At 45.8% G+C, this 576716-nt stretch overlaps 3 protein-coding genes and 2 long non-coding RNA genes across 16 annotated transcripts in view; 2 read left to right on the top strand and 3 right to left on the bottom strand.

Moving 5' to 3' along the window:
• Nucleotides 1-65084: 65084 nt before the first annotated feature.
• Stk24 (serine/threonine kinase 24) lies at nucleotides 65085-164649 on the top strand. Of its 4 annotated transcripts, XM_046454773.2 has the most exons (11): nucleotides 100264-100323; nucleotides 111783-112013; nucleotides 141290-141346; nucleotides 146560-146668; nucleotides 146920-147077; nucleotides 152637-152822; nucleotides 154688-154833; nucleotides 156508-156631; nucleotides 157587-157655; nucleotides 160221-160357; nucleotides 163643-163812. In XM_046454773.2, exons 1-11 carry the CDS (start codon nucleotides 100279-100281, stop codon nucleotides 163677-163679), a joined length of 1299 nt encoding a protein of 432 aa, XP_046310729.1. In that variant the 5' UTR covers nucleotides 100264-100278; the 3' UTR covers nucleotides 163680-163812. The 4 variants fall into 4 exon arrangements, with proteins under 4 accessions (XP_058438758.1, XP_058438757.1, XP_046310729.1 ...); XM_058582775.1 differs by lacking the exons at nucleotides 100264-100323; nucleotides 160221-160357 and adding an exon at nucleotides 65085-65331 and having other exon boundaries at nucleotides 163643-164649; XM_058582774.1 differs by lacking the exons at nucleotides 100264-100323; nucleotides 160221-160357 and adding an exon at nucleotides 67519-67534 and having other exon boundaries at nucleotides 163643-164649.
• Nucleotides 164650-167147: 2498 nt separating this feature from the next.
• Farp1 (FERM, ARH/RhoGEF and pleckstrin domain protein 1) lies at nucleotides 167148-426989 on the bottom strand. 8 transcript variants are annotated; one of them, XM_046454766.2, is made up of 28 exons: nucleotides 426828-426989; nucleotides 374371-374507; nucleotides 373745-373938; nucleotides 265864-265968; nucleotides 245970-246012; nucleotides 244034-244112; nucleotides 237925-238022; nucleotides 234509-234623; nucleotides 233479-233626; nucleotides 230990-231085; nucleotides 221827-221990; nucleotides 221084-221152; nucleotides 219549-219624; nucleotides 218312-218555; nucleotides 205040-205227; nucleotides 203890-203979; nucleotides 202733-202866; nucleotides 186391-186472; nucleotides 182117-182354; nucleotides 179156-179286; nucleotides 176606-176674; nucleotides 176308-176397; nucleotides 175624-175706; nucleotides 175432-175544; nucleotides 174779-174945; nucleotides 170547-170654; nucleotides 169908-170059; nucleotides 167148-168562 (listed from the first exon to the last, which is right to left on the bottom strand). In XM_046454766.2, exons 3-28 carry the CDS (start codon nucleotides 373913-373915, stop codon nucleotides 168481-168483), a joined length of 3135 nt encoding a protein of 1044 aa, XP_046310722.1. In that variant the 5' UTR covers nucleotides 373916-373938; nucleotides 374371-374507; nucleotides 426828-426989; the 3' UTR covers nucleotides 167148-168480. The 8 variants fall into 8 exon arrangements, with proteins under 8 accessions (XP_046310722.1, XP_046310727.1, XP_046310725.1 ...); XM_046454771.2 differs by lacking the exon at nucleotides 426828-426989 and adding an exon at nucleotides 376838-376953 and having other exon boundaries at nucleotides 205040-205197; nucleotides 218342-218555; XM_046454769.2 differs by lacking the exon at nucleotides 426828-426989 and adding an exon at nucleotides 376838-376953 and having other exon boundaries at nucleotides 218342-218555.
• Nucleotides 367058-370319, bottom strand: LOC124099621 (uncharacterized). The gene is made up of 3 exons (XR_006854018.2): nucleotides 370011-370319; nucleotides 368626-369133; nucleotides 367058-368248 (listed from the first exon to the last, which is right to left on the bottom strand). It is a non-coding gene; the product is annotated as an uncharacterized LOC124099621 (long non-coding RNA).
• A 75498-nt stretch (nucleotides 426990-502487) lies between the features above and the next one.
• Nucleotides 502488-546673, bottom strand: Ipo5 (importin 5). Its single transcript, XM_046454896.2, has 26 exons — nucleotides 546517-546673; nucleotides 540954-541034; nucleotides 538164-538356; nucleotides 535304-535406; nucleotides 533921-534017; nucleotides 533629-533733; nucleotides 528518-528640; nucleotides 528307-528427; nucleotides 525016-525103; nucleotides 522786-522892; nucleotides 519337-519461; nucleotides 519156-519245; nucleotides 518888-519061; nucleotides 516011-516229; nucleotides 514332-514415; nucleotides 512520-512652; nucleotides 512309-512430; nucleotides 511304-511400; nucleotides 510078-510250; nucleotides 508245-508356; nucleotides 508104-508159; nucleotides 507136-507258; nucleotides 505848-506067; nucleotides 505052-505280; nucleotides 503251-503392; nucleotides 502488-502635 (listed from the first exon to the last, which is right to left on the bottom strand). Exons 1-26 carry the CDS (start codon nucleotides 546604-546606, stop codon nucleotides 502549-502551), a joined length of 3294 nt encoding a protein of 1097 aa, XP_046310852.1. The 5' UTR covers nucleotides 546607-546673; the 3' UTR covers nucleotides 502488-502548.
• Nucleotides 546674-576664: 29991 nt separating this feature from the next.
• The window catches only part of LOC131424565 (uncharacterized), a 10499-nt gene continuing 10447 nt past the window's right edge, over nucleotides 576665-576716 (top strand). For both annotated transcript variants that reach the window (XR_009227846.1, XR_009227845.1), the window contains exon 1: nucleotides 576665-576716. This exon is cut by the window's right edge and continues 149 nt beyond it. This is a non-coding gene — a long non-coding RNA (uncharacterized LOC131424565).

Raw genomic sequence — 576716 nt, forward strand, 5'->3', positions numbered from 1 at the left:
CCTGGACTTGAGAGAAACCGAGAGTCTGTGTTTGTTCCCAACAGAGAAGTGACCAGCACAGTCCGCAGTCAGACAGAGGAGCTGTGGCCCAAGAAAGAAGTGCGCGCTCGCCGCCTCCTGGGGGCCCTGGCCTGGGGAGGGACTTGGTCTGGAGCACCTTCTCTGCCCATCTTCAGAATTCTCTTCAGAAAGGACAGAGACAGTCCCCTTCACACCTTCACAGTCACGGGTCCAGAGAAGACCCCGAGAGACAGGCCTGCAGGAGGAGCCAGGCCCACAATGCCCTGCTCGTCATTTCCAGGTCCCAGCGCAGGCTGTGGAACTGAGGCTTCCATCCAGGTCCCCGTTGTGCTTCTTGGGAGTTTGGGTGATAATGGGCACGTCGTTAACACCCCGAGCCTGTTTTCTCATCAGAAATATGGCAATATGGTAACGTCAGCCTCAGAGAGCTGTTACCAAAATGTAAGGTAAGGGGACCAACCTCCTTGTTTGTCCAGGACTGAGGGGATTCCCAGACAGCCCTGGGCAAACTGGGGTGAGTTGGTGGCTTTAATTTAGTGAGAGTACATATAAAGGGTTTGTGCTTGGCACACAGTAAGTGCTCTGTACATTCTAGTGATTCTTTCATTTCTTCAACAGCAAACATTTAGTAAATGTGGTTTACATGCTGAGGGTACCAAAGAGTTAAAGTCCTGCCTTCATGGGTTTAAAGACACTGATTGAGCACCCAGACCAAGTCCTCGGGGTCCTGTGATTGGGTGACTGGTAGGGGCTGTGTCTAAACAGGACAAAGGTCCGATAGGGAGGGAGCCCTCAAACTTATTTCAGCTGTCCCCCAGCAGAAGTCACCAAACAAAGCAGCCACCTGGGTGTCTTCCTGTTTCTAAAATGTAGGAGCCTGAGAAGCTGGGTAGCCCCAGGGTCTAGTCAGATGACCACAGGTGTTTTGCCAAACGTCCCAGCTGCCCTGAACTTCTGACTGAAGCCATGGCAAATGTTTGTCTCGAAGTTCCCCAGTTTGGCCACAAGATGGCAGAAGAGCACACTTGTTGAGAAATATGACACAAGGCTTTTGTAAATGTCAGAAATATCATATTTGGGAATTTTTGTGCATACACAAAAATATGCATACATCAGAAGGCCTCATCAGATACTGATTATTTATATTTCTATAAGTTTCTATGTTAGAACTGACCATAGTGGACTTGGCCTGCCTGGACTCGGGCAAAGATTCCAGGTGGTAGCTCCAGGCTCAGGAGGCAGTCACCAGCCTCTACAGAGTTGGGAGGATTCAGGGAAGAGATTCACAATTACAGAGCACTTCCCAAGGGTTCGAGTCTACATTGTTTTACTTATATCCTCATTTGTTCATTTCTTTGTTCAACAAACATCAATCAAGCATTGCTATTTTGCAGATACTGTTGTAGGCCAAACTAATAAATATAGAATATAATGCCAGGTGTTGATAAAAGCCATGAAGCAAAAATAAACAAAGTAACGGAACAGAGAGTAATGAAGGCTGCTATTTTAGTCAAATATGATAAGTGTTCCACTTTGATATCCTGAAGAGGTTTCTTCTGCCACCTCTTCAAGGACTCCAATCTGGAGGCCTGGTATACAGCAGAATTTCAGAGAAATTCTTTTTATACTCTCCTTGGATTTCCTTCACCTCTCTACTTTATCACCTCCTGTGTTCTGTATCCCATATCATCCTTCTTGATTATATGAAAATAATTTCCCTCTAGACACTTGTAAGATCATTTCTTGGATTATAGTACAGGTTCAGTATCCCTGACTCGAAATGCTTGGGACCAGAAGGGTTTCAGATTTTGTGGGGTTTGGGGAATATTTGCATATACATATTGAGGTACCTTGGGGATGGGACACAAGTCTAAATCTGTAATTCACTTATGTTTCATATATGACTTGTGCCCTGAAGGTAATTTTATATAGCACTTTTAGTGCACCTATGTTTAGACTGCAGCCTGTTCTGAGAGGTCAGGCGTGGAATGTTCTACTTGTGGCATAATTTCCTACTTATGTCAGTGCTCAAAATGTTTCAGATTTTGAAGCATTTCAGATTTGGGGTTTTGGGATTAGTGATGTCCAACCTATGATTAGGAATTTCATGATGATGTGTCTGGTGTGGGTTCATTTGTGCCCATTTCTCTGGATGCTCAGAGGGCCTTCCAAATGGAGAACTCATGTCCTCTGATTGTTGGACACTTTCATGAATATTTTATTTTTAATTTTCTCCTTTCCATTTCCTCTGCTCTCTCTAGAACTCTTATTATTTAGATGTTAATCCTCTTTGACCTGCTTTCACATTTTCTTATTCTGTGTCTCCACCCTCCTCCTCCCTCTTCCTCTGTTCAATTTTGTTTTGAGATGACTGCAACTGTGTTTCAGACTTTCTTGTGTATTTGTTATTTCTACCATCCTGCCTTAATCTAAATTGCTTTTTTTATAATCTGAATTGTTCTGTATTATAATACCCAGCTTGTGGTTCATGATGACAGTATCTTTTCTTAAAACTTTTAGACTCTTGATACAGATAATTTTAAATTGTCTTTCCTTGTGTAGTCTGTTTCTTCCAAGTTTGCTTTTTCTTTCTTTTCTGATTTGTTTGCTTCTTAGTAGGTAGGTTTTTCAGATAGCAGATTTTACCACAACTTATGATCCTTGGCTATCAGCTCATGTTTAAGAGTAGAGATCAGAGGGCCCTTGGCCATGGTCTTCACTGTGGGGAACCTGGATGAGCCACTTCCACTGTGGGGAACCTGATTACTGCAGAAAACTAAAAAAAAAGCATTATTAGATTCCTGTCCCTTTGGCCAATGGGACACCTGAGCTCACGGCACCAGCCTCATGGAGAATCTGGTGGGATTTGAGGCATGGCCTCCCAGGCCCCAACCAGCCTCTCTTGTAACAGGCAGAGGATGACGGTTCTCGGCATGGCTCCTTAAAGAGTCGTTCCAAGTGGGGAAGCCAACAGCTCATTAACCTCAGCTGGTCAGCGATGATAAGCTACCTGAAGAACACATTTCTCCACAGGAACACTCATAACTGTATTTGTTATCAGAGTTGGGGAGACATCAAGTCTTATCCAGGGTGACCTCTGTGGTCCCCTCGTTCCTCCTTATCACTGCCTGTCCCTCTGCTCACCCCAGTTCTATGCTCCTGGGGAAACCAGACACTACTCTCTTCTGAAGAATCCTGCTGAAATAGACAAGTGGGAGTGGCTGGGACCCCGATATTGCTCCTGTTCATTTCTTCTCTCTCTTCAGCACCCTACCTTGGAGGTGAAGCACCCTGGGTCTTGCTGGTCATCTAGGAGGTTGCAGCCAACACCTGGTTCCCTGCCAACACCTGGCTGGACACTTCACATGGCCCTTCAGGTCCCACCCTGAGTCTAGCCTGCCCCCTGCACAGGAGGCTGCTCCCCCTGAGCAGCATCGATGAGCCCTTTGCTCTGTGCCTTTGGTTGGCAGGGTCTTTTCAAGATCTGTTTTCTGCTGGGGCCTCAGCTACTTTCCTCAGGCTTCTGTGACAAATAAACACAAATTGGGTGGCCTGAAGCAGCAGAAGTGTGTTCCCTAAAGTCCTGAGGCTGGAGGTCAAGATTGAGGTGCCTGCAGGGCTGTGCTGAGGGGTCCGGGAGACCATTCGGGCCATCACTCCTGGAAGCTTCTGTGTCGCCAGCAGTCCTTGACCTGTGGACGCATCATTGAGCTTTCTGCCTCCGACGTCGAGTGGCCCTCCTTCCCTGTGTGCACGCCTGCCTCTGTGTCTCTCCTCTTTCTATAAGGACAGCAGCCCCAACATGACCTCATCTTAACTTGATTACACCTGTAAAAACCCTACTTCAGTCACATCCACAGAACCAGGGGTTAGGACTTCAACGGAGGTTTTGGGGGGTTGGGGGTGGCAGTACAATTCTACCCACCTCAGGGCCTGACGGACATAGTGCCTGCTCTCCCTCCAGGCCCTCCTGCCCCCAAGTTCCCCTCCAGCCCCTCCTCCTCCCTCACCATCATCAGGCTCTCTCCAACCTTATTTCACAATTACTCCACACAGTGTCCCCCTGAAAACTCTTCTTTCGGTCCTGGTCCCATTGCCACCTCTCCAGCTCGGTCTCCTGACTGTCTGAGTCCCAGACCCGATCCAGCTGTATGTGGCAGTCTGCTCACAGCTTTGTTAGTTCAGACACCAGCGGGTACGTGACTTCCGCTCACCCAAACAGAGTGAAGGGAAACTCAGGGTTGCTGTCTCCTATCCTCACACTCACAGGGGTCAGATTAGGGAAGCAGTGCTGGCATGAGCTTCCCTAACCACAAAGGGGATTGGTCTCAGAAAGAGACAAGAATCATGTGGATGAAGAAAGACACAAAGAGAATGAGGGGCGGAAGAACTGGGTCACAGATGCCACTGCGGAACCGCCGGGCCAACCCGCTTTGAAGGCGGTCTTCCTTTGGACTTTGAGTGATGTCAACCCCCAGAATGTCCCCATTGCCTCGGTCCACTTAGGCTGGGGCTTCTGTGGCAGGGAGCACCAACAGAAGAGGGCTTTTTCCTGTCTGTAAATGATTGAGCCGATGGAAATAGCCTGGTCCTTTCTCTTGCCTCTGGACAAGGTCACTGTGCACAGCAACTTCTGAACAGCTCAGGATTCCTCTTGCATTTCAGATTTAGGATTAAAAAATATTATCATGGAAATCATGCAGACACTGTTATGACTTAAAATGCAGGGCTTTTAAATCCAAATGAAATATTGAGAATTGAAAAACATACCTTAGAAGAAAGCAAATAGCCAGATTCCAGCATAAGTCTGAAAAGTGCAGTGCCGCCGTCCATCAATTTTAATCTATGAACCAAACATTTCCAAGGACAGAGGACTCAGAATTATCATAGTAGTTCTGATATAGAACAAAACCATCCATTACTCTCCCTTTCTGAATAAGCAGGGCTTTCATTCTCATTCCAGTGTAAAAATGATGAAATAGTAGCTTCCATGAGAAATGTAAAAGGGTTTTCAATTAAAAGATAAATGTGAGGGAGAGGACTTTATTTATAGTTGATAACAACCACATTGGTCAAATTAATGAATCCACATTCAATAGGGGTGCAATAAATCATAGTGCTATATTTTAAGAATTATTCTGAGTTTCTGCACAGTCCAGATTTGAACATATTAAAATGGTTAGAAGTGGGATTTTTAAGAGTGAATGAGGTAAAAGATCACTGTTATAGTTTGGATATGAGATGTCCCCAAAAAAGCTCATGCGACAATGCAGGAATGTTCAAAAGTGAAATTATTAGATTATGAGAGTTTGTAACATAATTAGTGCATTGATCCATTTGCTAGAATAATTATTGGAGTGGACTAACTGGGAAGTAACTGTAGGCAGGTGGAACCTGACAGGAGGAACTAGGTCTCTAGGGGTGTGCCCCTGGAGATCATATTTTGCCCCTGGTTCTCTCTCCCTCTCCCGGCCTCCTCTCTGTCTCTCTCTGCTTCCTGGCCACCATTAATGAGCATTTCCTCTACCACTCCCTTCCCCCATGATGTTCTGCCTCACCTCCAGCCCAAAGCAATGGGGTTGGCCGACCATGGGCTGAGTCTCTCAAACTGTGATCCCAAAGTAAATTTTTCCTCCCCTAAATCATTCTCGTAGGGTATTTTGATCACAGTGACTAACAGCTGACTGAAATAATCCTATTACCAAAGAGAGGTAACTACAATAACAGTAGCTACTGTGTTCTGAACTGGCCTCACCTGACCCACTGCATGGACTCATTCACTCTTTCCAACATTCCTGACTGGCTCTGTTGCCCCATTGTGCAGATGGGGCTCAAGCTCAGTTAAATGACAGACCATATTTGGGCCGTTATGATTTCCATCCTAAGTCCTCAAAGGGTTTTCTCACCACATATTTAAAACAAAATCCAAGATTTGATTTTAAGAAGGGCTATAACTCAAGCATAGATTGACAAGGACCTGGATTACAAGCTTGACCCTGAAAATGGAAAAGAGCAACATTGGACAATGAAGTTGTAGATTCTCCCTAAATCAACTTATAAAGTTTACACACTGCACTCAAGAACACTAGGCATTTTTGTTTTTAATTGATTTATTTTTGTATTGAACTAGACAATTCTAAATTTACATTGACAAATAAACATGTAAGAATACCAGGAAAACTCTAAAAAAGATCATCAGGGATGAGCTACTCTATAAGATAATGTCAAGGACTGTGAGGAGTCTGGGTTGAATCCTTCTTGCAAGCTTCCTGACACTGGTAGAAGAGTCCCACATAACCTCCAAGTTTCACGAAGGGGGAAGAATCCAGTTTAGGAAACCCCAATTTTTCTTTCTTTTTCTTTTTTTTTTTTTTTGTGGTGCTGGAGATTGAACCCAGGGCCTCTGCATGTGAGGTAAGCACTCTACCAAATGAGCTATACCCCCCAGCCCCTCAATCTTTCTTAATGGCATATGTACATCTGCCCTTTGCTTCAGGGAGACACTATCTCTATGTTTTAAGGCTGTTTGCTACACAAATATCCTTGGAAAGATAATTACAAGAGGTGCAGAATGTGGGAGACCCAAAGACGACTGTCTGCCAAGAGATGACGCAGCACGTCGTAGGACCTCGTCACTGAGGCAGAGAACGTGGGTGGGTGTGTGAAAAGACAAATAGAATGGAACATGATGATCAAAACAGACCCAAATTACATGGGCATTTAGCATTTGAAAAAGCTGTCATCGGATCAGTGGGAGAAAACACGGAATTCTCAGCAAACAGTGATAGGAAAGTGGGGTAGTTACGTGGAGGACTGAATAAGTTCCAAATGAAGACAAGATTTAAATACTTTAATACAAAGATTTAATAAGCAAAGATTTCTAATTGTATTGGAGCAATATGGAATTATACACATGAAAATACTAATTAATTGTATGTACAGTACCACTGGGAAATGGTGGTGGTGGTGGGGATTTAGCTTTATGTAAAATGTTGTGATTTTTGGAAGACTGATAGGTGTAGAAGGAATGACAGTTACAAACTTTCCAATTTTGAGCCATCACAGTAATGACTGGTTAAGGCTGAAATGATCCATAGGTGCTAAAGCCCCTGGTGCAAGTTTGACAAGTGTCATGGTTCACTGTGTGTCCACTTGGCAAGACTACATATTTGGTGAAATACCAGAATGTCAGTGTGAAAGTGTCTTTCACACGAGGTCCAAACTTCAATCAGAAGATTTTTAAAGTAGATTTGCCTTTACGATGGCAGAGAGGTGCTCATCCAACCAGAGGCCTTAAGAAGGGGAAGTCCACGGCCCCCAAAAGAGAAAGAGAATTCCTCCCGGCTGACGTCAGCCCTGAACTGCCATCGGCTGGTCCCTGGCCTCCAGCCTCCAACCTGCCCTGCACACTTTGGGCTCTACTGTCTCTACAACCACATGACCCGATTCCTTAAAACCTCTCTCTCCTCCCACCCTCTGACTAATACAACAGGTGCAATCTGTCTTTCAAATTCTCTCCCCACAATTAGTTTACTAATTGCAGCAGGAGAACAATAGAGAGAATGGCAGGGCACTACCTTAACTGAGCAATCAGTAACAGTGGGACACACTGACGTCACCGGCTTCCCAATGCCAAGTACTAAGAATCCAGCATCATTTCAGCAGAAATCCTGCCCAAAATGAGGAACCATTCTAATCAAGAGGAAAGCTGATTGTAATCACAAGGAAACAATCGATGCTAAAATGGGAGAACGTTCTATAAAGAAATGTCCTGTACTCTTAAATAATGCCAGTGTCATTCAAGAAAAACAATAAAAAGACACTATTAAAGAAAAAAAAAAGGGTGAGGAACAGGTCCTGATTAAAGCAAAATAAAGAAACATGACAACTAAGCACAAGCCATTCCTGGACCAGGTCCTGGATTAAAAAAAAAAAAAATGCCATAAAGGTCATTACTTGACACTTGGTTGGAAAATAGAATGGCATTGTTCTTATTACATCTCCTGACTTTCACAACTTCTGCTGTAGTTATGTTAAAGAATATCTTCATTCTTATTTTATACACACACAAAGGAGAGAGAGGAGGAATGAAAGAAGGTTCCTTCCCTTCCTCTCCAGTGGCAAATGACAAAAGTAAAGATTGGTGCCCTCTTTAGCTCCTGAGCTTAAGGAGCTGACCAGTGGCAGTGGTGCAAGGGCACTGAGCCATCGCACACTGAGACCCATGCATCGATTAACAACATGTTCTTTGTTTTCAGTACACGTTCATCTATCTGGAATATTCACTCATATTTGAACTCAGTTATTCAGGTATAAATTCAGGTATAACAATAGATCCAAACAGGATTCCTGTTTATGTGACTGCGTTACTACCCTGATTAGAGTGAGTGGTAAAACCTAGATGCATGAGATAAGGGTGTCCAAAAAGACAGTGAAGTGGTTGTTGGGATATTTGAAGGTGAGCAAAGCTAATGCACAGGCCTCACCAAATCCAGGGCCAAGCTGAACCTCCTGGTAGCCTACATGCTGCAGATGTCGTTCAAGAAGGGCTCCCTGGTCTCTCCACTTGTTATGATTTGGATGACGTATCCCCCATAACTCATGGATTCCCCCATAGCTCATGTGTAAGACAATGCAAGAAGGTTTAGAGGAGAAATGATTGGACCATGAGAACCTTAATCCAATCACATAGTTGATTTTTTCCCTGATGGGATTAACTGGCTGGTGGCTGAAGGTGGGTAGGGTGTGGCTGCAGGCGCTGCGCATTGGGGGGCATGGCTTTGGGGTACAAATTTTGTATCTGATGTATCTTTCTCTGCTTCCCAATCATCATGTGAGCGGCTTCCCTCTGCCACACTCTCCTGCCATGATGTTCTGCCTCACCTCAAGCCCTGAGGAATGGAGCCAGCTGTCCATGGACTGAGACTCTGAAACTGGGAGCCCCCAAATAAACTTTTCCTTCTCTACAATCATTCTGGTCAGGTCTTTTAGTTGCAGCCGTGAAAAAGCTAAGACACCACGGGAGAGTTCGGGAAGATGAGGTACAGCAGGATTTAGACCACAGGCCAGGTGACTCCTGGGTCACTGGGTACTGCCTGGGCTCACTTAAGCATCCTTGGGGATAGAAGGCTCCAACACACACTTGATATTTGTTTGTTTCTCTATGGGACCATGGCAGAACCTGCCCTGCGTGCACATCCCCGGGGAGTGGGCTATCAGGAGAGGACTGAGGCAGTCAGTGAGTGGACTGTGGGTGGACTGTGGCAATGTGGCCGTAGATTGGGGTGAGGCCAGGAGTTACCTGCCTGAAGACATCTGGCGATGGCCTGAGGTGAGGGGCAGAGGGTTTGAAGTCATGACTGATTTGAGATCTTTTTGCTATATATGGTAGTGTTGCTAGAAACCCACCATCTAGAAGAAGCCTGAGGCTTCTAGGGACTGTTTTAGAAATAGCAGGATACCCACTCCACACGGCGCCCGGCAGCATCAGGAAGGGTAGGGGCTGGATTTCCAGAAAGGACTAGATTGGGGAAAGACTACTTTGTGGGGAGAGGAGAAAACTTGTGAGTGTAACACAGACCCTCCTGAGGGTTTTTGTTCTCTTCTGGGAACGCCGCCAGCCCCTGTCCCTGGAGAGCGGGCTCCTGTAGCCGCGGTCCTGCCCTGACTCACCACCTGACAGTTGGTTTGCTTGGTTTTCCTAGTGTGGTGAGTCGGGACCTGAGGTGAAATGGAGGGGGGAATTAGGCTTCGTGGGGAGAAGAAGGCAGGGTGACAGTGGCTCTCACACATTCTTCCCCCTCTTGGCTTCTGTGGCGAGGACGAGGACCCTGGACTGCAGCGGGCAGAGGCAATGATACAAAGTCATTTGAAAGGAGGGAACTGACCCATGTGACATCCACACCAAGCGTGATGTCTGACAGGTCCCCACGGCATCCTCCTAAACCAGCCCTGACTCTGAAGTCAGGTGAGGCTTCTGTCTGGGCAAATCAAAATTCCCCTGGTTGAAGAATTGCTTTTTCTTTCCTTCTCAAACACATGTGAACTTTTTTAGTAGTTAAATAAGCCACTTGCCAGTCTTACAATTCAAGAATTTTTCTCCAAGGAGCTGGGAGCCCATCTTAGAAATGGAACCATCCAGAAAGAACATCAGTCCAATGTCCTGGGAAGAGACAGGACCCATATGGCCACCCTGCCTGAGGAGCAGACGCGTTCGTCTTTGCAGGTGCTCATCACATCCTGTGGTGCTCATCACACCCTGGTTTAAATACTTAAGCAGTAATTAAATTACTGTCTTTCCTCCTACCTTAGTGGCACGGTTTCTGGGTTGGGAATGGATTTTGCTTTTAATTACTAACAAAGGCTGTAAAGACTCTGTGCTCCATGGCTTCTGTGCTCCATGGCTTCTCTGCCAGATTACTGGTCGCAGAGTTTTCATTGCAGACTTTGCACAGTGGGAAGAGCCTGCTTCTCTGAGAAGAAGAGCCTTTTTCTCAGAGAAGCTTTGAGCCTAAATCCACAGGCACAGAACTTTGGAAGAGCTGTTGCTGGCCAAATGCTGGATGGATGGCCTCTCCAACCTGCAAGGGCTGGTGGACAAAGTCCTATGGCTTGTGCCCCTCCAGGTGGCATCAGATCCCTGGGCCCAAGCTCCCACTGCTTGGAACACAGATTACCTGCCCCCAAAGGACCTCCTCCCATCCTGCCCGGAATTTTCCCTGAATGACAGAACTGTCTGAAGGGGAGCTGTTACCTTCCAAGGCTCACTGATTTGAGATCAGAGTACGTGGGAAAGCACTGGAGGCTGACTGTCAGCGTGTTTTTGCCACGCCCACTCTGACGACACACCTTGAGAAGGGGGCTTTGGGGGAGAAGCTGAGGACTAGAGAAAGCTGGAGAGGGGAACGGTTATGCCAGGGCCGGGCACCAACGTGGAGCCCCCTCAGGGAATGGGTATCCTGGAACCCTGTGGGCAACGCATTATGAAGCAAGGTCACCAACAGAAGGGACAGAGACGACCATTCAAGGTGAAAGCAGGCTGTGCTTGCTTGGCTGACACTGGCCTGTCACTCATCTCCAGAGACTATACGATTTGACACAGGTGCCAGTGTCTTCGGCAGCACCTTTGGGTTTGGGGATAAGGAGCCTCCTCCCCACTCGCTCTTCAGCTTGGTGTCTGTGGTCCCCAGTCTATGTTCTCCTTTCTTAGGGTCACCTGGGGCAACAAGGTGAAGGCAATAATGTGTGGCAAAACCACATATAAAAATTAGAACCCTCACCTACAGTGTGCAGCAGCCGGCTCAGGAGGCCACCTCTGTCCCTGAGGGAGACTTGTAGGAAGTCAGTCCTCCACCTCCAGCGGGAAGCTCAACAGTGGCCTCTAACAGTGGGCCCCAAACGGCCAGGACTAGACTGGCAACTGACAGATTCCCTAGTCATTCTCCTCTCCTCCCACTTCAGACTCACCAGGGAAATAAGCCAATGGTGGACACAGGGCTGTTCCATCAGATGGTGACCACGGACACATGGGCTTATCTGAGAACGTTCCCCGAAAAACACCCGAGTGAACACTCAACCAACTCACTGAACTTCACTTTATGGATCTTTCTTTTATGAGCAAGAAAAAAAATGCTTTCAGAAACTCCTCAGGGGAGAAGTGCTGAGCTTTCCCAAAGTCCCCCGTCTCTCCCATGGTGTTCCAAGCCCCTTGTAGTATAATTAGGACAGTGAAGCCCATCGTCAGCCCTGGGAGCCTTTCCCGGCCTCTCTCATTTTCACTGCCAGCTTTTGCCTGCGAGTCTCTCACTTCCTGTTCCACTTCTGTGCTTACTCATCTTACCCTTCCTGTCTATTACTGAACCTTATTTTAGCCCATACGGTTTCCAGTGCAATTAAAACCGCATCAGGCAGAAACCCATGAAAGACAGAGCTAAGGGGTGCCTGGTAATGGAGGATGCTGGGCATTCAGATCCTGGGTTCTTTCCATTAATAAAGAGAACCGGCCTCCCTTGGCCGGCACACCAGGGACTGCCAGAGCACTTGGTGGCCTAAGGAAATGAAGATGCTCAACAAGGACGATCGATTCACCAGTTGAAGAGCAGTTCATTGAAATCACTTTTCTATTATGATGAGTCAGGGTACAGTTGTTGTTGTTTCCTATATTATAAAAAATGAAGCCTCTTAGGCTAGGTCAGATTCTTTTCTCATTTAAATCCTTGTGTCCTCATTTACTCTGGAAATGTCAGAGGAACCTGGATGATTAATGGCAGAGCTGGGGAGAGGCGCAGGGCTCTGCCGGGACTTCGTGGTGTTCTGCAGGGAAGATAGTTAGCCCTGCCCGACCTCGGCTTTGCCATCTTGCTGCCTCTTAATCATCCTGCAGAAGAATACAGCGCAATTTCAAAATGAATGAAGAGGATGCTTCCAGGGTTGGGACAGAAGCAGCGGTTACAACACAGTAGCTGCCTCTGGAGCAGCCGGAGAGAGACCTGGGTGCCAAGTGCCTACATCGGGCAAAAGCACTGACGTCAGACTTCTTTACCCAGTTTCTCAAGCTCAATTTCTTGCTTCAGTAAGCATGATAAAAGACGTTTATTTTTAGTTTTCCTATGGCAAAAATCTATGTCCAGCACACTGATATTTTCATACGACTTCGCCAGGGTTGTGTCCCAGGATTCTGGGCTCCTCTGAGGCCCCCATCCGGTGCAGGATGACCTGGAGTCCTCCAACTCTTTCTGGGGCTTTAGTGATTCCCCTGAGCTCAGGACCCAACCCTCCTTTGTGCCTAGAAGTGAAAAACTTCAAGAAACCAAGTCCTGGGCTGGGGATGTGGCTCAAGCGGTAGCGCGCTCGCCTGGCATGCGTGCGGCCCGGGATCGATCCTCAGCACCACGTACCAACAAAGATGTTGTGTCCGCCGAAAACTAAAAAATAAATATTAAAAAATTCTCTCTCACTCTTTCTCTCTGTGTCTCTCACTCTCTCTTTAAAAAAAAAAAGAAAAGAAACCAAGTCCTTCTGCTGATTCTGCTCCTGGTGCCAGCATCCATTCATGAGCCCCACAGTCATGGGGCTGGCTCTGGACCTTGTCTGTGTTACCTGGACTTTCTTGGCATTGGGGCCTTGTGTTTCTCCCTGGATTTTGGTGTTCCCTGCCAGTGTGTAAGACTGCCCTGACTCTAGACCATTCCTGTCCAGCGGAGTTATGGTTTGGAGGTGAGGCGTCCCCCAAAAGCTCACGTGTGAGACAGTGCAAGAAGGTTCCGAGGAGGAATGATTGGGCTGTGAGAGCCTTAACCCAGTTAGAGAGTTGATCCCTGATAGGGACTAACTGAGTGGTAACTGGAGCGGTGGGTGTGGCTGGAGGAGGTGGGAATTGGGGCGTGGCTTTGGGCTTAGATCTGTATCTGGAGAGTGGAGCCTCCTGGCTTCTTGATCACCATGATGAGAGCTGCTTCCCTCTGCCACGCACTCCGCCATGATGTTCAGCTTCATCTCAAGCCCCAAGAAATGGAGCCAGCCTTCTATGGACTAAGACCTCTGAAACCGTGAGCCCTCCAATAAACTCTTCCTCCTCTATAGTAGTGCTGGTCCGGTCCTTTAGTCACAGCAGCCAGAAAGCTGACTAAAACACTATCACCTGACCCAACAAGTTGGAATCCGAGACCTAGTCCCGCACCTGCCAAACCTTACTGCTTCCTACCTGACCCCACGCTCCTCTGTCCCTCCACTGTGACCAAAGAGGAGGAGTTCCTGGGCCAGGCCAGGCCTCAGGCACTTCATGGAATGCTCAAGAGGCAACCCCACAAGGCTCAGGTGAGGGGACAGATGCCTCTCCAGTCCCCATGTTACAGAGCATGGCCCTGTCAGCTCCCAATCAGCAGCCTCTAAGAGCTGGTCAGAAACACCCCTGCCAGGCCTCCTGTGGCTGGCCTGAGCCAGGAGCCGCCTGCACTTTGAGGAGTCTACAGGTGATTCTGGTGCTCACAAGGGAAAGGGGCAGGCTTCCCCAGCACGTGGTGCCCTTCTCATACTGCCCCGCGGTGCAGACTGTCACCCTAGAAGACACGGCCCTCAGCTGGGCCCTCAGGCCGACAGGTCCTCAGGACAGCCCTGGGACTTGGGGATTGTGTCCGGAGGTCATCTGGACACCAGTGGGCAATACAGTCAAGGATTTCCTGGAACAGGGCCTTTCAGAAGTCAAAGGGCTCGGCTCCAGCCGTTGTCCATCACTAAACCAGCCTCCTCAGGTAGCAGCGAAGCCTCGTCCTCTTCTGCTCTGGCAAACAGACCGCACTGCAGAGACCCCAGAGGATCCCTTGGTGTGGACTGAGTCAAGGTGATCGGGAAACACAGGCCTGGAGGTAAGGGTCTGGATTTCCAATCTGTATGCATCCCATGATCTGAAAAGGAACACACTGCCTTGTCTTAAAAACCAGAGAAAATAAAGACCCATGTATAATGAGCCCCAGGACACCTGGAGCCCGCAGGTTAGGAGAAATCTCACCTCACGTGATAACTTAGTGTTTCACATCTCTGAGGCAGGTGCCAGGCTCATGCCTGCACTTGGATTTTCTTGGTTGATCCTCAGGAAGTTCTTGTGTGTAAAACATCTGTTGATGGGAATGAGCCGGGGCAGATGGAAAGGCTGGGCCTGGACTCAGAGCAGCTGGGTTGGGGTTGGCTCTGCACTAGGCACGAACTAACTGCAACAACGATGAACAATTCCGGACTCCTGGGTTTTTTCTGGTGGCAAAATGAGAAAATGACTAATATAGATGCTTAATAAGTAAGTCTTTGTTATGGATAGTTGCCCCCAAAACTTTGTTATGGATAGTTTGCCCACAGAAAGCTCGGAGAGGTCAGAGAGGTTGGTCGGAGGTTCTTCGGGCCTCCGCAGGCTAGAATCACCACAGGCCTGTTCAGGGCCCAGGGTGCTGGAACCCCAGCTCAGCAGCCAGGGCTGAGGACCAGAGGGTAAAATGAGTTGCAGGTGACCCCACAGCCAGCAGGTGGCAGGGCTGGGACTTGCCAGATCTGCTGACAGGGAAACCCTAGCTCCGGCTCAAAGAGCCAGTTTAGGAGCTCAAAGGACAGGTGACACCTCTGAATCACAAGGCACAGGTAGCACAGGAGGCTGACCTCTCCTGGGCCTCCTTGTGACAATACTGACTTGTCACAGTGAGTACAGCATTTTCCTAGTTGATCCACTTTCGGTATCTCTGTCTCAGCATGTGCTGATGTCAAAAAGGGTGACCCGGTGGGAACAGAACAATTGCCTGACGTCACAGGAAAGAATCCAAAGGTTACTTTTGACTCAAGGGCTTCCTCTACCACTTTTAAAAGAAAAATGCTACCCCCTGACATTGGATAGGGTTACACACTTCACAAAGCATGTTCACACTTATTTCCCAGCTCTGCCACTTCCTATCTGAATGTTACTGGGTAAGTTACTCAACCTCTCTGTTTCTCACTTTTCTGAACAGCTAGGATAATAATGGAATCTATCTCAAAGGGTCTCTGTGATGACTGTATGATGTGTGAAGCACTAAGACCAGGGACTGGCACATAGGAAGTGCTTAATAATGTCAGTAACTTAAATTCAGACTTGACAATATCCCAAGGCTCAACATTTTACCCAAAGTTAACAGCTAGTAACCCTGAGCTAGCATTGAACCCAGTTCCCTAGGGTCTAGGTAGACCCCTCTTTCTACACCTCCACTGCAAAGGTTGGTCTTCAGCATGTCTCACCTGGGCTATTAGGTGGCTGCTGCCTGTGACCACATCTCCAGGTTCTTGACATTCACCTTTCCTCCTTTTTATTTATATAGTTTTAATTTTTTATATTTTGTTGTAATGTTCACTCATTTTGTTGTTTTGGGTTTTTTTTTTTTTTTGGTACCAGGGATTGAACCCAAGGGCACTTAACCACTGACCCACATCACCAGCCCTTTTTTAACTTTTTATTTTGAGACAGGATCTTGCTAAAGTTGCTGAGGCTGGCTTTGAACTTGTGATCCTCCTGCCTCAGCCTCCAGAGCTGCTGGGATTACAGATGTGTGCCCCTGCACCAGCTCACTCATTCTATTTTTGATCGAAACAATAATCTACCTTATTTTTATTTGTAAAGGTGAAACAGCAATAGGAAAACGGGGTAAGACAGAACCTCCAGTAATCCCACTGAATCTGGTGAAGTATGACGGACTTTCCTGAAAATCTTTGCCGCAGAATGAGGTCCTCAACATACAATTGTTTGCATGATGGTTCTACAGTCCAGAAGCATCACCTGGAAAACTCATTTAAAGTTCAGATTCCTGGCTCTAGCCCCAAACATTCTGATTCAGCAGAGTGGACCATAGGACTGGAGACCTAGATATTTTTGATAACATCATACTTGACTGGAATTCCCATACAGGGCTGTACTCTTGGCATTTGTGCATGGTGACCCTATTTCACTGGGACTTTTGCCATAAGCACCTTTCCTAGTTGCTACACCGGCTCCATAACTATAATTTGTCCTCCACTCTGCTTCCAAATCTTAATATTCACTTGTCACAGCAAGGTGGTATTTTCCCAGACAAACCAGCTGGTATTCTTTCTCTGGTTTCATTGATCTCAGATAAAGGGTGTGGGATCTAGAGAAAAAAGCACAGCATTCCATCAAGGGGATGTACAGTCATGTCCTCTGTGGGAACCTTGAAATTGAATCCATCTTCTTCAGGCAAGTCCTACTTTGACTAAGCCAAGTGGGTGGTGGGGAAAATCCAGAGTAGAAAATTGAACCCAGTATCTGAGCAGGCTCAAAACACCAGGCAAAGTCAAATAAATCCTGGAGTAGATTGAAAAGTCAGGTGTTCCAGAAACCTCTGGAACCATCTGGAAGAGGAAGGCCCAAACACCAGGGGAGGGGAGGCTGAGGCGAGTGCTAAGTACACCAAAGCTAAGGAGGCCCTGCTTTGCAAGACCCTGAGAGAGTGAGCGAGTGGAGAGAGGGAGTCACCAGCCTCCTTGAAGCCCGTGCCCTGGGACCTGGTCCCACCGTGCAACCACACCAGCCCTGACGATCTCTCGGGACGTGCTGCTTTAGAATCTCACTTAGCCTGTTTTTCCCTGGAAAAGGCCTTTATATCAAGGATCTGCTCAGGCTCATCTGTGTGGTCCCACTCCTGTGACTCACAAGACCCTCTCTTTTCCCCCAACCAGTTACTTATTGTCTTCCATAATTAATAAGATGGTCACGTCCTCAGTTGGACTGATGGGAGGACAAAACCCTCTGTGGAAGCAGACACAAAACACCAGGGAGTCCCAAGTCTTCCAACTTTTCTCCACCACGTTGTTGACCCCTGAGGACGGGATCAGGGCCTTGGCTTTAGGAGCAGGACTGGGCTGCCAATCTGCCCACACAGACCCATGTGTGGGTCTGTGGCTGAAAAAATTTTAAACAATCAGCTTCTGAAGGACTCACCCAGAAGCAACATGCCCCCCTCCCCCATCTCGTTGTCATGGAAGTTGCCAGAAGCCTCCAGCTCTGTCTCCAGAATCCTTAGCATTACGGTTCTGATAATTCTGATGACCAAATCATCCTTTCACATGGTCAGGTCTCAATAACACGTTCACTTATCAATTTACCATAAAAGCAGTCAAGTCTTCATTGTGGTAGGTCAACAGGAAAACATGACCTCAAAACAGACAAACAAACAAAAAACATCAAGAGCAGAACCTCAGAGGGAATACTAAGTTAAAAAGCCAGATATTGTAAGAAATATTTTCGCCACGCCCCGGTCAGCTAGCACGTTCCCGTTCTCCACTATTGAGAGACGGATGGTATCTTGTCCTGTCCCTGAACCCTTTTCCTCTCTATTCCCATGTCTTTGACCAATTCCTTTCTCTCCATCTGTCCCTTTATAATGAATGCGCCAAGCCAGCTCTCGGAACGAAATCCATGGAAACATTACTCTACCATCGCTGTCTGGGTCCACTCTGTGCCAACTTTAGTAGCACTTCCTCATCCTGAGGGTCGTTGCTGGCAGCTGCTCTCATTAGGCCTTTCTGCCAATTCCCTCTCCCCAGGACTTGGCTCCTTGTCCAGATTGTGGTCTGCACCTGAGTTCACGTAATCGGGGAGAGGAGATCTGGACACGTGGGGGCTCTGCAAACACCTCTCACCATGGCAAGCCTGAGAAACTGGTTTCGCGGGAAGCCTGCTTCGGTGAGAAGAGGCTTTATAGAGAGATGATTGGCACGAAGGGGCCCTGCGAGGGTAGGAATGCGTGTCAGGCACCGAATTGGGATAAAGTCCAACCCCCTGTGTCCACATGTGGAGCAGACTCCCGCGAGGTCAGTCTCCATCCAGGCCAAGCTCGCGGGCAGTTGCTATCTCTGGGCAGAGCTGCAGAACTGGCAATGCCCTAGCTTAGTTTCTGTGCCCTTTGTAAACAACAGAGGGCTAGAGTGGCAGTCCCCTCCCCACTTTGCTTCTCTTGTCTCCAAAGCATGGTTTCTCAGCCTGGGCACTGTTGACACTTGGGTCTGGATGGTTCTTCACTGGGGGGCTGCTGTGTGACCTGCAGGTTGTTTAACAGGACCCCAGGCCTCTGCTCACTAGATGCCATTAGCCAATACCTCCCCTGCCTACGACAGGCAAAAATGTCTCCCGACAGTGACGACTAGGCCTTGGAGAGCGAGGCAGGCAAAGCCACCCATGGCATAGAACCACAGATCTAGAAGAGAAGAGGTGGGGACAGGAAAGCGGTGACACAGGACCTGGGATTTCGAGTGGGTGCAGAGAGTGAGGACAGAGTGCGAGAAGTGTGGGCGCCAGTAGGTCTATCCTGAAACAGGGCTCAGACCACCCCCTGCCACAGCATCCCCAAAACTTGTTTGTGCAGCAAATTCTTAAATGTGCTTTCTGTAGGATTTTCTGCCCGTTGGTAGATTCAGCCAATTCCAGGGACCCCCTGAAGGTTGGCTCGCTCTGACTCACACTAAACAGGATTTGGAAGTTTTTTAAGAAGAATAAGACTTTACTCTTTTAAAGTTCTCAATGCCAAGATTCGTCACCAGCATTTTAATAAGTATTGCTGTTGTTGACGTCGTCACTGCATAAATGACATTAAGGATAACTAGGAAAAAAAAAAAAAACTTCTACTGTTAGGTCAAACTTCCCAAATCAAGTAATTTTCAATTTTATTTCACTTCCTCCCAGTCTTCACTGCACAAATACATATTTTTCTCAAACCAAAAAAAAAAAAAAAACTCTTAAATAGACCCAAATTCTCAACACCGCCTTCCAACACACATTTTTTTAATATTTATTTTTTGTAGTTGTAGTTGGACACATAACTTTATTTTATTTATTTATTTGTGGTGCTGAGGATCAAACCCAGGACCTTGCACACGAGAGGCAAGCGCTCTACCGCTGAGCTCCAGCCCCAACACCCCCAACACACACTTAAGGGATAAAGCACATACATTCTCTTGATGTGCGGTGGTGTGTGGAGAGGAAACGTGAACGCCCACGTTGGCGACAGATCTTTGGATGTGGCAAGGTAGCAGAGAGTGTCTGGGGTGACAGTTTCTGACTCCAGTGTTCGGAACTGTCCACATCACTCCACTTATCAAGGGACTTTAACAAGAAGTGACCTTAGGTATCACCCAGAGTTCTCACTTTACAGATAACTCCACCGTGGCCCAGATAAGTTGACTTTTCTCTGAAGATAACAGAAAGTACAGATGACAGGGCTGGGGAGAAATCCCAGCCTCCCGAGCCCTGGAAGCTGATGGCTTTTACAACACCCCTTTACCATGGGTCCATAAACCATACCGAGGAAGAACCCGCCAGAACGAGAAACAGCAGTGTTTCAGAGGAAGTGCTGTGGTTTGAATGTTCCCCTCAAGTTCAAGTGTGGGAAATCTACGCCCCAGACTCATGTGTTGATGGCACTTAGAGGCAGGGCCTTTTGGAAGCACTTGGGGTTAGAAGAGGTCATGAGTGTGGGGTTCCCACGATGGCATTAGTGGCTTTATAGGAAGAAGGGAGTCCTGACACACATGCTTTCTCACTCTTGTCAGGCGATACCCTCCACTATATTATGACACAGCAAGAAGGCTCTCCCCAAGCTCTGGCACCCTGACATTGGACTTCCCAGCCTCTAGAACTGTGAGAAATAATTTTTTTCCCATTGTAAATGACCCATAGATCCAGAAAAGGAACTAAGACAGAAAGCTTATGTAAGAGCTGATTTTTGCAAAGGATTTTTTTTTAATATTTATTTTTTAGTTGCACACAATATCATCTTTATTTTATTTATTTATTTTATGTGGTACTGAGGATCAGACCCAGGGCCTCACACTTGCTAGGCAAGCGCTCCACCGCTGAGCCACAATCTCAGCGCCGTTGCAAAGGATTTTAATTCCGTTTCCTGTACTGTAAGGATAGAGCTCTGGGTCTGTGACTTTTAATAGAAATTGCCCCAGACCCAAAGAAAGAAAATGTGGATTTAATCTGATCTCTACCATTTATGAGTACTAAACCTCCAGATGAATGGCTTAACTTCTTTGATCCTTCATTTCTTCATTTGGGAAAAACCAAACAAAAAAAAAAAAACAAAAATCCAGGAGTCAATCACTCATGACTAAGTATGTATTCAGAATGTAAAAAGTGTTCCATCCTCTGAACTACTAATTCCCTACTTCTGGAATTTTATCACTTCAAAAGTATGCTGTGTAGAAATCACACTATGCAAACCACATCGTCACCTGTGTGGATGACCACCCTGGTGGAGCCCACCGCGCTGCCGTGCTAGTGATTCATGTAATTGTCTCTAACCTCCAGAACAGATCAGAACGTGGGCATTATGGCGTTGGCTTTATGAAGGAGAAAATGGAACACAGAGAGCAGAAAAGCCTTGTCCCAGACCACGCAGGTGGGTAGCGGTGGGGGCAGATTTATTTTTTGTGAGGGCAAACTTTTGGAAACAATCTAAACCTAATGATAGGCTTTGATTTGAACATTCTGGAGTATTTTCAGTCACTAAAATTTTGCGTCTCTACTGTTTTTAATGATTATAATAAGATGCTTAACAGGCCTTCTATCTAGAGCTGAGGGAAAGGAGCTCTGTGGCCAAGACCCCAACAAGGAAAGCAGCGATGAGCTTGGGGGAGGAAGGTGGCCGCAGGGTGGGGATGGGCCACCCCTGTGTTCAGAGATGTCAGGCCAGTGGGTCAAAGGGCTGAACAAGTGGGAAGCCAATGAACATGGACGTGTGGCGGAGTGTACATTAGGGTAGAGGTTTGTTGCTCTAGTGAGGAAACTGCTAGTTAGTAAGATGGAAGTTTAGTATTTCTGGGGAAAAATATCAGGCAGGCTGTTTGAGAACCCCAGTATCAGCAGGGCCCCAGTTTCCTTCTGCCCTGGGGCTGTGTATTCTCAACACAGCTCCCAGCCCCGAGTGTGCACGATTGTTCAAGCTCCCACATTCAGGTCAAGGAGAAGGTGGAAGGGGAAGAACAGGAAATGCCCTTTCCCTGTAGCAGTTCTGCTCACACCCTATTGGCCCAAATTTGGCCACAAAGCGTTCTGGGAAAGGTAGTTTTTAGCAGAGTCACCATAGGCACCACCCATAATCCCAGTCACCTCAAGCAAGGGCAGAATGGATGTTCACGGACACCCAGCACCGAAGGCTAAGGGAAGAGTCATTATCCTGGTACTGTTGCTAGGGATTGTGAGGGCAGTGTCAATCATGGAAACACAACAAAACATCCCCAACCCGTCTCATGTGGCTCTAGTTTTCCATAGAGCACTCATTGCATCTGCTTCAGTATTCCTTCCACTTCTACCTGCTTGAGAGATATGGAGAGTAAAGTCCGACATTGTTTCCCCAGTGTTTTGTTGGATGGGATACTGTGCTGAGACCACCAGTCTTAAGAGGATAAGTTGTTTTCATTATATTAGGCCTAAGAACCAGGATGTGAGGGCTGCGGGTGTGGCTCAGGGGTAGAGCGCTTGTCTAGCACTGGAATCGAATCTCAGCACCGCATATAAATAAATAAGTAAAATAAAGAAAGGTCCATCAACAACTAAAAAAAAATAAGAACCAGGGCATGAGGCTGCACACAAAATTAAATCACAACGTTGGATCTTAAGTGCACAGGAAGAAAATTTGAGGGGGGAAAAAACACTGTTACGTGAGTGCCTTGCTTTTGGTGTTAGGATTACAGACTTTTTCCTTTAAAATTATTTTTCTAAAATATCCAAAGTTTCTTCAATGAATGTCTAAGAATTTTATATTCAGAATTTTTATTTTTAAGCTTATTTGAGAACCACTGCCTACCTGTAATTATTACATAAAACCAATAAATATAATTAGGAAAGAATATTACTAGAAACACAGTGGACATAGGCATTATCTAGACTCGAACATTCTCAGCATAAGCAAAAATATTTTACATAACTTTTTGAAGATACAGATAATGAAAATATGGCATAAAAGAATCTGTAACAAACTGAGTGTGGTGATGCATGCCTGTAATCCCAGCAGCTGGGGAGACTGAGGCAGGAGGATTGCAGGGGGATCCCCAACCCTGGCAACTAAGCAAGGCCCTAAGCATCTTAGTGAGACCCTGTCTCAAAATAAAACATAAAAATGGGCTGGGGGGCCGGGATTGTGGCTCAGTGGCAGAGCGCTTGCCTAGCATGTGTGAGGTACTGGGTTCGATCTCTGGCACCACATAAAAATAAAAACAAATATAATAAAGGCATTGTGTCCATTACAACTTCAAAAAAGGGGGGGGGGATGTGGCTCAGGGTTAAGCACTCCTGGGTTCAATCCTTGGTACCAAAACAAAACAAACAAACTAAAAATAAATAAATAAATAAATAAATAAGAATCTGTAGCACGGTGCTAAAACAACTGTTAGTAGTAGTAATGCAACTGTTAGTATTGCATTAACTACTTATATGAATAAAACTGGGGTAAATGGAAACAAATTGATTAAATTTCTTTTCTAAAAAGCTTTAAAAAAAAAAAAAGCCAAATGAGAGCAGAAGGAAATCTCAATAAACAGAAATTTGTGAGTTAGAAAACAACCAACTAGAAGTTGGTTGTTTGAAAATTAAAACTGAGCCAAGCCAATAGAATAAATATGCCAACTCAGAAATCACCATAAAACAGAGGAAAGAAATATAACTGGGCACTAGTGGGCACAACCCCGCAGGCATGTGGAAATCCAGATCAAATGAGGATCAAACCCAGGGCCTCACACTTCTTCATTTGGGATCAGATTAAGCAGTTAAGCATCTTATTATAATCATTAAAAACAGTAGAGACGCAAAATTTTAGTGACTGAAAATACTCCAGAATGTTCAAATCAAAGCCTATCATTAGGTTTAGATTGTTTCCAAAAGTTTGCCCTCACAAAAACAGAACAAACACTCCTTAGCAAAGCTAGCCTGCCAAAATAAATGAATTACCGCTGAAGAAGAAAAAGAGGGCGTGGTTCAAGAGCTCTCCTTGAAAATAAGCCAGACCCAGACTTCCCAGGGGAATTTACCTCCCCTTTACTGTAAAGATCAGATAATCCCAATATTACTTAAACTATATCAGAACACAGAGAAAGAAGGGAAATTCCATGCCCATTTTATGACACAGGTGTCACGCTGGTTCCCGTGCCTGGGAAAAACTGCACCAAGAAGGAAACGCTAGGCCAGTTTCAGTCATGAGTGTCCACGCAAAAATCTTAAATAAAGCATTAGCCAACAAATCAACAGCACATTACAAATAATGCACCGTGGTTGAATTTTGATGCCATTTGTATTTTATTCCACCATTTAACAATCACAGTTACTAAATAAGAGGATATGGATTTTTAAAACCAGAATAAAACATACACAGAAAAGTGCACAAATCATTAAGCGTGCAGTTGGTAAATTTTCAGTGGCACACACCAGGTTTGGGCTTTCATATCAGGAAACTGAGCATCTCAGACACCCAGAGCCCTCTCGTGCCCACTCAGGACATCTACCACCTTGATTCCTAACCCCATAGATCAGCTTTGCTTATTTTTGAATGTTATATAAATGGTCTCATGTGCTATGTGTCTTTTGCATCCAGCTACTTGCACATGATGGTAAATTTGTGAGATCCATTAGGTCATTGTACATAGTTACAAGCTTGTTCTTTTTCTTTTTCTTTTTTTTTTTTTTTTCTGTTACTGAGGATTGAACCCAGAAGTGCTTCACCACTGAGCTACATCCTCAGTCTTTTCGTTTTTTTAAATTTTGAGACAGGGTCTCACTAAGCTGCTGAGACTGGCCTCAAAATTGAGGAGTTCCTGCTTCAGCCTCCTGAGTCACTGGCATTACAGGTGTGCGCCACCTCCCATGACTGGCTTGTTCATTCTTGGTGTGTTTGGTTCTGGGTACAGCGATGCGAATGTGAATTTCTTTATTCATTCCACTGCTGGTAGAGATGAGTAGCTTCCAGTGCAGGACTATTCCAGTAGCACTGCTATGAATATTCTTGTGCATGTCTTCTGTCAAACATAAGTATGTATTTATCGTAAGTATCTACCTAAGACTATACCTGGGGTGGGGGGTCATGGGCTATGAATTTGGCAGATAGAACCAGTTTTTTCAAAGCAATTGTACTCACAACAGTGGGGTATGAGCTTTCTGGTTTCTCCATATCCTGCCTAATACTCGGTGGACATACATGTCTTTTTCCATTTCAGCCATCATGTTGAGCATGCTGTAGCGTCTCATTGAGAGCTTTGATTTGCATTTTCAAGATGCCTTATATAAGGTTGAGCATCTTTTCATATGTATATTGGTCCTTCTCAAAATCATACTTGAATTTCTCAGGCCTCTTGACTTTTATGTCTCACTTCACAGGAGAAAACAGACTCACTTGTTGAAATGAGTGTGGATACCCTTTGTACCCTCGAGGAAACGTGACACAGAGCTCCTAAGCACGTCATTCAGTTTGAGAGGTGTATGTCTAAAGAAAAGACTCCATCAATGAGAAAGTTAATTTTAAAATAACTCAGGTTCTTATATTGCAATTCTCAGACACTGCCAAAAGAAATACACGGACTATGGTAACACATCTTTAAATCTCTTTTTCTCTCTTATCTGGGCATCACTGACCCCCTCCAAAAAAGGGCATTAAAAAAGAGCCTAAAATAACTCACACAAAATTTTGAGAATGAAAAAATAAAATTATTTCTTAATAAAAAAATTAAGAAAACGACACACTGGGACAAAATATTTTCAAATCACATATCTAGTGAAAGACTTGTATTTAGGATATATGAAGAACTCTCTAAATTGAACAGCCAGAAAAAAACAAAACAAAACAAAAAACTTTTTTTAAAAGACTGGAACAGACACTTCACCAAAGAGGACATAGGAAATAATCATGTGAAAATATGTCCATATCATAACCATCAGGGAAGTCAAGTGAGAACAATGAGATACTCTCATACACCTATGAAAAGGGCTGGAATGAAAAGTCCCTCAACACCAGTTGCTGGCCAGGTGGGAAGCAAGTTGAAGTCTCATGCTTTGCTACTAGGAATGAAAAACAATTCAGCCGTTCTGGGCAGCAGCTTGCTGCAGCTTATGGAGTGAAACATACAACCCAGAAATCCCACTGCAGGGTGTTTACTGTATGTTCATATAAAAACCCAAACATGAATATTTATACAGATCTCTTCATAACTGCCACAAACAGGAAGCTGCCCCTGGTGTCCTGCAGCAGGTGAGTGGACAAACCAATGGTACCACCATGCTATGGACGACTCAGGAATAAAAAGTAGGAGCTCTCCATGTAGCAGTACCTTGGAAGATCTCAAAGACAGTGCTAAGTGAGTCAAACCAGTCCTAAAGGTTCTGTGCTTTATGAATCTATTGGTCAGATGCTCCTTTGCAGAACCCTACAATGAATGCAAACTTATCAGTGGCCTCTGGGTGGAGCCTGGAAGGCAAGGCGCATCGTGACCATGAAATAGAACCGGGGAGCATTTTTGGGTGATGGGACCGGTGATGTCTGCTGATTGTGGTGGTCACCTGATCTACACATGTGCTAAAACTGCTGCAACCGTATACCAAAAAAAGTCCATTTTGCTGCCAATCTTAAAACGTACCTTTCACATTGCACAAAGAATCAAAGTCAAAAGTCAAATGACAAAATTAGGAAAATTATTTATATGATTCACATCACAAAACACTACTTTCCTTGAAACACAAAAAGCTCTGAAGTGTGAATAACAAGGCCGAAAACAGCATCACTCCCCACAGAGCAAAGGGTGGGAACAGCTGATGGTACAGGAAAATACAGGTGACCTTTGAAATATGAATGCATAGTTCCCATTGCACATAAACAAAATGCATATTAGAATTATAGTAAGTGCTGGGTGTGGAGGTGCATGCCTAGATCCCAGCCACTCGGGGTGCTGAGACAGGAAGATGGCAAGTTTGAGGCCAGCTTCAGCAACTTAATGAAAATCTGTCTTAAAATAAACTAAGGCTGGGGTGTAACTCTAGAGCACTTACCCAGCACGTGCAAAACTCTGAGTTCAGTCCCCAGAACTGCAAACAGCAACAAACTAGAGATTTCAGTATCTGTAGGATTTGTGAAAATTCCAAAGTTTGGCATGAAAACTGTTGGCCAGGTACTTTCAGCCACTGCAAGAGGGAATTAGACAAGTTGGCAAATATTTCCTTTGACTCAAGCATATTTCTTCTAGGTAAGCAAAATGAAGTAGAGTCAAGGTTGTTCCTTGCAGCATTTTTTTCTATAATAGCTAATGAATGGAAACGAGCCAAATTCCATCAGTAGAGGACCAACTACATTCACCATGGCATTTAGCTACTGTCAACCTACTGTAGAGTTATAACAAAGAATGAGGGAAATGTCTATGCCCTGATAATGGACAAGTTCTAACATACAATCATTTGCCACATGACTGATGCTTCAGGCAACAATGGGCCCAATACACATAGGATCTTGTTCCCTGTCTTCATCTTAGTTTGTGGAAGGACTCTCTGTGCTGTTCAATACAGCAATGTAATCGCCCAGTGAAGCACTTCTCAAGGTCACCCTGTCATCACGTGACTTATGACTGTATATTATCTTAAAAAAAAAAAAAGATGTAGACCAGGATATGTAGTGTGTAAAATTCTGTTTAAAAGGTGAGGATAATAAGAACACAAATGGGTACTTGCCCCACATAGAGAAACTCTACACACACACACACACACACACATATACACACACTATATATATATGGTGGGTATTTGTGGGAACAATGGGAATGACAAAATGGGAATAAAATATTCTATGTATATTTAATGGTTGAGCCATTCATATCAAGTCCTGTTTAACAAATTTAATTGACAATTGTGTTTTCAAACAAGAAGATACATTTTTAGTTGTGGTTCAGCTCTGTGAAATATGGGAACAGGCAGAAGATGCCACAGGCGAGCTGAGAGAGGAAACATTTCCCTGCACCAAAGACCTAACCATGCAGAAGGACGCAGAGCTGGAAGCCTTGGGTTTAGGTTCTCGTTGTGTTGACTAGGGGGTTGGGGGCAAGATTGTTAGGTCTTAGAGTCTATTTCCTCATCTGTAAAATGGCAATAAGAATAAAAGCTACCTCACAGGGTTTCGTGAGGGTTAAATAAAAGAAAAGCCCCTGAGTACCTTACAACAGGGGGCGGGGGTGTGCCAATGGTACTGTGCCAAGAAAGGGACAGAGACCTAGGAAAGCCCTCAGCTCCCGCCTCCTTTCAACTGAATCCCTTTCTTTGGATTCTTTACCAGGAAGCCCCAGAGTGGGGCATGGAGAGACGGGGCTTGCCTGGGAGGATAGGGAGACAGGCAGGGCCTGAGGGACAGTCAGAATCCCGCTGGCCATCCAGGGAGCAAAGGATGGGAAACCCAGTCTCCTAGGATTCTGCTCCCAGCAAACCGCTCACAGTTGCTAATCTAATTGGGAACAGACGACCTCGCCTTGGGCCATTTCGGGCCTGGAACTTACTCTCAGAACATATTTGGGGGGTTTTGAGAATGCATGCAGGTAGGGCGCTGATGGAATTTGCATTCTGGAAAGATCACGGTGAACATGGTGTAGAAAGTGGATTGGAGAAGGAAAGATGGCCTGGGGAGACCTCAGGAGGGTGCTGCAGGAATCCAGGGGACAAAGGACAGTTGGCCAAGGCCAAAGGGAAGGGGAGGAGAAATGTGGGTAGAGCAGAGTGACAGGTGGGAGCCTCCAGAGGGTTTGGCATCTGATGGACCAAGGCCAAGGAGGAGGAGGTGGCAAGAAGGATTTCCAGGTTTCTGTGGAGCCACCCGTGGGTGCAGCCAGTCTCGTCCACGAGACAGAGGAAATAGAAACCCAGGGAAAGACGTGCTGAGCTCAAGTCCGACGTGGGTGTCTGAGTGCCTGGGGACTTCAGGGAAGGGAGGAGTGGGCAGCTGGAAGTTAGAGTTCAATCCCCACTACCAAAAAAAAAAAAATATCACCTTATTAATCCCCTCAAGTGCCATGTGGGGTCAGGAAAGTAGGCATGATTATTCTCATCTGATAGTTGTTCCAGAATCCCAGCCCTTAATTAACTATTCATCCATTAATTCTTTTTTTATGTGTGTGTGTGTATCAAGGATTGAACCCAAGGGTACTTATCCACTGAGCCATATCCCCAGCTCTTTTTATTTTGATACAGGCTGTCATTAGGTTACCTATAGCCTTGCTAAGTTGCTGAGGCTGGCTTCAAACCTGCCATCTTCTTGTCTCAGCCTCCCCAATCACTGGGACTTCAGGCCACCACCAGGGGCCATTAATTCATTTTTAATGAATCCCACTGGAATACGTTTTTCCATTCAAATATTTATGGAAATGAAATAAATAGACAAGTGCATGTATTTATTTTTCTGTTTAATTTTTTAAAATTTACCCTCAAGGAGTTAAAATAGAGAAATAGGCAGATGAGGATGTACTCACTCAGGGCTAATAAATACTTCAATCTGTGATGTATAACATCTCAATTTCTCTCTCTCTCTCTCAAAATCATTAATCCAACCAAGTCATCTTGAGTTAAAGGGGAGAGCTGCCATTCAAAGGTGGAAAGATCCCAAATTTTAGTGTTCCCTGAGGTCAATACCCAAGTTCCCTCTTCCCATCATGTGTCACTGAGGGGATGTGGTGCACAGGCTGACACGGGTAGCTAGTCCATTCTCTTACTGCATGAGTCAAGTTACTGCTCATGCCCAGAAACAGACTACATGCTAAAAGAGATGATTAATCCACCAATGCTTTTCTCTTGGCTGTCAAATTATTTTTTTCAGAATGGTTTTACCATTTACTCTTTCAAGCTGATGATACACTGCATGTAAAATTATTATCCATCATCAGTCCAGTTAATTCCAACACCCTTTCCTTCACAATGGGCAGCAACTCAGCTATTTACATGATAAAAAAATATTAATGGCTTGCTTTATTTAACCGCTGTCGTTCATCATTCAGAGTTATGTGCCAGAGCCTTTGATTTCTGAAAATTATGCTCTTGAATCCCACGCTACTCATGAGGAAGCCTCCTCATCACATGTACTGGGTTGAATAGTGTCCACCCTAAGTTCATGTCCTTCCTGGAACCTCAGAATGGGATCTTACTTGGAAATAAGGATTTTGAAAATATAATTAGCTAAGATGAGGTCATATAGCCATTAGGGTGCCTATTATCAAGAAAATGGAAAATAACAAGTATTGGCAAGGATGGAGAGAAATTGGAACACTTATGCATTGCCATGGGAATGTAAAATGTTGTAGCTGCTGTGGAAAACAGCTTGATAATCCCTTAAAAATTAAACAGTACCACTAGCAATTCTATTCCTAGGTGTGTACCCAAAATAATCGAAAGCAGGGACGCAGATTCTTATTCATCCATGTGTGTAGCAGTGTTAGTCATAGTAACCAAGTAATCGGTAATCAACCTGAGTGTCCATTGTGGAGGGATGGAGGGACAACAGCATTTGTGCACATACAGCACAATGTCATTCAGCCTTCAAAAGAAGAAAGCCCAGAGATGAGGAAAAGAAGTATTATGTGAAGAGGGACAGCTGGCTCTGGTCCTGCGCTTTTCCATGTCACCACGTGGCCAACACTTTTGAACATTGCAAGGGATCTTCCAAGGCTTCAGGGTCAACTTTATTGTTTCATTAAGGGGGGAGCAGAAGCTGGGAACTTGTTTGGAAATATGGCTTCTGACAGATTCTGGGTGATTCCCTTGCTCTTTGTGAATTTCAAAAAAATATTGACCAATTAGAGTATAATGTGCTGTCTTCACACACCTAACCTGTTGATAGAAAGGCCTGTTAAACAACCATACACTTCCATCACAGCCAAGGAACAAGCTAATTATATCTAGTGAAGTTCATGGCATTTAGGAAACAAACAAACAAAATCCTCCAGACTGGGGGTGTATGTAACTAGATTCAATCACCAGCAACACACACACACACACACACACACACACGCTTAAAACAAACCAAACAAAACCCTATATCAGCAACAAAAATGTCTTTCAGGAAGTCTAGAGTAGAAGAAACAAACACCAAATTGGGGCAATGTCCATTTTTTTTCTATAAATGGACAAAAAGACATAAACTTTCCATTAAATTTTTTAAAGCTTTTAGTCACAGTAAAATTTTTGTTTTAGGACAGGGATGACACAACCACATACATATCTATACATAAAATATTAGATGCTAATTGTGTATTTTGTACAACTGGATTTAATGTATATTTAGCCTGTATATTTATGCCTAGCTATAAATACAGAAGCATATACATAGCCCAAAATAGCAGGGAGAGTGAGTTTAAAGTCTAGGAATCCTGCTAGAAGCTACTTTCCAGGAAAAGCAGAGCATCCAATGAATTCTAAACACGCCTGGCTGGAAGTTCATCTCCGGGATGCTGCACAATTGGAAATGATTGCCTGTAGTGAAACCCTGGCAACCCTGGGAGACCTGACCGTGCCAACCCTGAGGGAACGCAGTGCGGGGCAAGGTTCTTAGGGCTACTGTGAGGGCAACTGGCCAGTTCAAGTTTCACCCAAACAGGAAGTGAGCTGACATTCAAGAGTAGGTCACAGAACCCACAGGCCAGACAGCCTGGGGCCTCTCAGCACAGGAACCCGGAACTAGCAACCCCTCAGGCCCAGGGCGTGGCCTCGGCTTCTCTAGGTGCCTGATTTCCCATCTGTTCTGAGGGAGGTTCTTCCTGACTCCAGGGATTTAGGTGTGACAGGCTCCCAGCAGGTGCTCCCGGGGGAAGTGAGTGAGCTCAGGGACCTCAGAGTTTGTTCTGCCTCAAGCAAAGGATGCTGTACTTTCCTGTACTTGCCATCAGCCAGTTGAGGGTTTTAGCTGTGAGTGGGTTGGGGCTGGAGAAAATGGGGACTTAGTTCTTTGAAACAGGTGCCTCCAACACCCAAAGGCTGTCTTCACAGAGTGGCTGATGGGCGCCACTAGCTGCAGGTTTGCAGAAGCTGGCCACCGAGTTCCCACAGTGCCCATAGAATGAATCCAAGGACACCTGGCCAGGACAGCAACCAGGCTGCTGGGGCCTCTCCTCACTTCCTTCTCTGTGCCTCCTTCATCCTCTGACTCTCTAAACTAGCTGGACAGATGTGGTGGCTCCAGCCCCGATTCCTCCCACTTCCATGTAAGTTCTTAGAAGAAATAGACGATGTCCTGGGTCCATATTCCCAGTAGAGGGAAACTATTGGCTTGGTTTCAACCAGATGTCTTCACTCCAGCCCAATATCCTGCGGTGGCGTGGAGCTGAGGGTAGACCAGAGGCCCACCATTAGGTACGGGGTCTTCACCCACATGAGTGTGCAGAGTGTGTGTGTGTGTGTGTGTGTGTGTGAGTGTGTGTGTGTGTGTGTGTACTGAAGCTGAAAATTGGTTAAAGTAGCAAATTCTTAGTAAGAGTCAAGATGGGCCCAATCTACTCCAAGTTGGATCCCTACACTCTGGGTTTAATCAAATAGATGTCAAGAATGTCCAGAGGAAAGAAATAGATCTGATTCCTGGGCCAGAGACTCTTAAAGCTTAGTTGGCTTCAACTGGGCACAATGGCCAGAAATCACACGCCTATAATCCCAGTGACTCGGGAGACTGAGGCAAGAGGATCACAAGTTTGAGGCCAGCTTCAGCAACTTAGCAAGACCCTGTCTCAAATAAATAAATAAAGGGCTGGGGGTGCAATTCAATGGTAAAGAACCCCTGGTTTACCAAAACAAAACAAAACAAACAAAACAGTTGGCTTCAGAGAGATGAAGACTTAACCAAAGCAAAATTCCTCATAAGTAATTATAAACGATGCTCTTTATTGAGGAAGGCCTTGCTGCCTGGGTCTAAGACTCCAGGCCCTGGGTCACAGCTCTTCTAGAATCATCTAGCAGGTTAGCAAGTCTCTAACCATAACACATCCCCCCAAGGAGATTTTTAAAAAGACTCTGAACCCAAGCAGACTATACCCGAGTCCCACAGACTCTGAAGTCCGTCCCCAGAGCCACTGCTAGTAAACTGGTGCTTTTAAGGGTGAAAGCTGGACTGGTGACCAGTTGTCCAAGAGCAGAGGTGCCTCAAGCAGACCTGTCCACAGAATGTGCCATTTGTCCTGAAGGCACTGCTTCCTGGGGCTGGACCTGTGTGCTGGGTCACCGTCTGTGTGGCATCAAGTGTCCTCCGTGGATGGGAAGTGAGACCAGAACAGGATTCTCAGAGAAAGGTCAGGGGCCAGTCCCTGGGCCACAAAGGCCTCCCTAATAGGCCTAAAACTGACCTTAGAACTCAAGCCCTCGGCTGGAGTGTCGCTCAGTGATGGGCACTTGCACAAAGCCCTGGGTTCCATCCCCAGAACTGCAAAAACAAAACCACACAACTCCTGTCTGCTCTTCACTGTTTTTTTTTTTTTTTTTTTTTTTGTACAAGGGATTGAATCCAGGGGCGCTTAACCACTGAGCCACATCCCCAGCCCTTTTTATTTTTTTTTTTAAGACAGGGTCTCTCTAAGTTGCTTAGGGGTTCACTAAATTGCTGAGGCTGGCTTTGAATTCACGATCCTCCTGCCTCAGCTGCTGGGATTACAGGCATGCACCACCATGCTCAGCAGATTAAAGTCCAGTTCCCAGTTTTCACTGCACAGACAACCCTGGGGTCACTTACATAGAATCTATATGTCAGGACAGTTGTTTCTTCCAACACCTCCCCTCTCTGTTCCAGAAGACCTGTGCACAACCCCTTGGCCCCCACCACCCTGTGCCTCAGGGAGCTGGCAGCTCCTTACCCTAAAACGAAGTGACTGGAAAGATACTTTCCCCTGAGTTTTGTTCTTTCTAAAGCAGGAGGTCACCAGAGACCAGGTTGCCTCCTTTGAAGGCACTCAGGGGAGAGAGGAGTATCTTTGAGGCAAATTAAAAGGGCAACAGGAGGGATCCCTTCTGGCCCCTGGGCTTCCCTCTGCTTTGCTGAGCAGGGTTCAAGATTCCCTGTGGGCTGACTCCAGGAGGCTGGGGAGGTGGGCTCTCTGCAGGGCTCCCAGCCTCAAGGAGGAAGAGCTGCACCGGATTGAAAGAGAGCAGGATGCGGTTCGAAAACAAGATAATGGAGAGAGCACAGAACACAAGACGGCAGGCTCACCTGTTCTAGGCAACACTGCTGACTTCCCTTGAGCAGCCCAGGAACAGAGGAGACCTCCGAGGACCCAAATGCAATTCTCTCCAGCCACGCAGGCTGGAGGGGTGAAAGATTCAGTTTGATATAAAGAAAACAAAGAAATTGTGTTTTTTTTTTTTTTTGCACACTTTGCATTTGTGAGGCCAGATACATACCCACTGCAGGTACCAAGCCTGCCTTGTGGCACCAGCACGGTTACTGGGGTTTGACGTGATTGGAACTGACACAGAGGGTGCCCAGGCTAGGTGCCAGGCAGAAGTCTGAGTGGCTTCCTTGTTTCTTGGTGACGTGCCTGCACTTGTGCTTACTTGGAGTGTTGGGGAAGGGTCGTTTAGCAGTGCATCCCTGGTCCTGTCTTGAGCAAGAAGACTTCCCGTGGCTGCTTTTCCCCTCCTGCTACACTCCATAAGTTACTGTCAGTAGAGCGCCATCATTTTCTTTTCTGTTTGCAGTGCTGGGAGTCAAGTCCAGGGCCTCACACGTGCAAAGCCTGTGCTCTACTACTGAGCTGCAGCCCAGCTCCCATCGTCATTTTCAGTGTAGTTTATCATGAGTTTCAAGTCGGCGACCTCCAGTGGGTAACACCATGTGTTTTTACACTCAATCGCCCCACTTTGACCACTGGGGACTGCTTAAATTTGGTCCCACTGTTCTCCTGATACCTCTTCATCAGTCTTTGAGCAACTACCTTACTTGATATGTTCTAAGTCATTTTTTTAAAAAAAATATTTATTTTTAGTTGTAGTTAGACACAATACCTTTATTTTATTTATTTATTTTTATGTGATGCTGAGGATCGAACCAGGGCCTTGCATGTGCTAGGCGAGTGCTCTACCACTGAGCCACAGCCCCAGCCCTCTAAGTCATTTTTTATTTCCCCCTCCCCAGCCCTGGACTCAGCCATTTCTCCAAAAATCTCTGGTTCCTCTTAGCAGAGAATTGATGTTTAGAAACCAAAAGTCCAGCTCTGTGTGTGCTCATTCTCCCTGATGTGTCATTGCTTCTAGTTCCTCTCATTAGATAGAGCTAGGAAATGTGTGTGTGTACCAGTGTGGGTACATGTGTGTAGATGAGTGTGTGCATATCCACACACATGTATACATGCAGGTCTATCTTTAGCCATATAAACCCGTGAATTTGTATTGATACCTCCAATTTCAACAGCACAGTGTGTATTCTAGTCTTCCCTCTGTTTATAATTTTCTTGTCCAAGGCAAGGAAACTAGCTCTCATTTTTCTAAATATATCCTAGTCTTTGGCTCAAGACATCACACATAATTTCAGAGTTGCTAACTTGTACCGCTGTGAAGGATAAGTTTACTAACCAGATTTGAATTTTTTTATATAGCATTTTTATAAGGTAAAATTGATACACAATGAAATGGACATATCTAAAGTATCCAATTCAGTGAGCATTGGCATGTTTTCATTGGAACCTTATGCTTGTATGTAAGGGTGGGATTCATTGTTACGTATTTGTACATGCAAGTATATAGCGATGTAGTTGAGCCAATATCATTCCCCAGTATTTCTCCTTTCCCTTCCCTCCTCCCTTTCCTTGGTCCCTTTCCTCTACTCTAATGATCTTCCTTTAATTTTCATGAGACATGGTCCCTCTCCCCACATTTCTTTTCCGTTCTCCTCTCTAAAGTCCACATATGAGAAAAAAACACGTAATCCCTGACCTTCTGGGTTTGCCTTATTTTGCTTAATAAATGGTCTTAAGTTCCAGCATTTTCCTGCAAATGACATAATTTTATTATCAAATCAGACCCAACCCCCACGCCCACCTCAGCCTGGGTGAACAACTAAAGGTCTGAGAAGTGGCTGGACCCAGAAGTGGCTGGACAGGGGGACTCAGAGGAGAGGGAGGAGCCTGAAGTCTCAGCAGAGGGAAGTGCTCTGCTGCTCCCTCCCCCTCCCCACCCAGTATTTCAGAGAAGAAAAATAGGCTCAATATGATTTGAGCAACCACGCTTCCCACACTAGCTTAGAACAGCTTATCCAGAAAGCCCTCCAGTGCTGCCCCTGTGACCCGCAGAAGAAATCCTCTTTCTCACTTTGCAGGGACACCACTCCCTATGTAGCAAATCTGGATTCCACAGATTCAGATGGTGACTGTGGATTAATAGGACAATAATGGGATCAAGAATGTCATGATGATTAAGGACAGGGCCATTTGCAAACAAAAAGAAACAGGTATTGATACATCCAAGGAGTGACCCCAATGGAGGTGCCTCAGCTTTCTTCTAGAGAGTACTGTTGGCTCCCCATCATAAGAGCTGAGAACAGAGGTGAGTGCTTTGTGTGAGAGCTAGATTTCCTTTTGAGAGTTTAGACGAGATTTAAAAAAAAAAAAATTGTCTGGAGTCCTTGTCCTTGTCCTACCATCTGAGCAATGGTGAGGATTTCCGTTTATCAGGATGAAATACTGTCTCCATTGAAGAATGCTGTAAGTTTTACAGGTAAAGGCTGAGTTGCTTTTGTGGTTGATGTTCTAAGTGAAGTTCTGACCTTCCTAGTCCTTCCAGAAAACTACAGATAATAAGTATTAGGTTGTATACTTTGGTAACAGATGAGCCAGGGCCAGTTGGATTTCCTGGTTCATGAATCTCACCATGATTGATGGCCAAGCTATTCAGGGTGGGGACTGAGAGGCACCTACAGAAGTGCCTCTGTGATCCTTCCCAGAGATTTAGGGCAACATCAATATAAACCTGGGCAAAGAGCTGGAATAAGACTGGCTGTGGGGGCTGGGATTGTGGCTCAGCGGTAGAGCGCTCGCCTAGAACAGGCAGGACCCGGGTTCGATCCTCAGCACCACATAAAAATAAAGGTATTGTGTTGTGTCCATCTGCACCTAAAAAAATAAAAATAAATAAATACATAAAAAGACTGACTGTGTCCTGCATTAGGGTGTGACCTGCTTGCTCTTACAGAGGAGAGTCCCAAAATGCCAACCAAGGGAGCACTGGATTAGTTTTGCAAGGACAGACAGTAGTTAAATATGGGAGCTGAACCTCTTCCACCACTGAAGACAAAATCACAGCAGGTTTATTTTCATGCAACTTGACAAGCCACTTTGAAATGCATTGGAAACACAAAGATCTAGAACAGCCAAAGCAACCTTGAGAAAGAATAAAGTTGGACAGCTAATACTATTTGACTGCAAGACTTATTATAATGCTACAGTCATCAAGACCATGTGGCAGTGGTATAGACACACAGGTCAGTGGGACAGAACACCGTGTCCAAAAATAGACTGCACAGTATGAATGAATGATTTTCAACAAAGATACACAGATAATTAAGAGGAGGAAGACAGAGTTCTCAGTAAATGTGCTGGAAAATTTGTATTTGCACATTAAAATGAAATTAACTTTGATATCTCAAACCATATTCAAAAAGTAATTCAAAATATATAGAATGTAAAACTTGAAACATTTAAAAGAGAATCTTCATGAACTTGGGTAAAGCAAAAATTTCTTGAGTGTGACTTCAAAGGCATGGCCCATAAGAGAAAAAAGTTATATACTGGATTTCACCAAATTTAGACATCCATCGCTACTCTTCTCAAGTCACTACTGAGAGACTGAAACACTAGCATGACAGGGCACAGTGGCCGTGCCTTTAATCCCAGCGACTTGGGAGACTGAAGCAGGAGGATGGCAAGCCAGCCTCAGCCACTTAGTGAGGCTCTAGGTAATTTAGAAAGGCCCTGTCTCAAAAAAAAAAAAAAATACTATCATGAAAAAATATTTAAATCAATTTTAAAATGGAAAAAAGATTTGAATAGACACTTCATCAAAGAAGATATATGAATGATAAGTAGGCACATGAAAAGGTGCTCAATATTTTTAGTCATCAGAGAAATGTAAAATTAAATCACAATGAGATACGACTGCACACCCATTAGAGTTAGTAAAACTAAAATGACTGACCGTATTAAATGGTTGGTGAGAATGTGGAGCAGCTGGAGTTCTCCTACCCTGCTGGTGGGAATGTAAAATCATAACCATTTTGGATAACCAAGTTTTACTTTCCTAAAATGTTAAACACGTATACCACCTAAACCAGCTATTCTATCCCTAGAGGTTTAGCCAAAAGAGATGAAGGCATGTGTCCATTCACAGAATTATACCACAGTATTTAGAATAGCTTCGTTTATAATAGCCCCAAATCAGAAACAACCCTAAAGTCCATCAATGGTGAATGGATAACCAAACTGTCATATATCCATACAAGGAAATTCTGCAGCAATAAAAAGGAGTGAACCAGTGAAGCGCACGACAACGTAGAGGAACCTCAAAATGATTATGATGGACAAAGGAAGTCAGAAGAGGACGTACTGCAGGACACCAGAGGGAGTCAGCCACAGGAATCCAGGACACTGCAGGGACAACTTTACTACTTCTCTTGCTGCAGCATTCGGTCTTCCTGCCTGCGCGGTGTGTCTTCCGTTGCTGCATCCCTGAGACGTCAAGGCCACGTTCTCCTGACTTGGTTTGACAGCGTCCTCTCCCAGGAGCCAGGTTCTGCTTTAGTTTGGAATCTAAAACATAAATCTATAGTGACAGAATCAGATCAGTGGTTGCCAGGGGCTGGGATTATGAAGGGACAGGAGGAAACTGTGGTAGATGCCTTCATTCCCTTGACTGTAGTGTTCTTTCAGGAGTGAACATGTATGTCAACACTTACCAAATTTCATACTTTAAATGTGTGTGGTTAATGGATGTTGATTATTCCTTATCAGAGGCACTGGGGAAATAGGAGAGTGAATGAATGCATTAAATGAGATAAATATTTTAAAATGTCAAATATAAACACTGGGTTTTTGTTACATGTGGCATGTGGTAGCTCCCCCCCACCCCCCACCCCTCCACATAAAATTGCTGGAGCACTGACTGAGTGCATGAATCCTGAACCATTTCCTGAAGACACACAGAAGGTTCCTCCAAACCCACTGGCCACAGGTTTTGGCCACTGACCCACATCTAACCTTGTCTTGTGCGTGCTTCTCTTTGAAGACACCTTGCTTAGTATCTCCTGTTGATTGGTTCACGTGGAACCCCAAGGAAGCGCCCCGACGGTGATTTCTCCACAGGCACATCACAGCTGTTCTGGAGTTGGGGACATTACACAGCACCCACAGGGACCATTTTAAATAGCAGGATTACCAAGAAGAAACAACGTAATGGGAAACTGTGGCACTAAATAGACCATGAGAAGGGACACTTGTTCCTAGGGAGACAGCTGAGACAGCTTTGCTCCATCTCCCTGGGGAACTCAGGCATCCACTGACTCAAATCTCCAATGCCTGCTGCTCTGTGCACGTCTGCAAATGACCAGAGCGAGGGGAGTACTGCTTTTGGAGTCACAAATGGATTTACATGAGTAGGTGACTTTGCAGATACTGAATTCATGAAGAAGGAGGCTGGACAGTGCAGGAGACATTGTAAACAGCGTCTGCGTGTTGCGATGAAGAAACCCGACCTTCTCTCCCTATTCGGATTCACTAAGGTGACTGCAAAGTGATTCCACCACCCACCCCCACCTTTTTTTTTTTTTGGTGGTGGTGGTGGTACTGGGGATGGCATTACCATGGAGTTACATCCTCAGCCCTTTTTATTTTTTGAGATGGGGTCTAAGTTGCTGAGGCTGACCTTGAATTTGAGATCCTTCTGCCTCAGTCTCCTGAACAGCTGGGATTACAGGCATGTGCCACCAGGCCTGGCAGCAAAGGGATCTTTTAAAAAGCCATTTACCAGGGGGACAAGAACTAGGGGAGGCTGATTAACAGGTAGTAAACACAGGCAAAAAGAACACACGCTAGTGTCTACAGCACAGCAGGAGAAGAGTTCACAAAAACCTCTAGTCTACGTGATGAAGAAAGGAAAGAAGCTCAAAGTCACCACATGTGAATGATAAGGACAGGGAAACACCAACGCCCTCGACTTGATGATTGTGTATCGAAACACCTCACTGTACCCGTGACATGCACGATCATTCATATGAATTAAAAATAAAATTTTAGGATGAATCAATTAAATATAAAGAGGCACCTCCCTGGCTCCCACTGGGTAAGCCGCCCCAACTCCACAAAAAAGTTCCTATACCCAGAGGACAAAGGGAAGGTAAAGAGGAGGAAGAACCTATCTGACAAGCAGATGATTGAGTGGCAGTTGTCTTAGAAGTGTCGGAGCTGACCCTTCTGTGACTGTGGGGACCCCTAGGAAGAGGCCAGATATGGGCGACCCTGGCAGGGCTCAGGCATCCCAGTACTGGTGTCCCTCCTGAATATGGGTGGACAGTGGGGTAAATTGTTTAAGAAGCACTTAGGTCCCAGATTCCTGCCCCTTCCTTAGCAGAAGACAGAGGCTTCCTCCCTGGGGAGGGAGGCAGGGGTCCTCTGGACTTAGGACATCACAGCTGCGGGTAGGGGAATGGACTGGACATTTCACACTGAACCTTGAACCTGCACGTCTCTCCCACCTGAGGCTCCCAGACCCTGTCAGTCAAGCGTGTATCCCAAAAGCCAAAGACTGGGAAACTACCGGGGGGAGTTTTTAGAGGCAGGTGCGGGTGACAGTGCTGTGGAGAGGGGTCAGCACAGGGGCAGTGGTGGTGGTCACCACCTCAGCAGGGCAAGGAGGGCACCCTCATGGGGTGCAGTGTGGAGTGGGAGCCTTGGGCAGGCGCAGGGTGTTGGCCCAAGTGTGAAGAGAGCGTCAGGGCAGAGCAAGGTCTCATCGGCTAGGGCGGATTGCTGATGGTCTTCGCCAGCTCAGCATGTCATAAAATACCACAGGCTTATGACTCAAACAGCAGGCATTTATTTCACACAGTTCTGGGGCTGGTAAGTCCAAGGTCAAGATACAGACAGATTCAGTTCACGTGAGAACTCTCCTCCTGGCTCGCAGTCACTGCCTGCTCCCTGTGTCCTCACATGAAGAGGGAGAAAGAGAAGACAGGGAGAGGATGCTAGCTCTTTCTGGAGTCTCCTCTTGAAAAGTCACTAATCCTGCCATGGGGTCCCACCCTCATGACCTCATCTAACTCTAATCACCTCTCAAGGCCTCACCTCCAAATACCTTCACGCTAGGGGCAGGGCTTCAACATATGACACATGTCTTCAGTGCATAACAGTTACACTCCATAAATCTCCAGGGAGACGGACCAAAGAGAGAGCATACAGAGGAACACGGGAGCCAGGTTCCTCACCAAAGGAGAAAGGAGTTACAGAAACAGAGAAATGAGAACGGACCCTGTGTAGCTGGCCGGCGATTGGAGATACTGGTGTGGACTCCTAGTTTTCAACAGATGCAGTTCGATATAAAAAGAAAGAAATATAGTTGTAGGTGGGTGGACTTGAACACTTACACCACACACACACACACACACACACACACACATTCCCAGGCGCTGTTGTGGAGAGATCCTGGGATCACAACATCTAACAGCCGTGAGCTCAGCTGATACCCACATTCTTGTTTCAGGGTACCATCTATCTTCCATTAATGGAACACGGGTCTTCAGAGAACTGGCTGATTCTAGAGCTGGGCAGAGAAAATACTAGATGAGCCAGGGCATCTCGTATGAGGAACATGCCAAGAACAACAGGAAGAGGTCAAAAGAACACAGCAACCAGCTTGAATGGACCTCCTCTAGCAAATCTGGTTCATTCTGAGACCAAAATAAACGGTGATAGTAAAGGGTTGTAAGTTTAAATGAGATGGGTCCATGGGTCCATACTGATACAAATAGGTGAATAAATGGAAATATTTATTTTTTATTTTATTCTTATTTTTTTTTAAATATTTATTTTTTTGTAGTTGTACACAATAACTTTTTTTTTAATTTATTTTTATGTGGTGCTGAGGATCGAACCCAGGGCCTTGCACACACGAGGCGAGCGCTCTACCGCTGATCCATAACCCCAGCCTCTTTCTTTTTAAGAATTATTATTATTTTTTTAAAAAAATAATTATTTTTTAGGTGTAGATGGACACAACACAATGCCTTTATTTTTCTGTGGTGCTGAGGATCGAACCCAGTACATCGCACATGCTAGGCGAGTGCTCTACCATTGAGCCACAGCCCCAGCTCAATAAATGGAAATGTTGATAAGGAATTTATATTTATACAGTCCCACAAAATATTTATTAATTAAAAGAGGGAAAGAAACTTAACTAAGTGATCAAAACAATTGTCACTCTTTGAAGGTGTCGGGAGGATACTTCACAGATACTTGTCTCTCATTTTGGTTTCTTCGTGGTTAGGTTCAGGTCTCCATAAGGTCTTCCATCTGGGCAGGAACACCACAGTTTAGCTTGGAAGGTCGAGGAGAGCTTGAGGAACCTGTTCCAGGGATTTGGAACAGGTGCTACTTCACTCAGTGCTTCTGTTATAAAGGGCATTATTGGAACAGCTGACCATGAATAGGGTCTGAGGATTACACCACAGTAGAATGTCAGTGTTAATGTTCCAATGTAGGAGAATGCTATTGTTCTAGAAAATGTATGTCGAGATAATTTTAGGATGATAGGACACCATGTTGGCCACTTATTCTCAATATTCTTTGTATTGTTCTCACAGTTGTCATGTTTGAGATTGTTTGGGAATAAAAAGGAAACAACAAAGTGAATCTAAAGTGAGCAAGAAATAATTCTTCAGGGCAAAAAATATGATAACAGTATTCAGCAGCAAGCTTAGAAGATGGAAAGGTCCCAAGAAAGTAAAACAAAAAGCGGACTAAGAAAGGATTGGCTCAGAAAGCACAAAATTCAGATATTAGAAATTCCAGGAGAGGGGGCTGGGGTTGTGGCTCAGTGGTAGAGCACTCGCCTAGCATGTGTGGGGCCCTGGGTTTGATCCTTAGCACCACATAAAAATAAATAAAATGAAGATATTGTGTCCAACTACAACTAAAAAATAAATGTATAAAAAAGAAAGAAGTTCCAGGAGAGGACAGGAGCAAACAAGAACAATTATTTAAGTTAGAATCAAAGGCAGCTTGCCAGACGTAAGGGACACACTGTGTGGCCAACATCACATCACGGGTGGAAAAGGAAGATCTACGTCAAGGTTTACGATCAAGACATCTCAGAGAATGCAGAACAAAGATTCTAAACATTTCCAAAAGGGAAAGAACAGGAAACACAGCATTCTGGAATCAGAAGGGCACCAGATCTCTGACCTCAACAAGGGAAGCCTTGAAAATTCTGAGAGAAAATGTGCTCCATCTCAGATTTCTGTCTCTGATCAAATTTATGAACAAAGTAAGAGACATTAAGGTTATGTTCAGATATTCCCAGTCTTGAAACCTCCGCAGGAAGTAACCAAAGGAATTGCTCCATCAAAATGAGAGGACAAACCAAGAAGTCATGAGACATGAGATCTAGAAAACCAGGAATTCTGCAGGGAGCTGTGCAGGGAATCCTGGGAAGGTGGTGAGCAGGGAGTCCAGGGAGCAGCCAGGGCAGCAGGAGCTCTCCTCAGCCGGGCTGGAGAATCCAGGTCACGTCTGCAGAAGGGTAACCTGGCCAAAGGGATGTTAACTCTTTTCTGAAGATTGAAGAGGTGGATGACTTGTGGAACACAGAACACTAAGCCAAAACAGAACAGGGCTCAGTGGCCACACCTGTAATCACAGTGACTCAGGAGGCTGAGGCAAGAGGATCATCAAGTTCAAGGCCAGCCTCAGCAATTTAGCAAGACCCTGTCTCAAAATAAAGAACAAAAAGAACTGAGGATGTAACTCAGTGGTGAAGCCCCGCTGGGTTCAATCCCCATTAAAATAACAACAACAACAACAAAAAAAAAAAAACCTAGCAAATAACAACAAAACCAAGATGTCAGTTTCCAACTATACAAAAAGGTGTATAAGGAAAAAATGAAAACATAATATACTAAATGGATCAACTGCAAATACATTTATGTAATCATAATACTAGAAATATCCATCTATTCATTTATAACTATTCATCAGGCACCTGTGATACACCACACACTGGAGAGACAGAAGTGAACAGAACTGCCCCTAATTCCCCTTAAATCTTATATTCTCACAGGCAAAGTAAATGAGGCAAGTACACACACGTACGATGATAATGCGAGACGATACAGAGCTCTTAGAAAGAAAGGAGGCGGGAAGAGGCTTTGAGAGTGCAGGAATGGGGGAGCTGCAATTTTAGATACAGTGACCAGGGAATCCTCGCTAAGACGAGGTTCCAGCCAAACGGTACCAGAAGGAAGGGGCATCACAGGAGGTGTTAGGTGGGGCTCCAGATCTGCAGCAGCAGCGTGCCTGTGCCTTGCATGTTGAGGGACGGCAAGGAGGCCATGTGGGTGGAGTAGCAGAGCCAGAGAAAAAGCTGGTAGGCACAGAGGTCTGGGAGTGATGGAGCCTGGGTCCTGCGGGGCCTTGCTGAGCCTTGGGCGCTTACGTTCCTGGTGTACTAGGGAGCCACGGCAGGTTTTGGAGCGGAGGAGAGGCATGATCTGATGTATTCTAACTGGCTCTGTTGAGAATAGACTCTGAGGAACAGTACAGAAGCAGGAAGATGAACTGGGAGGCCGTGGCGGTGGTTCAGGAAGGAGACCATGGTGTCTGGGACCACGGGGAATCATGGACGTGGTCATAGTTTACCAGATATGAGTTATTTTGAAGGCAGAGCAAAAAGGCTTTACGGACAGATCAAAACCAGGATGAGAGAGCAAGAGTGAAGTCAAAGCTGCCTCAGGAGCCAGGCGTGGTGGTGCATGCCAGTGGTCCCAGTTACTTAGGGCGTTGAGGTGGGAGCATCTCTAGAGCCCATGAGTTTGAAACCAGCCTGGGCAACATAGCAAGACCCCTTCTCAGAACGAAAAGAAAAGGAAAGAAAGAAAAGTAAGTCCTGGACTTTTGACTTGAGCACCAGGGGAAATGGCCTTGCCACTTACAGAGATGGGAAAGCAGGTTTCCCAAGGAAGATTGAGAGCTCAGTTTTGGAAAAATGCAGTTTAAGGTGCATATTAGTATTAAAGATGTTCAGTAAGCACTTGGACCAGGAGAACTCAGCTGCAGATATAAATCAGAGCATCGTCAACACTGAATATTGATCGTACCCAAAACTGCCTTGCAATTGTAGTGAGGGCGGCGTGTCCACAGGGGGTGTGAGCTAGAGTGGGGTCTTCTGCAGGGAGAGCCAGGGGCGGCACTGACGACTCATTCAGGGAGCAGTAAGAGCTAGCTGCCTATGCACCGCAAGGAAACATCGTGTAACATCTTTAAAACCTCCTCCTTGTCTTTTCTGGGAGTATTTTTGAAAATTTATTTGTATTTTTTAACAGCTTTATTGAGACATAATTGTTTGAGACACTCCAAACAATTCATCCATTTAAGGTTTGCAATTCAGTATTTTTTAGTAGGTGCACAGTTGTGCAGCCATCACGCTCATCAAATCTAGAGCATCTGCTTTATGTCAAAAAGAAACTCTGTCCCCCTTAGCCAACAACCCCTGACCTCTCCATCTCGTTCTCTGAGCCCTAGGCAACTATACACTGCTTCCTGTCTCTGTGGACTTGCCCTTTGAAAATTGCATATAAATGAAATCATACAGCGCATGGTCCCTAGAAACTGGCTTCTTTCTCTTAGTTCTGGCATTTAAATTTTTTTTTCTTTTTTTTTTTTTTTTTTTTTTTTTACTTTTGTACTGGGGACCCAGGGGCACTTAACTGCTGAACCACATCCCCAGTCATTTTTATTTTTTATTTTGAGATAGGGTCTCACTAAATTGTTGAGGGCCTTGCCAAGTTGCTGAGGCTATCCTTGAACTTGTGATCCTTCTGCCTCAGCCTCCCCAGCCACTGGGATTACAGGTGAGACTACCTTGCAGTTTTCAAGTTCACTGTCATCTCTTCTAAAGCTGTCCTTAGGAAATCCTGCCTTTGCCATGGCCCTCCGTGGCAGGAAGTGCTCTCCAGTAACAGCACCAGTGGTAGCCATTCAGTGCTTTACATGGGTCAGAACTTTCTGGAGGAACCTTGCCCAGTCTTCCAGTAGGTGTCTGAGACCCTGCTACCTGAGAACCAGATTGCCTTATAATCTCAGCCAATAGTCCCCAAACACTTAATTCAGGTCTATCAGCAGTCCTTGTGACCCCAACCACAGAGGATAAAATACAGGACACATCCCCCGCTAGTGCTGGGGATTGAACCCAGGATCTTGCACATGCTAGGCTGTACCATTGAGCTACAACCCCAGTGCAATACAGAACACTTTTGATGAGACTCTCCATTGCATTTTATATTTTGTATTGGATTATGTAGCCTTAGGAAATAGTTCTATTCCCAAATTCCCAAATTCCTGTTTTGCATTTGAACAAATGAAAAGGATATGTATTTTTTAAAAATTTGCATTTAACAGACTCAACAATAGTGCTTTTGTTTTCGTAGGTCTGAAGGTTACCCATGGCAACATAAACTTTTTCCACATTTGATATGGGAATTGGAATAGAATGCTGAACCTGTTTTTACATACCTGAGTTTATCAGATGATATTTTAAAGAAGAGATCATCATATCCAGGAGTTCTATTTCCCATACTTACAACATTCAGATTTCAGTCTTTTCTACCCAAAGGGACTTTTTTTCCTTGATTTTATTTATTTATATGCGGTGCTAAGAATTGAATCCAGGGCCTCACAGATGTCAGGCAAGCACTCCCCTGCTGAGCTGCAACCCCAACCCCTATCCAAAGGGATTTCTCTTGAACTTTCAGAGCACAAAGAAAACCACTTCTTTAATATTTGAGGGATTTCGCATGTATTAATTATATGAAGAAACTAAATGAACTGACAAATAGTCCTTGTGCAAAGCGAATGTAACATTTGTACAAAAAAAACCCCATAAATTACACAGTCCTTGATTTAAGGTACTATCTAATAATTAGCACCGGGCATAGTGGCGCAGGCCTGTAATCCCAGCAGCTGCGGGGAGGGCAGGGAGGGGGAGCCGAGCAGGAGAATCATGAGTTCTAAGCCAGCCTCAGTGAGGTGAGGCGCTAAGCAACGCAGTGAGACCCTGTCTCTAAATAAAATGCAAAATAGGGCTGGGGGTGTGGCTCAGTGGTCAAGTGCCCCTGAGTTCCATCCCCAGTACCACCCCAAAAATTTAAAGCTGGGGTTGGGGTATAGCTCAGTAGTAGAAACCCAGCTTACAGGTGCGAGGCCCTGGGTTCAACCCTCAGCACCAAAAAATAACGAAATAGAAATTAAAACTGCCAAATATGTTTTGTCTTAAAAAAGGCACAGTGAATATGAAAATTCAATGAAGGACGAGAGTATTTTGAACCAGTAGCAAATAAATGAAAATAAAAAGACTGGAGTCAGTGCAGTTTGGTCTGGGAAAACGAGAGGCTCCTGGGGGCCTTCAGTGTGGGAGAGATGATTGTCCGGCTTCACGAGGAATCTACTGGAAGGGACAAGAGGAGCCGGGAAGCCAGGCAGAAAAACTGCAGCATCTTAGAGATGCTTCACAAGTTTTTATGCGCATCCATGTCCCCTGAGGGTCTTGTTAGATGTGGATTCTGGTTCAGTAGGTTCGGGGTTCAGCTGGAGCCACTGTAGCTTCAACAAGTCCCCAGATGAAAACGATGCTCTTGGTTGTGGGTCACAGTTAAGTAGCAAGGGTTTGGCATAGGGTTAGGGACAACGGAGATCCAGGGGAGGACTGGACTTGAGGGCTATCTAAAGATTGGGGTAATAGGGCCAACTGGCCAGGAGAAGGGGAAGAAAGGGCCCAGGTGGGCCCCGGGTTTTTTGAACAAGTGGTTTGTGTGGTTTGAATTAGACCATGTAGAAGACAAAGGAGAAGAAGCAGGCTTAATGGGGAGAACTTGGCCTTGGGAAACACGCAAGTGGAGAGGTCAGGGAGACAGTTGGATTTTCAAGTCTTGAGCTCAAGAGAGAGAGACCTAGAAAACTGTGAGTGCTTGGGATAGCTGAATGGCATATAAAGGGCGCAGGTGGGGAGAGGCATGAGAAGGTGCAGGGCCTCCGGTACTTCACAATTGTTTAATATAGATTGAGCCCAGTGGCCAGACCAAGAGGTCACAAGAAACTAGGAGAATGCTGTGATCCAGGTGCTGCTCTGCTTGAAGGTGTGCCCTCTAAACTGCAGGTGTTCCACTGGGACCGCGTGAGGAGGTGGGGACTTTAAGAGATGGTTAGGCCCTGAGGCTCCACCTTATGAATAGGATTACATTCCCTTATAAAAGCACTTGCCCTTCACCCTCTACCATGTAAGGAGGCAGCAAGAAGGCCCTCGCTGATGGTGCCCTGACCTTGGACTTCCCAGACTCCAGAACTCCAGCAATCAACTCCTGTGCTTTCTCGGTTACCCAGTCTGTGGTCTTTTGTTATTGTACCACAGTGTGGACGAAGAAAGAGGCCAACAGAAGAGAGTGCTTCAAGGTGGCACAGGCATCAAGTCCGATGCTAAAATAAAAAGGACTGAAAACTGTCCATGAGATATGGGCGCCTAGGTCACTGGTAAATTGAGTGCAGTTTCTGCCGAGTGGCGGGTGGGTGGTGTGAGAAGTCTGAGGGAGGAAATAAGATCAGGAAACGAAGCAAGCTTCCAAGAAGTCTGACTGTCATGGGCTGTGGACATGGCTGAGTGGCAGAGGGCTTGCTTAGCCCAGCATGAGGCTCTGGGTTTGATGAGTGGCAAAAATAGATAATAAATAAATTAAAATTAAAATGAAGTCTGTCTGGAGGGAAAGAGCTAGTTGGGATGGCAGCTGGAGGGATGTGTGAGGTGGAGGGAAGGCCATTATTGTTTTGTTTAAAGTAGAACAAGCCAGTTTGCAGCTGATGGAAAGACTGAGCCAATAGGAGAGGCCCAGAAATGATAGGGGACCAGAGTTGGCCATGGGTACAGAAAAGTGAGGAAGGACAGAGGAAGTGGACTTAGACACAAAAAGGGGAGCACCTCCTGTCATATGTAATAAGAGAAGACTGGGACCTATGTCAACAGCTTCGTAGACGGGTGGTGAGAGCCGAGAGAGTTCTCCTGCTGGTTTCTATTCTGGGCAAAGTAGGAGAGAAGGCCATCACTTAGAGCAAAGGGGTGGAAGTGGGGTGCTGGGCCACGATCCAAGTGGAAGAAGGGCCACCTAGAGTACCAGAGAGTGTAAGAAGCATCGAGAGTCCACTGAAGAATGGGGACCTTGACCTCAGCCACTTGGTCCCAAACAGGGAGGTTTACCGCAGGTGCTCAGCTGCCCTGGGGCAAGAGGCAGAAGATGGACATTTGGACCATGTGGGGTTGGAGAGTTCTCAGATGAGCACACAAGAAAAAGTACAAAGAGAAAGAGATCTTAGTTGAAGATATAGAAAAGAATGTTCTAGAGGCCACGGGGCCAGGAGAACAGTGTGTGTTTGCCAAAGTTGTTTTTCACGGAGGAGAGACAATATCCCAGGGTCCCCTCACCCTCCTCTGTTCCTGGCCTACCATCATCACCCACGACGTATTTATACAACTGTGAAGGTGCTTTTGGAAGTGGTGGTGATATTTATTTTGTGTGGTTATTAATTTTTCAGTTATTTTATGTGTCCCTCTTCATTATTATCCAAGTGAGAAAACTGAGTTCTTTGTTCAGAAGTTCAAGTTACCACAGAGTAAGGTTACATATAGCTAATTTGGAGGCTCAAGAAATGATTCCACTTAAGAAAAGTAATCATCAGATGAGACATGGTGTGTAATTTATTATAATCATAATAATTTTTAAAGATTCCTTATTGAGAAAATAACATTTTTCTAAATATAGCTGCACTTAAGTTTTGGGTTTTTTTTTTTTTTTTATGGCTAAGTACTGTTGCCAGTCTATAAGGATTACTTTTGGTTTTGCTATCTAAAAACTTGAAGTTTCTATAGAAATAGATTTCAACATGCAGGTCACATTTGGAATGACTAGTGACAAAATCAGAAACATGTTTCAGAACAAGGAGTTGGGAAGTTGAGAAAATGAAATTGCTTCTTGAAGAATGAGTTCCTCATCTGGGAAGCAAAGAAATTAGAAAATATGACTTCAGTTGCTATTAATCTCTAACTGAACTATCCAAATCATAGATACTAGTTGTAACTGGCTATTTAAACTTTAAATGTAACTTAATTTAAATTGAATCAAGTTAAAAATTCAGTTCCTCTGTCCAGGTAGCCATATGCCTAGTGTCCGGTAGTCATATGTGGTCAGGGCCTCTTCTGTTGGATACAGAAATAGAACATTTTCATCATTGCAGAAAGCTCCCCTGGACAGCTCTGGCCTGTAATTCCAGTCTTCCTACAATTGCAAGAGTGAGGAGATATTAAAATCTTCCAGAAGGGCCATGTAGTAATTTTCCACTGAATCATCTTCAGGTAATGGGGAGACAATACATTCTAGATCCCTCCCTCTCCTTCCATCCTTCCCTTCTTTCTTCTTTTCCCACATTCTCTTCCTTCCTTTTCCTTCTCTCTTTCCCTCTCTCTGTGCTGGAGATTGGGTCCAGGACCTCATGCATGCTCGGCAAGTGCTCTGCCACTAAGCTACTTCCCCAGTCCCCACACTTTCTTGAGCATAAAGCCTGACTCAGCTACTGGGTATATCAAGATGATTGAGCCTGTCTGCCGCAGTCTGGCTGGGCACAAATGCCGCAGTCTGGCTGGGCACACAATCACGAGCCACCACACAGCTTGTAGATTCAAACAGCAACTCTTTATTCCCGAACTCACACCAGCCGTCTACAATCACGTTCTGGGGAAATCCACGTTCTCTTCCCAAATCCACCTCCACTGGGCTTCTATCTCCAAAATATACTGTCTGAATCCCGTGAGAACTCAAGGGGAACTCAGGCAGCAGGATACGCCCTATTCCCAGCAGGAATAATCTTAAACCTTAAACCTGGAACCTAAACTGGGAACGCCCTAAACACGATTATCTTAAAACCGGGAACACCCTAATCTGCCTTGGTCCTTGAGCAAGGTCACCTACATTCAATGTCACTGCAACATGTCAGCAACATGGGGTACGCTGGCAAGGAAATTGTCATACCTACTTGGCTAATGGCTCCCAGCACCTGTCTATTTGATGATCCCCTAAAATACACAGATGATCACTGTTTTCAGAATGCCTGAGACCGGGTAACTTATAAAGAAGAGAGGTTTATTTATGCTTCACTGTTCTGGAGGCTAGGAGATCCATGAGCAGAGCGCCAGCAAGAGCCTCCTGCTGCTTCATGGAAGACAGTAGGTGGGCAAATGAGCCATGCAGAAGAGACAGAACGGGAGAGGTGGGCTTGCTTCCTAACAGCCACTCTCGAGGTCACTAACCCATACTGTAGGAGCCTAGAAGTCACCCGCCCAGGGAATGCACTAATCCTTCTTAACAACCAAGTTATTATCTAAAGACTCCACCAATTCTCTGTGCTGTTGCATTGGGGACCAAGCCTCAAAGTGGTTTTGGTGGGGAGAAACCATTTCACACCATAGCAACCACAATAGTGTATTTGGTAAGAAACAGGCCCCTGGAGGTGTTATGGAAGCTATAGGAGGAGTTCCTAGCCAGGTCACGGGAAGGTAGACCTTCCCAGAAGACCTTTAGTAAAGTTCAGAGGTAAAGGATGTGAGTTAAAAGGATTTCCTAGAATGAATAGTATGGTTTGCCTTAATTGCGACCCTCTTAAAGTATAGCAATTGCCAAAATAAAAAAACAAATTGAGCAAAATTAATAACAAATAGTTTTTTTTACATTAGTAGGGTTACATGAGGTGCCCAGAGCAGTCATACCCATAGAGTGGTTGCCAGGAGCAGGGAAAAGGGGAAATGTAGAGTTAGTTTCAATGGTGCAGGGTTTCAGCTTGGGAATGTGAAAATCTCCACAGCTGTATGGACATTTACACAACAATATGAATGCCCTTACTCCTACTGAACTATACACTTAAAATGGCTTAAAGGGGCAATTTTTATGTCTATTTTACCATAATAAAAAATTTAAGTCTAAAAAAATTGAATAGGGTTGCAAACCTCTCTGGTCCTGTGCATAATTCACAAAGGCACTATCAAAATATGAAACTGCCTTTTGCATACATTCTACCTAACTCTCTCTCTCTCTCTTTTATTGGGGAAGGGGAGGTGGGCTTCTGGGGATTGAACCCAGGGGCACTTTAACACTGATCTCTATCACCAACCCGTTCTATTTTTTTCAATTTTGGGAGACTTAGGTCATGCTAAGTTGCTGAGGCTGACCTTGAACTTGTGATTCTCTTGCCACAGCCTCCCAAATGGCTGGGATTACAGGTGTGCAACCTCATCCTGGGCCTCGTCCTATCTTTTAGTTACTTCCTCCTTTGTATTATCCCAATAGTGAGTTGATTCTGCTAGTGTAGCCCCCCTGTCCTGCCAAAAAACTATACTTCTCAAGATGACACCCATTTCAATAGATGTTGCTTTTCCAATCTACTAGTTTCTCACCCCAAAAACTTTAGAGTCACCCTTTACCCTTTGCTTTTCTTATACTCCATATCTCTTCCATCAACAAATCCTATTGTCCTTACTTTCAACATAGATCCAAATTTCTCTCCCTTTGCATGACTCTTATAACACCTGGGTAGTCTGGTGCACCTTCATTTCCAGCCTAGAGAAGAGCAAGGGCCTTCTAACAGGTCTGACTCTACAGCCGCCCTGCTCCATCAATTCTCCACCCAGTAGCCAGTGTGATACACTTCATCTTCAGTCTGCTCATCTCTTGCGTTGGTTCTAACCTCTCCAGTAGCTTACCACCTCTCAAAGATGAAGTCCAAAGCTGTCATCATGGACCCCTAGGTCCATGCTCCTAGGTGCTCTGCTCTGAGCTCCCTCATCTCCTCCCACTCTCTCTTGCCCATGAGCACTCTTCCAGACACACTGGCTTCTTGCTACTTCTGGAATGTTCTAGGCATACTCCCTCTTCTGGGATTGCTCCAGTCTAGAAAGCCACATGGATTGTTCCTTCCCTTCATTCAAGTGTTGGCTCTAATGTCTCCCGACACGGAGGTTTCCTCGGTCTCTCCCATCCCAAGTGGCTCACCCTGCCCAGGCCCCCTCCAGCAGCACTCTGGTGTTTTCCTTCATTGCTTTGGTTACCACTTGGTGTTATTTATCTGCTTGCTCCCTAGAATATAAACTCCATGAGAGCGTGAACTTTTTTTATTGCCACGTCCCGGTTCCTTGATCAGAATGTGACCCACAATAGGCACCCAGTTCCTGATTGTTAATGAATGACACTCCATTTTATTACACCTTATCTGTAATTATGGGACGTCCATAGACTGTGAGGTCCTAGAGACATAATTACATATTATTCTTCTCAAACCTGACCTCACTGACTGGAAGGTAAACCCACTATAAAAGAAGTTTCTGGAATATATCTCCCTCATATCATAAATGATAGGATCATAGATGAAAATTAAGTCTTACAAGGTCTCCTGGTCTACAGTTGCACTTTCAGTGAAGACCTGACTTAACAATTATTCTATACTGAAATGCCATCAAGGAAGAAGAATCCATTATTTTCTCCGTTAAACAACTTTGGGATCCAGGAAATTCTCACAAGCCAAATTTAAATCCCATTTCCTTTTATTTTGGCATCAGAAGAATTTTAATAACTATAAACTGGTCAGCATTTCTTTAGTTGTAGTTGGTACAATATCTTTATTTATTTATTCATTTTTATGTGGTGCTGAGGATCGAACCCAGTACCTCACATATGCAAGGCAAGTCTACCACTGAGCTACAGTCCCAGCCCCTTCTTTTTCTTTTCAAAGTACTGGGGATCAAACCGAGGGACTCCTGCACACGAAGCAAATGCTCTTCCACTGAGCTCTAACTCCAGATCCTTGCATGTCTTTTCTGTTGTGATTTTTTTTTAGCTTAAATACACACATATTTTAATAAGTAGCTTACGGACATATAATACACAAAGACAAGTACACGAATCCTCAGTGGCTTGGTGAATAACTCAAAGTGAATGCACTCATGTGTCCATGCAGCAAGTCAGGAAATAGCCCCTGTCATTTCTCACATCCAATCATTATTCTCTTTATCTTTCCCATATGTAACTGCTCTCTGGAGATATAACACTGTATTTTCTGTTTTTAAACTCTATATTAGTGGAGTTATACCATACTCCTCTACCTATAGTAGTCATGTGTGCCTTTTTGTATCCAATATTATGTTTTGAGTTTCTGTGTATATGTACACACACACACACACATACCATTTTTCTGTTGATTAGTCTCTCTTCAGTTGAAACTAATCAGCTCTTTTTAAAAAAATATATATATATATATATATATATATATATATATATATATATATATATATAAATATAATACCTTTATTTTATTTATTTCTATGTGGTGCTGAGGATTTGAACCCAGTGCCTCACACATGCTAGGCAAGTGCTCTGCCACTGAGCTACATCCCCAGCCCTCTAATCAGCTCTTAAAAAATTTTTTTGCAAAATTTAAATCATTGTGTTTTTACTTCCAGAATTTTCTTTTCTTTTTTATAGTTTCCAGTTGTCTCAAAAGTTTCCATCTTATCACTCAATTTCTTAAATATATTAGTCACATTTATTTTAATATTTATTCTGATTGTTTTATTTCTCCTACAGATATTTTTATTGTATATTTCTTCTCTTGATTTTCTGTTAAGTGTTGGCTTCTGTGTGCCTGGTTTTATTTTGTAAGTTCTACTTTACTATGCCTGGTTATTTTTTATTGAGTGTTAGATAGTTTTCATGAAACAGTGTAGAGAAGGTTTGGGGGTCTACATGATGGTGTCTTCCTCTGAGGATTCATGTTTACTCTGGCATTGAGCCCACTGAGGTGGGGCAGGAGCAGATGATCTTAACCTAATTTTTGAGGTGTTCTGTAACTAGACTTCATTCCCTGTCGGAGTTTGTCTGTTTCTGATGGGTCTCTACTTTTAGGAGGCAGAGCTTTGTGATCCGGTTTTGAAGCCCAGATGGTTTGCCAAAACTTCTCTTCTACAGAGGGCACTGAAGTCCAGCCTTTGCCCCCTGGCCCTGTCCTAGTGCCAGCCTCCATCTTGTTCTCCTGCCACTCAGTTGTCCCTTCCAAATTAGCAATTGCCTCAAAAAGCAGCCCCAAGTACCAGGCTTACCTCACTTGTCTGCTCTCTGTCCCTGAATTATGGCTCCACAGAGTGCCTTGCTAGTTTTCTGTTAACTTTGAACACCTACCCTCCCCTTTATTAATTATTCTGTTTAGCTCTTCTAGTCTTTTTTTTTCTTTTCTTTTTTAGGACTTTGCATTGAACCCTTTTAACCTCTGAGTTACATCCTCAGTCCATTTTATTTTTAATTTGGAGACAGTGTCTCACTAAGTTGCTTAGGGCCTCCCTAAGCTGCTGAGGCTGGCCTTGAACTTGTGATCCTCCTGCCAAGTAGGAGGATCCTGCAAGATCCTCAGGAGTCAAGTAGTCTCCTGAGTCACTGGGATTACAGACATGCACCACCACTCCCTGCTCTAGTCATTCTTAATAGCAGGATTGTTCTGAGTCATCGGGTTAGCTATTGTCAAAAGAAGAATTCTACAGATTTCTAATTAAAAATAGGATTGTAATATACATATTTTCCTATAACTTTCTTTTCTAACACGCATATGTGACACATACACATCTTGAACAAGCATGTCAATATTAATTGGCACAATAACTTTAATGATTTTTTTTTTTTTAATATTTATTTATTTATTTTTAGTTTTCGGTGGACACAACATCTTTGTTTGTATGTGGTGCTGAGGATCGAACCCGGGCCGCACGCATGCCAGGCGAGCGCGCTACCGCTTGAGCCACATCCCAGCCCGGCACAATAACTTTAAACTGTTACATGAAACTTATACCATTCTATGAGTATACCATAATTTTTAGCCAAGCACTTTAATTGGATATTTAAACTGCTTCTATTTCTTTCTCCCATAACAGCAACAGGATCTCATTTTCATACATACAGTCCTAATTACTTGTAATTATTCCCTAAATATAATGTTGTGAAATAAAAGTAGGACTATTTGAAGGCTTTTGTTGTATTACTAAGGATACTTCATAAGGAAATATCTAAATAATAGAATTTGAATTTTTAAACTTGCCCATGTCCAAGATTAAAAGAAAAAACTTTCCCATGTCTGATGTATAAATAAACAAGCATTTACTAAATGACTCTTCTGTGGGCTCATGCTGGGTGCACTCTTGGGATCACAAGGAAACAAACTAAATGTGGACTCTGACCTTGTAGATTCATGATTCCTGACAGTTTCTGACTCCCTTATTGCCATAAAGGTCCTTGGTAATGTTCCTGGAGTCCTGAATCCTCTGTATAAGGTTTACCTTCTCCTGTGTTCTGTAGTTATACTTGTATTTTGGACCCTACCTTTATCTTTAACTAATTATGCCTTATAGACTTATTTACAGCCCTTGGGGCAAGATGGTACCTTGACCTCTTTCTGTTGACTCTACATAGTTGAGTAGTATGGCTGCAGTTTCTTTTTTTCCTCCTCATGCTTCCCCCAAACTCATTCAATTTGAACTCTATTCGATGATTCTGACCACTCCTCCACTTTACCAAGACCACTTACCTAGAGCAGCAGCCACACAGTGGCCTGAGGATGTGGATCTGGCCTGCCACCTGTGCAGGTAAACCAAGTCCCGTGGAACACAGGTGTGCTCATTGGTGTATGTGTTATCTACGTCAGATTTGGTGACACAATGGCTGAGCTGAAGCCTAAAATATTTAGTATCTGGCCCTTTGTGGAAAATGTTTGCCAACTGGCTGTCCTTGTAACTCGAGAAGATCCTGAACTTAGTGATGATTTCCCCACTAACAGATAAAACAGTTGTACAGAGTAAACCCCTGGCTTCCCCACTCCAGAGGGCACAGGGCTCTTGTCTGCTCAGTATCACTTCATTTAGGGTACAGGCTTCCTGAACTCTGTCCCTGGATCCAGATGAAATGATTCTGCCCCCTTCCACTGCCCCTGGTCAAGCTGAGCCCTCCCATGGCTTGTTTGATCATGAAAGATGGAGCCCTTTTAATTCATGCTCTCAGCCCATTCAGGTGATGGTTGATAAAACCATCCTGCTCCCATATGGAAAGAGCTCCTCTGACAGCAAGTGCCAAAGCAGAGGCCAACGAACCCAACAGCAAGACCCACAGAAGCTAGTGTCACTTCTTGTGATTTTAATCTTAAAACCCAGCTGTGGCAAGTTTAAGAATACTGCATTTCCCAGTTATACAAGACAACAAATCACTTTTTCTGCTGAAGCTAGTTTTGACAGGGTTTCTGTCACCTAAAACTGAAAGAGTCCAAAGAAGCGTAAGGACTAGAAAAAGGAATGGAGGTAGCAGAAGAAAGGTGACCTGGGTGTCTGGCATAGGTAAGGTGGAGTGGAAGACACTAGCAATCCCTGTGTCCAGGGTTGACCCTCTTGTGATTCAGGACCTAGATCATGGATAGGCTTTGGGCTTGGTAGGTGCAAAGGAGGGGATTTTATAGCTGTGCTTCCACATCTACACCAAGAAGCATAGTATTTGTTTTTTGTTTTTGCTCTGATGGGGAATTGAACCCAGAGCTTTATGAATGCTAGGTCAGCACTCTGTCAAGAGCCACACCTGAGCCCAAGAAGCACAGTGTTTGCAAGGCATGCCGGTCCAAACAAATGAGGATGCCCCTTGCCAGAGGAGGGTGTTCTCTGCCAGAGGCAATTGGCCTGGGGCTCTGGACTCAACCTGCCTGGGACTAAGGGTATGGACATCTGCCATCCTGGTGTACCACAGCCCAACATGTAGGAAGCTCTTGGTCTACAAAGGCCAGGCTGGATGTGCTGGTTACTTCAGTGGCTTTTAGTAAGTTGCAAGAAGAAACAGGCAAGCTCCAGCCGACTTGGCCCATCAGAAAGCCATGCAGTCTTGGATGAAAGCCATGCAGTCTTGCTAAGGGAGGACCTTCCAGTCAGCACCAACAATCCCAACTTGGAAGAGGCATGTTTCTTGCAGAATGCACAAGCTAAAGGGAGTGAGCAGGTCGGAGAGGCAGGTGAACATCTGGGAAGTAAGCCTGGGCCCAAGCTGGCCCAGGGACGTGTAACTCCTGTGGCCTCATGTGACTCTGCACCTAGAAGGGCCCTGTGCTTGGCTTGCTACTCTGCTCTTGTGCTCTTGAAATAATACTTTTCTAAGGGAGGAGTGCTGCATTTTCATTCTCTATTGGGTCTGGAAAATTATGTAGCTGGTCCTGCCTGGTACACTGAAGTCAGAAAATTGAGTGACCCTGATCCTCCAATCTCTTCAAACCCTTCTTAGGCTCCTCCCTTCTCCTGCGGAGTGGTCATGATTTCCCCCATTGCCAGTCAGGAGGTATGCGCCTGGGCCAAGGGCAGATTAACCCTGACTAACCACTCAATCGGTTCATTGAGACCCAGAACTGTAGGAAAGAATAAGACCAAGAGGCCAAAAAGGGGCAGAGGGGTGAGCCTTCCATACGATTGATGGAAGGACCCTGACTCAGCAGGCTAATGGCTTTGGTTTCTACCCAGTTTTCAAGGCAGTTGTGTTACAAGGGCAATCACATGACTGTTTAATCCTTAATATTCTGGTCCTCAAACTCTGCCCCAAGGTGCTCAGAGAACACAAAGGCTCTGCATGATGTATTTTGCATTTTCTAGAAAACACAATGATACCAGGACACCACACTGACAGGTATTTCAGTTTCACATTAGATCATGTTTTATTCTTTGCAATGATGTCATATTATTTGCAAAGCAGTTGCTAGATTTTTGGCAGCTGCTGGGATAAAAAACACAAAAATCAATATGGAACAAGAAACGAAGGTGGCAATGTCCCTTCCGATTTTAAGGTTATGAAGTTGTACAGTGCTCAACAGGGATACTTGTCTCTTTAGTTCTTGTGATGATGGGATCAGTGGGCTGCCTATGTGGCTTGGCTGTTTGGGAGCCATGTCATTTATGATGATTTAGGAATGAAATTGAAATATTATTTAAAGTTTACTGCATTAAGTTGGGCATGGTGGCACACAACTGTAATTCCAGCTCCTCGGAGGCTGAATCAGGAGAATCACAAGTTTGAGGTCAATGTGGGCAACTTAGCGAGACCCTGTTTCAAAATAAAGTTTAAAAGAAGGGCTGGGGAATGCAGCTCAGAGGTGTAATGTTCCTGGTTTCAACCCCAGTACTGTAGTCAATCAATCAATCAATCAATCAGTCAATCTGAGGTCTCTGTGCCAAGATAATCCCAAGGACCCTAAATCCTCCCCAACAGGAGGCAGGTGGCTAAAGGCCCTCAAGCCTCATGATTCTCTCCAGGCAACTGTGCAGGACCACAAGAAAGGGGAATCTCCCAAAGAATAGAGCCTAGTGCTGCCTCAGTTGGGGTGAGGGTGCTGACTCAGGGATTCCCCACCTTTCTTCCCAGGGGCTTCCAATTCTGGGCTGATGGTCACCCCCGTTCATTCCCCTTTCTCCTCTTTTCAAATGAGCTGTATCTTGTTTGATTATCCTACTTTTCTCCCTCCATGATAGATTAAACTCATGAAAAGGGGTTCCCTTTATCATTACCATTTAGATATAGATGGCTGGCTTGTGAACAGCCTTATCCAGACTTGACCAAAGGAAATGCTTCTTATTTGGAGTCCCTGACTAGGAAATGCGTGACCTCAGTAGAAAGCATTGGGGCTTGTCCTGCTCTGAGGAGAGTGGGCACATGAATGGGTTGGCTTTATTGTGCTGGGGACACAAGAAGTTATGCATATGGAAAGACAGAATGTGTACCCCATGTGCCGGGGAGCCACGGAGTGGAATGTATCATGCCAGGAGTCTTCCCATCATTCCCTGTTGCTGGATTAGACTCTTCCATCCCTGGGTCTTCTTGCCCTCTGGTCACAAGAATAGACTTACACAAATTTGAGTTCCTCTACTATGGACACCAGGTGAGATAAAGTCACTCTCTTCTCTCTGGGATCACAAGGACTCTGTAGAGCAGCTCCTGACACCACACCTAAAGAACCTAGATAGAGATGATTCCTTGTAGAAGCTGGAAGATGTGGGGGCAGAGATCGTTATCCTTGAACCCATCTTCCTGGATCTGTCCAGGCCCGATTCAGCCAAGCTTGGGGTTCTGTGACTGAGATTCCCTTTTGTGATTTTGGAAGTCTGAGCTAGGTTTCTGTCACTTGATATTTGAAGAGTTCTGACTCATAGTGTCACTAACATAGCTTCTTTAGGAAACCAAATAAAAATGTGCTGGAAAGTCAAGGTTCTAGACTATGTGCCTGATCTTTTTGCAGGTGAAGCCCTGAAGGTCAGGTAAAGTTAGGTCAGTATTCTCAGAACATTCCAAGCTTACTTAAGTCATGTGCATTGTGGAACTGGTGTCTGTAATTTGTGGGCACATTTTACCTTTGTATGGTTATTACAATGTCCTTTAGGCACATAATTCCCTGGATCTACTTGAAGTGAAAATTAAAATTATTTTCTACAATTTGTCTTCCTTGTCAGAAAACAGAGCCAAGAGTTTGAAGAAGTGGTACTGCAGTCCGGTGATTGTAGGATAGATGATGTCACCCTTATAGGGATGATTTCATTTATGCCCTTTCTGGATATATCTATCTGAAAGTAAAAACAGCCTCAAGAGGGAGGGAAATCCACGCATGTAGCCCTGGATGAATCTCTGTGCACTAAAACCCTTAGGAGGTGATTGGCAGGGTCAAGAGGCCACTGTTTAGAGAGCAAAAAGCGCTGTTAATTGGTTCTTTGCCAAGCAAAATCACACAGAATTTTCTAGTGCGCCGGCTCTAGTGAGCTCTTCTAAACAGCCTGAACTTCCTCTGTGTGGGCTCCCAAGACTGCTCCAGGGAATGTGCAAGCTGGAGCCTCCAGGCCTGTGGAAGCTCCGACCCTACTCTACGGGTAAACTGCACATCCAGGGGCCAAGGAGGCAGTCGGGGAAAGACTTCATCATACAAGTTTTTCCCAGAAGTGAGTGTTTATAGGCCCGTAAAACCTTCTAAACTCTTTTCTGGTAGATTTTGTCATGTGTTCCACATGATTTCTTCTAATTAGAAATATTTTTATCAAGCAAACAAACACCTGTAAGTACTCTGCTTCTGCAGTCAGTTGTCTAGTGATTGAAGGTGAGTGCTGTGGTTTCTATGCAAGATAACGCTTAGGGACTACGCCCAAGGAAACATGAAGCAATAATACCTGTTGGCAGGCAGATGAAATCAAGTCTGGGGAGGCCCACAGCCTCAGGAGTGGGCAACACAAGCTCTCATGCCTGGAGCCAAGCCCTAGTGAAGGGGCTGACCAGAACTCATTGAGTGAACAGGCACTTTATGGGCTATTGTGTGCCCCCCACCTCATTCATATATTGAAATCCCAACCTCTACTCCCTAGACCGTGACTGTATTTACAGACAAGGTATTTTTTGTTTTTTAGTTGTACATGGACATAATACCTTTATTTTATTTATTTTTATGTGATGTTGAGGATGGAACCCAGTGCCTCACACATGCTAGGTAAGCGTTCCACCTCTGAGCTACAACTCCAGCCCCTGGAGACAAGGTCTTTAAAGAAGCAGTAAGGTAAAATGAGAGTTTTAGGCTGGGCCCAAATCTAATCTGATTAGTCTCCTTATGAAAAGCAGAGATTAGGACAGATGCACACAGAGAAATGGCCATCTGCAAGCCTCAGACAAACCAACCCTGCTGACACCTTGACCTTGAACTTCCAGCCTCTAAGGACTATAAGAAAATGTATTTCTGTTGCTCAGTCTGTGATGTTTATTACCGCAGCTCTAGCAGACTAAGGCAGGGAGCAACCGGAAACTGACTTAGAGTGCCGTCCCCATGACAACCTTCCTCTGAGCTCCATGCCCACAAAGGGAAGCTTGGCTGGTACCATTCCTCATGTAGCTGACACCTTCTCCAAGGTTTCACGTGCATTTCCTTGCCGCCATGACATACAGCGACGACGACGTGTGCTTTGTACTGATGCTAATAATTTGTCTTCATCATCTAAACACGTGTAGAAATTTGTCAAGCCTTCTGTTACTTATCCAAGCTACTCATATTCTAGTTCTTTCTTTAAAGTTCACAATCTAAGTCCTTTTCTTTAATCTGTGAATTTAAATTGCTAATGCGCTACTTGTCTAGCTGTACTTTATGAAGTGGCATTTGGGGGTGTTTATCTTTTCCACTCAGAAAGAAAAGTGAAGGGATTGATTGTCGAATTCTTGCTTTCTGCTGCACTCTTTGAGCTTAGCAGGGACTAGGAACTGGCTTAGGGGTCATCAATACTCAGGGGCTTTATATTTGTAAGGGCTCTGTCTAGGGATATGGAAATGTCCTTTGTGGTTCAGAATGTATGTCAGAGCACAATTCATTGCCTGATTCACATCCTTAAGTGAACACAAAAGACAAAGAGGGCCAGGGGATGAAAATAATTCAATGGATTAGTATCTCCATGGAGACAGAAAATGCATAATCTCTATGGAGACCCTCTAACGCTCTCCTTCTAGAATTATGGTAGTATATGAGCTGTTGTAATTATATATTGGGGGCAGAGAGAAAGTGATAAGAGGAAGAGGGTGAGAGGATGATCTTTCCCTCCCTATGCCAGTAACAGCTATGGTCACTCAAAGTTTAATGGCTTAGTACTGAACATTTCCAAAGTTAGGATTTGGGGAGACCAGGTCTCTAGGATGGGATAAGGAGGCACCTGAAGATGGTGTTTAGAAGCCCAACACTGAACTGTATGTCTGACATGGAGAAGGCATTCAAAAAGGCATGAATGAATTAATGCCTGCATAGGACCCAGCAGAACCAGGAGCCTTCAGGGGTGGGGGTGGGGGTGGGGGGGGTGGGGTGGTGGTGCTGCTTATCCTTACTTCCCAGGAGAATGGTGCTCAGCGATGTGAATACAGTCAAAGAGGAAGTGAAGTTCAGGCCTGGTGAGGAGATAAACAGGGTACAGGGAAATAGACCAGCCAATGAACGTAAGTCACTGTGTCCAAATAAACTGTATCCTGTTGTAACCTCCATGTTCTTGGCCTTCACCTTGGGATACAAAATGGGATGCTGATTATTTTTTATACATAATTATGGCCTACCACCCATCCCATCTTCTGTGACTTATCTGGTGGAAATAAGCCTGTGTAATGTGATTTCTGAGAGTTTCCTCTCGTCATGCCGTAGGGTAGCACCCCAACGCTTTTGTCTCATTTCTCTTCATTTTGCTGTCATTTTATAGTCCGGGTTCTGTCGACCCCTAGAAGAGCACCTCTTAGCATGGTAATTGCTACTGGCTTGTTAGTGGTGACTGAAGAAATCAGCTTGAATTCCAGGAATACCCACTGCTAAACTATGCATATCCAGGCTTTTTCTATTTACACAGTTATCTCTATGTATGTACATATATATATATTTCCATATACATGTAGTAGCTTGAGATCAGATTATATAATTTGTTTTGTACCCTGCATTTTCCTAACAATATTGACAATATTTCTCCAAGACTAAACATGTAGCCTACTGAAATATGTCATTTTTAATAACTTCATGGCATTTACTGTGTGAATATACTGTTATTACTTCATCTGTTAGACTTTTCAGCTGCTCCCAGTTCTCCCGCTAAACAGGAACTCACTGTATCTTTTAGTGTCCATTCTTACGCATTCCCGGTGATTTCCTTAGGCTATGTGACATCGGTAGAATTTGGGGTTGAAGACAACTGGCATTTTAAGGATACATGTTTTGGGTCATTTTGCTATTCATCTTTTTATGTACCCCCTTTTTTTTGGTACACAAAATCTAAAACTGTAACCCCCTGGGTATTGGACTCCTGTTTTCAACTTTCTATCAGTCACCTACGCTGAAGGGTGACAGCGCTTCTCATGCCATCAGTGGCAACCATGAATATACTCTAAGGTGTCTGGGGACTTTGAGGCAAACCGCCATTTCCAAAGCAAAACCGGGTGTCAAGTCTTAGCATCCCATTTCTGTCGGATGGACTGCACCGGAGGGAACAGAAGTTCTTGGAATACAGTGACACCTCAGAGAATAAACACTCCTCACCTCCGTGGAGGACTTCTAGAATTGCTTCCAATCGTCTGAGCTCCTGGGGACTCATCTGGTATGCCTAACCTCGCACAGCCACGGCGCAGAGTGGGTACTCAGGGCCAAGAGCGGTGCCAGGTCGCTGCAGAGTGCGAGGCAGCGGTGGTCAGTGACCCGCAGACCTCTTCCTACCTACCTGCCGTAAAAATAAAATACCTGTGGAGGCAGCGTCGCCCCACTCCTTCCTCACTCTTTCCCTCAGTCGTTGGAGAGGAGGTGGCTAAAGGCAGAACTGGTGCTCCGAGGGGGCCAGGGGCTTTCGGAGGCAGTGGGCTGGGGAAGTCTGGACAGTTTCCTTCCATTGTCTTCCCTTCCTCCCTGACTTCTTCTGGCGGGGGGACGGGCCCGCCTGGGTGCGGGGCCCGCGCGGTGGGGTCCAGCCCCCTCACTTAGCCAAGTTCCGGCTCCCGCCAGGCCGAGCGGGGCCGTTTGCAGCCGCGAAAACCCGGGGCACTCGCCGTTCCCCGGCCTCTCCCCTTTCGGTTTCCTCCTAGGGCGGGTTGGAAACTTCGCCAGACACCCAAGAAGCTCCGCCCTGTCCTTTGGAGCAGGCCAGAGGCGGGGGTCCCGCTGGGCACTGCCCCCGCCCTGCCTCGGGAGGTGGCCCGGGGCCGTCTCCCCTGGGGCCGCGGGAGGGGGGTGCCTGGACCGCGCGGAGCCGCCGGCGGAGCAGGAGTGGGGTGCGCACGCACCCCCGCGGCCCAGGCTCGCCGCCAAGCCGTTCCGACTCGGGTCCTCCCCGCACGCCGAGCGCCCTCCCCGGCGGAGGCCCCCTCCCCGCCGCCCGGGGGCAGCGCGAGCGCCCGCGGGAGCCGCCGGAACCCGGCCCGCGCGCCAGGCGGCGGCGCGGCGGCTGCGGCCTAGGGCGCCCGGCGGCCGCCGGCCTCCCTCCCCCTCCCCCTCCCGGAAGCGCGGGGCGGGGTCCCCGGCCGGGCCGCGGGGGCGGGCGCGGGGGCCGGGCCGGGGCGGGGCGCGGCGGCGCTCGGCGCTCGCGGGCTCGGCGGGCTGTGCGCGCCCACTCCGGCTCCAGGCGGCCAGCGCGAGCGGGCCCAGGCCGCCCTGCTGCAGCCGAGCACCGCGGCGGCGCAGCGGTAGCAGCAGCAGCAGCAGCTCGCGCGAGGCCCCGCGCCCCCCGCAGCCCCTCCCGGCTCCGTGCATGGAGACGCGGCCCGCCGTCCGCCGCTGAGACCCGGCCGGCCGGGACCCGCCGGGGCTGCGGTGGCTTCGGGCTCCCGCGCGGCCCGCGGGCCTGTCGCCCGCGCGGATCGCCGCGGTCCGGCCGTCCCGTGCCAGGAAGTGGCCGTCCGGAGCGCCATGGCCCACTCCCCGGTGCAGTCGGGCCTGCCGGGCATGCAGGTAGGCAGGGGCGCCGCCGGGGCGGAGGGATGCGGGCCGGCGGAAGCGGGCAACTTGGCGGTGTAAACACGGCCCCCCCCCCGCTCTCCCTTCCGGGGTCGCGCCGGGGCCCGCTGGCCACGTCGGGCCCGAGTCCCCCGGTTTTCGCCGGCGCGGGCGGCCGGGTCTCGGGTGTGCGTAAGAGTGGAGGGGCCTGGGGACCACGGCCTGGGTCGCGATGTGCGTTGCCGGCGCCTCGCGCTCGGCGCTCGCCTCGGTCCCCAACTCGGAGCTGCAGGCCGGCGTCGGCCCCATCCCCGGGGAGAAGGGATGTGAATAAATGCCCTTGGAGGCCCCGCTCGGTCCCTGGGCAGGCCAGGGCCCGGGCCCCCGGAGTCTGTCTCCTAGGAGACCCCCAGGACCCCCAGAGCCACCGGGCGGAAGACTGAGCGGAGGGCGGGGACCTGGGAGCGCGCCCCAGTGACTAGTCCCGGGCCGCGCGGCCCCGCGGAGCAGGCGGCAGGGCGGGGTGCAGGAAGGTGCAGCCGAGTCCCCTGGCTGCCCTGGGTTGGAGCCTTTGGTTCTTGGGCGGGCCGAGGGGAAAGTGCGAGCCTGCAAACCGGGAAGGGGGAATTCTTGGGACCGCGAGCTGGAGCGTCCCGGGGCCTGGCCCAGCCAGCCAGTGCCGGACGCTGGGCTTTCACTTTGAGACCTTGCTGGCACGGAGAGGAGCTCCTTGCAGCAGACCTCTCTGTGGATACTTTGTGGCATCTTGGCCTGCCAGTGACTTTTTGGGGGAATCAGAGGAGTTGAATTTCAAGTGTACAAGAATGCATTAAAGTTTTTTCGCTTTAGGGGACTGTTTTCAACCCTTTGGGAGTGGGGAAACAGCATCCTTGGCTAACTTGTAATGTTTGTAAACTCACAAATGGTAACAAAGTGGGATTAAAGTCGCATGGTACAGTTAGGGCATGCCATTAAAGTTTTACTTTTCCTAGCACTGGAGCTAAATCAGTGAACAGAAGAGCTTTAAGAAAACAACCAAAAATATCCTCCTGGATTATTTGTTCTAATATGGATAGCAACAAGCTCCTTCCTCTGACTCCAGGGCCCAGAAGCAGGATGCCTAGACCTTGGCTCTGAGGAGCAGGAATCTGAGACCCTCGTCCAGAGAGATCATATTCATATTCTCTCTCTCTCTCTAATCATAAAAAGAAAACAATTTCATTGTTCTGGTTTGAAACCTAGAAAAATAGGAGATCAAAGTTACTACTTTTAATGGCAGTTAGGATTTTAATCCAAGTTTGCTCTTTTTTAAAGGAATCATGAATGGGAAGATACTCGAAGAGTGTTCCTAAATCTTATCTAAAAGAGTTTTACATTTTATGTGTTGATTGCTAGGTAAAAATCAGATGTAGTTCTTGTTATTTCCTAAAGCTCCTGCTTGTTTGAATTTAGAGGCCTGAAGGCCTGGTGAGCTGGGTGAAAAATAATTTCTTGTCTATAGAGCAAGAAAGGTCTCTTGGAATGACTTTAAAAGTTTTATCAATATTTCCTTTAGACTGATTTTTATAATGTGTTAATCAGGTTGTAATCTAAGCACAAATGCCCTCACTTACTTAGGTGCTCAACCTTCGTGGAAAGTGAATCAGTTTGAAAAGGTACAAAGCAAGCGCCCTGCAAAGTGGCACAGGCTGTAATCCCAGAGGCTCAGGAGGCTGAGGCAGGAGGATTATGATTTCAAAGCCAGCCTCAGCAAAAGTGAGGCAGTAAGAAACTCAGCGAGACCCTATCTCTAAATAAAATAAAAATAGGGCTGGGGATGTGGCTTAGTGGTTGAGTGCCCCTGCTGAGTTCAATTCCCCTCCCCCCCCTTTACCAAAAAGGTAAAAAGCCCCTGTGGCTAGTGCTCTGAAGTTAGTATTCCATGGACACCAGGTAGTTCTGGTCTAGGGCTTTTTTTTTTTTTTTTTCTTTTTTTCTTTTTTAGGAGTGGGCCAAAATACCTCATCTTGAGAAAAGAAGATATATTTTCTTTAATAACTTCACCTCTCAAAAAGAGTGCATTTCCTAGGTGATGTTACAGGCAGGAGTTTTTATTTTCTGAGTTTAAAGATGAAATTTTTCTCCATAGGAAAGACCAGTTTTTCAGCTGTTGGAGTGTTAGAGGTGTGAAAGTGGCTTCTGACAGTCATCCCTGTGCTTACGTACACTCACAAACTGTGTAAGTTTTTGGTGTACCATTTGGGGAATAACATTCCTTCTTCTCCCATCCCTCCAGAAAACAAACACACTTAGGAATTAGCAGCTGCTGCTGCTGCCAGGGCCTCCCCTGGAAGCTGTGGATGAGGATTGCACTAAAGGCACACCTGGCCTTGACCCTTGGCAGAGATAAAACTGGAGAGAAGTACTCCTCCCTTCTGGGATGGATCTCCGATCCCTCCTCCGTCTTCACGTCCTGACCTCGGCTTGTTAAGGAGTTGGCTTAAATGTTTTGGAAAGACTACAGAGTGAATTTAGGTGGCCTGGGCAGGAATGCTTATAAAATAGCCAGAATGAGGAACATTTTAGTCTGAAGACCATTTTTCGTGTCTTGCAAATCGTACTTAGCCATCTTACGATTCTTGTTGGTACCACTGAGACATAGGTATTATTTTAACCATTTTATAACCATGGAAACCAATGCAAATGAATGGACCAAGGTAAGATACGGTATTTTGTGGCAGATTTGTGATTGGAAACCAGGTCTTTCTTGCCTTGAAGACCATACTCCCACCCACCATTGCCATTATTGTTACTTTTGCAAACATTACAGTCATTATATTCCAGATTATATTTGGCGAAGAAATTAGAAATAAAGATTTTTTTTTTTTTTTAATTTCTACAGGCAGGAGCCATTGTTGAATGCTCTTGTGAGAGGTTCTAGGTTGACTGCTGTAGCAAGTGGGTTACCATCTTTAGTAAATGTTAATGAAGGTTGCTGAGGTCTTTCCTGTTTTTCCTCCCACACCCCGGTTTTATGTTAGCATGGGGGAAAATAGAAATCATGAACTGAATGTAGTAACTATGAATAAATATAAAGAAATTTGCTTGATTGGTGGCAGTAAGTACGCCCTGTCCTTCATTGAACATTTGTTGTTTTACTCAATTCAAATTAAAAGCAAGCTTCAGTTGGAGGTGGGAGCAGCCATCAGCTTTGAATTTGCATAAATTGTGATTTAAAAAGAATTTGTGATTTAAACAGAATTTTCCAGCCACCTTTCAGCTTTTCTGGACTGTGATGCCGGTTAGAAGTAGCATTTACATCCAAGCCAGAAACTGAACTTTCAGGAGATAGTTCTGTTCTTTACTGTTAGCTATGTACTTTTGTGATACATTTTATTTAAAAAGAGGAGCTGCTTGCAATACTGAATTGATTTCACAGCCCACTGGTTCCTGACCCATGGTTTGAAAAAACACTAATTAGATCAGGTATTTGTGTACCAGAGTGTGAGTTAATTCAGCGTGTTTTGAGGTTATCATAAATTTCCGATACTGCCATATTTGTAAGTACAGACAATTTAGAGGAATAGCTGAACAACAAGATTCTGCTTGTTGACATCATCCTGTCCCTGGCCTTCCCCCTCTCCTTTTCCTGGCTCCTTGGAGAAACAGACCTTTTCTGAGAGGCCCCTTGCACGGGGATGGTGAGAAGAGAGTGTTGAGTTTGGAAGTCTGGGAGAGGACAGCTGCGTTTAATTGTGGCCTGAGTGCTGCTGCACTTTTTCCCTTGCAGGTCACATTTCCATGGTTTCTTTTCCTTAGCAGATGCCTGCCCACGTTCCCTGGGGGATTGTCAGGTGTCTCTGAGTGTGGACATTCAGTGATGGCAAGAGATTTAGGTTCTGAGAGCAACGTGAGGTGAGGCTGAACTGTAGGATGAGGTCCAGTGTCTCACAGCTCCACTCTAGACAGGGGAGCCTGCAGGGATGGATGGCACCAGGAGCTGTGGACCTGTGTATACGTCCCTGTCCTTAAGAGGTCAGCAGCCTGGTGCCAGGCAAGTGCCCTAAGACAGTTGCAGTGACTGAGGGCCACAGCACAAGCCACTGGCTTGGGAGGCAGTTTTGGAGAGTTGGATTGAATCTCAGAGTAGAAGTAGGGGGGTCCAGGGAGGGCCTGCAGGTCTGCTGGGGCAAGGCCTGGGTCTTGGGTGGCAGGAGGTCTGGCCCAGTTTGGAGCGTATGACCATAATGGTCTTTGGGCCACCTGCTTTCTCAGGTGTAGGTGGTGGACAAGGCCAACCCAGGTGGGTTCTGGGGCAGGCTGAGTGTTATCTTAGCAGGTGTCAGTACTTGAGATGGAGGCCCAGGGTAGCCAAGGGTGGGGAATCGGGTGTTCCTGGGCAGCCAAGATGGACTTGTTAGCAGGGTTCATGCAGACATTGGCGATTTGAACTCAGTGAATAGTTCATAGTCTTTTGTTGTTCTTACCCCCTTGCTTTATGGCCTTTTCCTGCTGCCCCAGAGTAATGAGGAAAATGAAGGCCAATTTTCCTGTCAAACTTAGTTGCCCTCTAAGTTTTTAAAATACTGTGCCAATGCTTCATGTTCCCTCTTTATCAGTAAAATGTAACAATGTTAAGAATTTGTTTTGCTTGAAAGTGTTTTTTGTTTGTAGGATGGAGGTGGGAGATTCAAAAAGGAAAGTTACAGTAACTTTTGGAGTAGTCCTGGGCATTTGGGTTCTAATCCAGGATCAGGGAACATTCTTGCTAGTAGGTCACCAAGAATGGAGTGCCCTTCAAGAAGGATTTGGTCATGTGAGGTTTTTATAGGTCACCAAGGGTGCAGTGTCCCCATGGAGGCTCTTATGGCCAGCGTGGGGGCCGTCCTGTCATCCGGTGGTTTTGGTGCTCTTCTGTGTCTAGCAGTGAGGCTGAGCTGCTTGTTTCCTGGTGCAGGCCGATAATGTTTTCGAGGTGGCCCTTGGTGAAGGATGCTGGGCCAGGGGTCAGCCTAGGACCCAGCCTGCCAGTTGCAGCCTGTTCTACACGGCACACCCTCTAAGCCAGGGTGGAGGCCTATGGTCTCTGGCCACTTAGCCCTTTATTTGGGCAATTTCCCTGTGATTCAGCCTTGCTGCTTGAAAAGTCCGAACCTGCGGAAGCAGGCCACACCCTACCCTCCCTCTGCTCTGTTTTTTGTTTTTTTTTTTGTGCTTTAGCCTTTCGCCATCCTCACTAATGGGATCTTGTGGGCAGTGAGTGCAGGAAATAGAAGCTGCACTCTTATCCCTGCCGCCTGGAGCGAGCCATGTCCTCCAGCCCGTCACTTGTAGCCATTTGTCATCACTCAGGTTTTCGCAGTGGGATCCTGTGCCAGATGCTTTAGGAAAAAGAAAAAAATGTGGCTATTAGAACACCTGGCTCTTGGGGTGAACAGGAGTTCCCCCATCCTAGATTGCTCCCTGGTTTCCAAGGCTTAGACTGGGGAAAGATAGAACAAGATGTACCTTTGCTTTCTACATTGTATCAAACTCCCCGTGCTTCTGATGACTGAGGCACCGATGTCCACAGAGAATGACCCTGTTGACCTCAGAGACCGTCCCTTGTGTTTTTTTAAAAAATATTTATTTTTTAGTTGTAGGTGGACACGATACCCTTATTTATTTATTTTTATGTGGTGCTGAGGATCGAACCCAGGGCCTCAGGCCTCGCACGTGCTGGGCGAGCGCTCTACCGCTGAGCCCCAACCCCAGCCCCTTCCCTTGTGTGTTTTCTGAGGGTTTTTGTTCAGAAAACGAAACTTTTTGTTGCGTGCCCTGTTCATACCTGACTAAATGGTGGGAACGTTTTAAGTTTATGTGAATGCTTACTGAGCTTGTGGCTGGGGTCTATCTTCCTATTAGAAGTCTCTTCCTGTTTTTAAAGAGAATTTTAGGCCCTAAGATTTGAAAGGGCTGTTGTCGGGCCACATCCTTTGTTTAATTTTGTTTAGTTTAATTGAAAAATATGGATTGATTGTGTAAGTTTTGCTGGGAGAGACGGCTGCCGTCCTTGTCTCCATGCCTCTCCCGGAGGCAGCCCTGGTCTCCCCCAGCTGAATTTTCCTTGTTGCTCCTTAGTTCATGAAGACTTTGAAGAGCTGCTGCTCGTGTTGGCTTCAGGCTCTGGGTGCAGCCAGGGCTGCGTGGTGGAGGCTCGGCCTGTTGTCCCCTCACTCCCAGGCACCCCTGCCCTCCCCATGGAGTCACAGGGCAGCTCTGGAGGTGCGCACAGCCCAGCTGGCTAGTGACCGTGACTGCTCTCGGACCTCCCTCGGAAGTTGTTGTGGGTTGTTTTTATTTTATTTTTTGGTGAATGTACCTGGAACCCCAAACACTCCCCAGGTGTTGCAGCTTGTCCTGGGAGTTTAGGTGGTGGGGACAGTGTGTTCCTCCTCCCTGGGGGAGCTCTGGAGCCTCCGCTCTGCGCCTCTCTGGACTGGCCCCTCTGATCTTTCTTTGCCTTCATCCCTGGATTCTTTGGCTGCTCTCTTAGGCCGATGTCCTGTGTTCTGTATCTCCTGCCATCACCTTTTGGAATCTTGCAGGACACTGATGTTTTAAGAGGTCTTTATTCTGGCACTTTTGGCATGGCACAGAGTCATTGGTGGATAAGAGTGCAGAATTTTGAAGGCCTTGGTCCCCCGTGGTCTAGCCGTTAGGACTCTGCACCTAAGCCCAGTAAGATGGGAATTGTCCGTTGTGTCTTGAAGGGCTGTCTTGGTGGACTCTTTGACGGGTACAGTGCGTTTGTTTTTTTGGTCCTGGGGATTGAACCCAGGGCTGCTTAACCCAGGAGCCACATCCCTAGCCCCTTTTATATTTTGTTCAGAGACAGGATCTTGCTGAGTTGCTAAGTTCCTTGCTAAGTTGCTGAAGCTCTTTTGAACTTGCCATCCTTCCATCTCAGCCTCCTGAACCGCTGGAACTAAGGTCTTTTATTGATTTTTTTTTTTTTTTTTTTCTTGGTGCTCCTGTTCCTCCATTTTCTGGGTGGATCCTCATTCTTATCCTTTTAAATCTATTTTCATTGTCTATTTCACTCCACTTTCTGAGTTGAGTTCTGTCTCAACTTTTCCAAATCTTGTAGTGACTGTTTCATTCCTGCTTTGGGGTGTGTGTGTGTGTGTCCCCTAGGGGTCAGACCCAAGAGTCTCGTGCATGGCTGACAGGTGCTGTACTCTGAGCTACGTTGTACCCAGCCCTCCTGCTCTTGATCTTTTAAATTCTTGGTTCTCTGAATGTCCCTTTATTGTAGTGTCTTTTTCCTTTTTAATGTGAAATACCTGTTTTTATCTCCGGAGTATGACTCTCTTCCCCCTTCTTGGGCTTGGTCTTCTTTTTCATGGTGGAGGCCACCCTTGAATGCCCACTCGTATTTGTGAGTGGAGCCTGCCAAGCCCTCACGTGGGACTTGTAATCATGGGCTGTCAGGTCTTCTTCCTGACAGGCGGTTGGGAATGGCTCAGGCACTTTCTCCTCTTCCGTCATCCTCCCTTGGGACCCGCTTTTTTCTTAAGGGCCCACTTGGGCTGCTGCTGCTCCTCTCTCTCGCTGGCAGTCCTGTGCCCACTGAGTGCTGAATGGAGGAGGACTGGTGTGGGTACAGTGTCTGGAGTCTGCTGTTGCCTGGGCCAGAGCCTGTGGTTTCCTTCCTGTCCATATGTCTTGAGTATTTCCTTGACGGGAAGCGGGTGGTGAGGAGCAGGCAGGCCGTCTGTCTATCTGTCTGTCTGCCAGCCACTTCATTAACTGACTTTCTCACACTGATTCTCTGAATTCAGGTACCTCTGCGGAGGCATCTGGTGCTGCCAGTTACTGAGTTTCAGGGACTGAGCCCCGCAATTAAATTGGTTCTCTGCTTTCTGCACCTGAAGTTTAGATTTATCGTCTACTATGGGTTAAACACGGCCCCCAACGTTCTTGTGTTGGAACTTAATCCTGAAATTGGACTCTTTATGCTATCTGGACATGGGGCCTTTGGGAAGTAATCAGGGCTAGATGAGGTTATTGGGGTGCGGCCCCCAGGATGGGGTAGTGGTTTTTGAGAAGAGGAAGAGAGCTGAGCTGCCCTGCCCCTGCTCTGGCCACGTGATGACCACCCAGCAGGAAGGCCCTTGCAGATGTGGCCCTGCAACCTTGGACCTTTCAGCCCCAGAACTGTGAGAGACACCTCTTTGTAAATTGTCCAGGGATGATGTTCTGTGTAGCAGCACAAGGTGGACTCAGACGTCTCCCTCTAACCCATCTTTTTAACTACCACTTGCTTCCTAGCATCTCGTCACTGTTCTAGCATCTGGGTGTTTTTAGACTTTTTTTTTTTTTTTTAAAGAGAAAAACCCTTTATTATATTTTTCGTGGGTTCAGGATTGACCCCTGGTCTGTTCTTCTTCATCTCCAGGCCACTCTGCTGCAGTTTATTGGTGAATGGATAGAGGGCTCGGTGGGTGGAGTGAATTCCAGGGTCCAGAGACTGTTCTGTGCCTGAAGGTGGGAGGGACTCCTGAGCCTTGATCTCTTCATCATGTGATTCTGCCTATTTTGTCTCTGTAAATAAATGGTGATATAAATAAACGCTTATTTTCCATCTGCTAGTCAGTGACCTCCACCTCCCTAACAGGCTTCTCTTGATTTTCTCATTTTCTGACCCATGGTTCTGTGGGCACAGAGTCATTTCAAGAAGTCCTATCAGGTCTTGGGGACATGTTTGCTTCAGTTGAACAAATTTTGGGGTCCAGCCCATGGATCAGAATTGAGCATGTGCTTCTCGTGAGGGCTGGGGCAGTAGCAGTGTGGCTGCATGTTCCGTGACGGTCAGTGAAAGACTTGGGTACAGAAGTGCCGCAGATGTGGATAGCTGCCAGGGCAGGTTCAGGGCTGCAGAATCCCAAATGACAGGAGTTGCCTCTGCCTCCCTGGGCCCAGCACAGCACGACATTCTAAATACTGAGGCCTCCATGGGTGGAGGATTGAAGGGCGCATGTGTACACCAAGAGAGCTGCTCTTTGGGGGGCTGGCTAGCACCATTCCCTGCTTAAGAGCAAAGTACTTTCTTGGGTAGAAATTCACAGCAGTAAACCTGACTACAAATGAAAAATAGTCCAGAACTGGGGACTGACCCTTGGCCAGCAGTTATTTTAGACACAGTTTTCAGAGAACTTTGAAAACATGTTCCGTGTGGGGAATTCCAAGTTGTTAAACTCCTGATGAAGAAAGGAAAGTGTTGTCTGAACATTGTCTCTGTGTTTGAGGCAGGCTCACTGTATCAAACAAGCCTTCAGAAGTGATCCAATAGGGAAAAGACGCGAGAGGGTACAGAATTACCTGAGCAGCTCTTGCCAGTAGGGGGCGTTCATTTTTCCCTCCTCTTCCCTCTGGTTCCTGCACTGGCTGGGTGGAAAAAGTGAGCGGGCCTTTGGCCTGGCTGTATTTATGTCATTCTGGAAAATGCAAATCTTTTAAGATTTGTTGTCTTCTTCGGAGGGAAACCTCACAGGGAGGGGACTCACTGCATAGTAAGGGCCCGGCTCCTTCTCCTGGTGGACTCCACAGGGCTCCTGCTGGGACGGGCTCTGGCAGCAGTTTTACGGTTGGATGGAGTGTGGCCGATTCTGGATCCTGAAGTGGCCAGTTCTCACCTGGAAAGCAGCACAGCTTGGGGGAGAGCCCTGGCTTGCAGGAGCAGCCTGTGTTCTCTTCCTCCTTCAGGTGGCTCCTGCCACGCCCTCAGGTGTGGTCTGTTGCAGGGCTGGTGTTGGGGTGCTCTTGCTGCCACTGTCTTCACTGCGAGGTGGTGGTGGGGCTGTTCCTCACTGTGGCAGGCGCCTGGCAGCTGTGGAGGTGGTGCTTGTTGTGAGTCATGTGCCCAGTGCTGCTGAGGGTGGCCTGCCAAGGGTGGCCTGGCCTCCTTGTGGATGGTGGGCTGCCTGCATACAAGGTAGCTAGCTGGTCGTTGCCTGTCTGTGGCTGGACCTGAGCCTGCAGTCTTGGGTGAATCCACCTGTGGAGTTTCAGGCCTTTAGTTGGGTCTCTCCCCTCAGGGCTCTGCAGTTTCTCTTGATGGGGAGCTTTGCTCCACTATGACTTTTATTGGCTTCCTGGAATTTAGGATGGTGGGTGTGGATCCTTAGTCCTTTATCACCATTATCTCTGCCCAGCCCTTAAGCTCTCCTGAGGGTGGGACGGGAGTCTTTCACTTGCTTCTATTTATTGCCTTGAAGATGGCAGCAACTGAAAAAGTTACCCTGCCACCTAACCCAGGGAAGCTGCCTGGAGCTGCTGCATTTCTAGCAAGTTTCCAGTTGTGTTGCTGCCTCCAGGACCACACTTTGAGGATTCCTCCCTAGAGAATTAAGATCCGTAGATCTCCCTGGTTCCCGCTGTCATCACACTACAGTCCTGTCCATTTGAAAAGCAGCTTCTCCAGTGACTTTGGAACCACTGGTCCAGCTTGTGGAGTGGAAGAGAGAGGCCTTAGGGCTGTGAGACTTGGAGCCTTCGCTATTTTAGCGTCTATTTCTAAACTCATACACAGCGGTCCAAGGGAGAGGTGTGCTCCTTGTCCTTTACACCTGGGATTGCACCTCTCAGCTTGGGTTCCATGTTTGTTTTGGGAAACCCCAGAGTGGAGCAGAGGCCCTGACCTGATGGTCTTCACAGAAGTGCCTCCCTCAGGTGGGGTCTTCATTTTGCTGCTTCCTGATCAAGAACCTTTGTGGCTTCATGGTGCTTTCTGGTGCTTCCTGATCCAATATAAATGCCAGCCTGCAAGTCAAAGCCCTGGTTAATACCAGCTTTCTCTTCCCTGCTCTTCGGCCACCTCTGGCTGGGTTAGTTCCCCTCATGCCTCCTCACAAGCAGAGTGGTGTGTCCCTGAGACCTTCCCTGCTCAGCTCTGGGGGTGAGTCCACATCCGTCCCACTGGGCTCCTTTGCCCTGTAGCCCCTGTGAGCTCTGAGGGATTTTGTTTCGCTGCCTTTTGGGGAAGCACTTTTATTCCACAGTGCTAGGTCACAGTCCCCCTGCCCATCCCCGGGGGGGGGACTGTGGGATGACTGAGTGATGAGTGAGACCCTCGGTGGCTTTTCCACTTAGGGAGTTTTGGGCTCGCTGGTCAGAGTCAATACTCTTTTCTCATAGCTGTTGTGTGTAGCACTTCACCAAGGATTTCAGACCTGGGGGAAAACCCAGACCAGGGGACTTTTTATAATGTTTGGGCTATAAATAATTGATTTAATTTGTAATTGAGAAAATGATGTACATGTCCATGTCTGCACTGGCCCTCTTGAATCAGTTGGAATCATCTTTGCTCTTACCAGCTTCTATTTGAAGTCTTTTTTTTTTTTGGGGGGGGGGGTGGGAGAAGACTTGATTTTTTTTTTAAAGTGTATTGTAATGTTTCTGAGGTTTGTAACAGTTTTTCATAACATGAGGAATTAGAAAAGTATTTTGTGTGCTTTTTCACATACAAGAGTAAATAGCATTGAGACTGGGGCTGTAGCTCAGTGGCAGTGTGCTTGTTTAGCATGTGTGAGGCACTGGATTTGATCCTCAGCACCACATATAAATAAATAAAGGTATTCTGTCTATCTACAACTAACTACCCCTCCCCCAACAGAAAACCACAATTAAAAAAAAAGCACCCTACAGAGTTAGGGATTGACTGTTTACAAAGGCCTTTAAGAAGATCTGGTTCTTTGTTAATGAAGAGTCTCAAATCTTGCTAAAACAGTTTTGTGTCATTCAGAATGCTTTGCTCTGTGCTGTCTTTGAGAAAAGATGAAGCGCTTATATGGAGTGAAGCTGCTGCTTTCCTGGCCTGGCTGCACAGGCCGCTGCCGGTTTCCCTCTGAATTAACAGGAGGCATGAGTGTGCAGGCCTCGCCACTGGGGCCACAGCAGGTGTGTGGTGTGCACAGTTCATTCTCTTGGAGGCCTGAAGCAGAGTCAGATGTTAAAACAGTCATCTAGTTTAAAGCAATTTTGAGTAGAAGAACAGTTTTCCAGAGATGTGCCTGGTTCCTCTCCTTTGGATACATTACTGTTAAGTGGAACAATTTTTTTTTTTTTTTTTTTTTTGAGAGCAGGCTGAGAAGCCCCTGGCACCTCCTCAGATACATACATTTATATATGTGTGTGTATGTTTTGTACTGGGGATTGAATCTGGGGCACTTTACCACTGAGCCACATCCCCAGCCCTTTGTATTTTAAGACAGGGTCTCACTAAGTTGTTTAGAGCTTTGCTAAATCACTGAGGCTGTCTTCAAACAGGAACCTTCCTGCCTTAGCCTCCCAAGTCTCTGGTATCACAGGTGTGTGCCACTGCACCTGGCATGTGTGTGTTTAAAAGTGTGCCTGTAGAATGTGTTGTTTTCCGTTATAATCTGACTTTGTCAGCTGGTAGCCTAAAAGGAACTTGTGCAATTGTAGTACTCTGTGCCAGAAATTATTTTTCCTCTTTGTGTTTCTAAGAGAAATAAAATTTACACTTAGCATCCTGAAAAATACTTGGAATGAGAAGTTACTTATGAAAAAATATTTTAAGCCTTTTCAAAATGGTAAAATCTTCTGGTATTTTTATATATGGTCTATTGCATAGATTATTTCTTAGTATGTTAGCCATAGCTGTCAAATAAGGCCTTTTTGAAACTCTGTGAAGATGATTATTCTCCTCTTTGGTCTTTGGGGGAGTGGTGGTCTCCGCTTGTCTGCTGGAGGACTTGTGATAGCGAGGCCTTTGAAACCAGCCGAAGGGCCTGCCTTGCTTATCTGCTGGGGGCAGCCCGGCCCGTTTCCTACCCTGGCCACGCTGTCTGGGCACAGTCTATTAAAAAATAATGTGAAGTGGGGTTTGGAGACTGGAACAGAAGTGGGAAACTCCCTCTTCCCCTGGAAAAATACCCTCATTCCATCCTCCAGAAATGTATTTTTAAACCCAAAGCATAAAAGCCTCTGTAATCCCACTATTTGGATATAGTTCTCTAGTTTGCTTATTTCCTGTCATCTGTGTACACATCGATCTTTATGTAATTGCAGTTGTAATGTAGGTGCTGTTTTTAAATTTTTTTCCATTTAGAATCATATCATAAATACTGCCCTAAATTTTCATGCAGTTTTTTTCTCATGGTGGTGGTCATGAGGGGATCCAACCCAGGTCCTTGTGCACACTAGGCAAGTGCTGTATCCTTGAGCCGCATCCTCAGCCCTCTGTACAATTTTTAAAATTATTTTAATGTCCTAAAGGACATTTTGGGCCTTCTTTTTGTTTTTCTTTTGAGTATCGATTGACTTCAGGGTCTTCCACAAGTGAGGCAAGCGCTCTACCCCCAGCTCTTTTCATTTTTTATTTTGAGGCAGGTTGTTGCTGAGTTTCTCAGGCTGGCTTTGAACTTGAGATCCTCCTGTCTCAGTCTACCAAGTAGCTGGGATTACATACATGCCTTCTTATTTAAAAAGTATGTGTGTGTGTGTGTGTGTGAGAGAGAGAGAGAGAGAGAGAGAGAGAGAGAGAAAGTGAAAAAGTGTGAGTGTGAGTGAGGGAGTGTGTTAGACTGAACTCAGGACAATAAAATCACTCTCCTCCCTCGGCTACCTCTAGGCTCTAGATGACTTTGAAGCAAATGTAAGGCACTGAGGAAGACAGCCAGCATTCTGCCCAACTGAATTGTATTTTTAATTGTCCTTTAGATGAATACTTCGTGATAAATATTCTGGTTTTAAAATTGCTTTTATATCTTATGTGTGTTTCTTTTAGTTTTAAAATTTTTTTTTTAGTTGTTGATGGACCTTTATTTTATTTATTTTTATGTGGTGCTGAGGATAAAACCCAGTGCCTCACACATGCTGGGCAAGCACTTTACCACTGAGCTACAACCCTAGACCTTTTTAGTCGAGATAAGGAAATTTGCAGGACTATGAGTGCAGACATAGTGACTGAAGAATTACTGCTCTGAATTAATAGTCACCGCAAAAATAGGACCATTTTGCTTTTTAATGTGTCGTAGCACATGCTTTATTATTATCATTATTTTTATTTAGAGAGGAAAATTTATATTGGCTCGTGATTTCAGTGGTCTCAGTCCATGGGCAGTTGACTCCATGGCTCTGAGGAGCATCAGACTTGCGGCAGAACATCATGGTGGAAGGCGTGGTGGAGGAAAGTAGCTCAGGACATGGTAGCAGGAAGTAGAGAGAGCTCTGCTCACAACGAACAAAATGTAAACCACAAAGGCATACCTCCAGTGACATCTCCTCCAGCCACACCCTTTCTGACTCAAGTTATCATCCTGTGAATCCATATCAGCGGATGAATCCACTGATTAGTGTACAATTCCCACAATGTAATTTTACTCTGAACATTCTTGCATTGTCTCACACATGAGCTTTTGGAATACCTCATCCCTAAAGTGTAACCTCCCTGGCCTCCAAAAGCTTATGCCCATCTCACAATGTAAAATACATTTAGTCCATTTTCATGAGTCTCCATAGACTTGACAGTTCCAGCATTACCCAAAAGTCCAAATCCAAAGTCTTCTGAGATTCAAAGCAAACTCTCAGCATGAACCCCTAGAACAAACAAAAGCAAATTAACTATATCCAAAAATAATGGCATAAACATTCATTCTGAAATAAAAATATAGGGGCATAGGAAAAAGGGATGGAACCAAAGCAAGACCTTCATCCGGTTGCGCTAACAAGTCCTATAGCTCCACAGCCAGCATCTGGCTCACAGAGGACTATGGTGGTCTTTCCAAAGGGCTGGGTAGCTCCACCCCTATGGCCCCCATGATTCTCTGTTGGCTTACTTCTGCTTCATTCCTGCAGCTTCCCTTAGCTGACATCCCATGTCACTGGTGTCTCTTAATCTCAGGTGTCTCTACTGCAGCTTTGGCTTCCTTCTTACTTCTTCATGCATCCCCCCGCCCCGGCAGCCCACAGGACTCTGATACACTCCTGATACACTTTGCCTGGCCTCCCAGGCCTTCTTTTGAAATCTTGGTCAAGCTTCTGTGACCCCCTGATTCCAGCATCTTGATTCCTGCAGAACTAGCACCATGTGGTTGATGCCAGGTCTGAGACCATCTATGAGCAGTAGCCAGATCTCTTGGGACCAAGGCTGCAGCTGCCTCTGATTGACTGGGCAACTGAGCTTGAAGAAAAAACCTTCCTAAGCCCCAATCCCCTTTCCAAGCAAGCAGAGTGCCCCAGTCTCTTCTCAAATTTTTATTTTTATAACCTTGAACCTGAGATGGGTGTGGTTTTGCCAATTCCTGAGATACCCTCAAGTCATCTTTTCTATTTTTTCCGGGTAAAATACTCAGCATTTCTTTAGTGGCTATAATCTCTTAACCATACCTTCTTAGCCCCAGTAATGTACTTTTCTGGACAAATTTCAAGTTTTTCAAATCTTTCTGCTCCTGGTTATCACAGTACACTTGGCTAAAGCCACCAGCATCATCTGTGCCACTGATTGAGTGCTGTGCTGCCTTGAAATTTCCTCTGCCAGATTAATTAGTCTATCACTGTTAAATTCAGCCTCACAGAAAATCTCAGGATATGGGCAAAATGTAGAGAAGTTCCCCCCCACCAAAACAACATGAATGGCATCTAGTCCAATTTCTAATAGTCCTCTTCCTCTGAAACTTCTGAGCCCAATCTTTATTGTCCACAGTCCTATAGGCATTCTGGTCTTCCTAGCTTTTACCAGAATTGCTCATTAAGCTCTGCTTACAACATTCTAAAACTTTTCCAGCCTGCATCTCCAAACTTTTCAAAATTGTCCACCTGCAAACCAGCTCTGAAGTCTTCTGAACCCCATGGTCAGGTTAGTCACAATGACCCCACTTCTTGGCACCAATTTCTGTTTTAGTCATCTTTTGATCACTGTGACCAAAAGAGCTGATGAGAACAATGTAGAAGGGGAAAAGTTTATTTTGGCCTATGGTTTCAGTGCTCTCAGCTTGACCAAGGTGAGACAGAATATCATGGCATGGCAGCAGAAAGCAGCTTAGGACATAGTGACAGGAAGCTATAGAGTGTGCATTTTGCTATATTACATACCTTGTATTAATTTTTTCTTCCTGAGCAGGGTTCATAAAGGGAGCAAGGGGCAGTAGTGTTGAGTAATGTTGAGGACCAGACCCTGGTTGTGCACAAGAGCACTGCTGGTGCAGCCATGTAGCTGGGTGCCTGTTAACAGGAGATTGGAGCACCCCCCTCACCTTCTCAGGCTTTGCTGCCAGCTGGGTTCAGGGCTGTTTAGATCTTACCTCTACAGAACTTTTCATAACTTCGTAAGTGTCAATTTTCAGAGGTATACTACCAATGAATAGAAATACTTGAGAAAGCTAAGACATTAATATGAGAATTTAATGTTACTGAAATTTGCTAGATTCCATTTGCTTTTTATGCTTTTTCAGTTTTTCCTTTTGTGTATAGTTGATTTATGAGAAGCTTGAATTGGAAGCACAGAAGAAAAGGAAGTGTTGTCAGACTTCATTATGAGGGTCTTTGCTATCTAAGCTGAAAAGCTAAGTGTAGGCCTTGGCTGTTTACCTAATAGTATTTTCAAAGATTAAAAAAAGTTAGAAAGGGATATATTAATATTTTGATTGTATTTTTTCCCATGGTCACTATGTCATAGTTTGTACAAAGAGGCAAATTTTCACATGTCAGAAATAGTTTAAAAGATGGGCAGTTTCCAAATGCATTCCAGATTTTACTTCTAAGTTTATTGGTCTGAATGTTTTCCTATAGAAAGAGGTTTAAGTGGCAGTTTTGTGTGGACCAGCCTTTTACCCAAAGCTCCAGTGAATATAGTCCCCACTGAAGCATCTTCTTCCTTCCGAGCCCCCTGGTACCTTGTGGGCCTGCATTAACTGTTTCTTTTCACTGTGTCCCCTGTGGTAGGTTTAATAGCTTTCAGTGGGAACTTGATTCCATCTTTTGAAATTGATTAACTAGGTGCTGGAAAATTCACTAGTTTGATTAATATTAGCAGTTTCTTTAATCATTGGAGAAAAAGCTGGCATAGATGTAAATAGATATCTAATAGGTGGAATATCAGGCATCCTGTAGGAAGTGGCGGCAGGGTGTAACAAGAGTTACATGTACCCTGTGTCCCACTCAGTGCTGACCTTGGGACTCAAGGAGCATATCAGAGGTATCAGAGGGCTCGGGTATGGTTCATGTCACTGGGATAAGTGCACTATAGAAGGGTAAGGCACAGAATCGGCACAGAATCAGCACAGAGACAGAAGTGATTGAATATCCAGAAGTAGCAGTTTGGGGATGAATAAAAGACATGGTGTCTGAGTTGTGTTGTAGGAGAATTTCTTTCACAGGCGGAGGGAATCCAGGCAGATTAGAATGTTCAAACGTATAAAGGCCTGAAATAGCATGGAATGTTTGGACAAGGACAAGGAATTCAGTTTAGCTGGACTTCAAGGGAAACAGAAGGAGAGTGAGAGACGTGAGGCCGACGAGGCCGTGGGGCCAGATCACTGGCTGCGCAGCGTGGTTCTGACCACAGCCTGCTTGGTCCTGTGAGATTCCTGGGAATGTTTTGTTTTTTTATTTTTGTATTTGAATATACGTCTTCTTTTTTTTTTTTTTGAGAGAGAGAGAGAATTTTAAAATATTTTTTTTAGTTTTCAGCGGACACAACATCTTTGTTTGTATGCGGTGCTGAGGATCGAACCCGGGCCGCACGCATGCCAGGCAAGCGCGCTATCACTTGAGCCACATCCCCAGCCCAATACCTCCTATTTTAAAATCATTTTTAACTGATAAGTAATAATTGTCCTTTGCTGGGAAAGTTCAAAGTAGCAGAACGAGGCCAGCGTGGGTTCGGACGGTGGGCTGCTGCGCTGGGGCGGCTGCCTTTTGCCCTTGTGGAGCTGTGGGCTCATTCTGCTTTGAGCTGCGGTGGCTTCAGTGGCTGGGTGGGAAGGACAGGAGCGTGTGCAGAAGGGCAGGCTTTGGTGATGATGGCGCTGGAGGATGTGTGGTGAGTGGAGTGGGGCCCCCGCCGGCAGTGAGCGCCTGTGTGGGGAGAGCTGTTCCGACAGGCGAGTGGAGGCGGAGGGAGTGACAGCAGTACGAAGCTGGGTCTGGTGCTGGGGAAGAGTCCAGGGTAGCGACCGGAGCTGAGGTGTACTGCCCACTTAGTTGAGTTGTCAGTGGCTGTTACAACCTGGGAGTGGGCGTGCCCCCGAGACCAGGGTGACTGAGGGCAGAGCTGGCTTTTGGCACTCTCCTACTAGCTTTTTCTGCTGGGCACGGTGAGCTCTGAGTCCTGCTGTCCAGGAGTGTCCGTGTGGCAGTGGTACTGGCCCAGGGTGACGGGTGGGGTGAGAGGCACTGTGGGGCTCATCTGTCATCTGTTGTCAGGAGCAGCTTACAGTTTCTTGGATGACAGGTTTCCTTTAGAAAGACTTATTGGATGGATAACGTCAGAGCACCACATTCCTATTGTATATACTGCATTTTGACCTAAGTCTCTTTAATGTGCAGGTAGGATGTGACGCCTGAAGGGAGTCAGAGCCTAACGTTGCTGTGAGTTGTATAGCAGAATTCAACAGCGATGTTGTTTAAACGTCTCCAGTTACACTTGTAAAGGGTGGCCGCCTTGAGGTTGTTACACCAGTGGGCTTTCCCTTTAACCCAGGTGGTGATTTTGGGGTTTTCTGGGGTGCTGCTTCTACCCTGCCTGGTGTGGCCCTGGCAGACAGTGGGACCCAGCTGGTGATGAATGCTTACTGCTGGGGTAAATGCTCATGGTATTTTGGTTTTGTTTTTCCAGATTATGGACAGGAGAATGCTAACCCCCAGTAGTTTCGGCAAAAGGCAGAGGCACGGTCATTTGCTCACCTCCTGCAGGGCCAGGGTGGGCTTGGCTTCTAGCTGCAGCCTCTGGGTCCCACAGGACCCCTGCTGGTGGCTTACTGTTCTGGCCAATGTTCCCAGCTGGTGATACAGGTGGCCACCAGAGACCCTGGCTTTCCTCCAGTGGTCACTGTAGCACAGGTCCTTAGAAAGGGTCTGCTTGGCCTGACTTAAGTGATGTCCCTTACCCTGGACCAAGCCCGTGGCCAGAGGGATGGGGTTCTGAACAGTCTGTGTCCCCTGTGCCCCCTGGAAGCCAGACCAGGTGACCGATGACTCCCCAAGGTGGGAGAGAAGTCTTGGCAGTTCCCAGTGGAACATGCACACGGGAGGGACTTTCTCAGCCAGGTGCAGCCTCAGCGTATGCTGATAAAGGACTTGCCTAGGGAAAGGCAAGTGTCTGTAGGAACAGGAGGCTAGGACGCAGGGAGTTTTCATATTTGGAGGTGACTGCTTAGAAGTTTTCTGTCGACAGTTAATTTTCAGTTTGGTTTTCCAACAGGAAGTAGTGTGGGCTTATGAGAGCAGCAGTGTGTTGTGGTGCTGGCTGTGAATGAGAGCGAGATGACGGACAGGCCGGGTTTTACTAAGTGTACTTGGCCCCAGTCAGGAAGAAGAGAGGAAGAGCAGTTTTAGGGCGAAGGCATTGGGTGATTGTGTTATAAAAACAGCAATATTTGTACAATTCGAGCATTCTAAGATGTAAGTTAAATGGCAAAGGGATTTTAGAGTTTCTTCTAGGTGATTTGCTCTTGGCTAGTTGCTCTGTGAGAGGAACAGTGGTTTAGATAACTTGCACAGCTAGGGGTGACAATGTACAGAACCTGGCAGGTTAAATCAGAACTCACGTATTTCTTACTTTAGGCTCGATGACCCATTGTAGAGTTCTGCTGTGTAAAGATCAGGGGGCACTAAATGTCTTGGGGAAGATGTGCTTTTTGGAGGTTAACTGGAATGATGATGCATTCATTATTTTCCCCAATAAAGTTTTTTAGAGCAGTTTAGGTTCAACACAAGTTAAATGGAAAGTGTGGAGATTCCTCATATCCCCCTTGTTCCTGTACATGCATGACCCCACCCCACCCCTCACCCTTCCCCCAGAGTGGTCCATTGTTAGTTGGCACATCATTATCACCCACACTCCACAGTTGGCATTAGGGCCACTCTCAATGTGGTATGTCCTGTGGCTGTGAGTAAATGTTCAGTGACCTATGTCCACCATTAGAGTGTTCTGTGGTATTTCACTGTCTGAAAATTCAGGGAATCATTAAAGCATGCCATTTTGGTTTTACTGGAGTGTTTTTCTGTATATACTATTTACTCCTACTTGGCTTTTCAGTTTCTGACTAGACCAAGCAGCATCTCCTGGTGTGGGGGATCTTGTGCCCCTCGCTCAGTCTGCCGTAAAGAGAGCTGTGTGCTCCAGGAATTCCAGGAGGCCCTTGGGAAGGATTGAACAGGGCAGTTGTGTGTGGCTCCCTGGACCCTCGTGCCCTCTGTCATCTGAGGCGAAGTGAAGAACAGGAGCCGCTGCCTGCTCTCTTGTTTGGTTCTGACTCTCACTTTCCTCTGTGGTCCTTTCCCACCTGGGTCAGGTGGGTGAAGTTCTTGCTGCAGAGCTGGGATGGGGCAGGTGCCCCTTGGCCCCTGCAGATGGTTTGCCTCTGTGTCTGTCCCACCTTACCCTGCGTCCCTGACCGACCCCGCCAACCTGACCCAAGCTGCTTTCCTGTCTCTGACCTGGGTTTTGATGCCAGAGTCTAAGTCTAAGTGGGGCATTGCAAGGGGGAAAAATAGCCCCCCACTGCCCCAACAAGAACAGAAAGGTTCTTTTAAAAAAAATTGAGCTATTCAGTTTAATTTACTTAAAACATTGCAGAAGTAATACATGACTGATGGCAAAGAAGACACCAAGCAGGAGTGGATGATTTATCCCCCATTTATCCTCCATAACCAACGAGGAGGTGAGGATTCTGTGGCCTTAATTACAAAGGATCACACACTCTCTTGCATTTGGGACTGAAGGGAAGCCTGGGAAGCCCATTTCCCCCTTTCCCATTGCAGCAGTTCCATCAGCAATGTCACTAACCCCCAGCCAGAACCCTCTGCAGTCTAGTTCCTGCCAGGCTTAAGTGCCTTCCATCCTCCCAATGAGACTACTCCTTCTTTGACCCACAAAGATTGATTGAACGTCTGCTGTGTTTAGTGCAGCACTCTGGAGCCCTGGGAAGATGCCTGGGCTACACTTGCTCTTCTTTTTTGGGGGGCAGGAGGGCAGGGAACTCGACCACTGAGCCACATCCCCAGCCGTATATTTTATTTACAGACAGGGTCTCACTGAGTTGCTTAGCACCTGGCTTTTGCTGAAGCTGGCTTTGAACTCTTGATTCCCCTGCCTCAGCCTCCCAGCCAGCCGCCACTGTGCCTGGCTACTCTCGCTGTTTTTTTTTTTTTTTAATGAATTTTTTTAAATATTTATTTTTTAGTTGTAATTGGACACAACACCTTTATTTCATTTATTCATTTTTATATGGTGCTGAGGATCAAACCCCGGGCCTCACACGTGCTAGGCGAGCGCTCTACCGCTCAGCCCCAGCCCCAGCCCCAGCCCTCTCTTGATGTCTTAATGAACCCGCAGCGCCAGCCAGCAGTCCCTGAGTGCAGGATGAGGCTCACAGGCGAGGAAGGGGCCTCCTGCAGAAGGTGATTGGAGCAGGCCTAGGAGAGGTTTGGGGAGAGGGCACTGCAGGCAAGGTGCTCTGTCGTTCAGGGTGACTGGCACAGACGAGAAGGACCAGGGGTTTCCCCTGTCCTCCACCTACCTAAGATCATGGGAAAGAAAAGGCATTAGAAGGAGTTAGTTTGAAGTAGAAGTATTGGAAAGGGAAAGGGGAAAATTTGATGGAGTTTTTGCTTGTGTGGTGTCTCCCTAATGAGTTGGATAATTCAGATCACCCACCCCTAACGTGGTCTGGATCACCCCAAAAGGCTTGATGCCCTCTGAGATCATTTTTGATTTGCTTGTAGGACAGAAAACAAAGAGATGGGCAACCTAGGTAGGTTTTGATTTTTATAAGCTGTTCACTGTATTTTTAAAGTTGGACTTAGTCTTCATCTTAATCCAGAAGTTAATTAATTCAGAAATTGATGCAGAAGGCTGTCTTTTTGATTACTTTTAAAGTATTGGGTTGAATGCACTTGACCAAACGATTTGTTTAAATGGTTTAATTTTATTTTAGTTCCAGAGTTGGGGCTCTGGAAATCAACAGGAGAATTTATGTAAAAAATATCATTCAGATGAACACTTTTACCTTTGTGCAAAGAGTTACAGGGCTTCCCCATCTGGGAAAAGGCTGTGTCCCTGAACTCTCACTGGGGGACCAGTATGTTAGGAAGCACATGGGGGCCTCAGTGATGGTTACTGGTGGCTTGTATTTTGAGAAGAAAGACAACCGCAGGACATAGGCTTCTCCTATTTAAAAAAGGCAGAGAGCAGAAACAAGGATTTTGCCTTCTGTGAAGAATCTCAGCTGTGGATGACTAGTGGTGCTCACGATGGTTGGTGAGGGGATGGAGCTCCTTGTTTAAGTTCCTCTGGAGGAACCTGTAGCCCTACAACTCCCACCCCTGTGAATAAGCGTAGTAATGAGTTCCCAGCCTGTTTCAGGTGACTGCCCGAGGAAGCCAGATTGCCCTAGAAGTCGGGATCATTAAATTCAAGAGATGTTAGGTGTCCCCACCTGCAGCAAGAGGTCAGGTGGGGAAGGAGGTGAGTGGCAGCTGTGGTCTGGATATTTGGGTCCCCTCTAGTCCCTGTGTTGAAATCTAATTCCCAGTGTGATCATATCAAGAGGGGCCTTTGGGTGTGCTGGGCCATGAGGCAGAGACTCCTGATGGGATCAGTGCTCTGTGTAAAGGTCCCAGCGAGTTTGTTGGCCCTGTGCACCTGTGAAGACAGCTGGAAGGCGTCACCGTGAGGGACGGGCCCTGACCACACACCACATCTGCCAGTGTCTTTGCTCCGGATTCCCAGCCTCAGCGCTGCAGGCAGGCAGCTCATGTGGCTCGTGGCTGAGGAGTCCTGTATTAGGACCTGAACAGGCTGAGCCGGCAGCAGTGGGCTGGGGAAGAAGTCGTGGAAGGAGGGCGGAACAAAATGTTCCCACCATGAACCCGTGTGCTCATAGCGCTGTCTAGAGCCCCAGGGGGGTTTGTGTTTCGGCTGCTGGAGGGCCCTGAGTAGTGACCGTTGACACTGATGAGTGGGGCTTCTGTTACCTAAGGGCTTACCTGAGAGAGCCGTGTGCTTGTTGAGGCTCATGTTTTGTAAAGTAGCTAATTCAGTTTTTACGAGGGAGATTGCTAGGTGTATGCCTGGTGACGTGTGATTTCACAGTAAACTCTTAAGGTTGGTCAGCTGCTTTTGTCACTTGCATGATTTATTGTCCCATATATAGCCATTAGTGGACATTTTCAGTGTCCACTAGTCACCTGTAATTCTCAGAGGAAAAACGCCACTAAAGTCTTCAGGTCAAGCTATAAAGGGAACATTTATTATCACCAGGTTTTGAAAAGCATATTTCACTTCCAGGAAAACTGTATTATGTCTCTCTCTCTCTCTCTCTTTTCCCTCCCTCCCTCCCTCCCTTCCTCCCTCCCTTCCTTTTCAAAATGAGTGAACTAGGTAGGGCTAGAGAGGCAAGTAACCCGGAGGAGGTGGATTCAAGCCTGCATGCGGGCGCAGACTTCGGCCGCACTTTCTCTTTTTGTAGTGCCAGGTTCTAAGCGGGATTTGCCTATTGGAGGGGAGAGTTGGGGCCTCTTCCAGTTGAGTTCTCAAGGAAGAGGGAGAGATTGGCGATCTATTTCCATGTGCTTCATCACCGTGAGGGTTAGCAGCAGATTGCTCTGTAGGGATTACAGCTGCAGCAAGTATTTGAGTGGGTGGGTGACTGGGGTGGGATGTTAGGGCATAGAAACGTACCTCGGAGTTGTGCCCCTTTTCCCTTGGTTGGGTTGGTGAGGGATTGCTAATAAGATCAAGGTCACTTGACTGAATGCTGTACAAGGTTGATGGTGAATGCACCGGGGGACTTGAAGAGAAGCCGTGATTCACAGTTACAGATTTTACCTCCTAATCTTAACCACTCCTCCCTGTGTCATGCTATTGTGTGAGTCACAGACAAGGGGTGTCTTAGTGCACAGACTAGAAAAACCGTTCACAGCAAAAAACTTGTTTACTTTTTACTTATTATTTTTTTATGGTGCTAGGGATTGAATCCAGGGCCTTGCATATGCCAGGCAACTGCCCTAGCAAAAACACCAGTTTTGGTGAAAAGTTCTGATAATAAAATTCCACCTTAAAACTAGGAGATATGAAAAGAAAGGGAACTGAGGTACTAAGGCCTCAGAGGAGAGTGTGATGAAGTCTGAAAGGGCTCCAGTGACAAGCAGGAAGGTTTAATATCTTCTTTCTGTGTGTAGTTAAGAAAATAAACCTTCTTGGCTCTTCTGAGCCTTTGGCTGGTTCTTGACCCCTTTTTGGGAGAGAGAAATGGGAGTTTGACTTTCTGCAATGGAGGAGACCCTGCCTGCCCCTGGGAGTGGAGATACAGCCTGGCATCATGAAGGTTGGCCTGTCTGTCTTTGGGTGGGCCAGGCAGGAGGTCTGCTGGTAGTGCTGCGCTGGTCACAGATGCCCGGGCTGGCAGGTGGATTGAGGAAGGCCCGTGCACAGTAGTCTTGTTAAAATGGGGTCACCTTGTGACAATACCGTTATAGTTTAAACTTTGTAACTGGCTTGACTTTATTTAAGAAGGAAAATCTAAAACATAAAAAAAGGCTTTTAAAAATGAATCACTCAAGGGTTGTTTGGTTTGTTTATAACTTAGTGGCAGCAAGGAAAGTAGGTCTTGGGAGTTAAGAGGGGAGGGTCTCTTCCCTTGTGGGACAGGCCATTTGAGGTCTCTGGCCTGAGTACCCAGACTTCTGGAGCAGGTTCTCATGCCATGTGCCAGCAGCCCTTCTCCAGCTGTCTTCTGAACTGTGGGGACAAGGCGGGGCCCCACAGCCTTCTCCTCTTCACTATAGACTTCCTGCATGCTGTTTCAAATGGATGATTTCATGCACCAGAAGTCATTTCTGTTCTCTTAGGCTGCCTCGCTGAGACCTAGAGACAAGGTTTCACAAACAGTATTTGATTACGTTTACATCTTAAGACATTCCCACGATCTCCCAATTTCTTGAAACTTGCCTGCTTCTCAGCTTCAGAAAAAACAATAACTTTTAAAATAACTTTTTTTTTCTTGAAAATTTCAGGTGGTTTGCCCCTTCTTTTAGTATTTTCATTTTCTCAGTTTTTCTTATGGAGACAGTTGTTTTAAAGTAACACAGTAATTGAAGTGTTTGGTATAATATAATTCAGGATGTTTAATGCTACTTTTAGCTTATTTATTGTCATCCAGATTGATTTAGGGAGTAGATTAGGGTCATCTGTTAACTGGCCTTGAGCAGCCAAAATAGTTTGATCCAAGAATAAATTAAAAATCTTCTTGGAGTCAAGTGTAGCCTTTTTTCAGTCTTTCTCTGTGTCTGTAGTCTTTAAAAATGAAGGGTTAGAACTGGACAAGAGAAACAGATGAGCAGAAAACATGGATAACCACTGGTGGCGTTTTAGTACATGCCCTTCCACATTTTTTCTGTGACAGTATTTAAGGAGTGATCCACCTCTCCCCCTCAGCCCAAATCCAATCAGTTCCTGAAACTAGTCCTACACTGTTGTCTACTTTAGGTAGTTTGCAGTGACTAGTCCTGATCACCACCTTACCTGAGTGTCAGCCCTCTGCTCCACAGGGGGGCTTTGGGCTGTTCATCTCCCTTTGCAGGTACCGTGATGGCAGCTGAGGTTCTCTTGCTTCCAGATGTAGAGACCCATGTGCAAGGCATGTGCTCTGTCCCGGAGGCGCACACCCAAACTTCTTTTTGGCTCTCCTGTTTTTTAAGTGACCCTGTTCTTGATGTCATTGATCTGGGCAGCCTCTCTTCTCTGCTGTTTTTAATGTGATGTTTATTTTGGTAATGATTTTTATTTTCTTCATCAACTGTGTTAACGCTTTTTTTGATATTTTTTTAAAAAGACAGTCCAGGGCTGGGGATGTGGCTCAGGTGGTAGCACGCTCGCCTGGCATGTGTGCGGCCCGGGTTCGATCCTCAGCACCACATACAAAGATGTTGTGTCCGCCGAAAACTAAAAAATTAATATTAAAAAAAAAATTCTCTCTCTCAAAAAAAAAAAAAAAAGAAAAAAAGAAATATTAAAAAAAAAAGACAATCCAGATATTCTTGAATTTCTTTGAGAGTTGAAAGTGGTTGAAAATTCCCCTCTCTTTGGGAGTTCTGAAATCTTTTTCGGTTGCTTATTTGATTTCTTAGTCTCTGCCCTAATCTGCCTGCCTTGCTGGGGACGCTTTCAGCTTCGAGAGGCTGGACTAGGTGTCCTCTCAGGGCTGGTGTAGGGAGCTGGGGGTGGGAGCCCGCCACAAGGCAGTAGCCTGCCTCAGATCCACTCTGTCCTCGACTCCGGCAGGCTGTGCTTTCTGCCGCGGGGCCGCGCCTCCACTTGCCCTTGCTGGCGTTGATTAGGTGGCCTGGTGAGGCCCTTGCTGTTTTGGTGATGGGTTAAGGGCTCAGTCGCCTCTGACTCTGGGCCACACTGCAGAGCTCCCTCTCTCCAGGAAGCTTCTCCTGGTGAGGGAGGCGCTGAGCCTCCAGGGAGGGTCCCTGTCACCCAGGAATCCTGCCTGCAACCACAGCCTCCATATCCCTAGAAAGGAGTCTTTAGACTCCTCGCATGGGTTCTGGAGTCCTGGAGTCGCGGGTTTATTCTTTCCCTTGCTTTGGCTGGTGTAGACCTCCCTGGGCTGGACCGTGTTGGTTATCTTGGTCTGGGTTAGAGCTCTTTTCTAATTCTGATAGCCAGCCCCTTCCTCCCCCTTTCATTCTCTTATTAATTTCTGTGTAGATTAGAGGAGAGTCACCTAAATGTGCCCTTCAATCGATGCCTTTTGCTGGAAATCTTTCCCTAGTTATTTTAAACTTGAGTCCCACCAGCATCGCTGACCCACATCAGCCTGGTGTGTTCACACTGCTGGGCTGTGTAGCGTGGGCTATTTGTGTTAGCCCTAGTGCCAAGAAGGACCCAGAAGTGAAATCCGGGTTCTTTGTATAGCACGTCGTTTATCTGAGCGCCCCGGGTGGTGCCTCAGTCCACCAGAGCCTAGAAGTGGGTTGGGTGGATTATTTCAGGATATGCCAGCCAGGCTGCAGCAATGACGGCAGTGTCCCTAGACGGTGCTTTCTGTTGGCAGCAGGTCAGGAGTGTCACTGCCCATGCGTCGTGTGCCGCCTGAGCTCTCGTCTCGGTCTACCTGACTGGCCTCGCCCCACCTTGCCGCACTCGGTCGCACAGGTCCCCCCAGTGCCTGCGGGAGAACTGCAGGAGCACTGATAAGAGGAGGACTTCAGGGAGAAGCCGCGGGGGCTTGAGGCCCTTTGCCATATATTGAACAGTGATAAAATAAATTTTAATTACTTTATTGAGTCAGAGGGTTGTAAAAAAAAAAAACCACTAAAGTAGATATCTGGTAAACAGAAAGATGCTTTAGTTACCTTCGAATTTATTTGACAGAAAAAGGCCTTTTTTTTTTTTTTGTACTGGGGATTGAACTCAGGAGTACTCGACCACTGAGCCACATCCTCAGCCCGACTTTGTATTTTATTAGAGACAGGGTCTCACTGAATTGCTTGGTACCTCGAGGCTGGCTTTGAACTTGCGATTCACCTGTCTAGCCTCTGGAAAAGGTCATGTTTTCATGAAACGAAGACTTGACTCTTTGACAGTTGTGACAAATAGAATTAAGGAGTGCTGCACCTAAGGTCCAGGCATGACCCGGCATCTTGGGCTGTTGGAAACTGAAGGAGTGTCAGCCAACGTGGACATGTCTCAGGTGGCATGGGAAGGCAGCGGAGAAAAGCGTCACGCTGGAGCCACTCAGCTGCTTCACCACCACCCATCAAGGAAGGCAGCATTGAACTTCCACATTTTTTTGTACAACTTCTGAGTAGTGCTTTGAATTAAATCCAAGAGCAGAAGTTCAGGGGACTCCCCTACCCCTGCTTTGGTAAACAGCTGCATGATAAGCTGTGGATTTTCCCCTTGGATTTTACCTGAAAGTGACCTTTGTGATTTAAAAGAGCAGGTTTGACACTTTTATACTGATGTCACCAGAGAATGTTTCTTGGGAGCTCAGGTAGATGAACTTTCCTTCTTCATTGGTACTGGAGCTCGAGCCCAGGAGCCTGCCTTCCATTTCTCCTGTTTGTTTTGGGCATCAGTTTGTGTATCCATTTATGTAGCGATCTCTTCCACTCTGGTTCCAATACCAATCCCTCCTCCATCATTTCTGCAATAGTATTGTGAACCTTGTCTATAGGGAAAATCAAGTTCACAGCCATTTTCAAAATGCTTGACTAGTGTTTCCACAAATGTTTGAATTGGGTCTAGAATGCTAAGTTTACTTTCAGAAGAATCCACAGAGACAAAGATAATGTCGCCTAATGTCAGTGAGTCAGTTTGTCATCAGAGCCTCGAGTTGATGGTCCTCCGAGGAAATTGCCAACTTCATTTCTCTCTCTTTTTTTTTAATTGGTTGCTCAAAACACCACAATGATCTTGACATATCATATATCATACATTTGATTCACATGGGGTATGAATTCTTATTATTCCCACATGTACATATTGCAGGATCACATTGGTCATACTTCCACGTTTACACATGCTGCCATACTGGTGTCTGTTGTATTCTCCTGCCCTTCCTATCCCAATGTCCTTTCTCCAAGACCTGATGGTTGGCTGGTGTTGGCACCTTGAGCTCGTGGAACCTTGAGGACTGGGCTTCCGGAGGTTGCAGAGACCAGGATCACCCTGATTGTGGTTAGGCCTAGACCTTCAGCAGGGGTGGGCGTGGGCCTGGGCCTGCCACCTCGGCTGTACTCTCCCGCCTGCCCGCTCGCCCGCACATCTGTGTTGTGATTTGAGCTGTGCTTTTGGACTCCAGCCTCTCTGTTTCCCCAGCCGGCCCAGTAGAGCTAGGGTTTTGCCTGAGCTGGAGCAGGTGTTCATTGAGGTCCCCTGGTGTGCTGTGCAGCGCACCCTGAGACACCTGCGTCTGTGCTTTGTCTTTCTGGGGGGTTGAGGTTTCTAAAATCTGACCTTGGAAGCGCAGTTGAGTTACTATGCCTGAATAATTGTGAGAGTTGAGTTGGGGTGCTTCCTGTGGCAGTCCAGCCAGGGAGAACGGATTTGTTGCATTATTCATTTGGGTCGCCCTTCAGTGCTCAGTCCTTTTTTGGGAAGGAAACATCTCTCCAGGGCCCTTAGGCAGAGGGGGATTTTATTGGAGGTGGCATTCTTGGCTGTCTGAGGAAGGGCCTGCCCTTCGCTGTGGGTCCTCACCGATGGTAGCTGCAGCTGGGCCTTTTCCCTCACACACCGACTGACTGTAGGGGTCTTGGCTGCAGTGACCACAGGCTCTGAGACTTTGTTATCTATGCCATGATCTCCACAAATACTCTAGTTCTTGGGGACTGTGTGCTGGGATTTTTGAGGTCTTTTTTTTTCTTTTGGTACCCAGGATTGAACTCAGAGGCACTCGACTACTAACCACTAAACCACATCCCCAGCCCTATTTTATATTTTTTAAATTTAGAGACAAACCTCACTAAAAGCGCCTTGCTTTTGCTGAGGTTGGCTTTGAACTTGTGATCCTCCTACCTCAGCTTCCTGAGCTGCTGGGATTACAGGCAGGCGCCACAGTGCACCGGTGATTTTTGAGTTTGCCTCTAAGCTGAGTTATGACTGTCCATGGTGACAGTGCTCCAATGAGTGGTAGAAGGCTGGGGAACACATGAAAATAGATGAAGACCCCGCCTGCCAGGGCGGAGTCTGCCTCGCTTTTTGCCTTCCAAGAAGAGGAATTTTACACAGTAAGGTAAAGGTCAGGAGCTCACAGACCTGGGCACTGCCAGGCTCTGCCTCCTGGTGTTTAAGCTGCCTGTTTCTCCTCTGAGCCACATGGGGTCTAGGGCTTGCGTCAGACCAGCCTTTTGTATGCTGGTTCTCCGAAGAATGTTGACGAGTGCATGGGAGTGTCTAACTGTGACAGCGCATGGGAGTGTGTCACTGTGACCTGTGGACTTGGGCTCAGAGTCTGTGCTGTGTTGTGGCTGTGGTTCCGGTGTGTTCCGTAGGGTTTGTGTGTTGGAAGTTTGGTCCCCTCTGTGGCAATATTAAAGAGCGATGGAACCTTCATAAGGCGGGGTTCCGTGGGCACTGGGAGTCTCAACTTTGGAAGAGATTCGGGTAGTTCACTGGGTCCCTGGTTAGTTCTCAGGGAGGGTTGTTAGAAAAGAGCAAGACCCACCTCTCCCTGATACCTCTGGCCTCTTGTCTTGCTTGTGATCTCTTACACACCACTTCCATGTGTACCAGGGAGCGTGGTCAACAGTGTCTTCACTAGAATTTAGCTGATCTTAGCACCATGCTCTCAAACCCCCAGAACCGTGAGCTAATAAGTAAGCCTCTTTTCTTTGTATGCTACCCATCCTCAGGTATTTTGTTATAACAATGGAAAAAGGGCTCAAACAATTTGTGAGGTTGCTTCTGCTTTAGTTGCCAGCTATAAAATGCAGGGCCAGGAGGAATTTAGCACCAGCCTATGTTGTTTGTGTGTATGAGTATGTGCGCGTGCAGGTGCGTGTACATACAAAGGGTGAACATATATTTTATCAGTCCTTTTGCCCTTTACCTAACAGACCAGGGAGATGGCTGGACAGTGCTTAGTCAACAGTATTTATTCAGGTTTGCACACCTTCCAAAAGAGCGCTTATTTAAGGCCTTAGAGGACTTTAAGGTGACTGACAGACCATTCAACACCAGGGCTGGTGGAATGTGGTGCCAGGAAAATAATAAGTCATAAGAGCTGATTACTGTGCCCAGAGAACAATGCAGCCTTGAGTATGGGCTCTGCCTTCATGCTGGGGTGAGACATAAGAATTTATGAATTTATAATGGCTTGTGGTTAAAGTCCAAGAGGATCCGAGAGGACAGCGAGTGAAGAGATGGAATAAGAAGCCCTGATACCCTGGTTCCACATCATTTTCCCTCCACTGGACAGTGCAGGGGAGGGTGTGTGTTAAAGGACCAGATCTTCTAAGCAGGAACTTCATCAATCTTGCTTTGAAATGCAGGAGCTTATTTTATCAACTCTTCAACAATAATGAAGTAATTGAATTTTTAAAAATGTCTTGCTTGCTGTGTTCCACTCTGCCTACAGTTCATGTGGTGGGTCTTGCTTGATCCTCAGTGTAACACTGGTGCCTGCAGTTTAGATCCTAAATAAGGCACACTTCTCATGGCAAAGGGGAAGGGGCCATGGCTGAGGCCTAGGCTGTTGGCAGACCGGCCTGACTTGCCTCTGTCACACCCTTGTTTCATGACCTCGCAATCACTAGCCTTGGCAAACACTAGCCTTGCGTTGGGATTTCCTTATCTTTGAAGAGGTAGGGACTACATGGTTTAATTCTCTAGGGGCAATATCTGGTATATTACTAAATTGTCTATTTCTAAGCAAAAACAAACAAACAAACAAAAAACCCCACCAAAAAAACCCCCAAATCTCTCCAGAAAGAATTTTAAAATGAGATGGTAATTTTCCTGAATCCCTCCTCCTCCTTTCTGGACCTGATACTGACATCATGGTCTTTCCTTTCTACTTATGCCCCCAAGAGTTTTCATAATAGTGCCAATAAGAAGACATAAGGGTAATATTTTTTCTTTTTAAAGTTGGACCAGAGGCAAGCATGTCTCGACACAAATTGGTCTGGATGCATTTTGTGCGCTGGGTCCTGTTTTTGATCAGTTTGAAGCTCTGCAGATGTTTGCTTGGTGGCCTATGCTGGTGACTGGTTGGGGGTTGGCTAGTGGCAGAGCAGACAGGAAGGGAGGCTTAGGTAAATCATGGTGCTGTGCAGCAAGACGGGGCCCCGCCTTAGGAAGTTTCCATCGTTCCTTAATACTGCCACACAGATTCTTTTATACAGCTCTACATGTAGTTTTGTTTTTTGGAGTGCTGGGGGTTCCTCACACATTCTAGGCAGGTGCTCTACCACTGACACAGAGTCTTACTAGGTTGCTGAGGCTGGCCTCAAAACTTGGGATCCTCCTGCTTTAGCTTCCTGAGTTCCTGGGATGACAGGTGTGCCAGCACTCCTGGCTGAGATACATTTTATATGTCATAGAAGTTCCTTATTTAGGCACACAGTTGCACCACTCAGTGAAGTTCTAAAAATCTCCCCAGTAAGATCTCTCGCGATGCTCATTTACAGTTACTGTGTTCCACCACCCTGTCAAGATAACTGCTGGTCTACTTGGTGTCTCTGTAACTCTGCTCTTTCTGACTATTGCTTATAAATTGAATCATATAGTATATGGCCTGGCTCCTTTCACATAGAGCAGTGTTCTTGAGGTGACACAGCAGGTGTCCGTCATTCCTTCCCTTTGTTGTGAGTAGATTCTGCTGGATGGTGCACCACACTGTCCACTTGTCATTTCCCCTGTTGGTTGCTGTAATAATGCGGCTGTGAATATTGTGCCTACACATATCTTGTGTGGATGTACGTTTTCAGTTCTCTTAGAAGTGAAATTGCTGGGTGTCATGGTAGTTTCATGTTTAACCTTTTGAGAAGCAACTTTCTGAAGTTGTGACATCATCTTACATCTCTGAGCAATGCTATGATGGACCTGTTTTTCTGGGATTTTTATGTAGTACAGGAAACGTCACCTTGGAGCTGATGTTGAGCTCCTAACAAGGACAGAGGACCCTCTGCAGTTTTCCCTGCTGTGTTCTGTGAGGCTTACCTGGGGAGGGGGTGTTCCACGGACGGAGCTGTGCGGAGGTTGCCTGGCCTTCTCATAGAATGGCAAAGTCAGGCTCAAACTGGAGATGGGAACTGTGGGCCAGTGTGGCTTCACAGCCAGTGAAGTCTGCGCTGGGGGATGAGCTGGCTGAGCGTCAGCAGGAGAGCAGTGACACTGCCAGTTAATGCAAACAGCACAGCACCTGGTCAGCTCTGATGAAGCTGCTCCTATCACCCCATTTACCAAAGAGGAAACCTAGCTGCCCTGTCTACAGAAATCAGTGTCCTTGACCCATAGCCTGTTTCTTCGGAGGTAGGTCTGCAGGGGTCATGGTGAAGCAGAGTGGACAGACCTTAACCTTGGCTTAAGGGCTAAAGAGCTGATTGTCCTCACTCTTGCTGTGTCCCTGAGGAGGGGGCTGACTTCAAGCCATCTTCTCATCTGCACAGGTAGCTGCCTCTGAGGCTTGGGAGGGGTGGTGATGAGGATAGCCGTGTGCAGAGAACTCTCTGGAGGCTGCTGCGAGTGCCCACGGGGCCTTGTTTCTTTCCCCCTTTCCTGGTGAGCACTGGAGGACAGGCCAGGGGAGCATGGTGGTGCCATGGGAAGAGAGGGTGTGTTCCCCAGTGCTGTTGGAGTGATGCATGAGAAATGCTTGCGAGGTCGCCGGGGCCCTGGCACTGACACTGGGTTCCTTCAGTGGAATCACCAGCTTGGTGGGCAGAGGACCAAGTGCTTCGTAGCAGCCATCTGACAGTCTAGTGCTGGGCTTGGCAAACTACCTCTGCCCTGAGCCAGCTGCGTCGGCTCGTGAGCTAGGAGTGGTTCTTACCTTTTAAAAAGATGGTTAAAAAGAGAGAAGAGTGTGCAACAGAGGTATTTGGCCCCAGGTCCCCTGAGGTGTGTGCGTGTGCAGTGTGCACGCTGCACTTCCAGCATATCACCTGCAGAACTCTTGGTCCTCCAGGGTTTGTGTGGGGCAGTGGGCTTGGCTCGGAGTCCGAGGATGTCTGTAGATCTAGGATTTGGCCAACATGGAGTACTTCTTGATGGCTCCTGCTCTCTCCTCCTTTTGCTGCTCCACCCGAGGCTGTAGGAGAATGTTCAATGGAACACTTTTTTTGTGTGTGTGTGTGTGTGTGTGGGGGGGGGTGATGGTCAGGTTACGTGTATTCCTGTTGTCACAAATCATCCTTGTCTCTGACCTTAGCATTGCTATGCCAGCCCTTTCCCCTTAATGCCTCTAAGAGAGAGGATTTTCAGGTAAAGGAAAGGCTTTTAGTGGTTGAAATCTGCATGTACTCAAACCATTTGGACTGATGTCCAGAAGAGTCGCTTTCCTGATACCTCTGTTACACGAGCTTTTATAAGATGCACATGGGAAGGCAGGTTTGCCTTGAGGAGTTAGGTGGCCTTGGTTCCAGGTGGCAGTGTTCTAGTGTGACAGCCAGGGTGAGCTTGGCCAGGCGTTGCCCTCACCAGGAGGAGCCTCGGAAGTGGGAGCCGGGCTGCTGGCGCCTGTGTGCCTGGCAGGGTCAGAGTGTTTTCCGTGGCTTTGTTCTTAGCAGGTTGGTTTTAATAGCAGAGGTGCAGGGGTTTATTTCCCAGTGAGCCCCCTAGTTTATTTGGAAGGGGTCACGGTTTTCGGGCTTACCTAACAGAACTGCCCTCATTTTGTGTCCAGACCTACTTGGCATGGCTACCCTGGGCCTCCTGCCTTTCGGGGAGGCCTTCTGTTGAAGGAAAGGGGACTGGACACCACTGGGAGGGCCTGGGAAGGGGCCGAGGTTCCTCTCTGGGGGGCTTCGGGGTGGTGGAGTCCTAGGCTGCGACTTGCTCCGAGCTTTGTGAGTAGGGGCAAGTCGAGCTGAGGATCTGCAGTTCTGCACTTCCACTCGCCCCTGTGCCCGGCCTCAGCTGCTCCACTCCCCCTGGCCACCCTGAAGTGTGACGATGGCGTCCTCACTGCAGGTTCATGTGGTCAAGCTGGGTACAGACGAGATGCCCTGTGGAGCGCCCGGGAGCGTTTGGCACAGGCAGGCTGTCATGGTCCTCCCTGCAGAGGAAGGGACCCCCAGCAAATGTGTGCTGCCGCTCTCACAGAGCTCGGACCACAGGCCGCTAAGGTAACTGAGCAGGTGGCGGGAATGGGTCACGCATTGGGGCAGCACAGTACCTCTCCCCCCCCCCCCCCCCCCCGTGAGGAGGGGATCCCTAAGTTGAGGATCGGGTGTTAGGAGACGTCCTGGGGGTTTGGATATGGGGCCGACACATGGAGAGTCATAGTGCCCCAGTTATTTCCTCCTCCCTTCCCTTCCCCCTTCCCTTCCCTTCCCTCCCCTCCCCCTCCCCTCCCCTCCCCTCCCCTTCCCTTCCCTCCCCGTCAACACCACAGAGCAGGTTTTCTTGTGGATCATGTGATCATTAGGGTTGGAGTGAGTGTGTACTCGGGGAATGTGTTTACTAGGGGGGGGGGGAGGCGGCACCTGTGATACCTTCAGAGAGCCCAGGGAGGCCGACCAACCGCTGCCACCAAGGAAAGGACATTCCCTGTGGGTGGACCTGTGGTGCTTATTTGCAGTGACCACTGAAGTTCTCTGTGACCCGGAGGGAAGTTTCTGTATGAACCTGCAGTTTAGGCCTCAAATTTAAAAATTGGTATTTCATCACAGACAAGTGATAAATGAAGAAAAGGCCCTGTCCTGAGAGAGCACTCAGAAATGACAGTGGCTTTCCTTCTGCTTCGTGCTGCCCGGCCACATTAGCAATGAAAGTTTTTTTTTTTTTTTTTGAGAGAGAGTATTTAAAGACTGGAAAATTTTGTCAATTCTTGAGCTTCTTGGAGCCATTTACTAAAGATATTTATTTGGTAAAAGAGGTTTGTTCTTTGGAGACGCTAATTAACCACTAGTTCACCCTCCTCCTCTTGGGGGCCAGAGGTGAGGCTGGGTAGTATGGGGCGGGTGTGGGTGAAGGAGAGGGAAATGCCGAAGGGGAGCTGCAGGCCCCTAACCATGGGCCTCTTCCCAGGGCAGCCCGAGCCACGATGGAAGTTTCCAGCTGTCACTGCTGGCATGGGAGCCTGGGCAGCGGTGGAGCTGTCTCCTGGACTCCACCATGGGGCGGCCTTGAGGCTGCTGCGTGCTGGGTCTCCCGGGAGCTTTGGCTAATACGGATGCTGGGATCTCCTCCCCAGAGGTTGTGATGGCACCGGTTCCAGGCTGGCATGCTGGTGTGTTTAAAGGCCCCCTTGTGCAGCCCTGGTGGAGAACCCCTGCCCAGCAGGGCCCCGGGGACAGGATTTTTGCCTGGAAAACGTCCTGTAAAGGGACATTTGGCTTTTATTTATGGTTCTTTTTGCTTTATCTTATAAACCTTATGTTGGCCATATACGTACATATTCCTAAATGTTCAGATATTTTATAAAAAAGGACAGATTCTTTTTCAGATTGGGGAGACTGTTTGTAAGACCCCTGATAGTGATCTTCAAAGTTAGGACGAGCGACCTTTATGGGTGAATAGGCTTGACTTGGACAAATTACCCAGTGCTACTTTGAGTACAGAATGCCTCTTGAAGTTTAATGGCCTGATTAATCTGATGAGATGGATTTTCAGGGTATTTATTTGCTTGCAATTAGCTTGAAGATCTCTTATGGGAAGGATAATTTGTATTAAAAAATGGGAAATTGGCACAGTTCCGCCATACCTAAGACTACAGCAGTTTTGATCTCTCAGGGGTGTCTTGCACTGTGGTGTGCGTGCCGCATTCTCATTCGGTGTGTGCTTTGGCCAGTGTTAGTGATTTGTAAAAATGTCCCGGCATGGAGTGCTGCTGTGAGGATGAGCTCACTCGTTCCTCCAGTGGCTTGCTGGAAGTCCACCCCGGTCCTGAGGGGCTGGGTTGCACTGGCCACGTTGCCTCTGCCACAGGTTTGCTGGAGGCCCTACTTTTCCCTTCTTACCAAGGCCGGTTTGCCCCCCTGTTAAACCTGTGCAGTGGATGCAGAACTGTCAGGTGTCCTTGTTCCTTCTTAGGACATCTTGACACTAGCTCAAGGTCGTGCAGCTGCATGTCCCAGCAGGAGGCAGTCCAGGCTCTTGCTCACTTCTGTGCGCTATTTTTCTATTTTTCTTGCTGTCAGGACTTGGAGACTGATCCGCAGGCTCAAGCTTGGAGTCCCCTGGCGGTGGTTCCAGAACGGCTTTGTGCCGGGACAAGTCACGTGACTGTGGTAAACTGAAAAATTAAAAAAAAAAAAATTGCCCTGTCCTGAGAGAGCACTCAGAAATGACAGTGGCTTTCCTTCTGCTTTTCTGCCCTGGCCACGTCCCTGCTGTTACTGCTGCTGCAGGGATCGCGATGGACAAGGGCCAGCTGTTAAAACTCACCAGCTTAGGCAGAGTTTCTTGGTTTTTATGGATAAAACAGGAGAAAAGCCTAGCTTCACTCCCCCGAGTGGGCTGGTGTGGGCTGGTGTGGTCTGACTGCAGTTGGTAGCCGGGCCAGACATGGTCAGAAGAAAACGCGGTAGCTCTTCAGGTTTAACGCCACCAGATACTTAAGACATCACACAACCACTGTCATGAGTTCTCTCAAGAGATTCTGGGGTATAATAAGCGCTGTGGAAATCTGGACTCCAGAGGACAGAGCCCTGTATGTGCCTAGGACCCTTGGAGGGGCAGAGGACACACCGCTTGTTGGGGATGCAAATCAAGTCAGGATGGCGCCTGCACTTTGTCAGGAGGAGTGGTTTGTGAGGCAACGCCAACGAGCCATTAAGATGGTGAGGATTCCTTATTGGCTGACTGCTGTATCTGGATGATGTTAATTGAGTCAAGCTGTGTGTAATCAGTTAGGTATATATACCTCTGCTGTCCGGCAGAGAGGTGGCTCCTGCTACCTTGGGTGCCCGCTACTTTTGAGTTCTCACTCAGTTCCCACTGAGTTCACTCACAATAAAGCAGTTCCCGCTTCAACCTTCAAGTTGCTTGTCACCTCCCGGTTATTTGCCCAGCCGGACTGCGGCAACCGCTCACTCGGTTACTCCTGAAGCCAGCAGGTTCCTGCCGCCTGGTTTGACACGGCTGGACTGTTTTTGCTTTCCCATGAGGTTGGGCCCCTTGAGAGGACCAGGCTTCACTCGTGGTAGGTGACAGGGAACACTAGTCTTCTGGCTTCTGCGGAGAGTGCAGGCCAGGTGTGGGGCGGAGAGGTCCTCCCAGGAGGCCCTTCTTGTTGGTTGCAATTTCGTCAGCTGGCAAGGTAGACCTACAGACGCCCCTTGAGTTATGCTGGGGCCATGTCCCAGGAAACCCGTGGAAATTGAGAATGCATGTAAGCCACCTGCCCGCCGTGCACCGCAGTGGAGCAGCAGGGTCCCCATACTGTGTCAGTCCTCCCCGCTCGTGTTCATGGGGCTGACTGGATGCCGGGCTCCCGGTGTCTCCCAGCATCATTAGAAGAGCCTCCCACCTGTCACTAGCCTGGGGAGAGATTCAGATTTGAAATTCCAAGTGTGGTTTTTGGTTTCTACCGAGTTTGTATGACTTTTTTTTTTTTTTTTTTAAGAGAGAGAATGAATTTTTTAATATTTATTTTTTAGTTTTCGGCAGACACAACATCTTTATTTGCATGTGGTGCTAAGGATCGAACCTGGGCCACATGCATGCCAGGCGAGCGCGCTACCACTTGAGCCACATCCCCAGCCCTTGTATTACTTTTGAATCACCCCAAAGTAGAAAAACCCCTGTTTAATCACAGCTGCTGTTGGGACTTGACTTTGCCTTGCACCCTTGCCTGCTTTTTGCCATAGAGTCTGATCTGGAAAAGCCAGGATGGTAGGAGAGGGAGCAAGGCTGTGTCCGCGGCCACCACTGTGCACGAAGCCCTGCTGTGGGAACACAGGGATTCTGCTGGCACCAAGTGGGCTCTGTCCTTCCTTTCTCAGAGGACTTTTCGGTGGCATGCCTTTGAACCTCCTTCGCTCTCAGGGTGGGTGGACCTGACCTGCTGTGTGGCTGGAGAGTGCCTGCGGGCAGCGCCCTTTCTTAGTGAGAGTCCTCTTCATCCAGAGTCCAGATCTGCCTCGGGCCTATGTCTGCCTCTTCCTCAGGAAAGGTTTCCTGCTAGGTTTGCTTGTGGTGCCTATGCCCTTCCTCAAGGGTCAGGGAGGTACGTAGACTTCAGTTTAGGTGGGGAAGGGTCTGCTCAGAGGACTCGGTTGCCTGTGTTTGCTTGTCCTGTGGAGTGTCTGACTTTCCCAGCACAGTCTCTGTGCAGCCCATGCAGCCTCCACACAACTTCGCCACCGAGTGTGAACTTCATCATCCCATCTCCTCTTGCTTCTGGGTTAGCCACATCCCTAGCCCTTTTTATGTTCTATTTGGAGATAGGGTCTTGCTAAGGTGCTGAGGCTGCCCTTGAACTTGGGATCCTCCTGCCCCAGCCTCCTGAGTTGCTGTATCACAGGCATGCACCACCATGTCCTGTGCCTCTGGGCTTTCTGGATGGAGTTGGGGAGGGAGAGAGACAGTAGACTTTGGTTGGAGATGCTAAAGGTGGTAAACTGGGAAGCACTGAAATGATGAGAGGAGAGCATGATAATACAAATGGGGCTGAATGGGTTTTCAAATAGGTCAGGATTTTCATCTCTCTGTCGATCTGTCTGTCTGCCTGCCTGCCTGCCTCTCTTTTCTTTGCAAGTTTTGTTTTCTCCCAGGCTTTTTTCTATGAGCAGATGCTTTGCCCTTTGTCAGTCTATATGTGGTTTTGTGTGTGTACCTGACTTTTCTCTGAAAGCTTAACATGCCACAGGCATTTCCCCCTGCGATTCAAATACTGCACAGCCAGCGTAATAGTAGGGAATTTGCTGAGTACTTACTTGTTCTCCAGGCTTTGGGCCAAGAACTTTCCATGAACTATCTCATTGAATCCTCATGATCAGGCTAAGAGGATGTCCTTCTGTCTGCCCTGTGATGTGGATGAGAAAGCTGAGCAGAAAAGACACTGAGTATCTTGCCCTTGGTCACAGAGCAGGCAGAAGGGTGGAGGAGGGGTTTAAACCCAACCAGGTGGTTTCCGCCTCCTGGGTGGGGCTCTCACTTGCGTCCATGTCTTTATAAAGGTTGTTTAAAGGCTGGAATCCAATATTCCATTGTACATGTACATTAGATGTTGCTTAATTGGGTCGCTTTACTTTAATCCTGTTTTGCATTTTAAGAAACTCGGGGTTGTGTGCCTCTGCTGGTGTGGGTGACTGGAAACGTGGGATGAGGACGGGTGGTTTCCTAGGTTGACTGATCTACATCTGGACACATGCAGAGTAGCGACAGCAGTACCAGGCTTGGGGTCCGCTGCCGAGGGGCTTGTTTTCATTCCATGTTTGCCAAGGCAACGAGTCACTGTCACTGACCCCTCTAGGACTACTTGCCCCATCCTGTCACTGCTGTGTGTGTAATCAGAGTCACTAAAGAAGAGGCGGTCCCTTAAATCTAGGAGAAGCAGCTCTGTAGAAGTTGCTGGGTACTTTTCATCGATGTCCTTGAGGATTGATTGCCATTTTGTCTAGATGGAGGCGTCCTTAATAGTGACCAGGCCTTGTTTGAGAGCTCATGGCCACTCTCTCCAGTGTTGGGTGGTTCTATACTCAGGCCTAGGGCCTTGATCTGGTGCTGGTGACCCGCCCTCACCCTGATGTGGAGAGGTGACAGTAGTCTTGCTGGTTTTCCATCGCTATGGGTGACCAGGCGATCCAGGCTTGTTTCTCGCTGGCCACCTGGAATAGCGTTGTACCGTCCTACAGTGAAGAGCTTGTAGATTGCTGACTCTCGGGCCCTTGGGCCTGGCCCTTCAGGTGCTCATGATCCTTGGCCAGGTGTGTGTTTCCATAGGTGACCTGAGGAAAGGTGAGGGGCCTTCTCAGAGCCCAGCCCTGTGCCTGGGCCTTTTGAGCTGGGTGTGCCTCTTCTCTGTACTTTGGTCAGTTATTAAAGGTCCTGACCTCAACATAGTTTAGTAAGTGCCTTGGTTTTCCTAAATCTTTTAATTAAAGATTGACAAGAGTAAATTTGAATATGAGGAAGGTAGAGAATTTAGCTGACTGAAATAAAGAGACAGATGGCCTGGTTTTGTCATGAGGAGGAGGGTGGGGAAAGAGGTAAGAACACAAAGCTGCAGGCAGGAGAGGCGGGTCCTTTCCAGGGTTCCCTCCTGGCCTGGCAACCCCCCCCCACCCCCAGGCAGGAAGTGGGGCTGGCTCTTTAAAGGGCAGCGAGGGTCTTGTGACTAGAGAAAGGACGAGTGTCGCCATCAGTTTTCTCTTGCCGGATGGGATGCCACGCACTGTGTCGGTAGTGGACATTTCTCCAGTCCTGGATCTGGGGAGTCCAAGAGCTTGGCCTTGGCCTCTGTGAGGGTCCCGCGCACCCCCTCACGGCCACAGGAGGCAGAAGAGGCCTGATGGGGGCCCACTGCCTGGATACCAGTCTTCATCGTTCACGAGGGCGGAACCCCGAGACAGAGTACTTCAGGGTCCCCTCCTCGTGATCTCCGCGGAGCTCTGGCGAAGACACCCCGACCGCAGAAGGGCCCGCGGCTGCCAGCAGCTGCCCTGGCGTGCCAGCCCCTGGCAGGCGGGCAGGTGGGCCTTGGTCCTCGCGGCCTCTGGTCGGTGAGGACAGCATTCTTTTTTGTTATGGTCTCTTTCTCCCAGACTTGTCCTTAGAGGAGGCGAGGAAGGCCTACAGCTGTGGGCGGTGCATGGGGGCCACAGGGCTTGTCCACATCCCTCCTTCACCTCCTGCAGTCCCTCCTGGCTTCTCTTGAGGGGTGCCCCCTGGTGCAGCAGTGGGGTGCTGCGTACCCCGTCTTGTTCTAGGAGAGGTGAGTTCTGGAGGGGGTTGAGGGGTAGGAGGTGGGGGGCACCTTATCTGAAGCCGTGACCAGTGCTCAGGGCAGCGTTAACCCTCCTGAAAAGGAAGTTCCCAAGGTGGCTGGCAGGATGGCATTTTTTCTGCCAAGGCGATCTCCATTGCAGCAGAATCTCAAGGAAGGTTCCTTTTTGAACAGGCCTTCCTCCTGGTGCGAGTGTGTGTGAGGGATTAGTGTTTCTTGGCATTCCAAGACGGGTTCTTATCCTTTGGCTGGGTCTTACTCTCTGGGGTTCTTATCCTGTGGCTGGGGTCGCCTGTGGAGCAGCATGGCTGGGTGTCTCTCTCCATTGGACAGGAACAGGCCTCTCTGCATGTTGCCAGGGGTGTTCTGAGAGGGCCTCTTCGGACTTCACCTTGGAAACAGGGTCATAGGAAATCATGAGGCCAGCCCAGGTCCTGGGATGGGAAAATACTCTGTCCCACAGGGAGCAACAAAGTAGCATAGGGTGACTGACCACAGGGGACGGTTACCTTCTCTCAGGCATGCAAGGCTTGCTCTCCCCTGCCATTTCCTCCTCCCTCTCACACAGCAGCAGGCTCAGGGCTGGGGTGGGGCAGCTAGTGAAAAGCCATCATCCCAGCTGTCATGAGCGAGAGGGAGGAGGGTCTGCAAACAGGGCAGGAGCCGGAGGCCTGTGCAGGAAATGGTCATGGTTCCCACGGCTCCGAAGTGGAGGCAGGACTGGCAGTGCTGGCTGCACCTGGCTTCTGGCGTCCCTCTGTCTCTGGTTGAGGAACAGACCAACCCAAACCTGGTGACTTCTTGTTTCTCCTGATTCTGTGGGTCGCTGGGCAGTCCTGGCCTTTCCTGGGTGCTCTGCAGTCAGCTGGTGGCCCTGCCTGTTGAGGCTGGATGGCCTAGGGGGACTTTCTGCAGGAGCTGGGGCCTCAGTGGAGTCCAGGAAGTGGCTGATTGGTCTCCCCACTGGCTGGGAGGTGTTCCAGTCACCTCACAGGCAGGGTGGGATTCCTTGGGAATTGGAAGGGCTTGGGGAATTCCTCCACTTCCCCTGCCCCTCTCCTTTTCTTGGTTTGAGGGTGAGGCAGCAGGAGAGGAGCTGACCTAAAACATACTGTGGCAGTCACCTGCCTGCCCGCCTTGCTTCTCCCCAGTTCTGAGTGTTGGTTCTGCGTGTGGTGGTCCCAGACCACCACCAGCAGCAGCAGCAGTGTCACCTGGGAACTCTAAGTTCCAGATTGACTTAATGGGAAATTCAGCCTGTGGCTCAACCACCTTCTCAGTGAGTCTGACGCGCCGAAGTGTGAGGACCTGCTCTTCGGAATGAGGGTGGTGGCTGGCTGCCTTCTGACTTAGGGCCTCAGGCCTTTGCCACCTCTCTGTTGTCAGAAGAAATGCTGTCCCCCAGCCTCCCTTCAGGCCCCTGTCTCTCTGAGTTAGAGTCTTCTTTGTGATGTCTGACCTAGGTCCTGTTTGTGTCTGTGTATGTCTGCACAAAATCCACATTTAAAAAGTAACTTTACCACTCAGGGTCATCGAGCATCAGTGTCCTGCTGCTCCTGGTTCCCAGGCTCCTGGTTGTAGAGGTAAAACATGGCCCCAGACACCCCCAGCGCAGTCTAGCAGTGGAGGAATACAGGGTGACGTCCAGTTGAGCAGGGGAGGTGACAGATTCCGACAGTAAGTGCTGGGCTTGAGATGTCTGGGTACGAAGAGATGATACCTTGCAAGCCATGGGTCCTAAGGGCTCAGGCTCCGAAGGCCGGGCAGGAGCTGGTGCAGAGAAACCTGTCCTGGGCACAGGAAGTTAGTGCCGGGTTTCCCTGAAGGTGGCTGTTCCTTGGAATCTTTTAGAGTGCTCTCCAGGTGGATTTTGTGCATCCCCACCCCACAGCCTTGTGAATAATAGGTGTCCCAGACGGTTTTGATCAGACGGATTTGGAAACCCTGACCCTCACCCTGACCCTCACCCTGACCCTCCCGGCTTGCTCCAGGAACAGGAGCAGAGCACAAGCAGGAGGCCTGGGGTGGAGCTGGCTCTGTCCTGAGTTAGGCTGGCCTAGACGGGTCTGTATGTAAAGATCTTCTGGAACCCGGAGGTAGGGTGGGGGTAGGAGGGTCGGAAGGAGAGCTGAGAGCAGGGTTCCAGATGCCAAGGGACTGGAAAGTTACAAGGAGGAGGAGTAGTTGACGGGCTCAAGTGCAGGGCACTGCGTCACTGGTGACCAGAGGCAGCCGAGCCAGGCTGCGGTGGGGTGGATGCCTGTCAGGACCTTCCGAGGAGGAGCTGCGTGAAGGTGGAGGCTGCCGGGTGCTCTTGTTGGGAAATGGGAGAAGCCTGAGCTTGCTGCCCTGGGCGGGGAGCCAGGAGAGGGGGGTGGATGGAAGAGGGCTGTTGAAGTAGAGTCCTGGAGCAGAGAAGGATGGATTCCGAAGCCCAGCTTTTAGGATTGGCCTTGAAGAAAAGGAGGGCCACCCCACCTCGTCCCGGAGGGAAGGAGGGAAGGGGGACGGTGTGAAGGTGGACAAGGTAGCTGCTGGGAATGGCCAGCAGCCACTCGCCTCTGTTCCGTTAATTTGAAGAGGAGATGCCCCATCCTAACCACTGGGGCTGTGCAGGAGGGCGGAGGCCGGACTCAAGGCACCATGCAGGGGAGGAGGGTGCCAGGTGCCCACCCGGGATTCTCTGGCCACTTTTGGGGATGTTCCCAGTTCCCCAAAGTGACTTTGAGGGGTGTTCACCTGGAGTACCTGACAGGTTTGAAAGTAACGGGATATTTTAGGGCTGCCCACTAGCTTCAGAAATAATCCCCACTCTGGTGAATTGATGGTCCTGGGCTCTGGCTGCTGTCACAGACTCTGGCAGATGCAGGGCACTTGGGCTGTTTCCGAAGCCTGGAATACAAGTTCAGGCTCCCCGCGTGGTCAGTTCTCCACCACTGAGAACAGCAGGTGCTCAGGAAGCACACTAGGGCTCCGTGTGAGCCAGCTGTGGCCACGTGTGCAGCGCTTTGGTGGAAGCCCCAGGGGCGGGAGCCTCAGCTGCCCCATGACTGTGTGTAGCTTTCCATGAGCCGAGGTGTCTGCGCTGGCCTCTGGTCCTTGTGGTGCTGGTGTTTGTTAGGCTATGGCTCCATAGGACGTCCCCTTCCAATTTTAAGTGTCACTGTCTCTCTTTCATGTGTCCTTCCTTCCTGGCCAGTGGTTTTGAGCTTTCTCACTGTGGGTGCACAGTCTCTGGGCCAGGCTTTGCCCCTCTGTGAGAAGGAGGCCGCCTGAGACTTGGTGCCTGCATTATCACTGTGCCTTGTTTTGTTTCCTGGGAGGGGACACCTTGTGGCCCAGTGAGGCTCCCACATTAGGCCACAGGCTGACTTGTTCCCATGGCTCCCTTGGGCAGTGCTTGCTGGGACCTCTGAGTGTTTCTTCCCCCAGCAGGTGAGGGGTGGGTGCCTGACAAGACTCACTCCACTCTCTGGTTGTCACCGCTGTGTCCTGTGCCTGGGACCTGCTTTGGCCCTGCTGGGCTTCTCACTCTACCCTCTTCTCTTATTCTCTTTACTTCCTTTTCAGTCCTCTCCCTTTCCTCTCTGACCCTTTCCCATCCTATTCCAGTGTCTTTGAAGGCTCCATGGACCTTCGAGGGTTGTCTCCGCGTCCCCTTTCTCCTGCATGCAGGGTTGTTCTAAGGGAGAATGTGTCCCTAGGGCTGCTGGCTTGAGCCCTTTGATGCCCAGGGAGGTTTCTGGCTGGTGCTTGTCACTGGGGTGGGGCTGGGGTGTTCCTTGTTCTGAGGTGTGCAGTGGCTCTGTGCACCTGGCTCTGCTTGCTAAATGTTAGTATCCCCCACCCCCCTGAGTTTTGTGACAAATAGCCCCTCACATCACTTCTACACATGCCCTGGGGGTGACAGGTTACTGCCCCCATAGAGAACTCAGCTGTTCACACATCTCTGTGCAGGGGGACTGCTAGGGTGGGTGCCTGACCATTCATGATGGTGAAGAACTTTTAGGAACTGTTTCAGGGACACAGCACTTATGTGACAGAACAGTGCAGGCTGCTTATTGTTTTCTGGGATTCGGTTGGATTGTTGCTGTAGGTGGAGGCAGCAGTTATCAGTGAGGGTGGACACTGGGCTTTGCACCAGTCCCTCATAGGTAGACTGTCTGTCCCTCCATCCCAATCCCTTGCCTGATGTAGTAGATACCTGTGTTTTAATAAATACCCACTTGGATTTAGGTAATTTTGGGGATAGGGTGGAATTTTTGTTTAGACAAGAGTGTGCTGTTGGGATTGAACCCAGGACCTTATGCCTGCTAGGCAAGTGCTCCATCACTGAGCTACATCCCCAGGCCAAGACAATAAACTATATGTCCATTCTAGCACGTTCACAGAATCATTTAGGCTTTTAATTCCACTTTTAATTTTAATTCCACTTTTCTTCTTTAATTGGGTTTTGTTTAATTGTTTAATTAATTTTGTTTAATTGTTGGACGTTTACCACGTTTATCAGTCTAATCTACATATGTAGGTGAGACCCAGGAATCTTAGGTCCTGACCCTGAAGAACTGTGTTCCCAACCAATCTGACCCTTGACACAGAAAGCGGGACTATGGACTGAAGTATCATAAATAAAGAAATGATCATGGCACTGTGAAGTATAAAGGTTTTCCTTCTTTTTCTTTTCTCCTGCAGAACCTAAAAGCAGACCCAGAAGAGCTTTTTACGAAACTGGAGAAAATTGGAAAAGGCTCTTTTGGTGAGGTGTTCAAAGGCATTGACAATCGGACTCAGAAAGTGGTTGCCATAAAAATCATTGATCTGGAAGAAGCTGAAGATGAGATAGAGGACATTCAACAAGAAATCACAGTGCTGAGTCAGTGTGACAGTCCCTATGTAACCAAATATTATGGATCCTACTTGAAGGTAAGGCTTAAAAATAGCGCCATTTTCCATCTTGCAGCACTTGGCTGAGCGGGGACAGGAAGGACTCTTGCAGCACAGCAGGCTTGCTCAGGAAGGAGGGTGATGTGACCTTTGCAATCAGAGCAAGCTGACCTCGATGGTCTATCATTTTAAATGTCGCCTATAGAAATTTATTTTTGGCGAAGTGTTTGATGTTGACATTCTCTTAGAAACAACAGAGTATTTCTGGGTGGGGCTTTGGCATCAAAACTGTCTCTCAGTATCACAGTAACTGTTAATCACCTAATTTTAGGATGATTTATGAGCAATAATAAAACACTCATGCCAGCTTAAGAATATTAATCTCTTAATGTTTTCCATCATAACTGCAATTTAATTTAATGCTGTTTTTAAAGACTGTTGCTGAGAATTGTTAATTTTGATAGCTAGTTTATCTACGCTTCTCAGAATACGAAACTAAGTTACAACAACAGAGCACTACAAACTATCCTTGGCCTTTATGCTATTCCTAGAATCGTATTAAAATGGTTTTCTGATCTTGATGGAACCGGTTCACTCTATTAGATGTTGCAGGGTCATCTTCTCCCCTGAGAAGTTCTAAGACTGTTCTTGTGTTTTGGGTTCCTAGACGTGTTCATTTCATGAGCTACAAATGTGTAGTATCTTTTAAACTGAGTTTTGGAAATCAAAACATTGTAGGTAGAAATGACTATTTCCCAAGGAAAGCAGCACCACACCATTGTGAGTTTATCTATCTCCTTAATAAACCTGCTTTGATGTAAAAAGGGATAATATAGGTTTTGATTTTGTGGAAATGTGAATAAGAAGGTATTAGTTGAAGGTTGGAAATTCTGAGAACCTTTGATTTACCAAAATGAATATTTAAAGGAAATCAAAATTGAGTGGTAATACTATTTTCCATTCTGTAAATGGTAACAATATGGCATGGCTAGCTCAAATGTAGCATTTTGAATTGGGAGTGAGTTTTGGAGTTGAATGTCACCAGGCTTGAATCTTGCCATCATTTACTTTGGTGTGTGGCCTTGAGTGAAGAAAAAAAAAATTGTTTTTAAAGCTTCCTTGCTTCCTGATTTGTAAAATGGAAAATACCCATTGTTGCAGGGCCAGGGATGTGGTTCATTGGTAGAATGCTTAAAATCCTGGGTTTAGTCCCAGCACTGCAAAACCCCAAAACAAACAAAAACCCATTGTTGTAAAAATTAAATGGAAAATAAGAATGTGGAAGTACCTTCAGTCAGCTTTCCATGGCTGTGACCAAAATACCTGACAAGAGCCACTTGAGAGGAGGACAGTTTATTCTGGCTCCCATTTTCAGAGATTTAGTCCATGGCCAGCAGACTCCTGGTCTGGGCCCAAGGTGAGCAGAAAGTGATGGGAGGGTGTAGCAGAGGAGAAAGGAGAAGGGGCCACAGGTGGATGTACCCTTTCAGAGCACGCCCCCGTTGGCCCGTCTCCTTCTGCTTACAGTCGCCACCTGTCAGTCACCAAACTAGGATGGACTGATTGGGTCACAGCTCACAATCCGACCATTTCACCTCTGAATATTCCTGCATTAACACAGGAGCTTTTGGGGGACACCTTCTATCCAAACCATAACAAGTAGGTACCTAATCTTAATTTCCTTCCTTAATTGGTTGGATTTGTTGAGACCTCCTCTCTTAAATTGCCTTGTAGTGAAGGTAAATTACCTTCAGAGAAAGTATCCAGTGAGGTCAAACCAAGAAAACCCGACCAGTGAGAGCTGAGGAAGGAGGCCAGTGCCCAGAGTGAGTGTTGCATGCTGGTGCCCCAGCGTGGCACTCACCAGGCAGCCGGGAGGCACCGCAAACCTTCTTATGACCAGGAGGAGAGCACGTGCGGCTTCCACAGGGGAGTGCCAAGGTCGAATGGATATTAGATTTCTAAGAAGAACAAGCTCAGCTTGGAATCTGTGCTGTGCTGCTTCGTGTGCTGTCAGCTTCCTGCAGCAGTGGTGGTCAGCAGATTCCCAGTTGGCGTTGATGGTTTGCCGCTGTTGTATGGTAGATCTCAGAGTGTCAGTGATTTAGCTGAGCTGCTGTGTAACTGGAAATTAGGGCTCAGTGGCTACGCATGTCTTCAGCCTCAGCTCTGCAGCAGGATTTTACTAATTGTGGGGGTAGATGGCTTTACAGTGGCTCTGACTACACATACCTAGAGTCCTGTTCAGTCTGTCTGGTTCTTGCCTGAATCACTGATTCTGGACCATCATAAAGCAACCTGACCTTGGTTCAGGGTTGCCCAGTGAATTTTATTTAGTTGACATAAAGCCAACTGCTGTCATAAACTCCTTAAATTTATAATAACTCAGGTATGAATTTATCTCTTGCTCACAGGTGGCCTGGTCTGGGGGCTCTTTACCTCCAAACACCGATCCAAGACCTCCAGTTCCTTTGTCTTGCACATTAGCTGTGCTTGGCCATCTTAAGTCAGTGGAGGCTCACGGGTAGGAGAAGCTATGTGCTCAGGCCTGGCCCAGAGCATTCTGTTTCTGTCCATGTTGCCCTGGCCAGAACACCCCTGACCACATCTAACGTGGGAGGCTGGGAATGTCATTGATTGCATGTTTAGTGGGTGGAGAAATGGGCTCAGTGCACATGGCTGGTCTTTCCCAAAGACATGAACTTTAAAGGAAATGGAATAACTCATGGGATGGTTTTTCCACTGACTGTCTTCAGGTCAGACAAAAAGTTTGTGTAATATTTTTATCTTGTATTTTATAAATTTTACCAGGCTGATTGTCCTTTAGGAAATAGTACCACAAATAACATCTCCACCATTGTGGAAGGTTGCCTTCCATTTCGTAAATCATGTTAAAGACCATTGTCATTTTATTTAAAACATGAACTGCTGTTCATAAACAGCATTAACTGTCACAGTCAGCCAGGACAGGAACCCAGATTTGTAATCCTATCTGCCCATTCTTACATGATAGAATTCCATGGACTCCCTGGCCCACAAGAGGACCCTGTGACAGCCAGACTACCCTCGCATTACCTTGGTAGCTTAGGACGTTAGTGTGGTCCTGACTGGCAGGTAAGAGGCGGATGACGGTGACTTGTTAGACCAGGTTGGCGTTGCTTGTGCTGCATGTGGTCCCCATTGCCCTTTGAAAGCTGTACTGTTCAGAGCTCAAGTTCTTCATTCTTTACGAGGTGACTGGAGAGGGGGTCTTAGGATCTCACCCCATGTTAAGGGACTTTTACATAGCAGGACTGGACAAAGGAGAGAATGAATACCAGCAGCTGGTGTCCTCATTGCTGGGTCAGCATTCAAAGGTTTCATGGTTATTATTTGGCTTCATTCATCTAGACCAGCAAAAAAGATGAAAAAGAGTAAGTGGTCAGAATGTCCTGAATATTACTGCAGACCAGGAGGTAGGTTCATTTTGATGTGTAGCCATGATCAAATCTTAGATCACTTTGTGGCATGTTGTTGCCCAAGATTAAAAACAAAACAAGGGCCGGGTGTGGTGGTGCACACCTGTAGTGGCTCAGGAAGCTGAGGCAGGAGGATCAAGATTCGAAAGCCAGCCTCAGCAAAAGCAAGGCACTAACCAACTCAGTGAAGCCCTGCCTCTAAATAAAGTACAAAATAGGGCTGGGGATGTGGCTCAGAGGTCGAGTGTCCCTGGGTTCAATTCCCGGTGAACCAAACCAAACAAAAACCAAGTAAGACAGCCAGGGAGAGAGGGACAGTGATGTCATATTGAGAATTCTTGTTTACGTTGGTGGGTGTACATCGAGGACTGCAGAAGTCTTGAAGATTATCACGCGCCCTGCACTTCATTCATTGTAGCCTAAGTGTTTAATGTTTGGAAAGTCAAACAGTCGGAATGTTAACCAGAAGTCTCCATCTCTCAACTGTTGTACCACAGAAACACCGTCCACAAGATCCAAATGAAAATGTTTGTTGGTGCGTGGGGTGTGCAGGACAAGAGAGGGAGTGTTGAGGGTATGTTTTTAGTGAGGACTTAAGATGGGGACAGTACTGAGAGGTGGGCGCAATGTGGGATTCTACCTCTCTTCTGCCCACCGTGGACTCTCTAGGCATTTTGGTGGGGGGATCGCCAGCCTACCAGACCCTCCATCAGGTTCACGGATGGTCACAGCCAGGGTTTTCGTCTTGGAGCATCCCCTACCATGGGCCACTGACTTGCTAAGGGACCAAATGCAGGTAGATACACTGATCTTTGGGATTGCTATAGAGTTTGGGTCATGTTTGTAAAGTGCCTTGCATGTAATTAATTTTTAGTAAATGATAATTTCTTCTTCTTATAATTTTTGGTACTGGAATTGAACTCAGGGACACTCGACCACTGGGCCACATCCTCAGCCCTATTTTATATTTATTTAGAGGCAGGGTCTCACTGAGTTGCTTGGTGCCTTGCCATTGCTGAGGCTGGCTTTGAACTTGCGATCCTCCTGCCTCAGCTTCGGAGCTGCTAGGATTATAGGTGTGCTGGGATTATAGGCGTGCACCACTGCTCCTGGCTATGTTTTTTTAATTAATATGAGAAAAGTTATCCAAATAACTCAGCTCATTAGTCTGAAACTGATTGTCAGCATGCTGAACATGGGGCTTTCTTATGCTCTTTTATAATGTTACTTAGGTCGCAGACATCAAGCCAGATTGAAGCAAATCAGGTGTGAGGCCCAATAAAAAAGAATATAAATGGCTTTTCAAATCTTTATTTGCCATAGTTTTTATTTTTTAATTTTTTTTATATTTATGAACTTTGGAGTAGTTGTCTAATAGTGGATTCAGATCCCTGGTTTATGTGTAATTTTCATCAGTTCAGAGATTGTCAGGATCGTTTTACCCAAAAAATTCACTAGAAGGCTATTAAGGGAAAGTCCCTCAATGAATTTTAGAAAATAAAATCATTCTGCTAAAGTGTTGGTGACATGGGCACATTATAGAAAATAGCACACTTTTAGAGTAATTTTCAAAGCTGTAGTTTTTAGACTTCTAGTTTCCTTTGGGGAAGGGAGGGGGGAGAAAAACAGTAGTGCCTGATGAAATGAAAAAACAATCATTTTGCTCTCAGGGAACGAAATAAAAGGAGGCCGGGTGGATGAATGGAAATGGGAAAAGACACCAGGTGAAGGGCTGGCGTCTCCGCGGGGGAGGCTGCCTCTCCATGATTCCCAGCAGCCTCCCCTGACTTTCAGGCCATTCTAAGTGGACAGTAGGGTATAATCAGCCTACTGTACTTATCTCCAGGGGACACCCCTCCTGTGGTTTTCTGCCCTGAAGGTTGTGTTACAATTCCATGATCTTTTTGAATCTCAGCGGGACCTTCAGCCTGGCCACTGTGCCAACAGGCATAGTCCTTTAGGACAAGTTAAACCGGATCTTCACTTACACTTTTCTCCCAGCTGTTTCTTGAAAACCATGCTCCTGAAACCTTTGATTTCAGGCATATTTAGGAATACCAATGGGTTATTTGCTTCCGAGAATGTGTCTGTCTTCAGGTACATGCCCTGGAAGTGCAAAATCTCCTACACCTCAGAAATTCTTACCAAACCACGATACCTTTTAAATTTGTGTCTATTTTCCTTCCAAAGATAGAATTCCAGCAGTATTTTCAGTTAACTGGAGAAAATAAGATACTACTTTAATATTTTAGTACTTAAGGGAGAGGATTTGTAGCTTTTTTGAACCAGAGTCAACAAACCATCTTTAAAGGGCCAGGGAATAAAGTCTGGACCCTCCCACATGGAGAGGTCCTTATCTTGTTGGAGGACATTCTGTGCCTATTCTGGTCTACATTTGGGAAAATGAGGACCATCTAAATGTGCCCTGTAGCTCTTTGTCCCCCCCTGCCCCCCCACACACACCGGCCACCCAGGTGCCCCACACCCTGAAGACCCTTGTGGCAGTGTCTGCAGAGGTTCTTGGTGTCCAGTGCTGTTGGCATCTAGTGGGTGGAGGCCAGGGGTGTTTCTGCACATCCTGTAGTGCACAGATTACCCAGCACAATGTCAGCATCACCCTGCTAAGTCCAAGTCACCCTGCTCTGTGATCTTGGTTCACAGAATGGGTGTGCCAGTGATGGTGTTCCTCCAGCTGACATTTGGGAGACTTGGACAGGTAATCTCAGAGACCTTGGTCTGCCCACCTGATTTTCCTTGCCAGACCACATGTGGGCTTTGAGCAACATGGCTGATATGTCCCAGAAACTCAGGACAGAGTGTGCACTGCTCGCATGCTAGGCTGCAACACTGCAGTCTCATGCAGCACTTGGCTGATGGTGTCCAAGAGAGGCTTCACTGGGTTTCTTCTGTTCTGATGGAAGGCTGGGTAAAAGGTAGACCATGTGATGGACTGAAGGGGTCAGTATTTACATGGCAGTCGGTACCCAGGACTCACTGAGACCTCCCCTGGCCAGGGGTTCATCTTGAGCAGCTTGTAGTGGACAGCAGTGGTCTGGTGGGTGCCACCCACTCCTCACAGACAGGCGGGCTCATGACAGGTTGCTTTTCTCCCTGGGACACTTTACTCCAACTGAAAATTCACCTTCACTGGAGGTTCTCATTTGCTCGCTGGTGTTTGGATTTTTTCTAGCAAATGGATGTGGTGACCGTGGTCAGGAGTGGTTATTGAGTCTTCATCTTGATGTTGTGTGTTAGAAAAGTTTTAATGGGCGAGAATTCAGGTGAGCTGCTGATCCCGTTCTTAATATCTACTCACTTACTTTATGGGAGTGCTTCACTGCTGGAGTTGGGGTTGTCAAGGCGTGTGAATGAGCGTGGTGTGACCCTGGTAGTCCCCGACTCTGGACCAGCTCTGGAGTCACTCAGCAGGCTGTTTTGTTCTGTTAAATGGATTGTGGGCCTTGTCTTGCGTTTCTTTCCCTCTTTCCGTCTATGGACCTTTGAGGGAGGATAGTGGGGTTTTTCAGATTTTACGCTTTGTGGCGCTGCAGCCATTGATCTAGACAAGACCTTTCTCTGTCTCAACATCTGCGTGTCTTTAGTGGATAGGACATTGTTTTGTGTACTGTGTCCGGGTTTATTTTCCCCTCCTGCAGAATTATTTTTAGTGTTTACACACAGCAAGTCCCACCTTTTTGGATATATGTTCTTCCTATTTTAGCATACATACAGCTCCTTCTAGGCTACATTGTTATACTAGGGCACAGAACAAGAATTCCTGAACCATCAACCCCTGGAAATAAGTGGTCTTTCCTTACACTTTTGGATTTCCAAAATGCCGTAAGTGGAACGTGGCAGCCCACAGTATTTTGTGGTGTTTTTTTTTTTTTTTTTTTAAGTTAGCGTAATGCCTGTGGGAACCGTCCATGTTTATGTGGGTGTTAGTTTTTTTTTTTTTAATTTTTGAATGGCGCACAATTGGATGGATACGCATATTCATCTTTTAAGGACATTTGAGTTGTTTCCAAACATGTTTGCTGTAAACATTCACAGTCTGTTTTGTATGAGCATGAATCTTTTGTTTCTCCAGGATGGTAGATACCTAGAAGTAGGATTACTGAGTCATAGGGTCAGCGTCCCTGTACTACCATGTGTGATTGCTCAGGAGAGACTGTCCCATCAGCAGGCACATTTTTTCGTGTGTGTGTGTGTTTCCCTCACTCCTTCCCCCCCCTTTTTTTCCATCTTGTTTTAATTCATATACCACGCAGTTTGCCCACCTGTGCAACTCCCTGGTTTCTAGTGTGTGCACAGGATGGGCGGGCACCACCACAGCTGATTTGGAACCTGCGTTAAAGCAGAGCATCGTGGGGGAGCATGTGGAGGAGCAGAGTGGCTCACCCCACTTGCCCCCGTGGAGAAGATGCAGAGAGGGAGGAGGGGCCAGGGTTCACTATTCCTTCCTAGGGCGGGACCCTGGTGACATGTCTTCCTCCCATTAGTCCCTACCTCTTGAAGGTTCCAGGGGTGCCATCAGCTGGGAACCAAGCCTCTAACACCTGAGCCTTTGGGGGATGCTAAAGACCCAAACCACAGCACTGAAGAATACGCCATCGTACACATACACCCTACCTTGTTATCCTGGGTCAGTTGAGGGGCGGCTGGTTGTTTCTACCTGGGTCAGTTGAAGGACGGCTGGTTGTTTCTACTTTCTGTCAGTGTCCAAGTGTTTCTGTGGATGTTGTATTTCTCTTGGAGTGGAAGGTTGGGTCACATAGGAATTCTGGTTGGCCTTTCAAGAAACTTTTTCTTGCAGTTTTGTTTTGTTTTGGGGGAACTGTTGAGACTTTTCCCAAGCAGCTACACCGTTGTACATTCTCACAGTACTAAAGCAGGTTTCTAGTTTCTCCTGACCTGTTCTTTGTTTTTAAAACAACAGCTATTCAATAGAAGCACACTTTTCAATAAATTGGATGGATTGATTGGTTGATTTTTTTTTTTTTGGTCCTCGGGATTGAGTGCTTTACCATTGTGCTACATTCCCAGTCTTTTTATTTTTATTTTTTGAGTCAAGGTCTTGCTAAGCTGTTGTGGTTGGCCATGAACTTGGATCTGGAGCCTCTGGGATTCCAGGTGTGTGCCACGGGCTCATGGGTTTTGATAAGCATTTCCCCTGTGGTTAATAATGTTGGGCTTGGTTTGTCTACTTTTTGCTTAAATTGATATACGACTTCCGAATTTCCCCCAGTCTCTTAGATACCGCGTTTGTCCTGCTTCCTTGTGTTTCTGCTGTGGGTAAGTGGGAGCAGCTGTGAGCATTCTCGGACTTGGCGACTTGTTGGTTTCTGGGTTCAGGGTTCACCTCTTCGGGAAGCTTTCTTGTGGGTGAATGTCTTCTAGTGTTTGAGAGCACATTCCAGCTACTCCATCTTGGTCTCCGAGGCCCCGGGCATCTCCTCTGCCACCACACTTTTCACTTTGAGGTGCACTCAGCTGTTGTCCTGTCTGACATTTCTCCTCTCGTTTACTGGGTCTCTTTCCACTACTCCCCTGAGGCTTGTTCCCCCCCAGAGAGGACATTTCAGGTATTAAGTCATAGCTTCACTATTTTATAGCTGGAGGAAGGCAGGCATTAGTTGGTGGATAGGGGCACTCCCTTGTCAGGGACACCTGTGGGTCCTGCCCTTGGTGGCTCACCTATCCACTTGCCCCTCGCTGTCTGCTCTTGGACAGTTCTCTCCGGGGCGGGGTGGGCGGGGGGGAATCTGTCCTCTTCTTAATTCTCAGCACCACTTGGCATGTGGCTGATGTGGTCCCGCCAAAGCTTGAGCACATTAGCAATGGACCTGCTGGCTGCTGGTCCAGGGTCACCATTTCACACTTGCCTGCTGTGCAATGATATTGGGTAACATCTGGAACCATCTTATTTGACCTAGTGTTGAGTTTTTAATTATGGCCACCATTGGGTAGTTGAGCCAGAGAAATCTTGCCTGATGTGTCTTTGGTTTTATTCTATTTTCAGTGTGCATGTGATGTTCTTTTTTTTTTTTTTTAATAATTTTTATTGTTGTTCAAAACATTACATAGTTCTTGATATATCATATTTCACATTTTGATTCAAGTGGGTTATGAACTCCCATTTTTACCCCGTATACAGATTGCAGAATCACATCGGTTACACATCCACTGATTTACATATTGCCATACTAGTGTCTGTTGTATTCTGCTGCCCTGCATGTGATGTTCCCCTTTGTACTTGGATGTGTTAAATGCATGATGTGAATTTGTGCCAGTAGCTGGGGCCTACTTTGCCATATCTCCAGGAGGCTAGGCAATGTCCACAAGTCTTTCTCCCAGGAATGTGTTCCGGAAGTCGGTTCCCTCCCTGCCAGTGAGGCAGCTGCTTCAGCTGCTAGACCTGTGTCACACGAGCTCTGCAGAGTGGCCCGTTTCTCCCTCCCCAGGCTTACATCCAGGCTCTGCCTTGAACCTCGTTCTGGATTCGTGGTTCTTCACCTTCCTTGTTGGCACTGCTTTGTTCTCACTGGATGGTTCTGTGGTCACCTAGAGAATTGCTGGCAGTGACACCCGTCTTGCCGTGCAGCCTTCCTGGGAAGCCTGCTTTCCAGGGCCACACCCTTCCTGACCACTTGTGCTGGCTCCTTCTGGCTCTCACCCTGGGGTGCACCCTTACCGATGCCGCCTTCTTACAATTGGGACCGCTCGGGCTCTGGACGGCTCACTGATGTGGCTGTAAGGGATGACTGGTGTAGATTTATGCCTTTTTGAAAACCTGTCAGATAATGGTTTTGTTGGTATGTTGGAGAGTTTTGATAATTCTTTAGAGAAGTAAATTAAGTTTTGAGTGGCTTTTTCTTAATCTTTCCTGGTTGATTGGATATCTTAAGAATTCTTGAATTAAACTTTTAAAACACATGTCCTCAGAACACTGTGTCCTTCCTCTCCCTACCTCCCTTTCTCCCTCATAGAGAAAATTTCATATTTCAGTATTTGCATTGCATTAGGTGGTAAGGATCAGATATCTTCAGGCATTTGTTGTCCAAGGGAAAGCTGATTTGTTTTTTTAAAGGAAAATTGTGGGATGATGTATAATGGAATGTGTAGAAGGAGTCTTGCTAGCTATGCTCCTGGCTGAGAAATTCTGATGTCTTAGCATTGAGTGGCTGCTGGCTGCTGAAAGTAGATAAGCAAGCTGTGACATTGGCCAAGCTTTGTTACATTGGGTTAGGTACTCCACCTGCTTTACCTTGAGCTTTACCTGCTAAACCTTGACTTTTAATTACTTTTGGTTGACTTAATATGAGATCATAGGTTTCAGTTGCACTTAATGACTTCTTCTTGTTATAAATGAAACCAGTGGAGATAGGTCCAAGACAAGGCGATGATAGAACAGGCTAGCAGCAGTGAGTTTGTGTTTCCTTGTGAGCTTTTCCTCTTGCTTCTAGCCATGGCTGGTGGATTTTGGAGTCACCGTTATCATTGTTGCTTATTATTTTGCAGGACTAGGGGTAGAACCCAGGACCAGTGTGTGCTAAGCAGGCCTGCACTGAGCTGCATCCTCAGCCCTGATGTTATTAGTGATCACATTTTCAGCAAGTGCAATGAGGTGAAGTTGGCTTATGTTGAAAATGTTTGGTAGCAGGGATGGGGATATAACTCAGTTAGTAGAGTGCTTGCCTCACATGCACAAGGCCTTGGGTTCAACCCCCCACCCCCACACAAATGTTTGGTAGCAAGCATTGGTTCTTTTAAAATAAATGTTGCTCTTTTTTTTTTTTAATTTTTATTTTTTGTAGTTGTAGATGGACAGCATGTCTTTGTTTATTTCTATGTGGTGCTGAGGATTGAACCCAGTGCCTCACAAGGCAAGGCAAGCACTGTCACTGAGCTATAGCCCCAGCCGCTGTGTCTCTTCTTGGAGGAGGAGATGCCACCAATCTTAGTTTCTGCACTGAGGTGTGGTGTGAGGACCTCCTGCTTTTCTTCTGACTCCTTCAGTCCTAGGTGACTCTGTGTTTCTGGACACTTTTTTTTTTTTTTTTTTTTTTAATTTGAAGTTGGTTTCTTGGAATTCAGAGGCTGACAGGCTTGGCCCTAAGAGAAAGGGGACATACACATGCCACACACAAAAGCACAGTGGTTGCCGGGGACCTTAGGGCCAGTTGCAGCAGGAACTTGCCTTTAGAAGTCCTTGGGTTCCCATCAGTGTCTTAGTATGGTCTCTGAAGTTTGTATTCACGAGTACCAGCCTCAGGAAAGGTTAGCTACACGGAGCTACAGCAACCTGGCTCAGTTTCCCCACTAATCAGGGTGGTCAGAATGGAGCCTGGTGTGCAGTGAGAGACAGGCTATTGCCACAGATGGGGACTAGGGACCTGCCTGCTTCCCCCCGTTGCCTTCTTACTAAGGGAAAGGATGGATCACAGTAAGTTAGCATTTCCTAGTTGAGTTTTTGTCTTTAAGAGGTTAGGTTACTGGGTTGAAAAAAGAAGAATTTTAGTTTGTGTCCTTGGGAAGGTCTGCTGGCAGTGGATTTTGGGTTTTAGTGTTTTTGTACCTAATCTTTAAAGTTCAAGTGTGGCTACAGAGAGAAATGCCTTTTAACCCAAATGCCACCTTTCCTCTTGCTTGGAACACCTCCCATCTGTCTCTTGGAGAGTAACTGGAAAAGTGAGTGTTGGGCCTGGTGGCGGAAGAAGTCACAGAGGGTGTGTGCTGGGTGGTTTCTCGGGGCACACGCTTCCCTGTGCAGAGTGGCTGGGTGTCCGTGGCTGGCCACGGTCAGCAGGAGACACTGGGGAGTTGTTACCTAGCTCCTTGCTTCTTAGAAGTTGAGTGTCCGAGTGTTTGTGTGTCTTTGTAGAATAGTTCACACATGGGCTATCTTTACAACCGGAGACAGCAGCATCTTCAGATCTGATGAGGTCAGGGGGCCAATTCCAGAAACTCAAACCATGTTCAGAAAACTCATCCTTTGTTTTCTTGCCCGAGTCACGCTGCAGGCTAAACCCTGTGTTCGGGGTCAGCTGCTTGCTGAGGTGGCGGTCAGTCGCAGCACGTGGCGGGCCCCCGGCTCACTCTTGCTGTTGTGATTGAGGGACGAAGTTTCCCCGAGAGGCCCTAGTGCTTCAGTTCACGCCCGTGTCCTGGAGGCTGTCTGTTGTCACCCTTGCGGTGCGGGTGCCTGCACATCCCGTCCACCCACCTCTACTCCTGGGACGGGAGGAAGAGTCCTCCTTGTCTCCAGTTACCTACAGGAGACAAGCCAGCAGGTGAGGAAGAGCAGGCTTCCGTGTCACAGACTCCCTGCAGAGGGCAGCAGGCTGGCGTGTGTGGGCGCTCCCTCGTGAACCTGGCTGGCAGGGCCAGACCTCCGGGGCTAGCTGTCCTGGGCTCTTCGGTCTTGGAAGGTGTGAGGGAGCCTGAGAGGTGAGGGGAGTGGCCACAGCCTGTTTGGGGACCTGGCTTTGTGGCCTTGCCGGGGTCTTCGTAGATGGAAGGAAACGGAACAGAATCGCTGGCCTCACCTCCTGATCCAGCAGGAAAAGGAGGCGTCATGTGAATTTTGTTAACGAGAATTCAGAGGGCAGTGGCGACGTAAACCCGTCCCTGAAATACTCCACGGACAGGGCCACAGTTTGTGCCGTGGAGACAACGCGGGCAGGTGAGTGGTCGGGGCCAGCCCCGAAAGAAGACGCGAGGAGAAGGTGACAGGTGGCTGTGGAGCAAGAGTGCTGTGGCCAGGGCGCACCGAGGAGGGCTGCGGAGGAGGCTCTGGGCCGGGCTGTGCTGGAAGCAGGGGTGTGTGTGCCTGTGGCCTCCAGAGACGCCAAGGGGGCGTGGGACGTGTCCCCGGAAACGGTGCGATCTGTCTGTTCTGTCATCCGTTTTGGGACTGGTCTAAGTTGTTTTCTTAGATTTTTGGCTGGTTATTTTAAACATAATTGTTTTAGAGTTACTTCAAATGGCCGTCCTGTTTCCGTGATGCTTATTTGTATTTTCACTATTGTTGGCTTCAATTAATTGACTTACTGTCTGAAAAAAACGGATTTGGGGTTTATGATTCCATTTAAGTTATGCAAATGTACTAAGTCTCGGAAAAGAGGAAAGTCATGTGAATTTTTAGAAACGTGTTTAGATGCACAATTAGTTCTTTTGAGTGGTAATTTCCTCAGATGTCTTGTCTGTCAGTTGGATTTTTATTTGGGTTTGGGAGGAGGTAGTGTTCTTGCAGAGTAGCCCCGCTGTTGACCGGTGTGAGCGAGCGGAGAGGCCTTTTAGTCTGATGGGTTCTGAGCTTTGTAGCTGTTTCTTGCTGCAAGGAGAAGCTGCTCACCACGTTCCAGCTACAGTGGGGACATGTCTTCTTGCACACTAGCCTCATGCTGTGTTTGACATGGTAGCACAGAAGGAGTCGACTTCTTTTTTCCAGAAGAATTCCCTTCCGCTGAGCAATAAACAAAAGCTTTGTCCTTGTCACTTCAGTTAGGACCATAACAATTCTCTCTTCCACTCTGGCTGCCTCGCCATGGCTTGGAAGTCACATTTGTTTATTCCAAACTTGGAGATGAGGATTTGTTCGGTTCTTGTGCCGTGCTTGCTGCCTCTCGGCTTCCTGTCAGCTCTTCCCTGGTTAGTTGTGCTCAGCTACTAAAACCATTATGCTGCAATAGCCTCACCCCACCCTACAACCAAAAAACCCTGGAAATTAATCTCACCAAGGAGGTGAAAGGCTGCTACAATGGAAATGAAGAACATTGAAGAAGACCCAGAAGGACGAAAAGACCTCATATGTTCACAGAGAGGCAAACAATATTGTTAAAATTTCCATACAGCTGAGAGCAGTAAACAGACTCAATGCAATGCCCATGAAAATACCAGTGATGTTAACAGACCCCACATAGCCAAAGCGATTCTAAGCCAAAACAGCAATGCTGGAGGCACCACAACACCTGACTTCCAATTATACCACAGAGCTGCAGTTACAAAACTGCATGGTCCTGGGAAAAAATAGACACACAGATCAGTAGCACAGAAGAGAAGACACAGACAAACCCACATTTCTACAGTTGTCTGATCCTTGACAAAGGTGTCAAAAACATACATTGGCGACTAGACAGCCTCTTTACCAAGTGGTGCTAGGAAAACTGGTTATGCACATGAAAAGAATGAAACTAGACTCTTTTCTCTCACCCTGCACAAGAATCAACTCAAAAATGGGTCAAAGGCCTAGGAATTAGACCAGAAACGATGTACCTCTTACAAGAAAATGCAGGGTCAACACTCCAGCATATAGGCACCAGCAAGGGCTTTCTCAAGAGGACCCCTGAAGCTTAGGAATTAATGCCAGATATTAATAAATGGGATGGCAGCGAATTAAAGGGCTTCTGCACAGCAAAGGAAACAGTTAAGAATATGAAGAGAGTCTACAGAATGGGAGAAAATTTTTGCTAGCTACTATTCTGACAGATGATTAATGTGTAGAATACATGAAGAACTCAGAGAAACTTAACACCAAAAAACCCCAATTGATAAATGGGCAAATGAATTAAACAGACACTTTTCAAAAGAAGAAATAAAAAATGGCCAACAAATATGTGAAAAAATGTTCCACATCATTAGCAGTTAGGGAAACGCAAATCAAAACTACACTGAGTTTTCATCTCAGCCAGAATGACAGTCATCAAGAATAGGAATAACAATGAATGCTGGAGAAAAAAGAACACTTGGTGTTCACTGTTGGTGGGATTGTCAGCTAATGCAACCACCAAACAGTGTGGAGGTTCCTCAAAAGACTAGGCGTGAAATCGCCATATGACCCAGCAATACCACTCCTCAGTATTTATCTTAAAGAACTGAAGTCATCATACTACAGTGACACATGCATACCCATGTTTATAGCTGCACAATCCACAATAGCCAAATTATGGAACCAGCCTAGGTGTCCATCCACAGACGAATAGATGAAGAAAACGTGGTATATATAAACAGGAGTTCAATTCAGCCATAAATAAAAGTGAAATTACATCACCTGCAGGAAAATGGATGGAACTTGAGAACATTATGTTAAGTAAATGCCAAACTCAGGAGGTCGAGCGTGGTATATTTTCTCTCATATGTGGAAGCTAGAGAGGAAAAAGGAAAAGCAAAGTGGAGGAGTGAGGATGTCATGAAAAATCAAAGGAAGGTCAGTAGAGGAAAAGGGACCAAGAGGTGGAAGGAGGGGAGGGACGGGGAAGGCCTGTGGAGCGATATTGAACATATTACAGGGTGTGCACATACGATTTTGGAACAGCAAACCCACCATATGTACAGCTGTAATGCACCGATAAAAACGTTCAGGGAAAGACGAATGATGTGCTGGATGGGAGTTTAGGATCGGGGACCCTGTCCCCCTCCTGTGTGAGTGGTTTCAGGACAGCACTCTCCAAAGTTGTTCTTGCCCTTTGGAAGTTATTTACTGAATCCTTGATTGGCCCTGGCCCTGGCACAGCTGCTGGGAGAGGGAGAAACACATCTGTTTTCTGTAAGAGTAATTCTGATCGCATGCTATCTGCTGTTGTGCTTCTGGGAAAAATCAGAAATAGTGCTTTGAGACCCTGGCATCAGACTTCACTGTGACCAGGGACAGAGCAAAGCTCTTTGTTTCCTTTTAGATCGACCAAACAAAACCAGCAAGGAAATCTTGCTTTGCAATCACAAGGAAGGGCTGGAAGTGGCTCAGTGGTAGGACACTTGCCTAGAATGTGCCAGCGAGGCCCTGGTTTGTACTCCCACGCCACTCCCCAAATCCAGTCAGAAGGGAATGCTGTCCGTTTCACACCAACGTGGAAAAATCAGATGGTTGCTGCTGAAGTCGATATGATGTAAAGGATCTGCTTTCGCTGTTTCCAAGGATGAGGATGGAATTCTCTTTCCTCCTGAACACACTGTCCTGGAGTAATTGAAGAAAGTCCTGGGGGACATCTGGCAGCTCCATTTTAGGGTTTTACATCCAGAAAGTTGAAAGGAAGTCAAATTCCAATTAGGCTAAATATTTTACTTCTACAAAAATAAATTCAACTGCTTTCTGGCTAATGTTATCTATAATTTAAAATAAGTATTAATTGAGTTTCTGGCTCTTTGTGTCTAGATACACGCTCTGCATATTGAAACCTCTGGAGTATCTCAGCACAGCACACCTGATGTGTTAGGTAAAATAATTATGCCACAGGCTTTCTGGAATTTCTGAAACCGCGTTATTTCTGAACAAATTCTGAAACATGGTATGATACAAGAGCTGACAGATCACAGTTTGGTTACCAGGCAGTCCTTGTCACGTAACCTGGAGAAGCCTTATTCCCAGGGAGCTGACCCCTCACTGGGGGTGGAGGGAGGGTGGTCCTGTACTACAGTGTTAGGTGCAGGCCTTCAGGTGAGTGACACCTGCTTCACAGTATAAAACTGGCAGACCCAGGCCTCTGCTGGGCCCTGGAGTGGCTGTAGGGAGTGTGGTGGCCGCTGCCCCTTGAGGCTTGCTGGGTGCTAGGCAGAGCCGCGGGGCTGCCTGCTTCCTGCCAGTCGGGGCTGGGCCGTTTGGGTCCTGTGGACCTTGGCAGGGTCTCCTCACCGACTACATGTAGACCCTAGGGTGGTGTTTCCTGCCACGTTGGGTGTCAGGCAAGGAGCCAGCGTCCTTAGGTCGGGGGCCCTCCCCTGGACCTGTTGCCTGACGCCGGCACCCCAGATTCCTATGTCCAGCCCGAGTGCAGCTTGACTGTTCTCCTTTGCTCCTTAATAACTCATCATAAACCAAGAACCTACCGTGTGACCAGTGTCCACTCTGGAGAGGAACTCTGCAGGAAAAAAAGGCGAGTCAAGTGGCCCAAAGCAGGAAGGAGGAGAGCCCCAAGTTTTCAGACACCAGGAAAGCCACCAGGGTAGCTAGCTGGGAGAGCCCAGTCACTCTCCTCCCGTGGCTGGGGAGGATTCCCAGTGCACAAGGCCTGCACTGAGCAGCCTTCACGGGAATCACCCGTTTCCTAGGTGCCAGGTGGTGCTTTTAAAAGCAACTCTTTAAAATTCAGCAAAATGCATGAGGTCTTCTGAGCCAGTTCACCTGCTGACTCACCTTGATCTCTCTGGTCGGGATCTTAAAGAACGAGGACTGAAAATCAACAATCACTCTTTAGGTTTTTGGTATTGATATTTCTGACATGTTTACATAGTTGACAAGTAAAATTTTTACCCAGCAGAAGGATAATCTTGTCATTACTGGGAATCATATTAGTAGTTAACAATGTTTCACTTTTGTAGAAGAAACACATTATTAGCTTTATAACGTAATTGTAACAAAACTAACTCAGTTCAGCAGTTTCTAATTGTTGACTGACTGCTCTTAATGAGGACAGATGTGCTGGAGGGAAGAAAAACCTTACTTCCCAGGGCTCAAAAACTTTCCTTTAATAGATTTATCATAGTCTTGTGTCAAATTTGTGTTGATTGAGAGAGGAACATCTAGATGCCCCCCCAGGAGGGATCCTCCTCCACCCCCACAGCCCCTTCCAAAACAGACAGCCTTGTGGTACAGACCATAAGAAGAGCATTTGAGACACCCCAAGTTCTTTCCAATTTATAAAGGATTTTAAAACCAAAAATTTTTATTCTGGGCATGGTGGGGGTGAAGCATGCAGGTCCCTCAAATTGCAGGTGGGCATTTCTGACGGGCACTTGATAGAGGCAATCAGATCAGAGTTCATTAGGTTTCTACAAGGAACCCAGTTTAAAAAGCAAATGTTGAGAACAATCAATCACAAGGTGACATTTTCCTTACCAGAACCCTTTAGAAATTAATAGTGAGTGTTTGTTGCTGTGGTTCTTGTTTAGGTTTCTGATTCCCAGCTCTTCTTCCTCACCACGTGACCAGACATCTTCAGTAGTAACATGGGCAGAGGCCGAGCACCTGAGGAGGATTGAGAGAACCAAAAGCTGTAAAGCTGTTTCGTACAGTGTGAAGTGTAGGGGTGGGGACCTTCATACTTGATCAGAAAAAGGAAGGAGAAATTTTGGGGTTGTCCCCTTCTTAGGGACAGTGACCACCCACTGTATCCTCTGGGTCCTATGGAGCCCTCAGCTTCCCCCAGTGCAGGCCTCTTGGGGGCAGGCTGAGCCAGTCCTGGGAGTTGCTAGGGGTGGGCTGGGTGGACTCAGGAAAAAAGAGACTAGGGTAGTTGAAGTGCCTGCGTAGTCACGTCTAAAACACGGACTTTCTCTTTTTTCCTCTGAAAACCTGGTCTGTTTGGGCTCCTCCCCTCAGTGGTTGTTCACTCCGCATCTCAGGAAGTGCTGCATCCCTGCAGAATCCCCCCCCCCACCTATTGTGATGTCATCAGAAAGTTCTGGGCCTCACTGGGTAGTTGTTAAAATGATCAGTTCCCTCAGGGCTTAACATAAGGAAAAAAACTCCTTTGCATCTCTTGGTGTGTGTGTGTGTGTGTGTGTGTGTTGGACGAGGCAAAGCAATTCATTTATTCCCGCTTTTCTTCCTATAGTTCTTATTCTTTGTAAATTTAATGAATATGCTGTTGAGAAAGGGGATCCATTTGTTCAGATTTTAAAAACTTAGTCTCCTAAAGTTTATCATTTATCTGTTTTTTTGTCTATAATGATTTTCTTTACACCCACATACACCGCCCAAGTGCAGGACTTTGCTCATGTTCGGTACTTGCGTTGTTCTTGATGGCAGTGGCTGGAGGTTATTTATTGTGTTAAAAATTACAGGATTTACTTGTCATTGTGATATTTTTATAATTATGCATATCTCCTTTTTTTTTTTACTTTACTTTTAAAAAGACTTATTGATTGGACACTTCAATTTGGGGGGTGCTTGGTCGTGAAAATACTGCTATGAATTTGTTCTAAGTAAATCTGGCTATGTGATAGTTTTGTTGTGTGTATCGGGTTCCCAGCATCATTTTGAGCTAATTTGTAGTGATGGTTTTGATTTTTTCCTTTGATCTAAGAATTAGGAACAGTGATGTTGGGTTGCTCTGTTCTAGTCCATACGTCCTCAGGTTTAGTTGCACAGCTGTGTTCGCAGTGGATGCTTACTTTACAGCCATCTTTGTGCCATTCCATGTTTGTTCCTGCCTCCGAACGCTTCAGTCCTTCCTGAGGCCCCTCCACCAGCTCAGGCCAGGGCCTGCCTCCTAGTCAGCAGCACCCCTCTCCCATACTTGGCCCTAAGCCCAGTGAGGAGGGCCCTGTCGGCCACAGGGCATTGTTTTAGGGTGAGCCGGGGAGGGTGTGCTGTGGCAGGGTGACAGGTGTGGGGCTGTAGGGCTCAGGAAGGGCCCAGCCTTCCTCTCCCTGGGTCCAGTGTGCTGCTTGCTACATCAGGGCAGTGACAGCCCCAGCAGGAGGACCGTGGTGAGGCTGGAGAAGTGAGGTTGGGCAGGGCTCTCTAGAGGAACAGAACAATATGCATGAATACATATGATTTAAAAGGGGGTTTATTAGATTGGCTTACATGACCAGAGCTGAGTAGCCCCACAGTGGACACCTGCAGGCTGGAGAGCTGGAGGAACCAGTAACTGTGCAGTTCAAGATGCTGAAGCCTCAGAACAAGAGGGATCAATGATGCTACCCTGGTCCATTGTACCCCAGTCCAGGATCCAAGTCCTGGGAATCCCTGGAGAACCACTGGCAGAGTCCACTTTGGAAGAGTTACAGAGCTGGAGTCTGATGGTCCTGAGGCGATTGCAGCAGCAATCAAGACCCTGTTCAAGAAGAATTAAACTTGCACCTGCTGCTCCTTCCTTGTTCTTCCAATTTTTATTCCGCCCAAGTCTCCAGCCTGTTGGATGGTGCTGCCCATGCTTAGGGAGGATCTCTGCTTTAATTTGCTGCCTCATTCCTAGACACACCCAGAAGCTTCAATCTTGGGCATTTCTTAATCCAATCAAGTTGGTGATTCAGATTGACAATCACGATGACTTATGCAAAGGAGGCATCTATCTAGCACAGTGCCTGGTGTCTCAGGGCACAGAACAGCCCAGACTTCCTCCTGTGTCCCAGCCAAGCAAGTCCCAGGCGCTCTGCACCGCACCCACCCTGTGCACCTGGACACCCCCTCCCCCACCCCCACCTCCGATGCATCAGGTCAGGCCTCTTAGGGGAAGCCAGACAGCGGTGACAGAATGCATGTCTCTGTTTCTCAGATTTTGGGGCCTGCTCCTGTTGGAGCTGGCTGTAACACAGGTGTCACTGTCCCCAACACACGTGTTCAGGAACTCCAAGGACGGGGAGCGCTTCCTCACTGCAGTCCTGGTTTTCCCAGGAAACATGCAGCAGTCTGTGTTGTTGGCTGGTGTCTAATAACTGCCGTGTGTGTGTCTCTGTCTCTGTCTCTGTCTCTCTCTCTCTCTCTCTCCCTGTCCTGTGAACTAGGGTAGTAAGTGGAAAAGTGACCAGAGAGAGTTAATGCTGTCTTGCGATTTTAAGGTCATCTTATTGTTACCTGATAAACCAGGCAGGAACCTTTCTGGGCCCACTCCCAGATTAACAAACTTTCAAAGTGTCCTTTCATTTTGTTTCAGCTGAAAGTTTTTGGAAAAACTTGGGAAGAACCAGACAAAGTCACTGAGCCACTCCGTTTTTCCCCGCCCCCTTTTTCTTTTTGATATTGGGGTACTAGGGATTGAACCAGGAGTGTTTTGTCATGCCACTGAGCCAAATCCCCAGCTCTTTTTGGTTTTTTTGAGACAAGGTCTTACTGAATTGCTTGGGGTCTAAGTTTCTGAGGCTGGCCTCAAACTTGTGATCCTCCTGCCTCAGCCTCCTGGGTTGCCGGGATTACAGGTGTTTGCCACTGTGCCTGGCTCTGACTCATTCTTTTAGGGACCTAGAATAAACTTGTTTCATTATAATATTGAATCTAGCATGCCCAGAAGTATTCTTGTCTGTTGTCTTTCCTTTTGGGACAGGTGCTCTATGGCCTTTAGCTGAGCATGCACAGAAATGTGGCTACCCTTACATGGGCTTCCCTATGTGAATATATGGAGGCTCTTTGAATAAACCCCCCGTGCTTTCTTTCTAGGGAGAGCATTGCTTTCTAAGTAACCCCAGGTTCTTCCCATGTGTTTCTAGTAACAAGTCTTGCTCCATCCTTTATATCCTGGCTTTGCCCTTTGTCTTTGCCCTCGCCAAGACGGGAACCTCATGTGTGTGGTTCTATTGTTAACCAAGGGAATTAAGTGCTCTTCTTCACCTGGTGGCTTGCATAGGTTCATTGCAGTCCTTCAGTTAATCTTTTTTCCCCCAGTTGTACATATCATTTGTGACGGAGGGAAAAACTTCCTCTATTTGTTTGGGTTCTGTACCTGGGAATGAAACTCACACAGGATATGCTAACAGGAGAAAAGGGCTCGAACATATGCATGTAGGAGCCAGCGAAGAGATGCCTGGCTTTTTAAATGACCAAAGTCACAGATTTGTATTTTCAACTTCGTAGGGAAGGGGGGAAGGGAGAGTCTCAGGAACACACAGTTGCTCTCTTTTTTTTTTTTTTTCCTAGGGAGGACAAATGGATCTCTAGAACAAGCGAGATTAGAGAGTGTGCTCTGGTGTTTGTGTGTACAGGTGGCCTTCTTGTCTCCCCTGGACCTAAGCTCCCTGGAGGAAGGGTTTGTTCCTCTTGGGAGGGAATTCACAGCAGCCTCATTTCCCAGAGGCAGCTGCTTTTGGTCTGTTGAGGGCCACAGCCGAGTTGGGATGACGCATGGCATTTTTGCCAGAAGTAGTGGTTGAGAGGTGACGCCAGGGAGCCATTAAGATAATGACTTTCAAGTACTTGAGGAGTTCCCATTTAGTTCGGTTGAGCTCTTCCGGGGATTCCTGAAGAGTTCGCATTGGTTGGGGAAGTGCTGGAGGAGGGATTTCAGGTTGGTGGTTGCTGGAGGAGCCGCGTGGGTGGGTTTGGGAGAGTTCCCAGGAGCGTGTGTGGAGTGTGCTGGTGGAGTTCAGAAATAAAGTTTGTTCCTGCTTCATTTGCTCTTGATTTGTGCCCAGCCAGACTGCGGCATGGTCAGATAAGGGAAGCCCAGGAAGGTTCCTTTGCATTTGCGGAACCTCCGCCATCTTCATGGAACCGTGAGCTCACCGCGTTTCTCCAGAAACCTCGTTCCAGCTGCTGCCTGGCTCTTCTCCCCAGAGCACATATCGTGTGGCAGAGATGCAGATGAGGAGACAGTTCCGTTTCCCACCCACCCTGGTGTCTTCCTCTGTCCTTCTGTGTGTATTTCCTTGGACCCAGAATCCTGAAACAGCCGTGGCTCTTGCTTTCCCATCCAGCCCCGGGGAAAGCTCCTTGGTGCTGCCTACAGAGTGTCTGGTCTCGCCTGACCTCTGCTTTGATTTTGGGTGGATCTTCCCCCTCTCCTTCTCTCCATTCACTCCGCCATGCTGCAGGGGCAGATTGTTTATTGCATTGGCAAAGGTCTGGAGACTATCCACTGCTTATGGAATGAGCTTTCACCTCGTCAGCTGGTCCTGTAATGCCAGATTCGTGGGACCCCAATAGACCTCCAAGAGCCAAGTCTGATGCAGTCACACAAGAGTCTTTATTGCAAGCTCGAGCCTGGGCTCACAACTGTTTCCACCGCAGCGGTCCCAGGAAGTGAGTCCCGATTCTTTGCTCAGTGAGATTTTAAAGGTTTTTGGGGATACTCTATGCGTCACAACATCACACAGGAAATCATTCCATACTGCAGGAAAATGAAACAACAACTCTTAACATTGATTAGTGCATTCCCTGGCAGGAATAAGTGGGGTCGGGGTGATTGGTTAGTACAAAAGGGGATTCCTTTGAGCTGATTGTTTAAGCCATGAGGGGTGTACGTGCTAAACTACATGGTTTCCCAATATGTTATCAACCACCATAAACTACTGGGAAGGGGGGTCATCTGGCATCCCAGGTATTTTCCCTGTCTCATGCTGATTGGTGGTTACTAGGGGGTTGCTATGGGTCCTCACCTAGCCTGAGACAGGGACACCTGGCGCCCCAGATCCTCTCCTGTTATTTGCAGACAAACAACTCAGCAGGGTGGGTATGTGCCTAGGAGTGTGCTCTGTGGGTTTTTCCAAGGACAAGGGTCACACCCCCTTCCTCTGGACAGGCCTTGAGGTAGAAGCTGTTTTCAAAAAATGGAGTCACATCAGTTTCTCAGTACCCCGGGGTGTCCATCTTGTTCCTGAGTACTTTCGCTGAATGTGCTTGCTTTGTGTCTGTAGAACACATCCACCTGTTACCCCGACCCAAGCTGGCTGATCGGAGCCCTTCACAGGACGACTTGGTGCCTCTTCTATTCCTTGAGCATGTTGAGGTGTCTCACTTAGATCACCCGGCCTTCCTGAGCCTGGTGTTCTGTGCGTCCACCATTGAAGTTTTTTAGCCCACTTTTCAGTTATCAAAATCTCCTTAAAGTCAAGAGTATAGATCTTAATTCATTTTATGTGTCCAGAGTCCATATGATGTGTCTAGCTAATCATGTAAGAAATTCCAGCAACCTTGAGATGGAAGAACAATGGAAGAACCCTTTGAGGTCAGGACCTGCATTCTGCACTAACTACAGGCTGTCAGGGAGAAGCGAGGGAGGTTTGGAGAGAGGGTGTGTTCTTCTGTTAAGGTCACAGTCCCCTGTGGGCTGGGATCCAGACAGGGGACACTCCTGAGTTAGTATATAGTAGGTAACTGTATGGGCACAGCTTGTATACCAGGCTCTGCCTGACTTTCTCTGTCACCCTCTGAGCTGGATGCTCTTGGGTCCCCTGAACAAAGGAGGTAACTGAGGCTACAGGAGGCTGAGGACTTCTCTGACATGGGTGGGCTGGTGACCCAGAAGCTGATAAGGGGCTGGTATAGGTTAGATGTCACATGACCCCCAAAGCTCATGTGTGAGACAGTGGAAGAAAGTTTAGTGGCAAGATGATTGGGTTATGAGAGTTTAACCTAATCAGCGCATTATCCCTTAGAGGGATTAACTGGGTGGTGACTGTGGACAGGTAGGGTGAGGCTGGAGGTGGTAGGCCCCTGGGGGCGTCCTTTGGGGCATGTATCTGTCTTGATGTTGGAGCTCTGCTTCCTGATTGTCTTGTCTTGAGCTGCTTTCCTCCACCCCGCCCTTCCACCATCATGTTTTGCCTCACCTTGGGCCCAGGGCAATGAAGTTAGCTGCTTGTGACCAAGACCTCTGAAACTGAGCTCCAAATAAACGTTTCCACTTCCAAAATTGTTCTAGTTAGGTTTTTTTGGTCACAGCTGCAAAAACAGGGACTAAATCCGGAGGGCTTCGAATGTAGTGCAGATGCAAAGCAGAGCATTGTTTTCAAATTCTTGCTTTAAAAATCTTTCCTTGTTAACTGTGGGGAATCTCTCTTGCTTCCTTATATTTTCTTAACTTTTCTGGAGGTACCTGATACCTTCCATGCCTCACAAAGGTCAATGTGGAGAGCCTCAACCTTTAGTCACCAATTCTGGATTCTTAGAAAGTACTTGCAAACAGTTTAAGGCAAGCTTTCCTGTGAATGGTCATCACATCTGCATTACGCTAATTCTGCAAGGAAGAACTACCAAAAAGCAAAAACTAAAGACAAATGGGAAAAGGCTGTGTTGGTGACTCATGATACAGAACGCTGGTTTCTCTTAAAGTTAAAGCTCCTGCATTCAAGGACGGTCAGCAGCCCATTAGGAAAATGGACAAAATGTATAAAGTGTTTGCAAGAAAGAGTAATTACCTGACTTCAATATAAGAAGAGGTCTAACCTTGTAAGAAGAGATGGTAAATTTCACTTACGGATTGATGACCACCTTTAGTTTACTAGGGTTGCCACAGCCAAGCACATGTTGAGTATCTAATCTGAAATTGGAGGTGCTCCACAATCTGAAAGTTTTGAGCACCTGTCTGATGCTACAAGTGGAAAATTCTACTTGGGGAATCAATGGGTCACAGTCAAAATTCACGTCCACTGAAGTCATTGTAAAATCACCTTCAGGCGATGTGTATACACTGTGTGTAAAACAAAAGTGAACTCTGTTTACAGCTGGGTCCCATCTCTGAGGTGGTTGGGGTGTGTGTGTGTGTGTGTGTGTGTGTGTGTGTGTGTAAATACCACATTCCCCCAACTACCACCTCCAGTTCCAAAGCCAGACAGGGTGGCTTTTACAGAGATCTGTTCTCTTCATCCTCTGGAGACTGGAAATCCAGGCCATGGTGGGGTTGTTTCTGGGAGCCTTATCTCCTTGGCTTATAGGTGGCTGCCTTGTCTTCACAAGGTCTTCAGTCCTTGTGACCATGTGTCTTGGGGCTGAGGAAGTAGCTCAGCAGTAGAGCACTTGCCTGTCATGTGGTAGGTCCTGGGTTCAAGCCTCAGCGTTGCAAAAAAGAAAGAAAAGAAAAAATCCTGTGTGTCCTAATCTGCAGTCTTTACCAGACACCAGCCATATTGGATTAGGACCCAGCCTGATAGTGTCCTTGTAACTTAATTACCTCTTTGAAGACACTGTCTCCACATCCAGTCCTGTTTGAAGTACTGAGGGTTAGGGGCCTCACACTGTGAGTCTGGTGGTGGTGGTGGTGGGGGGGGGCAGCAGTTCAGCTCATAAAATAACAACAAAAGTGGAAATAACTGTCTCTGCAAAGGACAAGAATGCATCTGTTAAAGTTCTGATGGATCCCTGACCCCTCAGTTCTGATGGCAGAACGACAGATGTGTGAGGTTCTTCATGGACACCTGGCTCCTGATAGAGTAAAAACACCTAATGTCGCCAGAGCCTAGACTAGTTATGGCAAGACAAAGCAAGCCCTAGGTGGGTTTCCAGGGCATGCTAAGAAAATTTCAGTAAAAGCAAAAGCGTGCCATGTGTCTGAATGTTACCATTTGGGTAAAAGAGGAGAAAGATTTTATAGGAATTTGCTTGTCTGTGGGTCGGGCATCTTATGGACATATGTCCAGACATCTGGGGACAGGGAGGGGGGGGAAACTTCTCACTTTATGTACTTTGTTACCTTTCCAAAATATTGACTCCTGAATTTACTTATTAAATATTCATTTCCCTTATGAGAAAATTATATCATGAGGTCATTCATGATTATATTGTTTGAGGTTGATTTAAAGAATAAGACTACTCTGGTTCAGATTGCTTTTTCTTATACACCTGCTCATATTTCTTCCTGGAGAGTGAGCCGTGCTCTGTAGGTTGGAGGGCAGTGGTCTTCATGGGTCCTTTGCAGGCCAGGCCAGGCCCTCCTTTCAGGCCCTCTGGCCCCAGGCTTCCAGGGTAGAAGGCCGATGGACCATTGGTCCAGGTTTCATTTTGCTCAGAAACTAGTGAGTTCTGTTAATTGAGCCAGTTATTTCGAGGCATGTATGGGTAAGGACCTTGATGAAGCTCGTGACGGACGCTCTTTTAGTATCCTGAACTTTCACTTGGTCATCTCATTTTATTGTCTCTTGGACTGTGAGATTTGAAGTATCTACCTTTTTTTATGGATGCGGAATCTGGAGCTTGCCCAATGTGTCCAGGAGAGTCTGCCATAGTCCTCTAGCAGGAGTGGCAGTGGACAGTAGTCCCCTGGTCCTGTGGAGAGGCCGTGGATGGTACTGAGCCCTGTGTGTCCAGTGCATACGTGTGTGTGGTAAAATCAAACTTTGGCACAGTAAGAGATTAGCAATATGATGATAAATAGTTATAACAATATGCTGTAATAAAAGTCATGTGACGAGGGTGTCAGGGCTCTGCTCTGACCCCTAACTTCCCACAGCTTTGAGGGGATGGCCTTTCTTCAGGTCCCCGTCCACCTGTCACTCTCCTTGCTTGTTAGCTGTTCTTGTCCTTCAGGTGGTGCCCATGGAGCCTTGGGGACTGGCCTGAGAGCCCCGAACCATGACCGTTTCCCGGGGTGACTTTGAGTGGCTGCAGTAGTGTGCACACCCAGGGAGGTCGAGGGCAAGTGAGAGTAGGACTTACCATTTCATGCCTCAGCAGGTGCTGGTGGGAGTGGGGACCGAGAAGCAGAAGTACATTAGTCACGGGAGGCTGTGACCTGAACAAGGACTTAAGGTGTTTCCTAAATTCCCTGGAAGCTGGTGGGCCTGGTGTTTGGGTAGCATTCCCCCACCCCCTACCCGGAAGGAGCTGGCTATAACAGACAAGCCTGGGCTTTCTACAGCCCTGTCCAGGAGGAAGGGCGGGGCTTTGGCCTTCGGGCTGGGCGGTCAGTTGCCTCTGCTTCCTATGATTGCAGAGAGGGGGAAATCCCCCCAAACTTAGGATGATGGAAAAATAGGTCAGAGCTCCCAGCTGGGGCTTCCTTGAGAGGAAATCAGCCCAGCCGGAGGGTTATTTCATTTTTCCCTGGGTAGGTAGTTACCTCCCTTGTTGGGTAGAGGCTGGAAGAGAGCAGCAGCACATTCTCTGAGAAGGGTGGATCTTGGGAGTGTCCAGTGGAAGCGATGAGGGTGTGGCCACTGGTTTTGCTGTTTCAGGAAGCAGCATTGTGACCTTCCCCAAGTCTTTGAAATATTACTTCCCAGTGTGTCCTTGCACAACTAGCTGCAGAGGGGAGAGGCTGCCAGGGGACGTGGCCTCCCTGCCCAGAGCTTATCTTGCTGTTAGCAAATTTAATGCTCAGATAATAAAAGGAACGGGAGCTGAGTCAAGCAGAAGCCAAACAAAAGGGAGTGGGAGCAGAAATTGAAAGTTCCAAAGCCTCTTAGAGAAAATGTAGATTTCCTGTGTCATCCAGAAAGAAACTGGCCTTCCCTGAACTAGTGTGTTTCTGACCTTCAGATAGGATGTTTCTGAAATGCCTGGAGAAAGCAGTGCCAGTGAGCCAGTTAATCGAGATCTTTAAGCAAGTGTACTCAGGAAATGAAAGGAATGTTGGGACGGGACATTTTCTAGAATAAGCACTGAGACATCATGGGGCGTGGAATGGAAAGTCCTACTCTCAGCTGAACTTGCCCCTTCCAAGTAGGCACCTAGGACTGATGGCCGTTGAGCGCGTACCGTGTCTGTCCCCATCACAGGGACCCCCAGGCACCTCATTTGAGGCTCTGCCCTACCCCAGCAAGACGGAGCTTGCGCTCATTCGTCAGTGATCTGGGGCATTATAGCTTGAGCACGTGTTCTGCATACATTAGAACTCGGGCTGTTGGACTAGCTTAGGAAACTTAGTTGAAAAAGGAATTTCTTCCACAAATGCAGAGAGTGCCTCAGTGCCTCCTAACAGGGGAAGGCCGGCAATGTAGGTCACCTTTCCCGAGGAGCAGAGGACTGCAGTTGGCCTTTCCAGAGCTTCAGAGCAGCAGGCACTTTTTAGTTCCCTGTTAAGTGGAAAATATAGAGAAATAAGTCTGAAGTGGACGCCGGACCTACAGGTGGAGAGGGAGACTGCAAGAGCAAAAAGGCTGGGAAACTGGGACTCAGTCTAGAAAGGCTCTTCTGAGTCTTTGTAGTGACACTCACATGGGGACTGGGGAGGGAGCTGGTACATTCTGAGAGCTGGGCACAGTGCAGTCCTGAAGGGGACCTGGGGTCTGGTCTGGAGGTCTGGAACACACTCCCTACAAGAGCTGTGGCAGGGGCCCGGAGATGGCCGCTGCCCTGCAGGGTGTGGGAGGCCTCCTGCACGCTGTGCTGGGTGCCTGGCTCTCACCTAGACATGCTTTCCTTGTTGCTATGTGTTTATAAAACTTTCTGGATCCTGAATAACAGTGAAAACAATCTTTCCAAATATTTAAAATATTTTTTCTGGTTTTATTTTTAAAGTAACTTCTTCCTTTCTTGTTTCTGTGTAGGATACTAAATTGTGGATAATAATGGAATACCTTGGTGGAGGCTCTGCACTGGATCTAGTAAGTACGGTGCCGGTGTGACAGGCCCCAGACCTTTTCTTACTGTCCTGGTTTTGGAGATAATTCTGTATCCATTTCATTTCCCCTTTTTAAAGTTGCATGAAAAAGGAACCAAGCTATTCCTTACTTATTTTTGCTGCTTGCTTTTTATAGTTTACTGAAAACTATAGGTTTGCTTTTGAAACCACCTGGGGAACCAATGAATTCATTCATAGAAGCAGTGAAGCATTTTGCCTGGAATTATCTTACCTGAGAACAGCCGGTTAAAGTAATTTCAGAACAAGTTTGTTAGCTTTGTGGAGCTGATAACCATGGCGGCTTCATAATTCGGATGGTAACTTTGCTCCAAGTAAGCGCGTCACATTTTTATCTTGGAAGCCAGGGAGGGGTGTGATTGTTGAGGAATGGCATCAGATGTCTGGTCCTGCCAGGCAGGAGTGGCACACCTGCCCAATTTCGTCCCTTGCCAGCATGCCCGACGTGCTGCTGCACGGAGCAGGTGGGCCCAGCGGCCTTTCCCCTCTGGACTTGCCCGCGAGCGCACACAGCCCTCGGGAAGCCGGAGGAAGGTGCTTTGCTGGTTCTGTCCAGCGTGGCTCCATGCAGGTATTGGTGGAGAGCGCTCCCAGATCCCAGCCCTGACAAGCACGGCCTGGCTTAGGTCACTCTTGAAATGTAGGATATGCAAAAAACATTGCTTTTTAAAAGGAACTAACAACTAACAGTTTAGCAGTCAAATGCACCCCCTCCCCCCGGCCCCCAAGCCAGGCTTTTAGGTGAGTGTGAGCCTCAGCCCTCAGACAGGCTGGTCAGTCATTTCGGAGTTGGGCAGTTTTTCCTGACAGGAGGCTGGCCCCCTGTTTTTGCTGCTATCAGCATGAGGGGGATCTGGTGCACACAGTGTGCCCTGTGCTATCCCATTGAGTTTCTGAGGTGCTTTAGCCTGGGACAGGGAGATGGCACCCTCTTTCACCCAGAATCACCCTTCGATTCTGATAGTGAACTTGGGGGAGCATTCCTTTCTGGAATCAAGGTTCCTAGTGGGGGCAGATTCTGGGTTGGGATTTGGGTCAGAGAATGACGGGGATCTTCCCTTGTGGGGAGCGTGGGTGTCTTTGGAGCAGGTGTGCAGATGAATGGTGTGACATCCCTCCTCCTTCTCATGGCCCCTGCAAGGTGCTCATAACAAGTGTCAGGGCTGAGAACTGAAAAAGTGATCCTCCCTCTCCATTCTGCAGGCTCTCGTGGCCTCCAGAAAGTGATGCAACTTTGCCCCAGGTACAGATGGGCAGGCCTCCAAACCAGCCGGCAAACCATGATCTCCCGATCCTGGTGTACCAGCACATCTTGGGCCCCACGGGTCAGACACAGCTGGAAAGGCTAGTTGAGATCAACCTAGATCTGCTTCTGTAAAGTGCCCAGGTGTCATTCTGCAGATGGGTGCCCAGTTCTGTTGTCAGAGCACAGGTGTCTTCTTAACTGGCAGAAGGTTATCAGTGCTGATGCAGGGGTGTGTCCCTCAGAGTTCTCTTCTTCCTGGTGGTGCTTTGTATTTTTTGGCCTGCTGGGATTGAACCCAGGGCTCTGTGCATGCTGGGCAAGTGTTCTGCCACTGACCCTCCCAGCCCTCTGTATCTTTTTTGACTTAAAAAACAAAAACCAAAACCCAGGAAGCAGTGTGAAGAATAAAGAAGACAGCATAGCTCAGTAATTAAGAGCTAAGAATATAAAATTATCATATTTTATTTTGAATGTGCTCAGTGTGTTGATTTTTTTTATTTAAGAGATAAATAATAATTGAAATTAAATGTTTGTAAGAGTCCCCAGGATCACTCTGAAGAAGCATTGTATTCTTTGAAATATGACTTTGAAGTGACTTTTGTGACGACCTCAGAAGTCCCAGCTGCCCCCAGGTGTTGCGACTTAGGAGAGTGTCTTATGTACTACGCAGTTCAGTTCAAGGCGTTCCAGCTGCACAGGGTGTGGATTTTTGTAGCTCTGTGGACGAACAATTTTTTTGTTCAGGAAATATTGTTGTGTGTCCACTGTGTGCCTGTGCCGAGCTAGCCACTTGAATCCCTGCAGGGAACAGAGCAGCACACGTGGCTCTTGTGGCACGTGGTCTGAGGGGAGCAGCCAGGTGTGTGCAAGGTTGTTCAAGGCAGAGCAGGCAGAGGGAGGGCGGGGGTTGCGTGAGGATCAGGAGGCCCGGATGGAAAGGTTTCAGCTGATTAAAAGATGAGCCAGTATTGCCAGAAATCCAAAGGACAGCCTGGGAATCTAATTAAAAAGGAATTTTGCTACATAAATTGCTCACTTAATCAGGCAGAGATTTTTGACAAACTTAAAAATGAACATACAACATGATTTTGAAAGAATGAGATGGCATGTTCAGTAACGTTTAGGCCAAGCTGCTGCCACCGTGGCTGCAGAAGAGGGTCTCCCACAAGGGACAGATGGCCGTCTCTCCCCGCAGGGGTCGCTGTGGCCTCTGTCCTCTCCAGCTGCCAGTGTTTGGGGTGGGGGTGGGGGCACATGTCACATCTGTTCTGTGTTGAGAACTGAGTCACAAGCCACACATTGCTGCATGGCCTGGGAGTGTGCTTTGAGTTGGGTGCCTGTGTGCCGGGCTGATGGTCCTCATGGAGGAGGAAGAGGGGAGGACATGTGGAGGGAGGGGAATTAGGAGTCACCTAAAGATGGGATGGAGCCCAGTTTCTTCCCTGGCAGTCTTTGTTATTACTTCTTACTTGAAAAGCTCACAGTGCTCTTACTGATAGAGTGCTGATGTGTCTTGCGAAGACTGTACGGCAGTGGAGAGTGCTGGTGCGAGACTCGGAGAACTCGGGAACTCTGGGCTGTGGAGAGCCCTGAGTGACTTCAGGGAGAATTTGACAGTGTGCCAGTCAAGGTTCTCCGGGTCCGAGGCAGCGGGAGGTGGATGTGAGGGGCTTGCCAGGGCCGTGCCGCGTGGCTGCTGAGCTGAGTAGTCCACCGCAGGCCGCCTGCCTGCTGGGGACCAGGGGGTTGGTGTGGCCCAGTCTAAGTCCACAGGCCGAGCACCTGGAGCTCTGGAGTCCAAGGGCAGGAGAAGAAAGGGGACTTCGCCTGCCCTCTGCCTTTTCGTTTCTTGGGGCCTCAGCCAGTTGGATCATCCCCACCCAGGACTGGATGAGGGTGGGCTGCCCCTAGGCCCATTCCAGGGCCTGCTGATCCTCTGGAAGTGGCCCATAGACACTGCAGGGGTCATGCTTCACCTGTCTCTGCATCCCTCAGCCCAGCCACGTTGACACCTAAAATAGACCATGTGGAGGCCAAGAAGGATTTTACCCCTGAATTAATAGAACGCATTTGGTGCCCTCTCCCTCTGCCCCGTGAAGGGTGGAGTCAGGGTGACGAGGGGGAGGCGGGCCTGGGTCGGGCTCATGGCCAGCTGCTCCCTCTCCCTCTCGTGTCCTTGGCTCTTGGCTGACCTCCCGTGGTACCGGCACTGGGCTGTTCTGCCCCTTCTGGCCAGAGACTGATGGGAGGAGGGCATGGGCGAAGTCTTGGAGGAGGAAGTAGACCTGGACCCTGATGTCCTGCTTGGGTTCCCCTCCGTGTCCTGCTGTTGAGAAAGGAGCAAAATACAGCATCTCTCTTCTCCTTTCTTCCCTCAGCTGATGAGAGACTTCTTATGTTTTCCTCATCTGGAAAATAAAAATTCATAAATTCTGCAAACACTAAGTAGTAGGGAGGGAAGACTGGCCATGAGGCAGGGGTTCTACCTCAAGGTCTTTGTTAATTTCTTGAAAATGCAACTTTTGGTCAAATAACTTTGGAGAAAATCAGGTTCTGTGCCGACAGTCTGAGTTGGTGGCAGTTCCTGGCAGGCTAGTGGACACAAGCAGTTCTACCTTCTCTAAGCAGAAATAAAATGAAGACTAACTGGAAGCCACCAGCCCTCCTCTTCACCTGTGTTCTGAATGGCAGAAAGCCAGGAGCAGATTGACCCGGACGTGTATGGCTGCCAGACAGGCCAGACTGCAGGGTGTGTGTGTGTGTGTGGCGCAGCCCTGAGAACCCCCGACTTGGGGACGTAGCGTAGGCCCCAGGGCCTGGGAGATAACCAGAAGGCCGTGCCAGGCGGAAGGGGCTGCAGTGCAGTGGCTGGGGGCGGTCTCGGTTGCACCCACACTGGCCCACAAACCCTTCGTGGGGTCACGTAGGACATCCACTGAAGGCCCGGGACTCGCCAGGAGCATTGTGGCTTTCATTCCCTTTGGCGTAAAGCACGTTTGTAGTAATGAAACTTGGTGATCACCAGGGGCTGTTTGCCGGGTGGTGAGGTGCGCAAGCTTGGGCCAAGTTGGAAAGCTCGACGGAGCCTTGTGGCGGGGAATTGGGTCCAGCTCTCTAGACCTCTGCCCCTCCAACCACTCCTGTTAGGCCATTAGGGAGCGTCAGGTTGTTTGGGTGGTGGCATTTAAGTAATTGGGAGCTGTAACTGAGTCCCTGCTTTGCAAGTGATGGTGGACACGCTACCTGACATGAGCTCTTTGACCTGACTTCCTTATAAATGGGGACATGTACACGTGACGTTGCTTCTTTATGTCTTTCTACAAGAATGGATATTAAGGAGTGAACACTTTTTGAGTAGGAATAAAAGTTTGCAGAGGCAGTAGTAATTTTTTATTTGATAACATGCTTTTATGCCAGATCTTGAAGAATTGAGCTCTTTGAGCTATATCCCCAAAGCTGGGCCTCCCAGCTCATATCTAAGGCGTTCTGGTGCAGGGGTGGTCTTAGGGGAGGGGTGGGCTCCCAGGCCTCGTTTTTTCTGCCGGTTGCTTTTGGTTGCAAAGGATGAGCCTTTTAGGAAAAATAACCAAGTTCATTAGAGCAGATCCTGGTGCCATGTAAGTTCCTGGGCTTTTGTTCCCAGGCTGTGGGACCCTGCCCTTGACTCCCCACCACGGTGGGCCAGAAGAACAACCCTAAGTCACAGGCCAACTTGGTGACCCGGCCTTTCTCATCGGCCCCTACTTCATTCAGTAAAGTCATTTTTTCTAGTTCTATGCTCTTTTAAAGGATCCTTTAATAGATTTTAATTGTGTAGGCAAAATATCTGCTTTAAGTGAATATGTTTTTCAATTTTAATTATCCTTGTCCATTTAACATGGGCGTTCTCTCTTATCTCAGATTAAGCAACTGTGATACTCCTTTTTTCTTAGTTAGAACCTGGCCCTTTAGATGAAACTCAGATTGCCACCATATTAAGAGAAATTCTGAAAGGACTTGATTATCTTCATTCAGAGAAGAAAATCCACAGAGACATCAAAGGTAAGGGCCATCTCCTTCTTGGTGCTTGGAAACGCCTGAGGTGGTGGGCTCAGCTGCACTTCTCTGCTCTGGGGAGCCTGCTCTGAGCCTTCAGCCTGCCTGGACGGGGTTGGTCCGGGGGTCTGGAGAGATGCACAGCCCCCTGGGCCTACCTGTAGGCACGCAAGCTGGCTGGGGAGAGATCGCGTGCCACCAGGTGACCGTAAGTGGAGCGTTGCGTGTCAGACGCCTGCCTTGGTTTTCTCTTGCAGCCGCCAATGTTCTGCTGTCGGAGCATGGAGAGGTGAAGCTGGCCGACTTTGGAGTGGCGGGCCAGCTGACAGATACCCAGATAAAGCGGAACACCTTCGTGGGCACCCCCTTCTGGATGGCGCCCGAGGTCATTAAACAGTCAGCTTACGACTCGAAGGTGAGAGCCAAGGATTTGTCCTTGTGGGGTGCCAGGTCTCTCCCCTCAGGCCTGCAGCCTTGCAGCATTCCCCACCGTAACTCTGCGTCTCTGACCTCTGCTGAACCAGTTTTCTCCTGTCTCCTGGGCACCCTTGAGCACCTTTGTTGTCTGTTCATCCAGCCACGGTCACTGTGGTTTTTAGCTTAGCGTATGGTTTGGTGGGGACACAAGGAGGGTGTGCAGTAACGGAGGACCATGGGGTGAGGTAGCATCCAGGTAGCGAGCAGTGGAGGGTGGGCTTGTGTGCAGAGAGGAAGGGACTCTGCACTGGCGGGGGCTGAAGCCATGCGGAGTGGCTGAGGGACAGGACCTGCTCAGAGCTCTGTCCAGTCTTCACAGGGCCTGTAGAGAAAGGAGTGGAGAGAGGCCCCAGACATCCCAGGCAGGATAGGGAGAGAGCATCTTGCAGTGGTGCTACGGATTCTTCCTACGTATTTGGCTCTCAGTTACTGTAGTCTCCTCATCAGCACAAAGTGCCACCGCCTCTCCCAGCTCCTCTTACCGGCCAGGTTATCTTCTCCTGGTCTCTCCTTGTTCTTCTCACCCTTTGCCTCCTTCCCTTTCATTTCGTGGTACTGGGGATTAAACCCAGGGCTCCACACGTGCCAGGCAAGTGCTCCACCACTGAGCCACACCTCCAGCCCTTTTTATTTTGAGACAGTCTCCCTGAATTGCCCAGACTGCCCTCGAACTTGTGATGCTTCTGCCTCAGCAACCTCCCAAGTCACTAAGATTACAGGCGTGTGCCACCGTGCCCAGCTCCAGTCAACTCTTAAAACTTTTGGACTTTCAGGTTTGAGGGCTCAGGTGTCCAAGTGCAGATTAGGGTGATGTCAGTGTCTTAGTGTTCAGATTATCAGGGATGGGCGTTGGGGGACCCTTCCCCCAGCCTCAGGTGCCTCTGTGCCAACAGCTCTTGTCCTGCACAGGCTGCTTCAACCTTGCCTTGTGGCTCTGTGGCTGTCCTGCTGGGCCTGGGGCCTGGTGGACCTGCCAGGTAGCAGGGCTCCTGAGGTACGCGGCTACAGCTGAGGCCTCCTGATGCTTACTTCCTCCCCCTTTCCAGTGCCTCTTCCATGCATCCTTGTGGGTACCTGGAAGCATCTCTGGGCTGGATCAGCATCACAGGCGCAGAGAGTCTTTCTCATAGAAATCCCAGGCTTCTGTTCTGGTGGTTGCAAGTACATGCAGCCCGCAGCTTCCTCTTAGGTGCACATGCTGATGTCAGAGGCCGGGCGGGCTGGAGAGGAAGGCACGCACCTCCTCACGGCATCTTCCCCTTGCTGAACTGGAAGGATGTGCACCTTGGCTTCCTGAAGACGTCTAGACCTAGAATCTCATTTACACAATAACCTCCTGCAGGGTCTGTGACCCTTGTCATTTGGGCTGTTGGGTTGCTCTCAAAAGTGTCTACACACACAGCTTCTCTTATGCCAGTCTTTTTTTTTTTTTTTTGGTTACCAGGGATTGAACTCAGGGGCACTCGACCTCTGAGCCATATCCCCAGCCCTATTTTGTATTTTATTTAGAGACAGGGTCTCACTGAGTTGCCTAGCACTCACTGTTGCTGAGGCTGGCTTTGAACTTGAGATCCTCCTGCTTCAGCCTCCCGCCAGTCTCAGTTCCTAATCTTTGCACAGTCCTGACTGCTCATTGGCCTTAATAACCTTCATTATTACTAATATTTTTAAAAGGGATTAGGTAAGCTTTGCTGGTTTCCAGCTGTCCCCATATCTTGGAGACAGTGCTGAGCGAGAGAACTTGTTTCCCACAAAGGAGCCTTGGTCTAAGGCAAAGGAAATTTAATCTTTTTATCTTTTTAAGATTGTTGGGATGGTCTGTTAGCAAGTAGTTGAACTTGGTGAGGATGCTGCCCCTCCCTGTTCACAGCCCTTCTCTGCATCCTCTGTTTGGTCAGTCAGCTGCTGCGCTGTGGTTGTCCAGGGCTGGGTACTTCAGTGGTGGGGGTGCCCAGCTCCTCCAGGTAAGCAGCAGCCCAGGAGAGAAGTTGGGGAGCGGAGGATGGCCTCACACGAGCACTCCTTCCCTCCAAGGCAAGGGGATGGCACTCTGGGAAGGAGGGCTGTGGATGCCTTGAAGGGGGTAGAGGGGCTGGGCAGAGACCCTGGCCTGCGGGGACTGCAACAGCATCCTGGAGACACCGAGACTGGGGTCAGCAGTCCCCTGTAAATAGCTTTTCCCGGTTTTGGTCTCAGAAGCAGTGTGTTTTCTTTTGTGATGACCTGGAAAATTCTGAAAAATGAAATGGAAAGAAAGGAAAAATATCTGTAGATCTGCCACCCAGGCCAAGTTATTCCACCATCCAGGCATCTCTGAAATAACCGTTTGCAATCTCATTGTGGTGAAAAATGGAAACAGGTGATGCGATGATGGAAGAAATAATGTTATTCAAGCTGAGTGCAGACAGTGGGTTGTCTAGGGGGGACTGGGTGGGAACAGGCAGGCAGCCTGCCTCTTCCCTACCGACACTCCCACAATGAGCCTTACACCCTGGTCCCTCTCCCACGGCCAGGAATCACCCACGGTCCTGGGTGGGAGCAAGGAGCCCTGCAGGTGGGGAAGCCTGCGGGCTAGGAGACAGGTGGCATCGGGTTTCATTCTGGTGTGCATACTGTTGAGACCTTTAGGTCAAGCACACGTTGCTATTGAGTGCTTGTAAATATTTTCACACCTAGATCCCAAGTATAAACATGTTCCTGAATGTTGCATCTGAGTATATAAGTAGCTGTGTTAAATCCATTTTCTTTTGCTTAGTTTAGTTATAACTGTGACTTGGAGTTACACATGGTTTTTCTTCTTGATTATGGAGAGGTGATTAGGGTTCCTTTGAGAATGATTTTTTTATGCATAATTTTAAAATATCACTTAAATTGTTAAGTATCTTCAGATTTGTAGCCAGCTTGTTTATTGCACATTGTGTGATGTTGTGAGGACCTGGGTGTTCTGTGTCATTCCCCACTCCCTGCTATGTGGAGAAAGTCGTCAACCCTCAGGGACAGGTGATTCTGAGTGGTCATTCGGGAACATGCTACCTAGAAGGGTCTGTGTAGGAAGTGATCGGTTCACAACTAGTATCTATATTTCAGAGCATCGACCCTTGTGGCTTTTGACTTGGGCTTGTATTAAAACCACTGTTTGCTCTACCAGTGGTGTCTTAGTATCTAATTTCATGTATTTCCCAAATGTCAGAAAAATGGATTCCTCGTTACGCCTCATTTTTTCTGCTTTGGAAGGTGAGTGCCCTTTCCTGCGTGACTTTATTTTATTTTAACACATTCTAAATCAGATGCCGTTTCTTGAATGTAGTAATAGATAGACGCAGTCATATTTGTTAAGGTTCTCTGTAAATGCCGTGTTGTTGGAATATCATGAGATACTTCAGTAAGTTAATGGGCCATAGCAACTTAATCATTCTTCTAAGGTCGAATGTAAATAATGCTGCTCTTGAATGTTTGTGTGGCATATACATCTTCCAGATCTTACATTTATCTAGATTAGATTCGCAGAAGTCAGATTAGTTGGTTTTAATAACTTTGGATATTTTCATGGCTTTTGATTGGTTTGCCAGTGTCTTCAGCATTTCTTGATGCTGGTCCAGCTTTCCAGGTTTGTTAGTAGGGTGTTGGGTGTTTGGAGGACCTGCCAAAGGACCCTGCAGAAGTCCTGGGTATGGGGCAGCTTTGAACCCAGCCAGGAGTAGAAGGTGGGTGGGGACAAAGGGCGTGAGGAGCTCAGGACCACAGGACCACACCCTGGTGCCTGCATGGGTGTAGGAGGATCCAAAGAGGAGCACGGAGGAGCTGGGCGGCCCTTGGCTTCTTCCTGGGAGGATGGCCCACATTTTGTCTTGTGGTGCTGTCCTGGCCACCCTCTTGGGGAGGCTAGGATGAATGGTGCCTGGGCTGGGTGTGGATAGGGCGGAAGGGTTTCCCCCCAGTTAACTTCAGTTGGTGCACATTGGCACTGGGGAGCAGGGGCGGCCTCTTGCGGGCTTGCTGTCTGCTTATCATCCAGCGCCACACAAAAGCAAGTCCTCAGTCCTGTGAGGGAAATCGGCGCAGACACCCTCTGACAGCCCGACGCAGAGACCATCATCCGCTTTCCAGTTACTGGATTGTGAGATGCTTGGAGATGCATCGACAGAGGCCATGTGGGCAGAGCCCTGGATCTGTGTGGCCTGAGGTGGCCAGTTTGCTGGTGGCAGCAGTTCTAAGGAGACCTGAGGGGGGCCAGGGGCAGGGACAGACACACACTGAGATTTCAGGCGGAGCCGCGTGTGGAGAACCGCTGCCACAGGAGAGTGGCCATCTGTGCCCCTAGCTCATCTCCTCTTCTTGTGCAGCTCACTTCCTTAGGCCCTCCAGCCATAGCACGGGCTTGGGGGCCTCCCTGCCCGTGGGCACTGTGTCCCCAGTTCCCCTCCTGCAGCTGAGGGACTCAAGTAAATCACTTTTCTACCAATGCATAAAAAAAAGTACACATGCAAAGTAAACCAAGGATTTTGAGTTGTAGAGTGAAGGAAAATGGAGATATTACTGTAACACCAATTCTTCTAGATTGATCCTTTCAGGGTAAAATTTTAAATATAAAATATAGTGAGTAGCAAATGCATGGACACACACAGTCCCCCGGACACTCTGGAGTGCTGGTGGTTCTCCCCTGCATCGTGGGAGTGACTGGACGCCGTGACTCGCACTGCTGTTCATGAGAGACAATTGCATGACATGCCACTAACCAGGAAAAGAGCCAGAATCAAAGTATGGTTTTTTCCCGAACGTGAATCACTTCTGCACCATTATAATGTTGAACCTTTGTAAGCAAATCATTGCAAGTCAGGGACTATCTGTATTGTTGATTTTAGGCCAGTTTGTAGTTAAATGTTGACACGCTGGAGTACTGTGGATTGGGGATTGTTAGGATGGCTGATTGACTTCAAAATACGCCACGGCACCAGACAGAAACCTGTATGGCAAAATGATTCATGTGATAGGTGCATAGGGCTGCTGTGTATCAGTGTTTTTCACCTCTATGCGTGTTTGAACATTTATAAACATTTTTTTCAAGTGCTGGACAGTGGTGGGAACCTTGCCCATTGCATACACTTCCCCGTCCCCTCTCACAGATGAGGAAGGAAGCAAGGCTCAGACAGTAGCTCTTGGGTCTAACACCACAGGACTTTGTAGAGCTGCCATTTGACCTGGAGGGGCGGCTGGCTGCATATCTTCCTGCCCCTGCTCCTCCCCACTCATCTGGCACCCGTGCCCCTGACTTGGGCACTCTGCCTGAGCCCCTCCTATAACAAGAGTACCTGCCCTGCCAGTGGTCACACCGCCGTCTTCAGTGGAGCACATTTTCCACTTGTTGCCTATGTTGAAGTTACATCAAGGGCTTATGAAAATACATTTTTATCAAAAACTCGAGAGGCTGCTGCTTCTAAGTGTGTTTATTTGAATGTCTTCCTGCTCTGTGTCTCTAAAGATGCTCTTGCTGTTGCAGGCGGACATCTGGTCACTGGGTATAACAGCTATAGAACTGGCGAAAGGGGAGCCCCCTCATTCCGAGCTGCATCCCATGAAGGTTTTATTCCTGATTCCAAAGAACAACCCCCCGACGCTGGAAGGGAACTACAGCAAACCCCTCAAGGAGTTCGTGGAGGCCTGTCTGAACAAGGAGCCGAGCTTTGTAAGTCTGCATCCCTCGGTGCAGCTGTGCGTGGCCCTGCCGGGCCCGCTGGCAGGTGTTCCCCCCCCCCCCCCCCGTCCCTGGCCTTCTCAGCCCTTCTCAGCTGTCTGCAGGATCTCATGCATTTCTCTCTCTCTCTCTCTCTCTCTCTCTCTCTCTCTCTCTCTCTCTCTCTTCATTTTTCTTTTTCTAAATGAGTGTGATTGATTTATTTGAATTGCAAATATGCTCTTACAGCCATTTTCTCTTTTAAGGATTAAAAACTATTTTCTTTCACATTCTAGCATCTCATGCCTCCCTCCTTGAGCCTGAGGAATATTTCTCCCTCATACGATAGGTGGAATCCCAAGTTTTTAATATTTAGAGAGGAGGATCCGGCTGTCAACTATAAAACTGCCTTTAGTAATGGCAGAGGGTAGCCTGAAAAGTAATGGTAATAGGTCTTCAGAGTCAGCGTGTTCTCTCTTGAGTTGTTAGTGCTGGGAAGCAAAAGATAAGGTGAAGAGGAGCCACGCACCTCTTTCTCCTCCTCCTTCCTTCTCTTTTTACATTTAATCAATAATAACAGCCCATAGCAGAAACGACTACCTAGTTTTACCTCATTTTTCTCTCAGAATTAGGGCAGTTCTTTGAAAGTGGTGTATTTTTGTGTTGCATGAAGTATCATGTCCTTGTTTTGAGTTTTACAATGGAGTTAGCTGAAGGCTAAGCTGGATCCCGCCTCCCCATCGCCACTGAACTCTTATTAGTGAAGACTGATGATTTTACAAGAGCATCGTGGTTTCTTCATTGGTGCCAGTTCTGGAGAAGGAATTGCACAGGGGACAGCATTTCCTAAGCACTCTAGGTGACGCTGGTTCGTGTTGTTCTGTATACAATGGTGTTGGGTTTTGTATCGTGGTGGTTCTAGGCCCAACACAGCACTCTCACATAGGGAAGGCGTGTCCGTGTGTGCATATCTTCCATTAAACACTCCTCTAGTTAGCACACTCCCCTTGGCTCTCCCCCATCCCTTGGAGGAGAAGGACCTAAAGCTGTGACTATGAGCTGTGACTATTATGTCTGGAGTTCTCCACTGGGGCTGGGGTACCTGAGGCCATCCGGGTTTCTCACCTTCAAGTTTGAAAGAGCACTGGCTCTTGTTGACAAGGCCTTAGTAATTTGGAGGGAGTGGAAACAGCCCGAGTTGCTGATGTTTTGTGTTCCTGGTGTCAGGTCCAGGTCGGGCACACTGGGCTTCTTGGGAATTTTGCTCTTTTCAGTAACTAGGTGTGCCGTCCTGCAGGGTGGAGCCCTTGGTCGGATCGTGGTGTGCCATGAGTCTGGGGCGTGGACGAAGCCCTTAGCTCAGTCGCAAGGAGCCGGGAACACCATCTTTCTAAATCGGGGGCGGATGACAGTGCCAGGCGCCTTTCAGAAATGCAGGACAGGTTCTCTCCTGGCTCCCTTCCAGTTTCTTTCAGTGTTTTTATTTTACGATATTCTGGGGTTTTCACCACACAGTGCAGAATGTTAATAGTAACACAGAACATGTTTTTCCGTCAGTGTCTGCCTTCGAGTGCTGAGCGAAAGTGGGAGAGGAGATGCGCTCTCGGGTGGTTCAGATTATTTGGGGGAAGTTCTCTTGCTTTAATTGGCCGTCGAGGACACCACTGGAAATGTCATGTCCACACTGTGCCTGCGAGTCCCAGCCATGGGTACAGAGTGACCCATCTTTGAATTAAACCTAAGGGGAAAACTTTGAAACCCAGTCTCGCCGTGTCAGCGTGGTCGCCTGGCATTTCCAGGCGTGAGCCCTCCCTCTGGGATTGGATACAGAGGCTGAAAGTGCACGGGACCTCATGCTGTTTCGGGTGTCTTTCCAGAGACCCACGGCTAAGGAGCTGCTGAAGCACAAATTCATAGTGCGCAACGCAAAGAAGACGTCCTACCTGACGGAGCTCATCGACAGGTACAAGCGGTGGAAGGCCGAGCAGAGCCAGGACGACTCCAGCTCCGAGGACTCGGACGCGTAGGTTGCCGCCCGAGCTGTGCCGCAGATGGGCCGCGGGCTCCTGGGGGGCGGTTCTGGGCGTTTCTTAGGTAACCCGCGGGTGGTTTTTGTGGTGGGCACCACGCGGACCCGGCAGGGAGTCTCTTAGCCTCGTCTTTTAGCCTCCTGTCCGCATGGAGTCTCCGAGTAGCATCCGCGTGAGGGCTCTGGGTGCAGGGAACGGGACCTAGCCTCCTTTCCTGTTCTTAAAGTTCTGACCAGAGGACATTGCCTTAAATACATCTTGAAAGGCTGTGGAGGCCTGTTTTAGTGCCCGCTTGCTGTGTTCTAAGAGAAGCTCAGCCTTGCAAAGCTCTGTGTGGGCAGTGCCTGACCGAGAACCCGTGTCCGGCTTGGCACCCAGGGTTCCATTGGCTGGAGACGTGGCCTGGAGCTTCCAGCTGGGACGCGAGGGAAGTTGGCTGGGCTGCCCTGACCTCAGGGAAGGAAGTGGCTAGGTAGAACTGGGCCTGTAAGCCGAGCCTGGAGCTGACCTGCTGACCTGCACCCCCTGGCCAGAAGACAGCACCCTCCCCATGCCGGGCCGGTGGGACCAGGGTTCTCAACACCCCTGGTGATTCTGGTTCATAGCCAAGGCCAAGTCCATTGATCTTGGAGGCTGTTGAGGTGTTGCTGCCGGCGACTAGGGCAGTAGCAATGGAGGTGAACAGTGGGGAGAGAGAGAGAGGAGAGGGTTTGGAGAGCCAGGATGTGGTGATGGACTTGGGTAAAGGGGGCAGATGTGCCAGGATTTGGCAGCATGGCGTGTGATGTTCCCAGGTGGCCAGGAGATGTGCATCTTGAAGTGACACTGAGGTGTGGCCCTCAGGGAAAGAGAGCTAGGCAGACCACGCAGACTTAAGGGTCGCTGCTGTATGAAAGGTCATCCAAACCCTGAGAACCGGTGGTGTCACTCGTGGTGTGCATTTGCCATATGAGAAGAGCTCAAGTTCTGGAGGCGGGGGACCAGGCCCTAGGAAGCCAGCGTGGGGATGAAGATGAACATCGAGTGAGAAGGACCCCCGTGGGTGGGAGGAGACCAGGCACAGCAGAGCCAGCGCCTGGGGCTGATTGGCAAGATCATTGGGACCATTGCTGTTGAGGTTCCAACAGGCCAGGACTGCATAGACCCCCTTACCCAGCGGTGCTTGGAGGCTGGGGACCTTGGAGGTAGCATGTGGGGATGGGGTGGAAGGTGACAGGTGGAAGCAGTGAGTACACATGCACATCCGTGATCTGTGGCTGAGACCAGATGTGGCCATCCGCCCGAGGGCGTGATCAGGGGAAGCTGCTTGGAGGGGAGGAAGAGAGAGTGCTTCTGGGTTGGCGGGAGGGAGGCACACAGGAGAGAAGGCAGGCCTAGAGGGGGACTTGCAGGGGACGGGACGTTTCCTCCTCCAAGTTGGGAGCCACCTCTTTTGCTGTGGGAGGCTAAGGAAGAAGGATGGCGAGAAGTTCAGGAGCCGCCTTCTGTTCAGTGATGTAGCAGGCCGTGTGACTGGAGGATCCCAGGGGGTAAGGGGGTGGTGTGGGGGTGTGGAGTGTAGATGGTGGGAGAGGGTGGCAGCTGCGGTGGAGCATGGGCTGTGGGTGGCCGAGGGCCTGAAGCCAGGGTGTCCACGCTGACCAACTCCGCGGGGTCTTTGTGTCAAGGGAAACAGATGGCCAGGCATCTGGAGGTAGTGACTCTGGGGACTGGATCTTCACAATCCGAGAGAAGGATCCCAAGAATCTTGAGAACGGAGCTCTTCAGCTGTCGGATTTGGAGAGAAACAAGGTACAGTTGCTCATTCTCGAGTGCTAGCACCTGTTGTCCACCAGCAGGCACCTGCCATTCTGTAAGGCCTTCCCTGGGAGTGGGCGGGGTCCTTGAAGCAGTCCTTGGTGGGGCTTTGCCCTCAGAATTGGCAGATCAAGAGCTGAAGTCATGTCTGATCATGCAAAGATTGGGACCTGAGAGTCCGCGTGTGGCTGTGCTGTGGCGCTCTGGTCTCCCCTCTGCTCTGGGCCACACTGGGACTCCTGACCTCCCGACCCTGGGCCGTGCTATGGAGTTGGAGTGAGGGGGTCAGGTTTCGTGTACAGAACAACTTTATGGTTCTCTTTAGGGGACTGTGTCCACATGCTGGGATGACTCATATAATGTACCATAATTTTATTTAAGACCATATAATTGAATGTGATCTTTTTGTGTTTAATTGATTAATTGGTTTTATGCCTATTTAAACTTGTGAAAAGCTATATTTTTAGGTCTTTTAAAAGTGTAGTGGAGGATTCGTCAGGCAGGTGGACCAGTGGCTGTCCCTGTGGTCCCAGCCTGCTTGGATGAGTCAGGCAGGTGTTAAGTGTTGTCCAGGTAGAGGTGGTAACTCCAGAGAGGCCAGTCGCTGCAGCAGCTCCACCTGGCTCCCCTCTACGAGCTTCGACAGAGAGCACTCCCCATAGAGTGCTGGGCCATCCAGCGTGGCCGCCCATCCAGCGTGGCCGCCAGGGAGTCTTTCTTCCCTTGTGGATTCAGATACTGGGTCCCTAGCGTCATGGGTTTTGCCTGTGACTGCAAACTTTGTAGCCTAGTTGAAGACGGTAAGACAGTCTTACCCAGAGTGACGGGGGCAGAGAGCATCCGCTCAGCGTGTAGAGTCAGCATGGGCTTTGGTGGGCGGTCTGCTGCGTACTGAATCGCTGCCGGTGCCTGTTCCCTGTTCCTTATGATCTCTCTTTTCTTCCTCAAGATGAAAGACATCCCAAAGAGGCCTTTCTCTCAGTGTTTATCGACAATTATTTCTCCTCTGTTTGCGGAGGTAAGAACCTGGTTGGCTTCCTGGAGCAGGGTGCTGCTCCTGTGGGGAAGTGGTCCGTACAAGGTGGGGCGTTGAGATAGCTGGTGTGGGCACGCTTGACACGTCTGTGTGGCGCCCGAGGCAGGCACTGGGTTCCTTGGTGCCAGCGGCTCCTGCTCCGCCTGGGCAGAGCTCCTTGTCGCCTCCCCTGGGAGGTGGTGTGTGGCAGCCTGCGGTGGTCCAGTCCGGGCCTGTTATCACCGTCCGGTTCAGCAGCTTTCTACACCATCTGCTGGCGCCGCCCAGTCTCTGCCCCATCTCTGCCCCAGCAAGTGTGCGGCAGTGCAAGTGGGCTTCTAACATTTGAGAGGACGGACTCCCTGTAGGCCCTGTTCTCCCCTGGGCTGCCCCCATCTCTGGGACCCTGCCTGTGCCCTGGGTGAGCCGGGTCTCAGCCTGACCCTCCTGCGTCCCGTCCTCATCGTCTATGTGGCCCTCCTTGGCTTGGATGCCTCGGAGCTAGCTGACTCCCACACTCTGGGTGGTGAGCCAGGTTTCTCGGGTGGCAGCTGAATCGGGGTCCTCACACTTGAGGCTGGCGGTCTGGAGGACGGAAGTGGCCACCCAAGCTCGTCCCCCCGCCCACAGTCGGCCTGCTGTAGAGTCCAGTGCGCCTGTCCACCCACAGTGCTGCCAGAGCCCATCCCAGCTCCCATCCTCCCAGCTCCATCCTTGTGGTCTTCTGATGGCCCTGCTGTGGCCCTGGCAAGGTCTGGGCCATGTGGGAGGACGGCTGTGCCTGGGGCATCAGTGCCACCTGAAACACCTGAGCACCCCAGGTTCGAGGGAAAGCAGTGTGGCCGGGCAGGTGGGAGCCCCTGCTGCTTGCCCTTTGACTCCAGCTAGACACCGCTGTGCTCTGGAGTGGGCTGTGTGGGCACTTGGGGTTCTGCTCACTTGCTCCTTGTGACCTGCCATCATCAGCCATCCTAATAGAATCAGTGGCTGACTAGGAAAAAACAAAGGTTTTTCTCATTTTCTCTGGACTTTATTTTATACCGAGTTTAAGAAGGAACCATGCCAATCATTATTCAGTATCTCCCATCAGATTAACCCTAAATGCAGCAGTGTCCTAGATTTTTGGGGGGCTAATCCACAGGAGTCTTTTCTTATGTGTTTTTTTATTATGATATTTAATAACCTAAAGTTCAAAGTGCTTAGTGTGCATTATTTTAGATAATACTAAAGTTCACATGTGTGAATGAGGACGGTAGGGAGATGGAGGTGCTGGTGTCTCCATTACTGTCACTCGGCCTGTGCCAGGTTGCTGACTCAGTGGTGATGGCCCACGTCTGGTACAGCCCTCTGGTGGGGGCCCATTCCCAGGGCTGCCCCACTGCCTGTCCTTGTTCCTGCTTTGAGACAGAGGTGTGGCTTCAGAGCAGGGAGCGGCATGGTGGGCTGTAAGTCGCTCTCCTGGGACTCACAGTTACTGTCCTGTGAAGTTGTGGGGAGTGCCAGAGAGACACAAGCCACCTCCCGGGGGCTCCTCTGTGCTGTAGCCTGTGACCAGAAATGTTCCTGACGCTGTGGGCCCTTCCAAGGTCCTGCCCAGTCCCTGTATAGACCCTGTTGGGAGAGGAGAAGCCATTGCTTTTTGGGTGCTGCAGTTCTGGCAGTGACATGTTCACCGTACCCTGGAGAGCCAGAGCTGAGTGTTTTATGAAGTATTCATAAAGACGGAAGGGGTCTCCAGGAGTTGCATTGGTGTCTGTCACCTCTGCAGTGCCATCTAGAGCCTCCCCTGGGAGCCTTTGGTCCCAGACTGTGCTAGATCTTCGTAGTCTCATGCTCGTGTTTCATTACTTGGTCGCATTTTGGGAAGAGACTTGGAACTAGCCATTAGGCAAGGGGGGTGCCTGAAGACACTGTTGCCGTTTCTCACGGGAGCGGAGGAGGGGCACTGTGGATCCCCAGAATTTAGGGCTGCCACGCATTTACCTGAAGGAGAACATTTGACAGCATCTGGATCAAAACGGTTTCTGCTGAAGGGTTTTTTTTTTTTTTTTTTTTTTTTGAGGGGGTGGGATTTTTGGGCATTGAACCCAGCTGAGGACACTGACAACTGAGCTACATTTCCAGTCCTTTTCATCGATTTTTAAAAAAATTTTTAATATTTAGATAGTGTCTCACTAAGTTGCCGAGGCTGGCTTCAAACTGGTAACCCTCCTGCTCAGCCTCCCAAGTAACTGGGGTCCAGGTGTGGGCAACACCTGGCAGGTCTCGTTGGAGTTTCAGATCTACCCGTTAAACTTGGAATCCAAGCCTGCGACCCACACCACAGCCGCAGTGTTGAGGCCAGAGTAACTTCTGGTGGCTGTGAAACTGCTTCTCTGGGACAAGATTAAGGTTGTAATAGAAAAACAAAACAGAGGACACCATCGGAATCCAATTTGGAGAATGTGCACGGCTGGCCGTCTCCTGGCCTGCTGCCCTTTCTGTGGAGGAGGGCTCTGCATGGTGGCCCTTGAAGGGAGTGCTGCTTGGCTTGTGTGCACGTGTCACGCTGCTCTCCGTGTGTTTCAGCTGAAGGAGAAGAGCCAAGCATGTGGAGGGAACCTGGGGTCCATAGAGGAGCTGCGAGGGGCCATCTACCTGGCAGAAGAGGCCTGCCCCGGGATCTCGGACACCATGGTGGCCCAGCTGGTGCAGCGGCTGCAGAGGTAACTGACCGACTGTGGAGGAGCGCCCTAGGGCATTGGCGCTGGGCTTTCCTCCTGGAGCTCGGTGCCACTGTGGTACTGTGTTTTGGGGGTTTGTCCTCATTGTCCCCCAGCCACAGGGTTACAGCAGAGTCCAGTCAGAGGAGGCTCATTCTGAATCAGTAGGAGAGAACCATGTGAGTCCCAAGCCACTGGAAAGAGCCACAGAACTTTGTGCCTTTGTCTCCTTTGCGACAGCTAAAGGATGATTTTTAAATGTCTGTTCTTAACTACGCAGCCTGCTCCTGAGCCGGATTGGCCAGAGGAGTACAGGCCTCAGTCAGACTCCTGTGGCTGCCTGTGGGTTTTGGGCTTTAGAGTTTGGTGTCCAGATGCTGGAAGGTGGGGCACAGTGACTTCTGTGAGAACAGGTGTGGGTGGGTCCTTTTCCTTAGTGGCTAGTACCCAGGCCCTGATGCCTTGTGGACAGTGGCTGTGCCTGTCCCTACCTGTGTCTTTGGCTACACGTTTCAGACTGAGGAACCCTCCCTGCTTTTGCTTGGGGAATATCTACGTGAAAGTCACCCCAGGCGGCCCTCCTGGCCTGGAGAGGTGTGTGGGCGGCTGCTCCGGGAAGGAGCGTGGGTGCTGGGTCCCTGGCTGACTCCCAGCTGCTCGGGTCACGTTCCTCACTCCTGCAGTTCCAGGCCTGTTGTTGGCCTGATGTTTGTCTTCAGGTGTCCAGAAGATGGCTGAGCCTCCGTGACGACCCAGAGCATTGCTAGGCCTCTTCTGAGATGGCCTCTTGACGGAAAGTACTTAGGAAGGATATGAGGGCATGTGGGGTCACTTTGGCCATTTGCAAGTGACACCTGATGGGGCTGCCCACTGTCCTTGAAGAGTCCTTTTGTCTGAGGGCATCCAAAAAAAAGCAGTCTGACATTCAGCCTCATTCTTCCCAGCTCGGCCTCCTTAGTACATGACACTGCGACTGCCAAGTGAGGATAGAAAGTAAAAATGGTTTCCTTGGCTGAGACGGTCGAAGGAGTCACTGATCTGTTTAAATGATCTCTGTCCTACTGCCCCCACTTCTGCCACATTAAAAGCAATGAAACAAGTTACAGAAATAAAGCAAAAGAGAATACAAAAGTCACCCACATGCTTGCCTCTACACAAGCCTTTTTGATTTTTCTAGCTTGGTATCTTCACTTCCTTCTAATGGCATGTATTTCTTATTAAAAAGAAACTTATGCTGGGTGCAGTGGTGCAGGCCTGTAATCCCAGCAGCTTGGGAGGCTGAGGCAGAAGAATCATGAGTTCAAAGCCAGCCTCTGCAACTCAGTGAGGCACTTAGCAACACGGTGAGACCCTGCCTCTAAATAAAATATAAAAAGGGCTGGGGGTGTGGCTCAGTAGTTAAGCACCCCTGGGTTCAATTGTTCCTCCCTCCCCCCAAATAAAGAATGAAACTCATAAAGCAAATAGAACTAAACCCAGAAACTGGGTATATCATTAGTGTCTTGCTTTGGACTTTTTTTCTGCTTGTGTAGTGTCACTTCTGAGCTGGTATTTTATATGAGGTCCCCATTGCCTGAACGTGTGGCGTGATCTATGTGTGTGCCTGGACTTCCCCAGCAGTCCAGCACTGTGCTGTGTCCCGAGCACACGGGTCGGTCCATGTTTTCCACTTCACAACCCCCTTCTCCCTGTCCCCTTTCTTTTATTGTTGATGCAAACCCATCTGCCAGCTCCATCCAGTGGGAGTGTAACACGGGCTTCACGTAGATTTAGGAATATTTTTTAATCTGCTACACTTCAAACATTATCATTTCAATATATAATCAATAGAAACAATTACAGTGTAAGATATTTTTACTTTCTTTTTTGTACTGAGTCTTTGAAATCCGGTGTGTTTACGCGTGGGCTTGAATCCACACTTACAGTTGGGTGCTTAGTAGCCACCTGTGGCCTTCAGTGACAAGTGGACCCTCCTCCTTGGTCATCAGATGGCCTGGCTTTGGGGAGTCCTCATCTTGTCCCTGCAGGCTTGCTGTGGCAGTCTGTTTTTTACCCCAAAGTCCTCCATGATTGGATGCCGGCCACAGTGGCTGAAGCTCAGGCTTCTTTGCAATTTGGCTCCCAAACCCGTTACCTTGGCAAGTCGCTCAGAAAGAAAACTGTCACCTGAAGCATTTTCTGAGCCTTTCTGTCTTAGTTTTTTGAATTAATGTTTAGACTGTTCTGTGCACCATCAACTCGATATTGAAATTCAAGTATAGAGGTTGTGGCTAATGCCTGCTTTCACGGGGACCTTGACACTCCTACTGATAATGCCTTCTAGTTCCAGGCATTATCAGTGCCTGCAGAGAGGAGCTGTGGGTAGGAATGTTTGAGACAAGTCTTCTTAAAGGTGTCCTTGGCCATCTCCTGACCTGTGCCTTAGAGTTGGTTCTGATGGTGTTTGACCACGAGGCAGCCTCAGCCCCGTTGTTTTATATTCTGAAGCAAGAAAATACTATAAAATTTTTCGAAAACAAGAAGTGATTCATGGTCCCACTATTGTAGCCTGGTGGTTACCACCATCACCACCACCACCATTACCATCTTTTAATGCATTACCTTCCAATGCACAAGTGTGAACTTACTCCATTTCTCACATACTTGCAAATTACATTGCTCCTGGGACTTTATTCCATGGTATTTATGATACAGAACTTACAAACACACAGGTATTATATGTGTATAGTCACAGCAAACTTTATTTTTCAGATTGCGTAAACACAGATGATCATAATTTAAAATCTTGATTTCTTCTGGTTTGCATATTTTGCTTAACTGCTTTTCTGTTAGTCTTCAAAGTTGTTACAAATTATTCTGGTGTTTAAAAAATCTGGAGAGGTTTCTCTGTGCAGATACCCATTTCCTCCTGTGAACTTTGTTTCTGAGGCCCTGCTGGGAAGCTGGTGACTTGGACCATGTCAGTATGTTGGTGGCCTAAAAGGACTGCCTGCAGTCCTCTTCCATCAGCTGTGGGAGGGCATCCCTGGGCTCTTGCTCTGTTACTGGACAATGTCATTTTTCCAAAATTGATCCTCAGTAAGTCTCATCCGCTGCTTGACATCTGTCCAGAAGGCTGGACACATCATTTTTCCTCTTGATCGTGTGCTATGAAGTTTTTGTGTCAGAACCATGATTTTCTAAATGACTTAAGACTTCCTATCAAAACTAAGATTTTTATTATTTTAAATTTTTGCACAAGGGTTAGAAAAATGACATTTACTTCTGTTTCTTTTTCTTTTTTCTTAGATATTCTCTAAGTGGTGGAGGAACTTCGTCCCACTGAAACCCTTTGGCCTCTGGGGTTTTGTTTTCCCTCCTTTCTTCTGCATCCTCCTTTTGAAAGTCGAGGAGAACCTTTGCCGGCTCTGCTGGAGGCGCCACGGAGGGCCACCCCCAAGGCCGCGACGTCCAGGGACACACTTAGCCCTCGCTGTGCCCAGCCTGATGAAGTCTCTCGCATGGGGTGGGGAGGGCCAGCTCCTTCAAGCAATTATTTTATTTTTTTATTGTTTTTAATTTTAACCATAGTGCACATATTCAAGGAAAATGTCTTTGAAAACAAAACCCCTGAAGTGTATATTTGGGATTGTGATAAGGCAACTAAAGACATGAAACCTCAGGTATCCTGCTTTAAGTCGATAACTCCCCCGGGAGATGGAGAATCGCTGGTGGATCTGTGTACAGACTGTATATAGCGTCATTTTTACAGAAACCCCTTTGGCGTGCATAAGGAATCACTGTGTACAAATCGGCCAAGTGCTTCTGTAGATAATGTCCGTGGAGTAAATATTTGACAGGCCATAACTTGAGTCTATTGCCTTGCCTTTATTACATGTAAATTTTGAATCATGTGACCAGTGATTTGGGTTTTATTTTGTATTTGCAGGGTTTGCCATTAATAATAATTAACGCCCCTCGATGGAACACTCCCATTTGTACCTCGACAGATGCAAATGTCCCTCTTGTTTGTCCTTCACCCCTTTTGGTACACTTAGAAGTTGATTTCCTTTTTCATCGATGGTACTATTTCTTAGTGTTTTAAATTGGAACATATCTTGCCTCATGAAGCTTTAAATTATTATTCTGAGTTTCCCAGAGGAAGCACTCTCGTCTAACCTTTGTTTGGAGTCGTGCACCAGGCGTACTGTCCTGCCCACACGATTTTCTGTTGCACCTCGTAGCGGAATCTGCATATCATCATCTTTCCCACCTGGAAGTGTCTGGATGCTTACACCAATAAATTTTATAACACACTTATTTTGCATACTCTTCTTGAAACATGACTGCAGAGTGGACAGGGCACCTGCTTGTGTGTGTGTGTGGTTGTGTAAGCGTGTGGCTGGCTGAGTGTGTGTGCTGAGACAGTTCAGAAAACTCCAGGGAAAAGTGCCCAGGTGGGAAAATGCTGATGAGCAGCATTTTCAGCTTTGCAACTGTGTGAGTGGTCACTGAGATGTGGCTGGACATTGCAGATTTGTGAAACTGCTCTACCTCTTGCCAGGGACTTTAAGGATGGTTTTAGTTCTTCTGAAGGAGACCACGGCTGCCAGTGCTGCCACCCAGGATGTCTGGTTTTCTTGGTTTGCTCTCAGGTGTTGTTCAGCAAGGTGGGAAATTTCTGGGTTTTCTGCAATGAGGGAGGGTTGTGTAGCAATTTTGGGGTGTTTTATTTTGGTACAGGTAGTATTCTTTTATATTTGTTGATGCTAATTATTGTCATCTTTTATTGGGGTAGTAGCTTGGTCCTTTAGTAATATGTTGCCAGGATTAAGACAATGGAATTTTGGGGAGGCAACGAAGTCGCTGGGTGGACTTGGGAAGTTCATTGCCGCAGTGGCCTGGAGGTTGCGGGGACAGAGAACATGCCTGAGCTCGAGGTGTTGCGGAGGGGTATCGGTTTGTTTGGATTTGATGTGGGAGTTTAGACTATGGAACCATGATGTTTTATCACAAGTGGATTTCGGTTGAATTACTAATTTTTAAAAGGGATACACGAGGCTAAAGGAACTCAGACTGCATTGCTGATTCCTTTTGTAAGGGTACAAGACTCTGAGCAGTATGTGTTTCCCTATACAAGGCCAAAGGTCAGTTTTATCCATCATGGGGTGTCTGGGTACCTCAAGTGTGCTATGTGTTAGGTTTTAAGAGCACCAATGTAGATGGCAGCTTTTCTGGAAGACAGAGTTCATCGGGTTTCCAGGCAGTGACATCATGACTTGATGTCAGGGCCTCATGCACGCAAGGCAGGTGCTCCACCACTGAACAATTCTGCACTGAACCACTGAACAATTCCTGCAGCCAACTTCAAATACTATAACTGAGGTGAAGTTGCTAGGTAGACTTGGATCCTAATCAAGAATATTGGTCTTGATTAGGAAGATTCCCTGCAGTCATGAGCATACAATACTGTAAAGCTCCATCTCCTGGTAAAAGCAACAAATGATTCTTTGGGAATTTGCTGGAAACTTCCTGGGGCGTGTGTTTAGACTGGAGGTTTAAACGTGGACTACCTCACTGTACTCTCTCCTGGATTGTGACTCTGTAGACACAATCGGCTGAAATGTTGAGGGCACCTCGTTTAGCCACAGTCTAGCCTTTGTCCCCACATTTCCAGTCTTTCACTGAAGAGGAGCCAGGTGCCAGAGCTCCGATTGGAACCTGCCTCAGTAGTGCCGACGGCTGCTGGTCTTCAGCCGAGTCTGTGAGCTCAGCGTTTGGGGGTTTGCAGTCACTTGAAGTCTCCTGATGCCAAACCTGACCTGTTCCTGGCTCCTCAGCCCAGGGCCTGTGGGTCATGTAAGTGTGGCCACCATGAAGCGGTGGCTGTGAGCTGACTGCTCAGCCATGGCTTCTGCCTTTTTGAAGTTGTTTCTCTGCGTCCTGCTGGCTGCACCCGGGAGGTGGAGCCCAGGGTGGTTCCAGATGTCTCGACCACCTAACAGCTGGGCCCTCGCTTTCCTGACGAACTGAGTGCCACCTGTCTTCCAAGTGGACAGTTCTGTTCTTGAGTTGCTCTTGTGAAGTGTCTGGCTTGGTCCTTTAGTCATGAGTTGCCAGTTGATAAGTATTTGATACTTTCTTCCTTCAGGAACAGGGCTGCATTTCTACCACGAAATATGGCAGTGAAGGCAGAGGCCCCATAGTGTGTTCTTGAGCACCCACTGGGTCATGCAAGGGTTAGCAAAGGGCTCAGCAAACGATGGTCTTTGTCTTGCGTGTAGAGGGGTCGCTGGAACGCCACCTCCCCTGGCAGCCCATCGGGAGTGGACTTGGTGCCTATGTTATTTTCCGTTTTTCTCTGAAGCCACACGGGGAACAGAGGAGCTGGTCACAGATGGGAACCACAGGTGTCCGGCAGGTGGTTTGGAAACATTCAGAAATGCTGAGGTAGGGAACCACCTCGTCCCCAGGTGTTCCTGAATGAGTTGGGGATGTCACTCAGTTCAGGTAAGTCCTAGAGGAAGTATGTCCCTGATACTGCTCTGCCCCCTGTCCCCTTAGCATCTCCCTGACCCCCCCCACCCCCAGTTTGGGAGAAGCCTGCTGGGAGCTTGTTCTCCAGGCTGTTCATCAGGGGCTTCTTCCAAGGGAAAGTGGAAGGTCCTCCCAGTCTGTCCACACTGGTTCTATCTCCCGAGCCTGTCCTCCTCCCTATCACATCCACCCACCCTGCCCCTGCCGAGGTGGCATTGTAGGCCCTTGGTCCCTGTTCCCGCCACATGTGCACAATAAAGACAAGAGACAGTGCTGGTCTGTTTTGCCTTAAAACTTCAATATGCTGGATTTTGGCGTGAGGTATTTTTATTCCCTTTGTTAGTGCTTGCAACCATCTGGTACATATTGTAAGGCAAAGGATGACACGTCTTGAGCTCTTGTCTGCCTGTCACTCGTGGACACCAGCCACAGCTCCATGACGGTGTGCCCACTGTTCAGGGAAGTGGCCTCCCTGTGAGGACATAGGACAGAACTGTGCTGAATTGGCCGACTAACGTCAGGCAGGGCTCAAGAGTGCTAAGGGAATGGCAGCCACCTGGTTGCCACAGGGAACGGGTCGACACTGCCCACCTGTGGGCACTGGGACACCAGGTTCCCAGCGAAGCGTGACTGTCCAGGGGGTGCAGTGTCACTCTGCCGGTACCCCATGCCCGGGGGATGAGTCTAAAGAGTGAAGACAGGCACGGTAGATAACTACTAGAGAACTCGTGGTTTCCAACCACGGAGGCGGGAGGGGATGGGTCTGGTCACGGGGGCTGGGACTACGTACCATTACTGTACAGGCTCCTGCATCCATGAAGCTCACATGACACCCCAGAACGGAACAGCACAAATGGCCCTGGTCAGTGACACACAGGTTCTCATGCTTGTGAAACACAGCAAACACCATCGTACACACCACTCACAGTACAGCAGCAGTCAGGGGCGCACTGGGTCCCTGCTCCTCCAAACAGAAAACAACCCGCTACGGTTTGTAAAGAGGAATCGATTTGGTCAACTTCGCCAAGAAGTAGGCCAGGTAACAAGTGTGTGTCACTGGAGCATGGACCCCTCAGCGGAGCGGAGTGCGCTGGGAACTGCTTATTAGTCAAGGAAAGTGAGTCCTGTGGACCTCCTGTTATAAAAGTAGAAAGATTGGGGGGGAAATGAAACCTGAAAACGATCTCATTTGCTTAAGACCGCCACACTGGAAAAATCCATTTTTAAAACAGCAGCCCGCAGGTGGAATACTAAAAGTCCTTTTCTAAGAAAAAGAAGAGCACTTGCCCTGTCCTCGGTTGAACGGATGTGTGTGCACCGTGTTAGAGGTGCAGTCGTGGGGAAGGAATGTCGTTTGGCACTCTTTAATGACAATGCTGCAATACTGGCACAAGCCCAAGAACAGTCCCCATGAGAATGACGGCGGAAGGCCCCCAGGCCTGGAGGTGGGAGGCCCCGTTCCAAGGAGAAATCAGCAGTGGAGAAGACAAGGTGAGGAGATGGCCGCGGAGGGAGACGGGCGAGAGTCACTGTGAAACCATGTTCAGACAGGTGACAGTGTGGCTGGCTTCGTCACAGACGGTGAGCCAGCCATGGAGTGCGTCCAGCCATCAATACATGTGAGATTCTTTGTGACTTGAAACATGGGCCCGAGAGGCAGAGCTGGTGGCACTTCGGATCACTTCCATCCACCTGAAACAGAAGAAGGTGACAGGGCTATTTTGGGCCACTTTATTCAGTTTCATGGTTCTGTGCTGCCATTGGCAAAAACACGATGTCATGGAAGCCCAACTGGTTTGTAATTGGTCATTTTGGCAGCAGAGTTTGTAAGTTAGAGTTAAAACAGAAGGTTCCTCTACGGGTCCCCAAGGAATGCAGTTTGAGAACCATAGGAGCCAGAGGCACGGGAGGCCACAGGCTCACTTTGACCAATTTAGGATGAGGTGGCTTTGGCTGTGTGGGAGAGCTCTACCTCCTGATCTTTTCTGAGGATACTGAATGTTTCCCAACCTGCTTGGTGGGGAATCCATTTTATGCTGTAGTAACATGTCCCCAGGGGTCATTTGGCAAAGTCTGGAGGATTAGCAGCCAGGGCAGCTTCCCCCTCCCCGGTCCCTCTGGTTCAAAGTGTCCGTAGGACTGAGGTCGGGGAGCTGGGCTGAACCAAGCTTCCTCCTTGACGGAGGACCTTCATGCAGCTCCCAAGTTAGACGGATCCAGCTCAGCTCCGTGATCCAAGTCCAGGATCAAGTGTGAGAATCACTATCCTGTGGGCTCGGTGGCAAACTGTTGCTCAAGAACTGTTAGGTCTCCTGGACATTACAAGGCATTGTGTACAGTTCATGATCGGCCCATTTAGTAGTCCTTGTGGACCTGAGCACCCATAGAACTCACTGTCTTAACACCGTGGCCGGGAGACAAGCTGCTCCCTAGGAGGGGCACTGACCTGGCCCGAGTGGTAACTACTGCCCTATCTAGCCTGAGGGCTCTGTCACCAAGGACAGCAATGACAGCTACATCAGAGGTGTGCTATGGAGTGCATTTCCCAGAGGCTCAGAATTTCTATCTAAAAATGTGAATTTCAGGAGTAGCCTCAAGGTGTAGCTCATGCCCAGTGGCCTGGCTCCTTTGTCCACTCATTTCTTGGCTAAATAGCAGACAGCGGCAGAGAGGAGAGCCCTAAGGCATGTAAGCTCTTCCTGCTTCCTGTGGCCCTTTGACGACGGGGACATTCTTGGTCATCGCCCAGTTAGGCGTACTGTGACAGCTGAGCCTAGCAAGGGAGGGCGGCAGTCCCCGAGCCCGCTCCCCACCACGGGCCTCAGCTTCGCTTCCTGACAACGCGCACACGTTAAACCTAAAGGCGCAGGGTTGGTGGCGTGAGCAGGGTAGCACCCAGGAAGCCAAGACTGCACTGGCCTCCCAGGAGCAAGGGCGCGTGGGCACCAGGCAGGGAGGGGAGCCAGCTCTAGGGAGGAAATGCAGGCCCACCCGGGGGTGTCCCCTGCCTGCCCAGGACCCAGTGTCGGACGTTTACCTTTCGAACGTGTATTCGCTTTCAGCCCTGAAGTAGTACACGTGGGACTTGAAGTGCAGCTTGAACACATAGTCCTTGTGGATGTTCTCAGCCTCGGAGGGGATGGTGAGCGAGTACCCGAGCAGAGGCAGGCTGGCGAGGGGATGATTGTCCTGGGAAGGGCACAAAGGTGGCTTGGGGAGGAGGCTGCGCCTGGCTACTGCCCCCCACCTGAAGCAGCTCTGGAGCCCAGGCAGTTCCACCCCAGGACATGGGTCTGCAGGGAAGGGACTAGAGGCCACGGTCTTGGCCAGTGCAGCGAGGTCCAGCTCATGACTCCAGGAGGACACGAGCCCCACACGATCCCCTTTCCTTGTCCAAGCAGCAGCCAGACTCTCCTTTAGCCAACAGTTAACATCAGCCTTCGCTGAGCCGCGGCCCCCCTACAGGCCCAGTGCAGGACCCCGAGCACCTGCTTCTCCACGCCCAGCAGGGGCTGAGCAGGGGAGCCCTATCTGTCTCCCCAGGGGAGGCCGCCTGCCTGCAGGGAGGGTGCTGTAGGAAGCCCCGAGTTGCCGCCACTCTTCCCAGGCCAGGCACACTTCACTCGGTCCCCATCCCTAAGGTCCCAGGACCACCTGACCTGGGCAAGGTACCTACCTGGTGTGACTTGTAGAAGAACAGGCAGAAGTTCGTGAATACCACCCACAGCTTCTGCCATCCATTGCTGTTTTTGAATTTCCTCAGCAGGTTCCCAGACAGCTGGTTCTGCAAGACAAGCGGCCAGTCAGGGGCACAGGGAATGGCCCCGGCAAGACAGCGCGGCCTCGACGCCCATCGTGCTGTGTGGTGGTCATGGGAGGTGCCCAGGTTCTAAGAACAGGCTTCCTGTGACCTAGGCGTGCCCTGACTAGGAAAAGGCCCACCACTCCCTGGCAGGTGAAGAAGCCCTTGGGTCGAGTGGGCTGGGCCTGAGTAATTCTCCTTGTCACCTGTTACAGGTTAAGTCGTATCCTCCCAAGAGAAATGCCGGGGCTTCACCTGCAGTGTCTCAGAATGTGACCTTAGTAAAGTAGGTGGGCTCAGGTATAAGTTAAAATGAGGTCCCAGTGGGGAAGAGGGACTTGAAATGTGAGTACTGTCCCTAGGGGGAGGGACACACAGGAAGGACTCCTTGTGCAGTGGGGCAGGGGCCCACAGCAACATCACACTCTGCCAACAAACAATATGAAAGAGGCGAGGAAGGGTCCCTTGGCTTCCAGGGTCTTGGCCCCACTGACAGCTTGATTTTGACCTTGTGGCCCCCAGAAACCATGGGAGAACAAATTTCTGCTCTAAGCCACTGTCTTTGTGGTCCTTCCTTTCCTAGGAAACAGATCCATCCGGCCACCAAGGCTTGAAGGACACCCTCACCTGTAGCTCCTGACCGCCACCTAGTGGGCAAGGGCCAGAAGCTGCACTCAGCCAGGCAGGGCGGGTCCAGGCCCTGTCTCCAGTGTCCTGGGCTAATCCCACAGGTCCTGTGGTCACCTTGAGACCTGGGTCAGCTGCTGCTAAAGACACACAGGCAGCCCCGATGGGAGCAAAGGACGGACACCTCACTGGGCCAGAGAATGCTGAGGCGACTGGGGGACTTTCTGACAAGCCAGGTCTCCTTGGTTTCCTTTGTCAAGGTGGCACCACCAGGGGAGACTCAGGTGGGGAAGGTGGTAATGGGGGCACAACCTTTAAAGAAGATGAGTGCCACTCACCTGTCCACTTAAAAATGGCTAATTTGCCAAACTTTAAATTTTACCAGTTTTAAAAAGCAAAAGCTATTTACTCCATTCCTCTAAGTACCCACACAAGCAAGTAAAGGCCTGGGCCAGGAGCTGAGATGGAAGATGTTTGACGTCTCTCTCCAGCTGCTCACAGTCTGATGGGGGAGGGGCGGAATGAACAGTGAGCTGAGAGGGTGCAGGAAAGACGGGGCCCCTGCCTGGGGACCACAGCTACAGTGGAGAGGGTGTCCCAGGCCAGCGGGCAGCTCCAACCTTCTGTCCCCTTGTCTGACTGCCATCCCCTCTCAGGGACAAGGGAGTGCAGGGCTCCCAGCAGATGGTGACACCCAGGGCTGAGCTGGGGATTTGGTGACCTAGCAGTACCACACCATGGCACACCAGAGGTAAGGACCCCATGTGAGACAGGAGGACTTCTCCCATGTCCTCTCACGCGTCCTCTTACACCCAAGCCAGCCCACCCAGGGGTCAGACACTGCGTCCATCCGCCCCATTCCAGGCCCATATTCTGAGGCAGGCTCCTCGGGATGCCCTGCTTCTACCAGCCACCTGAAGCCTTGCTCTGTCCTCGCAGCCTCTACAGCTGCTGCCCCAGTGGACTCTCGGTGAAGTTCCCTGTCTCTTCTGCTCTTGTGGGCTGAACCCTGTGAGTACATGTCTTGGGCGTCTCCGTGTCTGGGTCTCCACTTGCTTCTCCCAGAACCAGCCAATGCCCCGTTTCCTTGATGCTGTCCCCAGAGACCCCTCTCATCTTCCTGTCTGACAGAGGCCTCCTTGCTCTGCCCCCTCTTGCCATCCATCTCAGCCCATTGTGGGTGGGCTGAACGGTATGTCCCCAAAGACATGTCCAAGTCCAAACCCCTATTACTTGTGAACGTGACCTCTTACAAGTAGGATCGATGCGGACGGTGCTCCTATAAAGAGAGATTTGTACCCAGACGCAGGGAGCAGACCATGTGGCTGCAGACTAGTGATGTGACATGACTGAGCCAAGGACTGTCGGTGCCCTAGCAGTATCACACCGGCAAGAAGCCAGCAGAGAGGCAGGGAATAGATTTCCCCCACGCGCCTCCAGCAGGAACCAGCCCCACCACCTCCCTGATGCTGGGGCTTCCTGTGCTGTGGGAGAGCGAGCTGCGTTTTGATGGGTGTGCGGTCCTGTCACAGCAACCACAGGAAGTGAACCGTCCTGTCCCCCTCTCTGCATTGCACTCTTTCACTGTCCTCTGAGTCAGTGTCTATCTATGATCTTTCAAAGCCCTTGCTGGCTCCGCCAGCTGCACGGCTTCCCTCAGTTGGCAGTCCTACCCTACGACCTGTTGTCTGGACCCCTACGACTGGCCGAGGGGACCCCCGTGCCACAGCCAGCTCATCTTCATGCCGTCCCCAAGCCTCCCGGTGCTCACTTCTACCTGCACGAATCACAGCAGACAGAAGCCGGGCACAGGCTGAGGAAGGGTCATGGCTGGGAGGACAGGAGCCGCCCCTTCCTCTCAGGGGAGGCCCGAGGCTCACCAGCTGGTCCAGGAGCATTTTGGCACCTGGCACATGAGGCCACCCACCTCAGAGGCCAGACTGAAGTGCTGTGCCTTGGGAGGGACTTTCATATGGAGGGGACGTGTGGGAGACACCCTGGCCAGTCCCACAAAATTTTAACCTGCATTATTGCCCCCCAAAGCCACCCACGGGCATTCATGCTGGCTCCTGAGGGTGGCCAGCTTCTCCTTGGGGCCGCAGTAAGTGTCACAGGCTGTGCAGGCAAAATCGGAGCCAGTACCCAGAAACCACTGGGAAACATGGGCCCACTCCTAGTTCAGGGCGGGAAGCGGCCAGGTGTCGCTGGATCTGGCCTGCGTGTGGGCCAGGTTGCTTGTCTGGCTCTCCCGACCCTGAAGACACCCGCCATTCTGTAGATGGTGCGTGAAGGAGTGCGGGGCTTGTAGAGGTGCCCCCAGGCCGCCTGCCCCTCACTGCACGCTTGAGTGGCTTCCCGCTCCCAGCAAGTTTCACACACACCCAGAGGGAGGGTGCAGTGGAGGTGGAGTGTGGAGCATGTGGCCTGTGAGTGGGAGGGAGAGGGAACAGTGCCCACTGACCAGGCACAGCGGCCTCCATGGGCAGAGCCCAGTGGGAGTGGCCAGGAAGAAACTGCCTGGGGCAGGGACAGTGAGTGCCTGGCCTCGCCATGTCCACAGAGAGTATCTTCCCAACACAGGGTATAGCAGGAAGCTCAGAAAGGTGGGTAGGACCATGAAGGTCACTTCCAGAGAACACCTCTCCCAGCCTGCCTGATCGGAGCCAGCGAACCCTCACGTGATGCTGTGGCCCAGGCACGTTTGGGAACGAGAACTTCCTGTGTTTTAGAAGCTGAGTCCAGCCTCTACCTCAGTGGGGGCCAGGGGGCCAGCCACAGTCACACACAGTGACGATTTCATATGAGACCGAGCGTGCACACAACTTGAGAGACACCGATGGCCGCGTACAGCCAGGTGGGTGCTGCTGGCCAGGGGAGATGAGAAAGCCCCTGTTTTCAGTTTTCTGGGCTTGGAAGGTTCTTAAAGTCACTTCAGACCTGAGCTGGAAAAGGGGGTTTGGAAAGGTCTGGAAGCCTTCACAGTTGTGATCAAGGAGGCCTACGTTCAGGGTGAGTCCCAGAGAGCCCCTGGAGGGCCCCGCCCTGCTGGCACCAGCTTGCCGATTGTCAGACCCCACAACCTCCTCATACACCCGATTTCCAGGTGACAGCTCCAGGACATGGCCCTGGACTCACGGCTGCACACGTGAACAGACGCTGCCCTGTGACCCAGTCCCCTAGAGGAAAGAAACTGGAGAACGAAAGAAAACCAAGACTCCTGTAGGTGGCAGTGAAGACTGACGGACAGCAGGAGCCGCAGCTGCAGTGGCAGAGGACAACGCCCACTCCTCTGCCCCCGTGGGGATGACCACAGCAGACTCAAGCCCCGGGCTCCGTCCTCCCTGCTCAGCTGCCAATGGCCAGGCACAGGGCCGGGCTCACTGCAGACCCCCGGGCCGAAGGCTGCACGTGCTCTGCCTGGGCAGGTGCAAGGTAGGGATGAGAGCCACCCAGCCGCCACCTCCGCACTCCACGGGTACCTCCACGGCGACGCTGAAGTCCACCATGGAGACGCTGGTGTTGCGGTGCCAGCACACGTGCACCATCGTGTTGCCGCGGTGAGGGGCCTGGCGCTCCAGCGAGGTGCGTGAGCCACTCAGGTCATCCTCCGACTCCTGGTCGGCCGTGGTGGCTTCGTCGGGGGACTCTGCAGGATGACAGGAAGCCACACTGGTGTCTCCCCATGTGAAGCCTTTTCCTGATGCCCTCCAAAGCACTGGGGGAGGCTCGGAAGGCTGGGGGACTCAGCGTGGTCCCCAGGGCACCCACTAAGCAGGGGTCTAGCGAGGCCTCCATGGAGGGGAGCATGCCCTGGCCCACCTGCCTCTGCCAGGGAGCCCCTGCACATCTGGGTGCCTGGCCTGTGGCCCTACACAGCAGCCTGCCCTTCTCCTTGGACACCAACTGCCGGGCAGCAGTGCCGGCCCAGAGCGGGTGACTTCCCTGCCCCTTTGCATGTTTCCACAGTTTAACTTTCAGAAAAAGAGCTTTTGTTGATTTCTACCCTTAAACTCAAACACAGACTGTGGCTGAGGGACCACCTGCCAGGGGTGCAGAGCCAGGCCACCCCTCCACGGTGAGCCCTATGGCCATGGGCTTGGGTGCTGCCCCAGGAAGCTTCCCCACCACTCACTGTTGTCCGGGGGGCTGCTGGCCAGGAACTCAGGTGTGGGGCCACTGCTCTTCTCTGCCAGGTCAATGGCCATCTGGATGTCCTCAATCCACTTTTCCATCTCGGACCGAGAACTGAGGACAGAGATGGGTGTCAGCTTCTCAGACACAGCAGGTCAAAGGTAGACGGTAAGCGGTCAGATTCCAGAGTTACCTGGCGGCCACGATGATGGATTGCCGCTGGCCTCGGAGGGTCAGGCAGTGGGGCACCCCCCACTCGTCCTCGCTCTCCTCGATCTGTGGGGCAGGAGTTCACCATGTTACCGTGAAGCAGTAGGCGAGATACCTGGTATGTTTTCAGATGCTTCCTAAAGGTGACCAGGCCACTGAAAGCCGAAAACAGCTCAGGGCCCAGAGGAACGCAGAGCCCATGCACCTCTCTGTCCACCTCCTAAGGAGGCCACCATAAGCCTCAAGATCACAATCTTGCAGCGAGGTGTCTCATGTGCACCTGCTTGACCAGGGGTTGGGGCCCTGGCCACTGGCTCTTCTTGCGGGGGACAAGCTGGTCTAGCCCCAACTCCACCATTCCTTGTGTGTGGTGAAGCTGCCCGCCAGGCTGGGAGGGGCAGAGTCACACAGAGGCAGGCAGCAGGCCTCTACTTGGTTCCAGAAGGAAGCACTGGTGGCATCCCACAAGCAGGAGGAGGGGCAGTGTTCCTACCAGGAGGGCCCTAGAAGGCCGTTCTTTCAGGGGAGGACTGGAGAGCCACTGGTCTTCAGGGCCCAGTCTTCCCACCCGGGAGGGTCCTGTCCTCCACTTCCTGCCCGGCCTCGCCCTTTGGCTCCTCCCATCAGAGGCGTGCCCCCTCTGCTGCTGCCCGCATAGCGCACTCACCGTCATGCCATAGAGCGGGAGCTGCCCGTGGACTTTAAACTGGTTGGAGGCGGTCAGTCCCCGGCTGGTGTACAGCAAGACGTCGTTGAACTAGAGGAACAAGCGGAGTGGCGGGTGAGTGGGCTCTGCTGGATACCATCAGGGCAGTCAGTGCATTTCCCCAAGTCTCTGGGAAACCCAGGGAGCTGCTCTTCCTGCCTGCCAGGGTCCCTTGGGTGGCCATGGCCTTATGATCTCTAGCCCTGTGACAACATGGGTCCGGGGGCCATCGAGAGGATACATCGCTCTCACCACTTACCAGGAAAAACATGCGCTGCTGGAGCCCCTTCCCCGAGAGCTTGCTGAGGCTGCCCAGGCGGATGAACTCCTGCGGAGCAGACACAGCCAGATGTACCAAGAGCGCAAGGCCCCCTGCACCCGCGGCCCTGTCCTGCTGAGTGAGGCCTTCAGTTACTGCATCCCGGGGCCAGGCTAGGCTGCCACTAAGCACCGCTGTCTTTCCCAGGGGCCTTCACGGCAGGTGCCCCATTGGAGGCACCTCACAGGAAACTGGGGTTCAGGCTAGCAGGAAGCATGTGCTCACATGCAGGGAGCCACAGCCCCTGTGAGGATGAGGGCCATCCCCAGCTCCATGCTCCTCACCATGAAGGAGAGGACAGGGACCCCAACTGCACAAAGTGGCGGCCAGGGACTGGGAAGATAGTGCAGAAGACAGAGAATCTTGTCTGTGAGTTCCGACTCCGGGTCTTAGAAACCAGAGGAACCAAGGCACTCGGCATCCCCAGTCACATTTTCCCCCAGATCCATGAGGACGGAGGTTGTGCTATGTAGGGCAGGGACTTTGAAAACCAAACAGCAACCTTTTCTTTCTTTTGGGACGGGGGCCATGTTGCCCTGGCTGTCCTTGAACCCCGGGGTTCAAGCCGTCCTCCCACCTTGGCCTCCTGAGCAGCTGTACTGCACCACTTCCAGCTAATGGTCATTTTTACGTTGGGATAGAGCACACATGGACTGTCCCACGCGCATCAGTAGTGTCTTCAGTGCCGTGCCACCCTCACTGCTGTCTATCCTGGAACTCACTCCCTCTGAGAGCCCGTGACGCTGCTCCCATTTTGTTTGGGGTTGACTTGAAGCAACGAGGAAGGCAGGTGGCTGGGGGGACAGAGCCTAGGAAAGTGAGGTGGCGCTGAAGCCGGTAAGCAGCACCCCAACTGCAGCTTCACCTCTGTAAGCAAAAACGACCTCCCCTTGCTGAGTGCACGGTATGTCTGACACGTCCCGGGTGGGCGTAGTGGCCCCTCACGCCAGCCTGACGTTCAACAGTATTATCCCCACTTCCAGATAAGGAAACTGAGGAGCAAAGTAAGGAAGAAATGAGCCCAAGACCGCCTGGTCAGCCAGGGGTGACTGAGCACCACCCACGAAAGGCTCATGATGCTTGGGGTGCTGTGGCACCGTCCATAACGCAGGAAGGGTATGCTTGGTCCCCTTTGTAAGTGGGAGGGGAGACGGAAGGTAAGATGTGCTGCATCTTCTTATATAATAAACCTCCTGATCTTCCTGACCCATGACGGGGAGGATAAGATCCCCCTTCCAGTTCCATCATCCCGGCTCTGGTAGAGCCAGAATTTGAACCTGTGGCTGCCTATTCCAATCCAGTGCTCTCTTCACTCGCTGGAAACCGTTCCCTCAAAATGAGAAATCCTTACAAATGGCCTGTTCACCTTGGCCTAATGCATTAATGTCTTGTAGAGTTCTGTTTAAATAAAATTACGTCGATTCCATGGAAGGCAGACGAGGCTGCTACGTGTTGGGACCAGGCAGAACTCTCTCGCCAGAGGAGCTGGGGCGAACCCCAGCCTTCATCTCCACCCAGTATCCACCACAGAACTCGGACGAGTCTCCCAAAGCTTGTTTGCCCTTTCCCGTCCGTTTTGTGATTAGGCTTCTGGCGGTGACGCCCGGGGAACCTCCCCATGTGCTCCCCCAGTGCCGAGGCCGCTACCTGTTAGATGAGCCTGCAAGGCCCGACGTTCAGGGGGCTTGTCCTAAGGGTAAGGCTGGCATGCAGCAGAGCAGAGGCCTGAATCTGGGAGGCACAGAGTTTGAAGAGGGAGAGGCAGCCGGACCAAGATTCCAGAGGAATTTGATAGATATGGCAAAGAATGATCATTTTTGGTTCCTGAGCAATGATTGCTTCCTGAGAAGGGAACTGGAAAAAGCAGGCTTTTCCCCATCTTGTCTGTTCCTCTACCTGGTGGGAGTGGGTGTGGGTGTGTGTGTGTGAGTGTGTGTGTGTGTGTGTGTGTACTGGAAGTCCCACCCATTGCTAATGACCTGCTTCTCATGGAGGGTGCTGGGTAGGTACAAGTTGATACCATAAGTGAACCTGTATCTCCCAGAATTGTTTCAAATGTCATTTTGATTTTAAATGAAACTTATGTATTAAAATTTTGCATCTTTAAAAAAAAGTACCGAACTTGAATGGGATCTTATAGACACTTTCATGCACTAACAACTTCTCTGCTTTTAGATCACCATTTTATCTAGTCCTTTTCTTTCTCTTTCTCTTCCATTTTCATTAAATTTCATTTTTTTGTTTTGTGCTGGGATTGAATGGAGGGCCTCAGGCATGTTAGGTAACTGCTCTACCACTAAGATGCACCCTCAGCCACTCATTTACCTAAGTTTTAAAAAACAAAACAAGCTGTCTTAAATGTTCAAAGGGTTTTCCCAGTGGCCTCCCAGGGGGCAGGGGGAGGGCCCTTGAACTTGAGAGTGTCGGTGGTCCACAAGCTCTAAGCCCCGAGGCCTCTCTCTGACTCTACGTCCTGCTCCCTCCGCTTACCCTCCCGGGAACCACGAGATTGTCAATGCCAATCAAGTCTTTCTTGAGTTCATGCAGCTTCTGGAAGTTCTCCATCTTGATCATCGTACCGTGCAACTGCGCCACCATTTCAGTCATCTCTGCCAACGCGGCTGGTGAAGGAGACACAAGCGCCGAGGTTAGTGCAGGCCAGAGCCTCTCCCCGGGCTCTCAGCTAGACTCTCCAGAACTGTGCATTTCAGGGCCTGTCCTGTGGGGACGTGCGGCTGCTGCTCAATCAGAGAAACCGCGGGATTTGCTTTAAGGCCAGATTTGCTGACCCGGTTTCCCTGCAGCACCTCGAGGAGGCAGGGGACTCGGCATGGCCTCATGGTGCATGGCTGCCCCTCAGGTAAAAGGCCTCGTGGGCATCGAGGGAAAGACATGGGAATGAGGGCTCCCTGAATTCTGCCTCTTTCCTGGAGAGAGCAGGGCCCGGTGAGTACAGAGAGGCCACAGAAGTGTGGGGACCGCCAGCCAGTGTTGGAGGGGCCTGTACTGCGACACTCGGGGACTAGCATCAGTGCACCTGCTCTTCCTCCTGTGGACATTACCCTGCTTACCAAGAGGGTGCAAAGAGCGACTGAGACATGCCAAAGGAGCTGCCCAGAGCCAGCAACCAGGCATCAGGGGGGCACACAAGCCCGCAGTGGCTGGGCATGTGACAATTCTGTCCAGAAACATGTGCCACTGATTTTCAGTCTTCAGGACACCAAATTCCTCCTGCCCATCCTCCGGTTCCAGAAGGCAAGTGTTAGCAGTCTTGATTTCTCCTCGGATGCAAAGTGAGCACTTCCTGGCTTACCACAGACGGCTTCCCCTCAGCCACAGTGACAAACCCTAGAGTTTTCCTCTGTCTTCGGACATTACCACCCACTTGGTCCAATAAACCTCTACTGGGCACCAGTACTCAGTGGGTTGGGAGTGAGGAGGCTGGGAGAGGAGAGGAGGGCACCTGGCCTCCCTCAGCTCAGGCCTTCTGTGCTCAGGCCTACCTGCGTGCACCCTCTCTACAGTGGGGCCACTCTGCTTGAGCTAGGAAACAAGCACATCTTTCTATTTAATTGTCAAAGATAAACTATTCCAACATCAGGGACTGCTTAAAAAAAAATAGAACAAAGTGGCCAAGTCTGCCAGTGATGGCAAGTGCAAGTCCCAGTGTCCCCTCTCCCTCCCGAGTGACACACCTGTGGGGTCCTCAGAGTTGGGGGAGGCCTTCGGTCACCTTGTCCTGGCACAGCAATTGGCAATGCCAGGACACCAGGACAAGGGGGGGCGAGGCCACCCAACGTTGAGTTCAGGTGCCAGCTGAGGCTTCGGGACGAGGACGGGTTTGCAGGGAAGGCCGAGGAGGTGCTGGCAGTGATGCGGGAGGCAGGGACACAAGGCCCCACGCCGTGGCAGTGGCTGGTTTCACAGGCTTTTGATGGTCTAGAGAAACCCTGACATCTAAAGCAGCTCTGCCCGTCGGGCATGAGCCGCCACCGTCTTCATCGACTTTGCCAAGTCTTCTATTGAGCTGTGTTTTAAAAGACGATCTGAAGGAGATCCCGTATGTTCTAGATACCGAGAGCCACCGTCGGGACCCCCGCCACGAGAACCCTTCCTGCCCTCCCTCTGCCGCCAGGTCAGCTCGCCACATCTACAAGACCCTGTGGTTCCGGGCCCTGTTCACTCTTCCAGGCTTCTGGTCGGCCCACTTCTCTGCACTCCACACAGAGGGCACCCAGCACTTCTGCTTTCTGGAATGTTCCATGAGTTCTCTCCCCTTTGGACCTGTGCATACCTGTATTTGTGCTGCTCCCTATTCTCCGACCCTCCCCTCATCCTGCAAAGCTCCCACTTACACTGTATCCTCACCGTGGACATCCCTTCCCCCGCTCCTGCCCACCCTGCGTTTACAGCAGGTCCTCTCAGGGCCAGGATCCCAGCGTTCCACCTCCCAGGCACCCACAGCAGTGTGGATCTGGTGCATGAGGAACGGGGTGCAGGTCAGAACGGGTTTAGATTTTAGTTGGAGGCAGGGGCCGCCTGGGTTTCAAGCAAAGGAGGAGGGAAAAGACGCGTCTGGAGAACAGTAACAGGTAGCCCAGGAGACGGGAGGGTGTCTGAGCCTTCAGACAAGAGCAGGGGGCCTGACATGCAAGGGACACACAGACTCCATGCAGTGTGTTCAAGAGGCACCTCCAAAGGGCCCACTCTGGAGGCAGCCCTGGCTGGAGAGGGGAGGGGACTGACTCAGCAACAGCCCTGACTCGCAAGGGACTTGGGGCTGAGGCCAGGGAGCATAAATGCCAACAGAGTGCATGTAACACGGGACAGAAGGAGCCAGGCTCAGAACAATGTGTGGCTCAGTGGGACAAGAGTGCACTCCTGGATCCCTTCCACCTCTGACCTCTGCTTCCTTGTCTATAAAATGGGACTGTTGAAGGAGTAAAGGTGACAAAGTAGGCCCTGTGCCTGGCCTGGGCACTTTGAGGGAGTACATCATCTTGAGACCGTAGGGAAGCGTGATCCAGGTTCCATACCATTTACTTGCCAGCTGCGTAGCTCTGGACAGATTCCTTAACCTCTCTGATGTCAGTAGTCTCCATAGGTAAAATGAGCTCACTCATGCCTCAGGCTGGTGAGGAAGGTGGAGTTAACTCAGGGGAAAGGCTTATTAAGGTGACTGGCACATCACAAATGCCCAGTGGTACTGAGCACGAGGATCAGGGACCAGCCCCCTTCTGTGGCAGGTAGGAGTATGGAGTTTCACCCACACAGGTGGAAGCCGTTCTAAGTGGGCGCCTCCAGGGTTCTTCGCCCCCAGCCTCCCAGGCTCAAAGGAAGGAATGTGTGCAAGAGGTGAAGGAGGAGTAGCACCTTTCCACGCAGGGACCAAGAGGGGACAGGGGACTGTGGAAACCTGCCGTCGGCATTCGCTGGCCGTCCCGGGCTCACCTCGGCAGTCCCTGAAGTCTGCGTGGCTGGGTGCGTGGTGCTTGCACAGACGCTCCAGGACCTGCTGGTAGTGCATGAGCCGGTGCAGCGGGCGCAGGAGGAAGGTGTTGAGCGGCAGGTAACACACCTTCTGCAGCTCGAAGTCTCTGCAGAGGAGCTCCAGGCGCCGCGAGCTCCTGATAGCGTTCTCCAGCGCCTCCAGTGCCTCGCCATGCTTCCAGAGGTGCGCTGCCAGGGGCTTGTGGGGTGAGAGGGGGAGTCCTGAGCCACGGACCAGCACGCTCTGGTGCCCAGTTGGGCTTATGGACGTGCATTGCACCCATTACATCATCACGTTTATTTAATCTCTTTAAATTTCAGTTTTCCTACTTCACTACTTAATTCATTATTTTAATGATGTTCTGAGCACGAAATAAAAAGCTCCATTAAGGCATTAAGCAATTTAAAATGCACATGCAGCTAGTGGCAATCTCAGCTACGAGGCTGAGGCAGCAGGGTCCCAAGTTCAAGGCCAGCATGGACAACTTAGACCCTGTCTCAAAATAAATTAAAAAGGGCTGGGGTCTAGTTTAGTGGTAAAGTGCCCCTGGTTCAATCCCCAGTGAACACCTCCCATGCAAAATGCACAAAACACAGGAACTATCAAACGGGAGGCCCTTGAGGGGTGGGGATGTGGCTTTCTTCCTAGTATTTTAAGATGACAACTGACCAGGGCCATTCACTAAGCACCAAACAGTTTGGCAAATACATTCCGTTTGTCTCACCCCATTCATTCAGCCGAGCACCTACCAGAGCCACTTCCTCTGCTACAGGCTTACTCTCCTGGGGTGACGGACACGCCCACATCTCCATTTCTAGTCCAGGGCACAGTCCTATCTCAGTGACACACCACTGCCACGCTCCTAAGGAGCTGAAAAGCATGCGTCCACACACAAGCCTACTCGCCCTGCCTCCCCCTGGCTGCCTGTTTACCCTCTGACTCTAGGATCTGTGCTACCAATACGTAGCTCCTCTGGACAGAAAACCCTGTGGAACGCTCTAGACTTCTTCTTTCTTTGAACACTGTCCATAGTTCTATCAATCGATCCAAACACGTCAGAGCTGCCATCTGCCCCATCCCTCAGCACACAGCCCTCCTCTGGTCAGTGTCACCCACCCCACTTCCTTGCCCCTTTCTGAAGTGCCTCTGAATGCGCGGTGCTCAGGAGGTGATCCTCTGACCTGTCCAGCCTCGACCCGCTGCTCACCCCCGGTTACCCACCCTCCAACTGCACAGGAAAGTGCCAGGCACTGCACATGATGCCCCTGCTCAGGAGTCCCTACCCAGCTCCTGTTCTAGAACCTTCCCTGATGTCTACTCCTTTGTCCTCCTGTCCTTAATGCTGCACCTGCCTGTGTTGGCCCTTTCCCCAGGGACTCCCCTGCGAGGGTTATTTTCAGATCTTCTGTTTTGAAGTAGAAACTCTACAGAAGGTTGCAAAGAAGCAGGGAGGCACTGTGAGCCACACTCCCCTCCTCCCCTAAGGGTGACGTCCCACATGACTGGCACACATCAGCACCAGCAAACTGGCTTGGTATAGTCCACAAAGCTTATCTGGACTGCACCTATCACACATGCCTTCGTGTGTGTGTGCATGAGTGTGCGTGTGTGTGCGTGTGTGCACAGCAAGAAAGTCACAGACTCTAAGCACCTAACAGCACCCTAAGCATTTTGGACACAAGTGCTAACCCGAGCTTCTACCTCTCTACAACCGTCTGATGCGCCTTCTACACTTTATGAAAATTCTTTAAAATCAACAAGAGCAACCACAATTTGAAAAAAAAAAAAAAAAGAATAAGCCAACCCATTATTTTTATTTTTGGCGTGGAGGGTGCTGGGATTGAAGCCAGGGCTCAATGCATGCAAGCTGAGGACTCCACCTCTGGCCACGCCCTCAGCCCTCCCACCCATTCCTTAAAAAGGTTATTGGTGGCTTCACCGCCCCATCTATTTTTATTTCACTGCACAGAGCTCCAGCCGTAAACACGTGGTGCCAGCACAGTGCTGAGATGCCAGCTCAGCTGAGGAGCCCCAGAGAGCGCAAGGCACAGCTCCTTAGACCCAGCAGGAGAGGCCGGCAGAGGCCAGGTGGTGCTGGTCAGCAGAGAGGAGGGCGGGGAAGCGGTGGTGGGCACCTGCAAACAGTCTGAGAAGGCCACAAAGGACACCTGGAGAAAGCAAGGTGCTGGGGACTGTCCCCACGGGTGCGGGAAGAGCCAGGCAGGCCCTGCTGCTGCCCAGAGGCCTGTGGCCGAGTCTAGGCCTGCGGAGGGGGCCTCGCCTGGCAGGGTCGGGACCTCAGGTAAGAGGAACACGATGAGGGACAAGTGGACAAAGCCAGCCTGAGAGCCACTTCTGCAGGGTTCCCGCTCCAGGACCTTCTCAGGGAAGAGCCACGGAGACTGCAGGAGGCCGGCAGGGAGGGGGCGTGAGTGGGAGAAGCACAGGGGCTGTCAGGGGAGTGAAGCCACCTGTCACTGCCATGGCGGGTGCACGTCACCATACACTTGTCCACACTTAGAATGTACAACACGGGGCGCTCAGGCCCACCGCGGACCTGGCTATGGTGACATATCAGCACTGGTTCACCGGTCCCACAGGCACCCACCACCCAGATGAAATGAGTGGAAACCGTGGGAGGGGCGCTGGGGGACTCTGTGCTTCCTGTCAATTATTCTGTAAACCTAAAACTGCTCTAAACTATAGAGCTCACACGGAGAGCAGCACAGATGCCTGTCACCGCGACATCTGAGGGCTGTGCAAAACCGTAGCTTATGACGCTGGTGTGGGGCGGCTTAGATGGGGTCGGCCTTCTTATCCTGCACAGGAGGCTGCAGCCCCGGCCACTTCCGCGCTTCTCTCCGAGGCTGCCCACAACTGCAGCAGGTTGCTCTCTGAGCAGGTTGGAAAAGCGAACCTCGGAGGAGCTGGTAAGCGACATCTCCATCTTTGTTAAGAGAAAGAGACTGCGGGGAACGCTGAGGTGAAGTCTGGTGGTGGAGTGCTTGCCCTGTGTGTACCTGGCCCTGGTTCAACCCCAGCACCTCAGCAACCCAGACAGACAGACAGACAGGAAATATCTTGGAGCTTTTGACCCTTTCAAAACAACTTAGCCAAATGACTTGGAAATCAATTCAAGCCCCAACCAAAACTTCTCTATGAGGGTATTGTATGTAGTAGGTGCTCAGTTAGCACTAGATGGATGCTGTTGGACCAACGGATAAACAAAGGCTGAAGTGACCACCTGCCTTCTTAGGGGGTCATTGCTTTCTCTGCGCAGTTATTAGTTACTAAAGTTATTAGGCTCTAGGCAGTTGAGATACAGGAAGATTGCTTTTAAAATGCAAATAGAGTTGTGTTCAATAGTTAAGTTACGTGAACAAAAACATTCTATAGTAAAGGAATTATTAATGGGTCAAAATGAAAATGAAAACATAAAAATTTCAGATATACGAGAAGGGGCAGATTTCAAATATATGGTAGAGTACTGGTTTAATATTTATTGACTTCTTCAAGTATACTTTCATTGTAAATACTACTGGATGATTAAAAGTATACATTGGCTTAGCTGGGCATGGTGGTGCACTATAAACTCAGCTACTCAGGAGGCTGAGGCAGGAGGATGGCAAATTCAAGGCCAGCCTCAGCAACTTTTGACTCAAAATAAAATAAAAAAGCTGGAGGTGTAGCTCAGAGGTAGGAGATGCTTGCCTAGCATGTACAAAGCCTAGGTTTAATCCCTAGCACTACAAAACACAACAAACTAAAGCACCCACACGCACGCACGTGCACACACCCACACCCTTCCATGCTGATCTAAAGTCATGGGATTTCCTGGAATTCCTACACAGCTAATATTTTGTCATGCTTAGAAGAAACCACAACCACCAACTGGAAATGAGCTACGTAGTCAACCAATGTTTTGTCTGCCATTTAAAAAAATGTTTTGAATGATCTATTCAGTAAAAAAAAAGTACCTGCTTTTCTGGGTGCAAATACAAAGACTTTGAAACAACAGCAACAACAACAACAACAAAAAAAACTACTAAAAATGTTTCCTCCAAGTAACACCTAGAAAGCCTGGAGGAAAATTCACACAGACTGTCACCCTCGCTGCTCTGCGTCGGGTGTCTGCAGGGGGTCGGCAATGTGCCTGTGAAGGGCTGAAAGCCGGGGCCTGGGTGGCCCAGCTTCCTCTTCTGGGGTCCTGCCCACCCCAGGCCGCCCCGCTCACCTTCATGCCCTGAATGTTCCTCAGCATGACGTCTCCGATTCTTTGGTGATCTCCTTTGAGGTGGGCGTTTGAGCGGCCTTCCCTGAGAGCAAAGTTCCAAAGGCAAATGTTAACAGTGGACAGATGACCGGAAAGGCCGCCTCCCTTGGTGTTTCCTTTGCAGCCACCTGTTTATACCCCTCCCGGGGCGTCCCCTGCACTTTCTCCGGGGTCACGACATGTCAGGGCTGGAAGGAGACTGAAATTACCCTCCTCACTCTGCAGACAAGAATCCCACTTGTGCTTTGGAGGAGGGCAGAACCAATTTCCGATCTTTTAGTTTCATCTCACATTAATTGTTTTCCATCCATGTCCTGAGCCTGAAGGACACTTACCTTAACTGACTCGGGAGCCGATTGCATCCCGTTGATGGGACTAACACTTGCGGGAAGCAAGACAGCCCCTGAATTGATGTTTCTGTTCCCAAGGGCCCTTAGCTGAAGCCAAGAACTGTCTGGAAAGCCCTTGGGAAGGGAAAGACAAAATTGGGAAAATGCAGGAGGCCCAATTCCTGGAGTGGGCAGGATGGGTGGCCAAGTAGAGAGGGACATGGGGAGGGACGGGGCCCTCCAGATGCACAGCAAAGCTGTGTGCACGTGGAAGGAGTGTGTGCACATATTGTCATGTTTCCTATAGCTCAGTGCCAAAGCTGACGTTGATAATTCAGGGACTTCGATAGCCACGAGGAAAATAACAATATTAGTGACTATTTACTGAGTCCTTCATGTATCAGACGATCTACCAATAAGGACATTAGAGGCATCGACTCATCTAACCCTCAGAGCAGCTTCATGAAGAGGGTCTACTGTAGCTTTCATTGTATAGCTAGGGAAACTGAGGCACAGAGAAACTCTGCAGTCCAATGCCTGTTAACTCGAGGCAGGGAACTTGTCCTTGAGCCCGGGCAGTCGAGCTTCTGAGTTTGCAGTGGCTTTGGGAAAAGAATTTCCCAGATTAAAACAACAGTCGACCTGGTGGATATCTTCAGACGACGGTTCCAGATCGCGAGAAGCCAACTGGTAGGAGCAGGGTGAATTAAACAAACTAAAAGCCAACGAGACTTGGGTACTGGACTTTAGAGGTGTCCACAGGGAACAGAGGAGGCGGCGGCTCAGGTGAGGTGGCTCTGGGGGTGCAGACACGTGCAGTAGCTGGTAACCCCCAGAGGTGAGAACAGACGTTGGCAGGGTGCTGGAGGCCCCATCTGTGCCTCCATCTCTGGTTCACTGAGGACCTTCAGGGGACCAGCGGAGGCAGGGGGCACACACGGGCATCATCAAGCGAGGCCAGGAGGCAGACAGGTCGGTGCAGTGAAGACGGGGACAGCCCCCACTCCGCCCCTGGCTCCACCCACCCGCCATCGACAGCACCCTTTCTGCTGCTGGCCAAGGCCAGGCACCGTGCACACCCCCCCACAGGAGCCAGGGGGCGCCCACACTGCTGGAGCCACTAGAGCCCCCCTGAAACAGAAGGGAGGCCCAGCCCTGGGCCTCCGCTTCCTCGGCCTTCTCCAGCCTGGCCCACCCTCTGTCCCACGTGGAACTCCCTGTCTTTGCTTCCCCCTGGCCGCCCGTCACCGTCCTCCTCTCCACGGACATGGATTCTATCCTCTACGCTCCCTGACGTGGTTCATGGGACATTTGCCATTAGCCTCTCAACCATTGTGCCAAGCCCTCTCCCTGCCACCGAGTCCCCCACTGAGGCTGCCGTGTCCCCACCAGCCTTTCCCTGCCATAACCCTCAGCAGCCTCCAGGTCTGCTCTTAGCCCCTCGCCCCCTCCTCCTCTCTGTACTACTTCCGAGATGTCTGTGTCCTTTGGAACCCATTGGTGGCCATCATTCCTTTGTCCTTCGCAGAGGAAAGATGTCCTCCTGTGCTCTCTAGTTTCAGGTCAAGATCCCAATCTACACCCAAACGTTCTCTACACAGCTATCGACCCAGGTTCTCAGACCTTCCAGAGAGCTCAACGCAAATGACCCCACAAATAGACCCAGACGTTCCCCCGTCCATGGTCTGGTTCCCAGGCCCAACCCTCTTCCTACATTTTCTTAATGGTCTCACTATTCTGCCCCAAGCTAGGAACCTCCATTATCTCCCACTTGTACCTCTCCCTGGTCCCCGACAGCAGATCAAATTCTCTCCTGGAACAGGGTTGCCAAGGGCTGCTCCAGCATCTTCCATAGACTCCAGTCTCCCCTGGTGACAATCCACAGCCCACTGCTGAGCCCTGTGGATCCACCCTTTGGGCTCGAGGCACCTGTGGAGTGGTGGGTCTTAGCCAAGCCACCATGGAGCCCTTCATCATCTGGCTGTTTTGCTGACCCTTGCATGTGACTGAGCTTAGCTGATAACTGACCGGCGGCCCTTCGGCTTCAACCCTTGAACAGAGGGAGACCAGTCGATGGGAAGCTCTTGCTGGGGACGCCCTCTGCTCTGCAGAAGCACCCGCCCTGCTGCACCCACACAGCACACCACGCTCTCCTAAAGGCTAGCATGTTCTCGTTTCCTCTCCCCGTGGCCTTCCACTCCTGAACACAGTAGGTCTTCCCTTCAAAGAACCCGAGGGGGCCAGAATGACAGGACTAAATGGCACATAGCCAGAAAAGGAGGCACAACTGAAACCTGGTTTGTGGACACGTAGCGATGATCTGGAACTTCAATAACTGACCCAGGAATTTCCCAATGGGCCTGCCAGGTGACATCACCAGAAGAAGGGTCTGTAGTTCAAAGCATGGGATTTGGTTATTCACCGAGAGTAGCCTGGACTGAGCTGGCCGGGGAGAGAGGGGCGGGCTCCTGGTTGCCATTAGCAACAAGTGCCTCCCCTCCATAGCCAGCACCGCCCAGGAGAGCCCAGGAGAGCCCAGGAGAGCCCAGGAGAGCAGAGGACGCTGGGAGAGTGGAAGCCAGACTTCATTTATCTCACTCCCCCTGTTCTTTTGCCAACTATTTATTAGAGGGAAATCTATGGATGTAAAACCCACTCAACTCAAGGGGACATTCCTTCCTGTATCTGCTGCTATCCCAGCCGTGTCTGTGTCTCCAGGTCCTCAGCGCCTCGACTTGCCCTGTGCTGGTGGCCTCTGTCCCCTGGGCCACGGAGACAACAGCACTAAATTTAAAGGGGCTTGGCTCCATGCTGAGAGCAGGCTGGGGGCTCTGAAGTTTCTGCAAATAGTGTAGCAAATCTGTCCCCGCCACGGGTCACACTGCCCCGTGTGGTCCAAACATGAGACTTGTCCTACGGGGCCGGGGCCAAACCCAAACTCCGCTGCCCCCGTGTGGAAATACCTTCGAGTCTGACTTCCTCTACGTCCCTGCTACCAAGTCCACAAATGCAAGGCGTTCATTTTATTATAAGTAGCTGAAAGGTCATTTTATTATCAGGAACATGAAAAAGTAATTATGACTCTTCCACAACATCCTGCGGATGTTAATCCCATAAGAAAGGGGTCCTTGTTCAGAAGGCAGGGCCACATATTTGTTGTCTGGGTAATTACCACGCAGCACAAAGATGGAAATTCTTTTGACAATTTTACTTAGGAAAACCGCACCCAGATGCTACCCTCTGACCCTTGCAATGTGATTAACGCACGCCCAGGAGTAACTCCACTGACCCCAGCAAAGGACTGAACACACACACGCACGGGCACACCGTGAACTCTCGAGTCTTCCCAACCTTGTTCGAACACTTCACTCGCTGAGCTGGTCAGCACGTAGCAGCCGACTGACCGAGCAACAGGAAGAAGGAAAAAAGAGGAAGGTGACCTTGGGTGAGCTTGACCTGTGTGTGCCATCTAGGAGGGGGGCTGTGGGTCTGGCCCCCGTCAGCCCCTCGGGAGATAGGAGGGGCCTTGACCTGGGTTTTTTTCTCTGACAGCCAAGAATTCTACTTTCACAGGCCGCAGGTAGGCAAAGCCAGCCAGGATAAACCTACACTGTGCTATCCAGGTCACGTTCCCAGCCCCAGGTCAACACAGAACCCAAAGGGGACCGAATTCACAGTGGGCTGTGGACCTCACTGACCATGCCATCTCCCACCTGTCCCTCAAGTCTGACTGCCCTGTGAGGTGGTCTCCCTGTGGGGGGAGGGAGAACTTTCCAGAACACAGAAGCCGGGGGCCATCCTTGGGGATGGGTCCAAGGCGATCCAGCCAGCGAAAGGCAGTAATGCCCATGCTGGGCTTCCCAAGTAGCCCAAGAGAAATCCCCGCCCCCCCTTCTCCGCCTTCTTCACCCTGCTCCGTGTCCTGGTGCCCTCTGACCCCTAACACACAGATCCAGTTTTTTGAAGCCTCTGAGTCTGCATTGGCAAAACAAACATCACATTCTTAACCTTACTACTCCCTGCAGCGTCTGATTCTAAATGGAAAAAAAAAATGTATGTTATTATGTGTGTCTGTGTGTCTAAGTAAGTAAAAGCATGGGAGTGAGCAGATGGGGGAGACAAAGCTCATGCTGGTACGTGGGGTGGGTGGTGTGGCTAGTTCAAAAAGCTACCGAGGTAGCCAGAGCAACGCGCTGTATTAACATGCACGTAACATATAACACACTGGCCACAGGTAACACATGAGGTTCTCGGGACCTTTGGATGGGTCTCCGTATCCTCTGAATCCACAGAGAGGAAAATCTATTAATTTTAACATTATTTGCAGCCCCACTGATCAAGTCCAGCTGGGGCCTGGCATCTCCCTGGCCAGGCCTTATGGAGTCTGCCAGCCATGGGTATTGGGGCACAGGGCCCTTTGCGCTCTTGGCCTCTCATCTACACTACCCGGCTGTTGAGAGCTCCGGCTTCTTCCTTCTGAGGTCTAACTCTAGGTCAGACTGAGGAAGAAGGGCAAAAGTTACCACCCAGCCACCTTACGGCAGGTGTGACGTGTCCAGCAAGCCCTGTGTACTCACCTGTGTTTAATCTGTGGTTAGTGGGGTGCGTGTTAAAACAGCAGAAGAGCCAGGGCAATGGGTCCAATGACCTGGATACTGTGTGCTCTCAGGTGGCTTCTGGCAGGAACCCCCCTGTCATTTGGGCAACTGGAAGTGTCTTTGTTTTTCTAAGGAAAGCAGCCTGCTGTCAAAGCACCCAGGCTACACAGTCAGGGGTAAGGCAGAAAATCCACGAGAAATGAGCTCTTGGCTGTGCTTGGGGACGTGTGACGTTTACTCCTGCTTTAAAAGGAAATGTCACTGGGCGTGGGGGTGCTTGCCTGTAATCATAATGGCTCGGGAGGCTGAGGCAGGAGGATCACGAGTTCAAAGCCAGCCTCAGCAAAAGTGAGGCACTAAGCAACTCGGTGAGGCCCTGAATCTAAATAAAATGTAAAATAGGGCTGGGGATGTGGCTCAGTGGTCGAGTGCCCCTGAGTGCAATCCCTGGTACCCCCTTCAATAAACACATAAACACAAATAAATGGTAATGTCACTGACAACCACAGTCCCTGTCCCTCTAGCCAGGCGGTGGAAAGCCTGTCTTTCTTGCCTTTAAAACAAGCAACACACAGACACGAAATTTAAAATAAATCCACACCTGCACAAGCCACTCACCCACAGTGTCCCCGGCACAGTGAGCCTAGCTTCCCCAGCTCCCAGGCTGCCTTGGCTCAAGCCGTTTCCGGGCTGCCTCACCTCTGACCAGTGAAAGCCACCTCAAAGAGCAGGAGCCGCGACCCAGCGGAAGCAGGTGGGAAGGAGCCGGGGACTGTCCCCGAGGGTTACTTCCGACAACTGCCTCGCAGACTGGAACACCAGGACGGCGGACGGTCCAGGTGTCATGTGAGGGACACTCAGGCACAAGGGGCAGGGAAATCATACCCACAAGCCTAACTTTACCCAAACGCAAGGGAAGCGTCACGTTCAGTTCCTCAGTCACCCTGGCCACGTTTCCAGTGCTCGACAGCCCGTGTGGCCAGTGGCTGCTCTAGACAGAATATTTCCTCCATACCAAAATTCTGCCAGCCGGGCGCAGGTAGAGCCAGGAGTGGTACAGCTCACCGCTGCCTCCCTACCCCCGGCTTACAGCCTCCAGGAGAGGGAGAGACGGCTCTTCCTGGCCTCTACCCCTGGGGAGGTCCCCCCTTCTGATCCTCACTTTCTGCAGGGAGACAGAGGAGGGACTCCCCAGGATGCTGGATGGTCAAAGAGAACTTAGAGAAAGGCACAGTAGACGATGCCGAGGAAACCAAGGCTCACAGGGCACGCTCAGCAGGGGACACACGGCGGTGGTTCATTGGCGGACACCTCCAGGACACTGTTGATGATTCCTGCTCTGGGGAAGGGCTTGGATGCTCACCATCTCTCGAGGGGCACGTGTAGGATGCATGTAGGACGCGGGGTGGGCCCCTGAACACTCCCCGGACTTCCCTTCTAAGTCTTACCAGGATGCTCCTTGTTATGGGGCAGAGAGTGGAACTAGAGAGCAATTCTGGACAGAGAAGTGGCTCAGTGAACCCCGAGGAGTAATGACGTGTGGCAGGCCCACAGTACAGACTTGTCCGAATATGTAGTGAAAGAAGGTTCTGGAAGGTTTTGCTGACTTGAGAGTTTGTCCCATCCTGCCACTTTCCTGCTGAACAAAGGAAAACAGAAGAACGCGCCCTCCTGGGGGCTGACGGGGTCGGCACAGGGAGGCTGTGACCACAGCACAGCACCCGATGCAGGGGGCGAGGGCAGAGATGGCCCCTGCCTCCAGCTGCCCCGTGTACAACCAGGCAGAGAGCTGCATCCCGGCCCTGTCCCCACGGCCTGGAGCCTGTGTGTGTGTCAGGACGGCAGGAGCAGCACACAACAGCAGGCAGTGGCTATTTTAGATTCTGTTCCGGGCTCAGGTATCCGAGGAGCTGGGAATTAGTTCTCATGTTACAGCTGAAGAGTGACGAAGCTGCTTCCTGGAGTCCTTCCCCTCTAAATGTCAAGCCTAAAGCACCTGCAGCCAAAGGCACAGTGGTAGCCAGATTGCCTGGGTCACAACCCAGGCCTGCCCTTACCAGCTGCGTGACTTTCACGAAATTACTGACCCTCTCTGAGTCTCCCTGATTCGGATGTGATGTGAGGGAATAACAACAGCATCTACTTAACAGGGTTCTGGTAAAGATGCAAGGACCTGATCTATGAGCGGTGCTTAATACTGTCTGGAACTCAGGAAGTAAAACCCATCACCCATAAACATTTATAGCAGCCCTTTCCTCCATTCTAAGGCATAAAATAAACAGCCTGCTTGCCTCCACCCTAGGAGGAGCCTTGTGTGGAAATCACGGCACCTCCGTAGACCTCAGTCACAAGCAGATGGGACGTGAGCAGTTCTGTCCCCCAGGTCCCCACAGCAGGGTGGGTAGAGATGCAGAGGACCATAACACAAGTCCTCAGAGGTCCCTAGGTGCCAGGGACCAGGCGGCCTTGGCGGGGAGGGAGGGGGAGCCGTGGCCCACATTCTTAGAGGAGAACCCACAGAACCCAGCACCCACAGGGCACGGCGAGGTGGAGTGGGGGTGACCTTGCCTTCTCCTGGTGGCTCCTTCAGTGAGGCCGGAGCCTGTGGCCGCAAAGCTAAGGCCTCAGAAGTGGGAAGGAGGCCCAGCTGGAAAGCAGAGGCCAGCAGAGGGAGGGGAGGACGCAGCCTGCCTGGACGCAGGGCCACTGCTGTGCGTCCCTTCCTCTGGCCGAGCCGCGGATTCCTCCCCCGACCACTGCTCAGCATCTCTGGGGCACGGCTTGAGGTGTCTGTAATGCCCTCGTGGGGCACTGTCGGTGCTGCAGTCCTTGGGGTGGAGAGAGCCCCGAGGGCAGGAAGCCACCCTGGAAGGTCCCCTCCCTGCTGGGACTCTTTGCCTAAGATGTCCCCAGGCCAATGAGAACAAACCCCGGGCTGTCTTCTCAGGCTCAGACCCGCCCAGGTCCTCCTGCAGACAGGGCAGGGCCAGGGCAGAGACTGGCACTGAGTGCCCGGTGGGGACTTCCAAAGAGGGCACAGCTGGCAAGCCCTCTGTGTGAAGGGCCAGGTGACACATGCACCTGGCTTTGAGGTCCTACGGTCACCGTGGCAACTCAAGTCTGCCCATGCAGTACAAGTGCCACCACAGACATCGAGGACGACTATGTTTCTGTAAAACTCTGTTAACAAAACAGGAAGCAGGTCAGATCTGTCCTTGGACCATGGCTCGCCATCCTGTTTTTGAAGACCAAGAGGAAAATTATATATTGATGGCTTCATTTTGATCAGTTAATGCCAACTTGCATTGGTGCCATGTCAATGCAGAGTGTGCACACAGTAGTTGCTCATTAATTGTAGTTTCTTAGAATTAAGGCCACAAACTCTGCACTTGAATGTGATTTATAAGTTTAAAAGCCCTGTCCATCCTCACTTGCCACGTCCCCTTTGATATAAAGGTCCATCCTGGAGCCTTGGAGGCATGACATAGCAATTCATTACTGTGGAAGGGACCCCAGAGGAAACCAAGTCACTGTCACCCATGGGGCTGTAACTAAGTGCCTGGAGCACCAGGCCTTGAGTTCCTCGGGCCAATGAGAGGGAACCTGGTTCCCCCTTTCATTCTTTTCTTCCCTAGGGATGGAACCCGGGTCTCTACCCCGAGTGAAGCCCCAGCCCACCCTGCTCCTTCAGACGCATTCGGTCCATACAGCCTTCTGTGGGAAGGAAGTGTTCTTTCTGTCTGCTACCCAACACAGGGACCGCCAGCCACTGTGGCTAATGAGCACTTGGAATGTGACTAATGTCACTCAGAAGCTAAATTTTCTTTGATTACATTTAATCTGCTCCATGTGACTAGTGGCCACTGCTCTGGACAACTGCGGATGTCTTTATCTTTTTCTTCTGTTGTTTTCCATTTGTAAATGGTCTAAAAATATTTCCAGGGAAGATGAGGCAGGAAAGGATTAAAAACACAATGAAAATGAGCCTTAGCAAGAGGCTCAATGCAGTTCATGTGGGAGAAGCCATTTGTTCATCCGTCTGTCCGTCTGTCCATCCAGGTGAGCAAATGTCATACTGAATTCCAGACTGGAACGGCTTCCCCAGAGGCACCCCCAGCTTTGGCAGAGCAGTCGGACAAGTGCTTAAGTAACGGAGATCCCAGGTGCTAAGTGACCGGTGATATACAAAGGCCAAGGACCGTCACGGGAATTCACGGAAGGGGAGAGGGGGAGTCGCAGCTCCTGAAATGGGCTAAATCGATTTTACGGTGGGAAAATCAATGGGTGGGGGCCAGCTTACGCCTGGGGAGTACCTGCACACACAGCCAGCTGCTGCCTTGCTGGGCAGAGGCCACCTGCAGCTGCTGGCACCAGCAGGGTGCGGGGTCTGTCCACCCTTCTGCTGTCCTGGAGATGGAGCGTGGTGGTGGCCGGCCTCGGGGTTGGGCAGGGGGTGTATGCATGTGTGACTGGGTGGGGTGGAACATGGTGTGGACCCAGGCCCGGCACCTGCTTTGACCCCAGGGGACATTTGCCTCTTCTGGGACAAGGTGTGAAGAGGAGCTGGCTGCTTCTGAGTTAGGGGAGAGCTCCCGTTTGGAGGGGTGGCGAGGCCCCCAGAGACCTGCAGGAAAAGCACCTGCTTACGGGACCTCCGTGTGTGGTGGGGGTGCTCAGGCTCCCTTCTAATGCCATCCCTGGCAGACCCCACCTTCAAACACAGGCCAGAGAGGACAGTAAGTCTGGACATCACCTCAGGAGAAGTGGGCAACATCTGGGACGCTCACTGCCACGCCCTTCCTGTGTCACCAAGGAGAAATGGCACTGCTGAGAACCAAGCCCCTGGGCCTGCTGGGCAGCAAAGGGACAGCAGTGGGAGACGCAAAGGGCCTCCACAGTCAGGGACAGGAGGCCTTCAAGCCTCCTGAGGTCTGCATTCAGATTAAAATGCTCCTGGGAAGAGCCTGGCCCCCAATCAGTGTGAGGGCCCAGGAGGCTCTCAGGATTTAACCCCTCAAGGCCTGGCACGTAGGCTGATGGGGACAGAAAGGAGGCGATTCCTCCTGCAATCCCACTTGCCTCCTGAGGCTGAGCATGGGTCATAGGGATGAGCCCCGGAAGGCCCCGGGCAGCAGGACACAGCGAACACGCAGGCGCAGCAGCCATGTGCAAAGCAGTTCTGAAGGCTCCATCTCACGGGGCGCTGGGCACCCTATGAGTCCCACCCTTTGTAAATCTGCGAGGAACTGTGCGTAACACCACACTCGCCATCGTGACCACCTGTAAGTGTGCAGCTATCCCCACGTCCACCTCGTCTTCTTCCACTTTCTTCTTCCCAAAGGGAAGCTTGTCCCCATTCAACACGGCTCCCCATTCCTCCCCTGGAGCCATTCCACTCTCTGTCTCTGTGAACCTCACTGTGTTCCAGGGATTTTTAAAAGGGGAACTTACCCCCTGTGTTCGCTCGTGGCCTGGCTTATGGCACACGTATCAATGTCTACACGACATTACTGTATGCAGGGACCACGAGGTGCCTATTCATTCCTGTGTCAAAGGACACGGGTTGTCTCCTCCTCCTGGCTGTTGTGAATGACGCTCCTGTGAAGCCTGATGTACAAATTACCTGTCCGAGTCCCTTCCTTCAATTTTTGGGGCATATTCCTAGGAGTGAAACTGCTGGATTTCATGGCAATTTTGCTTATTTTTTTTGAGAAATCCCCACGGTTATCTTTAACGATATGAAGGCAAAGACTCTAAGCTTCTAAGGGCATAGAGAATGAAGAGGAAAAGATGAACCTCTGTTCTCTTTGTTCCCTGGGGCTTCTATGAACACGGAACATCCTCGGGACGGTGAAACAATTTCTGACCCTCTCAGCCATGGCCACTCTGCCTCAGCCAGCGAACGTCACCGGGAGGAAAGCTGCTCGGCCTGTGGAACTCCTGCCTACAGCCGGAGTGGGTCCCACCCCGAAGAGCCTCCTCTCTGCCCCGGCATCTCTCCCCCCTGCAGACCCCTCTTCTGTGGGCTCCTGAACACCAGGAACCCTCATCAGCCCGCCCTGGCCTCATGGTGACCACCTGCTCTTCCCTGGGACCCTCCACCCTCGGGCTTTCTTTTCCTGAATTCTGGTGGCTTCTCAGGGCTCCTTTGCTGACTGGCTCACACTCTCCACCTAGGGAAGGAAAGCGGCCTCACAGCTAGGATCAGGAAGATCCCGTCTCTGACTCTGTTGCTCTCCATGTTCTCTTCCTTCAGTGTTTGATTCTCCTCATTTCCAAACCCACACTTCTGTGCCCCATTTCTTTCCCAGCCCTAGGACTCTCATTTCCCACCACTGGAGGACTTCGTTATCAACTCCTCAGAATTATGGTGCCCGAACCAAGCTCACCTCCCCTTGCTTCTTCTCTGCTTCCTGAGTCTCTCTCTTAATTTCATGAGCACCATCCCAGTTAGCCACAGTTGAAGGTGATCGTCCCTTGCCTTCCCTTTGTCTCAGTCCTACTGCTCAGGGACATGGCACCGTCCAGGCTGTCTGGCCTCCTGGATAGAGCTCTGCAGCACTTCCCCAGTGCGCCTGGCCCAGCTTGTGTGTGGTTGATTCCACCCTGAAAACTCTGTGTGCCCCACAGCCTATTCCAAGTGCCTCCGTATGACTGTCCACGGTCCCTAGTGCCTTATGACCGGTGATGAAGACCTGCACACTGTGGAGATGACCAAAGCACTCTGGACCACAGCAGGCCTCAGTCTACCTTGGGTCACCACCTGGCCAGCCTGTGCCCAACGTCTGCCTGTCATCCCAGGGCTGGAGTCTGACATCTGCCCAGAATGCCCGAGGTTGGTGGTAAGTGGCCTTCTCCGAAGCAGTGGGACAGCTGAGTAAATGGCTCTTTGCTTTCAAAAGGAAAAGGTCTCTTCCGGTTTTCAGAACTCACCAAACCAGCTTTCCTTGTTTCTGAAGAAATGGGGAAGCTGGCCTTTGCCAGCATGCAGCAGGCTTTGGGCATCCACGCTCCCTGCTCAGGTGTGTTTACCCAGCAGAAGGTGACATTTGGAGAGGGCAGGTGTGTTTACCAAACCGGGGTTGGGCCTGATCACGCTGGAAAGCTCCCTGATCTTGTTCCCCCTACACTCCCCGGCTGCGGATGGAGGCAAACTACAGCCTCCCAGAGGACTGAAGGGACACGTGTGACGACTGTATCAACCGTATCGTTTATGTGTCTGGTTCTGGGGGATTCCTGGTGCAGGGTGCGTTCCAGATGCATTTCCACTAACAGGAACCACTGAAAAATCTCATCCCTGAATAAGACCTAGAGTTTAGCTAATAGTGATGCACAAACGCCGGCTCCTCCCTTCCACTGGATCTGCCAGGGTGACAGTGCGAGGAGTGGACAGAATCTCTACCATCTTGGCGACTTTCCCCAGTTTAAAATTATTTCAAAATTTACAAAAGTGTATTTTAAAACGGCCAGCTTCCTCCCTCTCCATGTGGGGAGGGAGCAGCCTGCCAAGCCTTCCCAAACACTGTCCTGTTGAGTTGGCGAAACAGCCCTGCCACATTTTACAGATGAGGAAATGAGGCTCTGCCAGGCCCATGGACAGCTGCACACAGGCCTGAGGTGGACTGAACCTAAGTCCTAGTCATTGCATCTGGGGCGAGCCAAGCCATGTCCCCATACCACCACAACACGAAAGTCTAGACATACACCTGCATACACACAAGACACACAGGAACTCACACACAGGTGCCCAAGCACAGCTTGCCAATCAGCGACTCAGGGTGAACTCCTTCCTTAAGAAACTTGCTGTGAGTAGGTCTTCTCACTGGCCATATTCAGCTGTGGTGGCCTGTCCTGTGTAGGCATTAAGAGCCCACGTGTCCTCCAAGGCCAAACTGGCAGAAGTGCTTTGTGTCTAACCCAGACGTAGCCCCTCATCTACAAGAAGCCAGACCCTCTTGTCTCTGTGCCTGCCTCCTGCTCTAAGAGTTCAAGTCCCTATGGGCAAATCCAGACACACACTCACCTTCCTTATTAGTTAGCTTCACATTCCTGTAACAAAATACCTGAGACAGGTTAATTATGAAGAAAGGGTTTATTCATAGTTTGGGAGGTTCATGTTCAAGATCAGAAGGTCTGACCTTGGCCTCTTTTTGGTGGATAGTGGACGGGAGTGCTTGTCGGAGCAAGTGCCACATTTTAAGTCAGGAAGCAGAGAGAGAAAGGTCCATGGCACCTCCCGAAAGTACCACCCTGGAGACTATGTCTGCCACATATGGAACTTTGAGGGACACTAACCATGTTTAAACCACAGCACTAACCCACTCATTCATTTATTCATTCATCTGTTCCTTCAGGCTTATAGAATAAAGAAACAAGACTTACACCCAGTCTGTGAAATGCAAACCAAAGAACCACAGACTCTAAAATTAGCTGGAGGAATTGCAGGGTCAATTCTTCCAAAAAAGATATTCATCTTAACTACCCCAAGGAGTACTTTAAAACACAAATTTCTGGGTCTCACCCTCAAAGTACTGCTTCTGGAGGGCTGAGCATGGCCAGGCAATCTGCATTTCTCAACCCCTCGGCCCCCTATGACCTGGATGCCCTCCTGGGTCTGAGGTTTCATTTAATAAACACCTCTGGAAAGGCACAGTGCCCTCTGCAGGAGGACCCCAGACGGCGGCGCTCGCTGCCACAGCCCCAGGAGCCCTTTCCTGTTTACAGACATAAGGTGCTTCTTTGAAATTTCACTCCTTTATTTCTGTTCTGTTCCCTGGTACAAAATGACACTTACTCCTCACTCAGGACCAGCCTGCAGGTGTTTGAAGGGTGTTGGGTTTTCTACACTAGGCCAAATTACCCTTCTTCCTCTCTTTTCCTTCTTTTTTAAAGAGGAATGCAACCTCCTTATCCTATTTCAAACGTGAACCTTAGAGATGGGGTAGAATCCGCACGAGCTTTGGGCCTGAAGTCTGAAGGGACGAATTGTTTTTCATGCTCTGGGCTCTTTATAATGGGTCCAGGGCAAAGGTTCTGTACACATGAGAATCACCTGGGAAGCTGCAGAAAAGATCTGCTTAGTTCTACCCTCCAGAGAGCCTGATGTCATTGGTCTGGGTTCTGCCTGGTGGAGGTTTTTTAAGGTTCCGGGTAACTTTAACAAGTAGCCTCCATCCTACAGGTGTGGAGGGTCAGGGGCTTCCCCCGAGCTCACGCACACCCTGCCTTTTCCCTCCCAGTCCCTGCCAAGCCTGGCCTCCCTCATCATGCACTTGAGAAATCGACCAGCTGACCCTGATTGCTGAGCTTTACATTCACCCCTGAGGAGCATCGGCTATTTGGTTTGGCCTGCTATTGCAAGTTCAATGAAGGTCATGTCAACTGAGCTTCACATTGACTAGTTTTGAGTCTGTCACATGCTTCTGGTGTCTTCAGGTAGAACACAGGTAGAAGTATGGCCCCTTGGAAGACCATTCAGGAAGACCCTTTGGAAATCAAATGACATTAGCTACTGTTTAAGCAACTGGATGTTCTTTTGCAGGCAAGCGCCAGATGCTAAAGATTTATAGTCACAGACCCATTAACATGGCATTTGTTCCTAAAATGCCATGTGTCAGGCAATGCTTCAACATTCTCTGGCTGTGCCCATTAACGTAGGAGCCTGCCGAAGCCACTGCGGTAGGATGTCAGGGGACCACCTACTGGCATTTCCTACATGTGACCTCTACAACATGATTCAAACCAACTGCCACACGTGACTCTGCCTCAGTGTCCGGAAGGTCTGTACTGATACACGTCTGGCCAGAAGACAGCAATGGAAAGGTCTCTGACCCCTTACAAGAGTGTCATTCACCTTTGTCCAGTGACGAAGCAACATGGCAGAATGTGAAAGTTCCAGGTAAAGTTTGGGAAGTTCAATTTTGTAGATTTTTTTTTTAAATTTTTGAAAAGTGGTGTTTCTTTTACATGCACAAGATTCTTGAAGTGATATTTCTGCTTTTTCCCAATTTCAGTGAGCTGACTTTGTCGTACCTGTGACTTCTCAATTCTGTGCTCCTCCCGCCACCCCCCGCAGGGCCTCTGAGTAAAATGCTTCCTCCTCGTTCTTGCAAAGGATGGAAAAGTGCACACAAATTATCCTCCAGGTATAAAAAAAGGTTCAAAGTTGGGCTCCTCTGAGGGGATCAGACACTCACACCCGCCTCACAGAGCAGGAGAGCAGCTCTATGAAGTGAGACTTGAAGGCCACAGTCGGGGGTCACCTGAGGCCAGACCACCCCAGACAGGGCCCTGCAGGCCCCATAGTCATTAAGTGTCCCCAAGGCCACTTTCAACCAGATTCTTACCCATTGCGAGGACATGGCCCCCAAGGGGTTGACAGCTATCCAAAGCAGAGAAGGGCTTGCTAGCTTTTTCCTGCAATCCACTTCCCATGTGTCTACTACACCTGGCTTTAAAAAATCCCATAGAAATTGTTTTTGATAGAAGGTTCTATTTTAGGTAAAGGTGCCTCAGATTTTTCCTTCTACACCATTCAGAGTTTTTTCAGATGTTTCTGTATCTCCCTCTCATCTCTCAGGTACTGAGTGTATTTGGTCTTTAGTGGGCAGGTTTAACATCATTCTTAACCAGTCTTCTGTTGACGGACATTTGGGTACTTTCTAGTGTTTTATTTATGCACTGCATGTCTGTCCATTCACTTATATAGCAAAATACACCCTTACGATAAATCAAGGTAAAAGTGTATATGTGTGTGTGTGTTTGTGTTGCACAGAGCTTTGTAGATGTCAAAATGCTGTTAAACAAAAAAACTGTCATAAGACACACAGGTACTTCACAAATAACTACAAAGCAAGCAGCAGTGAAATATTGCCAACACCTCTCAAAGCCTCCATGGGCTTCTACTCTTAAGAGTCCCCGCCATCCCTCCAAAAGCAATTACCTTTATTTTGTGGTAATTATCATAAGAAAAAAAATGCAGTTTGAAGAATTATAAATCAAAGGGGAGAAAAAATGAAGATGAGATTTAAATAGGTGCAGAATTTAACTAAAAATCTTGTTAGGGAGCTGGGCATCATGGTGCACTCCTGATATCCCAGAGAAGTGGGAGGCTAAGGCAGGAGGATCAGAAGTTTGGGGCTGACCTCAGCAACTTAGTGAGGTCATAATTATCTTAGTGAGACTCTTTTTGGATATAAAAAGGCTGGCATTGTAGCTCAGTGTTAAAGCACCCCTGGGTTCAATCCCCAGTACCTTTTTATTTTTTAAAATCTTTTTAGGGCTGACTTGTCTTAAGTCAGTTTCTTGCCCTCGACCTCTGCTCTGGGCTGCAGTGTCAAACGGCACGGAGGTGCCATTAAATATCAGTGTACTCACCACAGAGCCAGTCGTTGCTCGATTTCCTTGAGAAAATTGGTATGAAATTTGTGCAAAGGTTCAAAATTCGGGAATATGAGACTTTTCAATGTTTCGGGCATGGAGTCCTCTGTGCTCATGGTGCTATGAAACCACTAGGAACGAAAGAAGGACGAGTTAGAGGTGAGAAGGTGGACGATGGCGCCTGTCTCCAGGAGCCACACCTGTGCAGCCCTGTGTGTCCGGAGGCCAGGGCCTCCCACCTCCCCCAGATGTTCAGCCTGCCAGGGGCAGCAGGGGACCGGGCCCTGATGCTTTCCCTTTCCTGTCTGACGGAGAACGCCCTTCTGTACATAATCGCTTTCTAAAATCTGTCACCCAAGGACTGTTGAAGCCAGGACAAGTCTCTTAAATGGGCCATGCCTGCATGAAAACCTCCATTCCGGTCTACTCCTGGACAGTCACCCCGTAGCAGCTGCCACCTCTGTTCCTACATCAAGATGCTGAGCGTGCAGCTGGCCAACCCGGGGACAGAGCAGCTGCCTGCACAGTCACTCTGGTTGTAGAGGTACGTGGGGACAGGATTCCACAGTGTGTACGGGGCACCTGCTGAGGCCGAACACAAGATGCATCTCAGGATATACAAACTCAGTACCACGTACCTCCCAACGGGGAAGTTTTCCCAGAATCCAAAGGTCAGAAGGTCATCTGGAATGCCTAGATTTTGTTTCCAGGACTAAACAGGACTGATTACCATAATGAAAGGCAGCCTCTGGCAGATTTTGCTGACATAACTTCACTTTTTATCACAGATAAAATGAGGCTCCTGTTCATTCTGAGGTCGCCCTTGAGCTCAAGAATAATCAGTTACGCTTGACAATCGGCAAACCCCAAACGTTCCAGATTGGTGCACGCACACAGCAAAACGTTCAATTTTAATTTTCTCTATTTTAGGAGTGTCTTTCCTTTACATTTAAAAACCACAATTACAAAAATTTTTATGGAGAATATTCCTCATTTAATATACTATTAGCATTTAATTTTCTATAACTCAGAATTGAAATCCTCCAATCGAAGTCAGAGACCCTAACGTTTAATGAGCTCCAGCTTCTCTCCAAGCTGAGTATTAGTTTAGATAAGTCATGTAATTTAATGCTATGGGGAAATACTGCACATACCGAAGTGATGACTTCAAGATCCTTCAGATACGTCCGCTCAGTGGTGGACACCTCTTTAGCGATGAAGTATGCCTTGTCGGTTGGGAATCTCTGCAAAATCCATCAACGGAAACAAGACACAATGATGGTTTTTGAGTGAAAGTCTCTGAGAATGTCCTGATTATTAGAAAGTCCTAGTTAAAGCTGTGTTATTAACTTATAATCTTTGGTTGGCCAGCATCAAGACTAAACACCCTCTTATTTTTGTATTTAAAAGAACTAGAAAAAAATAATGGATCTCTCCATTGAGAATATGGTCAATGTTGGAACGTTTCCTTCCATGTAAAGATTACCATCCGCTAAAGGAATCAGATAAGTAAAATGTCAGTCATTCAGCCTTTCAAGGAAACTAGGGTCCATTTCCGGTGCCATGGCTAGCAGCGTCAATGCTTGTTAAGTTTCAAAAAATGGGAGTTCTACACTTGTGGAAATAGCAAGGATGGCTGGATTGAAAGGGACCAGGGTGCCATCAGCTTGTGATATGGTGACGGGATTCCCTGGAGTCGATCAGTGAGCACCTGGGAGCCGATTGGCCATTGGTTTTCTTTCTCTTTAAATAGCAAGTAAAAGGAAGTCCCCACCAGCCTGCCATGGGACTCCATATCATCCTACCTCTGGGTACGTACGCAAAGAAACTGAAACAGAGACTCAACAAATCCAGGCACACCCGTGTTCATGTTCAGAAAGGCACTATTCATACCAGCAAGAGGTGGGAACGGCACGTTTGCCCCGTGGCGGACAAATGGAGAAACTAAATGTGGCACATACAGGGGACTATTACTCCGCCTTGAAGAGGAAGGAAATTCTGACCAGCTACAACATGGATGACCCTTGAGGACATTATGCCGAATGGAACAAGCCAATGACAAAAGACAAATACCTATGATTCCACTCATATGAGGTCCCAAGAGTCACCAAACTCATTGAGACAGAAGGTAGAATGGTGATTGCTAGGGCCCTAGAGAGGGTGAATTATTATTTAATAAGGATAGTCTTTGTTAGGGAAAAGTTTTGAAGATGGACATGGCATTGAGAATGTATGAATGCCACCGAATTTAAACCAGTACATTTTATGTTATTTCACTTTACTGCAATAAAAACACACGGGTACCTTTCTCCGGCCCTCCTCCTCGTCGTCCGTCCTGGGACACGCCTGGTCGTTCAGCAGCGGGCTGATCAGGGGAGAGGCCTGCTTGGTGTCAGGGCTCAGGTTGGGAGACAAGGTCACGTTGGCGGGGGCCGTCCCTCCCTGTGAGTTGATGGACAGCTCTGAAAGGTGAGGGCTACCAGTCAGGGAGCCTGTTTGGGGATGAAAAGTTTTAAAGAAAAAAAAAAGTAATTTCTTCTGGGACTTGATTTCCATTTACAACTTTTCACTTTTTCCGATCTTTAGAACCTTGGCTACCACGTGGCAAACAATGCATTCATTATTTTCTAGTTTTTTCCCTAAATTGTGGCTGTATTAATAGTATGCATAATTCAATGGTGCCTCAGTTATGTCATTAAGGATAAGACAGAACTCTGCACAATAACAATTAAAATAGCTTAAAAGCAAAGGGCATCCCACCATCACATTTTCATCTCTTAACTACTGCTTTTATTTTTAAGAATTACCCAAGAAAGACAAAGTATCTCTATTACAAGAAGACATGGAAAAATGAGCAGAAAATAGAACTAAACTAACAGGCAACTAAAGGACTGGTGTACCAAGGACAGACTACGTCTTGTAACAATGGGCACAGCTAACAGAGAGGTCAAGCAACTAACTCCCCACTCTACGAAGAACAGAGCAAGCTTGTTATACCTGGTGATGTCATTCCATGTCTGTCACTGTTTGGGACAGAAACACTAGCATCATGTTACATGCAATAATGGTCATTTAAAAATGCAAGCTGGAGGTCATTATATTATCACAGTTCCTCTTTATGAGTCAAAAGCAACAGGTAGGAAATCAGTCCTTGAAAAAGGATACCACATTAAATCATATGAAAATGCACACATTACCCATTATATGTCAGCCGGGGACAATAGTGTGTACAGGGCGCTCTGCCAATGTAATTTTGCCAACATCTATACCTCAATCCACTGAGGCTACATGGGGTATTTCAAAATATATTTCTAACCTGTTTGTTTTGACCTAACATGTACATTTATAATTCTAGTGCAGATGAGCTAGTTAGTGTTGGTGAACAAAGTTACCATTCTAAGGAAAGACAAGGTCAATGCTTCCTCCATTTTCAGTATACAGTCCCAGGCTCATCGCTACTCAGCACATTGTTCAAGATCTCCAAGGGAAAAGAGCAATTTTCTGGCCTACCCCCATTTTTCTGACATCTCTTCTCCTCTGGAGTTATTAGTCTATTATTTGGAAATTACAAGACAGAGCAGCCTAGGAAGGAGCTGATGGAATAGGGGCAATAAGTTTGACCCCAGTAGAAATGAACTGTAGGGGAGTCCCCCTCCCCCCACACCCTGCTCCCAGGCTGACCAGTTAGCTGTGTCACTGCATCTGGAAAACAACAAAGAGTAGATGTCCTACCCCACTGACAAGCGGTCAGTCCAATGATCCTTGGATAACAAGATTAGAAAATGTAAGGAAAAGGCAGATTTAAGAAGTCTGCATTAAAAAATTTTTAAAAAACCCTCCCATTTTAAACAAACCTCACTGAAATGAAGTCCTGGTGTTAGTAGAGACCCCGTCACCCCGCACACCACCAGACCCAGTAAACCCCGGAGAAAAAGGCCAGAAATCGCTTCACAAATGTCAATTTTATTGACACTAGTGCACAACTGAATACAATAATTGTGAAAGAATTGGAACCTGTCAAATAGAAAGAGTGACAACATATTAAAACTGCATCGTTGCAAGGTACTACACTATTCTCTTTTTTTAAAAAAAAAATCACAAGAAGGAAAATGTTATCACTACAAATAGGAATAGAAAAGAGAAATCCTGGCAGTTTGTCTAGAGATCAGAACATTTCATGCATTTGTGAGATGCCGTTTGAGTCCCTTTTTAGTAATCCACCAGTCACCGAGCAGAACCTGGGGCTTACCGTCAGCGCTCGCACTGTGCGTGAGACCCGGTGAGGCGGCTGTAAGTGAGAGCATGCTGGGCCGGGAGTTGGCAGTGACGTGGAACAGAAAAGCATTCGTCTCATCATTGAAAGAGTTGGAGCAAGAATAAAAAGTCGTTAGGAGGCTAGCTTGAAGGGGGAGCGGGCTGCGAGGGAGCAGGAACCACGGGCCCCGGATAGCACCCGCGACAGAGAGAAAGCAAAGTGCCACACGGCAACCCGGAAAACCAAGTCACACATCCAGATACAACCTCTTCCACCCTCCGAAGGACAAGTGCGAACACCCTGGCCAAGTCCCACCCGAGAGCCTGGTACAGAGTAGGCTGAGCCGGAAAGCTTAAGGCGACAGACTGGTTCCAGGAGAGGTCACCTGCCCGGAAGTCACGACACCTTTCAAAGAAGAGTCGGTTAGATTGGGAAGAACCCTCTCTGCACTAACTGGAGGCAGGAAGTGGAAGGCTGAATGTGAGTGTCACGGTCACCTCTGGGCCTTGGCAGGTAGGGGACAGCTCAGGACTGCCCACAGACAGGGTGACCGATCATTGCATATCACTCCTGTAGCCTAAAGATGCGTGCAACCACTTACATTATATGTGAAATATGCACACTACGGGAAGGACCAAATTAGGGTGGTCAATTTCCTGAGAGGAGTTTGTGTCTATTCACAGGGTCTACAAAAGGAGAGGCAGTGGATGTACTTAAACTGTAAGACCAATATATCAATAAACATCCAACAGTCTGAACTAGAAATCTATCAGCAAGACTAAGGAAGGCAAAGGTCCGAATCTCTGACATTCAATTTTGCAAATTTGAGCTTGGGTCATGGCGAAGAGGCCCCCTCCCCTCCTTGTAACAGAAAATTACTCAAGGCTTTGTAATTTTACAGGTGACATAGTAAAAAAAAAAATCGCTCATTAATATTCAGTAATGAATGAAATGTGCTGACAAGGTCAATTAGTAGAATTTGGCAGCTTGATGAGTAATTAAAATTCTCTTTTGACTTTGAGCCAGGGTGTGGAGAATAGTCTGTACAAACTGGTGTCCACACGGGGCGGTTGTGAAGAGGGTGCTAAAGAAAGCCAATGTCCAAGGTCACAGAGTTATTGGAACTACATGGAATCAATGTTCACTGAAGTAGTCCATTTTATAAAAAAGTCAATGCACGTGGTCCTATCGTTAGATAAGACACACCCGAGCCGATCTGTACAGGACTACAAAGCTTGTTCAGATCTTGTAGTCTGTCACCTGCTTTGAAGGCACAGCCCCAGGCAACCTGGGGAGGAAACGGTGGTGCTACTAAATGAAATGACGAACGCCTTTCAATGTTCATCACTTCTCCTTTACAACGAATTAACACAAAGTAATTTCTTTCTTCAGGAAGCTCTAGGCAAATAATTTAGGGGGAACTCTGGAAGGAAGCACCTGGATTTTAAGGCAATAGGTAGAAAGTTTAAAATGAGTTGGAAAAGATCAGGTATGCCCTGAACCTCTAGAAGTTTCTAATGTGTCAAAAAATATTTTTCCTACTTCCAGAAAGTGCCCTGCTTTTATTTTTTAGGCATTCAGTTCCATTTCAGGTTAATAACTCCAAAATCCTTCGCCTCTTCCCCCTAATTTCATGACCACTCCTCCCCCACTGATCTCTAGGAAAGGATTTGAGCTTATGTTGCCCCAGGGTGGCCAACACCTCCACTGTGGATGCTCTCAAGGGAGGCATTTGCCGTAATTGCTTTTTAAAAATCCTTTTTAATATACACTTTCCTGTCACACAAACAATTATAGAACTTCAAATTAGCACTGCTATATTTATGGATTTCAGTTTATCACCCAGCCTGGAAACTGCCTTTGCTCTTCTCTCTCTTTTAGTTTAAAATGCATTCAATATTCTTCCTCCCAGGTCCTGGGGAGGCTGGACTGGCAGATCGTCTTTCCCAGCTCCTCAGCAGGGGTACTGAAATGCCCTGGGAGGACAGCAGGGTACCAGTCAGCCAACTGCCAGCCTTGGGGCCCCTGGGGACCGAGCACAGCTTCCTATTGACCATCTCTACCTCCTGGGCTCCTGCTGAATGTTTAAAAACAAATGCAGAGTTCTGGGAAAGGAAAAAAGTTTCTAATCTGTTTTTCAAGTAGTAAAAATGACATTTCAAACACTTAGTTATGCCCTGTTTTGTAAATTGGTCAAAAAATTGGTAATCTCTAATTTTTAACTAGGTAAGCGGTCTGTTTCTTGTAAAAGAGGGAAATAGAAAAATCTGGTAATTTAAAAAATGGTAATCCAGCCACTTTGTTAAATATTTAAATATTTGAGAATAAGAATATTGATAAAAAATGAGGACATTGTTTTCCCAATTTCTCTTTTCAAAACTTCTCCAGTATTCCCTCAAGTAAAATGACTTCCTCTGCAAGCTTCTAGATGCCACTCATTTATCATGATTTGCCTCCTGTTATTTGGGTTGAAACCAGAGCTTTAATCTATGTACCCAGAATATGTTCCCAAGGCACATGTAGGAAATCCATTAGGAATGTAGGTTTTCATCAATTTTTTAAAAGGCTCTTTTAAAATTCACAACCTCTCTCTAAAAGAGGGGACAATAAATCTCTAGAGATGATCTATTTTGAAAGCTGGTCATCCAAAGAGATTGGTTTCATACTAAGTCAGAGGTGGTCTGATTTAGGTGGCTGGATGGAATCTAAAATTAAAAAAGCTGGCAGTGTTTGGTGGAAGTTACAAGGTCCCCCGCGAGAAACCAGGCGACAGGATTACCAAGGTCGGTGGTGGTGTCCTCTTCTCAATACCTTAGGCTGTCCAGGGTCATGTATATGTGCTTCTCAGACCCAGTTCCTTTAAGAAAAGTTTTATAGGCTGCTAAGCATCCACTCCACGGCTCATCATCAAGCAATTCAGAAAAGCAACCGGGAGGCGAGGTGCGGGAAAATAAAGAGACAGACGTCACTAATGGAGAAATGGCAGGGAACAACCACAAACTCGTTCTTGCAGATGGGAAAGAAGGAAAGGAGATCCTCCTGATTGAAGATGGTGGTGGTCGGGTGGCGGTGAGGTGTTTGGGTTGGGGAACGTGGTGCTTCGTAGCAATGAGAAATACCATCTTGTGCTCGGGACACAACTTCAGCCATCAGTGGGAAAGAACAGTTACAATGGACAGTTCTTACAGCAAGACACCTGACAGAACAAGTGAAAGCCTCTTCAGTTTAGGTTAACAGGAGACATTAATAGCGTGCACACACTGTTACATGAGTTTGGGGTTCCATGCTTAAAGAGCCACCAAGCCCATTGTTACTGGAAAAGCCAGAAATCTTGGTGGTGGTAGAAATCCATGTTTTATCGAGGTTCTGCACTTGTATGCAGTGGAGAGAAAATAGAAGCAGACAGCATCTGTGGGAGCGTACATCTTGGGTACTCATCAAAAGGTGAAATAGCTACTGGCCCCAAGAAGCCAACTGGGGCTGAGCTCTGTGTGTGTGTGTGTTGGGGGGCAGTTCTCTATCTCCTACCAAAACAAACTCATGGCTCAATTCTGATAGATACAGTCTAGGTGAAATTTTCTTTTTGGTACTGGAGATTGTACCCAGGGGTGTTTTGCCACTGAGCTCCATCCCTAGCCCTTTTTATTTTTAAGACAGGGTCTTGGTAAGTTGCTGAGGGCCTAAGTTGCTGAGGCTGGCCTTGAATTTAAGATCCTCCTGCCTCAGCCTCCCAAAGTTGCTAGGGTTACAGGTGTGCATCACCACACCCGGCTAGGTGAAGTTCCCTATCCCTATTTAAATCCATGTTCTCATTCAGGATGCGGAGGACCATCTCTTGGTCAGCTGTCGGAGCTCCCTATGTAAGCTGCCGGCACAGATGCGCTCTGTTTCCATGAGCTCTTTCCCCCAGCTACAGTGATCCTGTACACCTGCACGGGCCTTCCATCAAGCACTGCCCACAGTATAAAGTGCAGTCCTCATCAGAAGATGAAGCCAGAAAATTCACATCTTCATCCCCTTCCTCCCCACCTTAGAGAAACACGGCCCACCTGGGAGGACCCTGGGAGGTTCCCGTGAGACAGCGAGCTGTTGAGCGGACAGGATCACTGCGTCCTGGAGGAAACGCCTTTACAATACAAACGGGGCTTAGGTCGTGTTAAACAACAACAAAAAGACATCAGACAGCGCTCCAACAATGCAGGGGACAGGGGACGCGCCATGCTCCAGGATAAAGGCGGAATGCTGAAAACAAAGCTTTTTCCCCCATAGGTCCATGCCGACAAAACACTGCGCACAATGGAGCAACAGAAAATGTTCCTCGAATTTATTAAACAAATGACAAAAATGAGAATGAAGTTCCCAGCCTTTTCTAGTTGAAAATTAATTTGGTGTATTAGAAATTTTTAATAAAACACATCACCTACAGTATTAAGTAGTGATACAGTATTAACACAGAGGAACAGGAGGGAATTGGGTTAATAGCAGAGGCCAAGCTGGTGAGACTGGGTTAGTGAGGCTCCACAGAAACCTTCCAAGCAGGAAGGGGTAAGAGCGAGGGATTCAATCCGCCAGCCACTCGAGGTGCTTCTGGAGAGAGCCAGAAGACCTATCTTTGGCCTTTCTCTAAGTCCCTGCAGGCAGAGTGGCAAACACTTTGTTCCTTACAAAGGGACCTGGAAGCCCAGGAGAAAGGAGTTGGTCAGTTCGGTTTCATGAGCCAGAAAAGCTTGTCTGTGAGTAATGACAGGTTGCCACTCTACCACAGGCTCCTAAATGACCCTGATGCTCTTTCCTATTCTCAAGCCAACTAGCAACTCTGATCCCTAATCACGCAGACTGATGACCTCAGAGTCCCCTCTCCGCCACCCACACCCGGTGGTCCTGGCTCACTCCTTAGTCTGTGGACTTTGCATTTTGCATGTTCTGCAATCACAGCACCAAGCTCTAGCAACACACTCCCAGGTCCTCCAGTGCCATTGTCCCTGGTCACAGAAGCAACACTAGCTCTGCAGAGTGAGCCTCTCAGACCAGCTTGCAATTGATCAGGTGTCCCATGTTCACCACTGGTTTTGATTCCTCCTGCCTCCCCCAAGGCAGAGCAGAGTAATCTGATCCAGGGTCCTCACTAAGAAGCAAATGAGCCGACTTCCACTGGAAATCATAATCCAAGGCCAGAGGCCTCGACACCTCGGGTTCCCTTTCCAGGTATGCTTCGATGCCCATGGCATCAGTCAATCTGTGCTGCAGTTATCCTGAGCAAATCAGACTCTCTGCAATTTTGAAAGCTGTCAGGAAAAGATTTTCTGGCTCTTTCCTAGCTTCCACTGAGGCGTTTACTAGCTTTCATGAGAAAAAAAAAATCTCCTGTGTGGAAGGTGTCATCTACAGTTTTCTGGGAGTAAGGTGCTATTTATTTTATGAAGATCTCTTTTGAAAACAAAACTCCCCCCATGCCAAAGGATATGATATACAACTCTACATTACAGCCTTTGTCCACAGGGGAAACGCTTGGAAACCTCTCTCTAGGTTACAAGGAAACAGGTGGCCCTGCTCAGGTAGACATCCAATGAATGGGTGGCAACCGGGACACTGTTAATCTTTGTTGTCGGTGACTCTAGGCCAACTCCATGTCCAATCCATCATGGAGATCATTGCTTTTGATGATCTTTTTTTATCCTTTTTTTTTTTTAATGAAAGAAAACTGTTAACATCAAGTGCCATGCTAATATTGGTCTAGGAGTCAGGACTCTGGTTTAAACACCAGCAGCTGGTATTTGAGGTATGCACAAGTGTTCCCTGGAGACCCCCATTTCCCTGTCTTAAAGCCAATCATACCGAAATAGATGGAATTAGATTAACAGGAAAAAATTGTGCCAATCAATTCTTTGCTGTCACCAGAGTAAATTTCTTTAATCACTCATGGCTCATAAAATTCATTCTACCTTTCCTTCCAAATGTTCTTTTATTTTTTTTTCCTCCACATTTTTCCTTCTTATGGGTTTGGCCAACAACATTGACTATAAAACTCAAAGAGCTACCAGCAATGGATTATTTAAAAATGTTTGCCTAAGGTTCAAAGAAGCTGTCTCTATTATAAAGATTGCCTACCAAGACTCTTTTGTAATTCCCTTGACAAACTTTAGGTGCAGTAGGACAGACTGATGCCATGAACCATAATGAAGGCCACTCTCGGATGGTTAGCTCATGACTACCAGAGGAGTTATGCATGTGCACAAGAGAGGGGTCCAGAAAAAAGGAGCCCTTTTTGGGAATGAGACTGAGAGAGGTCTTGAAAGTCTAGCTAATTAGAATAAGGGCCCAGGCAAAGACAAGTGATTGAATTTGAAGCAAATAAGACAAAATAAACCTGATGGTTAAGGGACTCCTAATTTCTTGGTTTTAAGCTCAATCGACTTGGAACCCCATGGCTCCCTGGCTGACAGCTACAGTTCTAAACCCATTCTATGTTAAAATGTGAGATAGTATTTTCAATGGAAAAAATTGATTACAAGCATGTTGATCACTGTTTCTACATATGAAAAAGGGATCTCTATGAACATTCAGAACAATTCTACCAACATGTAAAATTACAGTTGAATATCTAGACTTTCCTCCTTTAGAAACTGATTGACAACATGATGAGAAAGGGTGCCAGGTCTAACACCCAGTGCATCTTCAGGACAGACTGGACTATATGTGCTCAGTGGAAACTGAGGGGCTGGTGCCCTCATTTCATTTTGCAAACCTGACTTTTAAGCATTACTTGGTTTGAATCTTCAAAGAAGTCCTTGAGAAGAAAAATTGTTATCATTCACATTTTAAGTGCAGGCCACGTGGAGCAACTTGGTGAGATAAATCTGTGAGAAATTCTCAAAGATGAATCCCACGTGGAGGGAAGAACCTGGCCCACAGACTTCCTCTAATTAAATGCCTGTCTAATAAAATGCCATCGATGGCATCCAGATGACTATTAGAGGGCTGAGGCGATTCATTTTAAGTTTCTGGAACTCATTAAGTGCATTTCTTCATGCTAAAAGAATTTCTTGCCTTTTTAGTTTGCCCTTAACAAGCAACAGCCAAAGCAACCACAAAAGGGTCTGTAATTTACATATTTTGAAATCATATCTAATAAAAGACATTAAAGCCAGGAGGTCTGGTATAACCGGGGGTGGCTTCAAGATCTGTTTCTATGTCGGGTTTGTTTTCCATCCATGGCCTTTGAGATCATGTCACAGAGCAGCAGAGAGCTGCCTGTGTCTGAAGGCCTGGGGTCCTCGTTGATCCTGGTGACCTGTGCGACAGCTATTATATTCTAAAGATCAGCCGACAGGTCTTAGAAAACCCTCTGGGAACCCGAATGACCTGACCCAGCCTCTGATCATCTCTGGCCTCCCCTCATCCGTGTTCTGGAATCTTCCTGAGTGGATACTCTCAGCAAATCAGGATATATGGCCTTGAAACAAAGGATACCCCCACCGGGTGGTTATTGTTTTGGGTATCAGAGATTGAACCCGGGGGCACTTAACCACTGAGCCACAGCCCCAGGCCTTTTTAAAAATTTTTATTTTGAGACAGGATCTCACTAAGTTGCTTAGGGCCTCACTAAGTTGTTGAGACTGGCTTTCAACTTGCCATCCTCTGGTCTCAGCCTCTCGAGCTGCTCGGATTACGGGTGTGCACTATGGTAGCCAGCTACCCGCATTGTTTTAAGCACTATTAATTACACCAGGATTGATGCTTAAGTAAATACTGGCCAAGAAGCAGAAACTGAGTTGCTTGGCTGGTACAAGACCAGTAAGAGAAGAGCCCATGTGCAACTCTAAAATCGGAAATGCTCCTCACTATAAAACAGGTCACAAGGCATGACTGACTGCTTTCAAAACCCTTTACATAAAATTGCTTCTGTAGGAAAAAGCAAAACACAACAGCTGCTGGAGCATGTTTACATTTGATGATTTGTGTTCTACTTGCATTATAAGTTAATAAGTAGTGCTCATTCACATTTCATCATCAGACTGCTATATAATTAGAGGTAAAAATAAAATTCATTTGAACAAAATCACCTTCACAGTTAAACAATATGATCCCAAACTCGACTCTGCTCAACTCACATTTGACAAAGCTTTCATATAGGAAATTGATGTCTTTTTCTAAGTCTAAATACAATACATAAAAACGTGTCTTAACTGCAAAACCCCACAATGCGAAAAGCAGTTCTTTCTACCTATTATGGCCTGTAACTGCGTAACTCAAGTTGATATGATTCCTAATGGTCACATCTAATTTTAATTATTAAACCATACAAGATTCTCCAAAATTAAAATATAGATTCTAAAAAGTCATATGCACCAGTATATCACACGGAGTAAAATGTCGAAATCTAGCGACCAAGGTCTAGTTTCAGCTCAGCTGTGTGATAGCTATATTATTATGTGGAACCACTTAACTTCATCAGATCAGTTTTCTCATTCAAAAAAGAAGGTTTGCCTAGATGATTTCTAAGGTCTCCTGCTAGTTTTAAAATTCTGTGATTCTGTTGAATATAAAAGTCGAAAGTAAGATGTAAATAGACTACTTCAATGAACAACTTTCAAAAACTATTCAGTAATCAGTTTGATTCATCAATCATGCACTGAATCAAATGATTAGGAAAATGAAATAAAAATATTTGCATAAAATTGGATTAAGTCATCAAAATCTTTAAAACAGACCTCTTGACATTCATGTGGACAGAGGATCATTCATGAACCACAAGGTGATTGATACTTCTGTTTGTTCTAGGCTGCTGCCAAATTCTACTCTGTTTCATAAATATGCCTAGTTCCTCCCCTATGAAGAGGCCACAGGATGAGTTCTGTAAGGCCGCTGGAAGGATGGCACATCAGAGATGTATCATGGTTACAACTCTTTCCCATAATTTTGCAGTTACTTTGTATCTAAAAATCTTATTCTATGATTTAAACTGTCCCAAAGACTGAAAAATACAAATAACAGGCATTAAAAAAAAAGAATTTCATTTATAATGCTTTTCTTACTATGCAAGCAAGCAAAAAATTTAGCTAACACTTTCAAATGTGTTCTGGTAGATTCTACAAGGCAATCAGCTCTGGTTGAGAAGTGACCCTGGCTTGTCCAGTAGAACCATCTGGGGAGCCCAAGCTGGAACCTGGACCAATAGGTCACAATGGTGAGGGTCAGGGCCAGGCATCACTGACTTACATGGCTCAGATGTGCAGCTAATGCAGACACACAGTGTACGTTAAAACCAGGCTCCCTGATCTACAGCGGGGGAATGCTGGGTGAGGGGTGCCTGACAGAGGGGAGCAAGGCTTAGAAAACGTCAACTCTTGCTACTCAGCACTTTTTGTTCCTGCCGAAAGAAACATCCAGTGTCACTGTTCCCAGTAGAAGACACTGTTCGTAAGAATGTGCATGAAAACCAACCAAGGGCAGCGATGCTGGAGAGTGGTCTCTCTGGGCTGCGTGTGATTGACAGGCACACATCTAGCTGGCTGACCCACTGGAGACCTGGAGCCTACTGGGAGGCGTTACCTTCCCCTGCGTCACTTCTCGATAGCATTTCTGTTTCACCGACAGATTCTGAGAGCCAGAACGACGACTTCTTACAATCTAACCAGCAATTTGACCTGCCAATACAAGCCCAAACCAAACCAGCAATTCCAAGTTGGTCAGGATTCAAGGGGGATCTGATGACCTTTATAGCATTTCATATGAAGCCTAGAAAGCAGAGACAACCCCACATTCTTCCCATTAAAATATTCATTATTCTTGACTAAAATTTCACTGATACAATCTCAATTAGCAATCAGCTCTGGACACTGGGCCTTGAATTTTGTCCACTCCTCATTTTATGAAGCAGAGAAAAGCCGCCTTCCTTTTACAAAAGGGAAGAGAGAGGTAGCCAGTGCCTTTCCTGTGACCTCAAAAACACTTCAGACACTCAACCAACAGGAGGGGGATCTGCACACAGAGCTGAACACATGGAAAACTGCCATATAAATATAACACACTATGCACGTTACCAGATCCGTCATGAAGTGTTTCTTCCTAGCCTTCAACCAGTAAGACACATAAGCTCCTGGTACCTTGTCATGAGGACACCGTCCACCTCGTCTGGAAATAAGCCACTTGTGTGAAGTTTTGTCTTTCTTAAAGATTTTAGAAGTCGTATGCCTGTCCAAACCTGTGCCTGTCCAAAACTTCCTCTAACAAATGTTGTCTAAAAATTAGCAAGTCACTAGAATGGATCATCTCTGTTGCAACCCTGGACTCATGACCCCCGCTAACCAACAGCTGGCCACTTGCCTTCCAGCGTCCTCACTCCTCCTCCTCCTCCTCCTCCTTCTCCTCACTTGGAGGCAGCCCACCTGAGGCCATCTGACTTCTCCGCACAGAAGAAGAACTCACAACTGCGGGGCGGCCAAACACGAGGGGCTGGCCCAGGGGGCTCACCAGAGCAGAGTCCGAATCGCTGGATTCAGTCTCACTGCTGGTGGGGCCCTCTGTCATGTGCAAGGGTGCCTGCTGGCCCACCACGCCACTGGTGTGCACTGACCGCACGAGGGGCACCTTGGAGGGGGGACCCCTGAGAGGTGCACCGTTGGCCAGCATTCTAGCTTCAGCAGTGGCTGTGTGGGCTAGGCCTCCCTTTTGGTGGTCATCAAGCCTATCCCCGTCCTCTGCGGCAGACGCTACCTGGCTGAGGATGAGCGGATCTGTCTCTGACTTGTTGTACCTACTGGGGAGGTTCCGTAAGTATGGCCTCTGCAGGGTGGGGGAACAGTTTTCATCCTGAGGACCCCTCTTTGGGAGAGCGTCTTCTCCCGTGTCTCTCTCTCTAAGCTCATGTCCGTTTTCAGAAACATAGCCCTGGGACCCGGTTCTGTCCCAACTCATATCTGGACTTGGACTTCTGCTGCCGGGGGACAATTGGGTGGCCAGGGGGCTGTGACCAGTTGAGGCCCTGAACATTTCATCTATCAGGGAGCTATGTCTTGGGAGTCCAGGACTCCCACTCAGGTCAAAGGTTATGTCTGCTGAATCGTCATCAAGGAACTGTCTGGAAGGAGGCCGGGAGGACTTCACAGAGGGAGGGGAAGCCCTGCGCCTAGCCTCTGAATGCCTCTCATCCCTGGAGAGCAGATAAACACCGCTGGTCAAATCACCCTCATAGTTGTCATTTGTTTGGGACCGTGACTGGGAGGCTTGTTCTCTGAGGAGGTCGTATTCACTATCTACATCACTGCAGTCAATGAAAGGGATGGAAGTGCTGCTGCCTCTGGCAGCCCGGGATGCGGGACCTGTGCTAGGCTGCGGGGGCTGAGGTTTACTCTGCTGGACGCGCTCCTTGACGCCCTCCTCCTCCTCCTCTTCCTCGGCTGGCGCCTTGGTGGCTCTGTCGGCCGGCTGGCTCTTCTTCAGAGCGGGGCTTTGCTGTGGCCCTGACTCTGGGGTGGACACTTTCAGTTCCTTTCCTTGCTGGCAGCTCTGGCCACCCGGGGAGTCGGCACCTTCTCCGAATGTAAGGCTGGTGCTCTGCGGAGACTGGGGGGGGGGGGCGGGGAAGGGACAGGAAGAGAAAGGGGACTGTTAGTCCGGAGCTACGGGAATAGAAGTCAGAGTCTGATAACCGCTCCTCGGGCTCCAGGGGCTGAAAGGTCTGCCACTCAGAGCCTGCCTGGCCCTCCCCCGGACTCCACGATGCTCTGATGAGGAGCAGGTGCTTGGAAGGGCGTCGTGACCTGGAAGGTTCTTTCAGGGTAGGAAGCTGAGGCTGGGTCCCAGCAGCACTTAGTCACTGTCCCTGCTGTCTAGGACCCACGGTGTCAGGCTGGGTTTCTGTGGAAAAGCCCTTCCAGCCCACGAGAAGCTTCTGAAGCAAGGGTGGGTAGGGACAGAAGGAAAGCCCGTCCTGGACCCCCCGCCTGTCCCTTGGGAACACCATGTCCTCTCAGCTACACCTCCCAGGGGCCAGGCAGGTTGAGAGCTCTCTTTGGACTGGCACAATGAAACCTCCTGCACGTTCCTTCTCAACAAAGGTCTCATTCTCCTCAAGAGAAAACCCTGAAAATGTACCCAGAGGCCAACTCCGGGGAAAATGAGCTCTCGCCACCCTCCGCACAAGAGCAAGAACGTCTTCTGGTGCCAGTGTGGTCACTGCCCTGTAACACGAGTCCTGGGAACCTGCTGCCCAGCTCTGAGCCGGCTGAGGCCCCCAACCCTGGCACCACTTGCAGCAAAGAGGGTCCTGCCTCTTCACAGCAGGCAGGAGGGCTCAGCTTCTTAGCGTCTGTGCCTGTCTCTGCCTCCAAGTTCCAGCCAATAGAGAGAACTTTCCAGAGGCCTAGACATGGACAGTCAGCCAAAAATAGGCCCCACTCCTGCTGTGCCCACAGAGCACAAAGCCTCTGCTGGTCAGAGGTAGTACACAACCTTATTCCCATTTGTAACACCCCAAGGGACAAAGGACTAGAAAGCACTCTGCCAGGCCCAGAGCTCGGCGGAGGAATTCGGTGATCAGTTAGAACGATCACTGACCTGTTTTGGCACTTCTGAATTTGGTTCTGTGGGCTGCGTAGCAAGGCTCCGGATGGAATGAATCTTGCTGTGTTTTCTGGGAGAGATCACAGGAGACAGCTAACATTAGAAGAATTTTGTTTTTAAATAAAACAGAAAGGCCTTCCACTGAAGCAGCACCAGGTCCTCTCTTGATAAGGAAATCCAAGCTGCTTGCAGGAGCAGGACTTGGAAACCCTCACTTGGTCCTGTTTCTCCAACACCTGCGTGGCACTGGGAAAGGCACACTCTGAGGACGTTCTGCCATCCCTGTGCAGCTGCAGCCGGCCTGACAGACAGGCACCTCCGCTCACTGGGAAGGACTCAAGGCTAGAAGAACCGCTGGGCCTCGGAGGCTCTGAATTGCGAGCCGTGGTCTAACAACAGGAAATCAATTCGGGTATTACGTAGAACTAATTTCTACATCCGTTCTATAGTAGAGCGCATCACCACTATCAACTTACTCTCTTAGGGACAAAGGGCTACATGAATTATAGACCTGGAAGTAGAAAGAAGGGACTTCAAGACCAGTAACACGGCTCCTTTATCTTTTCCCCTCCTTGGTTCACGTGTATCCCTACTCCCACTGAAGAAGGCATCAGGAAAAATTTTCAGGTACTCAGATTCAGGAAACAGTATAAATATATCCTGTGGAACAGCTACATTTGGATGTTTGCACGACAAGAGTGAATGGGGCCACCTCTTATGTGGTCCTCAAAATATAAATTGCTACTTGTTCAAAAAAATTACAGGGTTTGTTATCTCCAGATATGCAGGCAAAACCCTCCTTCCTGCGCATGGCATTTCTGAATAAAGGACATAAACCATCAGAGATTGGCATAAGGTTTGTTTCAGCAAAATCAAAACACAACACTGAAATAACTCGAATGTTTATCAACAAGGAATGAAAACAAACACTATAATACTACAGGACACTTCAGATGGATCTTAAAAACAGGACACTGTTAAAAAGTGGGATGCATAATTAGATTTCTTCAGGTTGGGGAACATATGCACATACATAATGAGGTGTCCCGGGGATGGAGCCCAACATGAAGTCCATGAAGGTTGTGTGTCCACCTTATGTACATAGCCTGAAGGCAATTTTACATGATAATTTTGGTTTGCTGACCCCGCCCTCAGCAAGCCACCCCATCTTCCTCATTGTCACTGTATTCTTCTCATTTCACCTTACTCTTGAGTGTGTGCCCAGGGTCAAAAAATGCTCCTCTCATACCAAAGTTGCTGAGGGTAACTGTGGGGCAGGAATCGTGACACTACCCAAGCCCAAGCCTGGTGAAGAAACGCTCAGGAGTAACAGACTGTTGCCTGATGAGTATGGACCAGCATCAGAGCTCCTCTTACCTTTCTTTTTTTTTTAAGAAATTAAATATTTATTTTTTAGTTTTCGGCGGACACAACATCTTTGTGTGTGGTGCTGAGAATCGAACCCGGGGCGCACGCATGCCAGGCAAGTGCGCTACCGCTTGAGCCACATCCCCAGCCCCTCCTCTTACCTTTCAAACTGCACTTTTTTGTGTCCTCCTTCCTTAACATAGTCGAGAACCTGCTTCTGAGTCCGACCGCTAAAATGCAGACCATGGAAGGAAAGGGAAAGACACCGAGGTGATCTCATTTAAATACATATACACAGAGCTCCGCCATCTCTGCTTCCCCGCCTTCCCTAACTGGGGGAAACGCAGGTGTCTGTGCCAGCTAGGAGTAGAGCAATCCCTAAGAGAACCTGAGCTGCTGTGTCCATTCACTCTCTCCACAGTATAATAGACACGGTCTTCCATTAACTTAACCCACTAATGAGTGTGTTTGGCTATGAAGCAACCATCCACAGACAGATCATGACAGGAGGGACAGTGCGGTCCATTGTTGGACTTCCACTAGCTCCAACAGGATTCAACACATGGTAGACACTCAGATACTTGTTAAGAACTCAAATGCGAACCAAAGATGGGCAAGTCTACATAGGGTTCTAAATGTAAATAAGATACTTTGCTGCTACAGAGAAAGGAAATTATTTCTGGATTAGAGAATTATGTGTTTACTGGGGCTGGGTAACTGCCACGTGGCTCTCTAAGGATGACACTCTGAGCCAAGCCAAGGTCCCCATCAACCACAGCTCCTGCAGCCCAGTAAGTGTTCCTCCTAACTCCTTGCTCTGTGTCACAACAGCTGTGACAGGTCTTAGGAAACGTCTCAGTCACACTTCCATGGCAAACGAACAGGTATGAAGTGGCGTTATTACCTGAAGCGAAATGATGACCCTCGACTAAAGAGAACAGGCTTTGGCTTTGGTTTGGGCTCTTCGAAAAGTCTAAAAAAGGCGTGATGTTCCACACAGATTTTCCAAAAGGACTTGCAAAAATCCCGACTGGCCATTAGGAATTCCAAGGTGTCCTGGTATGAGCTCTGAAAGAACAAAAAAGAGCTTTGGTTTTTCCGATGTTCACAGTCATTCTGTTGAAACATGAGAAAAGGAATAGAAATGAATTTGTCCAATAAATTTTCAACTGTGCATTTTAATCGCAGCAAGATCATTAATTCAAAGACTCATTCAAATATAGTTGTTCCAAGGACATCTTCTTCCCCACGGAATTCCTTTTAGGAACCAACACAAACCAGTGGCACAGACTGAGCAGAAATGGTATCCTGCTTTGACAGAATCCATAAACAAACCGCAATCACTTGGCTTACATTTTCTTCTTTAAAAAAGAAAAATCCAAGTATTAAAATTCCTCTTTTGCCTCTTTAAAATGACTAAAACACCAGTCTTCCTCCTGCTTTCTTCCTCATGGTTCCTGTTAACACTGACTTTTATCTCGAGTCATTTTCTACTAAGCAGCACATAGAGAGGTTTCAAGGAGGTGGAATAATAGGGCAGGCCACTTTCCTGGCTGCTCTGTGGCATAAAACCAAGAGAGCAGACAGGCAGCTTCTCAGGTGAGTGAAGAAAAAAGAGGTGGGATACCTTACTGGAATTTAATACTGGACACTCAAAATAGATTGGGGACTTAGGAGGTTGGATATAATAACATAAGGAAGAAATCTCTAGTGCCATAGCCACTACCATGGCTGGGACACCAACCAGAGAGGTCCCTCCACGAGCACAGAGGAGGGATGATAAGGGGATTAAAGGAACTGGAATTTTAAGGGGGTCTGAGGCCTGTCTGGGTATAGAGAGTTTAGAGATCAAAGATGCTGCCTGACTAAACCACAAGGCAAATAGCCCTAATAGGAAAGAAACTGGTGTAGAGGACAGACGAAGGAACCATTTTGCATCTACAGCGCTGTGACTGCAGCTGAGGGAGCCGAGTCCTGGGAAACCCGAGTCTGGCCTCAAATACAGGCCTGGCCAACCCACCGACATAGAGTGTGCCTAAGTGACCAGGAGAAAATCAAACATGGAGAGAGGTTTATACAGGGGTCAGTGGTCATAGAAACCCACTGAGCTCTCCCCCTCCTCCTTTAATCTGGCTGCTTGCAGGACTGGCTGGGAGAGATGCTCCTGGCTGGGAATTTGAAAGAGCAGGAGCAGGAGAGTCAGTTTGGAGACTGAACCCAGACCAGGAACCTTGGGGTCCGCAGGTGATGGAGTGGACTAGAGTTGGTTCCTCCACCACCTGAGTGGCACTCAGGGGAGATCCTGGGAGCAGTCTTCCAGCGTGCACTGGCAATTGCTGGGCTTTGGAAGTGTGTGGATTTAGAACCTCCAGACCAACTGGCATCCAGTGAAGAGCCTGGAGTCAATCTAAACCTAAACCCCCACTCCAGGGGTTCCCCCTACAAGATCACCTCTCTTACCCAGCACACCCACTCGGAGGGTGGAGCAAGCATCATACTCCAGACAACCCTACCTAACTGCTGAGAAGGGAGGCCGAGAATCTTTTGAACTCCAAAGGAAACAATTCTTTTCAGAGACTTTTTTTTCTCATTTTTTTCTTTTCTCTGCTTAATTGTGGCCTTAATGATTCATGGACATTTATACTATTCATATTTTTTTTCTTCTCTCATCTTCATTTTTGAAACCATGTTTTTCATGGATAAGTTTTCGAGGACTAGGAAGTTTAATTAGTATATTTCAGTTTTGTTTTGTATACTCTTTTATTTTTAATTTTTTAAATTATTACTATATATTTTTTTTCTCACTTGCCTGTTTCTCTTGAATCTCTTTCTTTTCTCTTGCTAAGACAATCTATTGTTCCTTCTTTCACTCTTCCTTTAATTTTACTTTTTTCCTCTTTTCTCCTCCCTCATAATTATCACATCCTACATCACTTCTCTTCTCTATATGTCCACCATTTGAAATTGTAAAATTATTGTTTTGCAAACTTACTGTTTTTATTGTAGGCAATAACTGATCATATCATTTCTGTTTGTTGTGACAACATTGTAGATGTCAAAGCAGGGACAATTTGGTTTAATGCTGTATACTGTTTGCATTGGTAGTTGTTATTATTTGTCTTCCCTTAAAAGGTGAGGTACTGGAAATCTTCAGGGACTCTATAAGTCTCTGGGGTAGAAACTCTACTGCCTCACATCCATACTCTTCGATGGGGAGACACACAAACATGAAAAATCAAGGGAACAAATTGACCCAAACAAACCAACATACTTCAAAAATAGAATGTATTGCCACCACAGTGGAAGAAATGTCAGAGTAGGAGTTTAGAATGTCATAATTAAACTAATCTATGAGGCAAAAGACAATTTAAGGAGCAATATCAGAGAGAAAATACAGGAAGCAAAAGACCACTTCAATAAAAATAGATTTTGGGGAAAAAATGTAGCAGCAATCCTTGAAATGAAAGAATCAATAAACCAAATTAAAAATTTAATGGAAAGCATCAGCAACAGACTAGACTACTTGGAGGACAGAGTTTCAGGCAATGAAACTACATATACAAAACATATAATCTTGCAAATAAAATTGACCATGAAGAAAAGATGTAAAGAGACCATGAACAGAACTTCCAAGAAATATGGGATAACCTGAAAAGACCAAATTTAAATTTTATTGGGATAGATGAAGGGTCAGAGATACAAACCAAAGGAATGCACAATCTTTTCAATGAAATAGTATCAGAAAATTTCTCAAACCAAAGAATGAAATGGAAAATCAGATACAAGAGGCTTACAAGATCCCAAATATACAAAATCACAACAGATCCATTACCATGAAAATGTGTACAGAATAAGAATAGAGTTTTAAAGGCTGCCAGAGAAAAATGACAAGTCATAATCAAAGGGAAACCAATTCAGATTTCTCAATCCAGATCCCCAAAGCTAGGAGGTCTCAGAACAATATATATGTATCAAGCTCTGAAAAGAAAAAATGGACGCCAGGGCTGGGGTTTTGGCTTAGTGGTGCAGTGCTCATCTAGCACATGTAAGGTATGGGGTTCTGTACTCACCACCACATAAAAATAAGTGAAGTTATTGAGTCCGTCTACAACAGAAAAAATTAAAAAATCTAAAAAAGAAGCAATGTAAATGGATGCCAGCTAAGAATACTATAACCAGAAAAATTAAGCTTCAGAAATGATGATGAAATAAAAACTTACCATGATAAACAAAAGTTAAGATAGTCAAAACTAGAAGCCTGCTCTGCAAAACATATTAAAAATATTTCATGAAGAAGAAATGAAAAATAAGAGTGAAAATCAGCAAAAGGAGGAATTACACTAGAAGAATAGTCAATCACAGGAGAAACTAATTCAAACAGAAACCCAAAAATAAAGCAAAATGACAGGGAATAAAAACCATATCTCAATAATAACAATGAATGTAAATGACCTACACTCATCAATCAAAAGATATAGACTAGCAGACTGGATTAAAAAATCAAGACCCAACAATATGCTGTTTCCAAGAGACTCACCTCATAGCAAAGACATTCACAGAGTGAAGAAAAAAGGATGGGAAAAAAACATATTATTCACATGGATCTCATAAACAAGCAGGGGATTCTGTCCTCATATCAATTAAAGTGGATTTTCAGCCAAAAAATATCAGAAGGGATAAAGAAGGACATTTCATACTGCTTAAGGGAATTATATGTCAAGATGAAACCACAATTGTAAATATTATTCCCCAAACAATGGAGCACCTATATATATCAAACAAACCCTTCTTAATTTCAAGAATCAAATAGACCACAACACAATAAGACTTAATGACTTTAACACATATCTCTCACCACTGGGTAGATCCTCCAAACAAAAACTAAATATAGAAGCTATAGAACTAAAAACTACAATTAATAATTTAGACTTAACAGACATATATAGAATATTTCATTTATTAATGATTGAATATACTTCCTTATCAGCAGCACATGGATCCTTCTCTAAAATATCCATGTGCTGCTGATAAGGAAGTATATTCTTAGGCCACAGAGCAACTCTTAGCAAATAACAAAAAACAAAAAAGAGATAATATTTTGCATTCTAGCAGACCATAATGAAATGAACTTAGACATCAATAATAAAATAAAAAACAGAAGCTACTGTAACACCTGAAGACTAAATAATATGCTACTGAATGACCAATGGATAGCAGAAGAAATCAGGGATGAAGTGAAAAAAAATTCTTAGAGGTAAATGAGAATAGTGATACAACATATGAAAATCTCTGGGATACTATTTAGGCAGTGCTAAGAAGTTCATTGCATTGAGCTCATTCATTAAAAGAATAGAAAGCCAACAAATAAATAACCAATATTACATCTTAAAGCCCTTGAAAAAGAACCAATCAACATCAAAAGCAGTAGAATATAGGGAATAATTAAAATCAGAGCTGAAATCAATGAAATTGAAACAAAAGTAACAATCCCTCAAGATCAACAACAAAGAAAGTTGGTTCTTTGAAAAAATAAATAAAATTGATGAACCGTTAGCTAAGCTAATAAAAAGAAAGAGAGAAAACTCGAATTACTAAAATTATCAATGAAAAGGAAAATACCACAAGGGACACTACTGGAATACAAATGATAATCAGAAACTATTTTGGGGCTGGGGATGTGGCTCAAGCGGTAGTGCGCTCGCCTGGCATGGGTGCGGCCCGGTTCGATCCTCAGCACCACATACAAACAAAGTTGTTGTGTCTGCCGAAAACTAAAATGTAAATAAAAATATTTTAAAAAAGAAACTATTTTGAAAATTATACTCTAATAAAATAGAAAAATTTTAAGATATCAACAAATTTCTAGACATATGACTTACCCACATGGAATCAGGAGGACACAGAAAATTTAAACAGATGGATTTCAAGCAAAGAAATTGAAGATGCCATCAAAAGCCTACCAAGAAAGAAAAGCCTGGGACCAGATGGATTCTCAGCCAAATTCTACCAGACCTTCAAAGAAGAACTAACCCAATCTTCCTGAAATTATTCAATGAAATAGAAAAAGAGAGAACCCTTTTAAACTTACTGTATGAATCCATCAAGGAAAGAAAATTTCAGACCAACATATCCGATAACATAAATGTAAAAATTTGTAATAAAATATTGACAAATAGCATACAAAAATGTATTAAAAAGATAGTGCACCATGATCAAGTGGGTTCATCCAGGGATGCAAGGATAGTTCAACATATAGAAATCAATAAACGTAATTCATCACATCAGTTGACTTAAAGACAAGAATCACATGATTATCTCAATAGATGCAGAAGAACATTTGATAAAATACAGCATTCATTCATGTTCAAAACACTGGAAAAACTAGAAATAGTAGGAACATACCTTCACACTGTAAAAGCTATAAATACACTGAACCCAAGGTCAACATCATTCTAAATGGAGAAAACTGAAAGCATTCCTTTTAAAAACTGGAATAAGACAGGGATGCCCTCTTTAACCACTTCTATTCAAAACAGTCCTGAAAACTCTAGCCAGAGCAATTAGAAGAAAGAAATTCAAGGGATATGAATAGGAAAAGAAGAACTCAAACTATCTCTATTATCCAACAACTTGATTCTATATTTAGAAGACTCAAAAATTCCACTAGAAAACATAGTATTAGGGCTAGGCATATAGCTCAGTTGGTAGAGTGCTTGCCTCGCATGCACAAGGCCATGTGTTCAATCCCCAGCACCACACACACACAAAAAAAAAAAAAAAAGAAAGAAAATGTCTAAAACTCATAAACAAATTCAGCAAAGTAGAAGGATATAAAATTAACACCCATAAATCAATTGCATTACTATACATCAGTGATCAATCAACTGAAAGAGAAATTAGGAAAACTATCTCATTCATAATAGCCTCTAACAAAAGAGGTGAAAGACCTCTATGATGAAAACTATAGAACTCTAAAGAAAAAAATTGAAGAAAACCTTAGAAGATAGAAAGATCCCCCATGTTCTTGGATAGGCAGAATTAGTATTGTCAAAATGGCCACACTACCAAAAGTACTACACAGATGTAATGCAATTCCTGTTAAGGTTCCAATGATGTTCTTTATAGAAATAGGAAAAAGCAGTCATGAAATTCATTTGGAAAAATAAGAGGCCAAGAAGAGCCAAAGCAATCCTCAGTAAGAAAAGTGAAGCGGGAGGCACCCCTATACCAGACCTTAAGTTATACTACAGAGCTACAGTAGCAAAAATGGCAAGGTATGGGCACCAAAACATGACACGTAGACCAACGGTACTGAAGAGAAGACACAGAGACAAACTCACATAAATACAGCCATCTCATACTAGACAAAGGCACCATAAACATACATTAGAGAAAATTTTAGCCTCTTCAACAAATGATCATGGGAAAACCAGAAATCCATATGTAGCAAAATGAAATTAGAACCCTATCTCTCACTTTGCACAAAACTCAACTCAAAATGGATCAAAGACCTAGAAGATGAAAAGATCCCCCGTGTTCTTGGATAGACAGAATATGTATTGTCAAAATGGCCAGAGATACTACTCCTACTAGAAGAAAATGTAGACCCAACTCTTCATCATGTTGGCTTAGGAACCAAATTCCTCCACAAGACTCCTAAAATGCAAGAGGTAAAAGCGAGAATCAATAACCAGGATGGTGTCAAACTAAAAAGCTTCTTCAAAACAAAGGAACAATCAAGAATGTGAAGAAAGATCCTACAGAAGGGGAGAAAATATTTGCCACCTTCACCTCAGATAGAGCATTAATCTCCAGGATGTATAAAGAACTCAAAAAATTTAACATCAAAAAAACCAAATAACCCAATCAATAAATGGGTAAAGGAACTGGACAGTTGATAGAAGAAATACAAATGGTTAAAAAATATATGAAAAAATGTTCAACATCTCTAGCACAATTAGGGAAGCGCAAATTAAAACTACACTGAGAGGGCGGGGGTTGTGGCTCAGTGGTAGAGCGCTTGCCTTGAACGTGTGAGGCCCTAGGTTCGATCCTTACACATTTAAAAATAAATAAATAAACAAAAAGATTAAAAAAAGAATAAAGGTCCATTGACAACTTAAAAAAAAAAAAACCCACACACTGAGATTCCATCTCACTCCCGTCAGAATGGCAATTACCAAGAATACAAGTAACAGTAAATGTTGGTGAGGATGTTGGGAAAAAGTTAAAACCATACATAGCTGGTGGGACTGCAAATTGGCACAACCACTTTGGAAAACAGTATGGAGATTCCTCAGAAAACTTGGAATGGAACCACCATTTGTCTTGGTTATCCTACTCCTTAGCATATACCCAAAGGACTTAAAATCAGCAAACTATAGGATAGGCCACATCAATGTTTATAGCAGCTCAATTCACGATAGTTAAAATATGGAACCACCTAGGTGCCCTTCAACAGATGAATGGATAAAGAAAATGTGCTACACATATACAATGAAATATCACTCAGCCACGAAGAATGAAATTATGGCATTTGTCGGTAAACAGATGGAACTGGAGACCACAGTGCTAAGTGAAATAAGCGAATCCCAAAAAAACCAAACACTGAATATTCTCTCTGATATGTGGATGCTCACTCATAATAGGGGGCAGGGAGGGAAAAGGGGAAGTTCACCAGATTTCACAGGGGGAAATGGGGAAGTGTATAGGAAAGACAGTAAAATGAATTGGATGTAACTTTCCTATGTTCATATATGAATACACGACCAATGTAACTCAACATTATGTAGAACCACAAGAGTGGGAAGCTATATTCCATGTATGTATGATATGTCAAAATATATCCTTCTGTCATGTGTAACTAAAAAGACCACTCAAAAAGCATAAAACTCCAGCCTCCAGGCAACCCCAGGAAATATACAGGAAATGAAACTATGTTCTTTTAGAGTACAACAGTATTACTTTCAGCTGAAAAATTTGTGTTCTTTGATTCTAGAAAGAAAATACGGTAATTTTCTATTCCACATTGAACACTACCAATTACAGTGGCCATGTTACATAAACAAAATGGACCACAGTCCTTCCCATTCCCAGCAGTTTCAGCTACTTTGGGGGATCTCATGGCTTTAGGCAGCCTCTGCTTACAGGCAACATGTGCTGTGGTTCTGAAGCTTTCTGGAACTCAAAGAGCATTTTCCCCCAGAGAACCATCCACAGTGGACGCTTGCTTACCCAGTCAGGCCTCGGAAGTCTGCCTCGTCCATAAACCACAAACCTAGTCCATAGGCCATAAGCCTAGACTGCCATTGGCCATCTTTTTCCAGAGGAAGGACCCTTAAGCCCTGGGTGGGGACAGACTTGAGGGATGTATCATCTTATCTCCTCCATAGTTGTTGTTCAGGCAGATGAAGAAGAGGCTGCCTCCCCTTTCCTGACCCTGGCCTGGTGTGGCCTGTGGGAAGTAGGGGGGCTCTGTAGCAGGGCAATGGGGAGTGGGGACCTCTTCTGGGGCGCAGGGCAATGCCTACACTATGGGAGAATGCTCACTGGGGTCTGGAAGCTGGGTAGGGCTGACACACAGTGGAGCATAGCGCCGGTTGTTAGTTAGGAGGCGGCTACCTGTATTGTACAGGGAAATGACCCTCTCCCCAGGGGCACATCTGTACCTACCCGAACCTAGCTCTGCACACCACGACGACAACATAGAATCATGGAGCACTTTGGCATGGCTATCTATACAGCCACCCAAGAGTTCCTTATAAGTTGGGTGTGGAGGTCCATGCCTCCCAGTACAAAACAAATAAATAAATAAATATTTTAAAAATATGTATGCATAAATACATGTATTTTAAAAAATATTTATATAAATATAAATAAATAAATGTGTGTGTGTGTGTGTGTACACACACACACACACACACACACACACCTATATATTTAAATTTCTTTACCAAAGCACCTGGGCAGCAGCTGGCCAAAGCTTCAGGGTAGGCCCGTGAGTGCAGACTCAACCCCTGGCTCCGGCCATGGCTCCGCTGGCCCCCTCTCACCTCTGAGCCACTTACATTTGCATCTGGACGGAGCTTGACCAGAAAGCGCTTCCTCTTGAAGCTCAGCTTCCGCACCTTGGCCCAGTTGAAGGCATTGATCTTGGTGAAACCCTAAGAAGAAAGAGCAGCGCGTGAGCCAGGACATGCGTGAGAGCAACGCGGGGCCGAAGGCAGGGCTGACATCAGACTGCCCAGGAAAGACGCCTTTCGTTGTGGATTCGCGGCGTGTGTGGCTATCGGATGATACGCATCCAGGATCATTATTTCCTACTGATTATACGAGCTCTCAAACTAGGTCTGCCTCCAGGGAGAGAAGGAGCTGGTCAAGGTAATGATAAAAAGATAAATAAAAATAAAACCATGACAACCACCACAATAACTAGCAGCTGTCACTGTGGAGTGCCAGGTCTGTCCTAGGCTGTGCACACCTTATCTTATCAAGCGTCATACAAAACCCAGCAAGATGGACTTATCTTTGTTTTATAGACATGGAAACTGCAAGTGAATATATTCTAATTTGCCTAAAACCACTTGGTAGCTATTGTTAGTACAACCAACCCTGCTCACCCTGGTCCAGGTTCCTGCTCACCAATCTTCCTCCCCTGGGGGAGCAGGAGGCCTGAGGGTGTCTTCCAGGCGGCATGTGGTCTCTGGGGGAGACTCACAACCCAGGTAGCTCTGGTCAGGTGAGATATGATAGACAAGGGGGAGCTGCCAGATACAAACATCCCCCCAACCCTGACTGTACCGAAATTAGGGTTCCTCTTGAGCTCCCATCCACATCCGTCCCATCTACTCCAAGTGGTAGGAATGAAGCATTCAGGTACTGGCAAGATTAATCCTGAGGCACAGCCTTTGTCCATAATTAAATTATCCAGCGATTCTCAATATCTAGATTGTATCAAACACTATCAAAGCCAAGTAATTCAATTGTGGAATTCTTCTTTCCCTTCTTATGATTTTGAGACATGTTTAAGGACTGTGATTTTGGAATTTAATGGTAGTAATGAAACCACATTTCTTAATAGATGCTCAGGGATCATTTAGGCAGGTCAGAAACTGTTAGGAGCCGCTACCTCCGCAAATGCCACCTTGCCCTCAGAACCTATCGCTCCTTATCACTAGATGGGAAACCCCGCTTTTCCTGGGATGTGATTCCCCCAGGGTGTAAAAATTAGCACCTGTCATAAACTTCTGATGCATTAGCAGAGAACTGCTGTAACTTTAATAAAATACCAAGGGGAACGCAAGTAAAAACCAGCTGAGCTTTAGGTCATGAAAGGCTTTAGGTCAAGCACACAGTTGCAACTTCAAAACTGGGTGAAATGTGAGCCCATTCACAAGAAAGGCAGAGGCTTTCTACATACACATTTAAAACTAAACACAGATTACCTGCTGGTGTTTCAAACCAGTGTACTATGGAAACTCTGGAGGGTTGTTGTGGTTTGCTGTGCCCTGGCTTCGTCCCCAGGGCAGCACTGATATGGGAGGTCCTTAGGTCACTGAGGGCATGGTCTTGGGAAGGAGAAATGTAGTTCTCCAGAGACCTTGCGGCTTTGGCTTCCTGTCTGGTGATGTGATCTCTGCCTCTTACATGCGATCCTGCCCCTGTGATGTCGTCCACCATGAGGTGATACGGCCAAGGGGGCCCATTCCAAGGACCAGTACAATGCTGTTTGGATTCTTAACCTCCCAAATGAAAAGCTAAATAAATCTCTTTATGTTATCCAGCCTCAAGCATTCCATGTAACAGAAAAGGCACTCATGCAGGGGTGGTGTTGAACCTATATACAGAAGGAATCTACCAAACTGCTCACTTTAAATATGTGCAGGTAAGTCAATAACACTTTAATGAAGCTATTAAGAGAAAAGCACAGATCAATACAATGGTCCAATAGCTGGATGATTAAGAGCACACATTTTAGAGAGCAGAGAATCGTTATACCTTTAGATAAAATACAGGTAAGATTTCAAGTACAGTGGTTTTTCTTTTCCCCCTGCAAAATGACTACAGTGCCAGGATATGGTTTTTATGAACTTATAAGACTACTCCATCTCAAAAGTACACATTACACATTTTAAGTTAGGTATATTTGAAGTCCTAATTAAGCTTCCTAAACCCAAATTGGGTTAAAAAAAAAGTCACTATAACAAATGTCCTTTCTTCATGGGAAAAAGTGCTTATTCTGGGGTCTAAATTGTGATTCCAGTGTACTATGTTCTAAGCACAGGTCTCTAGACAGACAGGTTTCTGCAATCCTACAAGATCAATAAACCTAAAGAAGCCTACAATATGGATTTCTCAACCAGCACAAGGGAGAATGAAAAAGAATCTAGAAATCAGGTCCCTGGAGAGCAGAAACATGAGATGAGGTTACCTTTTCCAGTTCTCTAGAAAACAGCGGTCAGAGGTCACACCTGGGCCACCCACATGTACCAGGGTGGCAGGCCCGCGCTCCTCCCCGTCTCTGGAAGGGAGACAGCTGTGTTCTCAACCCTCTCACCTGAAACACTAGGATTCCCGTGTTGGCCACGGCCAAGTTGATCTTAGTGCCTTCCCTGTCCTTGGCCGGGTGCAACCGGATCCCGTACATCTCCAGTCGACGGGCCACCTCCAGGAGCTGGAAATCGGACTCTGCTGGTGTTTGTCCACTGACAAAAGAAAAAGGACAGAGGAAGGTCAGGAGGTCTGCACTCCCTGGGCATATTCACTTGAGATTAAGCAGCTTCTCGGGGGAAATAAAAGGTGTTTCATGGCAAAAAGTGGGGCTGTGCGATCAGATGACACCCAGTCTCCCATTGGCCAGAACCCAAGCCTCACAGCTAGGACAGAAGCTCTATTGCCTGGGGAACAAAGCTCCAAAAGTCTGTCTCGCACTCGGACAGCTTTTTGGAGACTCAAAGAGTTTCCTCCAAGGTCGCATAAAAGATCATGGTGTTAAACAAGCTTTTAGTTGCTTGCAAATAATCTCAACTCACAGGCATGGTTCAAAGCAACACGGTCTCCTACTGTCACCAGGCTCAAATGCCTATTTTGGTGCAATAAGAAAAAGCCCAGGGAACGACTAATCCAAGGAAAAAGCAACAAAGAAACAAACAAAAAATGGAGACATTACAAGGGTTCTCAATTTTTATATATTCTTACATTGTGCTACTTCCCCACCTCCCCTCCCAATTTCCTGTCATGATGAAAACCAGCTGGTCCTTGGGTCTAACACTCTCCCTTTTATTCCAATGCCTGGGATGTCCTAAAATGTCACAGACTTACTCAGGTCTCACAGGAAAGCAAGCCAGGGCCTTGAGCCCCTGTCTTAATTAAGGGGTGACCTGCGTGGCACTTGGCCTCTGTGATCTTTTCCCCAGGATTTGTGTGTTTCGTCAAAACTGTGTGTTTGTGCACACACCCATGCCATGAGAGACACGCTGCCACTGTCATCGGTTGCCTTGACAATGGTGGCCCTGACTTTTCTGCAATTCCTTCTTTCTGGGAGGCAGGGAGCTCCAAGGACATAGGAAGCCATGCACGGGACTCACATGTGGTTGTGGTGAAATTCCACGATTTTGTCTTCTAGCGCATCTTGCTGAGGTATGTACTTGTTTTTTGCTAAGTGCTCTCTGTCCAATGCTTCATCAAAATCCCCAATCTCAGCTAAAAAGAAACAGGAAGAAAGAAAAAAAAAGAGAGAGAGAGAGAGACCATGTAGGATGAGCACTTCACAGTCTGCTGAATCGCCCAGCTGGCAAGCCAGAGCTAACAGACAATACCAGGGAGCAGCTGGGAGGGACGAGCTCAGGATGAACGTCAGAGGCGGGGACGCGAGGCGTAGTCAACAGTTGTGGCAGCATAAGAAGACAGCCACACTCGTTCTCACCACTGACAGGTGGAAAGAGGACTTAGAATTACCCCTCCTTATACCCCCATGTGTACCTGGTATCTTTTTGTATTATTTTAGTGTACATTTTTTAAATTGACACAAAAATTGTACATATTGATGGGGTACAGCGTGGGCCTTTTGGTCCATGTACACTATGTGCAAAATCACATCAAGGTGACTGGCATATTTATCATCTCAACATACATCATTTCTTTGTGTTGGGAACATTCAAAATCCTCCCTGTACCATCTTTTTTGAAATATTCAATTACTTGTTGGGAAGCACAGGTATCCCAGTGTTCTATAGAACACCGGAAGTAATTTCTCCTTTCTTCTCCCCCCCACCGGGGGTCACTTCCCTTCTTGGCAATCAATTCTGTTATGCGGAAGAGCATGTATGATTCTAAACAGGCCCTGGAGTTTTGGGACTTGGCAAAATCAACGTTTGAAACTCATATATATAACAGTTATTAGTGCAAAACTCAAATCCTTTACCCCGGGGAGTAAGGAGAACTATAAATGGGGTGTAAGAGTAGAAATCTAATGTTTCCTCAAAAAAATTTCTTTTTAGAGTTTATTACACTTCTTGTATTCCTGTTGTCAGAGATAATGGGTCAGATTGCAAAGCCTTACAGATTTTTCATCCATAACAAATACAATTCATTGTCTCATACAACCTCAACTTAGTCCTCAAAATTGATGGAATGGGGACAGGGGTTGTGGCTCAGCGACAGAGCGCTCGCCTAGCACGTGCGAGGCCCTAGGTTCGATCTTTGGCACCACATTAAAAAATAATAATAATAAATAAAATAAAGGTATTGTGTCCAACTACAACTAAAAACAATAAATATTTTTAAAAATTGTCGGAATGGGCAAATTTACAACATGGAACTTCAAGTAACAGGTGCGCTTGTAGCAGCGCTAGCTGTAAGGCCCCTGGGACAGCCTGCCCTTCTCTTAGTTTCCTGTTCTCTAGGCAAGAAGCTGAATAACGAGTAGCCTCAGGACCAGAGCCCGGCTATTTTGAGGAAATGCCAGTGAGTGGTTGCTACAAAACCCACGTGTCGCCTTGCTCCATGAAGCAGCCTGTCACCCTTTGGGCATGTACCTGCAGTCATCAGGCAGGGACTGGCCTGCAGGCTGCCGTGAATCCCACCCACCGGGAACACTTCTCTGCACAGAAAGGTGCCGGCTCACCTGGCAACGTCTGGTCACTGATGAGGCCACCCTCCCACTAGTTTCCTGCTACCACGACCAGTAACAGTGTCCTGACTGCCCTCTGGACTTGAACTGCCCTCCATCACAGAGAGGTGACCTGGCATCCTGCCACTGTCATCAGCTGCCTTGACAATGGTGTCCCTGATTTTCCTGCAATTCCTTCTATCTGGGCTTTAAGAAAGTCCAGTTGACACTTGTTATTCAAGGTGGTCACGATTTAAGAGTCTCCACAAACACTGAATTTGTGGCTGCTGAAATGTTGTCCTTACGTGAAATATAGGATTGGGTTCCTGCAAAACTCCTGAGAAAACGTTTTCATTAAGTGAGACCCTGTTTTACGCCTTTCTGTTGAAGCACATCTTGTTCCATTGCTGATTCGTTCACACTGAACTCACAGCCAATAGAAGACCTCATGCTTGAGTGAAGTTCATCTAACACATGTGTTTTCTCCATAAGGCACATCACACTACGCAAAGGGACCCTAGACGGCACTTTGGACTGTGCTTGGGACCCATGTGAACAATGAAATCACTGACAGTAGCACAAAAACTTGAAAAGCGTGGCACTAAATAGACCGCGGAAGGGACACTTGTTATCAGCACGAGAGCTGAAATGTGAAGGCAGAGCGCATCAGGTGGTGGGAATGGTTCACCGTCCCAGGTATTTCTGCAAATAACCAGGGAAGTGCACACGTCGTGGTTCGGGGTCGATTTTAGTGAGTAGGTAGGCAGACTTGCAATTCACAGAATCTGAGGGCAACAAGGACCGACTGGATATGCGGACATCACCTCAATTCTTAGCTGCTTACGGGCTGTAAGTCTGGCATTACTATTTCGATGTGGAATGTCCCCCAGAGGGTCACATGTTGATGGCTTGGTCCCCAATGCCAATGTTCAGAGGTGGGGCTTGTGGAAATTGGATGGGGAGGGGTCCATCATGGATTAATCCATTGGGGTATTTGCAGCTGAAAGGAAACTGCAGGAAGTTGGACCTGGCTGAAGGGAGTGGGTTCTTGGGGGCACACTCTGGGGGACTATCTCTGTCCCTGCACTGGCTCTGCTTGCTCTCTGCTTTCCAGGCGCCATGAGGTGACGACTCTGCTGTCATGTGCTCCCTGCCATGATATTCTGCCTCACCACAGCCCACGAAGATGGGGGTCAAACAACTATGGATTGAAAGCTCTGAAACTGTGAGCTATAATACATCTTTCCTCCTCTAATTGATTTTCTCAGGGATTCTGTCACAGCAATGCAAAGCTACACAGCTGGGCTTCCTCGGTGACCACATGGCACACTATTTTCCACGAGTCGGTATGAAGGAGGTTCGAGCCCCAGGTTTTCCTCTTGCACCAGGGTCGACACACCCAAGCTAGCTTTCCTTGTGGTCATTTGCCTTTTGTTGTCCTCTAAAATGCAATGGCAGTCTATGACCATGACATTCACTTGCTCCCCAAGTGTCCTCTGTGAAACAACTTGAGAGAGAAGTGAATTCCACAAAGTTTTATATCTTAAGGCCAAAGAGCCATATTCCATGACGGATATTAAACTCAGGGACAGGTCAGTACAAGTTTGGCGTCTTTGGCCACATTATCCATCTTTTCCTTTGAGACCACTGACACATCAATCACGTAAGCATCCTGGGAAAGGCGGACGAACACCAGGACACAACAAGTCCTGGCTAATGAACACTAAATGGAGCTAGGAGGGCCTTTCTCTTCCAGGCATTCAAGCCAAGAGCAAAAAGGACACAAAGAAGTTCTCACTGCTGTTTATGTCGGTGTGTGGATGTGACGTCCCCTGTCAATCAGATTTCTGTGTGGTCTCCAGCGTGACTTCCAAAGGAAGCCAACAGAACTTACATTGCACGATGTGTGAGATCAAGAGAGCAGCGCTGGTGTCATTGCACGTCAGCCTGCCTTGGGCCAGGTCCTGCTTCACCTGCAGAGCAAACAGGTACCTGCAAAGGTCAACAGAGATGAGTGTCACACAAAGGGAGAAGGAGGGACAGAATCAAAGGCAGACCCACTCCTGGCCACCTGTGCACACTGTGGGACACTAAAGAAAGGCATGGACGTCTGCAGGGCCAGGGGGCTCGTGGCCACTCACTGGGTGATCCAGTCCCCGCCTCCCTACAAAGACAAAGGAATAGGAGACACGCTGCAATCGCTACACGTGATGAGCAAGGCTTCATTTTATATGGAGAGAATGCGAATCCATAGCCTACTACCCCACATATGCGTGCATGTGTATGAAACATTTACAATTTTTTTATAGGATCAGTCAACATACTCCAGAGTGGCTTATGGCTCAGATAACAACAGCAGTTCACTGCCAATGAATCAGAAAGACAGGTGTCTCTTCCAAGGTGTGGTCTTTATTTGCTTCTTCCATAAGCCTTACTTTCCACATCTGTAAAATTCAACTTAAGTTATTGTAAGATTCTTTTCTTTAGGTTCTTGGTAAAGCAAGGCATCATTTTTGGTATAAAAGAGGTATTTGAACATAAGAGAAATGAAGTAAAAACTGCTTAGTTTAAATGACTTGAAAATACCAACTCCGACATTTTTTGAAGGGTACTGACCACAGGGCCATCTCGCCACTGCCTGCAACAGCATCTTCTCCATAGCAACCCTTAGCAACCAGATTCTGTCCTTCACACAATTACCAGGACACAGAGGTCCTGGGGAGCAAAGAGCCTGGACTGTGCAGTTACTCTGGGAAGCAAGGCAGTGAGTGAGTTAAATCAAAAGAGTAAAAGAAGTCTCCTCACTCTCCTCCTATGGCCAAAGTTGTGATGACCTGAACAGCAAAAAGACGATTAAAGTGCATTAATGTGTTCACTGAGTTAATGAAGATTCACGGGTCTATGATGACAGTTGGGGGGTGGGGGGGAAGGGGGGGGGAAGAGAGAGAGAGAAAGAGAGAGAAAGCAGAAATGGAATACGTCACTACTTGAAGACACCATTAAAGCAGCTCCTTATTCAAAAACTGGTCATCCAAGGCAAGGCCACGAACTGCGAACGTCGCCTGCCTCTCCAGTGGGGTGTCCCTGTGGCTGAGGCACAGATTCACTCTTAGATGCCAACCTATAACATGGCAGGAATGAGACCTCATTCCACACCCCCGGGGAGATGACCGAACGTGGCTCAGGAAACTGGACTTTCACGAAGGAACACAAGTTCACTTCACAGTGGAAGGTTCAGAATGTCACCACCAAAGTCACTGAATGATCTGAGATCATGGATGGGACAGGAAGCACACAGTGCCCCCATGACAGGGTCTAGCCAAAGAAGGGTCCGGGCATCCAGCAAGCCTTGAAAACCAATTTCTAGTTTTCTGGAATATACAAGAGTTTGAAGGATAAAGGTAAGGAACATCAGAAGGAAGCAACGTGGCCAGCTCAGGACAGAAGATATTTTGCAGTACAACAGGACAGACCGTGAAGGGAAAAACCGAGGGACCAGTCTAGATTAAAAGAGGCCCACAGGAAATGGCAAGCAGCTGTGACGTGTGGTCAGACAGTGAATCTGACTTCAGAATCAACAGACATAAATGACAGTTGGGGAGAAGCAGGGAGGTTTGAGCATGAGGTCATCACTGAGATTTAAAGTACACTATAGGGGCTGGGGATGTGGCTCAAGCGGTAGCGCGCTCGCCTGGCATGCGTGTGGCCCAGGTTCGATCCTCAGCACCACATACCAACAAAGATGTTGTGTCCGCCGAAAACTAAAAAATAAATAATAAAAAATTCTCTCTCTCTCTCTCTTAAAAAAAAAAAAAGAATAGTACTGCACTATTGACTCTAGAGAAACTTATTTTAAAAAAAATTTAAAAATAAAGTACACTATATATGCAGAGAAAAAAATTAGAAAGGTTGTCATTCTAGTATGATGGGCCACAGGAAAGCAGTATTTTTGCTTTCTTAGTCCTGTTAAAGTACACATTCTAACGTTCCACGATGTATAGTGAAGACTTTTATAATCACAACAGGTTATTTTAAATTCTAAACAAAAGCCTTCAACAATAGTACCCAGAGGTTTCCACAAAGAATTAAATGAGATGATACGTGGAAATCTGACTAGAACAAAGACTTTCATTAAATGTAGCAACTTTTTTTCATAAAAGAATAATTAGTCCGCTTTAAGTCATTAAAGGAAGTTCCATCACTAAGAACTAAAAAAAGCCATAGGGACAATTGTGTAAACAGCAAACAAGAACAAAAAGAACAGAAAAACACCTCAGCCCCACCAGGTGACGACAGCTGACCTTTACCCCAGCTCCCCATGTCTGCTCCTTCCTCCCCCCGCAACGCCATCTCCCCCTCTCTGGAGAGTCAAATGGAGGAGAAGACGAGGTGGAGCAACCGCGTCAGCAGCACAGGGTCTGTACGGGAGGTGGCTGAAGGGTCCTTCTGGACGGGGCAGTGGCCACTGTCCTATGAACCCCTCACTTCCCTGTGCTGCAGGATTTGATTCCAACGCACAAGGCTGACTTTTCAAGTAGGGGGGCTGGGGTTTTACAAGCATCACATTTTGGACCCAGTTCAAACCCGGGGTCCAGTGTTCACGGACAGATTCATGCTCAGAGTCCAACAGGCTTTGGGGCCCCTGGTGACTGACCCTCTCACAGGGGCTGTGAGGTGGCGCTGGGCGCCGACAGCACACACGTTTATTTATGCTGACTCTTCCTGTTCTGCGCCCTGTAACCCGAGAAACACCTTCCTGGGATGGACTCTGTCACCTTTCTTAGGACATGGGCTGTAAACGGAGCGTCCAGCTGTGACACTGGCTTCAGAGACTTAGGGACACCCTGGTGCTACGCATGGAGGGGATTCCAATCCGACCCATAAGAGCCAGAGGGAACTTCTACTCCAGGTGCTCAAACGGAACCAACGCTCGCTTCCTGTGGGGAAGGACCCATGGGGAGGGCTTCTACTTGACGGAGAACAGAAGTCACATGTCACACCCTCGGAGGCCTTGTTTGCAATATGACTATTTTAACTTATTTCATTTGAAGGTATTAATCATGTTTCATTAAGTGAATGTAATTGACATTGCCCTGCCAGTCTGAGGGAATGCCACAAACACTGGCAGTGTCCCTCCACCGCGACAAGAACAGCCAGGCAGAGAGGCACTCTGCAAGATGGCACCCGGGGAAGCAAGGAGCAAGTGTGGATCTACTGTTGGCACCAGGAAAGTGACCCTGGGCTGTACCAGAAGAAACCCTGGTAACGTCTCCAAAGGACCCCCGACCTGGCTGCTGTCCCCAATCTGTGCCTAAGTGAGGACTTTGCTCCTCTGGAAGCCTGGGCGCTGGTGTCAAGGTGCCGGAGTCCACCGCATGTGCAGTTCAATAAACAGAAAGGAATTCAGCTTCCTGAGGAACAGCGAAGTGCAATTTAATCTCTCTATATATAAATGGGAAGCTGAAAACTATTCCTGGAGGCCCACGAGCTAACGGCAGAGCTACAGGGATGTTCGCCGTGCCAACTGCAGGCCACCTCTGTCTCCGGGCCCTGGTCTACACCTCTTTCTCCCAAACACCGCTGACACCAAGCTTCTCCTGAGACCCCCTTGCTCACCACCCATCCCTCTGAAATCTCAATGGCCTCAGCGTCACATCCTGCTCGTACAGGAACTGCAGTGTGGGAGTCTCCATGTGGTGGGTCCCCGAGGTTCCCTAGATGTGACACCTTGTGCCAAAGTGGATGGTGGCGGAGTTGATCAATACGGTAGGACCTTCACATCAATTTTATTCAACACTGAGCCAAGAGAATTGTCTTCTTGAGAAATATTTCTAAAATTACCAGCTGACATTGGGAGTCAAAAACCAAAAACAATAAAAACAAAACCCCCACCAGGCCCAGGGGAGCTCGTGTGACTAGGAATTCATCCACATCGAGAAAGAAGCTGGCAAAATACTAGGCACGTCTGGCTTACTGGTAACTAGTTGTACGGAGTTTTGGAACAAGAACCACGGGGGCAGAAAACTGCAAAGCTCTAGAGGCAATATTCACAAAAATTAAAGAGGTGCAAATTATTTGGGAAAGAAAAAGTTTGTGCTTCCAATTTTCTAAATAGGAAAGAGGACCAGTGACTTATAGGAGGAAAAAGCCCATTGCTGACCAACAGGCTGGACTTGTCCTGAGGCTGATTTCAGTGCGCTGAGCTCCGAGCAAAGCACACACCCACAGCAAGAAAGCCAGCTCTAGGGACAGTGGCACAGTAGCCCAGTGAAGAACCTGCATGGGCACCTCGGCTCTCTGTTGTCACCCCAGTTCTTGCAATTTGGTTTTGTGACTCTGGTCAACCCTCCTCTACACTAAAGTCTATTAATTGTGTGGTCCCCAGAGGCTGATGGCTTCTGCCAATTCCTGCTGCAGTGACCCTCTTCACTGGTCCGAGGGTCGGGAGTGGCGTAGACAGTGGCGACTCATTCGTCTGCCCCTGTCCCTGGAACTCTGCCATCATGCATCTGGTGGCTTCCTGAAGCAGGCATGTGATGACTAATAGGCATCTCAACCCAGCTGGTGGGAACCAGTCCCCAACTTCTGCCCTCCCCATCCGCTGTCCCCTCCACCCCTCTCGCATCTGAGTTATTACCACCCCGTCGCCCAAGTCAAAAACCTAAGTGTCTCCCTCTGTTGTCTCAGACTCCACCTCCAACCATCACCAAGACAGACGGTCCCACTTCCACTGTATAGCCTAAACGCACCGCTCTTCTCCATCGCCACCCTGCCCTCTTCTTCCCTGCCGCCATCATGGTCTGGACCGGTGGTCAGCATGCCCACCGCTGGCCCTCTTTTAAGCATAAAGGATTGGGGCTTGTGTGTGCCTTGGGCTTTGATTGCTTGCTCCTTCTTCACCCCAGAAAATGACTGACAGATAACTTATCACATCCTCAAGAGTCATCCCAGCCGCAGCAACCTAACATGGTCGCCTAGGCCCTTTCTATCTCATCAGCCTACTTCACTTAGCTAAAGAGCTCTGGTCATGATCTGACATTATTTTTTGTTTAATTACTCGTTCTCTGTTTCCACAGGGTCAAGACTCATCTTTTCAACACCGTGTTTCCAGGGTCTGGAACAATGCTTGCACGCAGTTGTGTCAATAAATGCTGGTAACTGAACAAGCGGCTTTACCCCTTGATAAATACAGGTCAGCTACCCAAGACCTTGTGCCGAGGGGAAGAGGAAGAGGTGATGGCCGTGGTAGGGTTTTTTTTAGTTTTTAGTTTTTTTTTTTTTTTTTTTTGCCTTGGTCTTCATAAGCCATAGCTAGGAAGGTGCTGGTGGGACTAGTGCACCTGCCTTGTCTCACATGATAGAATGAGGAGCAGTGGGACGATGGTGACAGAGATGATGATGGTAAGGCTGATGGTGGTGGTGACAGTGACTGTGGATGGCGTCTCCCCTGGATCCCAGCCACTCTACACAGAAATAGTGTTTATCCTCAAAACAGCTCTAGCCAAGCAAGCACTGCCATCGGCATTAGGAGCAGTGAATTAGTGGTGGCACAGAAGACACAAGCAAGTGGCAGGACAGAGGGCTAAAGCCAGGCCTGACCCGATTCCTAATTCTTCCACTTGTTCCCACTTTCAAAAGACACTGACCTAAAGTTCAAGTCCAATTCACCCATCCACGGCAGCAATAAGCTGAGTTAACATGTTGGTTTTCTAAACCTCATTTCCTAAAACGGTCTCAGGATGAGGTAGATACAAGAAGGAAAACAGGACATGAACAGGTTAGAAGCCCGGTGACTTCCCCATCGCGGTCTTAAGGACACCAGGCTGTAGGGAAACATGGTGTTCTTTTTACCACATTTTTCTAGGCAGAGAGGGATTAGACTGTTGAGCACAGAACAGATGCTAGTCAAGTAAACATTACCAAATGTTTAATCAATTTAGTCTTAATGTTCTCTTTTCCTCTGGACACTAGAGCAAAAAAGTACCAGTTGCCAAGCCACTGACCTGGTGAGTTCCTCCTGGAGTTGTGTGTGGTCAGGTGGAAAGAATTTCACCACAAACTTAACAACAACATGTTTTGGCCCTGAAGAAGAAGAAGAAGAACATCAGTACAAAACTTGACATGTGTTATATACGAAACTGAAAAAATGACTCTTAGGCATATTATACACCAAATTCTGCACTTTACTCCAAGCTCCCAGAATGCGCCCTCCAAGCCACCCAGCAATGGTCAAGTTTGGCTGCTAGTTTCACTCTTTCATATTGTGGAGAGACAGATGTCTGAGTTTTTAAAAAGCTGGCACTGGGGCTCCGTGGCAGAGCACTTGCCTAGCCCGTGTGAGGCACTGGGCTCCATCCTCAGCACCACATTAAAAAATAAATAAATAAAATAAAGGTTTTTAAAAAAACTATGAAAAAAGTATTACATTCAACTATTGAACTTTTTCTCTGAAGACAAATGATACTCAGACTCAGGTTTTTTGTTGTTTTTTTTAAAATAGGGTATAAGGGGTACAGTCGTTTGGCCATATACACAAAATGGAGAAAAAGACAAGACAGTGAAATGCTGAGGCCAAGAGAGGCTGGATTTCTTTCCCAAGTGACTCTAACAATAAGCAGGAACCTTGCACCTCGGCCAGGGGCACAGAGTGAGGGTGCAAAGTGCGGAGGAAGGAAGCTGCGCCGTTTCCTGCCTGTCATTTTCACAGACAGAATGAAACGAGGCTGCTCAGATCTCTGGAAACCCTGAAGCGAGGAAGAGCCTAGCGCTCAATGTGAAGTGACAGCTTTGTCACACAGGGCAGTCACAGCACACAGAGGAGACAGAAGCTAACACCCCTGCTCCGGTTCCGACCTGACAACCATGGTGGCTGCCTTCGGGTGTGCACCTGGAGACCCCAGGACACACGCCTCCCCACCACCACTGTACCCCTCGGTGACTGCTGGGGGAGGAATGTCCCATGGCTTCCAGGCTCTGCACAGCACCTTAGCAACACCCCCACCATCACTTAGTAGATGCCAGCCAGGGCCAGCTCCCTGAGGACACTCGGTAAACATCAGATAAATGATGGCCCTTTCATTTTCAGCGTTAATAATTTAAATGATAGACGATCAACATCAATTTCAACGGCATGAGGGCCACATAGACATCGTGTTGCATGTTTATTACATCCACATAAATTGCTGCGAGTGGCCCGCTAGGGTTTCTTAAACAGAAAAATAATCCCACAGGGACTGTGAGCTCAACTGAAGGCATGCAGCTTCGGTACCATCCCCGACCTGCCCAGGTTCTGGCTGCAGGGGGGGCCTTCAGGGAGGACCTTGAGAACACAGCCTAACCTCAAAGAAAAGACAGAAGGACAGTCCAGTGCTGCAGGGCAGTGAAAAGGGAGAAAGAGTCCTCTCCTAGTCCTTTGCCCAGCCCTCCCGAATCTTTTCTTTCCAATACACAGTCTACACACCCACCTTTGGGGCTGTTTGCCTATCAAACAACACACCCATATATCCCCACTCTGAGCACCCCACCACCCCAAACAGCACTGTACTCTGATTTTGGCTTTGAAGAGGGAGAACAAAAACCGGGAAATCAATGATATGAACAGATAGCTCCACCTTCCCCTTAGAAAGTGACGGTAAGAAACAGCAGCATAGACCAGACAAGCTCCATTACTCTGCGACTTAATAGCAAGGTTCAGTTGTTACAAAATGCTATTTGATTTCCCAAGCAAGGTTTTGATTGCCAACTGTTATATATTAAAATTGCAGAAGATACACAATTTAATAGTATGTGGATTAGTGGATGACAACAAGCAATTGAGGGGAAAAAAATAAAAGAATTCGTATCACTAGCACCTCACGCTCCCAGACAAAAGCCTCCTTGACAATGAACACACCTGGCTTTGTATTTATCTCTACTGTTCAACATGCAGGATATACTTACTTCGAATCTGCTTCACAATAGGTTTTAAGAGATCCAGCCACACCTACAGGGGAGAAAAGAACAGATTGAGACATAACTTCTCAATGAAAGTGTGCAAATATTTCAATACTATATTTAAAGCTATTTAAAATCCACATAGTTTCAAGGATTTGAAATCGTCTGTCCCCCTCCCCTCCGGAATGTTCTATCTTATGTTGTTTGCCACGTGTATAGCATGGATCCTAATTTGCTAACACTATCCCTGAGCTTGAAAGTTAATCTCCCCTAGGCTCAGATGCATCATTAACAGGCGGTAAGGGTGCATGAGTGGTGGACACGCGGGGCCCTGGGTTCCATCCCCAGCATGGCAGTGGTGGTGGGGCAAGAGTTAACTAAGAATTTTTCTATTTTCATTTGCACTCTGATCATATTTATCTATTTGGAAAATATCAATGAAGGGCTGCAATTCTGACTCCAAGTGGGATGAATGAAATACAGTTGCTCCTACTTAGACAAAAATACCTGGTGGCGTGAGCATACACAGAACAGCACATCTTTGAGGGATTGGGAAAGGGAAAAAATATTTACAGACTATCATGTCTGCATTGCACACCGTCTAATGCTATTTACCTCTCAAAACAAGCCGAGGAATTCCTTTTGCCCAGGGAGAAACCCGAGTCTTGCAGAGGCTACATAATCTGTCCCTGGTCCTCCAGCAACAGAGTGCCAGAACTAGGACGGAGTCAAGTTTGCCCAAGCTCCAGTCCAGACTCTTTTTCACACGTATATTCCCTGCAGTTTGGCAAAATTTTCAAAATACAGCGAAATCAACTGCCCTTATTAACAAAGCGAGAGCTAACCATACCACACCATGTCACATGTTCTTGTCTTTAAAGTCCACTTGCATGTCAGGTCATTAGAAAAAGGTCCTATGGATGCCATGTGTATACACAGGACAAAAACAAAGTCAATGTGTTTACTACGAAGAGGGTTTTATAAATAAATAGGAAAAAGAGAAACAGCCCTGTAGAAAGCTAGGCACAGAACCCCAGGTAACTGACGAAGGGCCAAGAACCAAGAGGAATGTGTTGGTGTTTGGGAATAACTGGCACTGGAACTGCAAATTAAAACCACGAATTAACCCTTCCTACCCATCGAACAGGCATCTACATGTGCCTATTTACATGTGTATTTTATAATCTCCAAAGGTCTCGGGGAAGCAGGCACCTCTCCTCTACTGGTAGGACTTTCAGGAGACTTATTAGGGAAAAAAGATTGAAAGTCTTCCTAGAAAATATTCCTGTCCATACACTTCCATCCAGCCACTCACTTTTATAAATTAGGCAAAAATTTACATACAAAGAGTGCTCATCGTAACATTTTTATGATAGTGAATTTTTTTTACAGTAGCCCAAATTAAATAAATAAGTAAATAACAAAAATTATGCTGTTAATAAATATTTAAGAATGTGGGAAGTGGGTTGGAGAGGGCTGGATTTCTTTTCTGCCTTCTTTCATTACTCCAGTTACTTTACATGAACACTCATTTCTCATAATAAAAAGACTATAAAGTTGCTAAATGTCTACTTCTTCCATCTCATTCCCTCCATCACCTTTTCAAGTAAGAATCTACATAATCAAATCCTCATTTCTACATTCCCATCCCACACTGCTCTCCCGTCAGAGGGAAGAGAACGGCGCTCATCTGTCCTCTCCACTGTAACACTCGTGAGCCTCAACCTGAAAAAGGGAAAGAAAATCCCAAACAGCAAGCGTTGAGCTATCTCCCTCTCCTCCCAGGAATTCGGAAAGATGGAGAGTTTAAAAAGAATCTCCATCTGGTACTGATCAGAAAATGGCCCCAACCTGGAACCTAGGCCCCCCAACCTGGAACCTAGGCCCCCAGTCTTCAAACTCATTCATTCATCCAACCAAAACCTCCCGTGTCCCTCTGTGTGGCTCTGCCGTTGCACCTGTCAGAGAACAATCATCAGGTCCCTGCTTCAAGGAGCTCACAGCCCAGTGAAGATGAAGGGCAGACCAACAAAGCCTTCCTAATAACCACAGTAAACAAGGACCAGAGACGCGATGGAGGAGGGAGTCCAGGGGCTCCGAGGGCCCGGGGAGGACATCTGGCCCCGTCATGGAGTTCTGTTGTTCTTATGTTACGGTCAGGTCACCCAGAGACAGGAGGTGTGGCACATCATGCAGAGCCCTGGGGGAAGCACCAGGTTGGTCGGGAGGCAGAGGGGCCAGGAGAGAAGGAGCCTAGGCCACCTTTATTGGAATTTCTGGGGAAAGGCAGGGCTGGTGAGCAGGTCAGGGTTGGCGAATCGAATGATCCTGGCCGCTCTGAGCCATCTGTGCAGTCCCTGGACACCTGGTACTTGGCCCTGGATGACTCAGGCAGAGGATCACTGCTGCCAGCGCTGGACAGGCCAGAGGGAGGAGGCCTGGCTCTGCAGGGGTTGGTCTGTGTGCATTTCAAAGGCCTGGCTCAGCCGGGCCTCACTATCTCTCAGAACTCCTACAGGCAGTCTCTCCCCAGCCAGAAAGATGTTAAACACCACACTACACACACACACACACACACACACACACACACACACACACAGTGACAGCTGGGGGACAGGCTTCCCTGAAAAGGACACTGCACTGAAAGGAAGTGACAGGAACAACTGAAGCCGAGCAGTGGGAGTCCTTGCCTAGATGCCCAAGGGAAGGGCGTAGGCTTTGGTGTAAAAGCACATCCCCTCCTCCAAAACACGCACTGAAATGTGCCATTGTGACGGCCCTGAGAGCTCCGCCCTTATGAACAGGTTATTATCATTATTGCTGAAGTGGGTTATGAGAGGGTGAGGGGCAGGCAGGCAGGCTCTCCTGATGCCTGGTGTGCACCTGAGTATGTCAGTGCACGCACATTCCCCACTTCCTGAGGAGAGGTGTCGGAACACCAACACCATGAGCTACACTTCCCGCCTCCACAGCTGTGAGCCTATACATTTCTTTTCATTATAAATTATCTAGTCTGGCCAGATGTCCTCCCCGGGCCCTCGGAGCCCCTGGACTCCCTCCTCCATCGCGTCTCTGGTCCTTGTTTACTGTGGTTATTAGGAAGGCTTTGTTGGTCTGCCCTTCATCTTCACTGGGCTGTGAGCTCCGTGAAGCAGGGACCTGATGATTGTTCTCTGACAGGTGCAACGGCAGAGCCACACAGAGGGACACGGGAGGTTTTGGTTGGATGAATGAATGAGTTTGAAGACTGGGGGCCTAGGTTCCAGGTTGGGGGGCCTAGGTTCCAGGTTGGGGCCATTTTCCGATCAGTACCAGATGGAGATTCTTATTTTGGTTACAGTAATGTCAAAAGAACCAAGATGATTGATAGGGCTAGAGAGCAAGGCTGGTGGGTCTGGAAGTGTCAGACCCCACTAAGGCCACGATAAGATATTTTGTTCTCATTCTAAACACAATAGGAAGAATTTTACGCAAAGGATTCGACTTGTACGTTAAATACTCTGGTGGGGCAGTGAGAATACTTTGGAGGAAATCAGAATGGACGCGAGATGATGTGTTGTGATTGTCTTGCAAGATCAAATGGCATTTTGGCTCAGGAAGGCAGAAGTAAGATTGGGGAAAGTGGGTAGATTTGGGGAAAATTTAAGAGGTAAAAAGGAGTGGAATTTACTGGTAGATCGGACATGATGGCTGAAGGAGGAGACAATGTCCAGAGGGACACTGAGATTTCTGGCAGAGGCCTCTAGTTAGGTGCTGGTGCGAGTCTTACAGGCACCCGGAGGATGACAAGGCTGAAAGGCCATAACTAGGCCAATTTTCCAGGTGTTTCTGGATCACCCAGCAAGAGCTAGTATGGAAACGGCGGGACACATTTTTCTGGACTCAGAGGAGAAGCCTGGCTGGGAGCTCTCACTCTGACCCCATGAAGGCAAGGCCTGCTGTGTGATGAATCCCTGCCCCATCCTAGGCCACTCGAGCTGCTGTAACAAAATGCCCCGGACTGGATGGTTCATAAACAACAGAAAGTGATTTCTCACAACTCTAGAGGCTGGGAAGTCTGAGATCAAACAGCCAGCAAATTCTACTTCCTGGTTCAAGACAGTGCCTTCTTGCCGTGACCTCACATGGTGGCCGGGGACTTCTGAGGGACTCTTTGGAAAGGGCACTAATCTTACTCAGGAGGCTCCACCCCATGTCTTAATCCACTCGCAAAGTCCACTCCTCCTGCTGCTGTTATCCTAGAGGCCAGGATTTGTACCTGTGAGTTTTGTGGTGAATTAAATATTGAGATCCCACCCACCACAGAACAGCGGGAAGGAACAGGAGCGCACGATGTCTCAGAAGCCACGGGGAGAAAACAGATCTGGAAGGAGGACAATGAGAGCTACTCAGAGGTCACATGAGACCAGCCATGCCACCTGCTGGCCACGTGGTTCTGCCATGGGGCTGAGAGGCTGGTGCGAGGGTGGTGAAACGGAAGTGTGGCTGTCTGGCGAGGCTTGGCTGGGAAGCAAGAGCCATTGGAACAGAAGGAGCTGTCGACCTGGGTGCATTTAAGAAGGGGAGGGGCTGAGCGCTGGAGCAAGAGGATATAAGAGATGGTAGAGGTGGAGCCCAGGGCTTGGGACAGGGGGGACAGGCTCACAGCGGGCAGGAGGAGGGTGGCATACTCTGCGTCGGGAGGCAGGATGGCTCCTACGGGACATCCTCGTCCTCTCCTGTAAAGTCAGCAGGCTGAGTGCAGAAGGTTTGACATAGTTGCTGTACCAGAGAGGGAGGTGCAGGAGGCTTCCCAGGGGAATGCCAGGCTGCTGCGAGCCCACCCTGTGACACTTGCTTTTTGGGTCTTCACAGCTGCTTCTGGGGACCAGTCAGTCCCTGAGACCTCTCATGGCCACCAGTGCTGCCACAAAACTCAACTCAACTGCAGACTTCCCAGGACAGATGCACTGTGCGTTGGCAATGTATTTGCCAATTTTATGAATTGTTTTTAAACATCCCTCCCCTGTTTTTGGCATTTCTGGAGAAAGCATCAAATACAAGCACCAGCTTGAGCCAAGTGAGCATGTGTCTCCTCCCTGCAGGTCTGGGAACACAAGGCCAGCCTGAGTCAGCCGCCTGCTAGGCAGCGCTCCGCAGCGATAACGCTACAAGGCATCAATCACCCGCGACGGAACCAGCCTGGGAAGAGAGCCCGGGGCCTGTGAGATCCTGGCCATGTGGACGTCTGCAGAGCTGAGGGAGAGGACTCAGGAGGGAAAGGCTCATCCATGTGGGATCCGAACTGTGATAAGCCAGGAGCAGGGAGAAGGAAGAGACGGTGCTCCTCGGCCGGAGTTACGTGGGGAGGGCTGCGGGAATGACCTGGACTGCATTAGGTCAGCCTGGACAAGTGCCACCAACCGAGGCAGAGCAGAAACCAGGCCCAGGTGGGTCAAAGGGCAACAAAAGGACCATACTCTTTCCCCAGCAGTGGCCCTCCAGAGGGTCACATCTGTAACCCCCATCTTCCCCTCAAACCACCTCTCTGCACCCCGCACCTGGTCCTCCCTGAAATCAGGGCTGGTTCCTGAGGACACTTGCACGTTGAACAGCTGGGGGAAGGGATCTGGTTTAAATGATGAATGTCTGGTCTGCAGTGTGCTCCCAGTAGGTGGGATGCAAGGATACTGACTCCGCGCGGCACCTGCTGAGGCTTTCAGGCCTGCTATGTCCATTCACTGGCTTCCTTACAAGTCCACAGGTGGGCGGAGCAACGGCAGAAACTGCAGGTGTGGAGGTTCAAGGTGTGGGCAGGTTTGGCTTCCCTGACGCCTCAGCAGATGGCTGCCATCTCACCTTGTCCTCATTCACCTTTCCTCTGTGTGCACGTTGTGGAGTCTGCGTCCAAATCACCCCTTAGGAGGACACAGAGCTGCTTAGGACCTGCCCTAATGGCTTCATTTAACTTAGTCATCTTGCTAAAGACCCTCCAAACACACTCACATCCTGAGCCACTGGGAGATGGGGCTTCAAAGGTGAATTCTGGGGTCCACACAGTCCAGCCATGGCGCTGGCCTCCTGCAATCCGGTCTCAGTGCAGAGTTCTAGGCCGTGCTTCACCGCACCTGCATCTGCTGTCAGCGTCCGTGTTTCCTCCCATCCCTCAGGAATGCTACTCCCCCCGACATGGGATGTGAGCTGGGAAGAAATGCTCTCGTGCCTGTGTATCCAAGGCAGGGCACGACTAATCGCTGTCCCTACGGTTCTCTTCTTTCCCTAAATACCTTCCCGCCCCCTCCATTATTTTGGTGGGTGACATCTTAGGTGGATGTTGTAGGCAACTGAATGTTCGAGGTGTTTTGGAAAGGGTCTTATTAAAAGAGTCAGCCATGTGAACTCAGATTGGGGGCGGGATAGGGACCAACATTTCTTGAGCACCTACTGTGTGCTAGTCACTGAATAGATGCTTTGCATATTCTCTTTTGATATCCACAACAGTGTGGTCCCTTTGCTTATAAAGTAAGTCAAATTCAGAGAGTTTATGTCAGTTGCTCAAGGTCACACAGCTGGAATTTGGTCACACAGCTAGAATCTGACATTGAGTTCAGCTGAATTCAAAAATGTGTCTTTTCTACAACATAATAGGCAAAGGTACAGGACTCCACACATGCTGGGCTCTCCTCTTCTTATTTGGTTCTCACTTAAAATTAAAAACTTTTCTTTTTTTAGAGAAAGCTCTCCTCCCTTAAAACTCTTCTTGTTAAAAAAACAACAACAAAAAAAAACATATTCAACTAAAAATTCCCATCAATAACTACAAATTGGTTATAGAAGATCATTCAATGTTTAGAATTCATTGGAACCAATTAGTATTTCTTCAGGCTATGCCCTAGAAGAAGAAATGGCTTTACTTTGAATTTTTTGTTTGTAATGATATGTTCAAATGTAGAATTTTACATTATTTTATTAATTGTACATTTGGTTACATGTAGAAGACATGTTAAATGTGACTTAAAAAAAAACAAAACAAAACAAAACCTATTACTTTGTAGAGATTTTTGTTTTCTGTTTTAGTTCCAGGGATTGAATCCAGGCGCACTTAAACACTGAGCCATATCACCAGTCCTTTTTATTTTATTTTACTTTTTTAGAGACAGGAGTTTGCTAAGTTGCTTAGAGCCTTACTAAGTTGTCAAGGTTGGCCTTGCACTAGTGATCCTCCTATTTCGGCCTCCCGAGCCACTGGGATTACAGGCGTGCACCTCCAACCCCTGCAGAGATTTCTACTTCTGGTCAAAAGAGTAATAAAGACCAGATTTATTTTCCAACATGAAACAATAAAAAAAAAAAAAGAAAACATAACACAACAGACCCGATGATATGAGACACCAGATCAGGAGAATCCGCGATCTCTGAGACAGGAAAATAACGCCAGGATCCCACCATGGCCCCACCTGCTTCCTGGCTGTGCGTGGGGAGGAGCACGGCCTGGCAAAGCCTGGGAGCTGCTGGGCGGGAGCTGAGAGCTTGGCAGGACCAAGGCTGCGTGAAGGCACAGGACAGAGAACCAGAAAGCAGGGAGGTGCCCTGAGAGAGAAGTTAGGGTGGCCACAGTCAGGGCTCGGAAAAACTCACACGAAACTGTCAGAGGTCACAGCGTCTGGTGCTCATGGAGAGCAGGAATGCCACCTATTCCCAACATCCAGACAGGCAAACCTGTGACTCATGGGCCGTCAGAGCGCTGAAGAGTCCTGCCCTCCCAGCCAGGAAACAGTGAGCCCTGGACGGTGCAGTGGCGTCCTAACACGTCTTAAAAGCCAAATCGTTTTTAAATAACTTAATTGCATCCTGGAACACAAGCAATGAAATGTGGAGGATGCAACCAACAACACAAAGTTCATATTTATCATCTAATTTAAAAAAAAAAAAAACCAGCTACAAAGAAGAAATATGACCTATAATAAGACCAAAAAAAGAGTCAATCAAAACTCACACAGATGGCAGAATCAGCAGAGAAGGACACTGAAAGAAGTATTATAACCGTATTCCGTATATTTAAAAATTTGAGATCTGGGAGATAAAGGCAAGACACAAGCTAACCTTCTAGAGTGAACAGCAGGCGTGTGAGGTGAGCAGTACACAGAGCGATCAGCAGCAGACCAGGCATCGCAGAAGAAAATGAAGCAGCCCAGAAAGGATCCACAATGAAACCCTGAGCATCAGAGAGGGAAGAACAAGCCAGCACCCCACGGGAGGCCTGACCGGGCACGTGGAGCGCCCCAAGGAGAGGAGACACGGCGAGAGAAAAGGAGAGAAACACAGCAGAAGAGACACTGGTAAGTTCTTTTCCAAATGTGATTTAAACTAGACCTCACAGGATCAGGGAGCCTGGCAAACCCAAGCAGAAGAGCCACAAAGAAAACTGCACAGAGGCTTATCAGATGCAAACTGCTCAAAACCAGTGACGAAATCCTAAGATCATCCAGAGCGGGAGAAAAGGGACACTTGACGTACCAAGGACCAAAGATAACAGGAGATTTACTGTAGAAACAACACCAGGGAGAACACACTAGTGGTAAGTTTTTTAAGGTACTGAAGGGAAGAAAAGAGCCCAACGCGACAACCTCAGCCTACGATTTTATACCCATCAAAACTGTCTTTCAAAACAGAAGCAGATAAAAAGACTTTCAAACACACCAAAGCTGAGAGAACTCACCACCAGCAGACGCCACGTAATAAGAAATGTTAGCCTCTCAAACAGGAAGAAAGTAATCCCAGATGGAAATCTGTGCCCACATAGAGGAAAGGAAAGCACTAGAAATGGAAACCATGTGGGTAGATACACAAGAGGTTTGGAAGATTGTTTTTATTATTTAAACCTCTATAAAACATAATTGACTGATACACAAAAATAATACCAATGTAGTATGGGTTCACATAAAACCAAAATGCATGACAATAATAGCCAAAAGATCAGGGGGTGGTGAAGTAGAGCTATACTCTGGTTTTTATGCTACATGTAGGGTGGAATGATATTCATTGTAAACACGTTGTGATAAGTCAAAGATGTGCACTATAAACTATAAAGCAGCCACAAAAATGATAATCAACGATTCATAGCAAATAAAACAACAGAGAAAATAAAATGGAATCATCAAAAATTTCCAGTTAATTCTAGATGCAGTGGTGAACGCTACTCAGCTACTCAGGAGGCTGAGCAGGAGGATCACAAGTTTGAGTCGAGCCTGGACAACTTAACAACACCTTGTCTCAAAATAAAAAGGGCTGGGCATGTAGCTTGGTGGCCCTCTGCTTGCCTGGTATGTGCAAGGTCACTGGGTTCAGTTCTCAGAACCACAAACAAACAATCAAAAGGTGAGAAAATGGATAGACAAAAAGAAAGATCAGTCTGAACCCTACCACAGTCACATTGTGAATGTGATCTAAACACCCCTCAAAAGACATGGACTGTCAGATTGGATTAAAACAACAACAAAAAGGCAAGACCCAACTCTGCACTGCCTATAAGAACATTGCAAATGTAAAGACACAAATATGGGGCTGGGGCTGTAACACAGTGTAGAGAGTGTGCTTAGCGTGCATGACAACCCGGGTTAAAACCCTAGGATCAAAATAAATACATACGGCCATAAAGGCACAAGTAGGTTAAACAAAAAAGAGTAGGAAAAGGTGTACCATGCTAATGTTAGTGGCAAACTGAAGTGGCTGTATTAGTGTTACACACAGTAGAACCAGAACAAAGACTACTGCTAGGGTTAATGATAAAGGAGTCAATTAGTTGAGAAACTGACAAATCTAAATATTTATACTCTGAAGAGAATTTCAAATATATGACGGAGAAACCTATCAGAATGCAAGAAGAAAGAGACAAATTCATAGTTATGGTAGAGATTTTTAATACCCTCTCTTACTCTTTGATAGCACCAGTAGGCAGAAACTAAGCAAGGACAGAGAAGCTCTGACTCTGTCAGCCACCGTGATCCAATCGACACACGTGGAATCCTCTATCCAACGCAGCGCGGTACACAGTCATGCACTGATTGACAGTGGGGATCTGCTCTGGGAAGTGCCCTGCTGCAGGAAAATCCGAGTGTACCTAAACAGACCCGGACTGCACAGGTCCGTCACTCACCACGCCCTTGACCCAACCAAGACGCGTGGTAAACAAGAGACCAACAGGCTGTTGCTGGGGTAACAGGGCTCACTGTTTTACTGTTTTTTTTTTTTTTTTTTTTTCCTGTTAAGAGGGAGGATACTTTAAAATAATGATTAAAAATATAGTAAGCAAACCAATAACAGCTGCTTATTACCGTTGTCAAGCATCAGGCTCTGTTGATAAAACTACATGTTATACTTTATTTTTGCAGCACTCAGAATTTACCACCAAGGTGTCTTCCCAGTCCTGTTTTATTTTTTATTTTAAAATAGGGTTTCACTAAGTTGCTGAGGCTGGCCTTGAACTTGTGATCCTTCAGCCTCAGGCCCAGGACACCAGGATTACAGACCCACTGTGCCACTGTGCCCGACTGCTGCTTCTTCCTCTGTCTTTTTCTCCTTCTCCTTCTCTCTTTCCCTGCTTCTTCTCCTCCTCTTCTTTTTTTGTAACACTGGGTTCGGGGATCAAACCTGTGGCTTCATGCACGTTAGTTAGGACAGTGCTCCAACACTGAGTTACACCCCCAGCCCCTTTCTCTACTTTGAGACAGAGGTTCACTAGGTTGCCCACTGGCCTTGAGACCTTCCTGCCTCGGGTGCCCAAGTGGCTGGGATTGTAGGTGTGAGCCACTGTGCCTGGGTGTGCTCTCCCTTAACACCGCTGGCAGTGCAGTAGGCTTGTTTATACTGGCATCGCCGTGAATATGTGAGGAACGCACTGTACACCACACGGGAATTTTTGGCTTCACTATAATCTTATGGAACAACTTGTCCATCATTATGGAAACGTCTTCACATGGTACAAGTCTGTAATTCTTCTCAGGTATACATAAACTACTTGCCAAACTTGTCACACACTAGGCTGTTAGATAAAGAGCAGCAAAATATTTTAAAAGCTTCCCATCATACCAAGTGCCATAGCATTAAATAAAAAATCCATAATAGAAAGATTTGTGGAAAATCCTCAGACATTTGGAAATGAAATAACGTTCACCCAGATAAAGAATACAGCAAAGGGAAATTTGGAATTATCTTAAACTGAATGAAAATGAAAAAAACAGAAATTTGCAGAATGCCATGAAAACCCTATTAATTTAGAAATGGTCCTCTCTTAGTCTAGAATTTATATGTACTCCACCACGAAGAGATCACTGTTAGCACCTCAGTGAAGCGATTGAACTTGTGATCCTTGCAAACCTCCCCTGAGGGCTTATGGAACCACCACGGGGTCCTGCTCCCAGAGCTCCTAGTGGGGAGGGGCCTGAGGATGGGCACTCCTAGCCAGCTCCCTGCCCATGCTGGTGCTGCTTGCTGCTCCAGGGACCACACTGAAGAACTGGCACCTCTGGGCACATATGTCCTGACCTCTTCTTAGGTGTGAAGTGGGAGTGGGGTGTAATGTACAGACAGTTCTTAAAAAATTTTTTTATTTATATATGACAGCGGAATGCATTACAATTCTTATTACACATATAGAGCACAATTTTTCCAACCTCTGGTTGTATACAAAGGATATTCACACCAATTCGTGTCTTCGTTCCTGTACTTTGGATAATAATGATCATCACAACAGTTACTTTTTAAAAACCAAAATGAGAAGGCGTGCAGCTCAGTGGTACAGCATTTGCTTTGCATGCTCGAGGTTCTAGGTTCCATTCCCAGCACTGGGGTGGTGGGGGAACCCCAAAATGAGTTCAGATTGTTTTATAATCTTCTTTCCACACCAATCATGTTTACCTTTCCATTTTGTAAACTTTCTTCACATCAAATACTCAGACTATATTCAAATTCCTCCCATTGACTGAAGAATGTCCTTCCTGATAGTCTGTCAAAACTAGTGTCCATCCAGGACCATGCCCGACATAACAGCTCATTATGCTCATAAGTCCCTTTCAAACCAGCCGAGAACCCACACTTCCCCTGCCCCTGCTGCCAACGACACCGGCATGTTAAAAGAATCCATGAACAAAACTTGAACTAAAAAATTAGATGATATATTTTTATTTACAAGGAAAGTCTTAAGTACAAGAGAAATTAAAGACAGATCTGTAAACTAAAGCACAAAATCAAATAAGGTACAAACTATGCCTAGGTATTTGCGTATCAATTTGTTAAGCAGGATTGGATATCCCAGATGTATGCACAGGAAAGTTCTGGAAGAAAGCTTAGACTTAATATTACAAGCTGTGTCTGGGGTCTGAGGGAGCCATCACCTGCAGGGAAATGTTAACCCTGGGCTCTCTGTTTTAAGAAGGGCTCAGACAAGGACCTCAGGCATTGCAGGAGTAAAACAGGAACTACCCAGTTTTACCTATTTTTAAATCATTTGTTAACATTCATTACCTTTGAAAAATACATTTCAAAGGATGTCACTTGGCTATCACGGCTACTTATTTTTTTTCTTTTTTGTATGACGTAAGAAGACTTAACAGGAGATCTACCCTCCTAACAGATTTTAAAGTGTGTGGTACTTGTTTGAGGGGAGCTCTGCCTTTCTGGGGATCTGCCTCATCAACTCAGCCACCGTCACATGATGCTGATCTGCATGGTAACCAACACCCGACACCCTCACTTCTGCTAGCTTCCAGAATGTTCCGGCTGCCCCTGGTCCTGCAATATTCTTCATCTTTACACCTGGGCCATTCCTCAGAGCCTCTTCTCCCCTCATATGTCCTCAGTTAGACCCCAGGGAGGAAGTGAGGTCAGAGATTGTGAGTGTGCATAAATTAAGAGAACAGCAAGGGACACCAGTCACCAAGTAGCCACAGCTTCCATGACCTTGAAAGCACACCTGCAGCTGGTAACACTTTCCTCTCTGCCCAAAGGAGCACAGAAAATGAATGACTCTTCCCGAGTTTGCCTGTATTTATTTATAAGAAACCAGAGTTATCTTATCAGACCCATGAGCAATGCTGTTAATTAAAAATTGGATTGCCAGGCACGGTGGTGCACACCTGTAATCCCAGTGGCTCGGGAGGCTCAGGCAGAAAGATTACAAGTTCAAAGCCAGCCTCTGCAACTTAGCGAGGCCCTGTGCAAAACCCTGTGTTAAAATAAAAAATAAAAGGGTTGGGGATGTGACTCAGTGGTTAAGTGCCCCAGGGTTCAATCCCCAACACTGCCCCCCACCAAATTGGCGGGCTGGCCTTAGGGGCTTCTGAGTTGGAACACAAGAATCGAATAATGGAATTAAGGAGGTATCTACCATGTACCACGAGCCCCGCTCAGATCATCACTGTAAAGCACTTGAATGAATCCTTACGATACCTATGTAAATTGGTCATTTATTACTCTCATTTTCAGATAAAGTAAAAAATCAAGAAAGTTAGGAATCTGCCTGGCTGCTCAGTGACTAAGTGAATGTGAAGACACAGTCACAGGTCACAATGCAGAACTCTTCCAGTCTCCTCGCCAGGCAGGCGAGATGAATGCTTCTCTCGTGGCTGAGATGATCTCGGCGGGGAATGTCTGCGTGGCTCTTGGAGATGCAGACATTGATGGAAAGGTGGCAGAGAACATATGCTTTGGCTGAGATAGCCTGAGTGTCCATCAAGGCCACACACTTCATTATTAAGGGTGGGCGGGTGCTTCTCTGAAGTTGCTCTCTGCAAAATGTGGACATCAGGATGCCTCCCTCAGAGGAATACCATCAGGCAGATTGGCAAACCAGGCCACAGGAGCCAAACCTGTTTTGGTAATGCTTAGAAATAAAGGTTGGCTTTCACATTTGTAAGTGCTTTTTAAAAAATCCAAAGAATAACATTTTGTGACATATAAAAACTATATGAAATCCAATTTTCTGCGGCCCTAAATGAAGTCTTATTAGAATGCAGCCCACTCCTTCCCTTCCACCTTGTCTCTGGCTGCTATTGTCCTACGAGGGCAGAGGTGTCCTGAGGCCTCTCCCCTTGGCCACACTCTAGTCTGGCTCCACGGAGCTCTCTCTCCTCTCCTTGGACTCAACTTCAGGCTTCTGTGTCTGGTTTTCATCAAGAATCCCACCAGGTCGGTTTAGACAGAATTCTCTGATTTGTTCCCTGAGTTCATCCCTAAAACAACTCAATGGGTTTCTGGCCCTCAGCCCTTTCACCAATTAGCTGGTGTATTAAATACAGGTCTTGATTCCTAGGATCAATAGCATTTCTGGCACAAAAAGTCCAATCCATTAAAGAAAAAAAAAAAAGAGCTGATTAAAAGACTTTTCTGTTCTGTGGAGTAATTCCGTAGGGACAGCTTCCTGGACCCAAGGACAACAGCAGGCCCAACTTGCTGTAGACACAGCAACACCCTCTGCAGCCTGGCAAGGCACAGGATGAGTCTAATCAGGGCAGAGCACAATTGATTATCTAATAATCACCACTGGCTTACTGCAACCTTGAGAAACACATCTTAGACTGGAAAGTGCTTATATTTTCCTTAAACTTCCTCAGATCCTTCCTAGGAAAAATGCTCTGGGTAGGGGTGTGGCTCAGTGGCAGGGTGCATGCCAGGCAAAGCAGGAAGACCCTGGTTTTGAACCCAGCACTGCCAACAAAGCGGGGCTGGGGGTGGGGATGCTCTGACTTCAGTTCTTCTAGGAACAGAAAGGATGAGGCGAGGGAGAGAGGCTGAGCCAGAAGTCAAGTTGCCCAATTCGACAACGTACCACCTGGGACTCGCTCGCACCTATCACACTCACAGAAATGGGCAGAACCTGCAAGGTGGCCTCACACCTGGGCAGCACAGGAGCAGCCCCTGCGTGGAGCCTGGCAAAGATAACGGTCACATGGTGTTACACATCAGGGTGACGGCACACACGTGGTCCCTGCAGCACTGCCCACAGGGGAGAAGCAGGCAAGTGTCCATCAACAGATGACTGGGCACACACATGCAGTGTGTGCATAGTGGAAATATCACTCAGTGTTAAAGAGAGTGGAAGCCTGTCATATAAACAAACCTTGAGGCACCCCGCTGAGTAAAATGTGCCAGTCACAGAAGGGCAGATACTGCAAGACTCCAGGGACATGAGGGGTTAAATTCTTAGAAATAGAGTGGTGGGTGCCGGGGATGGAAGGAGGGAAACGGGGAGCTCAGCAGGTGCAGAGTGGCAGGTTGCGTGATGGACAGGTTCTGGAGACGGGCTCACAGCACTGTGCTCTTGGCCAACACCACTACCCTGTATGCGTGAAGCGGCAAGATGGCAGAGTTCCTGTGGTCTGGATAACCATGAGGATGGATAACTCATGCTTTCTGAACTCCTTACCAAGCCCCATACACTGGGCTCCCAGGCGAACAGATACTATTTCATGCGATCCTTCCAGAAGCTGCCCGAGCCGGGCACTGTTTCTCCCATTTTACTAAGTGAGGCTCAGTGGGCTGAAGCAATACAGCCCAGTTGCCTGCTACTAAGAGGCTCCCAGCAAGGTCAGCGCCAGCAATCTGACCACAGTGTAATTTCAACTGCTTTGTTATATCACCTGGCTAAAAGGTGGCACTTCCCAGCATCCCGGGTGGAGGTGCAAATATCGCATTCCCAAGCAAATTTGTCTGGGCAGAGGGAAAACACAACTAGTGTTTGTTACTCCCACACGTGAGCTGTTCTTCCTCAGTTTATCTGGTCAAGACTGGTCATGAGAAACTCCCAACCAGATCCCATCAGCCCACCTCTGCATTTGGCCATGGGGTCTGCTGCAGTGTGCATTTTGGGGTAAATTTTCATGGAACACACACCTATATCCCCACACATGGCACACGTTACAACTGTAAAGCTCACTGAATTTTCACAAATGGATTGCACCCACAGAACAGCACCCAGGTCAGGAAACACAGATAGGACCCCAGCTGTACCCCTTCTAGTAAGTACACTGTCCCCTCTAATGTCACAGATCCATACTCCAAAAACAACTTGTTTTTCCAATTAAATGAAATCAGCTCTCAGGTTGGGATTCCAGAATTGACACACAGTAAAACACAGAGACCAGGTCAAAAATGGAATGGCAACCAAGAGCACAGGCCTGAACCCCCTCGACCAGGGACCGTAGACTTCGCAAAGACTTAATCTCTTAAAGAATGGGATTCCTCATAAAAATTTAAAAAAAAAAGAGAGAGAGAGAGAGGAAGAGAGAGAAAAGGGCTTTGAATTTCACCAGTGAAACACCAAGAGTAACCTAGTTAATGGCCATTCACTCTCTCAGACAGTGTTGACAAACTACAGCTTCCCACTTGATCAAGTTTGGAACATAGCTATGCCCAATCCTTTCCACATTGCCTATGGTTGCTCGTACTCTACGGCAACAGATTTAAATAGCTACTGCTGAGATCTTGTGGCTGCAGAGCCCTTAGATTATTATATATATGGTATTTTCTATGTGGCTCTTTCTAAAAAGTTTTCTGATGCCCATTCTATAATATAAATTCCATGAGAAAAGGGACTGGGTCATGTTTGAGCCCCTGGGACTATATCACTCTGGCATGTGGTAAATGGCCATGGGTTGGCTCACAGATTCAAAAAAATTTTTTTTAGTTGTAGATGGACATAATACCTTTATTTTAGTTATTGTGTGGTTCCAAGGATCAAACCCAGGGTTTCACACATGCTAGGCAAGCGCTCTCCCACTGAACTATAACCCCAGCACTGGCTCACATATTTTTTATTATTGGTATAAATTTTTTGGTGGGATTGAACCCAGGGCCTGCACGGATTCTACCACTGAGCTACATCCCCAGTCCTGCATTTTTATTTATAGTACATGTGGAAAATAAACACCTCTTTCTTTAAGTCATTAATGGGGTTTTCTTTATTCTACAGTTAAGCCCATTCCTAAGCAATATCATAAACCATAAAAATCAAGTCTGATAAAAACTTGATAAAAGTCAGCCTAGGAAAAGAGAAGCACCCGCCGTGGCTGGCAGAAAAGGGCCTGAACCTGGAGTCAGGAGAACACAGTTAGAGCCCAGGTCTGCCTACTCGAGGCCCAGGTGGGGAACAGTCCCTAGACTCAGAACCCTGAGCTGCAAAGTGCAGATGTCAGTAGAGACTTCGGGTTGGAAAGGCAGCGTCCCCTGGATGGAACAGACAGACTGGAACAGGAAAGCCCTCGGAGCTGGAGTGACGCCGGCAGGCATGTAGCAGGCTTGTCGGAAATAAGCAGATAACATGGCTTCGGAAGTTTTGAAAACTATTATTTCAATATAAAATAAGCTTATGAAGCAATGTTCTGAATGACATCCACCTGCCACGTGGTGATGGTTTGTGGTCCTCTCTTCCCAAGCTAATGAATGGAAACCACGCCCCTCTTGCCACCTGACACATCAGCTCACGTTTCTCCCACAGTGTCACGTGATGAAGCCCAGATCAGCTGTCAGGTGAAGGGGGGAATGCAGACTTAGATCTGACAGGTCTGCTGCGGTCTGCGGCGACCATCTGCGGCTTCAGGAGAAGACGGGGTGGGAGTCAGGCAAGCCAAGATTCGTGGAACATGCTGGAAAGCGACGGAGCGTTTGGAGGTGATCACAGTAGAGAAGACACAACCTGCAGTTGCTTTTAGATGCATGAGACTGGCTCTGCCCCGCTGGCTCCGGGCAAACTTGGGGCAGGAGTCAGTGCCTTCCTCTGCCTGCTCCGTCCTTGGAGGCTCTCTCCCCCACATCTGGACCCTTCCCCCTCTACTGTCTGCACCTCCTTTGAGGGCTGTGCCTTCTCCTCCCTCGGCCCCTTCTCCTCACCTTCCCTCCCATCCAGTTTCAGAGTATCGATCGATATTCACAAGGATCCCAAGATTCCAGAGCCTGACTTCTGCTCGGTTTCTTTCCTGTCCTCTACCAGGAGACCGCCTTCTGGTCCCGCCCATCAGACACCGCCACCAGCCAGCCTCCCGCTGCCCGTATCTGACAAGGCTCGTCATCTTCCCCTGGGCAGGGTCTTCCCTCCAGCTCTCCTTCTCCAGCAAGGGCCACTGTGATCCAGACAGTGAAGGCCACAGCCGAGCTGCCCTGAGCCCAATCACCCAACCAGTGGTGCCCTCAACCACATCCTCCCTCGGCCTCGGCCTCTGGAACCCATCCCCCACCCTCCGTGCTCCCTGCCTCTGGCCAGTCCACCTCCTGCCTAATGGCGGTGTGTCCTGCAGGTCTCTGGGCTGCAGTCTCGTCCTATTCCAATCTGGCTACTGTGGTCTTTCTAGAGCAAATCAGACCACACCACTTCCCTCTGGAGTACAGGAACAGCTTCACTGGCCTGTTACCTGGGTGGCCCCTGACTACAGGCAACCACTGTCCATTACAAAGGCCCCTCTACACGCGGCTACCGAGCACAGCAAATCCTACCAGGCTGAAGGGAGAGGCTGAAGTGTCGAATGCACACCAGACTTAATAGGAAGACACCTTACTCGTAGTTATACTGATTACGGATAAAATGGTATATGCTGTTAGATATGTTTTAAAATTAATTTCAACTGATTTGTTTAAGCCTTTTTGAATATAGCTACCAGAAAAGTTAAAATTATGTAGGCGGTTCCTGTCCTATTGGACAGTAATGGCACAGAAAGCCCTTGCCCCCTGGCCCCCTGCCCACCTTTCCATGTCACCATCTTTGCCATTGCCCGTTCCCAACCCCTCAACTCTGCCTTGTCTGCAGGTTCCTGAAGAGGCCACTTGATTTCTGGTATTTGTCCATGAGGTGCTCCTCTCCCTGGAACATTCTGGTAGGTCAGGCCCTCGGGCTCCTGGACCTCGGTTTGGTAATACTGGGAAGGATTTCCTGAACACAATGTCTGCTGCCCCCACTGCCCAGCAGCCCTCCATGACACCTGTCCCATGCCCCTGTGGCCTGTGACTCAGCCTGGAGCACAGGTTCCCTGCACCTTGCTCATCACTGGATGCCAGGAGGGTGACTAGACCAGGTCCCCGCACCTTGCTCATCACTGGATGCCAGGAGGGTGACTGGGACCAGGTCCTCGGTGCGTGGGAAAGAATCACCAGAAGCAGAGCCAGGGACCTTACAGCCTGCAAAGGAAGGTGACTGACAAACAGTGGACCAGGACACAGCCTCCAGAAAGTGCCGTCACACAAGGCAGGTAAAAATAGCAGGAAACCGTACTCTAAATGTTGGACTCAGAACAGTGAGATTTGTTTTCCAAAGGACAATCTGATTTATTTAGCAACTTTAAAATGGTTGGACCTATAGGTTGGGCAATGCCAGGCCTCTGGACTTGAACCTATAGAAATCTTGCAATAATATGTTCCCTGTGGCTTCATTTTTAATAGCTTCAAAAAAAAAGAAGGAAAGAAAAAGAAAAAAAAAAAGCAAAGCTGTGAATCCCGGACACTGGAAGTTGCAAATTATATGTGCAGCTGTGAAAAAGAAGGAAGGGCGCTGGACATGCTGAGAAGGAAATCTCCCCTGCCAGTGAGGGGAGTGCAGGTCACTGTCGATTGTTTCCTCACATCTGTGCATTGTAAAGATAAGGATGTTCCCAGGCGGGAGGGACAGCTCACCTCGTGTCCTCCTTGAACTCGCTGACCATGTGCATGGGTTACTTTCATCATGCATTTGAAATTATATTTTGGTGATACACGCGCTCACGCGTGCACACATACACACACACACACACACAAAGAGAGACATATGTATGCATTCAAACATTACTGAGGGCCTTCTGGTGTTTTTCCTGTTTACTTCTGCGTGACCGAGGAGACGTACCGTCACTTGCCCCTTGCAAAATGGACAGACAGTAAAATAGCAACGTTAACTGGCGTCTCCTACCGTGATCTTTTTGTGATCAGGAAACTCGAGGCCAAAGTAGTCGCCCTCCACGAGGTTGAGGTGGCTGCACACGGCGTCCAGCAACACCTTCCCTGGAGCTCTTTGCTGGGAACAGAAACAACAGGTGTTAACCCTCGAGTCGGGCAGCAGCCAAATCCCACCAGGGCTCCTCCATTAAGGAGCCCTCTCAGTTCCCGGATCTGCAGGTCTGTGCAGCTAGCCACCATCCACCGCCACGCCACCCTGAGAGCCAGGCCCAGCCACACCTCTGTGGCCTGCTCCTGCCATCCCCAAACTTAAAGGTGAATCTCTGCCACCTTCTCTCCACCCCAATCCCGGGCACCCCTCTTTCCCTTTTCCAATAGTAGACTGATTTTAGAGCAGGTTTTTGTTTGGTTTTGGTGCTGGGCATTGAACCCAGGGCCTTGTGCATTCGAGACAAGCACTCTACCAACTGAGCCATATCCCCAGCCCTTAGAGCAGTTTTATAGAAAATAGAGTCCCCTTCCATGCCACCCACAGTGACCCTGTTGCTAATGTCTCACAGCAGTATGGCACATCTGTTCTAACTGCTGAGCCAATATTGAGACATTACTGTCACCCAAAGTCTGTAGCTCTTCCTGCGGTTCACTCTTCGCGCTGTGAAGTTCTACGGGCGTTGACCAACGTATAGACAAGTCTCCACCATTATGGGGTCGCACAGAACAGGTCCACTGAATGAAACCAGCTTCCCCTAAAGATCCTCTGTGCTCTTCCTTTTCATCCCTCCACATTCCGGGCAACCACGGATCTTCCTCCTGGCTCTACAGTTACCTTCATGTAGTCATGTAGCTGGGATGGTACAACGCAAAGGCTTTTCATCCTGGTTTTGTTTACCTAGTAACACTCATTTAATGTTCCCCTGTGTCTCTAGGTGGCTTGATGGCTCATTCCTTTTTACTGCTGAATAATATTCCGTGGCCTGAATGTTCCAGTTTGTCTCTACATTCACTTACTTAAGAGCACCTTTGGTTGTGTCCATGTTTTGGTAATTATGAATAAAGCTGCTATAAATACTTGTGGGCAGGTTTTACGTGAACGTAAATTTTTAAGTCTTGTCCAAGACTTTTTTGGTAACAGTTGAAATCACATCCCCGAGCCTCTCTTCTCCTCCACAGCATTTATGCTTTCTGGCTTTGTCTTGTGTGTTAACTAGATTGTACTCACGCTGGAGGGAAATGCCGTATTTTAATCATCCTGGGATCCACAATGCCCAAAGGCCAACCGGTTTGGTTGAAATCAGTGAATGCACAAATGAATGAAAGTTACCTCTTCCCAGCTGAGTCTGTGTCCTCAATGAATTTGGGGCTACTTTATGCACCTCTATATTCCCACGGCCGAGCAGAGTACTGGCACTCCACCAGTGCCTGCTACTCATGCAGATCAATGTCAATTCTACTCACGGGAATAAGGAGCATTAAATATAAGAACCCAATTTCTACCTTAAAGAGCTTAGAATCCTAAGAAAAATGAAGAAAAATGTTTTAAAGTCATTGTTGTCCACAGTTCCTGGTTTCATACTTTCTCTGAGACGAGCAGAGCCTTTTAGGAGCCATTTAGCAACCCGGGAGACTGACAGACGGCAAGTGTGGAGGATGGGACAGCCAGAGGGGCCAATATAATAAAAATGCTTTTGCGATCAATACCACGCACTATTTATTTTATTTTTAAGCAGATGCCACTTCGTAATCCCACCCACTGAAACCTGGAAGGTTCTCACAGCTGCCTGAGGGTGGGTAATCTCCACTCAGGCTGTAGAGCTCGATGGTAGAGTCCTTTCCCATGTGCAGGTGGCAGGAGTAACTCGTGGGTGCCTGTGACCCCCATTCTTCCCTGTCAAACTCTCTCCCAAGCCCAGGCTCACTTATCCAGGGAATGGACACAGAGCACCATGGATTACTGGTCGCTGATCTTATTTCCCACCACTTTGGTGTACCATCTGTCCTGTTGCAGACATACTATGTTCAGGCACTTCCCAGTAAGGCTGACACAGCGGGAAAGCTGCCCCACACTAGTCCCTGGTGCTGGGTTCAAGTTCTCACACCTGCCTCCAAAGACCTACATGACTAACTTACGCACAGCTATTTATTCTAGGACCTCCTCTCATCCCAGCAACCCCAGTAAAATCTGTAGATGTGAATAAGAACATTATAAAAATAGGCCCCCAAATAAAAAAATGATAGAAGAACTCCTATACTATATAAGATTATTTTCCCACTCTCACGCTCTTCCTCACAATTCTCGACATTGTCTATTTGTGAACAAAAATGAGGCACCAATATCTGCCCAGCTGGCAGGCACCACGTTTCCCAGAGAATTCCTGGAACTAAGGGAATTTGATAACTTCATCTCGATTTACAGAGTCTGAGAAATGAGACATTTCACAGTTCAACACTGGAAATCTAAACAAGCAGAAAAAAAATCAATACACAATGGATGTCTTTATGCACAGGGTGTTAAACGAAGCCCTTCACAGGAGACGGAGGAGAGTTACCATCGAAACTGGGTCCCTTACTGAGCCGGCAGAGATTCGTGAAGGTGTGGAGCGGACCCTGGTCATCACACAGGCTGTGCTGAGACTGGACCTGCTCATTCCTTTAGCACTGTGAATGCTACTTCTGTCCTGCCAGAGACAAGCACCACAGTGACGGTTCCCTGCACAAGGAAGGGTTTGAAACGGATGCTTGGCATCTACCTAATAGATGACAAAGCTGGTCTTGATCCTTAAAACTTTTCTTCAGATTTATTATTTTGTATGAATGGATATAGAAAACGATTTTTTATGGTACTGAATTTATTTTTAAACACGGGGATGTTAACTTAGAATTTGAATGGTAGCTTTATAGTCCCTACATTTTATCTATAAAATAGATGCCTATAAAGTATTCTATGAGTTGTCCTGTGAATGTCAGCTATATTCAGAGATAAGAAAAGCCAGTACATAGGATCACTAGAAAGCATTTCTAAGGCTTAAATGCATCCGGACTTGACAGTTTTCTAGGTAAATGTCACCGGAATGGACTTGGCATTAATATCTCAAAGTGTCCCGAGCTGCTACAACCTAAAATGCCTCTGGATATCATGATACCATGATGTGATCAGGACCCCATTTCCCTTTCCTTTAGGAACTGACACAAAACTATCTGGGTGTATCAACGTACCCAGGCAACATTCGGCTTTGGAGAAGGCATCTCAGAGGAGGGAGGCTTGGAATGGGCTTCTTCCGCGTCCTTTAAGAAGAGCTATTCTTGCCTTTAATGAGTCCTTGAACTTCACTCTGAAAGTTATTCTGTACAAATCACACCATAGACTGTAAAAATGATGCAGCCGCGACGGAAAACAGTATGGTGGCTTCTCAAAAAATTAAACATGGAATCAATCATCCTATGATTCAGCAATTCTGCTCCTGGGTATAGTATCAAAAGAGCTGCCAGCACTGTACTGAAAGATACTCACACACCCATATACAGAGCAGCATTATTCAAAAGAGCCCAAAGATGGAAAAACCCAAATATGCACTGGTGGATTAATAACTGATGAGCGAGAGGTAGTAGATGCATATTTATTACTGAGTTCTCCATTACTCTCATGAAGTATTTGTGGCTGGGTGGCTTAAAGAAAAGAGGCATTTTTAGCGCACAGTCCTAGAGGCACAGCGGGCACCGACAAAGCCTCATGGCAGAAGACATCCAACAGGTGAGAGGAACAGAGGACAAGAGAGCACACTGTGAGACAGGGACCCGAGCAGGCTGGGGAGTGGCAGGCTTGCTCTTGCACAGCAACCCTTTCATGAGAACTAAGTCAGGGGTTCCACAAAATTCCTCGATCCCTTCCAAGGGCACACCCCTAATGACCTGAGCACCTCCCCCTGACCCCATCTCTCAAAGTCCCCACCACTTCAACACCACCACCTGAGGACCGACCTCCAACAAAGGAGCCCTCGGGGGACAAACCACATCAACGTATAGCAACACGTGCCCGGTGGCATGTTCCTCAGCCTTAAAAAGTCAGGAAGCTGTGGTGCATGTGACTCATAGATGAACCCTGAAGACACTGCACTAAGTGAACTAAGCCAGCTCAAAGGGTCACTTAAATGCAGTGACTGAGTGTGACATCCATAGAGGCAGAAAGCAGAATGGGGTTCCCAGGGGCTGCAGGGGGGATGTTAGCGTTTAATGGTGCGGTGGGGGTGGGAGTGCTGGAGACGGACAGTGGTGACGGCTGCCCAGCAGTGTCCACGTATGAATGCCACCGAGCTGCACACTTCCAGATGGTCACAATGGGTCGTGTTTATGTTCTGTATGTTTAACTACAATAGAAAATACCTAGGGAAAGTGGGAAACAGTAACTAAATGCCGGGGCTCACACTGAGAAACGACCAGAGGCTACTCACGACGTTAGCCTTCTAAGAATAAGAAAGAAAACAGCCCGGTGTGGTGGCACAGGCCTGTGATCCCAATGACCTGGAAGGCAGAGGTAGGAGAATCGCAAGTTCAAGGCCAGCCTCAGGAACTTAGTGAGGCCCTAAGCAAGTTAAGGAGACCCTGTTTCAAAATAAGAAATAGAAAGGGCCGGGGATGTGGCTCAGCGGTTAAGCACCCCTGGCTGCAATCCTTAGTGCAAAAAAAAAAAAGAAGAAGAAGCAAAGAAAGAATCCATTTTCTTTGCATCAGATCTTAGAAAAATACTGAGATAGAACCTCATTACGGAGGGAGAAAGCATGCGTCCTGCCTATTTGCTAATATTTCTTGGGATAAAGACCTTCTTTACACGTGTCTGGCAAAAAAGGCATGAGATGAACATTCTGGAAAGTGACCACAATCACACCTCGGGGCAGGCTTTGCCCTGGACGCCAGTGACGGCATCAAAAGCGACCCATTGACTAGCTGTTTGCGGCCTTCAACAAGAAAAAAGGCCTGTAAACAGGTTAATAAACTTGGGTGGGGAAAGGGTGGCAGAACACAGAGCAGACCCCCTGAAGAGCTTCTGCAAGCGCATGTCTCAGAGTGACTTACAAGCACACAAGCCCCGCACCCACAGACCTTCTGGTGCTCAGACTCTCATGCATGAGGAAGGGACACCAGTTACACAGGCATCATGTGAAAACCTGAATATGACAGTGATGATCTGACATGACAGAGATCCGACAGCAAATGTGTGTTTTCTCACATGTCCCCATCTTCTTGGGTGTTTGTACTGGGGGGCAGGGCGGATCCTTAAGGCTCACGCTGCCTCCAAGAAACCAAGTCCAGCAGGCTCCGCAGGCTGCCCGTCCTGATCGTGAGATTCCAGGCGCACATTCCTTACTGGAGGTCAACAATATTCGCAGTGTTTCATTTTGGAGAACAAACCAGTCATTAGTGAGACTATGTGATCAGATGTTTTATCGCTTTATTCTTATTGGCTTTTAATCATGCTCCCAGAAGCATCTGAATTTTAATCTACGATGCAAACAAGGCTGCTGACTCCGAGCTGTGTGTCTGTACAGCTTTCTCTGCTTTAGGGTGGCTTTTTGCAGGGGTCCTATAAAGCTGAACTTAGGCGGAGGTTGGCTCTCCCGGGGAAGGCCAGGAACTGTGCTCTGCATACCAAGTGGGGTGCACGGCCAAGGCCAGCTTCCAGCCGGTACGAACCCTGGGTCAGAGTTGCTTTAGTTCATTGGACCTTTGAGCCATTCCTATGCCTTTAAGTTATTTCTACGGCATCAAGTTTCATGCAGGAACATATTTTTTTTCACTTCTAAAAGAATGTGGACATATTCTCCTGTAGACTGGGGGTCTATTCTCCCTCCCCTTGCCCCACTGCCTCAAAGAGCTAAATAATTAATAGCCTCTTGGTAAAGCTGAAGCTCTGCCTTTCAGAAATTACCCCATAGACAGAAAACTGGACGTTTACAAAATGTGCCTCTGCCGAGGTTCGGGAGGGCCATCTCTAGAAGTGCTTTTTTCTGTTTGGGGATCCACATCACCATGACAACCACTCATCCAGCAGAAGGAACGGCTTCTTGCAAGTGCCTTGCCCTCTTTTCCTACTCACACATTTAGAAGGCAGTGCTATAATCCACTGACCCTCAACCCGTCTGATCTTAGGGCATTACTATGTCATAGATTTTCTTACAGCTTGTGACAGTTTGAGTCTGGAATGTCCCCCAAGGTTCCCGGGTTGAAGGCTTGGTCCCTAGCTGAGGACACTCTTGGGAGGTGGTGGAGAGTAGTATAGCTGGGGCCTAGTTGGAGGAAGCAGGTCACTGGGGGTGTGCCTGAAGGGGACATCTTGTCCCCACAATCCCCTTCTTCTTCCTGGCTACATGGGCCCTGGCACATGGGCCCTTGGCAGGCCGCGATGCTGGTGTCCCTGTGGTCTCTCGCTTTGGTTTCCATCCCGGATTCACACAAGTCTGAACCTCAACAGGAGCAGACGTGAAGAGCGGACACTGTGTCCCTCCCAAGACATGTGTCCCTCGTCACCCCAGGAGCTGCAGCTGAGACCACATTTGGAAAAATGGTCTTTACAGGGGTCATGAGATTAAGGACCCCAGGAGGTGAGCCCTCAACCAACGTGAGTGGTGTCCTTCTAAGATGATGGAGGGCACACCGGGAGGACATCATGTGACCGAGGAGACAAGGACAGTGTGACATAGCTGCAAGCCAAGGAACACTGAGGACCAACAGCCCTCCCAGAAGCTGGAGAGGCCAGGAGTTCCACCCGGAGCCTCAGAGGGAAGCGGCCTGCCGACATCTTGAGTTCAGACTTCCAGTCTCCAGAAAGGTGGGGTAACACGCCCCTGCTGGAAGCCCCCTGTGTGTGCTGCGTCACGGCCGTCCTAGGAAACTGTTCCCCAGCCCTCCGCCATGCGGGGGCCAAACAGGGCGGTCACTTTCAGCACTGTCCCCTTCAAATAGATGACAACAAAACACCACTGGGACTGACAGGACAACCCTGGCCTTCCACTCCTGGGCCTCAATTACCAAACGCACCCACAAACGGCAGGCTCAGTAGGGGAGGTCACTTGTTGCCCTCCGTGACCAGGTCCCTCTTTTCACTGTGACAGTGTTCCACACGAGGTCCTTTCTAACCAAAGGTCACCTCTGTTGAGACCCGCAGGGCCCAGGGAGGCAGCAAGGCTGGATCCCAGTCAGAGTGCATCCCCACCATGTGCCCGGCCTGCCCGCTGCTCAGCCAGACCCAGCTCACAGACCACAGCTGCTGAAGTCCGAGGGGAGCAGCTGGAGGAGCTCTCAGGACCCACACATCTGCTGGAAATGCCGCTCTCCTAGAAGAATCAGCACACGGCCACGGCCAGGCTTCGTGTAAACTAGGAAAATCATGTCAGACTTGTGCTAAAGATAGCAAATGGAACACCCAGCCATCTCCACCCCACCCCAGACCCCGCTAAAACGACAAAGAATGAAAACCTGAAGGAATTCCTAGAAAGAGAAAATGAGAGAGGGACAGCAAGGGAGAGATTTCCTGCAAATTCTGGAAAATGACAGAAGAGGAAGCCAAAATCTAATCAGGAAGGGAGAGGCTCAGCCATAGGAAGCAACCACATTATGCAGAACTCCCCAGAAGGCCAGAAGTGGGGGACTCCAGGTGTGTCTGATAACACAGGGTATGGATAAAAAATAAATAAAACAAAACAAAGAAACACTGCAGTTTGTATCTCATGTAGCTAAGAGCTCATAACTTCAAATCCAGAAGACTGTAAAGAGGAATATTTGGTTAATGAGGAGTAGTTTAGATTTAAAAAAAAAAGAGAGAGAGAGAAAGCATAGCAGAAATACAAATTTCACTGGAAAATGTAACAGCGAGGTTGGGAACTCCCTTCAAAACCAGAGCCATGGGGAGAGACGGGAACGCACAGTGGCCCCTAGACATTCAGCACCCCCCCGCCCTCGAGAGCCCCCAAAGATCCCAGAATTGGGATCCCCTGACTCCTGCCCAGAAAGACCCAGGAGAGGAAGCCCTACAAGTGGGACACGGGGAAAATCCGCAGAACTCTTCAGACGGGAAAAGGCCCGACGTATGTCACAGAATTAATGAGTAAATCTCATCCCAAAGGAATTACTGGAAACTTTTGGAAAGCAGGAATGATTCTAAAAGTTAGGAGAGAAAGGAAGATTAAAACATAAAAATCAGAACGTCACAGACTTCTTGAATGCAATCATCACGGCTCAATGAGAAGACGACATTCGGAGAAAGGTGCTGTCCGGCGACTTCGTCACGGTCATGGAGACATCACAGAGCACACCCAGGCATGTGTGTGTGTGTGTGTGTGTGTGTGTGTGTGTAGCCTGGGGCTCGGAGGGTCATGATGAACTATGTATCAGAAGGTTAACTCAAGACAAGAGAAATCGGGCCCAGCCTGGCATCTGGTCCTACACTGAACTTTTTATAAGTATCGTCCTGTCAAGTGATAAACAGCACTGCGCAGTAACACACAGGCCAGCACTGCAGCCGCTGCCGTCATCACCTACCGTACGTCCTGAGCAACACTGGGTCCCCTTTCACCGACTGCTGTGCAGTGAGTCCCTGACACCCACGTCACCAACACATGTGAGGAATGTGCTGTGGCTATGGTGCCACTGGCCCAGGTCTCCCGCTCCCGTGGAATCTTATGGTCCCCGAGTCCCAGCCCATCGCTGGCCTAAGCATGGTCACGGGGAGCTTGACCACATCAGGAGCCAGGCCGGGCCTCCCTGCCTCCTCCACTCTCTGGGAGGTCAGTGATACCGACTGCAAGTAAGGATACTTGAGGTCAGATGCGGTGACCGGGGTCTCACCCGTGGGCAGAGGGGACCCACCTGCACCTCAACTGTCCACACCAGATGGGCCGTTCCACCCCTGGGGACAACAGTGTCCAAGGCCACTCTTGTTTGAGGCAAGCTACTCTTGGTGCCTTGGTTCCCTTAAGGATGGGACCCTTCACCACGCTACGGGGATTACGGGACTTGGTATTCACCAGGCCCTCAAAACGGTAACTGGGACTCAGTGATGACAATGACGACGATGACGACACTGACTGATGGAGAATGGGCAGAGGGAGGAGGAAGAGCAGGACTGCAGCACTGCCCAGCAGACGGGTGGCCCCCCTCCACAGGAGACAGTGCGATCATCAGCAGGAACTGAACCCTCTACCCAGCTCTGGGGAGCCAGAACAAGGCTGGCTTTCTGGAGGAGGAGGCTGAATGCTCAGGCCAGCCACGGCTCTGCCCACAGACCTGCGATTCTGTCTCCTCGCCGCGGCTCTAGGGACGGCCGGGCTGCCCGCAGGGACACACTGTCTCCTTGTTCCCCAGCACTAAGCCCCAGCGTTCAGAACCCTCAGCAAACACACTTCAGATTGGATTTCAGAGTCCCCGACTCCAGGACGCGGAGAGAATGGGCCCTTTCATCTCCCTCGCTGTCATTCAGCAATGTCATAGCCACGGTGGCAATGTCACAACCACGGTGTCTGGACACAGCTCCCTTCTTCCTCTTTCTTCATTCCAAGAGTTTGCGCAGACTGAGTGTAAGAGTGTGTGTGTGTGTGTGTTTGTGTGTGTGTGTGTGTGATTCCTCTTGCTTTCTTATAAACCCAGTAGGAAGTGAGCAAAAGAAAAAGAAAAAAGAAAGAAAAGAGAAACCCAACCCATGTATGGGAGAGTTCAGCTGCTCACGGTGGTGGGCGCGCTGCCCCTGACTCATCATCTTTTGATAATGTGTAGAAAAAATGGATTTAAAAGTCTAAAATTTATCAGAATACCAAAAAATCCCACTCGACACTCTGGGGCTGTGTCTAATAGGCAGCAAATAAAATACCTCACAAAGAATGACTAAGGCAAGTCTGACCCAGATTGGGGCAGCTCGGGAGCCTTGCACCAGGACCACACTAGGAAAGGGCCGGCTCCCTCCTGGCTCGTTTCTCCTCGGGCTCAATCCAAGTCACAGAAGTGCATTCAGTCCATGGAAAATGAATTTTCTGAAGAAAGGGGAAAAGAAAAAAAGAACCCCAAAATAAAACAAAACTAAAACACCACCTGATATCACACACTTGGCCTCCAAAATTATTGTTCCACAGTAAGATGGGAAGTAGATATTTTGTTGATTTAGTGTTTGAACAGAAGGGTGAAAATTTTTATAGAGCAAAGTCAGTAAAATAACACTGTGGTTCCTGGCTCTCATCTTCCTTCAAGTGCTGGTGAGGTTTAGCTACCTTATCTTAGCAACACAGCTTTTCCTCAGAACCAATCTCTGCGAACACTGACTGAAAGAAAGATTATTCTGTTTAGACACTCCCTGCAGAAAACATCTTAAACATGTTTTCAATTAGTCAGCAGGGAAAATGGGAATATATTTTCAAATCTCAGAAGGAGCTTTTAATTTTTTTTTTTTTTATGCAAAAGGCTTTTAAATTCAAAATACATGAATCAAATCCAAAGCTGAGAAAACACAGCTTTCAGGGTCCTTTAAGAACGCTCAGCTCTGGCGTCAGAGAAAACCTGCCAAACAAATACTTTCTTGCTCTGGTTGGACCATGACTCATCCCCTCCGAAGCTCATGTTGAAATCTGATTGCCATGTGGCAGTGTTGGGGTGTGGGGGGCCTCGAAGAGGTGATTAGGTCCTTGAAACACATTGATGTCAAAAAACAAAAACAAAAAAATCACATCAGTGTCTTTGAGAGAGCAGATTGTCATAAAGCCAATCCCCCACTCATGTTTTGTCTCTACAGCAAGGGCCCACTTGACCTGCTTCTCTGCCATGTTATGACACTGTACAAGGTCCTCACCAGAAGCTAAACAGATGCTGGCACCGTGTTCTTGGGCTTCCTAGTCTCCAGAACCTTGAGTCAGATTAATTAACTCCTTCTCTTCATAAGTGACCCAGTCTCAGTTATTTTACTACAGCAACAGAAAATGGACAAAGACATCTTTATTTTTCATGTCTTTTCAGGTTTAATACACTGTTAACCATGGAAGTGAGGGAAAGAGGAGGTGGGCACCAGCCTAAGGTTTGTGCATCTACAAAAAAGTCAGAGTTCTAACCAAAAACTTAGCACTTACCTTTCTTTGAGAAACTAGAAAGCTCAAATTAATCTAAGCACAAACTCTGGCCTTAGAGAAAAGAAATGTACAAAGAAGCACAGAATGAAAGTACAACAAGCAGATCCAACAGAGACAGAAGGTAGCAGCCTGGGACTAGGGGGAGTGGAAAACGGGGAGTGATTGCTTAAAAGGGACAGAGCTGTGTTTGGGAAGATGAAGAGAGGTCTGCAGATGGAAAGTAGTGATGGTTAATGGCAATGTGCACTAATACCACACTGAAGAACGGTGGAGATGGGAAATCCATGTTACGTCTATCTTATCACAACAAAAACTGGAGGAAAGCACATCCAAAAATATGGAAAAATCTGCTAAAAGGAACGGTCAATTGTGGGGTGAGGGAAAACCAAGCACAACATAAATATTTCCATCATAAAGAAAGATGAATGGACGCTAACCTTTACATCCTTTCAATGTAGGAAGCTGTTACTCCTGAATATGAAGGCGCATACGGTTATGTTTGGGAGCAGCACTGAATGGGGAAGCCTGGCTTCCTACCCACCAACTACACAGCCGAGGAAAGATAAATGGCCTTACCTAGGTACGATTTCCCCATATTAACAGCAGAATAAGGATAAATCTCTAAAAGAGTGGTTGTCAGAATTGAATGAGGTAAATACCCAAGTGTCAAGCACACATGTCACCATCTTGCTCAATCAATGTTAAATCTCTAACTCTCAATAACTATGAAAACTCCTGAGTATTTTTAAACATCCCTACATTTTAAAACCACTATAAAATAAAGCTTGTACTTCTCTTATTGTCACCATCTCCTGATGAGGGATTGGGGAGTAAGAAAATGGATACAGAAGAGGGAAGGGGAGGGAAAGTGGAATCCATTCAGTCTACAAGCTGGAAAAACACTAAAAACTCTTAGGTGTTAACACCACTGTTCTGTAAAATAAGATGGCCTGCCGTTGTGCACTATGGTTTCCATGCCAGGATTTAATTAGAGAATTAATTCCAGGATAATAATGATTCCAATAGGACTCTATAAATCAGGTTCACCTGGAAACTTCAAAGCACCCACATCCTGTGTGCCCCATACGTAAAAAGCCTTGCAGGCCTATGTGAATAGTCACACCCACACCCACAAACATTCATGGCACTTGGGAACTGGGACTCTGTGCTTCTGACCTTCAATGCCATTCTTCTCAAATTCACTTTGAGTACCTGGATGGATGGTTTTTTGTTCCTTTATTTTCTCTGCCTATGTTCGACCCATCACTTACGATTACCCTGTGTGTGACTTATTACATCAACAATTTCCAAATACTTCTCAAGTTTCCTCTATCAGAAACAGTCACCTTCACTAAATCAGATATGTCAACTCCTCTACTCAGATCTTGCTTTCTATGCAGGACGTGGCCTTTATACAGGCTGAAACTCTCCGCCCAGAAATACTCATGGGCAATTTTCTCACCTCTTCTTCATCTTGGCTCAAATTTCAGTTTCTCGATAGGCCTGACCCTAAGTTGCAATCTGGGCCCACACTTCCATCCCTCTTATTCCACAATATTTCCGTTTTTCCTTTCTCCTACATTTTCTTACACTCAGAACAATACATTTCCTAATGCTCCTTGCCCACCTCTGTCCTTCCCTGCTGGGACGCACTCTCCACCAGGACACCAATCCTCATCTGTTTTGTTACTAGAACAACATGAGACAGAGAAGGTTTTGCTATGTGGACAAATGAATAATTCCAAAGCCATAATTCCATAGTGAGAATAGCACAGTCTTCAACAAAAGCAAGTAGAAAGTGGGATCAAGATTCTAACACCAGTGAGAGAATATATTTTTATTTCAAGAAATTGTTGAAATAAAGACTTGACATCTTCAAAATGCTACCAGTGCACACCACTATCAAAAGGCCCACCACAGGGAAAAACGTTTAAAGGAAAAATGACAAAACCCAGGGTGACACTCTACTGACAAGGAGCCATGTTGAACTGCCGGTCACATGACAGCCACATTTGGAAAGGCCCATCTATAGGAAGATCCATCCTGCATAGTGAATGAGTCACATCACAGCAAGTGGCCACGTGGCCTGCCTCACCCCGAGAAGGCTTCAGGGAACAGACCGAGTTTGTGAACATACAGACAAGGGCAGGCTTTTTGTGACTCAGTACTTTTGACTACCCAAAAGCTCAGGTCCTTTTGAGCTGGCTCACTGGCCACCTGGGTTGCTCCTGGGGGACTGTTTCGATGCCTGGTAAGCAGGATGCCTGGGATTCTGCACTCTCTGCTGTGAATTCATACAGGCTTTAGTTCCGGGTGGTCAGGATCAGCCTGAGCCCCCTTGGTGCAGAGCTTATCTTGAAGCAGGACACACAGCAGCCATCCCTTCCAGGGACACCGCCATGCTCACAGAGAGCAGCGGGAAGACCACGGCAAGTGTGAAGCGTAGGACGAGAGCCCGGCTGGAGATGATGCAGTGTCCGTGGGATCCCACCCAATTATAAAGTAAATTTAGTACCGTGGACAGCCTACAGTGACCTGGTAGCAACACGGATAGAAATGCCCTGTTGAAAAACTCAGAGATGTTTCTCAAAAAAACAGAGCCAAGCCATAAGGGCTACCTTTAAAAACACAAAGGCTTTCTACGTTGCCTGTAATTAAAGAGCATTCAAAACGCTAATCTGAAGGGATGACGGACAGCAAGAAATGCACAAAATGAAAGCCCAGTGTGTCCCCTTCCCAAGAGTCAAGGTTCCTTGGAGTGACGGTATTCCACCAATAGTAATGTACTCATTAAATACGTTTTTTTTTCCAAATTTATAAACAATAGCAGTGGTGCTTAAAACAAACCCAATTAAAATACCAAAAGACAATGAGCCTGTTTTTGAAACACAGATTCAATCATCTGGCCAAAATTAAACATCCCTTCAAAGAAGAAGTAGAGTTCCCAGGTTTGCCTAGAAATTGGACAGTTAAGACTAAATTCTGACTGGCACAGACAACAAAAAGATCTAATTTTAAAAGCTTGGATCTGCTTCCCGCCGTCTAACTTCTTAGTTAACCATGCAAGACAGCTTGAACATATTTTAAATAGGGATGCCAAAAAAGAAGTTAATTAGAGCTTCATATACTATTGAGTGTACGCTGGGTACTCTATTTCACAAAAACCACTGCGAAAATTGCATATTGTTCTCTCCTCCTTAAATGCATGATTAGTCCAAATTGCACTGAATGAGGAGAAGCCTCAGGAACAAATATGTTTGTAAAAAAGAAAGCAGAAGACAATTCATAAAAACCACAGAAGGGCAGTCAGCGTGGTGGGGTGGGGGAAGCGGGAGTTAATAGGCCTTCAGATCTGCAGGATGGAAAGTTCTGGAACTCCATTTTCACAGCAGCATGAGCCTGAACACTGCTGAACTGTACGCTTCAAAATGGGGAAGGTGTGAAATCTTATTCTGGGTCGTTTTTTTAAATGCGGTTTTAGAAACAGGCAAGAATGTAGAGAGGATTCGGTTTCCAAGATGGAGCCTGTGGAAAAGAATACGGCCCTGATGCTACGGCAGGCCAGGATGGCTTCTTAATTTGGGGGGACAAAAATTAGAAACGAGTGGCAAACCCTACAGACAGGCCATGCGCCTGCCATTGGATGGGATCCCTCATGAGTTTAGGCGTGAACAAGTAGCGCCACCGCTGGTGTCTTGATGCTTAAATTTTCACTCATTTTTCAAAGCAGTCTCCTACTGAGGGATCGCCCAGTGGAAAAATTTCAGAAGCATTTATTATGTCGTTAACAGCTCCGTTTTCACTCAGTGTGCCTCCCAGCCTGTCAGGGAAACCTATGAAGAGCAGGATAAACGCGCTCTGTTTTCTCTGCTGCAATGCCCTGTGGCTGTCTGGTATTGAGAGCACAGTGCAGATTTCAGGGCCTGGTGCTTCAGGTTTGGGGTATGCTTTCTTTTTTTTTTTTTTAAACACATGAGACATGACTCTCACCAACATGCTGCTTTTGCAAAATCCTCAGCCACAAATACTTTCTATAAGAGTGCTCTATGAAGATCTGAATGGAAAAGCTACCACATATTAAGATAAACGCTCTTGAGAAATCCCCGGAATGGGGACAAGAAGTTTGTGACTCTCCAATTGATCAATGCCTTTTGACACATTTGTGTAATTTCGAATTAAGGAAGTTGATTCTGAGTACAAAATGGATTAGCAAGACAAGACAGGACCAGTATTTCTCCTGCAGTCGGTGACCTTTAACCCTGAAGTCACCACTGGTTCACCAATGAAGAAAGTGTGATAAGACTGTTTACTCCTAAAGGAATCAGCCCAGCCTGTGTTTAATTAATCAACAAGCTGATGGGATAGACAGGAGCCCTCATTTTTAAGTACTTATTCTCTAGATAAGTACCAAGGCCAGTACATACAGGACAGAGCCATCGACAAGGATAGGAAAAAACCCTACTGTTTGACGTGCCCCTGGGTTCAATCCCTTGTACAACAAACAAACAAACAACATAAACAAATATGTTATCCTAGAAGCACTGTTCTCAGTACTATTGGAGAGATGGGTTGTTGAAATACAGCAATGAAATAATTTCTGCTATTTCAACATCAAATGCCTAAACCTTGTCTGACTCGTGGTTTATTTCTACAAATCTTCTTCATGGATTATTTATCAGTGAACAAAAGAAATGTTGTAATGCACCAGTGGCTCCCAGCAGTGTCTAGAACTGCTTCAACAACATCTGCTTTTAATCCTTTATCCCATCTTGCTACAAAATTTCAATTATTTTATTAATGTCTGAGAGAGAGAGAGAGAGAGAGAGAGAGAGAGAAAGAGAGAGAGTGAGTTTCGTGGCTTGGCTAATCAACAGATCTCCAAATGCCCATCATAAATGATAGTTAGGGCAGAAGTGGGGGTCTTGGTGGCCAACAGGTACGTTAGTGTTGTCGTCACTGGATGGTTAAGGTCAGAAACAGTACCCCAAAGGCCCTGGGAAAGGAGGCTTTGTTCCAAATGGCCAAAGGCAAAGGGGAAAGGAAAGGAATTTGCACAGAACAGGGTTGTGAAGACAGAGGCTCCCTAAGGAAGCTTGGGCACACAGCAGGTATGGTCAGCGCGTTTTCATCACAGAAAATAGACCCGTGAGTGTCCCATCTTTCTTTTCAGAGAATTGTAGCCAACACTTTTTTCCTTCTGCAGACATTAGAAAAGGCTAAGAGGATCATTTCAAAAAGTAAAAAGTAAACTCTTTCCAGAAAATGTCAAATCACATTTCTATCAAGCTCTTCAGACTCAAATTGTGGATCATCAATTTCAGCGCAGCAAAGACTTGCAGACAGTTATAAATGAAATGCAAAAACTTTAAATACCAAGGTTACACACTACAAAATCAATCTTACATAAGGAGCCATGCACCGGTGCAGCAAGAGCTGGACTTGGCTTGTCCGTGTTGCCAAAACACACACCCTGCTTGGAGGTGCCAAGATTTCCTCATGAAAATGGGATTTCCTTCTTGAAAGGCTGCGTGATAAAGTGGGAGAGGAACTGGGACTTTTTTTTTTTCTTTCCAACCTACAAATATAACCATGAAGGAAATCAAGTGAGAAGCCACTTTCTAAACCAGGCTTTTACAAAGACTCAGTCTTCAGATGAAATGAGGTAAGACTGTCTTAAGCCTGAAGTCAGACCTTAGGAGAAAAATTTCCTGGTGTATTCAATATATTAACCAAGTCATGAAACTCTTTAGACATAGTTCAGTGGTACAGAAACTCAGAATGTACATTTGTTATAAATATAAAGATGACTACATTCTATTCTGGTTCTCGAGGATTTAATTGCTCTGAAGCTAACTTCCTTATATGGGCTTAAGAAACTATTGACACTCAACAGGAAGGCAAAATTATGGGGCTCTGAGTTCTGGAAAAGAAGTCAGTGTTTCCCTCTAAAGACTGAACAAAGTTAGCTGCAAATAGTATGTGAGAATCGAGATGTTTTGCTTATTTATATAACAGCAAAATTAATTAGACCTGCTTTTTAAGATCTGTTTTTCTTAAAAGTAAAGAGTTAATAATTAGGGATATGCCGATTTGAGATACCTTAAAAGGTATCCTTCAAGAACTTTCTTCTACAATGGAGCAACTGAGAAATAACAGACCTACAGATCAAAACAAGTATGTAATGTTTCCATATGCTAGGAATGATCTAGAAATATTTAATAGGCATACATTCAATGTATGACTTATTGATATCATAATAACACAAGTCTCCGATGCCTAAAATAACCGTATCTCCAAAGCCAGCAAGAAAAGTGAAGCACTGTGTGTTTCCCATTTTGGAGACCATTTGGCCCACATTTTCTTTTCAGAGTGCTGAGGACTCAACTCAGGCAAGTGCTCTACCACTGAGCTACATCCCCAGCACTTTTTTTACTTTTTGAGACACAGTCTTGCCAAGTTGCTCAGGCCGCCTGGAACTTGTGATCCTCCTGCCTCAGCTGCCTGAGTAGCTGGATTACAGGTGTGTGCCACTGGGCCCCACTGAACCATATTTTAAATCTACTTGCCTAATTCCACTACCTTGGCACACCTGTTTAGACATAGCAATGAAAATCTAAAACTTCATTGTTAAACCTATGACTCCTAAGTGCCAACCAAAAATCAAGTTCCTCTCAAAAGTATTAAAAGAATAATGGATCATCTTACTTACTATAAGCAACAAATGCTTTCTGTCACCACAGATGATTAAAAATAAGATAAATTACATCCAGGGCTGCCATGCAAGGCAGTTTTAAGCCATGTTTAATGTGGGTAGCCCTACTGCTTCCTGAAGTTGTGTAGTGCCAGCAAACATCTAGCTATGTTACTGTTTTTTAAAATGTGGACTTACACCCATAAACTCTTCCTGTTGAGAATGCAACTATTTTTCTCACTCCCCCATGGCAAATAGCTACTCTGCCAAAAGTTTTGGAGAAACTAGCTTCTAGGACAATAATCTCTGTGTTGTAGACACTAATGTGTATGTGTGGCATTTAGGGCGTGGTGCGTGTGGTGTGTGTGTGTGTGTGTGTGTGTGTGTGTAGGTTTGTGTGTGCTCTCAGTTGGTTGGGTTTTGGCTACCACACCACATGGTAGCCAAAATGAAATGAAAAATGAAAAATTTACACAATGAAATGAAATGAAAAATTTACACAATCTTCAAGCACTTTACATCCAGGGTGCTCCCTGAGTGGTGCTTCTTGGACAATTCCCAGGCAACAGCCTGTCTTCCGTGACTCCACCTGAGCTCCTCAGTTCTCCTCTGGCTCCACCTGAGCCACATCCTGGTCTTGGTCACGTGGCATCAGGACCATATTCCACTACAAAGCACTGCTCATCAAAAGGAAGACAGCGCAGCCCTGCAGCCGTTGCCAAACAGGACAGTGATCTAAATCCTGATGTCCACGGAGCAGGTGGACTCGGGTCACAGTCAGGCTGGTGCTCCATCTGGGTGAGCCAGCAGCCTGTCACTGAGAATTCCTCAGAGTGGCAGGATCACACATGAAAGACCTTTCAGGTGTCGCTGAACATCCTGTCTCTATTGAACCCTCACAGAAGCCTGCTAGGAAGTACTGGAGGAAGAAACCGAGGGCACCTTGCGCCAGTTATTAAATGACAGACTTTAGATTGACACTCAGGTTTACCCAATTCCAAAGCCTCGGCTGGGCAGGTACTGAAATCCGGATCTCTAGATGACTCATTATGGCAAACATTCTTTGATTCCATATGACAATTTCCCAACGACAATGCTCAAGATAGCTGCAGTTTAATAAACGAGGAGCTAGAATATGGAGGCTGTGTGAGGCAGGGGGTTCCTGCACCGATTTCTGGAAAGGGTCAACAGTTCCTTGCACGTGGCTCCTTCTCGTCTCCCGGCTCCACCTCAACATCAGACCCTCGCTGCTCTGCAGCAGCCCTGCGTCAACTCCCTGGAAAGGTCTCTGAGCATCGCTGTTTTTGTCCCCCTTCTAACAGCCCAGCCATCGCCTCAAGAGCACCACACCACAAACCCCTGGAAGAACCCGATGGTGATTTTTTTTTTCCCCCTGAGCTGTTTTCAATTCTTAGAAATTTTCCCCAGACACAACCGTTTTTCTAAGTGTAGCTGTGTCTTCCTGCTGACGGGGAACTCGGGTTTGCTTCTGTTGCCTGTTACCTTCGACCGGTAACTGAACGGCCAGACTGAGAGGTGTGTGCCTTGATGACCCCACTGGGTCCCCGGTTTCCAGCCACAGGGAGCAGGCCAACAGGAATAAAATGATCCAGGCAGAAGGGTTCCCCTACTGCATGAGGTCCGCGGAGACGGCGCTGCTCTCCTGGACACACAGCAGTCCTGGAGGGCTGTCTGAACGCAATGGCTGATAAGACCAAGAGCCTTTTATTGGTGTCCAAGGAGAGAACGCGCGACCGCGGTCACTCTGCTCTTCTGTGGCCACCCACAAGCCACAACCAAACTGCCAACACCTTGATCTTGGACTTGCAGCCTTTAGAAGTGTGAGAAAATAGATCCCTGTTGTTTAAGTCGCCCTGTCTATGGCACATTGCTAAGACAGCCCCAGGTGACCCAGATGCCACCTACTCCCAAAGTTAGAGGGGATCAACTAAAAACTCAAATTCCAACTCGACCATCTTCAGAAAACAAGTGAAGAGAAACCAACCCATCACCCCCATAGCTAAAAACGGCCTGAGACTCTGAAGAAGAGGAACCGCATCTTACGGGCAACATGTTTGTAAATCAGCACCTCCAGGTCACAGCCCTGAAGGAGGCCACTCAGGAGGGGGCTCCGTTTACTAAATCCTGCTCGCACTCTTTCTGGTAGCGGCAATTTCCTTTTTACTCAGCTTTGTCAAAACTATAACCAACCATACTTATTTCCAAACGATATGTTGCACACAATAAATAGAAGGGATTTTTGTTAATTAAAAAATAAGTGTAAAATATGACTATCCTTTCTTTCAGAGAGAAACAGTGGGGACAGGGAGAGGGAGGGGGAGGGAGCCAGAGGCAGACAGGAGGCCCTGCCTTCGACACATGTGCTCTCGCTTTCTGAGAGGAAGCCCCACACGTGCCCACAGCATCTGCTGTAAACTGTGATACGAGAGGTAATTTTAGAATCCGTCTTACAGGTTTTTCCTTCCTAGGTTTATTAAATAGGAAGTAAAGAAGACATCTGTTTGCTTTCCAATGGGCTCTTGCTAAGCACGAGTTAATTTTTTATCGTGAAATTACCCATCCCACATGCTCAAATGTCAGGTCTAATTCTGTCCCTGCAGATATCACATCTGACCTCCCAAATGCACCTGAAGGAGAGAACACCATTCCCACTCAAGCTCCTCATGGTATAATCTTTGGGTGAAAGTATCAACGTGGCCTTTGGGCAGCTGCCTGTTATGAATGGAAGTTTAGCCGTGTGCCTCAACAGAACTGGCACTGGTGCAGGCTGCCACTTGGAGGTCCTTAGGTGGGAAGGGAAGACACAAGGACGAGGACAAGGGGAGTCTGGCCCAGGAGACCCAACCATGAGAGCACTCGGCGGCACAGACCTGGGGTACTGGGCACTGACCTTTCCCAGTGATGGACCTCACGTGGGTGGGTGAATGTGGTGGGGCCCTGGGCCTCAGGGGTGAGTGGCACCAGGAAACAGGAGTCTGCCAAAGGTCAGGGTGTGTGCTGTGCGGTGCTGGCTGTGACCTTGGGCAGGCACCTCATCTCCTGATCTGTGAAACTGGGGATGAAAGTCCCGGCCTAGTGGGGTTCTCGTGGTGATTCACACGTGCTCACAAGGGGAGGAACCGAGAGCAGAGCTCCCCGAGTGGTAGCAGAGCTGGGAGCTGCTACTGCTCGTCAATGGGGGTATGACCGTTCTCCTAGGGAGTCCATCTGCTGTGAAGCAGGATGGTGACCAGAGGCCAGGAGAAGGGGGTGCGGGGTGTGAGACAACTGGTCCCAGCCAGGAAACTACAGTACAGGCTTTGTCCTACAAACTAGACCAAAACAAGAAGGTTCAGGGTGGCCTCTGGGCCTGGACACTGGCCAAACCCAAGACACAGCAGAATCCCAGGGGTGGGCCATAAGGAGGGAACAAATTAGAGCCTGATTCTCCTGCCTTGGGTTCAGGAGCCAAGTGGAGCCGCATCTGCAGGAAAGGGCTGAGTGGGGGTTGCACGTGGCCTCTATCTCTTGCCAGACTGGGTCCCAAGCATGTGACCTGTCGCTACAGCATCTGCCCAGAGCAATTCACCTTCCTCCACTCATCCACCCAGAGGGTACCTTTTTGTATTTCTGGATAGGCCAGACAGCCCAGCACCTGCCTGAGATGGGCTGACGCACACTCAGGGACTGGGAAGAACCTCCAGTCAGATGCTGGCACAAATGGCACTGGGTGACAGCGGTGAGAGGTGGCATAACCCAACTGACATCGTGGGATTCTGCAGAGCCCCCACCTCCCCCAACCCGTTCCATACAACTGCGTGTTCACTTTATAGATGGAAAAGCAAAGCGTGGGCCACACTGTCTGTAGGAGGGATCGGCCTGAAGAGCTGAGACTGTTTAAGATTATTAATGACAATCAGATGCTGCAGAACGTAAGGCTGTAAGAGCTATTTTAATTGAGGGTTGTAATTATGACTCAGCCTTGAAACAAAGTCAGCTTGAGCCTCTTCCTGCCTGGCTGCTCACTCCACTGAGCTGGAACTCAGAAGCCACCAGGGAGTCCTCCCAACTATGGCGACTCAAACTTAATAACTATTCATGAAGTTTAATGTCCAAGGTGACCAGGGGAAGGAAGGAGGAGAGCAGGTGTGGATGACTGAACGCTTGTCATTCCACCGCCTTGGCCTTTGTAGTCATCTTGGTCTTCCCAAAGAAGCCTGATTTTTTTGGAAGAACAGCACGGGACTCTCACGAGACCACCGTTCTCACATCTGTCCCCTCACACTCCCATGTGGGGACAGACAGGCCCAGGTAATGAGTTGAGCAGGTCATGAATTCAAATCTGCGCAGCTTGACCCACACTCGGCTGTGGGGACTGAATGCCTTTGCTTAGAGCATTTCACCCTTAATTAGCAGGGCATTGTCAAGGAGCAGCCGTCGGAAGAGCCCCAGGCAGCCTGCAGAGCTCCCTCCTTTTGGCCATCTGCTGCCGGGCCTCTCAGCTCTGGGGTCTCAGCCTCCCTCGTCCCCATGGGTCCTGGTGCCCTTCCAACCTTCTCCACTCGGAGCCTTTGAACCATCTGCTGTCCATGATCTAAATCCCCAGGAAAACAGACAGTCCCTCCCAACGCAGATGTAAAACCCACCCCTCCTCCGGCTCCTCCCTTCCCTGATCAGCTCATTCTTCTTCCCCAGAGAGGCCCAGGAACGGCTACCCTGGGGGCCACTAGAGCCGGATTATTCACGAAGTCTAATGTCCTCAAGAGGAGGTCAGGAGTTGAAGGCCTGGAGGACCTCATGAGAGCAAATTCCATCATCCTGTCGAGCCAGCTGGGTGGTGGATGCCAGGACACCTCCCCCTCCTTTCTCAAGTCTGTCTTGAAATTGTAAAAATCAACAATAATGTTGTGGAGGGCCTAACGCCACTTGGTCGGCACTGTCAAGCATCGAAAGAAACTTGCATTTATTGAGCACCACTGAATGCTGTGGATTGCGTGAGCCGTTTCATGCACACGAATTCTCCTGGTCCTAACGGTTCCCTAGGAGACAGGGATGACCCAGGGGAAGCTTGATTATTATCAGGGCATTTCAGAAGCACTGGGATACAAACAGCAGTTCTAAAGCATTTTTAAAGATCAAATAATAACTTCTAGCGCCTGGTAGACTCCTGGTAAAACGTGTTCCCTGCTCTTTCTCACTGAGAAGAGTGGTTCCATATGCCACACATCCAGGGCTCCCTGCACACCCCCTCCATGTGTCCACAAGGTACTCAGGCCCAGAGCGTCCCTGTACACTCAGGGCACCCTGAGCTTCAAGCTCAATAACTTGCACAATGGTGGAGGGCCAGGATGGAACGCCAACCCTGAAGCCAGCGATTGCTGAGACCATGCGGACGCTCAAGGGAGTTTTTCCTTCTTTACTGAAAGTGAAACGTCACAGGAGCTCTGGGAGGGAGGGGGAGGCACAGTATGGGTATGGATAAGAGGGAGGCTGAGCGGGACCGTGCCCCTTGTCCCTCTTGGGTCACCTGTTTCACAAGTCTTGTTTTGAGGGCTCCTGTCCTCTTGCTTGACAGAACGACCTCAGATCCATGCTCAAGTTAGCAGGACAAGGTGTGAGGGAAGCATTAGGTATCTCAGGGGAGATGGTGCCCACAGTAGTGAACGGCATCAGCTCCCTAGGGCTGCAGTGACAAAGTGCCACCAACAGCAAGACCTCACACAGCAGATCCACCCTCTCACAGTTCAGGAGGTCAGGGGGTCAGTGGCTTCCTGGTGGAGACTCTAAAGGAGAGCACCCCTGCTTCTCCCCTGCTGGTGGCTGGCCGTCCTTGTCTGGTGGCCACATCACTCCACTGTCACATGGCCTTCTCCCTGTGTGTCTGTTTCATCGGGTTCCTCTTCTGGGTCTCTTTACACAGTAACCAGTGTCCTGGGCTGGGGACCCATCCATCCTCCTCCAGGGACCTCATCTTTACATGTCTTCATTTCATCTGCAGAGACCCTACTTCCAAGTGAGATTAAATAATACCAGGGGTGAGGACTTTAATGTGTCTTTGGGGGGAGACCCAATCTGACCCAGGACAGCCTGTCTTCCTGAGCAACCCGTGAAAGGAAGAAGAAAGGAAAAAAGAAAAGTTGTGATGCGGGTTTTGTTTTTCCAAGTTTTTTCCTTATAAATAATGTTCCCATTTCCAAATCCACCCATTCACAAAACACCCCTGCCAGCTGGGCCACTCGGTATGCCTCTGAGTCAGGCTGACAACTCTTCTGAACGAGAGAGCACTGCGTGGCTTCTCCCCACATCATCACAATGAAAACTGAACCCCAGCAGAAACCTCCCTTCTCCATCTCAAACCTGAACCTTGGCCACGGAGCAGTAACCATCTTAAGGAGAGTGGTTTGTGTGCAAACCAGCAAACCTATCATTATAGGAGACCAGTCCGGCTCATCAAAGTTGATTTTTTCAAAGCAAAAGTTCTTTGTGTAAGAATTTCAAGGGCTTTTACTTTGAAATTTCTCTACAGAGATTTTTTTAAATTAAAAAAAAAAAAGTCGCCCAAGGAATTGCAACAAAACAGTCCCCACTTCGCCAATACACACACACCCCCCTTACCTGATGTTCCATCTGTCAATTTTCCTTGCTCTTGGCTGGCAGGAAAAGCTTGAGAGAGCTTGTCATGGAACGGAAAGATGCTGAATATCCAGAAGGCTTGGTGCAGAGCAGTGGGTGGGAGTGGAGGACACAGAGTCGTGGTGCTTTGGAGCCCGAAGCTGGGCTGAGTCCCTGCCTCCACTCCCTGGCCACAGGCCCTTGACACAGGGCCGAGCCTCAGGGCTTCAGCCTCCTCCTCTGTAAAGTGAGACTACTGCTTCCCTCACAGGTTTGTGTTAAAGACGAAAAAATGTCACATGCAAAAGGGACATCTCAAGGTACCCAGCCCCCAGTGGAAGTTGAGTGGTGACGTCGCTGCTCTGTGTTCTATAGTTTCTGCTGTAACTATCATTAATAGTCTTACTAATTCCGAGGCCTCAGGCCTGTCTGCTGTGGAATTTCCTAGCTACCTCCTCCGCCTTCCACAGGCTGAGCACAAGCAGGGCCTGCCTCCTGCTCCAAGAACCCTGGCAGTCCCTGGGAATGTCTCTGCCGTGCCCTTTGACCTCTCCTGCTCAGGACCCGACATCCCCAAGGAGTTGAACTCCCTCTGCAGACAGAAAGACGGATACATCAAGATTCTTCTCAAACGGGAAATTCAAAACAAACGAAATCTCAACAGACAATTTGGGTATACTGATAAATACTGCGTTTCTTAGGAGGTCAAGTTACCATGTGAAACCAATCTAGGTTGTGGCCACGTCACCCACCCCTGGCTGAGCCTCTGGGCCAATAGCTGCTGCAGCGAATGTGGCCTCCCAGCGTCTGAAATCTACCACGTTGCCAGGCTTGTCACTGACATTCCCCCATCCTCACATGTCCAGTGAGAACCTCTACCTCGTAGCCTCTGTGGAACAGCAAAATAATTTTTTTAAAATTCTTAGCTGTAAATTCCTCAATATAACCTGCTCAAGACCATGTTAGGGCGGTGGCGTCTGGGCCTGTGCACAGCTGTATGAGTGACAGGGAGGATTCCCTGATGAGCACCTGACTACCAGCACTCAGGTTTATTCCAGTCTCTGGTGGCAGTCCTAAGAATCGGGGAGCGTTTTAGCAGTGGGTTTGAGGAAAGGCCGCTCCCTGGGCAATCCCAGGCAAGCCCAGACACCGCTGCTCAGAGTCAATGGGGGACGGAAAGGGGGTGCCATGCGCACTGTGTTACAGAATAATAATATTCACTTCAGATCTTTTTCTTCTGTATTCCATCAGTGACTATCTTACATTTAAACCTACAATGAAAAAAACTATTTCATCCATTAAGTGAAACAGAAAAGCGGATTACAAGGAAGGCCATTGGTGTAAAAAATTACACATACATGTACATAAATGCATACAAATGCGGAAGGAGACCAGAAAGAAGGTGAGTGTTCAAGGTTCAAGGGGATTAGTTCTGAAGACTAGAATTAGGGGTGATGAATACGTCTTCTTTCTTCTTACTTTATTCTCTAATTATGCTACACGACACAGAAATGGCTTCAGAATAAGAGAAACAGCACCAGTTTTACCCACTGCTTAATGTTTGCGATTCAGGCAGGGGCTGCGGTCAGGGGCTAAGGTCCCCACTACCCAGCCTGTCGACAGCCTGCGCTGTTTGATGGCTTCCTTATAATCTTGCAGTTTCTGCTTTCCCTTGCTCCCACAGACAGCAGTCCTTCCTCCCTTCTTCCCACTTCTATTCCCTGTAGTTTTAAGTCTGGCTTTTGTGATGCTGGGGTTGAGCTCAGGGTCTCCTGCGCGCTGGGCAAGTGCTCTACCCTGGAGCCACACCCCAGCCCTCTCATTCCTCTTTAAGCACGTCCCCTTGTCCTCCTCTGCTCCCAACAGCGTCTCTCTAGCCCAGCTCTATCCAAGAGGACTGGAGTATGACCTGTAAATACGGTCTCAAATTGTCCAGTGGCCCTACTTTTTAAAAAGTTGAAATTAACTTTATTAATGTATTTTATTTAATGTAATAGCTCTAAGACATTGCCAATTCGACATACTAAATATTTTAGTAGCTACATTTGAGAGGTGGGTACCAGGGATTCAACCCAGTGGCACGTAACCACTGAATCATATCCCCAGCCCTTTTTATTTCGAGACAGGGTCTCGCTAAGTTGTTTAGGGCCTCGCTTGGTTGCTGAGGCTGGCTTTGAACTTGTGATCCTCCTGCCTCAGACTCTAGGCATGCACCATCACGCCTGGCTTAAATGTTTTTAAATTAAGATAAATTCACATACAATTACAATTTATAATAAACTTCTAAATATTGAAATGTATAATATAAAAAATTGAGTTTTTTACATTCTTTGTTGTTGCTGTTCTAAATCTTTGAAATTGAGCGTGTCTTTCACGCTTGCAACACACTGGGTCAATTCAAGTGCTCAGTACAACATGTGGCCACCTGTGGATGGCACTGGGCGGTGACTATAGCCTTTCACCCAGTCACTGACCTTCCTCCATCAACCTTCCTGACTCCCTGGCTGCACCGTCTAAGAGGGGACCACGACTGTCCATCTCCTCAAGTCACAGTTCTCAACTGCTGGACCAACAATAGCCACCTGGATGACCTTGGCACTCAGGTACCACAGGCCCTGAAGCCCATGAGGAGAGCGATGACCCTGAAACCCTATCACTGAATGAGCACTTACTGAATGCCTGCTACGGGGCAAACACAGATTGGACAGTTATCGTCCCCAAGGTCCTGACATAATCCTTTGGGAAAGCCACGTAAACAAAAGCAAAGGCCACGCATGCTATTCTCGAGGACACCACGGGACAAAAACCGATTTACTCTGCAGGTTTCAGAACCCAGGAATGGAACTTTTGAGGGACACCTGCCAAAGGCCAGGGCAGCCTGAGCGAAGCCCGAGGGGTGTGAACCTCAGAGCCTTCGCCCATGACGACACGGAGCCGCAGAAGGGCAGAGCTGAGCGGGCAGCCAGACCCAGGGATGGCAACAGCCTTGCCGCCCTGCCAAGTAACTTCATCCAGGCAGCAATGAAAGATCACCCAGAGGCGCGCTCCAGAAGTGTCACGTTATTGAAATCGAGCTTTAGGAAGTTGGCAGACGGCAAGGCCATACTGGAGAGGGAAAGACGGAACTGCTAGGAGCCCAGGGAGGCCCATTACTTTGTTAGTTACTGTGAAGATCTAAACAAAGCTCCAGAGTCCAAAAGAAACAAGAATAAACACATGCAAAAAAAAAAAAATACGTGTTTAGCAGGAATCGCAGGGGGCCTGCCTGGGTACCGGCAGGAAGGAAAGACGGCCGCGTGATAAAACATCACATGAGTACACCACGGGCCTGGCACGAGACCTGCACAGGTGGGAGGCCTGGGAGTGAGAGGGCGCAAGGTGGGGTGGCACTCGGGACCCCACGCGGCCAGATGTCTGGGATAGGGGGTGCCCCCAGGCAGATGAGAGGGCCTCCTGCAAGGATGGGCTCCCCTGGGACCCACTTCTCGCCTGGTGTTATAGTTCTGTGACTTCTGTCCATAACTTGATCTAGGTGTGGTCTTACAAACTGAACTGAACTTCAGGTTCTAGAAGTTCTGTAGAATTCCTGACCTTATTAAAAAATCAATGATGATATCTTGATTCAAGCCGCCTTCCAAGGAAAAGCCAATTAACTAATCATGCTCCACAGTGAGCGAGCTCTGTGACTAGGCTGGCGACAGCTTCTCCGAGTTCTGCGCTGCTACTTCACCTGTGACCTGGGACAACAGCAGGTTCCCTGGAGGGGGCTGGGAGGAACAGGGGTAACAACGGGGAAACCCAGGGGAAAAGTGGACACGGTGGGAAGCTGCCAGTCCCTTCCCACCTCATCCTCTCACAAAAAGGGAACTGGGGTGGATCAGGCAATCCCCCACATTTGTAAGAATACAGAGGTCCTTGCTTGGCATCATTGACATGCACCGATTTCAGCTGCCACCACAAGTAAACTGCACCAGTCTCCCAATAGCACGGTGTGAACTTCAGCAATCGTGATATAGTTAGCTGGCAGTAACTGCATGAAGTCTGACCTTTGCCTCGGGCTCGCCAGTCCCCAGAGCACTCTGCAAAACACAGGTGCACATGATGCCCAGGATCAGCGGCCACTCTCGACACTTCTTCGGAGTCTACTAAAGATGGTCCCTGCACGGTGATTACTCAGCTCCCACACAGACAGCAATGCGGGCAGCCGTGTTGCTTCCTGGTTCCCCAGTGATGCGCCCATGTCACACTCTATCCACATGGACACCTGAGAAGGGGAACTGGCCAACCAAAGTGAAAATGCAGTGAAGAAATGGGAAGCACCCATCCTAGCAGTGAAATCCAGGTCGGACATAACCGTTCCAGAAGCAACGGCAGATCGTAGGAATGCTGACCCTAGCTGACTGAGAACTTAACAGGCAGCTGGAGAAACTGGCGAAGGTGGCCGTGAGGAGAAGGAAGAGGCCACTGGAGGAAGTGAAGCAGCGGAAATGGTGCTCATTGCTGAAATTCCTGGGAAAAGTTCATGGCGTGTGAAGTGCAAAGGGAAAAAATGGACGCTGATCCAAACGCGTGGTCAGCACTGCTAGAAACAGAAGTCAGTCCCTGTTTGGAAGTGGGTGGGCAGGGCAAGCTTCCCTCCTGCCCCAGGGTGCTACCGAGCCTGGCTGGCGAGCGCAACTGGGCGACAGTCCACCGGCTTCCATCCCCAACCCTGCGCTGCCCTGGCCCTGGCAGGAGGAGCTGGGGGGTACAATCTATGCGATTAGCTAATTTTAAAATGGGGGCGGGCAAAGGGAAGGGCTGCAATGACGTGGCTGCAACCGGATCTTACATCCCAATTGAGGCTGAATACTCTATTCTGAATATGGACCACGGAGCTTCCTGTTTCCCACAGCCCCCAACAGTGGGGATACTTGATTACGTCCCTCCCCTAGAAACACAAGTTGTCGTCAGAGGATGAACAAAGGTTTCGACCTAAGGGGAAAAAGGGACATTTTTTAAAGTCCTTATTGCACACGTTTGTGGAGGTTTAAACACGAGGCCTGCCCCAAACGCTCCTGTGTGAGACAATGCGAGAAGGTTCAGAGGGGACACGATCTGGTGGTGAAAGCCTTAACCCAATCAGAGACTTGATCTCATGATGGGATTAACAGGGTGGGAGCTGAAGGTGCGTAGGGTGTGGCTGCAGGAGTGGGACCCTGGGAACTGATCTTTGGGGGTATATAATTTGTCCCTGTTGAGCAGAGCCCTCTCCGCTTCCTGATCATGTCCTGAGCTGCCTTCCTCTGCCCCACACGTCCGCCATGATGCTCTGCCTCATCTCAGGCCCTGAGGAATGGAGTTAGTGGTCTGTGGACTGAGACCTCTGACACCTCTGCAATCGTGAGCCCCAAAGTCAACGTTTCCTCATCGAATTGTTCTTATCAGGTCTTTTGGTCATGGCAGCGAAAAAGCTGACTAAAACGTCCTTCCGTCTTCTAACTACAAATGACAGTGAACTTCGACTCCCCAGCTAAAAGCATATGGCCGTGCTTACTAGGTCCCCACTCAACAGGAAGAACATAGACCATGGCCAGGCTTAATAGCTCAGGCAAAAACGGAGCATTTCTCCTGCACCTGCTGTGGGACTTGCAGGTTAAACTGGGGTTGGGGACCTGCTGCACACCAAGACGAATGCACTCCACGCTCCAGGCTGAGGTAGAAGCCAACACACCAGCCTGTGACCCATGAACTATGGCCAGGCCAGTGAGGTCATGACCTTGTAGCACTTGGCGAGGGTCAGGGAGGGCTGAACAGTGAGATGGGTGAGGCCCCTCTGATGTGACAGAGAAGCACCACTGTCACAGCCCATCATTTACTCTGCGAGGGAGATGCCACTTAAAACGAAGGACACCCCCTGCTGCCCAGGAGGACCCACTGCACCTGGAGGCTTTCCGGGTCTCTGCACTCTGGGCTCCAGCCCCCACCCCTCAGCATCCCTCTTTCCCTCCCACCTGGAGCTGTTTCATGTTGGACCTGTCCTCCTGGGAGGAGGGGAAGTTGGTTGATGAATTAATAAATGAAGCCAAACCATGGGTCACTTCGAAACCTCATTAAAAATCTATAAACCATTTAAAAATAACCATCCTGCTTTTGGATGGATAAAAATCATGAAGGAAAAACTCCACAGGAATATGGGTGAAGACAAGAGCCTTCGACTAAGCACCACACGGCATTACCCAGGGGTGCCGTGATGTCCCTGGTTCAGGTCTGGCAGGTTGGGAGCAGTTTCCAGGGGGGGTTGGGGACCTGCTGCACACCAAGACGAATGCACTGAGGGGCTCGGGGTGGGGGAGCTCACACCTGGCCAGGACTGACCCTCAGCAGCCTTCTAGAAACACAGCATTTCCCAAAGTAAACAGGGAGGACCATTAGGGACAGAGTGTTTTAGACAGGGAAAAAGGAAAAAGGGGACTCACAATTAAATTCAGACACCACTAGGGTCAGAGAGTGAGTGAGCTGCGAAGAATAAAACTTTCTAGTCAAAGGAAATAATTTAACTTTGATGTCTTTCAATGAGCTGGTCAAAAACAGTGCAGAGTCTGACTTTCATAGTTGTCAGATATTCTTCATGGTGCCGGTCCTCCAGCATGCGACCTCTAAAGTTCTTTCTGATTTTGCAGACATTCTAGAATTTCACTTCTTTTTGCAAAACATGCGGATATATTACTAATTTGAACTAAACTCAAATGTCCCAATTAGTGAGATTTCCCTTTGTATATAAACCTATGACCTGCACGTGTGAACTATGAGCTCTTATACGTTAAACATTTTGGCAGACGAGACGAGTACCGTGCGGTACCCGCCTGTGAAGGCTAAGGGAATAGTCAGAGAGGACTTTGTTCAAGAGCTCCACGTGTTAACAGCATCAGTCATGAGCTTGTTTGCCCAAACCAGAAGGAGAAAAGCATCCTGTATCAATCTTTCTGTGGGTCCTCAATCCCTCCCAGCAGCCCCCAAACAAAAGCCTACCAAAGTACGATTTAACAGTTTTATTGCCATATAATTTAGGTTCTATAAAACTCAACCACTGGAAGTATACAATTCAATGATTTTTTTTTTTTCTGGTAAGTTTATAGGATTCTGCAAATATTCCCACAACCCAGTTATAAAACATTGCCATCATCCTCATGCCTGTCTGTAGTCAATTTCCACCCCACTCCTGGACCCAACAAGGGTCATCGGCTTTTGCCTCTATGTGTGGACTCCCGGGGACCTTCCCCCATAATAGCAGTCAAACGACATGTAGTCCTTTATAACTGACTTCTTACACTTACTATGATGCTTTCGAGGCTCAGTCAGTGTGTCCAATCCATGTACACGTTACTGGTATTCCCTTTACAATCAAAAAGACTTTGTGTGCTGGTGCATGTGTATAATCCCAGTGACTTGGGAGGCTGTGACAGGAGGATCATGAGTTTGAGGCCAGCCTGGGCAACTTTGTGAGACTCCATCTCAAAATATAAAATGAAAAGGGCTGGCAATATAGCTCAGTGGTTGAGCATTTCCATGTTCAGTACCCAGCACCACACACACACACACACAAAGATCTGATGCCCACAGTGTGTGCCCATAAAAACTCTGCAAGGACCCACCGGCCACCTCAACCCAGTTCTCTGTCCTGGGACCTGTCTGACATCACATGTTCTCCACTTTAGCCAAATGGTGTTGCAAAGAACCCAGAGCTGATGAGAGCCACACTGGCCCCGCTCCAGTGCTGAGGGGCAGAGCCAACCCGTTCCGCACTCTTCCATCTGACCCTTTCTCTGGCTGTCCAGGAAACTATGATATAGGGGGAAATTCTTCAAACACCCAGGCCATGGTCAGCGTTTGGGCAGAAGGCTAACAGGGCCCACCTGTGCATGCCCACAGAGGGCTATCTGCCCTGAGTGGAGAAGCGACCTGAAAGCCAAAGGGACCACCTCTGGCTGTTCATGTCTGCGATGGTTCAAAAAAGCCGGTGTTGAGGGTTGAAATTGGAACAACTGGAAAAGTGGAAGAGCAAAAGTGAAGTACAGATGAATTCCTCGGTGCAGCAGGAGGAGAAGCACCCAGGCACTTGGGAGAAATGAATTTCCTTAAGTACGCTTGCTGTGTTATTATGCAGGTCTAATTAGGGCTTGCCATGGAGGAGGAAAGGAACAGCTCACCAGCCAGCCCCTGGGTCGTGCCAAAATGTGGCAACTGAACCCCAAGCCTGGAAAGTTCTATTTGCTGCTGCTTTTCTTCCATGGGGAGTTCAGGAGGTGTATGGAAGGGCTCAAATTAAGGTGTGTCTGCAATAAGGATTCCTTTAAAAGAACCAGGCTTCTTTAGGGAAAAGGATACTTGTCTGTGAATTTCAAAGACTATGGCCACTGGGCTGTTTTGTTTGTGAAATCCCTTCCCCCTAATTAATGAGCTTGCTGGAGGCAACCCTCCTCCTCCCACCTAGCTTAGCGTCTCTGGCTTCTGCTTTTAAAAAGAGGTGCAAGCCACACTCCCCGGTTACATGCATATTTTACCAAATAATAAAAACATGTGTCTCCCAAGGCAAGTTAAGTATTGCAGTATGTGCTCTAACACGCCATCATTGCTTGGCTTTGCCCCCGCCCCCGGCCCCAAAGCCAACCAAAAGGGTTAGACCATCACCTTAATTGTTTTGTTGAAATGTCTCTTCTCCAGGCATTGCCCCTAGAAAGATTAAATGATACAATATCATCTAGAAAACTCAAAGCTTTTAATCATCCAAGCCCAGGAATGTAGAAAGATACAGGTAAACCATGGAAAGTAAACAGAGGCCAAGCTTCTAAGGCACTGCCAGGAACACTTGCAGGAGAGAAGAAAACGAGCCACACACATCTCTAATGGCCCCAGCATCCAAGTGGACTCCAGCTTCTTCCAGGGCCAATAACCCCACATGGGAGAGCTGTGTCCCTAACGCAGGCCATCTGACAATCCATCTCCCACTCAGGGAGCTTTCAGTGGTAAATGGACATTGAAAGCGATGCCTGGTGGTGGGGCTGTCCTGTGCATTGTAGGTGACATCAGCATCCCTGGCCTCTACCAATCAGATGCCATTAGAAGACAACCAACAGTCCCCAGACCAGAGTAACCTGGTGGCAGAGTGGCCCCAAGTTGAGGATCATTGCTCTAGACCCCGTACAGAACCACGATTTCATGTTGGAGACACCGGAGAGGTCAGCTAGGCCAGTGCCCTGTCATTTAGGATGCATTAAAGTAGGCCATTGAAAGTTAATTCTCCAAAACCACAAAGCCCCTGTTTGGTGACAGCACAGAAACCAGAAACCTGACTAGGCCAATGTTTTTGGAGAAATCTTTCTGCAAAGAAATAACTGAATATTAAGAGCATTATATTAAAAAAAAAAAGCTAGGTAGTAGAATAATATCAATGAAGCTACTCTTTTTTAGAAAAAAGTAGGGGGTGGGGACACAAAGGAAGGGTCCCCCCAGCTGTAAATAAGGGAGTTCTGACAGAGTGGCCCTGGCAAGAGGGAAGGCAAAGATACCTTATAATTACAGAACACTTTGTGCATGCATTTATAATTCCAACCTCATAGAACATAACATTTCCCTGGAAATCAACCCACTCAAAACACATTTGACACACACACACCCTGGGTGCTGCAGGAGTGTCCCGAAGCCTCTGCCCATCTTACTCCACTGTCATAGAACAGCCCATGGAAGCTAAGACAGCGATGGGGTTTGGATGACCATGGGTCCAGACACCTGACAGTGACCCAGGGGAAAGCCTGATGTCACACACATCACCAAAGCCAGCCCCGTAAGATGGCACAGGTGGTCCTCCTTCTCCAGCCCCTGCTAGCCTCAGAGCTCGGTGTCTGGAAGGAGGGAAGGGAAAAGCAAAGGAAGGAGGTTAGTTTCACTTATAACATACAAATCCCAATTTCCAAGTCGATTGCAGGAGTGAAGGCTTTAATGTGGTCCTTTTGGCCCAGACCATACCTTTTTAAAATACTTTTTCTTCTTTAGCAATTCTGCTGCCCGCCCCCCTAGGAGCATAACTCTACACACAATGCTCAAGGCTTCTGCGTCTTCTGGGGAACAGGCAAGGAAAGAAATCATTTGAATGCATAATGACAACATCCTGACTTCAATAGGCAGCCCCTCCTTTCCCTCTCCCTCACCTGCTGGGAGCCATCTTTCAGATGGAGCCAGCCAGAGCACGCTTTTATGTCTCTTGGCTGGTGACCGGCTTGTTCTCAGTGCATGGCAGAGATGGTGTAAAGATAGGGAGGCAAAGAAAAGCTGCATTCAGCAAAGGTCAATATTAATAGGTATCCTATATGGAAGAAAAACAGACACTCAACATTTATCATAATGGTTATCTCTGCAGGGTAGAATTTTTTTCCCTTCTTTTTAAATTTGTGTGGGCTCAACATTCCCCCACCACCACCACTACAGGGGCATGAATTACTTCCTTACCCAGAAATTAATTATTATCATTTTTAAGTAATGTGTCATTAACATTCTCTGGGTCACACATAGTGGGGCTGTAATGCCTGCAGCCTGCTCACCGCTCGCCCAGTGCAATCAACTGTCCCCCATTCCATCCCTCCAGCCCCATGGCTCTCAGAAGCACCCTCCTGCATCTGAGCCACTTTGCTCATGACGTTGTGCCTCCACCAGCACAAGGTCTGAAAACCCTTATGCACATGCACCTTTAGCATAGAACCACATGAATTCCCCGAGCACAAGTATCTGGGAGGAGGGAAGAAACACACTACCCATTCATCAGCAGAGGTGACTCCCCCACTTTATCACACAGCCAACGTGTTGGAGACTCAAGTCTCCTTCACCAGCTCAAAACCCCTAGACGGCCAGGGACACCGACCTTCTCTGTACAGTGCACACACTCCAGAACTGAAGAACTCATGAACCTCCGTAGAAGCCTCAGCAGGAAGGGTCAACAGCAGACACGCACACAGATAAAAGCAAAACAAGGCCCTCACTATATTCCTGGGAACAGCTGGCAGAGCAAACACAAAATAATCGAGAACCAAGAGTAGCTGAGAAAAATTAAACTGACTGCTTGATCCTTACCAGGTCGGCACACCATGATGACAGAAAGGAAGGAACGTGACAAGCAGTTCCTACAGAGGTTAAGTCGTCCATTTTGGAAATGATATTTTCTGTGCTCATCAGGGAAAGTATGTATTCGCTAAGCCCATCTCTGTGCAAACTTGGGGCCATGCAGTCAGTGTCCATGTCAAACGGCGTGAATGAGGACACAGAAGAGGGAGGAACCCCAGGCAAGGTGTACGAAGGTCCTTGGTAAGTGGGGGATGACCACACCTCCTTTACAGTGCTGTTGTAAGGGCTAAAAATGGAGGGTACATGCAAAATGACAGGTATGTGACAGGTGCTTAAAAACACAGGGCACACCAGGGCCATCAGAGGCTCAGCTCAGGAGCCTGGGGGTGGGGATTCCTGGCATGGAAATTCTGGGTCACCTTCTGTCTTAGCATACTGCTTTCGTGGTTCATTTCATTCTCTACCTCTCTGTGGTTTCTCTTCCGAAATGTCAAGGTCAAAATGCAAATGTGTGGGACGACAGCAAAGGAGATGCATGGAGGGTGGATTAATATAGAAAATGACCAAGATCTGCTTCTGTGTCCTAGGACATGACAAATACCTCTTTCAAGGTGTATCTTTAATTCCTAGATTCAATTAAGAACTGTAAAGACATCTAAAACAACACTCAACAGTCTCATTCCTATGGGGGTGGCGGATGGGGCCCTTCTGAGAATCTGAAGAAAGACAGGCCTCTTCTCCCAACCATGTGCGTTTACCCAACTTTGGCTTACCCTGCATGGTTCACACGGGCATCCCCATCAAGCTCCCTCTGCCCCACAGCAGTGATACTGAAGACACAAATCAGGCAGACTTTCTCATAGCTCAGTTTAAAAATAGAGCCGGCTGGCATTTTAAAATTATTGTATACCGCTGGCTGCAGTTACAACAATTCCCTCCACCCCCTCTCCCTCCTCTCTCCCTCTCTCTCCCTCCTCTCTTCCTCTCTTTCTCTCTCTCTCTCTCTCTCTCCCCCTTCCTCTCTCTCTCTCTAGGCTGTTAAAATTGCAAAAAAATGGCATGCACAAAGCCTGGAAGTTTGCAAAACCTATCCCCAGTCCACAACGCCTGCTGTTTCACCAAATAATTAAGCCATTACTTCATCTCCATCGCACACCTGCACCATAATTGCTTCACAAAAACCACGCGCGCAGATGGCTTTGAGAGATGTAAGTCCACATAATAAAAGTTCACGGGCGGCTCAGCTATTTGGACAAGGGTTTGGACCTACAGAGCTGCTGCCCAAGGCAAACACATCAGCTAATTAGCTCCAGTTGGTGAGCTGCGTTGCACCGTGTTGCACCGTGCACTTGGCCATGCAGGGCGATTCTGCGGCCCTCCCTCCTCGTGGTGAGGCTTCCTATCCACCTGCAGGGCTACCAGACGGTTCTCTGAATAATAAGTAAAGCACCCCTGCCCTCATCCTGACTCGACTTTATAGGAAGGTGACAAATGGATATTCATTTGTTGTCATTTAAAAACCACCACTCATTTAAAATCAGTGTCATTTAAAAAGTCATTTAAATCACTTTATCTTTGCAAAATGCTTTATTGTTTACAAGCATTTTAACAGGGCTCAGAACCACAGAAGGGAAGGCAGGTATTACCCCCAGTGCACTCGCTCATCAGCAAATGCTTCTGGAACGTCTCCTGCAGTAGGAGTGGTGGGCACACCTGAAGAGCGATGGCTCCAACAGCAGTGGCCATGGAAATGCAAAGGAAGGAAACACCTCTGCCCTGGGAAGGAAGGGCGTTTCTGCAGGAAGGAGCTGCTTGGGGAAAGCCATTTTACCCAGAGAACTGGAACGGCAAGAGATGGGGAGATTGCAGAAAGGACAGAGAACAGTGTGGGCAAAGGTGACGGCACTGACACGGGTATGCTCTGGTGGGTGGGTGGGGTGCAGCCAGGGGGCCAGGGAAAAGGAAGAAATGAGGCAGGAGAAGGGGGAGGCCAAATCCAGGGTGACCCTACCAGTGGTAGATAATAGAGGAGTTCACTTTGAGGAAACCACAGACAGATCTCTGCTAGAATAGTTGTTCCCAAACGGGCATGCCTTTCTAAAGCTCCCCAGAGAGTGTCATGTACAGTCGGCCTGGAGAAGCACTGGGCTGGAGGTGACCCGCGGCCTAAACGTATTCAAGTTCAAGGCTTTGAATTGTAGCTATTATGTCCCTTTCCACTTTATATCAATTTTAAGAATAAAAAAAAAAATCTGAGAACACCCCACAGATACATATATACCCTAATCTTCTAACTTCAACTCTTTACTGCTGCATAAAGAATATTGGCATTTATTATTTGATATGCCAAACATCCTAGTTAACAAATCTGAACTGACTTGTATTTCTGGAGTAGTTTTCAGACTGGAAGGAAAACATTTCTGACCATCTCTTAACGGCTGGAACTATTCTTTAAGGCCACGATGCCTTGTGGAACAAGATCAGCAAGTCAAATATGTTTAGCAAACTGACTCACCCAGCCACAGAGATGGACACCTGGGAGATTATTTTTATCTGAAGATTTTCAATGCTTTCAAAGGTGATCTTGTTTGCAAACCTGGAGTTCGTGAACAGAACAGGTGACTCAAAGGTAGTGACCCAGCAAGTGTCCTTAAATCTAAACCAATGGCCTCCCTCAGAGAAAGGATGGCAAATTTAGATCACATCAAACATCCCTTTTGTCCTTCCTGTGTCCGCCAAGGACACTCTGAATGGCACCATACTGCTCCCTTAGCCACCATGAATTAATGGGGCCTGGCAGAGGAATCAAACCAACTTATGATTCCTGCCCCGTAATTTAGAAGCCCTTTGAAAAGGACTACTCAATAGGACTACTTCGAAAGAGTAGCAATTTATACCAGGCAAGAAGCCCAAAACATTGATTTCATTCATTTTCACTAACAATGTAGCCTTTTAGGTAAGTAAATGTGGACTTGAAAAAAAAAAAAAAAAACATTTGGGGACACTTTTTTTTTTTTTTGAAGAATGAAATGCTTTCCACTCTTGCCAGTAGGGGAAGAAGACATCAAACAATCAAATGAACAGAACCAATCTCAAAACACCCTCTGCATGTGACTTTTGAATGCATTCTCTCCAGAAGTCACCGTTCCCTGCTTTCACCCTCATGCTCACGGCGGGTTTCGTCTGTTTCGTTGTCTTTCCCTACAGTGACTCACACGGAGAAGGAAATGATGAGGTCACTGTCCTCACCTCACAAGGTGGGGTTTGTTTTTTTTTTTTTTTAATTTATTTTAAATTAAGTCATATGACATCTGGAGAAACTCTTAGTTCACTGGTGGGAGCACAGCATGATCCAAATATAGCTTACACACACTGTAACAGTATTTGTCAATAATTGTCAAGAGCTAGTTAAAAGAGAGTCGCGCCCTTCACGCCATCTGATAATCTGCTCTTCTTGGTGAGCTGCTTATCAAGGTAGTTGCTTTACGGTGCTCCTGACAAGTATATAATGCCTGTTTCATAGGGCTGAGCTTTCCTTCAATGAGGAGAGGAGGGTCAAGATGAACCTAGTAGTTAGTGACCAGTTCTTTTCAGTGTGGTCAAAGGAAGCCACTCTAGGGTCAAATGATGCTGATGCATGTACCTGTTTGCTCTCTTCTCCTTTCAGGAAAAAAAAAAAAAAAAAACAATTAGCTTGGCCAGAGAGAATCAAAAGTTGGGGGATGGCTTGAGTCTACAGAATATTCACAGATGGATCTCTGCATTCACACGTCTGCTTGCTTGACAACACCAGCCTATCTTGATGGATCGCCACATTTACCTCGTGGCCCAGAAGCGTCTGGCACCCCAGCCATGACCAAAGGTCTGTTGGCCCTCAGTGAGAAGATCCAGGTGAACAAGATGGCGTCTCCATGAGCCAGCACTATGACTGCTCACCACCTGGACGGGGCAGCGTCTTCTCTGGCTGCCCAGGCTAGCCTGATAAGTCCCTGCTCTGCCTTTCTCTAGGCTCAGGGAGGCCACCTCTCGTAACTGTCTGTCACTGCAACAGCCCCGGCTTTGTTTCAACCCTCATCCATGGTAAGTAGTGAACGTGGAAATTTCGATTCCTTACACCAACTATCCCTCACACCATTGGAGTCCACTTCCAGGCCTCTGTGAGCTGCTGGACACCCAGAAGTGTCCCACAGACTCTGGAGTCACCTACAGAATACAGCCTGGAGCCACAGAGGGGTCCACGTTTCCTCAGTGGTCTCCTCTGGGAAGCCACTTCCCTTTTTCTTGGGTGGCCTTCATTCACCTCCTCTGAAGAATGACTTTGAGCCTCCGGGGTCATCTGGTGGGAGCCCCACGAAGCAGCCCTGCTGTGGGAGGAACACTGCCCACCCCAGCCCTCCCTGGGTCCTGTCCTCCCAGGCCTTCTGAGCTTGGCAAACACTGACCCTGCATGCCTGGCCTAAGCCAGAAAAGAAAGCAACGGGCTCCATTTAAATGTGACTGATGAGTGGGGGGATGACGTTCATAAGCCACAGTGACTTGAGAAGAGAGGCCTCGTCGGTTTGGTCTTGGGTGCAGTCAGATAACAGGATCCATGAAAGACCTTTAACATTCACCCGTTCTCCTTCTCACTTTGCTTCCTCTCTAATTGGCCTCCTAGATTTAAGATATGCCATTCCTTTTTTACTAACGTGGGTCATATTTTTAAGCATCCTGGAAGCGAGCCTGTTACCTGCACAGAGCAGGTACGATGTAGCACGTTGTCATGTCCTCAACCAGGGTTTCAAGTAAGAGGAAGGAGGAGAAAATCCAGACTCAAAGATGCAAACAAAAACAAAAACAAAAAAACGAGTTCCCTGCACCAGCCACCATGACTGCACCATCACAACGGAACAAGATTCTTGGGGGCCTCCCAGCACCTTCCTCCCCTCAGGCCTCGGGCTGGGTGAACATGAGTGAAATGCGTGTCACTGACCACAGATGGTCCTTGTGCCACGTCCCACACCATCGGGTTGAGGTACTGCTCCAGACCTGAGCTAAGTCCTAAGCAGGGGTGGCTGCTGGGCCCTTGAATATGCCAGAGCAAAGTTATTTAAATTGGAATTAAATAGCCACAAGTGGCCTCTGTTCTGAGAGGTGCCCTTCTGGACCACGGGCTACATTACCATCGCATTATTCAGGCTAAAATGTTTGGTCACACGCACGTTCCCCCCTTGGCTTTCCCCCACCCGCCTCATTCCTGCTGCGCACTTATGGCATCTCCCATGGGTGGGAGCCCCCCGTCCTCAACTGAAGAAAAGGCCAGGAGCCCGTCGGATGGAGAATGGGAAGCCCATTCGGACGTCAGGTTTCTGGGTGAAAATACGAATGCGATACTGAATTCAGTGGGCTCCCTTCCCTCAAGTCAGGTAATGAATGGATACTTTTAAAATTATCCACAGCATGTAAGAGACACTAACGCCTTGTGGATGCTTCCAGAACACCACATGCAAGGGCACACACGGTGCTTTGTGAAGAACAGGAAATGTCAACAGAAAAACTCCTGCAGGGGAGGATAATTGCACTTTGCTTCCCACTCCTGGACCTTTCCAAGGTCCACCCACCCAAGTTTGGTTTGCTCTCCAAAGAGGTTCTTGTGAGAACACAGAAGCTATTGTTCCCAGCATCACTCCTCAATCGCGGCTTTGTCTCCGGGCCTCACAAGACAATCTCTCTCCAAGAAAACGCTGTGGAGTATTTGGGCCACACGGTGTCAACTTGGTGGCGTTGGTAGAGACCTGCTCTGAGTGGCCAATGGACAGTTCACAGGGGTGCTATAACAAAGACTTGGGGACCCAGAGGCCAGGACAGTCACTCACCCAGCAAAAGGGAGAAGCAACTTGTGGTGAGAAGCTGACGGAACGTGGGGAGCTCTCTGCTAGCTTGTGGGGTACTGCAGTTTGGATCTGAAATGTCCCCTAAAGGTCCATCTGTTGAAGCCTTGGTCACCAGCCTGTGGCACTGCTGGGAGGTGGTGGACCTTTCAGGAGTTGGGGGTCTACTGGATTCACACCCCTGAGGCCGTCCATGAAGGGGGTCTCGGGACCCAGCTCCTCCTCTCTCCCTCTCATCCTCCCTTTCTCCTTTCAACCAACCACCACGAGGTGAACAGGCTTCCTTGGCCAAAGGCTCCCTCCATGATACACTGTCCCTCCACATGCCCAAATCACAGGACCTAATGACTCTGGATGGAAGCCTCCAGAATTCCAAGCCAAAGTAAATTTTTCCTCCTCTAAGCTGATTCTCTCAGACATTTTGTCACAGCAATGGAGAGCCGACTAACGCACGAGTCACTCCCAGCGTCAGGATGGGACCCTTGCTGAGGTGTGGGAACACTCCTGATGATAGACAAGTGTCCCCTGCAGAAACCTGCCCATCACAGGAATGACCCCGCAGGTCTGGAATCCAACCATGCAGGTTGTGCTGAACAGACACATTTTACAACCAAAACACCTGCCGGGGGTGGAAAATGGAGGCCAGTTTTGCAGACCCAAGGAACCAAAAAAATCGGGCGACTGGAATACTTCCCCATTCAGAGACGTGCATCCTTTCAGAGTCTTTTGTGTGGAACAAAGAAAATACCAAAGACCCAGCAACCTATGTTCTTGTTTATGCAATCACCTCTTGGCCTTCCTCTTCTCAACACTGGCACCTCCACCTTGCCAGCTGCACAGACCAAAAACCTGGGCATGGTGCCGGACTCCTCCTCCTCTCATACCCAAGACCCCCTTCCTTAGCAAATCTCATCGACTCTACCTTCAGCACACATCTGGGACTCCATCGCATCCTCCCACCTGAACCGGGGCCACTTCAACCCAAGGGGCTCCTGGCCACTGTAGTCCACTGCGATTAGCAGCTGGAGTGGTCCTTGTGCAAGGTCAAGTCAGATCATGTCACTCACAATGAAATCTAAATTCCTGACCTCCTGCTACTTCTCTGGGCTCCTTGCCCTACCACACCATCCCTCTCACTGCATTCCAGCCAGAGAGGCTGCTTTGTTGTTCCTCCAATGCCTTTCTACCTCAGGGGCTTTGCATATTCTCTTCCCTCTCTCTCCAGCACTATGCTAGGTGCAGTGGCACACGCCTATAATCCCAGCAACTTGGGAGGCTAAGGCAGGAGGCTCATGAGTTCAAAGCCAACCTCAGCAACTTATCAAGGCCTTAAGCAATTGAGCAAGACCCTTTCTCAAAATAAAACATAAAAAGGGCTGGGGATGTGGCTCAGTGGTTAAGTGACCCTGGTTTCAATCTCTAGGATAAAAAAAAAAAAATCTTTCAGTACTAATACGTGACGCACTCCCTGTAGATCTCTACTGAACGTGGTGTTACCAGCCAGGCTTGTGAGTTTATAAACATGGATGCCCATACGTGCACATGCATACCACTACCCTCTCCCTTCCTTCCTTCCTTCCTTCCTTCCTTCCTTCCTTCCTTCCTTCCTCCCTCCCTCCCTCCCTCCCTCCCTTCCTTCCTTCCTCACTCTGTTTTTCTTCTTAGCTCTAGGTACATCCTGGCATGTGATGGCATCAGTTCTGTTCCTGGCTTTCTGTATGGGAACATAAGTCCCACCGGGCGGGGCAGGAATATCATCTGTTCAGCTCCCTCCTCCATTGCCAGGGCCTAGAACTGCACCTGAGAAACGGCACCTGCAGGTTCTCCGTGTGGATACTTGGGTTGTTCTTTCCCAGAGCAGAGTTCTCTGGATACACCTGGATGTGGCTACACAGGCCTCATGAGAAGGACACCTCAAAAATGTGAGCCACTGCATTAGAATACGGTTGGCATGAAGCCAAGGGAACTTAGAAAACCCTGTTCCAGGTAAGCAGCCAGCAGGAAAGAATGTGCTCACCCAGCTTTCTGGAGCACTCCCTCCTGATCTCCAGGAACATGGGGACATCAAGGCAGAGCCAAGGTCAGACAGTGCAAGTCTGTGTTCCTGGCTGCCAGGTGTGAGGGAGGGTGTGTCTGCCCCTCTCGACCACTCTGGTCAGTCTGCCCACCAGCATAAACACTATGAGACCCTCCAGCGACAGCAAGGCTTGGTTGGGGGTGCTGAATTGCTCTCTGCCACCTACAAGACCCCCCAAAAGATGTGTTCACTCCATGTGCCTACATCAAAGGGAAGGGCTGGAAGGTGGATTGGAATAAAGTGAGAGAGTGTGTGTGTGTTGGGGGGTTATCTCTTCTCTAGGACAAAAGTGTGTTTTTTCCTGCATGACCTAATTTTAATTCCATCTCTTCGGTCCCATTAGTAATAGAGGTTGACAGTCCCAGATGTCAGGCCCCCGGTGACAGCATCTGCTTATCCCTGAGGATTAAACTAAATGACTTAACCTCCAGGATGGGGAGTCCTCCCCTTCAGTTCCACCAAGGGAAGAGCAGACAGTGCCCAGTCCACGCCACCAGGACACAGAAATCACGGCCCTCGACTCAATCTTTGCAGGCCAGGGTGTCTCAAGTAAGACCTGCACATAGCAAAGGCTCAGGAAGAGCTTGTGCAAGGTCAGGTCAGATCAGTGGACTGAGAACAGCTAGCCAGGTATTTTACAGACTGCCTGTTCACGAGGACAGTTCAGACACACACTGTCATCTATCACTGGGAAGAGACACACTTTTTAAGCATCCAGCAATAAGCATGACGGGAGTTCACACTGAGCATAGAACTGTGGACACCAGCTCTGCCCAGCAGGAATGAAACTGTTCTCCAGTTTAGAAGTCCCTTCTTAGAATTTCCCACGTTGTGCCTAATTTAATTTCAATAGTCAGCATTAGCCAGAGTAACATTAATGTTAATTCTTTCTTGGGCGGAGGAGAGGCATGATTGGATTTGCTTGTCCGTGTGCCCATGTACCAGGCCAAGCGTGCGGTTCCCGTCTGCCTTTGCATGTGGCAAGTCTTGGCAGGGGACCACACAGCACCTTAGTGCCTGGCGATGGTCTGCGGGATCAATTCCAGGGGCCGACAGCTGACATTGAATATTTGAGCACACAGTATCACAAACATTAATGAGTTATAAAATATCACCCTGCTAAGTCAGATTGTTCACACAGGGGGAAAAAAAGCACTGGGAACTGCTGTTCCCACAATACCCAGAAATAGAATCCATACCATATGACAGGCCTGATTAAGATGTTTGGGAGCTCGGTAAAAATAAATAATTATGTAATGAGAGAAAAGACCAGGAGAACGTAGAATCAGAACGTTTAAATGCCACATAGACCAGGATCCCACCTGATGAGGAAATGGCGTTCATCAGATCTCTGACCAGGAGCTGCTGGAACAGGTGGGAACCAGGTGTCACTCCCCCATCAAAACAGTGACCACCTTCGTAGGCACCTCTGAGCACCGGACTAACACCATGCACCAGACGTCATGATAGATACTAGGGACAAAATGACAGAGGACACCATTTCTGCCCCCTAGGGTCTTGAAACCTAGAGGAGAAAGCACAAAAGTGCCTAGTGGCACGGTCGGCAGGACACACGGGGTCACAGCGCAGCCGCCGCAGCCCCAGGGAGACGTCGGGACAGGCTTCCACACTGATAGCGCTGGAGCTCCACAGTGAAGAAACGAGGGGCAGAAACATTCCACAGTGCAGACCCCGAGGTGGGAAGTCAGGAGGGAATCTAAGCATTTTGTAAGTCCACACGCCGAGGAGTGTGGAGTCTGCCCCAAAGAAGAAGGAAAACCACCGAGGAGCACCACGCTCAGAGAGGCATCAACAAACCCTCAACCCTGGGAATCGTTCCTTATTACCAGATTAATGTCAGATTAATGTCACTCTCCCCGCCCCCCCACCCCCACCCCCACCCCAAACTCCAAACCCCGGAAACCTCAAGCCCGGTGAGGACAGGGACGGCGTGGCTTGTTCGACAAGTATTCCTATTAGGCAGGAAGTAGGGGGTCAGAGCAGTACTGAGTGAACCCAAACGGATCAGGGGACCGATCAAAAAGCACTCTCCAGGGGCGGGGGGGGGGGCGAAAGCAGGAAGCCAAGGGAAGCAGACAGACTGATGAGCCTGAGCCAAGAACAGGGCAGGGGGAGGGGGCTGCAAGAGAGGCAGGAGCACGGAGCTGGTGCTGTCTGGAGACAGGGCGCAGGAGGCATGGAAGGTGCTGCCTGGGGTTGGAGACAGGGTAGAAAGGACAGAGAAGCCAGTTCTGGTTTTCAGAACAGGGTATTAGGGACAATGGCAGACGTGCAGACTGTGGGGCATTACGGACCAGCAAATGGAGCAATCCACACACAGAGATGGGCCTGGACATTGCACAGGTCATGAAGGGGACATGAAGCCATCCGTGAGCATCCAGGCCTTGGAGTCTGGCTTCAATCTAGAAGTAGTGACAAATGGGCTCATTTTGTACCCAATGATGCCTCCCATCCAGCCTAGAGTGACCACCAAAATGCTGGTGGGAAAGCACCCACTGATCTCATCAAGCTGTCTGCTATAAGCATTTCAATTTCAATTTTGGAGAGGGCTAGCAGCTCAAGCCTGAACTAGACTGTCTTCCTACGGGAAGGTGGCGGCTGGAACGCCTTCTCTTGAGTTTCAGGGCAGTCAGAGCCAAACGGGCACAACAAAACCGCCCCCAAGTCAGACGCACCCAACGCTGTGCCTGGTTCTTTTCATGACAATCAGGATCCACTCAGGGTTTGAAATTCTGCAGATGACAGGAGGCATAATGAGGATGGTTTCATGTCTCGCGTGCACCTGACTTTCTCAGACAGCCAGCGACATCACCAAGCAGTTACACATCTTCCCCAAGGCTCGCTGAGAAAAGGAAAAACACTCAGAAAATTCTGAATGAGATAAAATGAGAGGCTGATCCAGTCAAACGGGAGAACTATGGGAAGAGGCTGGTGTTCGTGAATTTTAATTTAGAAAAAAAAAATTTAAAATGAGCACATATTGCATTTTTACCCTTCAAAATTAAAACACCCTAAGTTCCAATAGAAGGGGACATGAACTTTGCTACGATCTAGACTCTTTACTGAATGAAATAATGTCAATGAGAACATCGGCTCTATGTTTTAGATACTAAAATAATAAAACTGGCACCTTTTGGAAAAGTATAGGGACAAGAAAACAGCTTTCCAAATCTTTTATTTTTTGAGATTATGAGTCAGACCATAAGTTAAACAGAACCCCGTGTGGCTTCAGGTCCAAGAAAGCTCATCTTGCTAACAGGAATGACATTTCCCATCTACCCAACGGGGAAGGAGTCCTCGGAAAATTAGCCTGTGTAAGCCTCAGCTCGAGAGAGTCAACAGCCAGCAGCTAGCACTGCCTATGCCTAGCTTTAATCCCCTGCTAACTCAAATTACCTTGAGGCACACTGAGATCCTCCAAATGTTAGAAATTAACTTTCTCATTTCACCAAAGGACAAAAGAAAACTCACTTGCAAATATAACCGGAAAAAAAATACCAAAGAAGAGAGGGACTGAGCAAGTCCAAATAAATAAGTTGAAATGATTCCTCTGGAAAGTCTCCCAATCCCTCGTCTCCCCAGGAGCAGAGTAAAGGAAATCTGTCCCTGAAGCCAATTCTATAAAGAGTTATTACTATTTTTCCCAAAGACCCACGTTTCTACTAAAGCCACCTGAACCACCTAGTTCCTGGGGCTCCAATTTCTAGCTTCAGGTTGACATGAACATTTCTCATGGACTTAGCTTTGTCATGTGAGTATGGCAAGGTGAGGACAGGGTGGGGTAGGGCATGGGTAGGGAAGATCACGGTGCTGCCATCATGGACATCATGAGAGGGAATGGTTGCCCAAGTGCAAGCAAACAGCAGGGTTCCAGACCTGCTACCAATATGGTAGCCACTGACCGACCCCACGTGGCCATTCAGAACTCGAAACATGACATACTATCACACTAGACAGTAAGGGCTCTTTATCAGTTGTCCTCCCAAACAGGAAGTGCTCACCAGGAAAATGTCAGGATTTATTAAGCAAAGCGTACAAAGCGGAGTCAGCAAAAACTCCCATCTGGGGCAGTGTGTCCTCAAGACTAGCTAATTAATTACTCCCACCTTCAGAGACATACAGACAACCCATAATACAGTTTCAGTTCAAGGTGTAAGCCGATTAGGTCAAAGCACCACCTTTAGGTTTATTTCTCTCAAAGTAAGAGCGGATTATCTTGGCAAAGTGTGGACTGGCTGATAAAATGAGGAGGCTTATTATCAAAAGATTTTTCACAGGCTTAAAAACAAAAACCAACTCTTTTAATGTGATAATGAAGCTCAGCACCAGCTAATGTCACTTCTAAGGACTTCGGTTCTGCCTGGTTTTCCTCTTCTTCTTTATTACCTTGCCCCTCTTCGAGGTCTGGGTGATTGCATCAAACCTCAGTAAACTCGGCTGCTTTCTTAGGCGTTTAGAGAAAACACTAAGCTTTTAATCGCCATATGTGGCATTTTCCGAGACTGGCTCCTGCATTCAGCTGTTCCGAAAAGCTCAGCGAAGAGTCAATGCCACAAATAACTTTAGTCTTTCTTGACACTAATTTTGCATAAATAGCTTCCTCTCAAACTTCCCTTCCGTCTTCTCCTTAGAATGAATAAGATGTCCTCATTTTCCTTATGAAAATTCCAAACTAAGTCAAATTACAGAAAGCCACTTTCTTTCACCAAAACTCATCTACAGATTACAGCATTTGTGTAGTTATCTTGTTTAATCAAGCCAAAACGGTCCTTTTTAATGCACTGAAAGACAAGTCCTCTGCAGCGCACGTGAAGTCCTTCATTATACACAGAAAAGTGTGATACCATGTGCATACTGATAAGCACAATTATTTTAGTAAAACATCTTCTAAGATAGTGGGTATAATGATATCTCATTTTTATAGCAATGTCAAAAAATATTCAACTGAAGAACATTCTCCAGAAATTCTCGCGGAAGATCCAATCTTAATTTTTTTCTAATCCTCTTTGGTAGAAATCGTTTCTAAATATGTCTGTAATTCTGTTAAGATTTTAAACTGAGAAAAAATGAATTTTAAACTTTTTATCAAACATCCAGCATCATCCCCAGCCTGGCTGCAGTGCTCCGGGCCCCTGTGGCTGCTTGTCAAGTTCCTCTGTTGATTTTCCAAAGCCAGAGTTAGAGCCCTGAGTTCTCACAGCTTGTTCTGCCCAATCTCTAGGTTTATAGCTTCCAATTCTCTTTTCTTTTTTGGCACTGGGGATTAAACCCAGTGCTTACCCACTGAGCCACGTCCCCAGCCCTTTTTTTGTATTTTATTTACAGACACAGTCTCACTGAGTTGCTTGGGGCATGGCTAAGTTGCTGAGGCTGACTTTGAATTCACAATCCTCCTGCCTCAGCCTCCCGAGCTACTGGGATTATAGGTGTGCACCACCACGCCCAGCTCCAAATTTCTATTTCCCAGGAACAATAATGAAGCCTGTGTAGGTTAGCGAGTTACTCATTCTTTGAATGAAGAACTAGGAAGTAAAGTACACGCTGACTGGCGAGGACTTCTGCCAGGGGAGGTACTAGAGGTCCCATTCCCTCCAGCCTCCATGAGGTCTTTACCTACGCTAAAGGAAGTTGGAGGAGGCCAGGCGCATGTCTTCCAAATAACAGCTAAAGTCCAAATTCCGATTAAGATAAAATGACTCGGGTAATTTACTGTTAGCTAGAATTAAGGGCCTTGGATCATTCTTGTCATAACCAGAGATGTGCGGCTCACCAACAGCTGAGGGGGTCTCTACTGCATAGTGGCAAAGGTCAAGACTTATCTTCAATGTTGGTCACGAAGCACATTTTCTCTTTGCAGTTGGCGCGATTTAATTTTTACCCTTAAAATTAGGGCTAACAGCACGTTGGCACTCTGCTTTTTAAAGACTTCTGTGCTTGTATATAGGAAGGTGGGAACCTGAAACAAATGTAGATTACAGTGGAAGCAGAGTCCCTAAATGCAGGTCAACAAGGAAATCCAGGCCAGAAGGCAAAACACCACTCTGCCAGGGACCGCCACCAAAAGTCACGCGTGGAAAAGTAGCTTTCTAAAACAAATGACTTCTTCTCAGCCATCACTAATAAGTGTGTTATTTCGCACTTGCTTTTATTATTTATGGTACATAATTACCAGATATTTTTAATTACGTGAGGACTGCGTCAGTCTCCCATGAAGTCCTTCACAAGTTCATTTCAAACAAAAGCAGACCTATCTGTGTATTTACTTTTCTTGGTGGAAACTCAGCCAGCATATCACAGGGCTTTTGGAAAAATGAGAAAAATGAAGAGAGTCAATTAAATTGAACCAGCAAGCTGAAAACAAGTTTGGAAGAGAAAAAGGTCCAAGAATTTGAATTATCCATAAAAATTCATTTCGTTTAACAAAGTTAGGGTTTGAAGAAGTGTACGTGAACAAAACCGCCCAAGGTCCGGGGGTAGTGATTAACTTGGTCATGCCGCTTACTCTCTAGTCCTGGAGCCCAGACGACACGTCAGTGTCCTGCCAGGCTCCACTCAGCCTAGGGGACTGACCAGGTGACACTATGATACAGAGAGCAGAGGGGGGGATGTCCAGAAAGGACCCTGTGGGAAGGATCGTCTCAGTGGCTGTGGTAGAGAGCGGTTCAGGAGGGTGGAGCAGAGAGGCTGGGAGGCTTGTAAGTGTAATATTTAAGCTCAGCGCTGAGCAAGATGTCGGGGAGCAGGTGGGGTGAGAGGCAGAGGGCAGGGCCAGGGAGTGGCCCGACACAGGGGTCCGAGTCTCCCCCTGAACTGCACCTGTACCCACAGAGCCACAGCCACGGGCTACATCGATTCTGGAGATCACAGGCTCCCCAAGTTACAGGGCCAGAGCTCAGGGCTGCAGGATGTACCGTCCACCCGCTCAGCATCTCTGACGCCTACTGGGACAGCGGCCACTCTGCTTCCCAATTCAGCCCCATCTCTTCTCAAACTGGACCCAGCAACCCTTTCACCTTGCTCTGCCCACTGCGGCAGCCACTAGCCACATGAAGGTATAGAAACTTAATTAAAATTAAATAAAAAAATTCAGTCCCTCATTAAGCCACCTGTCCAGTGGCCACCAAGGTGGCAAGAACACAGAACACTCCCATCCTGATGAGAGGTGCCATCAGACAGGGCCCCTGCAAGCGAATAATGTGCAGAATTCACTTCAAACAGCATGGTGGCCCACCTGGAATCCCAGCTACACAGGTGCTGACCAGGAGGGTGAAGAGTTTGAGGCCAGCCTCAGCAACTCAGGGAGGTCCTGTCTCAGAAAGGGCCAGCGATGTAGCCCCGTGGTAAAGCACCCCTGGATTCAATCCCTAGTACTGAGAACAAAAGAAAAAGAGAGACATATACAAGGGGTGAACACATTTAATTTTAATATAAGGCATTTAACTTCCCAATCACTGAGTATTTCAACTTCCTCAGTGAAGACACTCAACATGAGACACAGACATAAACAACACTTCGACATTCTCTTAAATATATAAAATATTTAAAGAACTGTAATAGAAGTAATAAATTTCCATACTGGCACATTTAGCTGGATATTGTTTCCACTGTACTTATAAACTGAGTATTTATTATGCTGTCATTATGAAAGAAGAGCATTAAAGTAAAAAGGACACTGTGGCCTAGTCCCAGTAGGTGTCAAAAATTCTTTATAGATGTTGATAATTAACATGGCTACATTTATGACAGAATCCACAGAATCAAGAAGTGAAAAGCCAGAATCAAAGAACTGCTAAATGCTGCCCTTCTCCAAGGAGCAAGCCCTGTGGGCCTTTTGCGTAGGTCTTCGGAGAAGGAATCATTGTTATGCCAATGCATGTACCCCACGTACCCCGAGTCACCAAACGGCCGCCACAGGGAGCAGCTACAGGGAGCAGCCACGAGGCCCTGGGTCTCAACCCCCAGCACACTAGAATCAAGTGGCAAGTTACACACATGCGTCCACCCCATTGCCCAGCCCTGGACGGTGTCCTTGCAATGGGACAGAGGAGGGTAGGCGCGGCACTTGCATATCTGAAGAGTCCCCGAGGAGATTCCAACATGCAGACCCGGTTACAAACGCCTGTTAGGATTAGACAAAGCTTTCACATAGCCTTTGTGCTCAATAGTGAAGTCTCACTGTAGACCTATAGGAGAAACCACCGCTCTTTCTAATAGTCCTGATAATATTTCCATTAAACTCAATTTAAAACAATATCCTACTACCGACCAGGTCCCAAGATTTTGTCCCTGGCTGCCCATCAGAATCACATGGGAAGCTTCTGGAAAAATACCAATGCCCAGGTGCCCTGTGCACCACCAAGTCAGTCAGAATTCCTGGCAACAGAACTTGGACGTGTGTGTGTGTGTGTGCTAAAGACTTCTGACTTCTGACAGGCAGCTGGGACAGAGAACCACTGCACTACATGAACCAAACGTTACATTTCTTCAGAATCTGAAATGGAGCTGCTATGGTTTGAATGTTTGTCCCTCAAAGGCCCATGTTTGGGAAGCCAGGTCCCTGTGTGGCAATGGGAAGAGGCAGTGAGACCTTTAAGAGGTGAACTCTGGGGGTGCTACACTTGGAAGAAAGTATGGTAGTTCTTGGGACCCTGGTTAGTTCTCACAAGAGGGTTATTTTAAAAGAGTGAACCAGACCCCTCCTCGGTCCCTGACTTCCTGTCTCGTCATGCAAGCTCTCCGTTTTTTCCCTCTCTTGCCATGATGGCATCCATCATGTGACTCAGGCAAGGGAGGCCTCACCAGGCAGATATCAACACCATTCTCTTGAATCCCCCCCCAAACTGTGAGCTAAATAAATCACTTTTCTTTATAAAGCATCTAGCCTTAGGTATTTTGTTATAGCAACACACAACAGACTAACATATAACCATATGCCCAAAACAGGGCCATGGAAATCAGATTCCCTCCATTGAATCTTAGTCTGTTTGTGTTGTTAAACAAAATACCTAAAGCTGAGTACTTCATAAAGTAAAGAAGTTTATTTGGCTCACAAGTCTGGTGACTGGGAAGTCTAAACAGCATGGCACTAGTGCCTATTAAGGGGCCCAAGGCTGTGTCACAACATGGTGGATAAGTGGGTACATGGGAGAAGAATATGCGCAAAAAGATCAGAAGAAAAACAGACAAGAAAGTCAGACTTGCTCTCTATCAACCCACTCCAGGTGACCAGTCCAGTCCTGCAGGACAGGCATTAATGGCTCCTGAGGGTGGTTCCCTGAGACCTAATTACCTCCCACCAGACTCCACCCCTTACAGACTCACCACCTCTCAAGGCCATCACAGTGGGAACCCAAGCTTCCACCACATGCACCTTTCAGAGACAAAACATGTCCAAAGTCCACAGCTTTGCCACTGGGATGCGAATTCACCCCCAAGGCTGCATCCAGAAGGTCCTCACAAGAACTCTCTGGTTAATTCCCAAGCTCTCCTCCTCCTCCTTCCAGTGTGTGGTCTGTAATCAGCACGTAGAAGTCGTCTGTTGAGTAAACAGAACCAACCTAGGGGGATACGGATGGCCATTTTATAAATGATGAGTAAATGGATCTATTTCCTTATTAGAGAAGATCTGAGGGCTCCAAAATGGTTGGCAGCCATAGCCTGACTTCATCTAGCAAACTGTTTGAAGAAAGCAAATATTTGTATTTAAAATGTTGATACATATTCTATTAGCTCTGTCTGTGTCACTGTGACCAAAATATCTGACAAGGACAACTCGGGGGAGGGAAGATTCATTCTGGCCTATGGTTTCAAAGGATTCAGTTTGGGGTCAGCTGGTTCCAAGGCAGAAGCATCATGGCACAAAGGTGCGGCAGAGGAAAGAGGCTGATCTCCTGGCAGCCGGAAGCAGAGAGACAGATGGGACCAGGGAGAAGCTAAGCCCTCCAGGCTGTACCACTAGTGATGTACTTCCTCCATCCAGGACCCGCCTCCAGGAGTCCAGCAAGTGGATTAATCCACTCATGAGGTCAGAGCCCTCATGATCAACCACTGCTAACAGCCCCACCTCTGAATCTGCAGCACTGGGGCCCATGCTTTCCACACATGAGCTTTTGGGGGACATTTCAGATCTAAACCATCAAAATATCAGCCAGCTGTTACCATAAAAACAAAGTTAAGAACAGAACCCAAAAAACCATACACGAGAAAAGCAACGGTAGCTCTCCCTCCCCCTCCCCCGTGTCTCCTTGTCACCCCAGCCCTGCCTCCTCACTGCGTGCTTGGGAGGTACTCGGGTCTGAGAGGACACACAGGTTTTGCAAACCCTACGCAATCACATTAAGGACTATAAGTTCCCTTCCTGGGAACCTAACCGCGGTTTATATCACGGCACTCTGGGGAGACAATTCTGACTTTGGAACTTTTTGAATACCAAAAAGCTGACTTATTTAGGTTCTTCCATGAACCAAAATCTAACTGATAAAGTAATACAAATATAATATTAAAAAGTAATATAATATCAGAGACCATCTTAAATGAGAAAAAAATATCATCCATATTCTTTTTACCCTAAACCAATGATTTCAAAACTTGTGTAGGTCTTCTGTTTGCCTATTGATGCAATATCATCGGCCAGCTTTTGTGATTGAGGCTTACCTATAATCTTTCGTTATACTGTAACGTTGAGGATCAACAGCTCTATTCAACGGGCCGAGTGGAATGTACTGCCCAAGGAGGAATTCTGGCTCTACATCACCAGCTCTGTAGAAATCCCCGATGCCCCAGGCAAATCCAGCAGGCTCTGATCATTCCAAATGCCTCTTGTAGACACTCTGAAACACCCACTAACCTAGAAATGGACCTTGTCCTTGGCCTTTTGGGTCATCTTCCCATCAATCACATCAATAAGGGGAAGCTGAACACAGAGGTCTAGCTAGCCTCCGGTGCTCAGTGCCACCGTGACAGGCCATGACGGCTGGAACCACACACAGCTGTCACCATTAAACGAGCTGTGGCTCCACCTAAGCATGTCCCAGAACATTGCTTATGCCTCCTGAAAAGGGCACTCACCCTGTCCCCTACCTTTCTGGTTTCACATGCAAATCACAATCTTGCAGTGCCTCAGTGAAAATGCTTTTAAAACGCAGTAAGAAATCCAGGCATGAAAGAGGATCTTATGTTTGTCAAGTATGTTAAAATGTTACAACAAATTGTACTGTCTGCAGCCCAGAGAGTGACCAGGAGGTCACATTTCTGCCATTCACCAGGAAGGCTTTATGCTCTTCTCATGCCTGAAATTGCTCAGGCATGAGAATGCCAACCACTCATCAGGAAAGTGGGGCATTTTATATTTACTAATTGTCCCAATGGTTTAGCTCAGTCTCTCAGAGATAGCAAGAAAGGAGGAGGGGTGCATTTCCTTTCAAAACCTAAAAAATGTTAGCAATTACTCTATTCTACCCTATATATCCTATTTATAATGTCATATTTCTCATATATTTATATATACATTTCTCATATCATATACATTTTATATAGATGATCTATATTTATGAGATATATGTGTGTGTGTGTGTACATGTGCCAAACTACATTCCCATGCCTATTTTATGTGAAAGCAATTCCCAGACACTGCGTATTTCACACATAAACAGTTCACTGTGTTAAACTGACTTTTGAATGACAAGAATCTGAATTCATTTGTTAGTGTTTATGAAATTCTGTAACTCTGGAGCCTGGGTTGAGGCATGTACTTATTACAGAATCTCACACATAGAAATCCACAGCCTCAGACCTCATAGCTATAGGGTTAGTTTTGAAACGTATCTGCCAGATAAATACAGCCCCAGATGAGGAGGCTAATTCCCGGTCTCACTCAAGGACAGCAAGATCCATCTAGCATTGTGTGGCTAAAGCTTACTTTGTAACAAAATCGTATTACTTGGGGAAGGGACAAATCCTTCAATAGACAAGTATCTATTAACTGGCCTGAATTAAAAGCTTGAAAGAGGAATAAATTGATCTCAGTACTAAATTTATCCGATGGACAGGTAAGATCCTGACATTTGCAAGGTGTTTACTTATTTGACTTTGGGTCTGGTTTTGGATAGTCAAGTACAACCTGGAGCTGATGAGTAATTATTTTGCTAATGCTTGTGTTTGGACTGAAATCCTCTCAGTTGGATCAACGAGGCCTTTTTTTTTTTTTTAAGAGAGAGAGAGAGAAGATTTTAATATTTATTTTTCAGTTTTCGGTGGACACGACATCTTTATTTTATTTGTAGGTGGTGCTGAGGATCGAACCCAGCGCCCCGCGCATGCCAGGCGAGCGCGTTACCGCTTGAGCCACATCCCCAGCCCCTCCACGAGGCCTTTTGATTTTACAAGGTATGAGAAAGGAGGAGAGCAGAGAATTTTTAAAGGAAAATTATTTCTATGCTAATGGAGTTGTGGGTTTTAGTTTTTGTTTTTTGGTAACAAAGCAAAATTAGAGATTAAAGTTGGGCCATGAACTTTCGAACTCCTGTCCTAGAAGTAATGAAAGTGGTAAGACAGACCCTCTTTCCTTTGAGTCTCCTCCTGCCCATGGAAACCTGAGCTCAGTGAAGCCCACACTGCAGACAAAGGGAAACCGGAGCAGCCACAGTGCAGTTTTCTAGACCAAGCCTGGCAGCGGGTGCTGGGGAAAGCCCCAGGGAACGTGCCTGAATACCCCGCAGATATCTCCTGTCCTCATTTATCATTTTTGAAATCTCGACTCTTTTTTCCTGTAAAGATCACCCTGACAAAATGAGCAAGCCTACCAAGTGTGGGAGGAAGGCAGCCGGGGTGAAGAGGCTCAGGCCCGCCCACATGGGTGGCCACAGTCCCTGGGCCCTAAGGGCTATGCCTGGCAAACTCCGTTTCTTTATTTCTTTATCCCTGGCTGTGTCCAACAGTGGGTTTTGTCACTTTTTAAACAAAGACTTAAAAGTGGCTGCATGTATCACCGGATGACATCAGTCTCCAGTTTCTTTTTGTAGGGGAGAGATGACGAACTTTGCAATGAGGCAAACATAGGTTCAAATCCCTGCTGGTTCCTCCCCTGCTTGACCTTGAGCTCCTTCCTAGAGGTCAGAAAACGGCTTTCACAAAGCTTAGTTCATTAGGGGCTCTGAACTTCTACTCCCCTACACGCCAAATACCTCACAGGGGCTATGGGAGCAGCAGCACTTCTGGTTTTCATCATGACGTTGACAAATACTTCTGGAATGCCTGCTGTGTCAGATACTACTATGGACAAAGAATTTAGAGTAGGACTCAACCCTTTCAAGACTTGTATTCAAGAGCGGCCAGGGCAGAAGCCAGGTGCGAGGCACCCAGCGACTCTGAATACTGAAACAGGAGAATCAGATTTGAGGCTAGCCTGGAAGAGTTAGGGAGACCCTGTCTCAAAATAAAAAATAAAAAAGACAGGAGTTTTAGCTCAGTGGTAGAGCACCACGGGGTTAAATCCCAGTATCCCACACACACATACACACAAAAATGGCCAGAGTCCTAGTAATGGAGCGCCCAGGGTTTTCTTTCCGTCCTGAGGCCCCACCCGGAGGCCCATCCTTACAATTTCCCTAATGGCCTGTGAAACATGAGCTGATGAGGGCTCAAATCAGAGTAGCAACCAGGGCCATGAGGCAGGATAAGAAGGCAAAATAGGGGGGCAGCAGACAAGAGGGTCACCACCCTGCGGTTGCACATCTCCCCTGACCTGCTTTGTCCTCAGGTCTGCCGCTCCTAATTTTTTGAGAAATCTACAAATCTTAGAGTTCCTGTGAATTCATTCATCTATGAAAACTGCCTCATTTTGATTAAAGTTTAAGCATACTGTACTTAAGCTTTACGATGTCGTTCCAGATTAGATAAAGACGTATTTTCAGAAAACTACAATATAGCCCCAGTGCAGACCTTATCTAACTAGAGGACACGATGTCAACCTGCAGATCCTGGAAGAAGAGCAGGCCACCACAAATGTCTCACAGTCCACCCACCACCCGAGATCAAAGACCTGAGTCAGCAGGCTGGGGCTTTACAAAAAGATCCACGGGTCTCCAAAGTGCTGCTTGCTCTTGAGATGTGTTCTGCTCTGAGAATGGGCTTGTTCACCCTCCATTTCCTAATAAAGCTCTTCCTCTTTGCTATAAACCTATGCATCCTTGAATTCTTTCCTGTCACCTGTCAAGAGTCTGCCTGACGGGGCAGAGGTCTCGACCCCTGCCCTGGAGAGAAAGCTGACTGAGCACAGGATGCTTGCCTCCTGCAGACAGGGAGCTCACTCCCTGTCCTCCATTGTCCCTGGGAGCATTAGATCCCGCCAGCATGAGGCTGGTGCCTGGTGTCACACTGGCCTGGCTTCAGTATACAGGAATCTCAGGGTGCTACACGAGGTCCACATGCCAGGAGTGGAGCTGTGGTCCTCAGAAGAAGCACTCAACAAAGTAGATTTTCCCAAGAAAAACTGACCGGCATTTTCTAAGTCAGGCACAGCTTAAAAAGCGAGACCCAATAAAGCCCAGGTCCAAACATGTTTAAAATCAGACATAATAAATAAATAAAATAAAGGTATTGTGTCCAATGGAAAAAAAAAAGAAAAATGTTTAAAACAAAAAAACAGATATATTTAAAACTCAGTATTTTCCATACAAAGAATTTAGGGCGGACTATGAAAGAGCTTTTAGAAATTAATTGCAAAGCTGGGTATTGTGGTGCACACCTGTGATCCCAGCACCTGGGAGGTTGAGGCAGGAGGAACACAAGTTCAAGGCCAGCCTGGGCCACTTGCAAGAACCTGTCTAAACAAAAAATGAGAAGGGGGTTGGGATGTAGAACATCCCTGCTATCATTCAATCCTCAGTCTCCAATACCTTTAAAAAAAAAAAAAAGTAGCAGAGTCACCTTGCCAGATACACTAGTTATTTGTTATTGAAAATATCAGTGGAGACAGAGACCTATGATGGCCCCTCACCAAACAGGAAGAAATTAAGGCTCAATACCTGCTCTAGTGGTGAAAAATGAAAAGTGCCATTGGAAAATAACTTAAATTTACCTGAAAAATAATGATTCTCTTGATGTTCAGTCTAAATATGAGGCTAATTCTATTACTTCCCTTTCTATAAAATTAACTATTCTCAGCTTAGGGAAAAAGCTTGGTGGTATATATGCAAGGCCCTGGGTTTGATTCCCCAGTAACCCCCAAAATAAAAAAAATTAAAATTACCCGTTATTAAAGCCTTTCCATTAAATTCAATACACCTGATTCATTTAGGTCTTAAATAAATCACAACTGCCTTTATTTTTACCTGAAAGCAAATTTTTCACTTGAGCACCTCCCCCACACTCATTTAGCCAATATAATCCAAGTAGTTAAGAAAAATAAAAATTAAAAACTAGCCAGGCAGCTGTAATCCCAGCAGCTTGGAAGGCTGAGGCAGGAGGATGGCAAATTCAAACCCAGCCTCAGCAACAGAGAGAGGCCCTAAGCAACTCAGTGAGACTCTCTCTAAATAAAATACAAAAAGGGCTGGGGCGTGGCTCAGTGGTTAAGCGCCCCTGAGTTCAATCCCTGGTACCAAAATAATTAAATAAATACTAAATCTTCTCTTCCCCCACCTCTTATCTTTCCTCCATTCTTTAAAAAATTGGGGACTAAAGTTGCCCCTCCTCTTTAACAACCACGTTAAGGCAGAGTACCCGGTGGCCACAGAAAGGTTACTTGGGACAAGGCTCCTCCCCGCACTTTCCCAAGAATTTAGCATGAAAATCGGGTTTCATGGTTCCGTGGTTCTGTGAACGACTTATCTTTCGGAGATTCAGTCTGGAATGTTCAGGAATGAAGGGTTAGTGAAAAGCCATCCAGTGGGACGCTTGTCATTTACATACTCTTCTGTATGCAAGTAAAACCCTTCAAAAAGGGTTAATGAAAAAGAGAATACTGAAAGATTCTAAGGTTTGCAACTTACATTTAAAAGGTTCTAAAAATTAATCAACACGTTGGTGGGGGTTGGTGGGTGGAAGGCCAGGGGCTGGTGAAGCATAGGGCAGACGCGTTGTTGAAGATGAGGGATGGGCATGGAAATCCACTTGTGTTTTAAACTCTTATAATAAAATTTTAATGGGATTTCCTGGGTGTTCCTGGAGGTTGTTTTAGTGACCAACAGGAACAGCCCTCCCTGGAGGGAATCAGGGTCTCCAGAGAGAGGGAAGCAAACACTCCCGTGACCACGGGATCCTCCCCCTCTCAGGGCTTCTGCCAGCCTCCACCTTCAAGCCCAAGGAGGCCACAGGAGCCTCCAGACTTTTCTACACAGAATCTGGAAACAGGAGGAAAAAGGGGCACAGAAGAGAGAAAAGCAACTTGAGTAACTGACAACCAGGAGGCAGAGATTGTGCCGTCCAGCCCTCAACAGGTAAGCCTCCAGGGGAAAAGGGAAGCCTCCAGGGGAAAAGGGGGATAAAGCTCCGCAGTTCACATTCACATTGGTCTTCAGGGAGAATTCTCTCCGGGAGGAAAGTCCTGTGTCTGAGCCTTCAGCCACCCCTGTGAGCCCAGCCCTGACGTCCCCATGCTACTCAACCTGACAAACCCTTCATGACCCTCTTGTCCCAATATGCTGAACACCGATGGTGACACGGGCTCCTCTACCTTACGGAGCTGCAGTAGTGAGCCCACCTAGGCAGGAGGTGACTTACTACGGGCAGACACCCAAGCACAACCGCGAGCCACCGCTTCTCTCCTCAGAAGGATCTATGAAGATTTTATTGTCTGTATTCAACTAGCCCTGTCCCTACTTTCATTCCTTTTTAGAGATCATGAAGGAGTCAAAAACAAACCCCAAACAGAAGCTCGTTACTTTCACCTGGACAGAGAGAGCATCATTAGAACGGCCAGTGAAGACATTTTAAAATACGGAATTAACTGATTTTGACATGACTTTGGCGAAGACAAGCTTATCTTAATGTTAAGACACAAAGCCAGGAAGTTAGCAGCATTTATAAAATACTCAAGATCTACCATAAAGCAACACACAGAGTGCCTAAGCCAGTGGTCAGGGGGAGAGACAACACGATTGCTCTGGGGTGTGGGAGGAGGCCCTGCCCACCCGTCCACTTCCTCCTGACCCCACCCCATAGCCCCCCTCCAGCAGCAGGAGCCCCTGACTGCTGAACCCCCACACTCCAGGTACTCGGGGAAGGACGAGGCAGCACGGATGTCCTGCTTTGTGGAGTTCCTGGTGCTCCACTGCTGTTCTGCTCCCATAGCACAAAAGCTCCCCACAGACAGTGTGGACATAAATGAGCCGGGCTGTGTTCCACTAATGTTATGTGCGGACAGCAAATGTCAATCTCACGTCATTTTCACTCGTCATGAAACACTCTTTTTTTTCCTGCTGAAAACACTTAAAAATGTAAATGGAGATAGAGTTTGGGTTTTGCAAGATGAAAGTTCTAGACGGGTTGCACAAAAATGCTTGTTTGCTTAATACTGAAGCAAACACTCGAAAATAGTTAAGATGATAAATTTTTATTTATGTTTGTTTTACCACAATTTTTAAAAGATTTTACATAAGAAAAAAATGTCAAAACCATTCTTGGCAGCCGGGCGCAGTGGCACACACCTATAACCCCAGCAGCTTGGAGGCTGAGGCAGGAGGATCCCGAATCCAAACCTAGCCTCAGCAAAAGAGGGCTGGGGATGTGGCTCAGTGGTCGAGTGCCCCTGAGTTCAATCCTCGGTACGCCCAGACCCCAAAATTAAACATCCTTGGCTCTTGGGCTGGATCTGGCCTATGTGCTGCAGTCTATCAACCCTAAGGTGACGGCACCTCTCAATTTCATTTTGGGCCGTGAAATGTACTACAGATTAACCAAAAGTTAAAACATTGGAAGAGTCAGAAGCAATTCTCCTTTTGAATATGAATATGGGTTTTCACATTTCACCAGAGAACAGCAGTCAGAAATCATTAGCTACAGGCTTCCGCCTTGGGCCTCGGTTAACCCTGAGCATCCTGGAGCCCTTGGTATGGGGGTGAAGGGCTCCCCACACAGTGGCAGACTTCTGGGGTGCCTGTCATATTTCTGCTGACCTTGCCTGAAGGCCTGTGAACTGTGAGGCACATGCCTTTGGCCTCTGTAATCCTACTGAGCTGGAATCCCTCCCCACAAGGGAAAAGAGTGAATTTGAGGAAAGACCCATGCTCCGGCCAACCACCCTACCAGGGCAAGGGGCTTGGACCAGGGGCTGCTGCACCTCCAGGCCAAACCAGAGGGTCTGGACAAAAGTCTAGTATAGGTTTGGTCCTAAAAAGTCCAGGCCAAGGAGGTCGAGCCTTGGAAAGCACTCACATATCACCAAGGGCAAAACAGGCTAGATTTACAAACCCAGGTGGACTTCCCACACCAATAAGCAGATGAGTGTGTAGAGGCTGATTTAAAGCAGTGACCGTGACACAGAAAGACAACACAGTGAGTCTGGCCCTCACTGCCCCAAGATCAAAGGGTCATGCTGGAGCATGCGTATTTCAGAATCTGCCTGAATTACTGTAGAAATTTATTTTCCTAGGGTGACAACCATTTGTTAACCACCACGGTATAATAACAAACCCTCCCTGTTCCTCTGCTCCTTCCTTTGATAGTTTTCACTGATACATTTTATGAAGAATTAAAGAGCATCCCTTTCACCCAAAGGCAGTATCTAGAAATGGTGAACACTTTGGAAACTGGCTTGAAATTTGACTTCAGAAAAGTTTCCAAAGGGGATTGTTCCAAAGAGTGATTCATGACTAACCTGCACCTCTCCCTTCCCCGGCAAGCCAGAGAATGAGTAGCTCTGTGTTGGTGTTCACACTTCAGTAATGAGAGCCGGCATTGACTCACTGTGCACGGAGAACCGGGCCGGCGAGCTTCACCTACATTATTTCCTTCAAAGGACAAAGTCGGGGCTGTGAATCCCGTCTCAGGAAGACAGTGAGGATCAGAGAGCCAACTTTCCCAAGACCACACAGCTAGTAAGAGGTCAGACTGGGAATCAGGCCCAGATCCCGGACACCAAAATTAATGTGTTCCCTTCTGTCTTGCTGCCTCTCTGCTAGATCACCGGGGAATGACATCAAATAATGTGGAAAATCATTGCCGCAGTGAGCTGGAAACCCATTTAAGTAAACTCCGACCTTTGGGTTATTCACTCCCCTCAGTCCCACCCTCCTTATCTTCAAGAAACGGGTTGGTGCCAATGGAGAGAATTCACTTCGTGTCCCTTGACACCAATTTTACCCTCATTAGTCAGTCACCCGGGGAAAAAAATAAGAAAATGCACTTGTAAGTCATTTGACTGTTTTCAGCTTATTTTTACTGTCACATAGAATGATCTACATGGCCCTTAGGAATCGAGGGATTACTCTGGCAGGATAGCAAACTTTACATCTCAGAAAAAACTGACTAATCCCCGTGCACTATGGGACGCGCAGCTTTCCATGAGGGCTCAGCATTGACAGCGGCTGCCTTCCCAGTCTGACTGTGAAGCTTGTGATGACAGACCCAGCTCCACAGGTCCCAGAGCCTTGAGCAGAACAGGAGCCCACGATATGTAGATTGGAGCAAATACGATCGAAATCAACACCCTCAGAACTCAGCATTAAGGGATGGATGTAGCCCAGAGATATGCAGCTCAACTACCTAATTCTATGTACCTACACAGCTAGATAAAAAGCCAACAGGCTACTGTGAATTTACCAGCAGGGCAGTGTATGGGGCGGGGAGACAACATCACACAAAAAGATCACAATCTGCTGTCTTGTGGTAACACCTGGCTCTCCCCAGGATTCCAAGCACCCCTTCAGAGATGCCCCATGCCTCCATCTTCCCTAAGCTCAGCTCTGCCTACATTTCAGAGGGACTTCCATTCAGTTCATCCACACAAACTCCCTATGAGCACCTAGTGTGCACCAGGGCCTATCTGGCACCGAGTATGGTTTCAGAGCTAACTCAGTGCTAGCAGTACCTTGTAAGAAAGTGCTAAGAGTAAAGTCCATAAGGCTCAAGCACAGTCCTAGCTGAGAAATAGAGAGGCATGCACTTCCCACTGGGATCACCTCTAAGCAAGGTTTTGCTTTTAAGGTGAGGTTAAGGGGTGGAGGAGAACATGAATGGCATTCAAAATAAAGGAAATGCTATATGCAAAGGCCCCGTGCCACCACCCTGGGAAGGCCTCGTGGAGCCCAGAGCCAGACGAAGCACGAGGGAGAGGTGGAAGATGTCCACGAGGGAGAGGTGGAAGATGTCCGTGTGTGCCCAGACCACCTCCCCTGATGATCCCCCAGTGGCCTGGGGGAGATGACGTGGGCATTATTAGTTTCATTTTGCAGATCAGGAAACCAGGACGGAGGCAGCAGCCATCAGCTCTGTGGGCCTCTGCCGGAGACTGGGTTACACCTACTTTACTCTCTGCCAACCCACCATCCAGTGCTTGGGGCTCAATAAATGGTGACTTATTCAAGGGCAATGGGAGGTGATTTTCCAAGGCCATGAGTAAATTAGTAACAAAATAAAGTTAGAATCAAGAATGTTTCGTGCTTATCACAAGTCATTTGATTTCCAAACTAGGCAGAGAAAGCTAATAAACCTTGGGGGAAACACCCTGAAAAGAAATGGTAAAAGGAAAACCAATGGGGAACGGCACAGCATAAAAGGTTGAGGTTCACAATCACCCAGAGAACCCACTCCAAGGTAAATATCGCTTGATGGCTGGAGAAGATGTTACTTCACTGTTGGACATCAGGCTAAATTTCTGCATATACACTATGCAGGCTTTCCTTAAAAGAAATTCCTTCAAAGAGCAATGGCTAATCAGAAACTTGTGGTTTAAAGTTATGTATAAAACCATGAGTGACTTTTATTTTCTTCTATATAATTTTTTTATGAATTTTGAAGAACAGACATAGTCTTTGGGGGAACAGTTTTAAACATAAAGTCAACTACAAAAACAAAAAAAAAAAAAGAAAGAAAAGTAACACTCTGTCCCCTCTCCAGAAATGACAAATAATACTTTTTCACATTCATTTCAGCCTTCTTTTACAGAAGAATAAAGTATCATGGATAAAATTATCTCCATTCCTTCTCCCTATCTCAAGAACTAACGGCTATTTTGCATTTTGTGCACCTTCGGAATCTATTTAACACACCATCCGCATCCATAAAGATATAGACAAGTGGTTGTATGCATGATTTTAAAATAAAAAATAAACTATACTTTTGTATCAGTCAATGTTACATTCCTGAGGTTGACCTGAGTTGGTAACTATAAGCAAAGATTATTACTTTCACGCTGTATTATTATACCAGCTTTAAGAATGCCATCTTCTATCGATCAAGTCTATTTACGGACATTTAAGTTGCCTCTAATTTTTCCCTCTAGAAAATCCATCTGCTAGGGGCTGGGGCTGGGGCTCAGAAGTAGCGCACTTGCCTAGCATGTGTGAGGCACTGGGTTCGATTCTCAGCACCACGTAAAAATAAATAAAATAAAGGTCTATCAACAACTAGAAAATATATATATATATATTAAGAAAAAATAGAAAATCCACCTGGTAATAACTGCCTTTGTGTTTATCTTCTTGGGAGATGGCAAAGGGTGTCTCTCTTGAATATAAACATTGTAAATGAAAATACTGTTTAAGATGAAACCCTAGGAGGAAAGGAACAGGCGACTTGGTCAGCCCCTCTCTCTATGATCCCTCCAGCTGTCAACATCTCTGTCACACCACTCTAACACTCACTCACACCCTCCGAACACACCCCACACCTCCACGCCCTGATGAACAGTAGCCAGATGACCTGCCGAGTGACCTGTGGGCCTGACAGATCAGTCCTGGCAGATAACTGGCCCTATGGCTCATGTTCTAATTTTATTTCTTAGGGGGGAAAAATTGCAACCAGAAAATTTGTTTCCAGTTGTTAACTAAATATAAAATAAACCACACTTTCAAACTATCAAAAAGCCATTTCAACACATTAACTCAATGCTCACGAGGCACCTGGCCTGTTCCCATGATTCCAGTGAATACGGGGTGCATGGATTTCAATGGCTCTGCCTACAGCCCCTGGTTTCCATGAAAACTGCAATTCCATCTTTTCATCTCTATTTTACTGCGGGTCTTTGCTGATCTTCTCAAGGAGCTCAGCTTTTCATGATTTCCAATGGAAAAACATTCAATTATCTCACCAAACACAGAGGGAAATCATATTTATAAGCTGCCTGTGGCTGTTTAAGTGTTCCCCAAACAAGCCGAGCGTGTTGTACATTACATGTCCGGAGGCTGGCAGAAAAGGAGCACTTGACAAATAAGAATAATGTGCTATCAACTTGCAGGAAGCACAAGTGGCCCAGGAGGGTGGGCGAAAGACCCATCTGCAGAGAGAGGCAGCCCTGCTGCGCCCTCCCGCTCTGGCCCACCCTACAGGAGCAGGTTATATTTTAAAAGATGCCATCGATCTCATCGACGTTGATGTTTTTGCAAACATTAGTAAGTGCTCTTCCTATAACACCACAAACGCCTTCCCACACACAATTTTTCAACCCTGCCCCAATCCATTCAAAGAAATAAGCAAATTTCAATCAAAAAATGTAGTAGGCAGACACACAGATGCACGGGAGCTGGTTTAGATATGAGACAGGTGACTGTGACGCTAGGGAACAACAGAAGGCATCCACCAGGAGGTGAAGGCCGACAGGCACCAGGGGCTCCTTCTGGAAGGAAAGACCTTTCCCCCTCCCAAGGACAGGCCAGTTCACCCCAGATTCCCAGAGCAGAGGAGTGGGGTCACCTACGCACTGGCTCTGCCAGCATTTCCCGGGGACACTGGGCCTCACCTCCTCTCCTACCTAAAACCTCGCCCATGAAGCCAAAGCCCAGGCCACGCCAGGGTTTCCCCACCAGCACCTGCAACGGCCCTGCTGCTCATCAGTGACCTCCTGCACAACTCTGCACACGGCTGTCCCCTCAGGCCCCACACCTGCTGCTGTGGTTTGGATACAGTATACTACTGCCCCAAAGCCCATCCGTTTGGAGCTCGGTCCCCCAGGGTGGTGGTGGCAGAGGTGATGTGTCCTTAAGAGGCAGGGCCTAGTGGGCACTCCAAGGACTGGCTCCTCCCACTTGCTCTGGCTTCTGGTCCTGCCTGGTGACCTCTTCCTCTCCCCAGAACTCCTGCCATTAGGGTATCATCTTCCCTGAGAGGACACAGCTTAGGGGACCCTCCCCAGAGCCAGCCCTATTCTCGTTGGACTTTCAGCCTCAGTAACTATGAGCTAAGTAAACCTCTTTTCTTTCTAAGTACCCAGTCTCAGGTCTTTTGTTACAAGAACAACAACAAAAAGACTAAAACTCATGTCAGTCCTAGAGTTGAAGATGCCCTAATAATTTATTAATATTCCCAAACAGCACAGGAAGTGAATGGGAACATAAATCTAGAATCAGGCCACTCTTCCCAACCCCTTGATGAATGACTTGATTCTCTCAGGCTTCTGTGGATCTGGGATCGCATCCCAGCTTTGGCTTCCACTCCAGGCTCTGGAAAACCTGGCGAGAAGCGGGGGAGAGGTAATTCGAAACACTGGTGTGTTTTGGGCAGAATAAGGTGACTAAAACCTGATCGTGGCTTACGTGTTAGACTTCGTGGCCTTGGGACAATGTGAAAAAGCCCCTTTAGCTAAGGCATCAGGGAATGCCAAGCCCAGAGGACGGACCAGCAGGTGGAGAAGAGAGTGCTCGTGGGCCGGCCCGGCTCAACCCTGGAGTCTGGGTTCACAGATCAAATTGAGCTGGACGAGCCGCACAGGGCACAGGGCACAGGGCACAGGGCACAGGACCCGGGAGGCGGCAGGACTCCACAGCTGAACTTGACCATGAGGATGGTGACTGTACTGGCCAAACTTTTATTTTTAATGGAACAAACCGAAGAACAAAGAAAAATTTTAAATGAAACCGTGTTTCATCCTCGAGTAGGCAACAGAGGATTCAGAACCCGTGAGTAACGGCATCTTGAAACAGAAGACAGGCATGATGTATTCTGAACAGTCGGATGAGCCCCAGGTAACTAAATACACACAGAACTCAAACGCATTCTGTTGTTTTTGGGGTGCCCAGAACCCCGAAGGGGCAACTAGCCAGTATCCAAAGACATAAATAAGAGAAGAAATAAGGAGACAAGCCCTATGATGTGTTCAATCAGCTCACATAGAGAGCACAAAAGCTCTTTTTCAGAAGAGAGGACAAATGATTTTACCAAAATTTTAAAAGTATCCCCTCCCTACAAGAAACAATAGGCACTCAGAATATAAGTGCACAGTGAAATAAAAATCGTATCATTATGAAACATGATGAAGGGCGTGCGTGTGTCTGTCTCTGTGTTTACTTACATTTACCCAATGTAAGGTTTGGCTATAATAAAATTTTCCTGGCTGCCCACCCAGCAAATGCAGTTTGTACATTTAATAAAGTCCAGAGCCCCAGGAGGTTCAAGCAGGAAAGAACCTTGAATGATTAATTATCCTAAGTCCCTTGTTTTATAAACATGCAAACTGAAGCTTGAAATATAACTGCTCTGAAGTCACTAGCTCCTCTCAACACACACACACATACACACACACACACACTTTTCAATTCTCTTTAAATTTCCCATTTTTATAGGCCCTGAAATAGTCCCGTCTTAGTTCATTTTCTGCTGCTATAACAAAATACCACAGGCTAGAAAATTATTAACAATAGAAGTTTATTTGGCTCGTGGTTCTGGAGACTGGGAAGTCTAAGGGCACGGTGTGAGCACCTGGTGAGGGGCTCTGCTGCCCCACACAGCGGCACTCAGTTGCAGTGTCATGTGGCCGGGGCCGGACTCATTCTCTGACATCAGGAAGCCAATCCCACAATGTAAATATGAATCCGTTCATGACTGTTACAACGGCAATTCTGTCCCAACGTGATTGCTGGAAGGGACGGTGACGCCATGGCAATTCCGCAAGCCACCTCACCTCCATTCAACCTGAGCCTTCAATCCCAAAGCTTAAGCCAGACTCCACTCGGTGTCCACCAAGGACCTCGTTCCCTGTCTACTCCTTCTCTAAAGTGCACAGGAAGTCAAGTTTTCAAATAACCATCTTGGAAAGCAAAATCACATGTTATTAGGAATATATATATTTTTTAAATCTTGGAATTTGGATTTTTAAAATCCCACAGTGGCATTTTTATCATCAGAAGCTGTGCGACTTTGTAAGATGATGGTCTGAGCGTCCGGCTCAGTGGTCTGCAAACCTGGGGACACAAATCACTGGTCCCTTGCTGGTGGTGAATGCCTTGACATCAAGTCCTGAGGGAGGCCCACATCTGCAGGCAGGTGCGTAGGTGACATGCTGGCAGCCCCCAAATGAACCTCTAAGACTCATTATAGACTAGCCCACCAGACTGCTGATTAATACCAAGTCTGAAGTCAAGAACGTCGTCAATTCTTAATTACCAAACGAAATCACAGAAACACACACGAAGCATCTTATCAGAGGGCAGCTTTGCTGGCTTGCTTGACCTAGAATTTGCCACATTATCAAGAGGACAAGGAACTAGATGCCAGGCTGGGATGAGAGAGACCCAGGAAGCAGCTAATGGTCCCCTCTGGCTTTCTTACCCCCTCATCTTGGCAACTATTTGGATTTTTCACTTCAATCTACGCTCTTGGAAACGTCACCCTTCCATAGTAAACAACACCTGTTTAAGGTCACAAATCGGTAAGCAGGATGCACAAATGGTCTCATGCACTGCCGAGATGTTCTGGCACATCCCGATACAAAACCACACTCTGCAGACGACTGTTCAGAGCTTTTAAAGGAAAACCTATAGGGAGACTGGAGAGATTTCCCATCTTCCCCTTCCCGTGTCCTATTCACTGTATCTTTTTTCCTTTGTTTAAAATTTAACTTTTTCAATTGACAAGTAAAGCTTTTGGCTTAAACAAAGTATGCGCTGCTTCACTTCTATTCACTATGTTTTCAACACAAGCCATCTACGTGTGATCCACTGAAGCTCAAGCTTAGATACCTTCAGTGTGACAACCCATCAGTTAGGGTCCTACCGCTTAACAGGGGTCCAAACAGATGCACAGAGGGCAGGAGGACGGCAGTGGAGGATGAGGAGAAGGTACAGAAAACAGAAGAGGAAAAGAAAAATGGGCATTTTTCATGGACGCAATGAGACGGCACCAGCAAGAAAGCTGAGCGAATCCTACCCCACCACATCCCCCATCCTCAGGTCCCGACACGACCTTGGTTGTACTAGGTGACTGTCACTGGCAAGACCAGTATTGTTTAAAAGACCCAGATGATTCCTTTCAAAAAAAGCTTGAGCCAGGAAAAATAGGTTGATGTTGAGAAAAATAAATGCATTTTTAATCAAAACATTTTCCTTTGTATTCAATGACACTAAGACATTTTTAATAACTGTGGTGTGATGATGGTATAGTGATTGTGTTGAAAAAAATCTCAACTTTTAGAGATGTGCTGAAATAATCATAATGGAAAACCAAGGTTTTCTTCAGAAGGCAAGTCTTTGGGTTGGTGAGCAGACAACCCAACATACATTTTATAAGAATCATTATTATTCATCCTCTTTTATTGTTTTTTTATTAGAATTGTGGTAACATATATGTAACATTTGCCCCTTTAACTGTTTTTAAGTGACGGTAAGTACATTCCCATTGTTGAGCAACCAACGCCCACTCTGTCTCTAGAACTTTCTCATCTTGCAAAACCGTGTGCCCATCAATCACTAACTCCCGTTTCCCTCTCCCCACCCACCAGCCTGGCAAACACCCTTCTGCTTCCTTTCTCTATCACACACACATAGAGTTTCACGAATGCAGAATAACATAGTAAAAAATTATCAGATTTCAAATAAAGATATGTCGTCTAAAATGCAGTATACCATTGCTATCAGCTCCATTTACAACAAATGCATCGTGAACATTTTCAGTTGTGCAGAGCTGCGTATGATAACTATGACCTCAGGGGATTTATGGAGTAATTGTTAACATCATGTCTTTGGATGGGCATTTTATTTCTATTATTCTGCAAGAGCACTTCCCAGAACCTACCAGAACAAAGTTATGCACATTCCTAAGATTTTTGATTAGTTGCCAAATTGCCCACCAGAAAGGTTGTTGCTTTAACATTTACTGATGTTTCTAATATTCAGATAGATTGTTCTAGATAAGGGGGAGGGGAGTGAGGCTGGAGGAGGTTGAACAAAGACCCACAGTGCCAGCTAAATGTTTACCCTGCACTTCCTCCTAGTCTAAGCCTTTCCCACGTGAGGGCTGCCTGACACCCGCACAAGAAATCCACAAAGGTCAGGAATCAGATTTCCAAAGGGGGACTTTTTAGTTTATTAAGTAAGTTGAAGATGTGATGTCACCCTTCACTCACTCTTGAATCTGCCCCATAAGACCATTAAAGGGGTGAACCGTCAAAAATGGGTATTTCATCTTCTCCTTATTACTTGAATTTTTCAAAACCAACCCAAGAAAGTAAATTATGATTAAGTTATTATTAATTTATAATATTTTAAGGTCTCAGCAAATGAATGTATATTATTACATAGTAACTATTTGGGCATTTATAAGAAATAATCACCAACAACATTTACTATACCTTAATCTTATGTCTTAGCTATTAACTGAGTTTATTTGGCCAAATGGAATCTAAAAGGGACCTTTCCACTTTTCCTTGACCCAAATTCTATTTAATATGAGGCTAAATGCTCTGGTTATAAAAGTTCATTGTTTCAAAAATTCCTTCTAGAAATCAATTTTTTCCTTTGCCTTTCAATGTTAAAAAAAAAAAAAAATTAAAAGGGGGTGTATACAAAGAAACAGTCCTAGATGGATTTTGATTTTTTGCCCCAGCTGTGGACAAGCACACGGTTCTTCCCCATGAAGACGGCTCCTCCATCTCCCGTGATTCCTTTCCCCATTTCTCCCAATGCAATCAGTTATGCTAACATATGTTTTCACTTAGAGCATTATGGATATTCTCTAGACAGTCAGTCTGTTGAAAAGAAATTAATCCCAGCAGTGAGCCTCAATCCTGAATTCTCAGCAATTTCATGTGAATGCATGGTAAGGCTATTTATACCGAGGCCGAATCTGAATATGTAAACAGCTGCTGGGGGCCAGGCTCTCATGCATTTGGCTTAAATCTCATCCGGCATTTGGAGCAACAAGGCAGAGAATGCATTTCTCATCAGTAGAACCTCCACAAACATAAGAGACAACATTCTCACGATGGTTTCCCATTCCTTACCCCAGGATGGAGCACCCACTTTTCATGGAGCACCCACGAGGTGGCAGAAAGGGCTGCTTCTTTCAAGTGTGCCCTCTAGTCCTGCTGAAGGGACTGTTCATCTCCCAGGGAGGCAGACATCGTCATCAACTACACCTTACGGACGATGTGAGACTCACCAAAGTTAGGAAGTTTGTTCAGAGTCACAGTTAGGAAGGCAGAGCCAAGATGGGAACATTCATCTAACTCAAACTCCAATGGTAAGATGAAAAAGGACGAGTGTGCCATTATGAGATGGGCACTTGGGGCCGAGTGGTGCTGTTCAGGGATGCCTACACCTTACTGACCACCCACCCCCTCACTTGATCACCCTGCCTGCAAGACCTACAATGAGAGGTCAGTTAGCCAAGGTGGTTGCAAAACACCAATATCTGGAAGAGGCACCTGGACAAGGAGGAGAGAGAGTGGCCTTTTTCTCCCCTTCCTCTCTTTCTTTTTTTTTTTGTAGGGATTGAACCCTGCAGCACTCTATCACTGAGCCACTTCCCCACAACCCCCCCCCCTTTTTTATAAGACAGGATCTCAAACTTGCAATCCTCCTGCCTCAGCTTCCCCAGTAGCTAGGATTATAGGAGTACACCATAGAGTGCTATTTTCAAAAATGTTCAGAACCATCTGATGAGTCCCATAGTGCGTTAGGAAGAGAAAAAACTGACCATTCATTTATTCCAAATCTGCAAAGAAACCTTGTATGCCCATAACTAACACACACACACACACACACACACACACACATACACAAAAGGCGATGGATTCTGACCCCAAACCCAATGATTCTGCCTCCACCTGGAGCTCTGTTAATTACAGAAGATTCAAAACTAACCATATGGCCCAGTTTAAACAAAATATTTGCTGTGAAGTCACTCAGCAAGTGTGAAGGAGAGACTCAGAGCACACCTAGGCGGAAGCTGGTGGTGTGAACCTGGACCAAAGCAGAGTAGCCTTCTGTGGCCCATCTGCAGAGTGCTGTGTGGGCTGCGTGTCCCACCACATACATCATCTCATGGACTCCCACCTCTTCAGGTGGGTCCCTTATCCTCATTTACCAAATATTAAGACCCAGGTCACAGTTGAAAAGTCACAGAAGCAAGATTTGAATTCAGTTTTGATCCAACATCAAAGTCTCTAATGCGAGACTCAGTTTATTCATTGATACCCAGATCCGAGCACTGGCCTCAAAAGGTTGCTAGTCCAGGCCCTGAGACAGCAGTGCTGAGCCCCTGTGTCCCACTCTGCAGGAGCACTTAGTAAACAGGAACTACTGCTACTTTCCTCATCATCCCCAGGTTATGGAGACAGAAAAGGCTGAGCCCTGGACACTGCCAATAAATAGTTAAACAGCACTCCTCAGAGCTTCAAATTACTTGCACCTCCTTGAACACCCTGTTCAAAGATTAGAAACTTAACATTTTTCCTCACTGAACAAGCTTGGCTTGGACATCGCCTCTGTTGCAGCCCAAATCAACACACAGCTATGGACTCCCCACCCTCCACCCTCGGTACCAGTGCCACCAGGGTTTTCTCCAGCCTTTGGAATTTACGTCCCCCTAACCAAGTAGCTGGTTTTGTTTTGATAAGAGCTACTTGAAAAATCTCAGGGGCCCATGCTTGCCAAAATCCAGTTGAAAAATGTTGATGTCCAACAACGTGGACATGTTCTTCTAAAAATAATACCCTGAGAATTTGGGCAGTTATATTTTCCTTGAAGTATCCATTATCACCAGGACTTGCAGAGTCACCAAACTGAATATGTGAGCAGCAGATGAGCAATGGATGGACCCTTTCACAGCACTCACACCCAGCGTCAGGCTGTCAGAAGGCACAGGCAATGAGGTGGGTTAGTACTCAAGACAAAGTGTTTAAAGAATGGAGAACAGAGATGGCTGGCATTTTCAACAAGCATTCTCTGACGCAGCCTGTGACAAGGCAGTCAGTCCCGAGCCTTCTGCAGTGCCCACGTGACCAGGCGCTCCTGGCTCTCCTGGGCACTCCCTGGGCTTCTCTTGGGGGAAGATGTAATGTGAAAAAGTCATCTTCACTCTGTACATGTGGAGACAGAGGCATCAGTGAGAGGGAGGAGGGTCAGGAGACCCTCAAATAGAAGACCCATCCCTACTCTTCAGGAAATTTCTTATGGAAAATACATAAGGGGCTGGGGCCATAGATCAGTGGCAGAGCGCTTGCCTGGCATGTGTGAGGCACTGGGTTTGCTCCTCAGCACTGCAGAAAAATAAATAAAAGTATTCTGTCCATCGACAACAAAATATTTAAAATATAAAATAAAAACACCCGTCATGAACCCTCTGTTGCTCCCACTGAAGAATACATGGCGGGCTGGGGTGGAGGCTCAATGGTGGAGCCTCTGACTAGCTCAGGTGAGGCACTGGGCTCAACCCTCAGCACCACATATAAAAATAAACAAATAAAATAAAGGTATTGTGTCCATCTACAAAAAAAAATACATGGCTGCCAACCAGACAAGGATCACTTTTGAAGTCTTAAGTTACTGAGTGATATCACCTGCACCATTTTCTCTTCAGCCCTGTGATTCTTGCTTGGAAAATCAGGAAGTTTGGACAGACCAAATGAGTATTCCCAAAAGTTCATCTGATTGATGAAGACACTGTAAATTCCAATCACCTATTATTCCATTACACATACCATTAACATTACGCATACATATTACTTTACTATCACATTCTAACACGTTTCTTTGGTTTATCTTGTACTCTAGATCAAATTACACAATCCTAATCAATGATGCTGGAGGGCCATTTGTAGTTGCTTGTCCCCCTCTCTCCCCAGCAGGGACTTTCTGCTGACCTGAGTAACACTGTCCATGCAACTTGAAGGAAACCATCTTGAGAGTGTTGCCTATTAGAATCCTGAAGGAGGAAGCAGGAGATGTGAATTGTGGCCCCACCTTGGCCATCCTCTGACTAAATGGCCTTGGGCAAGGCAACCCTGTTAGAGCCTCAGTTTTTCCTTTTACAAATGGACAGAAGGGTACAGGCTTCTTAACAGCCACCCATCCAAATTCATTCCAGGAACTGAATACATCTACCCTTCTTTCATAATTATTCAAACATGCACATATTTATGTGCTGTATTTACAACTACAAATCAGACAAACTATAAATTGGAAATAATCATTTTATAAGAATAAACATGTTTATTTACTCATTAGTCCACACAAACCTACTAAGTTCCTGCCATCAAGTACTGTGCTCAGACTAGAGCAGCCCAAAGACCAGGAGGGGCACAGTCCCTCTCCTCCCAGTTCAGTGGGAAGACAGGCACCGAACCAGAAATTAAAAACCAAATCATGCTGTGGTTTAGAATTACACACATGGGTTAAACTATAAAGAGAAGCAGGAGATGATTAACATAGAATTCAGCCTGTGATTACCTCCTGGGGAGAAGACAGAGCAATGAGGAGGTCCACACTGGGAGTGTTCTGGTTTTTAACTTGGATATTCACATCATTGTTTGTATTTCTATACTTAGAAATGTTATAGCCTTTTTTTTTTTTTTTTTGCAATTGCCATACTCCACAATTTAAAGTTTTTTACAGATTATGAAAGAAAAAAAAAACAAGTCGCGTACATACCCAAAGGACCCACATTACTGCACGTTTCTTTAGACTCTAAAACATCTAAAATGTATACTGTTTCAGATTTTAACGATTTTACATAAGCATTCTGATGTGACTTGAGATGGCAATTTAAAGAGTGACAAACTGAGTTTGGATTTCTGAAAACCCTACATTTCTTTCTAAAGTGTCTGTTTCTCCAATTAAGTCACCGGGCTGCCCTCACAGTGGGTGTTCAGAAATCACTGGTGAATCTCATAAGTAAATTTAAAGTACTGTATTATCTGATGCATATAAAGTCATATCCTATTTCCTTTTACCAAATGCAGAACCACATCTGAGGCTCAAGGGCTTGAAAACAAACATCAAAAATTAGGTTTTCAAAAAGGTCGAGGCCTAAGCTCCAATGAATTTTGAAGATTTCCAAAACAAAACTAGGGAAGGAACTATCAAAGATAAAAATATAACTGAAAGGACAGAGGTGGGTGCCCAGGCCGTTCACTTCCCACCGGAGCGCGATTTAAACACCACCCTGCGAACCATCACTGAGGAATGGTGCTGTTCTTCTGCCTTTTCTCTTCTGTAACGCTCAGAGACAGGTATAAACACAGGACCCTGTGATCTCTCCTTGGCAGACTCGCATCTGCTTACTCTCTTGCCTCCCCTGAGATGCAGGTCTGTGTGGCATCAATCATTCCAAAAGCCAAACAATTTATGTGTCATCAAAGGAGGGAGATGGGGGGGGGGGGTGGGCTCCAGGTTCCTTGGGCTAAAATGTCTCTCTGTGGTCATAAGGGAAAAGTAAAGCAGTGACTAGGCCCAATGCTATTTTTAATGATGTATTTCTTGAGCAAAAGTAGAAAACTCTTCCCTCAAGAAATGGGCCAAAGACTGACTCTTGCAAAAAAAAAAAAAAAAAAAAAAGTTTATCTTACAAGAGTTTAAACACTTTGAATGACACATGAAAGAAATATCTCTTCACTAAAAATATAATTCTCTCCCCACCTCAAAAAAAAAAAATTCAGCAACCACATTAACAAAGAACTATGTACAGGTAACCCTCCACAGTCTGCATTTGCATGTGATTCAGCTGATCACACATGGATCAAAAAATTTTACAACCTGTGTTTGCAGCGAACATGTATGGACATTTTTTTTCTTATCATTATTCCCTAAATTATACAGTGTTGCAGCTACTTACATAGATAGCATTTATACTGGGTTAGGAATTTTAAGTAATCCAGAGATGATTTGAAGGATATAGGATGTGCACAGGTTATCTGAAAATACTACATAATTTTACATAAGGGACTTGAGTATCTGCAGACTTTATATCTGCAGGGATCCTGGAACCAGTCCTCTGAGGCTATCAAGGGACAACTGTACTTGCATGTATCCAAAGGTAAAATTTTAACCGTGAAATAGCTAATTAATGCATCACCTGATCTATGCCCATTTGCACTAAAGATGCTTGAAAATCCCTATTTCTCTAATTATTAAATATCACAGAACAACTGACACCAAAAACTTATTTTTTACCTATGGTGTTCATTTAGTTGAAATATACTTGATTCTCTTTGGCTATAATTACATTCAATGAAGTCACCCCTAAATTAGGGTCTAGGGCAAGGATCCTGTGAGCCTCGGGTCACATTTTCATCAGCTAACTAACACTACCTTGTTTTATGTGCATTTCTGTTGAAAGACAACTTATTTAATAAAGCCTGGTTCATTAAAGTGGAACTCAAGACCAACAGCACAACTCAGGCTTTTCCAACATCTTTGTTTTCTCTACGAGGCACATCATAACTTTCTTACACTTAGGAACATTAGACAGCATTTCAGTACTATTCTTGGGGTTATTTATAAACAGTGAAATAAAAAAAAGGCATCATCAACAACAACAACAACAACAAAAAGTGACATAAAAAAAAACCAAAACCACAACAATTGTGCATGTAGAATGTGTAACAACAAATCCCATCATTATGTACAACTACAATGCACCAATCAAAACTATGAGGGGAAAAGCACAAAAATGCAAAAAACAAAACAAAACACATGGCACTAAATAGGACCAGGGTGCCCATGTTAGTAACCAGGCCTGGTCGTTTAGGGCCCAGTGTGACTTTCGTAAAGAACAGCTAAAGAAATCATACGTGGAGACCAAAGTTGGTCCAACTGAGGCAGCTGGTGGGGAGGGCTGCACCCCGCCATGGGTAACACACCTTGGCATGACACTTTGGCAGATGACATGCACACTCTCCCAGGTGCACCCTTGTAAGAAGGTAAGTGCAAAAGATACAAGGAACTCGTTCTCAGTTTTGTGCAGAAACGTTATGAGGAAAGTGCACAGGCGGAATGCACAGGCCGGGAATTGCAGGGTTTCTTAAGCTAATTAACAGTGGCTGTTCCGTTTCAGTGCTCTGGCTAGAAAAGCCCTGACAGAGCCTCTATTCACGGTGCACTGTTCTACGGTGATGTCATCCTGTCTGTTTACAGTTTAAGTACCTGGTTAAAATTAAACTTTGCTAAATGCCTCCCTTATAGTGTTGTTTTGGTATCTGTGACTAAGGACTTTGAGCTTTTAAATTGATTCCAGGGGAGAAGAAGAGGGAATACAGTATGTAAACACACATACACAAACACTTGCACACACAACTTATTTTGAGAATTATCTACCAACAGAAAAAGCACAATCACCTTTCCTAGATAAAAACTATAGAATCTCGATTTTTTTAATATTACAAGAGTAAGAAGATTAAAGCTTAGGTTTCTGACCTACACATGATAATGAACAATCTATCTCAAAAATCGTAAGAGAAATGGGATACCTCTCTGTATTTTCTGTGTTACTTGAAACTATCACTCCGGGTAGACAAGGAATACATTTTGATTTCAAAACAAGTTTTCCTTTTACAGAACTGTTCTGTTCACCCCAAAAGATTCCTCAAGTGTTAATAATGAAATAAGCGCCTGCTATTCCAACTAGTTTAGGCCTGATCCTGCACTTACTATGAGAAAAATTAAAAAGGGAGGAAGGAAGCTTTTAGAAACAAAGCTTTAGAGTTATACAGATTTAAAATGCTCCATCTGCCACGCTAATTGTTTCCACCAAAGTCTTCCCCTTGCATTATCTGAGTATGATAAAACTTGTCATGTAAAATGTTGGGTTCGACGTGGGAGCTGAAAATTTGTTTTCTCATCAAAATTAACTGTATTCACACAAACAGCCTACAAAACACTTAGCAAGTAATGTGAATTAAGCACATATTTGGTTTTGTTAGTCTCTCTAAATGGCTTTATAATTGATAATCCATTCTTTGATTTTAAAAACGCCACACAAAAATTACTGATTCCAGGGGATTTCTCAGAACACAGTAATATGGTAAATGAGGTGTTCCTTTTAAAATTTCTAAACCTTTCGGGAATTAAAACTTTGATTCCGATTAACATTTAAAAACTAATGAATCTAATTAAGAGACCACTTATGGGAAAGGAGGGGGCTTTTAACTTCAGCACCAGCAGTGAACCAAATTCCTCTCTTGGGTCTGATTTGTTGCTGAAATAGAAATGAGTCTCTCCCAGGAGCGAACAACCTTCAGCAGGTGGAGGGGGCGCCAGACAGAGCTATCCCCTCGGCCCAGGAGCCTCGCAGGGGCCCTCTCCTCCCACCTAACAGAAAAAATCTTTATTCAGCACTGGAATGTGTTAGTGTCATGCTTTACTCTCACTCCAGCCAGCGCTGATCATTTTCTTCCAATGAAATAACAAAACAGGACTTTAAATCCCGACTCAGAAAAGAATAAGCATCTCTTTAGAGACTGCATCGCCTAAGCTCTTTCTTCAAGCCCAAGTTCTGTAAGAAACAGAATCTTTCTCTCTGCTGAGTGAAAACTCTCTCCTCCCCAAGCTTTACAAGGCACAGCAGTGAGTACTCAGGCTCGGGGGCCTGTCAGTGCTCCAAAGTCCAAGAGGACCCGCTGCAGGAGCCAGAGGCAGCCCAGCAGCAGGCCAAGAGGGGGAGCAAGGGCCCCCTCTCCAGGGGCTGTTGTTTTTAAACAACAATGTTGGAAGTGGCTGCTGCTGTGTTTATCACCTTGATCACGGTGATTTTACCTATGTCCAAACTCCCCAAAATGTACACATTATGTGCTTTTTTTGTATGTCAGTGCTACCTCAATAGAGCAGGCAAAAAAGAAAAAAGAAAGGGAATCTGCTGAGAAAAACCAAACTGTGGATAAACAATCAGCTCTAGAAACTGGCTCTTTAATGCATTTCCATCATAAATGTACTCTTTCACTTTAAAATTATGCAAAACTCTCCAGTATTTACAAGCATGTATTTTAATTGAAAAGGCCTTCCTGAAACTTTAATGAAGCTCAAATTGCCCCGGAGGAACTTGATCACTGCCATTCCCTTCCAGAGGTGGTCGTTTAGAAGAAATATACATAAAAAGATTTTAGAAATTAGGTGCTGGGGCAGGGGAAGGAGGTGTTGGGGACGGACACACATCACTCTCTCTGCCCCAGAAAAGAGAAAAATAAGCAGGTTATATGGTAAAGGACAGAGGAGTCCAGCTGTTCAGAATATGTCCCCTAAAGAGGCTGTCCTCTCCCTCCAAGTGCTGTGGAATGTCTTCTGTCACATGCAACATGCCCATCAAAACTGTGGTGGTGCACCTCGGGGGCTAAGCAGGAGGATCGCGAGTTCAAAGCCAGCCTCAGCAAAAGCAAGGCCCTAAGCAGCTCAGTGAGACCCTGTCTCTAAATAAAGTACAAAAGAGGGCTGGGGATGTGGCTCCGTGGTGGAGTGCCCCTGAGTTCAATCCCCAGTACCGCCCCCCACCAAAAAAAAAAAAAAAAAATCTACCCAGCACTTTTGCTAGAGGCTGCTCCTGAGGCTCTCTGAGGGCCAGCACCTAATGGCAGTCTGTCTGGACACTCAAGAGCTTAGCTTACAGCACACTGAGGATTCACACATGCCCTGGTGCTTACCATTTAACCACCCTTCAACTGCTGTACGAAGGGGATCAGGGTCTTCACGAGGGTGGGGATTGGCCTCTAGTTTCTTTCTGCTGTCTCTAGAGGCCAAAGGAAAGATCACCGCCTGATTTTAAAGGAATGTTGAGTCTCCCAGGTTCTTCCCATTCTGCCCACCACCAGGGCTGCAAGGCCTCCCCCCATACCTTCTCCTCCTAAAATATTCATTAAAAGAAGGAAGATCAGAAAACTTTACAAAATCGACTCTGGCCCTCAGGCTATATTGGTCAGTGTGGTGATTTTGTATCTAAATAACTGAAGTCCTTCTTCAGTGACCAGTGAGAGGGCACATCACACAGTGGGAATCGCGCAGCTGACCACCACTCAAGCTCCGCCCGCCACTTCGGTCCAGTCCAGTGGTGCCTTTCCAGCCCTGCCCAGATGTGCTCCCTCCCAGGTCTGTGGCCCAGAGCAGCCACTAACAAAGGCTTTGGTGCAATCGCTCATGACCTTGTTGACCAAGACAGTGCAGCTGTGCCCTAGTCACCCATTTCCTCCGTCTCCATTCCCCTCTCAGGACGGCTGTGGGAAGTCCACGCCTCAGCAGAGGGGAACCGCCCGGTGCCCTGTGGCTCTGCTTCAGCACCAACGCGCAGCAGAACAGGCAGCCTGGGGGCTGGTCACTCCCTCACCCGTCCAAGGCCACGGACCTCATTTTTCTGTGTCCTCTTGGGTCCTTTTTAAAATCGAAGGCCGCACAGAGCTGAGTCTGCCCTGAATCGCTGCATGGTTCAGCTTTAACCACACAAAGCCCCAGCCCCGGCCACAGGGCCAACAGCAAAGCCAGGCAAGGGTGGAGGGACTGTGGGGACCCTTGGGGTCCACCAGCCTGCGGAGGGGAGCAAGGGCTGCCCTTCGCGCTCCCTCCCGCCTCAAGGGGCTCAGCTCTGCTCTTCACCCTCTGGCGCCTCCCTCCTGCCAGGGTGCCTGTCCCACCCGTCTGCCCTCCTCTGGCTGAACACCAGCAGCTACCAGGTGCTCTCTTCTCTTTCCGGAAAAGGTCCAGTAGAGCACGGAGGGCAGCAGGACCATGTGCCCAGGACGTGGACCCAGCTTGGAGATGCACAGTCAGCTGCCAATGGGTGGTCCACCTGACCCTTGTCACCTCCTCCCTCTTCTCCTCCTCAGCACAACCTCCCAGCCACGGCCATCAGCCTCCCACTGGCCCAGCCAGAAACCCTTCTTTTGCTGCAGCCCTTTGGGCCACTCAGCACCTGGTGGTGGTGTCCCAGTGCTCAGTCCCTGCTGTCTCTTTCTCCCTAGCCTGGATCCTGCAAGAGTGTCTCACGGCTCTGGCTACCTGGTCTCCACCCCTAAACTCTGATCAAGTCTCCTCTCCTTGCACAATTTAAAATAGTGTCTGTTGTGGAATCATCTTAACTACCAAAAATGCTGTATAAAATACAAACAACTTGGCCAGGCACCATGGTGTACACCCATAATCCCAGTGACTTGGGAGGCTGATGCAGGAGGATTGCTAGTTCAAAGCCAGCCTCAGCAAAAAGTGAGGCCCTAAGCAATTCAGTGAGATCCAGAATCTAAATAAAATATAAAATGGGCTGGGGATGTGGCTCAGTGGTTAAGTGCCCCTGGGTTCTATCCCTAGTACCCCCCCCCCAAAAAAAAAAATACAAACAACTTCTTTACCAAAGCCAAACAGCTCGAATGACAAGAAAATGGAGCCAGTTTTCACCTGAGGATCTTTGTTAATGGAGACCTTGGGTTCCATTTTGTCTGAGGTGGTCAGAGAGAGCAAGGACACCAGCACCCATCTAAGGCAGGAGCCTAGTGGGAGCCATCTGCATGAGCCTGCACACGTTCCCTTCAGGACCCTTCCTTGATAGGGTATTTTAAGTGCTCCAAGGCACAGAGTTCTGGGGTCATTTTCCCAGAGTTGCAAAAAAAAATTGAAAAATATGCTGAAAATAATCTGGATATATTAACCCATAAGGAAATATAATTCCCTATGAGTATTAAAAGGTAAGATCCCATCCACACCACTAATCCATCTTTCCCAGGCAGGAAGTTGAATTTTCCTCCTAAAATAACAAACCCAAAGCTCATTCTCTCTGTTAGTTGCTTTCTGGACCCAAGTATTATTTTAGAAATGTTGCCAACTAGGAGATGTTAGCAACATCTGGGCCTTCTCTGCTCCGATTTATTAAGGCTTTGACCAGGTATAATATTACTGGATTTATGACCCTATATGACCCTATATGGTTTTAATTAAATCTCGCTGGGAAGCATATTGCTTTTTCCTAAGTCTTCAAACAGGTGGTGCTTAGATGGAGATCTTCATGTTTTAGCAAAGTCAGTTTTTCCTGGCTACGAATAAAGATTTTTGAAGAAAAAGAACTCCATGTGGTCAAGGGTTATGGTTAAGCAAACGTTTACTACACATTGTTCTCCAGTCATACAACAATTTAATCCTCGGTTTATTTTTAATGGGCCTAGAAGAGAAGACAAACACAAAGACCACATACAGTAAGTCCCACTTTTATGAAATGGGCCCAAAGAGGCAGATCTACAGGGACAGGCAGTAAATTAGGGTTGTCAGGGGCCGAGGAAGAGGGGAATGGGGAGACTACTAATGGGTACAGCATTTCTTTTCGGGGTGTTGAAAATGTTTGGAATCAAGGTAATGGCGCCTGCCTCTGTGGATATGCTATAACGTGTTGAATTACACACTTCAAGAGTGAACTGTACAAACGACATGGAACAAAGAGTGTAATCCCAGTGACTCGGGAGGCTGAGGCAGGAGGATCACAAGCTCAAAGCCACCCTCAAAACTGAGTGAGGCCCTAAGCCACTTGGTGCGGCTGTGTCTCAAAATAAAAAATAAATGAATAAAATCAAAAGAGCTGGGGATGTGGTTCTGTGGTTAAGCACCCTGAGTTCAATTCTCCATACTCCCCCGAAAAATGGGCCTGGGCAGTTGTTAAGAGTGACGAGACAGAGAAAGGGGGGCTTGTGGTTTAATGGGCGGAGTTTCAGCTGCTCCACTGAGCTACAATGTGAATGTACTTAGTAATACTAGTGAAATGTACCCTTAGAAACAGTTATGATGGTAAATTTATTTATTTTCTAACTTACTTATTATTTATACATACGTACCAGGAATTGCACCCAGGGGCACTTTACCACTGAATCACATCCCCAGCCCTTTTATTTTTTATTTTAAGACAGGGTCTTACTAAATTGCTTAGGGCTTAAGTTGCTGGCCTTCAACCCACGATCCTCCTCCCTCAGCCTCTCGAGTTGCTGGGATTACAGGCATGCGCCACCGTGCCCAGCTAGGATGACAAGTTTTAAATTGTGTTTCTCATGATTAAAAATTTTAGAAAAGAATTTCTAATGATGGAAAAACTAACCACCTGACTGCCATTCTATCCTCCACCTGGGCCGCTTTTCATCAAGAATAGAAGTGCATCTCCCTCTTTCTCTGGCCCCAGTTGAGTGCCCTGTGCCACCTCCCCAGGGGTTCTTAGATATTAGAAATATCATCATCATCAAAGTGAAGGCGGTCCCCAACTTACAGTGGTTTGACTTAAGATTTTTGGACTTTACATCTGCACCATGGTGTGAATGTCTTCAGCATTCAGTAGCTCCAGACTTCTCATTTTGAATTTGAGTCTCCTCCTGAACTAGTGTTGGACAGGAGATCTTCTCTTGAGATGCTAGGCAGCAGTTCTAGCTCAGCCCTGCGATCTGGAGGGCAAACCACAGACACCCTGCAGAGGTCCATGTTGCTAAGCCAGGATATCTGACAGCTAGGTATATTCAACTGATTTCTGACTTCAGCTTTTCAGCCTATCAGGACATAGGTAAGTCAAGCAGCACCTGCAGAGGTGTTTTACTGCACACACGTCTCGTTGGTAGAATGTCTCCTCCAATAGTGCCTTTAAGTCACTCTTATCGGACTCGATCCCATGGGCCCTGCAGCCCCGGGGCCCCTGCAACGCAATTAATATGCCTGTGAATGTGGCTCTGGCAGCATGGCCCTGGGGGACCACAGAAAGTTCTTTGTAGAACCGAAGCTGACAACATAGGTGTGAAAATACCAAGAAGCCTCACCACGGAGGTCTGGTGGTCAGCAGCACAGAAGTGACTCAGCATCCAAATTGGGGGACAAAAATCTACCCAGCAATGTGACCGCTGCCAAGGCCAACAGAAGCCAAAAAGTCCTCTACTTTTTATTATTCACTGAGGGGCATGGGAAGAAAGCTCAGAACTATGCCTCTCCCCTAAATAAAATGACAAAATTTCTTTTGATGCCCTTAGAACTGAAAGCTAGTACTAACCACTGGTTTAGACGTGGCCAAAGCTGCAAATGTGTTGAGCACATATTAAAGAGAAGTAGCAAAGTCCAGGGTCTTTGGTGCAAAGAATGTTCCAGGGTCTTTGGTGCAAAGTGGAAAGAACAGGCTTAGTGGAACTTCCAGGTCCAAATTTGGCTCCTTCATTGCATTTAGATATAGATTCAAAGAAACGCTACACAGCTCTTGAGTTCTGTCTTCCTCTGCCCATCCACTGACTCATGCCTCTGTTTTTGCTTGTCCACCTTCTAACTCAGCAGCAACAAGTTCTGTGTTTCATTGTATGGAATAAATACTCTGAAATTGTCCACATTATTTCCATGATAACTAATCCACTCTTGCGTCATCTGATTTCAATAAGGAGAGCATTATGAGACGGATGTGTGAATATTTTTTTCGAGCCGCTCAGACTGATGTTTAGTGAAGCTGAAGCAGTTGCATTCTTTGAGCATCAAAAATTGTTTCTGTTTGATTCCAGCAAATGATTTTTTAGTAGTAAACTAACTAGGAGAAACTCAGAATACTAACAACACAGACTCATGTATCTGATAGCACCTGTTCTACCCATTTTTAAAATGGAGCCGACTCTCTTCCAACTGTAAATTTCACATTTCAATTTATATGCGATGCTGAGATCAAACCCAGGGCCTCACACATGCCAAGCAAGTGCTCTACCACTGAATCGCAGCTCCAGCCCCCACATCACACTTTTAAGGATGGGAGAGAATGAGGAAGTCCAGCTATCCTGTGAATTCTGGTGAAAACTCAAGAACAGGAATGTGGGATTCATTAGAAGATAACACAGATTGTACATGATTTCACTGTTCACAGTCACATTCGGTTGCTCTAACCTGACAAAATGTCGAGGTGCTTCCCAGGAAAAACACTATTGGTTAGGAAACAAAGTCCTGTGCACAACATTATTTTTGATACAATTTCTGTGTACGACTAACTTGTTTACATTTAACAAATCCTTCTGTTGCACAACTGAACAAACATTTGGGGATGCTGTATCGAATTAAAACTTGCAAATTAGTGAAACCCTAACTAGTGAGCTTCTACCACAGGAGAAAACTGCAAGCTATAAGAACTATATCCACAACTTTGCCCATTCCTTCAGAAATATTTTGAGCAATGACAGATTATAAAAGTTTTCAGTCATAATAATGACTGCCAATTTGAACATTTTGTGTATGTATATATATTTATTGATGGAGATGCCAAACACGCCCTTTCCATCAGCTTCTCAGGCTGAAGGCTGCAGGAACACCAGGGGTGAGGGTGTCTCTGAAAACAGACCCTGCTTTGCTTCATTCCCAAGGATTGTGATTCTGTGGGCCTGGGGTGAAGCCCAAGAATGTGCATGTCTGTCTCACCAGCTCCCAGTGGTGCTCCAGGGACCAGAGTTGAGCACCATTATCTTGATGCTGTACATATTCTATGTGGTTTGAGTTCTCAGGAAATCCAAAGCCAGGTTGTTCTGAAAAACTCATCACAATACAGTTGAAAGAATGCACATGGGGCTTGGACAGATTTGGGCAAGCTCTTCGTTTTTATCACCTGGGAGAAACCCGCCCAAGTTGAGCCTTGTGTGAGGACTGAGCAGTGTGGGAGGCCAACCTTACGGGTGACTGAGTTACACTCCCCAGCTGGGTGCTGAGGTGCTCAGTCACAGAAATGGGTGTGTCTTGCTACAGCCCCATGGGTGAAGCTATGCTCACCTGTTCCTTTGTAATATAACCCCTTGCCCTGTTTAGGATAGAATGTTCCATGGAAGTGCCTTGTGTGTGTCCCCTCCTCTTACTGTGCCCTTGGGTGTGGCCTATCCAGGTGTCAGTCAACCTGCTGACAGTGGATATCATGAAGATACTCAGCCCCCTGAAACCTGACCCCTTGCCTCATTTGAATAGCTTCTCCTCAATAAAAGGGGTCAGCGCGTGCTCTCGCGCTCTCTCTCTCTTTATGCGGACCCTTAAGGTCAGAAGAGCCATCATAGCGACCATCTTGTGTGGTTATTTCGTGCAGCCCAGTTTAACTAGAGTGGCCCCTGAGCCTTTTAGTCGCGAGAACAGAAACCCAGCAGAGCAAGAAGCAGGCTGCGAGCAAACATTCTGCCCAGCTCAGCCAAGGGGAGCCAGGGGGCTGCAGCTGCCACGCCCACCTGGGCACTTACACTGCGCATGCCCCATGCCAGGCGCTGACCTGTTCACAGAGAGGCCAATGGCACCTTTGTAAAAGCCCCACTGGTTTTAAATACATGCATTAAAGCAAAACAGATGAACCAAGACAAAGAACACAGGAGCTCAGAACACTAAAAATAGACAGGCGCATTCCTGAAAACCTCAGCTGTGAGAAGTCACTGCAAATGCTAACTGGAGACAACCTTCTGACAGGGCTTTAAGTGTCTCCAAGCACCAAGTCTGGAAGTCACCACAAAATAAATCCTAATGCTGTCAGGAGGTAGGTGTGTAGGCTCATCAGTGTCAAGATGTTTCCTTCCCTGAAGAGCCCCACAACAAACACACACACCTGTAGGAAGAAAAGTCCCTGTGTGAAGAAGGCTATCGTGGTCCACTGCAGAGAACCACTTTATCATTTCCTGGTGCCTGCAGCTCCGAGGCATTTCAAAGATGTGCCGAGTTTCACTCCCTGATGGATTTCAGACTAGCTACCCGCAGCATGCCCAACCACTAAAAGCCACCAATGACATTCTACGTATGTATGGATATGCAATAAATAAATAGATAAGTTATGTGTGTGTTATATACTAGATATAGTGTAAATATAGGTGTATGTGTGTGGGTTTGTGTGTGAGTGTGTGTGTTCTGGTGTTGGGGATCAAAACCAGGCCCTTGCACGTGGTAAGCACGCACTACCACTGAGCTACATTCCTAAGCCTGGACCCTGTTCTTTAATGATCTTTTTAATTGCAACTGGCAAGAAAGCAGAGGTCCAAAACCAAGAGAAGTGGGGGCCCAGAGCCGGGGCAGGGAGGCGGCCTCACTAGGTGAGGGCCCGATGTCTGAGGTCTTCATGCAGCTGGACCTGCATGCTGCTAAGGAGCTGAGGGGCAGCCGGGAAGTGGGAAGGAGCGAGCAACCACAGACTCGGAAGTCAGATGCTGATATTTCCGGTTCTGATTCGGCAGCCATGTCTTCACAGCACCTCATGACAACAAGCAGGACCCACTCTGGAAGTTCACTGCCACACCACAGTGTCCTAACCGTGAATCCCTCCAACACCAGGTGCTGAGTCTTCTGCCCTTCCAGCTGCTGACTACAGAAGGGCCAGACTCAGGCTATTCTGCACCCTAACTGCACCCAGAGGGCCCTGCTCTGTGCCACCCAGAGGGAGGCTACTCCAGAAGCTCGGAAGGCCCAGAGGAGCCTCAGCCTCACCTGGAAGCACACCTCCTTGTCACCATTCACCTGGAAACATAAGACTCTAACCAAACTGGATGTAGCACCTTCAGCTACTGACACCCCAACATTCCGCCTCCCCAGTCTGAGCCCTCGGGCCCCACGGATGCCCCTTGAGAAGGCAGGGCTGCTGCAGAAGGCAGGAGAAAAAAGAGCAGGCCAACTCAAGGCCGGCCCTCTCTGATACTGAAAATGGAGAAGGAGCCCAAGTCCCAGAGGAGCAAAGGAGGAGGCTGAAGAAAAGCAACTAAGAGGCAGGAGATTCGACAGAACTCTTCTCTGGGAGCTTACAAAGAATCCTCAGCTCACAGAAGGAACCGAGAAAGCAACAAGGTGGGGAGAGGAGAAGGCACACCTGCACCCAGGCCTACGGCAAAGTGGGCCGAGGAGCCCCTCCCTCGCACTCCACACGGAGGGCCTGGTTTCCTGCTGGTGTGGCCCCTGAGCCAGGGATGGTTCCTGGAGAACTGTGAGACAATGGGTGCTGCAGCCCTGAGAGGGCCTGAGAAGAAGGGACAGAAGTCAGGGGCTGGGGATACCACGGGCTGCAGTCACAGGGGGGCACTGGCTCCGCTGAGCCCAACCTGGAACAGGACCGCCTTCCTCTCACACAGCCTTGGAGAACAGGGATACGAGCCAGAGTGGGAGAACCAGCCACCCACCCACCCTGAGAACCGAGTACGTGTCCCGACTGCTTCCCTCCACAACCTGCTGGAAGGAGCACCTCTCTGGATACCTCCACAGTGTGAGCTTCAGGAATCACGTGAGACTGAAATTATAACTGCTCGTTATTTTCAAGGAACGGTGCCAAGTAATTAGGGCTTACATTTTTTCTACAGCACAAACGAGCGTGCATATGTACATACATGCATGCTTTTGTGAGAGTACCTTTGGTATTCTGAGAATTACTGGGCGAAAAGGACAAATATTATCAGGCACATTCCTCGGCTGAGCCTACTCCGGCCCCTCCCTCCTCCTGCACCTACACACCCATCCCCCAGGAGAGCTGGCCAAGGAGCAGCTCAATCCCGACTGTCCAGTAAGACACTTAAGTACAAATACAAGGACATATATCAAGTCTCCTCCTCGCCGTGAAATCAGAATTCAGTCTGGAAGTGAATGACTGATGAGGATCATCAGCAAAGAAGGCAGAAGAACAGACAGAATTTAAAGTCAGGCTGAACACAGGCCATCCGAGGGCGTTGATAACCCTGCTGTGTAACTGATGGTCCCAGGAGGTAGATGAGAGATGCCCTAGGAACACAAACAGTAGCTCCGGTCCACGGTACCAAGAGGAGCAATGAATGAATGCAGCGAGGTGCCCAGGGCACCTGGAGGGCAGTAAGGAGACAACATTCCTTCTTACATCAAAAGGAGCTTGAATCCTCAAATCCACCACCTACTCGACTGGCTCCAAGGTGCGCAGCTGTAACCCCCAGATACTAATGGAATCTCCCAATGACAGGGGTCACACACTGGCATCCCTCCAGGGATCTGTGACCCACGGTAAATTTTACTGACATGAAAAGGGGCACTGGTGAGAAACTGGTAGCATGGAGAAGTAATTATCATAGATACAGACAATTTAGGCCGAGCCAACATGTCCTAGCTAAACCCAGCCCTGGGTGTGGGCAGAGAGTCGGCCAAATTAGGTTGAACCCACCAAGTTTCCTCTAGCAGGAAAAGCAGACTGAATGAGTGAATAGGTACATGTTACTTATCTTTTTCCTATGGCCTCAGAGTTTCCTATGTAATCCAAAGGCTATATAAATAGTTCACCAAATGTTTTCCCAACGTTTTATTTATTTTTACATTCAGACCTAGATCTTTTAATCCATCCGAAAGTTTTTTCTGTATCTGGTGTAAGATGGAAAAACTGAATTTTTTCTTCCAAATGGATAGTGAAGCATGCCAGCTCCATTTATCAAAGAAGGCATTCTTTCCCCACCACTCTAAGAACCCTTTACCATATATTTCCCCCATATGTACTTAGACTCTTGATTCCATTTCTGTGCCAGCACATGCTGTTTAATGGGCTGGCTCTGAAATTCTAACATCTGAAAGGGCAAAGCATGGTTCACACCCTTCAAAAATGTACACATTTATCTTCCACACAAACCGAAATCATTTTTCCTGGTTCTCCAACTCCCCTCCCACATACACAAATAATGATGATAATGATGATGGTGATAATCATCATCATCATCATCATCATCATCACCACCACTAGTATTCACTCCTCATTGGAAGTGAATCAAATGTACAATCCTTTGGTGAGAAGTATATGTCATGGTCCTGGCCACCCATCCAGGGACAGGATATATTTCTCCACTACCCAGATCTCGTTTTAAGTCCTTCCATGAAGTTTTATACTTTTCTTCTTATCAGACATGGACCTTTCTACTTAAGTTCTTTTCTAAATATCTTCTCTGATCACAATTTTGAGCTTTATCCCATCCCTGATTATTGTGTGTGTGTGTGTGTGTGTGTGTGTGTGTGAAAAGCTGATGATTTCTATGAATTTTGTTTTATTTAGTTACTTATCCAAATTATCAAATTATTTATTATTATTTCCAAAATTATTTAAAAGATTATCTTGGGTTTTTTTGAAATAAATGATAAAAACCTTTGAAAATGGCAATAATTTCTTCTTTCCCCCCAATCTTTCCCATTTCTTAATAGATAAATTAAAATCTTTAAAATTAAATAATAGTGATACTAGAGGACAACTGTATATTTGGCTGGTTCTAATGAGAATGGATTTGCATTTCACCATTTAATTGAATATCTACTTCTGGATTTTAGCAATTAGTCCTCATCTTATTTAAGTAATTTCCATCTGTTCTTATTTTACTCAGATACTAAAAGCCATGGCTATAAGCAATTATAGCTTTTTTAACATCTAATTTTTTTCTTTATAATTTTGAAAGCTTCCCTGGTGCTGAATCACTCTTCCATTCATGGAAAAAAACCTTGGCCATACTCTTTGTAAAAAAAACACTCCTGGCTTTAATTTGCTAACATTTTGTTTATACCTGTGACTCTTACATTCATCAGTAAAACTGACCTATACTTGCCCTTTTTATATTATCTTTGTTAGGTTTTGTGCTTATACATTTTTTCTTTGTTACTGGGGATGGAATCCTGGGATGCTTAAGCACTGAGCCATATCTCCAGCCCCATTTTTATTTTTTATTTGGGGACAAGCTCTTGCTAAGTTTCTTAGGGCCTCGCTAAGTTGCTAAGGCTGGCTTTGAACTCATGGTCCTTCTGCTTTGGCCTCCTGAGTTGCTGGGATTATAGGCAGGCACCACCTTACCTGGCATATATTTCTAAGACCATACAACGTATCTGTTTTTTGAAGATTGGCTGTGAATCATCTAGGCCTGGTGATTTTTTGAGTCTGCTGGTATGCTCATCCTGGAGAAATAAGAGGATTAGTTCATAAAAATTACATACAAAGTTGTTTGTAGTGGCATGATAACCTGGAAATATTGCAAATGTCTGTCAACAGGAAATGAACTGGTTAAGGTAAGGCTTTTCTAAACTATGAGCTATTATGCAGCTATTAAGAAGAAGGTGTTAGATGGATATGTATGGACCTGGAAAGTTGATGATAATTTCTAGTTATTGGAAAAGGAAAACCCCTTGCAACATTTGCAGGACTTTGTAAGAAGATGTCAGTTAACCTACAGCAGATTTACATCAAACACCCAAAGCCCTTACTCCAGAACATGGAAGACTGGTTTGGGCAGGGAGGTCATTGTCTTTGAGGAAATAAACACTTCCTTAACAGGGGAAAAAAATAATACATCAAACTCTTAAAACAACAGCCTCTGAACGAAGGAACTATGGGCAGTTTTCTTTCCTATTCATCTCTATTTTCCCATTTTCTATAATGGAAATGGTGTTTGTATTAAAAATTGAGGGCAGTAGAGGACTAGGTTTTATGAATTTTACTTCCAGGGTCTGTGGTAGCAGAGTGAGATCACCCTGGATTTTCCCCTTCTGAGGTCCAGAGGGAGTGGTGGAAGGAGAGACGAACCCCCCTCTGGTCACAAGGGTTGGTCCTCTTGGGAACTGCTCTCTTATTCAAGGGTCCAGCTGAAAGCCCAGAAATGTCCTTCCCTGGGTTTCTAACTCTTTCTAATGCCCGAGGGTATCTTCTTTTACTCATTAAGACCCACACTGACCAATAGGCCACATCCCCTACTCCCCGATTGCTTCCTTGGAGAGTTGATGGTTTTCAAAGATGGAACTACCCCTCTAACAATAAGGAACAAGAATGAGGGTGGGGGGAGAGGAGATCGCCAGGCAACACGAGTTTCCTTTAAGAAACACTGGAACCGAACAGAATTCCACAGAATGCGTGAGTTTGTAGGGAGGAACCCAACGACTACGTGTCATTATAAAAATCTAATAAGAAATTTTTAAAAGGAACCACTGGACCTGCAAAGGGTGTAAAACTGCAGATCTCAGCCAAGATGCTGACACCCGGTGAGTCTTGATGGAAGAAAATGACAGCTTAGTAAATGGACAACGTGGGGCCGGACGTCAACCTTTTCTGGAATGGGAAAAATCCTCAGACACAGACATAAGTGTACCCCTCAAGGAAAGATATGGGGTGGCGATTTCCCCCTGCTATTCCATTTCTGAACTGCAAAGGAAATATAAGAAAAGAGTCCTTATGAAGTCAACATCCTGAACCTTCCAGGGATGAGCAGGGCCCTCCACTGAAGAGGAAGATCCCAGGAATTTCTGAGCTCTAGGCTGGGGCAGAAGCTGCACGATCAGTTTCTACGAACGATAAGAGATCAGAAGCATCCATGTCATTCCTTAGAAATTCAAAATGTCCTCATTCGATGGAGCAGGGATGGCCAGAGCTTTTGTCTTCACCTAGAACCTCCCTCTTAGTACTTATAACATTTAAACCCATTTTCTTACCATGATTCCCCCATGGAGGGGTCTCAGCTGAGGACCCTCCTGTCTTCTTCCCTGACCCTCCCTACTGCCCTATCTGATGGGAGTCTCACGGACAAGGGACTTCTGGCCTCAGCCCTGTCCCTCTCCTGAAAGTCCTGCCTGTACACATTCTGGATAGTTCTCACCATGGGGAACTTGCGGCTGCCCAATCTGTTCACCAGCAACGGGCAGAGAATAATTCAGGACAGCCGTCCATCCGGCTGGCCCTCCCCAAAGGCTATGGTTACCAGGAACAGAGTGGACACTGATCAGCCATGGATACCAGGCCTCTGTCTCAGCTGGTTCTGGACTCAGCAGAGGATGTTATTTATTAACACCACTCCCTCTGAAAGTTGAAGAATGCTTTTATTTTAACAAAGAAATTTCTACAATGGAAGAAGTAAGATGCCTTGCCAACGTAGCAACCATCACAACTTGGGAAAGCCCAACCACACCCCATGACTCTCTACAGTATGACTGACATCTTCCTCTAGCTGCTGCTCTATGTGGTAGCGGAACCCTCAGAGGGGCTGAATACCGGTCGGTCCACCCCAAGGCAATACTGGCCACTCAGAACCTGCAGAACCTGCAAGCATCAGACCCAGGAGGACCAGGAGTCTGTGAACTGAGGTCCTTGAACTTCTGAGCCTCCTAAATGACAATGCACACCACACTGGGCCTTCACAGGGTTCTCACTCAACTTCTGACAATTAGGGAAACCATTATAGACTAGTTCTGGGAAAATCAGAGAATACAGCTGAAAAGATCATTCACCCTGGAAGCTTTGAATCCATGCATTCTCCCCACACATGCATTTGGAAGTGTATGATCGTTACCTGCATTATTAATTAGGCATGGAAGTGCCAATTAAGAAGCCTACCTCACAGCATGGAGCTCTGGAAACTACTTCTGATAAAAATCTTTTCCCACAAATCTGAGCCAATCCCCTTCAGCAGTCAAGTGAAACCTGAAGTTGCTGCAAACCAAACTGTAGTTCAGAGCACAGATGAGCCGACCAAATGAGACGACGGGAGAAGGGAAACCAGCAGCCCCTGCACAGTCGTTATGAAACTAAGCAAAACAAGAAGGGGGAGGCTCAAAGGGGGTGGTTTGTTCTTTATGAGGAAAACAAAAATATGCTCCGTGGGATCCACTAGGCACAGATCACAAATGGGAAGAGCTGCCCCGGCCTGGAACAGCCTTACTGCCTCTGTTTTCCTCCTTCACTGTCAATCAGCTGCTCAGGGCTTTCTTCTGTTCTCACCCCTGCATCCCTCCCCTGGATCTTAAGGATTTATTCTGTCCTCTGTCCAAATATCAGCGTGGCCAGGACAGTACTTAGGATGGTCCTCACTCTGCCAGCTCGGCATGGTGAACTGCTGGACCACCCCGGTCCCCTGCATGGCTGGCTGACCCCAGGGCAGTTTCTGTGTGGTTTCCTTCACCTTTGGAAGGACTCCTCCCTTGGAGCTTTCCTCCGTCCACACATAGAGGTGTGCTTCCCAAGGCGGGTACCTCGAGGAACACCCAATGTGAAGTCCCTCCTGGGTTTATAAAGATACTTTGAGAAGACCAATGAGAGGAGGTTGCCTGGCTCATGATATTCACATCCGTGCTACTGACCATGGTGTGCTGCCCGCACAACCTGTCCATAGCTCCCTTCACTGGTGACACTGGCCAGAAGTATTTTCAGTTGCTCAAAACCTAAAGACTCTTAATGAAGAACATACAGAAAAGGGCCGGGGTTGTGGTTCAGTGGTAACAGGCTTGCCTAGCATGCATGAGGCACTGGGTTCGATTCTCAGCACCACGTACAAATAAATAAAAAAGGTCCATCAACAACTAAAAAAAATCTTTAAAAAAAAAGAATACAAAATTAAAAAGAAAAAAAGAGCATACAGAAAAGAAAATAATTGTAGGGACATGCTTAGACTATTACTGCCCTTGGTTGGATAACGGGAACTTGTATTTTTTGTTTGTTTGTTTTGTGTTAAGCATTTATGCATTTTCCCAGTTTTTTTCCAATGAACACAGAATGAATTAGGGGAAAGTATAACGGGATTCAGAAAGTTTTAGGGTTAATTTCTTCAAAAGATCAAATATGGTTCTTTGGTTCTCACTAAACCTCACAATTTGTACCAAGACACCAAAACCTTTTACGTTCAGAGTTACCATGTTACCAAGCAATTGTTAAAATTAGCCATTATGACACCTCATGGACAATGACAATTTTTTTCAATAATACCCACATCTCTTGGGGAGGGGTGTGCCTGGTTCTCTAAGGTAAATAAGAAGCATTGACTAATTCCTGGGCACGACCAGAGACCACCATGCTACCTGCTTGAAAGTGGTCATCGTATCATCACAACTTGGATTTTAAACAATGCTTGCTCTGTGAATAATTTTTAAAACACTCATATACTAAAACTTTGGTCTGTTTGGTCCTCCTTTTCTTGTACTCCCTTAACCTGTAACGGGCAACACAGTAGAGATAAATGAGGCCCAGTCACTTAAGTGAGATATGCCACATCCCATGGCTCTCCACCAGTGCAACTGACGTCTTCCTCTGGTTGTTGTTCCATGCGGTAGCGTAACCGTCATCCTCTAAAAACAGCCTCAGAGGTGTCCTGCTGCTGCTACGCAATTAACAGTATTTTACATAGTCACTCAGGGACTTCCTTTGGGAATAAAATATAAAGGCCTACAAAATGGAGAAATTCACCCAAATGTTAACATTTTTTAAAGCTTAACTTTTAAACTTCTTGCAAAAAAATTCCTGGCTGCAGGTTTCCAAATACTACTACACAGCAACATAAACACCATGCTTGACTCGTTCTCCCTTCACTGGCAGATGAGTATTTCCAAAGGAGGGGGAGATGTGGGCGGAAGGGTAAAGAAAAGAAAACCTACAACTTGCAGGGAATTAATTAGAGCGAGGTCTAAACGGAATGCCTGGGCCGCTCTCTGCTTGGAATGCCACACGTTACTTAAAAACCGTATTTAATTGCAGGATCTACCTGCCAAGAGCAGGAGGGAGAAGCTACTTGGCTTGCTTGTGCCAAGACAAGTTTCATGTAACTACTAAACGATTTCGGTTTCTGAAGTTTGCAAAGTCTTACTATTCAACTGGACAATTCACATAGAACACCAAACACCTTTGATAACTTCAGAATCATTTTGAAATTTGGTCTTTACAAACTCTTCTCAGTCTTTAGTCTACAAACTGGAAAATAATACAACTAGAGGTGAACTGAGTGGCTTGCTAAGGTTCCACAAGTGGATCAATGAACAACAACAAAAAAAAATGTCCACCACATAGACTGTTCACTGCTGGAATATACAGGAAACAGGAGCAGCCGGGGAGGTCACAAAGAACCCGGTCCCTGTTTAAAGGAATTCAACATCTCTCTGGAAGTTAAAATCCATAAAATGATAACAATATATAAACGGGAGATAAAAACCAAATGAGGCAGCGAATACTAGTGAAACTTAAATGCTCCATTGAATCACCCGGGGCGACTTTAACTCCTTCCCAAATCATATTGCTCCATGGCATAATTTTTTATTGATCTTGAAAAATAACATGGAATTTAATTTACCATCTTAACCATTTTTAAGTGCACGGTTCAGTGGTGCTGAATACATCCACTCTGTTGTGACACTGGTCTCCAGAACCTGAAACCTGCACCCCTAACTCAGTAACTGCTCATTTCACCCCCAAGCAGCCATCCTTAATAAACTTTCTGTCTCTAGAAATTTGACTATTTAGGTACTTCTCATAGGTAGAATCATACTGTACTTTTTGTGACTGACTTACGTCTCCTAAGGTAAGATTCATCCATGTTGTAGCACAGGTCAGGAATTCCTTCCCTGGAGGCTCTGATGCTCCGTTTGGCATGCAAACATCCACAATTTGCTTCTCTAAGAGCTTCACCTGGGTTGCTCCTGCCTCCTGGCTGATGTAAAAGAGCACTGGAAACAGAAGTGTGCAAATCTCCCTTCGAGATGCTGCTTTCAATTCTTTTGAACATATCCTCAAAGTAGGATGACCAGATCACATGGTAACATTTAATTTTTTGAAGAAGTGCCGTACTATTTCCACAGAAGCTGTACATTCGCACCAACAGAGCTGCAAGGTCCCGGTTTCTCCAGATCCTCGCCAGCACTTGTGATGTTCTGTTCTGCTGTTTTTTCTTCCTTAATAGCCACCATCCCAATACACCTAAATTCTGACATGCATTCTGGACTGAATTCTTGACTCACTGTGATTCCGACTTGCATTTCTCAAGTGAGTAGTGTTGATCCCTGACATAATTTTTTGAAGACTGAGAGAACGCTGATAGAGGAATAAAGATATTGTTTCAACATGGCCAATACAACAAAAGAATGGGTATTTGCCAGGATCAGAGCCAGTGATAGAAATGCAACAGGACTGGCTGGAGGGACTGCAGAGTGACCTGTGAGCTAGCACTCCTGAGTCACTAAAAAAATGATGGGGAAGAGAGGTGGAGTGAAAAAATAACTTCAAAACAACCTCTTCTACAGTTCCCTGATTCACGCAGCTGAAATTCTTCATATCCTAGGGCCCCAGACTTCAGTTCTCAGTGCAACTAGTATATGTGCAATTTAAGGGCTTTGGTCTCCTCCATTCACTGGGAAAATGTCCATCTGCACTGGCTCCACAGGGACAGAGCAGAAAGCTGGGCAAGTGAGTTACACCAGGAAAGTCCCAGCCAAGAATGGCCCAAGCACTTTTCAAAGGATGTTTCATTTAAAAAGAAAAAAAAGAAAGAAAGTTTATATATATATATATATATATATATATATATATATATATATATATATATATGTAATGTGGGTTGAGTTGTGTCTCCCTCCCCCCAAAGAGGATGAGGTCCCAACCTCCAAAGACAGTGAATGTGACCTATTTGGAAAAGAGGTCTTTGCAGATGATCAAGTTAGGATTACGTCATGACGATGACCCTAATATGACCATGTTCTTATCTATGAGGATAAACTCACACAGCAAGAAAACCTCAGGAAGGCAAAGACAGATGGGGTGGTTCATCTCCAAACCCAGACATCAAAGATCACCAACAAACCAGCAGAAGATGGTGGGGACAGCACAGAGCACACTCTTCCCACAACCTCAGAAGGAACCAGCGCTGCCAACACCTCCTTCGCAGGCTGCTGATCTGCAGAACCACAGGACAGGACTTGTCTTCTCGCCGCCACCTGGAGTGTGGTACGGGGTTACAACAGCCCCAGAGAGCACAGCTGTCCTGCTACCAATGCCAAAGCTAAATGAGTGACCAGCCCAGGGAACAGGGACCACAGCTCAAACACCACCTCAGTGCCACTGTGGAAAGCATTACCAGGGGGTTCACGTGGGTACAGGACACAGAGAAGAAACCCTTGTTCTCATCTAGGACCTTGTGTGCCACCAAACAATGTCCCCAAGAAAACCAAGTCCCCAGGCCCCTGGCCCAGCATTTTTAGAGCCGGACAAGAGGGCCAAAACAAGTCTGGAAGCTAAGCCATGGGACTTGTCCCCACAGAGAGCGGGCAGGATGCCAAAGGGCAGCTGGCAGCGTCTCCGCTCTGCTGAATGAGTTTTCTGGAGAAAGTTAGAACTTTATTCTCTTCAGCTGTCATGTGCCCTCAGGAGCTCCCAAGGAGAAGCCTGCTGGGGGCACTAATGGAGGAAGTGCCCTGGAGAGAAACTGCCCTAACGTGGAAGGAAGGGGAGAGTAAGAAAAAAGCTACGATCTCCATGAGGGGTTCCAACGCTCCGGTCAGGGCAGCACTCTCCTAGATCAAGGGGCTCACGGGGAGAGCAAGGCACAGTCCTGGGTCAGCAGACGGGAACTACCACCCTCCCTGCAAGGCCTCCCTGGATGTGAGGGCTACCAGGAGTGGGACTGCGGATTAGCTGAAGCCAACCAAGGCATGAGACGGTTCACGGCCGCACTGGCGCTGTGTTACAAAGCTCCCATCTCACGTACCTGTAAATACTGCAGAAATTCACTGTCTTTCGCTTCATCATTGGAATTCTACTGATAAGATGGCCCAGAAATTGAATCACCACAATAAAAGGAATTTTGTGGTGCCTGCCATATGACACAATGGCTCTGGGTGGGAGGTGGCGCAGGGTCAATGGTGCGGGGGGAGACTTCAGGGAAGGCAGAAGGAGAGACCAAGGGCGGGAGGCCAGAGAGGCAGAAGCTGCAGGGAGCCCAGCCTTGGGGCCTGCGTGTCTTCTAGAAAGCAGAGTCTCAGTCATCTCCGAGAGAGGGGGGTTCTGCCTACACAGCTGCCCCCTGCGGGATGACCTCAGCTCCCTTGCTCTTTGGCATCTGGCTGAGATCAGCGGATGGTAGTGGGCAGGGATGTGGTCAGGAAGGCAGCATCTGAGCCATGGACGGCCAGCCCCCCGACTGTGAGACAACACTGTTGGAGCCACCCAGGACTTTGTATGTAGGAAAGTGATTCAGCTTTGAACAAAGAAGAAACGTCTTGGGATTCCCTAACGACTCGGAAAATACTCTCTGGTCTCGCTTGTCACTGCCCCAGACGTTCAGTTGTATGTTCGGACCAGAAGTCACCGAGCCCCCCCTGCTGTGTCTGCAGACCGAGTGCACACGGATGGGTCACTGGGAGACGGCACCACGGCCACGTGCACGTTAGAGTTCCCAGTACCAATAAATGACATCAACACAAAGGGCGAGCGAGGAACACAGTTGCCCCATCCCTTTCCCGTGCTGTGAACAGAGCCCTCTGAAGCTGCCAGACTGACATGCCTGCGCCGCTGCGTCTTCACCGAGGTGTGGCAAGCGGAACAGAGTGGCCTCTGGGGTGATGAGAAGACCAGGACGCCACGAGGAAACACAAAGCAAAGCAAATCGGAACGAGCAGCCGAGCGCTGTGTGTCCCTTCTGGAAGGCACCATTTAGATAACCACTGCAGATTCTCCTTTCTGATTAAAAGCAAAGCAATTCTCTTTCATCAGCAATGTCAGCAATGCTCGGAGATGGTACCGATTTCTCATAAGACACCCGCCAGGGAAAGGCCCGTGCCAGTTGTTTCCTGGTCCTCAGTGACGGCAACAAGTCATGCAGGCTATGAACCTAAGGACTGTCTGTGGTCACCCACTCCGGATGTTCCATCCATCAGTACTATCAATCCCCCTCCTGGATTCTCTTGACCTGTCAGCTCCCCAACATTCTGCCTATGACGCTTAGGCCCCAGCCCTTATGGGTCACCACCATACACATCTGACATTACTATGGCCTCTAGTCACTGGGCTTTCCTCTGTGGGCTCAGCCTCACCCAACTGGTCCTCCCCACCTAAGAGCACCTTCCACTGGCACCTATCACTGGTACCAGCATAACTGACGGGTTGTGTGGTCCTAATGGCTCCTTATGGTCTACAACAGTTAACAGAGCACATAAAGCAGACGCCTAACGTAGAGTGGCCCTGAGCCCCAGACAGCTGACCCATCCCCAGTCACTTACACTAAGCCTAACTGGTACTATCCACGCCTACCTCCCAGCAACATAGGGATGGTCCTTTCATGTCATACCGGAAAGCATTTGCCATAGAAAGGCTGGTGACTGTTGAGTGCCTGCTCCTCAATAATAATATGCATAGACTTGGCAAAATCTGACCCTTGGCAAGGGATTTCTGGAAAGGGCAGTGACTTTTTTTCAGTTCCTTATCACAGCAGCACCTTGCCTAGCCTGTTGATAAATATTTGTGGAACCCTTATTGTGCTTCCAAGATCACCTTCCAAAAAATAAAGCAAGAGCCGCAGAACCCCATGGTGGGTATCTGGTCCAACTCCCTGATCATATAAATGAGGAAACAAAACCCCCAGACTCTTAAAGTACTATTAGAATTGCTCTTTCATGTGATCAGTCTACCTACAAAAGAAAAATCCCAAATCGAATAAATCATTCCATATCTTCCTTATGAGATAAAACCATTAAGTCCAATTCAAATGTTCCAAGTAATGGAAGACAAATAATGATAAAAACACAGCAGATAATTTTTAAAAATCAGTACAATTTGTATGTGCAATATTTTCATATTTACCTTAAAATACAGAAGTGAAATGTCTCCTTCAAAAGGACCCACCCAGCCCATACTGCCAGGACTTCCAGAGAGGGGTCCGGCCGTCCTAGGCCTACCCTGAAACCGTCTGTCCAGTCTATCCAAGTGGGATGCAGGCCTCCCTTAGAATCCCGACTCTAGGAAAATGGAGACGTCTTAGGGTTTGGGAGACAGAGGAGACCAAGAAATCATCAAGGTGACAATGCATGCAGTTTCTGAGCTAAAGACTCCCCCTCCTCAATTTTAAAGCCAATCAAACTAAAGCACAGAGAAGCTGCATAGAAGTCCACAAAAATGGCAGGAAAGGTACTCGGAAGAAATGGAGGTTTCATCCCAACGGTCCAAAGGGCCCTTCGTTCTCAGAACACCCAGCGAATGTCTTCCCAAAGCCACCTGGGACACAGGTCTAGCTTGGCTAATGTTTCACCTTCCAGCAAAAGGCTGACGAGGAGAGGAAGAAACAATACTCCACCCGACACAGGTGCCCTATTGTTTATTTTAAAGTACTTTCATGGGCTTTCATTTTTCTGTCTGACCTGCCCAATAGCTCAACAATGAAAGCAGGGTCTCCGCTCTGCTAAAGAGCAAAAATGGAAATAAAGCTTATCGTGAAAGGCAGGAGAAAGACCGACTCCTGTGAGAGTAGGCATGTGCAGTCTGAACGGTGATTTTCCACAGGACATTTCCTGAGGTGAGCAAGAGACAGCAGGCAGACAAGGAAGCTCCTGTTCTTGGTAATTAAACAAGATGATCTCCATTTAAACAGGGGGATAATCAGCTTCTCCAACTCCCCACATCTTCTCAGGATATGGCCCATTTTAATGTCAGATATGAACATTCCTCAGTGCAGTTTATTCCTTGTATTTATTGGGCCTTTCTGAATGATTCTTTTTTTCAGGAAGAAAATAGCAAACAGCTGTTAAAGAAGTACTCCAATCATCTCGGAGCTGGAGAATTCGCTTTGATCACAGGAGTTCGAACTGAAGTTGAAAGGTCACACACAAACATTCTGGGTCAGCGTTTAAATTTGACTCTTTGCTTCTAAGGAGCTAGAAAGGAAGGCTGGCTGTATTTAGCTGGAATGGTTTCTAGGGGAAAAAAATATTTTATTCTATTAAAATAGTCTTTCAATTTAACCTCGGGAGGCTAGACCCAGACAAGCACCATTTATCATTCAAAGTTAAATAAAACCCAGAGAGGCCCGTGCAAAGCACAATGGACATCAATACTATTTCAGAAACTTGGCCAACAGGAGCCAAGAACAACACTGATCAGGGGAGAGAAATGTGAACTTAGTTTTGAAAAACCCAGTGAACACATGAAATCCCCTCCTCTCGCTCTGGCTGAGGACGCAGCTGCCAGCGGCACTTGCTCTGGGCACAAAGGCCTCCCTTCTGGTTTTAAATGGCCAATTACATTTTATTTAGATCCATCCTCCTCCGCCACTACCAGCAGCAGCTCTTACGTGCAAAGCTTCTGATGCAGCAGCACACACAGCAGCCTGGAGCGTGCACACCTGCTGTTCCCACCAAAGTCAGGTCCGCAGGAGGGACGGTGGTTCCAGAAGAGCCACAGCAGAAGACTCACAAAGGAAGGTCCCCACCCCAGGGCCTTTAGCTAAATGTGCATCTCACCCCCTTGGAGGAAAAGAGAGGAAGAGACATGCAGCAGCTTCCCCCAGCCTAAGATGGCTGAAAGAGAAACGGAAGGGAGATCAGATGCCTGAAAAAAATGTTAGAATCCAAGAAGAAACCAAGCACTTTTACATGCGGTTGCTGCAGGTGAGCTCAAGCCTGGGATTTCCCAAGGGCCACAAGGAGAAGAGGAGGGGCTTTAGAAAGACCAACCTCTGTCAGCGCGGTGGCACACACTGCAATCCCAGTGGCTCGGGAGGCTGAGGCAGGAAGGTTGTGAGTTCAAAGCCAGCTTCAGTGACTCAGCAAGGCACTAGGCAACTCAGCAAGACCTTGTCCCTAAATAAAAAGGGCTGGGGATGTGGCTCAGTGGTTAAGAGCCCTGGTTTCAATCCCTAGTATTAAAAAAAAGAAAAATCTCTGCCCCATCCCTTCATGGGAGCTGGAGCTCGGGAAGGCAGCTTTAAGGTGACACACCATCACTGAAGCCCACCCCAGATGAGCCCTGGGAAGAAGGGACCCCCATGGAGGCCCCACCCAGGTGTCATGAGAATTAAAGAAAATGTTTCATAAAAAGGTAATAAAGCACACCCACTGTTTAATCACTCAAGGCCCGACTTTATAGTGCTCCTAATTAGGTCTCAACACCTACATGGCCTCTTCAGTGACGTACAGACCAATCATTGCTCTCAAAAATCCAAGAGATCTTCTGGGCATTCAATGAACTGGTTGACACTTTCATATATACATATTTTATATATTTATATGTACGTTATATATGTATATGTTATATTATATATAAATATCATACATTATATATTATATATATTATATATTTTATATGTAAGTGTTCCTGAGAGGTTCAACTTGATCTCTTTTTGTCATGCATCTCTGCTGTCAAGGGCTCAGAGCAGTTGCCCCAGACTCCTGAGCCACATCACATCCGTGAGCGGCACTCCACAGTGGGTAGGACGGGGAGCCTGGGGTCCCACAAGGGGAGGCAGCTCAGACATCGTTCAGCCACTCCTGAGGAGGTGGCTGGAGAGACTTCCTGTGGGTCCGTTCATCTGTATCCAGGGACAGCACCCACTGTCTCTCAAACTGTGATAACCAAACAACCAATCTGAAGTGTGGACAGTCAGTGACACCTACTGAGTGTCCCCGGGAGCCAGGCATCCCTCAGGAGCAGGGAGAAATGATGAACAAGAGGCCTTACCCCCAGGAGCTCTCCAGCCCCCTGTCGGAGGTCACCACTGAGCAGACAAACCCATCAGGATTTTCCGTCATGAGGGGCTGAAGCAGAAGCAAACACACAGCTGTGGTGGAGGTCACCCTGGAGCAGCCGACGCCCCCGGGCAGTGCTCAGCAGACCCTCTGTGAAGGTTTGCTGCCCTCTCCCAGACTTCCTGAACAAGGAGAGCCATGCGCCATCCTCAGACAAACGAGAAGAGCCATGCCACCCTGAAAAGCTGCACAGGAGCCTGAGGAAAGGGACACCGAGATGCAAGTACTAGAAGAGGTTGCAAGGGTCACTTCCTGGGATGATCCTCATGGAGCAGAGCTCTTCCTGCCACTGTTCGGGGGGCAGGTGGGGTCTGCACTGTCCCCCTCCAGCCCTGCCAGCTCTGCAGCAGCCACATGCATCTTCCCGTCACCTGAGAGCCTCTTCTCCGCGTGCCATCATGACCAGGCCTGCTCAAGGGCCCAACATGGCTCCACTCCACTCCTGTGCGCTTCGCTCCTCCCACATGGCACTGCTAATGAGAAGAGTAAACACCGGGAAGAAGCCATCCGCCTCACCCCACAAATGTCAGAGAAACGAGGTTTGTTTACCAGAGGGTCGTGAAGACCGGGCACATTAAACCTTCTCAGGGACTTCAGTGGAGGTGGCCTGGCAGGGGGACGTGCTATTAACCTTCCAGAGCCCAGGAGTCACCATGTCTTACCACCTCCACCCAGAGATGATAAAACACCATGCAAGAGCTTACCATAAATACTGTTTTTGAGTTTTCCTCTCGGCAGAGGAAGTACCCGAAAAGACGGTCCAAGTTCAGCAGGAAAGGTGGCCGTGGAACTGACTACAGAACGGAGGACACTGCCACGCTCTCTGCCCTGGCTTTCCAAAAGGTCGACTCTTCACAGTAATTTTTTTAAGTTTATAAATAATGATGGAAACAACCAGGGGGGGTATGATTTGGTTCTTGGTGCCAAGAAATATTTAGGGAATTTGCACTTAAAACGACTGCTTTGACTTTAAAAGATGGATGCAGGCAGAGTAGGAAGACAAGGCCCAGTGCGCTCGATCCCCGGGGGAAGAAGACGGGGTTCACAGAAGAACAACCCCAGAGGGAAACTCCAGAGACTTCTGGCCCTGTGCCCTGCTCATCTGTGTCGCAAACGCAAGCAAGCGAGGAGAATTCACTCCTGGGGGGCCCAGATGGCGCTGGCGAAGAGGACACTTCCAGGGCCAGACACTTGGCTTTGAGAGGTCTCAGCAAAAAAGTTTTGGAGCAAGATTTTAAAACAAGTCGGTTTAGGAGCTGGGTCTCTGCAATCCTGCAGTCACTGTCCTCCAATCCAAGTGCCGTGACTGAGTCACCACGGCAGCCCTGATGGCTTCCAGCTGTGGATGGCCTGGCTCGAGCTGTTCTCCAAGAGCACAAGGCAGCAATTTAGAATCCGCTCCATCCATAGAAATGCTGATACTGGCTGTAGCCAGTTAGGGAAAACATCTGTTGCTCATGGACTAAGAAGAAACATTCTGACCAAACTAGAAAAATAAAATATGAATGGATGAGGCCTGTCAAAACGAGCAATGCCACTGAGTTCTACTGTAAAATAAATGCCCTCTAACATTCAGTCAGCAAGCATTGAATGAGGGCCCACTATAAGTCAGGCACCAGGCTAGATGCTAGGGGTATAATAAGAAGGCAGGTCCCTAGCTTGAAACGCGGATTCTGTAGTGGCTAAGCACATCAATGCCCCACCAACCGTACATACTGTCTTTCCAGGATGCGCCAAGAATTGTTCTAGATACTTTATTTGTACTGACTTTTTAAATTCTCCTGTAACAGGAGGAAAGGGTTATCATCCTCCTCCTCTTATGGAGCAGAAAGCAGAGGCCAGGCAGTCTAGCTCCACCCTGATAAGTGTGCAAGAAAAACAAACAAACAGTCGCCTCAGGGAGGAGCATCTGGGTGAAACTAACAGGATCTTTAAGGATGCACAGGAGTTTATTGGGAGGCTAGGAAAGATTCCTTCCAGAGAGGTTAAAAGTGCAAAATAGAGCATCAAAAATTATTAACAGAGGAAAACAATTCTATTTCTACTTCTTGAGCAGGGACTCCCTAGCTAAACAGTAACTAGGAATAAAGCCTGGACATTCTTCGGTGTGGGGACACTGAAGAACCACAGTGAAGTTCAGCACAGTGACCCCGCGGCCAACACACGACGGCAGCACTTGCCAGCTCCTCAGACCAAATCCCGTTTGGAAGCACCATTTAACCGCAGGTGGCCCCCACCAGGAAACACTGAACTGAGTGCCCCACAGAACAGTGGCCAGGAAGAGATAAGAGGGGGAGGGCAGGGAGGTCCCAGGTTCCAGAAGGTCTAATTCTCAGACCACTGCAGGTGCTTTCCTCAGTGTGCTTTATGATTCCAGAAAGCAGCACCGGCTCTGTTCACTGGAATAGGGACGCATCCCCAAGTCACTGCGAGATTGGATCCCACCACAAGAGAGTTCGAAAGGGGCCAGGGTTGTTTGCAATGAGCAATAAATTGGCAGTTTTAAACATGACTATCGTGAGGTTTCTCTTTCCCTCAGACACTTAATTCACACTCTCTGAACAATGTTCTTTGAAATGAATGTAATTTACTGAATTATATCCCATAAACAATTAAATGATGGGTTACCACCGTTGATGGCAATTATTAAACCTCGGTCGCTCCAGCCAACAAAATAATGGTCAGACTGTCTCCACTTTAAAAACAGGTGTGTTCCCAAAGTTTGTAAGTCGGCAGCTTGGAATTCAGGAGTTATTTTCTCCCTTCACAATGTCCAAGGTGCACCATTTAACAGTAGGTCAGAGAAGACGGTCTGCAGGGAAAACCCCCCCTTGCTTCTGGAGAGCCCATCACGTGAGGTACTCTCTGGCCTGGGGACCCGAACGTGCTGCGCCAGGTAACTGGTACTGTGTGCTGGTGGCGGTCCCTCACCCTCTAGCAGAGCCACTGGAGGAGGAGGCCAAGGGGAGGACGAGGCAGGGCTCAGGAAACAGCAAAAGCCTCGAGGTGGGCAGGGCAGGTGCCTGGGCGAGGGGCTGCAATTGGTGCAGAGGTCAAGGCCACTGGCTTTCCTTCTGCTTGGCCTCTGGCCACCACATGATTCCTTCCCTGGCCCTGGGATGACGGGCCTCTGTGTTTCTAGGGTCTGTGCCGGGGTTTCCCACACTCCCCATGCCCCACCTGCCAAAGCCACGAACGTGGTCTCTCCTGATTTCCCAACATGAAAATACACATACGGCTCTTCAGTGGATTTCTCAGGATTTTTCTTGCCAGAACTCTGGACACAAGTGAAATGGGACACAGACGGACGGACAGACAGACATACACACACGCGCGCGCACACACACACACACGTGTAAACACTCATATGAGAAATGGCATGTGATATTAGCCAATTAAACTAGGATCCATCATGCATACATACACATGCACAATTATGGATATGTGTGTGCAGAAAGTCAGGAAAACACAAGTGACGAGGTCATTCACATCACCACATGAGCAATTCATACACAAATCTGAAAACTGGATTGCTCAGGACAAGAATGTGTCGTCGGAGCCAAACAGGCAGACCTTCTCCGGCCACCTCCTGTCTGAGACGTGGGAAAGACCTTCCCACCCAAGGCTGCCCACACCCTTGGGTTCACAAACACACCCTCTACTTACTGGAACCTCAAAGGCCTCCTGGGTGTCATCCAGCATCTGGATTTTGATGGACATGAGTTTTCCTGAAGGCGTCGGAGGAGGCTTCTGCCCATGTTCCAGGGTGCTGATCCCCGAATTCTCTGGTGCTCCCAGTCGTGAGCCTGGGGTGGGCTTCTGCTCTATTTCCCCCATGATGAAAGTAGCTTATAGAATATCTGCAGGAAGCAGTGAGAAAGAAAAATACATCAGGAGACTTTAGAATTACTTAAGTAACTCTTACCATCTTCTCCCCTTTATTATGGGAATTTCTCCAAATCACACCAGGGTGAGCATGCTCTCCACCTGTCCCCCCACACGGGGACCCGTGTGGCTGCCTTCAGTTCATTCACCAGCAATGTCACCTTTAGACACGCAAGGCATGAAAATATTTTTGCATATTTTAGTCATCTGCATATTTTTGCATGTTGCTGCATATTTTATTCTTTTCTTAGTCTCACAGTCAGCTCTTAATTATTCATGCCATAGACTCGGTTGTGTTCCACATTTTATTCAGTGTCTACAGTGAGCGAAGCACTGCTTTCTACGCGATAAGGCGGGTTGGGTAGAAGATAACAACCCCCAGGCCCTGTCGTTAGCCAGTTAATTACCTCGCATGGACACAGTAACATATTAAGTGGTGTGGGAATTATCGAGATAAATGGAGAAAACACACATTGTGGCAGCTTCTAATCCGAATGAAGGAATGATCACACCTCACATGGACACAGGCAGGGTCCTCGAGTTTCTATTACAATAGAAATATTTCAATTATTATATTACAGTAACTTTACGATTCACTTCTTCCTCATCACACAAAACAATTCTCTTCACTCCCTGCACAATCCACCCTTTGCCACGACACACCGCCCTCGGCCCTGCCAGCCACCGGGGTGCTGCTCCAGGCTTCACGTGGGCGCCTGTCCCTGGCTGACCGCTCTGCCTTCTTTCTCCACCTGGAAGCCTCTACCACTGCTTTACACCTCAGTTCAAATGTCACAACCTGGACCCTGGAGGCACAGCTCAAATGCCGTTGACCTCTCTGTGCTCTTGGCTCTGTCAAGGCCACCCAATGGTGGAGGGGTGTGCCCATTTACCTGCCCCCATGGCACTATGGGGACCCTAAAGGAGGTCCCAATCTTGCACACTCTTTGCATCTCAACCCACCGAAGCACAAAGCCCGGCAGAGGGGAACTCAGTGTGGGCTCCCTAAAGACCACACCATCAGCTGGCGCATTTGTACGACGGCTGCAGGTGAAGCATAGAAGGGACACCGAGGAAGGCGACCTCCGAGGAAGACGAGGGTTTCAGGGTGGGGGAGTCTTCCACTGAGGGGAGGCGGCTCTGAGCGCAGTTGTGTCTCAACAGTGGAGCAATCCTTGGACAGAGACAGGAGACACACAAGAGGGACAGCGCAGAGGAGGATTCGGGACAGAAGTGAGATGGCACATGGGCAGAAAAACGAGAGGCACACGTGGAAACAGGCTGAGCTCAGACCCTGAGGCCCGCGAGCGCCAGCCGAGATGTGCAGCCCGTACCCTGTAGGCACAGGACAACGCGGGGCCAGAGTGACACGTGACAGAAGAAGCAGCTTAGAAAAGAGAACCTGCAGAGGATCGGTGATGGAGAAAGAGATGGGAGGGCGGGGGCCGGGACGTCCATTCCAAAGCCATGCCAACGACGGGCTTGAGTGACAGCTTGGACAGAGGGATGGGACGAGGGGGAGATGGATAAACCCGCCTTTGTGGAACACATTAACCCAGTGTGTGAATGGTCAGCTACTCGGAGGAGAGAGAGCAAAGGGTGACCGTGATGGGAAAGTTTCCCTGCAGGGCAGAGGTGGCAGGCAGGAGGGCAGGTGTGGGTCTGGGACCCTGGCTGGGGTTGTAGAGGACGTCCCCGGCTGTCAGGGAGGTGGAGCTGGACGCAGGCCGGGCAGAGTCCACCTCGCTGGGTGAGTGAAAGCCTGGGATTTGAATGGAGAGGGCGAAGGGGGACCAGGAGGCAGAAGATCCACCAGCCGGTCACGAGGGACGATGGAGGACGAGAAGATGGGAGGGGGGGACAGGAGAGGGCCAAGGGGGCGCTTAGTGACAAAGCCAGCAGTGTGGCAGCAGGCGTGAGGCACAGAGTCAAGCCCGCGTCCTACACTCGACACAGGGGCCCTTCAGCTCACTCCTCAGGGCAGCCAGCGGCTGGGCGTCCCACTCTGCAGGGTCCTGCCCCACGTCTCATCCTCTTCCTGAGAGTCAGGTCCCAAGAAATTTCCCAGAAACTTCCTTATGGAGGCGCCCAGCCTCCTGGTGGTAAATCCTCTGGAGGGGCCCCACGGGCGAGGCCAGCCCCAGGGCAGCAGGACAGAGGCTGTGAGCCCCATCAACAACCTGGGCCAGCAGCCAAATCACCCAGGCCTAAAAAATGTGTCCCTCCATGGGACAGTAGAGCCTGAGTGCCTGTTGCTCACTCTCCACCTCCAACCGCCACCAAAGCCTGGGAGAGACCACTATTGACTCTTTCCTGTGACCCGCTCCTTCCTTTTTGAACACTCGCCAAGTCCCTGTTCCTGCCCTAAATACGCACCAGGAATCGACTTCTAACCTGCTTGGTGGTGTGCTGGGCCACCTAGTAGTCCTGAAAGATGAGACCAAAGCTGCTCGTCTCTAACTCTGAGCCCAGGAAGACAGCGCCCACATTAGTTCAGTGAATCCAATGTGAGGGGTGATGTAGTCATTACCAGCTGGGCTCAAAATGGTCATAAATCAGGCAAAATTAATTCTGTATATGTTTCCTGTTTGATGTCTCATGATTAAAAATAAATGCAATCTCCAGAGAAAACTGCGCCCTCCACCAGGGAGCCTCCTCTGCACGCCCCCCACTCTGTGGGGATCTTGCCCTTCCTCTCACGGCCTCTGTGCTGGGCTCTGCCACTCTGCCTGCTGCTGCTCAGTCAAGGATCACGGGACTGGCTGGGCTTCAACCAGCCATGGAGCCAATGACAGGAAGGAAGGGGCCCAAAGTCCCATGTCACCCCCCAAAAGGTGCCAGAGCCCTTCCCTACAAAGGCTTCTTCTGACCTACCTGAGTACTGAGCAAGGCCCTCATCCCGTGAACAGAACCTTTTCTTTCCCTCTTGCCCAAGACCCTCAGAGGCATACACAAATTTTTAGTACCCTGGCATTTAAAAATCTGAGTTAATGATTAATGGAGATTCGGTGCCTTAACTTCCTTTTCCTGTAATCCTCAAATGACCCGAGGCCTGTATCATTTCTACTTCTGGGTGCTGACGTTTTCACAAAGTATGCCACATGTTCTGTTTCCCGGCTTGTGTGCAACAGTCACTGTGCATGGAAAGTTCTGTTTAATTCAAACATAAACCCAGCCACGAGTCCTGAGCCCAGCATCCCAAGAATGCCAAGGGAACATCGCGGGAATGCTCCAAGTCATAAACCACAATCGATGTTTGGCATCAGAACTGGTAAGTCTGGAATATAGGGTCATCCTCCAGGTAAACAAGTCCAACCAACCTAAAGGTCTCCCGTGTATAAACATTAACCCCTGCTCTGTTCTGGCTTCCCCTCCATTCGCTTTCTGACCTCTGGACTCTGGAGGAACCGTCAAAACGAAGGCTTCATTATCCCTAACGTGATCATTCCAAGCCTAAAAGTAAAAAGCTCTTTGTGAAACTTTGTTCGATTTGAAAAGCTACTTCAAATTAACAAAAAGTAATAAGCTTTTTCACCAACAGAGAAAAGATTAAAAACTAGAGTTGTCTTGCCATCATATCCTGGTTTAAAGACTTCCTCTTGGAATTCACCCAAAGCCATAAGGAGCACACACACAAAAATGCAAACTCCTCCCCGCAGGAGAGAGAAGACATCTGTAGCCCTAGTCCACAGGCTGTGAGAAAGAGCTGCCCAACTGCAGGGGAGGTCAGACAGAGAAGCAAGAGGCTTAGAGGGCTGCGGCTTTCAGACAAAAACGGCAGAGCCTCAGTCCCCAAAATAAGTAGAACACCAACCAGCGATGACTTTCTTGGAACGACATGACAGATGTGTAGATGGGCAGTAGTCCCTTTCCCGGGCACAGGTGGCTTGGAATGAGAAGCCCACAGGCAAGTCACATTTGGAGGAAGCAGCCTAGTGCTGAGGTGAAGGGAGGAAGACAGGTGGTGTCAGGAACAGCGGTCTGCACCACCCAAGTCTCAGCAAGCGGAGAAACCCAGAGGCTGCAAGATCCCTACACACACACACACACACACACACACACCATAGGGTTCCCATGAGGATGGGCCAGGGCCCTCTCTGCTGGCCCAAGGGGGAGGCTCCTGCAAAGAGCTGGTGGATAAAGAACTCCTCTAGTGAAAAAATGGGCCTTTACAGGATGCTGCAGGAAATAAAAAAAAAGACAGATGAACACCCATCCCAGAAATGTCATGTGCAACAGATTAAAATTTGCCCATGTTACCATAATTCACAAAGTGTAACAAAATGACAGATTCCATAAACAAAAACATAAAAGGATTTACAAGGGTTCAGGAAGCTCTGGGGAGACTTCTGGAGGAAAATTCTAGAAGCAGAAGTAAAGTGGGAAGGCAGATCCCAGAGGCAATAACAGAAACAAGAACAAGAATAAAAATATTGGTTGAGCACCCCGAATCTGAAAATCCAGAGTCGGAAATGCTCCCAAATCCAAAACTCTGAGGGCACCAACATGATGTCACAAGTGGAAAATTCCACACCTGACCTCACATAACCAATGGTGGCCAAAACACTGATGCCCTAAGAATATCGCACAAAGTCACTTTCGGGTTATGTACATAAGGTGAGTATGAAACACAAAAGATCTTTGTGCGTAGACTTGGGGCCATCTCATTACATATATATAAATCGTCCCAAATCCAAGAAAATCCAAATCTGAAATACTCATGGTCCCAGGAATTCCATGTAAAGTTATTCAGCCTGTGTCACCAAAATAGAGGCCAAACTGGAGGCAGGTAAAAGGAAATAAGTGCTGGCGAAACAATGGGGGTTGAGAAAAGCAAGTACAAGGTTGAAAACAGAAAATGAATAGACATGAAAGATCATGAAGCGATCCACACCCCACAATTGGCATCCCTAATGGGGGAAAAAAGAACAGAAGAAAGGTGGGGGAGGGGGACCTTAGTGAATAATTCAGGAAATCATTCTAGAAATGAAAGACGGTTTTCCATAATACATGAACATATTCCACACCAGGAATAACTACCAGAAAACGCTCGCCACAAGGACATTTCCCAGGTTACCGCTGGTCTTTAAAAATTAGGAAGGAATTATTTAGAAACCTAGCTGAAAGCTTCAAATAAAAACTGGAGGGGACCAAAGTTCAGGTTTCCGCACGGCACACACCTGACCTAACTGTCAAAATGCCTCCAAAGAAATAATTAATCAAAACTTTAAACCCAGCCATACGTTCACTCAAATATAAACAGCCAAATGTTTAAATAACCAAGAACTCAGGGGAAAAAGTTACCAAAGCCCTTCTTAGAGAAATTAAAGGATAAAATTCGGCAAAACAAGAGGTAAGTAATGAAACAATGAAAAAGTCATTATTAAACTTTAAATTTATTTATCTCATATGAGGAAGACTACAATGATTATAATGGCTACAAAATATTATACCTCCTGAAAATATACAATATAACATAACTAAAAACACAGCAGGGAAAGGAGTAGAAATGGTTATAGGCATTGAAAGTTGCCTGCTACTTCACATTTTAAAACTGGCAAAAGCAAAAATTTATGTCTCCAGAGAGATGGTTAGTTAGCACATGAAAAAAGTAACCTCACTGGTCATTAGGAAATGCAAATTGTACCCATGATGAGAAACGTTTCACACCCACTATAATGGCTACAATAAAAAGGCCAACAATAACAAGTGATGTCAAGGACATGAAAGAACTGGAACTCATTCATTGCTGGTGGGACTATAAAATGGTACAAATAGTTTGGGAATGTTTTGGAAGTTTCTTTAAAATGTTATAAATTTAGCACAGGACCCAAACCTTCCCCTAATAATGCAACAATTTTATTCCTCAGTATGTCCCCAAGACAAATAAAAACATGTCCAAAGACTCATACATAAATGCTCACAGTCAAAAAACACAGACAAATGAAAATAACCCAAAGTTCATCAAGCAATGAACACAGAAACAGAACGTGATGCATCCATACAAGGGGTTATTATTCAGCACCACGAAAACCCAACTGCTGATATATAACACAACATGGAGGAACCCCCAAAACATTTTGCTAAGTGAACAAAGCCAGGCGAAAAAGACTACACAGGACAAGATCCTATTTTTATATAAAACGCTATAGGGGGAAAATATTATACCCCTCCACACACAACCTTAGGTCACAAAAATTTCTGTCAGCATGCACCCTGTCTGCAAACCCACACTAGGGTCCTGCCAATAACTAATTTGTATCGCATACGGAGAAAAGGCTTTATCCAGAGAGGAAATATCCAGACTGCTTGCCTGGGGCTGGTGTGGGACCTGAGCTGACAGTAAAAGACACAGGGGGCTGGATCTTTAGGGGCTAACAGAAATGTTCAGATGCTAGGTGGTATTCACAGTCACACAAGTCTAAACTACTGAAAAAGACCATTACATTGTGCACTGAGAGGAGGCCAAAGTCATGAGATGAAAATTACACTTCAACAGGGCTGGATGTGGCTCAGTAGGCAGAGTGCTTGCCTGGCATGCACAAGGCCCTGGGTTCAATCCCCGGCACCACCAAAAAAAAAAAAATTTTTACCTCAACAAAGCTTGGCTCTGAGGACCAGAACCTCTCTGGAAGAATGAAGAAGTCAATGTCCAGCAAGCTGGCTCCCTTGTGGCCACAGGCCTTTGGAAGAACAAGCCTGAAGAAGCTTGAGTCTTGTTTTTCATTTTATGCCTTTTAAATTTTGTACCATACACACATATTACCTACTGAAAACTAATTATTTTTTTTCTTTCATCTACTAAAAGCACAAAAAGCTGCTGGCAACATCAGCCCTGTTTAGAGCACAAATCTAATGAAATGAAATCACAGTGAAGAAGGGGACAGCTGTCAATCAAAACAGGTTAACAAAGAAGAACTCTGTGCAAGATTTTTCCCCCTTCCTGTTTTAAATATAAGCTACTTAAAAATTCCAGGTTAAGAAAAATTCATAGAAAGTTGTTATTCATAGGAGAAGCTAGAGAGAGAAAGAGAGGGAGAGAGGGAGAGAGAGGGAGGGAGGGAGGGAGGGAGAGAGAGAGAGAGAGAGAGAGAGAGAAATTGACAGGAAGCTAAAGGGCTGGGCTGTGAGGTCCCCAAGCACTCAGCACACACATGTCAGCCAGTGACTTTGCATTTGTTGTTTTGTGGGGACAAAAGTCAAATATGTCAGATGCAAAGAGAGGATGACTGGATTCCCAACAGCTCTCTTCATCTACCTTGCTCTTAGGAACCAGAAACTGCTATGGGACAAAGCCACCTTATGCTCCTGTCCCCTGGGGTACCAGGGCCAGAGCGGGGCCCCAGGAGAGGGGAGGGTGTAGACAAACCAGAAAGACTGGCGGCCCGCAGCTCTGCAGAAGCACAGCAGCTCGGCTGGGCTTCTCCCGGGGACTTAGATAAGGGGTTCTGGAAAGTTCAAACACAGCTATCTGTGTGGATAAATGCACTTATTTCCCAAAAAGTCTGCGAGCAAGAGAAACAACCACAGACCACTGTTTTACATCACCCAGACACTCCACATGGGGGAGGACCAGCTCGGCCTGATTGATCATCTGGGAAAAGGGGCCAGGTCACCGTTTGCAAGGAGGGAGCTCCAATTCCACCAGCAAAGTAAGGAAGAAAGAATTAACTACAGAAACTAAATCGAGACTATATGTCACCGTTTTTTCTCCCTTACCATAATAAAAAAATTTAAAGTTTTTGTTAATTAAATAGGCTATCTTAAATTCTTCCAACAAATCTCCAGAACATATTTCAAGAAAAAATTCAGAACGGAAGGGATATTTCTTCATGTTCATCATTTTTATACACATTAATTCAGAAAAGCTGTTTCAACCATAACCCTATCGGCTCAAAACCTGAGTCTAGTCAGTACCAAGTAAAAGGAGCAAGTTCCCAGCAGGGTCTCACCCACCCGCAGGACGGCTCTCCTCCAGTGACTGCGCTCCCACCGTGGGACACTGGGGACCAGCAAGCTTCGCGGTCCCAGGGCCGTGTTAAGCTCTTCTGCAGCTTCTCCTTCCTGGCTCCAGAGCCACCTCCAGACCCGGTCTTTCGGGGAGAAGCCCTCACTCCTTCCTCCCTGGGCTGGGCTTGCGTTCAGCTCATAGTCCACACTTCCCAGGCCTTTCTCCTCTTCCTGCCTTGCCTACAAGATGACAGTCCCAAGGGCCCGTGAGGGTCTAGTTCCCTGGAGGACGACATCAGCCTCTTGCTTTAGGGCAAGGGTTGGCTCTGGGCTCCAAGTTAGTGGTCCTGAACTTGGAGCCGTGAGAACAGCAGCCAGTGTGCCTGCTGGGATCATTGTCCTCCCCCGCCATCTACAGCAGAGCTTCCTCAAAGGTGCCGGCAAGTCAGCAGAAGCAGAAGCACTTGGGTTGGTTAGACAGCCAAGTTCTTCACAGCAACCTGAACCCCACTGACTTGGAAATGCTGGGGGGGCCTGGGCTCCTGGGTTCTAACAACTGTTCAAGGTTTGTGATACAGGCTCAGCCTGGGGACCACTGCTCTGCTGCTGAGGGTCCCAATTAGGATTGGTTCAGATAAGGGTGTAAACTTCAAATGGCCACAAAGCAAGCTCTTCCCGGTGAGAAGACTTTCCCGAGAACACATCTATCTCCCTGCCATGCTTCACACACACACCAAATGCAGTGAGCACCTTGTGTTTTTTGCAATATCTCTATCCCCCAAAACTAAATTCTTTGCCAAATCACTTTTAATTTATAATCTAACCTTCTCAAAAATAAAGGCAATACCTTTGCACTCTGATTTGGCAGAGCACATTTCCTCCATTAAATAGATAAAGACAAAAATGTAAAATGGAGGCAGAAATAAAAGGAACTGGAAAGAGAAAGCTCTCCTATAGCTGCAGAAAATCAGGAAACCAGAAAAAAAATAAATCCCCAATAATTCAGATTTAGATGATGCCAATTTCTTAATGATCCTGAGAGTACAGTCTTCCAACTTGAGCTCAGCCATCATCTACCTCTACGAAGAAGGCAAGGGGACACGAAACAAAGGAAGAAGGTGGCCTTCTGGAGAACCGCCCCTGCCAGCCCCTCCGACCACACACTAATGTGCACACGGGCACATTCTTAGGCTGGGCCAAACTCACTCTGCGTTGTCATCCACTCACTAAAGCAAGTCTCTCTCTTTAGTTGACGACGGTCAGCCTCTCCAAATACTTGTAGAAAGCACCTAACCCCTGCCTGCCTGGCTGCCCACAGGAAAGGTGCAGTGTCACTAGATCTGCTCACTCAACAGCTATAAAAATAACAAGCAAAATACTTAAAGTACACCATCATTCAAGTGTCCAAATAATCGCCATCTCCACCATGAACAAACATCCATGAGGGTGTTCTACGTTTCCGTGACTGCACTTTGCCCTTGTGGGACAGGAACAGATATGGCGCCCTGTGGCCGCGTCAGTGGAGAAGGGATGCATATCCATCAGTCAAGAGGGAACGGTACCCGGAGCTGCTGAAGGCAACGTGTCTGCTTCTGACAACAGGTGAACTGGAAAGCCTCGGAGAAGCCACCTCACTGAGGAACCAAGACGCGAACCGGTCCTTGAGAAAACACCGCGGGTTTTTAAGGACCAGTGATGGCAGGTGGCCTGGAGTGGGGGACACGTTGGTACGTTCAGTGGTGTTCACTAAGCATCCACCACGGACCGGGATCGGTGCTGACGGTGGATCCTGAAGACAGTGGGGAAACCGGGAGCAGGAAACAGGGGAGGGTCCACCGGGGGCGGGACGGCCGCTCACGTCCTTAAGGCGAGGCGAAGGAACACGTGGGTTTAAGGACAAACTTGGACAGTGTGCGCTGGCTAGATCAGGACACAGGCCAGTTAGGGACATCCGTGATACGTGTAACACAAGAAAAGAAGGTGGTGACGGCGACGATGGAGGGAGAGAGACGCGTGCTGGCAAGAGTCCGCCGTCCAGCACCTCCCGTGGGGAAGAAGGTGGAACGTGCGAGAGTCCAGAACTCAGACAGAGGGGAGAGGACGAGGACGTGCCAGAGGACGAAGGTCCCTGTGGGCACCCTGACTCGGTGCCCAGGAAGCTCTGCGGTCCTGCTGCCACTTCCTGAGCAGCCACCACCCCTCACCCTGCGGCCACCTCTCCAGGGCTCTCCCCCAGAGTTCGACTCTGGCCAAACAGAGAAGCCGGGGGGTCCGGAAAGAGACCCTAGAGACGTGTCTCTATGTTAGAGCCTGTTCCACAGGGGACACTCAGACCGTGGGTGACATCTGGAGGGTGTCTGAAAGGGACACAAGAAGAAAGAACCAAGATGAGGGGCTAAAGTGGATGCCAGTATTCACAGGAGAGAAGGGGAAGCAAACGCCAGGAGGAATCCCGCATCCTCGGAGCTGGGAGGACATTTGGGGAGCCCATGACAACACTGTCCCTGCAGCATGAATCCCATTTTTACAAAAAAACTGAGCCTCAAAATCCATTATAAAATCCTAATGGGGAACATCGAGGCAAGAGGACCGGCACCAAAGCTGGGCATGATGGAGCCGTTATCCCAGTGACCTGGGAGACCGAGGTAGGAGATCCAAGATCACAGCCTCAGCAACTTAGTGAGACCAGGTCTCAAAATAAAAAATAAAAAGGCCAGGCTGGGATTGTGGCTCAGTGGCAGAGCGCTTGCCTCAAACGTACGAGGCACTGGGTTAGATCCTCAGCAGCACATAAAAATAAATAAATAAAATAAAATAAAGGTATTGTGTCCATTTACAACTAAAAAATTATTTTTTAAAAAAGGGGGGGCTGGGGATGTGGCTCAAGCGGTAACGCGCTCGCCTGGCATAAGTGGGGCACTGGGTTCGATCCTCAGCACCACTTAAAAATAAAATAAAGATGTTGTGTCCACCAAAAACTGAAAAATAAATATTAAAAAAAATAAATAAAAAAGGCCCGGGAATGTGGCTCAATTGTTGAGCACCCCTGGGTTCAATCCCTGGTACCAAAACTAACCCAGCCCAGAGGCTGTGCCACAGTGCTGAATGTCATCTGGGCCATAAGAAAAGTCCTTCCAGTCTGGGGGGACTCACTGGTCACTGGTCACTGGCACTAAAAGAGAAAGCGGCCATTGAGAAATAGAGACAGCAGGAGACTAGTTACCAATAACATGGATAAGAAATGAATTGGTCTAAAGTTAATAGATTGCAGTTTTATGTTTTAGGAAAACTGAGCTGATGATACAAAGAACTCCCATACACCTTCTGGCCCCCTGTAGAGCTTCCTGCTATGCACACCCTGCATCAGTGTGGTCTAGTTGTTAAATACAGTTGATGGCCCAAGGCTGATTCACCATGATTATTACCATTGGTACTAGGGAGTAAACTCAGGAGCACTCAACCACTGAGCCACATCCCCAGCCCTTTTTTTGAATTTTATTTAGAGACAGGATCTCACTGAGTTGCTTAGGGCCTCACTAAGTTGCTGAGGCTGGCTTTGAACTCATGAACCCAGCCTCCCAAGGTGCTGGGATTACAGGTGTACACCACCATGTCCAGCTCTGATTCATGATTATTAACCAAAGTCTATCATTTACATTAGGAATCACTCTGTGTAGCACATCCCATGGGTTTTGACAGCTGTATAATATCATACTTCAGCACTACTGGGCCAACCGGCATCATTTCACCGCCCTGAAGTCTGTTCTCCATCTATTTGCCCCTTCCCCTCCCCCGCCTGCCCCAACAACCACTCATCCTACTATCTCTAGTTCTGCATCCTCCAGAAGGTCATATTGTCATCATATGGTATGGGCCTTTCCAAACTGGCTTCTTTCACCTAAGCAACATACATTTGAGGTTTCTCTGTGGGTTTTTGAGTGGGAGGGGGGGCTTTAATATCTCATTTCCTTATATGACTAATAGCTTTCCACTGTATGGACATACCACAGTTCATTTAACCATTCTGCTAAACAACATCATGGTTGCTTTCAGGTCTTGGCTACTTTGAGATGCTTTTCAGTTGCAGAAATGGAAGTAAGTAGATATTACCTCCAAAGGAATAGGACGAACTTGAGGTTGGGAATGACAGGCCAAGCCCTGGGGCTCAGTGGGCAGACACCATACTGTCAGTTTTTGACTCAGCCAAACCCACATCTGGGCCCCAGCAGGTAATTTCACTTATCTTACCTGGCAAGTGTAATTTAGCTTATCTCAGAGGCCCTAGGAGATAACTTGCTTCCTTTAGTGCATGAGAAAATGATAGGTTTCAATAACAAACTAAATGTGTCCAGAATGTTTTAAAAAGAAAAAAAAACACTAGGTTATTTTCTTTAATAAATCACAAAGCAAAGTTGGATTTATTTCCAAGTCAAGATTGCATATTCCCAGTGGCATCATTATTTAATAAGGAAGTTTCCAATAAAACATCCACCTGCCCTTTGTGATCCTCTGCTGAGATTTCACACACTGTGGAAATGATTCTTAAGGAATCGATGCCAAAATTTAAATGTGTTCTGCATCCTGCGTAACATTCCTCTGACATCTATTCTGGAGTAACAGTATTGTTTTAATACAATTTTAAGGGAAAAAAAAGAAAGAAAGAAAACATCCCCTCCAGCTTACCAAATCCAGTGAATCACAAATGAAAGGGCTTTCTTTCGAGGCGGGGAGAGGAAAGCAATTTCCAGTAAGCCTCCAAGGAACAGGCTGTTAGCTTCTCCAACAGTTTCAATATTTTTTGAGAAATAAACTACGAGCATATTATCACAATCCAAATGAGGCAATAAAATCCAACAGAAGGGAAAGGGTATCGGGTCCTTCCCTGGAATAAATGATCGGTTGCAACAGTGAAATGTCAAGGAATAAAGCCTGGAATTAAAAAAGCCAAACCCCTTGTGACGTGATGAGGAAGTCTAAATGTCAGCCTGGCTCACGGATCAGGTAGGTCATTAAACAAGGCTGCCCATTTCAAAAATCAGTGATTACGAACAGCACAATGTCGCTGCATATTACTGTAAAAAAGAGGCCGGTGGGATCCGATTGCTCCCTGCAGTTGGAGGAAGCAGGACGGAGAGGATCCCCGGCGGGAAAGCCTGCTTCCATCCTAATGTCTGACATTATGAATGAAAATGACAAATGGGCCTGGACTATAGGCTCGGCCTTCAGGAATCGGGGAACCTAAGTACTATTTTCACCTGACCAACTCGTAGGCAGCACTGTCCACGTGGCGAGCACTGAGCCGAGAGCTTAATAAATACCCACTCACGGGGCTGGGGCTGGGCTGGGCTGGGCTGGGCGGCAGAGCGCTGGCCCAGCAGGTGTGAGCACTGGGTTCGGTCCTTAGCACCGCATATGAACACAGGTAAAGGCCTGCTGCCCTCTACAACTGCAAAAATATATATTTTTAATTAAAAAATAAATAAGTAAATACAGACTCATTAACCCTCACAACCTCCACGAGGGGACACTACCGCTGCCCCTGTTGTACAGGTGAGGAAACTGGGCAGAACCAATGCGGTCGGCCTGCCCGGGTCCCCGGCCAGTCAGCAGCAGACAGAGATGAGCTGCAGACAGGCGGTGCCCAGGGGCTTGTCCTTCACAGCACACCTTCCTGTGGGGCCATTTCTGAAAGTCCCCCGCTCTAGTCTGCAGGGACCTTATGATGCATCACAAACTTCCCTAGTCCAGCACCCAGGTGTCAATCAAGCTCCTGGCTAATCATCCCGGGGAGCTCTGAAGGGTGCCGAGGGGAAAAGCTGGGGAATCATCAGAGTGTTTGCTGAGTGACTAGGAAACCTCAGTAAAGAGTATGGTGCACGGTTTGTAGTTCCATGATAGGAGTTTTTAAAATGTCTTAAAATCTTTCTCGCTTCCATTAGCAAGGATTTATCAACAGGAAGTCAGGGCCACACTGAGCACCGGCACGAGGAAGGTTCCATGGTGCCCGCTCCCTGCTGACTTGAGCATCAGAAAAGTCCCCGACAACACCCTGGGAGCCCCCAAGGAGGGCTGGGTTAGACTCAAGACGCTGCTCACGGGTGAAGTCACCGCCCTTAAGAGTAGGTCAAACTGCACAGCTCGGCCGCAGGACACGCAGGACAGGAGTGGAGAGTGCCCCGGGCTCCAGGAGCAAGTTCCAGATCGCTTCTGGCTAAAAAGGCAAGTCACAGACTGAAATGGGACATCAAAGCGCGGTGATGCTGTTTCTGAGGCTGTTGAGGAGACAAGCCTCAGTCAATCACTCCATCTTCCCACAAAGCGCCATCACCCGTCACCGATAGCGAGTGCAGTTGTCGGATCCGCATAAGGTGATGCACGCAGTTCTGCACCACGTCCAGAGGGTGAGCACCTGGAGAAGCAGGGCTCACTGAGGGCATCAGCCAGGGAGGGGCAGGGAAGGGGCGGAAGCTCGGGTCGAAGGCCACCCGCGTTCCACAGTGCCCTCCAACAAGCCACAGTGACAGAAACCCCAACCCAACCAGCTCAGGCAGAGTGGAAGTAACGATGTCTGTACAAAAGGAAAAGGCAAGACAGGAACATAAGTGTTTCTCAGGCACAGACTCAAACAACAACTGGACCTGACACAGATACTCATCTATCAGAGAAGCTATGTGCAGCTGCCCCACGCTCCCCATCACAAAGCCTAAAGTTAGAAGAGGTGAAAGCAAAATCGACCAGGCCTTTGCAAGTCAAACACCTGCACTGGTTGGAATAGTTTCCGCTGGGTGCAGTGGTGCACTCCTGTAATCCCAGCGGCTCATGGGGCTGAGGCAGGAGGATCTCCAATTCAAAGCCAGCCTCAGCAACCACGAGGCCCTAAACAACTCGTTAAGATCCTGTCTCTAAATAAAACACACAATAGGGCTAGGGATGTGGCTCAGTGGTTGACTGCCCCTGAGCTCAATCACCGGAACTCAAATAAATACAGTTTTTAAGAATATTTTTTAACACTGAAAATCTAAGTAAATGTTATCCCACACAAGCCCTGCTTAAAGGAACATCCTCCATCATTGTAAACAAGAATAATGAGCACAAATGTCTAAAGCATTTTCCAACTACAAAGAAAATAGACAAACCAAACCAAGAGAAAATAAGATTTAAACAACGTAAGAACTTATAATCTGTTACAGAAAACATGAATAGACCAAAAGGAAAAACATCACGAAATAATTATGGAATTTTCCTCTTCCCAACATCTATATAACTAAGTCAGTCTGAGAATTTTTTTCCCCCAAACTTCCAAATTTTCAGATAAACAATCTTAAAAAAAAAAAAAAGTTATATTCCAAACTCATTTTACTTGGGTCCAAACAAAACAAGAACATTTTTAATAGAAAGTTGTGACCCCTCCAAAAAAAAAATCTCTATAAAATCCTACCTATGCAATGGAACACAGAAAGAACCCATCCTACTGTAAACACATAGGATTTAAACTGAGAATCGAGGTGGAACAAGCAGAAAACTGTCCACTCTATTACAGCCAGAAAAGACAGTGTCAATCATACAATAAATAATTAACATAAAAAATCCCAGGGTTACACAGATATACAAAGGCATTCAAAAGCTGAACATTTGTTCTTTATTCATGTCCTTATTTATACACACACTGTTGAGCAAGCGGGGACAGATACATCAAAACAGGGAGGGGAGACTGTGCATTATTTTTATTTCTCTTCTTCTGAGAAGGGCTGAAAGTCATGAGAAACGGAAACCCAGCGGAGGCCAGTGTGCAGTCAGGGTCTCTGGGGGACAGATGGCAGGGAGCCTGCAGGGGAAGATGAGACCCAGGTCAGGTCGGGCGACACTGGCAGCCCACCTGCAGAGGCTGCCAGGGCTCTGGACCTGTGGGCGGTGGGGAAACCACCCGTGAGCTCCAACTCAGCTGTGCCAGGTCATGTGACATCCATTGAAGGCCTTAACGTGTCACTGTTTTGGAGAGGGGCCTAAGCGTTTGTGGTTCCAATGCCATCTGGAATTACAACCTTCAAAACTGAGTGCACTGGAGAAAAGGACAGAGAATCCGCCTCCCTCGAACCCTTGACTCAACCTCCTCAACCTTCCTCTGTATCCGCTGCTTTCACAGGAGAACGCCACAGTGTGAATATGGTTTGTCTCCAAAATTCCTGTGTTGGAGCCTGGCCCCCACTGTGATGGTTCTGAGAGGTGATAGCACCTTTAAGAAGCAATTAGACCTTGGAGGCTCCACTGTCAAGAGGCAGTTCCTGTGCAGGTGTGAATGCTGCTTCCTTTGTGCTGTTTCCGTGAGTGCCTGTTTCCCCTACAGCTTCAACACCATAAGATGCAGCATGAGGCCTTCAATGGAAGCTAAGCAAATGCTAGTGCTGTATTTCTGGGCCTTCAGAAGCTGTGGGCCAAAATAAACCTCTTTTCTTTATAAATTACCCATCCCCAGGTATTTTGTTATAGCAACAGAGAGTCTATCACATAACTCATGCATTTCATTTGTAATTGAGCTGCTCTGGGGTAGACAACCAACAAAGGGGACCCATGTAGAACTCAGGAATGACCATCAGCAGGGACTTATTTTATGTGCCCACATAGCAAAACTTCAACTGTAGGTCTCAAAACATGAAAACCCCTACAGTTCTATATTTATTATGACCACTGTAAAAAAGTTATTACCATGCCAACACAATTTTTATTAAATATTTAATTGTGATTAATAATTATCTTGATCAGTGCTAATAATCAAGTGTAGCCAATTACAAGTTAAAGAAGTCACAGTAATAGCAATAAGCTTATTAGTGTTCAGAAGGAACCAATATGGTAGCTAGGTCTTTAAATTAACATGCAAAATTTCTACAACACAAAAATCCAGGAAGACTACTTTATACAGCATGACAAAGCCACAGAAAATCCATCTGGCAGGCAGAAAACTAAAGAATGCATTAATTTTTATGTAGTTGCAGAAACTAGGATGTCCTGCTAGGCGCCTGTCCAAACAGATCATTATAAATAAAAGGACTTAGAAAGGGAAATGGTGGTTGGTAGAAGCTAAGATGGCTTCATTAAAAGCAAATCAAGCCACAATCACCTCCTTTCCCATCTTTGACAGACTTCCAGGCAGGGTGATCAGAGCTCATTAGTCTCAACACACCTGGGTTTCAGTAAGGCATTTGGAAGAAATGCTCATGACATGACCATGCATCAGACAGGGACGAGGGCTGGAGATAGGAAGGTAGGCTGTGACTTTCAGAACATGCCCAAAGAGTTTTGGGGGGTTTTTCTATACCCGGGGATTGAACTCAGGGACATGTGACCACCGAGTCACATCCCCAGCCCTATTTTGTATTATATTTAGAGACAGGGTCTCACTGAGTTGCTTAGCACATGGCTACTGCTGAGGCTGGCTTTGAACTCGAGATCCTCCTGTCTCAGCCTCCCAAGCCACACCCAGAGAGTTTTGAAGGATTCAAGAACATTTTCCTAAACTGAATCCTAGGCAAAGTCTCCATTCTTGTAAGGCACCGAATATCACTTATTAACTGCTCAGTGAAGCATCAGTGTGTGCACATCATAAAGCACTAAGGCAGAGAACACCCGGAGGAGGTGTAGCAGGAGCAGACGCTGCACCCCACGACGTCTCCTGGGGTCTGCGATCCCACCTACACCGACAGGCCCAGGTGAGGAAGGCAGCCGGCGCTTCACCGGAGCTCAGCTCTCCTCTGAAAGGAGGTGATCACACCGCAGTCTGGTTTTGGGGGACTCAGAAACCGTAACTAGCCAAAGACAAAGGTTGCTGTGAAAGACAGGTTGCCGGGCGCGGACACATGCGCATGCGCGCACACGTGACTGGTGTCTTGGGTAAAGGCTGCAGGAAAACAGGCATCTCGCAAAGTCTACTGGACAAAACACCAGTTTGAGCTTAGAGAGACCAGGTCTTGTCTTACTACCTGTATAGGTGAATTAATGTCATTTTCCTCAATTTTAAATCTTCAAAGAAATTTTCTAGGGATTATTTTTCAAAAAAATAACAAGTAGCAGCCAATGTTATGTTACCGGAATTGATGGCAATGTGATATTACACTTGTAGAAATCGATTATGTGCCAATACCATAAATACCATAGGCTCCTCACAATTTGCCATTTATAAGAATTTAGCTTTGAGAAATCATTCCAAGAAACCAAAAGGCTATTAGCACAAACATGCTCTTTGTGGTGTTATTTACATTAATGCCAACTCAAAACATCCAAAGAAAGGTTAACCAAGTTATGATACCTCTACCGCCTAGAACAGCATATGCTCAACTTCTACACATGAAGACTCTACAACATAGAAGACTCCACTTGGTATAATATTTCTTTAAAAAAAAAAAAGAATGCACAATTGCTTCACAAATGACTGTGGACACATAGACAATATCTGGATATCAGATGTAAACAATTTAACTTGTTTGGGTTTTAGGATTCAAAGCCATTTTTCTCCTTTAACTGAAAGGTTGGATTTACTGTTAAAATGCAGGAAGGAAAGAAATGCTAAAATAAAGTAATGGTTTACGATGTCTTCATAATCAGGATGAAATTTATCTTGGTAGCCTACAGATCATGACCAGGTTATACTGCAAAAATTTACTTCTGTATTTATGAATTCTTGGAACCCCCCAAAGCATTTTCCACTGTTACATAGTGAAAGGGTTCCCTAGCCAACCCTGGAAAGCCCATGGTGCCGCCATGATGCTGAACGACACTATGTGTAATGCCCTGTGCACTGAGAAGCATGTTCTTAAGCCCAATTTAATGTCCCCAGTGTTCATTTCACCTGGTCAAAGACTCTTGAGGTTGCATTTTGATGCTGAGATCACAGGCCAGTTCTCAGAGGTCAGTTGTGTCCAGAGACATGCAATAGGAGCTCTTAGAAGCAGGAGAAATAGCATCATTGGTTACCGTGGTAGCTGGGGCAAGGCTGGGAGTCCCCATAATGCCTCAGTGCTGCCAAGTTCTGGGTGCAGCGTCTGCTCTTGGGGAAGGCTGGGCTTACGTGGGTTTAGGAAGGTGGCAAGAGAGTTCGCCCATTTACAGCACTGGTCATTGGTATCCTGGAGTCAAAAATCTACCCATGTAACTGTTTTTACATAAAAGAAAAGAACAGAAACGATAGTCATAGACTCCAAAGGTCAGTTAGGTCTCTCACCTCTGCAGGCTGGGAAGGCAGCACGCTGAAAATTTCTAATGAGAAGCAAATGAAGGTGACCCAAAAGTTTGGAAGGCAGAAAGAGGTACAAGACAAACACAGAGAGCGGTGAAGACTCTGAGGTAGGAGTTTCTTTAAGCACTGGTGTCTTACAACTATCCCTCTGGAAAGCACAGCCAAAGCCTTTCGCCACTTCTTAAGATCATGTAGAGGCACCACACTGAATAGAATCCATTCTAAAAGGCTTGCATGGTAATTGTTCCCGTATCAATGCAAAATAACCTTGCAGAAAAGGGGAACATGCTCATTTTCTTTTACAAATATTTTACAAAGGAGTGGAGATTGCTTTAATCTCACCACCATCCCAATTCTTCAACAGATCAGCTCAAAGGGAGAAAAGCTAACACAAAACTATTGCAGACATGGTCACAAAAACCAGAGCACAGGGAGGAGAGAGAAGGACAATGAAAACAGGTGGAGAGAGAGAGAAGAAAGGCAGGGCACATTTCAGTCACTAGATATAGATATTTCTAGTAAAAGAAACCTGGAAGGATGAAAAGATGAACTTCAATGAACAAGGTAAAAACAATTAGGCTTTTCAACAAGAATCACCCAAAAGGTTTTTGTTAAGAGAAATCACAAATCTCAACTGTTGCTCCTGAAATTGGGACAAGAGTTTATCCACACTTGAAATCTTCCCTAGGATACTAAAAATAAAAATGCAAAACATATTTATTATTGTGAGGCCTCAAACTAGTTTTTAAATTAAAAATCCAACTATGCGCGACTTGAAAAGTCTTTTTTAATACATACTGCGATAATAAATATTCTCTCTATTGAATATGTATTTAATTTGAATATATATTGGTTGGTTAGGGAATTTTTTTCCTACAATTTGCATAATCTGGTTAACTAATTCATCATTTACTCAAATCCTTTTCTGAGCTGCTCATTACAAAACCAGGTTTCCTAAAAGAATCTTTAATTATTCCCTGATCATGAAAAGCAGTTACCCTCTGCTGACACTGACGGAGGTGAACAGGTACCTCTGTGAACTTGGCTTGAAACAGGCCATGGTGACTTAGGTCAGCAAAGGACGGATTAGAAATGGAAGGGCCTTAAATATAAATGTTCTTCCTCTATGGTTTCACAATGAGCCCCCAAAAAACTCACTTCTGACCATCACAACCTTCAGCCTGCCTCCACAGCCCCCCAGAACTTGGCCACAGATTACATGATCTCAGTCCTTTTAACAAGCATGGCCCCGGCGGCCAGCCCCCATCAGGGCACCCAGCCATTCCCTGGGAGCATCAGGGTCAGCAGCCCTGCATCAAAGGACAGGTGGGAGAGGAAGGGCTCCCTCAGGGCCCAGAGGACAGGGATGCTGGGAAGTGGAGGAAGTCGGACACGAAAACCTCCATGGGCCTTGGTGGTCTCCCCTCAAGGTGAAGTTCCAACCTCAGAACACTCTGGTCCACAGGGCGCAGGGTTCTCGGCACAACCTAGGCCCATGTCAATTAAGGAATCTTTTTTTTTTTTTTTTAAAGAGAGGGAGGGAGGAGGAAGGGAGGGAGAGAGAGAGAGAGAGAATTTTAATATTTATTTTTTAGTTTTTGGCGGACACAACATCTTCGTTTGTATGCGGTGCTGAGGATCGAACCCAGGCCGCACGCATGCCAGGCGAGCGCGCTACTGCTTGAGCCACATCCCAGCCCTCAATTAAGGAATCTTAATTGGGCCTCCATGGTGTGCTGGGTCACCAGGACGCCCCTTCCTGCTTAGCACCACCCACCACCCTAGTGCAGCTGCTCAGAGACTCCTCTCTAGAAAGGAGGGTCCTTCAAGGGCAGAAAGGGGCGCTCAGCCTTCCTCTTCCTCACAGCCACAATGGGGCCCTCGGGAGACCCTGAGGTCGTGCTGGCCAGGTCAGGAGCAGTTCAGCTCAAACTTCAAACTGCTTTTTCACAGCAGCTGTCGCAGACATTCAGGGCTGTCAAGGACAGGGTCCCCAGGCACAAGGAGACTGCCAAACACCAAGGACAGCAGCCCACGGGAAGAGCCCACACACCCTGAGGGGTGCTGACAGCCCAAGTTGGCAGTCCTGCCAGCTGAGGGGCGGAGGGCACCCTGCGGCCACCCAAAGGGACTTCAGAGCTCGGAGAATGTGCTTGCTCTGGGAACAGGGACTAGCTCATTAGATCACCTCCCCCAGGAATCCCCTGTTTCTCAAGTCACAAGCGATTGTCTTCAGAATCTGTCTGACTCCCCAAAGAGTGTTCAACGCACATATTACACGTCGATTCTAACAGCGTGTATTAAATAAAGGTAAAAAGGTGATACATTAAAAAAAGAGGACAGAAATTCTGGTCACAGAAGTTACAAGAGGAAAATGGGAATAAGACAATTTGCATTTGTCCATCAGATCTCTCCACTGGATTCCAACCGCCACATGGTTTTTGCAATGAGTGATTTGGCCTTGCATTCAAGATCCCTAAGGTGACACTAAGCCAATCTTTCCAGACTTTTCTCTGTTTCCCTTCAGGGCTCACGACCTCCCTTGGTCACCCTGCCCAATGACTGTTTCCCAAATTCCCACCTGATGACATTTTCTTCCTTCATCAAAGGATCATCTCAAATGCCACATCCTCCCCAAAACCACTCCTGCTCCCCTCTACTGGAGAGCCCGGAGCACCCTGCGTTTCCATCGGGAACTTTCCCTGTTGTGCCTTCTCTTACAGCACCGTCTGGACTCAACTGGGCCGAGAGTGAGGCTCAGACTTCAGACGTTCAAACATGGATCGAGACAGTCACAAAGATGGAGCTCACAGCAGCATCCCACCTTCCTGGGAAGGGACTCGAGCAGCCAAGGCAATCGTTTCGAAAAGCTCTATTAGCTTCTAGACTTAAAGATACGTGAATATGATGCCTGAGCTCTGGGAACTGGTATGACAAACCTCAAAAGGTCCAGCAACCCCGCCTCTGGTCACACCCAGAGGCCGAAGCAGCGACTCGACTTCCCCGAGTTGAACAGACACTTCCCATTTTGTTCATCCACCTGCACTGCCGAAAGGTGGAAGGGACCCAAGTGTCACTGACAGGTGAGTGGATAAACAAAATGTGGCACTACATGCAATGTGACATGGCCCAGCCTCGAAGAAGACGGTTGTGACACCCCATGACGTGGACGGCCCACGAACTCCCCCTGCTGAGTGCAAGATGGCAGTCACAAAGTCAAAAAAGACACGTCCTCGGACGTGCGTGCCCAGGACAGGCCCTTCAGGGACGGGAGGCAGGGGAGGGGAGGAGGGGGGAGGTGACTGATGGGAGCGGTCTCTGGGGACAGGTGAGGACAGAGCTGTGTGGACGGATCCTGCCATGAACTCTCTCTGGGCCTGCCGACGGTGGCGAGGCTGGGGACGGGTCAGGGCAGGCTGCTGGCCCAGCATGCCTGTTTTCCCACAGTGTGAATAATTTTCCAATTATTAAATAATCCATGCCCTATCCCAGCAGGCAATTTAAAAATGACATGTTAACGTACTGTTGGGTCTTCAAATCCGCCTTCGGCCTCCCTCCTCAAGTAGTTTAAAAGTTAAAATCTGGCCGGCTGTCCAGGGTGGAGGGGAAGGACAAACCACGTGGACACCATATTAAGTACCTAGGGCCCGGCCTGGACCTGTCCTTGGAAGGGCAACAGGGACAGCCACCACATCCACCTCAAGCCTGGGCCTAAGAGACTCACCAGCCAAACACTGAAGGCAAATTACCCTCAAGGAAAAAGAAAGAACAGGATGTTCAAAGGAGGCAGCGGGTCTGAGCAGACCCAGCCCCCTCCCGGCCCGCCTTCCGAACCCCACATGGCTCAGGTCAGCTTGTTGTCGGTGGTGGTAGGTTTGTGTGTGTGTGTGTGGTTTTGGTTTGTTGGTTGGTTGGTACTGAGTATTGAACCCACTTGACCAATGAGCCACATCCCCAAACCCCTTTTTATATTTTATTTAGAGACAGAGTCCCACTGAGTTACTATGAGCCTCATTAAGTTGCTGAGGCTGGCTTTGAACTTGCAATCTTCCTGCCTCAGCCTCCCCAGCTGCTGGCTCACCTCGGCTCTTGTGGCAGACAGCTCGGCCTCCTTTGAAGATGAGTGATCCCAAAATAGGGGCCCGGGCAAAGGCACCTAATAATGTGCATCATGAACGTCACCAAGAGGAGCTGCTAAAAAATGAACATGCCGAGTCCACTGCTGAAACTCTCGAAGAACTTCAAGACAGTGGGGACAGAGCATCCGTCCAAGCAGGGAGCCTGCGTGACCGGTCAGGAAGCCGGCCCCGAAAGCAAGGCAACAGACGAAGTTCACAGAAAAGAGTTCTCCGCTGACTCAAAAATGCTAAAGCTGAACAGAGGCTCAGAAGTGAGGTTCCGAAAGGTTGATCACCTTCAGTCCAAGAGACTAAAGTGGACTGATGGGACTGAAGGGCGAGATGGACTAAAGGCTAGTTGCAGAACGGGAGTCCCACAACTCCAGGGGTAAATCACGGAAGCAGCGCCTGCTAACAAGACCCAGGGAACACACTTGAGAAAGTCACTGGAAATTAAATGAAAAGGAACGGTGACACAAACGACTGCAGGGACAGGTGCTGGGTTTGGAGGGAAACAAGAGAAAGAAGGTACACGGCACCGACATTCCTGAAAAGTGAGCAAAATATGAAAAGATCTTAAAAACCTTCAGATAGAACTTGAATCTGCAGATATTACAGTATAAGAAGTTCCAGGAAAGTGACATAGAACAGCCAGTGGCCAAACATACTGTAAAGGTCCAAACTTCAAGCTGGGCGCAGGGGCACACGCCTGTAATCCCAGTGGCTTGGGAGGCTGAAGCAGGAGGATCACAAGTGAGAGACCAGCCTCAGCTACTTAGTAAGACCGTGTCTCAAAAAAAAAAAAAAAAGAGCTAGGGATGTGGCTCAGTGGTTAAGCACCCCTGGCTTCAATCCCTGGTTAAAAAAAAAAAAAATTAAAGTTAAAATTTTAAAACAAACCCTAAACTTCAAAAGTAATGAAATAATTTCATGGGCACAAACAATGGAAAAAGCTAGTCATGAGCAAAGGAGAAGAACACCAACCCGGCCTCGGCTTTCTCCTCCAGAAATATCCAAGGCAAAACAAGAGAGAGAAACATCTATGAAACACCGGGGGAAAGAGCCTGACCCAATCCTTGGTACGTGGCCAAACCGCTCTTCAGATATAAAGGTGAGACCCAGCCGTGGCCAAGGACCCAAGGGACACAGAACCCATGGACACCTCTAAATGAACAAGCCGACAGTGAAACCTGGTAACAAAGAATCCACCCCAGACGACTAGCCAAAGAGCTCGGCAGAGTGGTATTAGAACAGAATATAAATGTTACAATCCTTTATATTGTGAAATTCATAATTAACTGATAAAATTTTGGAGGTAAGGGTAAGAGAGGAAGCCTAAGGCTGATACTGCTTTTTTGTTTTTTACTCTCCAAGGAGAAAGTATATATATCTCAAATTGAAATGTGACGTTTATGAGGAATTATTCTAATCTCTTAAAATTTATCATCTTTTCTCATAAATTTGGTTTCCAAAAGATACCGCTAATCTCCTGCAGAAAAGTCAGAAATTCTTTCAGTTTCTCTTCAGTTTCATTTCTCTGCTTTAATCAATTTTATTTTATACCTTTAAGTAAAATTACTGTACGGTAAAGGTCCCATCCATCCTTCTGACTTTGTCTGTAGCAAGTTCCAGACGGAGTTTGCAAAATGTTAATATTCCTTCTATAAATGGGGAGATTCGGCGTGAGTTTGAAACAGTTCCCCCAAACAAATTAACTTTCAGAGCAACAACCACCAAAAAAAAAAAAAAAAATGTCATTACTACCTAAGAAAGTGACTGTAGTGGTTTTGGTTCCATTTTGGCCAGCAAGGCGAAACCTAAACTTAGACCATCCGTGTGCTATTATTCCTATTATTTCCCACTTCTTGGGGATGAAACAACTTCAGAGTAGTTGAGTGATTTGCTCAAGGCCACCCAGCTAGGATGTGACCTCAGATAGCCAGGCTTCAAAGCATGTGGGCTGAGAGAATTACTCGAGATAATTTGGTTCCCCCTGATGTTTCCCACCTGGCGTAGCATGTCCGTGTCTGCACCGACAGACAGCAGTGGACAAGAAAACGGGTAGAGCTCTTTCAAATGCAAAGGGCAAAGATGCATTCAAAGGTCCTAAAGACCCATATCTGAACCAGGTCATTCTGATCTAGGAATTCTACCCTAAGAAAACAGCTGTCGAGACAGGGCAAGGTCAATGAAGACATCCAATGGGGGATTTCACCAATAAACTAGAAACACGGTGAGAAAATAAAGCAGAGCAGAACACACCGTGGCCCACTCCGCGGGAACTTAGATGCACACTTGGGAGACTCCTGAGTGTCCCAGGGATATGGTCACCAAGTGAAGAGAGCCCATGAGCATTCCTCTTTGAACACAGACGGCTGTGTTCAGGGAGCATCTCTTGTGGCTCCCAAACCCCACTCCAGGGTAATCGTTCGATTAAAAAGGTGGCACCCACAAGGGGTCAGAGAAAGATGGCAGGAAGAAGAACGTCAGTGACAGAAGACAGACACTGAACTGGGACGGCTTCGCCCAGTCCTGACTCCAGGGGCCGCACACAGGGCAGACACCAGCCCTTTCCCCAGCCGGGCGCGTCCCTTCTGAATCCCTGGAGGCTGAATCCAGGGACCTGTGTACCAAGGGACAGGAACCAGCCAAGAGCTGGAGCAAACACTGTACTGAAAATGGGGCGTCGAGTCAAAATGTGTACCCCAAATTGTGATCCCCGCCCCCTCTAGCCCGCCTCTACCGCAGGGTTCTGCAACAGAGCGCACACCCCACACAGCGTCAAAGAAGTGTCCCTGCAAACCGGGGAGCTCAGCAGGAAAGACCTGTAGACACCAGCATGCGGGGGTCCCCGGAAAAAAAGTAGATTCCAACCAAATCCCAGCAGGCAGAGCCCACCATGTACAGGTCCCCCGACACACCACCATGTACAGGCCAAGCCGCCTGTGAGGGCCCCGCTAGAAGGCACCCGACTCCTCTCCCAAGACAAATCCACTCCGGGCTCCCTGGAGCTAGGGTTAGCAAGGAACTGTGTCTCGGATTGCACAAACTGTGTTCCTAATACCATTCCCCATATCCTGACTTTGGCTGTGAACCCTTGAGGACAGAAACCACGTTTTACACTCCTATTTTTGAATGGCCAACAGAACAGGTACCTCAATAAAAAGTGGCTGGTTACTGAAAAGTCAATCAGATCAAGCTCCCTGGCAGTCTGTGGCCCAAGCATCTTCTAGAGAATGCAACGCCCAACTTCAACCTCGACCCACACCCTCTTATCACCATGGCCGAGGCTCCAGTCAGAAGCAGGGTAGAGGTTGGAGCGCGCAATCCCAGGAGCTGAGTGGATTCAAATCACAGCTCTGTCCATTGCCAGCTGTGTGACTCTGGGCAGTCACTTGACCTCTCTGTGCCTCCATTTCCTCAGGTGTCACTTATCTCTCAGCACTTAGGGAGAAAGCAAATTAACATATGTAAAGGGCTTAAATCCTGCTAGTCCTAAAGCTTGAGCTACCACAGCTGCCTGTGATCCTTTAAGCAGGGAACATGGCAGCTGGACAGTAGAGAGGCAGACAGTCCAGGTGCCTCAGTCCAGGTGTTCTGACATGTCCCATGTGGCTTTCTCTAGGAACGTCTTCCCAAAGACAATACAGTGCCGCCTACAGTGATTTCCTGGGCCCTCCCTCGAATCTGTCACTCTGTCAAAAGGCTATTTCATTCACTCCCAAGTCTTCAAACACATCTGGAATCTGAACCAAAAAAATATATATATATATGAAGCCTGCAGGCACCCGTTATCACACTCGTGTGCATTTAGAACTCCTGATGTGAGCCAGAAGGAGCTACACCTGGGACTCTGTCAACAAAGGCTCCAAGTCACCGACCTTTGAAGACACTGTCAACAGACACCAGCCTACGAACAGAGCTGTGCACACCCCACGTGAACAGGATGGGGCTCATGACCATCGCCTGCACAGTTAAGGGAGCGGGCAGCCCCCGCTGAGCACCGCTACACCTGGCACCGGGCTCACCAATGAATGAACTCAACCGCTCACACCTGGGTCCTCCTCTCAGTCTTCCTCGGCAGGAGTTTGAGACATGAAATGGGCATTCTGGAGCTGGAAGGTAAGAGGAAAGTCAGGACTCCAGGGAGTCCTCGAAGTCCCCCAGGCCTTCCTGTCACCATGCTCTGAGTCTCAGAGCTTCAGCGGATCCCTCAGACCTTGCGTGAGTCGCTGTGAAGAGGGTGAGCCCGTCCCTGGTCAGCGCTGCCCCATCTTACACAGCGAGCTGGTGGACACGGTGGCCTCCAGCTAGGGCTGTGGCTTCTGGTGCTTTATCCTACTCACATCAGGTCCCCATGCCTGTTACCCCTCAGCCCCTATACCCAGGGCAAAGCAATGCACCACCAGGCCACAGTTAGGCAACCCTAGCCCAAGCTCCTGTTATTATTATTGTTATCATTATTATTACAATTAGTGCATACTGATTATATAGAAGAGTTTCTATGTGACACTTCTGCACATGCACCCTCCCCATTACCCTCCCTTTCCCTTCTTTACCCCTCCCCCCACTGGCTCCTTTCTATTCCTCAGAGGCCCCTGTGCCAGTAAGTCCTGACCAGTGTGAGACCGTGTGCACACCACACACTCTGGTGCTGTCCTTAATTGGCAGGGACTCACTGAGGCAGCCCCCTCCCCGCTCCCATGGCCCAGGCTTCCAGTTAGGCCTTGTGAGATCCCCGGACACCTCCCAGGCCTGCTGCCTTCCAGGGTCACAAACCCCTTAGAACTCATTCCAACCAGCCTGATGGATATTCGGAAATAGCCAAAAATTCCTCCTGGAAGGAATTTCCACCTGAGATTTAAGTGAACCCAGGACCAACTTGCTGTGGACTTTTTATGGACACCAACTGCCCAGAAAAGCCCCTGCCCAGCCTGGGGAGAACAGAGCCCTCAGGGACAAAGGGACTAATCAACCTGAGGCTTCCTGACTGAAGGCCGTGCGTAGGGCTGAGGCCCTGCAGAGAGGGAAAGAGAGCCATCCCACACCAGAGCTCAAGACGGGAGGACGACAGACAGCCGGACGACAGACGGCCCTAACTACCTTTACTTATAAACCACCAGAACACACACTTCCGCACGCCTCGACGGCACGTTTTCCCCCGTGATCCTCAGCACCCTGAACGCATCTTTCTGGCCCAGGCTGTCGGTCTGCCGTGGTACTGGGTCCCTGCCAGCCGATGCAACGCTGTGGCTCTGATGTCTCCCATCCCGGCTTTCAGAAGTGTGCTCATTGTCCCACCCCTCCCTGGGCTCCAGACCCCCCCCCCACTGAGCCCACAGATGTTGGAGGAGAGAGAAGTTTTGTTTCTGTTCCTGTACATGCGCCTCAAGGCCTGCAGAATCCTCACAAAGAAACGCAGAGTCAGCACAGTGTGGAAAGCAGAGGGGGGGCTCGCGCCCCCCTGCAGCTTCTCCTCTTCCAAAAACATAAACATGGACCCATCACGCTCGCCCAAGGCCTTCAGAAACCAGAGGTGGCCAGGTGGAGGGCCACAGGGACCGTCTCCCCAATTTTGGCTATTTCCGAACATCCATCAAGCTGGTCTTTTTTTTTTTTTTAAGAGAGAGAGAGAGAGAGAATTTTAATATTTATTTTTTCGGTGGACACAACATCTCCGTTTGTATGTGGTGCTGAGGATCGAACCCGGGCCACATGCATGCCAGGAGAGCGCGCTACCGCTTGAGCCACATCCCCAGCCCCTCAAGCTGGGCTTAAAGCTCCCTGTTGCTTTAAGTTGAATGTCTAAGGAGCTATTGGTTCTGCAGACGGGCATTTTCAGGGGGCTTCGTTAGAGATGCTATGGGGCAATCATCCTTTTGGCTACAGCCCCTGGGGATAGTGAGGCTATGGGTAAATTTGAGGGGTTCAGGAGACCCGCAACCCAAACCCGCCCAGTGGAACTGTCGGAGCCCAGCCCTGAGCCCCCTGTCAACCAGGGAGACCCTGTACTCAGGACCTTCTTTGTCCTGCTAGCTTCCCTTCCCCTCCATCACTGGGTGCTCAAGGTCACTGAGACCTTCAAAGCAGCTGAACTCAGATCAGCAGCCAGGCCCGGGGTCTGCAGGATTCCTACCCAGGCCCAGTCCTGGCTCATCAGCTCAAACTCTCCCACTGTCTCCCACCCGACCCGCAGCAGGCGCAGGGAAGGCTCCGCAGGACACCCCCCTTTGTTCCATCCAGAAGAAAACGCGGCGCTGAAGAGGGGCTGGCACACACCCTCAGACAGAGCGAAGACATCTGCAGTCAGGAGAGCAGCAAAGCAAACCTCGCAGGCTGAATCTGATTTTCTGTGTGCTGGGGAGGAAAATGAGACGGAGAAACGCGAAGCACAGCTTGTGCGGATCCACACGGGGACGACGTGGGAACAGCGGACCAAACGTGTCATTCACTCCAACGTGCTGTTTCTGAGGCTGCCTCGTGGGAGGGAGGAGGGATTTTAAGTAAATCATATTAATGGCCTTCAACAAATTACAAAGACCTGAACAATTTTGCATGATTTCAAAAATAATTCAGGTCTGGAATTATTACTGCTCTTACAGTAATTATAATAATGAAACTTGCAGGCACCGTGTTGTCACACTCTCTACCTGGCAAAAGAAAAGGAACCTCCAATTGAACATGGCAGATTCACCGCATGCCTCTGTCACCTCTCCCACTGAAAACCCTACTGAAATGACAGTGGACAGATTGTTTAAAGGACAGAGAACAGGTAGCTGGCAGCAGACACAAGAGCAAACAGGACAGTTCACTGACTGGGCTGAGGGGGAACAGAGAAGCCACTGATGGCAGCCTAAGCAATGCTCAGAGGGCCTCCAGCCAGTGGACCAGCCTCTTCTGGAGCCCAAGAGGCTCATGCTGAAGGGGAGGCTGAGGGGCAGAGGAACAGGGTGTAGTCAGTACACAAAGAAGCCAGACCCCGTACCCCACGGTCCTTCCCCAACTGCCCTGCTCTCCAAAAGAGGTTGATTGTACAAAGACATTGAACCAGGGAGGTCAGAGACTCACAGCAGACACCTGAGAGCATGTGATTCAAGGCTGAAAATGAGGCAAGACAGTGGGAATGAAGGAAGCGTCTCCTTATGGCACCACAGGGCCCAAGGGCACCCTCCTCTATCCTGCTTCCAGAACACTCCGAGTTCACCCAGGCCCATCCCAGGCCAGCTGATGGAATTCTCAGAGAATCTCCATGAACACGCGGCTGACACCTGAGGGCTTCCTCAGAAACACAGCGGCTGCTGCTTCCCCACTAGAAAGAAAAACCAACCGACACCACCCGCCCACCAAGGTGCGCACACGAGCCTTAGTCCCTCACTTCCACCCCTGCTCTAACAGCCAAGGGTCAGTCAGTGCTTTAGCTGAAGAAGCGGAGTTAAAGCAAAACAAAGCTTCTAAAATCACAGGGACGTTCTAGGGAACAGAAGATTTTTTAAAATCCAGAATGGCACCAGGGGAGAAAAAGAATATTTCTTCTAAGATATAGGAAGAGATGGCACTTGGAAATTAACAATATAGACAACTGAAATCTTTATTTTTCTAGTTAATTGAAAGCGTCATTTGAAGAATTCTCAGAAATAAGAGCAAAATATACATAGGTGGAAATTTTAAAAAGCAGAAAAGTGGAGAATCCTCCAAAAGGCCTAACAGTCAAATAATATATAAAGAGAGAAATGAAAGAAATTATTTTTTTAAAAATTCAAGAACTGTCTCAGACTGACAGACAAGTGTCTCCAGAACACAGACGCCCAGCAGACATAATTTTAAAAGAACCCCCATTGAGATAAACGGTAGAGGTTGTGAAACTTTAAAAATATGAGAAATTAAGTGAAAAATCCATAAATGTTCCAAGTGGGGCGTCACATATGAAGCATGTTTTTTTAATTATTTATTTTTTAGGCAATGCAGCAATAATAATGGGTTTTGGGGGGACACTTATACAAAAACACTTATCCAAAAACAATACCTTTATTTTATTTATTTTAATGTGGTGCTGAGGATCGAACCCAGGGCCTGGCACGAGTGCTCTCCCACTGAGCCACAACCCCAGCCCTGAAACATGTTTTAAGACAATGAAGAACTAGCCTTGAAATTTCAAGGGTAAGGGTTTCAATTTCTAATCCTGTATATAGTAAAAATTTCAAGTAAATCTAAGCTTACACCAAAGATATCACATGCAACAATTCAAAAGAAATGTAGCTACTTTTACCTTCTGAGAAAGCTGCTGGAGTATGTGTCCTATCAAAATAATGGCATAAGCCATGAAAGGAGAGTGGAACCAGGAAGGAAGAGAGGAAAGCAAAGTACCACAGTGAGGATTGGGTGGGTACTCGGCCTGGAGCACTGGGTACCAGGCATTCAGACAGGAACTGGAAGACCAGTGCTACAGAAAGTGGGGCTCCGGGCAAAATGATGTCAAGGAACTCTACAGTTACTGCAGTTCAGTAAAAATCAGTTGAAAGAAAATTGACAGGTCTCTTGAAGTTGTTTGGAAAAATTAGCAATGGGTACATAGAAAAAACAAGTGTATTAGCTTCCCCTTACTATAATGAAATACCTGAGTTAATGAACTTATAAAGAGAAAAGGTTGAATTAGGGCATGGTTCTGGAGGTTCAAGATGAGGCAGTCCTATGCTTTGGGCCCTGGCAAGGGCTGCACATCACGGCGAGGGAACATGGCAGAGCAGACCACTTATATCTGGAGCCAGGAACCGGACTAAGACTGAGGTTCCACAGTCCCCTTCAAGCACATGCCCCCAGCCACCTAAGGGCCTCCTACAAGGCTCCACCTACTAAAGGTTCCACTTACTACAGTTTTACTCTGGGGACCAAGCCTTTAATAATGGGTTTTGGGGGACACTTATCCATAACATAGCATCGAGCAAGCTTTTATAAAAAGTAAACTATTTCCAGGAAAAACAAAGTTTTTGAAGAAAACATAACTGTAGGGCAGTCTTTGGCTCAGGAGGACGCTCTTCCACATGGTCCTGATGACCTGGAGCCCAGCACTGAGTTACCAAAGCCTGGCCCAGAACCCCTGGACAGGTGAGGTGTTGAGGGCCAACCCATCTGCCGGTGGCAGCGAGGCAGGGGACCTGGCCAACTTTAACTCCTTAACGGCCTTTAAGTTCAACATCTCGTCTGCAGATCTGCGTGTCCTGCAAGGTCTCGAAACATCGGTCACCCCACACGCCACCGAGAGGGCCCAACACAGGAAGGAAAACAGAAACCAAGACCCCGGCTCCAGAGACGGAGTTCAGGGAGGCAAAGGGGAGCCCCCGTCTCCCACCCAAGTAGCAGCAGGTGAGGTCCCTGATGCCACCCAGGCCACAGAGAAGGCCAACCCTGTCCAGAAAAGCCCGGAAAACCTGCAGACCGGGACTCCCAGGGGAGAGACGGGGGCCTTGGCAGATCCAACGAATCTGAGTTGATGGAAAGAAAATGCAGGTTTGAAACAAACTGGGTAAGTACCTGGAAAAGGAAGCAAAGGAAAGAAGACAATCATCAGCTCCAGGGACAAATCAGGGCAAGGAAGGAAAGTAGTCACAGTTCGCGCGAGACCCAACGGCTCCTGACACGGCTCAGCCTCCGTGGTCACAGCAGAGTCGGGACAACGCCCTGCACCAAGTTCTCATCTACAGGCAGATAAAGCCAGATCCCAGGGTTACCTTTTGAAACAACACAAACATTTTTAAATGAATCATGAGATTCTAGAAGAAATCGGAAGATTTTTACAAAGTGCTTTCGAACTGCAAAATCTCTATCTCATGTCACTTAAAACTAATACGACACAAAGGCAAATAGCAGACAACCACGTACGAAAAAGCATCTGGAATACGTATGAGATGGGCTGATTTTCTCCATATTAATCTGTAAGGAGTTCCTTCGTATAAAACATGTAGATATATATTCACAACTCAATGGAAAAACGGGAAGAGGACAGAAACAGACAGAGGATGAATAAACAAGAAAAATGCAAATGTGTCTCGACTCAACTAATAATAAGAAAAATGGAAAATGATAAGAAAAATTGGCACCCGCATGATCGGGTTCGGAAAGGTGAAGAAGGCGGGTGACACTGTGGGGTCCCAGGATGGGGAGAAAGAGCCCCCGCGGACAACAGGCGGGGTACAGGTATGAAGAACCAACAGTGGACTGGGCTGCCTGGGCTCATTCCAACTCCACCACTTGCTGGAGATGGACCTCGGGTGAGTTCCTCATCTCTCTTTCCTCAGTTTCCTCCTCTGCAGAAACTCTGAGCATGATGATCGCTCTTCAGATCTGTAAAACATGCCACACAGTTCCTCGCCCAAAGCAAGCACCATAGAAGAGTTTGTAAGACAAATGGGTCTCAACTCAGAGGGCGATGCAGCAATGTCGATCAGCTTTGAGAGCAAAAAGACCCTCTGACCACTGATCCCACGCCTGCCTAGGAATCTATATTTCAGATATACTCAAGAAGTGATATCCAGGGTTCTCACTGCCACCCTGCTTATACCAGCAAAATGTTCCCAACAACCTAGACGTCTATCAGTGAGGAAGACTTCACAGATAATGTAACAGTGACTTTCTTTTTTATGAGCCAATAAAAAGAATGAGGCGAGTCTGCACGCACCAACGTGGAACCTTCAGAGAGCTTAACGTGGGAAGAGCAGGGCCCAACACAGCACAGGGCAGGCCACCGTTTGTGTGAAAGGTCTGGAAGGATGTTTTTTAAATGATAACCATGTCATCATGTCACGATTCTACCAGGCTTGTTCATTAACGATGCCACAGCGTTAAAAAGTCTACTCTCTCAAGCAGGACAGACTTCACCCATGTCAGCTTACAGCCACTATTTGCTAAACAAGTCCCTGTGCCCCCCCACCCACCCACCCACACACTGCATGGTGAACCCTGATATTTTTCCCCTGCAAAAAAAAAGTTCATTTCCTGTACTATCAATATGCCAAATTACGATAGTGTCAAACTTTTTAAAAGATAAACTCAAAAGCAGACTCAAACATTAGCATTGCAAAGCCAACCCCACTTTCCTTCTAGTGTTTTCCAGATGAATGGTATTAATGAAGCCTCATTCGCTCTGGGCAGGTCTCGCTGGCCCACCTCTTGGCCAGATCAGGCTCTAATTGGGAGCCCTTCCCCGTCACGCTGATGTGCACCCCCCCCCATCAGGGAGGAGGAAGCGGGAACAGCAGGAATGAAGAATGCCACACAGTTCTTAAAACAGCCGCTTGTTTCCTATTAAACAAAAATCCGAGTTCTCTAAAAGACTAATAATGCTCTCATTGGCTTCACAGCAGTAGGTAGGAACGTAACGCAAAAGCCACAGGTGTGTCGCTTGGCTGTTTAATCAAGTACAAATCAGCAGAGTCTTATGCCCAGCGGTCAGCAGGCAAGAATCAAAGCCTTGTGCTCGCACATGAGCCTTCCAAGGGGCCCCCGGACTCCTGGGCTCTCTGAGTCTACAACAAAAATGGCCCCTTCCACCTCCTCCAAAGGGAGCCCCGGAAATGCAACCTCGTGGCTGTTAGGTAAATGAGTCCAGATGTGCAATTTGCCTCCATGTGACTCAAACAAAGGCCACTGCCTAGAAGCTGACCAAGGCCACAAGCAAATCAACCAGTGCTAATGGAGGAGACACCCTGTGCCAGTTTCCTGGGCCCCCTTCCCTCCCTTCGCCCCCAGTCAATGCTACTAGAACTCTCACTGCTCTCCACAGCACAGGACTCCAGCCAGCATGACTCAGAAAGGTAGCAGGCAATCCAGCAATTTACTCAGAATTACTCTAAAGAAGGGTAATCATGGGGCATTTAGAAAGGTCAGGCCAAGTTTAATTTATAGGCCACTGATGTATGATATCACAGTCCCAAATAAGCATTTTTTTATTTTTTTCTCTCTGAAAGGGTATTTGTTCTTAAGGTCTGGTAGCTCCCAACTTGCAAGAATGTTGTTAAAGCACTTCTAACCTGGTCTATCCCTCAGAAAGGTAGAAACAGAATCTAGAAGCTAAAGGAAGGGACTCCAGGGACAAGGACCAGGAATAAATTTAGCTTTGCAAGCAATCTGTGACCAACAGCTGAGAGAGGTTCAAGGTACTTTTACCAGAAACTCCAAGTGGGAGCCTCACCTTTCTTTATTCTTTTAGCAAAGATTTAATGAACACCTACCAGGGACCACGCCCTTCCTCAGGCAGTAGTTATGCAAAGTGCACAAAATAGGCCAAAGTCTACAGGTGCACAAGGGAAAGACACTTGCACACCTTGGAGCTAGAAATCCTGCCTCTGGTCTTGCCTGCCTGCCACACTGTCTGCTCCCTCTGGCCCTGCCCCACCCCACCCCCAGCTTGCGGGCAGCAGGGCCCACAGAAGTATTAACTTCCAGAGGAATTCATCTGACTCAGGTGCTCCTCTAACACACAAGACTTTTCTGGAAACACTCTCACCCCAGTTCTGTTTTCTAACTCATGAGGAAGGCTGAACACTTGATATAGCACATGAATCCTAAGGCCCCCTCCCCCAAATGCTGTTGAGAAAAAAATGTGATAAAAGAGACAGGAAGGGTAGAGCCCTCATAGACCCTCAATTCCTCCAAGCTCATCCTGGGAAATCTCTACATTATAAATATTCAAACCCCAAGTCATCTGGGACCTCCCTCCCACCATGTGAACCGAGCTGAGCTGCCTTCCTCCGAGGAAAGGTCAACAGGAAATGACCTTACAAGACCTTTGACCCTAATCATGTTGACTTAAGGATTACTGAGGCAAGATAACTGGGGAGAAAGAGGTCCACAAAACATATGTAGAATATATTATAAATTTGAAAAAGGAAACATTGTAAAAAATGCACAAATTAAGGAAAATATAGGAAGTTCATAATGGGGTTTTAGGCGGGGCACATATAGTGGCTAACTTGTGTTCCATTTTGCTGAGAACCTAAAGCTGGTTTAAAAAATACAATCCGTTTTTAAAAACTTAGGAAAGAAAGCGAAATATGAAAAAGCAATCTGTATGTGGAGTTGTGGTAAATAGCAACAGTAAGTGTATGCATGTATTTTGCCTGATTGCTTTCTCTTTATTCATTTTTGAACACTCTGACAGTGACCCTATTATTTTTGTAATTAAAAAGTGAGAAAAAAAAATTTATAAAGAAACAAGATTATTTTCTTATTAAAAAAAAAAAAAGTCTCAGTGAAACACAACCAATTCCCCAGCGGAGTGCATTAGGCTCCCTGGTGATGGATTTAGGACAGCTGGTCTACCCAAGTCAACCTGCAGGAACGCAGGGGAAGAAACAGAGCCCGGCACGTGATGCCCACAGCACCCCCTGCCAGAGGTATGATCTGCACCCTGAAAAGCCCTCACTTCATAGCTCCTTTATAATGTGACTTCAATGTAAAAGCCATACTCCCCCTACACACACACACACCACCCAGTCCCCACCCCAAACCGTTATCACCAAGCTACAAATCAAGGCTTCATGGCCACGGTGACTCTCAGCTTTTATCAGCCTGGGCTTCGGTTTCTCAAAGCTAAAATGCTGTAAGTGACCTGGCTACCAGCAACTGGGTATCAAGGGACAGAGAAGCATTCTGAAAGGTGACTGTGAGACACAAGGGTAAGACCACACTCGAGCCTGAAAATGCCCCAAAGCATCACAGTGCTGCAGAGGCTGATGACCGAGAAGGTGGCAGGTTAGAGTCCCACCCTCTGCCTGGGGACTGCTGTTTGGCACTAGGTGGGGCAAGACCGGCGCTGGCCCTGGGCAAAATCCAGGAGGCGCCAAAACACTCAATAATTAAGCAGATAATCATTTTTAACGAATATTTTTTAAAAATTAAAAGTAATTTTAAAATCCAGATGAATGAGATGACAACATTTTCAGTGAAGATGGGGGGCTGAGCCTGAGCTTGCAGGGCACCCTCCCTGAACGGCGACTGAGGACAAATATATGCCAGGCACCAGGCACAGCACCAGCACAGCACCAGTGGGGTGAGCGTGCGACCAGGAATCACCCCAACCAGGACACCAAGAGCACTTCCGGTGTGCTATTTGCCTTCTAGTTCACACAGCAGACTTCCAAGCAACGTTCAGGAAATGCTTCCTGCTGGGTTATGTGGTCTTCCTTTCCAGTCCTTGAAGATGACTTGTCTCACTTTCCTCCTCAGCCTTTGGACCTGAACCAAGTGGGGGGGGGGGGAGTGGATGACAAGCAGGACAAAAGCTCCAGTCCCACTCCTCCAGGTGCAGGCACATGCCGATCAGCAGGGCGTGGCTAGAAAACCAAGCCACCTCTTCATGCCCAAAGCATGGCTGGTTTTTTTTAAATAAATCGCATCATAAGGACAGCCTGCAATTTTGGCTAAATAACTTAAAAGCCTCAGAGAAGCAACTCTTCCCTCTCTGGGGCTTCCTACCACAGGCTCTGAGCCTTCCCACCAACTCTGGACCTCATATTCACTTTGAGATGTACTTATGTGACTTTGGAATTACTATTCTGAAATGGGACCTAGGGTCAGGGCTCACTGCTTACGAATTATTCTATCTCAGACCAAAACATCCACTGGTTGGGAAAACAGATCTCACGATCTTAAACTTCCAAACCACAAACAAAAAAAAAATTTCCTGGGATAAATAACTCCCAAGAAAGCCACCCCTCCCACAAGTGTCAAGTTCATCTAACATTCCTTCATTTTGTGCCATTAACAAAGTGGGAAGAAGAAAATGATTCTTGAGTAGATGGTTTCTATAGTCCCACAGGGATATATTTGCAAGGCCATGTTCTATAGCCAAAAGTATGTCACACATGATTGTTTACATATGTGCAAGTTTAGCTTAATTCACAGGGGAAGACTGTTTAAACGTTTCCCTTTTCACATATGTATCTCTGAGAAATAGTTTAATCCTCTCAGTGTAAGTAACCTAGTTTGTTAATTATAAGAGCAATAAAAATTCATTATGGAAACTTCAGAAAATTAGAAAAATTCAAAGGAGAAAAAAAATCACTGGTATTAGTCCTATCTGAAGAACACCATGAACTACATCCTTTCTCAATGCATATATATATACACAATCTTAAACAAACGTGCTCATCTTTCATCTAGCAAACTGAGGACATAATCACAAAACAGTGGTCAGAGAAGAAGGTGAGCAATAACTCAGACCTCCACATCCTGAGGAAGTCATGGGAGACTACATTTTACCAAGAAATGGAAAAAAATGATTCATGACAAAATTTATCACTCAAGACAGTTAATTTTTAAGTTTTCACTGAGCACCTACTATATTCTGGGCACTTTTAAGGTGCTGAGTGCAGAGGTATAAATACTGTAAACTTGCTCTCAGTAACTAGGGAAGACTTACTGAAAGTCTTCCAAGCTTCTATTCCAGCTCTGTCAAGCTGTGTGACCTTAGACAAGTCATTTAACCTCTCTATGCCTCAGTTTCCTCTTGTGTAAAAAGAGGATAAAAATCAGATCATGAGACTAATGAAATGAGCTTGGTATTTAAGGCAGTTAGAACTCAGCCTGGGACTTCAAAATACTCAAACAAAATGAGTGGGGAAGATAGTGGAAATGTGGGAGCCCAGGTTAGCACCCCAGTAGATCTTAGCCTTCAAGAGGCTTCTGGAAGGAGGGCTGAACCCAGAGCAATCAGGTGGAAAATAGAGGCAGCAGGTGAAGAGACAGGTAGAGTGAGAAAGGAAGGCTCCTGCGGCCTCTCTGAGGAGCCTGGTCTTGGCCAGCATGGGGCAGGAGGGCAGGGGCACAGGCTGGGGCCTGGGGGTAGTGAGATACAGAAGGCTGGAGAAGAAAACAGGGCAAAGACACCCAATTTCTTTCCACCTCCCCTCATCATCAGTTACAGCAAAACAGTGATGTTATCACGTGACATCACTCCAAAACTGAAAGATCTCTACTGCTCCAATAAAGTCAAGGGTGCTGACTTAAGCATTTTAAAACTCCTCGAAGAGCTAGTGTTTTCTGAAATCTCTATTAAAGAGTTGGGAATGTCGTGCAGGGATCCTTAGTATCTGCTCGGCAGACAGGATAAACCCATCGGCAACGTCTCGGAGCCCCTCTGACACAGCCCAGGCTGCGCACTACACAGTTCCTATTTGGGGAGATTACTAAAGATTTGAGAACAAGAGTTGATAAGGAATTTGGTCTTCACTTATTCAAAATGATTGGATTTCCCCTTTTAGGAAGGAAAAAATTAAAATCATATATGGACTCTAAAAGTGAAAGAAGCCCTGACCAAGACCTTTACTAAAAAAGAATGTTATTCCTTAATGTGCTGACCTTTGTTTACATGTTGTGCACAGTTACAATTCAAAGCTTCATCGTTTAATAATATGAGATATCACAAGGTTTTTATAAACTGCCAGAGTCCCTTATTGTATTTTCTTCAATTTCCAAAAGAAATTTCAAATCTTCAAGATTCCATATTTTCAAAAATGCTGAGCACAAGGACTTTGATAAGCAAGTTATGTAGAATTCAAGATTTCTATCTCAGTAGGTATCATGTTCTAGGTGTTACCTCCATTTTAAAGATGAGGGGAACCTGGAACTCAGTAATGAAATGATTTTCTCTAGACACACAACTTGTGAGTGGCAGAGGTGGAAGCTGAACACAGATTCCTCAGGGCCTCTGGCAGTCAGCTTCCAAAATGGCGCCCAATGACTCTTGCCTCATGGCATCCACACATTTGTGCAGTCATCTCCCAGGGAATCACGGCTGGCCCCTATAACCAAGAATACTGTGGAAGTGACAGTGTGTGACTGCCATGACTAGGTCATAAAAGTTATGGTGCTTTCTACTGTGGCTTCCTCATGGATCTCTCATTCTGGGCAAAGGCAGCCACCATGTTGTGAGGACGCTCAACCAACCTGCCTATGCAGCCTAATGAGACTTCTGGGAAGCAGATCTTAAAGCCCCCTGGACATCTTCATTGTAAACACGTGAATCTGGATTGCTCATTTAAGGCACTTCTAAAGTCCTAACCCAGAGAAATGAAAAAAAGATAATATTTTCTGTTACTTTAAGTGGATAAAGTGGCCTTGAAGCAATAGCTAACCATCCTGTGACCTGATGGCTGTGTTCTGCCCACATTGACACTGTCCAGTGGTTGCTTCAGTGATTTTATTATCACTGCATTTTGTGTAGAAAAATTAACAAAATAGTTACTGAAATTAATCTATACACCCTATCGGCCTTTGAGATAAGCACTTTAGGACTGACATCTTTACATTTATTCCCTGCAGAACCTTTTTGGTAGGTTCTACTTTTACCTACACATTGCCCTTCTGGCCCACGGTTCCAAAAATAGGCAGCTCACAGAGCTCCTTAGGACTCTGCTACATAGTCCAAGAAACTAGTCATTTCTTCAGTTGGTTCCCTTTAAAAATGTTTTTCTGTGTTTTTTGTTTAAAAAATAAATATAGCCAGGTGCAGTGGTTCAGACCGTAAACCAGTGACTCTGGAGGCTAAGGCAGGAAGATTGCAAGTTTGAGGCAACTTAGCAAGATCCTATCTCAAATAAAAAATAAAAAGGGCTCGGGATATGGCTTAGTGGTACCGCACCCCAGATAGGAAAAAAGTATGTGTAAATATGTACACATGCATATATGTATGCATACGTATGTATATGTGTGTGCTTATATATGTACACACGTATGTCAAACACCATGATAAGATACCAGTACAAACCAAATAAAATGGTTAAACAAAAAAGGTACTGACAATACCAAGTGCTGACAAGGACTCCACTTCCAGATGTCTTACCCACAGGAAGTCAAAACCATGTCCACATGGAACTCATATGCGAAAGTTTACAGCAGCTCTAAGTTTACAGCCATAACTGCCCCGAACTGGAAACAACTTCATTTGTTGTTTGTACTTCAGTGGCTAAATGGGTACACACCCAAGTCATCTGCAAGATGAACTACTATTCATCTGTAAAAGTAAAGCAATTCCAGTCGTGCACAACAACTTAGGAGACCCCCAAAGATGACATGTTGGATGAAAAAAGCCAGTCTCAAAAGGTCACACATGTTGTGATGAAAGTTTTTTGAAAAAGACCAAAGTATAGTCGGTGACAGAGCAAAGGTCAGTGGTTAATGGGCTAGGGTGACAAAGGATACACAAGGGAGTTTTTTTGAAGTGACAGAAATGTTCCTGTCCTGAATGGACACTGGCTACACAGATCTACCCATGTGTTAGAGCTCACAGAACTACGCAACCAAGAAAAACATCAGTTTTACTCTTAATTTTTAAAATAAAAATACAAATACCTCCCTTTATAAGCAATTTCAACTCATTTTTCCCCTTAAGGAGAAACAAAACCATTTGTTAAATCACCTTCGGGGACTAGGGTCTTTTTTTTATTTTTTATTTTTTTTAAGAGAGAGAGAGAGAGAATTTCAATATTTATTTTTCAGTTTTTGGCGGACACAACATCTTTGTTTGTATGTGGTGCTGAGGATCGAACCAGGGCCGCTTGAGCCACATCCCCAGCCCGACTAGGGTCTTCTTGATTTTCAAATCCTAAAGTGAGGATCTCAAGGATTTATAAAAGCAAATTATTTAGAATCCGTGGGTTTGTGTCCCATATTCCACCTTCTTTCAGAAAGTTAACATCACCTTCCTTGACAGCCAAGGACAAACCTCCTGCTATATTCCCCACAAACATTTTCCTGTGGGAGTTAAAGCTCCTTCAAAGAACACAGATACAGGCTGGGGGAGCTCAGAGGCAGCACACTCACTCAGCACACAGGCCCTGGCTGGATCCCCAGGACACACCGCAAGGAACATACACAACTGCTCGGGTTCTGATCAATGTTTACGGGAAGAACAGAGAGTGGGCTCCATCTCTGAAGGTCCAAGAAATCGCTGTATGTGCCCCCAGACTGCCCAAGAGCAGCTGTCTCATGGTGTCTAGGAAATACCACCCACCTCTGCCACCATGGACATCTCAGAAGTTCTGTGAGCACTAGGAGATCATACACCTGGCCAGCTTTCCTCCTGGTCCCCCGGCAGTCAGCACCTCCTTTCAGAATCAAAACTGTCTCAAAGAAAATACAGACACATACGCATACTCTCCGCCAGGGCAGGGCCTTCACTCACTAATGCTCACGGGGCTGGGGCTGGGGCTCAGGGGCAGAGTGCTCGCTGGCACATGCGAGGCCCTGGGTTCGATCCCCAGCCCCACATACAAATAAATGAATAAGTCAGTCTGCAACTGAATTATCTATACACACACACACACACACACACACACAAAGAATAGTGCCCACCCTGTGGGAGGTACTGAACAGATCCCATTAATAAGATCGGTTTCATCCTAACTTGTGAAGACCCAGAAACTCCAACCATGATCCCATGATGTGCCTTTCACTAATCAACCAAAAAAAGGCTTTTTTCTAAGTGCCCGGAAGATTCAATGAGAAGTTTGAGACATGGCTTCTGACCCCCAAGAACTAATTTTGGTGGAAAAAGCAAAACTGTACATAGGGAGGGACCGTGCCAGACACGGATGGCGGGAAACGGGGACGGGCTGGGCCTGCGCGCGGCTGCTCCCCGAGCTCTTCCACGGCTCCACGCTGCACCAGGAGACCGCGGAACCCACGCGCTTGAACCGGGGCTCTGATGAGCGTGCAAGGCACGGGTGTGCCACAAATGCGCTATCTCCTCTGTCAACATAGGACGGTATTCCGCAATGGCCCAGTGTGCTGGGGCTGGACTAGGGCAGAGGGAAATCATAACTTCAGTCACCAAGGACTGTGACAGACAGCAAGAGGGTGGGTGGCGTCTCCCCACGCTGGTCAGCGCCCACCCCGCCCGGCCCCAGGCCCTGCTGGTCTGCCACCGGTACTCGGGACCGGACTCAACCTTCACTAGAGGGACAGTCGTGCCGAGGAGTCACATAGAGCCAGAGCTCCCTCCGCCCTCCTTTCTACCACACTGGAAGATGTGACTGAATACAAGTGAGAGGGCAAGATATAAGGAGTGACAAATGACTTATGATGCCTGGCACAAGAGATGCCGGGTCAGAAGGGCTGCACGTTTAGCACAGACATCAAGGTTTATGCCATGGTGGACTTCCAGGGCCTCCTGTGCCACCCCCACCAGGTGGGGACAGAGGGGCTTCTGGTTTTTACTTCTGCCCTCGTGTTCCCTGCTGATCCATCCCCCACAGACATGTCTTTCCTTGTGTGTGCTGATCAATTCTGGAAAGGCAACTCTTGTCTGGGCACAATCTCCTCACCCTGTTCTCTCCAGATCTTTCAGCCCACCTGGGGGTACACACACACACTGTCCACCACAAGAGTGGCCCCTTCTCTGGGCAATCCGGAGTCACACCTGGTGGGAGGGGCCACACAGCTCCTAGGCATCCTCTCACAGCAGAAACCCAAGGGGAACTGAAAGTGTAGGAAGCCAGCCAGCCATGGTGCTGGCCTGTAATCCCAGAGGCTTGGGAGGCTGAGGCAGGAGGATCTCCAGGACAAAGCCAGCCTCAGCAACTTAGTGAGGCCCTAAGCAACTCAGTGACACCCTGTCTCTAAATAAAACACACAAAAGGGCTGGGGATGTGGCTCAGTGGTTAAGCACCCCTGGGTTTAATCACTGGTACCAAAAAAGTGTAGGCAGCTGATATTAACAGCCAGGATGATTGAGGGACCACTTAAATTTTAGGGTGGGCACTATGGATGCTAAACTTCCTGCAATGTGCAGAAAGCTGCCCACTCCCTCCTCCCCTGTCCACCTCCAACACCTCCATCACCAAACTGTCCCACTCAGAATGGCCGTAGAGAGGGTAACAAGGAAAACAAAACCAATGCCCATGAAAAGCAGAGACCAGACACCCAAAGAGCCACCCACCAGGGGGCTCAAATGTGTGGGTCCAGGTCCAGATCCCGACACAGTCCACCTCTGCCCTTCCTGGGGTTGGTACTGAGAGCTCATAAACTCCCCTCTTCTGCAGAGGACCTAAACTGCGCTTCTGTCCCTTGCAACGAAAAAGCCCCAGAGACTTTCACTCCACAGACTTAGGTACAGGTGGTCCCTGCAGCAAAAGGCCGCAAGCAAACCACACAGCCAATGAAGGACACTGGACGCGTTCTGCAGAACTACACAGGGATCATCGCACCACTGTTAGACATTTTAATTTCAAAGGAAATTCAATATGGAAAAAACTCAGCTAATGTTAAGGGGACACGTGGCTCCTAAAGTGTACTTGCATCATTCTATCTACTATTTGAAATGTATATCTGTCCATGTAGGAAAAAAATCCTGGAAATAGACAAGGTGCCAAAGCACAAATGGACACAAACCAAATTCGAATTTTCACAATCTTTGATCAGCAAGACTACAAGGGTTTTTACCTTGTTTTATTCTTGAATTTTTAAAAACTGTTACTTTAAACATGCGACCAAGTAAGGCACTAAATAAACAAGGAAACAAGAACATGCTTCATTACTCAAGGCTCAAGTCCAACGTCACTTCTTCCAAACACAGCCCAGGGCCCACGATCCTGCATGCTTCCATCAACACTAGCGCCTTCCGCAATCGCTTCTTGCGGATTGCCTTTTATGACACCTGGTTCTCTCATCCAGTCTAGATGCTATGCTCTTTGAAAACAGGGATTAAGCCCTAATTTTGTGACACCAACAGTAACTAGCAGATTCAATATATTCAATAAACTAAATATCTGATAGCCTGATCAGCCCTTATAAAAAATGATCTAAAAATAAAACAGCAGGAAAAATGCAAATTAACCTCCTCAATTGGCCATGCAAGTAACAAGGGAAAAGGGCTCATATTTTCTTTTCTTTTTTTTTTGGAACTGGGGATTGAACTCAGGGGCACTCGACCACTGAGCCACATCCCATCTCTTTTTTGTGTTTTATTTAGAGACAGGTCTCACTGAGTTGCTCAGGGCCTCTCTATTGCTGAGGCTGGCCTTGAACTTGTGATCCTCCTGCCTCAGTCTCCCAAGCCACTGGAATTACAGGCATGAGCCTCCATGCCTGGCTCAGGTTTCCTTTTAAAACATTATGTCAAATAAATTAAAAGATAAAAATATTGTAGTTCTACGTGCTATAATTTTTTTCACCTGGGTGTTTTATGTTCATTTGCTTGAACTAACACTAAGGTTACTATTAAAATCATTTTAACTTTTTTTTTTTTTTTTACAAATTCATTTATCAGGTTTTTTTCATTCAAGAAACCTCTAGTTTTCCCAAATTGTGATTTCTAAGCAGGTCCCTCCACATGGCTCCACCTTGACCAAAGGATCAGATGCCAGAGAATCAAAGGCTATAGGAGGATTATAAAGGAAGATACTGAACCCCTGATTAATGATGTCCTCACAAACCTCCTAAGCTATACTAAATGTGTCCATAAATGCCATCCTAGGTTAATGGAAATGGCAGGCACTGCCATTGCTTTTCTTAAAGAAATAAACTGATACTCGGTTGTTACTATCATAGCCAAATGTGTTCTGTGATTTCAAACTGCAATGTGGTCAATTCCAAGCAGACGTCCTACAAGGCCACCAATAAAAAGAGGTAAAATTCATGGAGACTTGGTTGTATGGTTTGCATACATTCTCAAATATCAAAAGTCCTTAAGGGGCTGTGGCTGTGGCTCAGCACTTGCCTAGCACGTGTGAGGCACTGGGTTCAATTCTCAGCACCACATATAAATAAATGAATAAAATAAAGGCCCATCAACAACTAAAAAAAAAAAAAAAAAAGTTTTAAGTCCTTAAAAAACAGCTCATCTCTGAGTGATCTGGCATATCCACAAAACCACTTTTCATGTAAATAACAGATAGGAAAGAGTCTTCTCAAAGATAATGTTAAATGCCAGATGAAAGATAAACTCTTCCAATTTATCAGTCTTGATGCTTTGTATCAGCAACAGAAAATCCCAACTCCAGCAGAATTAGAAGGTAAACACATTTACTTTTTTTTAAAAAAAAAAAACACTAAGTGCAAATTAGTATTATTTAGAGTACCAATTGCCAGGTGCAAAAATATCTGTATGACTCAATGACACATAATGGTCTCTGGATCCATCCTCCAGCTCCAGCCTCTTCTTGCCCAAGTCATCCCACCTGGTCTTTGGGTCTCTTTTTAAGAGTACAGAAACACTCCCCAGACCCCTCTTCAAAAATCTCCCAGATGCTGGAGGCTTAAAGGAGCCTAAGCCACTATTGATCTAACCACACCAAATGGGTGACAGTATGTAGCTTGGAGCTGCAGCCACCACCAGCCACAACAGCTAGTTGGGCCAGAATGGTCTGATTACCCCATCCAACAAGCCCAAGCCCAGGAGCAGCCTGCAGAGGACGACAGCAGGGAAGGACAGAGCACCTGGGTCCTTAATGACACTGAGGCTGAGTCAAAAGGTGGGAGGTCCCTCCTCTCATACACACCTGTAGTCCCAGTGATCTGGGAAAGCAGGAGGGTCGCAAGTTCAAAGCCAGCCTCAGCAACTTAGCAAGGCCCTAAACATCCCAATGAGATCCTGTCTCAAAAGAAAAATCATTAAAAGGGCTGGGGATGTGGCTCAGTGGTTAAACGCCCCGAGTTCACTCCCTGGCACCAAAAATAAATAAATAATAAAAAGGGCTGGGAATAGGGGCTAGCCAACTAAATATTTGATGGCTTAAATTGCTGCTTGTCAGACATTCTGTCACTTGCAGATAAATGCACTCTTAAATGTTCCCTTGAGGTTTTTGGGAAAGAGAGAAGATAACTTGCCCAACGTCCCAAAAAAAGGAGGCTGTTTCAAGACAGATCTGTCTGCATTAGTACCTACACTCCCAACTCGGTACTTTTGATACCATCCCACTACTACATTCTAAAATATCAAAGTGTTCATTTCACAAATTCTAATTCAAATCAACCAATGTTTACTATTTAATTTTTATGGGCAGGAGAACCAAAACTTAGGAAAACATATTCCGTAACTTCATAATGCGTATTAATCTGAGTTAGAAACTGACACACAGCAAGGCTCTAAACATTTCAATGAGATCCTGTCTCAAAAGAAAAAAAATAAAAAGGGCTGGGGATGTGGCTCAGTGGTTAAGCACCCCTGAGTTCACACCCTGGTACCAAAAATAAATTAATAATAAAAAGGGCTGGGAATAGGGGCTAGGACTATAGCTCACTAGAGCACTTGCCTAGCATGTTTGAGGCACTGGGTTCGATTCTCAGTATTGCATATAAATAAGTAAAATGAAGGCCACTGACTACTAAAAATTAATAAATAAATAAGTTTAAAGATCTGGGGATTCAGTTCAATGATAAAGTGTCCCTGGGTTCAATACCAAAAAAAAAAAAAAAGGCAAAAAATATTCAAATGACACAGATCCACCATAGAACTTATATCCAGAGTGTATAACATATGTAACAAGCTCCTACAACAGTAATATAACATTAAGACAAATGCTAAGTATACTAGAAAAGACAGATGTTACATAAATCAAACAAAAAACAATTATAAATACAAAACACATTAGAAATTCACTAAACATACAATTAATCAGTAAAAACATGAAAAGTTATTACTAGCCACCAGGAAAACATTTAAAACACACACATACACACACACACACAAACAATGAGATACCATTATATATATCCACCTAAATGGCTAAAAGGGAAAAGACCGACAATTTCAAGTGTTGGCGAGGATCATACATTTCTGGTGGGAATCTCAAACAGGGAACTCCTTTGGAAAAACAGATAGGAACTAAACATACAGACATCAGAAGAAGCAGTAAGAAAAATGGAAACAGACCTCCTCCACTCAAAGGCTTGTTCACAGATGCCGGTAGTAGCTTTATCCACTTAACCCAAACCAAAAACAACTTGGTGGCCAAGGAGAAATGGACAAACCACCCTATCCAGAAACCAGAACAGGACTGAAGAACAGAAAGGGACTGATAAGAAGACGGGAGCGGGAGAAGGGAGGGAGAGGGAGGGAAAAAGAAAAGGAGAAAAGAAGTAGACCCAGACACAGTATGTTGAACTGCAGAGCACCCGAGAATCTTAAAAGCAGCCAGAGAGAAAAGACTGACTTTACCAACAACAGCCAGCCCCTGCCACGGGACCACATGAGAACCAGTAAGACAGGAGCCACCACCCAGAACCGCCAACTGAGGTGACCCATCATTCAGAAGTCAAGATAAAGCACAGCAGAACTAGGGTGCCAGGAACAGATGCTCACTAAGGGAATTCTAAAAGATGCATCTCTGAAAGAAGGGACACCATCCCAGAAGCAAACCTCGGTACAGAAGAAGGATGGTGAGCCCAGTGAATTATACAGATAAGAGCCAGGAAAACAGAAAGCCACCGAGTCTGGGGGAAGCTCAGAAATGAGGACATATAGAAAACCCCATGCCAAAATCTCAATGGACGGTCTGGGTAACAGGTGGTAGGACTCAGGTGAGTTTTACTTTTTCCTTCACACTCTCCTTGTCTGATTTGTGGTCTCTCTCTCTCTCTCTCTCTCTCTCTCTCTCTCTGTGTGAGAGAGAAATCAATCTGTCTTTTTACATTATGCACCAGCTTTAAGAACCAAACTGCTAAATTAGAATGAAATGGAAATAAAATCAAATATCAAAATTTCAAATTCCTGGAACTTCAATCTGCCAGTGCTAACATCAACTTTCTCTTTAAAACCCTGAAGACTGGAGCTTGGAATATAGCTCAGTTGGTAGAGTGCTTGCCTTGCAATGCACAAGGCCCTGGGTTCAATCCCCAGCACCACAAATTACTTTTTAAAAACCTGAAGACTCATTTGAAAGGACACTAAAAGTTGCATTAAAAGACTAAACTCTAGCCACTAAGGGTTTGCTATGTTCCAGGCACTATACTAGATTCAGGATGAGACCAAAATTGTGAAAGTCATTCTACTAGATGTTTAAGATAATAGGTAATCTATATGAAAAGCATTTCACCAAGGTCTAAGCCTAAAGTGAATTTACCCTGCTGGTAAAGAGTTAAATCTGGTTTGGCTTTTTCTTTTTTAAACAAATACAGATATGATAGCTTTATATATGAAATTAATTCAGTATAAATGATGAGCTCCCATATTAACTGCCAATCTTGCAATTTGCCTATAATTTCTATCCCCCAATAGATAAGAAAACTACAATGGAAGTTCATAAGGAGCGCTGAGCAAACCCTCAGTGTGAATCACATCATTTTTTTTTTCAAACATTTATTTTTTAGGTATAGATGGACACAACACAATGCTCATCTTGATGGTTCTCTGGTTAATTTCATAATTATCAAAACCTTAGAGCAACATGTTTTCATAATGTATCAACTGTCCACTTTTGCTCAAAGTATCAACTTGGCAAAACATTTCACTGATTAAAACCAGGACAACTGTATCTATTAAAAAGCAGTTTCCGGCTGGGGTTGTGGCTCAGTGATAGAGCACTCGCCTAGCACATGCAAGGCCCTGGGTTCGATCCTCAGCACCACATATGAATACATAAAATAAAGATATTGTGGCCAAAAACAACTAAAAAAAAAAAGGCAGTTTGTCCACATTGACATAAACAGTGTGTGAGGGCTTCTGCACGACAAACAAAAGCTGCATCTGACATAAGGGGACCGGAGAAATTAGGGCTTCAAATCATTTGAATGGAAACCCTTTGGCTCCTTCTAGCTATGTGGAAAAGGTTGATAAGGTAACAGCTAAACCTATGCCACCATGGCAAACCAGATCAGGAGGACAGTGATCAAGTAATGCCACAGGATAAACTCCCCAAGAAAAGGGAGTTGATATACCACTTACCACTCAAAGGCCCAGCTTGGAGAGATCATTCAATCCAAAACAATAAGAGAGGCACAGGCATAAGGTCCTAAGATTTCCTCTATCCTCTCCCAGGCAAATGGTAGCCAACACAGGGAATGCCTGTCTACCAAGGTAGAAAGGATCCAAAATGATTTACAGGATTACATGGACCCCTCTTACCTGTGCATCTTCAAAAACAGGAGTCAGTGCCTTCCTCTAAAATACTAAGTTGTTCTCAGCAATAAGCGGGGCCAGTCGTAAAGGTCTGTATAAAATGCCCAGTTCACCATGCTATCCAAACATTAAGTACCTACAAATTCATTAAGTTTCCCTCATCCTCCCAGAATGTCAAGAGGTCATTTTTTTCTGAGCGTATTTAACATGTAAGAAACAGGTCTTGTTTTTTGGTCTAGTGTTCTCTAACCTCTTTTAGGATGGAAAAAAAAAGTCATTTTTTGTTGTTTACCACAAGTATCCTCCTCCACTCATTTTCCAAATGAATTAAACTCCTATGTGCTCATGAATATTAGACTAGGAACACTGTTTTAAAAAAAAAAAACCTAACCTTTTCAATACTATATTTAATTCTTATCTTTTTAAAAAGCAATTTCCTTGGACAGTTTATTTAATGAAAAGCAAAACAAACACATATATAAAGGTTCTTGACAGTCTCGGCACAATTCTGAAATAACTGTAATAACCCAGCAACAAAGTTGTCTAGGAGCGATTATTTTAAATTTTTCTTTGAGTATATTTGGTCAAAAAAGCAGCATTTCCATTTTAATATGATCCTACATCCATTGGAGAGAAAGGAATATCAATGTGAAAAGGAGCATTGTAATTCTAACTTCAGAAGGATTCCACAATGACATTAACTTCTTCTAAATGAACCAGCACACCCCCCCAAGTCACAGGAGGGCACATCCTAGAATCCGAACCCACACAGGCACAGTTACCTCAACACCAGGTATTTCTAATTTCCTGTCCACACAAGAGACTCTAGGAGGCACTGGCTAGGCAGGCATCCGCTCACTATCTCCACAGCACTTCCCCCAGTAAACCAGCCACTGCCCAATAATGCTTCTATTTATTTTACCCAGAAGCAGATCTATTAGCCAGACATTCTAAAAACACAAACGTTTCGTTGTGCTTGGAGTAACTCCAATATTGGTGCCTTGCTGCAGAACGATGCTGCAGGAATATAAAGTGAGCCATGTGGATGCTGTATCCACACATGAAGTGCATTGTCAGGATCTGTCTATCCTGAAGAGGGACCCACCTGAAAAGCTGGGGGTAATACCCCCCCCACACACACACACACACACACAGGCATACAGAGGAATGAGGGAAGAAAGCCAAGGATAAAGACTTCCTTATCCGAAAAACCAGCACAATTTTAAGGCAACTCCCCCTTAAAGCTTTCAAGATCAAAAAGGCCTTTCTTTCTCCATTCCCTGTTCAGACTGAGTAAGAAAAGCAAGACAATGCTGGGGGATGTTCTGAAATGGGCTTGGCAAGTCACCACGTGCAAAGCACCTTAAACGTAACCCAAATGCTAGGCCGGGGTTTGACTCCGAAAACGCAGCCTGCTGGATGGAAGAGGTGGGAGTCCCCGGGGTATCCATGGCAGGAGCCAGGGCTGAGCCAGTCAAACCTGGGAAACTAATAAGGAAGAAGGTTTAACAACAATAATAAAATGAAACAGCCTGAGGCCGCGGGTACTCCAGAGAGCTGACGGAGGGGGAGGGGCGGGAGAAACTGAGACTGTTAAATTGTTCCAGATGAGAAGCAATCGCTCCCACATCTCCACAAGCCCATCTGATACGAGGGTCCGCGTTTCTTTGTGAGTCTTGCCTCCCCTCCTTTCTGGGGAACCCAACATAATCCCCAACAGCCGCTGGTCTACAGCTGCCATAAATGAAATCCAGACCCATTACAGGGAACTCATATTTTCTCCCTCCAACACACACACACACACACACACACACACACACGGGTTCAGCCGGATCACACAGCTAAAGTTTCCGGAACTTAATCATAAAACCACAATCAGAAGTTGCTTTGATATGCTCACCGCACACACAAAATCTGTCCTTGGCTTAAAAGAAGAAAACCTCAAACTTTGCCCTCCGTAAAGGCGTGCGGTAATGAGACAAAACCTAACTTTGGCAGAGGGTGTGTTCGTCTTTGTCACCCACCGAGAGCCTGGCGCCGCGCGTGGGAGAGCTGCGGGCACTCAGTGGCGCGGTGGCATCCGCGCCACCGGCCACCTCCTTGGCCGACAACCGGCCTCGGGGACCGAGATTGCGGCCCGAGGTCCGGAAGCGGCGTCGGCCGCTGACACCCGGCGGGGTGGGATGGGAGGAAGCGGGGGAAGGGCGCAGGGGGTGGGGAGACGGGAGAGGACGGGCACCGAGCCCCGCAGCCCGGCCGGCGGAGGTGAGAGAAGGGAGCAAAGGGCGGCGCGGACCCCGAGGCCCCGGAGCTCCCGCTATTGTTGCCGGGGCTGCGGGAGCCGGCCGGCCGCCTGCCTCCTCCAGGCGGGACCCCGCGGGCCCGCGCCCACCTCCGCCCGCGCCCCGGCGCGGTGCGCTGCAGGCGTCGGACTCGCACAAGTTGCCGCCCGCTGCCGGGACCACCCCGGCCCCCGCCCGCCCTCCCCGCCGCGGTCATTGTTCGCCGCGCGCCTCCTACCTCGGCGGCGCCGGCGGTTCCGGCGGCTCCCGGTCCTGGCTGCGGGATCTGCAGCTCCCGAGCCCCCGGCTGGCGAGGGCGCGGCGGCTCCCGGCTGCGCCTGCGGCTGCGGCGCGGACTATTAATACCCGCAGGCGGCGGCGGCGCGGGCGCGCGAGCGGGGCTGGCGGTGGCCGGCAGAGGTCCGAGCCATCAAAGGTGGCGCGGGGCGGAGGGGAGGGCGGAGCAGGCGGGGTGGGTGGGGAGCGGGCTCCGGGTCGCCATGGCCGCCTTGACGCCCAGCCGAGCGCCACTCGCGCGGGGAGGAGCAGCGCAAAGCGGGCGGTGGCCGCGTCCCCGCCCCGCTCCAAGCCGAGCGCCTGCAGCCGCTGCGCCCACGCTGGACCCGCCGCCTCCGAGGCCAGGCGAGCGGGAAGTGCCGGCGGCCGCCGCCCCTCCCCGGCCTGGGCCGGCCCCTCCGCGGGGGGAGCCTGGGCGCCCACAGCCCGAGGCGCGGGGACAGCAGGAGAGCCACAGCCCCCTCCAGCGTCCAGGCCGGCGACCTGCGCGCCGGCGCGCCCTGCCAGGCTCCGCCCTGGGGGCAGGTGCGCGGAGAGGTGGCCCGAGGGCCACACCACCTCCGGGCTGTGCCTTACTTGGGCGTACTGCCAAAGCTGGTCTCCACGCTGCGCCGCGGAACCGAGCGCGGGAAGCGCCACCAGGGAGACGCAAGCCTGATGCTGTGATGAAAAGCTCAATGGGGAGGGCGGGAGACAGAGCACCGGCGAAGCCAAGAGCCCCTGGACGGGATCTGTAGTGCTGACGCTGCAGGTCGCTTTTTGAAGCCCAGCATGAGACTACAAAGTCGTGTGGGGAGTGGTACTATTCAGAGACCCACTAATCCCCCTTCCCCGGGCTACTCGCGCGGGCTTCCAGCACCACCCTGGGTTGCACGGGATTTAGTCCCAGAGGGGCAGTTGTCACCACTGTTCCTGCCCGGGCCCAGGTTCCTCCGTGCAGGAGAACCGCCAAGACTGTACCCACCTCCGTCCCGGTCCCTCCGGGGGACTAGAGCAACGCCCTATAAGGAATGGCGTGCAAGCGACTGTTTGCCTGCCTCGGGGTTTCTGAAACTATACAGAACTGGGAGCAGGACTCAAGACCTGCTCCCCACCCACCAGCTGCCTTTATGGTCTCCGCTCCCTAGCTCAGCCTTTCGCTCCTCCCTCTTCACGCACGGTGGGAAAGGTCTTCCGCGGCCGCAAGTGAGACAGCTAAGCTTCCCTCCGCTACTGAGTCCCGCCTCTGACTCTAGCCCTGGTCGTTCTGCGCCCTGAAGGAGTTCACTGACCTCAAGTCCCGAGGACACCTTTCACCGAAAGGCCACAACTGAACTCAAGAGTTGAATCCAAACTGTGCTGGTGGAAGGACCCCTTAAAACAAAAACGGGGGTTGCAAGAGACGGATACTTGCCGTTAGCAGCTGGAAGTGGTGTCCAGCGGCGAAGCAGAGCCTGTTAAGAATGAGGCGCGGAACTATTTTTAAATGTCCGCACATTTGGCGAAGGATAGGCCCAGAGGTCCTTATAGGCCTGAGACCTCAGAAGAAACAGGCGTTGGAAGTTTGTATTTAAAATAATGGGTTTGAGGCCAGTGTGTGGCTTTAGATAAAGCCTAGATCAGATGTCTTCAGTCAGTAATCCTAACATGTGTGAGACCTGAGGGTCAATCCCCAGCACTACAAACTTATATAAAACAAATATGGGTACATGGTACAATTTTAAATCAAGCAGTATAGAAGGGTGCTAAGTAAGACACATAAAGGACCTCTCCTGTATCCCCAGTATAGTCCTCAGTTTTCCCAAAAACTTTTAGACTTACAAAACTTTCTGGTCTTATGCAAAGGTATAAGCACCCAAATCTTTCCTATAAAGAGCTCATGCGTCACAGTGAAATTTTTTTATCCCAAAGTTACCACCCACTCCCCCATAACAGGTCACCATTCAAAGGTCAAAGGAATCTCTGGATTTAGGGTGCTGCTGCTCCCTGGACATGACAGCATGCACTGTAGGCCACCAAGGAATCAGGCACCCGAACCCTAGGCAGGGAAGAGCAGACTGGCTGCTCTGGTTATAATCCTTCACCTTCCATGTGGCCTGGCTGTGGTGACTCACTGCTGTGGGATAGAGGAGAGAAACATGAGGTCTGGTCCAAACACTGACTTCCACCTTGTTAGCAACGTGTCTTGGTGACAGCTCTTGCCTTCTCACTGACTCACCTTGATGAAGCGAGCCACCAAGTTGAGAGATGGCCTTTTGGAGGTCCCATGTGGACATGAACAGAGGGAGCCCTCCTGTAAATGGCTCATAAGGAAATGAGGTAAGGTCCACCAGCCCTCAAGGTACTGAGCCCTACCACCAAGATGTCAATGGGCCAATAATGGTCCTTCCCAATCAAGCCTTAAAATGACTTCAGTGTCATGACAGACCCCAAGCCAGGGGACCCAGCTTAGCAATTCCTAGATTCTTGACCATGTTTTGGAGTGACTTGCTTTGCAGAGGTAGATAACCCACATAGATAGGTAGACAATATGGTAGGAAGAAATGTTAGAAGAAGCAGGGTCAAAGTCAACTGGAAGACTATGAATCCCCTTATGTAGTCAGTGGGGTTTTGAACTGTGTTCATTTCCTCAGTCCACAGTGCAGATCCCTCCCCTTTCTGGATCCCTAATACCTAGGGCGCCAGAGCCAGTCTTTTCTCTATAGTAGCTATTTTTTTATGGAACCAGTGGAAACCAAGCTGCAAAGAAAGAATTAACATGACCTGGAAAACTTTGGGGCTGCTGAAAGTGAGACCTTGATTCTTCTGCAGAGAAGATTCCAGGCCTAGAAAGAGAAGGGTGGGGGCAATGTCAGTGACAGAAGCCAGGTAAGGAAAAGCTTAAGGGGGAAGAGGGGAGAGAACCGAGATCAAGGGAATGTCCACATGGGGCACTCAGGGTTCAAAGGGGTAGCTGCTGATTCAGTTCTGGTAGATAATGTGGATTATTCCCCAAAGACCCTGCAGCAGTTTATCCTTCCACTGTGGAGATGTAATCTGACCCTGCTTGCACAGGGACTCTGTCCCTGCCCTTTGAATCTAGATAGACTCTTTTGGTCAGTCCAGTACAGTGGAAGTGAAGCTATGTGACTTCCATGGCTAGGTCATGTAAATCCAGCAGCTTCTAGCCTGTTCCCAGCATAGACCTGCTCTAGGAGGTCCGTTCCATGTAAGAAATCCCAGCTCTCCTGAATCACCATTCTCCAGAGCCCGGGTGAAGATGTTCGGGTGACAGAACCAGAGGAGCTGATCTTGCAGTCATTCAGCCCAGGTGCCAGTATATGTGTGACGAAGCCAGCCCGGAGTGGGTTCTCCAGTCCTTTGGGCCTCCCTAGCCCTTTGGGTTAGACCACCTAATACCATACCACGGAGCAGAGAGGAAGCATCTCAGCTATGTCCAAGTTCCTGTCAACAGAGTTGGTGGTAAACTGAGTATTTCACACCATTAAATTTTGCACAGCTTGCTGGAAGTCATAGGTGACCAGAACACCACCAACAGGCTTCTTCATATTTTCCAGCTCCAGCTACTGGCAAACTTTTAATCCTTGTCCTTCTTAGGCGAAAACAATCTCATTTTGTAAACTGTCTCTTGACCTTTCTTCTCCCTAGAACTTCTTTCCCTGTGCGTGATCACCTTGCCGTTGGGTTGGTGGTTGTCTTGTCTTTTTCTTGTTGACTTAGGAGACCTTTTACATGTTAAGGAAATCAGTTCTTTGCAATCCTGCAGTGAATTCTCTTTTTCTGTTTTTGATTGTTTCTGGTACTCTTTTTTGCAGCAAGTTCTTAATTTTTAACATTGTCAAACATTTCAGTGTTTGCTTTTAGTATTTCATGGTTTTGCTTGAAAAAAGTCTTCCCCATTCAAGACTTAAAAAATATTTTCACACTTTAACAGTTTTATTTTTATCATTGATCTATATGGTATTTCTTGGCATAAAAAATAAGATATAGATCCAATATTTCTTTTTTCCCAAATGGCTACATAGATATTATTTGAATAATCCATCTCTTTGTGCTTCTTTAAATGCCAACTTCATCCTACATTATAGTCAATATTCTTTTACACTGATCTGCCTATTCCTCTCCCAGTACCAAAATATTTTTTTATAATTTCATAATATATCTTACTATCTGATAGAGCTTGGGCCATATATTGTTATTCAAGAGAGTTTTCTTGACTAGTCTTACTTGTTTGTTTTTCCAAATGAATTTTAGTACCCACAAATTCATAAAATAATTCTAATTACAGTTTTGATTAGTATGGCTTTGGAAAATTTAACCTTTAACCACAGAGTTTCTTCTTTTCTATTTGTAATAACAACAGTTAAAACATGCTGAGTGAGGCTGGGGTTGTAGCTCAGTGGTAGAGCACTTGCCCCTCACGTGTGAGGCATGGGGTTCACTCCTCAGCACCACATAAAAATAAATAAACAAAAAATAAAGGTATTGTGACCATCTATAACTAAAAAACAACAACAACAAAAAAAAAAAACATACTGAGCTGTTATTACCTTAGTGAAGATTAACTCACTTAACAGGCACATACATCACCCTGTGAAGTAGGAATTATATGATCATCTCCATTTTTACATAGAAGAAACTGAAACAGAGAAGCTAAGTAATCTACCCAAGGTCACACAACTGGCAAATGGCAGAGAAGGAGACTCAAGCTCAGGTCACAACAGCTTCAGAGATCATGCACTTATCCACAGGTTGTGTTGTACCTCAGTATTCAGAAATTTAGGACAGCTGGAGAAATGTTGAAAAATATACTTATTTTAGGATAGAAAATAAAATAGGATAAAAAGTGAGGACATCAGGTCATATTTTTCCTCACTTTCAAAAGGAGACATTTAGAAGGGACCAGAAAGTCACAGGAGGCAATCATTATGAATCTGGCTTGTTGTCGTGCCTTTTGATTCTCAAAGAATGACATACAGGCGGGGAAGGTATATCCTTGTGGATGGTTACATGAAGTATTTTCATTGTTCAAAAATGCACTGCCTTTCTGTCTTCCTGACAAATATCCCATGATCTCACTCATGTGGAATTTTAAAAAGTTGATCTCAGACGCTGAGGGCAAAGCAATGGTAACCAGAGGCTGGGGAGGAGGGCAGAGCAGGGTCAACAGGCACCAAGTCAGAGACCAGACGGAAGCTTTGGCACACTGCAGCACACGGTGATTACAGATAATGATAATGTGCTGCATATTTCTAAAAGCTAGGAGAAAGGTTTTGAATGTTTTCACCAAGAGGAAATGATAAAAGATTGAGGAGACAGATGTCTACCAAGATTTGAACATTCCACAATGGATATCACACGGTACCCTACAAATAGGTACAATTCACATTTGTTGATTAAAATTGAAATGCAGTGAGCACCTCACACCTATTAAGAAAAATAAGATTTTTTTTAAAAGTGTTGGCAAAGATGTGAGGAAATTGAAATAGAAAACCCTGTGCATTATCAATAAGCTTATAAAGTGGTTCCTCAAACAATTAAAAATAGAAAGCGATGTGATCCAGCAATCCCACTTCTGGGTGTATACCCCTAAAATTGGAAAGCAGGGTGCTGAAAATGTATTTGCACACCCATGTGCAGGGCAACATCATTCACAATAGCCCAGATGTAGAAAGCACTCAATAGCCATTGACACGTGAGTGGTAGGCAAGCACACGGAACGTCATTCAGCCTTAAAAAGAAAGGAAATGCCAACCATCTACAACACGGATGACCCTGAAGACCTCATACTGAGTGAAATAAACCAGATGCAAAAAGACCCCTAGGTATGTACCCAAGAGAAATGAAAACATTCACTAAAAACTTGTACACAAATGTACAAGCAGTTTTTATGTGAACCTCACAAAACGACTTAGCTGTCCATCAAATGACAACTGGACAAATAAAACTTGGTATGTCAATACAATAAAATATTATTGGGCAATAAAAAAAGAGTAGACTGATAGATGCTCCACCAGGGATGGACTTGAAAAACTTTACGCTAAGTGAAAATACGTTGCCATAAAAGACCACATATAGTATGTTCCATTCATTTAAAACATCAAGAAGAGGCACATCTATAAAGACAGGTTAGAGGTGGCTTGGAACTGGGGGAGCTGGGGGAAAATGGAGACTGTTAATGGGTACAGATGCTTTGGGGGGGTTAATGAAAATATTCTAAATGATTGTAGAACTTTGAATATATCAAAAGGCAGTGAATTGTATGCCTCGTATAGGTGAATTGTATGATATATAAATTATATCTTGTCACTCGTGGTGGTGCATGCCTGTAATCCCAGCAGCTTGGGAGGCTGATATAGAAGGATTGTGATTTCAAAGCCAGCCTCAGCAACTTAGCAAGGCCCTAAGCAACAAAGTGAGACCCTGTCTCAAAAGGGCTGGGGGATGTGACTCAGTGGTTAATTTTTATATAGAGACATATATACATACACACAGACATACACACACATGTCATATATATGTATGCCTTAATTAGGTTCTCTTATAAAGTAAAATGGTGGAAAATTTTAGGATCAACTTTATTGTCACCCAATTGTCATACAACTAGATTTCTTGCTCAAGATAGAGAAAAAAGTTCTCATCATATGTTCTAATAAATTAATACGAATTTCTTAATGAGGAATTTGTCAATGTATGAGACTCATGAGCCTAATATTAATCTGTGATTTATCAAACTGGTTCTAACTGGAGGGCTCTAATAGTCTCTAGCAGGTGTTTTCTTAATGATTCCTAATTACAAAAAGCTCAGGCAGACACACATGAAAAGGAAGGCTACTAAAGACAGAATGAAACTTAGAAATGCCTGCACACTGCCATGTGGGTCAGGCCGGTACCTGTAAAGTCCCAGAGGTTCTTCACCTTGGGTATATTTGAAATTACCTGGGAAATTGGTCTGGGGGGCAGTCTGAGGACTGGAATCTTTTAAAGGTTCCCAGGAGATTCTAATGTGCAACCAGATGGAGAACACTGACCCAGGTCAATACCCCTATAGCTAAGAACATCTGGCCGGAGCAGATTAGCTCAGAACTTAGATCCAATGATGGAATCTCACCGTGCTCTAGGTAGCCAAAAGGTGCAAGAACCCCCAGCGAGGAGCACATGCAGGAGGAGGATGAGAACGTGATGAGGCCCGACATACATTTCCTCCTCTAGTTTTTCAAAACATAATATATTCTATGACTCCAAATCAAACTCTACTAAAAGTAATTCATAAAAACAAGGAATGGAACTACCATTTGACCCAGTTATCCCACTCCTCACTCTATATCCAAAAGAGTTAAAATCAACATCCTATATCAACGTTCATAGCAGTTCAATTCCCAATAGCCAAGCTATGGAACCAACCTAAGTGCCCTTCAGAAGATGAATGGATAAAGAAAATGTGGTGTATATACACAATAGAATATTACTCAGCCATAAAGAAGAATGAAATTATGGCATTGGCCAGTAAATAGATGGTACTGGAGATTATCATGCTAAGTAAAATAGGCCAGTCCCCCAAAGCCAAAGGCTGAACGTTCTCTCTGAAATGTGGATACTAACTCACAACAAGGGAGAGAAAAGAGGGAAAGAATAGAAGTTCATTGGATTAGACAAAGGGGAGTGAAGGGAAGGGAGAAGGGATGGGGATAGGAAAGACAGTGGAATGAATCGGCATCACTTTCCCTTGCTCATGTATGAATACATGACCAGCGTAACTCCTCATCATATACACCACAGAATGGGAAGAAGCTAGACTCCATGTATGTATAATAAGTCAAAATATGCTCTTCTGTCATGTATATCTAAAAAGAACAAATTAAAAAGTGAAAAAATAAATAGTTCATGAGAAGCTTCCCTCCTAACCTGCTGCTCCCATCCTGCCTCCCCCCACCCCCCCTTCCAAACAGATCACTGCTGCTCATGGTTTTTCCTTTATCTTTCTGGAAAACTTAAACCAACCCAGCCAGAAATATGTTATTTCTCTCCCTCTAACAGAAAAGGTAGACTTTTAAACGTTTTTCTGGGAAAGTCTTTGAAATCATTTGTTATAGCTACATAAAGATCCCTTATTCTCTCTCTCTCATGTCCACATGGTGTTGCATTATATGGATACACCATTTTTTTTTCAATATATTATCTTTTAAAAATATTTTTAGTTGTAGATGGACACAATACCTTTATTTTATTTAATTATTTTTTTTTTGTGGTGCTGAGAATCAAACCCAGTGCCTCACATGTGCTAGGCAAGCACTCTACCACTGAGCCACAACCCCAGCCCTTATCTTTTTTTGGATGCATCATTTTTGAAGAATTACTTCTTTAAAAAAAAGAGTTATTTCTCCATGGGCATTTAAATTGTTTCCAATTTGCTATTACCCCCAGTGTGTCCATAAACAGCCCTATGTTAGTTTGCACAGGTATGCATATAATGGTGTCATCTGCAATTTTGAGAGACAATGAGAAATTGCCATCATGGGTGGTTGCGATTTAGACCCCCTCCCCCATTGCCTTGCCCCAGAATGAGTTGTCACACTTTCAACGTTTTTCTTCTTCTTCTTTTTCTTTTCTTTTTTTTTTCTTTTATCTGATATTTTAAAAATTATCTCTTGGTATGTTTTGGTTTCCTCTTCTCTCTGTGACTTGCGGCCTTGTCTTTTCTTGTTAAGATCTTTCCTAGTTCCTCTCCTATCAGTTCAATCACATTCTTCCCGATCAACAGCTTGGGAGAAAGACCAGATCTCCCCAGGGCCTATGGCTTCACCTACCCTCAGGACCCGATGAGTCAGCAGGTCTTCGAAGGAGGAACAAGAAGGCACTGAACAGTAGATGGTGGACAGGTGGGAGCCCTCCATCCTGGACAAAAGGGACTTGGTGTGTCGTGCTCTGAGGGATGGTCATTTACCACCTCTTCCTCTTTCTGCTAATACTAATGGAATGCCTGTGATCTGGGACGTGAATCCTGCAGATAAAATAATAAAGAAATTAAGATGTGCAGCCCCAAATCACAACTGTAGAAGTCTTCCTACCAATATCCCTACATACTTCTTTTTTATGGATATTGATGGGCAATTATAACATCATTAGCTGCAATTAAACTACCATTTCATGCTTTTCAAGTTTTTCTTGCATTAAGCTACACCAACCTGAGCTAATTATCTAAAACAGTCTTTGAAACCATGCTTTGCTTCTACGTATGAAACCCCAACAGTTTGGGCATTTTTCCCCCCATTACCTAAAAGTAGAAAAATTCCTGATCCACCCTCTTATTCCTCCAAAGCCTTTTCTAACTTGAGAATTTTATGTGTTTTTATTTTCTTGTTTAGCCTGGTTTCTTTCCGGGTAAGTTAGAAGACCTAATGTGGATTTTCTTGTGGCATCTGGCCGATCCCCTAGGCTCCTTGCTAGACAGAGGTTATCAATCTTTCCTGTTATAAAACTTTCCCAGAGAAAGACCTTTTGTTTTCTCAATACTTCTCTCATTCCAGTATTTATGATCTAGTCACTAAAATAACTTTCCACTACCTATCATCTCAAAATGATCTCATCGACCAGCTTAATGTAATTCAATGCTGATTATTTCTAAATAGTTCTTCAGGTCTCATGAATTAGTTATCAAACCGGATTCACAGTGGAATTGTGACTTTGATTTTTTTTCATGGCAGAATTAATGGACTTTGAATTTTTCCTATGGAGAAAACACTCTGTATTTGTTTCCTATTTAAATAAATCCAGGCATGCAAGAAATATCACTTAAAATTAATTCCTCTTCTAAACCTCATCCCATAGGCAGGAAGAAACTCAGCTGCAGTTCTGGGGGGCATCCCTTCCCTCCCCGACACCCTTCTTGCAGGAGAGTCCCCACATGTCCGGTCCCATCAGGGTGTTAGGAGACCCTCAGGGACCACATCACTGTCCTGGGCTGCATCCTGGGTCAGTCTGGCTGCTCTGTGACTTCAGGCCAGAGCCCACAGGTGAGGTGGGTCCCTGCTGCCTGCAATCCCACAGACCCCTCTCTCCTTCTTCTTGAACAAGGTCCCTTCTCTTTTCTCGTTTCCTTCGGAGCCAACGCCTCTTGTTCCACTGTGGCCACAGACACTGAACCTCCTCCGGGTCTCTGCTTCTAAAAACTGAATCTCTCTCAAAGTATCCCAACTTCCTCCTCAGCCCCAGCCTTTCCTCCTGACTAGGAAGGCTGAAAGTCGCTACTGTGGGGTCTCTGCATTGGCCCAAGGGTAAAGCCATTGAACGATGTCTGGGACTTTGAAACGTGTAGGACCTGAGGAAGAACCAAGGAGGCTTGGAACTTAATTATCTCCAGGGAGGACACAGACAGTGGGTCCTGGGGGGAGGAGGGAGTAGGGGCTTGAGAGGAGAAAGGAAGGAAGGTGGGGAGGGGGACACTATAGGGAACAAGAGCGATTCACAGGAGGCCCAGGGGGACACCCCTGTGGGACCCTCAGCCAGGCCACCTAGACAGGGACACTGGCCTCTTGCCAGGATAAGGTAACCAGAGCAGATTCCTGGGGCCCCTCTACCTCCATGTCCCTGTTTGACCTCGTCCCTGGAATAGCTTGGCTCAACCATCTGAACCTTTAAATAGAAAGCAACTTGAATTTTCCTCAGGTCCAGTGAATGGCAGGCGAGGCAGAGTCCAGACGGTCTGGGAGCGCCCACCAGCTGGCCGAGGCCAAGGCTGATTTCACGAGTTCCCCGTGGCCGCTGGGACCTGCAAGCTCGGTGGCCTAGAACAAGGCAAATTTGTAACTGTACAGTCCTAGAGGCCAGAAGTCCTGAGACCAAGGTGTCCACCCGCAAGGCTGCCCTCCCCTGGAGCTGCAGCCTCTGAGGGAGGTCAGCTCTCCTGGGCTCACGTCCCCATAGCTCTGCCTCCTGCATCCTTCCTCCTATCAACTCTTCTCACTCTGACTGTCCTGCCACCCTTTTATAATTAAAAATGTAATATGATTACCCTGGGCCCACCTGGATAATCTCGCCATCACAGGATCCTTAAATTAATCACACCTGCAAAGTCCCCTTTGCCAGGGAAGGTAACAGTCACAGGTTTCAGGGATTAGTACATGGACACCTGGCGGGGTGGGGGTGGGGGCGTTATTATACCTACTGTGCCCATCATCTCCTCAACATCCCATCCCTAGAGGACAGCAAGGGACACAAAAAGATGATGGTCATTCCTTGGTGATTCATTGAGCACCTACTGTGTGCCAGGTATTGTGTCAAGCATCCAGAATGGCAGTGAATAAAACAAACAAAAAAAACCCTGCACTTTAGGGAGCTTATATTCTGGCAGGGGGGAAACAGAATACCCAGAACATAGAAGCAAAACCTGTAGGAACTGAGGACAGAGAACCCTAAGGGGAATTCACACTAAAACAGGGAACAGGAAAGGACAGTGTTTGGGACCACAATTTTGGGTAGGATGGCTGGGAGGGCCTTGGGAGAAGGGGAAATTCCAGAACGTTCCAGAATAAAGGGAAATATGATAGCCATATTTATAAGAAAGCAGGAAGTGGCCATATGGCTGTTTGGGGAAGAGCAGACCAGACCTAGAGGAGGCACTGACTCAGGGGCTGGACTCGGGAACTGAGGACGTGGAGGTGAAGATGGCATGAAAAGACTTTGGCTTTGACTCCGACTGAGTGGGAAGTGATTGAAGAGTTTCACACAGAGAAGAGATGCCATCCGATGTGCTTCAGGAGGATCTCTCTGGTGGTCATGTTGAGAACCGACCACGAAGACAGAGGAGTCCAGGCAAGAGAGGGTGGGGGCGTGGCCCGAGGTAGTAATGGTGGAGGTGATGGGAGGGGGTCAGTCTGGCAGAGTGGGGGTGGAGGAGACTGACAGACTGGATGTGGAATGTGAGGGAGACAGGGAGGATTCGAGGAGGACGCCATGTTGTATGGCCACTGGACCAACCAAGTTGCCCTGGGATGACTGGGGAAGGGAGCAGACCTGAGGGGACAGAGCTGCTTGGTGTCCAACATGGGCTGAGCTGGGGGTTTCAATCAAGTATCCAAGAGGAGCGGACAGGAGGTCGCTGAACTTAGAGCCTCAGTGGACAGGTGCAGACCAGAGTTAACATTTGCAAGTAGTTCGAACTGAGTAGCGTGTCCCTCCAACGTTTATATATTGAAGCTCTAAACCCCAGAGTGGTGGTATTTGAAGATGGGAGCTTTGCAGGTGACCAAGGTAGATGAACTCATCAGGGCAGACCACTCATAATGGGATTAGTGTCCATATAAGGAGAAGAGCACACTGCACACACTAAAGAAAGGTCATGTGAGGACCCTGAGAAGGTGGCCATCTGCAGCCCAGAAAGAGGGACTTCACCAGAAACCATATCTGCCAGTTTTTTTGATAATGGACTTTCTAGCCCTCAGAACTGGGAGGAAGAATTTTCTGTTGCTTAAGCCTCAGTATTCAATTATGGTAGCTCATGCAGATTAAGTCAGAAGCCGACAGCATATGGATGGCACTTAAACCCAAGGACCAGATGAACTGACCACGATAGTGAATGAAACTAGACACCCAAGGACTGAACCTTGGGAGCTCCCATGGTCATCAGTCAGGAAAATAGGGAGGAGTGGTTTTCACGGATGTGCACGACACTGTCATCTTCAGTGAGGTCCTACCTGTGCCATTTGGAAGGAAGAATGAATACTGTCACAGAGAGCTACTTTTGTAAGCTCCCACTTGCAATGTTCCATTTACTTCCAACTGGATACTAAATTAAGTTGTCTTGAAAGGTGAGGGCAATCTCTACATATTAGTCTGCAAGGCTACTATGACAAAGAACCAAGGTCTGAATGATAACAGAATTTAATTTTCTCACAGTTCTAGAGGCTAGAAGTCCAAGGTCATGATGTCCACATGGTTGCTCCTTCTGAGGTCCCTCTCCTTGACTTGCAGATGGCAGTCTTCTCCCTGTGCGCGTCACGTCCCTTATTATTAAGGTACCAGTCAGATTGGATTAGCACCCATGTGAATTACCTCCTTTGAACTTAATTAACTTAATTACTTAATCTCTAAATACAGTCACATTCTGAAGTAGTAAGGGCTAGAACTTTAATGCATGAATTTGGGGAAGTCACAGCTCAGTCCGTAACACCACATCAAGAAGCAAAAGAGTTCTCTTCTAGTCGTGGTGTTCCACTAACTTCTTGTCCCATCTGTGAGAGAGTTGGGGACATCCTAAGCCACTCAGGTTCCAGTTTGCCTCGTAAAAGAACTCTGTCATCTAAGGATACTGAAGGGTCACAAATATAATTGAATGGCCACCAATTTGGCTGTTGGTTCTTGGGTACATTATTCAAAGGCCAGCTGTGTAGAATTTCAGCCACCCAGTGAACTGAGATGGTTTGACCCATATCAGAAGAAGTGTGATCTGGAGATGTCAACTGCTGGCCATGTGATCTTGTGGGGCTGGTGGTGGTGGTTTTAATTTACTCTGTCTTTGCAGGAAGAGTCAGGTTAGGTTCTACTCAGATTCTGTAGAAGCCCAAGTCTGTCAATAAGGACACGTAAGCCAGTGTGAGTTTGTGTTAGGGTGTATCTGGGCACGTTGCTTAGCCCTATATCTTATCACTTCTTTGTTGGTAAATGAAGACAGTGTCCTTTGCTTTGTGTTTACCTCAGTTAATTTTTTTTATAAAGCAGAATATTTGAATCTGACTTACACAATATGAAGGAATCAAGACACTGAAACATTAAAATTCCCATGAAATAGAGAATGTCTTTGTGCTATAAACAACACTAGGACATGCAGAAAAATGGTGAAAGCCTCATATATAGGTCCATAGTCTAAGAGGTATGAGACAGCAGCAAAGGAGAAGGACATGGGAAAAATGGAAATCCCAAAGTAAGTGGTAGAAAAAAATAATTTGAGGGCTGGGGATGTGGCTCAAGCGGTAGCACGCTCGCCTGGCATGCGTGCGGCCCGGATTCCATCCTCAGCACCACATACAAACAAAGATGTTGTGTCCGCCGAAAACTAAAAAAATAAATATTAAAATTCTCTCTCTCTCTCTTAAAAAAATAATAATTTGAAATCTGAACTCAATATACCAAATAATCCTTGCTAGAAGAAAACTCAGTGTTTCAATAGAAGTCAGATTAGGGGAGTCCTTAAAATAGATATTATCTCACATAATACAGTTAGAAATTTTTATATTTAAGCCATAGAATATAGAAATCTTTTATCCACAGTTTTACTTTCCATGGTTTCACTTAACCATGGGCAATTGTGGTTCAAAAATATTGAATGGAAAATTCCAGAAATAAACAATTCACAAGTTTTAAATTATATGCCCATTCTGAAAAGTATCATGAAATCTCACACCATCTGGTTCTGTTGTGCCCAGAACATGAGTCATCCCTTTGTTCAATGTTTCCACACTGTATATGCTACTTGCCCATTAGTCGCTTAGTAGTTGTCATATTTATTAGATCTACCATCATGGTATCACAGTGCTTGTGTTTAAGCAACTCTTAAATTAGTTAATGACTCCAAAGTGTAAAAGTAGTGATGCTGTTGATTTTATTAAAGTATATTGTTGTAATAGTTTTATTAATAGCTATTATTGTTAATCTATTATTGAGCCTAATTTATAAAAAAACTTTATCACAGTTATGTACATATAGGAAAAAAATAGTATATGTAGTGCTCAGTACATCTGTGGGTGTCTAGAAACAGCTCCACAGCTCCACTGAATATGGGAGGACTACTCCAGTAAAATATTTGAAAAAAAAATCCATGTCCATTAAAACCAGTAGTTCTAGAAGCATGAATATTTTTGCTTTAAAAATGTTTTTGTATTATATCACAAAATGTTTTTAGGTGATATATAAAGTCAAATAGAAATATATGAGAAGTACTTCAAAACACTTGTGAAAAAAAAGATATTGCATAAAAATAGATAATATTACTATTACTATTAATCAGCATTCCTAGAATTTTGAGTTTTAGTAGACCACAAGAGAGAAACTCTCCAACTTTCCCATCAGTAGCCAGAATTTCTCTGATCTAGACATTCTGTCTTGGCTCTGGCAAGGTGACCTTGAACATCTAATGCCTTTGTTTCTGCATCTGTAGAGAAGGAGGTGACTTTGGGCAATGAAATTAAGCCATACGACTAAAGCATTTATTTAAATAAAATAGGCTTTTTTGAAGACAGACGACAGGGCAGTGGGAGGGAGGGAGGCACTAGAAAGAACTGCAGAAGCCCCAGGAGACCGTGGTGGTGGTGCAGGAAGTTGCACGACCCTGCCAGGTGCCTGGTCTCCCCTCTCTTCCCCTCGGGGTCTTCTCCCTTGGCTGACTGCAGCCAGCTTGGTTCCTCCTCTTTGAACCGGGCAGTGGTGTCTGTTGGATTCTTTGACCCCCAGGCCCATCCTGTCCACAGATGTGATCCTAGAGCCTCCCACCTGGGAGCGCTTAGCAGGGCCTGACCAGAGCCCCCTGTCCAGCAAGCCCTTGAGGCCCTGCCCTGAGGATCTGGGAGGAACATGGGGCAGAACCAGCCGGCCTCTCTGTGCCTCTGGGGCTGTGTCATGTAAATTCGGAAGCTGATTGGGCAAGTGTCTCCTGCAGGTGAACTGGGAAACAGACACATTGTGTTTGCTGCGTGAAAGAAGACACAGAGGTTCTGAGGGAGGCAGAGGCGGGGGCAGGAGGTGCATTCCATCTCTAGAGCTGCCCTGATAGGGCACCATTGGCTGGGATGGCTTCAAACCACAGAGGCCTTCTCTTAGTTCTGAAGGCTGACCGTCCTGAAGGAAAGTGTCAGTGGGCCAGGCTCCCTGCCCAGGCTCCAGGGCAGGCTCCCTCCTGGGCCTTTCTCTCAGCCTCTGGGGTTGCTGGGAATCTGTGGTGTTCCTTGGTTTGCAGACACACTGCTCCAGTCTCCACCTGGTCTTCTCATGGGTTCTTTCCTGCCCCGTGTCTGGGTCTTCTCAGGAGACCACCAGTCCTGTTGGAGCAGGCCCACCCTCATCCAACATGACATTGCAACGTCATTACACCCGCCAGGACCCCACCGATGCTCCTCGACTTATGACACAGTTGTGTCATCATATACTCATCTTAAGGTGCAAAGATCACAAGTTTCAAATGTGCCGAACACTGTAACATCCCAAATGTCCACTGTAGGGCCGATGTTTCCCTGGTAATTAGGACCTGTGGCCCAGCACGGCAAGTGAGGACTGGCCACACATCGTCAGCCCAGGAGAAGACAAATACTCAAAATTTAAAGCGTGGTGTTTACTGAACAGTGTTGCTTTCACCCCACTGTGAGGTCAGGAAACGGAAACTCACACCATCCTAAGTTCCAGGCTGGCCGTATTTCCACACATCACCACATTCAGAGGTGCAGAAGGCTAGAATTTCAACATATCCTTTTATGGGACAAAATTCATCCCCACACAAAAGGATCTCCTGGCTCACCACGTGTAGGAGGCCTGGGTCCCTCTAAAGCCCAGCTGCCTCTGGAGGCCTCCAGCACCCTGCAGTCCACAGACACGGAGTCCATGGCTGCACACGCTGATCCGAGCTGGCTCTGCTACGTATTGTCAGGGGTTCTAACTAATATGCAGGCACAGTCCAGCACCATTACTGTCTACGCTCATCACATCTGAGTCAATCGAAGCGTTTGAAAATTTTTCTCTAAATGCCAAAGAGTGGGGAAGGGAGAAATGAAAACAATGCCACTAACAAGAGGCTGGTTTGTACCCTGGTTGTCATCTGCGGGCACCAGGTTGGATGGTTACCATTCTACTGCATCTGAGCTCTCTCTTTATATATATATATATATATATATATATATATATATATATATATATATATATATATATATATATATATATAGAGAGAGAGAGAGAGAGAGAGAGAGAGAGAGAGAGAGAGGAGTTGTAAATGGACACAATACCTTTACTTTGTTTATTTATCTTTTTAATGTGATGATGGGGATCAAACCCAGTGCCTCATGCATGCTAGCCAAGCGCTCTACCTCTGAGCCCCAGCCCCAGCCCCAGCCCAGCATCTGATCTCTTAAGACAGCATTTCCCAAACTGCATCATGCAAGCTGATGTTCTCATGCCAGAATAGGTAATTGCATTTTAAATTTCATTTATTATTATTATTATTTATTTTGTACTGTGAATCTAATCCAGGGGTTCTGTCCACTGAGCTACATTCCCAACTCTTTTCATTTTGGGGGGACAGAGTTTTGCTACATTGGTTAGGGCCTTGCTAATTTGCTGAGGCTGACCTCAAACTTGCAATCTTCCTGCTTCAGCTTCCCAAGTCACTGGATTACAGGTGTGCACCGCTGTGCCTGGCTAAAATTTAGTTTTTATTAACTGTATCATGGAAGAGGAAACTGAGGCATTTGGTGATTATCACTTGCCCAAGGGTTCTTACTCAAAAATAGTAAGCCTGAGATTGGAAATGTGTTCCCTTTATTTCAGTTGACCAATCCCAATAGTAAGACAAGATACTGATATATCACTGTAATATCTATGGATAGTAGTAATTGATTGATTTTCAACTCTTCTCAGAAATCCTCCTACGTATCAGGCACTGAACAAAACACATTCTAGGCACAAAGACCACCTGGCAGCTCGGTATCCCTGCCTTACCAAGGTATAAGTTAAAAAGGAAAGTACAAAATTGACCATAATTCAATCAAGGTCCCATGCAGTGAACTCCCCGATCTGGTTTCTGCGTGTTTCTAAGCAGACCATGTTTCCACTGTTGATGCAAATTTCATTCCTGTTCCCTCATTTGTTCTGTTTTCTGAAATAAATGTTTTAGTTTAAAAATTATGAAACAAATGGCATGAAAAAGAAAGGAAGAGGACTGTTCTATATTTTGAAAGACTTAAGAGACAGAACTGAAGAACATTTGTGTAATTTTTCCTGATTCTGATTTAAGCAAAACAAATATAGAGAGGCACTCTTTGAGACAACCAGTGGATTTTGATTATGGTCTGGGTATGACCAATTCTGGTGATTCCAAGAATTATTGTTGATTTGTTAGATGTGATGAATAACCTGGTGGTTATGTAAGAAAACGCCCTTAATTTTTATAGATACAAAATGAAGTAAGTAGGAGTAAAATGACAAGAAATACGAAACATACTTTAAAATATTACGACAAAGAAGAAAAAAGGAAATAAGATAACTTAACCTAGGTATTATTCGAAAGGAATTTATTCTACTATCTTTTCCACCTTTGTTTAAAAATGTTCATGGTAAATTTTTAAAATACATGCTTAGTAATATACGGGTGGTAATTAGCACATTATAACTGTCAATCATGTGATAATAACATCAACACTTTGCCTCATTTTCTCAAGTAAGTTTCTGATGCTCTTGGGAATGGCATGGTATTTTTTATATTTTAGTGTTATGATAGTCTTTAAAGTAAACTTAAGTCATCATGTAATTTCATGTATGCCTTCTTCAAAATGATTTGCTCAAATCAGGAACAAAGTTAAAAATCCCTACTTTATGAAACTTTCATTTATTGCTGAGTGGGCCAATAAAACAAAAATTAATAAATGTAAACATACCAGGTGGCGAGAACTAATAATAAGCAAAGTAAAACCGGGAAAGGAACAGGGAAGAATGGAGTCAGGTGTTGTTCTACTCTGGTGTGGTGTGGTAGTAAATTTTATGTGTCAGCTTGACTGGGCCAATGGGTGCCCAGATATTTAGTCAAACATTATTCTGGGAATTTCTATAAGGCAATCTTGGAGGAGTTTGACATTTAAGTTGATAGATGGAGTCAAGCAATTTGCTCTCCCTGTGTTGGTGGGCCTCACTCAATAGTGGAAGGCCTGACTAGAGCCAAAGGCTTGCCTTCCCCTCAGTGAGAGACCTCCTCCTGCCTGTAGGCTGGGACATGGACCAGTCTGCAGGAACCTTTAGACTCAGCTGCAGCTCTGCTCTTCCTGGGTCTCCTGCCTGCAACTCACTTTGTGCATCTTGGGTCATGCCACCCAACTGGTTCTTGTCAATTCCTTATAATTGATCTCTGTTATGGCTTAGATATGAGGTGTCCCCCCAAAGCTCACGTGTGAGACAATGCAAGAATTTTCAGAGCTGAAATGATTAGGTCACCACAGGTGTAACCTAATCAGTTCATTAATCCACTGATGCGGATTCACTGGGTGGTATTACAGACAGGTTGGGTGTAGTGGGAGGAAGTCGGTCATTGGGCCTTTGGGGTTTATATTTTGTCCCTGGTGAGCCCAGCACACTCCCTGCCTCTGGCTGTCACGTCCTGAGGTGCTTTCCTCCACCACGCCCTTCTGCCATGGCGTTCTGCCTCCCCTCGGGCCCAGAGCTATGGAGTTGGCCAACCATGGACTGACTCTCTAAAACCATGAGCCAAAATCAACTTTTCTTCCTCTAATTGTTCTTGTCAGATCTTTTTGTCACAGCAACGCACAGATGACTAACACAGCCATTTCTCTCTATATACATCCTATTGATTCTGTTTCTCTGGGGAAACCTGACTACCACAGTGGTCAGAAACCCTTTCCTGATGTGATGATATTAGACACAGAGATGGAACATGACATATGGTCACCCGGGGAAAATGTTCCAGACAGAGGGACTAAGATGTGTCTGTGAAACTGGGGAGACTAGAGATGGGGAGAGGGAGAAGAGGCAAGATCGCAGAGGAACTCACACCATATGAGGCTGGGCATGTCAGGGGTCCCCAGGACCCCCCTCAGGTTCACTGATCCACAAGCACTCACAGGACTCAGCATAGGGTCCCACTCACGCAAGGGGTACTCTATGATGAGCTACATCGCTAGCACATTGTGTTTTTTATTTTGAGACACAATCTTGCTAAGTTGCTAAGGCTGGCCTCAAACTTGTGATCCTTCTGCTTCAGCCTCCTGAGTCACTACAGGTGTGTGTCACCACGCCCGGCACACCTTTGATTTATTATAGAGAAGGATTCAAGGCAAAACTAGTCAAGGGAAAAGGGACATGGGACAAAGTATAGGGGAGCCAGGTGCCCACTTCCAGAGTCCTGTAAATTCCCAGATGCTAACCAAGGGCCACGTCATAAATGGGTCTTTCTAAGGATGTTAATGGGGCCTGCTGCACGCTTTTTTATGCAAAGGGCTTTGCTGTGCTTTGAATGTGTCCCCCAGAGCGCCTGAATTGGAAACTTCGTCCCCAGTGCAGGGAGTGTAGGAAGTGGGACTTGATAAGATCCTGACAAACATGAGGTGGATCAAAGTTGCAGAACTAGAAAACATATGCTGAACGATCACAGAAGGAAAGGTGTTTAATCACGTTCTTGCCCCTACAAACCTTTGTGGCCTTTGGAGGTGGTGGTGGTGGTGGGGACTGAGCCCAGGGGTGCTCTACCACTGAGCCACATCCCCAGCCCTTTTTATTTATTTATTTATTTTTCATTTTGAGACAGGTCCTCGCTAAGTTGCCAGCTGGCCTTGACTTTGCTCTCCTCCTGCCTCAGCCTCCCAAGTCACTGGAGTTACAGGTGTCTGTCGCTGTGCCCAGTTGTGTGTGGTTTTTTTTCTTGTATATTGTTTTTCCCCCCAAAAAAACTATTTAACTAGAAGAGCAGGGCTGAAACGCTCAGAGTTCAATGTTCTTTCACTTCTCAGCGGAGAGGGAAGCTCTGAGCGAGATCAGTTCGCTGTTGAAAATCAGGAGCCCGCCTTGCTCTCTACCTCTGAGGAGTGGGTGAGTGAATTTTCAGCCTGGTGTATACTCAAGCAATACTCCCCGAGGGCTAAGATTGCAGCCTGTGCCCAGAGCTTGGCGTCTGTGGGAGGAGGACAGAGGGAGCCCCATTCCCTGTGGGGATGACGGGGCTTGGCACGGGCAGTGGGAACTTAGTTAGCCTGAGACCTGATGGGCATAGGACCTCCTCAGGCCAGAGCCCGCAGCTTGTTCTAACCCCGGGACAAAAGGGCAGGGTGCACTGGAGCTCTTGTGTGTGAAGAGCCCGGGGCCGCCTGTCCGGCAGGGATCTCCAGGGAAACAGAGCCACCAGGGGGATATGTGTGCACATCCGTGTGCCTGGCAGGTTAGCAGCCTGGACTCCAGCAGGAGCTGGTGCTGTGGCCTTGGGGCAAAACCTCCTCTTTCCTAAGGGTACCCTGAGGCCTTCAGCTGATTAGAGGAGGCCCACCAAGTCATCGAGGGTAACCTGTACTTAAAGCCAACTGATTACCAGTGTTCACAACACCTGAAAAATGCCTTCACAGCAACACCTAGACGTGGCTAACTGGATAACTGGATACTACATAGAGTCTGGACTAGTTGAGACATAAAACTGCTGCAGGAAGAGAGACCCAAGAGAAACTTATGCCCTCCTGGGTGCAGAGGGGTCATTCTCCATGTGTACCAGGTAGGGTAATCATGGGCCATGCTACAACTGGGTGAGGCCAGGCGGGTCCAGGGGAGACCCGTGAGTGCTGGCCCTTGACACAGGGCTTCTCTTAGATTAGGGTGCAGTGTTCTCCCAAAGAATGACCCAAGTTGAGGTGAATCCCAGCCCCCCACACAGGAGAACAGAGCTTCACCTTACAGAGCCCAGGGGTACCCTGGGCACACTCATATCTCAACCCAGACAGCTTTACTCAGAGGAAAGTTACCCACATGTGGCAACCAGAAATGTGTTCCTTCACAACCCAAGACAGCTCTCAGCACACAGTAGCTGCTAATTAAATGTCCCTTCTTTCTTCCTTAATTCTATATGGGGCAGTATTTAGACTATCCTACGTACTAGCCCTATACTCTGGCTCTCTAATTTGTCAATATTTTTCTTTAAAATATGTGGCATCCAAAATTTGATGTAATGTGTGCAGCATTTACTGAAAAGTCAAAAAACTATTAAAAGTGTTGATTGACCTTTATTTATTTCTTTATATGTGTTGCTGAGAATCAAACCCAGTGCCTCACACATGCTAGGCAAGCACTCTACCATTGAGCCACAGCCCCTGCCCAGGGCTATCTTTTTTCTATGATCAACTACTAGATGCCAACCAATTCATTTAAAAATGCAGCTGGAAGGGCTGGGGCTCAGCAGCAGAGCACTTGCCTGGCATGTGTGAGGCCCTGGGTTCAATCCTTGGCACCATATAAAAATCAACAAATAAAATAAAGGCATTCTGTCCATCTACAACTACAAATCATTCTTTTTTAAAAAAGATGCAAGTGGGTTTTTTTTTCTATACTGCTCTGCATGTGTTCACTCACAAACATCACTGAGAACCTACTACGCGCTGGGCATTGTTCTAGAGGCTGAGGGTACAGTGGAAACAGCAGCAGATGTTGGCTGAGCCAAGGGAAGCACACCTGATCCTTTCATGTAACTAGGAGGGTCTGAAGCAGCCTAATGGCCAGGGGGCACCTGGCAGTGGGAACAGGTACAGGGTGGCAAAGGAGGACCTCTTTGCACAGGTCCTTTTGAACAGGGACCTGGTGATGACCAGTTGCTACATGAAGAGCCGAGTGTCATCCAGTTGGCTCAATAACCAATCACCAAATCAAACAAAACCTAGATTTTTGTTTTTATGGGAATTAAGCCTGATCCTTCTATCCTTAGCAAGGAATGTATGCACTGTGTTTAGGTAATAACCACATTTTCTAGTCCCTGTATTCAAGGGTCTGATATTTGGGAGCCTTAGACCCTGGAGGGACATCCTGTCCTAGGCTTAGCCAATTTCTAAAGATAGTAAAGGACTCTCTGCAAGTGTAGCCTTCAAATGCAACCCAGCCAGCCCTCAGCCAACTCCACCACTCCCTCTAAGGGCAGCTCACGCTTAGGGCCACTGTCCACCTGCCCTAAGTGCTCCAGTCAGCCATTAGACAACTCGAGACAGCTCCTGTGCCCTTAACCTGGCCCATCCTGAGCCTGCTCCTCCTGCCTTTCCCACCGAGACCCCAGGACAAGTTCTCCACATGCTCCCCCAGCTCCTCTGCCTCCCAACAGAGCCGGTATCTCCCCAAGTGGCCTTACACTGGGGGACCGTGGGCATGACCCGACACTAGTTCCATGTCTGTGTCTCACCGTGCCTGATTAAAACAAATCCTGGTACAGTCCTAAACAGTGTGCAGTTATTTGCTCTTACCGCTAGCCTTGGACCATTTGAAACTCTCGGGTCGTCTTCCATCGCAGTACTTCTCCCTCCTGTCTTCGTGTCACCTCAAGAGTTTATAAATGACTCCTGCCCATCCAGATTCACGTTCATCTCACATTGTCACCAGGGACCCTCAAAGTCAATGCACCATCATTATATAACCTGGTGTGGGTCACTCACTTTATTTTAACTTCTCCAAAATCTCCTCATCACAAGCATCGTATTTCTCTATCTTCTGACACCAAAGATGTTAATTGCCTGGTAAAATTAGAAACATTGGACTCTAGAGTCACTGACCATTGACCAAGAGTCAACTTCACAGAAAGCCAATGGGGAGAATTTTGCATGTGTTGAGCTCATCCATATGGTTTGCTAGCGGTCATCAGGTTATTATTTTTTCTTTTCTTTTAAGTGCTGGGGATTGAACCCAGGCCTTGTGCATGCGAGGCAAGCACTCTACCAACTGAGCTATAGCCCCAGCCCTTCGTGTTATTTTTTAAATACTCATGGGAATAGCAAGGATAATGAAGGAGAGGGTCATCATTATACAAAATTCATGTATGGGGCTGGGGATGTGGCTCAAATGGTAGAGCACTCGCCTGGCATGCGCGAGGCACTGGGTTTGAGCCTCAGCACCACATAAAAATAAAATAAAGATATTGTATCCACCTAAAACTAAAAATAAATAAATATTTTAAAAAATTCATGTATGAAGATGTGAATTTGGTGTCAACATACCTTATATACAAACAGAGATTTGATAAATTGTGGTATAAAGGTGTATTAAGAATTGCCAATGCAAAAAAATTATGAATGTAAAGCACTCCTCTATTGTGATGTATGTAAGAAATAATAAAAAATACATAATTTTTTTAAAAGAACATTAAAAAAAGAAATAAAACATTAATGATGCTACAGAAAAAAAATAAATAAATACTCATGAGGAAGCTTTGCCAAATGGATTAGTCTATAGATTCACCTTATTCTGTTTCAAAGAAACAAGAAGGTCATTTGCTGTGACTTAGATTCTTTGCTTATTGGCTCTATAAAAATCCCAAACAATTCTAATAAAAGAAGATTTAGAGAGGCTGGCATGATAATCAAACTCATTTAGGGAAAAGACAATTATTGGTGAGTCATGACATAATATTCCCAACATGTAAAACAGAGTGGATTGTGGACACTAACTAGAATAAAAATCATGAACAAAACCCATATTTTAGAGAATGTTAAAAGGAAAAACGAAAGTAAACTGAGCATTTATTTTCATTAAAGGAAAATACAAAAATAATATCAAAACTGCTTTTTAAAAAGTTCTCTTCCTTTCAGCCTCTACTCCCATTTCAAATACAGCGGAATATTATATGTTTCTCATAAATGTTTCTTAGATTATGAAAGTGTGAAACTAATGTATGCTTCTATTAAGGCGATGAATGCTACTTTTAAAATAAAATTAGTGTCTAAAAGGACTTGAGAGTTTTTTTTTTTTAAATTAAAGTCTAGAGAATAGGTACTTTACTTCAGTGGAACAATATTATGCTGTGGTGAGTCCAGGCTTTTATGGGGTTTTTATTACAGTTGGGGACTTCTTTTTCCTTTGCACAAAAAAGAAACACCAAAATGAATCACCAAGGACGAATTTCTTTTGTTCTTTCCATTTTAAAAAATTTCTCAATTTTTGTTGCTTTAAAAAAAAATCAAGTCTTTTAAGATTCAACCCTTTACTTAGGAAAAAAAGAAATTAACAGCCCTTATTCCACCTTGCTGTTCTAAAATGAGGCAAAAACAGATCTTGTGGGCCGCCTTGGGTCCTTGGGTGAAAGCCAGAGGAATCACAAATGCCATTTCAGTGACAGTAATTTAGTAGGCGCCCTGCGACTGGCCTGGAAGAGAGCATCGTCAGAGACTAACTAGGCCAGGAGCCTTGGCATGGGAAGCCAGAGGAGGGATGAAAACCAGCCCCTCAAATTCAATGCTGACCTCATTTCAAGGCAGTTGGTAGTAAAAATGTTGTTTCACACCTGGGGAAAACAATACCTATCTTCAGACAAGCATGATGAAAACAGTGAACGCTTTTCAGACCTGGAGAGAATATTAAATATTTAAGAACCACATGGTATTTAAGAGTGGATTGATTCTGCTTCACAAAGTGTGCATATAATTGCTTTTAAAGGTTGTGATTTTCATCAATGCAGATTTTTGTCGTGATTTAGGAGAGTGGAGAGATGAGGGCCAGGCTTTGCCTATGTCCATCCCTTTGTGACAGGGGACAGGCTGGATGGGTCTGAACAGAGAAGCTGAAGGAACAGTCTTAGAAGTGGTCAGCTCTCGAGGAGGGAGAGGGGCAACGTCTAGAGGGAAATTTCTGCTCTTGCTTCACCTTGAGCAGTTACCTGCGCATCAGGGGCCTCTGAACGTGGTCACGTGGTTGGGATGCTGACACTACCTTATGCTGCAGAACTCTTAGAGGACAGATCAATAGCATGAGCTGGTGTGGATCCCAGTGCAAGAAGATGAGCAGATGTTTCTGAGACCTAATTTCAAATCTATTTATAGAATTGGTGAAGAAACTCCACCCACCTACTCATCCACCCTGGAAAGTGCAGAGTATGTATCTATTTGCTTGTTAATTTATCAATTTTACTTTTAATCATGGAAAATTCCAGACATACACAAAGAGAACAGTACAATGGACCCCCACCAGCCAACTTTGACACTTATCAACTCTCAGCCAATCATGTCATGTTTGATCCATGCAGCTCCATCCCAGGGACACCCAATCAGCATTATTTCAAAGCAAATCCTAGACATCATACAATTACACCCATACATATTCTGGTATATTTATATAGGTATATGTGTATGTATATGACTGTATTTGAGATAAGATCACAATACTGTGATTTTGGAGAGAGATACTGTGTTCAGCTCTCCCTGGGCATCTCATAAATGTTTTGGACAGTTGGTTTGTTCAAGGCAGAGTCCACACAAGGTCTGAGCAGTATGCTTCTTTAATGTATCTCTTACGTCTCTTTTAAATTACATATTCTTTTCCTTGCAATTTTTGTTGTTGTTATTGAAGGAATTGGGTCATTTGCCTTGGATAGTTTCCCAGTCTTGATTTTGCTGACTCCATCTCGTGGTATTAGCATGCTTCTCTGACTCCAGTATTTCTGGTAACTGGTAATTAGATTTAAAGACTTGATCTGATTCTGTTCAATTTGGGTGGGGGGTAGGGTTAGAAATACTTTCAAAGTGAATATTGTGTCTCCAGCAGGAGGTAAATAAATCTCTGGTCTCTTTACTCGTTCTGATGATGATCCTTGCATACACTCTTTTTTTTTTTCCTGCATAAACTCTTTATTTCATTTGCAAACATTTGAATGCCAAGTGGATATTTTTACATGTGATAATTTAATCATGGTTATGTGTTTAAAAAAGGAGTCTTTTAGAAATACATACTGAAATATTTACAGATAGTCTATCATTCCTCCTTCATTTTTTGAAGCTGAGAAAGAAACTTCTAGAGGAACACAGTTCATATTAAAAAGGCGGACCAAATAATTCATCATTTGCCTATGCTTATCAGTTTTTGAAATAATCGGGTGCCATAGGACTTCCTAGGAGTGGCACATCGCTGTGTTTTTTAATGCAGTGGCAATGTGGCTTCATGGATTTGAACATAGGTGACGTGTGTGTGGCATGGTCTCTTCTGTCCCAATACTTTAGATCACTTACAGCATATAGCTGCACAGCTGTAAAAGTAACTTTCTTATTACAACTGCTCTTCAAAGAAGCCACTGTGAAAAATAATAGGGTAGCAGGAAAAGAGAGAATTTTTAAACGTAGCATAATGAGAAAGAACAATAGGGTAAACAAGTAAGGAATTTCAAAACAAGCAAATCTAATGTACAGTCTCTTGAGGCTCCATGTGCTGCTGGAGGCTGGGGAAGGAGGACAAAAAATGCGAACCTCCACCCTAGCAAATCCAGGCTCCCATTATGGGGAGCTGTACCGAGCCTTGTCAAGGGAACAACCATCTATTTTCCCCTTCATGCAAGTGGCTGCATGGGGTACCACAACTAAGCCCTTGCATTTTTCTACTAAAAATTTTCTGGGGTGCAGGTGCCTGAGCAGAAAATGGGCTGTTTCCATTCCGACACTCAACATCTGAAAGCATGAATCATACTCTACCGGTGGGCCCCTTAGAACTGTCACTGGACAGTTCAGTGACTAACAAACTCACCGAAGAAATTCATTAACATTCTCTGTGTTTATCCCCAACCCCGGGGAACGAACCCAGGGGTGCTCAACCCCGAGCTGCATCTCTGGCCCTTTTTAGTTTACTTTCAGACAGAGTTCTGCTGAGTTCCTCAGGTGGCCTCCGACTTGTGAGCCTCTTGCCTCACCTTTGGAGCAGCTGGGGTCACAGGCATATGTTCTGTGCCCAGCTAATTCTCTGCTTCACAGCTGGGGACCCAGAAATGATCAGATTCAAGACCACCCAGCCGATAGCAAGAGGGGAAATGGAAATGGAAATCATGGTTGTTGCTCTCAAAACTCAGGGACTCGGAGACCTTAAGAAACCTGCCTAAGGCCACTGCAAGAAGATGAACAAGCCCTTATTAGAGGGATGATTAATTAGTCCTGAGACCTCACAGCAAACGGAATGCGTTAATAATTCACAGCCAGCCAGGCCCCTACTTCCTGGGAGACCTTGTGTGTGCCCTTAATGACTCCTCTTGGGCAAGGCCACAGCTGAGCAGCCATCCAGGGAAAACCCAGCCTTGGCCCCAAGCCTGGCCGTGGGAAAACTGTGGAAATCCTGCCTGCCCAGGGACTGGCTGGTTTGACCCCTGTATTAATTTTGCTTTTTATTTTCTTCCTCTTATGATGCTTTGGCATCTCTTGGGGCCTACGGATCTGGGGACAGGCTGCCTCTCCCAGGGCTGACACATTTCTGGAAGAAGGAGACAGCTCGCCGTGGAGAGGGGATGGTTCCCTCCTACTCTCTCCTTCCTCTTAAAAAATCTGCGGCTGGATCCCAGAATGAAGCGGACGCAAAATAGATTAACAAAGGACAAACATAAAAATCACCTAGATTTTGATGTGTCCGGCAGGCAAAGTCAAGTTTATAAAAATATAAAGTTTTTGTAAAACTAATAACAATACTTTCTGCAAGTAATTAGTTTCTCACATACATAATATAAATATAAATGTATATAATGTAAACATTAATGTAATATAAATAAATGTATATAAACTAATATATATATTTAGTTGTAGATGGACACGCTGCGTTTATATATTTATTTATTTTTAAGGGTGGTGCTGAGGACCAAACCCAGATGCTAGGCAAACGTGCTACCCCCTAGGTCACAACCCCACCCAATCAAACAGTTTTTGTATGCTAAAAAGATTAATGATTAAATACCTAGGAATGGGGCTGTTATTCAGGCAGTAAAAGTAGAATGCTAAATGCATCCATTTTAAGCGCTTTCTGTTCCTAGTTTACAAAAGATAAGAAGACATTTTTCTGTAAGGTCAAAAATACCTGTGAAAAAAATCAATCTGTGGGGCTTTTTTTCCTCTTAAAAAATCAGCGAGCTAGGGTCTGGGGCTGGGGCTCAGTGGTAGAGCACTCGCCCCGCAGGTGGGAGGCACTGGGCTCAATCCTCAGCACCACATAAAAGTAAAATAAAAGTATTGTGTCCATCTATAGCTAAAATATATTTTTTTAAAAAATCAGCAAGCTATTCAGAAATGGAGAATAACTTGAGTTGATTGAAAATAAATAATAAAAATAAATCTCTGTGAAATTTCAAAGAAAAAAAAAAGCATAAAAATTGACTTACTGTCTTTACTGGGACCTTCAGGAGGAAAAATGAAGACCCAAAGAAGACTCTGGGGCCAACAGTGTATGTGCCTTTTTACACAATGACAAACCGTGGGGAGGTGACAGGACAAAGGGACCTGGGCTGGGGCAGTACATTGTGGGACAGCGACCAGGAAACATGTAGAGGGAAATCCATGGAAAAGGAAGACTCTTTTTTCACAATACCTTGATTCTATTTATTTATTTTTATGTGCTGCTGAGGATGGAACCCAGGGCCTCACATGTGCCAGGCAAGCTCTCTGCACCGAGCCCCAGCCCCAGCCCCAGCCCAGCAAGGATATTTTAGTAAGTGTTTGTACGGGTCCACCTGAGCCCCAGCTCCAGGCCCTGGCAGTAAGAAGTCCCTCTCTTCCTGGAGGAGGGGCATCTTTCTCATGGGCAATGTGTGAAAGGGGAGGTCCCCGAGCTTTTCTGCCACCTACTGCTTCTCGAGTGCTATCAGCTCCCAGTAATCAGCGAGCCCAAGTGGCAGGCTTTACAGGGGTTCGTCAGAAAGAACAAAGGCTTGCTCTTCCCGGTTCTCACACTGCGATGCACACAGAAGACTCCATGACCCTAAAAGGCATGGCCATCTCCCCACACACCAAGCAGGCCAGCTACCAGTTCTCCATCAGCAGATGCCAGCCCGGTGTCCCCCCATCCAATTTGGTTCTGACACTGTCCACAAGGAGATGATGTCAGATCCTATAGGTGGAGAGCTCAGTCTCAAGACTGTCCCTACCCAGTCCCCCATTCAGATGCCAGTCGCAAGCCCCAGGTTATTTACGGGTGCTTCTGACTGACTGGTTATACATCGGGGTTCCTGAGGCCCTCTCTTCCAGTTCAATTCATATTCAAAGTGGCTCACAGAACTCAGGGCAACAGCCAGATGCCATGGCGCACGCCTGTAATCCCAGCAGCTCGGGAGGCTGAGGCAGGAGGATCACAAGTTCAAAGCCAGGCTCAGCAAAAAACCAGGCACTAAGCAAATCAATAAGACCCTGTTCCTAAATAAAAAATAAAAAGGGCTAGGGAGGTGGCTCCAGTGACTCCCCTCCCCCAACCAAAAAAAATAACCATGTTCACTGGTTTATTGTAAAGGGCATCACAAAGGAGGCAGATGAGTGGGAGCAAGGCCTGGAGAAGGACCCCCCTGCCCTCTCCAGGACTTAAAGATCCCCCCAAACACTGTCCCTCCGGGTTTATATGGAGACTTGATTGCTCACAGACTGGGTGGGGAAACCCAGCCAAGATGGTGTCTTTAGATTCTTCTTGGCCTCTCTGTGTAGCTTTCCTTCCTCCCCATTGGCGGCAGGACCCCTCTGGAATTGGGAGGTCTTTTACCTACTCTCAGACAAGGTAAGCCAGAGATGGGTGGTGGGTTGGTTTTGTTTGTTTATTTCTATGGTCAGTTTCAGACAGAAGATTTGAGTTCCTATGACCCCTTGGGGAACCATGGATGAAAACCAAAAAATAAAATAAATGAATTTTGATACACACATAAACACACACACAATCCATCCTAATATCACAGGTGGGACATTCTAAATCCTTTCACCCAAGACTGGCCTTCCCATATGCAGACGGGCCCATCCAAGGCTGTGCCCTGCCCCCACCTTAACACAGAGCAAGCTAACATTTTTCCTGTCCTACCCTAAAACATCCGAGGGCCTGGGACGAAGCAACTGGAGACCACCCCACAACCCAAAGCCCACCACATTATTCAAACAAACCAATCCTAACCTCTTTCCTCCATCCTCCCTGTCTTCCCAGGGACACTCCAGTGTTGGCCTGGCCCTGGGTCCTGGCCCTCTCCTGGCTCCTGTCCTCTGCCTCCTTCCCACTTTGATGCTTCCCCTGTGGCCCCGGGTGGAATGGCATGTCCCCTTCTCAGCAAATGTTAGTGATGAGTTCTTCTCTCAAGGGCCTGGTCTATCTGTGTTATGCCCTCTGTCATAACTCTATGCTTTAAATCCTGGACCTGATTTTAAAAGGCAGAGGGGCACAACGGAGAAGCATGAGGAACGGGCAGAGGCTGCGAGAAGAAGCACAAGATCCCAGTAGGAGCAATGGAGAAGGGCTGTGGAGTGTAGGTGGGGCGTCCTTCCCTGCCCTGATGCAAGCAAGTGCAGAGAGAGCAGGCAAACTGCAGGCTGCGAAAGGCCACAAGAATAAATAGTATCACTTCTGCTTTACCTAGATGCTCCCGTGTTCCAAGTGCATTATCTCATCTGAGCCCCTAACCTCTCCTTAAGGTAGAATCAGAGCCGTGTATGCTTCAGATCCTGTTTGTTCAATGAAACACTTACATGCGGGGGCCAGATTTCAGAAAATCCAGATATCAGATGACCATGCTCGGGGGTTAGACTTATTACTTTGCAGTTCCTGTTCCTGTCGTGGAAGCCTGGGCATTGCAAATAATTCAACAATTGTGGTAAGGTTATTGCTAATTATTGAGTGAATTAATTTAAAATAATGTGCACATGCTTCTGTTTACAGCAGCATTATTCACCATAGCCAAGAAGCAAAAACAACCCAAGTGTCCATTGATTAAGCAAATGGGTAAACACTGTGTGGCAAATGCATATAAGTAACAGTATTCAACCTTAGGAAGTCTCGAAGGGTACAACAAGGACAAAACTTAAGGACATTATGCCAAGTGTAATCAGCCACTTAACAATAATATAAGCCCTATGTGATTCTATTTATGTTAGTTATCTAAAGTAGACAAATTCATAGAAATGGAAAAGAGAATGGTGGTTATCAGATGGTGAGAAAAGATACGAGGCCCATTTAAACTAGAGCATTATTTCACTACACATCCTGTGCATTTGTGTGCTGACGGCAGCTTTACTCATCTGTGCTGTCCTGGAAGGCTCTTGTAAACCAGGGGCTTCCCTTATTAGCCCACCTACCTCATACAACACTTGGCACATAATAGACCCTCAATAAATTTTTTTCTGAATAAGATTGGCAAAATCTTTGATAACTTATGAATCTAAGGGATTGGACTGGCTATATAATTTTTGAGTACAAGTATAAAATGAAAAGACAGGCAGTTATCAAAGCTGGCCTTGCTGGGGTGGGGGTGTGAATACATGGGGACTTACTCTACTACACTTTCCACTTTATTTTGAAATGTTCAATAATGAAATGTTTCTTATTTTGTGAATTGACTAGATTTCCATCGGTAGGGAATGATACCTAACAGTGACTCTAGAAGTATAATCCCAGAAGCATCATTACCAGTAGCACCTGAGAACTTTAAAAAATGCTAATGGCTGAGCCTTGCCTTGGTAGCCACAAGACCTACCAAGTCAGAGGCTGTATGGAGATGGGGACAGTCTCCTGTTTTATGAAACCTTTGCTGCAGTTTGGGAATATGTTTGAGTATACATGTTGCCTAAGGCCACACATCTGATTATTAGCAGAACCAAGACTTGAGCTCCAGTGCCAGGCTGTGAGGTCATTCTCTCTTCATTACTAGACAGATAGAAGGTGGAGCCAGAAAACAGTCAACTTCTCAGCTTCAGCCCATGGTGACACTATGATCTGTACTCCCGTGGTCCAGAGTCCTTCACAAAGAGATAAACCAAGCCCTTCAGCCCCTGAGGAGCACTGTGCGATGTACAGATGCACCTGCTCAAAGGTACAAATAGCCCCGGGGGGGTCAGGCAGCACTGTGGTCACTGGGGAGTGTGTCCTAAAGACATCACTGTGTCCACAGCGTGGCACCTGTGTGGGCTTCAACGTGCTGATTCAGGAAAATACTAGCTACTAATGTGGGCTTAAATTGAGAAGAATATTGAGTTGACTGTGTCCCCTAGAAATATATGTTCAAGTCCTAATCCCAGCACCTGTGAACGTGACCTTATTTGAAGTAGGGTTGGTCTTTGAAGATGGAATCAGGTTAAGATAGAGAAGGAGGACCCTAATCCAATATGACTCGTGCTTCCCTAAGAAGAAAACCAAAGACGCAGACTCAGAGAGAACACTGTGGGAAGACAGAGGTTGACTGGTGCAAGCCATCTATAAGCCAAGGAATGCCAAAGATTGGCCCCAAGCCCCCAGGAGCCAGGCTAGTGCGTGGGACAGTCTCCCTCCCAACCTCCAGAGGGAGCCAGCCCCATCCACACCTTGGTCTCAGACTTCCTGGCTCTGAACTGAGAGAACCTGTTTCTGTGGTTCAAACCCCTCAGTGTGCGGCTCTGTGTCATGGTGGCCCTCGCTTCGATAGCAGCATGGAATGTTTTAGAAGATAACAGTGCAGACAAGCAGAAACAAGTGGGAGGAGTAAGGTTCTGGACAGATCCTTGCTTGGGCATCATGAGTGCCTTGGACATGGGTCAATCCTCAGCATCTGTGGAGGCTCCCATTCCACAGGGCTAAATCCTGGAGAATTGAAACCAAGCAAAGAAAGCACTAAATTAAATATAGTCTACCCTCCTACCTGGAAAAGCAGTCTTTTATAGTAATCTGAAAGTTAAGGTCTGTTAGAGAACTGTGGAACACTCCAGAACATTCTGGAAGCTTGGAGAAATTACTCCTCATCTAAAAAAACAAAACAAAACAAAATGCCCTCAGCTTGTCTAGAGTTAAGTCCTTCTCTCTGAGGACCTGAAACAGACAATAGACGACAAGCAAGAGGGGGGGGGAGCCCCACTGAGGCATTCCTTTGCTGCTTTTTCCTTCATGGAAATGAATACAACACATTTTCCCTAAAGTAAGGTGCAAAAAAAGAAATACAGAGCTCTTTTTTGAATGGTTTAACCATACCGCTGGGTCAGATTCCTTCTTTCAAATTAATTAGATTATTGTGATCCATTGAAACAAGCTTTCTTCCATAACACTTTTATTTTTTAGCAGTTTTAATAGAATTCAAATGTTTATTGCTGCCTGTTTCTACAAACCAGCTTATTTTACCCAATTAAAATGGAAATACCAATAGGGCAGTCCCTAGTTAGGGGACCTTTTAAGACATTTGGTATTTGGGGAGAATTTAATGAGTCTTCACATTAGCCTCAGTTTCTGCTCAGCAAGGCACGTGTGAACCCTGAGAGGGCAGGGAAGCAACCAGGCGTCTCCTTTCACTAACTGACCAGTGTCATCCTTTAAAGGTTTTTGAAAAGCAGAATAACAAAAGAATTAACTCCCCAAAGGAAGAACTTTTAGACTTTTGGAAGATGTCACAGATGTTTGTTAATATTATTTTAAGTACAATGGGCTTGACAATTCTCATGAACGTTATACAATTAACTTAGCGTTTGCCTATTGGGGTTCCCACAGCCACAGCTTTTAGGAGTACCCACAAATCTTAATAACTTAGTGGTTCTCTTTTCTTTGGAGGGATACCAGGGATTGAATTTGGGGACACTCGACCACTGAGCTACATCTCCAGCCCTATTTTGTAATTTTATTTAGAGGCAGGGTCTCACAGAGTTGCTTAGCGCCTCACCATTGCTGAGGCTGGCTTTGAACTTGTGATCCTCCTTTCTCAGCCTCCCAAGCTGCTGGGATTACAGGCATGTGCCACTGCGCCCGGCAAACTTAGTGGTACTCTTTAAAAAAGGATTGAATGTCATTCAGATTGAATAATTTAATTAGTACTATGTAATGTTCCCTTTTATCTTGCTTTTTAGACAGTGTTCTGGAAAGAAAGAGCTTTCTGAAGTAGAAAGAAGAAAGAAATGCAATCCAATGATTGTGAGCTGCCCACTTTTTTTCAAAAGAAGCCATTTCTTACCAAGGTGAGGCAGGGTCACCTCTGCCCAGGAGTGATCATATTGAAGGATGGAAGAAAGTCCAAGATGCTGGCTTTTTTCTATCACTTGAAAGTAGTTTACAGAGCAGTCCTTTTATTAGGCAAAGTTAGAATGCTCCTGAAGGACAGTCAGAGAATCAACTTTGAATAAGTTCAAGAAGAGCCAGAGGCTGCCACCAGGAGTCTGGCTGCACTTTTTTTTTTTTTAAGAAATTTCTTTTTTTAAAGTTGTAGATAGACACAATACCTTTATTTTATTTATTTATTTTTCTATGGTGCTGAGGATCAAACCCAGTGCCTCACACATGTGAGGCAAGTGCTCGGCCGCTGAGCCCCAATCCCAGCCACCTGGCTGTGTGTTGTCCTCACCTCACTAAACCATCAAATTTAGCCCTCTGCTTTACATCTTTAAAAGTACAATCATGCTGGGTCCCACAGCTAGTTAGATTGGCACTAAATTCAGAAGCGATCAATAATATATAAATCAGAATGCCAAATTGCCAATTGATGAAGATATATTAACTAATTTATTCCCTTCACTGTTCTCACGGTGCTGAGAAGGCTTAGGTGTCCAGACTGAACACTCATTTCCAAGCACTGAGGTTCTTGGAAAGCCAGATGAGTGACTGGCAGGTTGTGTGGCCAAGCTTAGAGCAAAGAGCAGTGGCTATTTTTGAGGGTGACTCCATTCCTGTTATGGTGAGACCACAGCAGCTGTCTATGATCGTCTCGGTACTGTCCTCCAGAACAGATTTCTTACACTTTTGAAATTCCTTTTCATGTTTTGTCATGGCCCACCATTGTGATCAGATTGATTCATATTTATTTGGGACCCAATATATTTATGTGACAGTCAAGGCTTCAGAGTTATATAATAGTGAAACTTTACACATAGTTTTGACCCTTCCAAACTTACTGTTATGGTTTGGATCTGAAATGTTCCCCAATAGCTTGTGTGTTGGAAGCGCTGTCCCCAGTACAGCAAGACTGAGAGGTCAGGCTTGTAGGCAACGACTGGATCATGAGTGTCCAGACCCCATCAGTGGATTCATCTACAGGATGGATTCATCCATTGATAACTGAATGAACTACTGGGAGGTGGGACCTAGTCGGAGAAAACACGTCACTGGGAGCATGTCCCAAGCCCCTTCCCGCCACCCATTTCCTTTTCTTGGCTTCCTGGCTGCCATGAGCTGAGCAGTTTCCTTCCGCCATGATGTCTTGCCTGACCTCAGCCCCAGAGCCACGGAACAGACTTATCATGACCTGAAACCCTGACCTGGAACCAATCTTTCCTCCTTTTAGGTGTGATTGTCAGGTAATTTGGTCACAGCGATGAAAAACTAACACATTTAAGTTGGGTGTTTACAGATGGAGCTTTTATAAAAGAAAATAAACAAATGCAATCCGAAAACGCTCAAGACCCAGAAGATGCACTGAGGGTAATCAATCAGCTTTTATCAAGACAATCAAGGAGTCCTCTGACAGCTGAGTATGTGTCCAAAGAGCCAGGCCCTAAAAGGATGAAAAGTGTGGGGAAATGGGGAGAGTGGACCAGTATTCTGAGAAGATAAGGTCCGAGATGCATTTGGAGAAGAGTAGGAGAGAGAGGAGCAAATTCCATAGGGAAACCTTCAGGGGTAGACACAAAAACAGGGACAGTTACAATGTTTCAGGTGGGAAAGAAGAGTACTGCAGAGACTTAGGAAAGTCCTTACGGCTGGGGATGAGGGACCCACAGTGTAGCTCCCGAACCCTTAAATATCACAGAAGAAAACCGACACACCATTTTATTTATCTTCTAGCTAGATATTTTCTTTTTGTGTTTAGGCATGCTTAGTTTTATTAATGCTTCAAAATACAGTTCACATACAGCAATTCAGACAGTATAAAAATGTACGGGGTGATGGAAAACACTATGGTAGTTCCTCAAAAAATCAAAGATAGAATTGCAGAGGATCCAGGAATCCTACTTCTGAGTATATTCTCAAAGAATGACAAATAGGCTCTTCCAGAGGCACTTGCACACTCATGTTCACAACAACACTATTCACAGCTGGGAGGCAGAAGCAAGTCACATGTCCACTGATGGATGAATAACTGAAAAAAAGTTGTCCATCCACCTAATGGAATACTATTCAGTCTTAAAAAGGAACGGAATTCATTCTTCAACATGGCTGAACTGTGAGAACATTACGTTAAGCGAAATAAGCCAGTCATAAGAGGACAGATATTGCTGAATTCCATTTATGTGAAGACCCTAGAGCCAGTCCTTCTCTTAGAGACAGAAAGTAGAAAGATGGTTCTGGGGGCTGGGGGAGAAGGAAATGGGGAACTGGTTTAAGGACATGCAGTTTCAGGTTGGGAAGATGAAAAATTCTGAAGATGGTGGTGATGATTGAACAATAATGTAAATGAACCAAATGCCACTGAGTTCTATGTTTGAAAATGGTTAAAATGGAAAATTTTGTTATATATAGCTTATCAAAATAAAAAAAAAAACACATTCACTTAAAAAGCAAATTTCCCTCCCATTTCATCCCACCCACTTCTAAGGCTGCATTAGGAGGGTTCATCACAGATGCCCAAAGCAGAGAAGAGGCTTAATAGGAAAAATTCAGTACAAACAAAGTCTCTGGAAGGGTGTTATTACATAATATCCTGAATTGATTTTTTTAAGGAGTACTATATTTGTGATGCCGCACACTTATTCTTATCCTACAGGATACATGAATCTCGATTCTAAATAAATGTTAGCTTTTCCTATTCCAAATATATGTAATGTTTGTCTGCAAAAAAAAAAAAAAAAGGCGTTAAGGCTGCTGGGCGTTACGGAGTTCAAGAGCAGCCTCCACGGCCGTGATCCAGATTCAAGAACCCACAAGCCGCCATCACACGACTCTCTCTCAGCATCACAGAACGGTGTTGGCCCTGGAACAGGAGCAGCTGCTCCTCTCCTGGGGCCTTGGTGCCGGTAGCAAGCAGCAGAAAGAAGATGCCCTGGGCCTCCTCTTCCCCAGATCCTGCCTGGGAGCATCCCGCCCAGAAACCACATTCCGTTTCAGAATCCTAGCCGTGAAAGGGTCTGCAGAGGTGATATGTGTCTTTCTCAGCCCGACGGTTCAGATAGCATCTTGAAATGAGGATGGACTGGAAATGGAGTGAGCCAACAGTCCAGCACACCTTCCCACAGCAACCACAGGACTTGAGGATCATTCTCGAGATCACCCACACATAAACAAACCCGATCCTGGGGAGACCTTTAAGAGAACACACTGTGCCATATGCCTCATGTTCAGATTTTTTTTTTTTTTTTGCTGAATAATAATTGTATATACCCATAGTTCTACATTGTTCTATTTAACAGTTTTGAGCACTGAAATTTTTTTGCCACGTACTTTAAGGGGTGAGATATCATTGGGCGGTTTCGTTCTTGATTGCCCTTTCATGTGCTAATGGTTTTTTAATAGAATCATTTGCATAGAACAGCCTTGACCTCATGGAAGAAAGTTCTTGCACGTTTTGAGAAACAAATGGTCTTTTCATGATGCTGCACGCTCCTCTCACCCCCTGCACATTGCAGGCGACGTCTGTTCTAACCCAAGGGCGACCTGCTCTGCTCCACATTCTGTCCTCTATACATCACCTTGGGAGAGGTGCCCTCCACTGGGCTAAGTCACATCTCACACTGTGGGGGGCTGTCAGTGCTGTGCCTATACCCCATGTCCCTTAGCGGGAGCCATTTTCCTGAGCGGTGGCCCACTTTTAACCGCCCGCACTTGCGACTGCCTGGAGACCCTTGTTGGCTTCAGCAGCTGTCTACAAAGGGACAGGATGGAGATGCCAGGGAAATCAGCCTTCCACAGTGCAGTCAGTGGACAAGTCCCCCTGGACGGTCCCTATAAGGCTGAGCTCCAGCTGTCCCCACAGTAACCTGTTGATGAAGCCCCCTCCTTTTCCACCTCACTTTCCCATCCCCGACCAGTGTTTCCTAGAACCACTTCCCAAACAAACCACTTACTCTGGAATCCTTGTCCAAGGGCCTGCTTCTGGGGAAACCTGTGTAAAGTGTGGACATTAATCACAGTAGGGCTGCAAGCCTGGGCTGGGTGGGCCACACCCGTGGAGGGGACCCAGGCCACACCTTTCTGGGACTTTTCACACACTTTCTGAGACAGCAGTCTGATTGGATATCTCCATGAAGGGAACTCTTGTGGGGCTGAAACACGTCCCCCCAAATTTGTGTGTTGAAGCCTTACCCCCCAGTACCTTAGAGTGTAGCCACATTTGGAGATAAAGTCTTGGAAGAGGTAATTAAATTAAAACCAGCTCTTTAGGGTGGGCCCCAGTCCAACATGCCTGTGTCCTTATGAGGAGATTAGGACACAGACACAGAGGAGAGACCCATGAGGGCACATAGAGAAAGTGACTGCTCGTGAGCCAGAGGGGCCTCAGGGGAAAGTCAACCCGCCATCCCCTGCCCTTGGCCTTCCAGCCAGCAGAAGGTGTTTGCAAAAACTCCTTTCCCAGGTTGATGTCTCCCAGTCTGTGGCACCTTGTCCAGGTGGCCCTGCAAACCACACCAGAGCCCACGACCTCTACTTGCCACTAGAACTAGTTGCCACTAGTCCATTTCATTTGTAGATGCCTGTAGATGTTAAAAAAAAAAAAAAGTTCTATTTAGCGAGAAATCTTCCTGATAACAACTTTTAGTTATTTGTTTTTAGCAATTTTAGGACTTTCTTTGACAATCAGCTGCAGAGTTCTGAAAGTGCTAACAGGTACTATATTGAGAGAGCTTTCTAGTTGGAGCTTCATCGGCATTACATTTTCTGGACAACTGCACACTGAATTTGGAATGGGGCATCCCTTAGCCCCCTGGGCGGAAGAGCTCTATTGAGCCTGGTACCCACAGGCACACCTGGCTCTCTGAGTGCTGAAGGACAGCTTCTTGGAGTCACTCGGTGGATGCACTTGCGCGTGCTGATGGTGTATTCCTGGTCACCCCCTTGCTGATGGCAGAGCCACCCTTCTTCCTGTCACCTTTGTTAGCACAGCCAGCTGCCAGGCAGGTTGGACAGGAAGACAGTAAGGGACCTGGGAGAGGGAAAGCCTAGTAGCCAGTACTAACTACTTTTATTTGTGTTTTTAACCCAGAAGAAATCAGGTCCCTCTTTTATGTGACAACTCTCACTAATTCGTAGAACTAAAGAATTTTAAAGCTAGATAGTACCTGAAAAATCATAGCGGGTAAAGAGGCCGAGACTGAGGTTTATGCTACTGGTAGGCCACAGAGGCAAGGGGGGTGAGACCCTGGTCTTTATACCAAATCCTAAAGTTTAAATAGGAGGCTGCCAACACTTAAACATTCTAGGAAAAAGAAAATACCATCTTGGTTTCTGTCATTCTGTATCTTGGATCTTTAACGTGGTGACTGGAGGGATAACATATTAAGAACTATTGATCCAGTCCTTTATTTTACAGTTAACAAAATAAGGCAAGAAAGATAAAGTGAGGTTGCACAGTTTGCAGAAAAACTGGTCACACTCCCCAGTTGGGTTTTTGGGACCTAGTCCCCGCTGCCTCAAGAGACTCCCTCTGCTTCCCCAACATCTCCCCTTCCAGGATGGGCATCCCTTTGTCCCATGGTCCTCATCGCCTGTTTGAAACCACTGTCCTCTGGAATGGCAGCTAAGTTTTTAAGAAGCAGAGGCTGAGATGAGGTGAGGAGAGGATCCGACTTCTAGGGGGAGGAGGGTATCTGCGAAGGTAAAGTGGGTGGGAATGGAGCAGGGCAGATAGTAGTGCTCCTGACATCTGGAAAAGGAGAGCAGGACAAAGCAGGATTGGGCAGGAAGAGCCTCACTGTGCTGTAGACTCACAGGCCTGCCCAACCCACCAAGAGCTCAGATTGCCCACTCTGAGTCTGCAGGGTCAGCAAAGGCTGGGCCCAAGGACTCCTGCTGCGCTCAGTGATTGGCTGGGACTGCCGGGGATGGCGGGGCGTTGGTCCTAAGCAGAGATAAAGCCTCAAGGTGCTGTAATTGGGACTACCGGTACCTGCCTGCATTGAACGGCAAGTTCATGTTGAAGGATGTCCCAGTAGCGTGCCCACATGGCTGCCACATATGGCCACACTCTGTCCTCTCCTGTTTCCTCTTTAAAATAGGGTCTTTGGCCATGTGAGGTGGCCCACACTTATAATCCTGGCTGCTAAGGAGGCTGAGGCAGGAGGATTGTGAGTTCAAAGCCAGCCTCAGCAAAAGTGAGGTGCTAAGCAACTCAGTGAGACTCTGTCTCTAAATAAAATACAAAATAGGCTGGGATGTGGCTCACTGCTCAAGTGCCCCTGAGTTCAATCCCTGATATCAACCCCCCCCCCAAAAAAAAACAGAGTCTTTGGGGGCCTAACATACCACTCAGACATGGTGCAAAGCTGAGCAGGCATCACTCCTTCAACTGTCTTCTACCCTCCACCGACTCAGCTGAGACTCCCTTGAACCTTCCTTATCACCCTGCTGGCTTATCATTAGTTTGATTAACCACATTCCCCAGACCTAAGTCTCTTTTCTCTTACACTGATTTTTGTGCAATGAATTTTAATACCCTAAATTATGCATTCTTTGTTTGGGACAAGACTTCCAAGCCATATCTAACTCATTACTGACACACATGTCAAGATTTTTATTCAATTAGAGACACTTTATTTTTATGTGTTTAAAAAAAAAACCAGTTTGTGCAACAAATGTCTTTATCTTTTTTCCTAAGTTTAAGAGAATTCACACAGATCTTTAGTTAAATAGAGTAAGATTAGTGAGGACCTAGAAAGTTATTACAAATACAGTAGAAGGTCATCATTATACAAAATTCATGTATGAAGATGTGAATTTGGTGTCAACATACCTTATATACAAACAGAGATTTGATAAATTGTGGTATAAGGGTGTATTAAGAATTGTAATGCAAAAAAATATGAATGTAATGCATTCCTCTATTGTGATGTATGTAAGAAATAATAATAATAAAGAAATACTTTATGTTGTTTACATCACTCTTAATTGAAACAGTTGAAAGTTTGGGGCCTTTGCACATAAAAATCTTCAATAAACCTTTGTATATAGAAAAAAAAAAGAAAAAGTGAAGACTTGCTTCAATCATAGTTACATAAATTTGAGAAGAATGAATAGTTTTATCCATCAAAAAGTCTAACAAACCAAGTTTCATCTATCAAATATTTAGATTCTAAATTACAAGGAAATATTCCTTAGAACTATTAAAAACAACCTTTTAATTTCCAAGAATGTTCGTCAACCATTCTTAAAGACTTTAGAAACTCAACTTTAAGATAATGAGATACAGAATAAATACAGATTTAACATTAGTTTTATGGCAACAGGTTTGTAAATATTTGGTAACCTTTTCCTTTTCTGTTTGAAGAGACTAATGGCTAGTGGAAAGCCTCTCAAGAGTCATATCAGCTGCTCTTATTTTTAAGTTTCAAAAAGTTAAACTGCAATTTAGGCCTGTGTTTCCTGGCTTCAGTTATAATCTCTTTTCAAGGTGGAATTTTCTGTCTCCACACGGCTGATAATATTAGTTGGGTCTCAGTTCATGTCTGTGTTGAGCTGAAACCCACCATATTGATCTTAGGGGGCTGGGTCTTTGAAGGATCCATAGTAGTCAATGCAGAGTCTCCAAGGACAGCAAATGGCAGACAAACATTGGGTGTGAAATGCCAGCAACTGTCCCTGTGTCTGCTCTTTGATGCTATCTTGCTTGGTAGAAGATATAGCAAACACACACCTGACCTTTTTGTTTTTCTCCTACCCTTACTTTCCTAATCCAGCGTCAAACCCGTGCTCATCCTTCCGAATGTAATTTACTCATCACTGTTGAAAGCATCTCTTTTGCTCCACAGCTGTTTTGTAGGTAAGTTCTAGTCGTTGTGGATTTACAGCTGTTTTCCCCTTATGTTTCCAGGGTCCTTTAGTCAATCAAAATGAAATCTTTGTCACAAACCCTCTTGGCAAGAATCCAAGTACAGACAATCCTATGATGCTAAATAATAAACACAAGCCAGAGGTAAGGAATCTGGAGTCAAGAGATGTGGCTTTGAGTTTCCACTATTTTTTTTTTTTTAATCTGTCCTGGGGCAAGTAATTTAAACTCTCCAAACCTCAATCTCTACTATCATAAAATTGTAGATTTATACCTTGTGAAGATCAAACAAAACGACAGTTAACTTCTGCAAAGTAATTTCAAAACACCGAACTCCCATTTAAGGGCTTAGAAGTATGAAGTCATTCCTAACTTTCCAACACTCCCAAGGGGCAGTAGCACTAGCATCATTTTGGAGAAGAAGAAAATGAGGCACAGAGAGGGTTGAAAAATAAAAATAAAACTAGTCCAAAGTCGCCAAGATAGGAAGTTAGAAGAGCTGCGATTTGAAGCTAAGCAGCCTGACTCAAGAACCCCAACCTCCCTCCCATCCTGCCTCATTTACACCGGGAAATACCCTTCTTTAACCAGAAAGCTATGCGTGCTCGTGAATTTTTGTTCCGTGTGGTGCAATTGACATTGCCCCTATAAACACAGCAGGCCATGTTGTTAGGCGTGCTGTAGGGCTTTCATTGTTCATCAGCTGAGCAGATACTTCTCCAAAACACAATTAGGTGAATCAAAACCTCATTCATTTATAGACTCAGACATTCGTTTATAAACCGGACCAGGGAGCTTCAAATTTGGCTAAGCACCAGAAACCAATGGCAATGCATTGCAAATTCTTGGCTTCCACCCCAGGGGAACTGAATTTCTGGGAAGCACCCAGAAACCTGTATTAATGATAAAAACAAACCCCACAGTGAATCTGATGACCAGTTAGATTTGGGAGTGAGTAGATGGGCAAAAGACTTGAGATCTGATGCCACCAATTCACGAGGAACTGTGTGATTCCATGAATCCCTGAAGAACTTCTTGGCTGGGTGGTCAGCGGGGAACAATGTTCTATTGCCCGATTCTACACCTCTTGGCAGCTTCCGTTGTGTGCAAGTTTGACTATTCTCTAGGAAATGCATAAACCACTTACTGAATTTCTCATGCCAAGCCCTGGAGGTGGGACTGGTTCATCTTGATCTGTCAGCACCAGCATTCTGTGAATGAAGAGGCTGCTGGGTCACATTTGGGTGTCCATCGTGTGACATCACCGATCAAAAAGCCAAAGTGCTTGCTTATTAGGTGCAATGCTTTTGTGCTTTTCCAGGTACAGGCAAATGCTATAACTTCTTCTTCACAATAATGGTCTGGGATTAGTAGCTGGTTTATAGAATGAAGTATAAATACTACTAGAGGAGAATTATTATATTTATCATACAAATGTTACAAAAGCAATTCCAATGCTGGAGTTGCAAAAACATGTGATTAAGGGCAGCCAGATAGGAAAAATCCATTTTTGCAAGAATTCTTATTTTTGGTTGGGGATTTGTCTTAGACCTTTCGTGCTGCTCTAAGGGGACCATAGGCTGAGTGGCTTGCACACAATGGAAAGTCCAAGATCAAAGGTGCTTGTTTCACAGACACCTCTTGCTTGTCCTTGCATGGCAGAGGGGGATGGGGACTCTTCCATGGAACACTAATCCCATCCATGAGGGCTCCATCCTCAGGACCTAACATCTCCCAATGGGCACACCTCCTAATACCATCACTCTGGGGTCAGCATGTCAACCTACGAATTTGGGAGAAACACAATAGTTCAGTCTGAAACAGGATTTAAGGTCAATGGCAGGTTGGTTAGAACTTCAGGTAAAAAGTGAGGGACACAAAATCATTCCCAACACTGGAGTCACAGATGTGATATATTAGTGCTCCTCCTGCTCTCCTTTTCTTTTATTTATTTATTATTATTATTTTTTTTTTTAGTTGTAGTTGGACACAATACCTTTATTTATTTTTATGTAGTGCTGAGGATCAAATTCAGGGTCTTGCACTCTACCGCTGAGCCACAACCCCAGCCCCTGCTTTGCTCTTCTTTATGCCATGTGACTAGTTAAAATGCACTACAATTATATTTGTTATCAAAAGAAAGGAAAACATGACAAATACCTATAACACAAAAAATGCTCACTAATAAGAATTCTGCTTTCACCCAAGTCACCCACCCACTAACATCCCCCTCCCTAGAGGCAGCTGCTGATACCACACCATTGCTACTAAGATCCCTCCAGATAGTCTGTGTGCTTATATGAGTGTGTTTGGGGGGTTGGGGTGGGGGGTGGAGGATGGTTGGTGGAGGGGGCTGGGGGGCGCTACAGTTTGTGCATGCTTAATGGCTAAGTACAGGGCACTGGCTATTGGGCTTTGACTCTTGCTCAGCCTCCCTCTGTGCAACATTGGCCAAATTCTCAGTTGTGATAAGTGGGTTATAATACTATTCACCTCACAGGCCTGTTGGAGGCTGAAATGAATTCACACAGGTGTGGTATTCGAAGCGAGCTGGCATCTCACAAGTCCTCATAAACGTGAGCACTCCTATATCTGAGTCCCCGAGTTGACATAAACAGGAGCCCATCTCCACTCACCTCCCCTCACTGAAGTACCTGCCATCCCTCCCCACAGCGCCATGCCTCAGGGCCTGGATGGGCTCATGACACGGAACCATTTCATAGTCCACATTTTGCTTTTACCAACGCTGCACCAAACCTTCCCGTGCATGGGTCCTCCATCACATGGGGAAGGACCAGGAAATGGTCACGTCCTTTGGATTGTTTTCATTTCACAATTCTATACAAAGAGGGGGATGATTTCAGGCTTCCAAATAAGAAGGTAGGTTGAGGGCTGGGGATGTGGCTCAAGCGGTGGCGCGCTCGCCTGGCATGCGCGCGGCCCGGGTTCGATCCTCAGCACCACATACCAACAAAGATGTTGTGTCCGCCGAAAACTGAAAAATAAATATTAAAAAAATTCTATCTATCTATCTATCTCTTTAAAAAAAAAAGAAGAAGAAGGAGGTAGATTGAGCGTAGACACTAGTCTCCTCGACATCCTAAATCCTCAGGGGAAGATTCTGTTTGCAACCAAGGCCTAAACCATTAGGACAAAGGGAACGAGGAAGGAGAACCCAACAAAACTTTGGAAACAGGAAATGCAGTGGAGAAAGCCGGCAGACCACCTGGGTGCGCTCAGGGCCCCTCCACGCAGTGCTGTTCATCTAGAGTTGGGAAGAGGGGGTGCTGAGGGGCGGGGCAGGATGGAGGTAAAACTGCTTGTGAAGGAGTAAAATTCTCAGCTTTACCCTGGGCTGTGGAACAGCAGGGGAAGACAGGGCTACAACATCCCAGAGGTTCTTGTGCTAACGTCACGACTTCCTGGGTCATTTCTCCCTGGCCCCCGAGTCTGGCTCCCCAACCCTAGCAGGAACCATTGCAACCTCTTGGAGGGGATTGTAAAGTCTTCGAACAAGACCTTACAAGAGATGTGAACCAAGCCAAACCCCCTACCCTGATGCCCACCGTCGACAAGGCCACCTACGGACACAGTATTCAGAAAGTCTTCCAGGATTCCCTGGGAGCAGAGAGCCAACCCAGCTGCCCCTAGGAGAACAGGGTCGCCTAGTAGAACAAAGCATTCTGGGGAGGACAGAGAGCACGGCGCGGGGAACGACATCATGACAACCCTGAGAAATTTACAGTAAGATATTGAATCCATGAAACAAAGTTAGAAAGCTATTTTTAAAAGAATATATAACGCAGAAGAGGATTTAGAAATTAAAATGAGGAGCAGAAATGAAAAACTCAATATAAAACTTGAAAAGCTGCAAATGCAAAGCATAAAGACAAAGATGTGGAGGAGAAAGGCAAGAAAATGGAGGAGCAGCTCAGGATCCTCAGCATCTACGTCATAGGGAAGTTCTGGAAAGAGAGAAGAGAGGAAACAGAGGTGAGACCAACTACAGAGGCCATGACCCAAGACATTTCCTCAGAGAATACGGGTCTTCAGATTAAAAGGACAGGAGAGAAAAGTAGTCCCACACTAATAGACCTTCTCCAAGACACGTCATCACGATTTTGGCACACCTGGGACGAAAGAGGGGAGCTCAGAAGGCTCCTGAAAGAACAGGTTTGCTACAAAGAATCCAGGATGAGAATATCCGCCTTCCCTGTGGTAGAGCTGGAAGTTAAAGAGACAAAGAAGACACGCCATCAGATTCTGAGGGCAGATGCCATCCAACTTAGAACCTCAGCCCAAGCCCGGCTACCAGCCCAATAAGAGCAGAGAATCAAGACATTCCAGGCCTCAGCAGATTCAACCTTCTACATACCCTATTCACAAAGCTGTTGGAAAGTGCTCTCCACCAAAACACCAGCTCACCCAAAACAGAGAAGCATGGATTCCAACCCAGGGTGGTGGTAAAAGACCCAAGACAGCACCATGCAGCCAGCCCAGAGCTCACCCTGAAGCACTCGCTAGTCGACTATGAAGCCAGAATAAAACAGCCATTGGCTAACCTAGTAACAAACTCTGGATTTTCTACAACAGCATCATTTGGCATATACTCCACCACCATTAAAATCCAGTATTATGGTGTTCATATATACTCCCTGATGCGATATACTCTCTTTTATTAATTAAAAATGTTTAATTGATGAATGATGATCTGATATAAATTTGATAGTATATATAGATATACATTATGTGATGATATCTCAAATTAATTTACATGTCCATCACATTAAAAGTAGGAAAAGTAAATACTTACACAGTCAAAGATAGTTGCATGTCTTTTTAATCATTAAAAAAAACTGGGGCTGGACTGTGGCTCAGCGGTAGAGCGCTTGCTTAGCGTGGGCGAGGCCCTGGGTTCGATCCTCAGCACCACATAAAAATAAATAAACAAAATAAAGGTATTGTGTCCATCTACAACTAAAAAATATATTTAAAAAAAAAGATTAATGATGGCCATGATGTGATGTTTACAAACTGGAGGAAAAGATGCTTTTTGTACATCACTGTCTCTTTTACTAATAAATTTAGTCTCACTTAGAAACTGTCCGGCTATCCAAAGATCATTCATTAATTGTACAAATTTAATATTAGTTTAGGGAACAAATAATTAACTGCTTTTAGTTGAAGACAACATGTCTGTCTATTTAGAAGACACTAAAGAGTGAAGGAAGAGCTTATAGAAACAACAAGTGCATTTAGCAAGTAGAACAACATTGATGTACAAAAATCAACTGTATTTTTATGCATGAGGAAAAACAATAAGAAACTGAAATTTAAAATAGCATAAAATACTTGAAATACCTATGGATAAATCTAACAAGATAGGAGTAAGGTTTATAAACTGCAAGAGATTGCTGACCAGAAGATTCACTACTGTCTACATATAATGCAATTCCAACCCCAGCATGAACTTTTGTAGAAATTGAAAAGCTGATGTAATTTATATGGAAATATAAAGATCCCAGAATAGCCAAAAACTATTTTGATGGGGCTGGAGTTGTAGCTCAGTGGTAGAGCGGTAGCCTATAATGGGTGGGGCACTGAGTTCGATTCTCAGCACACATATAAATAAAGAAAATAAAGGTTCATCAACAACTAAAAAAATATTTTAAAAAAACCCTATTTTGAAAAGGAAGAACAAAGTTGGAGGAGTCACTGATCTGATTTCAGGACTTCCAAGCTACAGCAATCACAGTGTGATAATATTGTAAAGATGTGTCCATCAACAGAGCAGAAGAGGGTCAGTAAAGAACGAGGAGCTTCAACAGTGAAAGATGCTCTTTTCCATAAGCAAATGCTGGAACAACCCCTCTTCCCATGTCCACATGATTAACTTGACCTAAATGTAAGATCTGATACTACATAATTTCTAGAAAAAAGTACAGAAGAAAGCCTTTATGACCTTGGGATTAGGCAAAGATAGGACACCAAGAGCAGGACCCATGAAATCAAAAATTGATAATATAGAAATGATCAAAAAGTTTTAAACTTTTGATCTTTGAAAGACTGTTCAGAAAATGAACAATAAAGCCATGATGTGGGAGAAAATATTTGTGAAGGACATCTGACAGAGGACTATATAAAGAATTGAAAACTCAGTAACAAGACAAACCCAATTAAAACAGATGGTTGGTAAATAAACTGTGATCCATCCATACTATGAAATACTACTCAGCCATGAAAAAGAAGAGATTATTAATACACACAACCTGAGCAAAACTTTAGAGAATTATGCTAAATGAAAAGTTAATACCTAGAAGTTACATACCATATGATTCCATGTATATAACTTGCTCAAAACAGCAAAATTATAGAAATGAAGAACAGATTAGCTATTGCCAGGGGTTAGGAGAAGGCAGAGGGGAAGGGGGAAGTGGCCTTGGCTGTAAAGGGGAACACAAGGGGCCTTGTGATGAGGGAATCGTTCTGAACCTTGACTGCATCTAAGTCCACATCTTGATTTTGAGACTGTAGAGCAGTTTAATAAGATGTTCTCAACAGGGAAACTGAGTAAAGACTCCAGAGAAACTCTATTATTTCTTACAACTGCAAGTGAATCTATACCTCAAAACAGAAAAAAAGGTTAATTTAAAAAAATGGACAAAAGAGTCATATCAGCCAGGGTGGTGGCGCATGCCTATAATCCCAGCAGCTTGGGAGGCTGAGACAGGAGGATCGTGAGTTTAAAGCCAGCCTCAGCAAAAGTGAGGCAACTCAGTGAGACCCTGTTTTTAAATAAAATACAAAATAGGTCTGGGGACGTGGCTCAGTGGTCAAGTGCTCCTGAGTTTAATCCCTAGTCCCAAAAAAAGAAAAGAGTCAAATGAATGATAAATGAGCACATAAAAAGTGCTTAGCCTCTTACATCATTATAGAAATGCAAATTAAAACCATCGTAAAATGCTACTACTTATCTTTTGAAATGACTTTATTTTTTTTTTAATTTTTTATTGTTGGTTGTTCAAAACATTACAAATTTCTTGACATATCATATTCCACACTTTGATTCAAGTGGGTTATGAACTCCCACCTTCACCCCATACACAGATTGCAGAATCACATCAGTTACACATCCATTGATTTACATATTGCCATACTAGTGTCTGTTGTGCTCCGCTGCCTTTCCCATCCTCCACCATCCCCCCTCCCCACCTCTCCCCTCCCCTCCCCTCCTCTCTCTCTACCCCCTCCACTGTATAACCCTGAGGGTCTCCTTCCATTTCCATGCAATTTCCCTTCTCTCTCCCTTTCCCTCCCACCTCTCATCCCTGTTAAATGTTAATCTTCTTCTCCTGCTCTTCGTCCCTACTCTGATCTTAGTTATTCTCCTTATATCAAAGAAGACATTTGGCATTTGTTTTTTAGGGATTGGCTAGCTTCACTTAGCATAATCTGCTCTAGTGCCATCCATTTCCCTGCAAATTCTATGATTTTGTCATTTTTTAATGCAGAGTAATACTCCATTGTGTATAAATGCCACATTTTTTTTTAATCCATTCGTCTATTGAAGGGCATCTGGGTTGGTTCCACAGTCTTGCAATTGTGAATTGAGCTGCTATGAACATCGATGTAGCAGTGTCCCTGTAGCATGCTCTGAAATGACTTTAAAAGACAAATAAAATATAAAGCATTGATGAGGGTACATGGAAAAATTAGAACCCTCATTCGTCACTCGTGGAAACTCTAAATGGCACAACACCATTTCACACAACCCATTGTTCCGCACTCAGATATTCATCCAAGAGAATCAGAAATATATCTACCCCAAATTCTACATGAGTGTTGCAGATTCATTCATAATCACCCCAAACCACAAACAACCAAATGTCTTCCAATTGGTAGATAAACAGACAAAACACCTTCATACAGCAGAGCACTGGTCAGTAACAGAAGGCAGAGAACTACTGATACACACAGACGGACGGACTCCCATGCATTAGGTGAAGTGCCAGGAGCCCCACCACAGGGGGCTACACACTGTGGGGACGCATTTTATGACACCCTAGAAAAGCAAATGACAGGAACAGGAAACAGATCAGTGGTTGCCAGGGACTGTGAGTGGGGAAGGGTAGTGACTAGGGACGTGGAAGAGACGGGCAGGGGCTTCCGGAGGTGCTGATCGTTTAGGATTTCACATCGATCATGTATACATCACATATATCTCAGATATCATGTATTGGTGTAGCGTATATCAAAACTCACGGAATTGAAAAGGGTGGATTCACTGTATGTAAAGCATTCCTCAACAGACCTGAGTGGTAAAAACGGTTAGAGAAAAATCAATTATGTCTATGAAGTGAAGAATGAATACAGCATGGTATGTCTGTCCATATAAAGGAGGATTATTCAGCCATAAAATGGAAGGAAATACGGACACATGCTCAACGTGAATGAAACTTAAAAGCTGTGTGGCTCTGTTTATATGAAATGACTGAGAAAGGCCACTGCAGAGGCAGGAAGTAGTCAGTGTTTTCCCAGATTGAGGTGAGGGGCAAATAAACAGCAACTACTAATGGGTCCAGGGTTTCCTTAGGGGTGATAAAAATGTTCTAAAATTCAATGGTGGTGACGCCAACCAACTTTGCAAATATACTAATAGCCACTGAGTTGTACGCTTTTTATTTTATTTTATTTTATTTATTTATTTATTTATATTTCACATGTTTTTGGTACTGCAGATTGAACCCAGGGGTGTTCAACCCCTGAGCTACATCCCCAGCCTTTTTAAAATATTTTATTTAGAGACAGGGTCTTGCTGAGCTGCTTAGGGCCTCCCTAAGCAACTGTTTTTCACATGTTTTCTAACATTATGTGAAATTACTAACAGTAATTATTTTGGAAGGTTTCAATTATTATGACTAATAACATAATGTTAAACAATTAGTAAAATATTATTTGACCATGAGAAACAGACTAGGATATTTAAGAAATTAAAACTGATGAAGCTTTCTGTGAGAAAATAGGCCTTTCATCAGTCAAAATATTCTGCTATAAAAATATTCTGTAAAAAATCAAGGAGAAGCCATAGTTCTTTTTAAATCAAAAGTGTCTGGGGCTGGGAGTATAGCTCACTGATAGAGTTTTTGCTTTGCATGAACTGGGCCCTGGGTTAGAGGCTCAGAAATGAAAAAAAAAAAAATCAATTCAATTCAATTAAAGTATCAAAATGGCACAACTTTTCCAAGGATTGATCATGGTTAGTAACACAACCTGAACTTGCCTTTGTATAATTTTTTTGTAGTTATAGCTGAAATCCTGAAAATCTGTATCTTGTGTTGAAAAGTTCTGATGTTTTCTGAGTATTCTCTCTATTTTTTTTAGCTTGATTACTTGTATTTTTATCTTATCATTTAACAACCAAGGCTGGTGATTTAATTTATGGAGACTAATAAATGTTTATACATATTCAAGATAATGGTAATTCAGGAATACTTACAGAAGAGATAAATTTTAAACTCCATTTAAGAATGCTGGCCCTTTGAGAAAGATTCAAACAAACAAAAATCTCTGGGTGGCAGTTCAGTAAAAGTGTTTATTGGCCTCTGTGAATCACTCAGAATAGGAACTCTTTCAACTTAGGTTTTAGAGTCCAATTTATTAACCCCTTCCAAAGATAGCCGGAGAGAGAAAAAATCTATCTTTAGAAAGGTCTTCATACTCACACAACGGGAACATGTCCTCAGGTCAGGTTTGTTGACTCCGAGGGTGTTGTTTATGGGTGATTTCTGCTGTTCGGGTTTGTGCTGTTTTCTATGTTTTTGTTCAGAAAGGTTGTCTCTTAAATCAAGAGCCCAAATTTATGAATGGCATAAACCTTGTTGTCGAAGCTTTTCTGCAATATTGGAGTCAGCCCCTCAAACCCCACTTCTCTCTAAAAGCAGGAAGACTGCCAGCAAGAACCGTCAAAATTTGATTTTTCAGATGTGTGGAAATTCATCAAAGGCTTGCAACAACCCAAGGAGCATTATTCAAGAAAACCAGCTGGAACTTGGTAAAAACAATGACCTCGTGACATTTTAATTTGCTCTACTTCATCCTCCTCTGTGACTCTGCAGTAGCCTTGAAAACCACCAGTCTCAGAATTGCAGCAGCTGTGACCCTAGCTGCCCACTGAGGGCTGCTGAAGGGAGAGGAATGGCTCTGGAGTGTCCCCCAAAGCCACATTTAGAGAGAATTGTCATTATCTGACCTGCCTGGCCGCTTCCCCACCCCACATAGAGGCCATGGACAAGGCAGAACCAGATTTGGCCCAGAAGTAAAGTCAGAACTCAAGAGCCAATGAGATGGAGCCCAGCGTGGGGGCACACACCTGTAATCCCACAGCTCGGAGGATGCGGCAGGAGGACCATGAATTCAAAGCCAACCTCAGCAACTTAGTGAGGCCCTAAGCAACTCAGTGAGACCCTGTCTCTAAATGAATTATAAAGAAGGGCTGGGGGTGTGCTCAGTGGGTCAGCTCCCCTGGGTTCAATCCCTGGTACCAAAAAAAAAAAAAAAAGCCAACGAGCTCAGTGAGCCCATAAGGACACTCACCAGTGGACCCAAGATAAGGCAAACCTTGACAAGGGGTCCGGGGTGTGCTCCCAAGCTCTGAGCTTCTGATCTCAGTGGGGCTCCTGAAAATAATGTCAGAACAGTTCAAAGGAAGGGAATTTAGTGAAGAGCATGGCTAAGGCTTGCTTGTGTACAAGGCAGATCCATTCTGTACAAATTGTCACTGAACGAAGGCAAGGCAAAGTTTATACAAGTAGAAATCCCTGTGCATCAGAGACTATCCTTATTTTTTGTGCTTGGGCGAGCTAATAGAATGAAAACTACCAATGCAGGCAATTTCAGTGATTTAAGCGTTTTCCAAGAAATCTTGCGGTTTCAGCTGTGGACGGACGTGGCCTCTATCTCTCACATAAAGGAGACTAGAGCCTGCGCAGTGGTACCAGGGCCTCACGTCAGGACGGCTTCACTTCCTCAGTCACCACTCTTCACAGGTTAGAAGCATTGGCCTAGAGCCCCTTAGATCCAGCCTCTTGTTGTCTCTTACCTGGGACAAGTAATTTTTCCATCTGAAAATGGAGACAATTATATGTACATTATAGCATCATTATTAGGGTTAAATCAGATAATGTTCGTAACATGCTTAGCCCAGTATTTCCCATATAAGAAACATCAACACATGGTAGCCTTTATTGTACATTATTATAGGAATAAACTCACTGAGCAAGGCATAGCCCAATCAGACAAGATTTTTTTTGGGGGGTGGGGTAGTACTGGGGATTGAACTCATGGGCAATCGACCACTGAGCCACAACCCCAGCCCTATTTTGATTTTATTTATTTTTTATTTTATCACTGAGTTGCTTAGCACTTGGATGGCTTTGGATTCCTGATCCTCCTGCCTCAGCCTCCCAAGCTGCTGGGATTACAGGCGTGCGCCACTGTGCCTGGCCAAACAAGATTTTAATATAATTTATTCAGTGTAGCTGGGCGCAGTGGTGCACACATGTGATCTCAGAGATGCAGGAAGCTGAGACAGGAGAATTGTTGTTCAAGGCCAGCCCTCAGCAGCTTGGTAAGACTGTCTCAAAATAAAAAGTGAAAAGGGCTGGGGCTGTAGCTCAGTGGTAAAGTGCCCCTGGGTTCAATCCCCAGCACCCTCCCAAATTACTCAATGTAATGGAGGATTACCTAAGGGATATAGGGAAAGAGACACCACCTCCAGGGCCAAGGTGGAGCACCCAAGACAGGAGGAAACCTGGCAGAAGAGGAGGAATCCCTCTGGTCAGGACTGAGATCCAGGCCTTGCTGAAGCGGCTGAGGCTATGCCCACCAGATTGTGCAGAGGTTGGCTAAGATTCCACACCAGCAAAACTCAATGGGTCTCTGTTAGGTCAGTGGTGGCGACTTGGTGGCGACTTAGTGGCTACTTGGAACAAAGCAGCCTGCGCAGGAAAAGAACATCGATCAGATGCCGACGGAAATGCCTGTCAATCAGCAGGACCCCCTGGCCAATCCTGGAGTTCAGCCAACTCCCCTGACCAACTCCAAGGGGGCAAGGGACCCTAGAAACACCTTTTCCTGTCCCAAGCCCTTCCCTTCCTGCTGTAAGCCCCATAAAAGTCCAGTCCGGAGGAGCTTCCACGCGGTTTCTCCTCAGACCCTTCCCCTGTCCCCTCTGTGGGTCTGATAGAGCTCCGCCAGGGAGTGATATCTCAATAAAGCCTGTTCAGCGGCCCTTTTAAATCTGCCTCCTTTGGCCGCTGCCCGCCCAGCCTGATCTGACAGTCTCTGCCCTCTGGTGCCTGGGAAACCTGCCCCAGGGAGATGCTGATTGTGGAAATCCCTGGGAGGCCACCCATGGGGGTGCCCCAGGAAACTAACCAGGGTGAGCTCCACTGGGTGACTTGTGACCACAGGACAAACAGAAGAGCCCTTGAGTCAGTTTGGGCTGTTTTAGCAAAATATTTTAGACCTGGAATTTCTATATAACAGAAATTATTTCCTGAAGTTCTGAACTCAAGAGCCAATGAGCTCAAGCCCAGCATGGTGGCACACACCTGTAATCCCACAGCTCGGAGGCTGAGGCAGGAGGATTCAAAAGCCAGCCTCAGCAATTTAGCCAGGCCCTAAGCAACTCGGTGAGACCCATCTCTAAATACAATATAAAAAAAGGCTGGGGATGTGGCTCAGTGATGGAGTGCCCCTGATTCAATCCCTGGAACCCTGCCCCTCCCCAAAAGTTCCTCCTGGGGACACCATGGAGGATGGCTTGGGTTGTGGTAAGGGTCACTCACCTAAGGGCCCACAGGTGCAGCTGCCTGTGACCTGCGACTGCTGCAGGCACCGGACCTGGTCTCGGGATGAGCTCTTTCCTTCCTCTGAGCTTCTGCTACTCTGATTTCTGATTCCTGGCAGGTTTCTTTAACCTGGAACTTAAATGAAAACAAAGGAATTAGCTGACAAGAAGCAAAGCTAAAGTGAGGCTTAGCCATGCCCGGATTTAATAATGTGTGATTTGAGCACATAAGCGCAGCTGATCCCGGACATTTGTATTTCACAGGTGTGGTCTAATTTCTAATGCCAATTTCCTCCTCTTATGGAATTAGCAGCTTTCTAACAATTTTTTTTCCTGTTCTTTAAAAAATTGTGTTTCAATGGTTCATTATTTTGCTTGATCTTATTATTTTGAATTAATCATTGGTGCAAGTTCTGTTTTTATTTTTTTCAGTTTCTAACTTGTCCAATGCCAATTTGTGGAACAATATTCATTAATTTGCTCCTTTTCTAAATCTTTTAACGAGGTCTGCTTTGTACCTCTTTCATCTTCTTTTTCACATGTGTATTTGGAGAAACTCATTTTCTTCTGAATAAATCTTTGCGCTCATGAATGTGGATGGGTGGAGTTGTGCTTTAAATGGGGTGTGATTAATTTCTGTGGACTTTCTCGGTGACTCCATTGCCACTGTGGGGAGTGATTCTGTGTGTGTGTGTGTGGGGGGGGTCAGGTAAGGCGTTTTCAGTTTTGGGATAACTTTTGCAAACATGGGGAGTATGGGAAGGAGCCCAGAGCAGCTCCAAACCAGGAAGGGAAAACCAACAGCCGGCGCCCCGCAATCTGGGGCCTGCAGCCGCGAGGGCCCGTGGCTTCAATGGGACCCAGCTGGACAGTCATGTCAAGCCGCTCTCTCTGCACCAGGGTTAAGTTACTGGGAAAAGAAATCTGGTTGGCCCTACTTGGGTCAGGTGTCCGCTTTGGAATGGAGAGAAGATCTAGTGTCACAGACATGGCCGTTGGGGACTGTCCCCCGAGGGTCCCAGCATGGAGAAGGCTGACCTGCACAGCCATTCCCATTCACGGGCAGGGACCATCACTTCCTAGTGAGGCCTTTGGGCAGTGACTCAGCATCGCTTCAGTTTTCTCATCATGAAATGCTAACAGCAGCTGCCTCAGGGTTCTGGTGAAGGCGGGAGGAGTTCATATTTGTAAATAGAACAGTCCTGTCACCTGAGGACCTGAACTTGCTATTCTAATTTTACCAGCAGACGGCCTATTGATCTGCTCTTTTTATTAACTTGAACATTCTTCATGTAAAATGCAGTTGTTTGGGGTGTGAGAGAGGTTTATGTACTTTTCAAAAAGGTGGAGTCTCATATTCCCACCAGATTCTCTGAAAACTGATAGTTCTGCTGAGTGGTGCCATTTGGCTTTGAGACATTCTGTTGTTTATTCGATCTGTCATATTCTGAAAACAGGGTACCAAGGAATCCAGAGAGTCTCACTTATTTCTTCCTGGATATCTGTTGCCTGCCCATTGATATTTTTGTTGCTGGTGCCTGACAAGTACTTGCTGTGGGTTTGTCAACCAAATATGTCACTCTTGCTATGTCCCCAGGCTTTCCTTTAAAGTCTGTTTTGTCCAGGATGGTGATTAAAACTCCTGCCTTCCTTACATTTGCATGAGCATTAATTTTAATCCGCCTCTTGTCTTTCAATATGTCCTTGGACGTAATTCTGAGCCATCACATCCTGGATTTCATTTACAAATTCACTGGATGACTTTTCCCTTTCAGAGGAGAATTTGTTCCATGGTGTGACTGTCCCGTGGCGCTCTAGTTCACCATCGTGTGTCTTACTTGGTGGATAAGCTCTTTATGTAACCTAGATGTCACCTGACCTCTGTCCTTGTTGCTAGTTCTGCATTCGGGCTGTGCGCTGCTGAACGCAGAACTCGGCCTGGCTTGGCGCATGCCCGAGCGGACACACGCACATGCACACACACTCGCGTAAACACACAGGCACAGGCACACAGCCCGCTTTCCCCAACCACCAACAAGACCACTAACGACCTATCTGTCTCCTCTGAGGACTGGGGAGGATACAGGAGGATGACAGCCCCCCCCTGCTCCTTTCCCTGCAGGCAGCTCCGTCCTCTCAGAAGCCTGTGGCTGCTGGGCCTCACCTTCTACCCCAAGCACTGCCCAGAGCACTTCTCCAAAATCAATATTTCTTGGAGTTTATTCTCCTTTGTCTCATTATATTTGTGTTATTAAATTTCACCTGTTGCAAAATGTGTATTTACTTAATTCTTTTGAGGTGAGACCAAGAAATAATTCTTTAATCAGCCCGAGTCTAAAGTCTTGCCTCCTGCAGGGTGGTTTGTGGATGAGTGGAGTCTGCTCGACTTCAGGGCCCGCCCAGATGACGGAATCAGAATCCATATTTGAACAAGACTGCCTGGTGAGCTTACACGGGTGGAAATTTGAGAACCGCCGGTTTAGTGAAAACTCCTTAACACTTCCAAGTTCAAGTTCAGTTCAATAGAATTTGCCATTGTTCTTGCTCCTTAAAACCTGGTCCTCTGTCAAAAGCCTTTCAGACAGCCCTGCCTCCACCCCCAGCCACCTGCCCTTCAAGTCCAGCTAGTGACTGTGTTCTCTCGACTCTGTCCTTGACATCCCAGTTCCAGTCCCATTGCCTCCCCTCCAATCCCACTGCCAACCCCCAGCCCCGGTCCCTGGGTCTCTTCTCAGGGACTGCTGCCACATGGTCCTGCTCAGCCTACCCACCACAGCCTGCCCTTCTCCCCAAAGCACAAAACAGAGAGTCTTCCCAAACTGGGAATCGACCCACCTTTCTCTACCCAGATCCCCACGCTCCCCATTGCCTTCAGGATGGGATCCAGACTCTTCATGGAATATAGGACCTTCTTACCAGAACCCTGCCACCTGCGCAGTCAGGCCCTCCTGCTCTGCCATGTCCTCAGATGCTGACCTCTCCCTCTGCCTCGGGTCCCTCTTTCTTTGCCTGGACAAGCCCTCGCTACCCCCGACATTTCATTTCAGAGGCTGCCCCTCCAGAAGCCTTCTCCTTCCTCATCTGTCTCCTCAAGCAGCTTGAGTGGAGCCAGTGGCACCTATTACAGTGGCACTGTTGCCACCCCGGCTTGCCCATCTTACCTGCACGCCTGTGAGCAACCCCAGGCCAGGCCTGTAGACGTAATCCCTGCTTCCCAGCTCCCAGAATGGACTGTGGCTCGTAGCCAGCACTCCGTAAATGGTTGTTGAAAAAAATGAGTGAGTGAATGAGATATGAATCTTGCCATTTGTGGAGTTTTGAAAATGGCCTGAAGTTCCTTTTGAGGCACAACTGGTTTCATTGTCTTCTCTCTTATCTTTGTTAAGTCATTAATATGATTGCTTTTAAAGCTTCTTGGTTCCTTTTCTGGGAACGTTTTATATATTATATTTTCCATTAAGACAAAAGATAATAATTTGTGCCATCAAACTTTCCCCATTAGTCATCTTGACAAATTTATCTTTCCTTTGAGTCTGTTTGAAATGCAAATTAAATTGTCCATTTTTAATGATCCCTGAAATGAATGATTTTCCATGGTAGCCCTTTCTGTTCTCGGGGACTTAAAAATGTTGCTCTTCTGCTTTCAAACAGAGCAGCTTGACAGGCTAGTGACCTGGGATTGATAATGCCTGGTCTTAAATCGCCCTGCAAATATCTTCCCTGATTTTTTTTTTTTTTAGTTGTAAAATTGAGACTTTCCTGTCTTCACATCTCTGGGACCTACTTAACTCTGGTGCCTGCATTAACCTTTAAAAAATACTGTTTAGTCATAGAACATAGTAACAGAACAGAGACGCTCCATTTACAGTGGCCGCTAATAAGCAAAACTACTGAGGAATAAATTTAACAGATGTTGCTTGTAAGGACTGAAGTTCCATGGGCTGCCAAGATAACCTTGAGGCCTACATGCCCCAGGGGTTCAGCCATGGTCTCCTGTAGCCGTCAGACACTCCCAGCCCCTGCGCCCAGTGGGAAAGCCTCCCCATCTTTATTCAGGCAAGCCAATCACAGGGTCCTGTGGGAGCCAGGGCACTGCCCCGTTTGTTACTACTCAGCCACCTCCTGAGTCCCCGCTGGTCTTCTCTGCTTCCTGCAACGTGGTGGGGCTCTGCATGGTGTCCGGTGTCTTCCTCCCCGGGGCTGGAAGTGTGGGTAACTCATGCACTACCAGCCAGTGCAGGTGCCCAGTGCTAGGCGTGCTCAGCTCACACACACTGTGCGGGGTGGGGCGCTGCCCTGACCAATAGGGGGAAGAGAAGTGAGCAGACAGGGGTGGAGGAAACATTTCAAATGCTCTGGAAAGACAAAACCTAGACTTGAATAAAAAGAAAGACATCCTCTCGACTTGGATAGGATGACTCAACAGCTTGAAGCTGTCAATTATCTCTAACTTAATTGACAAATTTGATGACATCCCACCCAATAAGAATACCAACATGACGTCTTTTAGAGTTCAACAACGTGATTCTAGAATCCTGTGGAAAATAAGCATGCCAGAAGAGCCAGGAGAACACCGAAAAATAAACTTGAAAAATGAATCTCAACTTAAACCTCGTACAAAGAAAAAAAAAAAAGGTGAAAATGGATCATAGACTTAAATATCAAGCCCAGATTCAAAAGCGAGAATCTAAGCAACTCAGTGAGACCCTGTCTCTAAATAAATACAAAATAGGGCTGGGGATGGGGTTCAGTGGTTGAGTGCCCCTGAGTTCAATCCCTGGTACCAAAAAAAAAAAAAAAAGAACCAAAGCTTTAAAATGTGAGTGGCAACTTACCTTTTGCGACGAGTGAGAACTCCTTTCCATGATATGACTTCATCAGTCTCAGGTTAGTCATTCACAGTGGTGAAATCTCAGTCTGCACAACAGGCCCTTTATTCTTCCCTTCTAGAGACATCACCTGGGTTGTGCGTGTGTGTTTGTGTGTGTGTGTATTTTAATAACTTTATTTTCATGTGGTGCTAAGGATTGAACCCAGTGCCTCACACGTGTCAGGCGAGCGCTCCACCACTGAGCCCCAGCCCCAGCCCCATCTGGGTTCTTGTTTTTACCTTCACTCGGAGCCCTGGTCCCAAGGAGGAGACACTCTTCCTGTCTGCTGGCACAGGAAGCCATCGGCAAGTTGAATGAACAAAATCAGGGTCGCTGCTTCCCTTTTTCCGCTGCCTGTGTTACTAACCTGTGAAACCAGCAACTCTTATTTTTAAGTCTTACATTGCAGAAAACTGAGGGAAAATGATTCCATTCCAGTGCCAAAAGAGAATCTGAGTTTGTTTTATTTGCTTCAAAGAATGTCTTGGTTCTTAAGGACTCATGGGAAGAGAGAATCTGTCTGCAGATTTATTTTCAGCCCCTGGCTGTCTCCTTGGCCCATGCACAGCAAAAGATACAGATATCTCACCAAACAGGAGAAAGGGATGGCAAATATGCAAATGAAAAGATATTCAACATCATTAGCCTATAGGAAAATGCAAATTAAAACTGCAGTGAGATATTACTACACACTCATTAGAATAACTAAAATGCAAAATAGTGACAACACCCAATGCTGATGAGGATGCAGAGAAACCCCATCTTTCATACTTTGCTGGTGGGAATATGGCCCAGTTGCTCTGGAGAACAGGTGACAGTTCTAACAAAGCTAAACATGCATTTCTCTTTCAGTCTAGCTATTCATAGACTTCTTCCCCCTAGAAAAATAAAGATTTGTTTCTACAAAAACCCTCTGTATGGATGCTCAGAGCATCCTTCCTGGTTATAACCAATTGGAAATAATTCAAATGTCCTTCAGTGGCTGAATGGTTGAAGGAACCTTCTTATGTCCATACCGTGGCACACTTAACAATAAAAAGAAAGGAACACACAACCACGACCCCCCAGATGGACTTGAAGGACATTATCTTTGGTGGGGAAAAAAAAAATCAACCTCAAAAGGTTACCTTACTGTATGAGTTCATTTATGTAACATTCTTGAAATGACAAAACCATAGAGATATTATAGAGATGGAATACAGAATGCTGATTCCACTGCTGCAGCCAAGCGGGGACAGTGTTGACACAAAGATCAGTGCAGGGCATTCCTTTTTGCTGATGTAACAGCTGAGTCTCAGCTCGTCTCGGGTGGTAATTACCCTACAGCCTCTACAGGTGACAAAGTCATATGGCCTATACAAACACATATACACACACATAAATGGATTTTTATGTAATTGAATAAGGTCTAGTTAATAATAATGCACACATGTCAATTTCCAGAACTGCACGTTGTCCTGTAGCTAGGGAGATAAGATGTCACCATTGAGAGCGGCTGGTGAAGGGTGTTTGTGTTGGAAAACTTCCCTTCTATGGGCAACACTAGACATAGCCATGAGGAACAATATCATGGATGTGGACAGAGTGTTGGAACTTGAAGGATGGGTGAGCCACCCCTAGAGATGGGCGAGGGCTGCTGTTTGTGAGGATGAGCCCCTGGGGGTGAGAAGGGGATGGAGGGCTTTGGGACAAAGAAGACCAAACAAGAAGATGGCCAAAGGCTGAAGCACATGAAATACTCAGCAGGGAGTCAGGGCTTCCAGGACCCCTGAGCTGTGCTGCTGCATTCAAGACCTGCAGCTAGCAGGGAACCAGGAAGGCAGCATTCGGATCCTGAGAATAAAGACCCATAATTTATTTTATTTTTGTGGCAGTGGGGATTGAATCCAGGGGCACTTGACCACTGAGCCACATCCCTCAAAATATGTTTTGAGACAGGGTCTCACTAAGTTGCTTAGGGCCTCATTAAATTGCTGAGGCTGGCTTTGAACTTGCGATCCTCCTGCCTCAACTTCCCGCTGGGATTACAGGTGTGCACCACTGTGCCCAGCTAGGACCCATAAAATTTTTAAAAATATTAAAAGAAAAAAAAGCTTGACTTCATAATCTCGAGAGTCGTACTTTCAAAGACAAACCTATTAAAGCAAGTTCCTTTGCATTTTGTTTAGGTAGGATAAGCTTACTATAAAACAACACTGCACAAGAAATATAAAGCCAGCTACGTATGCAATTTAAAATGTCTTAGTAAGCCATCCTTTAAAAAGTAAAAAGATGAAATTAATTTTAGTAGTATTTTTATTGAAACCTGTATACCCAAAATAGTATCATATTAACGTGGGATCTTATTATTAAGATTATTAAAGAGATTCTTTTTTTCATGCAAAGTCTTCTGAAGGCAGGTGTGTGTTTTATGCTTGCAGCACATCTGGACTCCTCAGCCACGTCCTGGGTTCCACGCCACGTGCGCTGGTGGCTGTGGTCACACAGCTCAGCTTTAGAGCATTACCTTCACACGAGACCTTCCGAGGGGTTCGATTCTTTAAAGACAGAGAGGAGCCATCCATCTCTGACTCTCCAGCGTTCCCTCTGAGCGGGGATCATTTTTCACTCACACGTGTGAGCATTCAAATGCCAGCCTGGCCATAGCTCGCGCTCAGCTATTGAATCCCTCTCAAATTAATCACAAGGAGGAGAAAAGCCGCTGCGTCTTTCAGATCTCCTTGCCTATGACTTGTCTGACACCCACCTGGGAGAGGCGAGCAGGGGACAAGTTCATCCTCTGGTGTTCCAGCCCCAGGTGCTCTGGCTGCAGGCGTGGGGGGCACTGTGCCTCCCACGGGAGTGCCCTCTGCAACAGGCTTCCCCGAGGCACCCCCATCTGCTCTGTCTGCTCAGCGCTGGTGACAGAAACTCATTCCCCATGGTTCTGGAGGCTGGAAGTCCAGGACTGAGACACCAGCAGATTCGCTGTGGGGAGGGTCTACTTCCTGCTTCATAGATGACTTTATTTTCGGGGGAGGTGGGCATCATCACATTGCAGAAGAGGTGAGAGATTTCTCGGGGTCTACTCCATAAGAGCACTAATGCCATCATGGGGGCTCTGCCCTTGGGACCTAATCATCTCCCATAGGACCTGCCTCCAAATACTGTCACATTTGAGCTTAGGTTTCAATATGAATTTTGTGAAAGCATCCAGTCTGTGGCACCACTCCAGTCGAGATGGGGACTCTGTTTATATATCCTCAAATCGTCCCTTCCCAGTTCTGGGCAGGGCAGTGCAAACTCCCATGTGTTTGTGTGCACACCCATTTGGCTTGGAGGGCAGTGGGCTGTGCTCTTTCCCAACTGCTCTCACCCCAGTACTCCACAAATACTCGTTGAGTACCCAGCCTTCATACAGGGGCATGTCCAGCCCCATTGTGACGTTCTTCTCCTCTGAGGTCTGGCTTCAAATACCTCATTTAGCCCCCAAAAGGTCTCTGCAGAAAAAGGCTAGCATCTGTTTGTGTTATCAGTTCAATGAATGAAGACTTTGTAAAGTACTTCAGCTCCTCAGGGAAGAGTTTTCTATGGAGCATCCAACACCCCGCCACCCACACGCACATGGGAAAACATGGAGCACGTGCGGGCACTCGTTCGACATCCCCATCTGGCCACCAGCTGTGCTGGGCCCCACCCTCCACGTATGCAGACTGGCCTGCCCGCTGCTGCTGTCTCCACCATCTATGGTCTGCTATGACTCGCAGAGCCATCTTCGTTTCCCCTCTGCCTCCTTCTGTCCTCCCAGAAGACTCTTCACCACTGCCCCCCACCATTGTGATCCTTTCAACACACAAGTCAGACTCCTGCAAAAACCCGTGACAACTACAGTCTCAGAATAAAGTCCCAAGCCCTCACATGGTTTCAAGGACACACACACCCTGATGCCCTATCTCACTGAGCCTGATGTCCTCAGGGGCCATCTGTGGAGCAGCACGCTTCCTTTTGAAGGCTGAGTTCTCCACTGTGTGTGTGAACACATTTGGTTTACCTGTCTTCGAGGGACACTGGGGTTGATTTTCCCTTGTGGCTGTCATGAACAGCACCACGATGAACACAAGTGTAGATACCTCTTCAAGCCTCTGATTTCCATTCTTTTGGATACATACCCAGACATGGGATTGCTGGACTCTAGAGTAATTCTGGTTAGTTTTGGGAAGGGATATGCTGGGTATTGAACTCAGGAGCATTCTGTCTCTGAGCTGCACATTCCCAGCCCTTTATACAATTTTTTTGTTTTGAGACAGGGACTCAGTAAGTTGCTGAGGCTGGCCTTGAACTTTGATCCTCCTGTCTCAGCCTCCAGAGCAGCTGGGATTGTACCACCCTACCGGCTAGGTTAAATTTTTTCAGGAGCCACCATGTGTGTTCCACTGCAGCTAAACTATTTTACATTCCCACCTGGAACTTTTCTCGATTTGCAGATCTGCACTTCCATCTCTTTCTAGAGGACTACAGCACTTGGGGCTATGACTATGGCTCCCACAACTCCTGCTATGCAACTCCTGTGACTTCTGTGGATGCCACTGCTAATGACTCCTCTCTGCAGAGGGTCACTCTGTGCCAGGCACTGTTCTAAATGCCTCAGGGGCATTAATTCATTCAGTCCTCACAACCACGCTGTGAGGTGGGTGCATCACACATCCCACGGGATGAGGGTGGGTTTAGTTGGTTATACCTGCGGGTTAAACTCCAGCTTTTCCAGGGACTCACAGTGGCAGTCCCAGTAGTCACAGTGTGGTCCCTGGACTGAGAGCACTGACACCACCTGAGAGTTTGTTAGAAATGCAGACTCCGAGCCGAACCCTCCCTGGAATGAGTGAATTATGATCTGCATTTGAACGAGGCCCCAGGAATCTCCCTGCAGCACTGACCCCAACCTCAGGGGCTCCACTTCCGGAGCAGAGTTGCTCTTGGTGCTGCAGGAATGGTCTTTGCTTGGCTCAGCCTCCTCCTGTTCTTTCTTGCCTGCCTTCAGGTATGGCAAAGCCTGGAAGGGCGTAAACCATCCTTCCCAGACTGCCCCGCGGTGGGTTTCACTGGACAGGCTTCCATCCTGTGCTGCCTGCACACTGGGCCTGAACTGAGAGCGCACGCGGTGGTGAGAGGCCGCGGGGCTCGGCAGAACCACCCATGGAGAGCTGCTGGGCTGCCGCTGCCTGTGAACTAGGATGGGTGCCTCTGGAGACCAGAGGATTGTGGTTGCCTTCCTCCTCTTTCTAGCACGCAGAGGTCACTGCGGTTGTTCTGTGGTGGTCTGGAAGTGGTTGAGCAGAGACTAGACTGAAGCTTTGGGTGCGACCCCCACAAACTGGAATCCATGAAGGAGAAGTCCATCTCACAGCTCACCTATATCAGCCTCCCAGAAATTGTGAGCAGCGCCGACATCTGGAGATCTTGGATAAAATGTCTTCTTAATCACTGGGGCTGCTCCATGGGTGGAGGCTATTGAACTCTTATTGGAGGAAACGCCAAAGCGCAAAGTCCCCAAACCTCCAATCCAAAGCCTCTTTGATCTGCAGTTCCTAAGCCAGGATCTGCCTCTTTCCAGAATAATGGAAATGAAAATGTTGTTCCCATTTAAGGGAAATTTCCATGCTCCCCCAGGGGGTCATGGGACTGTCTTTTAGGCTGCAAAGAAAACCACCATATGCTTTAGAATACACAAGCTTTGACTGAATCCTGAAAGCAATCAGTGGCGTGTTCTTGTTCCCACATTGTGTGGGAGAGGAATTCAAATTGGGCACTAATGACAAAAGATAGAATTTAACAAATCCAGTGATATCAAAATCATGTGCTTTTATCATATATAAAAGGCTTTTATTTTCTTCATAGGCATATTGCAAATTTCTAATAATGTCAAAACTACTCACCATCTGGTATACACACTACTTTTCAGAAAGGTGTTCAGTTCAACTTGGATTTTATGGTAACATGTTATTTCCCAAATTTTCTAATATTTATCATCAATGACTTCCTTAAATTCATTCTGGTTTTAAAACTCATTTCCTCCAAATTCTTCGTACTTCTTTGCTTTACCGTGTTGGAGGCCATAATTCTGATGGGCACGTGTACAACTTGGGACCTAAGCATTGCCTTAAAAATAATGCTAGATAATTAAACAGCAATGAATTCTTCCCCAGGTATTAATGAAGGTCAAATAATTAGTTGCCATTTATTAGACACTGAATGAATACAAAGGATGTTTTAAAAATCCTCCTGCTTGAAAGCATTGGAGGACCAAAAGAGAGAATGCAAACATACAACTAATTAACCCAGAGGAGCCCCGGCTGGGCTGTGAATCACCTGCTCTTTTTTTTTTTCCCTGAATGGACTAATTATTCATGATAACCTGCATTTCTTGCTTCTTTGTTTTCTGAAAGTTGCAGGGAAGGCCAAATGTACCATCTTACCGCCAGCAGAAAATGGCAGACATGTTATAGCTTACCTGACAACTGACGAGTTCATAGCTTTCAGGGGTGTGTGTGAGTGTGTGTGTGTGTGTGTGTGTGTGTGTGAATGCTGGGGATGGAACACAAGGTAAGCACAGGTTCTACCACTGACAAGTCCCCAGCCTCAGGCACTCCTGGTGTTACCGGTGCACTTTATGAACAGCTTCAACACAGGCCAGTATTCCCTCTCGTCCCCTCAATAATCCTAGTCATTGTTCTCTAAGTTTTTAAAGCAGCCACACACCTCTACTGCCCTCTCAAGGTCCACATTTTTTTCCAGAGACACATTTTTCAATAACCAAAAATACGAGCCAAATGTAACCTAAAAACCATGCAAAGCTGCTAACAGTGCAGACTACTTATTATTAAAAAGCAGTAATACTCTTTTCCGCTCACTTCCCTGTATGGGTTGGCTACTTTCTTCCCAACAGTGCGATTCAGAGATGATGAATCCTTAAAATGTGTCACTAAAATCATATTTTTGCATACATTTCAAGGTAAAAGGGTAAAATATTTTTTCATATATAATTTTATTATTTATTTATTTATTTATTTATCTATTTATTTATTTATTTATTTCAAGATGATGTTATAAATCCTATCATGCCCACTATCTTATCTACTAAATTTCTGTTCTAAGATGAAAGAATTCACCAGGCAATATAAAATGTCCACTTGCAGATAATGTAAAACTTTTTTTTTTTTTTAAGAAAATGATGTAAAGTAGGTGGAGAAAGGCCCACTGTGGCTACCTGCAGATGACTGTCTACAGGAGGGGTGGGATGTGCATTTAGGAAATGTCTATCATACCCATCTTTCTACTTTTCATCACTCACTGCTCTGCAAGGCGAGTTCAGTGAGGCGGGAAAGCAGAAGGCCTGGGACGAAGCGGCCCGTGCGGGGCTGGCGCTCTCCCTCTGCATGATTCTGGCCACACTACTACATACACCTCGTTTAGGTTATAACAGAAAAGTCAATTTGCTGGTGTTTGTGATAATTTATTTTTGATTCTTGCACAAGTGTACATATTTAGAGGTGCAATGTAACGTCATGATCAAATCAGGGTGACTGGCACTTCCATCACCTTAAATATCATTTATTATTTCTTTGTGGTGAGGACAAAGCTATCTTGAAGTACACATCATTGTTATACACAGTCACCTGACCATGCAGGACCCAGAACTTCTATCTCACTTTAACACTGTACTCTTCCCCCTGCTATACCCTCCCTATCTTCTGGTAACCACTATTCATCCACTCTCAACTTCTATGAGATCAACTTTTTTAGATCCTACATACTAGAGAGGTAAGTAGTATTTTTCTTCCTATGTCTGGCTTATTTCACTTATGTCTTCAAACGTTCCTTTCGTAATGCTGCAATTGATAGAATTTCATCCCTTTTTATGGTTTAATAGTATTCCATGTGTGCCCATAAATGCACGTAAGTATTTACACCGTATGTACTTTACATATACACACTTTCTTTATCCATTGATCCACTACTGGACTGTTAGGTTGATTCCATCTCTTGATCTGGGAGAAGTGCTATAATGAACATGGGAGTGCAGATGTCTCCTTACATACTTGATTTCATTTGCTTTGGGATTGCTGGATCATATGATATTCTACCAAAGAAATTTATTTTTATCCATAATGGGGATTGAACCCAGGGGCATTTAATCACTGAGCCACATTCCCATCCCTTTTTAAATTTTTTCAGACAGTGTCTTATTAAGTATTTTAGGCCTCGATAAATTGGTGAGGCTGGCCTTGCATTTGGGATCCTCCTGCCTCGGCCTCCAGAGTTGCTGGGATTACAGGCATGCACCATCACGCCTGGCCTATATAAAAATTTTTAAGGAATCTCTATACTTTTTTTGGTAATGGCTGTGCCAATCTACATTCCCTCCAACAGTTTTCTCCACATTCTCATCTATTCTGTAGTTTTTTCTTTGTTTTCTTTAGTTGTCGATAGACATTTATTCATTTATTTTTATGTGGTGCTGAGGATCGAACCCAGTGCCTCACACATGCTAGGCAAGCGTTCTACCACTGAGCCACAATCCCAGCCCCTCTGTAGTTTTTTTGATAATAGTCATTGGGAGGCCAGATAGTGTCTTCTGGGTTTGATTTGCATTTCCAACAACCAGTGATGCTGGGCATTTTTTCTTACACTTCTTTGCTACTTGTCTTCTTTTTGGAAGTATACAGGTCTTTTGCCTCATTTAAAAATCAGGTTTCTTCTATTTATTTATTTATTTCTTAGGTTATTTTAGGTGTCAATACCTCATCAGATGTGTAGTCGGTAGGCTGTCCCCTTTATTTAGTTTGCTGTGCAGAAGCTTTTAGCTCTCAACAAAGCCATATTTATTTTTGACTCTGTGGTCTTATTTTTAAAAGAAATCTTAGCTGGGCATGGTGGCGCATGCCTGAAATCTCAGTGACTTGGGAGACTGAGGTGGGAGACTGCAAGTTCAGGACAGGCCTGGACAACTTAGCGACACCCTGTCTCAAAATAAAACAGAAAGGGCTGGGGATAAAGCTCAATGGTTAAGGTCCCTGGGTTCAATCCCTAGTACCACAAAAAACACCCCCCCCCAACACTGCCCTGTTTACTTCTATAAGTTTCAGTTTCACAGCTTACATTTAAACCTTTAATCTATTTTTAGTTGATTTTTGTATATGATCAAATAGGGGCATAATAATTTCTCGACATATTCAGTCTTTCTGATACTGTTTATTGAAGAGACCCCTTTCCCCAATGTGTGCTTTTGTCATCTCTACTGAAAACCAGTTGGCTCTGTGGATTTATTTAGATCTTTTTTATGTGGTGCTGAGGATTGAACCCAGTGCCTCATGCATGTGAGGCAAGAGCTACATAACCCCAGCCCAGGCTCTGTGGATTTACTTAGAGGCTTCCTGTTTCTATGTCATTGCCATGTTGTTTTGATTACTACAGCTTTGTAGGGTTTTCTGGGGGTGGTACTGGGGAATTGAACCCAGGAATGCTTTACCACTGAGCTACCCTATCCTTCCAGTCTAATTTGTTTTTTGTACTGGGATGGAACTCGGGGTCACTCAACCACTGAGTCCACATCCCCAGCTCTGTATTTTATTTAGAGACAGGATTTCATTGAATTGTTTAGCGCCTTGCTGTTGCTGAGGCAGGCTTTGAACTTATGATCCTCCTATCTCAGCCTCCTAAACTGCTGGATTACAGGTGTGAGCCACTGTGCCTACTGGCATTCTCATCACAAGAATGGATGCATTTGCGAGGAACTGTTTAGAAGTGATAAAATCCTTCCAATAGCTCCATTGAGGAGTCGCTGCTGAGGGGCAGAACTGCAGTGGGCACAGGTGCAGGAAAGGCACAGAGGCTCTCAGTACCAAAGGGGAGAGGGAAAACTGCCCCTTACCTGCAGCCAGGCAGTTTTGGAAACTGCAGAAAGCCTGTGGGTGTGGGCCCCTTAATTGGCAGGGAGCCAGTTGGGGCTACTGGGAACTTCGGGAGGCGCTTCAAGTAACTGGAGTTGGAGGAGAGGGCATTTTAATTAGGTCCCTCCCGCTTGCTGTCCCTCCATTCTTGCAAACCTTTGCCAAGTGAGTCCTTGGAGTTCACCATCACTATAGCCCAGCAGTCACTGAGGGGAAGGTACTCAGCCTGAGTGGCCCTTGGGCTGAATGAAAATAGATCACACCCGAAGACACTGCCCCAAGCCCAGTTCCCAAGTCTCTTTAGGTTTGTTTCTGGAGGGCAGCAACAGGGTCTCCCCTTTAGCCCTCAATCTAAATCCCAATCTCCGTCACAGGCCTCGGATATGAAACCGTTGCTATTAGGACAGTCACTATTCTTTCAAGAACTGATCACAGTAACCATTTTCCTCTAGTATTAAGTGTCCTTGTTTGTGTTGCTGTTTCATATTTTTACTCTTTTCTAATAGCCACAATGTGAGCTTTTGTCTTATGGCATTTGTCTTTTTATATTTGGTAACCTTTTCCCTTAAGAACCAATTTAAGAACAATAAAAATATTGCTAGACCATATTTTTCTTACATTTTCCTTAAACTATAGAATAATTTAATTAGCTAATGCAGTTAAGGGTGATTAACTGCTTAAATATTTTTACTTTCAGCATTTCCTGGCCAAGGGGATTTAATTTGTAAAATACCATGTGTGTAAGCTGAGACCAAAAATTTGAGGAAATACAGGTGCATGAAATTAGGCAATGGAAGATTTCAGCTGGGATGCACCAAAGGAGACCACCTGCCCCATTAGATTTCTAGGTATGGATGAATGAAGTAATTTGAATTTGGGGGTGGGGTCAACTCTCTAAATGGTTTGCCCATAATCTGACACATTCTTTCTCCACTGTCAACTCAATTATAATTAGAGGGAAACTAGCTTGCAGCAATATTTGCCCTTGAAAGGATCCACAGGTGGGTGACAGGTAAGAGGACTACTTTCCTGGCCTTCTGCCTGTCTGGCTGAGTTCATCCTCCAAAACAGTGCAGACTGTGTGTCAGTCCTTAATGAGACCCTCTGGCAACCCCAACAGTGGGTGGCAGGGCTGGAGAGAATGTCCATCCCAGGCTGTATTTTCTCCATGACTAGGAGTGCTTGTTTGATCTCTGGTGTAGTTTGCTATAATTTCCTGGATGCACATCCTAATGGCAGTGTTAAATACACAGTGTGATCTTTTTTTTTTTTTTTAATGAGGAGAGAGAGAGAGAGAATTTTTAAATATTTATTTATTTTTTTAGTTATCGGCAGATATAACATGTTTGTTTTGTATGTGGTGCTGAGGATCGAACTCGGGCCGCACGCATGCCAGGCGAGCGCGCTACCACTTGAGCCACATCCCCAGCCCCCACAGTGTGATCTTTTCCCCATCTTCATACTACACACTTGGTACACCCCCTGCTTTGCCTTTGTTTATGAAATTGTGTACTCCGTTAGCACAAACCATATGTCTACCTCAGCACTTCACTGGTAACACAGTCTGGTCAGTGGTGTAATGTCACTTATTGGTTACTAATTACTTCCATTTTCCATGCTGTACATTTATCTGACACAGATGTTATACCAATTTACTTCTATCTATTCAAGCACATGTACACATCATAGCAAGTCTACATGGCTAAATGCTTCACATGTAGGCCTTACAACAGCCCAGGGAGCAGCTGTTCCCTTTGCTTTACTTGGAGCTCACTGGGTCCCGAGGTAGAAAGCAGCAGGGGTGGGGAGACAGCTGGCCAGGCATGCCAGCTCTCCTTTCAGGTACATGGCAATGATAGTGACCTCACCCTACCCAAGTACCAAGTTCATGTCAGTATGAGACACAAGTTCTATTGATCCAGAGTTTAGTGAATTTGGAACCATTAAGTCCAAGTGAGCAGATATATAAACCACCATTTTTTTAGTCTGTTTTTGTAAAAATTTCACTAACAGCCTCACCTAATTGTTCAGTATCATTTGCGGTGGCTACTTTTATGCTACAATGGCAAAGTTAGGTAGCTGCAACAGATTGTGGCCTGCAAATCCTAAAATATGTACTATGAGTCTTCACAGAATGAGTTGGCTAATCCATGGTCTTAACTATGCAATATTATGATCTTTTAAAGTATATTTTAAACATACAGTAACAAGTTGTTAGACTGTAATTAAAAACCTTTTCAAATGTTATTACCAATAAACATGAAAGCATGGAAAAAGAGTATTTAGGAGTGAAAAATTAGGCTATGTTACCTCCAAAATGTTTGCACTATGTATATTTTTTTCATTAATATACACATAATGAATATATGTAGAAGTATTAAGTCCAAATATCATGTGGCATACACTGTCAGGATTACAGCTATATGTGATTAAGGGCAGAGAGCCAAATTCAGGATGGATTCAGAAGTTAACCTCTGTTCTAAATACGTGCTCCCCTTCAGAAGTTCCAAATGCTAAAAGTAAAAACCCAAGCGCATCCCTAAGTTTGATGTGTGTACTAGTGGGTAATTAACTTTGTTTTAAAATAGTGTTACCTGTAGTTTTGGGATCAAGAAGGAGAATCTGCTTAGGAAAATGTAACATGGTAGGTTTTAGCTATTACTCCTTTTTATGGCAAAGAGTGATAAAGAGAACTCTAGGAAATAAGACAAGAAACAGAGACACCAACAATACTCCTAGGCAGAAGCAGGGCTAATTAAAATATTTAGCTAGCTCTTTAGCCTTTCAAGATCACCAATTCTTAACTCCAAACAGGCAATCATTCAATATGACTAAATCATAAAATACGTTTACTAGGCTATACATGTACATGCAAACCCCCTATTTATTGAGACCACGTGCATCAAGAATGTTTATTCTTATGGATTTACTAATAATTCTATTAATTCAGATCACAACTCCATAGTTATGAAAAAAGTGCCTGTTGTTACAGGAATGATCAATTACCTTAAAAGATAATTTTACTTTAAATTTACATCATAAAAAATATTCCAAATTGAATTATGCTAAAAGTTTCTAACACTTGAGCATGTAACTGAATTCTTTTAGAAAATTTCCCAAAATGTAAGAGCCACACACATTGTCCCCCCTCAGAAATGGTTCAGATTCATAAAGAATACAGCACTACTTGCTGACATACAAGGCCACTAAGTGTGGTACAAAAGAAAAAAAAATTTTCCCCCCATTTTGCTTACACAGAATGAGGAGCTATCAAAAAAGGTTTCAAGTTTATGTCAAAGAATTGTTAGCTCACAGAATATCATCTTACAGTTAGTTCTGAGCTCTGGGTTTCAGGATCACATGGCATTAGCAACCTTTAATGCCACCCATTCTTATGAACTCGATTCTATTTCCATTACTCCTTTGCTACTGCACTTTTATCAAAAAGGATATATACAGTCTATACTTAGCGGATGTACCCATTTGAGCTCTTCTTCCAGGAATTTTAGATCTTAATTACTACAGGTACATTTTCTGAATAACCTGAAATGGTTTAACTGGAAGTAGATTCTTGCTCCAACAGTACTTTTAGCACAGTGCTCTTTTTGCAAACACAAGCTTCTCCATAAAACCCACACACCTTCTGACCGTACTGCCACCACCTGTACTTAGAAGGCATGTCATGTTTTTCCACTAGTTTTCACTTCAATTCCCATTTTTTCTTCCACAGGAATACAGGATAAAGGTAGGTCTAAACACCTTACAAGAGTCCCAAAGGTACCACCCATTCAAAGCAATGACTATGCTGGTGGAATTATGCAATGTTGTTCTGCCAAATACCAAAGCCTTGAGACTAATAGCATTGTGTTGCAAACTGAAAATATATTTGAAGGGAATTTCCTAACAAGTGAACCACCTAAATACAGTCCATCCTCTTCTCTATTCCATTTCAGATTTAGTTTTAATAAAGTAATGCGAATCATTTAAAGAAAAAAACTTTAATTTAAAATTCTGATCTATGCATAAAATTCATTTTCATATCACGGTTAAATTTAGTACAAACTATAAAAATGTTAACACTGAAGTTTTCAACAGAAATCTATTCAGATCCCTTAGAAAAATTACTTAAAGAAACAACAGCAAGTCATTTACTGCTATAAGGTTAATACATAAAGAAAAAAAACATTCACACATTTTACTGAAATTTTCAGTAAGTAATTTTAGCCATAATACTTATTGCAAAATTAAAGTTCAAAAGTTGTGTGTGGCTCTACAGCAATTACAGTTTGTAATGAAAACACTAAGCCAAATCTCTCTTATCTAACCATAACAATCCAAGCTCAAAAAAACTATTGGTTGAAATTTGTAACCTTACGAAGGATACCAACTGTGAACGGAATAGGTGTATCATAACTTAGCTTAAATTAACGTGGAAGACAGTAGAAACTAGATGCTTTTAAGGTTGAATTGCACAAGGAAAATATTAGAGGGAAAACCATTCAGAGCCATAGCTATTGCTTTAAAAAAATATTAGATCATTTTTATATTAAAAACACTAAAATGAATCAAAGCCAGACAGTACTGAATTTTTACACAAGCTTCTTTTGTATTTCAACGTTGTTTATTGAGGAGTGAATGAGAGACTACTGCCAGACATGCCAACGACACTTCACATTCAAGGGCTGGAAGCTGAAAAGCCTCCCAACTGAGTCCCTGTATAAGCCTTTTGGGAAAAACAACCAAAACTGACAATCAAATGTGACAGCCTCATGCGTGTTGTTTATCATCAGGTTTTTTTTTTTTCCCCAACTTTTGCATCTACTGCTTTGCTGGGGTGAAGGCTTCCTTTTACCCCACAAAAAGACTCCACTCCGATTAATAGAATGAACACTAGATGTCTAGCAATTTGTTTTAACACACACCTACGCTGAGTAACTGATCTTAAAGCTGTTTTTCTTTAAGTTTCCTTATGTCTAATGAGAAAAGTTAATTTTATTTCCCTTCCCCTTCACATGGGTGGGATATACCAATAGAAAAATACTCTTCAGTGCTACTGTAGGGCTTACGGGGAACTCCTTCAGTGATCTGATAGAAATCCACTGCAACTCCACTCCACACACAGGGATGCTCTTCCTGCTTGTGGATCTCCAGAAGAATGGCCTACACACAACACTACCGATCTCTTGCTCAAAAACAAAACAAAGAAACCTAAACAAAAAGGGTAAACGTTTATTTGGAGTTAGTTTTCTGGTGGGTGGTATTAAGGCCCTTCAAGCAGAGTTCAGGAGCTCCTGTATAGCTGCCTGCTGCTCGGGACTGAGCTGTGCTATGCATTCAGTCCACAATCCTCCAGAAGTCTAGGGAAAAAAACATGTGCACAAATTTAGATAAGGTGAAGCAATCATCTGGAAGATTTTAATAATCATTGTGTAGATACTGTAACAATGCCAAAACACCTTCTAAGTATCTTAGTTTGAAGGAAATTATTGTAAAAGCAATTTATCTATCCATTTCCTCAAAATTCATTGTTTACAGCAAGTTTTCATTTTTGCATTAATAAAGCTACACTAACAGATGACACCTCAAAGTTACCTATACACCATAAGAATCCAGGAAGCAAAAATTAATTTTTTTGCTATTTGACAACTTATTATCAAATCTCATCTACTTTACTTCTAGATAGGCAGGAAAACTATTATATAATGAACATATGCTAGGTACCAACTGGAAGGCTTAATTTCAAGTTTAAGATGAAAAATTTAGTTCTAATAAGTAACAGAACATATGCACAGATTATATTAAGTTATAATCTTTTCAATGCTTAGAGATAGAGAATACAAACAATGTAATTTCTTTGGCTTATTAGATTTCTCATTTTCTTCTAATACAGAATATGAAAACTACTACTACCAAAAGAAAAACAAACAAACAAAAAACCCTTCTCCTTTCCCAATTCAACCAAATCTGCTCACCTGTACTTGGCGAACTACATTAGCCAAACGTTTGGCACAAGGATCTTCATGTTTTATGGCCTCATGCAATTCTCCTTCTGCAATTATACTGAATATTTTGGGCAGATTGGTATTGTTTGGGCCAAGAACAATTGGGTGATTACTGACAAAAGAAAAAAAGAGAGAGATAAAAAACCTTTACAAATGAAATTTATAAGTAGAAATCACTCAAGCTCTTACACTGCACTATATCCTTCCCTACATAATGATTGTGTTCACTAAAATCACCTTTTAAACCTGAACAGGAAGGAAACCAAATAATTTCATGTTAGATCTTAACCCAAGAAAAATACTTGGCTCACCTCTCAGCAGTGTTTTAAGAGCCAAATAGAATGTGCTTTATAAATAATTTGCAATGTGTTAAAAAACAAATAATAAACCCCCAACAAGATATTATTAGCTGGGCAATGTGGTGCATGCCTATAATCCCAGTGGCTCGGGAGGCTGAGGCAGGAGGACTGTGAGTTCAAAGTCAGCCTCAGCAACAGCAAGGCACTAAGGAACTCAGCGAGACCTTTTCTCTAAATAAAATACAAAAAAGGGCTGAGAATGTAGCTCAGTGGTTGAGAACCCCTGAGTTCAATCCCTCAACAAACAGACAAATCCAAGATATTACTATTAGGTTTCTTAACATAGGTACATAGTTTCTACAATAAACTCAAAGTTCAAAAGGATTATATGCACATTTCAAGAGTAAGTGGGAGCTGGGAGCTGGGCACAGCAGCGCATGCCTATAATCCCAGATGCTTGGGAGGCTGAGGCAGGAGTTCAAGCCAGCCTCAGCAAAAGTGAGGCGTTAATAAGCAACTCGGTGAGACCCTGTCTCTAAATACAAAATAAGTCTGGGATGTGAATGAGTGCCCCGGAGTAAAACCCCTGGAACCAAAAAACAAACCAAAACAGAGTAATAAGCAGGGAAATAAACTCTTGGCAGGTTTAATGGAAAGAAACATAATAGTGAATTTAAGCAGAATTTTTGCCTTCATTATATTTAGAGAATTTCAGAGTAGTCACTTCCAAGGAAATGATCAAATAGCCTGACTGATGCAGGACTTAGCAAGGATGGTGAAGTCTATAGGGTGACTACCACATTTCTCTTACTGAAGTTCTCAATGGGAACACTCACAGTATTTGTGCGAACCTGAACTTAAACAGGCTTGAAGGAACATGTTGGTCTACTGGTACAAAACCACTATTTGTACCCTTGGAATTTTTCCCAAACTAAAAATAGTAATTAAAGTGACAGAGCCAAGACTGAATTAATACTGAGGGAAAGGTGGGCTTAGAAAAACAGACACCAAAGATTATCACTTTGATCTGAACATTTCTACAGCCTCCCTTTATTGTTGCAACTCTTAGATATACTCAGGGGCATAAAACAGCATTGGTAACACTATAGCCCAGGGCTAGATCATGGTGACCTATCTGGAATACTTCTCATAACCCACTGATTCTTGAATCCAGAGAAAAACAAAAGAATTCAACAAGATCAAATAATGCTACGAACAATGTATTTCAATTCTGATCTATAACAAGTGTACACTAGATAACTTTCTAAAAACATTATTGTCTCAAGTTCCTAACTACTAAATTTAATTCCATAAAGGAACTCAAAATTCGATCTTATCATAAAAGTAAATTTTAACTGATACAGTTTCTTAGCACAATGTATACAGATAATATTATAACTGATGGCTATGCACAAACAGGAGGCACTGTTCTGAAAAGGAGAATGAAATAAGGCCAGTCTGTGCTTTCTTACCTTTCGATCAGGTCACAGAGATAATTAAAAGTCTGAACAGCTTCTTCTTTATCTTCATGTAGTGGAAGCCAAGACAACCAATGTGGAAGGACTTCTTCAACGTTTACACAGTCAGGCTTGAACTTCATAATTTTCCCTACAGCTGAGATGCAGTTCTCAGTAGCGTTCACATTTTCTTTGGTCTTAGAATCTGCAGACTGAATAACTCTTACAAGCAGCGGTAGTGCTTCTAAAAGAATCATTTGTAGGGGGGAAAAAGACTGTGGTCATTTTCATGCAAATGAACCTTTATCTTTGTTCCAGTTAAAAAGATTATGGTGAAAAAAATGCAAAAGTACAAGGACTTTAGTTTCTTGGCTTCACCATCACAGAACAGTAATAAGGAGGCATTGCCTCAGCAAGTATGGGGCACTAGCACTCATAAAGACAAAGAAAATAGGAGCCTCTGGATTTACACTGTTCATCATCCAAGGGTACTAAAGTTTTAAGAGTGGCCCATCTATATTCCCCAGGAAGTTTTTAAAGTCCTATACTAAGGACTATGGTCCAAATCTCAAATGCAATGTGCCCTGGAAGGCTAGGGTAGGGGAGGTTTTTGTTTCACTCAGATTCCATTTTAATTTCTTTGAGAATAAACACGATAAATTCCTAAGTGCTATAGATGATGTATTTGAAGAGGGAGAAGAGAATAAAGCAAAAATAGGCACATAATGTTTAGGGGTGTGGTGAAGAGAACGAGGTAGAAACAAAAAGGATGGCTAGAATGAAATGTATGCAGTGCAATAAACAAAAGTACCTGTACAAAAAGGGCGATAGTTATCTCCACCATACTGTGCCATGACTCCCAGGCCATATGCTGCTGCTTGCCTGACTTCTGGGCTGTTGTCACATACATATTGGAGCATTGGCCTTAAGAAATATTCTGCATACTTAAATGAGGCTGGACTACAATGTTCTATGACATCATCAAAGATGCACAATCCCCATTGTCTGTCTGGCCATGGTCTATGTGGACACTACAAAAGAGATGCCTTTTTAAGTCACAAACATTGGTTTAACGAATACAAAGAAATAAATATTGACTTATAGACTATGTGGTTACATGGATATACCTGATATAGGGCAATAAACAAACCAACCTGTAACAACAACCACTTCTTATGACTATTAATATTTAAGCTAATAAGACACAGATTTAATGAAATTCAGGATTAAAAGACTTGTATAACAAGCCTATAACCCCAGTGGCTCAGGAGGCTGGGGCAGGAAGATCCCAAGTTCAAAATCAGTGTCTCAGCAACTTAGTGAGACCCTGTCTCAAAATAAAAAATGAAAAAGGACTGGATATGTGGCTCAACGGTTAAGTGCCCCTGGGGTCAATGCCCAGTTATCCATCCCCCACAAAAAAGTTGGGACAATCTTAAGTTCAAAGCACTGATTCAACAGATTAGGTTATATGTGCCTAAATATTTTCAAATGTGCCAACATCTGAAGATAGCTTTTTAATTCATATTATTTTTTAAAGTTGAAGAAAACGTAAGGCTGTTATACAATGATGTCAATGCAGTTCATCAAATGAAGTACATTAACTATTTTAGTGGGGAATAAATGGAGGCTATGTATATGTGGGAGCAGAAGTATACGGGAAATTTGAACTTTCCACTCAACAACAAATCTAAAACTTTTCTAAGATATAAAGCCTGTAAAATACTTAAAACTTGAGTATAAGGGTTTATTATCCATAATTTCTAACTGTATATGAGGATCATAAATAAATTTGCTATGGTCCACTGAAAAAAACATAAATCATTATTTCCATTTATGAACAGGACAAAAATATTTGAAATAATGAAAAACCACTTATATTTCTTTAGAAGACATTATAATTGGCCTATGGATAACCTAATTAGCAATTTTTAAGAATACATATTTAGTGGGAAACTATATAAGGCAATAAACTTTATAAAAACACAGTGGAAACCACATTTCTGAGACTCATTTTAACCTGAAGAATAAGGTTTTATAAGTTACAATGGAAGAATTCCAAGTCAACAATTTCAAAATAACAGAGAGGTAACACTTACAATTAGGTTGACAATTAATGGAAGAAACTGTTCAAACCATGGTAACACCTTTTCCTTGTAGCTGCTGAATATTGAGTGTAAAATATCTGACACTTTGGTCAGAATATAAACATCATTATCATCCTAAGAAAAAAATAACAGAAAACACACACTCAGATGGGTAAAAAAGCATTCTACCATCATTAATGACATTTATAAATATCTAAGAAATATAAAAAAATAACATTTTCCTTTGTTGACTTTAAGGGCACAGCAAGAACTCTAGGAGACTGAAGTAACCTTACTAGATGCCACTTAACAGTCTTTGGAAAAAGAAAATTGTGTGGCAAATACTGTATTTATTGTAAAAACTTTCTTTGGGACACAGTTGAAAAATTATCCTTAAAGTACTATTACTACTTTTTGGTTTTGGCAGAATATTCCTCATTTTGGAGTGAGATGGTGGGGAACTGGCTGAGGTCTCACACATAGGTGCAATGTGGACCTACTGGCATGGGAGAATAGGGCCACATTTCCCAGGTGCTGACCCTATAATAGTTGAAATATGTTTGATGGCGCAACATGGTATGATGAGGAAGGAACGGAGAAACACAGTGAGGAAGGCCTTAGACTGTACATCTGTTTGGGCAATCATTTAACACTGGAGTTTGAGGCCACTCATTGTTAAAATGTCAAAAGCACCATCAAATATAAATGATTGCTGTGAGCAACATGTAGACAGAATACAGGTAAACTCTAAGGCATTTTGGTGTGCAAGCTATATTACAACAAAATTCACAGTACCAAGAAGAAAAATCAGTTAATTTTAAATTACTTATTCTATAAATTAATAAATGAGCGCCAGATTCTTATACCAAAGATTACTGATAATTACATCAGAATGACAAGATGAATTAGAAACTCAAGCATTTAAAAATCTTTCAGAGGCAAATGGTCATGTAAATAAAGTTCTGAAGGGAATAATTTACCTCATCTTGTAGTGACTCTTCAACCTGTTCATCATAGTCTTCATCTTGTCTTTTAACTAAAACACACCCAAATAAATGTTTTTAAATTATCACCAAAAAGGTCAAGGATTTCCTTCAGAAATAAAAGCACTGAAAACTTACCTTGCCGCAATTCTTGATTTTTAAAATGTTCTTCAAGTTTTGCTTTCAGTATACCCCCCAGTTCTTCAAAGTGTTCATTATTTAGGCATCCATCTCCCATTACTTCAATGCACTAATGAGATTAAAAAAAAGAGCAATCCATAAGATCTAAAATTTTTTGGAGTCAAAAGTTGAACTCCAGGGGCTGGGGTTGTGGCTCAGTGGTAGAGAGCTTGCCTAGCATGTGTGAGGCCCTGGGTTCCATCCTCAGCAACATGTAAAAATTAATAAATGAAATAAATGTATTGTGTCCAACTATAACTAAAAAATATTTTAAAAAGTTTACTCCATATTAAGAATCATATGGATGTCTAATAAAAATGTACCTAATTCAATATCCAGGGAGATTAATGATTAAATATGTATATATTTGTGTATTTGTCACAATAATAGCATTTTAACTCATTGCTCCATTACACCAGATGCAGAATTTCTTTTATAAAAACTTAAATGCAGGGGCTAGGGTTGTGGCTCGATAGATCACTGCCTAGCACTTATGAGGCCCTGGGTTTGATCCTCATTACCACATAAAAATAAATAAAGGTATTGTGTCCAACTAAAATAAATATTTATCCCCCCCCCAAAAAAAACCCACAAAAAATTTAAATGCAAAAAAAGAAATAAAAAACCTTAAATGCAGTATAATATAATTATATAATATTAATAATACAACATATAAGCTCCACATAATGATTTCCAACCTATTTTAATGAGTCCATTACAATTTTGTGACAAAAATTGAAGACCTGAACACTTGGGACTTAACAGGTTAAAAAGAGAAATTACAAATAATATTTCTTAAAAAAATTTTTTTTAGTTATAGATGGACACAATACCTTCATTTTATTTATTTATTTTTATGTGGTGCTGAGAATCGAACCCAGTGCCTCACATGTGCTAGATGAGTGCTCTACCACTGAACTACAACCCCAAACATGTACTAGGAATATCTACTGTGACAATCATTAATTATGCTAGGCACTGAGGATTCCAAGATGGAACAGAAGTAGTAAACTGGCTCCCCTAAGGAGCACAACCTATAAAGAAAGCACTGAAGAAAGGGAAATGTGCCTTGGAAGGGGATAACAGATGGAGGGAATGATAAGGAAATTCTTTGCAAACAAGAAATTCTGAACTTCAGGACTGTGAATGAGGACAAAGTGAAGACATTTAAAGAAAAACTTGAAGCAAGCTACAGAGCTGTGCAGAGTGGGGGTGCCACTAAAGATGGAAGGGAAGGGACTCAATAAATAGCAAGTTAAGGCAAGGGAGAATGGACTGGAGGAAAACAAAGAAGGGAGACTTCTGGAGGAGACCAGTGAGGATATTCTCAATAGCACAGACAAGAGATGAGGTAATAGGAATGTGCACTGTCGGGGAGGGGAGGTGGAAATCCAGAAGAATGACTAGGACAGGAGTTAGACAAGAACTGAAGATGAGCTGATACCTAAACTTCTGCAGTTCGATTATTAGGTGTATGATGGTAGGAATTTATCAAGACTGGTATAAGAGCATTCAGAATTTCTTGTTTCCAAAGAATGCACGTTTCCATGCCTTTGCCCAGATTACTCCCTGCACCTGTAATGCCCTTCTCCAGGGCATGTATACCATTTCTCCAGTGTCTGCTCCTAAGCAAACAAAAATAATGACAATACCAAAATATATATATACATATATATATTTCAGTGAAAGATTTTAAATTGCATGCCCTAATTTTCTCCCAAATTATTTAGCAAGATTAAGAAACAAACACACAACCTTACAAATATTCTTGAAGATAAAAAAAATATTCACCTTTGCAAAAGAATGCATTATTTCTGAGAGGACATCAGAATCTGGTTCTGTGCCTATGGCCTTGATTAGAGCATCACACATGAAATGCCACATCTGGGTGAGGTACTCAGGACCCCGAACCCGTGCACACTCCAGGAGAAGAGGCATGGACTCCGCTGCTGCCACACGAACACGTTTTGTTGTTAAGGAAATGTGATCATTAAGGAACTTCAAAAGGCTGCCATTCTACTTACTTAAGCCTTAGGTACCATTGTGTTAAGAGGAATGTTAGGCAATTTCTTGTTTATTTAAGATAATAAATCGTGTTCAATATAAAGTGTGTATAAAAAAACAGAAGTCTCCATGGTCACATGACATACCTGTCTTTCTTGTTACCCTATGATACAGGAGGGATGAGTCCAGTGACAAGATAGGCATCCCATTGCTCAAATATATCCCCAAACTCAATAAGGGCTGTGAAAGATCTGTGATCTTTAAGAACATGAGAGCATTTCTCAAAATGCACCTTTATCCAAAACTTTAGGTAATACACTTCTTCTAATAAATGTAACTGAAGCTGGGTCTCTATGAGAAAACCACCAAGACCATTCTATTCCTATACTAGCTTTGATGGTTTTCAATAAAGATTTAGTCACCTTTCCATATCTAACACCATTTATAAAATAAGATCATGATAACTTCTCCTTAAAAGCAATTCTGCTTCATCCCTGGCATCACTGTAAGTCTGCTGGGCAAAGCCATCTCCATAGAGTACAGCATTGTTAGGACATTACAAGGAATGACTCCAAAGCTTGGGTCTGATCTGTGTTCTTTCTACCCCTCTGTTTGGCTGTGCTAACTTTACCCAGCTATGGAATTAAGTGTTTATACTTATACACATTATGACTTGTTAAATTGAGGATCAAAACAATAATGTTCAGAGGTACTATTCACATTTGTAATGTAGGATTCTATTACAGAAAATTAACTTATACTTGCTAAAAAATAATCCTTAAAATCCTTAAGTAGACCAAAGAAAACTGACAAGAACACAGTTAACATTTTTCTCTTTCATGATTTTGACACAAGGTGAACAAAAGTATATGCAGAAAACCAAGCTTACAGAGTAAAACTAGGTTAGGACACAAATAATAATGGTGATTTATACCTCTCAAAACTATAATAACCGAAGTAACTATACTTCTATTCAATCTAGATGTTTTACATCCAACTACTGTATAGGATATCATCATGGAAATAAAATTTCAGTAAAGGGACCATCAGCTTGACAACCTGTTCGGTGTATTCCACAAAACCTTCTTTTAATTCCTTGGCGTAGCAAACCTGAAACAAAAATATTAGAGAAAGAAATAAAGATTCATGTTCTTTTTTTTTTTTTTTTTTACTTTGGTACTGGGGATTGAACCCAGGGTTCAATATCCCCTGACCCATATCCCTAGTCATTTCTGTTTTTCTATTCTGAGACAAGGTCTTTACTACTAAGTTGCTGAGACTAGTTTTGAACTTCTGATCCTCCTGCCTCAGCCTTCCAAGCTGCTGGGATTACAGGTACCATAGTGCCCAGCAAGATTCATTTTGTTGTTTTTTGGTGGAGCTGGTTTTGGATCAAACCCAGAGCTCTGTGCATGCAAAGTAAGTACTACATTCTCCAGCCCAGTTTTTAGGTGTTGATGTATTTATTAAAAACAACAGCAACACACATACCAAAAAAACCCCAGCAAAACCATGAGCTCCAAAATGTTGTATCTTGACTAGCACTACATTTAAAGTTGTATATATGACATAAAATTATTAGACTTCTAAGAAAAACCATACGAGTTTAGCTTTACTTTTAATCCCATAATCACATTTCTGTTCATTCATTCAAAACATAGTTATTTACATTGAGCACAAAACAGACAAAATTCCTCATTTCACAACTTATACTCTAATCCATTTGTATCAGCTTTATAATACTCTAGGGACATAGCAATTAAGTCATTTTCATTCAAGTTGTTCACTGTTTCTACTATTAGAAATAGTATGAATATGAAAGGTTTAATTCACATGATTTTGTTAAGACAAAAATCCAGAAGTAAAAATGTTGGTCAAAAAATATCTACGCTTTCTTTTTTAAGAAATATATTCTTGAATCTTTAAAATTATTTCTTTTCCAGATATTTATTAAAAACATTCCTATGAAAACTAGAGAGGATATAAATGAAGTTGAGTAACAATTATGACTCTCATACCAACATCTGGCAAGCAGTTGATTTTTCTTCCAGTCCTGCCGTTTTAATACCAAAACTTTGCTGATCTCCAAGGTTCACAAATTCCCAACCATCATCATCACTCATATTCTCCATGTCTTGGGCTATTAACAGGGGAGGAAACAAATGCTTACAAAAAATAATAGTAAAGGCAGAAATATTACAACTGATATGTCCTTGTGAAGACACTTACTATCTAAAAGGGCTACTTCAGGCTTAATTGAAGCTGTCTTCATTAAAGGCCCCATAACCACGGGAAGGTATTGCTGAAATTCTTTCCCAAGGATTTTGCACATTCTGGCCCATGCTGAGATCATGTAAGAGATCTAAGGAAAAAATTAAAACAGATTTTAAAGTAATGGGTAAACAGAATATAATAAAGTTATTTCTCTATTTCACAGAGAATGTTTTCTTGATATGTTCATGGCACTTTAGTAAATGTAATTCCTAATGTTATATATTAAAAAATGTTCTGAATCAATAATGAAATCCTGTGAACTTTCAACTGGGATATAGGAAACAGCAGGCAAGGCTTATTTTTTTCCCTCAAGAGGCAATTATAATTAGTTTTCTTAGTATCTGCATCATCTGAATAAAACTAAATATGCCAACTCCTAGGCATGAGTTTTCTTTGAGGCAGAAACATTATCTGATATGACTTTCTATCTTTACTCCCTGGCTCCTCATTCATTAGACATTATTAAAACCCAAGAAACAAAATATCCTGTCCTTTTAGCTGTTATTATAATTTATGTGGTAAGTAGCTGGTTATAATTAAGACACCTCTGTGTTACCATTTTGTTCACATGCACTTACCTGTTACCCATGGAATACAGTTCTCTATTTGTTTGCTTATTTATTGCACAGGTACAGTTATACTTTCCACTTTTTTAAAAATACTGTTAGTCATTTGTTCACTTATTTATTTACTTACTCATTAATTAATTAATTATGTGGTGCCCCAGCCCACTTCCCACTTCTAAAAAAATTTTTTTTCAATTATAAAATAAAGTCCACTCATTCCACAAATGTGTACTGGCTCTTTTCCACATGAGGTGTATTATGATTTGCTGATTCAAAGGTTAAAGCCACAGTTCTCACTACCCTCCTTACAGTTGACTGTCCCAACAATATTCCTAATGTTAGCAATTTGCAAACTGTCCTTCTAGCCATTTACTTCTGTACACTCACAGATACAAAGATACAAGTATATTTATATACCACTTTAAAAACAAAGTAAATACAAAACAAAAACAGAACAAGCTTTATTGTAAAATGATATTTTCTTCGTTAAGCTATATGAAACAATTACATTGTGGCTGTGTAAAATAAAAATTTAATTCAACAATTAACGAGTGCCTTACGTATTTAGGCACTAAGAATACCTTTAAAACTATGACAGACATCTATGATGTTGCTGCAAGTGTTAAATGCCCACACTGAGAATGAACTCTTGTAGAGGTGGAAAAATATGACTAGGACTTAGCCAGGCATATATTGTTTGTGATGGCAGGGGTTTCATCTAAATTAATAGAATATGTGTGTCTACTCATGTGCAGAGAGAGGAGACTGCAGGTTCTGAAATGGTCAAGTTTCTGTAGTTATCCCTCCTGGTAGGGGAGACAAGTCATCTGGCATTCAAAGGGGTAAAAGACACTCAAGTGGAGATATTTAGTAAGGGGTGTTGACAAATGAACCTTGATCTGCAAGTCACAAGTATACAGAGGTAACCTGCAGCCATGAATGAATGCTACTGCTTCCAGGAGAGTGAGAAGGTAAGAGCTTTGCACAGAGTCCAAGAGCAACAAAACTCGAAAGAGTCAAAAGAAGCAGAAACATGTCACAACAGAGTAAGAAAACCCGACTCCAGAAGAACAGAAACCAGTGAAAAGAATATCTGAAAATGTAACTCAAGAGAGCTATCATTCTTTTTTTTAAGTACATTTAACGTTGCGCTGTCCACAACTCATAAATGGATCAAGGTAAGGACAAGAATACTGCTTACCTGAGGATCATCATCTTCCATATCATTGAAATCTGTCTGAGTCTTCAACAATAGCTGCATCACATCTGAGGCATCCTGCATGAACTAGAGGAAAATACATTACAGGTATTTAACAGTCCACAGCACCAATGTCGCTATCTAATTTTGTTTTTTATGTAATAACAAAACTTAAAAAAAAAAAAATATCTATCTTTTCTACATGGGTTAAAACTCCACAGATAAATGTTATACTGAAAAATTCTCGTCTACATTAACAGATTTAATGCTCTTTCTGGGAAAACATACTTTCTCCTGAAGGACAAAGTAAACTGCAGTTTAAAAAGATACTTCTAATGGAATCAAGCTTTGGTCTATTGCTCATGTATTTCAAACAGTAGAATTTAATTCAAATCCGAAGGAAAATTTTAAATGGCTCCATAGAATTAACTCACAAAGATTTTATTTTGTAAATGATTTCATATAACCTGTGCAGTTCTGGCAATTTCCACTGTTATGATCAGGCAATGGTATTTCAAAGCTAGATATACATAGTATAGAACATACAAATGTTTGGTTAGAATGGTCCCACAACTTAAAAGAAAAATTAAGCTAGGCATAGTAGAGCATGTCTGTAATACCAGCTACTTAGGAGGCTGAACTAGATGCCAGCCTGGGAAATTTAGTGAGACCCCGACTCAAAAAATAAAAGAGGTAGGGGCTGTGGCTCAGCGGCAGAGTGCTTACTTAGCATGTTCAATCCTCAGCACCACATAAAATGTAAAATAAAGGTATTGTATCCAACTAAAACTTAAAAAATGAATATTTAAAAAAATAAAATAAAAAAGGGAGACAATGGGGTGGGAGGTGGGATGAGTGGAGGAACTTTGGATGGCATAAAGCGGAGGGAGGGAGGGGGCAAGAGGGTAGAAAAGATGGCTAAATGAGACAGATATCATTACCCTTGGTACATGTATGACTGCACATATGGTGTGACTCTATTCATGCACAACCAGAGAAGCTAAAAATTCTGCTCCATTTGTGTATAATGAATCAAAGAGCTTTCTACTGTCATGTATAACTGATGAGAATTAAAAAAAAAAGAGGGATTAGGACAGTTCAGTAGTAAAGCATTCCCTGGAATCAATTCCCAATACCACACAAAAAGTAAAAGTTAATAGTAATGCTGGTTTTGGAAAGGCAAAACAGAGAGGTTTCATGCTAAGTTCTGAGGATCAGAATGCAAAATGCCCATGACAGAAAAACTTTTGGATCAGTTTCGACAACTGAGATGTTGGCTGAGAATAAACACACTTGCCTAATGATTCTTGTTAATTATTTTATGAAGAGTTATATGCACATATAGACACTTGATGCTTTTGGATCACCAAGAAAACAAATGGAACATTTTTAAGTGGAACTAAACATGAGGATGTTGAACTACACAAACAATGTATGGTGGCAGAGAAGGGGAACAAACATATAACTGAGTTAAGAAAAATCCTTAATATTCACAAGTAAAAAGTAGCAGGCAACAATTTATTTATATAGGAAATTGGAGTAATGTTAAAGGAAAGATGAAACAAAAAACCCCAAGTATCCAGAAAACCATTCACCAGAAGGAAAAACACTCCAGTTCACTCAGTGCCCACCCCACTGCCAAATTATATATAGTAAATTTAACATAATACAAAGTCACTTACTTTTTCCTTCCCAACAGCCAGGCCAATGAGACTGATGCATTCAATAGTTTTCCCTCTCAAAAGTCTGAGTTCCTTTTGAACTGCATTCTCAACAATGTGCTTCAGTGATGGCATAAATAAATCATAGTAGGGTACAAACTTTTCTTCTGCAGTATCTGCAACTGATGCAATGGATGTCACAACTTGTTCCAAAACTAACTTGGTACCTTTCTGAATCAACTAGAAGAAAAACAAACAAAATAAATGAATTAAATGAAAATAAAACAACAACCAAACCAGAAATCATTTCAATTTGCTACTTCCTTCCAATTCTTGAAGGCTTCTCTGAATTACCTCTCCAAAGAGCAAGTAGGAAACTGTATGTTTTGGAAGAAATTTCTATAAAAAAATTCATGTTGAATTATTTATGTGGCTTTCTCTCTCTCTTCTGTTAACAAAGAACACTTTGTTTTTGCTTTATCTCAAACAAAAACAAAAACAAAAAAACAGCTGGTTCTAGAGTCCTAACTTTGACTCCACTTCAATTTTTAGTATCCATATACCTTAATGCTTTATTGTTCTTATCTTTTACTCACTGATTTCCATACTGTTATATTTTGTCCTGACCTACTATGTTTCTATGGAGAAAATTATTTCTTGGGGAATTCCTTTATTTTCTAATCAAATGCTCCTTGGAGGATCCCACTAAGGAATTCTGGTGCCCTCTCTGGCACACATTTCTCTTTCATGCTGAAGCTTAAGAAATGACACTGTTCCCTGTAGCAAAGGCCTACAATGTGCTCTAGCCTCCTAGGCTTGCAACAATGCTTCCTGGGTATCTGTAGCAGAGCCCATGCTGTTACTTTGCAAGTTTCTAAATAATTTCTGATTCGGAAATATCTGAGACCTAGCAAAAATTTTCTTCCCTTTCCTTCACCAATAAAAAGTATACTCTCAGTAGAGCACTTCCCTTTATATTACAAATTGTACCAAGCCTTAAAGAAGTTATCTTAACTCCCTTTCTTCTGCATTTCAGCATTTGCTATGTTTAATGTCTTGGGCCCTCCTGCTACCCTCTTTTCAAACAACCCTGAACATTATCCTCCTCTTCACCTCATCTCAGCAAACTCCACCCTTCAGTCTTTAAAATACTGGACTCTTGAAGGAATGACAGGGAGACAGACTCTCCTCACACTGCAGCCCCGTCTATTCAAACCCAATTGTGAAGTTGTATTGGTCCCAACTATTTGTGATTTACCAACCAAATTATCTGCCTTCAATGTGGGTCCATAGCTGTCTGTCTTCATATACTCTGAAATTCCTCTGAGCATATTTTTAGTCTATTGTTCACTGGACACTGAAAACTCAGGTCTATTTGAAACTCTACTTTCTTTGGATTTTAATATAATAATTTCTCATTTTCCTCTTCTTTGACAGTGCTATGCAAACGGTAGTCTGTGAACTGTTACTAATCTACCGTAAGTATAGGAATTGAGGGTATCAGAAATGATTATAACAATGTGCTGATAAGTTCACATACATTGAATCCCATAAAAAACAGTCTTTTATTCTTTATTCCCTTAGAACTATTCATTTCACTTTTATAGCAAAAATCCATTTTTTTCTACTTAACAACAAATTGGGCTTTGATCCTTGTTCTTCTTGTCTGTGTCTTCTCTCACACCTGATAGTATACTCCTGGCACACTGCTATACTAAAATCACTCAACTATTTCAGCATACATCCCCCCTTACTTAGACTATAGTTACGAACCAACTACTTGGATAATAAGCCTTATTTAAAAATTCAAATTATTTACAGAAAAAAGGATTTTTTTCTATAGTCTCAATTCTGTCACTCTGTAGAATAGTTAACACATTTTTACTTGCTTCTTATTATAGTTTGAATTTGGAATCTCCCCCAAAGGCTCATGCAGCAATATTCAGAGGCAGGACTTTAGGAAAGTGATTGAATTATGAGAGCTCTGACCTTGTAAGTGGATTAAGGGCCCCAGTTGGATGAAGCATGTCACTAGGAATACATCCTTAAAGGGTATATCATGTCTCTGGCCTGTTCCTTTATTTCCCTCTCTGCTTTCCAGCCACCATGAGGTAGGTGGGCAGTTCTATTGTGAGTCTCTGCCTCATCACAGACCCAAGCAATGGAGCCAGCTGACCAGACTGAAACTGTGGGACAAAAAGACCTTTCTTCCTTTAAGTTGATTTTCAAAGATACTTTGTAACATATGAGAATTATCTATTCCCACTAATTTCCATCATTATCATCTATGCCCCGCCCCCCGACAATGATGGTGTGATGACCTTGCTTTCAACCTTCCCTCCACCTTTTATTTATGCCCCCCAATGTTACCATATTCCTTACCTACTATGATGTTACTATTTGCTGAGCACAAAATAACAAAAAATGGTTCTTCAAACTTACATAGAACAAGTCAAGAAATTCTTCTCTTTTGTTTTCAAGGCAACTCACAACACCAATTTTACCTAACATTTAGGCTGTGTGTTTCGGTTTCAATACTGGCCCGTTCTCTGATTGAGCCTGAATTACTCTACCGAGAATAGTTTGGCTCTAACTTTCTATGTTGATAGTCTTACTGAAATCCCTCTTTCTTATCCAATAACTAATTTAAATTAATCTATAAATCTATAAAAAGATCTTAAAGAGAATCTGCTGGGTGCAGTGGCACACACCTGTAATCTCAGCAGCTCTGGAAGCCAAGGCAGGAGGACCACAAGTTTAAAGCCAGCCTTAGTAACTTAGTGAAGCCCTAAGCAAATACTGTCTCAAAATAAAAAAAGAGTGGGGGAGGCAGCTCAGCTGTTAAATGCCTCTGGGTTTAATCCCTGTACACCCCTGACACCCAATCTTAAAACTCACCTCTTGAAGTTTAAGTACCATAATAGAGTGCAGATGTTTCACTAAATTATCTAAGTATGGAATAAGTAGAGACTTGGGACAGTCTTCAGTAAAGTTTATGAGAGCAGCAGCTGCATGGGCCTGCACCCGTTGATTGCCTTGGTCTTCCATGGTCTGGAGCAAAGCTGCAATCACCTGGGAAATGAAACCAAATAAATAGGCATATAATTTTAAATGCCAATCCCTCTTCTTACAGTTTGACTGGAGTATTTGAGGACTTGTTATTTACCTTTTCATGAAATTTCTTTTGGAAACCAGGTGCAAAATCTGTAGCCATCTGTCCCACAGCATTGCAGGCAGCATATCTTACTCTTGGATGCTGGAATATATTCCCTTGTATTAGTAAGGACAACAGGGTTCCATGTGAAACTACAGTTATGATTACAAATCAAGTATTTACTGGTACTTACAGGATCTTGAAGAAAAAGCAAAACAAAATTTACTATCTCATTTAGAATTCCTTCCATTTGCTGGTGGCACCCTTCGCCAATTGCAGATAAGGCCATCAATCCTGCATGCCGGTATTTCCAGTCAGCTACCAAAAAGAAATACATCCAAATGAATATTAATTAGATACTGCAAACATCATTCTGGAAGTGCAAATAACATTTTTATTTGGAAAATAACAAAACATTTTACACATTAGAAAAATGGACAGAAAAAGTGCCAGACTGGACTATTTCAATTTGTAAGACTAGTTTTGTAACACCACTTTATTCCGAAAACTTTTCCATGAATTTACTATAAGCAATAAATACCTGGATTTGGTGTCATACGTTGCTATTTATTAAATACAGATTTACTGATTACTATGATCACATTACTTTAAATTTAAAGTAAAGAATTTAAAGAATTTTTACTGAAACTTATTTGTATTCTAATAGTAACGACGGCTATTTGCTTTTAGGTTAATAGAATATGAACTAAACAATATTTATTTTACTGGCCTCTTCTATTTTAGTATAATTTTCCCCTCTCATTTATAAATATTTCTATTTACTATAAAACAGTCATAACAAGCTATGCTTCTTCCAATTTGTTGTGTAACAAAGCAAGATAAATAAAACATAGGTCATGGTCTGAGTATATGGACAGCAACAATGGTTCTCAAACTGGGACCCAAAACTCCTGAAATTCCCCAATGTCCTTTCTGGGACTGGGGTTGGGGGTAATTCATTAGGTCAAACTGACAAAAATTTAGCTAATTTATTTAAAAGTATTTACAAAAATGCAAGACTTTTGTGCTACTTTGGTGGTGGTGGGATGGACAGTCATTCTTAATAGTAATGCTATTTCTGTTAGTATTTCTGGATGAGCTTTTCATTTTTAAATGAATATTCACATAATATTAACAGTATGTATATTTTCAATTACTCCACATACTTTTTTTTTTTTGTTTTTTGGGCAGGGTAGGGTGGGGGATGGAGATTGAACTCAGGGGCACTAAGCCACATCCTAAGCCTTATTTAGAGACAGGGTCTGAGTTTCTTAGTGCCTCACTTTTGCCAAGGATGGCTTTGAACTCAGGATTCTTCTGTGTCAGCCTCCCATGCTGCCACTGGGCCCGGCTAACTCTATATACTAAGTCAAGAAATCTCAAATGAGCAATAAACTTAGGAAGAGAACATGTGAACATGTGATACTAATCTTTACATACTAAACATTAAAGAAGAAAGGCCAATGTACAACATTTAATGATCTAGAAAGCTATCCATATTTCATTCAGAGAATCTGAATATAATCTTATTTATTTCCAATGTATGGAATTATGGAAGTATGTTTAGCAGGAATGTGATGACACTGGTAAGAGGATAAAAACTTTTCAACAAATCTTTTTGAAATAAAGTAGCATATGGTAAAGAAAGAATATATTTAGAGAGGGAAAAAAAATAGAATGCTGTGGCCAGGCATGATGGTGCACAACTGTAATCCCAATGGCTTAGGAGGCTGAGACAGGAGAATCACACGAGTTCAAAGCCAGCCTCAGCAATTCAGTAAGACCCTGTCTCTAAATAAAAGATAGAAAAGGGCTGGGGGTTTGACTCAGTGATTAAGCACCTCTGGGTTAAATCCCTGGTACCAAAAAAAGACTGTTGTCAAGAAAAAAATGTTATGTAAATGATTCTTCCACAGCATTAATTACTATATTATTTTCAAACTAGAAAATATGTATAATTTTTCCAATATTAAATAAGCATTTTTCACATATATAAAATAAATTCCAGTCTCCAGCCTGGGTGTAGGGCAAGTATTATTTTCCCATTATATAGTCAGAAAACTGAGATGCAGAAGACTTGTTAAAAGCCTTACACTTAGCAAACAACAAAGTTTTACTAAGAGTTCACAGCCAGTGTGATGGTGCATGCCCATAATCTAGTGAGCTGTAATAGACAAACTCTTTAACTACAAATCACAACCACCGTCACAATAAATCCACTTGAAGAACTGTGTCAATCAATAGAGAAACAGAAAACTGTTGACCTTATGTAATTTTTCACTGTCTTTGGGCTTAATTTTCTTCATCTTAAAAATGAAAAGGCTGGGGCTGGCGATACAGCTCATTTGACAGAGTGCTTGCCTTGCATGCACAAAGTCCTGGGTTCACTCCCCAGCACCACCAGAGTGGGGCGGGGGTGCGCAGAGAGAAAAGGCTAGATTTATTCTTTCTAGCAGCTCCTATAGGTCAAGCAATGTGTGTCTTTTTTTTCCCTACATATCCCTTTGGGAAAAGATTCTCTATAAGATGGGACTCGGGTGGAGACTACTTTCCAGACCCAGAATCAGAATCACATCTTTAAAAAGAGGCAATGGTTTTTGACCATGCCTTTTTTGGGATAAGAAAGAATCTTAAAGGATAAGAAACTAGGTGAATATCATAAGAGCAGGAGTACTCAATCATTCAAAGCTGCTATTATTACTGAATCTTACTAATTTAGGATTCCATAATCCTGAGGGTGGAGGCAGAGAATATGCTCAGCATACAGGAGACCTAGAATTCAATTCTTAGCATTAATAACTAATTAATAAAATTAATAAAAAAAAGATCCTTTAGCTATGGTTTAACTCTCATTGCCTGGCTCTTGCAATCTATTCCATGTAGATAAAAACACTCATATACAGTGTCCTAGGAATGTAGCTTTCTAGGCACAACCTATAGCATCATAAAAACAAAACAAATACTCATAAAAGATAAGCCAGGACTTCTGTAGAAAAATGTTGGCATAAGCTTTATTTATAATCAACAAATCTATTCATATTTGAAAGGGATTGTTGAATGCTATGTGACTATTAAAAAAAATGAGGCAGACTGTTACATGGTGATATGATAAAATGTTGAACAAAAGTTTAGTTAAGTACTCTGTATCCATATTATATATTTACATTAAAAACATCACACACATGAATAAATGAAATCAGAAGTCTCAGAGAACTGACAACAATGGTCATTTCTGAATATGAAGTAAAGGACTTAAATTAAAATACATCATGCAGGTTAACTTTGCAATTAAAAACAACCCCACAAATTAAAATAAAACATACACTTATCTTTGGTATTGATAAAAACTACAGGTATAAGGGCTGACAACTGACTACAGAGTTAACCATAATTTCCTTTAGATTTTACATACTTTTTTCTAAACACTGATGCCAATTTTGTGAAGAGAAAACTGAATAATTGTTTCAGTACTGAGAAAAATATTCTTTAGCTAGTGACTGAATGTTCCCAAAAATGACTAAATAAAAATTTCATCAGTAGATACGAGAATTAGGTTAAATATTCCACAAACGCCATTTGTTAAGAATTTAACATTTAGAAAGACTCATTCTACTATGGTAGCATTTGAAGCAGATAGCTTACGGTTTTGAAGCATTTGCATAATGTGTTCCTTGATCATTGGCAGAACAAGCTTTCCACCAAGTCCACAAGCCATCCGGTCTAAAGCGCTCTCGCCAGCAACTGCATTGCTAGATACACAAACAAAATAATGTAATCAAAGACACACAAAAAATGTTGTACTGTACATACTTCTATCCATGTTTTTAAACTGGGACTGAGAAAGAATTCAAGCAGTCTTTTGCATGTGATATTGAAGTTGAATATTAGAAACCCTACAGCTTAAAAAAAAAAAAAAAAAAGAGGAGGGGGCAAGCATAAATAAAAACTTTTATCATGCTCTACCATGATACTTTTTAATAAAAGTCTTCTGTCTTGCTGGGTACAACAGCACACCTGTTTGGCAGGCAGAGGCAGTTCAAAGTCAGCCTCAACAATTATGAAGGCTCTAAGCAACTGAGTGAGACCCTGTCTCAAAAAAACAAATAAAAAGGGCTAGAGATGTGGCTCAGTGGTTAAGTGTCCCTGGGTTCAATCCCACTTAGTTACCGCCAGCCTCCCCCCCCAAAATCCTGTCTGAATTTTTTTCAGAATTCAGAGATAAAAGTGGGAGGTTGATGAACCTTGTGTATCTCCCTTCCTAAAGATATCCTTCAAACACAGGATTGTCCACCTCCCAATATTAACTTATTACTCATCTTTAAAGGAATACAAAGTGCACTGCCAAAACTATGCACAGGTGCAACTGTTTTCACTGAAAAGATCAAGGCACAGAAACATTTGTACATTTATTCTGCTCACAGCTCCCAAGACTAATAGTATTTTGTCATATGCATAATCTTTAATTGTTCTGTGAAGACAAAACTACAAAGATAAAATTATAAATAATAAAAGTTTTTATTATATAAAATAATCTTTACAATAGGACTTTGGACCTAAAATTTTTTATTTTGAAAATATATTTATGATCTGCTTATTCACAGATAAGAAAATCTTATCCATTAAATCCAGAAAAACATTTTGTAAGCTTAATGTAAATTTAAATATCATTTACAAGGCAAATTAGAGGACAGGTAGCAGCATGTTATGGTAATTGAACCAGAGAAGGAAAATATTTAACCTGTCTTCTCTTTAGCCTAATGAAGGTTTACTTTCATACACTTCAAAACAGTACTGAAGCCAGAAATTAGTCTTGAGTTCAACAATGTGATTAAGCCTCAAAAATGCAGCATGCATATTGTTGTATCGTGTGCATGTATGAATATATAAAAGCAAGTTCCATTAGTATGTACAACTATAATGTACCAATAAAAAGTGGGAAAAATGCAGCAAATATTCTGCAAGCCAAATATTTTTAAAAATTTTTATCTTGGTTAATTTAGCAGCTTATCATGTACCAGTCTTTTGGGAAAATAATTCAAGTTCTTTATAAGAAAGGTAGTAGAATGATGCACTAGGAAGAACACGAAGAAAACTAATATTAAACCTCAGCTTGCTAACTGGCTATGTAACCCTGACAAATAACACATCTTCACTCTTTGATTTCTGCCATCTATAATACATGTTAGGGACTACTGAAAAAAATCAAGTGGTAGGCAATTCAGGAGGGTTAGGAAGGAAGATCACGAGCGTTTAAGATCAGCCTCAGGGATTAAGGAAGACCTGTCTCAAATAATAAAAAGGGATGGGGATGTAGCTCAGTGGTAAAGGTTTCTAGGGTTCAACCCGCAGTAAGTACTCCCTCCAAAAAAGGAAATTAAAACAACAGAATTTGAAGTGCTTTTTCATATGTCAGGTATCATCATCAGTAATGCACAGGAAATACAGATTTTGGTTCACTTTTCCATAGGAATTTAGATTCATGGGACCTACCTAAGCTAAAACATGCCAGTACCACACAGTATTACTGTCACTCAGTGTACATGTGGTGCATTTTGCGTTTCTAGTTTTTTCAAAAAAGATAACTCTCTTTGTTGTTATAGGTAGCTTTCCTGATTATTTATAGAATACAGTTTTATGTACTATTTACAATTAAAATAAACCATGTCTTAAGAACTTTCATTAAACATTAACTTCAAATTACATTAAGAAAAATAAATAAAATACAATTTGGAAAATGTTATTCAGAAATGCATACAACAGAAAGGCAAAGTGTCCCATATTCCAAATTTAGAAGTTTAACAGCATCCAGTGGTAGCCCCAAAGCTCTCACTACCACCCTAGACCCAGCTCCGCCAGTAATCGATGTGATTACCTATCAAAATCATCATCTTCTAGTTCATCAGCATTTGCCCAGTCCTCATCTTCTTCGAGATCAACCATCATTGCTAACATCTGAGGAACTAAAGTGAAGAATTATTTCATTCCTGAAGACTGGCTTTTATTACTTTGTCAATATCATCATTTATAAATAAGAATTTTAACTTAAGTTTTACTTTGCCTTTAAAAAGAGTAAGACAAAACAAATATAATAGGCCCTCTGTATCCACAGGTTCTTCATCAGTGGGTTTTAACCAAACTCAGATAAAAAATATTCAGGGCTGATGGGGGGACTGCCTGTACTAAAATTTGTACCACTTGTCATATTCCTTGAACAATACATTTTAACAATAATTTACATAACGTTTTTATTACATTAGGTATAAGTAATCTAAAAAAGGCTAAAAGTGAAAGGATACGAGGTTACATGTAGTTATTATGCCATTTTATAAGAGATTTCAGCATTATGAAATTTGGTATCTACAAGAGGTCCTAGTATTAATTGTCCCCAGATACTGAGACAACTATATTTGTCTGTTCCCCAAAAAGTTAACTTCTTGTGATAATTGCTTTGGATCTTATTTTTTTCCTTTAAAGTAACAAAAACGACATTTAAAAATTTTTTTAAAAGTCAAGATTAACCAATTATGTCCCATTATCCTATATAAAGAACACCTAATAGAAACCTATGAAAAATTTTTAAGAAATCTTTAAAAAAAATTGCTCCATTTAAGTTTTTATAGGCATTCTATAGATTAAATGGGACATAATGGATTAGGGAAAACAGTCAAATTTCTTCTGAACTTTCTACTGCAGTCTCTCATATCCCATAACAAAATGAATGTTTCACTCCTAATTTTTATACTTGAATCTATACATAAAATTATAGTACTCTTCTATTTTAAAAAATATGATAAATGGCTTCATGTTTGTACTTTTTGGAAATCTGTTTTTCAACAATCATGGATTTCACAGAACTCCATTATACCAACAAACTACCTATTGTCCTGCTGAACATTTTGTTTCCAGTTTTCCTCCCACTTGGAAAATTTAATTTGATGAGATTATTACGTATATCTCCTCCTTGACAAGTTATGAATCTAAATACGAAGTTGTTACAAATATCTTCAATAGTACGAAAAATCAAACTGCTTTCCACAGTACTTGCATAAACTTCCACTGTTTATCAGATGAAGAGAGGGCCCTGTCTTATTTCACAAAAATGTGTGAAGTGCCCTGGAGCTAGAGAGTAAGAGCCCTGTTGGCTCCACACCTTTCAACACTTGACAAGTTGTACTCCACAACTACACTTGTTCAATTGGGACGCAACAGTGCTCATTAACTATGTCAGAGTTATCTTTTGTGAATTTCCTCTTCTTAGCCTTTATCTATTTTCAATATACCAAAACTTTGTGGACTGTGCACACTGTATTATTTTCTCCCAGTTTGTGGGGTTTTATTTTCATGTAGCATGTATTGACCTAATCCAAAAAATTTGTTTTATATCAATTTTTGTATCTATGGATTGTGACTCAGTCTTAAAAAAAATAGTTCTTCATTATTAGACTTTACTTGTGAAATGTACCAGTAATATTGAGGCTTTTCATCCACCCCAAATTATTATGTTATCTGGAATTGGGATATTTTTTCTTACTAAAAATAACTACTTATCCCAACCATATTTGGTGAATTTCCTTTTAATTCAACTTTGTTTCCATGTGCATGATTTGCTCCTACTCTCTCTACTCTGTTCATTTCCACTGTCTGTATCAGTACTATCAATGAATTCTAAATTCTTAAGACTTGATAAGGCAAGAGCTCAAATACTTTCATCAAAATCAGCTTTGCTTATGAATTGAAATGCATTCTGCTGTCATGCATGACAACATGAGAACAAATTAATTAAAAAAATCAACTTCGCTGCTCTGGGAACTATATTCTTTCACAAAAATCTTAAGGTCAACTTTATTAGGATTTTGACTAAAATAATATTGGATTTATAGGGTGACTGAGGAAAACTGATGTTTAGTTCTATTAGTCTTTTAATGTCACTTGATTTTTTTTTCCACAAAGGTCTTACACTTTTTAATTTATTCTTAGGTAGCAAGTCATGCCTACACTACGTGATCTTTCTTAGTAAATTTTCTAAGTGATTCTTATTAGTTCATATGCACACTATTATTTTTGGTTTTGTTGTTTTCTTGAGGTTCTGAGAATTGAACCTAGGAATTGAACCTAGGGCCTTGTCCATTCCAGGCAAGCACCCTAACCACAGAAATATAGCCCCAGCTCAACTTTAAAATAATCAGTTCTAACAATTTTATTTTATTTTTTTGTAGACAAGCACACAGACTACAAAGAAACAATATTTATCTTTTTTTGCCAATACTTATAATTTTTTTTGTAGTTGTTGATGGACAGAATGCCTTTATTTATTTTTATGTGGTGCTAAAGATCAAACCCAGTACCTCACACATGCTAGGCAAGCACTCTGCCACTGAGCTACAGCCCTAGCCCTACTTACGTTATCTTGACAATGTCCGGAACTGTCAGCATAACAGAAACAGTGATAGTGGGAATACTTTTCTGTTCCTATCTTTAATGGGAAAGTTTCTAAAATTCTAATCGCTACTTCTTTGTAAAATAAAAGGTAGGTGCCACTACAAAAACCAAAAAACCAAAACAAAAAACAACCTTGGTGATGTATTTTCTAAACTAATGATTCAGATACCAATTAGCACAGAAATAGCTAGGTCAGAAACCATCAGTTCATTTTGTGAATCTGCATCCTAGGCACAATAAACATAGTATTTCCACAGTACAACAGTCATGTAAATTTCTCCGCCAAAGAGTATAAAACAAAGCAACATAATAAAGAGAGCTCTGATCAGTGTTAGATTTGTGTTCTAATCTTATCTTCACTTTAAATACCACAATTAAGTTATCTCAGTTTTCAGCTTTCTATTAGATGTCTAGATATTCTCTGATTACTTTTAATTCTATTGACTTTGTTCAATATTTTAACATATAAATGGTAGTCTATCACACTGTTCACTATAACAATTTTACTTAGCAGGCTTTCTATGGGTCTGCAGTCTTTAAAAAAATAGCCACAACAGTGGGTCCATGCATACACATATAAAGATCCATTTCCCTAGGTTCATCTGATTTTTAAAAGACATCCATTATATCCTCAAATAAATCTGAGAAATCACACAATCCTTAGTACATTAATCCAACAATTTCGCCACATTACACACAAACTGTTTGAAGACCTCTGACTTACTTGTCTGAGCAACAATATTAGTATGTTTTCTTAACATAGCAGCTGCAGTCTCTGAGAGTGTCACGATCACTTCAAGGGCAAGCTGGCGCTGCATGTTGTTGAGGCTTGTGTCTCCACACAACTACAAAGAAGAGGTATTTGAATACATTTAATAGTTTAGGTTGTTACTTGAAAATAATAAGCACAATATTTACTGAACTGTTTAATTTACCTTTAGACTTAGTTGTAGAGTTGCTTCCAAGTGAGGACGCAAATACTTTGGAACAGTATCTGCAATCTCAACAAGAGACTTTAAGACTGAATCATCATTCTGGTAGCACGAATCATTTACAGCCTAGAAAAGATAAAACAGAAAAAAGTCTCTGTTCAAGACTCATTTTATGCCTACTTAACCAAAACGTCCCCCAAAGACAGCCAATAGCAGAATAATATTACTAAACCTTTTCCCCCACCAAATAATTTAACAGTCTATATTAGGCAAATGTTCTACACATACACACCCTTGTTTTGAGGACTGTTAACTAGAAATACAAAAACATTTAAATCTGAGCTAGAGGAAATACAAATCAAAGCTGCAATAAAATATCATATCAACCCATATAAACTGGCTATTATCAAAGTGAAAAAATAATAAATCTGGTGAGGATGTGGAAAAAGGGGAACTGTAAGTTAGTATAGCCATTTATGGGAAACTGTATAGAGGTTCTTCAAAAACTAGAAATAGAACTACTATATAATCCAGCATTCCAATTATCCTGTGTGTATATATACACAAAGGAATTAAAATCAGTATGTTGAAGACACATCTGCACTTGTGAATTACAACATCATTTGTAATAGCAAAGAATCAACCTAGGTGTCCACTGACAGATGAATGGATAAAGAAAATGTGTTATATATACACAATGAAACATTATTCAGTCATAAAAAAGAATTTCTATCATCTGCAGTAACACTGATGAAAAATATTATATTAAATTAAAATAGGTGAACAAGACAAACACTGCATGTTCTCACTTATATGTGGGAGTTAAAAAATACAACAAAGACTGAAGGCTGTTAGGGAATTTTTTTTTTAATAACCAAATATCTCTTTATTCTGTCTTTTCTATATTCATGTCCCAGTCTTTTTCATACATACAGTAAATACTAGATCCTATGATATGCATTAAAGTGTTCAACATTACCCATTTTATTTTTCATTGATACTGAGTTTGGTCTCTGTGGTACTTGAGCATTTTTTTTTTTTTTAAGAGAGAGTGAGAGAGGGGGAGAGAGAGAGAGAATTTTAATATTTATTTTTTAGTTATCAGCAGACACAACACCTTTGTTTTGTATGTGGTGCTGAGGATTGAACCCGGGCCGCACGCATGCCAGACAAGCGCGCTACCTCTTGAGCCACATCCCCAGCCCCCATTTTTTTTTTAATCTACCATTATTCCAAAGGAATAAAAATTTCTGGAATTAGGTATAAAAAGATTAACATGACTTTAGGTGATAAAGTACCAAATAATAACATACATACATATATATATATATATATATATATATTTTTTTTTTTTTTTAAGAGAGAGAAACTTTTTTTAAATATTTATTTTTTTAATTTTCGGCAGACACAACATCTTTGTATGTGGTGCTGAGGATTGAACCCGGGCCACACGCATGCCAGGCGAGCGCGCTACCGCTTGAGCCACATCCCCAGCCCGATAGCATATTACACTAAAGTTTTATAATAGACTTAAAATATCTTTTCAGTATGACAACCTGGGGAGAAAAGTCAATAAATTCTATTAGTATCTTTTTATCACACGAAAATCATCTGATGCCTTACATCCTAATGTAGTGGTTCTAAACAGAGCTAATGATGAGAAAAGGCCAGGGATACTTGATATCCTATGACACAAAAGCTTACAGGGATTCATACAATCTTTTCATCATGCAACTCACATGACCACAAATGTCAAATATTTATAAAAATGATAAACTATGATCTGAATCTAGAAATTCTTAAAGTCACAGATCATTTTTTGCCTGGTTTTAATGTACAGTTGACTATTTGTACACTGAACCAAACAAGGATCAAACATACATGGAAAAAATTCGCATTTGTACTGAACTTGTATAACTTTTTCCTTGTTATTATTTTCTAAATCAATAGAGCATAACACCTATGTATAAGCATTTATCCCTTATTAGGTATTCTAAGTAACAAAGAAGACTTGAAGTATATAAGAGGATATGCGTAGGTACATACAAATACTGTGATTTTATATAAGGGACTTGGGCATTTAGATTTTGGTATTGGCAAAGGGGCTGGAACCAATAACCTGAGGATACAGAGGGCTGACTATATAGTTAACACCTCTCCCCAATGTAACTACTGTATAAACTGTGGCACTGCAAAATGGATACTTTGTTTCAGAAATCTAGAACTTCATTACTTCACATAATCAATAGTAAGAGTAGGGTTTTTTTTTCTTTGCCTCCCGTTATTCTATTTTTCTTTATTATTTAAAGGTTCATCTGTTTTTACAGTGTTGGGGGTGGATGAACTCAAGGGCACTGGATGACCCAACAACACCCACGGACATTGTTGTTTTTTTTTGGTTTTGTTTTGGAAAAGGGGTCTCTTGCTGGGTTACCCAGGCTTGCCTTGAACTTGGGATCCTGTGGCTTCGGTTTCTGAAGATAATGGGCTGTCAAGTGTACAGATGTGTGCCGCTCTGCTCAGCTGACACAAACTCTGCTCAGTTGAACACAAATGTGCTTCTTTGCCTAATAACAATATTGATTGTTATGCAATTCTTTATTTTTTTTTTTCTGTTTTCTTTTTGGATGCTGGAGATTGAAACCAGCCCTTTTTATTTTATTTTTATTCTATTACCACTACTACTAGTATTCTACTTACTAATACTGCTGCTATTATTAATTTTTGACACAGTGCCTTGATCAGTTAATAAGGATCTCACTAAATTGCTGAAGCTGGCTTTGAACTTGGGATGCTTCTGCTCACCTCAGCCTCCCAAGACAGGCAGGGGCCACCATGCCTGACCTCTAGCTTACTTTCATGGTATTCAGAGAAGGCATGTGGTATGATTTCATCCTTTAGACTTTGTTGAGATTTGGTTTATGTTCCCTTTTATGGTCAACTTTGGTAAATATTTCATATTCACTCCAAAAGAATGCATACTGTGTATGCATGGAGTGTATGCATGTGTAGTTGTGGCATTGCAGTGTTCAGAACATGCCCATTAGGTGAAGGTTGTTCATGATGTAGCTTCCACTGTCCTTTGTTTCTATTTATTTATTGCCTATTTCATCAGCTGCTAAGGAATGAGTGCCATAATTGATTTGTCCATCTTTCATTTTAATTCTGTCTGGTTTTCATGTATGTATTTTGAGTTTATTTAACTAGTTGAACACTAGCTTGTTTATGCTTTCTGAAAGATTTAACTGTTATTATTGTGTACGTCCCTCCTACACCTGGCAGTGTACGCCTTGTGTATACCTTGAAGTCAGACTGAAAATAAATGACTGGGTACAGTGGCATATGCCTGTCATCCCAGTGGCTCTCGGGAGGCTGAGGTAGGAGGATCGAAAAGCCAGCATCAGTTTTGTGAGACACAAGCAACTCAGTCAGACCCTGTCTCTAAATAAAATACAAAATAGGGCTGGGGGATGTGGCTCAGTGGGTGAGTGCCCCTGAGTTCAATCTCTGGCTACCCCCCCCCATAAGTAAATAAATACCTTTATTTTGTTTATTTAGATTTGTTTGTTTTGTTTTTTATGTGGTGCTGGGATTGAACCCAGTGTCTCATGCATACTAGGTAAGTGCTCTACCACTGAACCACAACACCAGACTGCGAACACCATTAAGTGCTCTTGCTCAGACTGTGGTCTCATTGATAACCCCCTCAGTTTGGTCTCTCTTTAAAGTGTCTGGGAGACAGCTTCAGAGAAGTCTTCATGACTCCATGGGGACAATTTTCATTTTCTGCTCAGAGTGTGTCTGTTTCCCTCTCCCCATGTCCATCTGACTGCTTCCTTCTCTCTCTCTCTCTCCCTTTCTCCTCCCTCCCTTCCCTGTTTTTCTCACTTATAATCCTAGAATGTAATCCCAGGATGACTACAGGGGTCTTCAACAGGCTGCTCCAAATGCAGCCTCAGTCTTCAAGGGGAGGACAGAGATTGGGTATATTTAGGGCTGACAAACATTGGCTGCACTGCTAGTTTTTACATGAACACTGCCTACTATGTGCAGACAGAAAAAATGAAGATAGAGATGGCAAGCTTTCTCCAGCTTACGTTGACCCAGAGCATGTGGTGTTTTATGTTTTAGTCTAGGTCAAGAGCCTGTGCTTTTTTAGCCAAGGCAGCCTCTTTTGGAGCCCTATTACAGCTTCTTATTACCAATTGTCTAAATGTACAATTTCGGTCTGTTACCAAATGTAAAATGACTTGTGGTTTAAGAAAATGCTTATTTCTTAGAAACAAATAACAAACAACAGCAAAAAGAAAAAGAAACTAGTAAGAGTAGGGGCTGGGGTTGTAGCTCAGTAGTAGAGTGCTTGCCTAGCATATGAGGCATTGGGTTCAATCCTCAGCATATTAAAAAAATATCTAAATAAAATAAAGGTATTGTGTCCATTAAGAAATATATAAAAAATATATATATATATATAAAATAGAGCAGTATTGCACGGTATTTGACTTACCAATGATACCGCCCGTTTAGCTACTGCATTTGTATATATCACTTAGAAATCACTTACTCCACCTTTGAATTTTAGTAATGTTTCAGCATTTTATATCTAGAAAAGTACACCATTTTATTATACATTACTTTTTATTTCCTTGTATTTAATTTTAGCCATATATTGGTATTTAAAAATATATGAGTTTTACTTCTTATGCGTTTCATTTTAGGATAAAATATGGGAAGTAGCAAAAATCTGTCAAAACAACACAGTTTGGAGTTTTGAAAAGTTAAGAATCACTACTCTACCTTATCCAACATTATTTTGCTGATTTAGGCAGGAAGGTATCCTTAAAACATTAACTTGTCCTTGAGTACTATGTAGTTTTAATAACAAACTACTTAATTTACAATGTACTCTTATAGGGACCAGTGTTACGATCCTGTAGTTTGATTTGTGATACTACCACTTACTACACTGTAAGACTTGTATGAGCATATAATAGGCAATGAATATTTACTTAATAAATGAACAAATATACCTCAAAACCCTGAAGAAAACTTGAAACTAATGAATATCAATATGGAATGTAATTATTATTTATTCTATACTATTTGTTTTTTACCTGTAAGAATCCGGGTAACAAATCTGCAAAATGTTTGAACAGAGCAACATTATGCTCATTTGCAAGTATGAACGCAGCAGTAGCTCTAGCAGATAATGTCCTGATCTAAAATGAAGAGAGTAAAAGAGGACAAACATGAGAAACTTTTTTGATATATTCAAGGTCAAGTTTTTTTTTTTTTAAGCTCAGGATGAAATTATTTTCAGTAAAACTAGCACTTACAATCTTCTAATACATAATTTCACAAGGTGGATTAACTTAGATGTTAAGTAATGGAATTGAAATCATTTACCGATGGATGTTCCTGATCTTGCATACACTGAACTAACATCCGTTTGATGACGTCTAAATAGTGCTGCTGCTGGTTCCCAAAAATTCCAGGGAAGTTCCTGAGAAATGATCCAAAAATACTCTTTAAAATTACATTTTATCCTTGTAAAGTGTGAGTAAGAGTCTCTAATGAACTGTTCACCTGGCTCAAAACATGCATTAATGTTTAGGCCAAATGTATACACGTGCTCTAAGGAATTCTCTTTCTGGGTTGAGTGAATGGAAGCAAACACAGCAAAAGCTTGAACTGGGCATACAGATTACTCAGCAGCCTATTTTCAGCCCATGCTTTATCTTTACCACTATGTCGCAGCTGGAAACTGACCTGAAGCATAGGATGGGACAAGAGCAAAAGGTTTCAGATGGTAACTATAGTAATCATGCTTTCTGACCATCTGTTCCTAGTCTTAGTGACCCAGGGAATTCAAGATCTATTTTACTTTTAAATGTAGTAAACAAGTCAATTGAATGCTTTTCATTCTTTCTATAATCTGAATTACTTAAATAAGCAAAATATTGTGATATTTTAACAAACTTCTCTAAATAATATACAAAATAATATACACTTGACAACTGAAGTAGAAAATGATGACTAAAAACTATACATGTAATGGCTCACCTGAAAGTTACAAATCTAACATATACTAATCATTTTGGTGGGGGCGGTACCGTGGATTGAACTCAGGGGCACTTGACCACTCAGCCACATCCAGTCCTACTTTGTATATTATTCAGAGACCGGGTCTCACCAAGTTGCTTATGCCCTGCTTTTGCTAAGGCTGGCTTTGAACTTGGGATTCTCCTGCCTCAAACCCTTGGGGTGTTGGGATTACAGGCATGCACCACCGCACCTGGCACTAATCATACTTTAAACAGCAGAAAACTATGGGAACACTGTAGGACAAAAAATAATCACCTAATTCTAAACTTAAACCACATGTTCACACACACAGAAGTTTGTTAAAATATCACAGAAGACCCAGAAAACACACTGGGAATTCACTAGCACTCTCATTTTCTTTTTCAAGATACCAATATTAAAGTGGTTTTATAAAAGCTACAATTGGTAGTGTATTAACCTCCAAATAAAGGAAAAAAAGCCATTCAAGAAAAATTCTGGGATCCTAAGACAAAAAAGAAAACTGCAGAGTGAATGAAAAGCTTCATTCCTAACCTCCAATGTTGCTTTTAATTCAAATACAAAGCTTAAATGAAGACCTAATTTTTATTCTAAGTCCTCAAACCAAAATTAGGCTAAAACAATCAATTAAAATGTGTTTTGGACTTTCATGACATTAAGCTAAAAATGACAATAACAGACATAAAACAAGATCAATGGATATACCAGAATATGTGAAGGGCAGCTTCCCGCAGTCCCATATTTTGAGAGCTTACTGAATCGAAAAGGAACTTCAAACCTTCAGGCCACTGGTTGTTGCCATCCTCATCTAAAAGGGAAAAAAAACATCCATTTTGAAGCCAAACTTCAAAATATTAATGATGAATCCCTTTATTTCATAAGCCTCATTCAAAATATGTAATAGTATGTCACTTGTTCTGTATTTTTAAAAATACCAATAAAATTGTTTTCTTTAACCATAACAATGGTCAAAGATTAATTTAATATTAAAGGTATTTTTTTGTATAAAATATTAGGTTTATAATTTCTGTATATGGGTTACAAAAGCACAGAGTAACATTTTATATTTATTTATTCATTTTTGGTACCAGGGATTGAACAAGCAGGGACACCGAGTTACATCCCTGGCCCTTTTTATTTTGAGATGGGGGTCTCACTAAGTTGAGAATCCCAGGACTGAGAGAGGGTGTTCATACTTTTGTAGTTTTCAAGTGCTATAGGATAGTATCAATGTTTACTTTTTAACAAGAGTTAAAAATCTAAATTTTTGTGATACTTTGTAATAAAAATGAGTAGAACCACAAAAGCTATTGTGCCACTTATGAGACTCATTAGTTATATTGTCACAAAAACCTTAAGGGTTGACTAGGAGATTCAAGTCAGCCCGAACAATATAACAAGACCCCATTTCTTAAAATAATAATAATAAAAAAGTGTGTGTGGGGGGGTCCTTGGTGCATACCTATAATCCCAGTGACTCAAGACACTAAGGTAACAGGATCACAAGTTTAAAGCCAGTCCAGGCAACTTAGTGAGACCCCTTTTCAAAATAAAAATAAAATAGGCTAGGGCTACAGTATCAGTTGTAGAGTGCCCTTGTGTTCAATCCTTGGTAATACCCCCCTCCCAAAAGCTGATTGTCAGTGTGATATTTGATCAGACAGTAAAATAAAATATACCCCATTTCCAGACCCTCAGGCATGCTAGGCAAGCCTTCTTTTACCACTGAGTTATATCCTTAGCCTTAATAAAATACCCTTTAAACTGCCCCTTCAGCATAAAACATAAAAGATTATACCTTAAAGGGGATAAAGATGTTTGCTTTTAAAAAAATTATCTGAAAATGTTTCCATTATTAAACAATCTTGAACAAGAAATGTCACCTATAAACCTGTGCACCACACATTTAAAACCTGAAAAATGAATTATCTACTCTATTTAAAAATATTCTAAATTAAAGTTCAGTGGATTTTGAATTTATTTACTTGAAAAATAAAAATATGAGCCAGCAGCAGTGGCACATTCCTGTAATTCTAGTAACTTGGGAGACTGAGACAGGAGGATCACAAATTTGAGGTCAGCCTTAGTAACTTAAACCCTATCTCAAATTAACAACAGGTTGGGGATGTAGCTTGGTGGTAAAGTACTCCTGGGTTTAATCCCCAGGACATCCCCCACAAAAATCCAAAACGTATTTCCTGCTGGTTTCTAAAAATTTGTAGATATCAGAAAAAATGATAATCTGCTAGTTGTTTGACAAAATTAAAAAATTAGTGTCATAATGTACACAAAGCACAATCAACAGTGTTATATTTTGGGGGGGGGGGCGGTGGTTTCTAGGGATTGAATTCAGGGGCACTCAACCACTGAGCCACATCCCCAGGCTTAATTTGCATATTATTTACAGACAGGGTCTTACTGGACTGCTTAGAGTAGTTACTGAGGATGTCTTTGAACTTTGGATCTTCCTGCCTCAACTTCCTGAGCCGCTGGGATTACAGGCGTACGCCACCATGCCTGGCTAATATTCTCCTATTTAACCCCTATTTCATGAGGTAATCCTCTTAATTATTAAAAATGCCATGTAGATGAATTCTGCTTGCAATCACAACTATGAACCCTATTCAAAATTAATGTATGCAGCCGGGTGCAGTGGCACATGCATATGATCCCAGCAGCTTGGGAGGCTAAGGCAGGAGGATTGCGAGTTCAAAGCTAGTCTCGGCAACAGCGAAGCACTAAGCAACAGTGAGACCTTGTCTCTAAGAAAAATACAAAATATGGTTGGGGATGTGGCTTAGTGGTTGAGTGTCCCTAAGTTCAATTCCCAAAACAAAAAAAAAAAAAAGTATGGGTTGAGGGTGTAGCTTAGTGACAGAGCATGTACTCAGAATGCACACATAAAATATATATAGTAGTACATATGCATATGATTTATCACTATACTTATATAGTTGCAAAAGCCCCTGGAGTTCACGGATTTCAACTTCAATTGGCAAATTTTAAAAAATTAATTATTTTCTTTAATAATTCTGGTGATTGAACTCAGGGCCTTGTATATGCTAGGGCAAGTTCTCTATCACTGAGCTACATCCCCAGCCCTTTTTAAAAAAATATTATTTTATAGGTCCTTTGAAAATTTCATAATTTGAGACAGGGTCTCATTAAGTTGCCTAGACTGGCCTTGAACTTTTGCCAATTGGTAAGCTTAAATTACAAAGTACTTTATATCAGGAGTTAGCCTGTGCTTCCAAAACTTCACAGATTAAAGAGGAAAATATAATTGGCAACTTTCAAGCAAATTACAAAACTATATTTTCATATGGATGTTAAATACCAATAGGTAATACCAACAGGACTAGATTTTTTAAGTACCTATAATTTTTGGCTGTAATTGAATAATCTATAATCATATTCATTTTGAATAGAATAAACCATACTTGTACTGAGAATCTTCTTCCCCAAGATTCCAATAGAGAAAAAAAAAAAAAAAAAGAAAAAAAAGGGAGGGAGGTAATATTCCTTTTTCTCTGTAACATAATTATACATGTACTTGCATACACACCTATTAAATTCCTGGCCAATTCTGCAGCAATGTCACAAATTTTTTTCCTCATGCTAGACTGTGTTTCCATTTGAATAATCATCAGTAGTTCGCTCTTGATGGCAGTCTGAACATCTGATGGAAGAGTTGGATAGACTTCATCAAATGCAGAGGACAAAAGACGTCTTAGGAGAACCGCAGCCATTTGTCTAGCCTTTAAATAGATAACAGTGCTATAACTTCATATCTTACTAGAGAAAATATTTTCAACAGATTCACTCTACCATTGATGTATTTCACTATCCTATTTTTATAATTTATTCACAAAGCATCTTTATTTTTAAAAAAGTAAAACATATAATAAAACTCTTTCAAATCACATTAGTATGTATAGAAAATGCCATACCACAAGACATTTTACTTACAAGTGAGAAAAACTCCTAAGCACATTAGAATTCAGTAGGAACAATTTTGCTGTGATAAACTCTATAATTCATATTTTTAATACATTACTTAGGGGAAATACCTTAAACTGTAAACCCTCTTTCCTAACTCTTTATCTGGTTCTCATTCTAGAACAAAAAAGTATTTTTTCCTACCTTAGCTTTAGGCTTTCAGACTATCTTGTTATATAACCACTCTTTTTCATTAGGGTTTTAGAAAATCTGCTATGAAATCCATTTATCTTTATGATTTTGCTTTGCTAAGTTGCTAAGACTGGCTTTGTTCGAGATTCTCCTATCTCAGCCTCCTGAATCACTGGGAATATATGCATGTGCCACTGTGCCCGGCTCCCATTTTTAAATCTATGAAATATATTTAAGTTTGGAGTTTTCTATATAACATTCCCCGAGATTATCAAATAGAAGATTGCAAACAGAAGGCTTGATTGTGCAAGACCCCCCTCTCCAAATTAAAAAAAAAAAAAAAGGCAAGGATGTAGTTCAGAGGCAAGATGTTCCTGAGGAGGCTGAGGCAGAAGGATCTCTAAGTTGAAAATCAGCCTCAGCAACTTAAGTGAGACCCTGTCTCAAAATCAAAATTTAAAAATGGGCTGGGGATGTGGCTCAGAGGTAGTGTCCCTGAATCAAATCCCTGACACCAAAATAAATAAATATTATCCTTTCAAACCAATAAATCATTGAGAATATCAAACCGAAATCTTTCCTGCTTTCATTTTTTTCAGATCATTACTGCTTATTATCACTATACTTTGGGACTGTGACCAACAAAAAAAGGTAAGCTATACAAATAAAAACTTGCCAGTTTTCTCTCTTGTGCTTTTCAATAAGAAATCCTTTTGTTGTGCAATGTATGGTAGGTAGCAAACTTAAAAAACTTAATATATGCTCTAGAAAGAATTCAAAGCAGTTAAAATTCTCATAGATGGGGTTAAAAATCAAGTTTAATTCTTGTACCTCCTTAAAGACTATGAAGCCATAATCAAATGAAGTTAATTAATACTCATCATCTGGTTCTAAATCTTTTTTTTTTGAGAGAGAATTTTTTAATATTTATTTATTTTAGTTATCGGTGGACACATCTTTGTTTGTATGTGGTGCTGAGGATTGAACCTGGGCTGCCTGCATGCCAGGCGAGCGCGCTACTGCTTGAGCCACATCCCCAGCCCCTCATCTGGTTCTAAATCAAATTAAGATTAAGAAAAAGTTTAATACAAGTTTTAAAAAGGAAATAATTTTCATATTATTCTTGGCTTTAAAATTTGTTTAGGAATATAACTTGCATTAATCTCTCAATGATCAAAACAGCCATTTGTTTAACTGCTAGACGTTTACCTTTTATATGCTTCTTCATATCTGGTATTCATTTGAGTTACAGATAAAAAATGTTACTAAGGTAAAGAAGCACCATTTGTCATCTATTTAAAGAAAAACTTGGGCATTGTCATACTGCTTTCTAAGTGCTATGACAATATGAAATTGCCAGTGTGAACTGAGTGGAAGAAATCAGGAGAAACATAAAAGTTTAAGTACAACTCCATTTCCATCAAATATTACTATAAGCATATACAGTGTGACTTCTGGCAAAATCTTATTCTATAAACTCTAAATGCAATGCTTTATAGGCAAGATAAGTTTTCTAGAGTTGAGTTCTTCAACACCTTTTTTCAAAGTAAAGCGATAGTCAATGACACTCAATACTTACAGGGTATTACCTGTATAAAGAAAAAAAATCAAATATACTAAATGCAAAGGAAGAATAGTAAGAAAACTATAAAATCCTAATACTTAAATAGCCTTGTTTTATCATAAGGAAAAAGGAGACTTAAAATTCAAGCAAACATTAATTTAGCATACTAGGTAACTTGCTAAAAAAAAACCAAAAAAAAAACCCCATAATTTCAAAAGATTCTAGAAAATGTCTCTGTTCCAAACCATCTTGCTAAAGATTCATCTAGACAGGATTATAATCATAAATTTTTATGGATAAAATATATATTTAAAAATATTTGTAACATTAAAATATTGAATGAATATCCTCCTTTAGAATGAAGCTTCAATGAAAAGAATTTTTATAGATTAGAAATCACTTCAATTTTAAAACTTAATTATTTATAAAGCCATTAAATTTTACCTACCCTAGACATATCATCTTATTTGGAAAAAAGGAAATACTCATATAATAGGTAGTACTTTAAAAACTCACATCACAATTTGTAGGTAGCTCTTAGCCAAAAAGTTCAAAGTTTAAGTAAAATGTAATAATAAATAATTCTCATTATCCTCTCCTGACAATCATCCTAATCAATGTTTAGTAAGAATTTAATATTCTCAAATATTAAGGTAGTACCTCCTCAGCAGCTGTTGTATTTCTGATGGCTTGTAAGAGGAACGTGATCTTTGACTGACCTGGGATATTTTCATAGGTTTCCTACATGGAAAAAAACATTAAAGGTTAGAATATAAAGTCAGAAAAGTTTGTAACTCAGAAATGAAATGAGAAATGGGAAGCACCCATGCATAAGCCATCTGGGTCTAGTGTCAACAATTTCTATTGTGACATGAAAATATACTTTGAGTAGGTTATGAAAGAGGATATCCATTTACATATTCTTTTCTACCTAGCTTTCTTAATACATGTTTCTAAGGTGTCTGTATATTTTCTTACCTTGGGCTCCCTGGTTAATACATTAGAGTGAAAATACTGTAGAAAATGATTTAAGGTATTCTGCTGAAAAATAAGTGCTCAACTTAACATTACCTTATATTCTGGGGAATGACTTATAAACATTTGTTAGACTAAATGATATAGAATTAGTTTAAATCACTACTACTTAAGCAGCACCAGATATATACCTCAGATTAAGCAAATCAAAGAAAGGAAAGTGTTTAAATTCTTTATGCTATGTTTTCTTTCAAGCAAGGATTATATTACAACTATATTATATACATAAATAAATGGTTACATTTAAGAGAAATTCGGCCAAGAGATTTTTATAACATTTCTAGATCTATTAAAAAGTTTTGTGCCTCAGAATAATTTCCTCTTTGTTAATAACATAAAATCAGAAGAAATTAAATAAGGAAGCAGGTATCAATTAGAAGATTGTCAATATGGATCAAAAAACAAGTCCCAACTATATGCTGGTCATAAAGTAAGTTGAAGGGAATATATTCTTGTGTGTGTTCAAAAATTCTAACACTAGGGGGGTTAGAAATCAACTACTTGGAAATCAATTTAAGAATATTTGGAATATTTCCCCTTAAAAATCTTCTTAGTACATAAATAATAAATATCATCCACTATCATTCTATTTCCTTTAAGGGTCTAATGTAGTTAACAAATTTTTTTTAGTCATCTAAGTTCAAAGACCTTGCCTGCTCTCTAACATCGCACTTTTATAATCACCTGGCTTCTATGGACAAAAGCAACGAGATGAACAAGGCTACTTAGAATCCAGGGTTACCTCATACCTTTTAAGTGGTAGATGGCATCCCTGAGATATTGATAGAATCAAAGCTTATACCTTACATGACTTGCCAAGATCGAAGATAACAAATGACAGACAGAACTCTGGTCTTCTAAGGCCAACCATACCCTAAATATCTCTGGCACTGAAGGCTCTGAGTTTCATCCCTGGAGGTTCACTCTACTTAACAGCACAGTTCTATTTATGCAGTGCTACGGTTTTCAAACTTCCCAAACCTATCTCTAAGGAAGATCTTCTGATAACCTCAAGTTCTACTCTAATTAAAAGTACACAGGATTAAAACAATGCTGAAAACTGTGCCAAAAAGCATTCATGGCTGAGAAGATGGTCTGAATTTATTTATTCCAAAATGAGATAATTTATGCAAAGATATTCAAAAGCTGATTGCAAAAATGAATATGTAACTTGAAATATTTCAATTAATTTTTCCAAAGCAACTAGAAAAGCAGTAAAACATCTTCATTTAAACAGTCTCTCACGGGGAGCTGGGGATATGGCTCTTGCCTATCATGCATGAGGCCCTGGGTTCAATCCTCAGCACCTCAGCACCACCACCACCAAAAAAGAAAAAAAGTCTCTTACAGTAAAATAAAAATCTCTTTTAATTCCTTGCATGTGGCATAGCCCCAGATACACTGTAAATGCAATAAATGGCTTACGCTTAAATTTCCAGTTTTCTAAATAGTTTTTAAAAAACAAAATCTTCACTAAGCTATCAATCACTTTCAGAAAACCCGCTAACAATTTTGAGGATCTCTGTACCTCTATCCTTGTTCAGGTAGAACAAGGATATTGATGTGATTATGCCAATTCCAGTAAAGACTTATAAACATGACATCAAATACTCAATACAATCCCATAATAGATTGTGGTAGTAGTGTTTAGCATGTATGAGTGGCATCTAATTCCTGAGGTTCTCACCATTGCATACAGCCTTAAAGTCTCAGCCTAAATAGGCAAATTTTGTAAGGGCAGAGATGGTATATCTCTAGTACATCAGAATACAGCAATTGCTATAAAGAATATTTCTAAGACTGTGCCTAGCACTAATCTAGATCGGTTCAGTAAATGTTACCAATGTGGTGATAAATTTTAATTTCATTTGATTCTACCACAAAGTCCAAATTTCATCTCCCTACTTCTCTGCCCACAAAGGAAAAATGCTAGTAAGTATTCTTCTCACTCATTCCATAAATATTTATGATGAGCCTACCTTGTGTGAGAAGATGGAAGAACAAACTACTTTTACCTCTTAAAACATCTTGGTCCCTCAACAATCAGGTATATTTTTCAATATTATTCTCCTTAATCCGAATGATTAATGTCTACATTATAATCAATGAGGAGTCATATAAAACCCATGCATATAATTAATAAAATACTTAAGCTAACATTATATAAAAATGTCCAGTCATGAATACTGTTGACAGTCAACTGGGAACTACTTGTCAATTGTTTATTCAGGCAAATTATTGTATTTTGATACTTGAAGACATTCAAATAATTTCTTCAAGTATGGGAAACATTTTCTGTAAAGTTAAAAAAGAAAAATCTTTGCAGGTTTTTTTTTTTTTTTTTTGGGGGGGGGGTACTGGGTATTAAACCCGGGGGTGTTTAACCAGTGAGCCACATCCCAGCCCTTTTTGAGATAGGGTCTTGCTAAGTTGCTAGCGGCCTCACTAAATTGCTGATACTGGCTTTGAATTTGAGATCCTCCTGCCTCAGCCTCCTGTCACTGGGATTACAGGTATACACCATGGTACCTGGCTTCTTGCAGACATTTTAGAAGTAGAAATAAAATATAAAGCCTATCAAATAGCTTATACAATAGGAGAAATTTCTAAACTTATGTTTTGTAGCCCTTCATCAAAATATAACAATAAAATCTTTTATTGTGTTTGCTTTTATATTTGAACACAAATCATTTTAGTCAACAAATTGGTATGTACGTACCAACTAAGTATTTTTATTTTAACCAAGTAAATTACAAAGATACTTACTAAGTACAAGCCAATTCACTTCAAGGGAAATATTTCTACATTTGCTTTATCATATTTGATGCTGAAATTTATTTAGATTACTCATAAAAGGCTTATTTCATAAGGCAAAGAAAAGGGAGGCAGGTACTGAGATGTCCTTATATGCAGTCAATTTCTCTCAAATACTTTCCTAAGTAGCTCTATTCACAGACCAAGTTAGTACTAATTATATGACACTAAGAGGCTTGCTCCTAGCATTTACTTTTTTGACAAATTAAGAAAATTCTGTATCTCAATACTTACTCCACATACAAATATATTCTCAGGATATTAAAAAATAATAAAAAATAAAAATGTAGTATCTAGATGTTTTCACTAGCAATAGAGAGACTAACAGTACTTATTTCCAATTGTTCTTTATGAGAAAATGTGCTGAATGCTGCTAACTACCCCCAAAGTGATGTAAGTGATAAAAAGATTTACAACAGGCACCAATTGGAATTCAAGCTGAACCAGACACTGGTATTTAGTTCAATAGAAGAGAGATTCCCCACTAGGCTTGACAATAGAGACTTAAGCAAGTGGAGGAAAGAGGGAGAATTAAACTAGCTTACTAATTACACTGCTGTTCTGCTTTGTAACACATGGAAATTTCTATTATCAGTTAGGATTAAGAATTTACTTTGGTGAAAAATCATCTCTGAAGTTTGTAGAAAGCATCAACATGTTTTTTAGGATCATCATATCTTGAGAACAAAATTGATGTAACATATGCATATTACTTCTAAATACAAATGCTACTTTTAAGTATTCTAAAAGTAATCCCACCCCCCAAGTATGCAAAGACAGGCTTACAGGTTAACACACATATAGCACTATTATTAAGAACAGAACATAAAAACCATAATTATCCATTCATAGGGGGCTGTTTATATAGATAATACACCTTTGTCTATATAATGAAGTCTCTAGCTGCTTAAAAAAACTCTTCAGTGGTAACATGAAATACAATGGGTGAAAATCCAAGCTGCAAAATAATGCGTGTATTGTAATCCCATTCAAGAAAAAAATGAATGTATACACCTATGTTTGTAAACACACATTTTCAAGGAAGATCCAGAACACACTTTGAAGAATGGGTTAAAAACTATCTGTGTCGTTTGAATTTTTACCCTGAACATATCTCACATGCACAATGAACAAAAATTTATTAGGACAAAGTTAACAGTTTTAAAGTGTTTTTTTTTTTCATACAAAAGTGAATTTCCAGTATATTAACTTCACTTATTACTAAACCATTAAGTATGATGTGTAAATCCTACCCCATTCAAAGCACATATTAACAACATTGTCGTTTGTTTAAAAGACAGCTCTCAACTCTTCAGGCCAGTTTGGGGGGAAAAAAATACACACACATATGTAAAAATAAATAAAGACCCTCCTCCCTCAATTTCCTTATCTATATGTAAAGTAAGTGTTGGCTCTGTAAAAGTATCTCAAAAATCCCTCCGTGAATCTTATAAAAATCTTCAATCACATGGTTGCAAAGAACTCCACGAATAATCAAGTTTGAGGGTCGACTGGAAAGTTTCTCCCTTTCCTCCAAGTACCTCCTACAAGCCCAGGTCTGGACACTGACAATGTCTTCTACAGAACGAGCGTGTCTTACTGCTTGCTAGTCCGCAGGTGTATTTCAAATAATGTCCCTTGAACTATATCCGAGAGAAGGGAGAGAGATGCAGATTAGAACTAAAGAAACGGAGACTCCAACCTACGGTGCTGGCCCAGTTGGACAACGGAAGTCCGGTGCATGCCACTTAGGAGACCGCCAATCTCCAGAGATCAATGAAAAGCGGTCTGCGGGCGCGCAGGGCACGGAGGGGCCGCTCAGGAAGCAGCCCCGAAGGCAACTTCTCAGGACTGGGCTGCGTGGCGGGGGCAGCGGCTCCTGACGGGACTAGACCCCGGGGCTGAATGGGAAGAAGCGAGGGAGCGAAGGCAGGACTGGGAGGGAGCAAGAGCAAGGCAGGAGAGGAGCGAGGTGCGGGTCCGGGTGGCCCGGGGGCTGGGCTGGGCGCCGAGCGGACCCGGAGAGCGGGAGGCCGGGGCGCGGCGGCCCGCCAAGTTGCGGCCGGGCCCGGCTCGCCGGCGGCCCACCCCCTCGGCGCGGCCGCTCCACACTGGGCGGAGGCGGCGTGTCAGGCGCGGCCGCACGTGTGCGCTGGGCGGCGGGAGGCAACCAGCGCCGGCGCCGCGGCTGCAAGGGCCGGAAGGGCCCGGGGCGCGGCGGGAGCCGCGGGCCGTCTCACACGTGGGCTGCGGCCGCCGCCCGCCCGCCCGCCGGCCCGGCCTGCGCGGCGTCGCGGAGTGGCCGAGGCCCGGCGTCCGGGAAGGGGCGGCGCGCCGGCCGGGGCCCGGGGACCGGGGCGGAGAGCTCGCTTACCTCCGCCTGTTTCCGGACCACATTGTCGGGGCTGAGCAGGTTTCCCAGGAGCAGGTAGAACTGTTGTTGCTCCGCCGCGGCCGCCGCCATTGCGCTAGGCGTGAGAAAGAGAAGGAGGGAGGGGAGACAGGAGCCGTGAGGCGTGCTGGCGGGCCGGCGGGAGGGGCGGGGGCGGGCCCAGCGCGGGGACCGGCACCAGAGGCGGCTCGGGGCTGGGGGGCCTGGCGGGAAAGGGCGGGGCAAAGGGGAAAGGGGAGGACAGGGCGGGGCCTCGCGCCCTTTCACCCCGCCGCGGCCGCTGGAGCCGGCGCCTCATTGGCCTGGGGGGCGGGGGGCGGGGCTGAGGCCGCCTCCTCGGGGGCCGCGCCGATTGGCCACGCTCCCTGCAGTGCCGTCACTGGCCGCGCGCGGCGGGCCGCCGGCTGAGCTGTGGGGGGGCGGCCGACGGCTTAGCCTCCCTCCTGGGGCTAAGGCCGGAGCTGACACTGAGGCTAGAGCCGGGTCCCGGACTCGACCAGAGTCGAGTCGCAAGGGTGGGAAGCGGGAGGAGTCGGCGGGCAAGCCTGGCAGCGGCGAGGGGCCAGAGGCCCGGCTGGGGAGGAGGGGCCGGCTCCTGAGCGCGGGAGATTTCGGCGCCGCCGGCTGGCGGGCCTCCTCCCTGTCTGCCCCCAGCCCCTCCCCGCAGCTCGGCGAACGGGCCCAACCCTCTGGGTCCCCCAGGATTCCTAGCCGCGACCCCCCGATAAGGGAGCCCTTCGAGGCACACTTCCCCTTAAAGCTCCCCCACTCCTCCGACGCCTCCTGTGTCAGACCCTCCGGTCTCCCCCGGGGCCATGACTCAGGCCGCCCCTTCCTCCCGCGCGCTCACCAGTGACTCACGCCCTGGGCTTGCCCGGAAGAGGGGTTACTCAGCCCAGCCTCCCGCCCGCGGAGGTCGGGGGACGTCCAAGTAGCTCGCACGCCCCCGCCCCGCGAGCCTGGACTGTTCCCTGGTTTGGGGTCCCGTTCTTTCAGTGACTGAGAAACTGCCCTCCCTAGAGAGGCAGTGGTTTGTAGGGCTGACCTCTATCAATGAAGTCCACCAGTGTCCAGGGGCCCAGACACCTGGTTTGAGTGGCAGCTCTCTGCATAGGTGCATAGGCAATACAAGCCCAGGCTGCCCTCATTGCCCGGGCTGCCTGTTTAAACCATCTTCCTTCTGCTGAGACCCTGCTGTGTTCAGTGTATTTGTTGATTGGGCTGAGGGGTGACAGTGGAAGGAAACAATTCACTTTTGCCTCAAAAGGACACTGTATTCCTAGTGAGGAGGTCCAGGTGGGGTGAGATGGAGAGGAGTTCTACACCTCTGGCAGCTCGTAGTATTTAGGGAATTTAATTTCCTGTTGGCTATTTCTGCTCTTTGAAAGTCTTCTTAAACATTTGCTCTTAGATGATTTTAAAACTTGGCCTTGTGTCACCTCCTGGCCACTGTGTGCAGAATCTGGGCTGAGGCTCTGGGATCCACATGGAGTTGTGATAGCCAGCCAAGATTTTTATGAAGGAATCAAATTGATTAGTAGAATTCCCTCAGTAAGTTTTAGCTGTAGCAGTGTTTTAGCTTTGAAAACTTCTCTTCAGGAGGTTTACGGACCTATATTTGTAGAACTGAAGTTTCTTTTTTCATTCATCTGTCACATTATTTCTTCAAAATCAAACATGTTAGGATTCTAAGGAGGCTTTTTCCTCACCCAAATTTCTTAAAATTTAAGGCGTTACATACTAAAAACCATTCTCAATAACTAGGGTAACAGTGAAAAATTCTCAAATATTTCAACATATCTAAATATTAGATATGCTAACTTAAGTTTGTGGATTTGTCAAAATAAGTGTGCTTGTTTTTTGTTGGTTTTTGTACTGAGGATTGAACCCAGGGGCACTCTACTACTGAGCTACATCCCTAGCCCATTTTACTTTTGACTTTTGAGACAGTGTCTTGTCAAGTTGCCCAGGTTGACTGAACCTAGTGGTCCTCCTGCCTCTGCCTTCCCAGCCACTGGATTACAGGTGTGTGCCACCATGCTTATATTGGGGCACTTTTTTTTTTGATGAGGCAAAGCATGAACTTGGAATTATTTTAGGCTAGAAATAAAACAATTTTGTATTAGTAACTACATCAACTGCTAGATTGTGGAATGTCAGCGCAGTCCTACTTTCACATTGTAAATATTCAATCAAAAGGGAAGAGGAAGATTTATGAGGTTAACGAATAAAGAGATCCCCAACTGGAATTTCTACTGAATAGTGGGCTTCCTGACAATAGAATGGTTCTGGTATCCAGAAAACTTACTAAATGGGTCTCTTATTTTCAGCAGCAGGATTGCCATTTTGGAATATTTTGTAATGCTGAAACTTTCAACAATTTATTGCACTTAAGCCCATTTCCCACAGAGGGAATCCTGTTTGTTCTACAGGAGTATTATTTATTATCACTCAGATATTGTATAAAGTTATCCCACAGGAAAATAGGTTTATTTATTTCTCAAGGAGTTCAGATTGTAGAAGATCAAGAGGCTTGCACTTGAGTCTAATGGGTTTGGATCTTCAGTCTGTTACTATTTGTGTGACCTTGCCTCAATTTCTCATCTGTAAAATGGGAATATGCACTATAATATTACTAATCACCGCAGTTCTAACATTAAGATGTAGTTGGAACAATGTATATTGTGTGATCTTGCCCAAGTTAATTAACCTTTCTCAGCCCTAGTTTCCTCTTCTTTGAAAAGCAGTGGCATAGTGCCTAGCCCAGAGTAAATGTTAAATGATAGCGGTCATTACTAATATAGATTGAAATCTCTAAAATTTATAAATTTAATTCTGATTGCACATCTACCTGATAGATTATCCCCCTTCCTTTTTTTTTTTTGTAACCACTGAGCCAAATCCCCAGCCCTATTTGTTTTTTATTTTGGGTCTCACTAAGTTGCTTAGGTCCTTGCTAAGTTCCTGAGGCTGGCTTTGAATTTGGGATTCACTTGTCCCAGCCTCCCGAGTTGCTAGGATTACAAGTGTGCGCCTGGAAAATGATCACATTTTTATACTCCCATTATATAAGCAGTGATGTTATAGGGATACATGATAATTATGGTTAAAAAAATAATTTCTAAGTTTGAATTTTTTTTATCACAGAGCATTTAAAGTCCATTCTCAGCTTTAAATACTATAGCTGCACTGTTTCGTATGGAAGCTACTAGCAATTATGGCTATGAGATGTGCTTTAAGTGTACAGTGGTAAAATGTATACCAAATTTTAAAAACTTAAGAAATTAATAACAATTTTATATTGGTCAGATGTGGAAAAATAATAATTTAAATTAAATAAAATATATTAATAATATTTACTCATAAACCATATTATTAAACATGTTGATATTTTCACCTGTTTCTTTTGCTTGTTAAAATATGGCTACTAGAAATTTTAATTTTTAAAATTACATATGTGATTTGCATTTGTGGCTCACAGTTTATTTGAATGGACAGTACTATGCTAGAGAATAAAGTAAACAACTAGCTGTATACATGGCTTTCCCACATATTTGTACATTTAGATTAAGGAAATAAGTTTTCACCAAAGTGAAATCAATTACCTTACAGTGTTTTCTGTTGCATCCAGTTTTTGAACTTGATTCTTAGGGATTTGGAGACATGGTACAGTAGTTTATGAGCAGTGTTCCTTGCTTAGGAATTTTCTTCACCTGTTGGTTTGACAAACAGAATTGTGGGCCTTAAGATGGTAATTAAGAACAGATCAAATTTGATCTTGTAGAATAAGTATAAATTAAATCTAGGACTGGTCAAGAGTTACAGGAAAAGAAAAAGATCTTTTATTTTCTTGATGTTGATTGTTTTCATTTAAATGTTGTCAGTGGATTTATAAAACATCATTTGTTGCATTTTAAAACCTGAAACAAAAATAGACTCAGCAGAGGGATTTTTCTTTGAACTTAAATGTTTTTTTTCATAGAACACAAATAGACTGAAAGTGAAAGAATGGAAAAAGACACATCATGTAAACAGTATCCAAAAGAGAACAAAACTGAAAATGGCTACATTAACATCAGACAAAATAGATTTCCAAACAGAAAGTGTCATTGGAGACAAAGGAGGACATTTTTATGATAAAAGGTCAATTAATCAGAAATATATAACAAATTTAAACACATGCAACTAACAACAGAGACCCAAAATTAAAACCTGACAGGATTAAGAAAGAAAGAAATAATTAAAAAAATAGTTTGAGACTTCAGTCCCCACTTTCAATAATTGTTAGGGTAACCAGGCAGATTAATGATAAGTGGAAGCCATGAGGAACAGTATGAGCCAACTAAACCCAAGAGAAGCATGTAAGACACTCCCAACAGCAGCAGAGTACACATTTTTTTTCTCAAGCACATATGGAACATTCTTCAGGATAGACCATATGCTAGGCCATAAAACAAATCTTAGTGAATTTAAAAAGGCTGAAATCATAAAGTGTGTTCTGTAACCACAATAGAATAAAATTAGAAATCAAAAACAAAAGGAAATTTGAGAAATCTGCAAATATGTATAGACTACAAGGCACACTCCTAAATAGCAAATATGTCAAAGAATAAATCACAAGAGGAATTAGAAAATACCTTGAGATGAATGAAAAAAGTATAAATACTAAAACTTAAGGGGTGTAGTGACATCTGTGCTCATATGGAAATTTAGATCTGTAAACACCTACCTTAGTTTCTTAGGAACTATAGTGAGAAAAGCATACCAACCTACACACAGAAAGAAAGAAATACTAAAGACTAGAAAAGAAACAAATAAAATATGGAATAGAAAAACAATAAAGAAAAAACAATGCAAAATTGTTTCTTTGAAAGATTTTGTCAACAAAATTGAAAAACCTTTGACTATATTGATGATGGCGGTAGGGTGGGGGAGCTAAGACTCAAATACTAAAGAATGAAAGAAGGGACATCATCACCACACTTTTTGACATAAAAGAAAGATAAAGGAATACTGCTCACAATTATATACCAGCAAATTAGATAACCTAGATGAAATGGACAAATTTCTTGAAAGACACAAATTTTCAAGACTTATTCAGGAAGAAGTAGAAAAATCTGAATCAACCTATAACAAGTAAAATAATAATTAAAAAAAAACTCCACCCAAAGAAAAGTCTAGAACCAGATGACTAAACTGGTGAACTCTATCAAACATTTAAAGAATGAATACCAACACTTCTCAAACTCTGACAAGAAATAGAAGCAGCATGAAGACACAGTCATTCTATGTAGCCACTGTGACCATGACACCAAAACTAGACAGACATCACGAGAAAATTATGAACCAAATTATGAACATTTAGCAATGTTGTCATAAGAATTCTCAATAAAATATGAGCAAACTGAGTCTAGCACCATATAAAAAGGATGATCAACCTTTCTATATGTTGTATTTTATGTGTGGAATTTATCCCAGGAATGTAACATTGGCATAACATGAAAATCAGTGAAAGACACCATAGTCATAGAATAAAGTATAAAAACTTATGATCATTTCAACTGATGTGGAAAAAGCCTTTCATAGAATCTAATACTTTTTCCTGATAAACACTCAACAAACTAGTAATAAAGAGAAGCAGTCTCAACCTCATAAAGTCCATCTATGACAAATTCACAGCTAACCTCATACTTGCTAGAGAAAAACTGGATGCCTTCTCCCTGAAATCAATAATAAGACAAGAATGTTCATTGTGCTGGAAGTTCGTTCACAGGTGGCATGATTTAATATAGAGAAAATTCCTAAGGAATGCACACACTTAGAACAAATAGAATTAATTCATCCAGGTTGCAGGATATAAGATCAATAACAAAAATCGACTGTGGAACTGGACATTATGATGTACACCTGTAATCCTATCTACTTGGGAGACTGAGGCAGGATCATGGATTCAAGGCCAGCCTGGTAGAATAGCAAGATGAACAATCAAAAAATGAAATAAAAATAATTCCATTTTCAATAGCATAAAAAAGAATGAAGCAGAAACAAATTTATAAAAGAAGTATAAGACTTATGCATTAAATTTATAACATTGTTGAAAGAAAGTATAGAAAATCTAAATGAAACACATTTCTTATACATGAGTTGGAAGATAGAAAATTATTAAGATGATAATATACCACTCTCTCAATTGATGCAAGGCAATCTATATCAAAATTCCAAATGCTTTTTTTTAAAGATATGGACAAGCTGATCCTAAAATTCATGTGGAATTGCAAGAGCCTGAATAACCAAAACAATATCAAAAAGTTGGAAGATTCATACTTCTTGAACTCAGAGCTTACAACAGAGCTACAATAATCAAGACACTGTGGTGTTGGTATAGGAATAGTCACACATCAATGGAATGAAAGGAGGGTACAGAAATAAACCTTTCAAGTGTCGTCAGTTGATTTTTTGTCAAGGGTGCCTTGAAGGTTAGTTTATGTTCCATCTTGGCTAGTTTGTGGTGCCCAGTTGTTTGGTCAAGCATTGGTCTAAATGTTGCCATGAAGGTATTTGTGGATGTGATTTAATATTTATAATTAGTTGTTGTTATGCAAAATCAATTACCCTCCATGAGGTGGGCAAACTTCCAGCAATCAATGGAAGGCTAACTAGGAAATAACCGAGGTTCTGGAGGAAGAAGCAAGTATGCCCAAGATCGCAGAATAGTAATTCTTCCGGGGTTTTCACCTGCTAGCCTGCCCTTAAGATTACAAGTTCAAGACCACTACCTTAGTGTCTAGATTGCTCGCCTGCTGGCCTGCTTTCTAGGTTTTGGCCTTGCTAGCTCCTATAATGATATGAACCAATTCCTTAAAATAAATCTATAAATATATGTCCTGTTGTTTCTGTTTCTCTGGAGAACCCTGACTAAACAGGTGCGAAGGCCATTCTATGTAGAAAAAGTAGTCTTTTCAACAAATGTTGCTGGAACAGCTGGATATCCATATGCAAAAGAATGAAGCTAGATCCCTACCTCACACCATATAAAAAGCCTCAAAATGAGTCATAGACTTAAACATAAGAACTAGAACCTTGAAATTCTTAGAGGACTACATGGGACTAAATCTTCATGGTCTTGGATTAGGCAATAGTTTTTTAGACATGAAACAAAATAAAAAATGACAAAAGAGAAAGAGTTAAATTAGATTTCACAAAATTAAAAACTTTTGTGCTTCCTAAGAAAACCATCAAAAGTGAAGACAAGTGAAGCACAGTGACACATGCCTGTAATCCCAGCAGCTCTGGAGGCTGAGATAGGAGGATCACGAGTTCAAAGCTAGCCTCAGCAATGGCAAGGTGCCAAGCAACTCAGTGAGACCCTGTCTCTAAATAAAATACAGAAATAGGACTGAAGATGTGGCTCAGTGGCCAAGTGCCCCTGAGTTCAATTCCTGGTACCCCTCCCACCAAAAAAGAGTGAAGACAAGGCATAAAATGGGAGGAAAACATGCAGATCCTGTATCTTCCAAGGGACTTGTATCCAGAAAGTATGAAGAATTCTTTACATTGAACAACAACCCAGTTTAAAAAGTAGGCAAAACATTGCATGAACATTTCTGCAAAGGAAATATACCTGTGACCAGTAAACACATGAAGATTGTTCAACATCATTAATGACTAGGGAAATGCAAATCAAAATCACAATGAGATACTACTGCATGTCCATTAGGAAGCTTTGATAAAAAAGGCAATGACAGGTGTCAGTGAGAATGTAGAGAAATTCAGACCCTCATACTCTTTCAGACCCCTTCTTATGGGAATGTAAAAATCTTGCAGTTGGTTTGGAAAACATTCTGACAGTTCTTCAAAAAGTTATGCATTGTTACCATATGATTTAGCAATTCCATTCCTAGATAAACACTCAAGCAAAATTAAAACATATTTACACAACAACCTGACATGAATGTTCATAGCAACATTAGTCATAAAATCCAGAAAGTGGAAATGTTCAAACCAATCAACTGATGAATGGGTAAACAAAATATGCTATAACTATGCAATGAGATATTATGTGGCATTAAAAGGAAATAAATTACTGATACATGCTATAACAAGGAAGAACCTTAGAATCATTCTACTAGGCTGGGCACTGGGTACATGCTTGTAATCACAGTGACTCAGAAGGCTGAGGCAGGAGGATCACAAGTTTGAGGTCAGTCTCAGCAACTTAGCAAGAGCCTAAGCAACTTAGTGAGATCCTATCTCAAAATAAAAAATAAAAAGGACTGGGGATGTGACTAGTGGTAAATCCCTAATACCAAAGTAAATAAATGAACAAATAAAGTCATTATACTAAATGAAATAAGTTGGCCATAAATACCAGTTATTTTTTTTTGTTCCATATACATGAAATGTCCAGAATGAGCAAAGCCATAAACACAGAAAATTAGTGGTTGAGTGTGCCTGGGGATGGAGAAGGGTGGGTAGGGAACAGAAGGGGAGGGAAGGAGAGACTGCTAACAAATGTGGAGTTTCTTTTGGGGGATGATGAATATGTCCTCAAACGTGATAGTGATAATGGATGTACAACTCTGTCAATACACTAGAACTCAATTGTGCACATTAAAGGATGAACTTTATGATATGTAATTTATATATCAATACAGCTATTATTTTTTAAAATGCTTTTCCTTATAGAGCTGAAGGAAATCAATGCAGTCCTCAATTGCTGATTTTTTTCTTACTTTCACAGTATTTTTACTTGGCTGAGAGTGTATGGATAACATTCATAACCCTTGAACCCCTGAGCCTTCCTGACCAGTACTGGGGGAGAGGGAGTTAGGCAATTCAGATATGAGTTATCCTATTTTTATTCCCACCTCTTGGCTATTTATAGCAAATATCTTACAGTTTGGACACAAAGGCATGCCCATTTTGCCTTATGCGTTATGATGACATAAATGGTGGAGAATTGTGACATCAATCCACATCTCAAATTTGCAGATATTGACAGGATAAACTTTTAGCAGTCTATAGTCCAAGAAGAAGAATGTAACATTATAATAGTTCATACTCAATTATCCACTCTATGTGTGGTGCTGTTTTGTGCCACATTGAACTGCATTAGTATTTTTTAATGAACATTTCATTAATTCCCTTGTTTGATGACTTTTTAACAGGCACCTTCTCTGTGGTAGGCACTGCTAGGCTAGGTTGCAGTGAGCCTGCAGACTGGGTTCTCATCTTCATGGAGCCTGCAATCTTTGGAGAGAAGTCAGATAATAAACAAAAGGATGATGATTTCATTTAATGATAAGTGAAAGAGAAGGATAGTGGGATTAGAATGACTAGAGTAGGGTGGGGTGATACTTTAGGGACACAGTCTTTTGAGGAATAGTGAGAATTGAGTTGAAAAATGAGACAAGAAATGGAAGAGTTCCTCCAAAGCAGAGGAAACAGTACAAAAGCTTGAAGGCAAAAGTGAATCTGGCACATTTCTGGGAAGAAAGGGGGTGTAGTTGGAGGGCAGTAAGCAAGGAGGGGAGGGCTGGGAGGTAAACAGAGGCAGGTCACCTAGGGGTTGCTCAGTGATGTGCCTTATCCTGATGGGAACGGGAAGTCACTGGAGGGTTAAGAAAGACATATGATCTAAAAAAACAGTTTTAAAAGGTCATCCTGCCTGCTGCATGGAAAGAGACCAGAGGTCGGAAGGTGAGGAAGCTGAAGGAGCATCAGAAGTCCATCGCAGCTCTGCAGGGAGACCGTGGCTTGGTCCATAATGGTGCCCCAAATGGTCAGTTTTAGTTTCCTTTTGAAAATCAAGCTGGATGCAAAGGTAGACCCAAATTTTTGTGAGACCTGAAACTTACACAATTTGAGGACCCTCTCTAAGAAAAATGAAAAAAACTGAACACAAAATTACATGGAGGGCTTTGGGTGGGTCCTAAGCAAGGGAAGGACCCTGAAGGGTAGACTTCATGAGCTTCATGATGAAGCCTCCTTCGATGGGGGGTGAGCTTGGGAGAAATCAAAGGTGCTTAGGATTCAGGCCTGAGCAACTAGCATGCCATTAGGATGCAGGAGGAGGAGGAGGTTTTTAGGGTGAGACCTGGAGAGAAGAAAGCAAGCATTGGGGTTTCCTTCATGGTAAGTTTGAGGTGCACAGTAGGCAGCCAAGTGATGTCCAGCAAGCAGGTGAATAGTAGGCATAGGACCAGTGAGAGGGAAGGGCTGGGAATGTCGAGTCATCACTTTATGGCATTTAAAGTTGGTGGGAAGTGGATGACATCACTTTGGGAAGAGAAAAGAGACTCAGCCAAAGACAACCCAACACTTAGTGATCAGGCCAAGGAAGTTTAGGGATCATATGGAAGGCAAATATAAGAAGGATCTGGTGGTGGTACCTTTGACATTGGTTACCTTGCAATGATTGGAAGCATTTCTTTTAACACTTAGGAATTCACTGATGAATGTAAAGATAGTTGGAGGAACACACAGGCATGAAGGGAAAGAGAAGTCAATCACAGACAAAATCTTTGATAGAGGAGAGTAAGGTTTAGTGGGTGTGAAAGAAATCATTATATTTTCCTCAATCATTTATCCATCCTACCAACTAATCTACTTCCCTGCCTCTTACTTAGTGAAATTGCTTTAGATCATCATTTACAACCAGGGCAGTGATGGAAGGCAGGAGGACCTCAAGTTTGAGGTCAGTCTGGGGAACTTGTGACATCCTGTCTCAAAATAAAAAGGTAGGGGAGGGTAGTGCACTGGGGGTGCACTTGCCTAGTGTGCTTGAAGCCCTGGCTTCAATTCCCAGTTTTAAAAAAAATCATCATTTGAAGAAATTAGATCAAATTAACACTCAGTTATCAAAACACTCCATCCTCCCATTTTCATCTAAGTACTGATGTCATTAGTTTGTTTATATTTCAGTTTTTGCTTGATTATTCAGAGATAATGGCCCCTACTCACTTAAAGAATGTACAAATATAATAGGAAAAGTTGAATTTTTTTTTTTTTGGTGCTGGGGATTGAACCTCAGGGCACTTAACCACTGAGCCACATCCCCAGCCCTTTTATGTTATATTTAGGGACAGGGTCTCCCTGAGTTGCTTAAGGCCTCACTAAGTTGCTGAGGCTTTGAACTCATGATCCTCCTGCCTCTGCCTCCTGAACCGCTGGGATTACAGGTATGCACCACTGTACCCAGCGGAATATGTTTAAGGTCTATCTGTCACGCAAAATCAGAAAGCTATTGGAACCCTGTGATAACAACAGTATTGGCAAAGCATACTAAATCAAAGCAAGAAGATAGAAAGTGGAAGTGTACATTTAAAAGAAGGTGCCTTGGGGAGAACTTTCTGAGGGTGAGCTTGTAGCATCTGCAATGTATCAATGGCTTCATGAAAATTAATTTCTGGAAGAGCCACATTATTTAAAGTATGAGTAGAAAAATGTTCAAACACTTTCATGTGTTAGATTTTACATTCATAATAATAGCTAACAAGTTTTTGGTCTCTATGTTTCACAGCCTTTTGTACTTTATCATATTTAATTCTTATATTTAATCAGTGAGGCTTCAGCCATTTTGTCAGGAAAACATTTTAAACTTTTATTAAATCCTTTTGTAGCCTTTTGAAGCTATGCACTATTTTCACCTCTCTGAGGGAGGGTGCAGAATAAAGTTGGCCCATGGGGTCCCAAGTTTCCTGGCTGCAGCTGTACCCCTAACCAGCTGTGCTTCCCCAGGCCTGTTTCCTCATCTGTAAATTGTGAGTTGGACTAGATCCCTGGTGTCTTCCCAGCTCTAGCATTTGAGCATTATCAAGTCAGTGATCCCACTGTTGTGAGACAGGGATGACCAGAGAGTTCACAGGAGGTGGCTTGTCCTGGAGCTCAGGTGCTCTGGGTCTCTGGGGTTTGAACTCTTCCATCTCATCTCTCTCTGCCCTCCTCCCAGGGCCTTTTGCATACCAGGCAGACCTTCTGCCACTGAGCTACATCCCCAGTCCTCTCTCTGCTTTTTAGAGCCACCGTCCCACTTCTTCCCCCCCCCCACCGCCAGTCAGCTGTCACTTATTGTAGCTGCCCACATAAAATAACAGCTGTCTTTACTTGTCACCTACTCTCATCTGGTTTACTATGTGTCCTGGAAACCAGATGGCCACGTGCAGTAGGTACAGAGTCGGAAACAGAGTGTAGTTCCTGAAGAAGACTGTGCATGACCTTTATGGCAATTATCTGGCCACTTTGGTACTTTTTGTTTGAGGGTTTCAAAACCACGTGCCAGAGTTTTCACTCTCCTGGAAAGCTGACCAGTGCCCTAACCCAAAGCTGTTTCCCATATTAGCGCTATCCCTGAGGGTCCAACATACATACTCATGACCTCTTCTTCAGTGACAGGACAATACAGCAAAACTGTTTAGGAAGGTTTGCGTTGAACTTCATCTCATAAAGGCATTGCCACTTGACAAGTCCGTCCCCCCTGCCCAATGCCTTTGTGAAATGACATTTTGGCTCCACACCCAGTTAGGAGGTTCAGTTCTACGTGGCACCATTGAGCAGGTGGGATCATTAAGTAAGTAGTGTTTGACTACTTAATGATGATTTAGTTTTCCCACAAGGAAGATGAATTACCGTTTCCCCTCATTTACTTAGTGACCTCTGAAAACTAAGATAAAATGGGCTTAGCCTTTGAACATAATGTAAAAGGACATACTATAAAAGGCCTAAAATAAGGACTCCAAAGTCTTTCAACAGAACATCTTGAGACGCTTGAGAAATTAAAGCCACTAAGACTCGGTCTACTTTTAAGCACTTCTTTACCATAGGAAAACAGAGTGGAAAATTCTGCCACTTTGGATTTTGATTATTTGGTGAACAGAAGGTAAAATGATCAAGAAATAAATATTATAATTGTAGAAGAAAATAGTAGGGGCTTTTTTTGTTAGGGGGGAAAAAGAAGAATAGAATTTGCAAATAGGTCAGAGATAGAACAAAATCTATCTGGTAATTATAGACTTACTTGGGTGCCGCAAAGGTCCTGATCAGGGAAAACAGCTGTGCCCATACATGGGTCCTGGAAAGGTTTCTCCCCAGAACCACCTAAGTGAAATAAAAACTCGTCTCTCACTGCTCTGGGATGGCTCACAGGTCATTAGGCCAGTAACCTACAGTCTTCTGGGCGACTCTAGTCAAGCAGTGCTTTCGTAAGTTCAGCTAACTTAAGGCTCAAGTCCAAGGAACCGTGAGCAGCTGTGATATCTTCACTCATTCCTCCCCCTAACCTAGGGGGTTCCTTAGAACCTTTCTCTGATCTTCCCTCTCTCCCAGGTCCTACTCTCCTGACTCTGGGAGACAAGAGAGTTCAAGGAACCTTCTAGATCTCTCACAGAAATACTTTCCTTCCAGTATCACACTAATTTGTTTCTTGGTGTGAATTTCTTACATCCTTTCATCTAAAGGTGAGGTTTGGGGATTACTTACAGTAGCCAGGGCTGTTCCCGGCACTATGGTGCTCCGGTCATGGGATGTCACTAACCCCACAGTTCTGACCTCGTGGCTCAGAGAGGTTGCCATGGAGACACCTGACCACAATTATGACCCGTTGCAGGTCAGCAGCCTCATGCTGTTGGCCCGTTCAGTTTCAGCCTCGCCCGCCCAACTGTGGCTTTAGGTCCAATGGGCCAGACTGAGCCTAGCCAAAACCATAGGAGGGAGGTCTCCAAACTCATGGTGTTGAGGGCTGTTCAGACTGGGCATTGCTGTGTCATTGACTTTGGTTTTGAAATTGTATGAGTAGTTTCTTCACCTATAGATTTGATTCTATTCACTTCTCAATACTGAAAGAGGAACTGATCGTTCCAATAGTCAAAGATGGATTTGTATGGAAGGCATAGGAAATTCCATATTAAACAGGTTTATACTGTCCTGGTTCTTAATACCCCAGTTTTGCTACATTTAGTGTTTTACTATTCTGCTCATTGACTCAGAGAATTAACTAAGTGCCAAACTCCACATTTTTTATTGGTTTCATGAGCCTTGTGCAGACTCCTATCTGTGGGTCAGGGTCTCTCCGCTGAGCCTGGAGGTTCTCCAGCACTGTCTCTCGCTTCCTAGTGCTCACTTGCGTCTTATGATGTTTGTTCTAACATTTTGGCTCATGGGCAGGTGTCCTCATGGCATTTTGATCAAGGATCCTACCAAGAATCCCAAACCAGAATTTGTGAATGCCAGGTCAGGCCCCGTGGCACACACCTGTAATCTCAGTGACTCAGGAGGCTGAGGTAGGAGGATTGCAAGTTTGAGGCCAGCCTGAGCAAACTTAGGTCCTGTCTCACAATAAAATAAAAAGAACTGGGATGTAGCTCAGTGGAGCACCCCTGGGTTCGATCCCCAGTACTGGAGAAAGAAAAAAAACAACAACAAAAAAGCAATGACTGAGTGATTAACAAGGTAACAAGGTGATTGTGAAATGTTTGGAGAACATTCTGCAAGGATGAATCCTGGAATTTCCTCCTGCCTCTAGGATATTGACCAGTTGCTTGGGTTTTGCTGGTGGACCTTGACTGCCCTGGCTGACCCTGAAGCATTCCCAACCTACTCAGTGATTGGACTAAGGGGAAAATTTATTGAACTTTTCATTGGCAAACACACAAAAAATGACCATGGGAGAATACTGAATAGGAAGCATCACAGTGGATAAAGGAAGGCTGGGAAATCAGGCAGTAAGAGGACTGGGGGCTACGTGGCATTATGACCCTGGTGCTCATCTAGCCACAATTGGACAGTGGAGTCTTGGATAATGGAAAAATCCCAAGACCTGCTCATTTTTGAAAAACCATGTAGGTAGGTTGACCTTCTCAGTTTAACATTAAGCTTGGCTCCTTCTGCCTGGTCAGATGGCCTTCACAAGTCCCCTTCAATACTCCTGATCAGGGTGGCGGTGTGCATGATGGATAACATAAAGGGCCCTTTGTTAATGAAACAGAAGATCAGCTGTCCTTAACTCCTAAAACATTGATGGGCTTGTACTTTGTTCAAGTGATCAACTGTGCAGCATTCAGCCACCCGGAAGTAGTCGGAACTTCTCACTTGAACTCCATCTACCCACCCACAAACAGTACACACTATTCCCCTCCTTCCATCACTGCCTTTATTTGGGGGAATGTTGTGTCTATGGACTTAAGAAATTACTTTAAAAAATCATTTAAATACTCACATTTCATTAAAGCAAAGTAACAGCTCATTGCAGAGATGGAGGGAAGCGGGCCTCCCACCCAGGCCTGCGCCCTCACTGTGTGCTTGTCCATGGGCCCTGCTGAGTGGCTTTTCTGCCTAGCATGGCTTTATGCTGGTCACAAGTTTGGTGAAGCAACCCAGCAATACCTTTGTAGCTGGGGTTGAAGGTGGACCCCTCTGAATGTTGTAATTCAGATAAACCTGGGTTTATTTTTCCTGGCACTAATTTCCAAGTGTCACAGGAAGAGAAGCTCAGCGGTCCACTGGCCCTGTTCTGTGCTAGCTGGTGCATCAGCACAAAGAGCCAGCTCCGCAGGACTTGCCCCTCAAACAAAGGACGGCTTGAGATACAGCCCCACAGACCCACTCCTCACAAATTCATCTATAGGGAAAGTGGGGACCTTGTGTAGCATTTTGTCCTAAGTTTCTATTCTGTGAAAAATCAAACTTCAGGGGTGGGGGGGTCATAGCTAAGTGATAGAGCACTTGCCTAGTAAGCACCAGACCGGAGTTCCATCCCCATTGAAAAAAAATAACAGACTGACAAAACTTCAGACATGAAACTCCTTTTAATCTGCAGATTTGTTGAACTAGAAAAGAACAAAAGAATTCTGGTTCATACAATTAGGACTCACATAATTCATATAATAAAAGGAGTAGAGATAAAGCAATCCAGAGGAGGATAATCTAATCTGTACTTAACCTTTCAAAAGTGATTTTTGTGGAAAAATATCCAAGTAGAAATTTCTCCAAAGGAAATATGCAAATAGCCAATAAGCTCATGAAAAGATGTTTCACGTTAGTCATCAGGAAAATGCAAATCAAAACCACAATGAGATACTACTTCACACCCCCTGAAGTACTAGAATATTGGAGAAATTAGAATCCTCTTATACTGCTGGTGGGAATGTAAAATGGTACAGACCATTTGGAAAACAGTTTCACAGTTGCTTGAAAAGTTAAACAGAGCTGGGCACGATGGCGCATGCCTGTAATCCCAGTGACTCAGAAGGCTGAAGCAGGAGGACCATGAGTTCAAAGCCAGCCTCAGCAACTTAGCAAGACCCTGTCTCTAAATAAAAATATAAAAAAGCTGGAGATGTGACTCAGTGGTTAAGTGCCCCTGGGTTCAATCCCTGGTACTCCCCCCCCAAAAAAAAAAAGTTATATAGGGAGTTACTTTGGGCCTGGCAATTCCACTCCTAGGTATATATCTGAGAAAAGAAAGTATGTTGACACAAATACTGGTACATGAATGGTCATAGCAGCATTATTCATAAAAGCCAAAGAATGGAAATAAAATAAATTCAAATGTCCATCAAGTGATGAATGGATAAATAGAATATGGTCTAATCCTACACTGGAATATTATTCAGCAACAAAAAGGACTGAAGTTCTGATAATGCTACATGGGATGATCTTTAAAAACAGTATACTGGGATGGGGTGTTAAGGAAGAATAGAAGTACTTTGGAATAGACAAAGGGGAATGAAGGAAAGGGAGGGAAATGGGAATAGGAAATATAGTAAAATGAATCTGACATTACTATCCTATGTGCATATATGATTACACAACCAGTATAATTCTACATCGTGCACAACCAAAGAATGAGAAGTTATTCTTCATATATACAATGTGTCAGAATACATCATACTATCATGTATAACTAATTAGAGCAAAAAACAAACAAACAAAAAACAAAAACACAGTATACTCAAGGAAAGAGGCCACAAAAGACCATATATGATTCCATTTATGTGAAATATTCAGTATTCAGAATAGACAAATCTAGAGAGACAGAAAGTAGGTTAGGAGTTACTTAGGGTTAGGGTAGTTGAGGGGGGAGAATGAGAGCTGGAGAGTAAAATGGGCTTTTTAAAAATGAATAAACATGTTTTAAAATGGATGGTGTTTGGGCTGGGGATGTAGCTCAGTCGGTAGAGTGCTTGTCTCACATCTATAAGGCCCTGGGTTCAATCCCCAGCACCACACACATACACACACGCACACACACATGCACACACACACAAAGGATCGTGTTTATGATTGCACATAAATACACTAAAACCCATTGAAATGTACATTTTAAGTGGGTGCATTATATGGTATATAAATCATACCTCAAAAAGAGCAAGAAAGAAGATTGGGGTTATAGCTCTGCGGTAGAGCATTTGCCTAGCATGCACGAGGCCCTGGGTACCATCCCGAACACTGAAAAAAGAAATTGGAAAAAAAAAGGGAAAAGAAAGATTTCTCTTCTTAGTTTTTAATCATCCTGGCTGCCAGAAAACTCTTTCTTATATTTAGCCTTTTTCTTTTTGCTTACACTAACAAAACTTGTTTAGTTTTGGGTAGAGGAAAAGAGGTGAAAAACTCCCTGTCCTGCATCATAATTCCTAGACACTCAAAGGTCATTCTGAGCCATTTGGAGGAAACCATTTTGGTGCCTTTGACCTTTCCTCAGAGGGCCCATTTTACTGTGTGGTTCACCTGTGCACTTCTTGGAGCTTCTTAACCACTCTGAGCTTCAGCATCTTCATCTATTAAATGAGACTGTTGGACCAGATCTCAAAGACCCTCTCCAGCTCTGAAGCCCTGGGAGGAATATGCGTATTCTTAGGGAAACATGAATGTGGAAACGCAAAGGTGTTTTCTGAGGTATTTTCAGAAGGTGTGCCTGTCGTCTGCTGTTGAGAAGAGGGTGAAGCCGGTGCAGGTGGCTGAGTTTTAAAGTCAGTGAACACAGCACCTTGTATGCACAGCAGAGGGCGAAGAGAGTCTGGAGACTTGACCTCTGCTTTTGTGACTCAGGGTAAGAGTCTGCAGAAGCCCGTGACCCCCGTGTGCATGTTCTTTTATGTGAAATAGGCATCATATAACCTCTCTCTTAGGATGTTCCTGAGGAAAGACTGAATGAATATATGCCGTCCAGATGTGAGACCACGACAACACTGCATTCAAAAGTGCTGTCATTCAAACAGACCTTTCCATACGAATGTTACCTGTGTAACATTTTGTGTTACCTGACTTTTTTGAACCCTTTGATTTTGATGTCTTCATCTCCTTTTAAATGTAATGAATATGACATAGTGAAACACAAAGCAACCTTGAAAAAAAAAAGCTTAAAGAAACCACAATTAATGTGAACAAAGCTAAAGAAGAACGTTTTAAAAATTAAAATATTTTCCTTTCAAATCCAGCTGTGTGAGGGTGGGAAAGGGAGCTCAGTGGTGGACAGTACTTGCCTTGAATGAGCACAGGTGTGTGTGTGTGTGTGTGTGTAAGGGGGGGCAGGGGAATCCTTTCAAGTTCAGCTGTGTAAAATACTATGTTATGGATCTGGTGGCACACACCTCCAAACCCATCAGTTTGGGAGGCTGAGGCAGGAGATTCACAAGTTGGAGGCTGGCCTTGGCAACTTAGACTCTGCATCATAATAAACAGATAAACAGGACGGGAACATAGCTCAGAGGTAATGCACCCCTGGGCTCAATCCCCTGAAACAAACAAACAAACAAACAAACAAAAAGTATATTAAGTATAAAAATTGCTAAAACATTTTTCCAGACCCTTCCCCCACATCTATATCACTCCCACTGTTAATCTGTCTTATCTCTTAAATTAGATCTTAGAAACCAGAGGTCAAGCAAACACATCTGATCCCTCCTGGGTAACACCTCAGTGCTTGTAACAATGCCACATACCTGGTATTTACCCAGTAAATACTGAGGTTATTTGTTGCCTGGCAATGGAAGAGGTTAAACTGCTAAATGTAAACAGGAACATGAAAAATTTGCAGCCAGATAGAATTTTCTAAGAACCATAAAGCTGATTTGAAGAATCCTAGGCCATGACAAGTATCTCACGACTCTCATGAGATCAATGACATCACCTGGACACCAGGAAAGCTGAACAATAGTCATCAGAGTTTGCACACTTACAAGAGAGGTGATCTGCAAAGCAGGGAGACTGTACTTTCCCCAGTGGTACCACCTGTGCTCAAAGCAGTACGGAAACTCCTGTTTGGCTTTGTGTTCAGAGCTGGGCTGCATCCCTCGAGGGGATCACGCTCATTACCCATCGTCACCTGAGGTGGCTCATGGTTCATGTGGTTCATCATCAAGATGGATGCCTCCCAGGTAACAAGGGCACTGTGCTAATCACTGTATAATGGAGTTAGGTGCAGGCCTACCTAAGAAGAGGGAGATCAAATGTCCATGGAGCTGGACCATCCTGGATGCTTCTGTGTGAGCAGTGCCTTCCTTGAAGGAACCCTTGTTGATACGCAGTAATTTTCTCAAGAACAGAGGCACCTAGGGGGTGTATGCCCCTGTCCAGGGCCACAGTGAGTCCAGATGGGCTGTGCAAAGCTGCTCTCAGGTGTCACTCTTGCTGCTGGTCTCTGGGCACTGTGCTCACTATTGCTGGGCTGCCCACTCAGGGACCCGAAGGCATTCTAGTTTGCTAATGGCAGCGGAAGTTGCTAGCATCAGGGAGGCCCCAGTCACCTCTCTGCGAGCAGGACGGACGCAGGTGTGCACCTGCAGAGGCCAGGCAGTTCAAGGACACACCTTCCTCCTGCTCAGCTCCTCCCAGTTTTCTCTTCCTCCCCAGGGGAGTCTGACTCGTCTCAAGCTCTGGTGTAAGGATGAATTTCATGGTTTTTGAGTCTTTCCAAAAAACAAGAATTGTTAGGGTCTGTAAACAAGTCAGGATGGCGCCTCTCAAATGTTAGGGTCTGTAAACAAGTCTGGATGGCGCCTGGCATTTTGCCAGAGGGAGTGGTTTGTGAAATAACGCCAGCGAGCCATTAAGTGTGGAGATTCCTTATTGGTTGACTGCTGTATCTAGTTTATGCTAATTAAGATAAGCTGTGTGGAATGTATAAATACCTCTGTTGTCCTACAATAAACGGCTCCCACTCCTGCTGTATCAATGTACACAAGTTGCTTGTCAGCCCCCCCCCCCCCCCCCCCCGTTATTTTGCTGCAGCCGGACTGCGGCAAAGAATGAAAACAAAAACCAGCTTTTTAAATTTCCTTCCTTCCTTCCTTCCTTCCTTCTGTCCTTCCTTCCCTACCTCCTTTCCTCCTCCCCCTCCTCCTCCTCTTTCTTTTTTGTACAGTGCTGGGGATCTAACCTACGGCCTTGCACATGCTAGGCAAGTGCACAGACCAGGTTTAGGCCTTAAGACAATTGTTAGTATTGTTAGGGGACAGACAGATATGAATGGTGGGACCAAGAAGCTAAGAGAATAATTCCATAAAATGGGCCCACTGTGCTGACCCCCACATGCTTTCTTTTCTAAGAAGCAATTTACCTGCAGCCCTGCCCGCCCTAAGTGGATAAGATAGATCACATTCCTCAGCAAACTACCTGTTCACTGCAGGAGAAATGCAGAAATAGTGTTGATAAGAGGAACCCAAATTACCCTGAAGGAGGACACTTTTGTGGCCAGATCCTGAAACTCTGAGAGATAAGGAGAGTTCTTTCTAACCATAAAATCAGCAAGAGTACATTGTTAAGAATCCAATTAGAACCAGTGAGCATGGGCCAAGGTGACCTAGAGTTGCCATGACAGTAGGGACTTGAAAGTCTGAGGTCACCTGTTATGAGTCAAAAGTCAAGAGGTGGGCCTGGGTGGACTCTCTGGAAACTTCCCTGGGATCCCCAAAGAAACTGGAGTGCAGGAGAGGCACCCTGTCCCTGTCCTATCTGAGAGGACCCACTCTCTCCCTTGAGAGTGTCCCCTTTCCCTTTTCCTATCCCTTCAATAAACCCATTCCTGTCGCTCTGAGTGACATGTCTGAAATCTTTCTGACATCACAAGAATCAGGGTTTGAAGGGGGGGGGGTCTTCATGGAGCCTCAATTTCTAGGAAGGTCCCAGCTCTGTAACAATATGTTTGGGTCGATTAGAATATTTTTGAGTGCAGATATATAGAATCCATGTGCTCAGTAAAGCAGATAATAAAACATGCACAGTATAAGGCCATTTTCTGATCCAGGAAGTCCCACATTTAATGTCACAGTAAGTGTAGTGGAAATGGAAAGATTTTATTTGCTTTTTTGAATGTTTCTTTTTTTCAAACAGAGAAATTTCTTCTTTCTGTATTAGGGAAAGTTATTTTTAGATAACAACTATACTGATATGGTTCTTTTATTGTGATAAAATATACGTAACACAAAATTTACCATCTTTGCAGTAAATTTATTAACCATTCTAAGGTCCGTGGCACTAAGTACATTTGGATTGTTGTGCACCCAGCACCTCTATCCATCTTCAGAACTTCTTTCATGTTATAAACTCTGTACTGTTAAAAACAAACTCTGCATTTCCTCCCTCCCCAGCCCCTGACAACCAGCATTTGACTTCCTGTCCCTGTGAAGGACTCCCCCAGATGCCTCATGTAAGAGGAATCATTGGTACTGGTCCTTCTGTGGCTGGGTTATTTCATTTAGCACAAGGTCCTCAAGGCTCATGCTATGTTGTAACATAGGTCAGAATTTCCCTCCTTTATAAGGCAAAAGAATATTCCAGTGTGTGGATGTACCACACTTTGTTTATCCACTCATCTGCCCGTGGACATTTGGGTGGCTTCCACATTTGGCTTATTGTGAGTAATGCTGCTACTAATGTACATGTGATAAGCAGTGCTTAAGGATCTATCAGGTGGGTTCCACGGCACAGGCTGTAATCCCAGCGGCTCGGGAGGCTGAAGCAGGAGGATTTCGAGTTGAAAGCCAGCCTCAGCAGTGGCTAGGTCTAAGCAACTCAGTGAGGGCCTTTCTTTAAGTAAAATACAAAATAGGACTGGAGATGTGGCTCAGTGGTCAAGTGCCCCAGAGTTCAATCCCTGGTACCAAAAAAAAAAAAAAAGACTCTATTAAGGAGACTGAAAGTTAAATACTGTTAATACCATTTATGGTTCTTTACATTCCTATTGCTGATTTTCTTTCTTTTTGCCTGAGATAACCAATGTCTTTGAAAAAGTAGAACAGGGAATGGGAGAAAAACCCACATGTGTGGGTTTATCCTGGCACTGAGGGCTAATGTCTAGAATATACCAGAATCCCTTCAACTCTCCCAGGAAGAGATGTGCCCTCCGATGGAGACAGGCAAAAGCATGGCCAGACACTTCACACAGAGCTAATCCAAGCAGAAAATAAATGAAATGGCGCTCAACGAAAAACCATCAGGGGAATGCAAATTAACGCTTCAGTGAGACAGGATCACACACCCTCCAGAATGGCTAAACTGTCTTTCAGTACTGAAAAGGAACAAGAACTCACCTACAATGTCGACAGAAGGGAAAGTAGTGCGAGCTCTGGGAAAATAACTTACCATCCTCTTATAAAGTTGAAAATAAACACACATCTTGATCTTGTGGTTTCTTCGCTGGGTACGTTCTCCAGGAAAATGCCTGGGGCCCCAGGGTGCAAGGGTCTTCATGACAGCATTGCTCTTAACTAGAAGCAACTCCAAGAGTCATCTGTAAGAAAGTGGACAAATAAATTTTGGTATATTCATTTGCTGGAATATAGAATTACAGGTACGCACTGTGAATGAGATTCACAACCATCATGTTTAGTGGAAAAAAGCCACTGGATGCAGTGGTACACTCCTGGAATCCCAGTGACTCAGGAGACTGAGGCAGGAGGATTGCAAGTTCAAAGGCAGCCTCAGCAATTTAGTGAGGCCCTAAGCAACTTAGCGAGATGCTGTCTCAAAATAAAAATAAAAACGGCTTGGTGGTTTAATACTTGATAACAACAACAAAAAGGCAGTGATTTTATATGATTGCTTCAATTTGAATGAAGTTTAAATTAGGCAAAAATTAGCATATTTTTAGGAAAGCATGCCTAGGTAGTAAGTATATAACAGAAAGCAAGAATTGACTATCACAATGTCATGTGGAAGGAGAGGATTATGAGAATGGAGGAGTGTGGGGCAGGGACACTGTTCTACCTTCTGACTCAGGTGGTGGCATTTCAATACCTTTATTTTATTTATTTATATTTATGTGGTGCTGAGGATTGAATCCGGTTGCACACGTGCTAGGCAAGCGCTCTATACCACTGAGCTACAGCCCCAGCCCCAGAGGTAGCACTTGAGAGTAAAAAAGGTTTAAAAATAACTGCAGTTTAATAGAAAGATGCAAAGGCAGTAAAAGTCTTGAACACCCTTCACCCCATTTACCCCAGGATACCCCTACGCAGTTAAAGCAGAGTGACACTAGTCCAATGTATGTATCTAGTTCTGTGCCCTCGGATCACGTTTACTGTTCTCATATTCACCACCAAATCCAACCCAAGACAGAGCCTGTCCATCATCCTTTGTCCTTGTGCACACCCTTGATGGTCACCTCCACAGCCTCTCCTGGGCCACCATCCCTAGCCTCTGGCAGCCACCAGTCTCTCTTCCTTCCCTATTATTTTGTCATTTCGAGGCTATTATATAAATGGAATGGTACCATTCCGTGGCCTTTGCCACTCAGTTGAACGCACTTAAGATTTCCCCCTGTGACCGCATGTAAGGGGAGGGCTTTGAGTGTGGAGGATCGTGGGTGGGGACACTGTCCCTGCCTCAGGTTTGGCAGCTCATCCCTTCTTGCCACCAGGTGCACTTCACTGTGTGGCTGTACCATGGTTTGTGCAGTCATTTGCCTGTTGATGGAGGTTTTGGTTGTGAACTTCCATGTACAGGTTTCTGCGTGGGTATCTGTTTTCACTTTCTGAATTAGTTCCCAGGAGCGCAGTTGTGGGGCTTCATGGTAAGTGTGTGCTTAGTTTTGTAAGAGCCTGCCAACCTGTTTCCTAGAGTGGCTGTGACATTGACACTTCCACCAGTGGCGCGTGAGAAACCCAGCTTCTGTGCCTTCTCAGCAGCATCTGTATCTTGGCTCTTTGTGTTTAATTTGAGCTGCTCCGTGTGTGCCCATGGATCCTGAGGGCCTTGGCTCGCACTCCCCTCGTGGCCAGTGGTGTTGGACGTCATGGAGGAAGGACAACTTTCTCTGGTCTGTCTTAGGTAATAGTCACTAACCACTTAGAACTGGTTTTGAAATTACATATATATCTTTTATATGTGGCTCTGTTGTTTCACATTTCACAGAACAATAATCAAGAAAAGAAAGCACTGAGATTAATGTTCTGAGATATATTACCTTTTTTTTTTTTTTTGGAAACAAGGCACCCACAAGGAAGGTACTGAAGTGACCTGGCTGGTGGCTGGGTGGGCACCCAGTTTGGTGGGCCCACGTGTGATGCCCGTGCTATTTTCACCTGACCACAGCACCTCCAGGCAAAATGGCCCTCCACAAGCAAACCTCCTTCCAAAGCAGAATGACTGGAATAGTTCGAGCACTGGGGAAAAAAATAAAATTTATTATGCATATTCATTGCATAGGCGTTTTATGTACTGCAAAGTGGAACATTCATATCAGAGTAAGTTGACTAGCAACGAGAAACCCCCACTTCACTCCCAGTAGTTGGGAAGGGTTTAGAAGAAATGGAAATTTACAAGCCCTTTTAAAAGGCTCCTCAGGATGTTACTGAGAGGGAAGAGGAATGGGGTAGGATACTGTTTCTTGTCTTTATAAGCCCTTTGGTGCAATGTCTTTCCTTGATTAAAAAGAGAGTAAGGTAAAATAAATGGAGGAAATTTAGTACAGTATATTTTATTCGTTTCCTTGGGTTGCCAGGATAAAGCCTCACAGATTAGGTCACATAAACCACAGAAAGGCAGTTTCTCACGGGTTTTTGTTGTTGTTTGTTTGTTCTTGCAGTACTGGGAATTGAACCCAGGGCTCACACGGGCTAGGGAGGTGCTCTACCACTGAGCTACAATCCCAGTCCTTTGTACTTTTTATTTTGAGGAAGGGTCTCACTGCGTGGCTGAGGCTGGCCTTGAGTTTGGGAGGCTCCTGCCTCAGCCTCCCCGGTGGCTGGGACCACAGATGTGCATCTCCGCTCCTGGCTGCCTCATAGTTTTGGAGGCTCAAGTTCAAATCAGAGAAATTAGATTCATATGTTTTGGAAAGATGAGCGATGCACAAGGTTTCTGGAGTCGGGTTGCATTGGCCTGGAAATCAGACATTTGAACACAGTCTTCCTTCAGCCAGGTCTTGGCTTACTGGGAACGTTCTCCAAAGAGTGTTTTCCTATTCCTTTCTCTCATCCTCCTCAAGATACTGTTTATTGAAACCAAACGGCACTGTTACAAGAACATTACATGTGTTAGTTCTTTTACCTTTAAATATTTAGTAACCCTGTAAAGTAGGAATGGATGTTATTACCATTTTACAGATGAGGAAACAAAGGCATGGAGAAGGAGAGTCACCTGGCCCACCAGCAAGCTGAGCTGCAAAAACCAGTGGTCTGGTCCCAGGGTTTGTGTTCCTAGGTTCTAAGCGTTACTGTTCCTCATGTAATCAACACAGCAATGACAACAATAGGGTTCCCATAAATGCCAGCAAAGCGCTTTTTATGGTTCCTTGGCATGTGGTAGGTGATGTGTTAATACTACTCACCTTTTTTCCTCTTCTTCCTTTGACTTGTTATTTTGCAATGTAGATGTTACTTGGGAATCATCGATATTGCTATGTTTGTTCAGATTTTATGTGAAACATTGCAATTGGTTAGTTCTTGAAAATTTCTCTTGCTAGATTGAGAAATGCTCCCAAAGAGAAAACTTTCTTGAAAAGAAGACAGTTTCCAACCGTGCTACAGTATTTCATTTGATCTCTAGTGACACGGGGACGTGAGTACAGAGGTGTTAATAGGCTCTTCTTTAGGAATCTTGACTTCATTTTGAATTTGTAAAAGTGCCATCATCATCATTTTGTCTCTAATTATATTTTAGGGAAGCAAGATTTTTGGGAAGTCACAAGATTTTGGTAGTAACTCAGGTTTATTGGAAATTAGACTTGGAATGCTTTTGGAGATGCAGACTGTTAGAACTGGGATTTGATTTTTCCCAATTTACAAATGAATAACTGAGCCTATTATTGGTTCCTGGATGGTTCCACCCAACAAAAATTCCTGTGTCAGAGATAAAGGACTTTATTGCTCACGGCAGAGCAGGCAGCCTGAGCATCACCATGTGTGCTTGGTTCTCTTTGCCTTGAAGTCCTGTGGGGACAATGTGATCTGACCCAGGTGACGGCTACCCAGGCACCCACTGAGCTTGGGAGTCCACCACTTTTAGAGAAAGTAAGTAGGGCTGTTTCTTGTCCCCAGAGAGGTAGCACCTCATCTCTCAAAGTTACCAGAAGAATAAGCAATCCTGAGAAATGGCCTGGGGCAAAGACCAGACAGTGATGAGGAAACCTTTCATAAAGACTGGATAATTGTCAAAGTGGTCATTGGTGAAGGTTGGAAAAACAATGAAGGAACTTGGATAGCCCCTGGGTAATGGGAACCAGCATCCTATAGTGGCATGATGATTTGCAAGATTGTTGTCTGTAATAACTTGGAAGATGGCAAATGTTTCCAATACGCTTTTCATTTGGCTAAAGAAATCACCAGGCAGAATGTTGGCAGTGTTAGTTCACTGGTCCTAAGTGCATACGATGGGGGAATCAGAAGACGGAGAGGAGGCAAGAAGCAGTGGTTTAATTTGAAAGTAGAAATTGGAGAAAAAAATAAAGGATCCAAGATTTGCTGGGTTGGAAAATAAAATTGTGTATCATCCTTGATTTCCACAGGCAATGAGATTCCCCAAGTGAAATGAAGCTTGGGGCCAAATCTCAAATAAAGGAATAATAGCTGCAACATCAAATTTAAGATCCCGGGAAGATTCAAGACAGTGTGCTAGATTCTCTCAGTAGACAAAAGGGTATTGCCCACACTACCTGACTTATGACCCAAAGTAGGAAGAGACCTGTCTCAAAAAGAATTACCAATGTCACTTTGCCCCCACTAATTAAGGTGATAGCAGAGTCACAGGAAGTCCACAAAAATTTCAAGGGAGTTTTACCAGCAAAAGTACTGGTAAGGTTAAAAAAAAAAAGTTTAAACTGAAAAGTGACCTCTGGGATCCTTATTCTCATTTAGGCAGGAGCAGACAGAGGAAGCTCCTCAAATTCAAAATGGGTCATTTCTTCTAGAAAAGAAAAATTGCCTCAGAGAGGGAGCTAAGGGCCCAGAGTTAGAGTCAAGAGCCACCTGGAGAAACTGAGCAGCAATGAACTCTGATGGAAACCCTCCCAGCTTCCAGTTGAGGGGGGTCTGGCAACAGGCACCCAGCTGTGTTTCAGAGCTGCCCTGGGAAAGTGGTGTGCATGCTCCTCTCATTTTACCTGTCTGAATAAGATATTGATCGTGGCTCTCCTGCCTTACACACCTTGTAGGTGTGGGGTGGAAACCTTGACTTTTATTATGTAGGTATCCAGACTGTGGGGAGCTCGCCCCAGGAAGTGTACTGAAGGAGCCTCATTTCAACCTGGTGCAGATGAGGAAACCTCAGACTTGCAGAGAATACCACAGTTGGAGGAGACACTTGGAGCTCCAGGGGTGGGATGAGGGTACTTTGCCTGTGAGGGGAAAGTAAATGCTGGTGATCAGGTGGACGGTGATGTAGACTGAGAAAGAGTAGCCATGGTATTTTCCTGACTCTCCCATCAAGAGGTGGATATATGAATGTACGACAGTGAATTCCACCTTCATGTAAAGCTATCAAGCATAATTTAAAAAACTATAAATAAATAGAAGAAAGACCAGCAGAGGAGTGGAAGGGGAACAGGGGGAGGGTAGAGGGGACGTACTGGGGCCTGAAGTGGAGCAATTGCATTCTGTGCTTGTATGATTATGTCAAGATGACCCAACATTGTGTAAAACATAATGCACACACAAAAAAGTCGAGTTCATCCTCCCTTGCCATGCCCTGTCCCTTTCATGTAGACTGGATTTGTGTAACACAGCTGTGGTGATGTTATATTCCTCCTTTTTGGGCCTCAGGAGACATCATGGTCCCTGCCTCTGCTCTTGGATTGCTGTCCTAATGTGAGAAGTGAATGCACAACAGAAACCACTTGGTTTAAGCCACCAAATTTTGGTGTGGTTTGTTATGGCCCCAAAGTAACTAATACAAGCTCTTGATGCAGATTCGTCACAGGCGTGATATCTGTTTAGAAAAGTCTCCCAACTCTAACAGTGGTCCACTTTGTGCTTTGAATAGCCCTTGCTGCTTTGCCACTGAGACTTATTTTTAAAATGGACGTGTTTCCTTGTCTTCCTCTCTCCCTCCACCTCCTTAATCTTCTCCCCCTCCCTAACCTTAGGGGAACAGGACTACCCTTCTTCCCCATCCCAGGCAGTTATCTGTTCTTGAGCACACACCCCTCCCAGGAATGAAGTAATTCAGACTTGGAAATGGCAGCAGAAGATCTAAGAAATGACTATCTCCCAAATTAACAAATGGGTTGTGACTCCCAACATAGAATGTAGCCTTTGAGTCACCTCTTTAGAAGCTCCCTGTTCTCCCTGATTGGCAGAATCACAGCTTTTGGGACAGGAGTCCCCTTTGTTTCTCCTTTGCTAGCAAAGCAATAAAACTTCATTTTTCTTTTTCTCAAAACTGTGTCCTTGATGGGCACAGTGGCCCACGCCTGTAATCCCTGAAATTTAGGAGGCTGAGTCAGGAGGATGGCACGTTTAAGACCAGCCTCAACAATTAGCAAAGTCCTAAGCAATTAGCAAGACCTGTCTCAAAATAAAACAAATAAAGAAAGGGCAGGGAATGTGGCTGAGTGATTGGGTTTAATCCCCAGCATTAGAAATAGCTGGTGGCACAAGGGATCAAACACATGCTCGGAAGCAGTTCTGCAAAACAGACTTTACTTTTGGAGAAGTGCTACCTCACAAAACCTGGGGAGCAGCACATTTGGGCAAGCAGTTCATCTGCTTTCATCCCTAAGGCCCCACTGCCACTTGCTCGGATTGGAGGTTGCAGTCTACAGTGACTGGCTAATTTTAAAGTGGGGGGATTGTGGCAAAGGGAAGGGCTATAGTTAAAATGGCTACGAATGGATACAGAATGGGAAGCTCAGAATGGCTACGATTGGTTCTTACATCCCAGTTAAGGCTACATACTCTATTTCTCTCACATTGGTACCAAAAAAAAAAAAAAGTGTCCTCCTTATTGGATTGGCATTGGGGACAAGGACTGAACTTTTGATAACACAACTACTTTGGAAATCTGAGGTAGTGTCATTAAAAGCTGGCTACTTAGATATTATTTAGAAGCTTTGCTTCTAGATATAAACACTATAAATATGAACATGTTCTCCCCAAAACACAGGTAAAATAACGTCTATAGCAACATATTTGTAATAGTATCAAATTCCATCAGTGGTAGAATACATAAATCCATTGTGATATACAACATACAGGACAAAAATGAGAAATGACTCCTCTAAGAACTACATAGATAAATCTGAAACATAATATCCAGTAAAAAACAAAAGGCAAAGGCAAAGGCTAAAGAAAACTATTGTATCACTAGCATTCACAACAGTGGGTATCTTTGCAAGGAAGGACACAGTAGTGACTAGGAAGTGGCCTGTGTCGTCTTCTGGACAGTGGGGAGGTTATGGGTCAGGGTTACAAATGTGCTCATTTTGTGATAACCTTTCAATTTTAAACTTATTACATGTGTACTTATCTGTATGTCTCATGTACTTAAATAGAAGCATTTCTTTCTTTTCTTTTTTTCTTTTAAAGAGGAATTCCAAAAGGAGTTTGAGAAAGTAGAAGTTAGGGATCTCCCACCCCCCAAATCTGGGGTGCTCCAATGTATGCACCACAGTGTCTGCAGGAGAAAATTCACTTTTGTTTTGTCAAATATTTTCTGTGACAGCTCTGATCACCCTTTGACAAACTTTTCTCTCTTGAATCTTGTTTTTATTTCAATAATATTTATCAACCATGATTAGTATTGTTTAATAGTTT

This window comes from Marmota monax, unplaced genomic scaffold (assembly GCF_021218885.2).
Source record: "Marmota monax isolate L192 unplaced genomic scaffold, Marmota_monax_Labrador192_F-V1.1 WCK01_AAM20220418_F8-fsc00026, whole genome shotgun sequence".
In the NCBI taxonomy this organism is placed as follows: Eukaryota; Metazoa; Chordata; class Mammalia; order Rodentia; family Sciuridae; genus Marmota; species Marmota monax.

Bases quoted from the DNA above. Each gene is read 5' to 3' on its own strand.
- Stk24 (XM_058582773.1), top strand. From the start codon at position 100,279: ATGTGTGCTGCCGCTCTCACAGAGCTCGGACCACAGGCCGCTAAG. The intron at 156,632-157,586 runs GTACAGTTGCTC...TTCTTCCTCAAG, and splicing joins CGGATTTGGAGAGAAACAAG to ATGAAAGACATCCCAAAGAG. The intron at 157,656-163,642 runs GTAAGAACCTGG...CTTTTTTCTTAG, and splicing joins TTTCTCCTCTGTTTGCGGAG to ATATTCTCTAAGTGGTGGAG.
- Farp1 (XM_046454767.2), bottom strand. From the start codon at position 373,915: ATGGGGGAAATAGAGCAGAAGCCCACCCCAGGCTCACGACTGGGAGCA. The intron at 176,675-179,155 runs GTAAGCGGAGGG...TCTGCTCCGCAG, and splicing joins ATCTCGTGGTTCCCGGGAGG to GAGTTCATCCGCCTGGGCAG. The intron at 168,563-169,907 runs GTAAACGTCCGA...CTTCTGTTTCAG, and splicing joins AGCGAATACACGTTCGAAAG to GTGGATGGAAGTGATCCGAA.
- Ipo5 (XM_046454896.2), bottom strand. From the start codon at position 546,606: ATGGCGGCGGCCGCGGCGGAGCAACAACAGTTCTACCTGCTCCTGGGA. The intron at 514,416-516,010 runs GTAAGTGACTTT...ATTTTCCTCTAG, and splicing joins TGGCTGTTGGGAAGGAAAAA to TTCATGCAGGATGCCTCAGA. The intron at 512,431-512,519 runs GTAAGTGTCTTC...CCCTGTTAATAG, and splicing joins TGAAGTAGCCCTTTTAGATA to CCCAAGACATGGAGAATATG.